Source organism: Mchenga conophoros, linkage group LG18 (genome assembly GCF_057382185.1).
Source record: "Mchenga conophoros isolate Kocher_MC1m ecotype Shallow Benthic linkage group LG18, M_conophoros_male_GT1.1, whole genome shotgun sequence".
NCBI classification, from domain to species: domain Eukaryota; kingdom Metazoa; phylum Chordata; class Actinopteri; order Cichliformes; family Cichlidae; genus Mchenga; species Mchenga conophoros.
Window position 1 is genome coordinate 35,183,736 of NC_140543.1, and position 576,716 is coordinate 35,760,451.

The window sequence follows — 576,716 nt, forward strand, 5'->3', positions numbered from 1 at the left end:
CCCTGAAGGTAAGCGCGTCATGGACTAAAGTAAAACAGTATGTTGGATGTGCCACGCAATGCTTAATTACATGGGTGGGAACTAGTGTGTTAGCGCAGTTAGCTCGTTAACGTGTTGGCCGTCTAGCCCCATGCACGGGGCGATCGGCGGTAGCTCGTTAACGGAGATTTGCCGTGTTGTGGCGTTAAGGTCATTTCAACGAGATTAACCTGAAAGCACTAGTGGGAACACAACGAATATGACTGCACATTTACGCCGACATCATCCTAGTGCAAAGACAAAAACAACAAGCATGCTACTAACTTTAGCCGAGTCATTTAGACAGCTGTTAGCACATGATTCTCCTTATGCTGCTGAGAATATAGCCCAGAAGAAGCGGATAGTATAGCTTGTATTTTGGAAAGAGACATTTCTCTGTAATAAACTCTCTTTTCCAAAGATGAGTGATTCCTCAATCAGATACAGGGCTCGCAATATCGCTAGCCCGACGTCCCGGAGCTAGCGATTTTTTCAGTCGGGCTACCAAAATCTATCTCTTCCCTGCCCGTCGGGCTATTGTAGGAAAAATATATGTCAATGCTTTTGCATTCTTTCAGAAATGTAGCTGGGTAATTATGTCATTGGCATCGGTGAGCCACTGTCAATATGTGACATATTGAAATCGCGTTTGAATTTGCGCTTGTTTTTTTGCTTTCACTTTGCAATCGTGCGAACTGTGTATAGAGAGCGACAGCACTGATCTGTGAGTGATGATAATTTGTGCACCAATTCCTCTGACATCGTCTTATTAATCGTTAGCTTATTATGGAAACATGACAAGTGAAATCTCCCGCAGCTTAAACATGTGAGAGGCTGATCGCGCAGAGAATCGCTGAGCTTATGTGTGTGTGTGTAAAAGCAGCAGGATTTATATTTTAGTTCTGCTGAGCCAAATAAGACAGGTCAGGGTGAAGAAGTGACAGCCAAAGAAAAGCTTACCACAAAACGGAGAAGTTATGACAAATCAGACTATAAGGCAAAAAGAAAGTGCAGCTTTATGGTTTCATGGACAAAAGAATTTCTGTGGCTGCAATATGACGAGCTAAATAACCAGGGCTGCACATAAGTGGTCCGCAGGTGCGCATTCGCTGTCAAAATAAAAAACACGCACAAGGGTTAGGGTTAAATTTAAAAACTGTACTTTTGAGTTGAAATATATATTTATAATTTTAATAAATGACAAATTAAAAAGGCATGAACATTTTTTTTGTATCGAAAAAATATCGAACCGTGACACCAAAGTATCGAACCGAACCGAACCGTGAATTTTGTGTATCGTTGCACCCCTACTTTTTATAGATATAAAAATATGGATATGTAGTGATGCATGATCAGAATCCAATCGTGGAATCGATTCTAGAAATCAGTGACGATACCGAGCCCTAACAGTTACACAATCATATCAAAACTCTGTCCTGATAGTTTCCACTTTCTCTTTTGTATCAGACACACTGAGAAAATATTCGGGATAAATAACCATGAAAAGAATGTATATATTCAGTTTAGAGGTTTACACATCACATCATTATAATCACAGAGCCTGTTTCACTAGAATCGTCCACTTGATGGCGCAGTAGAGCAAATGAATCATCACAATGCTTCAAACCATAAATCGACCAGTTGGATAGAAGCTTCAGTTCATCACGAGGCTTCATCTCACCAACACTACTCACCAAGTCTCGTTCAGTTATGTTCTTATTATAGTTATCATAAGAGTCTGAACACATATTTTACCCATTTTACCTGAATTAACACGAAAACACAGTGAAGCAGCAAGTTTTTTAACCTTTAACATGTCTGGGCCTCTTTGCTTAGGCTGCTGCCCCCGCGACCCGGCCTCGGATAAAGCGGATGAAGATGGTTGGATGGATGTTTTTAAACACAAATGAAACACTATACCATGAATTGCATCATTGTTGTTGTTTTTTAATTAGTTTTTTAACCATTATGATCTATTTATTGATTATTTATCACCTGTAATATATTTCTTATGACTGTTTTTACTAGCAGGCTTTATTTATTGACAGCTATGTTTACCAGGGTTACATAGAGCTGCTCAAAGCTCATTCCTGTCTGCAGAGCTCATAGTGCAGGAGGCCACTAGAGGGCGCTGTTACACAGGCACACACTCACATTTAAACATTCAAACATTTAACAGTAAAGTGTGAGCGACAGAGACTTTAAACGAGAACCTGAACATGAAAACAGAAACACTGTGACCACAAACACTGATGACACACTGTGGATGTGACGTCACAGTGGGCAGTTACACACTCTTTAACACACACCTCTCTGATTTCACCTGAACTCACACTTTAATAAATTCACCTGCTGATCTTTATTCACACACAAGATACACGGCTTGTAATTCCTTCCGCAATGAGAAATGAAGTGCTGGAAAAACTACACGATGGAAATCAAGGTGTTGTAAAATGTAAAGCTCGTGTACGCCAAACAGTGTGGTGGCCCGGGCTGAGTCAACAAAACTCTGAGATGGTGATGCAGAACATGCATTCAAGAAAGACACAATCACAGTGAGCCACTCATGCCAACAGGATACCCTGCCCGCCCATGGCAGAGTGGGGGAAAACGTACCTTCTGGCTGTTGACTAGCACTCTAGATTTGTTGAGATTGCTTTGTTAAACAAAATCAAACGATGTCATTACTCACCTGAAATCTTTCTTCGCCCGTCATGGCATCCCAGAGGTCCTCATGTCTGGTAATAGGCGACAGTATTCAGGTCAAACCTTTGCAGACTTCACAGCAGCGTACGGCTTTAAGCACATCACAAGCAGTCCTAAGTTTCCGCAAAGTAATGGAGAAGCAGAAGGTGCTGTACAGACTGAAAAAAAGCAGCTGATCCATATCGAGCTCTTCTTGCCTATAAAGCTACACCACTGCACCACGTCTGCGAACCACATTGCCGATACTTCCATCGCAGCTGGAGCCGACACTGCCGGACGGCGCACTGCTTGCTCCAAAGGAAAGGGAGAAAAGAAATATTATGTTTTTGTTTAAAAGGGGAGATGTAGTGTATTCATAATTGTCCCTGGTTGTGGCATCGCAAGAAATTAGTTGTTTTTATAAATATATGGGTATGCATAATAGTTATTATTCATAGATACCTACATCCCAAGTTCCTGTTATTCATCTGAAAGAAGCAGATAGAATGAGTGTTGTTACCATGGTAATGCCAGGAGAAGCAGTATTGGTTCTGTGTTACATTAATGTTGTAAGAAAGAGGAAGAAGAGAGGGTCCTGTAGGACGCAGTAAAATGGACACTGATGTTCTGAACATGCACTGAAAAGAAGGTTCAGTAAACAAGTCGCAACGATACTAAGGCTCAGTTATCTATTTTTGTTTTTGAAGATGCAACACTTGTTGTATGGGCTGTATGTGTTTATTGTTCGATTGTGTAATTACGTGTTGCACACTGGCAATGCATGCAGGTGGAAATAAAGTGAGTAAAGAGTTGGTCTTAGTGCACACAGTTGTCCCCCGTACTTATTCCGATTCAGAGTAAGAATCACACACAAACTATAACATGACAACACTGACTGGGTAGTTATCAGTGAAAGCAAAAACATTAACAACATTAAATGGAGTTAACAAGGAGCATATTACTGTTTTTAATGGTACAGTCACAGTAAGTGGGCAAAGAACTGCACATCAAAAATGACAGGAAGGTACCAATGGAAGCAACAGCTGAAGTCAATATGACATTAAAAGAGATTAAAACACCGATCCTGTGGTAAATATCAGAGAGCAACACTGACCTCTGTATATTCTTTTTACTGTTTAAATTTGAAATGTTTTTGCTTTAGTTCTTCAACCACGTGGCGCGTCCGTGTGGTCATTCTTTACTTCTGCTTGAGCCGAGTGATTCTTCTCACTGGATTCCTATAATGGTCTAATGATCATACTTGAAAGTGCAATAAAAGCCATCATAAAACATTAAGTGCATTCATTTTGACAAGAGTCACTACAAACAAATGGAAATGAGCACAGTATGCACCAGCTACAGTACAGTGCAAGCAAAAAAACCTACTCAGGGCATCAGTTTTTAACAGTTTAGTTTTAATACCTGAAACATTTGCACAGCACTTCATGTTAACAGTAGCTACATAAAAGCTCTATACTGACAGTTTTACACGTTAAATTCTTAAACAGCTTACAGTCTGTATGGGATTGTCTTTTGGATAAACTCTGATAGTCACAACCTCAATATTCAGCAGTATTGAACCCCCAAAACAGAAAGCTCTCTGCTGTAACATAAACAAACACCAGGAAAAGCTTTCTGGAAAAATGGTTTTGAAAAATACTAAACCATGGCTCCATTATGATGACTACAGCAACTACAGTGTGTTATTCGATTCAATTTCTCTTCTGAAGAACTGACCAATGGGTGTAAATGTTGTGGGCATGTTGTGAAGTTAACTCATAGACGAAGATAATATGACAGGCAGAAAAAAAAACAACACGGCGCCCAACCAATGGGCAATCCAGTCCAATGGATTTCAGCTGATTTATCAACGAATGGTAACTCAATGGAGCAGACTAAACCATAGCAACGTCTGTCTTTCACTGAAAGTCTCGTGAACTCTTTATGGACATCTTTGCAGTTCTTCCAGTAGGAAGAAGTGCTAGGATTTTTTTTAAACTAAGCATTTCAAATTTGCAGCAAAGAGGAAAAATATCTTAAAAATGTTTTCTACAGTAACAATCAAAATATTCACTGACAAACACCAGGGCTGAAAGAAGTATTTGGTTTAATAAATGCCCCTGCAGTATACAAACACTCCACTAGAAGTAAACCTTGCTAGGTTGTGAGCATCATTAATAAAGGTAATTACTCTGTTAAAAATATTCCCTGTGTTCCTGTTATATATTATGCTAATGAACTAAACTAGCCCTAGCATTTATATTCAGTTCATGAAATTACTTAAGCAATTTAGTGCAGTGGACGAGTGAAGCCGAGCTGATTTGAAGTCATTTACAATCTGCTGGGAAATATTTTCACTTGATTATCTGCAGTCGTTGAGCTCATGAGAACATCTGCATGGAGATCGTGTAAAAGAAATATCTATGGATTAAAGTTAATATACGGAGACAATTTTATTCAACATTACTGGTTACATTTTTGACATACAGGTTGAAGACTGGTGAAGAATGTTAAATTTAACACACTGTTCTAACATCTGGACCTCTCTGTGAAGGACTGAAGAGCTAAAGAAATGCCGTCTTCACTGGACCTTAATTTCTTGTCATCTCACATTTTGATAACGGTGATTAGGGGACAAACACACGTTGAGAATAATTTGCTTGTTTATGTGCATGGATAAAATCATACATGTAGCACTTGGAAAGAAAGCAACTGGGCATCTTTATGACACTTTTTATTTATCTTTGCATTTGGGATTTTTTAGACACATTTTTTTTCTCGGTTACTTTTTTGGCCTGTGTGGTCTTGTGTGGCATTTTCTCTCATAGTAATATTGTTCAGGGATTTTGTGTTTCCAGATGCCATTAAATGCCATCATACATGCATTATACACAGTGATATGTCTGTATGCTTTGAAGCCATGACAGTGCCCGTCATGCACACGTACAGCTTGGCTCCCTGTGCGTTTCTTGCTACATCCTGCAGACCTGGGGTTGGTACACTCTTTGCCCCTTGAGTCACTGTGATGGGGGGAGAAGAAAATGGGGAAGAAGTCGAGACAGAGGAGGAGGGTGAGGAGTAATATTAGCTGAGGTGGAGGTGAAGACGAGGCGATGCCGACACTTGCCATTGCTGCGAAGCCCACGGTGGGCTGGACTCATGTTAAGGTGGTGTGCTGACAAGGCGTGTCTAGAAGAAGGGAGGAGACGACTCAGATTCAGAGATGGGATAAAAGTTTTGTGAGGACAAGGAAATGGAAGGAAATGAAGAGGATGGAGAGGGGGATCAAGGTGAAGAGCCTGATGGACAAACTGAAGGAGTTTTTCAGCAAAGAGTTCAGGAACGACAGGTAGGCACATCTGAAGGAGGCAGAGAAGGCTGAAGGTGAAGAAGCAGTGGAGGAGCAGGAAGAGGACAGGTTTGGAGGTCATCAGTGGCATCTGGGCAGTGAGAAGTGGACAGATGGGTGTTTCCTCGAGCTAGGCTTTAATCAGAGAAGCACGCAAAGCAACAACACAATGCTTTACTGCTTCTGCTGACAGCCTGCAAACACACACCGCGGGTTACAACAAATCAGTGGCAGTGACATGCACACGACAGAACATCACTTGATATATTTAAAAGTAGAATGGGAGGCAGAGCCTTCAGTTTTCAGGTCCATCTTTTATGGAACCAGCTTCCAGTTTGGATTCAGGAGACAGACACTATCTCTACTTTTAAGACAAGGCTCCTTTTTGACAAAGCTGGATCAGTTATGCTGCAGTAGACCGGTTGCTGGGGGCTTCTAATGATTCACTGAGCGTTTCTCCCTTTCTCACCCCTTTTCACTCACCATGTGTTTATAAATCACTCTGTTTTGGAGTTTGTAAGTGCTTTGTCTCTTTGTCTCTAGGGGCCACCGTAGATTTATGCAGTTAAACTAATTTCTAGAATAGAAACCAATGAGCAGTTTATTTGAAAGACCTGTGTTTTTTCTCTTTTGAATATTTATTATTTCTCATTAAGTACATACAAAAGTATTTCCTATCGGATTAATCAATGGAATGATCAATAGATTATTTGATTACTAAAATAATAAATAGCTGCAGCCCTTTTTCAATGCATCACTAAACAAGAACGGTAAAACATCCATGCAGTGCTTAAAGGATGGGAAACCTCTTCGTGCCATAAACATGAAGTGAATCAGTGGCAGATGTTTCCACAGAATTATTCATTTCTGTAAATGATGAATCCTGATGTGTTTGCGTCTAAAGAAATGGAGTTCTGAACTCAGAAAAACTCACTGCCAGATGAAGGATAGTTGTACAGGTTACATGCAGGTCAAGATTCACTCACTGATGTAGAAACTTCAGTGTCAAATTTGTCTAGTTTCAAGACATTACATGTTTAATTTCGATATAGGAGATGTCACTAAATCTCTAATGTATACAGGGAGTGTATCTTGACAGTACAGGGTACATCTAGAAACTTTAGGACGACGCACATCTGAAAAAAGAAGAACAGGACAAAAATCCACTGCAGAACACACACAAGTGCAATCAAAACATCAAACTCAATTTAAGGTCATTTCCTTGTCCATTATTACACAGCACCCAGCTATCCTGCTCTATTTGGACCACTTTGTGGACTCTCTCTCTACACACACAGTAGGTAGGTAGATGTGGTTGAAACAGCACCAGAGTCATGCAGTGCTTACATTTCTATCATGTAGAGCATGGTTTCTGCTTTTCTAATAGCACAGTTATATTGACTCTTGTCCCATATAGTTACAAGTATAGGTTTATTGACTTGAGTTGGAGACAACTGAATTGAATTGAAGCTTCAGTATATTTATTATAAAACTATCATTTATGTTTTTGCACTGTGAGGTGCAACTGTAGAAGAATATAATGATGGTTGACACAAAAAACCAACAACAAAAACACCAAACAAGAATACAAATCCTTGAAACATTAGATGAACTCCTCTTTAGTCTACGATGACTCAGAGCTGTTAACCTCAGGTGTCCTCAAACTTCATTTACCTGGCTGGCCTGTTTCTGGGTGAACTGCTGCTGGCCCTTAGGAGTCTTTTCTGGTGATCCAGAGCCACGGTGAGATTTGGCATGAGATCGCAGAGCAGAAGAGCTGGAGGTGCTGCTGGAGGTCTGCCATTTACAAAAGTAAACAAAAGGTTAGTATGAGACAATGGTGGATAAACTACATTTATATAGCCCTTTTACTAGTCAAAGCTAAAAACTATACTGTGTGTTGCTGAAAAACATGTAGGAGATACAGAATGTTTTTACAAGATTCAATTAGAAGCAGTCAAGAGCTTTAGATTAAAGCATAAATCAAGATTACAGATGACATCGGACATTTAATGACACTGTAGAAAAAATAAAAATGCATGAAAATCAATGCTGCTGCCAATCACTGACCCATCTCAGGGGAGCTGCCATTTTTTCTTTCTTTTTGGTTTTTACGATAAAAAAAACAAGCAATTAAGCTGTGTATTCATACTGGCCTTTAAAGTAAAAAGAATTATAAATAATTTTTGGTATCTACTGAAGTAGTTTTAAAAGACTGAGTCATTTAAAGTGGAAAAAATCTTGACTTCTTCTTCTTCTAAAGCAGTAGAATTTTTAAGGATCACCCTCTCACATAGTACTGTTTTCCTTTTCAAACATCAGCAACAGCAGCAAAGAATTTCCCTGAAAGGCATACACGAAGAAGAAAAAGGCAAACAGCAATGCAGAACCCACACTTGTGTTCAGAAAACCTAGGTTATGGTAGGAAAACAACTTTCCATCGGAGATGTGATTAAATGCATCAGTTTTCTTGTTAATTTTGGGTAGTTTGAAGATTTGTTTGTGAGAGGAATTCAAAGCTGGTGAAAGACAAATTCAAAGAACACAGAGGTAGATGGTAACGCTGCCCACCACCATCCCAGCAAACTGCAGTGAAACAGCTGGGCAGAGGAATATCAGACCTGTTTCTTGATGCCGTTTCTTTCGCTGGCGCGTGCAGTCTGGGGTTTGGCTCTCTTACTCTCAGGTGGATTTGGACCCTTAGTGATCTGAGTCGCTGACCTTTTGGACGGACTTCTCTCTCGTTCTTGTTTGACTTTTCTTTTAAGCTGAGCTTTGTCAGCTGAGTCACATAAAGAAGCAGGGGCAGTTATACTCTCCACACTGATTTCCAACTGTTTAATCGACTTCTCGAGACTGTCTATAGAGTCGAACGCATTTTTGCAGAGCTCCTCTACCCGGTTATGTGACTCTGAATGTCTGGTATTAATATAAGAGGAGATATTGTCTCTGTCGCAGGCGCTGCTTTCGTCCAACTTCATTTGTTCCATTTTATTAATTTTAAACATCTGCGATTTATTTGTCTGGCTCTTGGTCTCCTTGACTGTTGTGCCACATGCTGCTACTTCCTCCTCATCAACAACAACTTCTTGTTTGCCCCTGTTTCCTGTTTTGATAGCCTGGCTAAATGCTGTCAGTCTTTTTTTAGGGAACTTGAATTTGAATTTCCTTTTTGTCTCAGTTTTTTTAAGTGAAGGTGATTCAGTCTGGCCCTGGTTTTCAAGAGCGGAGCTTTTATCTGTTGAAGGTCCTTCATGCTGTATTTGTGGAGGATTCTGACCATCTCCTGTCGTGAGCGATCCCATATTAATATTCGCGATACTACTTTTTCTAATACCCTGTTCCTCTTCCTCCTGGTTTGTCTTTTCCTCATCTGAAATGCTCTCTGGAGAAAAAATCCCACCAGTATCTTCCTCACTTTCAAAGATTGTAGACAGCCGCTTGTAGGCCGACTGAAAGTCCACGGGCTGGTTCAAGAAAACAATAATAGGTTTTCTGTCAAACTGATCATTACCGTCCTCAAAACCATGGTTCTCATGTCCTACATAGGTGGGCTCACCAGCGGTGTCCCCAGATACTGTTTGTATTTGAGAGCCATTCATTTTGGCTGAGGTTTCCTCTTTGGACTGTGGTCTGACTCTGGTCTTGGAGATTATACGGCTATATTTACAAATCTGAGGCGGTGGAGGGGGCGGTCCCTCACCAGCCTCATCACAGCTCAGGCTACCTCCGTCTTCTGTGTATTGCAGCTGGTTACCTGTTACTGTTTGTTCCCGGTTCCCCTGCTTGCTACTACAATCTAAGATGGGTGACAATGGGGAAGGTTTTGTAACGGAGGTTGAAGTTACACACTCCTGGTCAGGCCTCAGTGATGCATTCTGCTGGACTGGTGGACCTGATGTCCTCTCGTTTTCACTGGATTCTAAAGTTAGAACCACCATCACATTGGACTTCTTCTCTGACGCTTCTTTGGCGGTTTCATTCATGTCTTTGGGACTTTTGGCACATCCTTGAATGTTTTCTTTCTGTAGAGTAACAACTGTTGTAACCTTGACCTTCTTTTCTTTTGTGGCTGGCGACGATACCTGTCCAACAAACTCTTTCACTTGATTAGGAGTTCTGACATTTTCTTTCTGTGAAACTCTTCCTACTCTAAGTTCATCTAGTTTTATATCTTTGTCCTGACTTGATGTTGGCTCCTCCTCATCAGTCTGGAAACGTTTAACATCTTTTAAAGTTCCCAGTGGAAATATCTCCACATCCTTTACTGTTGGACAAGAAGGCACTTGTTCAATTACCGTCTCCACTTTGTTCTCAGTGAGACTGTTTTCCCCACCTTCTCTGTTTGCTTTTAGTCCAGCTGCTGCTATGAGAGGGTAGTCATTTGTAAAGCACAGCTGAGGGTCTGACTGTTGGTCACATGTTGCTAACTCATTAGCTACTTGTGAGTTTAGAGACGTCCTCTCCTTTTTTGCATTTTGTTTATTTCCAACTGATGAGTGATTCTTATTTGTCAGTTCTGTCACCTATGAACAGAAAAGGTAAAATGAAACAACAACAGAAACAGTACATATTTCGCCTTTTCTGCACAATAATTACTTTAAATTTACATCCATGTTTTCTCAGTACAATCATTCATTATTTTACTTTAAATGTAATACAGCAATGATCAGAGCCGATATATGACAATGATGATTTTTTGAATAGCTCTTGAGACAGAATAAATGACTTTTTTTCCTTAGAGAAGGCTTTGGCACACTAATCCTCTATTGCGATGCATGGTGCTGCCACCACCATATTTAACCCATAAACTGATATGAAAAAACCCACAACTCTGTGTTTAGCAATAAATGGTTTAAGGGTGAAAGAAAGTTTGATCCCAGTTTAAAAGGAAATTAATTATTTGAAGAGTCAAAGAACGCGAACAGCTACAGTTTATTTTTCCAAAAAGGTAGGTACAGAGCACGAACAGCACGGGCAGCATGTTTATGAAGAAAGGAACCTTCTCATATGGGCTAAGAAAAACTAAAACTTCATTTTACTCCTAATTCCTCACTGTAATCTTTTTTTTCTTCTTGTTTTTGTAATAGGAAATTAAAAAATCAAAGTGACAGGAATATAATGCAAACAGTTCATTTCAGCCACGATTTAAACAGAATTACATGAGAATGTAACAAACTTCCAGATGAGTTAAACCAGAGCTAACAAAAAACACATAAAGGCCAACCTCTATATTGTAACAATATTTCACACTGCACATAATGACAAATGGTAAAGTAAATGGACTGGTTCTTATAAAGAGCTTTTACTCTACCTGAGCACTGAAAACACAACATGCCTCATTGACCCATTCATACAAGCACGTTTTTAGGCTTAAGTGCTTTCAAGCTAACATTCACACTTGGAGGGATGCATCAGAGGAGTCAGGGACTGAACCACTGAATAGTAAATGATCTGCTCTACCTCCTGAGCTACAGCCACCCCATATGTTTACACAGTGTCCATCTCTAACTACAAAAATCAGTATCTTACAGCAAATACAGCAGAACACTGTCCAGTGATGCTCACTGGAAATTTATTTTTCTGAAACAGGTTTAATGTTTGTTTGTCATGACAAATTCATCATTAACAGGAAAACAATTAAAGTTCAGCTTTTGTCAGTTAAAAGCAGAGAAAATCCTGAAATTATTAGTCAAAGCAGAAGCATGTTTAGTCCACTTAGGGCAGGCTAAACTAAAACACAAACCTGGATTTTTAACTGTTAGATTTAGCTTTCCATAGGCTCATCTCAGTATTAGCAACCTGGTGTTTTCTTCAGATTAAAAATTTTATCTTAAAAATAACTATTTATTTAGTATACCTGCTGTTCTTTCAAGACTTTCTCCTCTTCCTCTTCCTCCTCCCCCTCTTGTCTTTGTGCTGACACTGCAGCAGGGGCAGAGGTGGATATAGCCAGATGTGCAGCAGTGCACATCTGGGATTTGTGTTTGACCTCTGGTGGCTGTCGTGGAGGTTTGAGCTGAGGAACTAGAGGTAGCTCTTTTCCTTTATCATCTTCATCCTGTGCAGACTGCTTGTGAAACACAGAACAGAATGAATTTAGGTGTCTTCTGTCACTGAGAAAGCTCATTGTCTAAAACCATTGGAGTCACTTCATCTTTTTTAAACAAGAATGCGCTGTTGGCTGTTGTGAAAGGATGTGTAACATTAATTAAACTACAATTTGAAGTCATAGGTTTAACATTTTGTCACCCTGACCAGTTCGCCAAAGGGCTAACACAGACACTAGTAATAAACTACTACTAATAAAAAACATACAACTGTCGCTCTAACTTCAGGGTTTGTTGTACTAAAATTAATCTGTGGTTTGATTTATTTACTCAGTTACTCTTTTGAACATAGTGCAGTGTTTCAATGTTAAGTGTGAAGAACTAAAAAGAAAGTGCTTATTTGTTGCTTAGATTGTCTGTTTGGGAGACAGACTGTTGGAGTCAAATTGTTAAATGTTGTCAGTGTGTTACTTAAATTTGTAAGTCTTGGTTCAAACTGTATGATCAAAGACATTCCTTTGTTTCTGACTCCCTCCCCAGCCAGTCTGTTGGTGGGGGAGGCTGCAGTGTTTTATTATAGGACATCCTATGTGAAGATTTTTTCTTGTTTAGTAAACTTCCTGCTTTTATGACCCTTTTGTGGGCAGGAGGTCACACAAACGCACCTCCAAACACAAACACACACTCACGTGCACCTACACATACACACACATTCTCGCGCATACACACACACACACACACACACACACACACACACACACACACACACACACACACACACACACACACACACACACGTGCTTACACGTGCACACACATACACACATAGTATCTTATCCTTTAGAACCATAGGGGGGGTTTACAATGGGTGGTGCTTGTGTGTACTGTAACTGTTTTCAGTTAAAGGCAGCAAGGAAGGCTGCTTTATTTGATGCTGGCTAGGAGGCGGGTGAGGAGCGTTCAGCTCCAAGAGCCTGGTTCCGACCAGCCTCCCTTGCTAGCAAGTAAAACCGGTTAAAGCTGTTCGTCTTGCTTCCTTGCTTTGTTAACGGAAATAAGTTTCTAAACCAGCGGGGCCTGTGGAAGCGCAGACCCAAGACAGACACCCTCTCTGCTTTTAAGACTAGGCTTAAGGCTTTCCTTTTTCACAAAGCTTATAGTTCAGGCTGGATCAGGTGACCCTGAATCCTCCCTTAGTTATGCTACAATAGACTTAGGCTGCTGTGGGCTTTCCATGATGCACTGAGCATTTCTCCTTCTCTCACTCACACTGCATTTAATTATGAGTTATTATTAATCTCTGGCTCTCTTCCAGGGCACGTTTTATGACTTGTCTCCTTTCTCTCACCCCAACCAGTCGCGGCAGCTAGTTGCTCTTCCCTGAGCCTGGTTTCTTCCTGTTAAACTGGAGTTTTTCCTTCCTTGTTGGGGTTACATGCGTTTTCTTTGTGTTACCTTAGTCTTTACCTTACATTATAAACCACCCTGAGGCAACTGAATTGAATCGAACTCTTTTTTATGGGGAATTTTGACTATTCTTTCAGAATTGCAGGTCAGACACTGACGTTGGATGAGAAGTCTCCGCTCTAATTCATCCCAAAGGTGTTCTATCGGGTTGAGGTCAGGATTCTGTGAGGCCACACATCAAACTTCTGCAGCCATGGCTTAATGGATGTTGCTTTGTGCACTGGTGTGCAGTCATGTTTGAACGGGAAGATGTTCCCACAAGTTTGGAGGATGAAAATGTCTTGGTATGCTGAAGCATTAAGACTTCCTGTCACGCGAACTAAGGGATTTAGCCCAGCACCTGAAAAACAACCCTTCACTAAACTTTACACTGTTCTCCTGGAAATCACCAAACCCAGGCTCCTCCATCAGATTGCCAGATGGAGAAGCATGATTTGTCACTCCAGAGAACACGTCTGCTCAAGAGTACAGTGGTGGCGGGGGTTGACGTAGGAGCAGCGACATGTAAAGACGCGTGGCTGAGTTGCTCTGTGGGGATACGCTATTTTTTCATATAAATACTGTGACATTGGGCACTAACGCGTTATCGGTCATCAGCTGAGTTACCACTGCAAATGTGCGCATCGCCCAAGGGAACTTTACAACAATGTCAGGGTCCAAAAACACCAGAAAGACTGATGGAGCCAAGGCAATTGATAGCAATGCTACATCCCCGGACACGGCCGCGCTAATGGCTGCCATGGCTAACTCGGAGAAGAATGTAGTCGCCAAAATTTCTACGCTGGAAGCAAAAGTCGAGACCAAGTGCCAAGCTCTCAATGAGCTGATCGATTCGCTTTGCAGCAATGTTTCTGACCAAATAGATGAAGTGCGGACTGAACTTTGTGCTAAGATTGATGCTCTAGCAACTACCTGCACTGACCACCATAGCTGGCTAACTAGCCTGGAAGAAGATGCAAACACGTATTCGGACCGGGCTGTGGACTTGGAGAAGCAAGTTCACGATCTGAAAGAAATTGTGTCAGCTCTTTCGGACAACACCAAAGACCTTGAGGGGAGACAGCGCAGATGCAACATTCGAATATTTGGCGTGAGAGAGCACTTTGAGACTGGGACGCACCCTGTCAACTCTGTGGCCCAGCTACTAAAGGAGGTTTTGGCCCTGGATACCGCTCCGACACTGGATCGGGCACATCGCAGCCTCCAGCCCATCCCTGCGAGAGACCAGAGACCCAGGCCACTTATTGTCAAATTTCATTACGTTCAAGAAAAGGAGGAGGTAAACAGTCCCCTGACGCATGATGGAGTCAAAATCCTAATTTTCCCGGACCTGCCATCTGCAGTCGCGAAGAGACGGGGGGCCTTTAAAGAAGTTAAAGATCTACTGCGCGGATGTCGGGGTGTGAGATTCCGGATGCTATACCCAGCGAAGCTGAGGATTTCTTCTCCTCTTGGTGAGGAAATATTCACCAATCCAACGGCTGCTAAAGACTACGTCAGGAATCGCATCTTGGCTGTGTGTGGGAATCAAGACACGGGCTGAGTGGACTGTGCGACCTCAGTTGCTTTTTGACTCTCTATTGTTCACTGACTCAGACTGCACTTTAGAGAGGTTTGAACTTTTGCTTCTTTCATAATTTAATAGGTCTGCAAATAATTGTTTATCACTGAGTGAAGTAATCGACCAAGAGAAGTCACGTGTGCCTTTCCAATCTGCCAGATGTCTAACAACTGGGTCATAGTTGGCGTTCCCTGCTAGGGGCAACTTTTGTATTTGGGGAGTGAAGAGACATGTTGGATATAAGCTCTTTTTGTTTTTGTTTTTGTCTGTCCCGTTTGGATCTTTTGCCATCAGAATTATTGTCTAAAGGCAAAGAAAGATGCCCAACTGCTTTACTGTACCAAATGGACCATCCCAGCCTTCCGTATTGGTCTATTTGATTCACCTTTGCTTTTATTGTTTATTTCATTTTCATTTGCTGAGCACGGGACAGACTTGACTGGGGAGAAGAAAAGGGAGAAAGAAGGAGGGAAAGAAAAAGAGCGGGGGATATAAGCTCTTTTGGGGGGCAGGGCGTAGTTTGCTCCCGATTTGTGGGAGTTGCGTTTATAGTTACTCTGGGTTTTTACTTTTGCTCTTTTGTTTTTTTAAATTTTTTAAATTTCTTTTTTTCTTGTTGGCTGCAGTTTTGTGCGTATACTTACCCCAAATTATTGTTCAGCTTGCCTGTCATGATTGTCTTGAAAGTGTGAATATAGCCAACTTAAATATCTTATGCTACCTGTCCAACCGCTGATTTATATAAGCAGAAGGTACTGCTGCAGTCTGAATTTGACACCCTCTCAATTAAAGAAACTGAGAAGCTCCTACTTAGATCAAGACATCATAAATACGAGCATGGTGAAAAAGCAGGTAGATATCTTTCGCATCAGCTTCGTCAATCCGCCGCAGCTCAGTCTATACCCGACATACAGTTAGACTCCGGTCAGGTGGTAACACACCCTGACGGAATTAATGCTGCTTTCAAGTTATTTTATCAGGATCTCTATACTTCCCGCACTGATTATTCAGAGGCTGACTTGGATTCCTTTTTGAGGAACATAGATACTCCCACTATTAACCCAGACCAACGTGAGCTACTAGAAAGACCTATTACCTCTGCGGAAATATTGCAGGCAGTTAATTCCTTGTAAAATGGCAAGGCACCGGGCCCAGACGGCTTCTCGTGTGATTTCTATAAATGCTTTGCTGGCAAGTTAGTTTCTTTACTGTCTGAGGTTTTTTCAGAAATTCAGGCAACAAGCACGTTGCCTCAAACTCTGTCCCAAGCCACTGTCTCTTTAATACTCAAAAAAGACAAGGACCCTCAAAAATGTGGATCCTATCGCCCCATTAGTCTACTGAATGTGGATTATAAGATCCTCACAAAAGCTCTTGCACTTCGTATTGAGAAGGTAGTACCTTCTATTATACATGAGGACCAAACAGGCTTTATAGTGAACCACCAGTCATATTTCAATATCAGATGGCTGTTAAATATCCTATATTCTGACCATTCAGTTGATCACCCCGAGATAATAGTCTCACTGGATGCCGAGAAGGCTTTTGACTGTGTGGATTGGCAATATCCGTTCTCCGTTTTGAAAAAAATTTGGCTTCGGTTCTAATTTTATTTCATGGATCAGGACTCTGTACTCAGCGCCCCTGTCTTCAGTCTGCACCAATAAGACCATTTCAGAATACTTTTCCGTACATAGAGGTACCCGACAGGGATGCCCCTTAAGCCCCCTGCTATTCAATCTGGCAATAGAGCCGCTGGCAGCAGCATTGAGAACGGACCCCAGAATAAGGGGGATCACTATTCATAAGTGCTCCTTGTATGCAGACGATCTCCTTCTGTATATTACAGATCCGGAGGCATCAATTCCTTCAGTTCTGGACCTCATTGGATCCTTTGGCCGCCTGTCTGGTTACAGTTTGAACCTGGCTAAAAGCACAATGTTCCCTATTAACAGTCTGGCAAAGGAGGCTGACTACTCAGCCTTTCAGTTTAGACTGGAACACTCCTCATTCACCTATTTGGGTATTCAAATCACAGACACTTATCAGGATTTTTTTAAATAAAATTTTACCCCTTTATTAGAGAAAACAAAATTGGTTTTGGCACGCTGGTCAGCATTACCCATCTCTCTTGCTGGGCGGGTCAACACAATTAAAATGGTAGTCTTGCCTCGATTCATGTACCTCTTCCAGATGATACCCCTTTTTCTTCCTAAAACCTTTTTCACCCAGTTAGACGGACTCATATCATCTTTTATTTGGGACAAAAAAGTTCCAAGAAAATCCCTGTTACAGTGTTCTAAGTCGGAAGGCAGCCTGGCCCTACCAAACTTTATGTATTATTGTTGGGCTGCCAATATTGTGAAACTATCCACCTGGATGCGGGCTTTTAGGGAGGGCAGAGGGCCGCCTTGGTCCACTATGGAGCTAGACGGTAATCTCACCATATCCCCTGTTGCAATACTGTGTTCAGGTCTACCAGTCAGTCGCAATGTTAATTTTAAAAATCCTGTGGTTAAGAACTCTCTCAATGTCTGGTTTCAGGGTCGACGACATTTCGGGCTGAGGCGGTCACTTGTCTGCTCCCCTATTGCATCAAATCATCTTTTTTTACCAGCTCAGAGCGATGCAGGGTTCAAGGTTTGGTACAGCAGAGGAATTATCTGCTTCTCTGATCTGTTTGTTAAAGGGTCATTTTTATCCTTTGAAACATTATCTAAAGATTTTGGAGTGCTTTACCTTGTAAAGCACTTTGTGACATATGTCTGTGAAAGGTGCTATATAAATAAACTTTACTTACTTACTTACTAATTCCAAAGACTCACTTCTTTAGATACTTACAAGCGCGTAGCTTTGTAGTTAAACACTTCACTTCTTATCCAAGTCTACCTAATGACTGTCCACTTGAGGATTGTCTGCAATTTCAATCTATTGCTAGAGGCCACATCTCTAAAATATATAGCACACTGCAGCATATAAAGGCAGACTGTGTCCACAGCCAGAAACACCTGGGAGCTGGACTTAAACCTCCAGATCCCAGACGACCTATGGGACCTTAGTGTGAGCAGGATGCATGAATCCTCAATCTGTATACGGCATTGTATAATACAGTTTAAAATTCTTCACCGGGCGTACCTAACCAAAGCTAAACTAGCCAAAATATACAATACCTCTGATGATAGATGTCCGAGGTGCAAGCAATCACCCGCCACTATGAGCCATATGTTCTGGACCTGCTCTGATTTGAACCGGTTCTGGGAATTCGTTTGTAAGGTTATTTTATATGTGTGTGGGAAAACAATTGATCCCAATCCGATGACAGCAGTCTTTGGTGTACTCCCAAACCACCACGGGATAACTTCTTATCAAATGAATGCAGTGGCTTTCTCATCTGTCCTGGCACGCAGGCTAATTCTTCTTAAATTGAAGGATTCAGGTCCGCCAGTGTTTGTTCAGTGGGTGAGAGAGGTGATGAGGTGCTTGCAGATAGAGCATCTGAGATACAGTTTGAGAGGGTCTCAAAGTAAATACTACAAAACCTGGTCATCCTTTGTTGAATATGTGGAGAAGTCGTCATTTACTGAAGTATGATGTATTACTGCTTTTATGTGTGTTTGGGGTTTTTTCTCTTTCTTTCTTTAAACCCACCTACTATCTGTAGCAAGCCAAAAAGAACTGCGCACAATGCAGCCCCCCTTTTATTTATGTATTTATTCTATTCTATTTTTGTTTGTTTTGTTCTTTGGTGGGTTTTGTGGGGGGGGGGGGGGGGGGGGGGGTGTTGTTGTTGTTGTTGTTTTTTTGCCTTGTTCACATGGTAGTTTTTATTTGTTTGTGCCCATAGATTATACGTTTTCCTGCATCCAACTGGTTTGCACTGTGTGGCGCAACCGGTTTCACAATGGCTGTGTTTGTAATCACAATTTGAGTTGTATTTTTCTGTACTTTTGTCATATTGGAAGATCATAAATAAAGTTGTCAAAAAAAAAAAAAAAAAGAGTACTGCATCCAACACTTTACATTGTACTTGTGATATAAAGCTTCAGAAATGTTTGTAGTGCTTTTGCACAAGTCTGCTTGGTGCTTGATTCTAAATACCTGTGGCCACGGAAGTGATTGGAACACCTGAATTTAATGTGGATGAGTGAATCCCTCCAACAAAATAGTGTTCAGGTTGTTTTCATTCTTTTCTCCTAGCTTGTTCTTTATTGTGACTCTTCTTTATATAATGTAAAACATTTCAAAAACAAAAGATAGTATTTTAAGAAAGTATTTTTGTGGGAAAATGTATAATGTACTTCCACTTGGCAATAGTTAGCGTGTAAAGTTATTCATGTCAGGAGGGTGACGGGCCAGACTGGAAGTGTCCATGGTACACCTGTCTTAGCTGAAGGCACAACAAACCTGGGCTCCAACAGGCTCTTTCCTAGTTACAAAGACCACCTCTCCTGACCTTCCTGTTGTGAGACCTGAAGTGACAGCATGGATTCTGAGAAGACAATAAAACAAATACAAATATTAGGTGAATTGTGATTTTAACCAGTAGAAAGTCCTTCCTGATGCTCAGTGATCAACTGACCTCCGTGGAGGAGGAGGAGGAGGGCTCTTGCCTGCCCTGTCTGGACTGTGCTTCATCTCCTTGTCTAAGCTGGAGCGGCGTGGTTTTTCCACCTGTGGCCGGCTGCTGCACTTGGCACCAGGAGAAGCTGATGAGGTAGCTGAAAGACCAACCGATGACTGAAGGTCCACAGCGGCTGCAGGAAGCTGTGACACTGCTGCTGGAGCTAAACACATCACAATGCTGTCATTTAATAAACTGTCTTTCATATAAATGACAAAGAAAGTAGATTAATGTCTGCCTATTTTGAAATGTTTAATCAGCCTGGTTTCATCATGATGCCATTCAAGATGATCTTGAAACTGCTTTGAGAAGCTACTCTGCTCACTTAAAGGAACAATGAATGAAATTAACAACATGTGCACTAGAGGGACAACTGTGAGACAACTCCCAAAACAGGAAAGGTTTTATAAGATAAGATAAGATAAGATAACCTTTATTAGTCCCACACGTGGGAAATTTGTTTTGTCACAGCAGGAAGTGGACAGTGCAAAAGTTATGAGGCAAAAATTAGAATACAATAAGAATAAATACAGTACACAACTGTACAGAATAGAATAAAATAAAATACTATATACAGTAGAATAAAATAAAATAAATATACAATAAGATAAAAATAGAATACAAATACAAATACTATATACAACTGAGTAAAAATACAACGATGACAGAAAGGATTATTGCACTTAGTATTATAAGTGGAAGCCACTGACATTTTTCCTCTCCTCATCTTTTCTGACTGTTGTTTCAGTAGTTTTGCATTTGGCTAGAGTCAGTGTGCCTACTGGTGCCACAAGGTGATACTTGGACCCTACAGAAGTCACAAAGGTAGTCCAACTCCTCCAGGAGTGTCTTTCAGCAGAGTCTCAAGAGCATGGAGGGGATTCCATGAGACAGGCAGTTACCCTATGAGAGAAGGAGGGGTCCGTCGAAAATCCTTAACCCATCAGCAAGGTCAGCAAGGAATAGCGTGAGTGCTGACAAAGTTACAAAATGACCTCCATCAGGCCACTGGTGTGAATGTCTCTGATCAAACAATCAGAAACAGCGCCTCTTCTTTCTCAGGAGACTGAAAAGATTCGGCATGAGCCCCCGCATCCTCAGGACCTTCTATCACTGTGCCATTGAGAGCATCCTCACTGGATGCATCACCACCTGGTATGGCAACAGCACCGCCTACAACTGCAAAGCTCTCCAGCGAGTAGTGCGGTGCTCTGAACGGATAATTGGAGGTGAGCTTCCCTCCCTCCAAGACATCTACAGGAAGCGCTGCCTGAGGAAAGCGGGGAGGATCATCAAGGACTCCAGTCACCCCAGCCATAAACTGTTCAGACTGCTTCCATCAGGAAGGAGGTTCTGCAGCATCCGGTCCCGTACCAGCAGACTGAGAGACAGCTTCTTCCATCAGGCCATCAGACTGCTGAACACGTCATAGACACCTCAGCTTCACTACTGGAACTTCAACATTATGCACTCCACACTGTATATAAATGCCACTTGTTTTGCGCATATTCAACTCTGTATATTTTATATATTTTATTATTATTATTATTATTTTATTTTATTTTTTTACTATTTAATTTGTAAAAATGTGTATACATACACACACACACACACACACACACACACACACACACACACACACACACACGTAGGAAAATATTTAGTATACACATCCAGAAATGCATACACTATTATATATTGTACATATATTTATTAGTTTCAGGTTGGCCATTCTTGTATTTTGCTCGTTTGTGTTGTTGTGTTTGCACATCTCTGTTGCTTGTGGGGCTCGCACACAAGAATTTCACTCGCATGTGCTGTGCCAGTGTGCCTGCACATGTGATGTGACAATAAAAAGTGATTTGATTTGATTTGATTTGATTTGATTTGAAGGTGGCCTGAGGACCCGACATTCGCTACTGTGCTTATTGCCCAGCGCTGTGGAGCCCGACTGACATTTTAAAAAGAATAATAACTGGCAGCTGCACCACAGCTGCTTTTCACAGACGAGCAGGTTCACCCTGAGCACATGTGACAGATGCAAAAGGGTCACAGGTCAAGGTCAAGGTTCTTTAGCAAAGAAGAATGTTATGCTGCCTGTAACATCGCTCAACATGACCAGTTTTTTGGTGGGTCAGTGGCAGTCTGGGGAGACCATGTGCTGGTGCTGGGGTTTCTGGGTTCCTCATGGTGCCCAACAATGCCCAGCTTCATGTAAGAGTATGGTGGCAGTTCCTGAGTTTGAAGGAATTGATTGACCTGCCTCTGTGCCTGCCTGTGTTAAATCCTGTACAACATCTGTCTTCTCATTTGGAGCACCAATGTTGTCAATCATGTATATAAGCATGTGGGGACCATAATAACTATTGAGTACCATCTTGAGTTGCTGTAACTACTGTGCCAAATCATTTTTTGACTGTGATTTTCGAGGTGTCTTTGAATTCAGTCCTCTTTATAATGATTATTTTAATTTCCATCAAACACTGCAGCATCCTTTTGTTTCTAACACATTATATATCCATATCAGTATCTTTTTGAGCAGTGTAAATGACCTTGATAAGAATGAAAAGAGCTGTATTAACGTACTACAAGGAGGTGATATCTAAGGTGATATCTTTCTTCAAACTGGAGTCATACCTGTGTTTGGGGGTTTTAAATCAGTGGAGTCCCCTTGATCACTTTGTTTGGAAGGTGTGTCTTGCTGGGTGGCAAACACGAGTGCCTGATCCTCCCCTGAGATTTTAGCACAAACACAAAGTATCAGTATTAGCTGGTCACAACCACACTACCACTTTACCATTACTTTAGTGGTAATACTGTGAAAGTTATTATAGTTCACCATTAGAGACTGATTATTGAAGCCATAATGTTTCATATTGTTTTGGGCAGCCAGACACGAGTCCCATGGTCAAATACAAAAATATTTGAAGTGAAAAGTTAAGAACTGTTGAATTTAAACACAACAACAAAGGGTTTCATGCATGCCTTAACATAATTATGACACTATACAGTGCTGATTGGCAAAAAACCCCAAAACAGTTTTCTTCAAATTTGAAGGGTTATAATAATAGGCCAGCGGGGGAGCTGGCTCTAGCCCCTCCCTCACAGACACACACTATCTTGGTTGGCTGCTGCCTCTAAACATATTGTGCGTTGTCAGTCTTGTGTGCCGGTCAGTAACATTCAATATTTATTATTTACTGTGTTGTTCTCTTTTTGCTTGTTGTTTGTTTTTCAGCAGGCGATCAAACAGATTTTTAGTGTCGTTTCTCTCTGGCTCTCGTCTCCTGTCTTTTTCTTTCCCTCTCTTTCTGTTGAGTCTCTTTCCAACTTTTCTTCTCTTTGTCTTTCTCTTTCCCGTCTCCCAGTAATGTCCATTCTGATTGTAATAACTTAAAAGTAAAAAAATAAATACATCAATAATATAGAGTGAATAAACTATGATAATCAAGTGGACCAGTATAGGAAAAGCTGTATTGATCCACTTGGGGAAAATAAATCTGTTGGGCATTTTTTGTGCCTATAGACAATAATTCTTATTGTTAGAGTGCTGGACAGGACCGCAACCCCCCCCCCAAAAAAAGAAAAACAAAACAAAGAACAAACTGCATGAGAAGCATTGAGGGACTCTACCTTGCAGTGTCAGGTTCAGAGGTGTGTTCTGTTCTGATTTCGATGCAAGTCGAGCTGTATGTTGTGAGGCAGAATTGTTCACTCTGAATTCTGACACATCCAAACTAGGGATAGACTCCATTACGCTGGCCTGGACCTCTTGTAGGACCTGGTTAAAGCCGATACTGGTGCTGGGAGGTTGAGTGTGGCTAGAATTGAAGGTGGCCGGTTGTTTCACTCGGCTGGGACTGGACTGACCCATACAGCTGGCTTTTCCACTGAGGCCGCCCCCTTGAGTTTGTTTCTCTGTTGTCTGTGGAGAATAGTGAAAGTTTGTTTCAAACTAGGCACAAAACTGAATGAGAGCTTTTTTAAAATACCACAAGAATGCAGTTTAGACAGACAATCGTGGTCTGAACCAGACTGACAACAATTACTCTAAAACAGATTGGAAACGATTTCTAAATACGACCTAAATATCCCCCAACCCCAGAAAAAAAGCCAGTGCTTGTGATATCATGACAGTAGGGATAACACAGCCCGGGATGAGGCGAGGCGGGTCAGGTGGGTTGGAACTCTACATTATCCCTGACATGTGTAGAAACCTCTAAAACTTTGAACATGCTGATGGCAACAGATATATGCAATTTTTTCCAGGATATATTTATTGAGCAATTGTCTGTATGACAATGGAATTTACAGCATGAGATAGTTGCTCTGTTTTTGTACATTAACACCACATAGCATAACAAAATATAACAAAACGTAACATAACATGGTACAATACCCTCCCACACGCCCACAACCCCAGTCCCAGCTGTCCAGCTAGCTTGTCATAATGAGAAGCCAAAAATCAGATTGCTGATTGTGCAAAGGCCTGTTTCCAAAGTCTAAATGTATTGTCTAGAATAGACGGTTTAAAAGATGGATTCCCTACAATAGGTGTAATAGGTGATAGAGACTTCAAATCAAAGTGTAGTTTAATCTGCTTAAGAATACGTCATATATAGACTTATCAATGGGCAGGGGAGACAGCAGTATAGCTTCTATACAGTAAGGCTGACAAGCTTCCAGCTCCAGTTGCAACCATGTGAGGGGGTTGCCGTTGTCAACTAACCAGTACGTCATGAATTTTATATGCGAAGCCCAGTAATAAAACAGGAGATTCGGAAGCGCTAACCCTCCCTGCTTTTTAGACTTGCAAAGATGTTTCCCAGCAATTCTGTGTGTTTTATTGCCCCATTAAAAAGGTAAGATGAGTGAATTTAGGTTTTTAAAAAATGTTTTAGGAAGGAACACAGGGAGATTGGGAAATAAGTGCAACCACTTGGGCAAAACTATCATCTTTATAGCATTAACTCTGCCAATGAGTGATATAGGAAGCGTATTCCAGAACTGTATACTTGACTGAAGCTCAGATATTAAGGGAGAGAAGTTAGATTTTAATAGAGAGGGATTGCTTTTTGTAACCTGAATACCCAGATAAGTGAGCTTTGCATAAGCTATACTGAATGGGAGGTTTTGCAGCCATGAGGGGTTGCTCACATGTATCGGCATTAGTTCACTTTTATTCAGATTTATCCTGTATCCAAAGACCCAAAGAACTTAATTTTGTCTAATATGGCAGGAATAGTCTTTCCTGGTTGGGTGATATATAAAAATATATAATAACACATCATCTGCATAGAGTGAGATTTTATTAGTAGTTGTATCAGTATTACAACCAAAAATAGTTGGATCTTTGCGTATGCTTTCAGCAAAGGGCTCTATTGCCAAGGCAAATATCAGTGGGGAGAGGGCATCCCTGCTTTGTCCCTCTGCATAAGCCAAAGGATGGTGATAGAATCTGGCTGGTAAGAACGCGAGCATGAGGACTGACATAAAGCAACTCCACCATCGACATACATTTCTTACTCAATTTAAATCTTTCTAATATTTTGAACAAATAGGGCCATTCGATCTGGTCTAATGCCTTCTCAGCGTCGACTGCCAAAACTGCCAACTCTTCTTTAGGTCTGGCAGTGGAGTAAGTAATGTTAAATATTAGCCTGAGATTAAAAGATGAATTTCTCTGGGGTATAAATCCAGTTTGATCTGGGTGTACTAAAGGGGGCTTAATCTATTGGCAAGTACTTTAGAGAATACTTTCCCATCCAGGTTTAGCAAGTAGATGGGACGATAAGAACCAGCATTCCTACCTATTTTACAAATAACAGTTATAATTGCCTCTGTAACGGTGGGAGGGAAGACTTTATCTACTAGAGTTTGAGCAAATGTTTTATGCAGGTATGGGCACAAAATCTCACTAAATTCAAAGCTCAAAGTATATCTGCTTGGTGTACAAAAAGATTTTACTGATTTTTGCTGAGAGTAGATTATTATATTCATATTTTAAAGACAGTATTCTCTTATGTAGCAGGATGGATGGCGTTTAGGCTTTCTCTTTATCCAAATCTTTAATTTGTTTGTCCAAGTCCAGGAGCTTAGCCCGGTTTCTCTTCCTTCTGGCTGATTCAAAAGAGATAATAGCATCGCTTAAATAGGCTCCCAAAGTGTAGCAGGCTTAGTTTCTGAGTTGCCATTTCCATCAATACGGAGAGATCTGTGTTTCTAAATATTCATGAAAATCCTTCTCGCGTAACAATAGAGGGTTAAGCCTCAATATTTGCTGCGGTCTAGTTGCATTTTAGATGTTTTAGGTTAATGTGACAGGGGAGTGATCTGAGATGACATGATACAGTGGCTTGCAAAAATATTCGGCCCCCTTGAACTTTCCCACATTTTGTCACATTACAGCCACAAACATGAATCTATTTTATTGGAATTCCACAAAGACCAACACAAAGTGGTGCACACGTGAGAAGTGGAACGAAAATCATACATGATTCCAAACATTTTCCCAAATAAATAACTGCAAAGTGGGGTGTGCGTAATTATTCAGCCCCCTGAGTCAATACTATGTAGAACCAGCTTTTGCTGCAGTTCCAGCTGCCAGTCTTTTAGGGTCTGTCTCTACCAGCTTTGCACATCTACAGACTGAAATCTTTGCCCATTCTTCTTTGAAACAGCTCCAGCTCAGTCAGATTAGATGGACAGCGTTTGTGATAGAGATGGACCGATCCGATATTAAGTATCGGTATCGGTCTGATACTGACGTAAATTACTGAATCGGATATCGGAGAGAAATAAAAAATGTAATCCGATCCATTAAATATCAAAAAAGCACCACAGAAAACTTGCGACATGGCCTAACTCGGCTCATAACCGTAGCACGTCGGAGCAGTATGCGTCACGTGATAGAACAGCTGTGGCGTGCGAGACCTGTCGGCGGTCTGGTTGAGCATTTGTAGCCTCACTACCATTTCATCTCCGACAAAGTGATCCCAGAGAGAAGTAAAACAAGTGTGTAAGTTCATCTCTGAATGTTTGTAAAGCATTCCCACGTTACGTTTAACAACCGATATATGGAGCGACTGCCTCTCTCTCTCCCTCTCCTGCTGCTACTTCAATCATGAAACTGATAAATGATCAGCTGATCGGCTTTTCTCTCTTCTTTGTTTTTGTCTCACTTTGCACCAGAAAGAGGAAACCAGCGGCTGAACAACAGCAGCACGTTTAAGCTTGATAAGCTGTTGTTAGAATTTATTTAATATTTCTTTCTACACCAGGATCTTTTTCTACGCAGCTGACGGCTGTAACTGTTGTTTTGATTTGGTGCTGTATAAATAAAATTGAATTGAATTGAGTATTGCTAACTTTATCTCATAATTAAAGAGTCTGTCCTCTTTTGTCTGTTTAATTGTATTCTTGAGCTCGGTTGTCTGTTTTCTTATGTTTTGTTCAGTTCTGTTGTTTTTATTTGTTGTTTTTATTTTTAATGGTGATGTTACTGTAAAAGATAAAGTTTAAAACTCAATAAAAGACATGGAAGAAAAAAAAAGAAGGCAAATCCAATTAAATTCAATTCAACATTATTTATAAAGCACTTTGAAATAGCCAGCATAGGACCAAAGTGCTGTACAGTACGTAGTTAGGAATAATAGATAAAACACGTGTTGGACAGCTTGGGTTGTGTCATTCAGCCAGGGATCAGATTGAGTTTTAGGCTGCCTGGTTTTTAATGAAGCCACAGTGTCCAAAGCAGTCTGGCAGGTGGAATAAAACCATGAGCTCAGTTCCTCAGTCCGGCTGCATAAAAACTCCAGGATTTTACAGTTTGGATTAAAAACTGCTGAAAGCTGCTCAACAGTGGAGGAGTTAAAAACGCAACAGCAGCAGCGCTGCTACAGGCAAGAGGAACTTCAAAAATAACAATACTATGGTCAGAAAACACAGCATCACAAATCTCTACGTTGAAAACAGAAAAAACGAGATAAAACAAGATCAAGTGTGTTTCCACGTTCATGTGTGTGACAGTTCACACATTCCACAAGATTAAAACAAAATCGCTGAGGTTTAAAAAGCCCTTTGCCATGGGCATATCAGGGCAACACGTGAATATTAAAATCCCCAACAAGAAGAACACAATCATATTTTGGCATGCTAAGAAGTCATTCACAAAGTCTTTATTGTATTCTGGAGGACAATTGTTAGAGCCAATGCATAGAAAAATATTTTTGGTACCATTTCAGTTATTATGTTACATGTTTGGTTTATATAAGACGTTATCAGAGAATATATGCCGCGTGTTTAATTTTTGTCTGGAAAGATAAAAATGATGGCGCATGTGTGGTAGCAGGTTAGAATGAGCCAGTACGGCAATGGAAATGTGCGCTGTAGCAGCAAAGAGCTTTTTGACTGTGACATCGTTTGTTTGTATGTACGAGTCAGAAGTAGAAGAATTATTTTTTCATCGCTTGGGACAGAAATTCGCCACTACAATGATAAACCACCGCGCACAACACTGTGTGAGAGCAGCCCTGCTCAAACAGCCAGTTCAAAGCTGCTGAATGGTGTGGATAACTGCTTACATTTAAAATGACCTTTAAAAATCATTGCAGCCCAACATCTGCGGTGAATTAAAATAGCAGCAATCGCAGGTTGTTCAGAGAAGATGCTACATTTAACAGTGCTCAGCCACGTCTCACACACGCACAGAAAATCCAGTCCTCGGGATATGAAGAGAGCCTTCAGAATAAAAGTTTTGTTTGCTAGGGACCTAGCATTTACCAGACCAGTCTTGACAGTAAGCGGTGGATCTGCGTTGTTAGCCATCCTAGAAGCCCGACACAGAGGCCACAGGTTCTGCAAATTCACTCCAAGCCAGCTGGGACAAGCAGAGCAGGGTTTTCGGGGCTGGAACGTCCCATCCAGACTGGCGACAGGTACCAGCCAGTCATCGACAGGTTCCAGTGAATGCAGAGAGATAGAGAAGCGAGGCACCGCTCCGTGTTTTTTGGATAAGGGCGTACAAGAGCACCTTAAAGAAACTTCCAGCTTCACCAGGCAGCCATTACAGCGCCCCCGGTGACGGGGCACTTACGCCGGAGAGGTAGAGCTGGGATATGGCACAGCTGAGTTGGGATCTCAAATTTTTATGTCCAGCTTGGTTCAACTTTGCCAGATCTTTGGCAGAAAGTCAAAAAGCATTCATGTGAGTGAAAACTGATGAAACCCACCTTTATATATTTTTAATTTCTTGATTTTATTAAATTTACAGAACTCAAGTAGCCTTGGGATCTGCCAACAATGATTCCTGCAACATTTTCAATCAATAACATGATAAATGATGCCAAAGTGACACAGATTGTTGACATTTACATTTCTGTAGCCTATTGTCCAGAGGTTTATCTATAAGTGAATGAGAGTTTAGTGTTGACCTCTAACCTGTGTGTCTTTGTGTCTTACCATGGTCCGCTCACTGTGGGTGTGTTCTGCTGGTGTTGGTGCCAGTTGGTCCAGTTCGTCAGACTCCTGAAGACCTGTTCTCCTCTGCAGGGCAGGACTGCCCTCTCTGCTGCGAGGATGCACCTTCACAACATGACAACATGTCTTACACACCACAGACAAAATAAGGTGCTCACATTTTGCTGCTTTACAGTTGTTACTGCCATACCGCTAGTTAATGTATTTTGTTTTGCACTTGTTACACCCCGGCCTAGGCAACCGGAGTGTAACACGAAAAAAGTAAAAATAAAGGAAAAAAAAAAAAAAAAACACACACACACACACACACAAAAACCCCCCACTAAAGCTCACCACCAAAATCCCGAAACGAAAGTATCAACAAATCTATTTACAACAAACTATTTATTTACAACAAAACACCAAACTATTTACAACACGGGGGAGATCGCGACCATGACACACTGAAACACAGGGTTTAAATACCTAGAGGGAGCAATCAGGAAAATGGACAACAAGAGGGAAACACAGCTGGGGCAACTCAGAACTGACGAGACAGGGAAACGTAAACTGAAAAGACTAAGATAACACAGACTTTCAAAGTAAAACAGGAAACACATAACAGTCACGCCAAAAACAACACACTGACAACACCGAAACGTAACAGTTCCCCCCACCCAAAAATCAAACATTTAACACCAAGTGAAAAGTTTGATCCAGACAGACGAAGCCGATGAAGGCTGGAGCGGTCCCACTGACCCTCCAGCAGACGACGAAGGCTGGAGCGGTCCCTCGGACCCTCCAGCGAAGGCGGATGAAGGCTGGAGCAGTCCCACGGACCCTCCAGCGAAGGCGGATGAAGGCTGGAGCGGTCCCACGGACCCTCCAGCGACAACAAAGGCTGGGGCGGTCCCACGGACCCTCCAGCAGACGACGAAGGCTGGAGCGGTCCCTCGGACCCTCCAGCGAAGGCGGATGAAGGCTGGAGCGGTCCCTCGGACCCTCCAGCGAAGGCAATCCCGGACGAGCCCCCATATGTTACACCCCGGCCTAGGCAACCGGAGTGTAACACGAAAAAAGTAAAAATAAAGGAAAAAAAAAAACACACACACACACACAAAAACCCCCCACTAAAGCTCACCACCAAAATCCCGAAACGAAAGTATCAACAAATCTATTTACAACAAACTATTTATTTACAACAAAACACCAAACTATTTACAACACGGGGGAGATCGCGACCATGACACACTGAAACACAGGGTTTAAATACCTAGAGGGAGCAATCAGGAAAATGGACAACAAGAGGGAAACACAGCTGGGGCAACTCAGAACTAACGAGACAGGGAAACGTAAACTGAAAAGACTAAGATAACACAGACTTTCAAAGTAAAACAGGAAACACATAACAGTCACGCCAAAAACAACACACTGACAACACCGAAACGTAACAGCACTATGCATATTTTATATGTCATCAGCAGAGATGGGCAGTAACGCATTACTTGTAACGCGTTACTGTAATCTGATTACTTTTTTCAGGTAACGAGTAAAGTAAGGGGTTACTATTGCAAAAACAGTAATTAGATTACCGTTACTTTCCCGTAGGAACGCTGCGTTACTGCGTCACTAAAACCATGATTTTTTGCGAGAATGTCTCATGACAGTGACGTAAGCGAGTGCGACGTTCGTGACAACAGCTGTGTGCAGATCAACAATGGATCATATATCGAGTGCAGAGAGAGTATGAGCGTGCAGCGTTTAAAGCGTGGAAGTACTGACCTTACTTTGAGTTTGATTCCATAAAAAGTGACAAAAACATTAGTGTCCGTTGTGCGTGGGAAGAAAACTTCTTTTTACAGCAAAAAAACCCCTAAACTTCCGAGCAAGCACCGAGTAGCTACGACGTAATGGGAAACTCACAGAGAAACTCGCGGATTCTTCCACTGACCGCGGCACACCTGCACCAGGGTAAACCTCCGCCCACCCCACTCCTGCTTTACAGGTGAAAATAGAGCAACAGGACCGCTGAGTCTTTGACTTTATTTATTTTCTGCTGTGTTTTACTTGCATCTATTTGAAAGACTGAGTGTAAACACAAAAAAAAAATTATTTTCTGTGCTGGAATGTGCAGAAAATAGGTTTAAATGTTAAACAAATTTCTTCCAGTCAGAGAATGTTGCATATAATTTAATTTTTGCTTGATGCATAAAGTTAAAAGATTAAAACTAATAAAACAAGTTTTAAAAAGAGACTTTTCCACTTGATTACATTTTGTATGATGGATTATGCAGAAAAAGTAGAATTGGGCTGTAGAATTGGGCACGATTTACAACCTCTTCAGGTTGTAAATCGTGTTTTTAAAAAGTAACTAAGTAACTAAGTAATTAATTACTTTTGAAAATAAGTAATCAGTAAAGTAACAGGATTACTTTTTTGGGGAAGTAATCGGTAATTAGTTACTGATTACTTTTTTCAAGTAACTTGACCAACACTGGTCATCAGGTCATTTATTTTGGAAATTCTCATGTAGGAACTATTGTACTGCATGTTGTTTCCGCTGGAGCACCTGAGTGACATGCACGCCCATGTTGAAGTATGAACATGGTAAGTTGAAGCAGGAGAGGGCAACTTAAGTCAGCGGAAGTTAAAGTGTTCTTAAAAGTATCTGTAAAGTGCTCATTTCTGCCTCTAAGCATGGGTCAGCCTGCGAGGTATGTTGTATATGTTATATAGATCATTTTATGTCTGTGTTTTACTCGTCTTACTATCTCATTGAATTTTATGTTGGTTTTTTTTCAACGGTGGCCTAGTTTGTGATCAAGGTGCTATAACAATATCAATCCCAAGATTATACAATTCATATGAAAGCCACCTTCATGCCATCAGTAAAAAGAACTCTTAAAGAGTTCTTTAATGACTTTAAGAAGAGATGAAAGTGATCAGTTATGCAGCCCAAGAACTATTATCCATATGGTACCTTAGCCACAGTGGGTGAGTGCCGTCCGGGGATGGGTTTCAGAGGGAGACCGGGGGAATGTTGGGAGGTCTGGACCACAGAAGGTGGTGTGCTCTTCGTTCCGTGGGCCACAATTAGAGACGGCAAGCCCACCAACCTGGTCTCAGCCTGGCTCCCAGAGAGAGAAGGAGTGAGCTGAGGCAGCCTGACTGAGGACCGAGGTTGGGGTTTTGGGGAGTTCTGAAGACTCTGGGTCTTTGCTGGTCCGTTGCCCAGTTCAACAGCTTCTACCGGCTCTAACTGGGCTGATCTGGGTGATGGGACCAACTCTGACACACACCTGGTGAAAACAGGAGCATTTTCAAGAGCGTTTTCTTGAGCAGTTTTAACTCTGAGTGAAAATACTGAGTACCTGCGGAGAGAGCTGAGGGTGTCAGTCAGGGCTTTGACCCTCTTTAACATGGAGTCCATCTTAAGAGGCGCCTCCTTCAGGAAACGCATTGCCTCTACCTCCTGCCTCAACACCAAGCGCATCTTCATCTGCAGCTCTGGAAACTCACCTGGAAGATACCAAACAAGGAAGGGAACTTTACTCTGAGTACACTACCAAAATCTACATGACATTAGGGCTGCCACAAACGATTATTTTGATAGTCGACTAGTCACCGATTATTTTTGCGATTAGTCGATTAATCAGATCATCATCCATTGGACGTAAAACGTACAGCTTATTGCACCAGCAGCATCTGCTCTTATATAACTATCATTAGCTTACAGCTTTAAGTGTTTAACCCTTTAGAGCCGATCGGAGCGGGCACGCTCTGTTTTGCGTAACTATTTTTAAATCCTGGTAGCACTGCAACCATGTAAGCTAGCGCAAAAATTTTTTTTGCATATGAAACCGGAGGAGTTGTACTTACATCTTATGCCATCAGCTTGTCCTAGGTCACGGTTTCCTTCCACATAAAGCTTTGCAAAAACTGCATAAAAAGCACTTGCAGCAACAAAAACATAATATTCCAGAAACACGCTTTGCCGATCCGATCAGCTGTTCATAACACTTCCTACGTTGGAATAGACGTCAGCGCGAACTTTTGCATTTCCGCCATTACCTGCCCGAAACCAGAAGTGACGTCATTTTCGCGGAAATGTAGTCTTTTTTACCATCAGGGCCTCAGGGCCTATGCTGGTCTTTTTAAAAGTTATGTTTGACTTTATGACTTTCTGTGTCGTTTCTGGGATGCTTACGACTCATATTGCACTGCTGGAAATAGTTTATTTTGATGCATATGCTGCTTTTTTGCAAATTTGCAGTATAATATTTATTTTCGTTTTTCCTGCAGTGAATAAAAATTGGTGTATTTCAAAAATAAAACTATGAAGACACTCAAAATAAATTTCCTGTGGTGGGAAACTATTTTGTGCAACTTTTTTGTATTTACAGTTTTGAGGGATAAGCCTCTTAAATTTCTCTAACTAGAAATATATGTTAAAAAAGCAAAAACGATTTTCAATTTTTTTGTAGTTTATTGCACTTTTTTGCAATTTATGTAATTACTATGCACTTAATGAATACATATTATTAAAATCTGGGCTATAATGGTTGTATTGATGTATAGCAACTTGAAATGCTCCCAAAAATGGCTCCACAGCATGTAAAAATATAATATAAGCTCTGGCGGACTTGGTTCTATGGTAGGTCTTAAAAGGTTAAGGTATGTGCTAACTAAAAATAAAGACAAGATGATAGTTTGTTTCAGTGAAGTTTAATAAACTCCTTGCTATCTAAAATATAACAGGACACCGGAGTAGATTCTCCAGCATCTCACACTTCTGATAATCAGCTGTCTGCTTGACGTTTATTCAGCTGTGTAAAAACTATAACTTTAATCTCAGCCAAACAGATTTACTCAGGAACAAATAAAATACTAAAAAAAAAAAAAAAAAAAAAAAGCCAAACAATAACATTTTTAAGTTATCTAAGTGACTCATATGTTTAACCTGAGTAGCGAAAGACGGCGGTGGGTTTGAAAACGATTTGCCGGGAGTCCGGTGTTCTCACGGCTCTAGTGAGCCTAGCCCCCGGCTCGCTATCGAGCTAGTGGGTAACAGACGTCTCTGAAAATGTCGGAGCGCTTTTGAAAATATGTGGTGTCTTGATAAACTGAGCAGATATTTGAGGTTTACACAGCTACATTCCCGCCTGAAAATATGTTAAACGTTTATTTTGTGACCCAGAAAGAATAATAAGAGTAAAGTTAAAACTAACTAGCTGCCGCCATTGTTGGAAACTGAGCTGGGCCGCGCTATGAATTCTGGGACACAGCTTCTTCTTCTTCGGGGTTTAACGGCAGCTGGCATCCTTGTACATGCAGTGCTGCCATCTTCTGTTTCAATCCGTTATTACACTCTTAAATCCTGCTATTATTCCTGCGTCTTTTGGGATCTTACAAAGCTTCAAACGACGCGTCGACTATTAAATCAGTCGTCGACGATTTTGATAGTCGACGTAATCGTGACTAGTCGACTAATCGTGGCAGCCCTACATGACATATCAGGTTAATTATTTATTTCATTATTTCAATAACTCCCAGAGGTGACTGATTGAATTTTTTGAGCTTTTAATTAATTAATTATTAAAATCACTATAATATTTATTAGAACATTACATGACCAAACCATTCATATATCAAAATACAGATCTAATGCACCTATTACATGTTGGCCAATAAAATGATTGGTTCAACCTTTCACTGAGTCACCCTAAACCAGGTGTCGGCAACCTTTAACACCCAAACACCCGGGTCGGTTTCCATGGAAAAGAAAATACTGGGAGCCGCAAATACTTTTTGACATCTTAAATGAAGATAACACTGCATATTGTTTTTTCATCTTTGCACTTTGTATAAAAGTGTGTTGCTTTTGAAATCCACGAGGTGCTACAGAGAAAGTTAAATTTTACTTACGTAATGAACACATTTTGAAGATAAATCAATAATAACAAAAACGAAACTTGTCGACTTGAAGGTGTTTTTCAAATGAGTTAAAAAGCTGAACTTAAATCATCCATGTAGCAAACAAAAAATTTCATGTCACAAAAAATGTCACAAAAATGTCATTTTTATATCGCCTTTGACCAGAAATTAGCAGAATTTATAAAATATAATAGAAAAAAAGGTCTATGTCACTAAACAATTAAAAATTAATGTCTGCAAAATATCAGCATAAATATTTATTTCACCTGGTTAATGTTCCTGAACATTTGCTCACAGCGTCTGCAAAGCAGGGCTGTGCGAGGTCACTTTCATCTTTATGCAGGACTGTAAGCTGTCGTCTGTGAGGTGTGAGCGGTGTTTGTGGAGAACATGTATACGTGGATCCAAAGATCGACCGGACTCCAAATGCATATTTCTTCGTGTTTATGTGTCGGGGATGGCATTCCATGTTTGTCCGGTCTTCAAAGGGTGTCAACATCACTCCATTTGTGATCCTGAACAAGAGTGGCCTTCTGATGGGCAACATCTCGACCCTCTGTCAAGCGTTTGAATTCGTACACCCACATATCTTTGTCAGCTATGTCAGCCAGCTCCAGATCAGGTTGACTTACACCTGCAAATGCAGGGAGGGAGGGATCGATGGTCAGGGGAGTGATAATGTGTTTTTTCCTCTCCGAACTCTTGGAATTGTTTCCCAAAACGATGCTTGCATCGTGGTGATTGCAGACTGCAAATATTCTGCATTTATTACCTTGTGACCTTGTTTAAACTCTCTTAAAGAGGGGAAGTGAGACAGTGTGCCTCTCTGTAAATCTCTGACTAAAACTGTCGGCTTGCGCTCAAGCCCTAACACCTCCTCCAGCATGTGCCTGCCCTGAAGAGTTGTATTCAGCTTGTTCAGGTTTGCTATCATGTCCACCGTCAAGTGCAGCCTTTCCAGCCACTCTGGCTGTTCAGAAAAGGCGAGCAGTTTGCTGCTCATGAAAGTTTTCACCTCTTCCAGACGTGCACCAAAGCGTTTCAGCACCTCTCCTCTGGACAGCCACCGGACTCTGTTATACATGAGGAGATCAGAGTACGTGCTCTGCATCTCATCCAATAACAAATGGAACTGACGGTGATTTAAACATTTTGCTATTATTTTATTGCTAATCTGAATGACAACATTCATGACCTCTGTGCATTCTGGAGGAAAGGTTTGCGTGCACAATGTCTCTTGGTGCAGGATGCAGTGAAATGTCAGCAGCTTTCTATCCAGTGACTTCTGCAGCAATGCCAAGAAGCCCCCGTGCACACCAATCAGACTTGGCGCCCCATCAGTAGCCACTGACACTAGGTGGGTTGTTTCCATTTCTTTAGCTCTTAAACAATCAAGCACAGCTTCACAGACGTCCTTCTCCAGTGTCTGGCATTTTAGTGGTATCATCTCAATCATTTCTTCCTGTGGTGGTGCGGCTTCCCATGCCTGACTATTTCCTGAGTGGTCACAAAATCTGCATGTATAGTTGAATTTGCCAATTTCATCCTTCCGCATCAGTTCCGAAACAGCTTTTTTCCTCTCTTCTCCCTCTGGATATTTATCAGCAAAGGTCGTGTGTTTAGTTTGGACATGTCTTGCGACATGTAAGCTTTTATTGTTAGCCAGTCTCTCTCCACAGATTAGGCATACTGGTAGGCCAGAATGAATCTGCCCAGGTATCATTAATTATTCTGTTTCTTCAGATATTTTTCTTTTCTTACTTTTCTCCGGCTTCCGCAAGCGTGACGCTTGTTTAAAATAAAATATAATTTAATTTTAATATTTCACGATCACAATAATCTTCCAATTTGAACTACAATTTAAAAAAGAACTAACAAAAATAAAGTACACCTCAATTAAATACTTATAACTTATTTTCCCACGCCACGCAGAGCCGCAGTATAAAGATGAAAGAGCCGCATGCACTGCAGGTCGCTGACCCCTGCCCTAAACCCACTAACCTTTGAGAATGGCCAGAGTTTCCCCGACCCCCCGTAGGCTCATCGCTCCTTCCTCTACATCTCTCAGAGTTACACTCAGCTGGCTTGAACCGGTAATGGAGCTTCTTTGCAAATGGTCCACATAGTCCTCCAGTTCACTGCAAAGTAAAGAACACAGAAGACAGAAACATGGCATTAACAGTCACAGGCAGCAGAGTCAACTGTGTGACGGCCTGCTGTAGAAACAAGATGGCAGCAGAGAGCAGGTTTAAGGAGTCACAGTCACTGGTCCTGTGTGTGGCCGTAATAATCAGTGATTATTCCGTTAATTCTTTTTGTGAATAACTTGAAAACTGCTGCACCTAAAAGTCTGCTACATGAAATGTTCAAGTGACTGGAATGTTCTGACATGGTATCTTGTAGCTTGCCAGCACTTTACTAGATAGACCAGCCTGACAACATAAACACACATAAGCCATCATCAGAAGTGATGTATGTATAAAAGCTTGGGTGCTGCAAGGTTAGACTAGATTGAACTTCAATTTCATTGCACAGCTTACAAGTAATATAAAAGTACATATGCAGTTAGCCTCTAACCTCAAGGGTAGGAGCAATAAATGCATAGACACTATGCACATAAATATACATAATATAATAACCAGAGCTAAGTGAGCAACATCAAGCAGGTCTACAGAGTGACACAACACCCCCACCTGACATAATCTGACCACCTCTCACTGGTCCTCATCCCTGCCTACATCCCCTGCAGCAAACAGACCCATCCAGGCACCTGGGTCATTAAAACATGGCTAGATGGTGCTCTCCTCCAACTACAGGACTGTTTTGATATAACAGCCTGGTCCATCTTTGAACAACGGGACCTGGAGACCTTCAGTCAGTCTGTCCCTTTCTACATCAAGTGTTGTGTAGATGTGACAGTGACAGAAACCAAACGTGTTTATCTTAACCCAAAGCTTTATGGCTGTGGTTAAAGGCTGCGCAGATCCTCACAGGTGGAATGACTGTCTCACTGCGTCCCACATCAGCAGCGATGACGCGCTGTGAGAAACCCTGCTTATGCAGTTCAACAACGCGACCACGTTCACGTTGCCTTTGTCATCAGAACGTCATGACAGCGTGACTACCTGACAGAAAATGACAATGAATCCACATCTTTGCCACAGATTTGGCCTTTTAAAGGCGTGTGATCCTAACCTTTTGATCAGCTGTAAAACAGCCTGTTTCAGTTTAAGTGCTGTTTTCAATAAACTGCATGTTCAAAAATGTTTTGCTCCCATTTCTTCTTGTTGCATGTTGAAGCTCTACTTGGAAACTTGTTAAGATCCAACCATGCAAAATATGATTTTTGGCCATTTTTCAAGTGGTCTTAAACTTTTGATCGGGACTGTTTACTGAGTTTATTGTCTACTGAAGCATATTTTCAATATGGTTATATGCAATAAAATTCCAAAATAAATTAGGCAAGGAAAAAAGTATTCCTTTTGTTCTATGTTCCAGCCTCAGCTACTTTGACATAGTAACATCTCCTCTAATATTTCCACCTCTGATGAATCTCCCAAGTGTTAGCTTTATTATAGATACCAAGAGCACGAACCTCAGAAAGAACCTTGGGGCTTAAGAGAGTAGGCTGGCTTGATATGTTGGTATCTGGTTAAACGTGTGTTTGAATTCGCATAGAGAAACATAACTGTGTCCCAGTTATTCTGAAACTCCTACTCATGAACCTTCATAAATGCCAAACCATGTTAGCAGAGTACGTTGAAAAAAGAAGTTAATGTGTAGCATGTTATTATGTGAACGAATTATGATGTGTTTGGACGACCATGCCATACCAAATCAAATCACTTCCCACCCCACTCCTCTATTTTTAACAATTGCTTTTTAACATTAGGCCTACAAGTTGATATGTCACGCCATGCATGCCACCAATGATTTGACTTCAGCTGCATTTTACACTATAAAGGGTCATGATGTCAGACCACGTCTGTGAATGTTGGAAGGACTAAATCATGGTCAGTCAGTGCTTTAACTTTAAATGAAAGAGGACAGCTGAAATCTTGACATCAGCATCTATTTAGGTCAGCAACTCTTAAAGTCTGATGTAAAGACACTACACATAACTACTCGTTTATATAACAGCTGGAAGGGAACAGATCTAAACAAGGTTGGACAAGGGCTACCATGGGCTCAAGCAAAGGTAGGACTTTTGGAGTTGCAGTAAAAGCTTTCACTGGGAGTGGGGTGGCTCTGTCGGCCAACGGTGACGTTGAGTCACATCAGGGGATGATTCCTTTGGTTGCAAAAAGAAATCTATGGGAAATCGAACCTTCAGCAGCAGTTATGACCTCAACAAATATTTTGCTGATAAGTTTATGGTTTCAGTTGCTAGTTTCAAGTTTCATTGTAAAACTGCATTAGATAAATTTCAATTGAACATAATGTTAATTTTGTAAATGATTATCCCAGTTATAGTCCAGCATGATGATAAAGCAAGTCATGTATCTCAGTTTCTGCATTAGATCCACTCCTCACTTGTTTGGATTAAAACCACCAAGATATTGATGCTTAGGATTGAAAATGGCATCTGAACAAACCACAAGACTGCCAGAGCAATTTGCTTTAGAGATATGACACCAAAGTGATGTTTATCCATAATGCACAGCATAACGTTTGGAAAAAAAACCCTAATACAGCATAGCAGCACAAACACCTAACACCAACCGTCAGAACGGTGGTGGAAGGATGAAAATTCGGGCATCTTGCCGTTACCAAGTCCACTATGAACTCATCTGTTCACCTGTTCAGTATTCTAGAGTCAAATGTGAGGCCATCTATCTTACAGCTAAAGCTTGGATCAAACTTGGTCATCAACAAGACAATATGGAAATCTACAAGAGCTTATCATCTATAATAATGGCTGAAAAAGAAAAGAATCAAGGTGCTGCAGTGGTCCAAAGTGCAGACCTCAACCGGACTGAAATGCTGTGGCGGGCCATTCAAACAGCTGAGCACAGACCAAACTTAAACAATGCTGTAAAGAGAAGGGAAAATTTCTACAAGTTAATGCTGTGAAATGTGGTTCTACAAGCTACTGATTCATGGGGTGTCCTTAGTTATTAATAGCGTTACATCCCTGGGTGGATCCTATCCACTGGATACTGTGGCTCACAAATAGCTCACATAACTCACAGATGCAGGCCTTGCAGCAGTTAACTCAGAAGGTGAAGAGGAAATGATGTCTCACTATGTTAACGGGTCTTCATATAGGCTGCAAAAACTGCTTGTTTCTTTATTTTTAAAAGGCCTTCGTAAAACTAGAACATTACTATTTGCCAATGATCGAGGAAAAACTAGATCATTTTAAAAGCCCTTAGTTAAACCCAGCTGTCTTAGTTAATTTTAAGTCAGTTTCAAGCCTTCTCTTTATCTCAGAAATTCTTGAAAGAGAAAGTTGTGAAACAGCTAAGTGATCATCTGCAGAGGAACAATTTATTTGAAAAGTTAACTCAGGTTTCAGAGCTCATCACAGCACAGAAACAGCATTAGTGAAGGTTACGAATGATCTTCTTGTGGCCTCTGACAGCAGGTCTGTCATAACAGACCAGCACAGTGTGGTTCATGGCTACTCCTTCAAAAGATTAGTATTTTTAAAAAATTCTTGAATTCTTAAATTCATTTTCTTACCTAAGCTGTGTGAGTATTTTCTCCTCTTCAGCGAGGTAGAGGCTCCTCTCCTCTTCCAATTCAGCTCTCTGTCTGAATGCTGCCTCCTCAAATCGAGCCAGCCGATCACACATCAACACCACTAGCTCGTGGCCTGCCATCTGCAGTGTAGAACTCACAGTCTCTTGGTTTGATAGCTGAAAAACATCCAGCAAGTCAGAAATCAGGAAAACGTTTTGGGGTTTTCAGAGCAAATATTGGTAATATGGCCATTTCAACACAACACTTAATCTATAATAGCTTGTTTAAGGCAAATGATGAACTGAGGTGTTGCAGCAAGGCCCAGCATAAGATCATCTTCTCCTTCTGACTGCTCTCTGTAGGGATCACAACAAGTGATAATTTACCTCGATCTCACTATCCAGCCATCACAAGCATCCTCCACTGTGACACCTACCCTCTGCATGTCCTTCTTCACTATATCCATGAGGTCTTCTCCTTGTCCTCCTGCCGTTCAGCTGCATACTCAGAATTCTTTGCACAATATGTTGTTTACCCCTCCTTTGCGCATCTCTAACTTTTACTCCAACCTAAGGCGGCAGTAAATTATTGCCACCATAAAAAACACAAGTCGCAGCAGGTCTCACTACCATCCTATAAACCTTCCCTTTCAGTCTTGCTGCTTTCCTTCTGTCACAAATCACCACTGACACTCACACCACTGTGAGCGTCAGTGACACTGCACTCTTCTTCAGCTCTCTTGTGTCTGTTGCTTTGGATGATTGCCTCCAGATATTTAAACCTTGACTACCTCTACTCCTTGCATCTTCATTGTTACACCTGTCTTCCTCGTATTCACACATACATTATATTCTATCTTGCTTCTTACATTCCTGTTCTCTTCAGAGCCTACCTCCACCTCTCCAGGCTCTCTTCCACTGCTCTCTGATCTCACTACAGATCACAGTGTCGTCTGTAAACATCATAGTCCACATAGCTCCCTGGTGTAATCCCACCCACTTAAAAGTTTGATACTGTTGACCATAATATTTTATTATAGCAATTAGAGGATTCTGTAGGTATTAATGTTCCACAGGGCTCCGTGCTAGGACCAATTCGGTTTACATTATACATGCTTCCCTTAGGCAGTATCATCAATCATAGCATACAGTTTCATTAATTTGCTATGCAGATGAAACCGAACTCTATCTGTCCATGAAGCCAGATAACAGACATCAATGAGTTAAACTGCAGGAATGTCTTAAAGACATAAAGACCTGGATGTCCTCCAATTTCCTGCTTGTAAATTCAGATAAAACTGAGCTTATTATACACAGCCCCAAAAATCTTACACAATGGTATCTAACCAGATGCTCATTACCTTGGCCTCCGGTAACACTGTGAGGAATCTTTGATTCCTTTTTGACCGGGACATGTCCTTCGATGTCAAATTAAACAAATATGTAGAACTGCATTTGTGCAGTATCTCATCCTGTCTCAGGCTGATGCTGAAAACGTAGTTCATGCATTTATTACTTCTAGGCTGGACTAGTGTAATTCATTATTATCAGGATTTCCTAAAAACTCCCTGAAAAGCCTTCAGCTAATCCAAAATGCTGCAGCAAGAGTCCTGACAGGGACTAGAAAGAGAGAGCATAGCTCTTCCATACTGGCCTCTCTTCTTTGGCTCACAGTTAAATCCAGAATCAATCATCTTTAGGCATGAAAAGATGAAAAAAATCCTGATTGAGGTTGTCATAATTCATGCATGACAGCGTTAAATAACAATAATTACAATGACAGTACAAGAAAACAGCCTTTGAACAGGACCAAAGCAGAATGGCTTCCAGGTCCTTCTTCGGTGAAATCGGCTTCCTGTTTGACAGACACCCTCTCTACTTTTAAGGTTAGGCTTAAAATGTTTTGAGAAAGCATATCGCTGGGGTTGGATCAGGTGACCCTGAATTCTCCCTTAGAGACACTCCGATATTTCTAGGCTGCTAGGGGCTTTCCATGATGCTTTGCATCCTCTTCAGTCAGATGTGTTTTTTTTCCATCACTATGTGTTTATACTCCACTTTGCATTTAATCATTAGTTATTATTAATCTCTGGGTCTATTCCACAGCATGACTTTGTCCCATCTTCTTCCTCTAACCCCCAGGGGGTCGCAGCAGATGGCCTCCCCTCCCTGAGCGTGGTTCTGCTGAAGGTTTCTTGCTGTTAAAAGGGGTTTTTTCTTTCCTATTGTCACCAAAGCACATGCTCGTGGGGGGTCTGATTGTTGAGGTTTTCTCTGATTTCTCTGTATGTAAAGCACCTTAAGGCAACTATCGCTGTGATTTGGCGCTACATAAATAAAACTAAATTGAAGCAAATTGATTTGGCTTGGAGCACTTTGAGTTGTCAGTGAGACAACATAAGTAGTTAAAAAGTACACGTCAGTATTTACTACTATTATTAATAACTTTATTACTTGTGCTGCATTAACTGTAAATAGTGAGCAGAGTTGAGTACCTGTAACTGTCTGAGCTGGTTCAACTGGAGTCGCAGCTCACACACATTCCTCTTGGCTGACACTAAACGCTGTTGCACTCTGCTGTCAGAAGCAGGGGCCCGAGCAGCTGGATGGATGGAGGTAAAGCTGTCAGTCAGAGCAGCAGGATTCTGGGGCTCAGATGATACTCCTGAAGGGCAAAGAAATTGTTTTCTTTTCAGAATTTTCACACCATGAGACACACTCATAGTGGCAATATGTACATTTAAGAAACCTCTCACCAAGTCTGTTGTTTATAAGGTTGCATTCTGGACTCTCACTGAAAAACACAGACAGACAAAAGACCTAAAATGACTGTTTAACCCAGGTTTATATCGTATGCAGAAATAATCTTACTTTATGAGGCAAAGATCTGTTAGTCAAACTAATATTATATTTGATTAAATGAATTCTTGTTTTATACACATTGTTATTTTAAATACTACCAACAACAAACATAATAAATGTAAGAATAATTAATATAGTAATTGTTAATATCAGTAGATGTTACAGACCTGACAGCATCCTTGTCTCCGGGTCCTATGGACAAAGCGTGGTGCACTAGCCCTGCTAGACTGGCTATCTGCTCCTCCATGGCTTTGATTCTCTCACTGATAAATAGGAATACATACATTATATCCATCACATAACACTTATATGAACCATGAGAACAGCTTGCCACCATGTAACTGTCATAATTTCGTTTAAGCACCATTTCCCAACCATTGGTCTCATGATTCTTTATATTGGAAAGGAAATACACTCCGATATTAGTGGATAAGCAATTTTGAGAGCATCCTGGTAGTTCACCCTGAGTCTACATCATCAGGAGGAAGAAAGGTTCACATGATCAGCCCTAACCATACACTTTATCAAAAGGAACAGTTGAAGCTTAATCTTAAAAACAACTCCCCTCTCCACTTCCTCACTGGTCACTTCCCCATTGACACTTAGTTTAGCTATGAATCTGAGCTCCCTGTACTGATCATACTTGAAAAAGCCTTAAAGGACAAAATAAGGTTAATCATTTTATGCATTTTGTGACTTAAGTGGGGTCAGTTTTGGAAGAGTCCAGCTGAACCAAGCACAACATTTGTTAATGGAGTTTTACTTTTATAACACATTTCTACTCTGAGCATTCAAAGCAAATCTCAAGAGGCCTGTTTTTTTACTTTGCAGATATCATCACTGTGTGATATTTTGCAGTTACTGAGTGTCAGATTTTGAAACTTCTACCACGCAATTTCGACCTAGTAACAGAAATATCTCATAGGACAAATGCGAGATAAGTCATTAGTTGTGTATTTAATTCAAAAAGGGCAACATGTCATGTTTTGTTCTTGGAGCAGAGTATATCTGGGCTGATTATCAGCTACTGGTATAATCTATCACTATAAGCATTCACTGAGTGTAATATAAGGACTATTTTTGTGATGCAACTGGCTAAACATGGAAAATAACCGAACCCACTGCTTAGTTATCTTTCTCATACATTATGAAAGACACAAGAAAAGTTGTTCTTTTTTGTCGTTTAAAAGAACATCTGTGATTTATGTTTCCTGTGGTTTCGTCATAGGCTGCAATGCAACAAGGCAATTACTCTGGCTATCAGCTCACCTTTGGGCATTGCTGGCATTCATATGGCCCTGAAACAGTCTCTCAGTTTGTCCCAGAGGACTGTCAGCAAAAACAGATGAGGTGGAGGATGAGGATCCACTTCCTCTGCTTCTGCTTATAATCTCTAGTGTAGCACTGTTATTGTCCTGCCCCAGGGACTGGCGAATCAGTGACTTCTTCTCAGGAGACACTAGGCCCACACCTCCGATGATTTGTCCACCATCAAACATCCTGACTTCACTGAGTCTGTGAGGGGAACTAGGCGGGATTTTGGTTCCCATTGGGGGAAGCTGACCGTCAGTATACTTCCTATTCTTCCGCCTAGAGAAAGAAAAAGCAGATGGAATAGAAAGTGAATGTATGTACAGCAGTGTAAAACCCACATACAATATGGTCCTTTGACAAATAGATGAAACATCAAGTAATCAGTTTATCAAAGTCTCTAATTTCTATCGTAGTTTTCAGTATAATAGAGATGGATATAATAGCAATCAGTTAGTTATTACAAGTCATCGATTGATTTTCATGTCATTGATTGAAATAAATGTTCCCAATCTTGTAGTTGGTCACCAGGTTTGCACACATCTCAGGAGGAATTGTTGCCTACGTCTCTAACTAACTCTAAATCCTTTAGGTTTCTTGACTACTGCCAAGCAAGTTGAAGCTTCAGCTACCTTCACAGGCTTTCTACAGGATGGTCTGGAGGAAAGAGCTTACATAGAGCTCCAGACCACTGATGTTTTTTACATGACAAAAGTGATTTAGACAAAGAAACAAAAAAAAAATTACAAACAACAATATAGTATACACAACTGCACCAAATTGTGGATTATTAAACATTATGTCTCTCCCTTCTGAGTCCCTGTCAGTACATACATTAGTAATTGATGAACAAATTGATTTAGTTTGCTTTAAAGAAACCTGGTTAGAGCAGAATAATTATGTTAGTCTAAATGAATCAATAGCCTTGAATCCTTGAACCACAAGCTACAGAGGGTGTGGCAGCAATCTTCCACTCCATCTTACAAATCATCCAAAGACCCACACAGAGTTTTAATTAATTTGAAAGCTTGATGCTTACCCTACCCTCACTGGAAAACTTAAAAAAACAAAACAAAAAAACAACCCAAATCCTCTTTTGTCTGATCATTTCCTTATAATACTTAAATCTCCAATAGTGGGTTACAAAGCAGTGGAAAAGTACATTTCATCTCTTTCTCAAAGGACTGTAACTAAGTTTAAGGATATAATTTCCCCATGTGCCAACACAGTGCCGAGCAGGTACTTAAACTCTACTCCCTAATATTTTTTTTACAACTTCAATGCATATTTAATTTTCTGTAATATATTTATAATTAGAGCTATTTGCATTTATTAGAGATATTTTGTTAAATTTTGTAACTTTGTAATATATTCTTTTATTTAGTTCAGTTTAGTTCATTACTGTTCTTTTCATTTTGGAGCAATTGTCACCACATCGTTTCCTCTTCGATTATTAAGGTATTCTGATTTTGATTTTGATTCAAATGATTCCTGGAAGAAATATAATCCAGTTCAGTTCAATTTTATTTATATAGTGCCAAATCGCAACAAGGTGCTTTAAACTGATAAAGACTCCACAACAATACAGAGAAAACAAATAAAATCCCAACAATCAGATGGTCCCCTATGAACAAGCACTTTGGTGACAGTGTAGAGGAACAAAAGCTCCCTTTAACAGTAAGAAACGTCCGGTTACTTACGTTCAGGGAGGGGCGGCTATATGTCACGACCGGCTGGGGATGAGGGAAGGAAGACAGGACAAAGACATGCCAGGGAAGAGACCCATGGATTAATAATAACTTAAGATTAAAAGCAGAGGAAAAAAAGCAGAAAAAAAAGAGTGAAGAAGAAACGCTCGGTGATAATGGAAAGCCTACTGCAGTGTAACTAAGGGAGTATTCACAGTAACCTGATCCAGCCCTAACTATATTTTTTTATCAAAAAGGAAAGTTTTAAGATGAATCTTAAAAGTAAATCCAAATCCAAACTGGGAGCACATGGCTCTGCCTCCCATTCTACTTTTGAATACCCGAAGAACCAGAAGTAAACCAGAAGCCTGAGAGCAAAATGCTCTAAATGGTAAATGGCCTGTATTTATATAGCGCTTTACTAGTCCCTAAGGACCCCAAAGCGCTTTACATACCCAGTCATCCACCCATTCACACACACATTCACACACTGGTGATGGCAGCTACATTGGAGTGAGAAGATATTAAGCGGCCTTTAAGATATGATGGGGCATGATTATTCAAGACCTTGTATGCAATGAGAAGGATTTTAAATTCAGTTCTGGATTTAGATATATATCTGAGCAATAAAGCTTATGAGTAGGAAACACTGTTGTATCCGGCCTGCTTTATGCACAAAAATAGTCACGTGAGTAAATTACTAAATTAATACAATCCATGTAGAGATTTATTTTCCTGTGCCAAGACTTGTTGATTATATGATTTTTGGCCAGGCCTGCCCTCAACAGCACACACAGGCTGTACATTCACTTTAAAATATTTGCTATATAAAAGACTTACAGGATGGCTGTCTGATCTTGAGTGATATAACATCACCAGTGTTGGGTAGGTTAATTTTTCCAAAATGTATTTTTTAACATATTCCGTTACGTTACATTACTCAATAAGAGTAACATATTCTGAATACTTTGGATTACTTAATACATTATCATGCTTTTTACAACTACATGAATGTCTTATTGCTGTGTGATTTATTACTGTTACTGAAGGTTACTCTCCACACCAACACCAACTAGATGTTTAAATCTTAATATAAATGAGTAACAGTAGGTGCACATTAGGTAAGGCTGCACTTTTTGCAGTGATCTTGTATAGAAACTATTCAGCGCGTATATAAAACAGGTCTGCGGCTCCGAACCGTAGTAAAGGGACCTCTGGCTAATACGTCAGGTTCATGTCGGGCTCGTAGCTGAAAACTAGCTTTACTTTGTTGTCTGGGTCAACTTTGCTAGCAGAGACAGAGAGAGGCGTTGAAAGGCTGCTCCAACGGGACTTATTGTTTCAGAGGAAACACGAACACAGCGTACAGTCGAGTCTTAACAGCTTACTTACAGCTGGGCTCGTCAGGCTCTCTTTTTGGCTGCAGTGGTTATTATTATATTTACATGCTTCATACATGCTATGCCTTTATCACACTGCCTATCGTCTTCATATTAAATAATTTGTTGAATAATACTATTTAAAAATATTTCTTCACGTCATTATGCGGGCCACAATAAGGGGTGACATGTGCCGCGAGGTTAAGTCACACGCGTTAGAGCCTCTTAATGTGCGTTTTGTTTAGGTTTCCATCAGCGTGGAATTACCAGAAATAGAGAGGGCATAGCCTTATGAAACAGGAAAATACCGCCGTGTAATCCATTTATTTCAACAAAGTAACTATTCTGAATACCACCTTTTTAAATGGTAACTGTAACGGAATACAGTTACTCATATTTTGTCTTTTACATACGTAACGGTGGTACATGTATTCCGTTACTCCCCAACACTTAACATCACACTCACATAGGCCTTGCCCAGTCAGCTCCTACTTGAATTCAATTCAGTTTTGTGCCAAATCACAACAATTGCCTCAAGGCACTTTAAACGTTCTACTATTGGATTGCAAAATGACATGCTGTAACTGTCAGGCCACATACCCAAAGTGACTTTTCTATTTCTTTGGTTTAGCTAACCAAAGAAACGGTGTGGCTGTAGCTCAGGTGGTAGTGCAGGTCATCTGCTAATGGGAAGGTTGGTGGTTTGATTCCTGGCTGCTCCAGTCTACATGTCAAATATCCCTGCAAGATACTAATGTCACGGCGGGGTGCGCCGGTGTGTTTTTTGAAACAGGACCCAAAAGCAGATGTGGACGAGGTATTGCAAGTTTAAACAGAAAGCGATCCTTTATTTGGATGATTACAGGGGTTAACCAAGGAACCCTAAGCAAACTAAAAAACACTAAGAAACAAATACTACGAAGTTCTATGACTATGGTGGGGATAACAGACGACCCGACAATGACATTCAGAGAACAGAGGACTTAAATACACACATGAGGTGATCAGGGGAAGTGGAGACACATGAGGAAACAGCTGACTAGGATAAACATAATGATGCACAGGCAAGAGTAAAACTAACCGCATGAGCACAGAACACAAGACCCTTTTCAAAATAAAACAGGAAACATGCAGACTTAGACACGACAACACAACTTAACAGGCCTAACAAGCATGACAGACTAGACAAGGAACCAAACATAACCACACAGACATGACACATGAACCAGGGAAACTTAGTACAGGGGAGATGACATAACTAAGAAACAGGACTACACAGTAATCTAGAAATTAACTAGGTGCACTAAGCTAAGGCACAAAATAAATACAAAAGATACATAAACTCAAACACTGGGTCGCTTGACCCAGGACCATGACAACTAACCCCAAGTTGCTTTCGCATGCAGCTATCAAGAGTGTGAATGTTAGATAGAAATCACTATAATACAATCAGCTCATTTACCTACATTTGAATTACCGAAAAATGTCGAACTAAAGATTACACTGACAAAAAAGTTTGTTTTTTGTGTGTTTAGATGTTTCTTTTATATGCTGCCCAATGACTGTAGAAAACTGTCGGGTAGTCCAGTTTACTGAAGAACACCTCAGGCTGTCAGGTTAAAACACTCGGTCGTGTTTTCGTAGCGTAAAGGCAGGCCGTCCTCTCAGAGCCTACGCTCTATCTGCTATTCCCTAACAGAGATACGCAAGTTTCTCCGTGACTGCAGCTGCCAGTCAAAGCTGTTATGATGACGTTTCACCCCAATTTAACATCACTGTGGTAGGAATTAGGAATTAGAATCAAACTTATGGGAAAGGAGACCTCTTGGACATCAATCAGCGTGATGAGAACTATTGAAAACAAAAGAAAGAATCTTTGGAAAAAATTTATCCTAGGAGAATTAATTTATTTTAGTCTGACCCCAGTCCCATCCGCTAACATGGAGGAGGTTTATGACCTATACTGCAGCCAGACACCAGGGGGCGATAGAGACGTTTTGGCTTCATTTTTGTGGAGCTGTCGCGTCGTCCATGTTTTCTACAGTCATTGATGCTGCCCAACTAAAAATGATCATTTTTAACCCATTATAAGAACTACATCTAACACATGTACCTAAACTGGTACAGACTGTTGCCTCCTGGCAGCTGCATACACCCAAATGGTGCAGAAATGAAGCATTAAACTTCAGACATTTCCTATTGCATATGTGTGTAAATAGGCAAGTATACCTGTGGAGGGAATGGGTCCCGTCCTCTAGATTATATTGGCTCTCTCCATAGCCCATCAGGGGTTTAATGGAGGCTCGGTACTGCTGCAGCCCTACTGGGAGTCCTAGTACTCCAACATTCACCACATCTGTTGCGAGAGATGGAGGGGCACTGCACTGGGAGGAGATGCTGTGGCGAGCTATTCCATCCTGCAGAGAAGCGCAGTAGGAGTCTGGATGTGGTCCTCCTTCACCACGCACCACCAAGGCCATGACCTTACTGCTGTCAACGTTCTCATCTGACACATACATGCATTTACACATAAACACACTGTCACTTTAGAATGTGGAGCAAACACACATAAAGAGTAAAAACACAGCCAGTGGTTATGTTTCCAAGAGTGTAGTGCAAGTAAAATCAGTTCAGCATTGTGCACCGGGTTGCCATGTGGAACAAAAAACAAAAAAAATGCAAAAAGCTCAAATACACACACACACACACACACACACACACACACACACACACACACACACACACACACACACACAAACCCCAGACATTCAGACATTCTGCTTAAATGTGAAACTAAAGCTAGTTTACACAGCAGTAACGAGGTTTCTGGTTATCTGTGTGTATAGCAGCGGCAGACATTGACATACGGCATGTATGTATGTCAATGTCTGCCGCTGCTATACACACAGATAATGGGAGATGGCATACATCATTACAACTAATCACAGCCCATAACTTCTTCCCTTATGTCACAGCAAAGGGGGAAAAAAACACTTGCAGTAGTGACTCATTGTTCAGTAGGAATCAGCTAAAAAGCACATTCCTGCTGGAGGAATCTCACCAGGCTTGACATCTCTCCTCTCCAGGATGGCACTGCTGGTGCATATGGTACTGGATCGTCCTGCTCCCGAAAGGCGAAGTGTCTGTGCTAATGTAGTGCTGGGGTCCCGCACTCCCCCACTGCCCCCTCCACCATATGCCACCCTGGAAGGGGAGGAGGGCATAGACCGGGCCATGGGTGGAGACATGGAACCTTGCAGGCTTTGAAGGGTGCCACGACTGGATGATGACAAGGTGTGGACTGGACTGTGACTGCCATACAACAATTCTCTGGGGATCTGAAGAAAGTGAAAAAAAGTGCTCTGAAACTGCACCATCACCACAACTTAGAACCACAGACGGGGGGATAGAGCACTTTCCATAACACTTCATTGACGGCTGGAGTCACATCAGCCTGTTTTAAATCAGCAGTGGTGGTACAATCGTGAAAAAGCCTGGACTCAGTTGACTCAGTTGCAAACTATAGACGCATGTCACATCTATCTTTGTTGTCCAAGATCTTTGAAAAAGTTGTTTCTATGCAGCTCACCGACCATCTGTCAACAATCAGTTTGAGCCATTTCAGTCTGCTTTCAGACCAAACCGCTCCACACAACCAGCTTTAATCAAAGTGGTAAATGAGACAATGATCGCACTTCAGTTTTATTACTGCTAGATCTAAGCGCTGGTTTGACACTGTGGATCACTGTATTTTACTGGATAAGATTGAACGTTTTATCAGCATTTTTATCGGCATGTATCCTGGCTGAGATCCTACCTGTCTGGGAAATCTCAGAATGTTAGTTTTAAAAATGATCTCTCTGAGACCTGTGCTGTGAGGCATGGGGTCCCCTCAAGGGTCTGTACCTGGCCTATTACTGTTTCCTCTCTATCTGCTGCTTCTTGGTCTTCTTCTATGTTATTTTCATGTAACCTTTCACTGTTATGCTGATGCCTGCAACTATATGATCCTTTAATCATTGGAAACTGTGCTGACTTGTCCAAACTGGAAGCTTGTCTATCTGCAATTAGGGGCTGGTTATCTGATAATTTTCAGCTTTGATGGTCATTGGACCACAAAACTTTCACTTGTCTTCGCGTATTGATTATTGTAATGGTCTCCTCTCTGGGTTGACGAAGAAAAGTTTTAGAGGTTTACAGACTGTACAAAATGTGGCTGCCTGCATTTTAACCAAAATAGGGAAATATGAACATATTACTCTAGTACTGAAATCTCTTCACTAGTTGCCTTGTAGGGTTCGAGCAGATTTTAAGATCCTGTTGCTCACCTACAAGACTTTAAATGGTCTGGCGCCTTCATATCTCTCTGACCTTTTGCACCTTTATGTTCCATTCAGTGCTCTCCAATCTCAGGGCAGAGACATAGTCCCAGCAGAGTTTACTGGTTTCAGGTGCTGGATGCCAAGCACTGTTGTTCACACTGGTGCACACTAGTACTGCTGGGTAACCCTCACAATTGCGACATGATACTTCTTTCTGCTCATTTAGTTTAATTTCATGTTTTTGTTCAATCACCTTTTATGAACAGCCCCGTTCTGAGTGAGTTGGGGATTCCTTCCTTTTATGCTGTGGAGTCCTTTTTGGCCAGTTGTTGTTTAACAGGTCTGAATATGCATTTAATTCAAAAGTGTTTAGCTGATCCCAACAAGTCAGTTTCATCTTTCAGGCTTTGATCATAAAGCACATGTAATGTATTAATGAAACTCAGTCAACCTTCCAATGAAAATCAAGCGGAAATTTCATCATTTCACCAAACCCCAAGAAGTGTATAGCTGAATTTTAAAAGTACTTCCATTTGATAAATGGAATTTTTATGTTTTTGTGAATTCTGGATACACCCTTACATAAAATATATATCACTCACTCAGACAAACAAAAACATTCCTGACTCTGGGTCTTAAGAAAAAGAAATAATGTATAAGAAAGAATAAGTAATCTCAGCTAATTAAAAATAATAATAATACAAACGATACAAAAATGTACCAAATACCAAACCACCACCCCAAAATGTCACATACAAACATTTACTGAAAATGTTGAAAGTATAATTGTGCCTCTTTGTCCTCAAGAGAGGTCAGAAGTGTAAATATAATATAAATGGCACTCAGAAACATAAGTACAAGTTGCAAAGCCATAGCAGATATGAGCCTATCTGATGAATCTGTGTGTGTCTATCATGGAAGTCTTTAGCAAATTTAGCTGAATATGCATGGGTCACAATGCCAACATGATCAGCATTACAACTAATGTCGTTCCACTGCAAGCTCTAGTCACAAGTTTGGTTTCTGCCAGCAGCTACATATCAGATGAAGGTTTTCCTAGATATAAAAACATTATGGTGTTAGTCATCCTGTCAATTTCATTGCTATTGTCAATTACTGAATGGAGAATATGTCAGTGAACAAGTCATTTCTGAAACCAAATTATAAGCCAAATAATTGTGCAATGGGACAAATGAGTACAGATTCCTCCACCTCCATTTTTCTTTAATCCTACATATTAAATTTCTTTACAAATACTCAAATATGAATCTTCTCATGGTAAAGACTGGTTTGTTTTCTCCATTCTCCATTATTGTCTCAATTCTCCACACTACCAAGTGAAACAATAAATAATGTGTGCATATTTTGACTTAGCTCTGCATGACTACAGTTAATATTCCTATTGTTGTGCAAATAAGAGATGCATATTAGTCTATGTGACTGAGTAAACCTACAAAGAGCTGGCATGCCGAAAGAGATGAACTGCCAGAAGTTTAAAAATCCAACAGGTTGCTTTCCTTTTGTCCAGACCAGTTACACAAGGAGAGCAACCTGTCAAACAGATGATTGTTCGAGTACAAACTGAGTTGACACAAATTCCCAGCAACAACAAAATATTCTTCCAGCTATGACTCTGCCCTGACTGTCTTTCACTTCACCATTCAGACATCCAGTACTACTTACTTGACTTCCATTATTTCCCTCTACACTTTCTCCAACACAAACCCAAACCTAACGTTAGCTCACCCTACAACATAGGGACCTCAAACACATTTCTCTCTCATGAGTAATGCAAGTACAGACAGAAACAAATACTGTTGCAATAGTTCTCTTCTATCAATGTTAAGTTACTGAATTTTCTCAAATTATGAGCTGGTTAGTAACATATATGTAGAGGGCAGGGTAGCAGAATCCCCATTCTATTAAGCAAATGTGGTTCAATATCCAGTCTCAAACTATATGATGAAATTAGCTCTCAAAAGTAGTGGCCCAGGAAAGGAAAACAAAGAGAAGAACCCTTCAGAGTCAACAGGCATCTCAGTGTGGTAGAGGTTGATGTTTACCAGTCAGGAGGTTAGTGGCATGTTACCAAGCCTGAGCATTTGTGAATGTAAGACAAACAAATCTTGGAATGGAAAAAAGTGTTTGTATGAATGTGTGTGTGCCTGGATGAATACGGCTTGTAGTAGGAAATGCTCAGTTAGAGTAGAAAAGCATCATATGAGTACTCGTCCACTTGGGGATTCAATCCTTGGCTTGGCCAAGATACTAACCCCAAGTTGTTCACTGATGCATCCGTGGGAGTATGAACATGTGTAAATGTTTATAGAAAAAGTGCTTGTGTGATGAGCCATGTGGTATAAAGTGCTCCAGAAGAGTAGAAAAGCACTAGTAGCAGAACTCATGACCAAGTTCATCTGTGAGTTTTATCAGTGTACAAGATTCAATTATCCAATCAGTTGGAAAATTACATTAAATAGTTTTGTTTGTTTCAAATACATTCTGAATTGTACTGTTTCATTTTCCACTCTAGTTGAGCACTCAAAGTCCTTTATTCAACATGCCTCATTCACACATGCACGTGTTTTCTACCTAGCATTATTTTTCTTTCTCAGCAAAATCTTACTGTTTATTTCTAACCCAGCATCTACAGCTACAAAGACAAACATTAAGAAAAGCACAAAGGAAATCATTATTTAACCTGCAAAAGAAACTCCCATCGGGTTTCTCCTCAGGCTTCACCAAAATAATGTTGAGTTAAAACAACCAAATGACAAGTATCACTTTCTCATTATCACTTTTTCCTCACATTCTAGTAGGACCAAGTTGTCACTGTAAGTTGTTTGAAATATATGCTCATATCTGGGTAAGAAAGGCCATTGTAAGTTTAAGTTACCACGAGATAGCTTGGAATAAATGCAAAAATAAATACAAATAAGTTGTTATGAGTCAGTGTCATGGAGTCATGTTTTGTACTGTGTGGTTGTTGTCTGTCACACACCAGAGGGTGGCGTAGTTTGTGTTCTATGTTATTGATGTTTTGTGAGTTCCAGGTGGAGGCTGACCATTGGTGGAGCACTGGGAGAGGCCGGCTGTAAATGAGGACCCTTCTGCCCCTGGCTGCTTCCTGCTCCCAATGAGCTGTGGCTGTGTGTGAGACTCTGTTCTCTGGAATGAGAAGCTTTTGCTGTGTTGTGAATAGTTTTGTTGTAAATAGTTGTAAGTATTTTTACTCGGTAGCTGTAGGGCTGAGAAGCTATTTTCTCCTGTTTTTGGTTAGGGAGGCAGATAAGAGACCTGCATTTTCTTTTGGGTTTTCTCCGTGTAGGTGAGTCAGTTTCACTTCATTTATAGAGAGTTTTGTTTGTTGTTTTGGCCATGCTCACCCTGACGCCCGCTACCTTTTGGAATTTAATAAACTGACTGGTTATGTAACTCTGTGGCAGTTTTTGGTTTGTTTTCCTTGAGAGCAGGAGTGTGAGGACATTCTCTCTTTTCTTTTTATTTTCCTTGTGTTGTGCACCGGTTTCCCCTGGGCTGGGGTGTAACAAAGTTCACAGGTTTTAAACAGTTAGAGCTCTGTAAATGGGCCCCGTACTTGGATACATTTTGCTAATCCTTTATTCTGATGGACAGATTAACAACCTAACTAGAAGTTTCTGATCTTTATGTTTAGTTGGCCTGATCCACACCAGACACTGGTTCAGTGTCCAGGCTCTCATATAACTACTGTTAATATTTTTGCATTTTATATTCACTTTCAGTGCTGTGTCCTGAAATCAAAGAGATGGATGTTAATAGCTTTGCTCAAAATTCTAGTACTGCTGAAATGTAATGGGAAAATGTTGTTTGTAGTGTGTTTAACTATCCCTTTGATTAAAGATCTTGTATATACTGTAAATATTAACGACCTTTTGCATGTACCATTTTCTGTGGAGAAAATAAACCACAATGCATTAAATTGAAAAAAACAAACAAAACAAAAAAAGCTGACTGACTCACCTTTCCTCCTACAGTGGCAGACTTGGCATGATGTTTGAACACATGTTCAGGGTCTTTATGATACGCCTTCAAGAAGGAGTTGGGGGTGATGTTTCTAGAAGCAAAAGATTTGCATGATGTGACAAATCAATGTGTGCAACAACTTCTACAAAAGGTATACTGAATCAGTTTTGACACATGTGAAACGCATTATTAAATATTTAGCTTAAGTTGTGGTATGCTGAAATCGCTGAGTAGTAATTAAATGGATCAGACATGTTGTTTGGTCAAAACAGGTCTCATGGCTGTGCAGCGTATATTTTAAAATAAAGGGGTGGTCTAAATTTTGTTTGTGAGAACAGTTTTATTTAGTTTATCGTTGTGATGTTCAGCATGCAATTGTTAACATTTTGCTGTCTATTTCAATCCAGTTACTGTTGATATATGAGGCAAATTGATTTCCTTTTGCTGCCTAAACCTAAAACGCTGAGAAGTCGTTTTGTAGAAGGTGGGAGGCTCTGTAACTGAAAGGAGATGATATTGAGAGTGCCATTATCTCTAGGTACAGCAGGGGATGGAGGATACAAACCATTTAGAGCACGACATGAAGTGTATGCTTTTTTTGAATGATGAAGCCTTTTAACCTCAGGGTTCTTAATCCTTTTGAATTTGACAAGAAGCAAAAAGTGTAGCTGCCAGACTGAGTATGTAAGGTTTAGTGCTAAAAACAAGATTAAGGAAAACTATGTATCAATTAAAGATGGCAAAAGTGAAAAAGATGTTTCCTCAATTTACAATTGACACAAATCTTTTCATATAACAAAACACAGTGACAGATAATCTGAATTTGTTAATGAGTAAAAAGGACAGAGGGGATTGTGATTTGTTTATAAACAGTTGTGCTGGTAAGTTTACATACCGTGGCAGAATTTGTAATATTTGGGCCATTTTCCAGAGAATATGATTGATAATACAAAACTTTTATTTCAATCATGATTAGTGGTTGGGAGAAACCATTTATTATCAAACATACCCTTTTTAAATCATAATGACAACAGAAACTACCAAAATGACCATGATCAATGTTTATATACCATGAAAGTTTTAATAATAACGGTGACCAGTCCGTGATCTGTTTCCTTGTAATTAGTTTGTGTGTATAAAACGTCAGTGAGTTTCTGGGCTCCTGACAAACCCCCAGTGCTGCACTGATGTTGGATTCTGAGCTACAGGGAAAGCAAAAGAATGATCAAAGGATCTGTGGGAGACGATAGTTGAACTTTATGAAACAGGAAAAATGATATCCAGGCAATTGACAGCATCAATCAGCAGTGTTCAAACAAAGAAGTGGAAAAATTCTTTTGTAATGGAAACAAACATTTCAGCCAAAACTGCCACAAAACTTGTTCGGGATGCAAGAAAAACCCCCACAAATAACTTCAGTTGACATACGGGACTCTCCGGGGAAAAAAAGTGGATTTCAAGATACATAATAGGAAGCACTTAAAGAAAAATGGACTGTGTGACATGAATGATGGACCACATAGTTGCAGTTTCGACACTTCATTATTTGGTTGCTCTTTTCTCTAACACTCGGCCGCAGCTTTTCAGCTGCTAGCCACACACAAAACAACAACGCATGTCCTAGTACATTCTTTAATAGGGGAGACGTAATTGGCTGATGGAGCTCCAGTGTGTCTCAGCCTCCCTGCAAGCCACACCCCGCCACATACTCCCATCGCCCAACCTAGCCCGGGGAGCCGTCTGGCCTAGCCTATTCCATCCCTCTGCGGACGGTAAGTGGGGACTGGCCATGATCATCTGTGTCCCGGCCCATAGACCAGCAGCAAGGATGAGTCGGATCAGGGGGCCGACCGTGTACCCAGATCCTCCTTTTACAGAAATAACAGCCTCTAAATGCTTCCTATGGCTTCCAATGAGAGTCTGGATTCTGGTTGAAGGTATTTTGGACCATTCTTCTTTACAAAACATCTCCAGTTCAGTCAGGTTTGATGGTTTCCAAGCATGGACAGCCGCTTTAAGTCACACCATAAATTTTCAATAATATTCAGGTGTTGGGACTGAGATGGCCATTTCAGAATGTTGTACTTGTTCCTCTGCATGAATGCCTTAGTAGAGTTTGAGCAGTGTTGAGGTTCATTATCTTGTTGAAAAATCCGGGCCTGGCGCAACTTCAACTTCACTGATTGTGTGAATGTGGTGAGGCATTGTGTTCCTGTTTCTCTTTAAACTTTATTCTTCTACCTTATTCTAGTTGCTCCGTTTCTTTGCCGCTTAACTACTCCCTCAGTTTTCAGCCGATTGCCACCATTCAAATATTTAAACTGTTCTGCTATTTCTGCTAATGCCAGCTATGTCCTTTGGTGCTCACAACTTTTCTACTTTTTGAGATATTAAGCTTTTTATGCCACTTTTTGGCCCATTTGATGAAAGAGACCACATTTTCAGTGTGATCACCAGTTTAGCTTGCTGGGCTGAGCCATGTTTTAGCTCAGTGAGATAAGCAGCCGTTTTCAGAGCGGGAGGCCAGGGTTAGAATCCCGCTTATGGCAACATTTTTTTCATTAAACAGTTCAAGTTTTTTAACTCTTTTCAACACAAATTCTACCTTCTTCACCCCTTTTCAGCTGTTTTCAGTTCCTTCGCCTCTTTTTAGCACAATTTTCAGTTTCTTCATCTCTTTTTTCAGCACAATTCAGCTTCTTCTGCGCAGTGCACATTTTTTCTCTCATCATATCTTTGTTTTGGGACTGGAACTGGTTTGGCTCAGTGGGATGAGCAGCTGCCGAGAGACCCAGTGATGAAGGTTCGAATCCTACCTGTGGCGGTTGCCGCACATCTTCCCTGCTTGCATGCACACTGCTTTCTTGACACTCTGCAGCGTACCCTTTCAAATATAGCCATCTTCGGCAAGCAGTTCAGCTTCTACACATCTGTTCAGCAGATAATTCTGCTTCTTCAGCTTTTTTCAGCAGATTCCACTACACGGCATTCACACTGCATTTTTGCAGGAAATGCAACTTTTTCTAATTCTTGATTCTGTCACTGATCTTCTGCATCACTTTCCCATACAGCATTTCCTTGTGCAAAGTGCACTGAATAGTTGAACGATGCACAGTGACACTATCTGCAGCAAGATGATGTTGTAGGTCTTTGGAGCTGGTTGGTGGCTTGACTATGACCATTCTCACCATCCCTCGCCTCTGCTTATCTAAGATTTTTCTTGACTTGCCACTTCGGGTCTTAACTTGAACTGTGCCTGTGGTCTTCAACATCCTCACTATGTTCCTCACAGTGGAAACTGACAGCTGAAATCTCTGAGATAGCTTTTTGTATCCTTCCCCTGAACCATGATGTTGAACAATCTTTGTTTTCAGGTCATTTGAGAGTTGTTTTGAAGCTCCCATGTTGCCACTCTTCAGAGAAGATTGCAAAGAGGAGAAAAACGTGTAATTCAGTACAAAAGAAATTTCAGCTCTCACAAACTATTCCAAATTGCAAAACGCTTACCTATGTCTCTAACAAAACCACTCTAACTTTGTAAAAATAGGAAAGATTTCTGTTTTTCACTATCTACTATAGAATTGATTTGTTTTTTAAACAACCTAACTCCAAAGAGTCTAACAGACACATTTCTCACTTTATCATATAAAAAAAACCCCAGTTAAATATGTAATGTTTTTTACACTGACAGAAAGGGGAGTGTCACTGGTGCTGCCTGCTTAAGATCAAAGTGGGCTGCATGTGTACATGATGTAAAATTAGTTTAACACCCCTGATTGTTTGTGTTGTGATTATAAATTTTTATATAGATGGTTTCACCCAACCCCTAACCACGAGCGAGTAAAAAGTTTTTCCATTAGCATTCATATTCTCTAAAACAAAAAAATGGCCCAAAAAAGTCACAAATTCTGACAGGGTATGTAAACTTATGAGCACAACTATGTAATTGTGTATATCATTCTCTTTACCACCCTCACCTAATATCCTCCAGGTCATAGTAAACATTGCGGGTGGTATCTTTGATGTAGATGGCCATGTTTGGAGACTGCAGCATCTTCATGGTGAGCTGTTGAGGGAAAGCGGTAACAAACAAAGCCCGAAGAGCATCCTGATTGCTGATTTCTGTGGGCACCCAGACTTGCTTTGTTTCCTCCCCATACTGCAGGAACAGCACACCTGACACAACACAAACAGGCAGGAAGAGGGGCCATCAGTCTGTGTCAGAACCGTACAAAGAAACATCTTCAAATCTTAATACGCAAACTGATGAGTGGCAGCTAAAATAAATATTTTTGATGTTTATTTTAATATATTTAGCCATATACAACATAAGAATGCTAATCCACAACAAAATCTTTAAATTAAATAGGGTACAGGTGCTTGCTTCTCAATGGCTTATGAAGCAGACAGCTTATAAACTAAACCTTCAAGCTCCAACACAAGAGCTTGCAGGTGAAGTGTGAAGTATGAATAGATTCATGTTGAGAGATTATTTAAATCCCAGTGATTCACGAGCTATCCTATGCACTCAATTTGTCTCATATGCATACTGTCATGGTCCACATGACCCAGCGTTTTGTGTTTCATTTTGGTATCATCTTATGTTTTGTATTAATTCTTAGGGTTTGGTTCTTGTGTTTAGTGTTTTAGTGTGCTCCCTCCTGTGCTCTGTTCGTGTCCCTGAGTTAGTGTTGTAGAACAGTTTGTGAATTTCCTGTTTTACTTTGAAGGTCTGTGTCTCGTTGTGTCTATTAGGTTCAGCTGTGTTCCCCTCTGGTGTGTCATTCCCTAATTACCTTGTGTGTTTTTACAGTGTGTGCCTGCCTGTGATCCTTGTCGGTTCGTCTGTGTTATTCAGTGTTTCTCCGCGTCTCTCTGCCCTGCTTCCTCCGTGTCATCTCCGTGTATCATCCTGTGTCCTTATGTTTTCAGGGTTGTTTATTAGTTTTTCCCAGTCTAGGCTTTAGTAGCTCCCTGTTCCTTATTTCCTCTTTTTGTACTTCGTCGTCACTGTAAATAAACACTCACTCGCACCCCTGCCAGTTCGTGCATTTTGGGTCCTTTTCTCGTAACACCATACGACTGCTGCCCCAGCCGTGACACATACTTAGTTACGGACCTACAGGCCTTTTAGCTGTGAGATGACTGAGCTAACCACTGCAACACTGTCTATCTAACAGAAATGCTACTAGGAGAAACCTCAGCAGTCAAATTAGCTGCCAGGATTAATGTTAATTCAGTTGGTAACTTGATAAAATGAAACTTGTTTTAAAGGGATTTCTGCAGCTACAACTCTAATGCCTCCAACTGAGTAATGCTTGACACGCTTGATTAGCAAGCAAAAGGTTGCTGGTTTGATTCCAGTGGGGGACACAAATGCCTTTATTTGTGTTAAGAAGAAAATCGGATGTAAAGTTCTTCACCCTTGTTCAGAACTGTAGTATCAAACTTGTTCTTGAAAAGCAGTACACTCTTTCCCCCACTCTACAACACTGTGTTAAACAGTCTGGTTAAAGAATTAATACATATCCTGACTTCTACAGGTATATCATCTGAAACATCTGCCTTTCCATTTTTCATCCTCTTCATAGCTGCCCTCACTTCCCACTTACTAATCCTCTCCACTTCCTGATTTATTCATTTCTCCCTAGTGCAATAGCAGCATGAAACCCTGTGTGAGAGGGAAGGGGCGGAGCATGGACAGCGAGGTTAGGAGTCTCACGGTTTTCTGACCGTGTGCACAGGTAGTTCTGGATAACTGCTTATTTTTTGGAACTTCCATGCTTATTTAGGAAGGAGTTCATTGTTACATCTTCAGTTTGTAATACATAAACAGTCTTCAAATCATAATGCAACTGGAAGCATTTCTTTTGGAAACCAGGAACACAAGACTCCTTTTTTAAACTTTGTTTATTGGAAATTACCCTACATAGAGTTTCAAAAGTTCTGTTAAGTGACGTGGCGCTAAACAATTGAGACTCTTAAAAACAAGTTATAACATTTTAAAGTGGATACTGAAACGGACTTGAAGCCAGTGTTAGGATGCCAGTATAGGTGTAATGTGATCACACCTTTTCTTTCCTGTCAAAAGGCAAACATCTGCATTTTGAACACTGAAGTAAGAACTGATCAGAGCCAACATATAAAGAGTTACAGTAATTAAGATGACAGGTAATAAAAGCGAGGCAGGCCTTCACCTTACTGAGGAGCCTTAGTTAAAAGAAACTTGTCTTAACAGCTGAGCTGATCTGTTTATCAAATTTTAAAGCACTGTTGAAAGTCACACCAAGGTGCCTTGCAACCAGATGACAGTAAGACACTAAAGGACCAATAGCGCTGTCATACCCATGTAACAGATTGGGTTGCCCAAAAGTTTATTTCCTCACGACTGTACATCTCTGGGACAGTTCACTAGTGCCTGGTTAGAAATATGGCTGTTGGTTTGTATACGCAAATACAAATGTATTTGAACACAGTGTCCAAATACATTTGAACACTAACTGTGTTCAAATGTATTTGGACATTGACACAAGTTTTGTTTTTTTTCTGTTTACTGAAACATATTCCAATTAGAGCTGGGCGATAGAACGATAACGATATGTATCGCGATATAACTTTTACTCGATAGAGAAATTAAGCTATCGCGATAGACCTCACCGCTCTTGTCCTCAAAGAAAAAAAAAAAAAAAAAAAAAGGTCAGCCAATCCAAATCAAGTAGCGCAGAGCCGAACCAATCACAGCCGCAGCGTCACGTCGCGTGACTTGTTACGTACAGCACAAGTGCCAAGCCGCACATGTGTTTGTTTGGGAAGCAGCCAGCGGGTAATGGAGGAAATGAGTGTGCCGACTAGAAAAATCAACCGAGCGTGACCGAAGAGAAAACAGATGATGGTTCCAATGCCGGAGAGATTGTCGAACGGAAGAGCCATAGAAGTTCCGTAGTGTGAAGGTATTTCGGCTATTTCAAGTCTGACAAAAAACAGAGTAGCGTGCACTGTAAATTGTGCCGAAAGCAAGTCTGGAAATACAATAAACTGGTGCATGCGTCACACTGTGCGCCACGTTATTGTTTCGGTGAAATGAATTTCTACAATACTGTTACTGTTAATTCTACTCTCTGCAGTGTTTAAATGCTTACATATACACACAGTTACTGTCCGTCCACACACACGACTCTGTTCTGCTTCTATGCCCCAGCTTTGTTTACTTTTTCCACCGAGGCTTCTAGACTTCTGATTGGCCAACATTTCGGCACGGTTAGGAATCTAGCGCTACCTGCTGCTTTGGCATGTTCATAGCAGCGTTTTCCTTCATTTCTGCCTTTATGTGTGGACGGGATTATTTTTTAAAACGAAAACGGAAAATCTCCGTTTTCAAAAATACCCGTGTACGTGTGGACGTAGCCTCAGTCTCTGACTGGAAGCGCTAATTCGTCATTCGGCTTTTGTCAGACTAAAGTAACTGTTAAAACTGTTTGAAAAGCTCAGCTATACAACAAGGAGAGATTGAGAATTTCCTTTTAGTTCTCAGTTTATTTGATATTGACAAAAGTTAGTCAGTTTTGTCTGTTCTTCTGTAAAACAAACTAAGATTTATTTTTAGAATTAATATTTTGTTTCTAAGTGGAATTGACAATTTAGTCTGTTTCGTTTGTTCTATTTTGAAACTTAAACGCGTTAGCGGCTGCCTTTTGTGTAGTTTGCAATATTTGCCTTTATTTATCTGAAAAAGTCTCATGTTCCTTAAGTACATCTACCCTGTTGAACTTATTATGGGAAATAAATATTTAAATAAAAACAAGCTGCTGATTATTTCACATTTTACTTGTGAGCAACAGCACATTTAAATCTTACAAATATAGTTATTTGGCTTATATCATGATAGATATCGTTATCGCCTGAAATGAAAAAAACATATCGTGATATGAAAAAATCTCATATCGCCCAGCTCTAATTCCAATTATAGTTATATAATGGGCATGGATATGTTTACACTCTCAGCTTTCATTTAAGTCTACACTCAAATTGGATGAAGAGTTTAGGAGTTTCAGCTCATTAACATGTTCCACCCTCTTTTTACAGGGACCAAAGTACAGTGGCCCCTCATTTATTGCGGGAGTTACATTCTAAAAGTAACCTGCGATAGGTGAAATCTGCGAACTAGTCAGCTTTATTTTTAACAATTATTATAGATGTTTTAAGGGTTTAAAACCTCTCACTACACACTTCTCAGACAAGCATGAACATTTTCTCTCTAGTTTAAACAGCCTCAAAGTTCAAACCTTCGTAGAAAAATAAGTCCAGTATTATAGAACGAAACCAAACATCAAACCCTGTTTTCAGGTCCAAAACATGGGAATAGAGCAACCATTGATTGACAATGGTCTATAGCCAATCAGGACGCAGAACACAATGCGCTGTAAAAAAAAAAAAAAAAAAAAAAAAAGAAAACAAGAAAGAAAAAAGAAAAAAGAAAAAAGGAATGCAAAATTTTAGGAAACTAATTTTGCAAGGCCGCAAAAGGTGAACTGCGTTACAGTGAGGGACCAATTGGAAAATTTACTTAAAGGCTATTTCATGGGCAGGTGTTGGCAATCCCTTCATTATGACATCATCAAATTATCAACTGAAAGCTGCTGCAGTAGAGGCCTGGGAGAGTCAGGAGGAAACTGACTCAGTTTCAGGAGGACATCTAGTGATGTCCATGAGTTCAAGACTTAAGGCTGTCATTGTCAGCAAAGGATTTTCAACCAAGTATTAGAAATGAACATTTTATTTTCAGTTATTTAATTGTCCAATTACATTTGAGCCCTTGAAATGAAGGGACTGTGTTAAAAATACTTTAGTTCCTCACATTTTTATGACATCTTTTTCAACCCACAGAATAAAAGCTAAAGTCTGCACATCAACTCCGTCTGAGTTGTTTCATTTAAAGTTTATTGTGGTAATGTACAGAGCCATGCACACCACTGCATCCTTATGCTGTGGTGTTCCTCAAGGCTCTGTGCTTGGCCCAATGTTATTCTCATTATACATGCCCCTCTAGACTTAATCTTTGAAAAATATAACATTTGCTCCATCGTTGCACTGCTTTCTCAAGTGCATGAGAGAAGTCAGAGAATTGCTTTTGGGCAATTCCCTTATCCTGAATGAAAAGAAAACGGCAATTGTAGTGTTTGGCAACCATACCCCATGGGACATATTAGCTGATACCTTTGGTTCCTTTGTCACTTCTCTCTCTGACTCGGTTAGTGACCTAGGTGTCCTGCTGGATAGCTCTTTCAAATTTAACAAACAAGTGTCCTCAGTAATCAAATCTAGCTTTTACCAACTGCGCCTTATTGCTAAGGCTAAGCACTATGTCCCTCATAAAGATCTTAAAAAACTCATTCATGCTTTTGTGACATCTAGATTGGATTATTGTAATTCTCTCTAATTTGGTCTTCACTCTGCTCTCCTTCACAGACTTCAGCTTGTCCAGAATGCTGCAGCTCGCCTCCTGACTGGTACTAGAAAGCATACCTCTATCACCCCTGTTCTTGCGGATTTGTATTGGTTATCCATAAAATATCATATTGAATTTAAAATATTGTTGCTCACCTTTAAAATTATAAATAATTTAGCCCCTAGCTATCTGGTCGATCTCCATAGTCCACATGTCCCTGGGCGAGCCCTCAGGTCTTCAGCCCAATTACTCCTGGCTCAGCCTAGATCTAGACTTAAATCTAGGGGAGACCGTGCTTTTGCCCTGGTTGCACCTAACCTGTGGAACGACCTTCCCATTGCTATCCGTGCGTCAGACTCCATTTTATCTTTTAAATCCAGTTTAAAAACTCACTTATTTAACCTAGCTTTTCCATCTAGTTGGTGTCCCTATTTTATATTTGGCTCAATTTTTTTATCTATGTACTTTATCTTTTAGCAATATCTGCTCTTGGTAACTTTATTCCTGTATAATTAGTGCACTCAACCTGCTGACATTTGTGGTACTTTGTTAATCGTCTTTTATTTAACCATGTCTTTATTTTCCTGTTTCGATTGTAAAGCACTTTGGTGTACCGCTGGTTTTTTAAATGTGCTATATAAATAAAGTTGTACTGTATTGTATAAAATCAGAAAAAAATTGTCTCTGTTCAAATATATTTGGTCCTAACTGTATATCTGGAGGTCATCTGCAAAGCAATGAAAGGACATTATGCTTTTTATAAATGGACCCCACGGGGAAGCAAATATAAAGAGAAAAGAATGGGCCCCAGTAGAAAACCCTGAGGTACTCCACAGTAGAGCAGGGCGATATGGCCAAAAATATTTATGCGATAACGATATAACTGATGATATAATTGATGTGAGACAAAATACAAAATACAACTCCACAACTTTACTAGCGCAAAAAACCCATCCATTTATTTTCTATGCTGTTTTTTTTAATGTGTGTGTGTGTGTGTGTGTGTTTATTGTATCATTATGTCTTCTAAAAGTAAATGTTTTAAAGAGAGATGGAAGTGATCTGGGAATATGGTATTTTATCATAAATTGGATCCTGACAGCATTTTCATGACCATATTTTCCATACAGCTTCTGCAGGATATTCATATGTGTTGTCCAAATCAGTTAAGAAGCAAACTATTTCATACAGTGTTATTGAACAGATTTATTTAGATGTGTCTACATACCTAACGGCCAACCTCTTGTCTGACCACTTGAGCGGCCTACAGGTAGACTTGCTCTAGCCTTAGAGCCCCTTGTAAAGGCAGCAGATAGGGGTATCATCTCTCCACCAGACATGCTACTTGAAACCAGCCTGTTCTGCTCTTTCACCAAGTGTGGGACACCAGCACCTTGGGGACTGTCAACAAACCAGGGACTCCTTACCTGGATTGAAAGAAAAAGCAAAAGGATTATGATTATGGGAGAGAGGAGAAAATGGTAAAAAAAAATTATTAAAAGTGCTTCCACTACTAATCAAATCTTATGTTAAGGGACATCCATCCATCCATTCGCTTCCGCTTATCCTTTTCAGGGTCGCGGGGGGCGCTGGAGCCTATCCCAGCTGTCATAGGGCGAGAGGCGGGGTACACCCTGGACAGGTCGCCAGTCTGGGGCGACACATAGGGACAGACAACCATTCGCACTCACATTCACTCGCACATTCACACCTAGTGGCAATTTGGATTATCCAATTAACCTATCCCCACAAGCTGCATGTCTTTGGATGGTGGGAGGAAGCCGGAGTACCCGGAGAGAACCCACGCAAACACGGGGAGAACATGCAAACTCCACACAGAAAGACCCCGGCCTGATGGTGGAATTGAACTCAGGACCTTCTTGCTGTGCGGCAACAGTGCTAACCACCGTGCCACCGTGCTGCCTCATGTTAAGGGACATATATATCCATATATATTAGGGCTGTCAAAATTAACACGTTAATGCAGCTTAATCCATCATCATGACTAATCTGATTACATTTTTTATCTTGGCACATGCGCAAATGGGCAGTTGATCTGGTAGTAACGGCCAGAAGAACCAGTCAACTCAATATGGAAGATGATAAACAGCACATTGGCTCGTTTGATAGAAAATTTTAATTACAACAACAAGACAGAACAGTTGACCGACATAAAGTACTATGCACATTGTGCAGGAAGTTATTTTCTTTTTACCGAAGCACTTCCAGGGTAAAAATATCACACAAAGCATATGCTACTCGGGGATGCTGCTAGCACTTTGGCTAACGTGTCGCCCAGCTTGTGGCAAACCACTCTCACGGAGCATTGGGGCCTCAGTAAGTCTACCTCAGACAAATTGACAGACACAACTGGCAAGTAGATTGCACCAAACTGCAAAACTATTAATATCGTCGAGGACACAGCCCTTACAAAGGTTTTGCAAGTTGCCTTTCGAGATGCATTGTACAAGGCTCCAACAACAAGCACAATAATGTCAAAAATTAATGGGCTCTAAGACACTGGAAAGGAAAAAACAAGAGAATTTAGCTGCAGCCAAACATGTCACCCTGTCAGGTGTCAGGTGGGAAATTCACAACTGTAGGGATTGATTGTCCACGAAACTCAACAGCTGCAGCTAAACCTTTGCCATTTGAGCATATGCCTTGTTGCATCACTGTGAGTGTTGGTGACAGTGGATTTGTCCAGGTTTCAGAAAATTGTTGGTCAATTCAAACATATTCCAACCAACGTCCCAGAGCTGGAAACACGACAAACAACCCTGGGGGAGCAGAAGGAGCCATTGATCCAGCAGAGCCACAAACTTGTGATGCTGATGCCACAAGAAAGAAATAAAAAAATTTTTTTAATTAATTGATTAAAGAAAATCCATTTCTTGTTTTAATAACCATTTTGTTCTTCTTCCATCTCTTCCTCTGTCTGTGTGTTTTCACTACAGGTATGTAACTGAGATTCTGGGTGGGGAATCCTATATTTCCTGCTCAGTGGTACTGCCTGCCCTCTCCCACTTGCATCATGTGATGGAAACCTCTAATGATGACTCTGCATATGTAACTAGGTTTAAAACAGCATTCCAAGAACACCTAACCTCCCACCAAGAAAACTTTATCAACAATGATTGTCTCAAGATTGCCACAGCTTTGGATGCTCGATGGAAGTGCCTCCCCAAGAGTGACAGAGAGAGGGTGTGGCCCACACTTGGAAGACTGCTGCATGATCAATCCCCACCTCAGACTTGTGAAGATAAGCCACCCAAGAAAATGAGTCTATTACAGATGAATCAGATGAGGAGTTTCTGCCTGACAGAATCATGCACTTGATTCTGTAGCTCATTCAGGAGCTGGTGACAAGCTGGCACTGCTGGCTTGCAAATATCTGGCCACTCCTGCAACCACTGTTCTGTGTGAGAGACTGTTCTCAGTTGCAGGCAACACTGTAAATCAGAAGCGGTCAGCTCTCCTCTCGGACAATGTAAACAAGTTAGTTTGTCTCAGTAACAGGGCCACATTAATGTGGATAAATGTTTGCAGAAAGTTTTTTGTAAACATGAATGTTAAGATGTTCAATAAACATGTTCTGTAGGGCTGTTCGATATAACGATCTACAGGGTGGGCCTTTATATAGATACACCGTAACAACATGGGAATGGTTGGTGATATTAAAGTCCTGTTTGTGGCACATTAGTATATGTGAGGGGGCAAACTCCTCAAGATGGGTGGTGACCATGGTGGCCATTTAGAAGTCGGCCATCTTGGATACAACTTTTGTTTTTTCAATAGGAAGAGGGCCATGTGACACATCAGACTTATTGGTTCACAAGAAAAACAATGGTGTGCTTGGTTTCAACGTAACTTTATTCTTTACCGTCGTTGTTGCGAACCACAACGCATAAAAACAGGCGCTTGTCCGTCCGTAGTGTGGTTATATTAAATATAAGAGAAAGAGAGAAGTTTAAGAAATGAATATAGCCACTACAGTGACATCAAAACCATGAAAAAATATTGCCGTAAAGAGTTTATTTTGCGACACCACGAAACAAACGACAGCGTAAAATGAAACGATAGACGTTTTTATATCGTCATCCGATATATATCGTTATATCGAACAGCCCTACTCCAGAGTTCACTTTTTAATTTACTCGATTACTTCTCCACACTCTGGACTCTTTGCTCAGTTCAGCTATGGTTCCCCTGTTGCTCTGTATGGACAGCAACCCATGCATTTCTCCATGTAATCTGCTCTGTCATGGCTCAATATTCCACCTGAGATCTGCTCAGCTTGCAGTACTGATTCATCTTTTATCTAGCTACAGTCCATTAGCTGCTACATTCACAATAATGGTGTGATGTTGTCTGGGCGGGCCTTCCCCACACCGGACCTACATGAAGACCGAAAACAAAGAAACAATGTATGTATGCACAATTAAGTTAATTCATAACTTAATGAATTAACAACATAATAAAACATAAAGTAACATGTGACTGAATATTTGCTTTAATTTGCTGAATGTTTGATTTTGCTGGCAACATAGTGTTTACACAAAGAAACCTGGGATAGTCAGTGCAGCAATGTTATTCTGACAATAACAAATCATAGTAAATAAATATATGGAGAGAATAATGTGCTTAATGTGCAAAAAGTCAATACTTCTGGGACAAGTTGAAAGTTTTACGACTGCTCATCCACTTTGTCACACAGGGCACCAGAACCATTGTCTCCTGTGGGCTGCAAGCTGGGGGCCTCTATGGATTGTGTGTTAGTTTATCCAGTAATTGCCAGATGACATTGGAATCTGGGAGTTTAGAGGCTGGGTCAGCTCAATGCCTCTCCTTTGTGTGCCCCTAGCTGTTTCTGGGCAGGGTTTTTGGTGCACTGTGTCAAAGCAATCTGGGAAGCCATAGTTTACTCTACTGACTTATCTTAGGAGACAATAGCGATTATGTGGCAGTATGCAATGTATTTTCAGTTGAAAACATTGGAAGCCAACACTATCATGCTGCAGGTACTGGGAGTCTCCCTACAGCCTAGAAGCTAGTCTCTGGTACCTTCTCAGTTTCACCTGGACACAGGTCCCGGTTCCCCTCCAAAGCAGCACAAACAAAGTCATAACACAAAAGAGAAAAAAATATCAAAATTGACAAAGGCAGACCACATAAAACTACATTGTTGGCTGCATACAGTTGTTATCTTATGTTAACCCACAATCGTCGAACTTCTTTCATCTACGTGAAATTCTCAGAGAGTGAGAAGAGGCTGCAGGTCAGACTCAAACCCTGAATGCATCTCTTAAAAATATGATGGGGGGGGGGGCAATGTTATTTTTGTATGACTGTGTTATGAATGACTATTCTATTTTAATAATCGGATGACTGCTCAAGATAGGAGATTAAAATTTTAGGGTCCACGAGAGAGAAAAGCACACCAGGACATCAGAGGAGACAGAATAAGAAATACATAAAACATCATTAAAAAGTCTTGTAAGACAAGATTCCCTTTTGTAATGTGATTTAATGCTATTTTAGCATGTTTAAATAATTTGGGACTGAACCTTTCCACAGAAAAGTGTTTATAATTATTAAAATTCAATAGAATAAAACTTATAATAAAATTCAATGCAAACAAAAGAGTAGTCTAGAAGGAAGGACATAATGAAGGTTTAACCATCAGTCTGTCTCTCTGACATTACAGGAAACAACCTGCATTCCAGCTGCATCATCAGCAGGGCACACAGCCAAAGACATAAATCACACAAAAACACACAAAGATAATAATTCAATATGACCAATAAGAGCTTGTGGCTTTGTGTTTTAAAATTTGAAGTAAAAAATGGCGGATATAATTGCTATGAGACTGTTAATATTCCAAAGGTGTGATATTTCGATAGCGAATAATTACACAATTGTTTGTTTGTGAATGGTATGTTAGTTTGTGCAGAGTCTCTAATGCCCATAGGTGTAAATTTGAAGAGAGACACATTTAAAACACACCGCAGCTTCAAAAAGTCTGAAAATAAAGTAGGTTGAGAGGACAGTAATGTCTTACTGCCCCTGTGCCCCCCACTTACTGGAACAGAAAATAAAAATCTCCCCATACAGCTAACAGCACACTGCAATAATCATAATCCCGGCTCACTGCTTCAGCAGGCTGTTATGGCTATTATGACTCATCTGAGCGCAAACAGACATCCCTGTTGTCATTACAGATCAAACTTGTGAGGAATGCTCACCATTCCTGCGCAAATGTGTCATTTTTCTTAATGCCTGCGTGTGGAAAATAGATATTAGGAAACAGCGTCTTCAGTTCTTTTAGTTCTTTCACCTGGTGGACTCTTCGCCTACAACAGCAGTGCTGGGTCAGAACGGATTCCACCCATTGAATCCCTTAAATGATGGTACCTTTCTGTTTGTGTTGGCTCTCGTCACATGCTGACGTAACAAACAGTGACAGACATCTGGCGCAGACGCTGAATAGCCCGCATAATGACGCGCTGATGGAGCAGCTTGTTGAGCCGGCTCCAAACACTCAGGAGCTTGTGTATCGCAAGTTGAAGGCTAATGTAAAGTTCATATCCTGCTAATCGCTTTGGCTACTTTTACACTAAGTTGTCTTTTAAGTAGTAGAAAAAGAGCGGCTCAGAGGAGCTGTTGGTCTTTACAGATAAATTAGAGGAACTTACCTGGAGGAGATGCTTGGTGTCAGCAGTGCGGTTTTAGAGTTTTAGCACTTCCCAGGTAACTTAGCTCTAAGGGTCAAAATCAAGTCCTGCGGTTTCACGGCAGGTTTAAGGTTCTTTTCTCGGACTTTTGAGACGTCGTAGTTTCTACATGCCGCATGTTTCTCTGCTTGGATCAGGTGCACTGACAAACTCCACCCCTTTCCACCCGTTGCTGTTTCAACACAACTCCACCTTAGCAAATAATGCTGGCTGTACCGGTCTAACTGGGAGATCAGTAGTACTACTCGTGAAATTTATGACAAGCCACAAGACACCTCATGCCCCTTCAGCATTACCACTATAACAACACACATACATCGTTTTAGAAAAGAAAATGCAAAACAGTAACTGATAAATGTCTGTCAGCAACTCATTGAAATCACAATGTGAAAAACATGTTGATAAAGCTTAGAAGATCATTAAAATGAAAACAGGTTGTTGCTGGCCTTAAAATGAATAAAAAAAAGTCATAAATTCACTCCACATTTCATTTTTCAAACACTGCTAATGATGAACAAATCTTACCTGCTCGTTTGTGCAGTCCTGATGTCCTATGATAATGGTTTTATGTTGAGGATATTTTTGCCTCACATGGTCCAGGACCTCTTTCTTCCTCTCCACATGTGTGTGCTGCATTATGAGGCTGTCCATCTGGCTGTGTCTGCTGCTGCTGTTATTGGTGGGGTAGCTTCGAGGTAAGGTATTGGGAGAGCATCGATATGGACTGTAGGAGAAGTCAGGGTTAGACAACAGGCTTCTGGAGGTGTGTTCTTTCTTCTGTAGCAGACAGTCTATGCTGTTGTCCCCCACAGCAGAGGCAGAAGAGGCTCTCGAAGGGGAGATACTTGGATCTAAGTTGGAAGGATGAGAGGAAAAAGGAGTGATGGTAGAAGGAAGTGCAGAGAGAACGAAGATTTACAGGAGAAAAAAACTTATATGACAGGATGACTTTTTTCAGTTCTCAACTTTGAATTTTCAGTGTATCAGAGTTGATCGCTACCATTCTCAATCTAACGCTCTTCTGTAGATTCTTGCGTGGTGGTGTCTCTGTGGTCTTTTTATGTCTTTCCTCAAATCTCTGTTGTGGGAATGGCTGTAGCTCAGGCAGTTGAACAGGGCATCTATTAATCAAATCCCTGGCTATTCCAGTCTGAAAGCGAAGTATTTTGGACCATTTTTCAGGTTCAGTGCCCTAAATTAAACACAGAGAACCAGCTGCGCCTTGTAATTTTTTAAATGTTTGAAACACTATTATTTCTCACATTTTGTTCATTCAACTAATAGTCCTAATAGAATGTAATATTTAAATTATAGTTATCCATTATACCCAGCTGCTTCCTTATGTTCCATCCTTTCAAAATCTTTCCAGAAATAAGCAAACAGTCTCACTGAACTAATATACGATGGAGCTAAAGGCGCCATATGAGCGCATAAATTGTTGACTTCAGTCAGGTTTCTTAGTCTTAAATTGTGATTAGCTTCACTGATGACCTATGATGCCTCTATGAAATTTGTTTACCAATATGACAAGAGGTCAAGACTAGAGTAGATTCAGCAGAGACCTTAATTCAAGTTCAAATTTTATTTGTCATATACACAATCATACATAATACAATATAAAGTGAAATGCTTGTTGCTGTGCAAAGCCTGACCTTAAAAAAACTACACATAGACATAAAAGTAAACAAAACGAAACTAGAAATGAAACTAAACTAACTAGAAATTTGCATAATATACAAATTTAAAATTCCAAAATTAACAGTAAAAAATTACAGTAAAATTGAAGGTAAAAAACAATATTTAAAAAAATAGAACGTGCAAAAAAAGTAAATTTAAGAAAATATAAAAGTGTGCAAGTTGAGAGTGTGCAAATAAACAGTGTGCAGTGTAACAGTTTGAGGTGGAATAAACTGTTGCTGATGTATAGTAATGAGAGAGAGAGTCCAGTCCTACACCTGATTCAGGGACCGAATAGCCTGAGGGAAGAAGCTCCTCCTCATTCTCTCTGTTTGGCCTCCTCACTGTTGAGGTCTGGGAGGACTTCAGGCGAGCAGGTGGAACAGACAGAAGGGAAGCTGAAAACGAGTGGCGTGTATGAGGGGGTGAGCACGCATGGAGAAGATCAGATAAATATGGAGGAGCAAGGTTATGAAGTGTTTTGAAAGTAAGAAGCAGGATCTTGAAATTGATATGGAGGTGAACTGGAGCAGATGGTGATCTGTGAGTAAGTAGTTAAGCAAACCAGAGAGATAAGAGGTTAACCAGGTGAGTGGTATGTTACTGATGCCAAAAGATGTTAATCTATGAGGAAGGATGCAGTGACAGACAGTATCAAAAGCTGCTGTAAGGTCAAGGAGAAAGAGGATAGTGATGAGTCCAGAGTCAGCTGCAAGCAAAACAATCATTTGTGGTTTTTACTAGAGCTATTTCTGTACTATGAAATGAATGATCACCAAATAGAAACTGTTCATACAATTTATTTCTAGTGAGGTGTCTATGAACCTGTGCAGCTACTATATTTTTGTGAATTTTGGCAAATTTGAGGAAAGGCAAATTTAAAATTGCTCTACAATTATTCAAATGGGCAGTGGATTGAGTTTACGCTATGATAACTTTTACTTACTAATAATAGAAGATATTTGAATTATTATAGGAAGTTCAAAACTGGATAGAGAAGATAACAGTTGAGTAGGAGAAAACATGCAAATAGAACAATTGACCACAAGAAGAGGGCAACTGTGAAGATTAACAATTTTGGTATTTAAAAAAGTCCATAAATTTGTTACAGACTGCAGCAGAGTGGGTATGTCTGGCAAAGGTATCTGGAGGTTTAACAATATTATGTAATATAGAAAACAAAGTACGAGTATTTTCATCAGTGCACTTAATAATAGAAGTGTTGTAAGATGATTTAGCATGATAAATAGCTTCTTCATAATGTTGTATATGACTGAGATAGATATCCTTAAGTCTTAAGAATAGTACGTCCATTTTTGCTGAAGACACATTCCAGGTGGCGGCCAACAGCTTTGAGTTGGTGAAGTTCAGATGAATATTAGGAGGCAGAACGGGAAAAGGAAGTTCTTCGACTTGAAAAATATAGTAGCTGTGCAGGTTCATAGACACCTCGCTAGAAATAACTTCAGAATGGAGGAATGCAAGAGGTTTAGTCATCTGTGGAAGCTGAGGCATTTAAGGTTGGTAAATGACTAATGCAAACGCCTTACCTAGCAGACAATTTAAATACAGGTATAGGTTCAGAGAATAAAAAAACTTCTCTAACTATATTAAGCAATAAGTATAGAGAGAGAGCAGCAGCAGCCAAAATGCGCCAGCGTCCACTCAATGCTCTCGTGTCTCCACAGAAGATCCAAGCGGTCAAGGAATGACCATTTCCCACCTCCTGAAAACAGCTTCAACGCTTCCTCAGCTTTGCTAATTTTTATCGCTGTTTCATACGAAACTACAGCCAGGTAGCTGCACCACTCACCACTTTCACCTCCACCAAAAAACTCTTCCACTGGAGACCTGAAGCTGAATCAGCTTTCAAAAAGCTCAAACATCTGTTCCCCTCAGCTCCTGTTCAGATTCATCCTGTCACCACTAAATCATTTGTTGTTGATGTGTCTGATGTTGGAGTCGGAGCGATGCTTTTGCATCACTCTGGACCCCGAGCTACAACCCTGTGCATTGTTTTCATGCTGTCTCTCCCCCGCGGAGCAAAATTGTAATGTAGGAGACAGAACTGTTAACTATAAAACTGGCCTTAGAAGAGTGGCATCATCTGCTAGAGCGGGCTGAACTTCCATTCACTGACAATAAGAACCTCACTTACCTCAAGACAGTTAAACGCCTGGATGCCCACCAGGCCTTGTGGTCCTTATTCTTTGACTGTTTCAAGTTTGCTATGTCCTTCCATCCAGAGTCCAAGAACACCAAGGCAGATGCCTTGTTCCACTAGTACGCCCCTGACGCAGATCCCTCAGAGCTGTCAACTGTGCTACCTGCCTTCTGCCGCGTGGGCCTCATCTCTTGGGGGATTGAGGAAATGATTCGGCAGGCTCTGCCTGATCCAGGAACTGGGCCCCTGGGCTGGCGACATGTCCCCTCAGAAGCATTAGCTTTGGTACTAAGCTGGGCCTACAGGTTTTCATGTCATCATGAGGTAGGTCGGACCATCCCTCTGCTGAAGCGTCACTTCTGGTGGGGAATGACAGAGAAGGATGTGCAGGACTAGTGCTGGTCTGTGCTGGCAGCAAGACCAAAACTCAGAAGCCATTGGGCCTGCTTCAGCCTCTATCCATACCTTCTTGGCTATTGTGGCAGGACGTAGGCGGTGGTGCCGCGGCTGGGAAGGCGGACGCACCTGCGCGGCATCGCAATCATGCCTCACCAGCTTAAGAGTGGTGTAGGGTCCTGTCATGTTGTTGTTGTTGTTGGTGTGTGGCTGGCAGTTGGAATGCTGCAGCCTAGTCGTGTGAACAAGCTACCGTGTTAATACAGAGATGCTTAAAAGCATAAACATGCCGTGGTTTATCACACCCCTGTTCCCATATTTCTCTCGTTTTTGTCACTGACTTACCTGTCTCCACAGGAAAATCAGTAATCCCTTCTGTACTTGACAGATTCTCTAAGGCAGCACACTTCATTGGCCTGGACAAACGCCCCACAGCCACAGAAACAGTGAAGCTTGTGGTATATCACATCTTCAAACCTCATGGAATCACCTCGGAGATCACCTCGGACAGAGGCCCCCAGTTCACCTCATAGGTTTAGAAATCTTTCTGTTCTAGGGGCCCAAGTCAACCTCAGCTCCAGTTACCACCCAAAGACCAACAGCCAGACAGAACGGCTGAATCAGGAGTTGGAATCCACTCTCCACTGTGTCATCACTCACAACCTGTCCACCTGTACCTCAAATCTCCCGTCGGTAGAGTAGGCGCACAATGCACACACCTCATCATCCGCCGGTCTCTATTTGAAGCGTCACTCAGCTTGCTTCCAAAGGAGGAGGCTGACATCACAAATCCTTCACTCCAGCACCACCTCCGGGACTGGCGCAACGTTTCGGTCAGAACTCTGGAAGCCTTGCATAAAGCTGTCAACCACCAGCACCACTACTCGGATCAGCTTTGGACACCAGCACCCCAGTACACCCCTGGAAAGAAGGTATGGCTATTCCTCTCAAGTCAAACTCCCGTAAACTGAACCATGGTGCAAGATGGTTCATTGGGCCCTATGATATCGACACCATCATCTCTGCCACAGTTCTGGGTCACTTTGACCTAGCATTTTCAGTTTCTTGTATTTTGGTATTTTTCTGTATTATGGTTTATTTTCAGATTCTTTAGTTGTCCTGTTTTGAATATGATACTCCTACGTTTCAGTGTTATTCTGAGTTTGTTCTTAGGTTTAGTTCAGTGCCTGTCATGTTTCCTGTTTTACTTTGAAGGTCTGTGTCTCATATTAGTGTGTCCGGTGTTACTCTCCGATGTGTTGTCATTATGTTTTATTCGAGTCAGCTGTGTCCTCATGTGTCGCCACTTCTCCTGATCACCTCATGTGTATTTCTGTGTTTGCTCAATTATCTTAGTTTTTCCCAGTGTAGGTTTTCAGTTAGCTCTTACCCATGTTTGCTTCCATTTGAGTAGTATTCATGTCAGCCACAATAAAGGCTCGTTTTTGGTTTGTAACTGAAGTTCAGTCTCCTCGCCTCTGTCTGCTCCTGGGTCCACTCACTCACTTCACTCGGTCTGCCCCACGCCTCGACCGTAAAAATCTCACCATCCGCTGTCAAACTCAAACTCCCTACATCTCTAAAGATTCATCCCGTGTATCACAGGTTATGCCAGTACTCAGCCCATTACTTTCTTTTCTTTGTGCTACAGCTCTCTGGTCATGAAACTGCTCCACTCCTCAGTTAAGCTTAGACATCAGATCATACTTCCAGCATTTGCCACCCAGCTTCACGCGCCGTCTCCCGGAATGGGGTTTCAATATCGCACCTACCTGCCCTCTTGTTACTACTCCTCACAGGATCCCTTGGAACTCAGGTCAGCCCTCATCGCGGACCGTCACCCCCCCACCCCCCCAAAGCATCACAGACTCTTCCTTCAAACTAAGCCATTCACACTTCACTCCTGGATAAGTAGTTAACAGTTCCCCGCTACCCACCTCTCCTCTGTTCACAGTTCACTGCATTAGACCATTACACCCTTGCCATGTCTAGTCACCAAGCCACGAGTCCCTTGTTGAATTTACTCTTGCATTCACGTTCTGTAAATAAAGCTTGTGTGTCTGCTGTGTCTGCATCGGGCTCTGCCTTTGAGTCCACCATCACATACAGGCGCCTTTTGACAGATGCTAAAAATACTCCATGTATATTTTAAAGACTTCACAAAGCCTGCAGCTATTAACCGCTGCTCCTCTGCTCCTCTTTGTAGTTTTCACAGTTTGCTGAGATGAAACAATATCTTTTACTTGTACATGTAACTTCCCCCCAGTATCTTCACTGTAACTTGATTGCATGACTTTAATAAGCTTTGGCATTACACAGGCCAAGGATTGTTAGTGGAGTTTAAATGTCACTGATTCAGCCCTAACTCCAACCTACTCCCATAGCTGCTGAGAATGATGCCATCAGTATAGATGTGTGGCATTTCCATCCACTCCTCACATCTACAGGCTCCGACATACACACATATTGTGTCGGATCGGTAGTCCATTGTGGCCGACCTGCCCGTTGTGCTCGTGTGTGCTGTTTTTTGTTAGTGTCTCCTTGTGTTTTTGTTTTTCTCTCGCTCCTGAATGTTTTGGTCGCCGATGCAACTTCTCAATCTGGAAGTGTCCAGTGCTGGAGGTAGCCGGACCTGCCGCTCGTCACCCCTCATCAGCTGTGCTGACTGAGTCAGAAGAGCAACCTATTTAGCAGTGCAGCCAGGCTCCAGTTAACGCTGGATCATTGAGTTAATCCTCATCAGTACGGCTGTGATTAATCATGTCTGAACCTCGCTTATTGTTTATCTGTCAACGTGTGTGTGTTTTTGTTGTCAGGAATTGGGAGCAAAGAGTGTCTTTCACGAGAGCAGATTCACGGGAGAAGTACGAGAGAGGAGCCACGGGTCGGAGCACGGTAAAGGATTGTAAAACAAAACAGAACCAACAACGACAGCACAGCTGATTTACAACACAGGTGAAACATAAGAAACACTCTGATTCTGACTGTACTCACTGTTACTTATAAATACTTCGTACAGGTATACCTATTTATCTTCATGTTTCGATGGAAAATATTACAATTATATAATTATAATTTATATAATATATAATTTCAAAATGAACTGTTTTCTGTTTACCAATTTTCTTCATTATGATTTCATTTATCCCATGACAACTGTAAGTAATCTTGATCAGACTTTCAGGTAGCACAGAAGGAGACTGGCAGGTTAAAACAATGTCAGCTGACAACCATAACAGTTCAGTGCACTAGCATGAGGATATATGTTTATTCAGGAGTGTTTATACACTCCTCAAAAATTATAGGAACAGTTTTTATTAGAGTATATCATCAAGTCATTTACACTTGTGGGATGTTAATGTGGTCAGTTAAGTAGCTGGGGGGATTGTTAATCACTAATCAGCTGCTTTGGTGTTAATGAAATTAACAACAGGTGCACTAGAGGGGGGAAATAAGACAGCCCCCTCCACTCCCCCAAACAGGAAAGGCTTTACATATGGAGGACACTGATATTTTTCCCTTCTGGTCTTTTCTGACTGTACTTTTGCATTTGGCTCAGTGTCACTATTGGTAGCTTGGCCTGGACACTCCAGAAGTTGCACAGTGGTCCAACTCCTCCAAGGTGGCACATCAACATGTGCCATTGCCAGAAGGTTTGCTGTGTCTTCCAGAACAGTCTCAACACCATAGAGGAGAGATAGGAGATAGGAGGTTCCTCAAGAAGAGCTGGACAGGATCATAGAAGGTCCTTAACCTATCTGCAGGACTGGTCTCGGCTCCTTTGTGAAGGAGGAACAGGATGAGCACTGACAGATCCCTACAAAATGACCTTCTGCATGCCACTGGTGTGAATGTCTGACCAAAAATGTGTTTTCAAAGTGCTCCTTTAGTATTTTTGAGCAGTGTACATTGCTGCTTCATAGTTCAAATATGAAATTGTCATATTTCAAACAGCTCTATAGTCTGTCCTGTATTAGGAGAAATATGCAAATTAACCAGCGCACATTAACGCATCACATCTACACATCGTAGGTTACATTAAAACACGTATTAGTGTGTGTATTGTGTCATCAAGTATGTTTTATAAGTTTTTAGAAGTGGTAGAAATGGAAACTTATGTTTAAAATATTTCAATGTTTATTTTGTCTTTTACCTTGTCATGAGTTACCACAGTAAACCAACTCGTAAATCTCCAGTTAAATAGTAAAAATCACAGTTTATCACAGTTATTGCAGTCCTTTCAAGGATTTCAAGCTTCCATGTAGAAATATACAACTAAATATCTTGTTTAATAACTTTGATCCCTGGCTGCTCTAGTTTGCATGTCAAATATCCTTGGGCAAGATTCTATTTTTTGTTGCTTGTATGGCCAAAAATCGTTGAATAATAATGGACACCAGTACTTAACGAGCATAAGTTTTAAATTCACCCATTTCTTGTAGTGTACAGATACAGAGTATATTTACGTCATCTTCTTGACATTTAAACCTGTCCTGGAGCATTGTCTGAAATAAGGACATTTTTTCTGGTTAGATGGAAAATCATTTTCTAACATAGCTGGAAGGATTTGTTTTTTTTATTGTGAGTGGACAAAAACATTTTCTTTAAATGTAAACACTATGATACCTGAACTTTCTTTGTGTAAAAACTAAAAATGAAACTAACACATTCATATGTGATCAAGTTTGGATTTGTCACCTTGCTCAGTTTTCTTAATATAATAGCACTACAAAATAAAAACACACGCACAACATCGTATATCAGCTTCACACATGCAGTTTAAACAAAAGTAAAAATTCTGTTAATCAGCAGTATTGATCTACAGTGCTATGAAAAAGCATTCGTCTCTGTCCTGATTCCTTGTTTTTTCACATTTTTATCATGCTTGAATGTTTCAGTATACCAAACAAATTTTATTATTAGACAAAAATAATCAGAGTAAATACAAAATGCAGATTTGATTGAAATGGTTATTTCATTAATTAAGCTATCTCAAAGTACCTGGCACCTACCGCTGACATATCTATAAGTCTGGAATGTTCTAATGAATCTAATGCTTTGGGACTACAGCAAACCATAGTGACAGCCATTATCCCACAAATAGAAGAAAATTTTAAATAGTGATGAACCTAGGAGTGTCCAGCCTACCAAAATTGCTCCAAGACAACACCAATGTCTCATCCAGGAGATCTCCAAAGAAGCCATAACCAAGAAGAATTGCAGGTTTCACTTTCCTCAGTTAGGTTCAGAGTTCATGATTCAACAGCATGAAAAAGAATGGGCAACAATGGCATCCATGGGAAACCACGAAGGCAAAAAACCACTCCTGACCAAAAAGAACATAAGGGCTTTTCCTATATTTGCCAACATCATCTTGGTGATCTCCAAGAAAATATTTTGTGTACCGAGGAGACAACCTTTTGGAAGGTTTGCATTACATCTGGTGTAAAACAACACAGCATTTCATATAAAGGTTATAATACTAACAATCAAACATGGTGGTGGTTGTATGACAGTCTGATGCTGTTTTGCTGCTTCAGGACCTTAATGAATTGCCATAAATAACAGAACTGGGAATTCAGCTCTCTACCAGAAGATCCTGTAGAAGAATGTCTGCACATTACGTCCTGACACCCAAGCATGCGTAGGTTATTCAGCAGCACAATGATCTAAAACCAGCAAATAGACTAAATGGTTCAAAAATGCACAGGCATGACCTTAAATAGCTCATTCATGCTTGAAACCCTACCAAAATGGCTCAATTAAAACAATTCAGCCATGAATACTGGGCAAAAAATTCCTCCGCAGTGATGTGAAAGATTTACCAGTTATCACAAATGGTTTGTTGCCACCCTTGCTGCCAAAGGTGGCACAACTAGGTCTTAGGTTTAGGTTTATTTTCTCACACAGGGTTAAGCAGGTTTGGATAGCTTATATCCCATAATAAATTAAGTCATCATTTAAAAACTACATTTTGTGGTAACTAATGTTGTCTTTGTCCAATATTAAATTAGTGTGATGATCCAAAACATATAAAATATGCCAAAATATGCAAATATGTACATACATTGGGGTTTCTCATAGTGGACGAGAGCGTTTATTCCCTGTGCCTTCGGGTCAGGGAACCAGCCTTCTTGGAGTACCTGGGTGGGGTGCTTGAGGGTGCTCTGCCTGGGGACACTGTTGTCCTACTGGGAGACTTCAGTGCTCATGTGGGCAACGACAGTGAGACCTTGAGGGGCATGATTGGGAGGAACGGCCTCCCGGATCTGTTCTGGTCACTGACATATGTTCTGGTCACTCAGGAAAAGAGAGAGACTGAGCTGTTAACTGATCACCACCTGGTGGTGAGTTGGATCAGGTGGCAGGGGAGGATGCTGGACAGACCTGGTGTACCTAACCGTATAGTGAGGGTGCACTGGGAATGCCTGGCAGAGGCCACAACAGCATTCTGAGGGAGACTGGGGACTGGTCCAAACCATGTTCAGCACCTCCGTTGCCCTGAGCGGCTGCAAGGTGGTTGGTGTCTGTCATGGTGGTAACCCCTGAACCAAACGGTGGACACCAGAGGTGAAGGGAGCCACCAGGCTGAAGAAGGAATCCTATCGGGCTTGATTAGCCTGTGAGACTTTGGAGGGAGCTAATAGGTATTGACAGGACAAGCGGAACACAGCTTGGGCAGATGCTGAGTCAAAAACTGGAGTGTGGGAGGAGTTCAGAGACGCCATGGAAAAAGACTTTCAGACTGCCTCGAAGAGATTCTAGCAAATCATCAGGCAACTCAGGACTGTGTATAGTGCAGGTGGAACGCTGACTTCAACTGAGAAAATTGTCAGGTGGTGGAAGGAATACTACAAGGACGTCCTTAATCCCACCAAAATGTCTTCCAAGGAGGGATCAGAGTCTAGGGTCAAGGGGGATGACTGGCCAATCTCTGGAGGCAGTTAAACAATTCCTTGGTGGCATAACCTCTGGGGTACATAATAATAATGTTAATGTATACTGCTGATAGATGAGAGGCATCTGGAATGCTGTATGCCAGGAGGGAACGAGACTTCGATTCACTGAACCACACCAGGATCTACAGCAAAGACTTTGGAATGCCAGTCAGAGTGGAAAAGTGTAGTCGGATGGTAACAAAGAGAAGGATGGTAGTCAGAACAGAGGGAATTACATACCAGAAGGCAACAATTGCATACAATGTGGATAGCTATGAAGAGGCCGCTAGGAAAGCTGCACCAATTACCTACAGACAGTCCTAGTCCTGAGGGGTCAGCTGAATGGGAAGAACAAGATCTGAATGCTACATCCTTCCTGATATCAGATAAAGGAGGAAATAGAAGCCACTGAGATCAAAACCAGAAAACTCCTTAACATGCAGGGAGGGTTTCAAACAAAGTCCAGCACGCTGAAATTCTACACTAATTGTAGAAGGAGGCTGAGGACTGGTAAGTATCAGATCCACAATCCAGGGTGAAATGATAAAGATCCATGAGTACATCAGGAATATAGCCAGAAAGCACAGAGGCACTAATCATGGCAGAAGAAGCTCTAAGCCCAAGATCGATAGAAGCTAGGGTCTACCACACCAGGCACGACCCCATGTGCAGGCTGTGCAAAGATGACCCTGGGTCAATCCAGCACATAACAGGAGTGTGCAAGATGCTAATAGGCAGGGCATGCATGAAATGCTTACAGGAATATCATCAGGAAGAAGGAACACAAGAAGCTCAAGAAATACCAATGACTGAAAGAGAAACTCGAGAAGATGTGGAGGATGAAGGCAACAGTGGTCTCCCATAATCAGAACACTGACCATGCAGTGACCCCCAAACTACTTGAGTGGCTCCAAGATGACATTATTTACACGGTGGAGATTCTCCTCAACCTGTGGCTGGATCACCCTCTGAAGGAGCTTCGCTGCGCAGTTGAAAGCCGGCTACAGCGGCTCTTTTCCAGCCTTCCATGGCTACTGGGATTGCTTCCTCCGATCGCACAGGACTTCATCTTTAACACACCAAACCTTCATCCAGCCACTACTGCTTCGCTGCCCGGCCTGCCGGAGGATGTTCTGTCCGGCCCGTTGGTCCAGCCTTCGAAAAGGAAGTGGCACTCACGCCGTCGATGCCCCTCGCTGTCAGTGCCCCTCGCTGTCGATGCCCCTCGCCACAGTCAGACCCCGGGATTTCAGATCGGCTGGCTGTGGTGAGTAAAAAGGACAATTTTTCTGTTTCGGACTTAAATCCCACACGGCTTGCCCCGTAAATCGTGACAGTTTTGCATTTTTTTAAATGTTTGAATGAAAAATGTTATATACACTGATGTTGGTCCACTCTTCGAGTACTTTCATCTAACACAATGAGAAAAACACAGTGAAGTGGAAAGGGAGTTTTTTCAATTTTACTCAAACAAGTCTGACTTTTAGACCATCAGGATGAAGGATTTTAAAATGACGGCTTATATATCCTTTCAAAACAAGGCCAACATTCAGTAATATCTTATCAATAATAACAACTTATGATACAAGCTGCTCTACTGGGAAAGTGCGTGCATGTGTTTGGTTGGACATGCAGTTACTTAGCTCAATGACTGGCGAAAACTGTGACAACCCATGATCTTTAAGAACCATAGACTCAGATTACACCATCAGCATGAAGAGACATTTACGTTGTACTTTATACAGGACAAACAGCTTGTGCTGTTGGGAAGCAGTGATCTTTTATGTAGAAAACCCCACCTCATTCCCACCCCAGCTCTGATTTTCCTTGCATTTGATCAATGCCATCTGACTCTCAGTGAATTAAAAGCATTTTGTATACAAGCCTTATATTCAGAGCTTCAAATATAATTGAACAAATCAGAACTCAGAAATAAACTGGTCAAAATTACCGTGTTAATGCAAATGAATCTGCCATCACAGTCAATGCGATTAAAAATTTTAATGCAATTAATGCATCTGAAGTGCAGAATAACTCAAAATCCCTGAATTTTTTCTGTCAACGCATTTCGGGCAGTTTGTTCAAGTAGAGTTACCATTGCACATGTGCAAATGGGCAATTGATCTGGTAGTGATGGGCAGCTGCACCAATCATTTCAATATGGAAGATGATAAACGCACATTGGCCCTTGATGGGAAATTTGAGTATTGAAAAAATAACAAGATGGAACAGTTGACCGACATAAAGTATTATGCACATTGTGCAAGAAGGAATTTTCTTTTCACTGAAGCACTTCCAGCTTAAAATATCACATTGACGTATGCTGCTAGCACTTTGGCCAATGCGTCACCCAGCTTGTGACAAACCACTCACGGAGCATCGGGGACTCAGTAAGGCTACGTCGGAAATATTGACAGACACAATTGAGAAGTGCATTACAACAAACTGCAGACCTATTAATATCGTTGCGCCTACATAGCTTTGGTTCCTCGTTTAAAGTGCCTCCCCAAGAGTGGCAGAGAGAGTGGATAAATGTATCCAGAGTTTTTTGTTAACATGGACGCGCAAGATGTTCAATAAACATGTTAAGTGCGTATATTTTCCCTTTTTTCTCAAGTATGTTTGGTCATGCAAAATGAAATGCAATTAATATAGAATAAAAAATTTATGATATTTAATCATGATTAATCAAAATTAATCCACTGTAACCGATTAAATATTTTAATTTTTTGACAGCACTAATATATATTATATAGTATAGAATGTATGTATGTATACTGTTCTAGTATACAGGGTTTTTTTTTTTTAAAGTTGTATTTCACAGGAGAGAACCTGTGCTAAAAGATTGAAAACTATTCAAAGTCTCTTTGAATTTAAGCATACATTCTTTGTGTTTATTCTGCATTTATTTCATTATATTGCATAAATGTCTGTTACAAGGTTAAATATAACATTGAAAAATGTAATTGCAACCAGGCTATTGATCAAGTAATTGCAATTAATCGCGATTAATTACAGAAAATTGTGAGATTCATTAGTCAATTTTTTAATCTATTGACAGCACTAAAATAAACAAATTATTTTTCAGATCCAAATCTCTGGAACCCTTAGATTTCAACTTTTCCTTTTTAGGTTTTTAACAGCAACCGTCTTCAGGTGTTTGCTCATTAGTCTTTACCTTACAACATAAAGCACCTCGAGGCTGTTGTGAATTGGTTCTATGTAACTAAAACTTATTTGAATTGAATTGTTCTGTCTTTAGACAAAGCCATCCCACTGGGATGGGTGTAGCTCAGGAGGTAGAGCAGGTCATTTGCTAATTAGAAGGTTGGATGCCTGACTGCTCCAGTTTACATGCCAAATATCCTTGGCCAAGATACTAACTATCCCCACAAGCTGCATGTCTTTGGACGGTGGGAGGAAGCCGGAGTACCCGGAGTGAACCCACGCAAACACGGGGAGAACATGCAAATCCACACAGAAAGACCCCGGCCTGATGTTGGAATTGAACTCAGGACCTTCTTGCTGTGCGGCAACAGTGCTAACCACCGTGCCACCGTGCTGCCCACCGTCCAAAGACATGCAGCTTGTGGGGATAGGTTAATTGGAAAATCCAAATTGCCATTAGGAGTGAATGTGAGCACGAATGGTTGTCTGTCCCTGTGTGTTGGCCCTGCGACAGACTGGCGACCTGTCCAGGGTGTACCCCGCCTCTCGCCCTATGACAGCTGGGATAGGCTCCAGCGCCCCCCGCGACCCTGAAAAGGATAAGCGGAAGCGAATGGATGGATGGATGGATGGAAGATACTAACTAGTGATGTGTCGGTCACGAACAAAAGCGAACGACAGGAGCCGGCTGTGTTTTTTCTCTCTCAGCCCCTCTCTCACACAACACGTGAGTCTTGGTGCTTGTGCTGAGCAGAGGGGGGAAGGGTGGTAGTTACACTTGCAGTAGTACACAAACAGAGCAGGAGTAAGAGAGAGAATGAGAGCCAGGGGCAACAACAAGAGACAACACATTAGAAAGGTATAGTAAAGAAAATCAGTGACATCAAGAAAAGAAGCTAAATCTGGAACCATTTCAATTTTACTGACAATACATAGGCAGAGTGTAGAGTCTGCAAGAAAACAGGCACCTGAGAACTGTCCACCCATCAGTGCAATGGGAAGATAAAACAGCTAGTTGAGTGTGATATTAATGAAGGTGCCAGCCAGTGTGTCCTGCAACTGTTGCTGCTGCTGCATCTACAGCATCTTGCAGTATATCACCACAACCACCTGGGACAAACAATGTAGCATGCTGCATCAGGCCAGTGATGTTCCTGGGCCTAGAGCACCGTTCGTCTGACATTCAATGCCAGATAAACAGTGGCCGAAAATGCACCACCAGTTCAGTCAATTTCAGCAGGAAGTCCAGTCGGAACGCTGGGAGCATCAGCCACTGTTGGGAGGTGCAGCAGGTGATGCTGGAATGCTCGTGAGCCCCACAAACAAACTGTTCAAAGTAGTGCACAGCTGCAGCCTGATGCCCAAAAAAAAGGGTACATGACAGGAAAACCCAGTTCAGTCTCTGTGATGGTGGGTAAGTCAGGGGGTGGGAATGGAAATAGAACTAAAGGCCCTAAGCAAAGTTTTCCAATCACTAGCAGTAACAATGTTAGACCATTTAAACTGAGACCATTTAAATGCCCTTTAGTATGTCATTCTTGTGGGCAGGCAGAGCTGTTAAAGCCTGCTAAATTGATAATTATCTGATACAGATGTTTACAAGGGTGGGTATTCCAAAAGAAATCCCGACAGACCAAGGATCAAACTTCACTTCCAACCTGTTGAAGGAAATCTATAAATCTTGGGAACTTACTGGAGCCAAAACAAGTCTCTACCATACGCTAACTGATGCACTTCATGAGAGGTTTAACAAAACCCTGAAATCAATGTTGAGGAAGTTTGTAAAAAAAAGCTCAGGAAAAGACAATGTCAGAGGTCCACTGGACATACACGAGGAGGTTTGGGAGGGGGCCAGATCTGAAGTGCTCTTCCCTCTCTTATGGGTTGAAAATAAGGGTTTGAACAGTTTCAGGAACTTGATGCATTCTCAATCAACCAGGTAAGTAAATCGTAACGTTTTGAAAAACGCTACGTCCAGATGAACAGAATCAACTTTTGGAGTTTCAGTAACTGGCTCATAGGCTCATAGGATGTGATGGCTGCCTTTTTATCCATTTGTGGATGCACCTTCCTGCCTCTGTAATGAAGGTGTTTATATTTCCACAGTGTTTTTTCTAAAGGAAGGAAACCTTCCTCCAAACGAAAAGAGCAGTGGAGCCGCCAAGGGAAAGCACACGATTAAAAAACTGTATAATTAAAATATAATTTATTATATTTAAATAGTTAAAAAATGTAAAATGAATTAAAACAACCCTGGCCAAGGGGTAACACAATACAAATCAATAAAACACAACATTAAAAGTCCAGTGGCATCCGGCACGGTATAAAAGTCACAAAGAACTAAAGAAATCCAGCGAAGTGGTGTAAAAAGGAAACCCAGCGGAGTCCTCGCCTTCCTCCCTGCATTCCGCGTCCCGGTACGCTGGAGAAAGGGAGGGAGCGGCAGTCACTATTCTTTTCAGGCAGTTTTCATTCGTAAAAAGGGGATAAGTCGAAGACTTACCCCGGGTGGGCAGAGCTCTCAACTCCGCCCGCCGCTTCTTTAAAACTGCAAATCAGCACCAGCTCTCCCGCAGTGCACAGGCTGGGCTCTTGTTGCTACTGCCGTCCGACTGTTCGCTCCGCGTCCCTAGTCGCTGGTGCTGTATCGTCCTTTCCTGGAACGCCAAGCTCCAACCGTCTTATGTGTCACTCTTTTCGTGCCGCTCTCAAACCTCATGTCAGGCCTCATGTGTCACGCCATGTGTCACGCCTCTGTGACTTCACCCTGAAGCCTCACGTCAGGCCTCTCAGGCCTCATCTCTTAAGCCTCCGTGTCACTCCAGGCTCTCGTGGGTTCCCGTGACACTCATGGGTGCCTTCATGCTTCGGTCCTCTCTTGCCTCTCGGTCGACTCCTTCCTGTGGTCTGGCAGGCCCTCTTATTGGCCTCTCTGGGATCTCTCGCAGGTGTGATCAGTTTATTATCAGGTAGGGGTGGAGTCTTTCCAGGACAAGTCACCAAATAAATACCATTAAAACATGCAGTAAAACTCATAAAAATAACCCAATGTACAATATTAAAACATTAAAAAGATAAAACACAACAAAAACATGCACAGTAAAAAAACTTAGATAACTTGTCCCTTTCCACCCCGTGACACCTCTTTGTGGTACCACAAATATTGCGCCTCCCTCCATCAAACCGCATATTTCTTATCTCTGAAAATAGCTTGTGTCAGGGTCCTGGGTCTCCTGATCCAGTGTTTTCAGTTCTTTGTGATTTTTGTATTATGTAAAGTTCATTTATGATTTATTCTATGGTTCCTAGGTTTTGATCCCTTGCCCCTCATGTTTCTCTGTGCCCTCTGTTCTGTGTTTAGTCTTCTACCCTGCTGGAGGGTCTGATGGGCCGCTTCAGCCGCCGCCTGTCTTCGCTGGAGGGTCTGAGGGATTCATCCGGCCTGCAATATCACTATCTGCAGCTGCCACGCTGCCGTCTGGTCCTGCGGTTGCCACGTCACTTCCTCGTCCACGTCTAGCATGGCTGGCTTTTCCACAGTCATCTCCTCAGCATCACTGGCCACTTTCCAGGCCGCTGGCTGGATGCCCTGGCCATCGTGGAAGGCCTCCAGAACGGTTTCCACGTTGCCGCCGTTGCTTCCCGCACGGTCGGCCTCCAGAACTGCCCTGTCGCCCCTGTTGCCGTCCGCACGGTCGGACTCCTGTGTTTCCGTCCTCCAGGTCGGCCCCCTGAATTATTTATGAACGGCTCCCTGCAGGCACTGTTTTTTGTGGACATTTTGTTTTTGGACTTCTCTCCCTCTCTCTCTCCAGGCTGTCTCTTTGTACTTCCTGTGTTACGTTTAAGGTTCACGTCTTGGTGTCAGCGTTTTCAGTTTTGTGTCCTCCCCGTCCTGTCAACTGTAATTGTCCTCAGCTGTGTTCCCTGTGTGCTTTCACTTCCCTCATTACCTTCTGTGTATTTATGTCAGTTCCCCTCAGTTCCATGTTGCGTCGTCCCTCATGCTGTGTGTTTCCCAGTGTCTTCTCGTGTGCATTAGTTCTATCAGTTTCCCAGTTTAGTTTAGTTTAGTATCCTTTTCCCCTGCCCGCCAATACAGCTGTGGTTTTTTGAGTTTATTCCTTGTGTCAGTGAGTTTGCGTTTGGGTCCAATCCCTGCACATAGCCGTAACATGACAGCTTGAGCCTAGCCCCCTTCTTTGGACAGGAGCTGCTGCTGTTCCTGGGCCTAGAGCAAATCCTCCCATAATAACTTTCTCAATTTCTGTAGCTTTGCTCTCAGGTCCAGAACATAATACATTTTATTTTTCCCTGGGCTTGAGCGTTATAAGTAGTTTTCTTTAATAATGTCCAGTATGCTCTGCGGCTTGCTACTGATCAATAACTCAAAGGGAGAAGACCCCGTGGAGGCCTGTGGCACTTCACCAGCCTGTCAGTCTGAGGTTGGCAGATGCTGGTCCAAAGACATTTAATGCCCAGTAATTCATACAGGTCCTTTAGTGTGCAAGACATGAAGGCTGTGCCCTCATGCACTGAAAACAAAAGCAGCAATCTCTATTGCGTTCATTCTCATGAATGAACATACGAATCATGGTCTTATTCAGCTTCCAAACATATTTAATGCCCAGTAATTTCTACAGTTTAAGTGTGGGAGACATGAACAATGTGCTCTGGTCAATCAGTAACACTTACGGGATGCTTACTGAAAGATGAGATGACCTGAAACAGCACCACACTTTTCGCAGAAATGGTGCACACCAACACTACTTTGGGATATCGTGTTGCATGCTCCACCAGAACTAATACAAAGAAATGCGCTCCTGTGAAATGGCACAATGAGCTCCATTCCAATGCACTCAAAGACGACCTCTGGGGCTAGGGGGATCATCGGCGATGATGGGCGGTTCCTGCAGCCGGTTGAGTTGTTGCTGCTCCACTGACGCCTGCTCCCAATACATAAACAATTTTGCCAGTTCCAGTACTGACTGTGTCGATCATGGGTCCATTGTCCCACAACTGGGTTTTGGCATGACTGTGACATCGCCGTTGAATTCCTGATGAAGGTTCTCAGGGCCTTGTTGATTGTATACAGTTCTATAGCTCTAGTTCTTCCAGTAGGTGTTTTGCCCCTGTGGTATTCCTGCCAATTCATTTCTGTGCCTCTCCCATGTGCCCTACCATGTGACTGTTTATGCCAGTAGATAAGCAGCAGCATGCTGGATCATTTGAAACATAACAGTAAATGTAACATAAACTGCATTACAATATTTAAGACGAGTGATCACAAATATATGTAAATCTCTCTCTGTTGTGAAAAGAGATCGAAGGTTTGACTTTAGATAGCTGCCTAAGCTGAACAAAAGATATTTCCCTTCGCCATACTTATTTGCTTTGTCCTTTTTAGGCACTGGTTCAATTTTCACCCCAAAGTTGTTCCATCTGCTTTGACACAGGATGTGAGAGGCTCCAAGTCCAGGCCCCAAATACAATGACCTCTGTTTTGCTATCACTAAAGACTAATGAAATCAGAGCCAGAAATGTTCTGATACCCTTAAATCCTTCTAACATAGGCCTGAGGGGGTTAGGGTGAGTGTGTTTCAGTGGTAAGTACGGTAATGCACTGTTGGAGGAAGCCGGAGTACCTAGAGAGAACTCACACAAGCATAGGGAGAAACATGCTAACGCCACACAGAAAGGCCCCGGTCACATAGTGAAATCAGGACGTTTGCTATGCGGCAACACTGCTAACCACAAAGCTACCTTGCTGCCCATCAATGTAATTGTGGGTCTTTAAAAAAATGCTTGTACTTACTGAATAATAAAGTAGATTATATCTTTTCTTTCTGTGCTTTTTTTTTTTTTTCAATTTTATTTGATCGGTTGCATCTGTAGCATAGTGTTGAGCCAACACAATTTTCCCTTACAGCAAAGACAAAAATGAGCCAGGACAGGGTCAGTGACTGTTTCAAAGCAGTAGCACAATATGAAGCGAAAGCCCTCTAGCCTTTTGGCAAAGCAGAGTCTCTGGTCTAGGTAATTATTTTCTATTAGTGTCAGTGTCATGTTTTTCTAATAACATTTATAGAGTGATAACATTATCAGAAGAAGAACATCTTTATTGTGTTACTATACTATTGTGCCAAAAATAAATACATAAATACAATAAATAACAAAATTTATCCTACGGCTTTCATTTGTTTTTTGTTTTTTTCACATTTGATTCTATTTCAAGCAATGCCAAAGCAATGTTTTGGAGTTATTCTTGGGCCGCACTATGAATTCTTTAATAGGTTGGGCCACGAAAGATACACCGACCCATCCTTGAAATCCGGGGTGATGAAGGATGCATTTGAATTGGGACAGCCTTCGCTGCCTGGCTGTGATGTAATCAGCCTTCAAATGCAGCCTCGGAATTGGGACAAACACAAAGACTCACAAAAAAGACATGATAACTATGTGGCGGGGTGTGGTTTGTAGCTCAGCTGCAGGGGAGGAGTGGAGTAGGGCTGCCACGATTAGTCGACTAGTCACGATTACGTCGACTATTAAAATCGTTGACGACTGATTTAATAGTCGACGCGTCGTTTGAAGCTTTGTAAGATCCCAAAAGACGCAGGAATAAGTAGCAGGATTTAAGAGTGTAATAACGGACTGAAACAGGAGATGGCAGCACTGCATGTACAAGGATGCCAGCTGGCGTTAAACAACGAAGAAGAAGAAGCTGTGTCCGGTATGGTAGCTGTGTCCAAATTCAGGAACCGTGCGGCCCAGCTCAGTTTCCAACAATGGCGGCAGCTAGTTAGTTTTAATATTACTCTTATTATTCTTTCTGGGTCACAAAATAAACTTTTAACATATTTTCAGGCGAGAATGTAGCTGTGTAAACCTCAAATATCTGTTTGGTTTATCAAGACACAAATTTTCAAAAGTGCTCCGACGTTTTCGGAGACGTCTGTTACCCGCTAGCTCGATAGCGAGCCGGGGGCTAGGCTCACTAGAGCCGTGAGAACACCGGACTCCCGGCAAATCGTTTTCAAACCCACCGCCGTCTTTCGCTACTCAGGTTAAACATGATATATGAGTCACTTAGATAACTTAAAAATTTTATTGTTTGGCTTTTTTCAGTGTTTTATTTGTTCCTGAGTAAATCGGTTTGGCTGAGATTAAAGTTATAGTTTTTACACAGCTGAATAAACGTCAAGCAGACAGCTGATTATCAGAAGTGTGAGATGCTCGAGAATTTACTCCGGTGTCCTGTTATATTTTAGATAGCAAGGAGTTTATTAAACTTCACCGAAACAATCTGCAAACTTCATTAAAACTGAATAAACTATCATCTTGTCTTTATTGTTAGTTAGCACATACCTTAAACACTTCAAGCTGTAAGCTAATGATAGTTATATAAGAGCAGATGCTGCTGGTGCAATAAGCTGTAGTTTTACGTCCAATGGATGATGATCTGATTAGTCGACTAATCGCAAAAATAATCGGTGACTAGTCGACTATCAAAATAATCATTTGTGGCAGCCCGAGAATGGAGCAACGGGTTTAAGGGTGTGGTGTCAGGGAAGCCTGGCCCACACAGCTGTTTTCCATCACCCTGTCATGCCTCCCTACTTCAGTAGGATGTCGGGACCTGACAAGAAAGGTGTGGCACGGAACAAGGCACCTGCACAGGTGCGAACATAAACATTGCAAATAAAGCTTCCATGTACCATCAGTGCTTTGTGCCTTGGGTCCTTTATTCTCACAAACAAATTATGGCATTTTCCTGCAGACTTCTTCCACCCATGACAGATCCTCAAGGACAGTATCCTAAACCCAACTATTCTCTAGTTTGGGAACTTTAATGTCTCAGACCAAATGAACTTACAAGAGACAAAACAATTGTCTGTTCAGAAGTGGATATTAATGAATGGGCATCCACTACTAGCTACTCTGTTCTATGCACTTGAGCTTAAGTTGTTTATTTACTTTGTATCCCTATATATCACTAATTTAGAACCAGCAAACTTCTGCATGGTAAGGACATTACAGTGTCTTAGCTATCACACCATTAGACTTTCTCCCTAAGAACCCCCTAACATGAAGTGCTTTGGTGGCAGTGGGAAGGAAGAAACTCCCATTTACGAGGAAGAAACCTCCAGCAGAACCAGGCTCAGGGAGGGGTGGCCATCTGTCATGACTGGTTAGGAGTGAGTGGAAGAAGACAGGACAAAGACATGCTGTGGAAGACAGCCAGAGATTAATAATAACCAATAATTAAATGCAGAGAGATGTATAAACACATAGTGAGTAAAAAGGGTGAGGAAGAGGAAACACTCATTGCATCATCCCCCAGCGAGCTACACCTATTGCCTTAACTATATGCTTTGTCAAAAAGGAATGTTTCAAGCCTAATCTTAAAAGTAGAGAGGGTGTCTGTCTGGAAGCTGGTACTCTAGAAACCACAAACAAACCCACAGTCTGAGAGCAACGTGCTCTATCCGGGTGATACGGTAATATAAGGTCATTAAAATAAGATGGAACCTGATTATTCAAGACTTTCTTTGTGAGGAATAGGATTTTATCTTTGATTATGAATTAACATAAATTTTGATGGACAGGATTTCTAGGTGCAGCCAAGTGGCGGAGGGCTTTCACTTCGGTGGCCGCAGAATCTCATCTCTGTTTGTCGTGGATGATGTGGTTCTGTTGGCTTCATCGGGTAATGGCGTCCAGCTCGCACTGGAACGGTTCACAGCCGAGTGTGAAGCAGCGGGAATGAGGATCAGCACCTCCAAATCCAAGGCCATGGTTCTCAGCCGGAAAAGGGTGGAGTTCCCACTCCAGGTCGGGGATGAGTTCCTGCCCCAAGTGGAGGAGTTCAAGTATCTCGGGGTCTTGTTCGCGAGTGATGGGAGAAGGGAGCCGGAGATCGACAGACGGATTGGTGCTGCGGCCGCAGTGATGTGGCTCAGAGTAGAGCCGCTGCTCCTCCACATCGAAAGGAGCCAGTTGAGGTGGCATCCTGGGCGCCTCCTGGGTGAGGTGTTCCAGGCATGTTCCACTGGGAGGAGGCCCCGGGGCAGACCTAGGACACGCTGGAGAGATTATATCTGTCGGCTGGCCTGGGAACGCCTTAGTGTTTCCCCGGATAAGCTAGAGGAGGTGGCTGGGGAGAGGGAGGTCTGGGCTTCTCTACTTAGGCTGCTGCCCTGGCAACCCGGCCCCGGATAAAGCGGAAGAAGATGGATGGATGGAATTAACATAGAGCCTATGAAGGGAAGCCAATACAGGAGAAATATGATCTTTCTCTCTAGTCCCTGTCAGGACTCTTGCTGCAGCATTTTGGATCAACTGAAGGCTTTTCAGGCAGTTTTTAGGACACCCTTAATATCCTTAATCCTTAATCCTTAATTCATAGTAATGAATTATAGTAGTCCTGCCTAGAAGTAAAAAATTGGACGAACTACTTTTTAACCTGTTTTTTTCACTCTCAGATAGTAAAGTAAGATTCTCTAGCTTCATGTAGAGCTTCTTTATAGAGTATTTTTCTAGGCTAAATGATGATCTTCTAAATTAGTGAGACACCATTTCCTCTCCAGCTTATGAGTTATCTGTTTTAAGGTGTGTGTTTGAGAGTTGTGTTAGGGAGTCAAGTACAAGAATTAAAAACAACAAGAACAAGATAACAAGATAATCAACCTTGGTGCGAGTAGTGTTCAGGTAGCTGCTCTGTACTGTGCTGGCACACGGCATTGAAGAAGATGACAGTGGATGAATTACATGTATATCCTTAAACTTACTTACTTACTTAGCACTTTCAGAAAGACATCTACTGTGATGAAATCTATTCTCTACTACTGTGTAATCAATTATTGTAAATGTAAATGTTATCAGGAAATGATCGGACAAAAGAGGTTTTCAGGAAAACTGCTCAGTTTCTATGCCACATGTCAGCACAAGATCCAGAGTGTTACTGAAGTGGGTTGGTTCTTTTTGCATTTTGAAAGAAACCAATTGAGTCTAATACTGATTAAATCTGTTTCGAGGCTGTCTTTTTTAGTATTTACATGGATGTTAAAATCACCTACAATAATTATTTTATCTGAGCTGAGCACTAAATCAGATAAAAAGTCAGTGTAGTGGTAGATTGCAACCACTGTTTGGATTTAAGGAAATAGGATTATTTTTTTTGAATAGCACTGAGGTAAAGTCTAACGTGGAGCAGCTTAAGTATATCAGGGTCTTGTTCACAAGACGAGTTCAGCCATCCAGGAGTCCCTCAGACTACAGCCAATACTCCTCCAGACGAAAGGAACGAGTTGAAATGGTTCGGGCATCTGAGACAGATCCCTCCTGGGCACCTCCTGAGTGAGGTGTTCCAGGCATGAGCTAATAGTAAATAGATAACTATAGTTATATCATCATTTTACAATGCAATTGCCAGAAAGGAGTGCAAAGAAATGAAGAGTGTAGTAAGAGGCTTGGAGTGATATGAAATATTTCACAAAATATATTTGATTTTTCATTCAGTATGACCTGTAATTAAGGCAATGAACACTGCAGCATGTTTACAGAGGTCAAGGGAAAAAAAGTGTTTTTTCAGTTACAGCTATTTACACATGAGTGAAATTATTAGAAACACGAAAATACATGTGTATGAGGGAGGCATGGGGAGAGATGAACATGCAAGGAGTAGATATATTGAAGGCAGATACGTGCGATTAGCCATCCAAAGCAACAGATACTGCACAAGAGAGTTGAAGAAGAGAGTGCAGACAGGATAGACCAGTGTCAGCGGGGATTTTGTGACAGATGGAGAGCAGCAAGAGTGAAAGGGAAGGTTCACGAGATGGTAAAGAGACCTGCTATGATGTATGGAGATGGTGGTACTGACAAAAAGACAGGAGGCTGAACTGGAGGTGGTGGTGGTGTAGGTGGAGTTGACGACGTTGAGATTTTTATTGAGAGTCACCGGAGTTGATAAAATTAGAAGTGAAATCAGAAAAGCTAGAGAGGGAAGGTTGAAATGATTTGGCCATACAACAGAGGGATGGTTGATATATTGGATGTTGAAAATAGAGTGCCAGGAAGACCTCAGAGGAGATTCATGGATGTAGCGAAAGAGGACATGTAGATGGTTGGTAAAATACATTATGGATAAAGTCACTGCGTTTTTCAATAACCAGTTTTGTGACAGCAGCTGTGCTGGAAGATTGTTTTTCTGTTTTCTACTTCTGAAATATATCTGGAGAATAACTTTTGTTACATTTTGTTATTAAAGCATTCAGTTAGATTAACAGAGGGAAGACTTCCTACCCTTGCTGGAGGTTATTCTTGTACACTTACTGAGCTTGTCCTCATGGGCTGAAGTTTGTGTCCTGCCATTTGACCTTTGCCCTAATCCAGATGAGGAAGTCTGGTTTTGACTTTGCACTGGAGTGGGTCTCTGGACCAGGTTGCTCTCACTGCCTGCCCTCATCAGCCTCTCTCCAATCCGCAGCATGCACGAGCGATTGAACTGCTGTTCTTTTCTTAAGCTGGGACTTCTAGAACCTGCTGATCCCGGTTGACCAAGATGGGTGGAGGACTTTGGCATCTTTGCTGCTGAGCAGAATATTAGTTCTATACTCCAGGGTTTGTCCTTTTCTTCTTCCAGAGTTTTGGCTTCTTCAAGTTTTGTCTTCAAAAAGTCATTTATGCTGTTTGAAAAAAAAACTGAAGAAAGCTGCCACAGTCTCCTTCCTGTGTGTCCGTTTTTTTTGTTTTTTTTTTAGGGATTGAAAATGTTTTGGTTTTGTCAGGTTGTCTCTTTAGTTCATGTTATCCTCCACCTCTGTGGGCTTCTGTTTGTCCAGCTCCACTCCGCTGTTCTTCAATCTTGGATCAGTTTGAGTTTTCTTAATCCCTTTTCAGCTCTTGTTATCTGTGTACTGCAGATCTGTCCCTGTGTTAACAGTAGCAATCATTGTGAAAAGCTGTGGCTGCTCACAGAGTGTGAAGCCCTTTTTCTCTATAGTTTCCCCTCTGCTGCTGTCTCTCTGCCAGCACTGTGCTCTGTGTGTGAGCCTCAAGTCCTCGGGCATAGCACACTAGCTCTCTCGCTTTTCCTTTCTCTGTTTTACTCTCTCTCTCTGCCACTTTCTTCTCTGACCTATTCCCACTATGAATTCTGTTGTTTCCCTATTAAAATTTTTCAGCTTTCACTTCCTTCCACTGTCAGGACTCAGCCGTGTTTGCTGAATACTATGCTCTTCTCAAGACACTTTGCTCTTTTCACTCTCTAACAGACTGATGTATGTTGATATCTCAATTCCCACATTAACCAGACATTATTCCTTTTTGTTCATTTCAACACTTTTTCCACTTGCTTCTAACATTGATGAATACAATATCCAACTTCTTATATCCATGTTTCATTACGTCACCTTTTGGAACATTTCTGTAACAAACAGTAATGACACTTAAGTTTATTCAATTCAATTTTATATAGTGCCAAATTAAAATAACAGTTGCCTCATGGCACTTTATATTGTATGGTAAAGACACTACAAAAATACAAAGAAAACAGAGAAAACCCAAACAGTCATATCACCCCCCTGAGCAATAGTGGGAAGGAAAAACTCCCTTATAACAGGAATAAGCATCCTACAGAACCAGTCTCAGGGAGGGGCGCACATCTGTGCGACTGGTTTGGGGTGAGGAGAGAAAGACAGAACAAAGAGATGCTGTAAAAGAGAAACCGAGATTAATAATGACTAATGATTAGAGGCAGAGTGGTATTGGCATGATTATGATAGGACTTAATTGAGCAGTCATGTAGGAATATCTAAAAGGCACGTGGATGGTTTGGAAGAAGTTAACTCAGAAAGATCAATTACCTTCACCTTCAATACCCTCTATTTCCTCTACATAACAGAGACCTGGGTGAATGTCAGGGAGTCCAGCATCTTTTCTTACCGCCTATCTGTGCTTATTTTAATTCTTCCCGGACTTTAGGCTGAGGCGGAAGAATAGCGACTGTTTTTCTGAATATATACATATAACATCCATATGACATTTCAAATGCTAGAGGACTGTGGGGACTGTGGGTACCGTGAAAGATGCCAAAATAAAGTATCTGTTAAATATCATTTTGTTAAACTGTTAAACCTTGTGTTTTATTTAATACGGTTGATGTTGTTCTAAATGTTCCTCAGTCTGACGGTATGGAACGTTCCTCTGAAGCATGTGGGAAAAATTTCTTTGTGGAAAAGGTGAATGATGCCAGGGCTCAGATGACACCACCTGCTCTTGACCCTTCAGTCCCTGTTCCTTGCTCTGCTACTTTCTACCAGTTTGAGTCTGTATTTTTCTCTTTATTGTACAAGTGTAATAGTGGATTAACAGATGTTATTCTAAGGAGGGAAACCCTCCAAAAAATGGACGGAGCAGTGGAGCAGCCAAGGGAATAGAACAGTATAAAAACTGTATCACTAAAATATAATTTATTACACAAAAACCGTTTAAAAGATTAAAAGCAATTAAAACAACCCTGGCCAGGGAGAACACACAATAAAAACCAATAAAACATAAACACACTAAAAGTCCAGTGGTGTCAGCCACGGAATTAAAATCCAGTCAATCGGAGCGGGGCAAGGAAAACCCGGCGGCGTCCTCGGCCGTCCTGTCAATCTCTCCGCTCCGAGGTGCTGTAAAGAGAGGGGCAGCGACGGTCACCGCAGCGTCCTCTGGCTGCAAGCTATTCCAGAGCAGCACAGTTCTCACTGCCTCTCCACGTACTGGCCGTTGTATGTCCTCACCATGCACCAACAACGACGCCGCTGCCTGCCACCATCTACTCCGCCATCTCTGCTACTCCCCTTCTCCTTATATTGGGCCTCTGTGACCTCCCACGTGTGCCAAGTTAGAAATCAGGGAGGAGTGGAGTCTCTCCTGGACAAGTCTACAATAAATACAATAAAAGCATGCAGCATGCAATAAAACAAGAATAAAACACTATACTGTGGCAGACCACCAGGTGGCTCCACTCACACCCAAGTTGAAGGGAAGTGCTGGGGTGGAGATTTTGGCGCTTACTATATGTGAAGTTCTGAGAGTCAGTTAATAAAGTTGGAGTGAGACACAGAGACCTCTCCTGTCGTTATTACATACCTCCACATTGGTGACCCCTGTAGCGAACATGCTAAGGCTCGACGACGCCTGGAAGCATCGGCTGCCGCCGGACTTTCACCTCCGCCGATGGCTGCGTTTGCTGTGGCGCTTAAATTGCCGGATTTTTGGCTTCACGATCCTCCTTCATGGTTCGTGCACGTAGAAGCTCAGTTTGCTCTTCGTGGAGTTTCAGCCGACGATACTAAATACCACCATGTGGTAGCCTCACTTGACCCCGCTGTCAACCCGCCGCGTGATGACTCTCCTCCGGGACCCCCCAGCCCGAGGCAAGTACGCTGCCCTCAAGGCGCTGCTGCTGCTGCGGCGTTACTCTCTCTCTGATGCTGAGCAGGCCGAGAAACTCCATTCCCTCGCGGGCCTGGGCGACGGCACCACTCTCGAGCTCATGGAGAGCATGCTATCCTTGCTGGGCGCGGATGACAGAGGATTTCTCTTCACCCACCTCTTTCTCCGACAGCTGCCGGCTCCAGTGCGCGCTGGCCTTGCCAACTCCCCGCTATTGGCCACGAAGGATGACCGCTCCCTTGCAGAAGAGGCGGATCGCGTCCAGGCGATTGTTCAGGACTCACCAGCGTTTTCCCCCGCCCCCTCACCGATGCTCCAGGGGCCCTCCGACTCGTCCACGGTGGCTGGAATCGCTGCACGGCGGCACCGCGGAAAAGGGCTTTGCTTTTATCACCAGCGTTTTGGAGCGAAGGCACGGCGCTGTCTCCCACCTTGCAGTTTCCAGACCCAGGGAAACGGGCATGTCAGCGCTCTGTAGCAGCCGCAACCGCTGGCAACAAGGAAAGGCTGCTTTTCTTAGAAGACTCACGCTCGGGGAGGTGTTTCCTGGTGGACTCCGGCTCACAGAAGAGCCTTCTTCCCCCGGTTGGCTCGGACAGGCTAGCTGAGGGCTGCGGGCCATTGCTAACAGCGGCTAATGGCTCTCCCATCAAAACCTTCGGTGAAAGGTTGGTGACTGTTTGCTTTCATGACCGTGACTTTCAGTGGAACTTTGTTGTTGCTGCTAGCTCTGTGCCTATAATAGGCGCTGATTTTCTTTGTGCTCACGGACTGCTGGTTGATGTTGCTAACAGACGTTTAATTGATGCTGTGTCATTTTCCTCATTACCCTGTTTGACTCGGGATGCTCAGCCCGTGGTGCATGCTAACTCAGTAGATTCGGGTGACGTTTTTAAGTGTTTGCTTTCTGAGTTTCCCTCACTCACTGTCCCCACTTTCTCGAGCACGGTGATGAAGCATGGGGTGGAGCATTACATAACTACAGTAGGGCCCCCGGTGTTCGCGCGCGCGCGCCGCCTCGACCCTGCCAAACTGGCTGTCGCTCGGGAAGGATTTGCCACCATGGAGTGTCTGGGCATCGTGCAGCGTTCGAATAGTGCCTGGGCTTCACACATGGTGCCTAAATCTGATGGTCGGTGGCGACCTTGTGGGGATTTCCGCCGTCTTAATAATGTCACAGAGAACGATCGTTATCCCATTCCCGACATCTAAGATTTTTCTGCCCATCTTGCGGGGACCTCGGTTTTTTCGAAGATCGATTTGGTACGGGGATATCACCAGGTTCCCGTGCGCGCGGAGGATATCCCCAAAACCGCCGTAATTACACCTTTCGGCGTTTTTCACGTTTCTGCGCATGCCGTTTGGCCTGAAAGGTGCCGCCCAAACCTTCCAGCAGTTGATGGACTCGGTCTTGCGCGGGCTGCCCTTTGTTTTTGTATATCTTGATGATATACTGGTGGCCAGCAGCTCGAAGGAGCAGCACATGTTCCATCTGCATCAGGTTTTTCAGCATTTGGCGGAGCATGGACTGATTATTAATCCGTCTAAATGCCAGTTTGGGTTGCCCGTTCTCGATTTTCTTGGGCACCGTATTACCGCCGAGGGCGCGGTTCCGTTGCCTGTCAAAGTCTGAGCTGTTTCGGAATTTCCGCGTCCCACGAATGTTAAGGCACTGCAGGAATTTTTGGGGATGGTGAATTTTTACAACCGTTTTCTCCCCAGAGCGGCACATCTGCTGAAGCCCCTTTATGGGGAGTTAAAAGGTAAGAACATTAATGACTCCGTTGACTGGTTTCCGGAAAGCATCCAAGCATTTTCTGATGCTAAGTCAGCGTTAGCTAATGCTGCCCTTCTGGCCCACCCATCCCCCTCAGCGCCGATTGCATTGACCACCGATGCGTCGGACATAGCGGTGGGTGCGGTGCTGTAACAGCGAATCTCGGGTGTCTGGCAACCGCTCGCCTTTTTCAGCCGTACGCTGCGTGACAGCGAACGCAATTACAGCGTTTTTGACAGGGAGCTACTGGCACTCCACCTGACGACTCGTCATTTCCGTTTTTTTCTCGAGGGTCGTCACTTTATCGCATACGTGGACCACAAACCCTTGACGTTTGCCATGTCCAAGGTTTCTGATCCATGGAGTGCACGCCAGCAGCGCCAGTTGGCAGCCATTTCTGAGTTTACCACGGACATTCGGCACGTGGCTGGTAAATCCAATCATGTGGCTGACTGTTTGTCCCGTGCGCTGGTTTCTCCCATCTTTCTCGGCATAGACTACTCCGCCATGGCTGCCGATCAGAGCGGTGACCCGGACATCCACGCGCTTAAATCTACCCGTGCATTCCCTGCCAGCGTGCGAAGGTTCATAAACACACCAAGGCGCCCCTGGAGCCATTCTTCATACCCGGCAAACGTTTCGATCATGTGCATGTCGATCTGGTGGGTCCTCTGCCGCAGTCACAAGGTTTTACGCACCTTTTGACTGTTGTTGACCGGACCACCAGGTGGCCGGAGGCGGTCCCCCTGGCGTCCACTACCGCAGCAGTGGTGGCCAAGGCGTTTTTGTCAACCTGGGTCTCGCGTTTCGGCCCACCCACGGACATTACGTCAGACAGAGGCCCCCAGTTCATTTCCGAGCTTTGGTCGGCCATGGCTGATGGACTGGGGGCTAAAGTCCACCGCACAACCGCATACAACCCGCAAGCTAATGGGATGTGTGAACGGTTCCACCGGTCACTTAAGGCTGCTTTTCACACCTCCTTAAAGGATGGCGATTGGGTTGACCGCCTCCCGTGGGTTTTGCTTGGGTTGCGCTCTGCGGTTAAGGAGGATCTCGGCGCTTCTCCAGCTGAGCTAGTGTTTGGTCAGCCCCTCCGCATGCCTGGAGAATTCTTGCCTGAAAATCCTCCTCCCTGCTTCGATCCATCGGTGCTATCTCTCAACCCGCTTTTGCACTCACTTCAGGTTCCTGGTCCGGTGCACCATTGCGTGCCTGACACTTTTGTTCCAAAGACTTTAGAGACTGCTAGTTTGTTTTTGTCAGGCACGATGCCCACAGGACACCGCTGCGGCCGCTGTATGACGGCCCATTCAGGGTTATCGAACCGGGCAAGAAACATTTTGTTTTGGATTTGGGGGGTCGAAGGGAGACTGTGTGTGTTGACAGACTTAAACCTGCACATGTTCTTCCGGACAGTAATGTAGTGCCGGCCCAGGCTCCTCGCCGTGGCCGCCCTCCTTCGATGGGGTTGACAGACTCTGGTTTTCCCCCCAGAACTACCCCCGGACCACCGGCGTTTGAGCCTCCTCCTGCCTTTGCTGCTCGCCTTCACCAGCCTCGTTCACAGGATGGACCTTCCTCTGCCTGTTCTCTCCCTCCCAGGTTCAGTCGTTTGGGTCGTTTGCTTAGGCCCAGGGTCCTGGACTGAATAGAGACCTGTGTGTTCGGGGGGGGGGATGTGTGGCGGACCAGCAGGTGGCTCCACTCACACCCAAGTTGAAGGGAAGTGCTCGGGTGGAGATTTTGGCGCTTACTATATGTGAAGTTCTGAGAGTCAGTTAATAAAGTTGGAGTGAGACACTGAGACCTCTCCTGTCGTTATTACATACCTCCACAATACAATATTAAAATATTAACAATAATAAAACACAGCAACTCATGCGAGATAAAAACTTAGTTAACTTGTCCATTTCCACCCGGTGACACAAGGTTGTTTGTGATCTGAAGTACTCAGGATCCCCTAATGATGATGTTTTCACGGCTGCCGACGTGAGCCGTGTGGTGTTGGAGGGAGAAAGGACCCAAAATGCAGGCAGTAGACTGATGATACTAGTGACGTTTATTTACAAGGAGTGGAGTGACAGAACAGGCAGTGAGGTGTGATGAATGACTGAAAAAACCTAGACTGGGAAAACTAAATGACAAACCTGAGATCATAAGAAACGGGATGCGGGGCAGAGAGACGCTGACAGAGGAACATTATTTAGTTATATACTGTATTTAAGTGCAGCTTGGCTGTATCTTTACATTTATGATGCAATTTAGTTTCTAATAGGTTTGTTTTATTATCTTTTGTCTTCACACATGTACATGTAAGCACATTTTTCAGCTTTAAATATAAAGAATGACAACTTTATTTGTGAACTGTTTTCTGCTCTGACCCGACACTCTGGCGAGATTGCAGGCAGGTCAGATTTCATGAAACCTTGGAATCATTTGGAGCCGAATCTGAGCAACTGCTTTAGCCTTATATGTTCAGGATGGAAGAGAAAGACCCATACAAACAGTGTAACTGTCCACACTGATGTAGCTGCTGTCATACCTCCAGAACTGGTTGACTACCTTGCTAAGAACCACCTCCAACATGATGATCAGGTCAAACATTGCACTCATCCAAGATTATATAGGTATAAATATAAATATACATATAAATATAAAAGGACAAGTATGTGTGCAAATATAATGTGGTGTACAAAATTGACAGGGTCCATTTAGGTGTGATTAATTATGTTCCACATGTGTGGATCTGACCCAAGTGGATGAATTAAAAAGTAAAGCCAAAAAAGTACTGCCCATTCTGTGATATTGTGCAGCCTTACCTGAAACAGTGCAGTAACTTCAAACTCTTGTTGAATGAGAAGAACACAGAGTGGATCAAAGCCAATAAGAGGTGCTGGAGATGTACAGTACCTGTGATCATTAAGCCGCTAAGTGTAACCTTAAAGCCAAGTGTAAAACATGGACTACAATGCCTTGAAGTTCTTCGTGACGTTAATACCAGCCAAGATGCTACAGCTTCTGATTCCACGAGTGTGCTGCGGGAAAGCACCTGCTTAGTGAGCTCCATTCCTGAGACTCGCTATGTGGGCCAACCAATAGCAGTCAGGTGTTACTCAAGCTAAGTTATGTCATTATTAAGAGCACGACCAACATGATTGAGACCTATGCTATATCTGATGTGAAGCAGGTGATTGCTTGGAGCTTCATGGGACAGCCAAGGACCTTGCACTCCACACTGTCTGTCAAGACATCGGTACCATACATAGTACTGCTGTGCCATTCTCCATTTCTCCTGCCTCACAGCGTGACACGTCCTTCAAGATCCACTGAGCCTTCACTGCAAAGGAACTTGGCCTAGCATGCCATAGTTACCCAAGTGGAGTGTTGCAGGCGAGGTACCATCACCTTAATTAAGGACCTGCTGTCACGGACTGCCGGGGCAGACCATGTGGAGTGAGTTGAGGACCCAAGAGCAGACAAAAACTGGACTTAACAAAAAGCGAGCCTTTATTTAGGGCCGAAAACGCATGGAAGAAACAACAACAAAGTAACTGAGGGAAAACCTGAACATAGACTAGGAAACTATGACTCTTACTGAGAATTTAAGACTATGACTAAACAATATCCTGACTATGGCTGGGAAACTGTGACAAGGGGTAGGGGAGATAACACAGACGACGCGACACTGAACACAGCAAGGCTGAGGACTAAGTACACACGAGGTGATCAGGGGAAGTGGAGACACATGGGGACACAGCTGACTAGAATGAAACATAATGACAACACAGGGGAGAGTAAACTAAATGCAGTGAACAAAGAACAGACTCTTTCAAAATAAAACAGGAAACATGGAGACATAGGCATGAAACGAACTAGACAACAAGAGCCACACAGACATGACACATAACGGGGTAGGTGCACGAACCAGGGAGACCGAGTACAGGGGAAGATGACAGAAGCGACAACATGAACTTGACAACATAAGACACACAAACATAAACACATGAAGGGTAAGGGAGACTTAACACAAGGGTAATGTAATAACAAATGAGCTAGAATAACTTAATGAACCTAAACAAACAAACAATAAACATCAAAATAGACTAAAACTCAAAACACTGGGTCGCACGACCCAGGTCCATGACACCTGCCACTGCCACATGTAAGGAAGTATGCCCACTCAGCTAACTGGGTTAGATAACAGGAGAGGGAGGGAGAGAGAATGAGAGAAGAAGATGCAGCTTCACAATGTAAAGACACATCCGGCCTCCTTGCCTGTAATTGGTCCAGCCCAGAGTTGAACATGACCAATTGGCCAGTCCACCACTTTTTATTGTTTATACTGCCCCCCCCCCCAAAAAAAACAAACCAAAAAAAAAAACATTGGCCCGTAAAAACAAAAAATCACCATCGACCCACCGGGCCTGATGGCCATTCAGGAACATTTTAATTATATCACTTAAAAAGATGATACAGGAAATTAGCCAAAATTAAGCAAAATAATCAGTAATGGAGAAGTATCATTATAAACTGTGGGATGCTCTAGATGCTCTAGATTCCACAACCAATCATGCTAATCCCATCACTGGTCCAGCCTGAATGTGGACAAATGTATGGATACCTGACTAATGAAAGCAAATCAGAAGCCCTGATTTTAGCGCGTGAACGTCTGACTGAATTGAAGGAAAAAAAATATTTCAGTAGGACTGGTAAATGATTCACATACCTGGGTATAATGGATACACCTATTATATCACATCTTTAGGACGCTAACTATAGAAAGCTAATAAGACACATAAAATCAGTGAAGACCTTCCCATATATTTTTTTATCAGGAAGAATAGAAACAGTGAGGATGAATGTACTGTTTATTTACAGTCATTGCCCATCCAATTCATTGTTGGGCATTGGATGAAAAAAATTACTGAAGTTCTTGTGGCAAAGCAAAATAACCCAGATTAATTTCAAAAAACTTCTATCCCCAAAATAAGAGGGAAGATTTGTTTTGCTCAATTTGGGAAACTATTACGGTAACACTTTATAATGCAACATGCGAATAAGGCGTAAATACCCTGTTATTATGGCAATAACGCAGGTTTTTGCAAGAAACAATGAAATAATTACACTATAAGGCACAAGTAGCCTGTATGTGCAAGTACCCTGTGTTACATATCATTATTAAAAATATTATTATAAAGATTTGTAATCCATCCATCCATCTTCATCCGCTTGGTCCGGGGCCGGGTCGCGGGGGCAGCAGCCTAAGCAAAGAGGCCCAGACCTCCCTCTCCCCAGCCACCTCCTCCAGCTTATCCGGGGGAATACCAAGGCGTTCCCAGGCCAGCTGAGAGATATAATCTCTCCAGCGTGTCCTGGGTCTGCCCCGGGGCCTCCTCCCGGTGGGACATGCCTGGAACACCTCACCCAGGAGGCGCCCAGGGGGCATCCTTGTCAGATGCCCGAACCACCTCAGCTGGCTCCTTTCGATGTGGAGCAGCAGCTGCTCTACTCTGAGCCCCTCCCGGATGGCTGAACTTCTCACCCTATCTCTAAGGGAGAGGCCAGCCACCCTTGGGAGGAAGCTCATTTCTGCCGCTTGTATCCGCGATCTCGTTCTTTCGGTCACTACCCACAGCTCGTGGCCATAGGTGAGGGTAGGGACGTAGATCGACCGGTAAATTGAGAGCTTCGCTTTTACACTCAGCTCCCTCTTCACCATGATGGACCGGTGCAGCGTCCGCATTACTGCAGCTGCAGCCCAAATCCGTCTGTCGATCTCCGGCTCCCTTCTCCCATCACTCGCGAACAAGACCCCGAGATACTTGAACTCCTCCACTTGGGGCAGGAACTCATCCCCGACCCGGAGTGGGCACTCCACCCTTTTCCGGCTGAGAACCATGGCCTCAGATTTGGAGGTGCTGATCCTCATTCCCGCTGCTTCACACTCGGCTGCGAACCGTTCCAGTGCGAGCTGGAGGCCCTCACCCGATGAAGCCAACAGAACCACATCATCTGCAAAAATCAGAGATGAGATTCTGAGGCCACCAAAGTGAAAGCCCTCCGCCACTTGGCTGTGCCTAGAAATCCTGTCCATAAAAATTATGAACAGAACCGGAGACAAAGGGCAGCCCTGGCGGAGCCCATCACCCACCAGGAACGAGTCCGACTTATTGCCGGCAATGCGAACCAAGCTCTTGCAACGGTTGTATAGGGATCGAATGGCCCGTAGCAATGGGCCAGACACCCCATATTCCCGCAACACCTCCCACAGGACACCCCGAGGGACACGGTCGAATGCCTTCTCCAAGTCCACAAAACACATGTAGACTGGTTGGGCAAACTCCCATGCACCCTCAAGTATCCTGGAGAGGATAAAGAGCTGGTCCAGTGTTCCGCGACCAGGACGAAAACCGCATTGTTCCTCCTGTATCCGAGGTTCGACTAACGGACGAACTCTCCTTTCCAGCACCCTGGCATAGACTTTCCCAGGGAGGCTGAGGAGTGTGATCCCCCTGTAGTTGGAACACACCCTCCGGTCCCCTTTCTTAAAGATGGGGACCACCACCCCGGTCTGCCAGTCCACAGGTACTGCCCCTGATCTCCACGCAACATTGCAGAGGCGTGTCAACCAGGACAGCCCTACAACGTCCAGAGCCTTCAGGAACTCGGGGCGGACCTCATCAACACCAGGGGCTCTGCCACCAAGGAGTTGTTTAACTGCCTCAGTGACCTCGCCCCCGGAAATTGGCGGGTCATTCCCCTCATCCCCAGACTCTGCTTCCTCCTCGGAAGACGTGTCAGTGGGATTAAGGAGGTCCTCGAAGTATTCCTTCCACTGCCTGACAATTTTCTCAGTCGACGTCAGCAGCGCTCCGCCAGCACTATACACAGTGCAGGTAGAGCACCGCTTTCCCCTCCTGAGACGTCTGACGGTTTGCCAGAATCTCTTCGAGGCAGTCCGAAAGTCTTTTTCCATGGCCTCTCCGAACTCCTCCCACACCCGAGTTTTTGCTTCAGCCACTGCCCGAGCCGCATTCCGCTTGGCCTGTCGATACCTGTCGGCTGCCTCCGGAGTCCCACAGGCTAACCAAGCCCGATAGGACTCCTTCTTCAGCCTGGTGGCTCCCTTCACCTCTGGTGTCCACCATTTGGTTCGGGGATTACCACCACGGCAGGCACCAACCACCTTGCGGCCGCAGCTCAATGCAGCAGCTTCGGCAATGGAGACGCTGAACATGGTCCATTCGGACTCAATGTCCCCAGTCTCCCTCGGAATGCTGTTGAAGCTCTGCCGGAGGTGTGCGTTGAAGATCTCGCGGACTGGGGCCTCTGCTAGACGTTCCCAGCACACCCTCACTACGCGTTTAGGTGCACCAGGTCTGTCCAGCGTCTTCCCCCGCCACCTGATCCAACTCACCACCAGGTGGTGATCAGTTGACAGCTCAGCCCCTCTCTTTACCCGAGTGTCCAGAACATATGGTCGCAGATCTGCTGATACGATTACAAAATCGATCATCAACCTACGGCCTAGAGCGTCCTGGTGCCACGTGCACTTATGGACACTCTTATGTTCGAACAGGGTGTTCGTTATGGCCAAACTGTGATTAGCACAGAAGTCCAATAACAGAGCACCGCTCGGGTTCAGATCAGGGAGGCCGTTCCTCCCAATCACGCCCCTCCAGGTCTCGCTGTCGTTACCCACGTGAGCATTGAAGTCTCCCAGCAGGACAACAGAGTCTCCAGGTGGAGCACCCTCCAGCACCTCCCCCCCCAGGGACTCTAAGAAGGCTGGGTACTCCGAACTGCCACTCGGCGCATAAGCGCAGATGACAGTCAGGACCCGTTCCCCGACCCTAAGGCGCAGGGAACAAACCCTTTCGTCCACCGGGAAAAACCCCAACGTACCGGCAGCAAGCCAAGGGGATATTAGGATACCCAGCCCGCCGCCTCTCACCAGGGGCAACTCCAGACTGAGACAGAGTCCAGCCCCTCTCCAGGAGACTGGTTCCAGAGCCCAAGCCATGTGTAGAGGTGAGCCCGACTATATCTAGCCGGTACCTCTCAACCTCACGCACTAACTCAGGCTCCTTCCCCACCAGAGAGGTGACATTCCATGTCCCTATTGCCAGTCTTGGCAGCCGGGGGTCAGTCCTCCAGGGCCTCCGCTCCTGGCCGCCACCCGGCACACAATGCACCCGACCCCTATAGCGCCTCCTGCGGGTGGTGGGCCTGCGGGAGGATGGGCCCATGTCTCCTCTTCGGGCTGTGCCCGGCCGGGCCCCATGGACTAAGGCCCGGCCACCAGACGCTCGCCCTCGGGCACCCTCCCCGGGCCTGGCTCCAGGGCGGGGCCCCGGTAACCCTATCCCGGGCAGGGTAAACTGTTCCCTCGGTGTCCTTTTCATAAGGGTCTTATGAATTGTAATGTTTTTATTAATAATAATAAACTGTAAATTTGGATTAACAATTTTAAAAAAGTGAACTAAAAATACTCCTTTAGCCTTAATGACCTGAAGCTCTATCTGTTATAGACAGTGTTGTTGTTAATGTATGTTTGGGGGCGTTGCGGAACCTTCAGAGGATTTTCAGGGTTCCCCCTGCCGGAATATTATGTGTGGGACAGTTTCCTGTATGTGTGCGACTAGCTGTGGTTGTTTCAAAAAGTGGTCAGTAAACGTCCTAAAACTGGCACTTGAGTTTCCGAGCATTTTTATCCTGAGGTTATAACACTAACGTTTAATTAAACCAAACACTTTGTATTGTGTTGTGATGTAGGGGTCAATGGAGTGGCTGTAGCTCAGGTAGAACAGGTCATGTACTAATCCGAATGTTGGTAGTTTGACCCCTGGCTGCTCCAGAATGGATGCCAAATATCCTCAATAACCCCAATTCAGTCTTTAATGCATCCACTGAAGTGTGAATGTTAAGCACAAATATGTTAAGCACAGTGGACATAGATGCTTCTTTCACTCCTCTTTCAAACCATCTGTCTTCTTTGTCCAAAATGTGAAGCTCCTTAGACTATGATGACCTGTATGACTGAGGACACTCAGAATAGAGGCACAAAAATAACAACATAAAATTGGCCATTTCTGACTATTTTTGATTTTACCTTCATATATCACCTTAAAAAACTGTTTGCCTGCCTGTGTTTGGTATCATTCTTACATGTCTTACTTTACAGGTATTTTTTCATTGATATACCGTATTACCACAATTGATCTAAAATCACACAAAAAACATAGACCCAAAATGAAGGCACTGGCATGGATGCAAGTGAGCTTTATTTACAGTGGGTGATAACAAAGAAAAGTGAGGGTGGCACGGACAGAACAGAGAAATAACTGGTAAACAAACCTGAAACCATAAAATTCAGGGAAAAAAACATGATGAGCGGAGGAACACAGACGGCCCGACAATGAACACAGGAGAACACACAATAAATATACACAGAGGGAAACAAGAAAACAGCACACAGGAGGGAGTCACGGCTGAACCTAATTAACGTGATGAGACAGGGATACACTGACGTCAGACAAGGACCTTCAAAGTAAAACAGGAAATACACTGACTGAACTCAGAGACACCATACTGACAGAGTACAGAGGGCACACGTGGGCAGGGATGACTAGACGCTAAACTAAACCTACACTAACATGATAATAATAATGATGATGATAATAACAATAATTAGAAAGCACAACTAAGAATCAGAACCAAAACCATAATATAACCATAACAGAAGATGCTGGGTCAAAAAGACCTAGGACCATGACATACGGTTTAATGTTATTGATCAATAGCAGTAGGTATAGAAGAGTCCCTGTGTCTCTTGCTGTTCTGAAGTTATGAGAGAAAGATATAAGAAAAATTTCTGCATAATTTCTCAGTGCACATTTTGAGCACCTGCCACATATATTATCAGACCCTAGACTTGTATTAGTCTTAGTCAATTTAAAGAGATTTTCCACTCTTATTTCATCAAAGGACAAAGCTGGGGGAGTCCTGGTACCATCTTTTACCAAACTCAATTATCATCACACTGCACAGACGCTGTGTTCATGCTGTCATGAGTCTTTAAGGGGAACATACAGAAATGGCTGTAATAGGTAATAGTGTGTGTGTGTGTGTGTGTGTGTGTGTGTGTGTGTTTGAATCATTATTTCAACTTATTTTTGGTGACACAAACTCCATTGAGGCACATAACGCAGATGACATAGACAGGCACAGGCTCATGAAAACATTGCTGTGACCAATAAAAAAGTGAAATCAGTATCCTCAGGACACAAAAAGGAATGGGACAGAGGGTCAGAGGGAGTTAAAGCAGAATTCGGATGTCAATTTAAGGTGAATTAGAAATGGCACAGTGACGTGGTAGAGCAGAGGAGTATGAAAAAATCAGACTTGTCAGAGACTATCTAACAGATTGAACTGAGCCACATTACTAATACAAGGAAATAGGTCACATTCCCTAAGAATGAATCATTCACCCGAATATGTTCTCTATGATCTTACATCATCTATTTAGGTAATCCCTTAGCATATCAGTCATATGTGCAGTCATGCACACAGTTCTCAACTCTGACAAACTAACGTAACTAGGTGTGACAGTGACAAAATAACTGACCAACAATGCTACAGAGAATTATAGAACGTAGGAATGTCTGAGGTTCAATCTCATCTTCTCATCTTCCCTCAATCAATCAAGGCAGCTGACATGTGTGTGTGTGTGTGTGTGTGTGTGTGTGTGTGTGTTTGGATTGTGTACTTAGTGTGTAGTCAAAGGAGCTTGCAAAGAAAAGCGTCTGGACTTCTTGAAGTTACTTGAAGACGTTTCACCTCTCATCTGAGAAGCTTCTTCAGTTCTAAGGTCTAAGAACACCCTTCAACTGGTGCGGGAGTATGAAAGGGAATCAAGGAAAGGATCATCAGGGGGTCCTTTTGTCCCTCTGTGGGGGGACACTCCCACTAGGTTTATATCTGGGACTCTCCACCATTTGACCTTAGAACTGAAGAAGCTTCTTGGATGAGAGGTGAAACGTCTTAAAGTAACTTAAAGAAGTCCAGACGCTTTTCTTTGCAAGCTCCTTTGACTACGATGACCTGGATGACTGAGAACCTTCACAGACATACTTAGTGTGTAGTGTAGTCCTTTATTTTGTATATTGTCTGAAAACAATGACGACACAGTTGCTAGCCAAAAAGCCGCCATGTAGTTTTAAAAATTTACAATTTATATTTCCATTTCATGTTATGATCCTATATGATATGATTCGCTAAACGTATTTAGCGAATCAAACTATTTCCTACTGTGATTTTCTGATTTTAATACTATATTGTGTTAAAACAGTATGTCAAAGACCATTCTCATTCCAATCACGTAACATACTGATGATTTGTTACATGCCGAGGCGTCCCTCAGCAATGCGAAAGATAACCCGAGAGCCACACTGGGTTGTGGATGGAATCCAATAGCTTGACGCCCCCGGTGGTAACACACGTTCCAGCCGTGCATTCCAGCCCTAAACCTAACCCTAATTATAACCCTAACTATATTGTATTGGCGCTTACATACAGCCAATTTTGACTTTTGCAAATTAACCTTTTTGTGATATGTTCTCAACATGAGGAGAAAACAATCACCTCTTTCCTGGGGTGAAGAATTTGGCCACTGTGGTACAGGAATAAATCAATTTACACATATTCATATGAGTACGGTTTTATTAGCCCTCATAATGTACAGAAACTGTTATCTCCAGACGGTATTTCTCTTGTGTTCAGCTGTGAAAACTTCTGGATTTAGGGATTAACATAGTTGCCATGGTTTTCTCTCTTCTCTTATTTTTGTGTGTGACCAGGACAATTCTGGAGAAGAAAGTCACCCCCTTGCAGGCAAGAAAGAACTAGGATAACTTAAAGAAAAAATACAAAGTATGTATGTGTTATTAAAACGATAATTCTTAAGAACACAACTGAATAAATATACAATAACTAAGAGTTGTTGTGTTGTTTTTATTTGTCTACTGAGATTTCTGATTTCCTCTGCCTTTAGGATTGCATTTATCCAGAGTCAGTAGAGGGAGTCAGTGGGAAGCCCACTGCTGCTACTTGGCCCTGGTTTGCTCTCATGGATGAGGTGATAGGACAGAGGCCTTCCATTAGGCTTCCTGTCCTAATTTCCTCTCTCCCTGAGGACACTCCAGGGCAGTTTGTCTTTTCTGGTCGGCGAGTGGAGAATCACACGGAGTGGTCTAAAGAGAGCTTTTGGATGCTTCCTCCCACTGTCCACTGCATCGTCCATCCACAGGGTTTGCAGGGCTGGCTCAATCGATGGCTGTCACACCACTAAGATGTTTTCAGAAATATGCAAGCAGGAGATGGTGGATGCGATATTACTACTAGTATAATACTTGCAACTCTGTAGCAGACAACAGTTTGATAAAGTGCTGTGTAAAAGAAGAAACCAAAAGATTAGATTCTATGAGTTTCAAAGACATTTAGTTTATATATTTTATATAATACAGTAAATGTGTACAAATGACCGGCAATTATTCAGTCACTGAAATTATCCATGAAACTAGCTAAGTAATTCCTAAATTTATGTAGGTTAAAGGGAATTATTTTACCTAGATATGATTGTCTCTGATGAGCCTAAGGTACCAAACATGCCGGCGACGTTGATACAGGTTTTGTAGCTCCTCAAAATTAAAAGAGTACACAACACACGGAGCAACATTTCTTGGTCCATTTTTCAGTTTTTGCACTGTGGCGTTAGCGAGCGGAAAAACACGGAAGTAAGGGCAGACTTGAACGAAGGCTAGAAGGCTGTCCAATTTCACAGCCTAACATAGGTCATCTAAATTACACGAAGGCGTGTGTCTCTAGCTGAGGACCTGTGCTTCCGGCTGAGGCCAACCACACCACACCAGGGCCTGAGTTGCAAAAAGAAGCCACCTCCACCTCACCAGGTCCTGTGCTGCTAGCTGAGGCCATCTACCACATACCACGGCCTGTGCTTCTGGCTGAGGCTGACTGATACACACCAGGACCTGTGCTGGCGGCTGAGGCCATCTACACCACACCAGGGCCTGTGGCTCTGGCTGAGGTCATATACACACCACACCAGGGCTTGCGCTGCTGGATGAGGCCAACTACACCACACTAGGGCCTGTGCTTCTGAATGAGGCCATCTACATCACACGCGGGCTTGAGCTGCTGGTGGAGGCCATCTACACCACACCAGGGCCTGTGCTGCTGGTTAAATGCTAAATTGAGTCCTTGGGTTAGGGTATTAGGCAAGCATGCAGTTACCATTAACACTGTAATTTAATTGGAGGGATGTGTTTGTAACTTCAACTACTGCCCAACTCACCACTTGATTCCATAAATTGACTCTTTGTGGTAGGGCCTACACCTTAGGGGCATACCACCCTGAGCTCGCCTGATCTCATTTAATCTTGGAAGCTAAGCAGGGTTGGGGTTGGTTAGTACTTGGATGGGAGACTGCCTGGGAAAACCAGTTGATGTAAGCTTTTTATGTCATTGAACTGCTTTTGATCCAGAGAAGGAGGGTGTTGAAAGACTCAAAGCAGCTGCCCATTAATGAGGGCACATAATCGACATTCTTTTTGGCTGTTTTCAGCAATGTCTTGTGCTGCCGGGTGAGGCCATCCGCACCTCACTGGGGCCTGTGCTGCTAACATAGGTCATCTAAATTACACCAGGGCGTGTGCATCTGGCTGAGGCCAACTACAATTCACCTGGGCCTGAGTTGTAGGATGAAGCCACCTCCACCTCACCAGGTCCTGTGCTGCAAGCTGAGACCATCTACAACACACCAGGTCTGTGCTCCTGGCTTTTGCCACCTACAGAACACCAGGTCATGTGCTGCTGGCTGAGGCTGAAAGCAACACACCAGGGCCTGTGCTTCTGGCTGAGGCCACCTACACCTCACCAGGGCCTGTGGCTCTGGCTGAGGCCATCTACACCACATCAGGTCCTTTACTTCTGGCTTTGGCTACCTACACCACACCAGGGCCTGTGGCTCTGGCTGAGGCCATCTACCCCACACCAGGGCCTGTGCTGCTGGATGAGGCCATCTACATCACACGCGGGCTTGCGCTGCTGGGTGAGGCCAACTACCCCACACCAGGGCCTGTGCTTCTTGCTGAGGCCACCTACACCACACCAGGTCCTGTGCTGCTGGTTAAATGCTAAATTGAGTCCTTGAGTTAGGGTATTAGGCAAGCATGCAGTTACCGTTAAGACTGTAGTTAAATTGGAGGGTTGTGTTCGCAACTTCAAGTACTGCCCAACTCACCACTTGATTCCATAAATTGACACTTTGTGCTCAGGTCTGCAGGTTACGGCCATGCCACGCTGTGCACGCCTGATCTCGTCTGATCTCGGAAGCTAAGCAGGGTTGGACTTGGTTAGTAAATGGATGGGAGACTGCCTGGGGATACCAGGTGCTGTTAGCTTTTCATGTCATTGAACTGCTTTTGATCCAGAGAAGGAGGGTGTTGAAAGACCCAAAGCAGCTACCCATTAATGAGGGCAAGCTTAAAACATTTGTAGAATATAAACAGAGCACTCTGCTTCTCTTTACAGCTCCTCACTCCACCAGGGCTGTTTGGCACTTTCTGATAGTGAGCAAATGTGATGTATGTACTGCAGCAGTCATACAGACAACTGGATGGTCCAAAAGTTGGCCGACCTATTACTGGCTGAGGTTTTAGTAGAGTTGTGGCTGAACCACATAAAAATATATCATTAATTTTAATCTCCCCAATCCATTATAATGTTATGTTGGAATGTTGTTAAAGAGGGTCAAAATGTTTCAACCCAGTTTGTTTTGCAGATTCTGTATAGCAGCTTTAATATAGAGAGAACACAACTTCCAGATTGTATGAATAAAATCAGTTTTTTTCTTTTTGTCAGTTTAACAGTTTCTGTTGTGCCTGCCACTGCTCCCTGTCTGTTTTCTTACCTGTTTCTTCCTCACCTTGTACTTTCTCCTTACGTTCTCCTCTTTCCTCTCTCCCTCTTTGGACTGACAATCATACACAAATAGAATTTATTCAATTAGATGAAAAATTACATTAATATGAAAAAAATACTATTAAGATCACTAACAAAAAGTCCTCTCTCAGTGTACTTTCAACCAAAAGGCAAATAACTAAACCACACGAACATCTAATAAAGGATATAAATATTGAAACACTGATCCAACATTATTCTTGATTTACAGATCATTTGATTTTACATTTTTACCTGAATGTGGCTCCTTTTTAAAAAAAAAAACAACTTCCTTATATCCGTTATGAACCTGGCTGTCTCTCTGTACACAAACACACACACAACAGGAGTAATGGGCATCCAGTCAGTTAGCTAGTAAGTATCCATTTCAAACAGGACAGTGGTAACAACAGCAGGCTACGAACAATTGTAAGTTTTAGCTTTTAAATAGGCTGTATACATTTCAATGGGAGCAACAGGACGGTCAAATGGCGCTGATTTTACTACAGAGTAGGACAGATTGTAGGGCAGCAAACATAATCGGAAAACACGTTTTCAACAATGCAGGTCACCTGGTGTAATGTTTTTCAGCTAAAAAGAAACATGCTCTGACTCCTACCTAACTATATAAAGAGTAACATGCAGCTGATATGTCCTGTCTTAAGCCAGGCACTCACACCTCCGCTCTGCTGCGTCTCAGCCACCATCGCTCTGGCACAAAGGGCACCAGAGCCAGAGCAGGGGAGAGGCGAGCTGGAACAAACCATTTTGGGAGAGGGGATATCTATACTTTTGTTGTTAAAATATTACATCTCAACCAAGTACAGTACTGTATGCTTTTCATATTTTTAGTAGTGTGTCACACAAACAGCAAATATTGTCAAAAAAGTAATAAATCTTTGGGGGTGCTTTGCACAGCACGCCGAAGTTGTGTTTTTAAATCGTGCTCTATTTGGATTGGATTACACATTAAAAAAATGTGCAACCAAAAACTGTTTTTGTTCAGCTTTAGTACAATAAAAATAAAATATAACACAAACACAAAATGAAGGAGAGATGACAAAAACAACGGGAGAAAGAAAGGACAGGAAGGAGGAGAAAAAAGATTTCGGCACACTGGGCTAAACTATTCGTTTTAGGGAAACATTGCAATGAAAAATGTGAGTATTGATGAGACAATAGAGAATGTTATATTACACTGTATGAGGAAGAAGCAAGAAAACTGATTGAAAGCCTAAATGGATTTAATCTTAAACTAGATTTCATTGATTGACTTAGAAATAAATCAGGAAGCAAAAGTTATCAGGCCATATTTAATTATCTTGGACAAACGCATTTGTGTGACATGTGGATCCACACTCCATACCAGTTGGTGGCGGTATTTCACCAATTCGTTGTTTGTCAACAGCCAAGAAGAAGGAGCAGCAGGCGTCTCCTGCGCTGCTGGGAGCAGGAAGTTGAACAACGACAACAAAGGCTGTGTTAGTTGAAATAATAATATATTTAATACTGGTAGATATGGTTTTTGTCTCCCCTCTGGTTTTGCCTTAAGTGAGGTAAGTGTCCGGTTCTGAAGAACTAGCTTGTTGTATTGTCGCTGACACTGGGACGTTTTCGCCTGTTGTTAGCTTAGCATCCATTTACTACGTTGGATCATCTGTTTTCATTTCACCGTTAGTTGAATTGTGTACTTGATCCAGTCACGACTGTGTTCTGATGCGGTGTTATAGCTGTCAGTGCAAAAGCAACACTAGCTTTTGTTGTGTTGCATTAACGTTAGGCGGCGGCATTAGGACCACAGAAGCCATTTAACAGTGTCTGCCAATGAAGTACTGTCATTTGGAAATGGCTTTCTATCCCTGCGGCAGAGCAGAGTTTAGTCCGCTTCTTGCTCTGTGACAGCTCCAGCGCCCCTTCGTCCGGATGGGATAACCGGAAGAAAATAATGGACGTGACATTCACGTGCATGTGATGTGTCAGGATTAGACTTTACCTTCAATAATTGCACAGCATTGTTGGTTTTATAAACAGGACCTGGAAATCTGTATGTGTCTTCACAAGTGGAATACCATCTTAGACCCGCAGCATACAGTCCCCAAAACCAGTGGCTAACTACCTTCCTTTTATCGCAAATTCTTGAAAAAGTAGTTGCTAAACAGCCAACTGATCATCTGCAGAGGAATCGCTTATTTGAAGCGTTTCAGTCAAGTTTCGGAGCTCATCACAGAAACAGAGTTAGAGAAGGATACAGATGATCTTGTTATGGCCTACAGCGTTCAAAATGTTATTACAGTGATAAGAGCATCTGTAGATCAGATTGAATTAGGTTGAATTACTGGCACACGATGGTGCTAAACATGTTCAAAAAACTTACTTCTTAAATCCAGACAGTGTGAAAATTCCTGCCAGGTTTTAGATGCTTTATGGTGTAAATTAGCCTTTATACACGTAGTGTTTAATGTCCACAATAATCAAGGTATCTAAACCAGTCATGAGTGTTAAAGTTTGTAAAGCAAAGCATTGCTACATAAAGATCAGCCCTTTCGATATTTCTCTCTTTAAGCAGGTCCTCGTGTGGAAACCTTTGGACACACCTGACACCTTATTTGCTGAGCAGGACTATGGAGGAAACAAGCAGGGAGGCAGTTGCCACTGCAGTGCAGCGTGTGGCAGGGATGCTGCAGAGGTCAGATCAGCTGGATAAAGTGGAGCAATACAGAAGAAGAGAAGCCCGTAAAAAGGCGTCAGTGGAAGCGCGGCTCAAGGTGATGTTTCCTCTGTGTGTACTGTTGTTGTTATCTTAGCAATGTCTACTATTTAATTCAATAACAGCTAAGATAAAGGTATGCTTTTTTATAGAGAATGTATTCATTAGTAATCTACACAGTAGATGGATACACGTTAAACAAGAGAGCAAAGCATTTGTATATAGCACAAGGTTATTAAGTCCCAGTAATTCAACAATGATGCTGAACATGAATGTTTCCTGGTGGTCCTTGATGTTCTTCAGGCAGCCATTCAGTCCCAGTTGGATGGTGTTCGGACTGGACTGACCCAGCTGCACAGTGCGCTGCTAGATGTCAAAGATATCCAGAGTTCATTGGCTGATGTCAGTAAAGACTGGAGGCAGAGCATTAACACCATTGAAAACCTAAAAGATGTCAAGGATGCTGTAGTTCAGCACAGCCAGCTGGCTGCTGCTGTGGAAAACCTAAAAAATATCTTCTCTGGTAAGTTTAGCTGAACCTAAAAACTTCAATCTAAAAGATGCCAACAATATTCTGTTACTATAGAAACCTTATCTGCTCTTGGTTTTTACTGGCATGGGTGTCTTTTTCCTTTGCTTTGTGTCTAGTGCCAGAGATAGTGGGAGAGACACAGCAGCTGATAGAGCAGGCAGAGCTGCTGCAGGCCCACAGGAAGCTGATGGAGCTGGAGTGTTCACGTGATGACCTCATGTATGAGCAGTACCGTATGGACAGCAGGAACACCAGTGACATGCATCTCATTTCCATCTACTTTGAAGATGTAAGCGAACATAGCAAAGTCGATGCAGAGAGTTGGACCAGTGGCAGCCTTGCCCCTAAAAATATAGCTTGGAACAAAATCCATCACAAAATACAACAAACGTTACAAATAAGTTTGCTCAGACTACCTGTGTGGTTGCGCGCACGTGCCTGCTAGAATACATTTGGTGGTCAAACTCCATTACAGTGTGCTTAAAGTTCATGCAAATAATATGCATGTGGAATACATGCAAAGCCGAGTTCCAGTTGTCACTTGGAATTGTCCTCTTGGGTACAAGTTCGTGCATCCCGGTCAACTGGCAGTACCTGCCTTGTTTAAGAATTTGATTGGACAAGTCAGTGTCATTCACACACAGTGCAGGTGCTTTTGTCATTTGAAAACTCTGAATGTTGAAAGCATTGAAAAGGCATAAAAGAGCTACGTCTGAAAAAAGTGAATAAAAATCTCCGATAGTAAAAGTGTTTAAAAAAATACAGTTTATGAGTAAAAAATCGTTTGACTGGCTTCATGAAGGGACACCAATGCCTTAAACTTGTGTTCATTCTTTTTTTTTTTTAACCTTTATTTAACCAGACAAAAAAATCCTGTGATTAAAAATATGGCCTGGTTCAACACAGGTAGTTGTAGAGAAGCCGCTCAAAAAGCTTTCGCTCTCTCTGTTCTCTTCCAGGTTCAGGGACTGTCAGACGAGCTGGCTAAACAATTATGGATGGTACTGCAGCGGTCCATGGTAACAGTTCGTCGTGACCCCACCATGCTGGTGTCAGTAGTTCGTATCATTGAGCGGGAGGAGAAGATTGATCGGCGTATGGTTGACCGAAAAAAGCAGACTGGGTTCATCCCGCCTGGGCGGCCCAAAAAGTGGAAGGACAAGATGTTTGAGGTCAGAACAGGATAATACTTTGTAAATACTGAGAGAAAAAACAATTTCAAAGGGTCTGAAAACTCTCCACATCTTTTTAAGTACCTGCCAACTCTTCTTAAATCGTATCAGTCATTGTGTTTGTGAGTACTTATCCAAAACTTGTTTACATTTAATTTGCCTTTGCTTTTATTTTCATTTTCTTCATAAAATATTTCAGTCTTTGTATTTCTGACCATGTGGTTAGTATTCTGTCAGCTGTAGGACTGGTGTATGTCTACAGTGATCTCCATCCACTTATGGAGACCCCTTTGACTCATTTAAACCTGTGTTTGCACTCATGGTTGACGCAGCCACAAAGCCAGTGAGCATTTATGAAGCCTTTGGTGGATTCTGTTGCAGGTGTTGGAGGGTACAGTCAGCACCCGCATTGAGGGCACACAAGCAGTCACAAGAGAGGCTGATAAAATGTGGCTGGTTCGTCTTCTAGAAATAACCAGGAAATATGTTCTGGATGATCTGATTGTTGTCAAAAATCTCATGGTGCAGTGTTTCCCTCCACACTACAACACATTCAACAGGTCAGACATCATTTCTTGTAAGAGTGTGAAGTCGCAGTTATGTTAAATGTCTATAAATGTCTTTCAGTCCCAACAATCCTCAGCTTATTTGTACATCACTAAAAAACTGAAGATCTGCAGATCTATCAAACTGTTTCCATAGTGAGGTAAAGGGCTTTGTACATTTAGTAGCCCCCCGCCAGGACTACATGTGAAAATGAGTCTGGCTAAATCTGGTATATTTAAGTGCTCGTGTTCATTCGTATGCATTGTCCTTTTTAAATAAACACGAGTCAACGATATATTCTACATATATGCTTTTGTGTGTCGTATTCACAGACGTGCTCACCCACATGTGCACCCTGTATGCGTGTTTCAGGTTTTTCCGTCTTTACCATAATGCTGTGTCCATGCGTGTCAAAGAACTGGCCTCTGAGGACTTGGAGGCTAATGAGATTGTGTCTCTTCTGACGTGGGTCCTCAACACATATAAGAGGTACACACACAAAGCACACTTTGTGAGTCTTTGCTTGGAAGCATGTATGTAAACTGACCTAACCCTGGGGCATCTTACTACTGCTGAGCAAAACTCATGAGGAATCTGCAGGTGTGACAGATGTACTGTTATACAACGAGTGTGTGTGTTTGTCCCAGCGTGGAGATGATGGGCCATCCAGAGCTCTGTTCAGAGTGTGACATCCACCAGCTGGAGCCTTTGCTGCCGCGAGGGGTGGTGGACGACCTGCTCAGCAAATATGTGAAGACCTTTACAGTAAGTTGCTACCAGGAACTCTCTGGATTGTCTCATTCAAGTTATTGTGCCTGTAATTATTTATACAGTATATTGTGCAGTTTAAGTTCTCATGCAATTAAAAACTGTGAGTGCTGCACTACAGTAGGCCGGCTCCTTGAACATCCAACTGCAAAAGAAACCAACTCCTCATGTCCTCATATCTGTAACTTGTAATGTCAGCATCTCATTAAAAATGACAAACAACAGAAATCAAGTCAATTCCTGTTTCTGTTTGACGTTCATGTCTTTAGTCTAATATAACAGGCTGGCTGCGCAAGGCCCTGGAAACGGATAAGAAAGACTGGCAAAAGGACACAGAGCCTGAGGCTGATCAAGACGGATACTATCAGACCACACTGCCGGCCATCGTCTTTCAGGTAACACGCAGCTCCCCTGTGAGGAGTGAGCCCGTACAGAGCTGTAAGATTTTCAGCCGTGTTGATAACACGCCTCGTGTGAATGTTCTCAGCCAGATGATGTCCGCACTGTTTTTTTTAACTTGGCGTCAACACTCATATTACAGACCACGCCTGTTTTTTCAATAGCATTACTAGCTACCTCTTTAAAATGTAACAAGCCAAGTAACTATTTTAATTAGTTTAACCCTTGGATAGCCGTCAAAATTTACACCCTTTCACGGTCGCCGGGACCCAAAAGGGTCCCTATTTTGACGATGACCATCAGAGGGTTAACTGCACTTGATTATTTGTAAAAATGTTTCAACAGTAGCAGAGGATCCTTTACAGGTTCCACACGTTCTGTTAGGTTGGTGTCTTTTAATATTGTACCATTTTTATTCCTGTAAACATTTGTCTCTGCTTATTCACTGGCATGCTCACCTGCCTCAGCCTGGGTCACTGCTGCAGTAATGCACTTTGGTTGGCAGAGAAGAGGCAGAGCACAGAAAGGAGGAGATAGTTTTATACGACTGTAATTAAACTTGGTTATGTTTAACTAGTTACTCTCCAACACTGCTCATTGTTAAAAGCAGTTTATTTTCACTGCGCTTGATGAAGAAAAAATGAGATCTAAAGCGTGGTGGGGGAAGTATCGGGGTCACACTGATCAGGTCATGGAGACTTTTCAGGCACAGTGTTAGACTGAAGCTGTCCCTCACTGACTGCAGTTTGAAGGATTTGCTGTGACATTCAGTGTACTGTGTGATGTCTGCTACGTTGTACTTGCTTCTTGAAAGTGCTCCTCTGATTCTGTCTCGACTCCTCAGATGTTTGAGCAGAACCTACAAGTTGCTGCACAGATTGATGGAGATTTCAAAGAAAAGGTTCTGAAGCTTTGCCTGAAACAAATGAACACTTTCCTCCTCAGGTATTTCTGTCATACGCTTTTTTAACTTTTCTTGTAACAGTTCAAGAAAAATGTCAGTGATTTTGAATTTTATGAAGGTGTCATTTAAACCACAGCTTTATGATAAGCTCCTCCTGGAGTAGTGAGTTGCAGGCCTTGATTTTCATGCTCAGACATATGCAAACCCTAGCGCTGTGCAAACAAACTTGTATTTTCCTGCAGCTATTTCCTTGTGTGCACCACTTTTTTCACGAGGACTTAATAGTTCCACTGAGGTGTACACTAAGGGACAACTCACTGCATGTAGTTACACTGACAAATACCTTTATTTCCATTCTGGTGCTGCAGGTAAAATCATTCACCAGCAACTTTAATGAACTGACGCTGCACAGCACTATATACTAATGGCCCTTTAGCACTTTGATTCCATCTGCTGTCTTTTTGCGCACCCTCACATCACAGTTTCACACAACATAACCATTGTTTAAAATGTGTGCGAGAATTATTAGTCTGCATTTCCTAGTGTTGACTTATTGTGAGACTGACAGATTGAAACAATTCACACAGTTCTCTGAAAAACTGTGGAGCAGTTAAAACCAGCGTGAATAGAAGCTGTTAAACATTTGAGAGAATCCGGATCATTGTGATGAATAAACCTGTTGTGATGTGAATCCGGTTCTAATTGTTTCTGTTCTCACTTCATTGGGAAGTGTGCTACAAGTGCATCTTGCAACATTGGGCCCAAAATGAACACCCTCAACGTGGTTCATAAAAGTCCCCGGTTCTCCAAATTAAAAGTAGCTAATAATCAATAGTAATTGCATCCATTTAGAGAGCAAGTAAGAGAACAAACTACGGGAACATCTTTACCAGTAACTATGTGTGTTTTGTTTGCAGGTACAGGGAGGAGGCGGTGAGCTACAAAGAAGAGCACCTGAGAGACAGGCAGCTGCCTCAGTGCTATGTGCAGTATATGATAGCCATCATTAACAACTGCCAGACATTTAAGTGAGTTGTAATTTCATTCATGAACTAGTGTTAACATATTATCCAAATAAGAGGTGGATTACTCTAATTCACCCCATCAGCCATAACAGACTGATGGGGTATTGTCATCAGCTCGCTGGGCGGGCAGGCGCTTGGCATGAACACCTAAGATTGTGACACCACAGGTGCATCTACGAATGATCTCAGACAAGTTCAAATCACACTGGCTGGCAGTGTGCTGGCAAAGATTGTTGAAGATTTCTGTTTTTACCTGTGCTTGATACAGTAAGAGCTCAGCGACACTGAGCTCAAGCTGTGCAAAGCTGTGATGTGCTGAGATCTTAATGAAGGCAAATCACTTTCATCAGCTGCTCCTGTTTGTTACACACATCCTGGTGCACAAGAGACAGCAGCGGCTAACAGAAGGGACAAAGTGTGTCAAGTTTTCAAAATAAAAGCCCTCAGTTTCCTAATAGAAGGAAAATGTGCTTCAGACACTTTTGGATTTTCAAAATATAAGCCCTTAGTGTTATACAGGAAGTTATTTTATTGACCACAGGTATGTGTTGATTTTCAAAATAAAAGCAATGGGACAGTCATTATAAGAATTTCACAGGATTGTCCCTTTTTCATAACAAAGGCCTCTGCTTATTGGTTGATGCTGTGAAATGTTCAGTATAAGCCACTGTCAGCAATGTGTGCTACTCAGTCCTTCGTAGAGTCCTCCGTCACTCTTTATGAACTGCAGTCAGCTGGAAGATGTTGCATCATGTTTTTTATTGTTGCACAGGTTTTACCCAAATTCATGCTTTACTGCTATTACATTTAGCAATGACTGTACTGTTTAAACAGTTATAAGGTTATATGTCCTTGTATTATTTATTATGTTTTAATTCGTTTTCAAAACTTTGCATGCTGTTTTTTTTCGCATCACAAATTCAGAAGTGGTGTTCTGGAAGTTATGGTGAGAAAACATGCAAAAATATGCCAATATTAATATAAGCCACTAGGGTGTGATGTGTTCTGTAAACACAGGCTGGTGAAAGCGGCTCACCGCTGATGCTGTCTGTCAGTGAAACTGATTTATGGCTCAGTCATGTTATGAAGATTCATTTGTAAACAGTCCCATCTGTCACTCAGGGAGTCCATCAACAGTCTGAAGAGGAAGTACTCTCAGTCATCAGAGCCCACTGACAGTGATGCTGCCATAGAGAGGACGCTCAATGAGGTGGCAAAGGAGGGTTGTCAGTTCCTGTTAGATGAAGTTTTCCTTGATCTTGAGGTAAAAAAACAAAGTATATTTTTAATAATACTATAGTTACTACATGTTTATATCTTGTTTGTTGTATTTCTAGTTTCATTTTCTATTAAAAAAAACAAAACTCCGGTCTGATATTGTAATCAGATTTTTATTAAATATATTATAAAAGGATGCCAGTCGTGTTCATTGCACGGAGCCTGAAAGTAGTGTTTGACTGTTTGGGTGGTCCAGAAAACACGCCTGTCACGTTCAGTCCACAGCTTTCAGAGGAAGTACTTTCTCTAGTCTTGCAGCAAAGCATTTAGCTACTATTTTGGTGTCCACTTCAAAGGAATATAGGTTTATAATCACATTTAAATCCATTATATATTTCCTGTTGATCAATAAGAGACAAATGAATCTGCTGTATATCAGGTGTTGTTGCTTCGAGGGTCTTTGAGCGAGTAAATGAGCAGCCTGCTCTCCTTGCTCACACATTGTAACAATAACAACACAAAAACTTTACAGATTTATCAGCTGAAAGTGAGTCGAGGGTGCAGTTGAGTTCCTGTGAAACAGCTGGTGCAGCTGTTTCACAGGAACTTGTGAAACCTCTTAAACTGAGGATTTATTTTAGCATTACGAATGAATGATAAGAATTTCCTCTGATGTTTAAATACTGATTACAAATTATTCTCTCATTGCATTTTCCAGAGTCACTTGAACGAACTGCTGACCAGGAAGTGGCTGACAGGCTCTCATGCTGTGGATACCATCTGTGTGACGGTGGAGGACTATTTCAATGACTTCAACAAGATTAAGAAACCTTTCAATCAGGTAGAAGTTTTGCAAACAGCCGTAGAGTCCAGTGAAATTGAATAACGATGTTTTCAGCATGTAGGTCTGAGCTGTTTGCGTAGCTTCCACAGCTGTAGTGTAACTCTACTCTGAGGACTAACCTGCTCTATGTGCTGTGTGCAGGAGATGACGAGTGAGGCCCTGCGCAGGGTGGTAGTCGAGTACATTAAAGCAGTGATGCAAAAGAGGATCACTTTTAAAAACCCTGACGAGAGAAAGGAGGGAGCTGAAAGGATGATGAAGGAAGCTGATCAGTTCAAGTTCCTCTTTAGAAAATTGGCTGCGGTAAGTTCACATGTGTGCAGTGCTCTTTGGTATGGAAATATGTGGACAGTGTGTGCTTCTTCTCTCATTTTGATAATTACGGCTTGTAGCTCATGAAAATCAAAAATCCAGGATCTCGAGTGACTACAATGTTTCAGATTAATCAAAACAATGAACTACAATAATGTCTGACTTCCTAAAATATATTTCAAATGTATATTAATTTAACATAATACCTCATTCATTTTTATATTGACCTAAATGAGCTCAGACTTGACTCTTTCAAGTTTTGTTTTCGTGTGGATTTTCTACCCTAACTCTAATTGATGTACTGTGAAGAGTTTAACAGCCAAGCAGATGATACACACGATCCTCACACAGCAGCACATGAAAATATTCTTGGTTCTCTTTTGTTTTTTAACCATGTAGGGTGAGGACACGGACTGGCTTTGTGGTGCCATCACTGCTATTGCAGAAGTGTTCAAGCTGACTGACCCCACATTGCTGTTCCTGGAGGTCTCCACGCTGGTGTCTAAATATCCTGATATCAGGTACACAGACACATGCTAACGCTGGCTAGCATTCCAGCTGTTGCCAGCATCATTCCCATATTTTCAGCATGGTACTTTAGACATACAGTGGGGCAAAAAAGTATTTAGTCAGCCACCGATTGTGCAAGTTCCCCCACCTAAAATGATGACAGAGGTCAGTAATTTGCACCAGAGGTACACTTCAACTGTGAGAGACAGAATGTGGAAAAAAAAAAATCCATGAATCCACATGGTAGGATTTGTAAAGAATTTATTCGTAAATCAGGGTGGAAAATAAGTATTTGGTCACCTCAAACAAGGAAAATCTCTGGCTCTCACAGACCTGTAACGTCTTCTGTAAGAAGCTTTTCTGTCCCCCACTCGTTACCTGTATGAATGGCACCTGTTTGAACTCATCATCTGTATAAAAGACACCTGTCCACAGCCTCAAACAGTCAGACTCCAAACTCCGCCATGGCCAAGACCAAAGAGCTTTCGAAGGACACCAGGAAAAGTATTGTAGACCTGCACCAGACTGGGAAGAGTGAATCTACAATAGGCAAGCAGCTTGGTGTGAAAAAATCAACTGTGGGAGCAATCATCAGAAAATGGAAGACATACAAGACCACTGATAATCTCCCTCGATCTGGGGCTCCACGCAAGATCTCATCCCGTGGGGTCAAAATGATCATGAGAACAGTGAGCAAAGATCCCAGAACCACACGGGGGGACCTGGTGAATGACCTGCAGAGAGCTGGGACCAAAGTAACAAAGGTCACCATCAGTAACACACTACAACGGCAGGGGATCAAATCCCACAGTGCCAGACGTGTTCCGCTGCTGAAGCCAGTGCATGTCCAGGCCCGTCTGAAGTTTGCCAGAGAGCACATGGATGATACAGCAGAGGATTGGGAGAATGTCATGTGGTCAGATGAAACCAAAGTAGAACCTTTTGGTATAAACTCAACTCGTCGTGTTTGGAGGAAGAAGAATACTGAGTTGCATCCCAAGAACACCATACCTACTGTGAAGCATGGGGGTGGAAACATCATGCTATGGGACTGTTTTTCTGCCAAGGGGACAGGACGACTGATCCGTGTTAAGGACAGAATGAATGGGGCCATGTATCGTGAGATTTTGAGCCAAAACCTCCTTCCATCAGTGAGAACTTTGAAGATGAAACGAGGCTGGGTCTTCCAACATGACAATGATCCAAAACACACCGCCCGGGCAACAAAGGAGTGGCTCCGTAAGAAGCATTTGAAAGTCCTGGAGTGGCCTAGCCAGTCTCCAGACCTCAACCCCATAGAAAATCTGTGGCGGGAGTTGAAAGTCCGTGTTGCTCGGCGACAGCCCCAAAACATCACTGCTCTCGAGAAGATCTGCATGGAGGAATGGGCCAAAATACCAGCTACTGTGTGTGCAAACCTGGTAAAGACCTATAGTAAACGTTTGACCTCTGTTATTGCCAACAAAGGTTATGTTACAAAGTATTGAGTTGTATTTTTGTTATTGACCAAATACTTATTTTCCACCCTGATTTACGAATAAATTCTTTACAAATCCTACCATGTGGATTCATGGATTTTTTTTTTCACATTCTGTCTCTCACAGTTGAAGTGTACCTCTGGTGCAAATTACTGACCTCTGTCATCATTTTAGGTGGGGGAACTTGCACAATCGGTGGCTGACTAAATACTTTTTTCCCCCACTGTATACAAGAACTGAAATGATGGGATCGTTTTTTATATGGCACATTTACACTAAACATTTTTTTCTCTCACATTGCTGCTTTCATGGTCATTTGAGGAAATAGCATAAGCTTTAATTGCAGTAGTTACCCTGAAAAAACCTACACAAATAGTGTCACCAGTCAGATCTGAGTTTGAATAAAAGACATTAGGTTGCTTTTCCTTAAAATAAGGTTTTTACCCACCACAATACATTTCTACTGTAGCTGCACAGTGTCACATGACATTCGTGGCCAAGGAGTGGCTGACAATAATTAACAGTTAAAAAAAAAAAAGCTGTGAAGTCTGCTAGTAAAATGAAACGGGACAGTTTGCACAGAGAGTACTTCCTGCTCTCAGAGACTGATATAGATGTAACGCTGGATTTATCTGGAAGTATTGAACGTGTCATCAAAGTACTTATTGTTAGGTGTGTGTTTAGTGTAGGAGTAATGCAACATACTCACATTCATATAGTATTTATTCGTTTTTAAGCTTAACCAACACTTTATTCTATATATCTACCTCACATCCATGCATGCCTTTAGACTGAGGGAGGATGTAGTCAGAGGAAACCACACGCTCACAGGGAGAACATAGAAAGGCCCCAGCCAGGGTTCAAGACACTTTTGCTGCGACAGTGCAGCCATTAGACCACCACGAGTGATGACCCAAACACGGGCTGCAGGAAACAGACTTAAAAGAAAGACTCCGTGGCAGTTATAGGGAACCACAATGGAGATCCAGAACTGGTGCTGGGAACCAGGGCAAAGAAATCAAGCAGCTTCTAACAAACTTATAGTGGATTAAATATTCAAGTGTTTGCCTCTCGTGTGCAGGTATAGTTTTTTCATTTGATACATTTTAGTTATCAGTTTTATTGTTCCCAATGCTGTGTGTTTACTGATTTGGAGCTTTAAGTGCACATTAAGCACTAAGTGTATAAAGCTCATTTACTGAGCCCTGCTCTCCAAACCTGACAGAGCTGTAACAGTGTAGCTGGATTTAAGAAGTGCTTACATTTCTGAGTGTTTGGCGCCATCTTCTGTCAGTACACAAGGTTACATCACCAGGTTATAAACTTTTATTTATAAAAGTTTATAACCTTTATAAAATTTTATAAAGGTTATAAACTTTGTTTCTTAAACCCAGCTTCACAGACAGAATCACATCTTTGAGAGCAGAGCTCCATGGTGTAAGTTCGCCTTTGTACATGTAGTGCTTCATGTCCACTTTGAAAGGCTTCTGGTTAAAGTGCTCTTTGGAAGGAAGACATACAAAGTTAAAACATGAACTGATTAATATTCCACTCTGACTCCAGGTGGGAACTTGCTCCTGACGTCGCAGCGTTAGAAACGAGAGTTTTTCATGCAATCTGTTTACACATCTTGATGAGGGCGTGCACGCTGAATCGTGTTGGTGTTCTTTCTGTTAAGCATGACCGTGCCATGAGAAAAAAGCTTTTCAGACTTAGTTTAAAAAGAGAGTGCCTCAACTAATGTTGAAGTGTGCCTGATCACCGAGTGAGCCGTGACAGTGCTACCAAGGCCATCAACACCACGCGGAATACAGCATGTGTCTATAATGAGTTTGCCTATACGTGGCTGAGGTTGTTTGTCCCTCCGGCTCTCTGTAGGGAGGAGCACATCCAGGCGCTGCTTGCTGTGCGTGGTGATGCCAGCAGGGAGATGCGGCAGATGATCATCGGAACGCTCAGCGAGAATAAAGTGTCACATTCTGGTGTCACACAGTCCATTTTTAAAGACGTCGCTGTGCCCACCATTGCCATGACGACCATGACTACAATGACCTCCATGGCAACCTCAAAGCTGCTAAAATAAAGCCTATTTCCATGTCCAGCTCCTTCGGTCACACTAGCATAACAAAGGATACTTTATTTTTCACTGGTTCTTGCAGCCTGTTTTCTGTATTCACTCATTTTGTTCCTTCTTTCCTGATCACATGCCTGCTTAAACAAATACAATTTGTATTGTATAAATGGACTGCATCACAAGACTTTGTCCTCTCCTTTTACTGAACTTCCCTGTGTTACTCTGTTTCTTGTCAGTCATGTTTCTTTACCTTAGCTGTCCCCTGACTTGTGTACAGCATTCAGTTAACTTCGTTTCATTTTTAATAGCCGATACTTCACATTACCTGTATGGACTGAGCATGAAAAGAAATGGAACAAAAGCAGGATACCTTAAGAGAAAAATAACTCAAGAGGCCGTGGTATTCAAGTGTTTGTTTTTTAATATATTTCATAGAAAGTTCACATGAAAAACACCTGGATCAAAAAGTTCTGGTAATCACCTAGGGTTGCCAACCGTCCCTTAAAATACGGAATCGTCCCGTATTTAGAAACAAACGTACACGTCCCGTATTGAGCTAATAAGGGACGCACTTTGTCCCGTAATACAGTGAGAATCAAAAGTAGTCTATAAATGTTAATGGGATTAACGCTTTGTTTGAAAACATAATTCCCAGCCCCTCTCCTGCTTTGTGACCAATGAGCTGACAGCACACTTATGACAATTCGAGTATGACAATTCAGATTACCGCTCATCTCATTGGTCGAGGAAAGGTCGCTTGCGGAGAAAATACCGGAAGACAACAGATGACCACAACAAGAAGCATGGCCAACAGGGAAACAAACGCCGTCACTGCGGTGCAAGTCTCGGACGACAGTCACCTAAAGCTGGGCAGACACTGTGCGATTTTTTCAGTCACGTTATTCAGCTCCTGCTCAAACTGCACGATTGACTCGCAGGGGTTAGACGTTGGTAGGTCACGATGCAGGTCTCACACTATACGGCCCGATGCTCTGATGCGACCTGAGTGCTCACACTGTGCCTCCATAAAATGAAGGTTATAACAGAAAATCTGTCGCTCTCTCTCTCTGTCTTTCACTCACACAGACACACCACCACCATCAACTTTGCTAAATTGCTAATGAAAAACATGATCAGCTGTGATTGAGCAGCATGTAAATCCAACTGTTTTCACGGTTGTTGTGGTCGTGATAATTTTGTGAGGCCACATCGAAAAGGCTCGGATGAGCTTTCCAAAGTTCTACAAGTTGTGCCTCCATCACTTGTGTCCAGATCACACGCTGCACAGCCATGCTGCTCCGTCTTTTTCACCGACGTTTGCGCGTGCGCAGTGTGAGCGGCTGTGGTGACACCCTCACGAGCGATTGATGATCAGGAGCTGCTCGAGGTGTTAATCACTTCTCGTTACCCCACGTATACTACACGACGCACGATGAAGGCCAAAATCGGTCCGATCACTCAAAAATCGGCTCAAAATGGGCCTAAAACCGCACAGTGTGAGCCCAGCATTAGAGCAGCAATGTTTGTTCCCCTCAGAGAAAGGGAAGAATGGGAAAAGGAAAACACCTGGCTGGAAAACGTTAATATGGGCATGTGCAGTGAATATCAGCGCTATGTGGCCAGAAGTGTGATAATATAACTTATTTTGTGTAATAAACAACTGCAAGGATAGATGATTACAACAAATAGATGACTAATACATAAAAGTAATACATAGATGAATAATGATGATGAGTTATGATGCGTAATCATGGGAACAAGCGGGTTTACAAACAGGAGCAGCTGATTAGCATTAGAAAAGCTGAAATAATATTTCAACTGAAGCCAATTGTACTAAATGCACTAAATGTGCACTGGTACAAGAATGTTTTTCTTTCTATTGTTTTCTATTATTTTAAGTTAAGCAGGACAGAGTTCTTTTAAAGAAAGATTTACTTATATTCTCAAAAGTTAAGCATGACAGGCTTCTGTTTAAGAAAGAGACCTGTTTTATTGTGTTAATGTTGTCATTTTGAGCTAAAAATAAATGGCTAAATGATCATTTGTTTCACATGTGTTCATATCACAAAGAATAGAATATGCATCTACTTAAATCAAATTCAAGTCAAAGGGTTAAAAAAAATAATTTCACACACAAAAAAAGAGCTAGAAAATTCACCACACTGGGAAGGGTGAAGACAACTGGGTCGCCCGGCCCTGGCCACGAGGTGTCCCTTATTTATTTTTCAGGGAGTTGGCAACCCTATAATCACCAGAAGCTAGAACCAACCAGACAAAGGTTCCAGAGAATCAGCTGATGCTCTCCTAGTGTAATTCATTCACTGTCATATTTCGGCCGGACCCCATCCTAGATGTTGTGGGACAAGAGGTGGGGTTCACCATGGACAGGTCACCAATCTGTTGCTGAGAGACAACTGTGCACACCTACAGCCAATGAACCTAGCATGCATGTCTTTGTGGCATGCGTGTTCAAGAAGTTTCTGTATCCAGGTTCTGTACAGTGCTGGTGTTAGACACGGAGCATGCTGTGAATACTGACAGTGGGTAAAAGTATACGACAGACGAATTCCCATACGTCTGTTTGGAAATGTTTAATGATTGTCCAAATCCTGGACACTTCAGCGAGTGGTCAGCAGCTATGCAGCCTGTGTCCGGTGGGCGGCGGTATAGAGACGCTAAGCTTGTTGTTAAGCGTCGTAGCTAAAGAAGACGCGAGGCGGGGAAGAAGAAAGAAACAGGACGTTGTGTTAAATCTGAGAATGTGCAGATTGCTGAAGATGAATAAACCTCTTTAGTTTCTGTCACGTCCCAATTATCAGACCGTGTGTCTGCTCGACAAACCGACTGAGAGTGCAGGCTGCCGATCCTCCGCTGGGTAAGACTGATAGCCTTCACGATATGGCGACTTTTGTTTACTGCCGGCCAGAGCTAGCTTACTGTAGGTTCGCCAAGCAGCTACTGGTACGAGTAGTGTTTCAGTGAGGTCGCTTTCTGTTGAATATACTTATGTTTAGTCTTCTCGCTGTTACCATTAGCGGCTCTTTCAGCCCTTGTTAGCCGGGTAGCAGCAGCTACTCTGGGTTCCGCTCAGAGAAGTGAAGCCCAGTGAGTTTTCGTCCGGTTCAGATGGTAACTGAAAGGCATTCTTCCATTTTACGTTTAAATCTTCTCAGTCTGCCTGTTTTCAGACTATTTATGTAGCTGGCAGATAAAAGTCGAGACACAGCTGTTGGTCTTCATGTTCAGGCCACACGTCTGTGCACAGGAGGGGCTCACAGGGCTGAACTACATCTTTATGTTCAGAATACTGAAAGGTGGAGCTCGGAAGAGTCAAAGTCTTTCAGTTATTTTTAATTTGAAGAGTGGCGCTGCTTTCAAAAAGTTCTGTTTTTTGTTGTAATACCTGCACCGATTTTTCTGAATCACGGCATATGCCCTCCATACTTTAATAACGCTCATATAAAAAGACTAATACTAAGGTTGAAATTAAAGTAACTGAAACGAAACGTTTACAACCAATAAAACTGAAGCGAGCAAGCCCGCTCTCCAAATTAAACTGGATTAAAAAGTCCAAATGAAAACTAACTATAAAGTACAACATTATGACTGATCCACAGAATTATAACTCAAAATGATCAGAAGACCTCATAACCTGCCTACACTGAACCAGGGGGAGCCCTTTTCCACCTTATGACACAGCATCTGATTCAGTGTCCCACAGCCATCAACAGCATTCGCTCATGTTTGCTTTGTGATCCTCGCTGCCTCTCTAAAGGAAGAGTTCCACTTACTGGGCCAGTTTTAACCTGTTATTTTAACTAAATTCTCACCAGGTGGGACCTTAAAAATTACCACAAAGGTTCTTGTTGATAATGTCATTTTTATTTTTAATCCTTTTGTACCAGAGCAGGGATCGGGCTAAGGGCGGCAGTATAGCCTCTGTACTGCTCTATCGCTGCCCGTGGTTAAGGCGCAGGACGCCTCAGATAATACCACCACATGAGAGCTGATATTGGAAGAGAAGAAGTCGCAACTGGAAGCAAGGACTTTTCAAACTTTTTAAACTGTTCCCCTTTAACTCCTGAGCTGGAATATCATTAAAATGGTAATAAAAACCAACACGATCGTATCTTCAACCCGGCTGCAGTGGCCATGGCGCAACGTGCCAGGTTACAAAAGTCAAGAGGTCGAAGCACCAGCTGATGTCATGTCACGCTCTGTGTACAGTGAGCATAAAAACACCATATCACACAGTCCCACCCATTACCCCTGGAAACGCCCTGTGCCAGAGAAATGCATAAATGTTCATTTTAAAAAAGTTTTCAATTTCAGTTCAATTCTGTTTTATTTCTAAAACACCAAATCACAACAACAGCTTCGTGTTGTGGGTAAAGACCCAACAGTCACACAAAGGACGTAGTTGCCATCCTGGAAACCACGAGTGAGCCTGCAGCCTGAGAGCAAAGGGCTCTATCAGGCTCAGACGGTACTGTCAGGTTTTCAAGTTGAGATCCGCTCTGATCATTCAAGACCTTGTATGTGAGGATCAGGATTTTAAATTCAGCACTGAATTTAACAGGAAGCCAGTATGAGAAGGGTGCGCTCCCTTTCTAGTCCCGGTCAGTACTCTTAGTACAGCTTTTTGGATCAGCTGAAGACTTTTCAGATAATAACGAATTACAGTACTCCACCCTGGAAGTAATTAAATCCTATGAGGCAGCATGGTGGTGCACTGTTGCCTCACAGAAGGAACATCCTGGGAACCAGCACCACCCTTTCTGTGTGGAGTTTCACAGAATTCCTTTCAGCACCCAGCTGTTTATACTTCTGAAACCTGATTCATCTTGACTTTTATTAAAGCATTCGGTTTCTCTAGAAACTAATGCAACACGCGCTTCACGTTGGAAGTGCCTCTTTGCTGAATAAGGTAATGAAGGAGCCAGTGTAGTTTCGTATCTGTTGTTAAGAGAATCTGATCTAATCTTATTACAGCTGCCACTCAAACACATCTCAGGCACTCGGCTCGGTCTGGAACATTTCTTAACAAATTGATTGTTTGACTGCGATCCCACAAAAAGACTTCCTCAAATCCAAAGTCTTCCAGAGAGGCATGAATTCAACATTTCTGCAGACTTTCTCACTGCTAAGTCGATCAAGCTAATAAGCAGTGGCTGTCTTCACTGTTTCAGGTTCACCAGGCTCTCTGAAGTTTCTCCAGTCATCCACTCATCATGGTGGAGTACTACCAGGTTTTAGGAGTACGGAAGGATGCGTCTGCAGATGACATAAAGAAAGCGTGAGTTGAAGTTTTAAATGTGGTCCTAGCTGAGAACCTGCACAGAGATGCCATCGCCTGCAGTTTTCTCAGGCTGTGTCTGGTTCTTTATTAATAAACTGCTGAAGGAGTTCAAGCTAACAGGTAAATGCTGCAGAGCTGCGTCACATCTGCACCACCTGGGAGCTGAATGAACTATCCTTTGTGAGAAGAGTAATAGTTTCCCCTCTGACATGTACATGAATAACGTGACGCGTAACATAGCGCTGTGCTGCGTGCTTCGAGGCTTCAGCTGGCACATGGCGGCACATTTCACTTTGAAATCTGGTCAGAAAATTCAGATCAGAAGTGCTCATGTTTTGCTCTTTTACGTCTGTACTTTTTCATTGATGGTAAAAGCCATGCTTTCATTGTTTTCACTGCAACAGCACCTTTTACTTCTGGTGTGCAGGTACAGAAAGCTGGCCCTGAGGTGGCACCCAGATAAAAACCCAGAGAACAAAGAGGAGGCTGAGAAGAAGTTCAAGGAGTTGTCGGAGGCTTATGAAGTCCTGTCTGATGGTTTGTATCACATCTGTGTGTGACGGTGTGTTTTCATTGAGGTCGACTCAGTGAAAACACACGACTGTCTCTTCGGTGATCCTTGTATTTCTGTATTGTATTTATTACTGTTCTCCCACAGTTTGTTTTCAGCTTTTGAAACTTGTCACTTTCCTGTTTTAGCAAACAAGAGGAGTATATATGATCGTTATGGCAAAGAGGGGCTGACAGGGAGCAACGGTGGAAGAGGTAAGCGTCTCTTTTTAAATGCACCTGTAACTTTGTTTGCTTGGTTTGAACACTGGCACGAGATCACATTTACAGCATTTTTACAATGTGATCGCGTTCACTTTAACATTTTCCATGGAGATTGTCAAATCGTGCACAGAGGGATGGAACTTCCAGTTCCCGTTATCAATTCCCTTCCACAGAATAATTCCATGCTGTGTTTCAAATGTTTGTGCATGTTGGAGGTGCTTCCCCTCTTTGTTGTGATCAGTGCTGGGCCCATCACTCAGTCATTACTGCACATATTACACACACTTTTCTTAAAAGTAATGCAGTACACTACTCATGCACTCTCATCCTTTTGTATAATAAAAATGAATGTCCACGCTGGAGACTGCGTCACTATTTCCCTCCAGCGACACACGAAATCAGCTGATCATAGCGAGAGTGCGAGACCTGATAAGCGGCATCGTTAGGCGGGCAGATTTAACGATTCCAAGGAATTGGAATTATTTTCCGGCTCCGGCCGGATGTACACTTTTAACATCACTTTTGACTGACTTGATGTTTCAGGGGCGCACTTCCACAATGGAGAGCATTTCCATGAACCTTTCACGTTCCGTAACCCAGAAGATGTTTTCAGGGAATTCTTTGGTGCCAGAGACCCGTTTGCAGACTTTTTTGGTAAGACCTCCGTTCAGCTGAACAAAGCTGCGTCCAGCTTTGAGCTGCATGTTTGAAGACTTTGGGCCTCCTGCTGTGGTTCTCAGTTATTCTTGCGCTCTGACTCTTTCTCCTCTCAGGTGCAGATCCATTTAGTGATGACTCGTTTTTTGGTAGTGGCCGGCGGCACCAAAGCCGGGCAAGTCGTAGCCGGACAGGTGGCCCTTTTTTGGGGGGCTTTGGTTTCCCAGCCTTCGGTGCCGGCTTCTCCCCTTTTGACCCAGGTAAGCTGTTAGCCAGCGTAAAGCTCCCGCTGCTGCAGAGTGGCTCCAAAACTGTTGGCAACGTTGATCTTTTGCTTAAATGAATTAAACAGATCAACTTTTTACTTTTAGCCTTTGGTTCTTTTGGCTCCATGAGCGCCGTGGGTCATATCGGTCACATGGGTCACATGACAACAATGGGCAGTATGGGAGGAGGCGGCTTCACCTCTTTCTCATCAACCTCTTTTGGAGGAGGAGGTGGAGGAAGCATGGGCAACTTTCGATCTGTGTCTACCTCCACCAAGACCGTCAACGGCAGGAAGATCACTACTAAAAGGTACTGACCTGCCAGATAGCATGTGACAAAATCTTCACATAGCAGTGATGTGCATCGTACGGTTAACGTGTTCTTAGTTATCGTGCACAAATCTTTATTCCATCCTGTGGTGTCATCAGTGAGCTCAGCTTCCGTGTCGCCCAATTCTAAACCAAACAGTCGTGCGAACTTTAATGAGAGATGAACACAAATCACCGCGTCCTGGTGTAGCAACACAGTGAGGCCTTTCAATGCATCACTTGTCAGGGAAGCAGCTGTTTGAGCAGCTTTTCACAGGTTAAAAATGAAGCGAGAGCAGCTGGCCGACACCGATTCTCAGAGGAACGTCCTCAGCTGGATGTACTGTATGAAAACTGAATGCTTTTTAATCACAGCTGAGATCAGTCAGATTAGGCTGAAGGTTTCCTGGTATCAGCTTTGCAGACGTTGGTTGAGGTTTAGTACAGCGGCGATCTTGTAGTAATAGTCTCATCACATGGCAGCCATCTTTGTAATGTCCATGTGTTCCTGGTCTGTGAGCGGGAAGAAGCCCACAATCTTTATACTTACAGTCACTTTGATGTAAACAAACCGTTCGCGTTCTGTAACCCAGAAGATTTCCAGTGTTTCCAGTGCATGTAACCTGTTGTGTGGATGTCCAACAACATAACTGGCTCTATGTTTTCTGAGTTCTGTTCTGGACCCCTTGAGTGGCACGTTTGTCACTGATAGTTGTGAACTGCTGTGGAAATCGTATCAATCAGAAAAAGGTCTAAGCTTTCTGCCACAGGTTTTTCCTGACTGCTGTCAGCACCGTGTACGGATGTTTGCATCGCAAAAGCCAGATGATCGGAGATGATATGAATAAATGCTTCATGCTTTCTGCCAGTTTAAGGTCGCCTTATTACTTACCATTATTTAACATTTTTTGTTTCTTACCTTTCCACAGAGTCACAGTTTCATCAGACGTGGCTTATTGCATTTTGAATCCCTGATGTTTATAAAATGATCTAAACGTGGTCTGATAGATGATGGATAATGAATGTTTTTGGACAGTCTTACTGTGAATTTAAAATCGAGACTTGGACCAGTCCTGTACATTTGTGCCTTTAACTCTTCACGGTGTTCCTGTGTGCAGGTTACACTTTCCATACAGGTGCTCACATTCACACAGTTTCTTTTTTTATTGGTTTAAATCAATTCCAACTTCTGCCTGCAAACGACACATCAAATCAGTGCATAGGACAAATGGATGGTTTCATTTCAAACTGAACCAACATGAACATGGGGTGGCTGTAGCAGGCGGTAGAGCCGGTCATCCACTGATCGGAAGCTTGGTGGTTCGATTCCTGGCAGTCTACATGCCAAATATCCTTGGGCAAGATACTAACCCCAAATGAATGTGTGTGAATGTTAGTTGTGTAAAGCGCTTTGAGTGCTCAGAGGAGCAGAAAAGCGCTATATAAGAACCATTTACCATGAAACATTTGTCAAATTGCGACCTCGGAGTGGAAAAGATCCGTTGCTTGAATCGGTGTATAGAAGCAGCCAGAGGTGTTTCCGGTGTAATTTTCAGCACTTTGTTCAGTACAACAGCATCAAGAAGAAAGAGCCAAACACACTTTTGCCATTTAATTTGGAGGGAAGTTTCCAAAAAACCCAGTGTGCAAAAAAAACAGCTCTTTTTTTGAAGTGTAGGCAGGAGTTAAGGAGAGTAGGAAGGAAGTAGGAGGTGAGGCTTAGTTAGACTCATGTTTACACCGGCCTAATCATCATCTCAGCAACATCTCAGCAGACTAAACACTGCACCAGCAGACGAGCGGTACGAATGCTGCTCCCATTTACGTGTAAACGGATTTTCACGATTAAGATGGTGTAAATGCTCTCTGTTTCTGCAGAATTGTAGAGAACGGTCAGGAGAGAGTTGAGGTGGAAGAGGACGGCCGGCTACGCTCATTAACCATTAATGGCAAAGAGCAGCTGCTGCGACTGGAACACAAGTGAAGACACGCAAACATCCTCCACTGGAGACGTGTTACCTCAGTACCGAGATCCCAATAAAACTTGAGCTCACAGTGGAATAAACAAAGCAACAAAACAATGTAATAATAGCTGTGTTTCATTAGTTGGTTACTTACGTTGTGCTGTTCCATTCATGTCCTTCCCCTGCTGACTCTCATTTGTTAACCAACACTTTGACTCCAAGGGTTTTCTATGCATTTAGTTGTTGTCTATGAATCGAAGCCGTCCTTTATTTTTGCTCAGGGTGGTGTTATTTTAACGTTTGGGACCACAGTATTGTTTTGATGTTCTTCCCCATTTCAGTACTTTGAGCTTCGCGTCATCCACAACGAGGCGTGACTTTGCTCTTTCATCTGAATCGGAAAAAAAAAGATTCTCATTTCGAAACGTGGGTCAGAAGTTTCTATCCCAGCACCCCACGTTTATTGCGTGTCTAACCGATTCTTAATTTATTTATTTTTATTAAAAACACAATGCTGGTAGGATGTGTTTTGCAATTTTATATGTTCTAATACCTGTGTTTCTGTTTATTTAATGATGCATGTATACCTGTTGATGTCAAGTCTTAATGTCAAAGCTTTTGATGGAAGGCGTTCCATAAATGACAAATGAATATGGAAGGAATTTTGTGTACTTTGTAAACCAATAAATCTTGAGTTTCATCCTGTTTTCAGGATGTTGAAATATTCGCTGGCTCTGGCTTTAAGTTTTCAGGGATTTAGATGAACAGCTTCTGTTTCAGTGTCCATCGTGGTTAAAAACTCGTTGGTCTCTTTATTTATTCAGTCTGTGTTGAAATGAATAGTTTCTCAGGTGTATCGGTCAGCAGTATTATAACGATTGTACCACCATGAAATAGTTTACAGTAGTTTAATTCCTTGCTTGCAGATTTAGTGATTTACTCGTCGTTACACAGGCCTGGATTACATCACATCTTCGGCCTGAGAACCGAGGAAAAATGAAGCTTCCCATTGAACTTTGTGGTTTCCTTCCTCTTTGGAGCTAAAACAGGCCACACATTTAGTCTTAAACCTTAAAGGGGTATTAGTGACCGCAGTGAAAACGTACATCAAGTATTTTAGTATATTCCTACCACATTCTCTCTCTGAGCTGCCTCAGAGTTGACTATTTATTTTATGTTAGAACAAAAATCAAAAACATGTTGGTTGTGCCAAATGACTCTAGTCCCCTAACGAAAGAAGCATACCTGTCTGCTGACGTGATCTGTTTGCACCAGCACCTTCAGGGGGATATCCTTTTCCTTTAACTGGCACAGCAGCAGCTGTCCAGAACTGTCTTCTTCATCGTGAACATCCTGTGTGACACTGAAAAACATTCAATGCGTTTGTCATTATGCATGCTCAATCCTCCAGGTAAGTAAATCCCAAGAGGTCGATTTTGTCCACCTGGACGTCTTCAGTGGGAGAAACATTTCGTCACTCATCCAGGTGGCTTCTTCGGTCTCAGCTGACTGCAGGTTTCCAACCTTATAACAGTACATTTGCACAACTGGTCCAGCCCACTGAATGAACAATGGGCTGTGAGGTCAGCTCCTGGATCATTAATATGCAAATTGTCATGACCACTGATCAAAGACGGTGAGTAGCATTCACACAGAGTTGGGGAATGGCTGCAATCACAGCATTGTAAGATGGTGACAGATGGACCCTCAGGTACATCTTCCTCGTTTCAGAGATGGTCTTTTCCTTTTCACGTAAATGGCCTCCTTGGTTCCTCACTCAAACCAGCGTTCCTCCCTGTCCAGGATTTGCATATTAATGATCAAGGAACTGACCTCACAGCCTCTTGTTCATTCAACATGCCACATTCACCCAAGCACTTTCTTCTATGGTTTTAAGTGTTTACTAACATTCGCAGACATTGATACTCTGTTGGATGTATCGCAGAGCAACTTACGGTCAGTATCTTCCCCAAGGATATTTGGCATGCAGACCAAGAGAGCCAGGGATGGAAACACCAACCCTCGGATCAGTAGATGAGCTGCTCTACCTCCTGAGCTACAGTTGTCACTGATGTCAGACAAGAAATTATTCTCTGGATCTGTGTCTTTTTCAAAGCCCAGTACGTTATGGTCTGTTTATCTAAATGATCCCATTTATCATATACAGAATTCCACTGAATGATATTGTTATTGTTGCCAGAGGTGGATGACGTTCTTTCAGACGGTGCCCTATGATTGTTGTGGTCACGTCAGTTCATCATTCCAGTATATGATGGACAACATTGTCCAGTTCCTCCATGCGGCTGATGGATCCATTGAGTTTAATGAATACTTTACAGTTTGTGGTTCAAGTGTGTTTAATTTTTCCCCGTGCTTCCCTGTTTCCTGTCCCCAAATTTTATTTTTATGTATTTGTAGCAAAAATGTACATAACTTTGTGTTTGTGGGTCTTTGTGTTCAGAGATCTGATTAGTATCGAGGAGTTTGTCAATATCAGCTGCATCACGTTGGCCGTGCTCTGCATTATTTACTGTTAGGACTAACTGGCTTAAGGGTAGATTGCAGAGAAGAGGGCAGCAGTGTGTCAGAGCTCAACCACAGATTGTTTGCTTTCCAGCTGCTCTCAGGTGAAAGAGAAACTCGCTACGCTTGCATCACACAACCAGTTCAACCACCAGTGCAGTGAGCTAACTACAGCGGGGAAAATAAGTATTTGACACATCAGCATTTTTATCAGTAAGGGGATTTCCAAGTGGACTATTGACACAACATTTCCACCAGATGTTGCCATCAAGCCAAATATTGAAGTCATACAATCAAATCAGAACATATAAGTATACAAGTTAAACCATAATAAATAAAGTGAAATGACACAGGGAATAAGTATTGAACACACTTTATTCAATACTTTGTAGAAAAGCCTTTGTTGGTGATTACAGCTTCTAGACGCCTCTTGTATGGATAGACCAGTCGTCTGCATTGCTCAGGAGTGATTCTGGCCCATTCTTCCACACAAACGGTCTTTAAATCTTGAAGGTTCCTTGGGCCTCTTTTATGAACTTTAATCTTCAGTTCTCTCCATAGATTTTCTATGGGATTTAGGTCAGGTGATTGACTGGGCCATTCAAGCAACTTGATTTTCTTTCTTTGAAACCACTTCATTGTTTCCTTGGCCTTGTGTTTGGGATCATTGTCTTGCTGAAATGTCCACCCTCTTTTCATTTTTAGCTTCCTGGTAGATGGCAGCAGATTTTTATCCAGAATGTCCCGGTACATCTCTCCATTCATCCTGCCTTCAATAATATGAAGTCTGCCAGTACCCCTTGCTGAAAAGCAGCCCCAAACCATGATGCTTCCACCCCCAAACTTGACTGTTGGTATGGTGTTCTTGGGGTGGTGAGCAGTGCCATTTCTTCTCCAAACATGGTGTGTAGAATGACTGCCAAAAAGTTCAATTTTGCTTTCATCTGACCATACTATAGTCGTCCAATAATCCACAGGCTTCTCCAAATGCTGTTGCGCAAATTTTAACCGAGCCTTGACATGCTTTTTGTTCAGCAATGGAGTCTTGCGTGGTGAGCGTGCATGGATGCCATGGCGGTTCAGTGCATTGCTTACAGTTTTCTTTGAAACAACAGTACCTGCTGATGCAAGGTCTTCCTGAAGTTCTGTCCGAGTGGTTCTTGGCTCTTGGAGAACCCTCCTGATTATTCTTTGGACTCCTCGGACAGGGATCTTGCGTGGAGCACCTGATCGTGGCAGGTTTATGGTGAACTGATGCACTTTCCATTTCCGGATAATGGCCCCCACAGTGCTCACAGGAACATTCAGCATTCTGGAAATGCACCTATAACCATTCCCATCAAAATGCTTTTCAACGATAAGATTACGAAGATCTTGAGAGAGTTCTTTGCTTTTACCCATCATGAAGTCTTTCCTGTGTGCCTTCTGGGTAATGAGGAGCCTTTATAGGCCATCAATTAGGACTAAAGCAGCTGATATCAATTAGTACTGATAGGGGACAGGATTTCTCTATCAATACTGACAGATTTCAGGTGATCTCCTGGCTTTCTATGTCATTTTGCCCCTTGTTATCTCCATGTATTCAATACTTATTCCCTGTGTCATTTCACTTTATTTATTGTGGTTTAACTTGTATACTTATATGTTCTGATTTGTTTGTATGACGTCAATATTTGGCTTGATGGCAACATCTGGTGGAAATGTTGTGTCAATGGTCCACTTGGAAATCCCCTTACTGATAAAAATGCTGATGTGTCAAATACTTATTTTCCCCGCTGTAGGTAGCTCCTTGTGATCCTCCAGCTTCAGGAAATCACATCAACATCTTTTGAGGAAGAAGTTCATCTCTGTCTGCTGAGCTTCATCCTTTCTGTTACAAATGTGATGTTCAGTATGTTCAGTGCGTTCTGTGTGAGTATTGCAACATCATCCTACTGGTGGTGATCACATGTCACAGTCTTTTGCCATGAATGACCTGTTAATCCGAGTTACTGAAGGAAAGGCCACCACTGTGTAAGGGCACACACGCACACACACACACACACAGTGCAGTCATAGAGAAGTTTTAGTTCTAGTTAATCTTTTGGAAATAAACAATAAAAGCGGAGTTTTTTTAGTCCAAAGAAACTACAGGCCAGACTAAGATGCGACAGTGCTGACATTGCATAATTCATGACAGCTTAGACATGATTAGTTGTTGAATTAATGTTCTCGTGTTATGAGATATAGACGCACATGATTAACATTCATTCATTTACCATGACGTGTTTCTGTGATTTGTGTGTGTGTTGTGACTTGTGACGTATTTCGTGGACACGTTCCCTTCAGTTTGAGGTTCCTGTAGAAAAACTTGCACAGCCTTGTAAATGGTGCCGAATGAACGGACTGAACCAGGAGCTTCTCCGTAGCGTCTCCACGGGTCTGTCAAACACTGAGAGAAGAGCTCAGTGACGCTCCGAGCAGTTCAGCTGCAAGCCGTTGATCTGGAGCTGTCCTTGGTGCTAAACACCTCAATCCAATTACCCCACCCCCAACCCCACCCCCCTCTGTTCCTCTATTTCTCCTCCTTCAGTCCGGCGACGCTCCCAGACCCCGCCGCTTCGCGCTCGTATTTGATATTCCGTGAGCGCTCGGGTGTTCCCCTCCTGCTCTGACGGTGTGTTTTGGGGTAAAATGTGGCCACGGGCCGGTCTGCGTGTTCTCGACGGGATTCACGAATTAATGGCCGGCGGGGATATGAAGCAGCAGCTGGGGTAACTCACAGGGTACTATGGTGGGACCTCCTGGGAAGCCAAAAGTTGGACTTCTCCGCCATGTCAGCTTGCTCCACAGAGGTAAGCTCCACGAGCGTTTTTATGTGTCATCACTGACACGAGGAGAGCGCAGCAGTTGTGTCTTTCTTTCTGTACTTTGTAAACTTGGAGTGCATTCGCGCATAATCACGAGTTAAGCCTGAGTCTCTTGAATCGCTTGACAGAAAGGACCGTTCTCACTTTGGACTGCGGCTGGTGTCCGCAAGAAAAGGAAGAGAAGAAACACGCGGAAGCAGTTCAAAGTAGTTTACGTGATCATTAGTGAGCGCACAATCTCATAATTCTAATGAAGTCAGTGCTTGTTTGCAGACATCAGCTCTCCCGGACTCTGGGGGAAAAACGCGAAAGATGCTCTTCTAGTCGTGACGTGGCAGCTCTGTGTCCTATGAGTGTCCCAGGAGAAGATAGACGGTCTATAATTAACTAAGGTAGACTTGAGCCAGGGGAGACGAGGCCTTATGCCGCTACTGGGATTTGTGGAACTCCATTACACAATCAGATAAGAGTCAAAGGACTTCTAATGGCAGCATAAGCTCTAAGACTAACTGCATAATGGCTCCCTTTTCTAAAAAGCACTGTTTAGATTCCAGATATTCCCTGGAGGTGGATTCAAATTGCTCTTCCCTGTTTAGTGATTTCATCAGAGAACTCTTTGTAATTAAAATAGTAAAACTTCCTGGACTAGCAAATATTAGATTATGTGATGTGCTTTTCAAAATAACTATTCTGATATGACTTTAATTTGCTGTAAAACTCTGCGATCTATCTGCTTTAAAACAAAGCAAAATCATTTACTGGGAGCACATAAGCTGCAGTAAATTCTACAATCCCACATTACATATGTAACGCACATACGTGTGTTTTTAGCAATTTTAGATTCCAGCTGACCAGACATGAGATAAAAACAACAGCACGGGGAGCACAGGGAAGTGACAGCTCGGCAAAGTGTCCGAGAAACACCTTCAAACTTGCTGCTCCAATCGTTGAGTTCCTGAATGTATATGCACATAAAAAGCGTGTATTCAGTTTTATTTATACTGTGCCACTTCAGAATAATTCTGTATTTATTAATTTATTTAATCTATTCTCCTCAGTAGGAGATCTTCTATAGAATAACCTGGTCGTACTGGTGTAATGGCTCATGTCTCTTTTTCCAGCCATGGATCTTACCAGGACTTCTGCTGGCCTGAACACAGAGAGGTGGGCCTGGTGGGCCTGGGCAATCTTCCCCTGACCAGCCACCGCCATCATCTTATCGAGCTCCATACGCACATACGCACACACTGCAAAAGCCTGTGTTTGAGGTGACCCACCCCCACAGTAAGACAGCAGTCAAAGCAAACATGACAGACAAGGTGAGTTTTAGCACGCCCAAAGTCAACCCCCGACCCGCTGCAGCTCCTTTGCTCCCCCCTGAGCCAGTGGACATCATCCGCACTAAGGCCCGCTCACGGCGGGTCAGACTCAACGTCGGTGGGCTTACACATGAAGTGTTATGGAGAACACTTGACCGGTTGCCCCGAACTCGTCTGGGACAGCTAAGGGACTGCAACACCCACGAGTCACTGCTGGAGATCTGTGATGACTACACCCTCACTGAGAACGAATACTTCTTCGACCGGCACCCGGTGGCCTTCTCCTCCATCCTCAACTTCTACAGAACAGGAAAGCTTCACATGATGGAGGAGATGTGCGCTCTGTCTTTTGGACAGGAGCTGGACTATTGGGGCATTGATGAGATCTACTTGGAGTCCTGCTGCCAGGCACGCTACCATCAGAAGAAGGAGCAGATGAACGAGGAACTGAGGAGGGAGGCAGAGACACTGAGGGACAAGGAGGGAGAGGAGGAGGAGCAGGGCTGCTGTCCTGACAAGAGGCAGAAGCTGTGGGATCTGCTGGAGAAGCCCAGCTCCTCTATAGCTGCAAAGGTAACAAGAAACACAGCCGGCACACATGATTGATGCTAGAACGTGAATGAAACCTGTGATAATGTCTCAGGTCACATTCAGGTTTCCTAAAAGTGCACAAGATGATATGTGGGCAGATTAGGTCTGTTACAAAGAAGAGTTATTTGGATAATAGAGAGAAGACATAAGACAGAGGAAGCTGCACGCTACCCTTCAGTATCTACTGAATCTGTGATGACGCTAATGAGAAGCAAGCAGAAGCACAGTTATGAAAGAAATGCACATTTTCTTGATTTTGTTATGATTCTCAATACTTTCAACTGTCAGAGCTAATATCAAAGAGTTTTATTATAACCAGTAACCTCTGGATCTTATCTCTCCTTTACCACAGCTCTTTATTTCATTGGTGCATGAAAAGGTTGTGCGATATAATAAACCGTACTCCAGCTCGAGTTTTTTGTCATTTAGCTTCAAAGTTGCTGCACCATAGGTGTGCTTCATGTTTTGAGGGAAAGATTTATGTATAACCAGTGAGAGCAAAGTTTCTGCTTGTAATCGAGCAGATGTTTTTATTAATCTGATGAAAAGAGTCAATAATTTGTTTTCAGGAAGAAAGAAAGTGGATTTCCAGTGAGTGAGGTTCACAACTGTGTCTGCGCAGTTTCTGTTCAGTAATGTTCTTCACTGAGTTCGTGCCGGACACACTGCAGGTTTACCACAGCAGCCTTGCTGTGCCTATTTTATTGTCTGCAGCAGAGGAGACAGACAGCTCCTCCAAGCAGAGCATCAGTTCATTACTAACGATGTGACAGCAGTGTCTTCTGCTGAAAACTAGTCTCTTCTTCAGTTTAAGAAATACAACAAGAGTCCAACAGTTAGGTCCTTGTATATTAGGACACTGACACACGTTTCGTTTTTTAACCTGTTTACTGAAACATTTTCCAGTTATAGTTCTATAACAGACATGGACATGATGTGTAGACTCCCAGCTTTCATTTCGAGGGAATCCACGTTCAAATTGGGTGAAGAGTTTAGACATTTCAGCTCCTTAACATGTGGTACCCTCTTTTTAAAAGGACCAAAAGCAATTGGACAGTTGGCTCAAAGGCTGTTTCAGGTAGGTGTGGGCAGTTCCTTCCTTATGTCCTTATCAAGTAAAAGACCTGGAGCTGATTTGAGGTGCGGTGCTTGTATTTGGAGATTTTGCTGTGAACAGACAACATGTGGTCAAAGGAGCTGTCCATGCAGGGGAAACAAGCCATCCTGAAGCTGCGAAAGCAGAAACAAACATCCATCGGAGAAATTGCTACAATAGTGGAGTAGGAAAATTTACAATTTGGTACATCCTGAGGAAGAAGGACAGCTCCAAAACACAAAAGGACCTGGATGTCTGTGGAAGACAACAGTGCTGGAAGTAGAATAGAAGTAGAATATTCTTGAATGACCAAGTCAGTCACCTGATCTTAACCCAACTGAGCATTTCACATGTAGAAGACAGACAGGCCACAAACAAACAGCAACTGAAAGCTGCTGCAGTAAAGGCCTGGGAGAGTCAGGAGGAAACTCAGCATCTGCTGATGTTCAAGACTTCAGGCTGTCATTGTCAGCAAAGGGTTTTCATCCCAGTATTAGAAATGAACATTTTCTTTTCAGTTATTTAATTTGTCCAATTACTTTTGAGCCCCTGAAATGATGGGATTGTGTTAAATGAATGCTTTAGTTACTTATGTTTTCATACAGTCTTTTTGTTCAACCCGCTGAATGAAAGCTGAAAGTCTAAAGTTCGACTGCATCTGAGTTGTTTCATTTAAAATGTACTGTGGTAATGTGCAGAACCAAAATCAGGAAAAACATTGTCTCTGTCCTGATATCTATGGACCTAACTGTGTGTGAACCTGCGAGAAGAAGAGGCAAGAACACAACAGAAGAATTAAAAGAGATATTGTAATATAGCTCACAGTCACTGTAAGCTTAGGAAAACCCACTTAGTCCAAAATAAAGATATAAAGATAGTGACAGTGGTTCTGCAGCACAAATGAGCTGCTGTGGTAGGTAAGGTCCTTGGAGCAGGATCTCAGCTTGAACCCTTCTGGAAAGAGACTTCAGATGTTGTTCTGGAGCCACTCTTACAGCTCGGCCTCTATCAGTGAGTCCACGTCTCTCTGACTTCTGGTACACTTTAAAGTCATCCACACGGGAGGTGGCTGGTAGTTTGTCAAGACCTGTCTGAGGGTGTTAGGGTAGTGGGGAAAGGATGTTACCTTCACATATGGTGACATACCTCCAACTCTATATTATATATATATGATCTAACTGTAGGAAAATGTGAAGAACAAACAGCTATAAGTGAAGAGGAGCTCATACACAGAAGTCAGTGGGCAAGGGAGCCAAGAAATCGGGGGGTGGATTTTATTAGTGACTCCCAGTTTCTGTCTGACTGACCGAAGAGCTTTGCATGCCAAGAGTAAGCAAGCAGGACAAAGATAGACTTTTCGTAGATGCAGCTTCAACAAACTGGGCTTTATTTGCTTCCGTCAACATGAGCAAACCCAACGTGTAAGTGACAAATACAAGTATAGAGACAAGGCAGTGCTGGTTGGCATAGCTGATCAGAGTTCCCTGTGTTTAGATCGTGTCGAGCAGATGGAGGGAGATGGCTACTTCATAGTTAGACTCAGTGAGAACCTCTTTATCCTCCACAGCAGGAGGAGGTCATGATGGAGGCAGTGAGAAAGAAACAGCATCGTTATAATAGCTGTGAGCCGAGTCGCTGTGACACGTGCATTTTACCTGGGAAGACTTTTTTGTTTTGTTGTCATGTTTTTGTGCTCATTTTATAAACAGTCTTGTTACTTTTTAAACTGATTTCCATCAATCAGATAAAAGTAACACACTGTGGAAACCAGTTCGAGACATAGCGAGTTATAGCTGACATCACTGATGTGCTGATGCAGGACTGAGTAAAATTCGTTTCATTACATGGCGATCAAACAAACCAAGCTTTATGTCGCACATGTGTGTGTGCGGGTGCTAATGGCTGACTGTGCACAAAGCAGCAGCGTTAGTAGCAATCACACAGAGTATTTTCATCTGTGCTCCTCAGTGCTCTGGAAGCTCAAAGCACCGTCCTCTGTTATGTGGAACAAAAGTGCCTCTATATGACTGGGACTTGGAGCTGTAGCCTCCGTACTGCATGAACAAAGTTCAGCCTCAACAATTTGATGCTTAACCTTTAGGACTGGACCGAACTCTTGTTCTTTTTATTGCCTTCGGTGCAGATATTATATTCAGATCTCACTGCAACATCACAAACGTTTAGCTGATTCGTTTCTGAAGTATCAGACTTAGGAAGTATAAGGTTAGGAAACATTTATAGTGACCAAGATAATCTATGAACTGAATTCCAACAGTGACTGATTATTTCTATTCAATTAAAAGAACAGAAACATTCAATTTAATATACTCGTATCATTTTCTACACAATATTTAAGGTGTCTTATATATGTCTATATAATCATTTCCTAATCACCTAACCAAGTTAGTGACAGCTAGTTCTTCCTTCTAAAAATATAACAGCACTGGCCTTTAGCAGAGCCATGTGACCCGGCTGGAACCGTAGTGTCAGCAGGAGGGAAGCCGCTTAGGCCACTCTGCAGTGACACCAGCCATGTGGCAGTGATGCAGCAGCACTTAACCAATAGGAGGGCCTCTTTCCGGTGATGTGAGCGGCTCAGTGCTGCTGCTTATTAGAAAAGAAGCATCACCTGGCTATTTGTAAACCACTGCGCACAGTTTGTCATGTCCAGATGGTCAGCTGTACATCCACCAGCAATAGTTGTACTTTTATTGGATAATATGAGTATTAAATCTTTAAATAATAGAGATTAGTTTCATAAACTTTACATAATCTGTATAATCTTCTTATTTTTGGCAGAGATGTTTTAGCATGTCCTCGTTGCATCCTTTGTTTGACGCACACTCAGGCTGTAGTGTTGGGCTGTTCGGGTTCACTTCTCATCTCTTCCACATGTATTTAAAGCTTTTTGTGCTCCATTGTTATATGATCACCTGTGCATGCACTTATCCTGCACACAGTTTTGTGATGTATTATTATCAGTCCTTTATTTATGCAGGTAAAATCTCATTGAGATTAAAAGACAGTTATGACAGCACACCTGTAATGCAACTATGAGTCTGACTTAGGAGTACGGCTTAATCTCCTTTGGAGCTTTTACCAGGACTGCTGCTGCTGCAAATAGACTAACTGTTGGCAGGTTGGATAGTCTGTCCTGTCCACTGTCTGACCTGCAGTGGGGAAGGTGGTGGGGTGGAGCTGGATAAAGTCACAGACTCAATCTGGCTGTGCAGTTTCAGCATTCGTCCATTTTCTTCTGCTTGTCCGTTCAGCATCACTGATGACGCTGAGCGGTACACGTTCGTTCAGACACGGGGAAGGCCTCAGCTAGCCCGTGGATTCAAATCCAAACCTCATCTGGTCTCCAGCCTGACTCAGAACTGGTTGGATGAAATTCAGTCTAGAAAAACTGATTGATAAGAAGAACGAGATCTTTTTTGGAGTGGAGAAAATGGTTTGCTCACTTTGTAGTCAGGACATTAGAGACACCGCATGCTGTTTAGGGTAGTATGTTAATGCTTTACATACTGGCTTCACCTGTTCACACAATACCTGTCTCTGATAAACCACGGGTCCACATCTCAGCACTTTTAAAATGTTACTGTACTTTATGACCTTTTGCATGCTTGCTGGACCACACAAGGGGAAAGTCTGTGATCTTAACAGTTTATGTTCAACAATGACTTCTCACAGTCAGAGGCCTACTGCAGGGAGCTTCAGTGGTCTCAGCTGTCCACTTTGACTTAAATGTGTTCTTTATTTAGCAAAAATGGGAATTTGTATTTCATGTAAAGCTAATAGGTTGCATGTTATATTTCAGCTTGAAGAGTTGCAGCGTTTCTGCTCAGGACTGATGTGCCTCACTAGCATATCAGCTGTGTATACGTTGTATTGTGTGCAGAGGAGGAAAACCCGTCGATGATATGACACAGAGGCTTTTTAAGCCGACGGGATCAGTCAGAGACAGAATTAAAAGACTGTCCATTAGATTTTTGACAGCTGCTTCCTGCCTCATCTTTGACGTTGTACTTGCATTTTTCTATTTAAACCTTTAAACTGCGTTTGCTTACATTTAGGTCTCCATTAAGTAGATTATATAATAATACAAAATGATGGGATTAGTGTCTGATCCGCATGTCTCAAAGTGAGACGAAGGCTGTAAATCTGGTTCGCTAAAAAAGGATGCGTTCTGCTTTATGGGTTTGTTTGTGTCTTTTTGTGCACACAGTTTGTTAATGATGTGTGGACTCATGTAAAACACTGTGGAAGTGCAGGAATAATCCACAACAACCTGTGAGCTTAAAGAGAAACGAGTCATAACACACCCACAGCCACTTTACATGGAATACCTGTGTTCATGTAGCAGTTAGTAATCATTTCAACACTTGAATGAAATGTAATATTCACAGTGAAATCCTGAGTGAAATGCAGGACAACACTGAGTCACTGCGTGTGTGTGTAAAGTGTCTGGTTCAGCTAAATAAGCTTGCCTGACAGCTATAAGCAGCTACTCAGAGGTCTATAGTTTACTGGCCTTGTGCCTTCACATAGGAGCGGTAGAGTGATTCACTAATGTACTGTAGCTTTCAGTTTGAAATGCTTCCATTCGGATGGGAATTTATGGCTGTGGCAGCACGAAGCCCAAAAGCCAAAGTGGTTTTTCTTCAGCCAAGTTCAGCCTGTCAGCTGTAAATCTTTGGTTGGCGCACATCTCCACCGTGAGTGTGCAGAGCTAACGTGCTAGCAGCCTCTTTCTGCAACTGTAGTTTCATCAGTATACAAAAGCCACGAGGCATTACTAATCTTTCCTGCATCTCCTGTAGTAGTCAGATCTTTTATTTAGAAATATTTGGTACTGCTTACAAAATGTTACTGCAGTACAGAAAAAAGAAATCAAATTCACTCCTAAAAGTCAAAGTACTTCCAGAAGCTTGTTCTTCCACTTTATTCCACATAATTTATGGACTTTTTTAGATTCAGATTTCTTTGTATGTGTAGATTACTTGGGCCCATTAGACATCTTTATGTACAGTTTACTGAGAAAATGTTGATGTATTCAGTCCTTATGTTTCCTGCTGTAGAGTCGAGCAGTGAGTTCAGCCACAGCAGCCTGTTCTGAAACGTGGTTATTACCGTCTCTCATGATGGATATGATACGCTCCACCAGCTCAAAGTAAGATTTACAAATGTGTGCACCAAGGAGTACTTTACAAACCTCGAAACATACGCAGCTTATTAAGTTCACCTTCACACATCTGACCATTTTCTCTTTCAAAACACTTTCTGTGTGTCTAACACGACACATCCCTCTCAGTGCGTGACGCCAGAACTGGGCTAGGACTTTTTCAAAAAAATCATTATTTTATGTTAGCGTAGAACTTTTCATAATTCTGACCAAAATAGTGAAAATCAATAAATGAATCCTCTTACAGAAACATGTAGTTTCAAAATGTGGAAAAATGGGAGTTATTCCTCTTTCTTGTTACAAAGACAAAGCCGAGACATTTATTCAGCCTGAGCTTCATATCTGTGGTCTGGACTGGGCTACATTCACATCAGCATCACGGCCAGCCAATAAGTAATTATTCCAAAACAACTGAACTGACTTGAGTTCAGTTATGTTAAATGCATCGTGGGCAACAGTTGCTTTAAATGTAACTGGTTTGTGGCCCCAGATATTAGCCCACTGCACAGAGTTTCCCTAAGACGAAATGAAGCGTCACTTGTTTTACCGTTTGTTCACAAAATCACACGTGCAAATAGTTTTTATTTGTTTTTATGTCAGACTGAGAAGAATCAAACGAGGGCTGTGGAACATCTCGAGTAATGAATGTGGAAATAAGTGAAGCTCAGAATCAACTTCAGTGTAACAAGAGATAAAAACATGTGACCCATGAAAGCAGCGTCTTCAAATAGAAACCATGTTGACCTCTGCAGAAACAGCCACTGTCCAACAGATCCTGCGCCTGTTGTTCCACAAATAACTCCACGTATTGATCACAGCTTGGATTTCTCTGCTCAATCGCTTTATCCAGTCTTTCATTGCAGCTTGTCTTCTTGTTCTATAAACTATCAGATTTCCATTTTGGTCACAATCTGAGAGACGTTTTTCCTCTCTTTGTCTCGCTCGTTTGTTGTCGACCCCGGCCGTGAACATTTTTCCCTCACACTCGGACAAGAATGAAGTAAAAAGCGATGCAGTATTATTGAACGTGTGTCAATGCTGCACCAGAATTTAGTGATGTCTTCTCATGAAACTGGTCTGGTAATTCTGTTAAAAAGACAATCAAACGGCAGTCAACACGGGCTCTCGCCTCGGTGACGAAAGGATAAATAAACGAGCAGTACGTCTGCTGTTAGAGGGGGAAACGTTAACCGACGGTTGAACATGCAGCTGAGTATCTGTGTCTCCATTCAGTGCACAGAGTCCATTCACAGTCACTGAGCTCAACTCTGAACTGGACTCAGAATCTTTTGTCCAGTGTCATTGTGTCCTTTCAAATTATGAATCCTGTTTTGTTTCCTTACTTGGAATCTTTCTTAATGAACAGACTTCTTATCTTTATGTTTTGTTTGCTTCATGAACCAAATAGAGATGACATGCAGTACCCATAACACCGACTTTTAACACGTTCACTTAAAGAGATTCGTTGTGACGAGTGGAGTCCATTTCTTTGTCAGCGACTCAAACTTTTATGTAAAAAAGTGTTGCTGAGCACCTGAATGTCAAACGTGGAGACTCACTATATGGCTTCTAAAGCAGCTTGTCTGTTCTTGGTACTGCTTAGAATCTTCCCTGAGTGTCAAGGTCACAGCATTTGGCAGCCACTAAGCCATTAAGACGCTGCAGGGTGGACACCGTTTGATATATCTGCCTTATACTCCCCTGTGCTTTGTCCCTCTTTGACTTTCTATTTATCTCCTCTTTCTTCTTTCTCAATGTTTCGTAGTTTATTCCCAGTTTTTACTTTTGTCTAAACTCTGTAATGATGTAATGCTCGGTGTCTTTTATCGTTACCGTGATTGGCCAGAAGCTCCCCCACTGAAAATAGCTCAGATAATCCATCACATGGTTTCACAGACACCAGGACAGTTGTGGTGGTGGAATAAGAACAAAACTACAGATACAGAGATTAATGATGTTCCTTTTTTAACTGATCATTTCCTGCTCATCAGTCACGCAGTGTTAGCTATCAGTAGAGCGCTCAGTCCATGTTCCAGTGTTTAAATAAATAACTCAGCACGTCTTTAATGTGGCCTACACACTTTTATAAAGTTTAAAACAACTGCACAAGCATAAAAACTGTTATATTTATTGGGGTTGGAGTGCTGCTGACCTCTTGTCATGCTTTGGGATTGTCAGGCCTTCCATAGAGGCTTCTCCAAGGTAGTTACAAAATGTGCCCTCGTCCAGGCCCCTGGCTGAATGAGGCTCGTCCTGACTCTGATAAAACTCTACATGTTGTAGCCTATTCTGGTTAACACACATCACACTGAAGTCGCAAACAGTGCAGGAGGATTAGGCTCTTCAGCCGTCCTGGGAATTCAAGCATCGTTGATAATCAGCATCATTTACACACACCGTCCAGCTGCAAGGCAAACAGTGCAAGAAGTTTTAAATGTTCCCAAGACAAAGTTTGGTCTTTGCAGAAGCTTGTCCACAAGGGCTGATCCTTTCAGCACTGTTGCAAGTGATGTTAAACACAAGCATGGATGACAAGCTTCTATTTAATGAATGTTGCTAATCTTGTTACCGAGCTCAGTCCACAGATTCAGTAACATTAGCAAGTGGTGGAGGCCAGCAGGTGCAGGTGGATGACGGAAAGGCAGGAGGAGCAGAGACCCGAGGCGGTGAACTGAAGAGGGGGTCAGATATAAACCAAGTTTAGGTGGAGTTTGTTTTCGTTGTGCTGACTTTTTACAGTCAGTTACAATAACTCGTACTGCTGCTAGCTAGCATGACGGAGTTTCTATACTGCTGGGCGGGTGCTTTTATCTTATTTTATTTGGAAGGTTAGTTAGTAGAGATGCCAACCGTCCCTTAAAATACGGAATCGTCCCGTATTTAGAAACAAAAGTTCACGTCCCGTATTGAGCTAATAAGGGACGCACTTTGTCCCGTAATACAGTGAGAATCAAAAGTAGTCTATAAATGTTAATGGAATTAACACTTTGTTTGAAAACATAATTCCCAGCCCCTCTCCTGCTTTGTGACCAATGAGCTGACAGCACACTTACGACAATTCGAGTATGACAATTCAGATTACCGCTCATCTCATTGGTCGAGGAAAGGTCGCTTACGGAGAAAATACCGGAAGACAACAGATGACCACAACAAGAAGCATGGCCAACAGGGGAACAAACGCCGACACTGCGGTGCAAGTCTCGGACGACAGTACACCTAAAGCTGGGCAGACACTGTGCGATTTTTTCAGTCACGTTATTCAGCTCCTGCTCAAACTGCACGATTGACTCGCAGGGGTTAGAAGTTGGTAGGTCACGATGCAGGTCTCACACTATACGGCCCGATGCTCTGATGCGACCTGAGTGCTCACACTGTGCCTCCATAACATGAAGGTTATAACAGAAAATCTGTCGCGCTCTCCCTCTGTCTTTCACTCACACAGACACACCACCACCATCAACTTTGCTAAATTGCTAATGAAAAACATGATCAGGCAGCTGTGATTGAGCAGCATGTAAATCCAACTATTTTCACGGTTGTTGTGGTCGTGATCATTTCTGAGGCCACATCGAAAAGGCTCGGATGAGCTTTCCAAAGTTCTACAAGTTGTGCCTCCATCACTTGTGTCCAGATCACACGCTGCACAGCCGTGCTGCTCCGTCTTTTTCACCGACGTTTGCGCGTGCGCAGTGTGAGCGCCTGTGACACCCTCACGAGCGATTGATGATCGGGAGCTGCTCGAGGTGTTAATCGCTTCTCATTACCCCACGTATACTACACGACGCACGATGAAGGCCAAAATCGGTCCGATCACCAAATCGGTCGCACGACTCAAAAATCGGCTCAAAATGGGCCAAAAATGGCACAGTGTAAGCCCAGCATTAGAGCAGCAATGTTTGTTCGCTCAGAGAAAGAAAAAAAGGAGGAATGGGAAAAGGGAAACACCTGGCTGGAAAAGTGCACGATAACACCTATAAAGCGCACTGCACTGTGTGCCGGCGCACTTTTTCCATAGGCATGCTTCTAGTGGTGGCACAAGAAGAACATGAGGGGCGTGAAAGCTCGGGGAACCCTTTACCAATTTCTTGTCCACCAGGTCACGGCAGAAGCAGATATGGTATGTAAACACTGGTTTGTTGTTTAAACCCTCTGGTTAAGGTTAATATGGGCATGTGCAGTGAATATCAGCGCTATGTGGCCAGAAGTGTGATAATATAACTTATTTTGTGTAATAAACAACTGCAAGGATAGATGATTACAACAAATACATGACTAATACATAAAAGTAATACATAGATGAATAATGAGTTATGATGCGTAATCATGGGAACAAGTGGGTTTACAAACAGGAGCAGCTGATTAGCTTTAGAAAAGCTGAAATAATACCTCAACTGAAGCCAATTGTACTAAATGCACTAAATGTGCACTGTTACAAGAATGATTTTGTTCTATTGTTTTCTATTAATTTATATAATTTTAAGTTAAGCAGGACAGAGTTCTTTTAAAGAAAGATTTACTTATATTCTCAAAAGTTAAGCATGACAGGCTTCTGTTTAAGAAGGAGACCTGTTTTATGTGTTAATGTTGTCATTGTGAGCTAAAAATAAATGGCTAAATGATCATTTGTTTCACATGTGTTCATATCACAAAGAATAGAATATGCATCTGCTTAAATCAACTTCAAGTCAAATGGTTAAAAAATAATTTCACACACAAAAAAAAAGAGCTACCACACTGGGAAGGGTGAAGACAACTGGGTTGCCCGGCCCTGGCCACGAGGTGTCCCTTATTTATTTTTCAGGGAGTTGGCAACCCTATGTTGAGCTGAAAAAGAACAGTTTGTCCCGGACTTCAGCTACAATGAAAAAGACACCAAGCTGGAGTTATTCTTTGTTTATGCTGCACAGCTGCCTCTTCTTCTCTCATTCTCCCCCTCCCTCTCCTGTTGCTACTTCAATCATGAAACTGATCAATGATCAGCTGATCGGCTCTCTTGTTTGTTTATCGCCCACTTTGCTCCAGAAAGAGGAAACCAGCGGATGTCGCGCTAAACAACAGCAGCACGTTCAAGCTTGATCAGCTGTTAGAATGTATTTAATATTAATTTCTAGTATCAGCTGATGTTTGCTGGAGCCACAGCTGTAAAGCTGCTGGTCATGATGGTTTGTATATGTGGTGAGAGGGAAACATGAAGATGAAACCAGGAGATGTCCTTACTGAATCATCAGAGCTGTGATGGAGAAACAGGTTTACCTTTTAGCTGACATGGATGAGTTGAAGTTATGAACTGTTTCTGAGAGACAAATAACACCTGGATCCTTTTCTAAGTAGCTGACAGCTGGTAACTGTGCAGGGGCGGGTCTAGCAAAGTTTTGCCAGGGGGCCATGTAGGGCATTAACAGGGAGAGGGGGGCACAAAGAAATACTTTCTTATTCTCATTTAAAATGTCTTGCGTTTAAAAAATAATTATGTGAATCTTACAACAAATGTTTTCATCTGATGTAAAATGTATAGAAATCATTATTGTACATAGTAATTTTTTTAGGGTCCCATCATAATTTCTTCAGAAGTAACTAAGTACTGTATATGGTGCCAGTATTTCCCACTTTTTCTAGATACTGCACCAGTACTGTGTGTAAAAACTTTGTGTAAAACTTTTTAAAGGTTGCCATGTTAGAAAAAATATTTTGCCCTGCCGTGCTGTTTATTGATGTGGCAAATGAATAGTTTATGAAAATATATCTAAATCTGTCATCAGTAATGATCATGTCTCACCTCTAGCCTTCTCTGTTTTAATTTCAGGTTTTCACCATGTGTTGTAGATAGTTCAGGAGGTTAACTGACCAAGCAGTCTACTTTCGGGTACTGTTTAGAATACCAGAACAGGGAGGATGGTGTAGGTTTAAGTTTATTAGACTGATTTCCCGGGCGGCCACCTGAACTCACAACTCCTTGTCGCTTGGCCAGGGCCCGGGGGCGCCGACGGTCCGGGCTGATCCCCTCTCCTGCTCGCGGTGGGGGGAGTAGGTTCGGCCGGATGGCTCCCCAGCCTCAGTCGGGCGATGGGGGTATGTGGCGGGGCGTGGCCTGCGGTGCCGTGCAGGGAAGACGGACGCACCTGCACGGCATCTGCAATCACGCCCCGCCGAATATTGTAACGGGTGCTGTGTTTGAGGTTGTTGCGATAACGTTGAGCGGGCAGCGGGAGAGCTGCAGCTCTGTGAGCACTGTGAACAGCAACCGTGTGAGTCAATGAAGTATGCTGCAAAGCATGAACTCGCCCCCGGGTCTGCCGTGGTCATTTACAGTGGTCAACTCCACTTTTCTGTCACTGTTCTAACAGTTACCGTGTTTTATGCTGCATTTCTATTGTGTTCTGAGTTTGTATGGCTGCTATACTGGCAACACTGGTCTCCCTGTGAAAGAGATTTGGTCCCAGTAGAACTCCCTGGTTAAATAAAGGTCAGATAAATGCAGGGGGGGTGTGGGAGTTTGTCCAGTCGCTCTGTCTGATTTCATGGAGCAGTGCTTCAGGAGGATGGCTTCTTGGGCTTGTTATTACAGGCTGTTGGGTCCCAGTAAAGCCACAGTGAGGGCTGATTCTGATCTGGTTTTTTGGAAGACACAGTTTCCAGGTACAGTCGGAGGTATTGGGTTTGGTGGCTTTAGAATCACTTCCCAACTCTTCAAACACACTAACCCTGTCAGTAAATGGACTGGTTCTCATATAGCGCTTTTCTACTGGATCACTCAAAGTGCTTCATACAACATGGTTCATTCACTCGTTCATACAAGCACTTTTTTCTACACCTCAGTGCTTTCTGACAGTCACACACATTCGCACTCCAGTGGAGTATGAATTGGAGCACTCTTGGGTTTAGTGTCTTGCCTGTACTCAAACATGCTAGCTGCAGCAGCCATGGCTCTGCTGCTGACAAGCGTGGAATGAAATCTTTGTTTTGTTGTGTTTCATTTGGATAAGGATTCAAAGCTGATTTCACTTTTAGTCTTTTTAAGCAATTATGAAATGACAAAACATTCAGTTTGTAATCAGTTGCATCATAATGATCATTATAATTTTTCACCTGAAGAATGAACAATGATTTGCAATAATAACATGCAAATACTTTAGAAGTAATCAGTTTTTTCGTGTGACATTTGTACCTTTATCTACTCCACTGACACACAATACGTATTATGTGTTGAAGCCACTGAAATGTAAGCTAACAGGAAATTGAGTTGTCCCCAGAGAACAGTGCAGTGGTCTTTTGTCAGATATCACGTCAGATGTATTTAAAGACAAAAAAATAATCTTGCATCGTCTATTTCCGCCTGTTGCTTGATTCTTCCTGTTGGGGGAGGAAAGAATGAGTAACCAATTCTAACCTTCCTCTCTATCCTTTCTATGTATAGCAGCGCAATCCTATTACAATAAACCTGAAATGTCCTACCAAGGGCTACACTGAGAGGACTCAGAACACACATCCTTCAGCTTCGTTACTCTGCTTTCCCAGTTAGAGTTTTTAAATTGGCTATAAGTAATAGTTGAATCCCCTGGGCCCCTTTTTCCATTCAGTCATTCTCTGAGAAGAAGGTTTTATCTTTATTGAATTGAAAAGGCGACAAAAAGGACAAAATTGTTTCAAACCCTAGGAAACCAAGTGTGAAGCTAAACACGCAGGAGCAAAAACGAACTTTTGTTTCCATTTTCCTCCCCAAAAAAGAAAGAGACGAGTGTTTTTAGGTGTTACTCACTTTGTTTTGCACCGTGTATTGTAGTGCTTTGTCAGATTTTGGAATCATTTCCAGTTGCAGTTAATGTCAGAAGGTTTGTAGTCTTGTGTGTTTTTGTGTTCTCATTAAAATACAAATCTGACATCATGTGAGCACATCGCCGTGATTTTCTGAAGAGACACAGGAAACACTGTAAAATGTTTTTTTGCAGGTTGAATAAAAGCTGTTGTCTTATCACCGCTGCAGGTCTCCTCCTACATGACAAGTTCCACGTGAAAGTGTCCGTGCCAGAATTTTTCACAAAGCTGCTTAAAACATTAAAGTCAGCGTCTGTTTGCTGTAACCTGCCTTACAAAGACAAAAGCAGAAAATGCCCATATGTGGTGATGTGTGGATCGTAAGAGCTTTTCATTTCTGCTTGGACATAATGAACAGATGAAAGTTAAGGGCTGACTGTCACTGTGGATGCACAACTTCCAAAGCTAAATCTTCTTAAGGGCCTTAATCAAAAAGGCCTGACCTTTAGTAGCTTTTCAAATAGCACCACCTTCAGGACAAAGTTGGTACCACCATGAAGGGTAACAAAAAAGTCTCAAAAATGTCTCATGTAGTCTAAGAAACTTCTACTCTAGAATGTACACGTCAGTGATTAGTAGCAACAAACAGGGTTTGTCTTATTAAAGAACGTGTTACTGTTTACAGGCACAGAAACAGATGTAATAGAAGACATGTATGAAGCTAACACTATGCCCAGCTAATGTAATAACCTGCTTTTGTCTTGCAGATCCTGGCCATGATCTCCATCCTGTTCATCGTCATTTCCACAATTTCACTGTCCCTCAACACTCTGCCAGAGCTGCAGGTTGTAGATGAATTTGGCCAGTTCAGTGACAACCCCAGTTTAGCCCACGTCGAAGCCGTCTGTATTGCCTGGTTCACCATGGAATACATGTTACGGCTGCTCTCAGCACCCAATAAGTGGGTCTTCATGAAAGCACCACTGAACATTATTGATTTGCTGGCAATACTGCCTTACTATGTGACCCTCTGTCTAACTGAATCTAACAAGAGCGTGCTGCAGTTCCAGAATGTGCGGCGTGTGGTTCAAATCTTCCGTATTATGAGGATCTTGAGGATTCTGAAACTGGCCAGGCACTCGACGGGGCTCCAGTCTTTGGGCTTCACTTTACGAAGGAGCTACAACGAGTTGGGACTGCTGATCCTGTTTTTAGCCATGGGCATCATGATTTTCTCTAGCTTGGTATTCTTTGCTGAAAAGGATGAAGATGCTACAAAATTCACCAGCATCCCTGCTTCGTTTTGGTGGGCAACCATTACTATGACGACTGTCGGGTATGGTGACATTTACCCACAAACCCTGCTTGGTAAGATTGTAGGAGGGCTTTGCTGCATAGCAGGCGTGCTTGTCATTGCTCTTCCTATTCCAATCATTGTGAACAACTTCTCAGAGTTCTACCGAGAGCAGAAGAGGCAAGAGAAGGCCATCAAGAGGAGGGAAGCTCTAGAACGAGCAAAACGGAGTGGAAGCATTGTTTCTATTAACCTAAAGGATGCTTTTGCCCGCAGTATGGAATTAACAGATGTGTTGGTAGAAAAAAGAGAGGACAGTAAATGTCCCGTTGAAAATCACCTGTCACCCAGTCGCTGGAGCTACCACAAGCACTACCACAATGCAGAGGCAGGTAGCCCTGGCAGGTCTCAACAATACCAAGAAGTGGCCCGGCAGGGCTCCCCAGAGCGATTCAAGCCCACGTCGAATAAAACTACTCCTCAACACCTCAGTGCAAAGCGGCTAGAAGATACTTACAACAAGACAGCAGCCATTCAAGAGCAGCAGGAAAAAATTCGAGAAGAACAGATTGAGATGAAAGAGTTCTCATCCACTCTGGCCCAGCAAGCATCACCTAAAGTCAGTTGTTCCAGGGAATCTTCAACTGCAGCGGATAATTTTGCACTGGAAAGAGGGGAGCGAAGCTCACTGCTCCCCAGTGTTGAAGGAGGTCAAGCTGGTACTCGACATCAGTGTATTCCACCTCCCTTGGACCTAAGTCAGGTCAGCAATATGGCGGTAAAGCAGGGCCCTGACAGCATTCAGCCAATGACATTCATCAAAGAGGGTTTGTATGAGTTCACATCTAACCCCAAAGGAAGGTTGACTGGGGATCTGAATTTGTTCTCACAGAGTGCAGAAAGCTCTGGGATGACCTATGATAGCACCGGCACAGCTTTGGAAGATCACGGCAGCCCTCAAAACACAAGAGCCCTGAAGCTTGACTTCATTGCATCGAAAGATGATGTCCTCGTGGCAGTGATGACACCTGTGGCGACACCCATCCCCACTGGCTCTGCAAAGTGTGCTCAACTACTTACTGACGAATTGGTTTCCAGGTTTTCTCCATCTCCCAGTTATACAACACAGGAAACTAAGTCTCCGCTGGCTATCCTGCAATCTCCATCCCTGGCTCAGCAATATATCAGTCCCAGCACCCCCAAGGGGGGAGGTGAAAGCTCAGCAGGCAGGAGCTTAGAAGGTGAAGGGCAGCTCACTGGCTTAAGCCACCTGGGCAGGAATAACATGGAGAGATCTACTGCTGCCTCGGGTGGTGGTGCTAGTCCATTGTCAAAAGCATGCTCACTCAACAGCACCCAAGACCTAGTAAGTAAGGAAGGAGTGGCCGATGGAGGATTAGAGGAAGCAGAACAGAGAGTAGAAAAACGAGAAAATCACATTGTTCTGGATGGAAGCCGAACGCCGCCCTGTGAAACGAACATGTGAGCTTTAAAGAAAAATGCAGACAGGGCCAAGGCAAAGCAAAGGCTGATGGGATGCTTGACAGGAAGTACCAGGAATAACCTGTGACAGATGCTGTGTGTGTGAGCACTGGACTTTTTGACAAAGACATTAAACAAATCTATCATAAAAGCTGCAACTCTTCCGATCTCACGACACATTCGAACGGTCGTTCCTTTTTTGACCTTGGTTCTGCTGTCATGACTTTATTACTGGAGGACATTCATAAGCACACGCATGCCTGACTGGGCACTGTTTGAACTTGAGTCTAAGTGACACCGTGTGGTGTCAGTGTTACTGACTGATTTTGTTTAAATGAGACATGAACAGTGGCAACCTGACCTGTGTTTTAGGCCTTGTCTGAATGATAATGTTCGGGACTATCCTGAAGAGTCAGATATTCAGTTTCCTAACACTTGCTCCCCAAGGCCGGATTTGAATGGACAGTTATACCAAGGAAAGACAGACCGTGAAAGGAAATTATATTTTTTATATTTACAAATTTTAAAAATCTATCTTTTGCAAGACTTGCAAGAAAAATCAATGATCAGTCATTATTCTGTTGTAGATCTTCCTTACTCATTATTACATTCTTGTAACGGGACAACCACAAGCACATGATACAAGACAAAAGTCCCACATAGTACTGCATTGTCCAAAAGAACATATGTATCTGCTGTTGAGCACTGTGATCTATGCTCTAACTTTAAGTATTTCTATATATTTCAGTTTTATGTTGTTGTTTTTGTTCTTGGTTACTTTTTGTTGTATTTTTCTTTTCATTTTTCTTGTTCCTAAATATGTGAAATGCAGATACAATCTCTACTATATTCACTGTTTGCACAAATTTCCATCCATCCATGTTCTACTGCTTGTCCCTTGTCGCGGGTGAGAGGTCGGGTATACCCTGGACAGGCCACCAGTCTGTCCCAGGGCTTCCACCAATGTCCAGCATGAAATATCCTAACAACGAACATTAGTCAAAAACAATACAAACCCATACTGAGACACACGATTTGAGACAGAAAGACAGAAAGGAAACCTCACACAGTTTCCATGATTACTCACTTGTGGTTCATCATACACTGCTTTAATTCCCAGTTCCCACACATACTGTGTGCGTGATAAAGGTTTGACGAACCTCAGATCTGACTTTGTTTTTGGATTCTTTATCAACACAGTGGCCAGGCGCATAGTGTATTCAGGAAAATGAGTTGTGGAAGTAGAGTTCATGAAAAGCAACCATTGTCTTCTTTCTTTATTTTTGTCTCTGTGAGACTAGTGTCTTATCATAACATCAGCCCTATCTAATCGTTTTAATCTTGCTAGTGTACTCACCAAGCTAAGAATGAGATCTGGTAACATGGAGACTTTCATAAAAAAATAAAAAGGCCAACCAGTCAGCCATCAGGAGTCATATTCAATTGCCCTTGTTTACTTAGCTAGTCTTAGCATGTTTCAAAGAATGTGTCTGATTTGAGTGCCGTACAGCAACAGGCTGTTTTTGGCCACGCTGTTAAAAATGTTCACTGAGACAGTAACAGCAAGCCGGAGTAAAAACGGCCAAAATGTGACTTAAAGTAAGAATTTAGAAAACTGGAAGCTGTTGGTTTACAGTGAGACGACTCAAATGGCTTGTCTGATAGAAAATACTGTGGCTATTAACCATTTGTCTTCCATGCTTTAAGCGTATAATAAATATGACACAAAAAAGTATGTTCCAATACATGGAACAGCATGTCAGAGATAACTAGATATCTTTCTGCAACAGGTCACATTTTGCAGCATGCAAGCTAGCATGCTATTTTGACCACACTTCTGAAAATCTCTTGCATCGATGTCAGCATGCTAGCAGAATTCAGCAGCTGTACTCGTCGTATCACGAGTTATACAACAGCTGCCAGAGTAAGACCATGTGGAAAGAGACAAACGAGGTCTTCTTAGTGAGCGGAGGTCCAGGCTCAAGCATCTGGACTTCAGTTATTGCAAAGACACATCGCTTTAAACCAAGAATAATTGTAATATGATGAGTGCAGAGAGATAAATAGAGGGAGTGTGTCTGTGTGACCTTTAGGTGCTGACTGTATTATAAAGGTAGAACAATAGTTCCCTTTGCAGGGAGTCACTTGAGTAAAAAGACCTGACGTCACTTTAAGCATTATCTTTGGGAACCTTTGACATTTTTCTTTTGTTTGTGTTTTTAAAGATCAGATTTGCATTCATGTGAATGAACCTGACAGATTCAAATGCACATTTAACTGTGTGAATAGAGCAGAGTGAGCAGGTGGTGATTAGGTCACATGCTAACAGGGGAATGGTACTGTCTTATCTGTGTTCCCTGATGAGCTTATCAGTTGTTTCACATTTTTGTTGTTGGTTAAAACTTTGAGCTGTGTGTTGTTCTTAACATCTCAGTACATGAAGTTTTTAAAAATATGTGCCTTTTCATAAATAGATCATTTATGAGAAGGTGAAAAAAACTGTTAGATGTGGCCCGACTTTTTCTTTGTCTTCTTTTCTCGTGCTCTCTCTTTGTCCTTGTGCAGTAGATGTAGTTAAATGAAAATCCTCACATTTTCTGGATTTGCGTACCTTTACAACTTTGTATTATTATCTCATCAACGTTATCGCACCCCATAGCTCATCGTTCCAACCTCACAGTGCCACACTGTCATTTGATTTCATCAGCTGAAAGCAGCACGTTCGGTGTGTGACTCGAGTGCAGCAGCAGATTACTGACAGCCAAACGGACATAACGTCTAAAAACACGGCTTTTTATGTCGTGCAACTGGACTCAGCTAGATTTATGTTATGATAAATTGCACAACATTAACTAAATGTTAATTCTTCCCAAGTATATATCCAGCCTAACGTAGATCAAGACAAACTCAGAGAAGTTTAAAAAGAGCACCGGTTCTAACAAACGTTGGTTTGTCGCTGCTGCAGGTCGGGAAGCATGAGAACAGCGTTATGGCTTTCACAACCTCATCTCCACTCATTTGTCGGAGAATTGTTATTTATATTTGTTCATTCAGATTGTGTACAGTAAACATACAACTGTAAAGCTTCTCGATCTGTCCTGCCAGCTCCACTTCTTTAATGCCCCACTCGTCCATCCTCATATACTTTATTGAATTGTAGCCTGTGCAATGATTAGTATGAGTTATTATATATAGCTCAGTGTAATGATAGTAAATGATAAAGAGTTTTGATTCAGTTATCAAAATGCAAGACAAATAAATGTGTTCATGTGACCTCATCTTGTTGTGTGTATTTTTGTGTCTGTATTTGTGCCACATCAGGTAGTTTTGCTAATATAACCACTACAAATTCTGCAAATCAAAACACTTCAACTTTATTTGCTCAAACATAGTACTTTACTTTTAGATTAATTAAATGTTTCTGCAGCATCACAGTAATTCTAACTCCTACAGTTTTCATGTGTTGGCTGAGTCTTTCTGAAACGATGAAATAATGTCCTCAAGTTTCTAATCTTTGAGTTTTTATTGTTTGGCAGAAACAGGCCAGCCTTCCTCTCCCACTAATGTGATTGTTTTCATTACATAACAACAAGTAATTCAATATTCAAAAACAACAAACAAACAAAGGTCAGCGTTCATATATCCTGTACTTTCATTACATGTAAAATTGATGGTATTTATAATTTATTAAATACTACTAAACTAAAATGAATGTTTCAATAATTATATGAGATAATGATCATAATTAAGACAAAAAAGCGTGGAATAATATCAAATCAAAATTTATTTATATAGCACATATTAAAACAACAGTGTTGACCATAGTGCTTCACAGTCAATAAAAACATGAGACAGTTAAACAAACAATAAAAGAGGACAACAAACAATAGGTAACAACGCAACAAGCTAAAACAGCCAACTAGACAGAATCAAAAGCCAAAGTAAAAAAGACTGGATAGACTCGGCAGTGCGAATATGAACGGGGAGGTTATTCCAGAGTCTGGGTGCCACGGATGCAAAGGCCCGGTCGCCTCTCGACTTCATTCGAGTCCTAGGTTGTGCTAGGAGCCTATGGTTGGACGATCTAAGTGCTCTGTTGGGATTGTATGAGTGGAGTAAATCAGAAAGATAACTGGGCGCTAAATTATTCAAAATATTAAAAGTGAACAAAAGAATTTTAAAATCTATACGATATTTAACAGGGAGCCAATGTAATTTGGCTAAAATTGGAGTTATGTGTTCATGAATTCTCGTACCTGTTAAAAGACGCGCAGCTGCATTTTGAATTAACTGGAGCCGGCAAAGAGAGGAGTGTTGGAGGCCCGAGTAGAGGCCGTTACAGTAGTCCAATCTGGATGTAATAAATGCGTGGATAAGCTTTTCAAGGTCCTTTAAAGGAAGGAACGGCTTTGCTTTGGAAATCTGACGCAACTGGTAAAAGCTGTTTTTTACCACAGTGGAGACCTGTTTCTCGAGTTTAAAAGAGCCATCCAGGAACACTCCGAGGTTTCTTACAGTGGACGAAAGATGGCTAGCGAGAGGGCCTAGGGCATCAGCTAACTGGTCTAGCGGAGTGTGACTACCAAAGACTATGATTTCAGTCTTATTCTCGTTCAATGTAAGAAAATTATGTGATAACCAAATTTTAACTTCATGCAAACAGTTGAACAGAGGTTGCAAAGAAGCAGTCACATCGGATTTCAAAGGTGAATAAATCTGGATATCATCGGCATAACAGTGAAAGGAGATGTTGTATTTACTAAAAATTAATCCCAAGGGCAACATGTACAAAGAGAAGAGAGCAGGACCGAGCACGGACCCTTGAGGCACACCACAATACATAGGGGCAGAAGCCGAGGAGTGTTGCCCCATAGCAACAGAGAACGACCTCTCTGAGAGGTAGGATTTAAACCAAGATAAAACCTTTGAGACCAACAACATGTTCCACTCTTGATAGAAGAATGTTGTGGTTAACCGTGTCAAAAGCAGCAGTCAAGTCAAGTAAAACTACGACCACAGAATATCCAGAATCTACAGTTAAAAGAAGATCATTAAAAACTCTAAGTAAGGCTGTCTCTGTGCTGGGGCGAGGTTTCAAACCAGACTGAAACTTGTCATTAATACCATTTGCATCTAAAAAGGCCTGAAGTTGTTTTAGAACTACCTTTTCCAATATTTTGGAAATAAAAGGGAGTTTGGAGATCGACCTGTAGTTAGTGAGACCAATTAGGTCAAGATTTTTCTTTTTCATAATAGGTTGCACAACAGCATGCTTAAAGACAGACGGTACACAACCTGATGACAATGATGCATTCAGCAGAGATAAGATACAAGGACCAATAATATGTAAAGCTTCCTTAAAGAAACGAGAAGGAAGAATATCATGCGGGGAACCAGAGATTTTGAGATGATCAATTATATGTTTTAAAGCAGAATAAGACACTGGCTCAAACTGTTGAAGGACAGTCAAGCATTCAGAAGCTGGAACTGGGTCTAAAACTGATGATGGATGAGATGGATGAGAAGCCCTTAGAGCTGAGATTTGTTCAGAGTAATACTTTAAGAATTTATCACAAAGAGCAGGGGAGGCATCCCTATAAGTGGTAGTGCAAGGGTTTACCACAGAGTTAAAAGTATTAAAAAGTGCTCGGGGGTTGTGGCTATTAGTCATAATAATGCCAGACAAAAAGGCAGATTTGGCAGCTTTAACAGACTTTTGATACTTAGATAGTGAATATGTGGGACACTTTACCAAGAGGCCTGAAAAATGCATCATGACTCTTTTTCCATGTTGGACAAAAAACAAGAAGGAGCCTGAAGCTCTCTGTTTGAGGCCCATGCAGCATCAGAGCAAACAGAAGGAGCTGTTGGAGACAGGGCACTGGAATGATGGTGCTGTCATTTGGGAAAAACGGAAAGTTTAAAATAGATCCACTGCATTTTCCTGTTGAAAAGAGCCAGCTGAGGTGTTGGAGCACCTAAATGCCACCTGATACCTCCCTGAGGAAGTACTCCACGTGCATCCAACTGGGAGGAGTTGAAGTAGGGTTGCCAACTCCCTGAAAAATAAATAAGGGACACCTCGTGGCCAGGGCCGGGCAACCCAGTTGTCTTCACCCTTCCCAGTGTGGTAGCTCTTTTTTTTTGTGTGTGAAATTATTTTTTAACCATTTGACTTGAATTTGATTTAAGCAGATGCATATTCTTTGTGATATGACCGTATGGGAAACAAATGATCATTTAGCCATTTATTTTTAGCTCACAATGACAACATTAACACAATAAAACAGGTCTCTTTCTTAAACAGAAGCCTGTCATGCTTAACTTTTGAGAATATAAGTAAATCTTTCTTTAAAAGAACTCTGTCCTGCTTAACTTAAACTTATATAAATTAATAGAAAACAATAGAACAAAATCATTCTTGTAACAGTGCACATTTAGTGCATTTAGTACAATTGGCTTCAGTTGAGGTATTATTTCAGCTTTTCTAAAGCTAATCAGCTGCTCCTGTTTGTAAACCCGCTTGTTCCCATGATTACGCATCATAACTCATCATCATTATTCATCTATGTATTACTTTTATGTATTATTCATCTATTTGTTGTAATCATCTATCCTTGCAGTTGTTTATTACACAAAATAAATTATATTATCACACTTCTGGCCACATAGCGCTGATATTCATTGCACATGCCCATATTAACCTTAACCAGAGGGTTTAAACAACAAACCAGTGTTTACATACCATATCTGCTTCTGCCGTGGCCTGGCGGACAAGAAATTGGTTAAGGGTTCCCCGAGCTTTCACGCCCCTCATGTTCTTCTTGTGCCACCACTAGAAGCATGCCTATGGAAAAAGTGCGCCGGCACACAGTGCAGTGCACTTTAAAGGTGTTATCGTGCACTTTTCCAGCCAGGTGTTTCCCTTTTCCCATTCCTCCTTTTTTTCTTTCTCTGAGCAACAAACATTGCTGCTCTAATGCTGGGCTTATGCTGGGCTTACACTGTGCCATTTTTGGCCCATTTTGAGCCGATTTTTGAGTCGTGCGACCGATTTGGTGATCGGCCAGATTTTAACCTTCATCGTGCATCGTGTAGTATACGTGGGGTAACGAGAAGCGATTAACACCTCGAGCAGCTCCCGATCATCAATCGCTCGTGAGGGTGTCACAGGCGCTCACACTGCGCACGCGCAAACGTCGGTGAAAAAGACGGCGCAGCACGGCTGTGCAGCGTGTGATCTGGACACAAGTGATGGAGGCACAACTTGTAGAACTTTGGAAAGCTCATCCGAGCCTTTTCGATGTGGCATCACAAAATGATCACGACCACAACAACCGTGAAAATAGTTGGATTTACATGCTGCTCAATCACAGCTGCCTGATCATGTTTTTCATTAGCAATTTAGCAAAGTTGATGGTGGTGGTGTGTCTGTGTGAGTGAGAGACAGAGAGAGAGAGAGTGACAGATTATCTGTTATAACCTTCATGTTATGGAGGCACAGTGTGAGCACTCAGGTCGCATCAGAGCATCGGGCCGTATAGTGTGAGACCTGCATCGTGACCTACCAACTTCTAACCCCTGCGAGTCAATCGTGCAGTTTGAGCAGGAGCTGAATAACGTGACTGAAAAAATCGCACAGTGTTTGCCCAGCTTTAGGTGTACTGTCGTCCGAGACTTGCACCGCAGTGTCGGCGTTTGTTTCCCTGTTGGCCATGCTTCTTGTTGTGGTCAACTGTTGTCTTCCGGTATTTTCTCTGTAAGCGACCTTTCCTCGACCAATGAGATGAGCGGTAATCTGAATTGTCATACTCGAATTGTCATAAGTGTGCTGTCAGCTCATTGGTCACAAAGCAGGAGAGGGGCTGGGAATTATGTTTTCAAACAAAGCGTTAATTCCATAAACATTTATAGACTACTTTTGATTCTCACTGTATTACGGGACAAAGTGCGTCCCTTATTAGCTCAATACGGGACGTGTACTTTTGTTTCTAAATACGGGACGATTCCGTATTTTAAGGGACGGTTGGCATCTCTAGATGCACCTTCCTTCTGCTCTTTAGGAAGTGGCCAGTGTGAAAGAGAAAGACCAACTACTCAGAGAAAAAAGTAAATAAACGGAACACTGACCATCCATCGTCTCCGATTCCCATCAACAGGACTGAATATTTAATGCTACATTTTTGGCCTTCATGAAAACACTGTGCATGTTTACAGCCTGCTGCAACAAACACATTTGACTGTGCCTGACAGGATGGTCACTTAACATTTCCTTGTGCAATAATGCAATAACCTGGAGACATCAGGTGCAGCATCCTTAACGTGAATGTGAAAGCAGCTGGCGCTGCTGCGTTTGCGCCGCAGAGGGTCCACTGGTGACGTAATCTGCGCCGCTTCCACGTTTTGCCCGATGAGGGAGGGGGAGAGAGGGAGGCCCTGCCGCTGTGTCTCCAGTACAGCAGTTGCACACCGCGCTGTTGCGGGAGTGTTTTGCCGTTTCTGCGGGGCTTCCTTCGGCGGTACAAACAGACATTTGTGCCGTAACAGTGATTCCACCGCAGTGCAGCCGGACAGCAGCACAGGTAGGAGGCGGGCTCACCGTGCCGATCCTCGCTAATAACAGCTTTGCTGCTTTAATCATTAATAATGAATCGTTTACAGGACATTGTGCCGCTATGAGCTGATCATAGGCGCACCTGCTGCTTTGCACTGACTACTGGAAATAGCGCATCGTCCTTCTGCGTCTTTGTTTTGTAACCAGGAGGTCTGCAATCAGAGAACAAGCTCTTCGAGCAAAGTGCACTCAATTGTACTGCACGTGAAAACAGATTTAGCAGCTTTGCATGTTCAGCGACTTGTTCCAGCTCATCTCACGGATGGAGCCGGAGCTCAGGGATGCAGTGAACACCTGCAGACAGTCACCGGTCTGTGTTGTGGTCAAATACGTGTTAGCACCTGGAGTCTGATAACATCATGTGAAATATACTTTTATCATCAGGACTGTGTAAAACTCCCAATTTCTTTATATTTAATTGGGAAAATGTGGATACAGTGATTTACTGAAACATGTGCCAACACATAATGCAGCATATAAAGCAAAAAGTGAGTTTGTACAGTTTGAACCATATTAGCGGCTCATAGAAGTTTCTAGGCTTCTTAAACCATATTAACAGATGTGTCTGCCTTTTGTTCTGTTCTCTGTCGAGATGATCCCACATCGTTTCCACTGTGTGGGGTTTTTCAGTCCATGCATGCTATGAAAGCTGTTCCCAGTAAGAACCTTTCAAGAGGGCAGATTAAAAGTGGACAGTACGTTTCCTGCATTCATCATTCCATCACACATTTAGACCAGATCTCCAGCACAACTGGCTAAAATGCAGCACCAAACCATGATGAAGCCTCCACCGTGTTTTACACTTGGCTCTTAGGCACTCACTGGTGTATTTGTATACTCGAGATGTGAACCAAACATTTGACATTTGGATTCATCATTCCAGTTTTTGTGTAAAAATTAATTCTCTTTCTCAAGAATGGTGTCTTGACAGCCACTCTTCCAGTTCAGAGGCTTTAAATAATACAAAAGTGAAAATGGTCAGGTACAAGGTTGGACTGCCATGACTGAAAAAGGCCAATGTCAAAGTCAAACTCTGAAAAAGGCCTGAAGAACTGTTGCTGAGCAAGTCTGTCTCTTTAGAAGTCAAATATAAAGAAGTCAGAGATGGTAGGAACAGCAACAGCACAGCAGAATGTTTGAATTGACATTTCAATGACAAATGTAACTTACTTGGAATAAAGAGTTTTTACTGCATTATCTAAACGACTAAATCGAAAAAGGACTTTTTAGGAACACTCGAGAAAATTACGTAATCTGATGTGGGCATGGCAGCACAACAGCATTTCAGTTACAGTCATTTGTGCCAACTTCCAGAGAAGAGCACTCCAAAAAAAGTTCACTTTAAACGAAACAAAAGTGCCAATTTGTGCAGTAATATGAGACCAAAGGAATTCATATTTCATGTTGAATACACTGATCTGAGATACTGTGCATGCATGTCGTCAGATTTATTTGTTGTTGTTTTAACTAAACGGCATGCATCAACCGTGTGTGTGTGCAGAATGGCGTCCCTCTCTGAGCAGCTGCAGGATGTGCGGAGTCAGGCTGAAGTGTGTCTGTATTCTGGGGGCAGAGTGGTGGATCTGCGGGCTGGGGTAGTGGCCATGGCTAATCTGCCCTTACCACCCTGCTCTAAATACCACCACATTGCTGCAGAAACGATGGTCATAGAGAACAGCTTTGGCAGAAACAGGAAGGAGGTGAGAAAGATCAACTGCATGTTTATTAGTCCCATCTGGAAATATGTCTAACCTCAATCCAGACTGAGACCAAGATTTTCAGGATTTGGCTACATCTCACACTCTGTTGTTTGGATCGTGACTTGATTCAAAGAATAGCAGGTAGACAACACAATGAATGAAAAAGAATGTAATCAAGATGGCCCAGGCCTCAGCCTGATTGATATGCTGTGGTGGGAGCTTAATAAAAGTTTTGAAAACCTCAGCGAAGGTTGAGGGGGCCAGAGTTCCCCCGACATGCTGTGAGAGCCTGATAAAGGCATGCACTTCAAATGATTGCTTTCAAAGAGGTTTATACTAAATCATCAGGTTTACTTCTTCACAAGGCCAGAGTCCCAAAAATGAACGTGTCAAAGGTGTCCTGAGATTGTCTATGATTGTGTGATCCTGTTGGTTTAATGATGCTCCAGCTCAGGAGCTGAGAGACATACAGACAGCTGAGTTTATGACCTGAACACTCTGAACACTCGACAAAGGCTTCTGGTTTTGACTTCTACTACTCCTATAGCACTTATGTAGCAAAACTGTCCGAGTGACGACGCTCAGTAGTGGTGACGCTGAGTACTGCAACGGCTTCCTACGTGAGTATAAATGTGACTGCGGCGGGTACACCGCCCCCCACACACAGGCAGTTACAAATGTGATGTAAGGGTCGACAGGAAGATAGATGTTTGAATGTGTTCAGTGTTGTAGTATGTCACACCACTACAACCGAAACAGTGTGGGTTCAGCTTAACTGTATTCTTCTATGACTGGATGTGTAAAGCACTTTGGGGACGAGTAAAGCGCTGTACAAATACAGGCCACGTTTCAGATTAAAATTGATGCTAAAATGTGTCTGCTTCCTTTGCAGACTCTTGGATCTCTTCAGCGCTTATCTACAGCGCTTAACATCCTCGAAAAGTATGGCTGTAATCTGACAAATCCCAACAGGCCAAAGTACTGGAGGACTGTAAAACACAACAACCCAGTGTTCAGGGCCACAGTTGATGCTATCCAGGTAATGATAAAGTATTATCACTCACTGTCCCTCTTCCCCTCTGTTTTTCTGTTCCTTCATCTTTCTTTCTCCCTTTCCTATCCCGTCTGTAATAACTGAAAATAAAATAAATAATAAAAACAAAGGCTGGTCGAATGGACCCAAACGGCAAGGCTGTGCTGATCCACTTTGCAAAGTAAATCCGTTGGGTATCTTTGTTGGCTTTCAGACATTAATTCTGACGGCTAAGAAAGCAAACGGGACAGGGAAAAAAAAAAAGGAAAGGAATGAAGGGAAAGAATACAAAGAGCTCATTGGCTGTCAGGCTGCTGTGTGAGACAGATACAGACATTTTTACCCCTCACATGTAAAAGGCTGACGGGGTGGCGAACGGTGTGGTTTCCCGAGTTTGTGAATTAGTTTCAAATCAATACCATCAACAACAAGGTTGAATTACAATGGCCTCAGTTGCCAGGTTGAAAGGTCAGAGGTCAAGTTTTACTGAAAAGAGGAGTGAAAATTGGCTGTGGTGAAAAGCTGACAGATCGGTGGAGCAGTCCAGGGAGCATGTGAGAATTAGATGCAAACAATGAAGTGGGAAAGTGGCAAAGAGGCAAAACAACATAAAATGTTGATTATTATGTGACCGACAAAGCTTTAGCTTCACTCGATGACAGGAAACTTGAATGGATGCAACAAGAAACTTGACAAAGTAGAGCACACACTCTCGGAGGGTCAAATAAGCGAGTATGAGACATATGAGTTACTCCAAAAGGAGAACGAAGAGTTAAGAGAAAATCTCCACAGATCAGCAAATAAACACAAACACAAGGAAGCAATTTCAACAATGACCAAGGAGATGAGAGTAATGAGCTTCTGAGGGCTGCAGGTGCACATTTTTCCTGCTAAGACATCAAAAGCCAGCCTTTACCTCTCCTAGTTTCTTGTTGGTGTGTGTGGAGGAGGTGGGTGGACCCACCCACACTGAAAGTCCACCACCACCAAAGATGATGGCAAAACAAGCATTTTTTTAAGGTACAAAACCTCGTCAGCAGGCGCAGTTCCTTCCCCAATCACAGATTAATGGCAGCATCTCTTTCCTTCACCCTCCATCTGTCCTTACTCTTCTTCAATGTAGTGACAGTTCCCGTGCCAACAGACTGCTATGCTAGCTGTAATCACTCAGCACGCTGTTCAGCTGTGTGTGTCTTAGTGTTCAAAATAATTTATGTTTCTATTATAATTGTGTGATGTTTGCCCGGTTGAGACTAATTAGTTGTGGACTCCTCTTTCTCTTGTTTTAATGTTTATGATTGATGTGATCATAGCTCTGTGTGAAAATGCCCGGTCCTACTGATGCAGACTAGTAGGAAGTGACAGAAATGTTCCAGTTACCGCTGCTGGTACTAACCACTAACATTTCATTACCTTCTACCCTGTCTGTTATATTCCCAGGGAGGACGCGCTGTACTCTGTCTCTATGGTTACTCTAATCAGCAGCCAGATGGACTCAGTTTCCCTGATGATGTTACAGATCCTGATGTGGGCAGAGTTGCTGCGGTAACTCTGGAAGTGATGAGCCTGAGAATGGAACTAGAAATGCTTATCAAGGTTTGTGTAAACTTTCTGTATGCGTATTACTAGTTGTCCCTGTGCCGACGTGAGTTTGCTGCAGAACCAAAGAGAGTTTTAAAAGGTTGGCTTTGACCAGATCTGTCAGTTCAATGTAGATCAGGTCATCCAGTAATTGGAAGGTTAGCGTTTCGATTACTGGCTGCTCCAGTGCCAGCAGACATGTTAGCCCAAGCATCGACAATCCATTCGCAAATTGTGGCGTAACTCGCCCGGCGCTGCCTTCCACTCTTAGTGAAACGGTGGTCTCCATCGGTCATCCATCACTCCCACGCCGCTGGCAGCCTTACTTTGAACGGCCGGTTCACACCGATGTCCAGCGGTTGGAGTTCCTTGGTCAGGCCTCCTGAATAACAGCAAGCTCACAGTTCATTTGCTTCACTTGTTTTTTCACATCGGCTGTGAGATGCATAGAGTCATTGATCAACAGCGATGGTGATGTGTGGAAAAGACCACCTGGTCTCCTTACATACACCTCCCTCAGCCGCTCTTTCATCATTTCCTCATCCATCCAGCCCTTTTCATTTGCCTTAATGATGATTCCTGCTGGAAACTTCTCTTTAGGCAAAGTCTTTCTCTTAAAAATCACCATAGGCGGCAGTTTCTGTCCATTAGCATGGCAGCCAAGCACAACAGTAAAAGAAGACCATTGTGCGTATCGCTACCGTGCTGGTCCCCTGCTTCTCCACAGTGTGACTCACCGTCGAAAGTGAGCGGCACCTCGTCCATGTTTGTGATGTGGCTGGGCTGGATGTGTTTGGCGGCGATGTGTTTGCTGCAGTAGGAGCGGAAGATGGCCAGCTTTTCCTTATAATCCGCTGGAAGTTGCTGCGCTACCGTAGTCCTGGTCCGGATGGAAAAATGGCACCGTTTCATAAAACGAAAGCACCAAGACGGACCTCCTTGGAAATGTTCAATGTTCATCTCTTCAGCTAGTGAAACTGCTTTTAGCCGAATGGTGACCGTCGAAACGCTTCTCCCGCTCGCTCTTTGCTCGATGATCCACCGCTCGAGTCTTTCCTCCAACTCGGGCCACCTCGCCTTATGTCCGCGGAAACCAGAGGTGTGGACTCGAGTCACATGACTTGGACTCGAGTCAGACTCGAGTCATTAATTTTATGACTTTAGACTTGACTTGAAAAAATGTTCTAAGACTTGTGACTTGACTTGGACTTTTACACCAATGACTTGGGACTTGAATTGGACTTGAACCGGTTTACTTGAAAAGACTTGATATTTTACCCATCCATCCATCCATCCATCTTCATCCGCTTATCCGAGGTCGGGTCGCGGGGGTAGCAGCCTAAGCAAAGAGGTCCAGACCTCCCTCTCCCCAGCCACCTCCTCCAGCTTGTCCGGGGGAATACCAAGGCGTTCCCAGGCCAGCCGAGAGATATAATCTCTCCAGCGTGTCCTGGGTCTGCCCCGGGGCCTCCTCCCGGTGGGACATGCCTGGAACACCTCGCCCAGGAGGCGCCCAGGGGGCATCCTTGCCAGATGCCCGAACCACCTCAGCTGGCTCCTTTCGATGTGGAGCAGCAGCTGCTCTACTCTAAGCCCCTCCCGGATGGCCGAACTTCTCACCCTATCTCTAAGGGAGAGGCCAGCCACCCTTCGGAGGAAGCTCATTTCCGCCGCTTGTATCCGCGATCTCGTTCTTTCGGTCACTACCCACAGCTCGTGGCCATAGGTGAGGGTAGGGACGTAGATCGACCGGTAAATTGAGAGCTTCGCTTTTACACTCAGCTCCCTCTTCACCACGACTGACCGGTGCAGCGTCCGCATTACTGCAGCCGCAGCCCCAATCCGTCTGTCGATCTCCAGCTCCCTTCTCCCATCACTCGCGAACAAGACCCCGAGATACTTGAACTCCTCCACTTGGGGCAGGAACTCATCCCCGACCCGGAGTGGGCACTCCACCCTTTTCCGGCTGAGAATCCTCCTTGAATCGCTACCTTATCGTGGTGGAGGGGTTTGTGTGTCCCAGGGATCCCAGGGGCTATGTTGTCTGGGGGCTTTTGCCCCCTGGTAGGGTCTCCCATGGCAAACTGGTCCTGGGTGAGGGACCAGACAAAGAGCGATTCAGAAGACCCCCATGAAAAGAATATCGAGGGAACAGTTTACCCTGCCCGGGATAGGGTTACCGGGGCCCCGCCCTGGAGCCAGGCCCGGGGAGGGTGCCCGAGGGCGAGCGTCTGGTGGCCGGGCCTTAGTCCATGGGGCCCGGCCGGGCACAGCCCGAAGAGGAGACATGGGCCCATCCTCCCGCAGGCCCACCACCCGCAGGAGGCGCCATAGGGGTCGGGTGCATTGTGAGCCGGGTGGCGGCCAGGAGCGGAGGCCCTGGCGGACCGACCCCCGGCTGCCAAGACTGGCAATAGGGACATGGAATGTCACCTCTCTGGTGGGGAAGGAGCCTGAGTTGGTGCGTGAGGTTGAGAGGTACCGGCTAGATATAGTTGGGCTCACCTCTACGCATTGTCTGGGCTCTGGAACCAGTCCCCTGGAGAGGGGCTGGACTCTGTCTCAGTCTGGAGTTGCCCCTGGTGAGAGGCGGCGGGCTGGGGTGGGTATTCTTATATCCCCTCGGCTTGCTGCCGGTACGTTGGGGTTTTTCCCGGTGGACGAGAGGGTTTGTTCCCTGCGCCTTAGGGTCGGGGAACGGGTCCTGACTGTCATCTGCGCTTATGCGCCGAGTGGCAGTTCGGAGTACCCAGCCTTCTTAGAGTCCCTGGGGGGGGTGCTGGAAGGTGCTCCACCTGGAGACTCTGTTGTCCTGCTGGGAGACTTCAATGCTCACGTGGGTAACGACAGCGAGACCTGATATTTTACCCCAAATATAAAATTTAACATGCATATTATATGGAGATTGAAAATGTGACGTCATTCACGGGTAGAACCGCAAAGGATTCTGGGAACTCGTGGCAAGCGGTACTAGCGCACGCAGGCTTTCAATTAAAATCAGTTATACAGCGATAAAAAGAAACACAAAAATGTCAACAAGCCGTTGTATTATTAACTGCAATAGCCGGTCGCATGACAGCCACGGGAAGCCGACGGGTAAAGAGATCGGTTGTTATCGGATTACGTCGTTGAAGAGAAATTGTTCGAGCCATGTTTCCGAAGTAACAAAGACGCGACGGATGGCCTAGATTGCAGCCATTCAAAGATCAAATATAACGTCCCAGAACACTCCAGCTCACAGGTTACTCTGCTCCAAGCATTTACACAAAGGTCAGTCTGCTGTTGTAGTTAATACGTCATTTTCATAACATAATTAGTGATATAGGTTACAAGCAAGTCTGGCGCTGAACAGAAATTGTCGCGCTATGCTCCTTTATTTATTGTGCATAAATAGTGAATTGTCCTGACACAATATTGCGTTTCGCTTCTGTTATTATGGTACATTGACAAAAACATATACTTTTATTCACAGGATAAAACAGGGTTTTTGTATCACTAATTGCCCAGTACGATTACAGCATACAATATTATTGTCACTGCTACATTTCTGTGATGCTACCAGAAATTATTTCCACTACTAATTAATTACCGTTGAGGTCAAAGGTCCTATTAATAAACGGTTAACGAATGTGTATTTATGACGACGATTTGTGAGACTGGTAAACTTATGATACGTACGATGGTCTTTCGTTCTACACGGTGCATTTCAAGGTCCTGCACCCATCCGTCGGTAAACTGTACCTGGGCTTGTTGCAGTGACCTGAAGTTACTAAACTTCATGAGTGTATGCACTCACTCCAAGAACCGTGTAATTATAAATATGCATATAAATATGCTAAGATGAGATAGCTGACTTCATCTAACTAGCAAATGTTGTCCAGGCTACGTTGGTGATGCAGTTTTTTTTAATGTGTATGATATTTTTGTCATGCGATTTTAAAGCCGGTCCTACAACCGCATCCAAGAATAACATGCAGCTTATCTCAGAATTCAATTCAATTCAATTCAATTTTATTTATATAGCGCCAAATCACAACAAAAGTCGCCTCAAGGCGCTTCATAGATACAGAGAAAAACCCAACAATCATATGACCCCCTATGAGCAAGCACTTTGGCGACAGTGGGAAGGAAAAACTCCCTTTTAACAGGAAGAAACCTCCGGCAGAACCAGGCTCAGGGAGGGGCGGCCATCTGCTGCGACCGGTTGGGGTGAGAGAAGGAAGACAGGATAAAGACATGCTGTGGAAGAGAGACAGAGGTTAATAACAGATATGATTCAATGCAGAGAGGTCTATTAATACATAGTGAGTGAGAAAGGTGACTGGAAAGGAAAAACTCAATGCATCATGGGAATCCCCCGGCAGCCTACATCTATTGCAGCATAACAAAGGGAGGATTCAGGGTCACCTGGTCCAGCCCTAACTATATGCTTTAGAAAAAAGGAAAGTTTTAAGCCTAATCTTGAAAGTAGAGATAGTGTCTGTCTCCCGAATCCAAACTGGAAGCTGGTTCCACAGAAGAGGGGCCTGAAAACTGAAGGCTCTGCCTCCCATTCTACTTTTAAATACTCTAGGAACAACAAGTAGGCCTGCAGAGCGAGAGCGAAGTGCTCTAATAGGGTGATATGGTACTACAAGGTCATTAAGATAAGATGGGGCCTGATTATTTGAACTGTCGGTGAAAATTATTCTAGGAGCTAGGTTTAATTGAGCTGCATTTTAAAGAGGTGCAATTTCACAATTTGTGTATATTTTCTACGTTCACTATTTTGTCATGTGTTGAGAAAAACACAGATTTTAAAATTACATGGTCTAATATTTACATTTAGCATAACTGCAACATTATTTTTTCATTTTTTTTTTTAAAGACTCGAAAGGACTTGAAATTCAAAGTTTCAGACTTGTGACTTGACTCGGACTTTTACACCAGTGACTTGAGACTCGACTCTGACTTGCCTGACATTACTTGAGACTTGACTTGAGACTTGAGGATAAAGACTTGAGACTTACTTGAGACTTGCAAAACAATGACTTGGTCCCACCTCTGGCGGAAACTCAGCTGCGTTTTCTTGACCTGTCGGAGCTTGTTTTCTAGCTTCCTCCACTTGTGAACCATCGATTCATTAATCTTAAATTCTCTCGCGGCTGCTCGATTTCCATGTTCCTCCGCGTAGCTGATGGCCTTCAGTTTAAACAGTGCTTCATAAGCGTGTCTATTTTCCATTTTCAGGGTTGTTAAAACAACGAGGTTCTGCATAACGCACATACCTGTTCTTTTATATACAATCAATGCCCACACTTCCCCCTTTAGCGTTCTCATGGTGTTCTCTACTACGTCCTCCTTACAACAACAACACACAGGGTGCACTGCACTATAGGGCGCACCGCACTTTTTGAAGAAAATCTAAGACTTTTATGTGCGCCTTATAGTCATGAAAATACGGTATATATCATGTTTAACCTGAGTAGCGAAAGACGGCAGTGGGTTTGAAAACGATTTGCCGGGAGTCCGTGTTCTCACGGCTCTAGTGAGCCTAGCCCCCGGCTAGCTATCGAGCTAGTGGGTAACAGACGTCTCCGAAAACGTCGGAGCGCTTTTGAAAATATGCGGTGTCCTGATAAACTGAGCAGATATTTGAGGTTTACACAGCTACATTCTCGCCTGAAAATATGTTAAATGTTTATTTTGTGACCCAGAAAGAATAATAAGAGTAATATTAAAACTAACTACCTGCCGCCATTGTTGGAAACTGAGCTGGGCTGCGCTATGAATTCTGGGACACAGCTTCTTCTTCTTCGGGGTTTAACGGCAGCTGGCATCCTTGTACATGCAGTGCTGCCATCTTCTGTTTCAGTCCGTTATTACACTCTTAACTCCTGCTACTTATTCCTGCGTCTTTCAGGATCTTACAAAAGCTTCAAACGATGCGTCGACTATTAAATCAGTCGTCGACAATCATCGTGACTATTCGACTAATCGTGGCAGCCCTAGTTTATATGTAACAAAGTCTCTTGTTGCATTTTCTTGTTTTTGGTCAGTGTGAACTCTTTGCTTTTTCCCTGAGGAAACAGTGAGTGTTCCTAAATATCGGGAAAAGTTGAATGTTGTATATGAATCTGTACTGGGTTTATAATAGGAAAACCTTTATAAATTCTACATTTATAAAACATTTATAAATTCTACATTTATAAAACATTTATAAATTCTGCATTTATAAAACATTTATAAATTCTACATTTATAAAACATTTATAAATTCTACATTTATAAAACATTTATAAATTCTGCATTAATTGCATGTAAAGTGAAGTATTTTAAGCCCTTTTTCCCAATTTTTTTCAAACCTCATACTCCACATGTGTAATAAGGGGGCCAATAATGGATCATAGAATCATGCTTACGTATCAAGTTTCTATGTGGATAAATAGTTTGTGGTGGTCAACAAATTCTAATGCAGTCAAATATTGTCATTGTGATAGAAAGTGGAAAAACTATGTTCATTATTTGAGGTAACAACAACAAAAACAAATTCCAGTTTTCATGTCCTGCAAGAATAATAATGTCACAAGACACTGAATAGAACTCAAACCAATGCCACTGCCAGCACTCTCCAAAATCACTCCATCATCAAAACCCTAAATCCTGGAAAGCAAGTCTTGTTCTGATGTTAAGTGATGCGTGACATATTCAAAGAGCTTTTTGATCTCGTACTGAGCTACTCCCACAAAAATATCATGCATTATATCAAATAAGTCGGAATTACAAACATTGAAATACTTAAGTGTGAATGTTTTTTCAAACCATATAAAAACTTGGGTTTTCCTGGAGAGACTGGCAATGCATTTCAAACACATCTTTTCCACGAAGGATCATCCTCACTGTATACGGTTTAAGAATCACTCTTCTCAGTTAAACAAAGGCAACAGAAATGACGGCTCCTGAATGACTCGTTTAAGCCAAGACGTTTGTGTATCCCTAGATTATCTCCAGTGATTTGTGAGATTGTACCATAGAACTGCTCCCCAGATAATGGAAGACTTAGCCCTTAGCTGTCCAGTGTTTATATCATTGATCAATGGTTCCAGTATAACATAAAAACCGTACTTGTGGAGATCTCACCTCTGAAAAAGTGATCCCAAATGAATGTTATTCAAAACCAAATTAAATTTTGGAGGCAAGTGTCTTACAGCAGAATAAACTCGGCCAATTTTGTGAATTCCACGTCTGGAGCCGAGGGGATTGGCTCTTTCAAATGTTCAACTCTTAAATGTGAAGTTGACTTCTGACTGTTGGGATACAGACACATGAAACAGGTCACATACTTTTCACTCACTGCAGGGCTCGCAAAATTTCAAAATCCCTGGTAGCCTTTCGGGCAGGCACTCTTCAGCTTTTGGTAGCCAAAATAAATTTAAGTAGCCCGAATTTTAAAAAAAGAGCAATTTTTTGATTGGTGTTTTGTTTCCTTTACAATGTTATACATTAAAGCAGCGGTCCCCAACCCCCGGGCCTCGGACCGGTACCGGTCCGTGAGTCGTTTGGTACCGGGCCGCGAGAGTTGAGGCTCAGGTGTGAAATGTATAGTTTTCAGGGTTTTATCGGTTTTCAGCGTTATTTTGTTATCGTTTTTATCGTTAACTCGGTTTTCCTGGGTATTTTCACGTCTGTTATGAATAAATCTTCTTTTTTCGGTACTGGTACTAGTTTTATTTTGTTGTATTTATCCGCGACACCTTAAAGGCCGGTCCATGAAAATATTGTCGGGCATAAACCGGTCCGTGGCGCAAAAAAGGTTGGAGACCGCTGCATTAAAGTATAATATTGTAAAGGAAACAAAACATCAATCAAAAAAAAGTTAAAACACAAATTACAACAACTGTATAAAAATTACAATCATCAACTCAAATACTTGGTTCTAATTGAACAGAAATTTCTATGAACTTGTAAGAACTGTAGAACATGAATCAGTCTGTGTTTATTGTTTATTGTTAGTATGTTTTTTGCAATTGTTTTTTGTTCTGGGAAAGATACTGCAGACTGAGCAATAATGCATTTCTTGCATTTCTCATGGGCTCTGATGGGGTCTTTCTTAAAATGACTGGTCCCAGTAACAAAGGCGCTTGTCGACTCAGAAATGGAGGGAAACTCATGACACACCTGGCAGAACATCATGTTATTTAGCTCATCATATTCCAACCACAGAAATTCTTTTGTCCATGAAACAAAAAAAGCTGCGCTTTCTTTTTGCCTCATTGTCTGATTTGTCATAAGTTTTCTGTTTTGTGATCAGCTTTTCTTTGCTGTCCCGTCTTCACCCTGACCTGTCTCATTTGGCTCTGCAGAACTAAAATACCTTCATAAATTCATCTGCTTTTACACACGTACTTACATAACAGTCAGCGATTCTCTGCGAAATGAACCTCTATGACATGTTTAAGCTTGCTGCAGGAGATTTCACTTGTCACGTTTGAATAGTAATCTAACGATTGGTAAGACGATGCCAGAGGAATTGGTGCCCAATTGATCTGTCACTCACCAATCAGTGCTGCCGCTCTCTATATGTAGCCGCTAAACTGGTGGACCTAAATCTTCACCACCACGTCTGTATACATACAAGCAGAAAGGGGAGTGAGTGGGTCAGCGCTCAGAGCACAGAAACTTAGCTGGCTTCAAACACACCATTTATTTTCAGGATAAAACACAGTCAGAGCCCCGAATACAAGCTAAAATCCCCGTATACAATAAAAATAGTGTTTGCAACCTGCTAAAAACCCTGCCGGCAGGAATGATTAAACACTAAAAACACAAAGCTAAATGAATGTTTTTCCCTATGCTAAAAACTCCCCCCAGGGTCCTAATTCTCACAGTCCAGCAACACGCGGGCAAATTCTCCTGAGCTGAAAGAGACAGGAGAGGAACTCCTCTTCCGGGATGGGGAATCTCGCCAGCAGAAGACCAGGGAGGAGGCTCCTATCTCCACCTGACTGTGCGCAATCGTGCAGTCCAGCCACTCTCCACCTCCGCGCACGGCCTCCCTCGTAGCTCCGCCCTGAAACAACAGACACGGGCCAGCAACGTTGTCGGCGCAGCCGCTGTTACCCTTCCCCGGCAAAGCTACGCCTAGCGCCCAACAGTGGGAAAGCGATACTCACAGATGCAGGCAGAGGCGTACCCCTGCCCTACTGTGGATTTCACGCGTCGCCTCCCACGGTCGCTATTCTGTCCGTCGGGACTGGATCGCCGGGTTATGCTGGCCGATCGCCGAATGTCTCGTGGCGCCCCACAGTCAGGCCGGAGGTCCTTCTGTTCATATGCTGGCTTGCACACGTTTTGTTTCCAGCTCTTCACTTTTCGTGTGTCTCTCTTTCAGTCTTTGCGCTCACTATCTCCCTTAAGTCAGTTTGGCGGCTGATAGGCCACCTCAGGGAACGCCCCAACCTCACAGGTGCCTACAATTGTCCGCTTAATCCACAGTGGAATAAAAAAAGCATATTGTTCAATCAACACTAAACACACACTATAAATATGGGGATAAAATCATGCAATAGGAATATCAATAAACAAACATGCAATATCACTATTACAATAAAATCATGCAAATAAAATCGACACTATGTACCAACACAGTCTGATCCAAAACAAACTATAAAAACACAATTTTCCACTGTGTGACATATACACAGTTTGCGTGATCGCAAAGTGAAAGTGAAAGCAAAAAACTAGCGTAAATTCAAACGCGATTTCAATATGTTGACAGTGGCTCATCAATGCCAATGACATAATTACCCAGCTACATTTGCGAAAGAATGCAAAAGCATTGACATATATTTTTCCTTCCTACGATAGCCTGACGGGCAGGGCTGAGATGGATTTTGGTAGCCCGACTGGAAAAATTGCTAGCCCCGGGACGTTGGGTTTGCGATTTTGCGAGCCCTGCACTGAGTATGAGTGCTGCTGGCTGCTTCACCCTCAAACTCTGGTTGAAGTTCCTCCAAACTTCAACACAACTAGGGTTGTGATAAGGAAACTCTACGTCAGACATCAGAATAACCTGCAGCCAGAGTAAAGTATTTCATGTTATTATTTATATTTCAATTCAATTTTATTTATACAGCACCAAATCACAACACAGTAGTCGCCTCAAGGCCTTATATTGTAAGTTAGACCCTACAATATACACTGACTGGCCCCCAAAGAAGCTGCCACCTAGATTTAACTAAGCAAATAGGTATGAGCCTCTTACTTGAAAATTACTGCGTGGGTGATTATCTTTCAGTTGGCAACAAGTTATTTAACCCTAACTGATGCAATGAGTTGCTTCTCATTTCATAAACAACTATGTGGAAAGACACATCTTGTGGTCGTGGAAGAGATGATTGTGTGTTTAAAAAGGGTCAATCATTGGCATGCATCAAGCATAGAAAGCATCTAAGGAGATTGCAGAAACTACTAAAATTGGGTTAAGAACTGTCCAACGCATTATAAAAAAGTGGAAGGATAGTGGGGACCCATCGTCTTAGAAGAAGAAATGTGGCCGGAAAAAAATCCTGAATGATCATGATCACTTACACGTTGAAGTCAAATCAAAGAAAAAAACAACACTAGAACTCAGGGCTATGATTAATAGTGAAAGTAAGAACATTTCCACGCGCACAATGCAAAGGGAACTCAAGGGATTGGGACTGAACAGCTGTGTAGCTGTAGGAAAAGTACTAATCAGTGAGGCAAACCGGAAAAAAAGGCTTCCCTTTGCTAGGGGGCATAAAGGTTGGACTCTGGAGCAATGGAAGAAGGTCATATGGTCTGATGAGTCCAGATTTACCTTGTTTCAGAGTGATGGACACATCAGGGTAAGAAGAGAGGCAGATGAAGTGATGCACCCATCATGCCTGGTGCCTACTGTACAAGCCTGTGGGGGCAGTGCTATGATCGGGGTCTGGTTGGTCAGGTCGAGGTTCACCAACAGTATGTGGTAAATGGCCTGTATTTATATAGCGCTTTACTAGTCCCTAAGGACCCCAAAGCACTACGTTCAGTCATCCACCCATTCACCCACCCATCCACACACTGGTGATGGCAGCTACATTGTAGCCACAGCCACCCTGGGGCGCACTGACAGAGGCGAGGCTGCCGGACACTAGCGCCACCGGGCCCTCTGACCACCACCAGTAGGCAACGGGTGAAGTGTCTTGCCCAAGGACACAACGACCGAGACTGTCCAAGCTGGGGCTCGAACCGGCAACCTTCCGATTACAATACGAACTCCCAACTCTTGAGCCACGATGTGCTCCAAAACAGGTCAGCTGACTACCTGAATATACTGACTATACTATACTCTTTCCTGATGGCACGGGCATATTCCAAGATGACAATGCCAGGATTCATCGGGCTCAAATTGTGAAAGATGGTTCTGGGAGCATGAGACATTATTTTCACACATGGATTGGCCACCACAGAATCCAGACCTTTACCCCATTGAGAATCTTTGGGATGTGCTGGAGAAGGCTTTCAGACTCTATCATCCTCAAAGCAAAGCAGTTCTTGGTGAAAAATTATAGATGGAAATAAATCTTGTAACAGTGCAGAAGCTTATGGAGACAATGCCATAGCGAATGCGTGCCGTAATCACAGCTAAAGACGATCCAACAAAATATTAGAGTTTGTGACCTTTTTTTGGTGGTGACAGTGTATATAGCTATGAAGATGATGTAACAAATTATTATAACCACCTTAATATTTGAATTACCTTATAAAAGAGCAGAAGTATATCCATCAATCTTGGCATCACATTTCCCAGCAACAGCAAGGAGGCTATTCTGTGGTCACTGGCTCATGACTAAGAGTGACGTGATTAACTGGAAACTCTTGTTATAGTTGTGCCAAAAGTCAGTTCAATCTTTCAGAGATGCACAAATCAAATTAAATTAAATTGAGGGGAAAAAACAGTGTTCTCATTTCCTATTAATCATATAGTAAAAATCATGAATGAAGCAACCCAGAATTATGGCAAACGCTTCAAAACAAGAAAAAGAAACATAACTTAGTTGTTGACTCATCACCATCACTTCCTGGAGGACTTTATACTGACTGCATCAAGTGAAGCAACTCTGTGGATGAAATGAACCGCTCAACTCCTTTTATGATGTTTGGTTTGAGGAACACGAGTCAATTATGATGCAGCATGGAGAGTGGCTCGTCATCAGATAGGAGAATGACTGTTCCATCTTTGGGAGAGATATATTAACAGGACATACTTTCAAATGTCAAGCTATTGCAAACATATATATATATATGTATATATATATGTGTGTGTGTGTGTGTGTGTGTGTGTGTGTGTGTGTGTGTGTGTGTGTGTGTGTGTGTACACACACACACACACACTACTGTACATGCACTGTAGTTTTTTCATTAATTATGACTTGTTTGGTTTGATCTCAGGAGGCTCATCCCCATCCTGAATTCTATGAGAGAATCATTCCTACACTCAGACACAAGGTGAGTCTCTTCTCTTACATTTAAGTGGTTAAACTGGTGGCTCTCAAACTGCAGGAAATAAAACCGGTGTCATCAAAAAGAGCTCGCTACTGTGCTGACCACAGTTACGCTGAAATGAAGCTTAATAATTCGGATTCAAGCAAGCAGTGATCAAAAATTATATATGCCAAGAAAGCACGAGGCATGTCATTTGGAGCAGGTCATGACTGGGATCATACCATTATGTGAAAGAAGGAAGGTGTCAGGCTAGTGCTGTGTGTGGGCAGGATGTGGACTCACTCTTTGTTAGAAGTAAACTTTACAAAAAACAAATGAAGAACCTCAAACACAAACTAAAACTAACTAGACTCAGGAAACTAGAACTAGGAAGCATAGACTAGGAGAGCAGAACTGGGAACTAGAACTTCACCAGAACATGGAGGACGTTGACGATGTGGCACAGACAGAGAGAACCACATGGTTTAAATACAGACGGACAACAAGAGGATGGGGAACAGGTGATAACACAGCAGGTACAAATCAAAGCTAACGAGACACAGGAATCAACGCAGACTCAACTCAAGACACGTAAGACTAACGCAAAGACATCAGACATGGCAACAGGGAGGGAACACAGACGTGGGACCAGGGCAGGCACAGAGACACAGAACCAAAGGCGCTCAAAATACAAAACAGAAACCAAACCCTAAGAACAAGAAAGCCTTAAGAATTAACCTGAAACATAAGATAATAATAATCAAAACCACTGAGTCAACAGACTCAGGACTAAGATAGAAGGAAGGCAAAAGCCGTGATGATCCACTTGGGAAAAAACATTTTTCGGGCATTTTTCTTGGCCTTCACACAATATTTCTGATTGCTATAGATCATACATATATACAGCACAGGCACTCTCACAACTCTTAAAGCTGATGCACGGTCATTAGCTAAGAAGCTGTTTTCTAGCTTTTCACTGTAACTCCTTTAGTTACCCTGATCTCCTTGCTCAGCTTGTTTCTGGACCTCTGGTTTCTGGTCGTCGTCCCCCTGGTTGCAGCTTCAGAAACACTCCAGGCTGTGTAGGCGTAGCAGGCTTGTAATTCCTCCTCGGTCCAGTCCTTACTACTTTAACCTCCGGTTTAGAAGTTTTTCCATTTGTCTGTATGTAGGTATGAGGTGTTTTAAAGAGGAATAAACTGGAGGAGAGGCTGCTCGTGACCTTTTAGTTAAGATTGTGCTGACTTACGCCACACTGTGCACTCCCTATAGAATAGATGACCCTCTATAAACATGATGACTTTCCATACTGGGAGCGCTTCATGCTGTGATAAGGAACCAGCTACTTCTTTTTAATCTCTTGAACTCCTCACATTTGCTAATACATCACTATATAACTTCCATAAACCACTTTCTCACATTAAAATAATAATAATCACAGTAGAGTAGTCACCAACAACAATAAGCACACCTCAGAGACCCTCTGCTCCCACACACATTAAACCCACCCTGTCTCCATCCACTAATGTTGAAATTACTTCCTGCAATTTCAACTTGCACTTCTTAATGTCATGCTTTTTATATACATTCTATCTATCCTTTGGTCTTTTGGGGGTCCTTTCCGAGAGGCCTGGGAGCTTGAGGGTCCTGAGCAGTATCTTTGCTGTTAATGGACTGTGCTCTTGTGGACAGAGATCTCAGATGTTGTTCCTGGGATCTGCTGGAGCCACTCGCCTAGCTTCAGGTGCATCTCTTTACTTTATCCCATCCCCACTAAACTGTTTAAATCTGTATTTCATCGTTTAATAAATCACTTATTTACTTAACCCCTGTGTTGTCCTTTTGTCCCTGAGGACCACAAGTGTATGGAAATCAGGAGGACATTGTGAGGGTTAAGGAAATGGGACCAAATGAAGCAGCAAACCGAGATTAAACAGTTATCTCCATAAAACAAACAGTCCAAAGACCACTGGATGACATCACAGTGGCTTCATCCATCTTTTACATACTAAACAAATTCACGTGTGGTGAATGTAACCCTCATAATGTCCTCCCGATTTCCTTACACCTCAGGGACAAAAATGTCCCAAGGACAACACAAGGGTTAAATTCAATTCTTGATGTAACAGGGAGCCATCGAAGAGAAGCCAGTATGGGTGAAATATGCTCCCTCTTTGTCTGTGAAGGTTCTCAGTCATCCAGGTCATTGTAGTCAAAGGAGCTTGCAAAGAAAAGCGTCTGGACTTCTTTAAGTTGCTTGAAGACGTTTCACCTCTCATCCGAGAAGCTTCTTCAGTTCTAAGGTCAAATGGTGGAGAGTCCCAGATATAAACCTAGTGGGAGTTTCCCCCCACAGAGGGACAAAAGGACCCCCTGATGATCCTCTAATCGCCTGAGCCAAGGTGGGAAACTGGGCGTGGGTCCCAATCAGCCAGAGTTTCGGGTGTGCTCATTGTGAAACCTGGCCCCACCTTATCATGCGAATTCCTGAGGTCAGATGGCCCAGGATGTGAGTGGGCGTTAAGGCGTCTGGGAAGGGATCTCAAAACTGGATTATAGATGGCAGAGAGTTGGTGTCGTAAACCACCGCCTCTGTTCAAAGATGGTCGCTCACAGTGGACATAGATGGCTTCTTTCACTCCTCTTTCAAACCATCTGTCCTCTCTGTCCAAAATGGATTGAGGGCCACCACTCTACCTACTGAGCTATCCCTGCCCTGTGCTGATTAAAGAAAGCAGTCCTACATATTTGTTTAATGTTCACATTGAAGGACATATCCTGGTCAAAACTACTCCAGGATTCCTCACAGTGTTACTAGAATCCAAGTTAATGCCATCCTGATTAGACACCATATTTGTCAGATTTTTAAGGCGTGGCTGTAACTCAGGAGGTAGATCAGGTCATCTACTAAACCTAAGGTTGGTACCTTACTAATCAAAACTAAAATTTCTGTAGTAGAAAATAGAAACAGGAAGGTTTCTGTTATTTTACTGTTTATTGCTTAATTACTTTGTGTAGTATGCATGGCTATAAGGGAAGTTTGTATCAGTAGGAAAAGCTGTAAGACTTGTGAAAAGTCCAAAATGTATGCCTGCGCTTGCTTGTGGTGAGCAGCAGCTCAAACAAGAATTGTAAATGGCTTCATGAACACATTGAAGTCGGAGTACTTAGATACTAGGACACTGAGCCATGGCTCTGTGGTACATGCACACATTTCTGCATCTCTGCCAATCAAAGACACTTTGTATGTAGTTTATGTAATATTGAATACTGAACTGTAAATTTAGATTTTTTTCACGGAAGCAATTTTTATTCAGTGTTTTCATAAAAGCCTTGTTTTGATGCATTTCATACTAGTAGGGAGAACACACAGGAGGTTTAAGGCCCGGCAACTTTGAAACCTTTTTGTCCTCCACGGTGGAAATAAAAACATGTATTACTTAAGCCAGCTCCTAATTTTATAAATTCTGCACTCAGCTTTGTAGTCTCCAGTATCATTGAAATGCGGCCAGATGCTGCTCATTTTTCCCTGAGATGCTTGCATTCAAATCCCTCTCCCATGTCTCTCGGCGTACCCAGCCTGTACCGTTACACTTGCTGTCTCCAGGACGTCTGCCCACCTTCCTTCTTTCACATCGTGGTATGATCCCACTCAGTCTTTTTAATGTGATTGGCCGCATTGTGTGCTCATGAAAATGAAGTCTGACCCCGGCTACATAGATTCTCAGCAGGGCTGAAGATTCGGATGCCATATACCAACAGGCCATTAATAATTGACATTTGAAATTATTGAAATGATATAATATAATTATTCGGGCTGGGTGTAATTGTACTGTGGGTCGATGTGGCTATACGTTTGTCTAACAGGACAAGCACAGAGATGAGTCCTCTGTCAGATTAGTCATTAGTTTCACTCTTGCCTTTAAATGCTGACTTACACTCTTCAAATAAACCTTCAAATAAACTTTACCAATATTTTGACTGACTTGGGTATGTTGAACCTTAATACCTGCTCCTGTAACCAGGTTTTGATCAATTGTTAATTTTTTACAAATGGAAACAGAGTGACCTAATGTTTATAGTCCACAATTAATAATTATTTTGCTCTTTTGTGGTTTTGAAACAGTTGGCTTTTTTGGCTTTCTCAAGTGGAGATTTTCAGCTTCGATAGTGTTCGATATGAGAATTAGCATTAGAATTAGCCAGGGCAGGGACTTGCTGCCCCAAATGAGAGAGTTTAGGCATCTTGGGGTCTTGTCTGTGAAGGTTCTCAGTCATCCAGGTCATCGTGGTATGTTGGAAAGAAAAGCGTCTGGACTTCTTTAAGTTTCTTGAAGATGTTTCACCTCTCATCGAGAAGCTTCTTCAGTTCTAAGAGCATTTGGTGGAAAGTCCCAGATTTTTAAGACCTATTGGGAGTATCCCTAAGAGGGTCGAGGACCACCTCTGCCTAATCACACGAGCCAAGGTGTGAAAATGGGTGTCTGTTAACTCCTGCATTTTAACTAAGGTTTCAGGTGAACCCATTGTGAGACCCTGCCCCACCCTATTGTGGTACTGAGATGAAATGGCCCAAGATGTGAGTGGGCTATAATCCAAAATGACAGACAGTTGGTGTCGTAAGCCTCTGTTCAAAGATGAACGACCATCATTAGGCAGAGGAACAATACGGGATCCACGGCCCTCTTACAGACACTCCCAGTAGGGCTAAAAATCTGTGACTCTCCGCCAACTCCTCTTAGAACTGAAGAAGCTTCTCGGATGAGAGCTGACACATCTTCAAGAAACTTCCAGACGCTTTTCTTCCCAAGCTCCCTAGACAAACTTGGGGTCTTGTTCACAAGTGAGGGGTGGAATTCTGTCCATACATCCACAGTTTAAATAGAGACTTTCAGATTTCCAGCTTTATTGGCATCCTCTTATTATCTACATACGTTGTCTTTATGATTGCATTTTTAATGAAGCCATGTTGATATTAATATACTATCAGACCATCAGTGAACCATCTCTAGTTTTAAAGCCAGCGTTCAGCCACTTTTCTCTTTTCTTAGGATGTGGGACTCAACACTGATGCTGTGATCTCGTCACGCCATGCAGACAGCCAGACCAAGTCTCTAGCTTTTTCCCTATACCGTCGATCCTCCAGGGAGAGCAACCGCAGCCACTCGCTCTCTGCCAACAACCAAAGCCTCAGGTCCATTCAGGTCTTTTCCACCTTCTCAAGCAAACATCCAGGTTAGCTGACAAATTGATGTCTGACTTCCTCAGTCTTGATGCTAAAGACACTCAACTTCCATCAATGTGTCATCATAATGTGGATGTGAGTGTGTGACATATGATTTGGAAATATAGCTTCAGTCTGTAGGCCTAGAAAAGCAGTCCATTTACCCTGAAGGCCAGATGTGCGAATTGAGCCTCAACTTCTGGAAGGAAAGATTCCAGTTATTATGAATTTTTACGTTGTATTTTTACACTTTCTAAGTCTAGATTTAACAGCGTATCATGTGCTACATTGCAAAACAATGGTGAATCTTTGCTGTGAGTGGGTACAAATTATAGCAGAAAGCAGTGTTGTGTCATTGTTGTTTTGTTTCACAGAGAACTGCGCTATTTGCGGAATATTTCGCATCTCAGCCCACTGCCTCACCTGCCTCCAGGGGCTGTGCTCAGACTGTGACAGACTGTATCACTCCTACCCTGAGAGAGCCAACCACCATCGAACAGCTGTCACGTCATCAACTTCATCCAAAAACAGGAGCAATGAAGGGTCAGGATAAGCAGTTCTTGGCAAAATGTACTTTGTCTTACAAGGGTGCAGTAATCCTCAGAATTTACAACTATATATGTGTGTGTATATATATATATATATATATATATATATATATATATATATATATATATACACTGTATGTATGTATGTACATATATATATATATATATATATATATATATATATATTGTCGCGGTTCGAATTTTGAGGAAGAGACATACGACTGAAAGTCCATAGTGGGTCAACACAAATTATTTTATTAAAACACATATATGTGGTGAAGATAGGCTCTGCAAAACATCAAGCTCCATCTCCCCTTACAATAGGTGGGTGTAATATTTATACTTGTGTCTGTGAAGGTTCTCAGTCATCCAGGTCATCGTAGTCAAAGGAGCTTGCAAAGAAAAGCGTCTGGACTTCTTTAAGTTGCTTGAAGACGTTTCACCTCTCATCCGAGAAGCTTCTTCAGTTCTAAGGTCAAATGGTGGAGAGTCCCAGATTTAAACCTAGTGGGAGTTTCCCCCCACAGAGGGACAAAAGGACCCCCTGATGATCCTCTAATCGCCTGAGCCAAGGTGGGAAACTGGGCGTGGGTCCCAATCAGCCAGAGTTTCGGGTGTGTTCATTGTGAAACCTGGCCCCACCTTATCATGCGAATTCCTGAGGTCAGATGGCCCAGGATGTGAGTGGGCGTTAAGGCGTCTGGGAAGGGATCTCAAAACTGGATTATAGATGGCAGAGAGTTGGTGTCGTAAACCCCCGCCTCTGTTCAAAGATGGTCGCTCACAGTGGACATAGATGGCTTCTTTCACTCCTCTTTCAAACCATCTGTCCTCTCTGTCCAAAATGTGAACATTGGCATCCTCGAAAGAGTGTCCTTTATCCTTAAGATGCAGATGGACTGCTGAGTCTTGTCCTGTGGAGGTGATTTATACTTATGATGACCAGTACCTCGCGTCACTAAAACAGAACAGTTCCTCTTTCAGTTCCTCCAGATGCATCCTGTTATTCTACTTGTCCAGACTTATTCTACTTGTCCAGACTTAAACAACACTTGCAGTCAGTTTACCCAGACAGGCTATGTGTCTGTGTCGTTAATCTAAGTGCACGACCCCCCTCTACGTCATCTGTGACCAGGCAAACTCCAGTGCAGCCTGCTGAATGCACACAGGCAATATGTAGTAAATTATACTGTAAACATGTAGGCAACCTTTCAATAGCTGAACTTTGCTCCACTGATCGGCCAGACATTGCGCTGCCCGTAGCTTCAAACCATTAATTAACTTGACCGAGCTTCAACCCTTTAATTATGCAATATATGTATAACATGATTACAGTTGCCCCTGCAATGAAAGATTATTATGTGCTTATGCTAACACCTGAAATACAGACTTTACTATAACCTCACCAGTTTCAATAAATGTGTCCACGAAATGACAATAATGATAAATCATAAATGATGCAACAGCAATAATAAGGATTATGGATGTAAAATAATATTTCATCTCGGCTATATATATATATATATATATATATATATATATATATATATATATATATATATATATATATATATACATATATATATATATATATATATATATATATACACATACATATATACGACTATTGCTGGTTTAACTTTTTTCATCTTAAACTAGATCTTTTTACTTTTCAAGTTCTTCCACCTGGCGTTGCCTTCACTGCACTAAAGTCAACTCTATCCAGGATGTGCTCTGTGACGAGTGTGAGCAGCCTCGCTTGGAACCCCTCGGCTCTAAAGAAGAGGAATGTCAGCCTGCTACTATCATCGGTCTGTTATCCTTTGGTGTATCTCAGGCTCTAGCAATAGCATGTTGTTATCTTTTATTTTTCTGGGTTTTTTCCTCAACATAGAAACTGATGGCTGGCACAGTGCTGCACTGTTTCCAAATGACATGGAGCTTCTTGGTTTGAACCATAGCCCGGCCAATAGTCAATATATTAGTAACTGCATAGAGGAAACCTCCTTCAACCATGTTACCAGTGTTATTATAACATAGTTTTTGTCCACCAGGGTGCGCTCTGCAGCCTCCCTGCTGGCAGTTCTGATCCGAGTTGTCGGGCAGAACATAAACAAGTAATCTACGACTTGTTGAAGCAGGAAAACGCCATTATTATTATTATACTATGTTGTCATTATCTTAGTTAGTATTCATAAAGAACATAAAATATTCATAAAAACTACACATAAGATCTAAATGTAGATCTGTTTATGTTTAGTGTGTATTAAAAACCTCCATTATTTGTCGTGATCATTTTTTTCCTTTGTAACAGAGTAATTCTCACAAAGGCTTCTGTAAGAATTTTGTTGTAAAGCTCAGTTTGAGTAATAACGTTTGTCGCTGTTTTTTTAGAGTGGCAGTGTAAGAGCTGCACTATGGTGAATGCAGCCAGTAGTATTCTGTGTGAGGTTTGTGAACGACCTCGTTTGGCGACGCGACCTCCAGTGACCCCGTCGCACCCACCCATAACCCCACCCAGACCTCCAGCACCAGTATTGGGGATGCCCGGTGACCCTGACAGTCAGGTTAGGTGTGTGAGTGTGGTCACATTTCTGCGCTCATCCTGCTAGCTATCTGTTGCTAATAACATTTCATTACAGCGATTAGAGCATGCTGTAATTATTAAAGGTACTGCGCTGCAGTGGTTTAAGTCACATCTGTTTAAGGATTCATTTTTTTATAGTGCCAAATCACAACAGCAGTTGCCTAGAGGCTCTTTATGTTGGCCAAGACCCTACAATAATAGAAAGAAAGCCAGAAAATCACATGACATGATGAGGACTCCAATTTATTCATCAAATATCAAACCACCAACCTTGCGATCAGTAGATGACCTGCTGTACCTCCTGAGCTACAGCCACCCCAGTATGCCAGTATGAAGTGCCACATGCTCATACTGTAGACAGGAGCTTCCCTACAGGGGCCCCACCCAGGCCCCATAGTGGGGCTTCCAGGCAGGCCCCACATTTCATGCCTGTACCGAGACCTACACTACAGTACAATAATTTACATGTACAGAGGTGAGTGATCACTGTCAGGTTTACGGTTGTAATTTTGAGGCTTTAATAGTGTGAGTTAGATATGATTATCGTTCCTGATCATAACTCTTCATCAGCCGTTTAATGCTGTGGCTGTTCACCGCATACATGCCAACCCTCCCGATTTTTCTGGGAGAATCCTGAATATCAGTGCCCCTCCCAAAAATTTCCCCAAGCCACCATTCCTCCCGATTTTCCACCGGGACAACAAAATTAAAAAACCATATCCCAGATTTCATAGTGCGGTCCAGCCAATTCCAATTCCGATTTCCAACAATGGCGGCAGCGACTTAGTTTCAATATTACTCTTGTTACTCTTTCTGGGTCGTAAAATAAACTTTTAACATATTTTCAGGCGAGAATGTAGCTGAGTAAACTTCAAATATCTGAGCCGGAGAGAACAGCGAACTCCCAGCACATCGTTTTCAGACCCCCCGCGGTCTACTCAGGTTAAACATGATATATAAGTCACTTAAGATAACTTAAAATTATTTTTAACTTATTTAAGTTATTTTCTCCGTTAAATAAACACTGTAAAATTCATGTTTTTTATATATATATATACGCCCCCCTCCCCAATGTCTCCCTAATTCTGAGGTCTCAAGGTTGGCAAGTATGGTTCACCGTGGTTAGTGACTCTCTTCCTGTAACTCTGCTCCAGTGGGTGTGTCAGTTCTGCACATATCTGAACTACTCTCCGGCTATGGTGTGTGAGATGTGTGACCTGGCTCGCCCAGAGCCTGCACCGCTGCCAGTGAAGCTCCGCCCTCCCTCTCCTGTTAGACGTGTCCCTGCTCTGCCGATCAAACCGAAGGAACCTGCTCCTGAAGATCTGGACTCCTGGAGGCAGAATTTGATAAAGGAGGAGGGGCTAAAGCTGATTCAACTAATCAGAGCAAGTCACCATACTGTCATTATATCTGCATACAGAATTCTTTTCATGTCTTAACTAGAGATGGCACGATACCACTTTTTTATGTCCGATACCGATATCATAAATTTGAATATCTGCCGATATCGATATGAATCCGATATAGTGTATTTTTTAATCAATAAAACTGTTTTTTTAATATCTTGCTGCTTTTTGTATAAGTTCATACTCAAGTTAAAAAAAAAAACACACTAAAGCTATTCTGTTAAACCTGTATGTAAAAAATACACTGCACCCAAAATATTTCATAGTTCAGCAAAACTGATCAATCTAATAAACTTAAACCTGCTCCATCCTCCCTATTCTGGTATTTTGAAGAGTACTTAGCAGAAATATTAAGCAACCTAACTAATAGGGTTGCAAACTCCCAGCAAAAAAAAAAAAAAAAAATAGGGAACCATCCCCCACCTCATAATGCTTAATTGGCGTAAACAACTATAATTTGATGCAGTTTAAAAAAAAATACACAGAAATCAATTATTTTTCAAGAATAATTAAATAGATTCAACATCTTTCTTTAACAGAACTGCAGACTGCACAGATGGTATCTTTCCAAAGGAAAAAGTACTATAGCTTACTAGGGTATATTAGACTTAATAGTTACTATATACAGTAATAGACTTCTATACATTTTACATCAGATTAAAACTTTGGGTGTCAGATAATTATTTATTAAAAGCTAGACATTTTAAATGAGAATAAGAAAGAAAAGTATGTCTTTGTGCCCCCTTTTCCCTGTTCATGCCCTATCGGCCCCCCTGGCTAAACTTTGCTAGATCCGCCCCTGCACAGTTACCAGCCGTCAGCTGTAGAAAAAGATCCTGGTGTAGAAAGTAATATTAAATACATTCTAACAACAGCTGATCAAGCTTAAACGTGCTGCTGCTGTTCAGCCGCTGGTTTCCTCTTTCTGGCGCAAAGTGAACAATAAACAAACAAGAGAGACGGACTCGCGACAGAAAAGCCGATCAGCTGATCATTGATTAGTTTCGATTGAAGTAGCAGCAGGAGAGAGAAGAGGCAGTCGCTCCATATATTGGTTGTTAAACTTAACGCTGGAATGCTTTACAAACACTCAGAGATGAACTTACACACTTGCTTTACTTCTCTCTGGGATCACTTCCTCGGAGATGAAATGCCGGATTGCTAGCAAGGCTGCAAATACACACAGCCGCTCTATCACGTGACCCGTTCTGCTGCGATGTGCTACGGTTATGAGCCGAGTTACGCCATGTCGCAAGTTTTGTGAGGTGCTTTTTTGATATTTAATGGATCGGATTACACTTTTTTATTTTTCTCCGATATCCGATCCAGTAATTGACGTCAGTATCGGCCCGATACCGATACGTAATATCGGATCGGTCCATCTCTAGTCTTAACACAAGTTCGTTTGATCTTCATGTCTGTGTCAGCATGGGGAGAAGAAAGGAGTGAGTCCAGAGGAAGTATACACAAGCATGAGGGTAGCTGGGGACAGCAACATCCTGCCCTGCAAGTGGTTAAAGACTGAACTTCCCCTGCTTTTAGACCAGATCAGGATGTTGGTGGCGACATCGTCCTTTCAGTCATTTTCAGATAAGACCTCAACTGAAGACAAAGTCAGTAACCTCCTGTTAAACCTGACAAATCACTCTGACTATAGTTCTGTGTTTTCTGAAAGTGAAACTGTCCTGCTACACAGAATAACATAACACAGGATCTCACCAAGGAGGCTGGCAAAGTGGTAGATCTTGCAGAAACAGAAAGTGTGATCCAGCTTTCCAGAGCAGAAGCTAAACAAGCCTGGCTTACAGCAGGGGGTGACACAGAGAGAGCTGCCAGACAAGCTCTGAGAGACCGACTCGCCAAGGTGATGTTTGGTCAAACGTTTAGCATTGTTCCCTGATATTTCATGACTCCACCCTCTGTGTAGACATTCAATTATATTTCTTCATTCTATCCTATCAGTTAAAGGAGCTGTGTGCACTCGGCTTTAGTGATGAAAGTCACTGTCATGAGGTTTTACGGCAGAGTGGTGGTGAGGTAAGAGGAGCCTTGGCGTTGCTACAACGACCACTTCTGGAGCCCTTCCACAAACGCATCTGGAGTGAGAAACCTGAGCCTCCTGTCGATATCCACCATCCTGACAAGCAGGTAAAACCACAGCCGTGTGATGTCACTCACTGGTTTACGCTGGGGCCAGTTTAAAGCCCAGATCTTTAGTTTATGGCCACACCGGGGATTTTTATTTTGGAATTTGTAGGTTTTTTTCAAATGGGTCATCCTCATTTCTTTATATTTTGCTTCCAAGGAGTCGGGATTTCTTGGCATTTTTTAAAGTGGTCATTGTCTTTCTGAAGGCCATTTAAAGGTTAAAGGTTTTCTTTGGACATTGCTGTTATTTCGCTCATTTTCAGTCCTGTCCTTGTTCTTGACCATTTTCAGTGTTAAGGTCCAGTTCAGTTCACTTTCATTTATATAGCTCCAAATCACAACAACATTTGCCTCAAGGTGCTTTATATTGTTAGCCAAAGACCCTACAGTAATACAGAGAAAACCCTCTATGAGTAGTGCTTGGTGACAGTGGGAAGGAAAAATTGTGAGTGCATGTATAAAAAAAATGCAAGTGCAAATGTTGTATTTTGAGGAGAAAATGATTTTCAGTGCAGAAAAGTCAATTCGAGTGAACAAAATTAATTTCTGTGTTTGCTATTATCCACACACACACAATAACAGCCCCTCTCGCTCAGATCTCTGCTCTGTGTGCTCACAGACATCTGCAGACCGGCTCTCGGTGTGTCACTCTCACTCTCAAATAGTGACGTGCGAATCATGAACGAATCGTTCAATACTTGAGAATCACTTTACTGACTCGTGAATCATGATTCACAAGCTCCTCCCGGTGGGACATGCCTGGAACACCTCACCCAGATGCCCGAACCACCTCAGCTGGCTCCTTTCAATGTGGAGCAGCAGCTGCTCTACTCTGAGCCCCTCCCGGATGGCCGAACTTCTCACCCTATCTCTAAGGGAGAGGCCAGCCACCCTTCGGAGGAAGCTCATTTCTGCCGCTTGTATCCACGATCTCGTTCTTTCGGTCACTACCCACAGCTCGTGGCCATAGGTGAGGGTAGGGACATAGATCGACCGGTAAATTGAGAGCTTCGCTTTTACACTCAGCTCCCTCTTCACCACGACGGACCGGTGCAGCGTCCGCATTACTGCAGCTGCAGCCCCAATCCGTCTGTCGATCTCCGGCTCCCTTCTCCCATCACTCGCGAACAAGACCCCGAGATACTTGAACTCCCCTACTTGGGGCAGAAACTCATCCCCGACCCGGAGTGGGCACTCCACCCTTTTCCGGCTGAGAACCATGGCCTCAGATTTGGAGGCGCTGATCCTCATTCCCGCTGCTTCACACTCGGCTGCGAACCGTTCCAGTGCGAGCTGGAGGCCCTCACCCGATGAAGCCAACAGAACCACATCATCCGCAAAAATCAGAGATGAGATTCTGAGGCCACCAAAGCGAAAGCCCTCCGCCACTTGGCTGCGCCTAGAAATCCTGTCCATAAAAATTATGAACAGAACCGGAGACAAAGGGCAGCCCTGGCGGAGCCCATCACCCACCGGGAACGAGTCCGACTTATTGCCGGCAATGCAAACCAAGCTCTTGTAACGGTTGTATAGGGATCGAATGGCCCGTAGCAATGGGCCAGACACCCCATACTCCCGCAGCACCTCCCACAGGACACCCCGAGGGACACAGTCGAATGCCTTCTCCAAGTCCACAAAACACATGTAGACTGGTTGGGCAAACTCCCATGCACCCTCAAGTATCCTCGAGAGGATAAAGAGCTGGTCCAGTGTTCCGCGACCAGGACGAAAACCGCATTGTTCCTCCTGTATCCGAGGTTCGACTAGCGGACGAACTCTCCTTTCCAGCACCCTGGCATAGACTTTCCCAGGGAGGCTGAGGAGTGTGATCCCCCTGTAGTTGGAACACACCCTCCGGTCCCCCTTCTTAAAGATGGGGACCACCACCCCGGTCTGCCAGTCCACAGGTACTACCCCTGATCTCCACGCAACATTGCAGAGGCGTGTCAACCAGGACAGCCCTACAACGTCCAGAGCCTTCAGGAACTCGGGGCGGACCTCATCAACACCAGGGGCTCTGCCACCAAGGAGTTGTTTAACTGCCTCAGTGACCTCGCCCCCGGAAATTGGCGGGTCATTCCCCTCATCCCCAGACTCTGCTTCCTCTTCAGAAGACGTGTCAGTGGGATTAAGGAGGTCCTCGAAGTATTCCTTCCACCGCCTGACAATTTTCTCAGTCGAGGTCAGCAGCGCTCCGCCAGCACTATACACAGTGCAGGTAGAGCACCGCTTTCCCCTCCTGAGACGCCTGACGGTTTGCCAGAATCTCCGAGGCAGTCCGAAAGTCTTTTTCCATGGCCTCTCCGAACTCCTCCCACACCCGAGTTTTTGCTTCAGCCACTGCCCGAGCCGCATTCCGCTTGGCCTGTCGATACCTGTCGGCTGCCTCCGGAGTCCCACAGGCTAACCAAGCCCGATAGGACTCCTTCAGCCTGGTGGCTCCCTTCACCTCTGGTGTCCACCATTTGGTTCGGGGATTACCACCACGGCAGGCACCAACCACCTTGCGGCCGCAGCTCAATGCAGCAGCTTCGGCAATGGAGACGCTGAACATGGTCCATTCGGACTCAATGTCCACAGTCTCCCTCGGAATGCTGTTGAAGCTCTGCCGGAGGTGTGCGTTGAAGATCTCGCGGACTGGGGCCTCTGCTAGACGTTCCCAGCACACCCTCACTACGCGTTTAGGTGCACCAGGTCTGTCCAGCGTCCTCCCCCGCCACCTGATCCAACTCACCACCAGGTGGTGATCAGTTGACAGCTCAGCCCCTCTCTTTACCCGAGTGTCCAGAACATATGGTCGCAGGTCTGGTGATACGATTGCAAAATCGATCATCGACCTACAGCCTAGAGCGTCCTGGTGCCATGTGCACTTATGGACACTCTTATGTTCGAACAGGGTGTTCGTTATGGCCAAACTGTGATTAGCACAGAAGTCCAATAACAAAGCACCGCTCGGGTTCAGATCAGGGAGGCCGTTCCTCCCAATCACGCCCCTCCAGGTCTCGCTGCCGTTACCCACGTGAGCATTGAAGTCTCCCAGCAGGACAACAGTCTCCAGGTGGAGCACCCTCCAGCACCCCCCCCCCCCCCCCCAGGGACTCTAAGAAGGCTGGGTACTCCGAACTCGGAGCATAAGCGCAGATGACAGTCAGGACCCGTTCCCCGACCCTAAGGTGCAGGGAACAAACCCTCTCGTCCACCGGGAAAAACCCCAACGTACCGGCAGCAAGCCGAGGAGATATTAGAATACCCACCCCAGCCCGCCGCCTCTCACCAGGGGCAACTCCAGACTGAGACAGAGTCCAGCCCCTCTCTAGGAGACTGGTTCCAGAGCCCAAGCCATGTGTAGAGGTGAGCCCGACTATATCTAGCCGGTACCTCTCAACCTCACGCACTAACTCAGGCTCCTTCCCCACCAGAGAGGTGACATTCCATGTCCCTATTGCCAGTCTTGGCAGCCGGGGGTCAGTCCGCCAGGGCCTCCGCTCCTGGCCGCCACCCGGCACACAATGCACCCGACCCCTATGGCGCGCCTCCTGCGGGTGGTGGGCCTGCGGGAGGATGGGCCCATGTCTCCTCCTCGGGCTGTGCCCGGCCGGGCCCCATGGACTAAGGCCCGGCCACCAGACGCTCGCCCTCGGGCACCCTCCCCGGGCCTGGCTCCAGGGCGGGGCCCCGGTAACCCTATCCCGGGCAGGTTAAACTGTTCCCTCGATATTCTTTTCATAAGGGTCTTCTGAATCGCTCTTTGTCTGGTCCCTCACCCAGGACCAATTTGCCATGGGAGACCCTACCAGGGGGCAAAAGCCCCCAGACAACATAGCCCCTGGGATCCCTGGGACACACAAACCCCTCCACCACGATAAGGTAGCGATTCAAGGAGGAGATCATTTTATTTTAAAATATAGAATTTTTTAAGACCATTGTTGGCTTTAATCTAGTTTAAACCAAACCACTCCACTGGATTTAGCTGGATCAGTCAGCTGAGACTGAAGAAGTCATTTGGATGAGTAACAAATTATTTCTCCCACTGAAAACGCTACGTCCAGATGAACAAAATCCACTTTTGGGGATTAGTTATTTAAGACTCCAGATTTAACAGGAAGCCAGTGAAGAGAAGCCTTCAGGCTTCTCTTCACAGAAATGAGGAGTGACTTGCAACTGTTACACAGTACTTTACAAAGACACCATGTTTGGCATTACTGGTAGAAAATGTGAAGTCTATTTTAACATGATTTTATTGTTTTTTTAGCGTGTATGTCGGTGGCTTCTAGCAGTCTACGATCTACCCAGCTGGGGTCGCTGTGAGCTGGCACTGTCGCTTCTTCTGGAGCACAGCGCCCCCTATTCCCTAGAAGATGTGGTGCAGGCAGTGCAAGAGTCCCACGACAGGGAATTTATCAAGCGAGTGCTCGCCAAAGAATGTCCCATCTGCCTCTCGGTTTTCCCTCACAGCAAAGTTAGGGTTACTTGACAGATGCTTTTGAGTCACTAAATAATTTTCTGAATGATTTCCATTTCTTGATTTTCTACTTCCTCCCACCTCCCCTTCTCAGATGCAGTCTCTCACGTCGTGTCAGTGCTCTGTGTGCTGTGGTTGTTTTCAGCAGCACTTTACCATCGCTGTAAGGGACAAACACATCAGAGACATGGTGTGTCCAGTCTGTTGGGAGCCTGACATCAATGACCCCGAACACCTCAACAGCTACTTCTCCACCCTGGACATCCAGGTAGGAAGCAAATAAACCGGGAAAGGAATGAGAATGTCTCTCCTCTCGCTGACTGCTACATTGTCATCTTGTCAACCACAACTATAAAGCCTGCCATCACTTACAGTTCAGTAAAACAATGAACTGCATTTTTTTGTTTTTTCTTTGCTCAGTTGTTGTTTCTCTGCAGAGCTTTTCTAAAATGGATTAAATGTCTTGATGTTATATTAATGAGCAGAACATTGGCTTCACTCTGTTAGCTGTTAGCTGTTAGCTGAGCAGGGTACGATTTAGTGTCTCTACTTCTTTGAGTTTATTTCCAATCCAATATTTTGGACAATGTACAAAATATACAAGAGGTTAATGTACCAACATTCTTGTACACAAACGTTTGGTTGCCAGAAAATTCAGTTGACAAACAACATCTAACTTTGCTGTTTGGGTTGAAAATGAATTACAGGCTGCTGAGCAGCAGTTTCAAAATGCTGTTTCCTGCAAGTTTTGGAGGGACTGATTATGTTTTTTCTCCTGTTTAACAGTAAAACATATTTTCATTCCTTTCTCAGATTATTACTTATGTCATCGATTATAGTTCTGCCCATAAAATATCAAAAACCTGAACATGTACACGACATGTATCTTTAGTTATTGCAATATTGTTTTTCTAGGCTTACTAATTATACAGAACTTTAATTTTTATTCCGATTTTTTTACATTCATGAGAGTAATATTGTAAGAGAGGGGTAGTAATCACTTTCATTTTGGTCATATCATTATGTCCTAATGCAGTGCATGTCCAGGTCAGTCTGTGGAACACCTGTGTTAGAGTTAGTGCGTTACAATCAGTGTTGAGGTCTGGAATCTTTATATTTCTATTACTGGAGACAAAGGGTGAAATGAAGTATTAATATTATATTAATACCTGTGATTGTGACTGTCAGCACCAGTTTTTATTCACAGTGGTGTGAGAAGGTGTTTGCCTCATTCCTGAGGTCCTATTTTTTGTATGTTTGTCACACTGAAATATTTCAGATCATCATACAAATTTAAATATTAGACAAAGATGACACAAGTAAACACAAAATGAGGGTGTTAGTATTATTGTTATGATAATAATAATAATTATTATTATTATTATTATTGTGGCCCTGTGTGGAAAAAGTGATTAAAAATTAAAAGCACTTTAAGAAATCTCTTAAATAAGACTTAAACAGGACCAGACATCCTGCTGTGATCCAAGGAAATTCAGGAACAAATGAGAACATAAGTAATTGATATCTCTTGTATAAAAAATAAGTATAAAAACATAGAAATGGTGAAAACATGGAACAGTGGTGAACCTTTCCAGGAGTGGCCGGCTGACCAAAGTTACACCAGGACTGACTCAATAGGAACATAAAGGCTCGTCTCAGTTTTGCCAGAAAACATCTTGATGATTGATGAATATTCTCCGGACTGACAAGACAAAACTTTAACTTTTTGGAAAGTGTGATGTGCCATTTCATCTGGAGTGAAAGTAGCACAGCATTTCAGAAAAGGAACATTACACCAACAGTAAAATATGGTGGTGGTAGTGTGATGGTCTGGGGCTGCCTCAGGACCTGAAGACTTGTTGTGGTAAATGGAACCATGAACTCTGCTGTCTACCAAAACATCCTGGAGGAAAATGTCCAGCCATCTGTTCATGACCTCAAGCTGAAGTGCACTTCTGTTCTGCAGCAGGACAATGATCCGAAACACACCAGCAAGTCCACCTCAGAGTCGCTGAAGAAAAACAAAATGAAGACTTTGGAGTCACTGTTCTGATCTGAACATGATTGCGATGCCATGGCACGACCTTAAAAAGGTTCAATCTCAAAAACCTTCCAGTTTGGCTGAATTACAACAATTTTGCAAAGACAAGTGGGCCGAAATTCCTCCACAGCGCTGTTAACGACTCATGCCAGTTATGTTATGTGTGGCTGTGTTCAGACAGGAATAGGACCCAAGGTGCAGACTCCGGAGACAGTCGTGAACTCAAAACAGCTTTAATGTAAAACTCAAAATATAACATAACTGGAAAAAATCAAACTAAACTTAAACCAGAGGACTGACAGAACACACAGCAAAATAAACGGTAAATCGCGACACAGACACCGAGAAACACAGGGCTTAAATACACAGAGGGAGCAATCTGGGAATGAATAACAGGAGGGAAACACAGCTGGGGCAAATCAGGCCTAACGAGACAAGGGGAAGCAAAACCAGATACATTAACCTCAGACAAGGACCTTCAAAATAAAACAGGAAACATGACACAAACTGAACTAAAGACACAGACTCGCACGCACTGCAACAGAGGGAACAGAGACGTGGGACCAGGGCAGACACAGACACTGACTGGACACGGGGATATAGCAACTAAGGATACACAGAGACGCCAACTAGACAAGGGGATACAGCTGACAGGGGAGACAGAGCAACTAGAGAAGACAGACATAAACCATAAGACAGAACTCAAAGAAAGCAAGACTAGAAATAATAAATAATATAATAAACTCAAAAACCCTGGGACAACGACCCAGGCATCCTAACAACTTATTTGAAACTCCTGATTGCAGTTTTTGCCTCAACCAGTTATTAGGGGGCAAGAGTTTTTTCACCCACCACCGTATGTCTGGATTTTTTTCCTCTTAATAAGAAACACGTCACTTAGAAACGGCATTTTGTCTTTACTTGTGTTATTTTATTAAAGGTGTTCATATTTAAGAGTGACAAACATACAACGCATTGTTTGCAGTATGAGTAAAACCTGGGAAAGAGTGACCGACACCATACTTGGTGAAGATCTTCCAGAGATCTTCTACTCTGTACAAATGTTTTTACAGGAAGAACAGGACTAGTCGTGACAGGTAAATCAGTCTTTACATGTACATTCTGTGAAGTTAACGTTCTAAAACTTGGTCTTCACAGCTGCGAGAGTGTCTAGAGCCAGAAGTCTACGAGCTTTTTCACAAGAAGCTGACAGAGCAGGCTTTAATCAAGGACCCCAAATTTCTCTGGTGCTGTCACGTGAGTACAGGATCAATATTTGCAACAAAATCTCAATGAACAAATTACTTAATGTAATTACTTAATTTCTATTTAAAAGTGATGCAAGTTTGAGTACACGTTTTTGGATTATTGATGCTTCACATGTGTTAAAGATTCAATTTTCTTTATATGAAACAATAGTGCAGTAAGTAGTTTTGCAAACTTTGAAATTGAATTGGTGACCAGTGAAGAGCTCACTTTTCCCAGATGGAAGCTATAGTCTTTAAGTCTGACGTCACTAGCCGTGCCTGGGCCCAAACTCTGCTGCAGGTTCATAGGTCAAACGATCACTGCGGCATCACTGAGAGTTGAAAAATTGTCTAAATTCTTCCATCTGTAATAAAATGATCAGCGTTCTGCTCTACCAGGTGTAACAATTGAGTTTAACATCCAGGCATCCATGAAAACGGAATTTATGACATTTGACAGAGTTAGAAGTTAGCAGGAAGTTAGCTCGCTAGCTTCCATCTAAATACAATATAGCATGTCCTGACTGAGGGAGTTCAGAAACAAATTCAAACGTACAGCTCTGTTATCACTTCCAACATAAATGAAGACATTAAACTAAACAGCAGTGACGTTTGTAGGGTTACTGAAGTTGGGCTAGCTGGTACATGATGATGTGCTACGTGATCACTAGCGACACAGCTATTTTAGCATGACATAAACACAGTGAAGCTGGAGGATGAACACTAACTTCAGAGTCCGTGACACAGATGCAAAACAGACCCCAACACTCCCATCACAATGGCTCACAGGGAGAAGGTTCTATATGTAACTCCAGTGCTGGGAAAAATATTTACCTCTTCCCCAATTTCACTGCTGTACTAGACATGACAGGGTTAAAAATGAGAAGGAAAGCAGGTGAGAAACAAAGTCACTGATGTCTGTCAGTCTGGAACAGGGTACAGAACCATTTCAGAGGCACTGGGACTCCAGTAAACCATAATGAGAGCCAATGGACTATGTGCACGTTAGCATATGCTACTTCCGGTGCGGAAACTCCTGTGGGGAGCTTTGTTTCCGGTGTCCTATTCGCGCCTGGTTTACGGTCCAAAACAAGTTTAGCAAATGAATGAATCAAGCGGCGATTTACATTTCTATAGATGTCTCGGGCATTTACCCAATATATCTGTAAATGATGTTCATCGACTTGTTGATATTTTTTCCTGCGCCTCAGAGCAAAAGAGAAAAGGGATTCAAATGTTATATTTCTCAGCTGTCCCTCGTTTATCGCGGGTGTTATGTTCTAAAAATAACCAGGATAGGTGAAATCAAGTAGCCGATTTTATTTTTTGACGGTGCAAAACGTTTGGTGGACATCGTGGACATACAGCACTGCACTTCAGAGTCACATTGCTAGCGATGGATGCAGCGATTCTGTACTGTACAGGAGAGACGTCACGGAGGAGATCGTCTGCAGCGATCAGGACGCAGGACACAATGTGACGTAAAAAAAAAACGTGCAAACTTGCACTAAAAAATCTGCGAAACAGCGAGGTGAAATGTGAACCGCGTTATAGCGAGGGACCACTGTAATTTTGAAGGCAAGTCACAACATATCCTTCGTAAATACTAATGTATAGAAACCGTTACCAGCAATCATTCATTTTTTGTGTGGCTTTTTTCACGGTTTGTTAACATGCTGTGTAGGTGTGTACTTGACTAGCTGATCTCGACATAACGGGAAACATCTGGTTTGACTATTCTTCACCTGTAGTTTGAATGCTGAACATTTGCCTGTTTAAATCATGAGACCAGTCACTATACAGAGATGTGCTTCTGAATGTGGACGATGTGTCTTCTGCTGCAGTGATGTAGTTCTGCTTGTGTTGAGTGATGTAAACAACTGATCGATCTAAACGCTTTAAACGTCAAAATTGATCATTAGATTTTTTATGACACAACAGTGGTGAGTGTTCCCACCTTCTGCTCTTTGTAACTTAACGCAATCTTTCCGTTTTCGAGTTTTGGACATGGTTTTGGAGGATATCTTCGCAGTAGCGATTGACCGCAAAGTAAAGCTACCGGAAATATACAACCCTACATCCGGTCTCAAACCAGGAAGTTAGCATTTTCTCGTGCACAGGGTCAGTATCTACAAATGAAGAAAAATGTTCCTATTTGGCATAACCTTTAAAAATGCTCACACACCCCAATGTGGCTGAATTAAAACAATTCTGCAAAGAGTGGGACAAAATTCTTCCTCAACAATATGACTGACTCATTGCCAGTTATTAGTTCAGCAATTTATTTTGAAAAGGCTGTAATGAATGAATTAATCTTACCCTGTGTTCTTGCTTGCAGAGTGCTTGGTAACTACATGAGAGTCTGTGCACTCTGTGTCATGGAGCTTTCAAGATCCATTGAAATGATTTAATTAAAAACACCTTTTTACTTAAACAACTCAACCGAATACAAGAAGTCATTTTCATGGACTATGATTGCGTTATAGTGTTATTGTACAATGAAATTTCTATCTTGTCCTCTCCTTTCCCTTCTCGTGTTTGTTCTCCTCAGTGCTCATATGGATTCATCTATGATGGAGACCAGTTGAAGGTCACCTGTTTTCAATGTCGAAACAGTTTCTGTGCTCACTGTAAAAAGCCTGTAAGTTTCTCTTTGTGTATTCTTGTTTTCTTACCACTTTATGTTTGGTTTCACTTTTTCTGCAGAGCTGCAGTCTTATCCATTTGTTAAGCCATAAAAATATGACATTCCAAGCACATCTGCTCTTCACAACTCTTTTAAGAACCTTAACATTAAAGTTATGTCCTAAATAGTCCAAAAATACGAAACTGAAGGAATCATTACATTTCCCCCTCACAGTGGGGAAAACATAATAACAGTGTGCGATGGGGGGGGGGGGGGGGGGCTGGTATGAATAAAGAAAGAAAAAAGAATGCTTGGGCCTTGCTAGCATAATGGACGGGTTTTGACGGGGATGAAGCATCATCAAATTTGCTTCCAAGCCAAAGACTATAAAATATGATAAAGCATATCTCGCCTTTGGCTTCACCTGCACAGCGGTGGGTGATGAGGAGAGGCAGCAGTGTGTCGTCTGTCTTAAAGTGCAAGCTTGTGACAGTTTAAAGCCTAACAAGCTAAGATGCCACTTGGAGACAAAACATCCAGAGCACAAAGACAAGTCAGCTGACCTTTTCAGACAAAAACTGCTCAACAGTGTCTCTTTACTAAAGCTGCATCTGTGCTGGCAATGCTCAGCTCAGCTCCTATAAAGTTGCCTACCGAGCACTGTGTGAAAAACCGCACACAGTTACGGAGGAATTAATACTGTTTGCTGATAACGTATGTCAGATTCATTGATGAAGATGCTGAGGGAGGAATTGCTTTTCTGCAAACAAGTTCCTGCCAGAGCCAGCGCAGAGAAACTGTTCAAAAACATCGAGGACTGTGTGGGGATCTGCACAGACGGCTGTGGCTGGGAAGCCAGGAGGGCTGCAAGTGTTAATCGAACACGTCTCCCCCAATGTGCAGCGGACGCACTGTAAGATACACCGCGAAGCACTAGTGTGTAAACAGCTGAGTCCTGAGCTGAATGACATAATGAGTGATGTCGTCGCCACAGTCAACTGCATCAAAACACGACCTGTGAAAGCCTGGATTTTCTCCTCACTGTGTGAAGAAACGGGCTCCGGCCACAGCTCTGCATCACAGTGAGTTCCACCTGCTGTTACGTGGGACGGTGCCGTCCACGCTCTTTGAACTTCGAGAGGAGGTCTGCATGTTTTTGAATGAAGAGGGCAGTGATCTTACCAACAGATTTAACTGTAACAACGTTTTCATGAAACGGGCATACCTCAGTGACATGTTCCTGAAACTCAATGAACTGAATGTGCAGATGCAGGGCACAAACGCTCAGCTCCCACATCTGGCAGATAAACTCACATCACTTGTCAGAAAACTTGAGATGTGGCAGCAGCGAGTGAAAGATGGAAATGTGGACTCATCTGAGAATTTGAAATCATTTACTGAGACAACAAGCTGCAGAGTGATCTCATGCACGACGTCTGATTCAAAGACCCTGGCTGTACCACTATACTTACTCCCCCCCTTCCTTCTTTCACCTAATGGTATGATCCCAGTCTGTCTAGGAATGTAATGGGCAGCACGGTGTGCCCATCAAAATAAAGTCTCACCCCTGCCTCCAGGCTGTTAATAAGTGACACGTGGTGGGATGTATATATAATTATATTATGGGCTAGATGGGGCTCATAAGTTTGACACCCCTGGGCTAATATTTTATTTTGTGAAGTAGTCCTCGTAGACTTGTGCTTGTGTGCAATCCAAGCCTTTATAAATATTATAAATGTTTCTAATTTAAAAGAAAATGAAATATTATGTGATTATAAATATCTTTCTATGTAACTGTTACAATAGTAATTCATTTTTATATGCTCTGTTCTGTACTCATTGGTAAACATTGTTTGTGTGCAGTGGGAGTCTCAGCATGCTGGTCTGTCCTGTGAACAGTTCCAGTCCTGGAAAAGAGAGAATGATCCAGAATATCAGAGACAGGGCCTGGCTGGATACCTCAGAGACAACGGCATCAGTAAGTACACACATATGAACACACACAAACTCTGATTAGTTGTGTAAACGTAACCCATGGAGTCCTCTTCACTAAAGTCCTGTGATGCATGGGCAGCCAAGTTTGTGAATGTGATAACTTGAAAATGAGGCAAGACAATCCTGGTTACCTCAACCTTAAGGTTAAGGGCAGAGGTCAAGTTTTCTAAAAATTTGCTGCTGGTTCACCTGACACGACACAACACAGGGGCGGTCAGCTTGTTGCGTTTGTGTTTCCAGTTATTTCAGCTGTCACTTCCAGTCCTCTGACTGGACTGTCCTTAACCTCTTAAGCATACATGCCTAACCCTAAATGCGATCTCCTCGCTTTTGCCCCCGTATCTGGGGGTGTTGGTACTTAAGAGGTCAAGATTAGGGGTGCAACGATACTCGTATCGATATTGAACCGTTCGATGCAGTGCTTTCGGTTCGGTACGCATATGTATCGAACAATACAACATGTTTAATTTATTTTATCAACTTTTCTTCTGACGATGCTGTCTGTGTTGAGAGCTCAGTGGATCTGCGTTCGACTTATCCGCCTAGGCTGCACTGTCGAGCGCAGATCCACTGAGCACAGCGCAAGCTAGCAAGACAGAAGCTAAGCTCGTAGCAACATAGCAAACTGAACCTCCCCCACCCTCATTCAGATCTGGCGTTTGGAACTAATTTGGTCTTCATGTGAAGCATGACCCTGAAGGTCAAAAGTAAAACAGAATGTTGGATGTGCCACGCAATGCTCAATTACATGGGTGGGAACTAGTGTGTTAGCGCAGTTAGCTTGTTAGCTTGTTGGCCGTCCAGCCCCACGCACGGGGCGATCCGCGGTAGCTCGTTAACGGAGATTTGCCGTGTTGTGGCGTTAACGTCATTTCAGATTAACGCTGACAGCACTAGTGGGAACACAACGAATATGACTGCACATTTACTCCGACATCATCCTAGTGCAAAGACAAGTGGAAGCAGACAAAAACAACAAGCACGCATGCTACAAACTTTACCCGAGTCATTTAGACAGCCGTTAGCACAGGATTCTCCTTATGGGGACCTGATATGTTTAATATGCTGCTGAGAATATAGCCCAGAAGAAGCGTATAGTAGAGCTTTTATTTTGGAAAGAGCCATTTCTCTGTAATAAACTCTCTTTTCCAAAGATGAGTGATTTCTCGATCTTAGATTTATTTTTTTTATTACTTTGTTGTTTCAGCAACATTAAATTTAAAAACTGTACTTTTGAGTTAAAATATATATTTATAATTTTAATAAATTACAAATTAAAAAGGCATGAACATTTTTTTTTTGTATTGAAAAAAATATCGAACCATGACACCAAAGTATCGAACCGAACCGAACCGTGAATTTTGTGTATCGTTGCACCCCTAGTTAAGATATGTAGTATGCTGGGACCACTGCATACTACATATCTTAAGGAAAGGGGAGGCATAATTAACCAACTGGCCAGAGCTGAGGCAGTCGAGGTGGTAGTGCCATCTGACAAGGATGACTCCTCGTGGCATGTCTCAGTGGGGCCCCAGGGCAAACTCAGGACACAATGGAGAGATTATATCTCTCGGGTGGCCTGGGAACACTTTGGTGTGTAAAATGGATGGATGGATGGGAGCTACATTACCCAGCCTCCCACCCCTGAACCCACTGAACTAAGCCAGAAATCATAGCCCCCACCTCCCAAGATTCAGGCATGAGCTAACAGCAGGTTTGACTCCATGCTTTTTGCCCTTGTACCTAATTTCAACGGGCACTATGGCTGCACACACGGGATCTAAACCCACTCTTTCTCCAACAACGCCCAGAGTCAAACCAGAGTTTGGTAGACCAAGGTCTGCATGCAGCCTGAGTCCACCATAGCCTGGTGTACAGCCCTTTGGTGCCTTACTGGAACGTTGTACGTCACTCCCAGGCCAGGGGAAGGTGCTGGGAGGCCAGTGACACGGAAAACCTGTCCCACCTCCATCAGTGGGCACTCCGTGTGGATGCCCGCACCAGCACTCCTGCCCTGTCGTCTGTGTGACTTCCTGTGAGATGGGTCCAGTGCCTGTAGCTCCCAGGACCTGCAGAGGGGAAGCAGAGGAGAACAGGTCAGTAGGGAGTTTCTGTGGGGCGCAACAGTCGGTGGTGCTGGAGGAGAGCCGAGGATTCTTCTCCTCGGGGCCGGCACAGGCAGATTCCCCACCGACGACTATATCCACCCAGGGTCCTCCATCCACCGTAGTACTTGGTTGTCCACCAAAGTCACTGCTGCATCAAGGCTCCCTGGCCGATGGCCGAGGACCCATTCTGCTGTCTTCTCAATGAGTTGGTACTTGACGACAAACTCCAGCAGCCACCTTTTCCTCCTTCCCAGGGTTTGACTGCAGCTACCTGGCTGCCATGACACGGAGCCTCCAAGCGTAGGCAAACGTGTGATCCTTTGCCTCCATCTGACAGCCCTTGAACCGGCGGCGGTGATCTTGTGGAGCAGATGTTCCCAAACTCTCCCCACGAGGGCAACAGCAGGCTCAGCATTGCTGTCTGGGCCTCCCCAGAGGGCAGGGGAGAGACCCGCAGCCCTGACTCTGCCCTCAGTCACTGCCATGGCTCTACGTAGCTTTGACACACCTCACAGCGATGCCTGGACTGGCTGCACATGCTGTGGGTCCAACATCTCTCATCATGTAGTTGATAGCGCCACTATGGCAAGCTTTGTGCTGCTGGTTAACACAACACAACACAGGGGTGGTCACAAACACTTCTTTTGCTGTATCTTTTGTGTTTCCGGGCTGGCTGCAGTGCAGCCACAAACGAAACCCTGCTACCACACTCAGCTCAAGTCTTTCAAATTGATGCCATGTGTGAACTTCAGTGTTTAGTCCTGGCTTCTGCCAGTAATTTTTCTGATAAAAGTGGAAAACAAGAGCAAACTTTAACGTTTTATCATTAAAGCATCATAACTACTATATGATGACATGAGCCTGTCACGGTGGCGCATCATTGTGATGTCATAGGATGTTGTATTGAAAAAATAAAATGCAGTTTCATATGATATTCATTTGTTTTCACTCATCGTGAAGTTTGTTTCATCCATGGCCAAAAAAACCCACCATGAGAAGCTTTCTGTGGGACGTACAAATCTGAAACCAAACACTTACAGAGCTGAGCATATCTCTGTCTTAGCATTATGATTATGAACAGCCCATAATGCACTCTGTGTTGTGTTGCTGCTCTGCAAACTATGTCTCATGATGTCTATGTATGTTTCAGACAGGTCTGTGGTGTAAGTACACAAACATGCACATTTATGCATGCGTTGTTATCCTCCTGTCCATGCTGTGTAACCGAGTAAGGTTACAGTATATGAACAAAGGTATTGGGCCGCACCTCTGTTTGAATTCAGGTGTGCTCAGTCTGTTGCCACAGGTATATGACACCTAGACATGCAGTTTGCCTTTGTGTTATTCTAAAGAGCTCCCTGAATTTGAGTGTGATGCTGTAACATGATGCCACTGCTGAAACAAGTCAGCTGGTGAAAGTCTTCCCTCCTGAATATTCCACAATCAGCTTTAAGTGCTATTATTACAAAATGAAAGCGTTTAGGAGCCAAAGCAGCTCAGCCATATAAACTTACAGAGCAAGGTCATCGAGTGCTGAGATCCATGACATTAACTGTGTAACAAGTATATATAAGTAAAGTTAACTCATTTATGTCAGGAAAGGTGTTGAAAGTACGTCAGACTAAAATGGTTTTCTTGAATGTAATGCTACCTGTGTGTCCTCTCCTTCCTCCCTCCTTCTAGCTTGTCCTAACTGTCGCTTTCAGTATGCGCTGTCTAAAGGAGGCTGCATGCATTTCTGCTGCTCACAGTGTCGTTACCAGTTCTGCAGTGGCTGCAACAACCCTTTCCACACTGTAAGTCTGTCACATACAGTCCTCTTCATGGTGTCATTTTCCAAGGAGTCATTTGAGCCATGTGATACTCTACCTAGGATACATGTGTGACAGAGAGGTGTGGAGTAGTCATCTACTAATGCTCAGGCTGGTGGTTTAGTCCCTGGCTGCAACAGTCTGCATGCAAGTGCCCTTCTGCAAGGTACTAACCCCGCTGCTCTCCGATGTACACATTAGAGTGTAAGTGGGTGAATTAGGCCAGTTCTATAGAGCACTTTGAGTCCTCAGGTGAAGTAGAAAAAGAACCAGTCCACATCTGATTATTTCACACAGACTGTGGGTAGTGAAAACACGTGTACAACTTTGGCAATTTTCTCTTAGATTTATTTTTTATCCCTAAAAAAGGAGCGCAGCATGTGATCATTAAAACACTGTTTTTGATTTGTTTTGTGTGAAATCTTGAGTGACTGAAACAAAAGTAAGCACTTCATAACGCTGCAGACGAGGCACTGATCCTCATGTTTGATCTGGGCCACAGCATTTCTTGTTTTGAAGGTGCAACCTTTGACCTCAGCAGCTTTGGAAAAGGCTCTCCGACATAAATTCACTGATGACACGAATGCAGCACACAGATTTCTTTTCTTGTTTTTGGCTGTTTCACATGAGACATTCAAAACAGCTGTTGGCAGCTGCGGTGTTTGTTCAATTCATTGGTGTTTGGTGCAAAAGTTCATCAACATCTTTCCAGTAAACAGAAACCAGCATTGATGCATTCATTACAATTTAGTTTTGCGTGTATTTCATCTGGGAAAGTGGACGAAATGATGACACGTGTGAAGTTCAGTTGCACATTTTTATGTCCTGTCTTTTAAAAACACTATTAGTGTTTAGTGAAGGGTCACAGTTTCCTTTTGTTTTTTTATTTTTATTAATTTCAGTGTTACGTGAGCAGACTGAGGGGAAAAATAACAATGGCTGTCGTTTTCTCTTTTGTTTCCCATCAGACCTGTGCAGTGGACCAGTGCACGGTGTCTGGACTGCATGCCCATCATCCTAGAGACTGTCTCTTCTATCTGAGAGACTGGGAACCATCCAGGCTGCAGGCTTTGCTCCAGGTAAACACACATACATGTAACTGTGGAATGACACACAAGGATGGGAAGAGAAGAGGGAAACAAGAGACAAGGACACACAAACACACATAAACACAGACACAGAGAGGACACAGAGGACAAAGACACAAGGGGAGCCTAAATGTGCAAAAAGCTAACATAGAATAAACTCAGGACTACAAAATGAACCTTAACCCTTTAAAGCCGGTCAGAGCGGGCACGCTCCGTTTTGCGTAATTACTTTTAAATCCTTGTAGCTCTGCAACCACGTAAGCTAGCGCAATAATTTGTTTTGCATATGAAACCGGAGGAGTTGTACTTACATCTGATGCCATCAGCTTGTCCTCGGTCACAGTTTCCTTCCACATAAAGCTTTGCAAAAACTGCATAAAAAGCTCTTGCAGGAACAAAAACATAATATTCCAGAAACACGCTTTGCCGATCCGATCAGCTGTTCATAACACTTCCTACATTGGAATAGACGTCAGTGTGAACTATCACATGTCCGCCATGACCTGCCCGAAACCGGAAGTGATGTCATTTTGCAGAAATGTAGTTTTTTACCATCAGGGCCTCATGAGCCTATACTGGTGTTTTTAAAAGTTATCTTTGACTTTATGACTTTCTGTGTCGTTTCTGGGATGCTGAGGACTCATATTGCACTGCTGGAAATAGTTTATTTTGATGCATATGCTGCTTTTTTGCAAATTTGCATCATAATATTTATTTTCGTTTTTCCTGCAGTATATAAAAATTGGTGTATTTCAAAAATAAAACTATGAAGACACTCAAAATAAATTTCCTGTGGAAACTATTTTGTGCAACTTTTTTGTATTTACAGTTTTGAGGGATAAACCTCTTAAATTTCTCTAACTAGAAATATATGTTAAAAAAAACAAAAACGATTTTAAATTTTTTGTAGTTTATTGCACTTTTTTGCAATAAATGTAATTACTATGCACTTAATGCAGACATATTATTAGAATTTTGGCTCTAATGGTTGTATTGATGTATAGCAACTTGAAATGCTCCCAAAAATGGCTCCACAGTATGTAAAAATATAATATAAGCTCTGGCAGACTTGGTTCTATGGTAGGTCTTAAAGGGTTAAACCATAACACAAAATGACATAAAAACACAAGAAACTCAAAACACAGGGTCATGTGACAGAGATGTTAGCGTGTTTAGAGCCGTTACTCGTTTCGTTTTGTCTCTTCTGTGTTTTTGCTGTCATCCTAAAGACCCTTCGTTCTTTTTCATGTGTTTATCTGGTCAGTGCCTGTTTTACGTCTCATCATATCTTATCTTCGTGACAGAATAACGGAGTTGCCTTCAACACTGAACCTCCTCCTGGAACTCAGACAGGTAGGCTGTTTCTTCCATCAAAGTTTTTGTTTCAATACTTTTGATGATGCTGTGGAGTTGTGCTCTTTCTAATATTTTCTCCATGGCATTCATATTAGTGAGGACACACTCAACGGCCCCACAAGTAAGTGGAAAACAGCACAGGGAAAGACACACTATAGGAGAGAGCCCAAGTTTAGTCATTACTGATGATTAAATACAGCAGAGGTGAAAGAGGTGCAGGCACAGGAGAATCAGAGAGTTGAGTCCACTGTCAGAGGCCACTGAAAGATCATTGTAACCTTCACGAGTGCTTTTCCTCTGCTCGAATGAATTCTGACTGAAACTCGTAAAATAAACCATGTGACTGCTGACAGAAGTAGCTGGATTAACTCTGTGTTTTAAACTACTCAGCTGTAAAAGGCTGATGCTGAGCAGGCGGCATGGACGCCCAACTAAGATTTCAAAATTCCTACCATGCGTCTACTAAACCGTCTGAATCCCAGTGTTTTCTGAAAACCTTGTAAGTGCTATAACTCAAGTAGAGAAGTGCATAACGTTTAATCTAAATAACTCTGCTTTTCATCTGGGAATTAAACAGAGTGCCTGAAACCTTGTATCTTTTCTAGGGTGTTCAACCAATGACAAACGTCCACCTTTGATTAGAATATTTGAACCAGGGATGCTTGATAATACTTAAACCAGTATCTCAAAATGCACATCATCCATCCATCCATTTTCAATCACTTATTTGGGTTTGAGTCATGGGGACAGCAGACTGTGATAATGTAATCTTTCCAGCGAGTTCTCCAGAGGGGAACAGAGTCCAACCCCTCTCCAGGAAGCTTGTTCGAGGGCTCAAGCTATGCTTTGAGGTGAGCCCGACTATATCTAGTAAGTAGTTCCTAACCTCACCCACTAGCTAAGGCTCCGTCCCCACCAGCAAGGTGACATTCCAGTACCAGTGTCAGAAGCCTGGATCGGAGCGCCAGGACCAGTGCCTGTGACTGACACACAATCCACTCCCAGTAACTCTATCCCAGGCAGGGTGCGCTGGACCCTTGGGTCGTTATAGTAACTAAGGGTGAAATGCAAATAAGATGTTTTTGAAAAAGTCAAATCCAAGTAATCAGTGTTTTAAATACAGGCCATTTACCATTTGTATTTTAGGGAATTTGGTGGGCTCTGTAAATCCTTTCTTATTGCAAAGAAACTGGATTTGTTCCACTTCTGGCAAACTTACTCCACATTTGTCTGTTCCTCTTTGTACAGAAAGAGAAATGTGGTTCATCAAATGTCTTTTTCTTCTACCAGTTTAAAAAAGTTTGCAGCTGGGACGCTTTGGCCTATAGGTGACAGCTAAGACTTTAAATTTAATGAAATCACATGATTAGTTCGTTACCAGGCCTCTGGAGAACTTCAGGACATGTTGAGGAGCTAATTTAGCCATTTGAATCAGCTGTGTTGGATCATGGACACATCTAAAACCTGCAGGGACACCGGCCCTCGTGGACTGGGATTGCCCACCCCTGTTCTAGGCGCTGGGACATGCTTTCTGTAGGGTAATCTTTTTATATTTGCGTTCTTGAAAATGTAACCTGTTTCATTATACTGCGGTTATTAGGCACCTGGAGCCCTGGGACTGTACGGGGGTGGGTGGCCCGTAGCAGGGCTGGTTGCCGGTCACTTCTGGCCCTCTGGGACTGACAGCCTTTGGGCTCTCGCTCTTTCTCTCGTTCACACTCACGAACATTTGTATTTATGCTCCATCCTTTTATCAAACCCCCCCCCCCTTTTTTTCTGCCTGTCCTGCCTTAGATATCATACAGTATACCACTTATAATGTCACAACTGTAACTCTATTATGTCTTGATGAATAGAAATGAAGAAATAAACAGATAAACCCACAACAGTGCATTCAGATCAAAAAGCTGGCAGACAGGACAGGATTTAGCAAGTAAATAAATCTCTACTCTGTCCTGGCTAGCTTAGTCATTCTTTTAAAGAATGTAACACGTTGTTGTTGATTTGACACCATGACTGGCTATCTTAGGAAATGTTCATACAAATTAATACTAATACATCTGAATTCAGTTTTATTTATACAGCCCCAAATCAAATCAACGGTTATTGTTTCAAGGCACTTTATATTGTAAGGTAAAGACCCTACAATAATACAAAGAAAACAAAACCCCAACAATCATATGATTCCAAATGAGCGAGCACTTGGTGACAGTGGGAAGGAAAAACTCCCTTTTAACAGGAAGAAACCTGGCTGAATTAATGGAGTTCTGAATATTATAATGAATTTTTCAATTAAGGAATTTTTTGTATTGATTTTCACAGATGTTTTTCTATATTTTTAAATGGGTACCTCTCTTCCTTTTAGATCTGTGTGGAGTAATAGAGCAAAAAGATGAGGGCGGGCAGCAGTCAGATGCAGCCTGTGGAGCTCAGACCCAACCTGGACATGCTGGACTCTGCGAGTATGGAGCTTTTAATGAATAGTATTTGCTTTGCTTGTAATATGTTCCTTAGATCCCAGAGTCTCTGGCAGTCCATAAGGAGCACTTGTCTTTAATCTTGTGTGACCCTTGTTGGTTGCTTCAAATGGCTTCAAAACACTATAGTTTAAAAAAAAGTGTGCTAAAAACTTTTTGAACACAAACAGAAATAAGGGAATTGATAATTAAAGTAATTCACAGTTCTTTGTCCTCTGTCTGCGTCCCAGAATACTTGAACTGCTCTTGTTAAACCATGCATAAAAATGATTCAGTTAAGTTCCATTTTATTTTTATAGTGCTAAATCGTTTGCCTCAATGCGGTTTACATTGTAAGTTAAAGACCTTACAGTTAAAAAGAAATCCCAAAAATCACATAACCCCCAATGAGCAAGCACTTGATGACATCAAAACACCAGCTCCTGGTAGATAGAGCAGTCACCCAAGACTATAAGACTCGACTGACCAACCTCTGCACTGCCTGGAATGACCACAAGAAAGCCTGTTACTCAATGCATCACACATCGATCCTGAATCCCTGAATCAGGAATTTGTTGGGGATGTGTTAAACAACACTAGAGGCCAACTTCGAGCCGATTGCGCAGGTCACCATCAATTGTGGGATCTACCAAGGAGATGCCCTGTCCTCACTGCTATTCTGCATAGCCCTGAACCCCCTTGGTGAATTCCTCTACATAACATGCTAGGGAGACTGACTACGAAATGAGGCAATCGTCAGCAACCTCCTCTACATGGATGGCAACAAGCTGTATGCTAATAGTGAATGAAAAATAAAAAAGAATAAAAAAGAATAGATAGATGGAAGCCACTGACATCAAGACAATGATTTTACTACCAGAAGGCAACACTGCAGATACTGTGAACAGCTGCAAGTACCTAGAAATCTCACAGGCAGATTGGAACCATGAAGAGGCCACCAGGTAAGCTGCAACCACTGAATACCTGCAGAGAGTAGGGTGAGTCCTGAGGAGTCAGCGTAATGGGAAGAACAAGATCTGGGCAGTCAACACCTACGCCCTGCCTGTCATCACATACCCTGCTGGGATAATGCTGGTCAAAGGAGGAGATAGAAGCCACTGACATCAAAACAAGGAAGCCCTTATCATGCATGGAGGGTTTCACCCCAAGTCCCGCACCCTGAGACTGTATGCTAATCACAAGGAAGGAGCCCAAGGACTAGTGAGTGTCAGAATCCCTGTCCAGGATGAAACAACCAATAAGTACATCAGAGGAGCAACAAGAGTAACCATCATGGAAGTACAGGCCCTTGTATGGTATGTCCAGATAGAAGAAATGGCTGATATCCATAAATCCTACCAGTGGCTGGACAAAGCTGGACTGAAAGACAGCACAGAGGCACTAATCATGGCAGCACAAGAAAAGCTCTGAGCACAAGATCCATAGAGGCTGGGGTCTATCACACCAGGCAAGACCCCAGGTGCAGGCTGTGTAAAGATGCCCCAGAGACAATCCAGCACATAACAGCAGGGTGCAAGATGCTAGCAGGCAAGGCATACATGGAACGCCATAACCAAGTGGCCGGCATAGTGTACAGGAACATCTGTGCCGAGTATAACCTGGAAGTCCCGAGGTCAAAGTAGGAGATGCCCCCAAGGGTGGTGGAGAATGACCGAGCTAAGATCCTGTGGGACTTCCAGATACAGACGGACAAAATGGTGGTGGCTAACCAACCGGACATAGTGGTGGTAGACAAACAGAAGAAGACGGCCGTAGTGATCGATGTAGCGGTTCCGAATGACAGCAATATCAGGAAGAAGGAACACGAGAAGCTGGAGAAATACCAAGGGCTCAGAGAAGAGCTCGAGAGGATGTGGAGGGTGAAGGTAACGGTGGTCCCCGTGGTAATCGGAGCACTCGGTGCGGTGACTCCCAAGCTAGGCGAGTGGCTCCAGCAGATCCCGGGAATAACATCGGAGATCTCTGTCCAGAAGAGCGCAGTCCTGGGAACAGCTAAGATACTGCGCAGGACCCTCAAGCTCCCAGGCCTCTGGTAGAGGACCCGAGCTTGAAGGATAAACCGCCCGCAGGGGCGAGAGGGGAATTTTTATATATGTATTCACACAAAATGAGCAACTCTGGTTGGCTTTGGCATATTTTTTTTAATCCCTATTTAAGACTCATTGATCATTGATATCACTTGATATATAAATAATTTTTTGGTGGTGTGCTGGTTTCTAGGAAGCATTACCGGGAGTACTTGGTGAGCCTGATCAATAGCCACTCCATTGACCCAGCACCGCTCTACAGCTCAAACGAGCTGCTGCTGGCCTGCAGGAGGTACAAGGTAGAGGACACCCACAGGGACGGGGAGGACACCTTCACCTACTACACCAGGCTTCTTGAGGTGAGGATCATTACCTATATACATTTCACTGCTGAACATAAGTTCATCATTTCATTTCATTGCTATGCTGGCCATCTTTAGTTCAGATGTGGATCGTTATTCTGCTATTGTTTAGGTCCATTGGTTTCTGGGAATGGTCACTGTAAATAACTTATCACCTTTACAATATAAAACATTTTTATCCTGACCGCAGCGGCCACGTTAACCATAAAGATGTAGAATTGGTTTCACAAAAAGCAAGTCTGCAAAGTTCATCCTAACCTAACTGAGCAACTTGGGACATGTAAGACTGCCCTGTTAGACTTCTACCACCAGCATGCAAACACCAACTGGTAGAATATTTTCATTAACCACCTCAGAGTTCAGGCAGAAATGGGGACCCTTCACAGTTAATGGTAAAATTTAATACCCAAAATTAAATGAAAAAATGAATGACATCGAGTTAATGAGGAAGTGGTTGTATAAGTAGCACAGTGAGCTTTCCCCTCTCCCTGTTCCCTGTTAACTGAGTGGTGGGTTCCAAAAGATGACACACCAGTTAGAAGTAGGCTGGGTGTTATTTGAAAGGTTTTGGTCTAAATATTCTGTTTTAGTTTTCATAAGCAGGCGTGAGCGTGGTTGGTTTTGTTGTGTTTTGTTTATATAGCCGTAACACTTGCATCCACACTCATCATATTATTGATGCTGCTGTACTTATGTCATCCGTGTGTATTGTATTGGTTTTTATACAGTATGTTTTTTTGTGTCTGGTACAGACGCTGGCCAGAGAATGAATCTTTAATTGGCTTATTGAGCTTTGTCTCACAGCAGCTGTAGCCCCAGAAATATGATTTTGTATTTTTATTACCTACATTGAATACTGGGGATGGGTATCGTTTAGGTTTTATCCGATACCGGTGCCAAACCGGCACTTTTGAAACGGTGCCGGTGCTCAAACGGTGCTCAAACCGGTGCTTAAAGAATAGAGAACACAAAATTGGTCCAAAACCTCTCATGTTCAGCTGTTTCCCTCTTTTTCTTTGGTCATTTTAGCCTTTTTAGCCAGGGTGAAGGGAGTATCTGCCATCAAACAAGAAGACAGCTGCATGTAGCTATGATGATGTTTGCTAGTTCACCTTACATGCATTAATGTAATAACGTGGTTAGCCTACTCAACGTAAATTACACACGAACAACATTAAGCTACTCACGCAGAGAAGAACGGCTGCTGCTGCATCATCATCCTCATCATTTCTGCTACACTGGCAGGGCTAGGGGCCAGGACTCTGCTCTTCGTGTTTTTGGGGGATGTTGCTCCGGGTCCGATAACAGGCACCACACCCGCAGTAGATGTGCTCGGTGTGAGGTCTCGCAGCAAGCTATCAAATATCAAGACCAGACTTTGACCGCTTCGCCTTGGACATTTTTAATCTGTAGCTCTGCTCTAAAAGAACGTATGTACCTGGGCCCGCCTACTATCCTCGGAAACGTAAAATGATTGGCTAGAAGTGTATCACAGCTCAGGAAAAAAAGCACCAAAAAAAAGTACCGAAATGTGCGCTGCTTTTCGGTCTGGTTACTACCGTTTATGTCAGAACCGGTGCGATCGTGGCACCGGATACCGGTACCCATCCCTATTGAATACTGACTCTAAAGACATTTTGTGTGTTTCATAGAGCATCTTTGCTTCACCAGAATGTATTTTGTGTTTTGGCCATCTGCATGACTATAAGGTATGTTAAAATCACCGTTGTGGTGTCTTTTCAGAAACTGATGGATGAAGTACCGCTCGGTGATAAGGTGCCACGAAAGAAGTAGAGGATGCTCAGTTCCTGTTTTATATCATTTGTAACTACATTAACCGTTCAACTTAAAACTCAGCAACAAGACAAGATGATCCAGAAGATCCCTGTTTTTCAGGTGGACAATGTATTAGTGTTCACTTATACCTCTGTGATAGTGTAAATAAATAGTTTGACTTTGTCAGAAAACCACATTTCAAAATCAACGTATGTGAGCTGGAACATGAGACAAGCTCTGACTAAATCATTTAAATCAGCTGAATGTTCTTTTGTGTAAAACTGTTGAGCAACAACATTTCTTTACATTTTTCTTCCGCAGAGAGACTTTCTTGAGCAATAGTTCTTCAGGTTTTCTCAAGTTTTTTCGAAGTTTGGATGTTGCCTGCTTTTCACTTACAGTTATGTAACACTGACCTATAACTCATTCAAGCATAAAAAATGCTCCTAACTCAAGAGATGAACCAGTGATGTGTCCTCACATATCAAACTACGTCACAAAGAAATCAATTTTAAATCATATTTGTAGGCACACTTGCAGCCTTCCAAAAACACAGTGTGTTTCCCCTTCTTTAGGTATGTCTGTGAAAAATGCCAAAGATATCACATTTTGACAGGCATAGAATAATATTTCTGTACCAACAAGGTGATGGCTAAAGAACAGCATCATGGCCGAGGGAATTACAAAAAACTGTCTACAGCAGATAAACAACATCTACAAATCACGTCCTAAAAAAGGAAGAAAAATCTGTCAAAGCTCCGACACAGGAACTGAGTGATTTACGTGATTTGTTTCTCTTAAGGAAGGGAAACAGAGAAAAAGCCGAACTACACAAGAACCGGACTGAAATGAGTGGCAACAGATCTTAAATCATCATCAATATGGACGAATGATATCAGGGAGGTACAGTAGTGAATATCAACAGAGTTTAGTTCCAAAAGCCGCGTTTCAGCTTTTGGACTTTAGAATTGTACAGACGTTGTTTTTGGCTTCCATGTGTGTTTCAATACGTTTCAAAAATCACTGCACTTGCTCCCATTTTCCTCGCAAAATTCAAAGAAGTGAGAGTTGCTTTGAGACGTTTACACAGTACTGTACACTGAGGCTTTGCTTCTTTTTTCCTCAAATGAACAGCCAGTATTTCGGCTGGATCTTTTTATTGTGCCAACCAAATAAAACAAAACTTTCCTCTTTTCTCAAACTCGCTGTTTCACTCCCCAGCTGTGAGACGTAGCCTTACTTATATAATACACAGATGTGAATACAAGGGCAAATACTTTTATTTTCAATTGGCTTCAGCAGCAAATGAATCACTAAGGTAGCGATATATTTTTTTTGTTTTACTACGTTACCAAAGTTTATTGAAAGATGTATTGAAATCAGCTTGACTGTAACATTGGATTTGATTGGAGCAAATTAACATCTTATTGAAATTATAAGTGCTTGCATCACTACGTAAGCTCACATAAGAGCTTACTTAGTGATTAAGTAAGTTAACCTAATTAATCTTAAGTAAGTTAAGAGCCAAGAGAATAAAAGTTGTCCACTCTGCAGGGATGAAAACAAATGAAGGATTGTAAACTCAGAATCCACAGGTGACTGCATGTTTTGCAAAGGCTGTTACTGCAGAAAGTAAACAAGTTCTATTGATACATAAAAATTCATCTTTTATTTCCTTTCTTATAAAATGCTACATTTCCACAACTTTGTTTTTACTGGCCATTTGAGAGTGGTAGGTTGCATGTAAAAATCAGAATGCTTACACTTGACAGACAGATAATGGTTTGACCAAATGAATAACATACTGAGAGTTTAAAAGCTGCCGTTTGTAATAAGCAAGAACATAAGTCCCTGTGAAAGTGTATTCTGTGTCATGTACTGTGTCTAATAAAGCATTCATAACATGACTGATACCCTTTTTATACAGTTTGGTAATGTTTATGCTGATCATCTGGTTAATCTACACACGAAGCAGATGAACCATACAACATATACAATATGATGTGGTGCGTAGCAACAGTCACAGACATGACTCTAAGCAGGACATTCGAGGAACCGTATTAAATATTGCCGTGAATGGAAATAAAATTTGACAATCTGCAAATTATGCAGAGCCTGTATTTATGTGATTTTACAACAAATCCAGTTCGGAAACAGTGATCAGAAGAATCGTTATCATTTTCATTCATGCTAAAAACATGTTCTGTAACATGTGTGTGTCGTATGTCATCAATACAATCCCATACCATTGAGAATATAGGGTACGAGCTCTGTGCTAGACCCAAGATGTAGCGTCCAGGACCGTTGAGTGGTTCTTTGTCCAAAGAAGGCTCCAGCATTTCTAGGTCTTGCATATATGATGTTAGGCTGGAGTACTAGCATTTGGCAGTCGTTCACTGAAACTCTCACTATGACATAGGACGCAGGGTTAAGAAAACTTTTCACAACATTTTGATGTGGAGGAGTGGAAGCTCTACTCTGAGCCCCTCCTTTATAACCGAGTTCCTCACCCCATCATTAAGGGAGAGCCTACTACCTCACCCGTCGAAAGAAGCTCATTTGCACCTCTTGTATTTCAGTCTCATTCTTTCAGTTACTACCCAGAGCTCCTAACCAACTTAATAACAGCCACGATTATTTCAGTTATGTTCCTACTCCACAGTTGAGGGTAGGAACATAGATCAACCAGTAAATTGACAGTTTCACTTTCATGCTCACAACAGCCTAGAACAGCATCCATCTCACTCCATCTGTCAATCTCATGCTCTGCTCTCACATCCCCAAGATACTTAAACTCTTCTGTTAGGTCTATACTTGTAGACCTCGCTGACTCAGAGACTTATTCCCGTGAACAAAGCAAGACAGAGCGCGATCCATTTTAACTTGCAAGGGGAGCCGATCGGACCAGGGTCTTGGAGCTGCGAGTTCCTCACCTGATCCCAGACAACTCCAAACTCCGGCCCCCTCTCGCAGCTCTTTTATTAACTCGGTGGTCACACAATCATCTCATTAATCATGCAACAGATAAAACACTCACATGTGAACATCTGTTGTGTGTGTGTCTATGAGCATGTGATGTGATATGTGTATGTGTGTCTGTGTAGGAAACAGGTGAGCATTCATGCTAAAGACCTAATCACCTTGCACGATGACAATCATATTGATCCACAATTCTCTAACATCTTCCACTCGGGGAAACAACTCATCAACAACCTGGAATGGGCAGCTGATAACAGTGGTTGGACCTCCTGATTCCCATCCTGGGTGCTTCACACGTGCCTGCAAACCAGTCTAGTGCAAGCTGGAGGTCACTGCCTGATAAGGCCACAACCAGAACAGAAACCACATCGCTCCTGCTGAATCTGAGGTGCAACTAACAAATGGAACCCTCTGCTGCACCCTGGCATAGCCCCTCCAAGAAGGCTGAAAAGTGAGAGCCCTCGGAAATCAGAGCACATGCTCCAGTCCCCTTTCTTGAGAAGGGGTACCACCACACTTATCTGCCAGTCCGGTCACAGGCATTGTGACCAACTTCCATGTGATACTGAAGAGACATCTGGCTTCATGGACACATAGAGCTGGGTGTCACCTGCATAGCAATGAAAATGTATGCTATGCCTTTTAATGATATTGCCTAAGGGAAGCATGTATAATGTAAATAGAGCAGGAAAACAATTTCTGTGATGATAAACAATCATAAACATAGAAAACATTTAATTTAATCTTTCAAAGCAGAAAAACAAATACTGCCGTTTTTAGCTCTTTCTACACCTTAAATTTCCAGTCCTGGCTTGATAAACAGTCATGATTGTTTGAATGCTTCTACTCTCATATTAGTTAACAGTAACAATGTTTCATCAAACTAAAAGGATTATCTTCAACTTTTGATTTTGAAGTTAGCTCGTGGGTAACTTCCTGAAACTTGACGAGTCACTCAGAGGACTGAAGGCGGTGCTCTCTAGCACTGACCTGGAGCCAGTGGCAGTGATATCTAGTTTTATTGTAACTGAGGAGATTGTATATGTATTTTATTGTATTGTAAGCATACAATACTTTTTAAAACTACCACTGTGAATTGCATTTCTTATGACTATCCATCCATTTTCTTTCGCTTATCCGGGGGCGATTAGAGGAACGGCAGCCTAAGCACAGAAGCCCAGACCTCATGTCTGGGGGAACATCAAGCCGTTCTCTGACCCGAGGCCTCCTCCCATTGGGAACACCTCACCAAGGGGTCATCCTTATCAGATGCCCGGACCATCTCAGCTGCCACCTTTCAATTTGGAGGAGTAGCAGCTCTACTCTGAGCCCCTTTCAGATGGTTGAACTCCTCGCCCTAAGGGAGAGGCCAGCCACCCTTTGGAGAAAGCTCATTTACGCTGTTTGTGTCTGCAATTTCGTTCTTTCGGTCACTACCATAGGTGAGGGTAGGAACATAGCTCGACTGGTAAATCAAGAGCTATGCTTGTACGTTCAGCTCCCTCTTCATTACGATGGGCTGGTACAGGGTCTGCATCACTGCAGCTAAGCACCGATAAATCTGTCGATCTCCTGCTCCCCTCTCTCCTCACTCGTGAATAAGACCTCAAGATATTTAAACTCCTCCACTTGGAGCAGCAACTCATCCTTGACCTGGTGTGAGCACTCCACTCTGGATGAGGACCGTGGCCTCAAACTTGGAGGTGCTGATTCTCATTCCTGCCACTTCACATTTAGCTGTGAACCACTCCAGTGTGAGCTGGAGGCCACCACCTAATGAAGCCAACAGAAACACACGATCTGTGAAAAGCAGAGATGAGAATCTGAGATGATCCAAGTAGAAGCCTTTTCCCACTTGGCTAAAAGTACAAATTCTGTTCTCTTCAATAAAAATGAACTGCAATAGTGACAAAGGGCAGCCCTGATGGAGCGAAACTTATTGCTGACAATGTGAACCAAGCTATTGCAACAGTTGAATAAAAATGCAATGGCTTGTAGCAACAGGCCGAACACCCCATACTGCTGAAGTACTTCCAGTAGAATTCTCTGACATGTAGACTGGTTGGGCAAACTCCCAAATATCTTAGAGTGGATAAAGAGCTGGTCCTGTGTTTCACAACCAGGACAAATACCACATTGTTTCTCCTGAATCCTAGGTTTGACCAACAGACAGACTCACCCTCCTGTACCCTGCTATAGACTTTCCTGGAGAGGCTGAGGAATGTGATTCCCCTATAGTTGGAGCACACCCTTCAGTCCTCCTTCTTGAAGATGAGAACCACATCCCCAGTCTGCAAATCCAGAGGTACCACCCTAGATATCCATGCTACATTGTAGAGGAATGTCAACCAGCAACAGCCTGGTTTAACTGCCTCAGTGACAACACCCCCAGTGACGAATGAGCCGCCCCCTTATCCCCTCGTCCTGCTTCAGAAGATGTGTCAGTGGGATTAAGCAGGTCCTCAAAGTATTCCTTCCACCGCCCGACAACATCCTCAGCTGAGGTCAGCAGCACTACACCTGCACTATACACAGTGTAGCTATGACTGTCTACAAGGGCTAAGTGCATACTCTGTTCAATGTAAGCATGGTTAGCTTTAAAAAAAAGAAAGAAGAAGATTTGAGTAAGATAAACATGATGTTTGATGTTTCATTGTAAAATATCACTCAGCAGTGACTCCATGACCCACAAGCACCTCCACTCAGTGACCATGGGATATTTCTTTTTAGATTGAGCACTGACACATATTTATTGTATTTTTAATTATGGTGTTTCATAGGAATTACCACACCAGACTTTGAATGTTGTATATGAAAATCAAGTGCCTTTTATGTGACACTGGCTCATTAGTCAAAGTGTACTTTAAGTCTTCCTTATATGCATTTTTTTTTAGGCTACCTTTTTAACAACTGGTAAGGAGCAAGAGATTAAAAGATGAAATGTTGCCCTTACAGTGCTTTCTCCTTAGTAGGTCAGTGAGAACTCTCCATGTAAACGAAAACATTTGCTTTGCCCTGTCCATATTTCTCAGAGTAGTTAATGTCCTTGTGTTCTTCCCACTTTGTTGCCACAGTATGTGGAAGGTTTGAGTGGGAGGCAAACCTCCCGTAAGAGCATGGACCGCAACGTCCTGCAGATGCTGCTGAGTTAACAACTGGATCTGTCCATGGTGCTGAAACCGTGTTCAGGCCTCCGGATGTTTCTATCCTGGTTCACATATCAGCTGCATGCTTTTAGTTACACTGAGAGGGACATGTTTGCTCTTCATGGCTGATTTAGGAGAGTCTTTGTATTGTAACAGCGCTCAAATGATAAGGAAACTGCCGAGAGACGGAAAACAGCAAAGAGAGGGAGAGTCGAGGGGGTTGGGGGAGATGATGTCATAGTTTTTAGTCTGTGCCAAGCAGATGGCTGCAGCCGTCCTCCTGTCGCTTAGCTCCTGCTTCCATCTCCATCCCAAACATCAGCCTCAGCTCCGGTGACTTACAAGCGCTGGAAACGGAAGCCGTTTAGAAGGACACAAAGCGGAAACGTCCTCGTGTGCGCTGTATGTGAGCGAATGATCCTCGAAGCATAGTCCAAATCTGATATGGACGAAAATACCGGACCAAGCACGGGGCTTCGATCGCTCTTCACTTTTGTCTTCATTCTGTATTATGACCAGACGACAGTGTGGACGAGCTAGTCCTGCCCAGAAAGGAGGAGGAGGAGTAGGAGACACACGCACAAGGGTGTCGACGGAGAGAGGCAGGAGCAGAGGAGCTAAGGCGGGGAGCAACCGGGGGAAATAGACTAGCTAATACATCAAGATACTGATAATGGCTGCTAAATCGGACGGGGTCCTGAAGATGAAGAAGAGCGACGTGGCCTTCACCCCTCTGCAAAACTCGGAGCACTCTGGCTCGGTGCAGGGACTCCACCCGGGCGGCCAGCTGGACTCTGCGGGCACCGGGGACGGGGATTTTGCCAACGGGGAGTCGCGGTGCTGCGGTGGGGGAGGCTCAAACTCGACGTGCCTTCGTCTGGGAAAAGGGCAGCAGAAATATACGGTGTGGGACTGCTTGTGGATCGTAGCCGCCGTGGCCGTTTATTTGGCCGACGTGGGCACCGACGTGTGGCTGTCGGTCGACTACTACCTCCGCCACGACTATTGGTGGTTCGGCCCGACGCTCTTTTTCGTTGTGTTGGGTTCCTTCTCGGTCCAGCTCTTTAGCTTCAGATGGTTCGTCCACGACTTCAGCACCGAGGACGGTGCCGATTCTGTCACCGATTGCTCCCTCATGGATGGGAATAAATTGCTTAGCGGCTCGGCCTCACACGGTGATGTTACTGCTCAACACCACCCGGCCACGCCGCAGAGGCAGGCGTCGACCGCCAGCAAGAACACCACCACTAACAGCACGGCGAGCACAGCGCTGGGAAACAGGAATAGGAAACGCTCGGCCTACTACTCCTTCTGTGTGTGGTTCGGCCAGTCCGTCATTCACATCATGCAGCTGGGCCAGATATGGAGGTAGGATGGAGGCCTTGGGCTGGCGTGCAAATGTATGTGTTTAAAATATTTAAATGACAGAGCAGAGGGCTGCTTTTAGGACCGGCTGCCATCTTTAGCCCCCCCACACACACACATGTTCCTGTGTTTACCTCTCCACCCTGTGTTAAAAACACGGGAAACTAGCCCAGGCCTCCCAGTCACAAAGGTAGTGGTGCCTTTGTGGTACAAATGTTGTGGCTCCTTTCTGTTGTCCTTTAAAACAAATGTAGATATATTGAGTCCAAGCTTAAGTCCTTTGCTGTGTGTCTTTCTCCCATTTCATCGTCCACTCTCCACTACTACACTATCTACTAAAGGCAAAAGGCTGAAAGAAAAGTTTCATTCATTAGTAGTAGACCATTGTAATATACGTTCACAGTTTGAACTAAACTGAATCTGTTGTACACGTTCTAAGGTTTGCACCTATAGACCTGAAGGAAGAAGGTGTTGTGGCACTTTAATCACCTCTGACAAACTTTATTTCCGTTAACATTAACATTTTTCCTCCTTTATTCCTCGAACAGCAGAGAGATTCAAACGATGCAGATTTACAAAATCTGCAACTTGTGAATTGGTTTATGCATTTTCAGCTCAGAGTGAAGTATGTGTATAAGTATATAGTTTGCAGCATAACTATGCTGCAATAGGCATAGGCTGCTGGGGGATTCCCATGATGCATTGAGTTTTTCCTTTCCAGTCACCTTTCTCACTCACTATGTGTTAACAGACCTCTCTGCATTGAATCAGTATTATTGTAGGGTCTACCTTACAATATAAAGCGCCTTGAGGCGACTGCTGTTGTGATTTGCTGCTGTATAAATAAAATTGAATTGAATATTTGTCGGTTTGTGAGGCTCTGCCTTCTTCCTGAAACCAGTCAGAGTAACACCTTAAAATCTGGACAAATCATTTGTCGAGGTTGTTTGGTGTTTGTTTATTCACAGTGGATTCTAAGTAACCTAAATAACAAATATCTCCAACGACAAAGGAAGAAAGATTTCTTTCTTTAAAATCGTGAAGTATTATACTGGCCTTGTCAGAAAAGGCCCTGTTCCATGGTGAGATTGCTTTCTCTGTGTTTGTGCAGAGCAGGGCGGAGCCCTTATTTACAGACCTTTGATGCACAGGTAGGCTAATGCATCTGTTTTGTATTGGAAAAGTAACCACAAAGGAAAGGTTGTATTTTGGACACATTTTTGGATATCAGTTCTCATTGTTTTGTTTTTTTTCCACAATGTGTTTTGCAAGCCTTTACCCAAACTTTCTGGTTAAAATGAACATAAAGTTCCTTTTGAAAATGTCTGACTCTTTTATTTGAAAAAAATCATGCAGTCCGGTTTCTGAAGGCGATTACCATTACAACATATAATGTGGAAGGACAGACACAGGGCTGTAAAGCCAAATCTCAGACGGGGTTTGGACTTTGTGTTGTTTGATATACAAACAGTTTGTGGGACTTTATCATTTTCAACATCTGTTGGAAAAGAACAAATTCCAAGAGAATTACTGTGACTTATATGAATCCTTATGTAGAGAGTATATTAGCCTGTCATTATAAACACAATGGTAACTTTAGATGGGAGGACCTAAGGTGTTATTCACCATCCAATAACTTTATAAATAGTGCACACTGAGGTCCTTAAGGTAAGATAGAGCCTGATTCTTCAAGACCTTTAAATGCAGAGATAATTCTGGATTTAACAGGGAGCCAATATAAGAGATATATGCTCTGTCTTTATAATCCCTGTTGGTTCTTACTGCAGCATTTTGAATCGGTCGAAGGCTTTCGGGGAGTTTTTATTTAATAATGAATTTCAATAGTCTAGCCTAGAAGTAATAAATGCGTAAATGAATTTTTCAGCTTCACTGTGAGAGGACACGTTTCTAATTTTAGTGAGCTTGAACAAATGCCAGAAAGCAGTCCTGCATATTTGTTTAACGTGTGCATTGAATGACAGAGTATCTAGTTAGACACCGAGTACAATAACCTGAGTTTTATCTGAATTTAGAAGCAGGAAATCAGAGGTCATCCAGGTCTTTATGTCTTAAGTTTAACTAATTGTGTTGTCCTGTGAAACACCCAGGACCATGACATATCTGACTTCACGGATCGATAAGATCGATATTATTTGCAAAGGAATTAAATGCTATGCTATGCCTTTTAATTAACACTGCCAAAGGGAAGCATATATAGAATAGAATAGAATAGAATAGAATACTTTTATTTGTCAATTTCTTCAAATGTACTTGCCATACAAAGGAATTGAAATTACGTTTCACACTGTCCCATGCGTAGACATTGACAACAATAAGGTGCAGATGCACAACAAAAACAGCCCTAACAATAAAGTAATAAATAGTAATATAATAATATAAATAGTGCTAAAAGAAATACTAAAAATATATATATAGTTGCAGGTGTGTGCAATTGCAATGCAAGTCAGGAATGTTTTCAGTTCTTGGTTCAGAGAGTGTTTCTTTGTTGGAGAGTGTGCGTGGGTGAGGGGGAGTAGAGTCCAATCTGTCTTCCTATACTTCTGCCAATCTGGTGATTCTGCTGGCTGGGAGTCGGGAGGGAAGAGAGTTCAGCAGTCTCACAGCCTGGTGGATGAAGCTGTTGGTGAGCCTGGTAGTGCGGGAGTGGAGACTTCTGTATCTCTTTCCAGAGGGCAGGAGGCTGAACAGACAGTGCGCGGGGTGGGTTGCATCGTTGACAATTGTGATGGCTTTGCGGGTGAGGCGAGTGGTGTAAATGTCTTGCAGGGAGGGGAGTGGTACACCAACTATCCTCTCAGCTGTTCTCACAATGCGTTGTAGAGCTTTTCTGTTATAGTCAGTGCAGCTACCGCCCCACACAGTGATGCAGCTGGAGAGGATACTTTCAATAGTGCCTCTGTAGAATGTAGTCAGGATGGGTGGTGGAGCACTTGCCCGCTTGAGTTTGCGCAGGAAGTAGAGGCGCTGTTGTGCTTTCTTGGCCAGTGATGCTGTGCTGGTGGTCCAAGAGAGGTCCTCACTGATGTGCACCCCCAGGAACTTGGTGCTGCTCACCCTCTCCACCGCAGCGCCGTCGATGGTCAATGGGGGGTGACAGGTGTGGCCTCTCTGGAAGTTGACAATAATCTCCTTGGTCTTACTGACATTTAGCAGGAGGTTGTTGTCTCTGCACCACGTGGTCAGGAGCTCAACCTCTTTCCTGTAGTGGGTCTCATCGCCCTTGATGATGAGCCCCACCAGCGTTGTGTCGTCCGCAAACTTCACAAGGTGGTTGGAGCTGTAGGTTGGTGTGCAGTCATGTGTCAACAGGGTGAAGAGCAGAGGACTGAGCACACAGCCTTGTGGAGCCCCCGTGCTCAGGGTGATGCTGTTTGAGACCTTGTTGCCCACACGCACCGCTTGAGGCCTCTGGCTGAGGAAATCCAGCAGCCAGTTGCAGAGGGAGGTGCTGAGGCCCAGTCTGTCCAGTTTACAGATGAGTTGTTGTGGTATTATGGTGTTGAATGCTGAGCTAAAGTCTATGAACAGCATTCTCACATATGAGTCTTTCTTGTCCAGATGAGTTAGGGCTGGGTGGAGGGCAGAGCAGATTGCATCCTCTGTGGATCGTTTCGCTCTGTATGCGAACTGGTGTGGGTCCAGGGTGGGAGGTAGGGTGGATTTGATGTGTGACATGACTAGTCGTTCAAAGCACTTCATAATAATGGGTGTCAGTGCCACGGGGCGATAGTCATTGAAACAGGCTGGGGATGGTTTCTTTGGCACAGGTATGATGGTGGCAGTCTTGAAGCATGATGGGACAGTGGCTTGCCTCAGGGAGGTGTTAAAGATGTCTGTGAAGACATTCTTCAGCTCCTCTGCGCAGTCTTTCAGCACACTACCAGGGATGTTATCTGGACCCGCTGCTTTCCGGGCGTTGATGGTGATGAGTGTCCTCTTCATATATATTGTAGATAAAACTGGTATTAGCATAGAACTCTGTGGAATGCCATAATAAAGCTGTATGTGTGAAGAAGACTCGCTGTTTACGTGAAAACATTTGAATGTATTATGTGGAGTTTAAAGCTCTACCACCTGAGCTACAACCAGCTGCAGCTCAGGTGGTAGAGCAGGTCACCTACTAATTGGAAGGTTGGTGATTCCCCATCTCATCCAGTCTGCATAACAAATATGCCTGAAAGAACTTACAGGGCAAAAAAACTGAAGGGCTGGTTGTGTAAAGCGCTTCGAGTGCTCAGATGAAGTAGAAGAATCAGTCCATTTAGATGAAATTCAGACCATTGCAGCACATTTAAAATCTTTGGCATGCTTTTATCTGCAGTTTTGAATGCTGCACTGAGGTCCAGCAGGACAGAGCTGAGTCTACTCGAGGAACCGTCACTAAAGCAGTTTCAATTCCACGATGAAACTTAACTGAAATTCTTTAAATAGACCATTCCTCTGCAGACGATCGGTTAAATCAGTAAAAGCTGGGTGAAGTGGTCACTTTTTAAGTAATTGTTTAATTACTGCCACCTTAAAGGCTTGTAATACGTATCCCATTCATAGAGACAGGTTCATCGTATTTAAAATTGAAGCATATGAAAAGTTACCACAATTAAAATGAAAATAAAATACCGTCTCTCACTGATCCCGTACAAACCCTCCACTGCCTGGTTTAAGTTACTAGACTCAAAGATCCGAAAATATTTATGGAAAAATAAACCATCACAAATAAGTTTGAAAAGTCTAAACACAGTGGTGGTCGAGAGCTACCAAGTTTTTATGTTTCAGAAAGATTAACTCAAGCTGCTTATGCATCCCATGGCTGGGCCTAGAATAGAACAGAACAGTATCAAGCATCATAATTGATTTATGGCTTAACATAAACCCTCTGTTCTGTCTTCAGTTATCTCCTGTAAACCCATTTGGAACAATCCAAATATTTATGAGTAAAATGAATCAAAAAACATTCTGTCATGGCATCAGGAGTGGATAAAAGAAATCTAGAACATGTTATTCAACTTTATCAGGAACACATTTTAAAATATGGAATCGGCAACAACAGGTTTCTTGAATATCGACATTTTAAATCTTTTATGCAGGAAAGATTTAATCCCGATCAGCTGAACTTAGAAATATCTACAGATCAAAGCTTGTGGTCACAAATATGCTTTAATACCTTCAAAATGACTAAAAGTGTCATGGGCGTCTCACGCTGTTTCTTTTTGTTTGTTTGTTTGCTTTTTAATCCTGTCCTATATGACAGCTTTTGCAATCAGAATTATAGATCTGAATGCTTTTTATTGTCACTACACACGTACAATGAAATTCAGAGCAACTGTGGAAAAAACGGGGGTAAGGTGCACAGTTCTGTGGCACCATAAACATCTGAACAGCTTCAATATCAAATGTATACATATAAAACAATATTGTTATATATTTACAGTGTAGGTGATTGCACGTAAATTCACTCTTACAGAGTAGTGATGGTTGTTTGTGTAGTCTGTGTAGAGAGGAAGTCCTTTGATTGGGGGTGGAATGATCTGGATCCACTGTTGTGCCAAACACATTTTGTTTTGCCAAGAACAGCTCCTTAGATTCTCTACAGGCTCCTCTTGTTCAGGGCTTATCTGATTATTTTGTCATTTCTATCTGTGTTATTTCAGTCATTATACGTAGTACACAGTATGACCATGTCTAAGGCAGGACAGGCAGTAAAAGGATAGAGTAGAAGTAGAAATGCACAATGTCTCTTCAACTACGGCACCTGTAAGGAAAACAAACATGCAGCACCTGAAACACAGACATTTGAAAATGCACAGGTACATAAGTCAACAATCTTTTTGTTGTGTGTGTGTGTGTGTGTGTGTGTGGCTCACTAGGCCTTGGTCCCTGTGGGACACTCTTCTTGAGTGTGGGGAGGTTTCCATCTCCACTGGTTGTTGGATGTGGGTACTTGCTGGCCCTCAGGCCTGTGGTCTGAAGTGGTTTGACCTCTTTGTTGCATGCTGGGGTTCCCGCCAGGTGTCAGGCAGTTCTTGGGCACCTAGGGTCCTGTGGCCCTGTTCTCAGCTCGTGCTGGGAGGCCGACTTCGGCTGGAGTCTGCTGCCTCCTGCTCCTGGTTCTCTGGTGCTCCTGCCTTTTGGCTGTGGGCACTCCATCTGGGGCCTCCCTCTGCTCCTCTGGGGTAGATCCTCTTGGCAAAACTGTCAGACAGGTCAGGTTTCTTAAAACGGATATTGAAAGAATGAGTCTTTGACTAAAGGTAGGCCTTCTCTGACCTGCTCTAATAGACAGGAGGAAGAGATTACTGAAGTTAACCCAGAAATATCAACAGGAGAGAAAGAATATAACTCAATAACAAGAAATAATTAATAAATAATAGCGGGATGCAATGTTTCATCTGTGGGATGATTATGGATCATTTTCTCTAGTGTTTGAAATTTTACTTCTGAAGAATTTTATGAAGTCATTACTAGTTTGGGTTAAAGGGATGGTTGGCTCAACAGAGCTCTGAGTGTCAGCCTGGCTACACCCTGGGGTTGTTCTTATTGTCTTCAATCAGTGATGAATAGTAAGATGTTCTGGCTTTACAGAGGGCCTTTTTAAAATGCAACAGTTTTTCTAGGCTAAAAGATTTTCTACATTAGTGAGATGAGATGAGCCACAGTATCCAGACCTACATGCAGTGAGGATCTAAGACTATTAACAAGATAATCATCGTCAGTGGGAGGAGAGTTTAGGTCTGCACTGTGCTGGCACATGGCATCAAGATAACAGTGGAGGAATTGACTTTTAGAAAGACACCAGCCACAGTGATGTGTTCCCCACTGCTGTGTAATCTGTTATTGTAAATTTAAATACGCAGCAGTGAACACAATTTCTTTGTTTAATTCAAGAGCACTTTGAAAAACAAACTGACCTGATACCAGCGTATCTAAATTAAGGCAGCATGTACAAACAATGAAAGATACAAACTAAATTCTAAACTCTAAACATCCCAAAGACGCCTTCCTGCATAAACCGTTTCAATGACGGACGCTTCATATTTGCTTTACCATTGTTTGACTTCTTGGCTAATCTTAATGATGTTATTTTTGTTAAAATACTGTATCGATGTTTTCAACCTACAAAACTGTCCACGGTTCATCATACCATGAACCGTCATTGACTTGGCTTAAAGCTTAATCAGGTTAAGTTTAGGTTAGCTTCTGTGAAACCGTGTGTCTGTTGTGGGTTTCACATTCAAAGGCTTATTTATCGACTGCTTACATTATTCATGCTCCTCCTCCTGCAGGAGGGGGACTGCTCGTGTGGTTACAGAGTCGACTGTTTGTAACAGCAAAGCTACAGTCTGCACATGGACAGTGAGCCAGGCTGTAAAATAAACTGCTGGCCCCAGTTCTATGCTTTCATGAAAATAAGATCGCAGTTATATGAAATCTTTGACAGCAGTTTATCCATAAACTACCTAAAGTACATAACACCAGATATATATATATATTTGTTATACTGCAGGATGACACTTCTCTATTACAACTATATGACTCCAGGGGTTGAAATAGCTGTTAGGGTTATTCTTGTGTTATTTGCTGATTTGTTTACTTTCTGAGGGCATAAATAAATAGATGTTTATTCATGCAGTCATTGCCGACACTGGATATAGCAACCTTTTAAAAATCATTTGAAACTGTAAAGCTTTGCACATTGACATACATTTTCAAATGGATACTATTGCAAATACAGAATGATTCAAATCAATTTAATGTTACACCTTCTTCACCCTGTTATGCAACAATTTAGATAAAGAAATATGTTTTTAGTGATGGTGCCCCCTGTGGACAGAAACATGCATAACTGCAGAGAACATCTGCTTTTTCTCCTACAATACAAATACAAAATAGTGGACACATTCACTGCATCGTGGCTGGTGGTTCGAAACGTTGCACCTTTGTAAGGGCCAATAGGCAGAGAGTAAGGTGGTGCTAAAAAGTGATGACGTCCTGTGATGGGCTGCGAGTTACCCATCTAACAATGTGACATCGAGTGTTTCAATGTTTGATTTAGTCGTTTTTTGGACCATGACACAATCTTTGGATTTTGCCTCTGTACTCTAACATAGTGTGTTTTTAATCAAGTAATGAAAATATGATTAAAATTCAGGTTTTAATTCGAGTTTTTAGCCAAAGTGTTGAATTAGCTGTGAAAAAGTGGTGACTGAAAAATGTCTTTCTCTTCAGAAACTCTTGGGTTGCTTTGTAGCGTACTTTGTGTCATTGTGGATTTGCACTGTCTTTACATCTTAGTTATAGACTCATACACCTGCCTGTTTAAGAGTATTCTTAACTGGCTCAGTGTTAGCAAGGCATTTCTCTTAACAAGTGAGAAATTCCTGCACTGTTCCTACCTTTTGTTGTTGAGTTTACCAGTGCATTCCTGCTTTTTAGGAGTATGATCACTGATTGATTGTTTGGCTTCGAATAAAGTTTATTCTGTCTTTCTGATTGATTTAGTTGGGTTTCTCATTCATTTGCGTCAACATTTTCCATAGTTGGTATATTTGGAATTTGGTACCTTTTCACTATGATGAAAGTGATGGACACCTTGGTTGTGTTCAGCATTTGGAATCAGCTCCAGATCTCTTATCAGCTTGATTTGTCAGTGAACAACAACATCAGTGTTGCAGCCAGGTGAAGTTGGATTACGCTTGAAAAGGAAAAAACGATAAAATTGGCTGTCATAACTCCCATTTTGACCTCGGGACTTCCAGGTTATACTCGGCACAGATGTTCCTGTACACTCCTCCCCCCTCCCTTTCCAAACGCCTTCGACGCTTATTCCCTTCCGATGCTGACGGGGATCAAGGAACCAGCGCACGCAGGCCCGGATGTGCTGTCTATACTGGCTGTCTCTCACCCTTTACCCCCCCTGTTGCTTGTCATGTGTTTCTTTGGTGTATTAAGAGTTTTTCATGTGCAGAGGTGTTTTTTTCTGTTCTCAAACTGATCTCCCTGTTGGAGCTCAGTCTGGGGGGAGTTATTTTTTTCTCCTTATCTTTCCTCATGTGGTGCATTTTCCATTGTTATCCCTCTCTGACCTGTCTTCCCCATGTGATGTTTTGTGTAATGTATGTATGGTCGGAGGGTAAGATGGTGCCGCCATTGCGTGCAATAGGTCGGCAGCCTTATGAAATTTCCCCTTGTGGGACTAATAAAGGTAAATCAAATCAAATCAAATATCAAATCAAATCAAAATGAATCAGAGGTTTTGACTGGAGCAGAGAGAAAGTTTTGCTAGCTGAGGTTACTGAGCAGGTTATGAACTGCAGTGTCATTTTGTTAGCTTACTTTCCCAGCAGTATTTGGTGGCATCTCTGTGGAAACCTGCTAAAGCTCAGTGGAATGGTTTGGAGAGGATCTGCAGGATCTGGGCTGGAAATATTTATAATTGATAGACTGAGAGAAGGAGGTCCATGATAAGATGATTAAAGAAAAGCAGATAGACTATAAGACTTTAAAAAGTCTGGTTGGAAATGTACTGTGAGTGCCACATAATGTGGCAATGTATAAAACACAGATATGAGAACACAACAGACACAGACAGAGAGAATATGTTTGGGGTGTGGTCCCAATCCTGAACTTTAGATAAAGGTTCATCATTTAGGACCAAAGAAGTGAAAAGGTCACTAGTACACAACCGTTCAGTCTCCTCTGGAGCCACAGCTTCACCATGTGTCTGGTCCATCTGACCATGAATAGACTGCAGCTTAAATGCTATCAGCTCAGATTCAATTCTAAAATTCTTTACTGCAACTTAATTTCACAGTCCATTAGCATGCTGCTAAATGACTGTGTGTTTTGGTGGTAGTGGTAATGGGAAAGAGACAATGGAAATGAATGCTTCACAGACAGAGAGAGAATAAAATGTAGGCTGGAGGCAAGCTGAAAAGTAGTAATGATGCATTTCTTCAAAAGAGTGTTTGCTTCAGGTAAAGACAGGAAAGGTTGAGCTGCAGTGTGCGTGCTTCTGTCCATGCTGCAACCCAACACAATAGATTTTCACTCTCTTTTTTTGTAAAGTTAAATTGGATGTGTTATAATGCTTTATATCAAGAATTTATCAAATTCTAATTCAGAATTTCATATCTGCGGCTACAGCCACATTTACTGTTTGACATGTTTGGTGTCCTGCGACCATACTTTTCTTTCCCTGGTGAACACGTGGGTAGATCCAGGTTGTGGTTTGTTCTGTCAGAGGTTTCTTGTGCTGTAGAAAAACTTTCCTCCCTCCTGTGGTGAGTATCAGGTATCATCAACATATATACACTAATAACCTATAAAAGATGACACATCTCATTTACCCTGGTCAGCCTGTTTCTAGTCTGTTGTTGGGACCCAACCAGCACTGATCAGCATGAGACTCAGGCTGTGTCCGGTCAGTAAAAAACAACTTAAATATAAATACAATCAGTGTTTATATTTAAGTCAGGGCAGCTATGGCTACAGTGTAGCTGCCATCACCAGTGTGTGAACGTGTGAATGACTGAATGTAGTGTAAAGTGCTTTGGGGTCCTTAGGGACTGAGTAAAGCGCTATACAAATACAGGCCATTTACAAAGAAAGAACAATACAGTATCCACATCTGCACCAAATCTTCAGCAGTCTTCCAACCAGCTTATTAATCAACCAAAGACCCAGACAGACTTTTAATTCATTTGAAAGTCTGATGCTTAGCCTCATCCACCCCAGCTGTGAAACTCAGAAACCAGTCTTACTTGTTATCATCTATCGTCCACCTGGGCCTTACACAGAGTTTCTGTCTGATTTCTCAGACTTTATATCTAATTTAGTGCTCAGCTCAGATAAAATAATTATTGTGGGTGATTTTAACATCCATGTAGATGCTAAAAATGACAGCCTCAACATGGCATTTAATCTGTTATTAGACTCAATTGGTTTCTCTCAAAATGTAAAAGAACCCACCCACCACTTTAATCACACTCTAGATCTTGTTTTAACATATGGCATAGAAACTGAACATTTAACAGTGTTTCCTGAAAACCCTCTGCTGTCTGATCATTTCCTGATAACATTTACATTTACAATAATTGATTACACAGCGGTGAAGAGTAGACTTTATCACAGTAGATGTCTTTCTGAAAGCGCTGTAACTAAGTTTAAGAATATAATCCACCCACTGTTATCATCTTCAATGCCCTGTACCAACACAGAGCAGAGCAGCTATCTGAACGCTACCCCAACAGAGGTCGATTATCTTGTTAATAATTTCACCTCCTCACTACGTACGACTCTGGATACTGTAGCTCCTGTGAAAACTAAGGCCTCAAATCAAGAAACCAAGTATTTGACTCCGTGGTATACAGTGGTCCCTTGTTTATGGCAGGAGTTACATCCTGCCATAAACATCGCGATAGCTGAAATCTGCAAAGTAGCCAACTTTATTTTTTACAGTTATTTCTGATGTTTTAAGGCTGTAAAAGCCCTCACTACAAACTTTATACACTTTTCTCAGACAGGCATGAACGCTTTCACACTTTTCTATCTTGTTTAAACACTCTCAAAGACCTTTGTAGAAAAGTAAGTCCAGTATTATAGAATGAAACCAAAGGCACCAGCAGGTGACGACATTTCGCCGACGTTGTTGTGTTTGTTGTGGAGAAAACTTACAAACATAAAGCACTTCAGAGTCACACTGCTAACGATCGAAGATTTATGTGAATTTGACAAGCTGAATGCATTCTGTACTGTACAGGAGACACGGCACGAGAATAATTGGCAATGGTCTACCTACAGCCAATCAGGATGCAGAGCACAATGCGCTGTAAAAAAGAAAAAAGAAAAAAACATGCACAATTGCACAACCAAAATAATCTGCGAAACAGCGAGGCCGCGAAAGGTGAACCACATTATAGCGAGGAACCACTGTACTTCTCAAACACGTAGCCTAAAGCAGATAATCTGTAAGCTGGAGAGGAAATGGCGTGTCACAAATTTAGAAGATCATCATTTAGCCTGGAGAAATAGTTTGTTGCTTTACTTAAAAAAAAGAAAAGGAAAAAAAAGCAATGCTGAACTACTGTAATTCATTATTATCAGGATGTCCTAAAAACTCCCTGAAAAGCCATCAGCTAATCCAAAATGCTGCAGCAAGAGTCCTGACAGGGACTAGAAAGAGAGCAGATTTCTCCTGTTTTGGCTTCCTGTTAAGTCCAGAATTCAAAATCCTGCTCCTCACATACAAGGTCTTAAATAATCAGGCCCCATCTTATCTTAATGACCTTGTAGTACCATATCACCCTATTAGAGCACTTTGCTCTCGCTCTGCAGGCCTACTTGTTGTTCCTAGAGTATTTAAAAGTAGAATGGGAGGGAGAGCAGCATGTCTTTATCCTGTCTACCTCCCCCAATCACAGCAGATGGCCCCGCCCCTCCCTGAGCCTGGTTCTCCCGGAGGTTTCTTCCTGTTAAAAGGGAGTTTTTCCTTCCCACTGTCGCCAAAGTGCTTGTTGGGGTTTTCTATGCATGTCAATACAATTACAATATAAAGCGCCCTGAGGTGACTGTTGTTGTGATTTGGCGCTGTATAAATATATTGAATTAAATAGCGTGGGTTGTCTATTGATTCAGTGCCTGGCTGTGTGAGTCTGTGTGTTGAGATATTCTTGTGTAAGATACCGAATCCCAAGCTGCTTCATTGAGGGCAATTTGTATGAAAACATGGTGCTAAAGGATAAAAACAGAAGGTGCTTGGGTGTTTGAACAATAGTAGTAAAATTATTTTTAGTGCTCAGTTAGAGAAGAAAAGCACAATACAGTATATACACTGTGTGTGTGTGTGTGTGTGTGTGTGTGTGTGTGTGTGTGTGTGTGTGGTGAGAGAGATGTGCTTAAAAAGCTGTTAAGGGTCATGAAGGAACAGGTGATGCACATCAGAGCAAGCATCCAGGAAACATTAAAGGCCAAGTGAAAAGTCTAAACTGGGAGATTCTGTTAGTACAACAAAATAAAGCAAAAACACTGTGAAAAGTGTTTTGTGCGCTCTGCTGAGAAGGTGATTGTCTGCAGACTCCCATCTCTGCAGGACCTGTATACCTCCAGGACACTGGGGTGTGCAGCTGGGATGACAGCTGACCCTTCTCACCCTGGACAGTCTGTTTGACCTGCTCCCCTCAGGCAGGAGGTTCCTATCCGGTCGTTAAGTGATGACGTGACGAATCCTACTTCCGGGTCTAAAGTAGTCTGCGTTTAATATGGCTTTTGTGTTGTTAACATGTTTAATGTTATGTATTTTCTTCTATTTAATCTCAAAAAGCTCCTAAAAACAGTCAGTGATCACTGTTGACCTCCCTCGGCTTTTATTACCACTAATCATTTATTTAAGCTCAGTTTTTAAAAACTTAGGATGTAACTACAGCCCAGCCCATGCAGCAGTATATGAATGACTAACCTCGTATTGTGGATGGATTATCTCATTTGTTCTCCTGGCTGAAGTTTGGTCCTTTTACAGCATCCTGCTATGCGATTACATTTGTTCCTGACCACCGAGAACACTCACGGTAACTTTTATCGAGTGGAAAAAAAGTTAGCTTGTTTATATTATGCTAACATAGCTGTGTCGCTAGCGGTCACGTAGCACATCATTATATACCAGCTAGCCCAACTTCAGTAACCCTACAAACGTCACTGCTGTTTAGTTTTCTGTCTTCATTTATGCTGGAAGTGATAGCAGAGCTGTACGTTTGAATTTGTTTCCAAAACCTCGCAGTCAGGACATGCTATATTGTATTTAGATAGAAGCTAGCGAGCTAACTTCCTGCTAAATGTCATAACTTCCGTTTTCATGGATGCCTGGATGTTAAACTCAATTGTTACACCTGGTAGAGCAGAACGCTGATCATTTTATTAAAGATGAAAGACTTTAGACAGTTTTTCAACTCTCAGTAATGCCATAGTGATCGTTTGATATATGGACCTGCAGCGGAGTTTAGACCCAGACACGGCTAGTGACGTCAGACTGAACAACCGGATAGGAACAGTTTCTTTCCCTCTGCTGTTGGACACATGAACAATACACCACAAACACATGACCCGATACTGTGTTCTGTGCATCTGTTCCATTTTTGCACTGATCATCACCTGCGCACATGTATATATTAATCTGCTTAGCACTTTTAATTTTTCTGTTTATTTAAGTGTAAACCTGCTCAACATTTGGCATTAAAACCCTTTCTGATTCGGATTCCCACAAAATCATTGAATGATCTGGATGAGACGTCTCAGTAATATTTTTGCCATGAAGTTTTATGCTATGGGACCAGAATAGATTATCAAAAGTAACCTTTAACTGTCTTCATATGTCAGTTAGCAGCAGCCTTGTGTTACAGATTATCAATGTTTCTACTGTTAGAAATTAATAACATTATTATATACATTTGTCCAAATTTCCTTCCATTTGGTACTTCCAAGAGAAGTTGAGTTATAAAGTTTGGATTTCAGAAGAGTTGATGTACTGTGCTTGAATGTTTGAGCATGCATGGTGGATGTTCAAGCACTGTATTTTTCCCCTCAGGTATTTCCACACCATCTACCTGGGTGTTCGGAGTCGCCAGGGTGCTGAGACGGAGCGCTGGCGTTACTACTGGAGGATGGTCTATGAGTTTGCAGATGTGAGCATGCTGCATCTACTGGCAACCTTTCTGGAGAGCGCTCCACAACTGGTGCTTCAGCTGTGCATTATCATCCAGACACACAAGCTCCAGGCTGTGCAAGGTAGTAGCCCCACACACATTCAAACAATGCTGCACAATTGTGTGACCATACTGATGCCAAACATTTTTATATATGGCTTGTATTTATATAGCGCTTTACTTAGTCCATAAGGACCCCAAAGTGCTTTACACTACATTCAGTCATCCACACATTCACACACTGGTGATGGCAGCTACATTGTAGCCACAGCCACCCTGGGGCGCACTGACAGAGGCGAGGCTGCCGGACACTGGCGCCACCGGGCCCTCTGACCACCACCAGTAAGCAACGGGTGAAGTGTCTTGCCCAAGGACACAACGACCGAGACTGTCAGAGCTGGGGCTCGAACCGGCAACCTTCCAGTTACAAGACTAACTCCCAACCCTTGAGCCACGATCGCCATGATTGTAGCTGAAGCTGGCAGAGCTATTTGTTTGTGTGTACATGCTATCTTATGGATAGAAATGATTCTTCAAAGTCACATGTGAATTGGAATTCTGTCTGTAATTCTGTGTATAGACAGAATTTCTAGGTGCAGCCAGCGAGCAGAGGGTTTGTGGTTCAGGTGACTTAAGATCACAACTGTGGTTTTTGCAGATTATTTGATTTTGTTGGCTTTATTTAGCCATTTATTTAGCCCTCATTTATGGTCTTGGTAGAAATGAGCTTCTCCAAATCAAAGAAAGCTAGCTGAGGTGGTTCAGACATCAGGCAAGGATGCCTCACAGGCACATCCAAGGTGTTATGGCCAAGTCTGACTGGGAACCTGCTTGTGAGTTTTACCAGTATTTCTGATTTGTTGCACTCTGAACTTTAATTCTCAATAATATAAATGAATAATTCTCTGATTCCGTTAGCTTTCAAACCTTTTCAGTCAAATGGCTGTAGTTAAACATCCAGTTCTCTCACCCGGTGCTTAGTTCATCATCCTGGATGTGCAAGACTTGCTGCAGTGTCATGGTCATGTAATGTCCATTTCCTAATTATGCAATAACCTGTGAAGCAGATGAAAGATCAGGAGGTTTTTTTTTAGTAGCTTTGCACTGAATCTGGAAATATGAGGCCCAAAGAAAAGTGTGTGCTAAAAAATAGCTAAAAAGAACAATCAAAGAACTTTTACTTGGTCAAGAAAAAAACATTTACGGCATCTACCCCATGACTAGAAAACTCTGGAGGAGAAAGTCTACAAATCAGGGTTTTTACAACAAGATGCACATGATGAAACGCTTACTGCAAAAACAACCAATGAGTTTCTCTAGACAAAGACGTTGGATATCTTGTTATGTTGTTGAACATGACAAGATGTGTTACAGTTCAATTTTATTTATATATATTTTATTTATATTGCACCAAATCATGAGAACAAAGGTTCTAACTATGCAAATGATTCAAGGTGGAATAAGAATGCCCTGGAGCAGTATCTGTACCTGCTGCATTCATCTTTCCAAGTGTGGTGTCAGGTTTATATTGTTGATTGTCATTTATGCTTAGAAAAATTTACTCATATATGCTTAGAGTTTTATAATGGAATGCGTAATGATAGAGGTCTGATCCGTAGCAGCCTGCAAAGACTGTGTGCCTCTATGACAAAGTGGAGGAGCAGTTGCAATGCTCTCCATTTGTCCCATATGTGTTTATCTTTTTTTGCACATTGTACACATTATTCTGTTTCTATGTATTTGCTATGATTTGCTATTTGTCAAGTAACATTGCTTCACTCACTATCCCAGGTTTGTTTGTGGAAGCGTTTTGTTGCCGGAAAATCAAACATGCTGCAAATTAAGGCAAATACTCAGTTACATGTTTCTTTATACTTTATTATGTTACAGATTAAGTCATTTGTTCATACTTACTTTGTTTGTCTTTTCAGTCTTCATGAGGGTCAGGTGTGGGGAAACGCCCGCCTGGCATTTCCTCATTTTAAAGTCCTGATGATGTCACACATGACATCAGCAGGTCAAACCAAGTGGAGGGGTTTGTTTTTCCATAGAGATGCTTCCTTTTGTTTGTGTTAAGGTTTAAAGGGATTTGTTGAATGTTTTCCCTTTCGTTAACACTGCCATTTAGTTGTGTAAATGTGCATGTTAGAAGTGTGTAGAGGTTTTGTGTTTTTAGATCATCTGTGTAGAGCTTTAGATCCCTCAGTTTGAGTGAGTGGTACTGGCTGGGCAATTGGAGGGAAATTGATGGCCCTATTTAAAGCCAGTCTCTACCAGCTGCAGCAGAGAGGAGAGGAGAGGAGAGGAGAGGAGAGGAGAGGAGAGGAGAGGAGAGGAGAGGAGAGGAGAGGAGAGGAGAGGAGAGGAGAGGAGAGGAGAGGAGAGGAGAGGAGAGGAGAGGAGAGGAGAGGAGAGGAGAGGAGAGGAGAGGAGAATGGAGTTGATTTTGGGGGGGGGGGTTGTTAAGTTACACATTAAATTAAGTTCACTGTAAATAAATTGCTCACCTCTGGAAATCTGAAATGTCTGCGTAGTCGGCTTCCCACCACCTTCCTTGACGTTCGAGTCTGACTACTTCACAGCCTCCCAGAGTGCTCTGGCATACACATACATCTTGAGGTCGTACCTTCTCTTACTGATTTATGGTATAGGAGGACACCTGCTATGTATCTGCTTAAGTATAAGTGCCTTTTGTTTAGGTGGACCGCTGGACTCCTGGGACCAGCTTTGGGGAGTCATTCACAGGATCACATCTTGACACGCACACACACACATACCTACACGACACACAGACAAGGTACTCTTTGTTCTCATGTATGCCTATGTAAGACGTCATATGTTAATGAACCTATGCATATTCATATAACCACAATAGAGATCGACAGACCACAGATGACTTTCGTGCATTGCATTGTGGGTACGAGTGGCAGCAAAGTCAAAACACTGCATCAAGCGCTAGTATTTCCAGCACCGCTAATCATTAATTCTGTGGTTTTAATCCCTACTTGCATTTTATTTGCCCCCAAAAACAGCTCTGTACAAAACGACAGAAACACGGCAGCTCTGTACGAAGACAGAAAGGTAGGAGGAAAAACTGAAAGGAGTGGAAGGGTCAGACCCACACGAGCACAGAGTGGAGTAAGCACGTTAGCGTGCTGCACAACTTTCATCACGCACACATTTATTATTATGTGGTCCTAAGTGTGAGCGCACACACTCAACATGTTTAGTAACTTCAGATCCTGCAACAAGCCCAGGGCCAGTTTACTTTGGTGATTTGGACGATTCCATCTCACAGCTGCTGTTACAGACCAACACCATGTATTTGTCCTTTCAGGTTGTAGTGTTACACAACATTTTCAGATCTAGTAGAAATAAAACGAGTGTTTCGTAATTCATTCAATTTGTTGTCTTTATTTATAACTGGCATTATTGTTTCGTTCTGTTACAGAGTCTTACAGGAAAGAGGCAACGTTGTAAAAATCCATCAGCTTTATTAGCTGCTTCGGTGAAAAACAAATCAACAATGCAAAACAACATACTGAAACAGTTATTCATCACTTGATTGCTTCAATACAACACTTGGGCACATGTATGCAGACGTTTCGTGGCTGTTTTGATCTCGCGCTCTCTCTTCACCGATCAAATCTCGCTGTGTTAGCAGCTTTAAACTCGGTCTGACCCAGGCTGATGGAGGGGCCCAGTCTGGATCACATCCCAGCATTTTGTAGGCTGGTTTTCCTACAAAACACAACAAACATTAGTCCACAAAACCACAGTGAACAAAGCAGCAAAGCAACGAATTCAATTCAAATCAATATAAGATTTATTTGTAACCTACATCAACAAAAAATGTGTAAATGCTTGGAGCAGACTAACCTGTGAGCTGCAGTGTTCTGGGACGTTATATTTGGTCTTCGAATGGCTGCAATCCAGGCCATCCGTCGCCTCTTTGGTACTTCGGAAACATGACTTGAACAATTTCTCTTCCACGATGGAATCCGATAAAAACGATCTCTTTACCCGTCGGCTTCCCCTGGCTGTCATGTGACTATTGCAGTTAATAATACAACAGCTTCTTGCCATTCTTTGTTTCTTTTTATCGCTGTGTGACTGTTTTCATATGAAAGCCTGCGTGCACTAGTACCACTTGCCACTCGTACCTACAATCCTTTGCGGTTTTACCCCAGAAATGACGTCACATCTCTATAAAGAGCAGTGCTACGAGGGAGCTGACGAGAGCGACTGGGGTTCGAGCGGAAGGAACGGCGCCCGTCACAGTTCTCTCCCTCGTGCACGAGTAACACAAAGAGCTCTGGTGACTTGTGCGTTGCTTTAGCCATTGTAGTAGAATTGTCTCGTTCCAGCGGGGGCCTGTGCCAGACAGATCCATCATGTGGTGCTTCTGTAATCCATCCGTTATGTGGTTGTGAAAACGGTTGTTTTCTCTCTGTCTCTTTAGGAATGACAGCTGCAGCCTCCCTCGTCTCTATGGCCTGGGCCCTGGCCTCCTATCAGAAGGCCCTGCGAGAGTCTCGGGATGACAAGAAGCCCATCAGCTATCTGGCAGTGATTATCCAGTTCTGTTGGCACTTCTTCACCATAGCAGCCCGAGTTATCACCTTTGCTCTGTTTGCGTCTGTATTTCAACTCTACTTTGGCATCTTCATCGTCCTGCACTGGTGCATCATGACCTTTTGGATTGTCCACTGTGAGACAGACTTCTGCATCAGCAAGTGGGAAGAGATTGTGTTTGACATGGTGGTGGGCATAATCTACATCTTTTCCTGGTTCAACGTCAAGGAAGGACGGACAAGGTGAAGACGTTCTCCATCAGTGTGATGTGGTTCAATTTTTAAACAATGCTTTAACTCTTCTGTCATTTTTAAATTTATAAGCGCTTGGTTGCAGTAAGTGCAATAGTTGAAACTACCATGCAAAAGAAATTCAGCCATTCCTGTTTCTTGAGCTAGTTTCAACTTTAGCATTTAGTACTGACAACTCTGACTTACATGAAACAATCTGTGAGACCTTCAGCTTATTTTAGTGATAGTTGCTTGCAAATACTTGCATTTATTTGTTGTTATTATGTCTCATGTCTCTGTGCAGGTGTCGGCTTTTTATCTATTACCTGGTAATCTTGATGGAGAACACTGCTCTCAGTGCGTTGTGGTATCTCTACCGATTTCCTCAAAATACTGACGCCTTTGCAGTGCCAGCACTCTGCGTCATTTTCAGCAGTTTCCTCACCGGCATTGTTTTCATGCTCATGTACTATGCCTTTTTTCACCCGAACGGGCCACGCTTTGGACACTCACCAAGTGGCCAAGGCCTTGACCTGGACCCTACTGCTCAGTTCTCCACTCTGCCATCAGAAGGTGCCACCAATTCACTGCGTTCGAACCGAGGTGCTACCACAACTCTGGAACGACACGACAAGTATTCTGAGCGAGATGGCTGCATGCCAGTGTTTCAGGTCCGATCCACAGTGCCATCAACGCCATCTTCTCGTGCTCCACGCCTAGAGGAGAACGTCATCAAGATCGACCTTTGTAGGAACCGCTATCCAGCCTGGGAGCGTCATGTTCTGGACCGCAGCATTCGCAAAGCAATTTTGGCCATAGATTGCTCATTGACTCCTCCACGGCTGCAGTACAAAGATGATGCTCTGGTACAGGAGCGGTTGGAATATGAGACCACTCTATAGTCCGCTCGGCTTTCGGAAACCCTGCAGGGGCACAGCAACAGAGTGGTATCCTGTGATCACATAAACAGCAACAGGAACTGTGGCAATAAGAATTTGTTACTGGCATCAGTTTCAATATCTTCATCTCCCATTGCTGTCGTTCTTTTTCTATTTCCGGGTATCAGAAGTGTCGAGAAGCAGTCGGGACTGTTGGTAATGGCTGGATGACCAACTCAGTACAAGTTCAGTTAGTGTCACTGGTGGGATTGCTGCTGGTCAGATTGTTGCTATTATTTTTACTAACACTTATCTGGTAAATGCTGTCTTCTATGGACTAAATACTAAATGACACTCTGCTTAGAACAACAAGAAGCGAGTGTGTTAAGGGGTGTTAAGTTAAAGCTGTAAAATAATAAAAAGTGGAATTGTCCATTGTCCATACAGACAGCTTTTAAGTCACCAGATACTCCCATAAAACAAAGGAGACCTGAATTACAAACTCAAACTTGTCCAAATGTGTTGGTGTCCTACCATATCAGCCACAAGCAGGTGGGTACTCTCAGTCATTACTCTCTTTCTCTTAGTGCCAAAAAGGGTCATTGCGAACATCCTCTAGATTCCTGTACAAACAACTTAGGGGTGCCTGCATAATCCAGAAGGTTCTTCTTTGAGCTAGACCTTTCAGTGTTATTGGACATCTGTGATCAACACTGGAAGATGGCCAGAAAGTGACCTATGAGAAGACAGTGGTCAAAGTAGCATCTATGAGCAGTGATGGTGTTTTGTTTGGGCAAAACATACTAAATGATAAGGCTGAATGTTATAATAGGAAGCAAGAAAAGGGGGCAAAGGTCAAATACTAGCTAATGGTCTCGTTCTGAAAAGGAAGCATTCAAACTTACTCAATGCCAAGAAAAAAAATCTTCCTGGCAGCTCAACATAACTATTTGTAGTCCGGCCTCAGAAACACAGCTGCAGAATTATTCTGATCTTTGCTTGTATGTGGAGGGTGAAAGCATGTGCCAGACACCAATGAACCGAAGAGAGGAGAGAGGATGATACCGGAAATGGAAATGAGTTGAGGATCGAAACACAGACAAGCAGCCAACTCAGCCATTCCAACCAGGATGTACAGTACTCATGCAACATGCAGCATTTTTCTTTTAGAGATGAAGTAGAGGCTACTGAAGTCATGTGTGTGTGTGTGTGTGTGTGTGTGTGTAGTTTACACAAAACAAGCAAAGGAACGTGTGGTTAGTCTGTCTGAATAGAATCTTTGCTGTAGATATGCAGGTGACACACGTCACCTTTCGAGGAAAAATTGCCCTTTTTAAAAACACTTTTTACATTTTGACTCAACACATTTACCAACCAAACCACACAACACAGGTTAGCATAGTGCTGGAAGTGTCCACTGGCAAATGAGAAACCTAGACGGGAAAAAGCTTGATCCTGATCATACTGCATACCATGCTCTGGAAAATAAGCGATGGAATACAAACATTTTCCATACGTAACTTTTAATGTGGGTAACAAAGACAGTAAGTGTAAATAACAGAATGTAGGATTTACTCAATCAGAAATGCAATGCTGTGACAGGCGGTTATCCAAAAATGACTGTTGGTGGTGTTAAATGATGAAATTGTAAACATGTACAAGCTCCAACAGATGGCATTTGGGGCCAAAACATTTTTCAAAGTCCAATCTAAGTATTAAACATACACACATAGTGTTGTTATGTGGAAATTACATTTATGAAAATACCTCAAACATTTATTGTTTGAGGTATTGTTATTGTACAAAATGTTTATGCTGTACTTCCAGTAGCTTGTCATGGATGACCTGGATCAAGATGGTGCCTGTTTTTCCCAAAAGTTTGTTCCAACCTGGTAGCAAGTTTCAGGGGAGTCAGGGGGTCTTACAAAATTCAAAGGTTGATATAGTGCATTACGATGTTGTGCAGTGCACTATAAAAAAATATGAACAATACTGTGTAAGTCTGTGTTTGATGTTACCAGTTAAATTGTCCTGGCCCGGTTGGCGTAGTGTGTATTCCAAACCTTGGAACATCCCTGAAAGAGAGAACCAGAGACTGAAGACATAAGGAGGTGCTGTGCCATCCCATTTGCACCATTCTGCTTACCCTCAAAACCCAAATAACTTTACTTCAAGAAACGCTGGGCAGCAACAGACAATATCACCTCACAGACTAGTTGTCTGTTAGTCAAGAATTTTAGCTCTCTCCCTGCTTTTCCTGTGCTAAGATAGTGTCCAGATAAAAGGAATTCTAGGTGGTCTTTTGTCCAAAGTCTTTGTTTTAAAGCATGGAAAGAGAAAAACACAAAGCGAGTCAATGATAATCAGGATATTCTGACCGGTCATTGCAGTTATTTGAAACCACAGCACAGTGGCCGTCATAATCTTGTTTAAACAAAGATATAAGTGAAAAAAGACTCTGTATTGTGCCCATTACATACAGACCACTTAGAGAATGTACGGTTACGTTGTAACCTTGGTTCTCTGAGTGAAAGACTATCTCTCCACTCCGTACATATGGAACATGTAACGGAGTTGAGAGATAGTCTCGATATGATAGAGAACCAGGATGATGTGTATGCAGAATATACTATGCTGGTAAGTGCTGGCATATTCCCACCATTTTTTGTGGTTTCTATTAGATAGAAGTTTCAATTACATACTGTATGTTAGGGTTTTTTAATAATTGTGTTTTCTTCGTGGTGACAAGTCAAAAATGTTTTCTGTAAAAAAAATAAAAATTCAAAGAAGCAATCTTGAATGATACAGAGATATTTTTGTGCTTACACCAAAGCCTCTGTGTTTTACCAGAGACATACTTTTAAAGGACTATAGCAGTGGTTTTGCACGTTTTAGAAAATCTTTTTGCAAAACCTTTCACTATAGTGAGTTTCACTATAGTCTTTGAACTTTTGTTGTTAGTTGTTATTATTATAATTATAAAGTAATGCATTGGAGACTTCCTAAGTATCCGGTTGTTCAGTCTGACGTCACTAGCCGTGTCTGGACCTAAACTCCGCTGCAGGTCCATATATCAAACGATCACTCAGCATTACTGAGAGTTGAAAAACTGTCTAAAGTCTTTCATCTTTAATAAAATGATCAGCGTTCTGCTCTACCAGGTGTAACAATTGAGTTTAACATCCAGGCATCCATGAAAACGGAATTTATGACATTTAACGGAGTTAGAAGTTAGCAGGGAGTTAGCTCGCTAGCTTCTATCTAAATACAATATAGCATGTCCTGACTGCGGGGTTTTGGAAACAAATTAAAACGTACAGCTCTGTTATCACTTCCAGCATAAATGAAGACAGAAAACTAAACAGCAGTGACGTTTGTAGGGTTACTGAAGTTGGGCTAGCTGGTATATAATGATGTGCTACGTGACCGCTAGCGACACAGCTATGTTAGCATAATATAAACAAGCTAACTTTTTTTCCACTGGATAAAAGTTAACGTGAGTGTTCTCGGTGGTCAGGAACAAATGTAATCGCATGGCAGGATGCTGTAAAAGGACCAAACTTCAGCCAGGAGAACAACTGAGATAATCCATCCACAATACGAGGTTAGTCATTCATATACTGCTGCATGGGCTGGGCTGTAGTTACATCCTAAGGTTTTAAAAACTGAGCTTAAATAAATGATTAGTGGTAATAAAAGCCGAGGGAGGTCAACAGTGATCACTGACTGTTTTAGGAGCTTTTTGAGATTAAATAGAAGAAAATACAAAACATTAAACATGTTAACAACACAAAAGCCATATTAAACACAGACTACTTTAGGCCCAGAAGTAGGATTCGTCACGTCATCACTTAACGACCGGATATCTTCATTTAAACAGTCATACACTGCACAATTTTAAACTGTACTGTAATGAACAAAAATCCACAAAGTAGATATAAATCCACAAATCTGGCATAAAAATCTGGCTGCAAAAATCTATTCAGACTGAGCAGTTGGACCGAAAAACATGCAAACAGTGTTACGGCTGAAGTTTGACAACAGATACTTTTATGTGTGTGTGTGTGTGTGTGCGCAGAGTTTCCATCAGATATTTTCAGGAGACCAATCTCTATCGTGGCATTAATGTCTCTTCATTATTTTTCGGTTACTTTGAGATTTCCATGGACTTGTGTTTGGTGGAGGAATACACTTGTGCTTTAGTGAAAATGTTGTATACATAAAGCTTTTGTGGGTTCAGCAGAAGCTGCATAACATAAGACAGATGTCCTGAAGTAATACTACAGTAGCTGAATCAACATTAGTGACAACTAAAAAGACTAAACGCTTTAAAATATACTAAACCTGATGATTTTCCATTTAAAGAAGGGACTTTTCCAGACCTATTATCTGGGAACAAACTCGGTGATGTGATGTAGATGTAAAGTGTTTTTCTTTTGTCATTTTGTTTTTTTTCTTGGGATAAAGACACAAGTTTCATGATGGCACAATACTGTTGGAGAAAGGCATATACTGTACAAGGCTGTACATACTGCCTGTTCAGGAAACCAAGAGCAGGCTGTGGAAAGAACTTTCATGATCCCTTCAAATAAAAAAAAGTGAAATTACTGCTCGTCTTTTTTAATGAAAAAAGTGAATAAAATAAATCAGTAACTGGGCTGTCAGCGGATAAAGACAAAGTCTAAACATGTATATTTAATTAAAAATAGCACAGCATGTGTCAAACTAACAAAATGTGAGGTGGGAAATGTAGAAATGGTTCTCAACCACTGCACCATCCTGGTGCGCAGTTCAAAAGCCAGCAGATGTGGTGGTATGCGTTAATACGCATGCCATGCATAACTTGCACATCTCTGAAGACAGTTCGTCCACAGGTATTTGGATAGTGACGTAATTTTAGTAAATGTTGCTCCAGAACAGCTTTCAGCTACATTCATTGTTGTAGACATGGTTCCCTATTTGCAGACTTTTCATTGATGCTTTCTTCTGTACTGAGTTAAGCACCGAGGTTTCTCTGTTGTTTTGGAAACAGGGTTGCAAATGCAGCCTTGTATTTCTTAGACATCCAAGCAATTTATTTTAGTTTTCAGTTCAAAAATCAGCTGTAGCCTTAGTTTGCTCATCACCATCAACACACACAGTACATTGATATAAATATGTGTGGAACATGAAGCTACCTCAGTTTGTCTCATGCACAAACCCTTACAGATTGTCTGTCAGTTCATTTTCTTCTGTAGCACAGTTGACACTTCTGTTTAAATGAAAATATGTTTACCAAAATTAAAATGAATTCCAAATAACAATAAATATTAAACCCTATGAAAACCCTTCAAAGTATAACATTGGTAGCATGACAGTTATATGGCACTGCAAATGGGCTGATTGTTGGTTTTATGATATAAAGGTGACTGTTGTTGTGATTTGACTATATAAACATTTGACCTGAACAGAACTGAGGATTAGGGTTCAACTAAAAAAATATTACTTTAGACCTTGTTTGATTAGAACTAGAAAGAGAGAGCAGATTTCTCCTGTTTTGGCTTCCTGTTAAGTCCAGAATTCAAAATCCTGCTCCTCACATACAAGGTCTTAAATAATCAGGCCCCATCTTATCTTAATGACCTTGTAGTACCATATCACCCTATTAGAGCACTTGGCTCTCGCTCTGCAGGCCTACTTGTTGTTCCTAGAGTATTTAAAAGCAGAATGGGAGGCAGAGCCTTCAGTTTTCAGGCCCCTCTTCTGTGGAACCAGCTTCCAGTTTGGATTCAGGAGACAGACACTATCTCTACTTTCAAGATCAGGCTTCAAACTTTCCTTTTTGCTAAAGCATATAGTTAGGGCTGGATCCGGTGACCCTGAATCCTCCCTTAGTTATGCTGCAATAGACGTAGGCTGCCGGGGGATTCCCATGATGCACTGGGTGTTTCTTCTTCACTCATCATGTGTTTATACACCTCTCTACATTTAATTATTAGTTATAACAATTAACCTCTGTCTCTCTTCCACAGCATGTCTTTAATCTTTCTTCCTTCTCTCACCCCAGCCAATCACAGCAGATGGCCCCGCCCCTCCCTGAGCCTGGTTCTGCTGGAGGTTTCTTCCTGTTAAAAGGGAGTTTTTCCTTCCCACTGTTGCCAAAGTGCTGCTCATGGGGGTCATATGATTGTTGGGTTTTTCTCTGTATGTGTTATTGTAGGGTCGACCTTACAATATAAAGCGCTTTGAAGCGACTGTCGCTGTGATTTGGAATTTTATAAATCCCAGATGTGCTCCAGTGTTCATGACTTTGTTTTAGCTGCTTTCTGTGTTTAATTTGCTTTAAAATAAAATCTATTTTGATTTTTCCTTCATTTCGACATCATCACACAGGAGACAATGAGGCTGTACTTAGGGCACAGCTTAGTTTTCTAGTTAAACTGGAAAGCATGCGTGTGAGTCTGTGTGTGAACGAGAGAGAGAGATGTTTTTACACTCGATAGCAGAATATGTGGCAGTTACTGTGCTTATACTAGTCTAGCAAAGAAGTTGTTCCTCAGTACTGCATCATCTAAACCCCTCAGACTGTGTTTATTTGTAACATCAGTTGCACAATACTGCTATAAAGGAATGAAGAAGCAATAGAAAATATAGAAAGCTTGCAGTTATATTGCAGTTTGTTTCTTGGTTTACTCTTCCTCCTTGTTTTCTTGCACTTTTATTGACTCTAAGAAAAACAATGTTCCATGTGTGAGTAAGATGTTCTCAGTAACGGTTATTTATTAATAGCACAAGATTTTTTTGACCAGTCTGTTCCATAGACAAAGTCTACAAACATCAGGGACACATGACACGTGTTAAATATGTAATATAACAATCATAGAGCCATTGCAAAAACTCAATTTAGTTTGACGATCCAACAGGTTTTTGACACGAGACTTAACAGGATATTTGACCGGGAGCCAGATTTGGGGAGGTTGCTATTGGTGTGTAATGGGAAACAAGGCTACAAAGTCTCCATCCACTAAAGTAAAATGTTTGTAGTTGGCTAAATGTAACCAAAGCACAGACACAAGACTCTCATATCTGCATTTAGTCTTAAAGACTTGTTGGAGTGGTTCCACATGACGAGCACATATTCTACTATCACTATAAGATGAGATAAATAGATTGTGTTTTTCTGTTAGTATTGTGGTCCAGCGACTGTCTCTATTCATCATCTATAACAGATCAAAGCTTTGCTGCTGTGGTCCGGACATACCTGCCAAGCACAATACAGAATTTAGCTATTGAACCAGGCAAAAACGACACTATGAAGTTTGAATGGTCAGCATCATTTGTGCAGCAGCAGCAGCTCCAGGCGGGATCGTCCAGTCTTAGTACAAGCACAGTGACCAGCAGGTTAAAAACATCATTCTGTACAGATGTCTGTTTAGAGTTGGTTAAACATGGAATACCACAGATAGTGAACTGAACAACTTAAATGCTTATCTGTAAATAAATGTATGCAATGTGTACATGTTAAAAAAGAACATTCCTCTCTTTTTGAGTTCTGACTGTGAAGCGTGTCTCTAGAGGTGCGATGCCACCATGATGGCTATAAATATGACAGTAAAACACAGAGGAAAAAAAGATAAATGTGGTGTATGTGGTGTATTTAACAAAAGAAAAAACATGTTTAAGACAAAGTAATATTGGTCTTATCAGTACGTTGCATTGTGTGATGAAAGCATTCAATGGGGGAAAAGTACATTTTATTGTAAAAATAATAATTCAAGAATAATAAAAAAAAATAATCAAAATGAGTTTTTTGTACATATGAGATTTTTGTAAATTTTTATTTGAATCTAATGCAACACAAACTACCAAAATTCAGTTAATAAAGTACACTGTGGTCATTTATCTGGCCTCACGTTTGTTCATTTCATTTTCGAGTCAAAACCTCATTGGTGGTAGATTCTCCAGGAGGAGCCACAAATCAAATCACCATCACAGGCTATCGATGTTACACAACTAACCTCCTAACCCAAGGGGCTGGACAGCACAGGACGGGCTGCTGTGTGCAGAGTTGCTCGGATTCATTGCAACTAAGATATGGCAAAAGACATAATCAAAAATCTCCAACACTTCCACGTGTCTAAATGTATGTCTGGCTCATCTTTTGAGCCAACCTACCTTGAGAAGTGCTCGCACTGCAGCAGATGGATGCACAAAGTTATCAAAGTATTTCCAAGTGTGAAGAATCATCAAGAGATTCAAAGAGAGCCACACAGTACAGAACAAGCCCGGCAGAGGCAGGGAACCAAAGAGTCACTCGAAGCCTGCACAGAAAAGGTTGCACACAATGAAAATCAGCCAACCAGAGATGGATTATGCAGACAGGAAGCACGTCCTCTCAGATGAAACTAGCTCTCTTTGGCCATGTTTGCAGAAAGAACATCAGGGGGGCTGATGATATTGATCCTGGTAGTTTTTGTTGAAATTATTTTTTTGTTTGTAAAGTTAAAATAATGTAAGCATCAAAAACTCTGTTTACATTCCTGTATGTTTTCTTCTTTACAAGCACGGGTGCAGTAATTAGGCCTCGATGTTGTGTTATGAACTTGGATGTGGGGGTGGGGGATTCCTGGTGTGAGCAGTGACTGATGTGGGTTTCAAAGCCCTCTGTTGGAGCCACAGGAAAATGTTTTGCTTGTGATGCTAAAAGTTGTGTTTACCCTTTAGGAGAAAGCTTTGTGTCATTGCCGAGGGAAACCCGTGTGGACTGGATGCTCCCATCTGGAACTGCTGCTGCTCCTGCACAGATTATGCTGTGGACCTTTTTGTAGGACTCTAACCTAACAGGTAACTAAAAGCTGGGAGTAAAGTAGGAGGGATACTCCTGCTGAGGTGAGCAGCTCATTATGCTCATGCCTTGTTTTAAGTCACAGATCGCCGTGCTGATGCATGCACTGCTTTTCCCGCCACTCACTGTAGAGCAACAACTAGTTTCATAGTAATTTGCCTCTTTATTGATCTTGTAATAAAAAACATAAATCCATCGTCTGACTCTCTGTGCTATGAACTACTCATTCCTCAAATAACAAACAAAGCAACATCTCAGTAAAGACATTTATTAACAGGCTGGAGTAGCTCTCAGTATTTAAAAGTTTAACACATACTTTACACTGTCAAACATTAAAAATACATGTTAGACCTCAACACTAGTGACATGGAAAAAGGCAACCAGTGTGCAGACATTAATGCTCCAGTGAGACATGTCTCTGAGCTGGCAGTGACACCAGTGTGACAAAAGATCTGCTGAATCACAATATTCACATGTTTAGATATTGAAAAATACAGCAACCACAAACACACAAACTGTAACTGCATCTCCAAACCACAACCAAATTTGAATTTACGTTACAAATGATTAGTTAATAACAAAGCAGCTAAGGGCCCGGGGTAAAACTGATATCACCAAACTGACATGCAGTGTGCACACTGATATGACCAACAGAGGCTGTTTTTAGCAATGTTGCATTTGTTACAGCAACAATCAAACACCGTCATGTTCAACATCATCGTCTTTAAACACTTTGTTTTCTCATGATCAGTCATTGCTTTGGAACTTCAGCGCAGTTCTTCCAGTCCAACGCCTTTCTTACTCCATCTTTGGGAAGCCGTCAGTTTCACCTTCTGAGTCAGGGAGTCAGAATTCAAATGTCTACTTTTGTGCAATCAGAAGTCCCAGATAACATATTTGTTGTCTCAATACTAAACAGTGAAAATCAGCTGGTCACCATTGATCTCCAGTTTCAGAAAAACCTTTTTGCTCTTGTGTGTGAAGACAAAAATGAGCAACATAAAAATCCACACTGTGGCGTTTACATGTCATTTGTTAGGCCCCATAAATCCAGGCCTGGACATCGGGCGCTCGCCCTCCACACGGATCCCCGATTTGTCATTTCCTGTGAGGTCATCCAGCACCAAGACCTATTTTCCCATTAACGTTTTTGGGGAATTAAATCATTAGGGCTTTGTTTTTTTAAACTATTCTATTTAAAATTGAATAATAATAATAATACAAAGAAAATACTGTACCAGCCTTAGTAAGAAACTAAGAACTCTTTCCTTGCGTCCTTTCTTTGTATATCCAGACTCGCCTGTAGCTAGTAGTGTTCAGCTGTACTGAAACATAAAAAACAACACAGCTTTCCTCAAAGAGCTGCATGTTACTGTGGATCCTTTCCATCTCTATACGTTACAGCAGCGGTCCCCAACCCCCGGGCCTCGGACCGGTGCCGGTCCGTGAGTCGTTTGGTACCGGGCGGCGAGAGTTGAGGCTCAGGTGTGAAATGTCTGGTTTTCAGGGTCTTTATCGGTTTTCAGCGTTATTTTGTTATCATTAACTCGGTTTTCCTGGGTCTTTTCACCTGTGTTATGAATAAATCTTCTTTTTTTCGGTACCGGTACCAGTTTTATTTTGTTGTATTTATCCGCGACACCTTAAAGGCCGGTCCGTGAAAATAGTGTTGGGCATAAACCGGTCCGTGGTGCAAAAAAGGTTGGAGACCGCTGCGTGACAGGACATCCTGCAGTACCTGAGTGTTTGAGAACGATACAGTACTTCAGTGGTTGGTGGACGTAGTGAAACATTAATGTTCAGCTTTTCTTGTCATCATAAAGCACCCACCCATACCTTTTCTATAAGAAATATTGATTGATTGGTCTAAACTAATCACTGATCAACTCAAAAGGCATCGACAACAAAACACATTTATTAAAAATCATTATGAATCACTTGTTGATGTAAATGCACTTTTAAATAAACACATTTGCCTTTTCTTCCACACAAACACAAAAACATTACGGTCACAATAATGTGTCTGAATTCAAATAAATATTTGCTTTTCTTTCCGTCCTTTGAGAGATATTATTATGAAACCTGACTGCATCTTATAAAGTCTTAATTTCAACAGATTCGTCTCGAATACGAATATATATAAAAGGGAGTCTATGTAAACAAAAATACATATGAGAGCTGTGCAATAAAAACATCGAGGACTTCAGATGCACATCAGCACCAAACCTGTGCAGACTGCAGCCACCTGATGCGTGGGTTTGGTCACATACTGGACAGTTTGTCTCTGTTGTAGTGTCACTGATGTTAGTGGGCTTTGTATTTGGTGTGGAATCTCTCCAACAAGGCTCTCAGGATGCTCCCTGGGATTTGCTGATGTGTGTCTATCAGAGACTGGACTGCTTGCTGCACCTTCAGAGTAAAAACGCAAACAGAGATAGCGGCAGTCAAAAGGTTGACAGGAAACATCTGAGATAATGTTCTTTTCAAACTGTGTTAAAAGTCATTGTGGTTTTGATTTGAGGTATGCATATATTGTATCTGATGACACATGAGGGGGCGTTAACCCAGATGGTATAAAATATCTGCTTATGCTTTGATTAGTCGGAGATCAGCGCTGTCTGCGTACGGCGCTGGTCCCCCCACAGTTCTTTACACTCAAGGACACTGTTAAGTATCCTACCGGGGGGGGGGGGGGGGGGGGGGGGGGGGGGGACGACACTGGACTGAGTGCCATTAAGCAGGCCTACAGAGCGACACCCCTGCCTGCTGCTCCTCAGAGTATTTATTCTTCTGACTACTTTTACTTCCTATATTTTTAAAAAGACATCTGTACTTTTTTCTTCTTGCAGTTTCAAAACCAGCTCATTACTTTTGGTTTGACAGATTTGAGGGGAGTTTTTTTTACATCACTCCGAGCCTCCAAACATCAAAGCGATTTGAGCCTGAACAGTAACACAACAGCAGTGCTGATCGTTTATGAGCGACATAATGTCGCATAAAAAGAGACGTGTGTGTTGTCAGGGGCTGAAGTGGGCCAGTGTTGTTCTTTATTTCATTTCTTTCTTTTTTTGGAACAACACTGGAACGGCCACAGCTGTCCAGAAGTTGTGGCTGCGGTGTTTCGACATCTATCCAGTCAAGGTTCAGATGCTGGATTTCACAGGGAGAGAAAAGAACGAGACAACTTCACTCAGAGGTGGAGGAAGATGAGAAAGACGGGGCAGGAGAGGAAGAGGAGAGGCTAGATTTAAAGGTAAGGACTGCTCACTGAGGGTAAAGCTTACATGTACGTCCTCGTGTATTTCAAGCAGACATCATGTTTGTTCATATTGTGAAACCTGCTGCTGACGTAGACTAACTGTGTTATTTAAAGACCAACGAGCCAAGACAGCGGAGCGAAAGATTAACAAGATTAGTGGGCAGTAGATCAAGTTTACACGATGATGACTTTAACTTACTAACAACTGAAGACATTTGAATTATTATAGCAAGTTCAAAACCGAGACGATGACAGTTGAATATGAGAAAATCTGCTGGTGCAGTCTTCCCACGCCTGTCTCCATTTCTCCGCTTGGCTCGACCCAGAGTTAGTTAGCAGCTACAGGCCAAGCTGGGAACACTAAGCCTTATCCAGAGGTCTCTGTACGGAGCCGCGGACCTGCTGCTTTGGTGTTGAACAGGTGGACTCTGTCTCTACCTTCAGCTTTCTGAGCAGCCACATCTGCGCCCAGCAGCAGCTGCACTTCCTCCGTGTCCTGAGGAGGAAGAACCTGGACCAGGAGGTGGTCACATCCATACCTACATCCAAGTTTGAATGACCAACCGAGTACCCAGAGTAGATCACACAGGGAGAAATGGAAAGTCCACAGAGTAAGGCTCTGAGAAGGTCCAGGACCTTGCAGTGCAAACCAAAGCACTGCCATGCTGTTAGAGTGAAAGGAAGCAAACGCTTACTCACTTTCTGTGCTAGTTCAGCAGCATTTATGTTGGGGTCATATGGGATGGGATCCCCAAGGAAGGTTCGAAACTTCACAGGAAATCCACCATAAACAGGAGCTATAGGGAGACGAAATCTGTCATAGACCCAGCGGAAAAATCCTGGATAGACACATCAGAGAAAGAGCGTGTTCGATACGAGCTCAGACAGCAGTGCTTTGTTACAGAAACAAAATGTATGAAAATACATTATTACACAGGACAGTATCATTATTGTGATCAAGCCCCGCTGAGCTCCACAGTGTTGTTCTAGGTTAACGAAGGCTTTAACTCAGACGCACTTACTTTGATTCCCTGAACCTGAACTCTACAACAGAACACAGACTTTCAGTCTTTTTCAATGATAGGTTGCAAATATGTGCTGTGCTCCCTTGAACATGTGTCCCCAACCCCGGGAACAGACTGGCTCACATCCTGAAACTGAAACACTCCTGGGGTGATGCGAGACACCAGCAGTTTTCCTGGAGTAATACTGTAAATGTCAAAACTTACTGAGCGTTCCCAGAGATCTGAAGCCTTCCCGCACATTCTGAGTAAACATTGGAATTACTGGCTGAAAAACAGAGAGTGCAACACAAAGATGATCAGAGAGACGGTACTACCACAGCATCATTATCATTAAATGTTAGAAATGTAAAATATTTTATTAGAATTGATATATATATAGTTATAATGAGATGGCTGTTCATAAACACATTAATAACAGAAATCGATTTTTCTTTCTAAGCTACATGTTTATTGTACAAGAGCAAAGCAATCTGTCACTGTTAGCTGTACGATGAACAGTTCACAGATATGCATGTATTTGCAAACAAGAGTGTACAGAATTTAAAATCCCTCTCCTCACAATAATCAGCCCCCACCCCATCTTAATGACCTCATAGTACCGTATCACCCCGTTAGAGCACTTCACTCTCAGGCTGTTGGTTTACTTGTAGTTCCTAAAGTATTTAAAAGCAGCGTGGGAGGCAGAGCCTTCAGCTTCCAGTTTGTTAGTTTTGTTTGTCAGTGATAAAGTATTAAAATAATGTGACAGTCACATTTTGTAAGTTTAGTTTCACTTGTATCAAATAGGGCAGGAATGTACTGCTGTTGATGGTTCAAAAACATTACTGTGCTGAAATGTGACTAAATTAGACTGAAACAACGCACCGCTCGAGAATCAATGGCGACCTGGGCAAAGCCTTTCCGTTCGCCCCAGAGGAGAGGGTAGGTCTCATCACTAAACAGAGCTTCCCGCACTCCTCCCGGAGAAATCGCCAACAGGTGACCGTTCTTCAGAGCTCGAACACACTCCTCCTGAGGACCATGGATCACACTGAACACCTCCAAGAGCAATTTGAAACCTACAGTAATGAGACAAGACGACAGAGTAAGGAACAGACGGTCGCAGGTAATCACCAATACTTTACCATACTGTGCCCATGTTTCCCCAGTGCATCCAATGAGTGGGAATGTTAGATAAAAATACAAATGTCACAGTATTTTTGTAGCTAGCGTGACCCAGAGTACTGAAAGTCTGAGGTATAAAAGGCCAACAGTCTGTGGCGCTCCTGTGTTGCACATCAGCCAATCACAAAGGACCACCTAGTCCAGCGATGCAAACATCACATTTCCACCTGTGGTTCTGTGTGAGCCAACACACCTTCAATGCATGTCATGTAAGACTGACTAATAATCATTTGCTCGTGTTGACGTCTTTAGTGCAGGTTGTTATTTACGTAACACCGGAATCTTCTCCAGCTTCAGACCTCGGTTGGAAAAACACATATTTTATCTCCATCATTTCTTCCTCTTCTCGATCTGCAAAGATTCTGGTGATAGCTAACATAGTTTCTTTCTTTGTATGTTGAATGAAATTTTTCTATTAAGAAAATGATGTGATTTGGGTTGTTTGTTTGTTTTCAGCGAAAAAATAAAACCAAAACTGAGTGAATATCCTACAAGTGGTTTCGTGGTTTAAGAGCATCTGGAGAAGAATGATGACACAGTCGTTCTGGGAAAGTGTTTAGTGTGTGCTCCGTGTTAACGTTTGCACATGGGTCGGTGTGTACAGTACCTGGGATCTTAAAGAGGAAGTGGTCGGCTACGGAGTGGCAGGTCCGTCCCTTCTGAATGATAACGTGAGCGAGGAAGTAGTAGTAGTCGACTGGAATGGCTCCGTGATAGTACACGATCAGAGCTGGTCCTTCATCGGGAATCTTTTCCATACCATGAACCTCATACCCTAGTACACAGATAGCATTAGGGATCAATCAATTATGCATAGATGGTGCTGCATTAGACACTTAGAACTTTATTGTCATCTTCAGAGTTTTTGATTGGTGGAGAGGTTTCACCACTGCAAGGCGATTCTTCAGTCCTAAAACACCTGATGGAGTCTCTCAGGTGAGGGTTGGTGACCCACTATTAATCACACGAGTCATTGCGTGAGCCGAGGTATCGACCAGGGTGTGGTCTATTATGCCCCACCCTGCTATCATGTGAGTTATTGAGGTCATATGAGCCAAGGACAGGACTCATCCAGAAAGGGATCATCTGCAAAGCCACCGCGTGGCCTCAACATCGGCTGTTCACAGCGTCTCACAGCGATGGTGAGTCAACTGCTGTGTCTATATTCCAAAATTCAAACACTGGTAACCTGAACAGACTGTATGTGTACAGCTGTGCTTGTCCTGTTAAGATGGCTGAACATTTGCAGAGTGGTTGTTTGCTCTCGCTTCTACACACAGAGCATACACTACATCAGGGGTGGGCAACTCCAGGCCTCGAGGGCCGGTGTCCTGCAGGTTTTAGATCCCACCCTGGGTTAACACACCTGAATCACATGATTAGTTCATTAGCAGGCCTCTGGAGAACTTCAGAAATGCTGAGGAGTCATTTAGCCCTTTAAATCAGCTGTGATGGATCACGGACACATCTAAAACCTGCAGGACACCGGCACTCCAGGCCTGGAGTTGCCTAACCCTGCACTACATGGTTTAGCCTGTGTTTGGGTGTTTTGTTCTCGGGATTCACGAGGACAGAAAGCGAAACCTGCAGTTTGATGTCAAGTCCACGAGAGGCTACACGAAGCTCTCCATCAGCTGTTAGCACTGACTGTTGGATGAGGGGTGACAAACCAAACAAACCAAACAAACTTTTCAAGCACGACTGAGAACTCATACACATGTACAGTGCTGGCTTTAACCAAATGGAGGCTGTTACTGATAGCAGTGGATGTAGAGCACTGTGTCATCGTAAATGAAGGACCTTGGTGTCCTACCATGCCAGATGGCTCCGTGTCCGTCCCACAGAGTAGCTAAGGTCTTCCTGGCTCCGTCCCACAGGTTGTTACAGTAAGCTTCTTTCAGCTGATTCTTCCTCTGGTAGAAGAAATAAGCAGAACTTTATCACCTGCTCACGCTTTCAGGAGATCATCAATATTCACTTTTTATAACGTGAGTTATAGGACTCTACCACCATGGCCTGTATGTATGCTCACCACACCCCACTGATAAAGACAAAGCATGCTGAAGTACATTTAAAATTTGCTGAACAACAGTCAGACAAGCCTGGGAAATGGTGGGAAAATGCTAATAGTTTCTCCATACAGGACGTGGTCTGAAGCTGTCATTATCAACTTTTATACAAAGTATTAAATAAATTTCCCTGTGGCATTTTCCATTATTACACATTACTTAATTATAGACATCAATGGTTGGATTTATTTGCATGTGTGGATTGGATGGGTAGTTACTGACAACCCAGTCAAGACTTCCTGTTGGGAAGAATTTGATGCCAATTTGATGTAAATAGTTTTGGGTTTTTTAAGACCAGACCAGCAGTATTTATACTGTAAAAAGCTAGAAACCCATCCGGTAATTACAGGCAACCTATTACTTAACAAATTTTACCAAATGTTTTTCATGAAGTTCTTTTCTTTTCCCTATTTTGTCACCACTGACGCGTCTGGTGCAAATATCTCATAAATAGGAGGCATGCAGGTTCACTGAGTAAAACATCATGCCTCTGTCACATGACACAGGATCCACAGTGCCTATACGTAATAAAGGAAAGTGTCTTTGTGGTTCAGATGTTGCTCAGAAGAAGATGATTTAAAAGTGTATTAGTCCACAGGCATGAAAGGAACTGTTACGAATTAGCCCATAAAAAGTAACAAAGGTTTTTAGTTAACAGTCTTTTCGAATAAACAATTTTTTTTGAGTAAAAATAAAAAATAATGGCATGCCAGCTTTGTTTTTATAGGACAAACCTTACGGGATCAACTCCTAAAAGCTTAACAGTGAACAAAACACTTCCAAACTTTGAGAAAACCAGTGTGGTTGTTACAATAAACACAGTATTTTTTTCTCAGGATGCTTTACTTTATAAATTCATTTCTGCTGAGCAGCTGAAACAGCTTCATGAGTGTTAAAGAACTTTTCTGAAGCACATTGCTCTTCACCATCACAGCTTGCTGTCTTTAAGAGTGTCAGTATTTTTCTTTTGATGTTTGTGGGGCAATTTCTCCACAACTTGTGTTGATCACAATTATTGACAGGCTGGTATAATAAGTGGGTCTGAAACTGTGCAGGGCTTCTCTGCATCAGCTCACTGCATAGCACTATCGACATGTGGGGATACCCAAGTTGGCCAGCAGGTGTCACTGTGGAGAGAGGTTTCAGATTGTTTCAAAACTTCGATACAATTTTGGCACAAATGCTTTGAATGTTTCACAAAGCCTTGCTTTCCCAACATTCCCCGTCCCCAGTCGGACTGGGAGTGACGTGTTTGGCCACATGGTCTCCTGATTGGCTGTCTGAGTGTCATTCAAAGACGATGTGCGTTTTACAGATCATTGGGAAAAAAACAGTAAGTAGAGTTTCAGTCTAACACGTCTCTCTGCAACAAAGACAAACGAAGAGACAGCAACATCACAAGTGTAACAACCTGCCTGACTGTCAGAAATGTGATGTCGGGTGAGCAGGCCAGCATATGCTGTGTGGCCCCAGAGCAGCGGCCCTTTGCTGCGTGTCTTCCCCTTATTACTTATCTAAAGTAGTGTTGATTCTAATTTGTGCATCCAATTTTTATTTTCTAAAGTAATGAAAGATGTATGCTGTACAATCTTTCCAAACCTGGAAAAAGAACAGTTCAAAGAAATCCTTACTTTTAAGCAAAGTGTGTAATATGTGCAATAATGACGTTTCTGGAGTAATGACCCCACCACTGATCACAACAAACACCTCCAGGGTGCACAAACATTTGACCATGCATGGATTTAATGTCTGTGACATACTGCTTAGAGATGATCTCAATGACAATTGATTATGGAACTGGATTTGCTAAATTCTTATCAATTCCCATCCCTACTTAGGCCTCATATATAAAACTATAAAATACAAACTCAATACTTTGAATCAACTTCAATCAATGCCTGGTTTATTTTTTATAAAATAACAAGTGAGCAGGCCTCACCTGTCCATGGAACTACTTGCCAGTCAACTGTCCTATTGATGTTGAACCTCTAAAACCAGGGAACTATGTAAAAAAATAGCTGTGAACTCCTTTATTTAAATCTGAAAGTTTCAATCAGACAGTCCTACAAACACTGCGCAGATGTCAGAAGCTACTAAAATGGTGTTTTTGTCCCAAACATTATGGAGGGAGCTGCAGATGATAACTAAACAGTGAAGGTCCTTTTATTTGTGTGACTGCGAGTGTAAGCATCATCATCATCATCATCATCATTTATTTATATAGCACTTTAAAAACACACCTGTTAGACCAAAGTGCTGTACAATACTAATATGCACATAGTAATAGACATAGCAATAAAGTTAAAAAACAATAAAAAAAAAATAATGAAAATAAAATAAAATAAAATAAAAATGTCAGTTACCCACAGAGTTAAAAGCCAGGGAATAAAAATAGGTTTTTAATAAAGACTTAAAAACTGGCACTGATGCAGCCTGTCTAATATGGAGAGGAAGGTTATTCCAAAGCATCGGCGCGGCAACAGAGAACGCTCGGTCTCCTCCAAGTTTCAGCCGTGACTTTGGGACCGAAAGCAGCAACTGCTCAGCTGACCGAAGGGAACGAGTGGGGACGTGGGGCTTCAACAAATCAGACAAATAAACAGGTGCCAGACCATTTAGAGATTTAAAAGCCAATAAAGCACTGTTTACTTACCTTGTAGACATGAAGGAAGAGTATAGAGAGGTAAAGGAAGATAACGATGAGGAAAGGCACGATGAAGACGATGGCTAGGGGTGTGAAGACCCACAACAGGTATTCCAAGACACTCAGATAGTCCTCTTGATCAAGACCCGCCCATTCCTCCCATGCATGAAACAAACACACCTGTCGACCAGGACCAGAATGTCAATACTAACATCCCTCACTTTGGTCCAGGTGAAAACATCTCAGTAATTACTGGATGGGTAACTTTAAAATACGTAACACATTCTTTGTATCAGCAGTGGTTAACTGTGTTATGTAACATCACAGTTGGACATAAAATACCACTGTGGGAGAATCTAGAGTTTCTAAGCGACGGACACCATAGAAGCTCCTTTCAATGCTTAACATGTGACGCAGTGATAGTATAACACTCTTACTAATACCAGGTCAGATCGTAATAACAACTACGGTCCAGGACAAATGATCTACATTTAAATTTAGAACGGCGTGGGGCCCACGATCTGAACGCCTCCTCTGTGGAGGAGTGGGCCTCAAAGAGGGCTGGAGAGACATCCCATCATGCACACTGTGGGACTTATTATCCACTTGTTGCCAACATATTGTGAAAAATCCATCCATGCATCTTTTTCCGCTTCTCCTTGAGGCGGGCTGGAGCCTATCCCAGCTGTGTAAGGGCAAGAGGCAGGGTACACCTGGACAGGTCGCTAGTCTGTCGCAGGGCCAACACTATGGGCGATTTAGCCTCACCAATCTCTTTGGACTGTGGGAGGAAGGTCCCGGAGAGAACATGCAAACAGAAAGATCTGATGGTGCAGCAGTGTTAACCCTCCGTTATGGACAGTGTTATTGTATTATGTGCATCTTCAAATAAAGTCATGCATGAACACCAAAGCTGATGTTATATAAATAATACATTTCTTTCTAGGTGAGCTCGATTTCATTATCAAGTCCTTGGACAGGATGCATACCAAGACAGAGAGCGTGTCCTCCGCGCCCGTCAGACATGACTGGTTGCCTGACATAGTGCTCTGCTCTCAGCCACGAGAACTCCAGCTCAGCCGACTGACGCTCCGATCAGGTCTCAGGCAGACTGCATAGAGAACACCTGCTGCTACATAGAAAGGAGGTAAAGGAGGACGCAGTGGATTACGCAGACTCCAATTTCTAGTAAACACCAGCAGCTTTTTAAAACCAACTAAACTGACAGCAACTTTACATAGCATTAGTATCTAGAACAGCACCACAGTGTTACTGGAATAGGAAGAGGCTACATTTGATCAGCAAAATGACAACAGCGAGCTGGGGCTACGGTATAATAACTGACTGTGAGCTAAGTCTCATTGAAGGAGCTGGAAAATCTGACATTTCTCAAGAAACCTCTAATTCTAAGAGCCAACTCCCCGGTTACAGACATAAAAACGGTACCTACCGACTGCTTACTCGGTAAAGCGTGCCATTAAACTGTAGCACGACATTCAATATTACACTAGCAAAACCTATGCTTCTTAGAGCTACCAACTATCCTGTCCATCAACCCGGAACGTCGTCGGGCGAACACAGAGTCGCAGATTTCTATCCTAAAACTGCCGATGAAAGAGTTCTACTCGCGAACAAGGAAGAGTTTCCGGGTCGACTCGTTCGCTTCAAAATAAAAACAAAACTAATTGCACCTGCTTTCAAACAGTAACTATATACAGTCATAGTTTTGAGAATATAACCCTCAAAAGTAAAAGTGGAAAATGTCAAAATGGTAAATGGCCTGCATTTGTATAGCGCTTTTCTAGTCCCTAAGGACCCCAAAGCGCTTCACACTACATTCAGTCATTCACCCATTCACACACACATTCACACACTGGTGATGGCAGCTACAAAAGATGCCATTAAATTTAAAAAGCGCAATAAAATCAGTAAAAATAGATGCATTAATGTAGCTATAAAGCAATTAAAATGAAACAGTTGGTGTTCTAATGACCATGAGATTTAGTGATTTTAAAGGAAAAATTTTGTTAGAATTTTTTTCTATAAAAAACAAAACAAAACAAAAAAATTGCAACTTTTATTTTGAAAAACAGCGGAAATCCGCTGTTAGCTTATAGTGCGGAAATAATCAATAATAAAGGAAAGAGTCCCATGCTGCTTAAAGACGCAAGCAGCTCGTCGGTAAATGAAAGTGTGTTTGTTGTTGCAGCGAGCTAACCGCCATGATGCTGGAAATGAGAAGAGTAGCCCTGGTGGCGGAAATCATCTTCACCAAGAAGGAGTCACTGCAGGAGGAAGAAACGATTCATTGTCGTTGCTCCAGAGCCTTCGTACAGTGAGCCTCCACCACCTTTCCTCTGTCCGCTACAACTCATACACGTAATTCATTAGCAGCACGTCGAACAACAGTCTGATCTAAACCGGTGTTTGTCTCAGCCCGGCTGACATGGCAACCAGCCAGTGTGGGTCATTAAAAGACGACGCAAGAAACGAACTCCAGTCAAATCTTTGAAATTCCGTGTAATAAATGTCGTTTTAATGAATAACTGACTTGAGTGAAGGCAACCACAAAGCAGCGTTTTAAAAAGCTATCATATCAATCACAGTTGAATGAATCGCAGTCATTACAAGGCTACTACTGTTGCTAGCACAATGCTGAACCCCAAAAGAAAAGGTTAGCAGCTGTGTGCTGGTGGCAGCGTGGTATGAGCGGTGGAATCAGACACTATAGTGCCAAACGTATTCACTCGTCTGCCTTCACACACACATGAACTTGAGTGACATCCCATGATACTGTCCCAGCCTTTGCAGCTATAACAGCTTCAACTCCTCTGGGGAGGCTTCCCACACGGGCTATATATTACTTTATTTTTTCACAGTCGTTTAGATGTTGTTGTTCTCAGTACCCAAACACCTTGAGTTTTAGCGGATACACTGATGTATACAGATGCATCTATGGATTTCCTACATCTGTCCTTTATGTCCATCGCCTCTTTACAGGGATCGAGAGTTGTATCGTTCTGATAACAGACTTCTGCCTGACCTGGAAAACACTGTACAAGGTACATCCTGTCATGATATTTAATAGTACCAGGGATTAAAATAATCACCTATGAAATGTATCAGGCATTGGGGTAGAAGAATGTGGCTCTCTTAACCTCGCTGTACTGTCTAGTTTTAGTTGCCATGATTTAAAAAATACATTTCTCAACTCATAGATGTAGATGATGGTGAAGAGGAGGAAGAGGAGACTGAGGTGGAGGAGCTGGATGAAGAAACTCAGATGATGGCCAGCATGGGCCTGCCTTTAGCCTTTGTGTGCTCCTCCGAGCAGAGGAGAGCAGTAAGTCACACAGTTTTGCAGTGCTGTGTTATTAAAGTCGCCGTTTTTTGAAATGAAAGCTAAAAAGCAGCTTTGGTTGTTATTTTCCGTCATGTCACAGGGGTGGAGGTCTAACAGGAGTTCCTCAAAATACTGTGAAGAAACAAGTGAAGAAGAGGAAAGTGAAGAAGATCCACAGGCTGATGAAAAAGGTGATGCGATTATCTTATTGCTTTTATTGTTTTTATTACGAGTAATATTACGAAGGTTTGTATGTGGTAGAGTATCCACCTTCTCCACGGTCTAACTCATCTCCTCCCATACCTGAGTTTTTGTGTCAGCTACTGCCACAGCTGCACTCGGCTTGTAGATGGTGGAGCTGACAGGTACCATCTGGTACTGGGATTACTGTGACAACATGCACTAGTGAGCTTTCAATGGCAGCATATTAATGATCAAGAAACTGATCAATATACTGACCTCACAGCCCATTGTTCCCTCAGCGCTGTTAGTTTCAGTCATTGTGCAGATGTCCTGTTTATAAGGTTAAACACCTGCAGCCAGCTGAGACTGAAGAAGTCAGCTGGAAGAGTGACGAAACGTTTCTCCCACTGAAAACGTCCAGATGAACAGAATCAACTTTTGGGAACACCATCCCACTGTTTGTAAATGTTGGGAACATTTAACATTCAACATGCTAATTAAGGCCTGTTAAATGTTAACGCCGTCTGCGACATAGCTCTTGCACAATCAGACCTTTGGGTCCACACAGCTGAATTTTCCAGACCAGCAAATTGCCAGAAGTTCTCCTTTTAGGCGGTCAGCTTACAGGCTTTTATCAGCAGCACATGTCTCCTTACCTTCTTAATTACAATGGAAGCAGTAACAGCGTATTCATTGTTTCAGAGTATTGCATGTGGTCCTTCTTTTTTTCATGCGACTGTGATGTCATGCATAGGGATGGGTATCGTTTAGGTTTTATCTGGTACCGGTGCCAAACCGGTACTTTTGAAACGGTGCCGGTGCTCAAACGGTGCTTAAAGAATAGAGAACACAAACTTTGTCCAAAAACCTCTCATGTTCAGCTGTTTTTTGTAAAAAGATAACAATGTGTGCCTTTTCTGCAGCTATGGGGCATATATGGTATCACTCTTGACTGGAAGCAGTGCTTAAACAATGGAAAAAACACAAACTTTGTCCAAAAACCTCTCATGTTTAGCTGTTTTCCACTTTTTCTTTGGTCATTTTAGCCTTTTTGGCCAGGGTGAAGGGAGCATCTGCCATCAAACAAGAAGACAGCTGCATGTAGCTATGATGATGTTTGCTAGTTCACCTTACATGCATTAATGTAATAACGTGGTTAGCCTACTCAACGTAAATTACACACGAACAACATTAAGCTACTCACGCAGAGAAGAACGGCTGCTGCTGCATCATCATCCTCATCATTTCTGCTACACTGGCAGGGCTAGGGGCCAGGACTCTCCTCTTCGGGTTTTTGGGGGATGTTGCTAACTCCGGGTCTGATAACAGGCACCACACCCGCAGTAGATGTGCTCGGTGTGAGGTCTCACAGCAAGCTACCAAATACGGTTCATTTCTTGGCTTTTAACAAAACTCTATGCGTCGCCAGGTGTTTCATCGGATTTGAGGTGTTACCTCCTTTGACAGTATCACAGTATCAGCTTAAAGCACTTGTTGCTGCTGAGTTTGCATCTTTTGCTGTGAAGTACAGCCAGACTTTGACCGCTTCACCTTGAGCATTTTTAATCTGTAGCTCTGCTCTAACAGAACGTACGTACCTGGGCCCTGCCTACTATCCTCGGAAACGTAAAATGATTGGCTAGAAGTGTATCACAGCTCAGGAAAAAAAGCACCGAAATGTGCGCTGCTTTTCGGTCTGGTTACTACCGTTTATGTCAGAACCGGTACCCATCCCTAGTCATGCATGATGTTTTTATGTCATAGTTGATGAGGAGGCGTTTGATCCACGAGTGGGAGTATCAGGAGGGATCCAAGATGCTGGCTGGGAAGCCTACTGGGGTAAGAATGGTCACATGACGTTTATAGTGAAATGTATGAAGACTGTTTTTTCTAACACTGCACTGTGACACCGGGTTTGGTAGGAAGACATAGAGATATCATGTTGGGTCAGTGGATACTCGGGGTGGCTGTGGCTCAGGAGGCAGTGGGTCAACTACCAGTGGCCTCCTCCAGTCTGCTGGGCAAGACGTTCGTCTACTTCTTCATTCAGGAGTAGAAGTTGGCAGGTCATCCAGGTCTTTAGGTCTTGCAGACATGTCTCCTGATGTCGAATTCATTTGTGTCATCTGACTTCATAAAAATTATAACTGTTTATCGTGCTCCTCAGAACCTGCACAATTCATCCAAAATTCTGGCTTCACGCGTCTGTTTAGACCAACACAGACAGGAAAGCAGTATGGACTGATTACATTGTGCTTCTACTCTCCCGGAGTGCTCGAAGCGCCGTATACGACATGCCTCATTCACCCACTCATGCAAGTGCAAACTTAATCTACATTCACACACATTCACACTCTGATGAACACATCGGAGGGCAACTTGGGGTTAGTATCTTGCCCAAGGACACTTGGCATGCAGACTGGAGAAGCCTGGGATCGAACCACCAACCTTCCGATCAGGAGCTGAGCTGCTCTACCACCTGAGCCACAGCCGCCCCGAGTATCCACTGACCATTTAAAAAAAAGAAGTTCCACCATATCTTCTTCATGTTCTTTTAATGCAACAATCCTACACATGAAATATTAACTAATGTTTTGACTCTTCTGCAGCACAACAGGGAGAAGCTCTGATGTGGAGCAGCTGGCTGGAGAAACATGAGCTGCCGTCTTCAGAAGATCCAGGACGGACTCCTTGGGACAACCCGGATACTAAAGCTCTCTGGGACAAACACGCTACAGAGACCTACTATTCTTATTGGGAACAGTACTCGTACTGGGCGGGACAGGGCTGGACCTTTGAGCAGTCTGCCTGTAATGGGAACGCTGGAGGGGAAGAAGAAACAGGAATCACGGACAGAGGTTTACAGAGCCAATCAGAGAAACAGAGCGACGGCCCTACTGAAGCTGAGAGTAAACACGAAGAAGATGATGCTGAAGTTTTGCATGTTCTGTTTGGACAGAGCTTCACAGTGGAGGCAGGTGGACAGTGTGTGGCTGGTTCAGTCATGGTCCAGTCAGAGGGAGTGTCCTGCAGCTCTGATGATGCTTCTGATGATGGGAATAACCGCAAGAGACCAGCTGACTCTGTACAGCATCACAGCGCTACTACAGGTAACAATTGTGTGTATGAGGTGTGGCCAAGGCTGCATGATCAGCAGACTATCTGTCTGCTGAGTCTCAGTCATAACATTTCTCATTGTTTTCTTTTTCAAGCATTTTGAGTGGAACCTGTTTCAAAGGACACCCGTAACATAAACTAAGGTTCTTCCACTTGGTGCTGGCAGTGAGAGACAAACGCTCAGCTCACTGGGACAACGAGACACTGACCTCAGTGTCGAATGTCTGTCCACCAACATGTTCTGTCCAGCAACGTGTCCAGGGGGACAAGAACAAAGTACGGGCGCCCACAGGAAACTAAATATTGAATCAAATAAAGTCAGTGTAGAAAACCCCCACAGCCTATACACAAGAGAAATCAGTTATGTTGAGAAACATTAGCTGTTCGATAGGCCGGGGTCGGCAACCTTTAACACACAGAGAGCCACGTGGACCCAGTTTCCACGGAAAAGGAAACACTGGCAGCTGCGAACACTTTGTGACTCTAAAATGACGATAAGACTGCATCCTGTTTTTTTACCTTCACGCTTCGTATAAACAACAATAATGTGTTGCTCATGAAATCTACAGAGAAAAAGACATTTGTGTAATAAACACATTTTGAACTCTTAGAAAAATATTAACAAAAACAAACACGATTAAAAAGCTGAACTTAAATGATCCACAGACCAAACAAAGCTGAGCGTGTAGCGGAGCCTGAATTTCAAAATAAATGTCACTAAACCATGATGAATACATTTTTGCAAAGTACCTGCATAGATATTTCTTTCACCTGCTTAATGGGACTTCTGCTCCTGAACGTCTGCGCACGGCGTCTGCAGATCGGGGCCGTGCGGCGTGAGCGGTGTGGAGAATAGCTGCTCACATACGTGTGTGGATCAGAAGCTCGACAAGACTCCAGATGCATATGTCTTCATGTTTATGTGTCGGGATGGCGCTCCATGTTTCAAACACGAGTTGGATTTGGTTGGTCTCGACATCACTCCATCTGTGATCCTGAACAAGAGCGGCCTCGATGTCGAGTGTGGCGCTTACTTTGAGCGTCAAAAAAATAATGAAATATAATTTGATTTTAATGTTTCAAGATCACAGTCATCTTCCAATTTAGAACTAAAACAAATAGAATACACTTCAATTAAATACTTTAATTTACTTTCCCAAACCACGCGGGAGTATAAGGATGAAATGGCGCCTGTGGCTCTGGAGCCGCGGGTTGCCGACCGCTGGCGTAGGTCTTCACAACCACTGAAAACAAATGTCTTCAGAAAAGTGGAAGGAGCTCACATCCCGACAGCGTCAGTCAACCTTGGATCGCACAGGAACTTGTTACTTTGGTGACAATGACTTCAGTAACTCAGTGTCACAGAAAATGTGTTTGTGTTTACTGAGCTGTGTATGAAAATGAGTCAAAGACTGAATCTTAACTTGTTCAGTTCTGTTTGGTTAATCATGTTCTTGTCCTGTGGTTTTCACCACAGTTTTTTCTCCTTTGTTCAGTAAATGGATGTGTGGTTGCTTTAATAAACACGTAGCGTTTTGCACGTCCTGACACAGGCTTCCAACTGGCTGCTGCCGGGAATAACGGACGGCACGGATCGAGGAATGAAACACCCGATGGAAAGGATGATAATGACGATGACGACAAACCACCAGGAAAAGGATGCGCTAAAGTCAAACGGAGGTAAGTTTGATGTTCTATCATGGAGACCGTCATCTCTCCAACAAGCCCGGGAATAATGTTTCTGCTGTTTGTCCTTGTTGTCAGTCATGAGCTGGATGTGGACGAGTGCCCACGTCTGACACCCGAGGAAGCCTGGAGTCAGCTTGGCCTCAAACACAACCCAGAGCCTCAGTAAGTCTTCCTCTGCTCCTTTGGGAATCTCGTCTGCCGACTCCAACTCAGATACCTTGTGATTGGTCGTTTATGTTTATGATAGAAATATAAAACATGCAAAACAAAAACACTCAGATGAAAACATTTCAACTTGATTATTAGAAATGGGCCTAAAGCTGAAGTTGTTATTCAGCACATGTCCTGCTTTGTTTGTGGTAGGTCACAAGTCCTCAGTGACTGCATCCACTTTACCTGCTAAAATACATAATGGTCTTCTAGGCAGAGACACGAAAATAAGAAATGAGATTAAAAATATAATATATTAGTTCCAAAAAGATAAGATTGGTGAAACAAAACACAGTCGGGGTAAAAAAGTATTAAAGGACAAAAAATATTCATCATTGAATTTTGCAGCCTTATGCTTTACATCACTGATTGGAACCCATCTCCTCATAAAACAGAAAGTTAACTGAAACAAACATATGAGCCAGTATGGATCCAACTTCACTGAACTATCACCAAATCAGATTAACTGTCGCCTCAAGGTTTACATTGTAAGACCCTGCAATGATACAAAGAAGACCCCAACAGTCAGGCAGACAGCGACGAGCAGCTCTGGGCAACAGTGGGAAGGAAAAACCATTTTAACAGGAAGAAACTCCCAGTATCTTCTGCGACTGGTTCAGGTTGAGGGGAGGAAGATGGGACCAAATGCACACTGTGGAAGTGTGGAACGACTTTTCCCAGCGGACCTTTCACAGCAGGGAAAGCACAGGGCGAGTGATTGTGACTGTAGTGCACAGGAGATGTAATGTGGCATCGTGTGCTAACAGCACTGATTCTTCATTAACAGACAAACATGTGACATGAAAGCCGTTAACTTCAGCAAACCAGCATCTAGAACACAAAAGGCCTGCAAGGCAGCGAATGCTGCAAATTGACAGTTTTTATGCTTGAAGTGTTGCAGGTGTCGGCTCTGGTGAAATGATTGAACCCAGCCTGCTTCTGAGCCGTTTCTCTGTGTTTTAGAAACACAAAGGTTTATGTGAGCGCGGCTGTTTGAGTGTAAACATGTTTTTAAATGTCTAAATTGTAACAATGTGTTCGTGTCTCAGGTTCAACAGTGTGTTCAGCTTCAAAGGAAGCTCAGCTTCAAAGTGTCAGAAGCAGCGATGGACCAAGAGGAAAATCAGCAGCACCAGGTTCTCAAAGACGGGCAGAGACAGCACACGTCCACAGATCAGCACCTCCCTTTGTAAGGTACGACCTGCAACGGGCTGAAGAGCGGACGTGTTCTGAAGCCTGTCCCTGATCAGCCAGGACAGATTAGATGTTTTCAGTTTTGTGAGCATGAAAGATGACCCCAGAATCTCAATAAGTCCTCAGACGTTAGGCTGGAGTAACAGCTGAAAGGAAGCATCACAGTGGAAATCACTGAAAGTCATGTCCTTTACCTGTTCTCCTGGCATGTCCGTGGACGTGGATTAAAAGCACGGAGGACTGGAACAGCTTAGATAGGAGGAAGTCGAGCAGAGCTTTGTTTGTTTGAACGTTACACAGAACGAAAAAAGTCTTTTTGTTTCACAGGTTCAAAGTTTCCTTGAACAGGTCCAGCGAGAGTGTGACCGGAGTGAGGTGGACAGAGAGAGACACCCTGAGGACAAGCCTCCATTTTTAAGAGAAGCTGAAGAAGAAAAAGACGGGAGGAAAAAGGAGGTGAAGAATTCTGCATCCAGTTTAGATGCAGAGGGCAGCAGTTACCCCAGCATCACCTCCAACTCTGTCACAGAGCCGGAGGAGAGTGACGTGGAGGAGAGTGAGGAGCAGCCGGGCACACACTTACCCTGTCCTCAGATTCCTGACTTTCTCCTGCCTGACGAGCCTGAAGTTCACAGTAAATCTGCTGGTGAATCAGGTTGTTCATAGTAAGGCTGTGCTGTTTAAAAGAAATGAACAAAAAAGTAACTGCCTAATATTTATGTCTGTGTAGAATTAAGTGTGAAACACACAAAAACACCAAAGAAGAAGAAGAAGAAGAAGCAGGTCCCAGCAGAGATGGCAGCTGAACCACAGCTGGCTAAATACTGGGCTCAGCGCTACAGACTCTTCTCTCGCTTTGATGAAGGGATCAGACTGGACCGAGGTTAGTCTGCACACTGCAGTTATGTCACATTACTCCAGTGGAATCAACAACATGTGAGTCATAGTTAACCTCTAAATGACTGAGAGCCGGCTCTGCATCACAGTTCAGGTCATTTCAGTGTTCTCACCTGGATGGCTGAGCATCCAGGTGAGTAAAAGCTCCAAAGATCATTTTTATAAACCACGTTTAAAGAAGTGTTTGAATATTACTTTGTTAGGCCCTGAGGAGTGTCAGTGACTGGCAGCAACACTGATTGTCCTGCATTTTTATTTTTTAATGTCAGATTTAAACAAAACAAAAACCTGACACTCGTGACGTCGCCTCCCAACAGCTGCTGTATAACTATTAGATATAATATTTCTTTTACACTTGACGATTCAGTGTTACTCATCGTTTACTGTCACTGGATTAGCTAATAACTAACTTATAACTAACTTATAACTAACTTATAACTAACTTATAACTTACTTATAACTTACTTATAACTTACTTATAACTTACTTATAACTTACTTATAACTTACTTATAACTAACTTATAACTAACTTATAACTTACTTATAACTAACTTATAACTAACTTATAACTAACTTATAACTTACTTATAACTTACTTATAACTTACTTATAACTAACTTATAACTAACTTATAACTAACTTATAACTAACTTATAACTTACTTATAACTCAGAGTGCACAGTACAGTAATAAGTTTATCTGCAGCAGTCTGAGCAGGAGACCAGACCTGCCGCTCCCCGCCCACCTCCTCCAGCGTGTCTGGAGAAATACCAACGACCAGTTTTACTGATGAGTGACGATAGCGACTGTTAGTCATCTAGTCGCACACATTACTACTACGAAGCTCGTTCAACCTTTGGTTCAGAACTAAAGAAGCTTCGTGGAAGAGACGTGAAACAAAGTCGCTTTCTAGCCAAGCTCCTCAGACATGAACAGTAACTGAGGAATGTACAGAGAAAGAAATCAAGACACATGGCTTAGTAAGGAAGGAGAAAACTGAGGTTTTTAGAAAAACTCTCAAAATATAAAGACTTTGAAATTGAGAAGAGCATCAGCGTAACACAGATCCTCCTTCTGGGCTCTGCTCACGTACTGAGGAGAACCACCCTCATGGCAGCCTTATAATTTCCTTTGGGATTAATAAAGTTTTCTGATTCTGATGTTCAACAAGTACCTTGAACAGTAGTCGTGATTTGGCGCTATATAACTAACATTGTATTGAATTAAACTGAGAAGGAATGGGTGATGAATACAGCAGGAAGTTTGCTGGCGTCTCTTTGCAGGGTTTAGCTGCTCAGGTCGTCTCACACATGCTCATCATGTGTTTCAGAGGGCTGGTTCTCTGTGACACCGGAGAGAATCGCTGAGCACATTGCCCTCAGGGTGGAGCACAGTTTCTCTGCGTCTCAGCTGGTCATAGACGCCTTCTGTGGTGTAGGAGGAAATGCCATCCAGTTTGCCCTCACTGGAAAGAGAGGTAAGTGTTTATAAGTTCATAAGGTGTTTTTAGAAATGCTGAACACGCTGAGCTCACAGTCTGTCCTCTGCGTCGTGTTTCTCTCTCAGTCTTAGCCGTTGACATCGATCCAGTGCGGCTGGACATGGCTCGGCACAATGCTGCGGTTTACAGTGTGGCCGACCGAATCGACTTCATACAAGGGGACTTCCTTCAGCTGGCCCCCCACCTCCACGCTGATGTGGTCTTCCTGTCGCCACCGTGGGGAGGACCTGACTACCTAACTGCTGAGGTGTTCGACATCAGGACCATGATGGAGCCTGATGGATATCCTTTGATGAGGAAGTGGAGGGATGTTAGTGACTGACAGGATTCGTTTGCAGGAGGGACCGAAAACTGAGAGGAGAAAATTACAGCTTAGCTTTGAAAAATGTTTTTGCGTTTTCAATTTTACAGAAGACGTCAGGAGTCATCTGTTCATCTGTTAGAATAATAACGTGCAAACGCCAGCCCTCACTTTTTATATTTTGTTTCCAATCAGTCAGACTTTCTTGTCATCTTTGAACAGTTTTCTAGCTTTCAGTTTCTGGATTGGCTGCTTCCACATCCAGTTGCAGTTCAGTCCTTATCTCAGCTGCAAACATCACACTGACAGGCACGTGGCACAGACACCCAAGTTTTTAACACAGTGGGGCAAAAAAGTATTTAGTCAGCCACCGATTGTGCAAGTTCCCCCACCTAAAATGATGACAGAGGTCAGTAATTTGCACCAGAGGTACACTTCAACTGTGAGAGACAGAATGTGAAAAATAAATCCATGAATTCACATGGTAGGATTTGTAAAGAATTTATTGGTAAATCAGGGTGGAAAATAAGTATTTGGTCAATAACAAAAATACAACTCAATACTTTGTAACATAACCTTTGTTGGCAATAACAGAGGTCAAACGTTTACTATAGGTCTTTACCAGGTTTGCACACACAGTAGCTGGTATTTTGGCCCATTCCTCCATGCAGATCTTCTCGAGAGCAGTGATGTTTTGGGGCTGTCGCCGAGCAACACGGACTTTCAACTCCCGCCACAGATTTTCTATGGGGTTGAGGTCTGGAGACTGGCTAGGCCACTCCAGGACTTTCAAATGCTTCTTACGGAGCCACTCCTTTGTTGCCCGGGCGGTGTGTTTTGGATCATTGTCATGTTGGAAGACCCAGCCTCGTTTCATCTTCAAAGTTCTCACTGATGGAAGGAGGTTTTGGCTCAAAATCTCACGATACATGGCCCCATTCATTCTGTCCTTAACACGGATCAGTCGTCCTGTCCCCTTGGCAGAAAAACAGCCCCATAGCATGATGTTTCCACCCCCATGCTTCACAGTAGGTATGGTGTTCTTGGGATGCAACTCAGTATTCTTCTTCCTCCAAACACGACGAGTTGAGTTTATACCAAAAAGTTCTACTTTGGTTTCATCTGACCACATGACATTCTCCCAATCCTCTGCTGTATCATCCATGTGCTCTCTGGCAAACTTCAGACGGGCCTGGACATGCACTGGCTTCAGCAGCGGAACACGTCTGGCACTGCGGGATTTGATTCCCTGCCGTTGTAGTGTGTTACTGATGGTGACCTTTGTTACTTTGGTCCCAGCTCTCTGCAGGTCATTCACCAGGTTCCCCCCGTGTGGTTCTGGGATCTTTGCTCACCGTTCTCATGATCATTTTGACCCCACGGGATGAGATCTTGCGTGGAGCCCCAGATCGAGGGAGATTATCAGTGGTCTTGTATGTCTTCCATTTTCTGATGATTGCTCCCACAGTTGATTTTTTCACACCAAGCTGCTTGCCTATTGTAGATTCACTCTTCCCAGTCTGGTGCAGGTCTACAATACTTTTCCTGGTGTCCTTCGAAAGCTCTTTGGTCTTGGCCATGGCGGAGTTTGGAGTCTGACTGTTTGAGGCTGTGGACAGGTGTCTTTTATACAGATGATGAGTTCAAACAGGTGCCATTCATACAGGTAACGAGTGGGGGACAGAAAAGCTTCTTACAGAAGACGTTACAGGTCTGTGAGAGCCAGAGATTTTCCATGTTTGAGGTGACCAAATACTTATTTTCCACCCTAATTTACGAATAAATTCTTTACAAATCCTACCATGTGGATTCATGGATTTTTTTTTTTCACATTCTGTCTCTCACAGTTGAAGTGTACCTCTGGTGCAAATTACTGACCTCTGTCATCATTTTAAGTGGGGGAACTTGCACAATCGGTGGCTGACTAAATACTTTTTTGCCCCACTGTATTGTAAGACAGTCCCTACAGTTAAGCCCTGAAAGGTGAACTTTATTTCAGGCACTCTGCAGGTAACACAGTCAGTCTGTTCAATCTGAAAGTTTCTTTTTTTGAACATGCAGTTTTCATCCTTGACACTCGGCACATTTGAGATCTTCCGCCTGGCCAAACTGATATCAGACAACATTGTGTACTTTCTTCCGCGTAATGTTGACATGGATCAGGTCAGTGTGTTCAGGATTTCTCAAACATGTAATGTAATCTGTACTTTGACATATTTCGTGTGACCGTGGATGTCTGGATGTTCATGCTCCACTGGACTGGCAACGCCGCGGTGGCATCGTTCTTTATGTACCCAGACTCTTATACTTGTAATGAGTATTGTGTTGTAGTTGTGTTTGCTTTGCTCAGCTTGTGTTGGGACTGTCTTACTGAAATCTTGTCTCTACAGGTGGCGTCTTTAGCCGGCCCAGGAGGGAAGGTGGAGGTCGAGCAGAACTTCCTCAACAACAAGCTGAAGACAGTGACTGCTTACTTTGGCAGCTTGATAAGCCCGGGCTAAGCCAAGCACCAGTACGAGCGACGATGAAGGAGAACGGACCGAACATCATTTCTGCTGTTTGTCATCATTTCTGTTCCAGGTTACTGAACCACATCCACACAGGATTCACTCTGCAGATCAGCCTGGCCCAGCTTACCCACCTGCCATTTTCTGTATCTTTATAATATCTGTTTTTATTTTGTCCTTTTATTCTACATTTGAGCCTAATAAAATGTTTTTCTCATTGTTTTTATGCAATGTTTTGGTACATTTTAGTTTAAGACTGGCAGATGACAAAGACATTAACTACATCAGCAACAGAGTTATTGACATCTGCACAGCAGAACCGTCTTTTAAAAAGCTGTTTATGTGTTTGCTAAAGAGGTGCAGTGTGGGGGGCAAAGCTTTGATAGCTGCCACTAGGATGGTAACCGGACTGGTTCTGATATAGCACCTTTCTACTCCACCTCTCCACATTCTGATGATGGGGTCACCGGCCCAGGCAGGCGGGCAGGTCTTGCAGATCGAGGTTTGTGAATGCGATATCTTGAAAACGAGGCAGTGTAGGGGCTTCAGTCTGATGCCACAGGTGCATCTGTTACTAATCTCCGATCAAACGTCAGGTTTATTTGAAAATCTTGTGAATGCGATAACTCGTGAACAAGGTGGCGTAGAATTTTGAAATTGATACCATGAGTGTGTCTACTGCAAATCTCAGACGACTTCAAATCCTGGAGATAAAGTTTTTGACATCTCGCTGTGATGTAGGATTTAGTTTGATACAGTAGGTGTGTCTGCTAGGAGGCAGGGGGGGTAGCACTAGCAGCTGCTGGCATTCACGCTCCAACCTTCCAGTTAGTAGATGACCTTCTCTACATCCTGAGCTACGGCTTTGGAGTGAGGGACACACGATCCATACTACAATATGTTTATCTTACAGTGACCTGATGCAATTAAAATTGCAATTATGTATCCATGTAACTATTTTCACAAGTATTCAATTTCATTCAGTTTTTTATAGTGCTAAAGCACAAGAGTCATTTCCAGGGCCTTTATAGAGTCATCGTCATCGTGATGAAAGTGCGTTTCCTAAAAACTGAAATATCACTGAGGTATGAGTCATACTTGTATTTCACAGGCTGCTCCAGGAGCCGTTAGTTTCAAGCACAAAGAATGAGAAATCAGCTATAAATGATAATCATTTATACACAGAACAATGAAGAAAAAGCCATGTGATGCTACAGTGGTTCATCAACAGAAACGTGTCATCAGTGACAAATGGCATGCCAATACATCTCAATGCAGTCAAACGAATACAAATGCAGTACAATCAAATGTCAAGTGTAAGCCGTTAGCGTGTGACGGACAAACATTCCTTTGTAGAAACATATTTCCAGATACAAGAAACAAAAACACTCTTATCACCAGCTTGAATCCGGTCAGCGTAGCTGCTCTACAGGAAGGAGCAGCTCTCAGCATGATCGGACCCGTTATTCTAGTTTCAGGGACACCGAGGAGAAAACAACACCTCTGAAAGACTGTGCTAAATGAAAACAAGGATTTCTCTGAGTGTGGAAAATGTCCTGCTGCCAAAATATGACCAGCTGCTTGTTTGATGATGAGTATCTGCGTCATGTCACATTCATCTACAGAGATGGTGTTTAAATGTGTTTCACCTTGGAGTCGAATGAAACCGACTCTGCAGCCTAGTTCAGTCACAGCAAGTCTCCACGAGGCGTTTGTTCTCAGCTGCTGTTCACCTGAACTTGTGTGAGCGTGAGGAAACCGTTCTGCTGTCAGCCCACTCTGTCTTATATTACAGGGAGGGCTCGTTGATATAATAACACTGTGCAAAATTGAATATTATCCAAGATAAGAGTTCTTTCCTGATCCATAAGCCCAGTGCAGTGTTATGAGGCTGCTGCTTTTTCCTACTTTTGTCTTTATTTGACCTCAGATTCAATGTGGACACGTTGCAGATCTGCCACCAGCTTTGTGTCAAACATATTACCTTCAGCATGTGAAGGTAGTGACGGGGGTGCTGTTAGAGGCACAGTTTAGTCTGGATTGTGGAGTTTGCGGCACTCAGCAGCTGACAGTGAAAACATCTGCCAGCTCTGGGAGCTGTTGGAAGGAATTTGGTTCACTTTAGGGAAGTTAGAGTATTTGTTTGCTACAGTGCTGTGCTTTACTCGTCCCTCACCAGCCTTGGTAGTGGAATCACTAACTTAATGCTGCCTCACTGTGGATTTGAAGGTAAAGTTTAATAAAGTTATTTGTTCTGTTTTTGTAGTCTGGCCCTGGACAAACGGCAGCTTAAGACAAGCTGAGTGTGTTTCCTGAACTCACGGAAAAAAGTATCAAGAAGTCTTTGAAAGACACATTCAGATGCAGAAATCAAAAGAAGCTCTGAGTTCAGATGATGCAAACAATGTCATGGCTACATCTCCTTTACAGACAAGCAAGCCAGCTATGCATGCACGTGCGTGTGTCGCGCACACACACACACAACATAGTTTTTAGTCTGAGAACCAAAATTAAACTACCAACATACAGAATAAATCATTTTATAAAAATAAGGCAAATTATAACGTATCACACTTAATATACAAAAACACTCTAGAATTGTTTACTGTCGCTATATGCACAAAGGCTTATTGGGACTAATTCATAATTATTTTAATTCATGCCAAAGTTCTTAAAGTCAAAGTACCAGAAGTAAAGCACAAACACATGAAATAAAAACACAAAGAAAATTAAGAATAAATAATATCAACATTTGAAAAAATATAATATCAATAAATAAATACATTACATACTGAAATCAAAGTCAGAGCGATATATATAAAAATATAAGATAAAAGCAAATGAACATACTGACTGATCCAAGACCTGAAACTTTATGGCACCGTACACTGAAGGCCGTCCTTCCATCATATGAATCACTCCACACTGTCGCTGCCAGGCACTTCTGCGCCCTGTGCTTTAATACCCAAGCTAAAATACCAATGGTTTCCTCTGTCTCTAAAGTCCTCAGCTCCTCCAGGGTTAGTAGGTCGTCACCTCCAGCTACTCCCTAAGCTTGCAAAACTACATCCTAACGTGTGTCCGTATCGACGAGGGTTCAGATGAACCACTCTTTCTTGCTCTCATCAATGGTTTCGGTGAAGGCCGGATCGTTGACAATGATCGCTGCGTCGGCACAGTCTGCTGACTCGGCTCCCTTTGCCTCGTTAGTGTGGTAGGAGCCTTTGTGACGAAACATGTGACGGATCACGAACACCATGATGCACAGGACGCTGAAGATCACCATGGAGATGATTCCTGGAAGAAAGCATGAGCAACGCAGTGAGCACTTTCTCTAACACAGTGAACTTCAAGTATATTTGATGCAGCATTTGAAGAACGGACTGAAGACAGCATTGTTGAGCATGTTGAGCTAGTCATTTTTAATGGCATGCTAACATTGCCAGAAATGACTAAACTGGTAAGCAATGATCATTTTGGAAAATGGCTCACTGAGGACCAGTCGCGGTTCCAGGAACCAGAGATGGAATTAAGGTTAAGAGATCCATTGACTTCCACTTATCCTTCTCAGGGTTGTGGAGGGGGGTTGCCCTATGGTTCATACCATAGGGCAAGATGCGGGGGACACCCTGGACAGGTCGCCAATCTGTCTCCGGGCTAACACGCAGAGACATACAACCATTCACGCTCACATTTACCTACAGGCGATTTAGAATCGCCATAACTGGTGAATATTTTGCAGCTCTGTTTCCTGCTTATTACAGAAAACTACCACAGCTGTTTCCTGATGATAATCACTTTTTAAATTAGCTTCAATAGCTTAATAATGTGTTATTAAATGGAAACAGGCAGCTCTCTTTCCTGCTTATTACACAGATGCTACCACGGGTAACAGTGGTAATAACTTAGAAGTTACCACATTATTACAATCCTCTTCCTTCCTCGTTACCCTACTATTACCACTTTATTACTGAGCTGTATTTCCATATTATTACCCCAGTTTTTGGGCTCTTATTAGCCTATAACATATATTTCAGAGTAATATTTCTCAGCTTTAACCACTGTTACTACCGTTATATTACTTGGCTATTTAGTGGCTATTACTTTGGTAATTGCATAGTAATAACTTAGACACATTATACTCGTTTCCCCCTTGTTACCCTACTATTACCACTTTATTACAGAGAAAGTGTAGAAAGTGCTACCCTTTATTCTTAATTCTTAATCAAAGACATATAAAAATAAAATGAAACTGAATTGAATAGATAAAATCAAAGATAAGTCTAATTAATACGTTGAAATACAGAATATTGAAGTATATATATGAGAAATACAGTTTGAGTAATGGAGATTTTTCTAATGTCTAAATTATGTGTAGACACGATGAAGTGTTTGTGTGGCTGCAGGAAAGTGGAAAGATAAGAAATGTGACTCTGGATAAGAGAAAAGTATGTTGTAAACAGAATCATAGCTGATATGATAGTTAATCAAGCTTAATACTGATGGGAATCAGGTATAAGTTCAACCACTACAATGAGTATGAAAACATTATAATGATTCAGGCGTCTCACTGAGTGTAGAGGCGGCCTGTGAGGCTGTGTGATCACATGTATGTAAGCAGGATGGGGAGTGAGGGCGATACTAAGGAACCACTAATCGAAAGTAATGTCTGACTTTGATATTATGGAGTCATCTTCATGTTCTGAAAAGAAGATTTCACATCTCACCAAAACTGTCCATGTTTGGTTCAACCACAGAACTTTCTGACTTCCCCATAGAAATGAGACATCCTGGCCCTTACACAGCTAAAGGGATTCTGCTAAGACACTGCTGGGAAAGCCGCCGGCCTCGCTATGACGAATGGTTAATGGTTAAAATAGCATCGTACAAAAAAGTGACTTGTGGCCTATTAGACAAACTGTATTTGGTCTCCTTTTAGTAGCTGGCTCTCTGCCACCTGAGGTGCAGAGGTGTGTAATGGGGGGAGTGGGAGGTGAGTGTAAAACAGAGTATGATAAAACTTATTTCTCTTGTTTTGTTTATGTCTAAAGTTTAATAAAAAAAGTTGAAAACAAGAATGTCTGACTTTGAAATGCATGACTTCATAAAAGGAATCGTATGTTGTCGTTGACCAACACAGACTGATAAAAAAAGTATCCCTGTGTTTTTGAATTAAAAAGAGATTATGTAGAAATGCACAGTCACGTTTGAATGAGCTAATGATCCATCTAATTAACGTAAAAGTGCACAGATGCCAGATGTCATCTCAGAAGATGTAACATCAAGCAAGAAAGGCGGGAGAAAGGTCACCGAGGTGTAAACGTTGTGTTCTGAAGAGTTTCCCTTTGATTAGCAGTTCACACGATTTGAACTGAGAGTTACACCAGAGACCAGAGGGATCAACCGCAGCTCAAACTGTGAACTTACAAACTGGGTTGATGTCTTTTGGCTTTTGCTCTGCTCATTTTTGCCATGTTAGATTATAAAGAGGATTTGAATTCTCACTGTTTCCTACAGAGAATATGTGGATCACCTCATGCAGTGAAAACAATGACTTGGATGTTTCTAACCTCTTTCCTCTCAAACATCAGAACAACGCCAACATTAGCTCAGAGCAAGATATAATTTTATTATTATACACGACCAGTCAGAGGTTTGGACAAACCTTCTCATTTAGTGGTTTTCCTTTATTTTTACTACATGTATCTACAGTATTATGTAGAAAGAAAAAGAAAAAAAGGAAAAATAGCTCTAAATATGTTTTATATTTTAGACTCCTCAAAGTAGCCACCCTTTGGTGCAAACACTCGGCCTTCTCTCAGTGAGCTCCATGATGTAGTCTCACCTCACAGGTGAGCCTGTCAATTCAGTTTTATTCATATAGCGCCAAATCACAACAACAGTCGCCTCAAGGCACTTTATATTGTACAGTAGATCGTACAATAATAGATACAGAGAAAAACCCAACAATCATATGACCCCCTATGAACAAGCACTTTGGCGACAGTGGGAAGGAAAAACTCCCTTTTAACAGGAAGAAACCTGTAAAAAAACTTGGCAGAACCAAGCTCAGCGTCAGTCTGTCAGGGTTCGTTTGTGGAATTTCGTGCTTTCTTAGTGGGGTTGGGACCATCAGTTGTGTGCAACCCACTGGACGCCACGGCTGCGCTTTAAAGATATCTTTAAAAGAGACATGAAACTGTGCAGCATAAACTCCACCACATGGGAAATCAGCGCAACTCTACTCAGTCACTCACATCAATGCCTGAAAGATGTTTCCACAGCGGTGTGGACGCTACACCATTGCGCATAAGTGCAAACTACATTCAGGACCCGTTCAGGGATACAAGAAAATCCATCCCTGGCCACCACCTCTCACCGAGGGCAATAGCAGCCTGGAACAGAGTCTAGCCTCTCTCTAGGAGATTGGTTCCAGAGCCCAAATGTTGCATTGAGGTGAGCCCCACCATATAAAAGACTCCTTTCCCTACCAGAGAGGTGACCTTCCGTGTCCTGATAGCCAGCCTTGGTAGCCGGGGATTGGACCCCTGTCTGCTTCCCAACACACATTGCACCCGGACCTAATGGTGCCTCCTGTGGGTGGTGGGCCTACAGCAGGGCAGGCCCATGTCGCTGCTTCAAGCTGTGCCCGGCCAGGTCCCATGGGCTAAGGCCCAGCTCCCAGACACGCTCCCTCCAGCTCCATCCTCAGGCCTGGCTCCAGGGTGGGGTCCCAGCAATCCTATTCCAGACAGGGTACACTCGTCCGTTGGTCTTCTTTTATCCATAGCAGTCGACTGAATTGCTCTTCGTCTGGCCTCTCACACAGGGCCAATTTGCCTTGGGAGACCCTACCAGGGAGCAACAAAGCCCCCAACAACACAGGCCCTGGGATCACTGGGACACACAAACCCCTCCACCACGGTAAGGCAGCGTTTCATGGAAGGACTTTTACTTCTCTCATTCCAAATTAATATTCCTGGTATCAAATATCACACACATATCGGGTGCAAAATAAGACACTTTTTCATGAAATTTAGTGTAATGCACAGTAAACTCAGGTGTGTGTTTCACATTGTGCTGGAACAGACAAGTTGCACTTATCAGTGCTGACTGAATCTAATGTGTTGCAACGGTTAACAATCTGTATTAATAAATTAGATGGTGATTATTTGCAGATGGCAGTCGCTTTGAGTCACAATGAGACAGGTTAGGTTCCACCAGGTGACCTCTGGGCAACTTTCAACTTGTCCCAGACAGCATAAAAATTCAATGTGACCGAAAAACTGAAAAATACCAGCGGCTCCGGGCGTTCCCCCTCAGCCTCCTGAGGCAGTTTTCAGAAAAGTTGACCTGTGACCTCGACCTTGAAGACAACATCACTGAGATTCAAACTGCTCAGAGATTTTTAATAGATACACCTATGGTATCAGTTTTAAAATCATACATCACCTCGTTTTATGTACATCAATCTGTGCATTTTCCAATTATATCGACAAAAACAGCAGCTCAGAATCCTGGTATACTTAAAACTAAACATACCTCCTATGACAGCCGAGTTGCGATCCACACCATCACCACTGAACTTGTCCTCATTGAGGTTGAAAACAGCTCCAGCTGTGAACAAAGCAAACATCTGTTATCTATCTGAATCCTGAGAAACTTTAGAATTTTACAGTGGCATGCCCCTATGTATGCTGAAACCCTATGTCAGGGGTGTCCAACGCCAGGCATCAGGGCCGGTGTCCTGCAGGTTTTAGATCTCACCCTGGGTCAACACACCTGAATCACATGATTAGTTCATTACCAGGCCTCTGGAGAACTTCAAGACATGTTGAGGAGGTCGTTTAGCCATTTAAATCAGCTGTGATGGATCAAGGACACATCTAAAACCTGCAGGACACCGGCCCCCGAGTTGGACACCCCTTTCCTATGTTCTATGTGTTTCTACCACCTTCTATGTGCCAGGGGTCTCTGGCTGAAGCCATGGGGGAGATGGTCAGGGGGGAGGCTCCACAGTTTGAAGGAACCAGTATCCCATGGGTGCTGACAGGTGCTGCTATGCTGGAGCGCAGGGCAGCTTTCAGCGGTGCTACACTGTTAAACTGAACTCTTGACAGGCAGCCCATGAAACCCGGTGTGTTGTAGCGCTCGATCAGGATGGGGTCAATCTGGCCTGTTTCTAAAAGAAAGAGAAAGCAGCTTTAATAGTTTTTTTCTGGAAGCAATGCAAGTAAGCAAAATTTATTTATATAGCACTTTTTAAGACAAGAAGCTATAACAAAGTGCTTCACATGGGAATATAAAAGCATATCAAACAAAACAACATATTACACACAAACATCACCCAAACGTGTTTTAAGCTGTTTTTTAAAAGAAGCCACAGAGTCGATGGAGCGTAGCGGGGGAGGTAAACAGTTCCACAGTACTGGAGGTAGGGTTTGAAAAGCGCAATCCCGCTTTGTTTTTAAATGTCTCCGTGGAATAGTCAGGAGACCACTATCATTGGAGTTGGAGAGTAGGGTTGAAGAAGCTCAGTGATACAGGCGGGGGCCTCGCCCAATGCAACTACGACTGAAACTCTTTTTTGGGCCTAAAAGCATGTTAGTCTTTAAAATATTCACTGTGAATAAATATTTAAATATTTTAAATAACAAAAATAATATAATAGCAATATTTTAAATGTGTTTATTGTTCACAATCCAATAAACTTAGCTTTTAAGGTTCGGTTTTTAAAGTTAAACCCTCTGACTTCTAGGCCACCCTTACATCATCAGAGCCCTGTACTACTAAGTGAGATTGTCCTTTTTTTGATATACAGGGTGGACCATTTATATGGATACACCGTAATAACATGGGAATGGTTGGTGATATTAAAGTCCTGTTTGTGGCACATTAGTATATATGAGGGGCAAACTCCTCAAGATGATCGGTGACCATGGTGGCCATTTAGAAGTCGGCCATCTTGGATACAACTTTTGTTTTTTTCAATAGGAAGAGGGCCATGTGACACATCAAACTTATTGGTAATGTCACAAGAAAAAAATGGTGTGCTTGGTTTCAACGTAACTTTATTCTTTCATGAGTTATTTACAAGTTTCTCTTTGTTCACAGCCATTGACATGTCGAAGAGGTTAACACGTGAGGAGCGGATGGAAATCGTGTTGATATCCGGTGAACGCAGTAACCGGGTCATTGCAGCAGATTTCAATGCAAGACACCCTACGAGACCACCCATCTCCCATGCTACAGTCAGCAAACTGCTTGCTAAGTTTCGTGAAACTGGTTCAGTGTTGGATTTGCCAAAATGTGGATGCAAGAAAACTGTCAGTAATGAAGAAACATCAGTGGCTGTCCTAGCTTCATTCAGCAAGAGCCCACAGCGTAGCACTCGCCGCATGTCACTGGCATTAGTCGAACATCCCTTCGGCGGATATTAGCTACTCACAAATGGCACCCTTACAAACTCCAGCTACTGCAGCATCTCAACGAGGATGACCCAGATCGGCCACAGAATTTGCAGAATGGGCAAAACAAAAACTGGAACAGGACCCTCAGTTCACGCAGAAGATTTTGTTCAGTGAGGCAAACTTTTATGTGAATGGTGAAGTTAACAAACAAAACCACCGCTATTGGTCTGACACTAACCCACATTGGATGGATCCCTCCAAGACTGTTGGACCAACAAAAGTGATGGTTTGGTGTGGTATATGGGGTACAACGACAGTGGGTCCATTCTTCATCAATGGAAACCTCAAGGCCACTGGATATTTGAAATTGCTACATGATGATGTGTTTCCCTCTTTGTGCACTGAAGCTGGCACGTTCCCTGAGTTTTTCCAGCAAGATGGTGCACCACCACATTATGGGTGCAGGTCCGAGCATTCCTAGATGAACAGTTTCCTGGAAAGTGGATTGGTTGTCATGGGCCAGTTGAATGGTCCCCAAGGTCTCCCGATCTGCCCCCCTTAGACTTTTATCTTTGGGGTCATCTGAAGGCAATTGTCTATGGTGTGAAGATACGAGATGTGCAGCACCTAAAACTACGGATATTGGATGCCTGTGCTGGCATTTCTCCTGCGGTGTTGCTATCAGTGTGTGAAGAGTGGGAGAAGAGGGTTGCATTGACAATCCAACACAATGGGCAGCACATTGAACATGTTTTACAAGTGGTCAGAAACTTGTAAATAACTCATGAAAGAATAAAGTTACGTTGAAACCAAGCACACCATTTTTTTCTTGTGACATTACCAATAAGTTTGATGTGTCACATGGTCCTCTTCCTATTGAAAAAACAAAAGTTGTATCCAAGATGGCCGACTTCTAAATGGCCACCATGGTCACCGATCATCTTGAGGAGTTTGCCCCCTCACATATACTAATGTGCCACAAACAGGACTTTAATATCACCAACCATTCCCATGTTATTACGGTGTATCCACATAAATGGCCCACCCTGTAGTGTTGCTCTAATGATATTAGAAACAGTAAAAGCTAAATGCCATTTCTACTTTTTACTTCATTTTTATTTTATTTTTTTCAACACAAAACATATTTGGATTCTAAGAAGTAGAAGCTCATCATTTCAGGTAGGAAAAAAGGCACACAAAAAAGTTAATAAGTGACTGGTACAAGAATAAATAGGACAATATTCAGATCATAGAACATCACTCAGCATCCCTTCATGGAGTCAGTCATGCAAAAACAGGAGCCATATAAACACACACACACACACACACACACACACACACACACACACACACACACACACACACGCACACACACACAAATCTCTAGACTCACCAAAGACTTTGCCAAGAAAGATACTTTTGACCAAAGTGAACTGGGTGTCAGAGGCCTCAGGCAGCGTATATGTGGACACTGGATAATGGTCCAGCTGGATAATGTGGACAGAGAAAAGCAACAGTCAAGTTTAACTGATAAACTGAATCTTCTTTAAACTTTGGCAAGTTTTAAGACTCCTGTCCTTGATTTGGTGAAAAGAAGTTTGTTTAAGCTAAAAACTAGTTTTTTAATATAATTTGATGTACTTGATGTACTTTTTATAAAGAACGCCCTAAATGGGCGTTCTTAAAGTCAGCAAAGAGGCACAGAAAAGAAGATCAGACACCAGCGAGGGAGGATAAGAAGGACAGACGCAACAACATTGTCATCCCCTATGTAGCCGGTGTATCAGAGAAACTCAGGAGAGTTTTCTCCAAGCATGACATCCCAGTGTATTTCAGACCCAGCAACACGCTCAGACAGAAACTGGTTCACCCGAAAGACAAAACGCCAAAACACAAACTTAACAATGTGGTGTATGCTGTACAGTGCAGCGAGGAATGCTCAGACCTCTACATTGGAGAGACCAAACAGCCACTTCACAAGCGCATGGCACAACACAGAAGAGCCACCTCCACAGGACAAGACTCAGCAGTCCATCTGCATCTTAAGGATAAAGGGCACTCTTTCGAGGATGTTCACATTTTGGACAGAGAGGACAGATGGTTTGAAAGAGGAGTGAAAGAAGCATCTATGTCCACTGTGAGCGACCATCTTTGAACAGAGGCGGGGATTACGACACCAACTCTCTGCCATCTATAATCCAGTTTTGAGATCCCTTCCCAGACGCCTTAACGCCCACTCACATCCTGGGCCATCTGACCTCAGGAATTCGCATGATAAGGTGGAGCCAGGTTTCACAATGAACACACCCGAAACTCTGGCTGATTGGGACCCACACCCAGTTACACACCTTGGCTCAGGCGATTAGAGGATCATCAGGGGGTCCTTTTGTCCCTCTGTGGGGGTTACTCCCACTAGGTTTATATCTGGGACTCTCCACCATTTGACCTTAGAACTGAAGAAGCTTCTCGGATGAGAGGTGAAACGTCTTCAAGCAACTTAAAGAAGTCCAGACGCTTTTCTTTGCAAGCTCCTTTGACTACGATGACCTGGATGACTGAGAACCTTCACAGACATACTTTTTATAATAGAATTATTCTTTCAGCAGATGTAATTTACAATTGCAACTAATTACAATTTGCAATTCAGGTGAACTCAGGGTTTAAATACATTTTTCTACTCTGACTATCAATATATCAAACTAGCACCTTTAGCAGCTTATCTCAAAGTAGTGACTTTAAGAAATATATACACTACCAGTCAAGGGTTTGGACACACATTCCTATTTAATGGTTTTCCTTTATTTTTACTACTTTCTTTTTTATTATCATGATAATAATAATAATAATTATGATAAGATATAAGAGTTGGAAGAAAATAATACAAGTGTGATTGTGAGTAGTGAGAGTGAAGTGAGCGTGACGTGTTAATGTATTCAGTCCAGGATTAATGTAATTTAGGAGACAATTATAACAATAATGATAATAATAGTTAAAGCAACATTAACTCAGTATTATCACCATCAATCATAATAATGACGATAATAATAGCCATAAGTATGACCAATGACCAGCTATGAACAATAACAGTCATGACCATGACAACAGTAACATCGTTATAAGAAGAATATAATAGCTCACAGCGGTATTCTGCTAAAATAAGCTGGAGGGATGATTCAGAGGCTTTGCCTGCAGGGTAGGAAAGGTCTTTTTCTCTTTCCTTTCATACGCCCCCCTCCTTTTTGGTAAATGGACTAGTTCGTATATAGCTCTTTTCTAAACACTCAAAGTGCTTTACTTAACTTGGTTCATTCACCCACTCACACCAGTGTTGAAGTCTTGAATGACTGGTAATAATACGACTGGTATGGAGCAGAATTCGAACCACCAGCCCTCTGTTTATTGGACAATCTGCTCTACATCCCAAGCCACTGGCACCCACTGCTCTCTTCCTTTTTGGAGTTAGGACCATAGAGCTCTGGGCTGCCCCCAGACCTGATTGGAGGGAACCCTGTGTATGGCCCCCTTTAGATTAGCCCCCAGAGCCAAAGGAGAAAGCCTGTTTATAAGTGGATCGGTGATCAGGTTAAACGGTTTTGCGTTTTTGTTTTTTGTTTGTGTACAAGGGGGAATCAAAGGTGGTTAGAGGTGATTAGGATGTGAAATGGGAGACGAGGAGAGAGGGAAAAAAATAATTAAGATATATCAGGCAGTAGCATACATTATTTTAGTGATGATAATGGACCAGTTTTTATTGAACTCAGCTGATTTCTGTTTGAGAGCAGGTGACTTTTTTTCTTAGGATATATAATCTAATAAAAGGTTCTTTCCCTGTGAAATGGACGGATGGACGGACGGATGGATGGACGGACAGATGGATGGACGGATGGATGGACGGACAGATGGATGGACGGATGGATGGATGGATGGACAGATGGATGGACGGATGGATGGACGGACAGATGGATGGATGATTCTTTTGAACCAATTTAAGCAAGGGGGTGAAATTCATGCTGAACAGGATTTGGTCAGCTTGGAGGAAACATTAATATTTAATATTTAAGATCTGCCCGGTCCTCCTCATCCATACAGAGTGGCAAAATAGTGGATTTCGACCAGGTTATAGAGAAGCTGAGACTTCTGAAAGCAAATCTATAACCCAAATGTTTGCTGCAAAGAGTGGGGATCCTGAAGGAGCAATAAAACATCTACATAAAGAAGAATTTTGTTGTATATTAGACATTGAAATACCTTTAATATTGCCATTTTGTCTTATAGTAGCAGCTAGACATATTTGCCTGGCACCAGTGTGAAGAGTAACGCTTTGTGTAATTAACCCATTGGTGGTGACTGTGGCCACTGGCGATGTGTAAAACGCTCTTATCCAACTGATAAATGATTCTCCAAATCCAAATTTCTTAAATATTGCAAACAGAAATTTCCAGCTTACTTTGTCAAATGCTGCATTGAGTGATACGATTAGTGCCAGTGTTACTTTTTTGATACTGTGAAAGCTGCGTTAACTTGAACATAAGCCATACTAAATATGTCTTATATTTTAGATTCCTGTAAGTAGCCACCCAGCTGCAAACCCTCGGCCTTCTCTCAGCTTCATGATGTCGTCACCTGAGATGGTTTCACCTCACAGGTGAGCCTGTCAGGGTTCATTGGTGGAGTTTCTTGCCTTCTTAATGGGGTTGGGACCATCAGTTGTGTTGTGCAGCAGTCAGGTTGGTGCACAGCTGACAGCCATGTTTGACAGCTGTTAGAGTTCATATTATGGCAACAACCAATGAGCTAAGTAAAGAGAAACAACAGCCCATCATTACTGTAAGAACTGAAGGTCAGTCAGTCCAGAAAACTGCTAAAACTTTGAATGTGTCCCCAAGTGCAGTCAGAAAAACCATCAAGACTACGATGAAACTGTCTGACATGAGGACGCCCCAGGAAAGGAAGACCAGGAGTCCCTCTGCTGCTGAGGATACAATCATCCGAGTCACCAGCCTCAGAAATCACAAGTTAACAGCAGCTCAGATTAGAGCCCAGATAGATGCCACACAGAGCTCCAGTAGCAGACACATCTCTACATGTTCAGAGCAGACTGTGGGAATCAGGCCTTTATGGTCAAATAGCTGCTGAGAAACCACGACTAAGGAAAAGCAACAAGCAGAGATTTGTTTGGGCCAAGAAACACAAGATGAGTCCAAATTGGAGAACTTTGATTCCACCCGCCGTGTCTTTGTGAACGATGGTCTCTACATGCATGGTTCCCACCATGAAGCATGGAGTTGATGGTTTGCTGGTGTGGGGGGCTTTACTGGTGACACTGTTGGGGATTTATTTAAAACTGAAGGCACACTGACCCAGCATGGCTACCACAGCATCCTGCAGCAACATGCCATCCCATCATGTATTGTTCAACAGGACAATGACCCCAAACACACCTGCAGGCTGTGTGAGGGCTGTTTGACCAAGAAGGAGAGTGATGGAGTGCTGCACCAGATGGTCTGGCCTCCACAGTCACCTGACATAAACCCAGTGGAGATGGTTTGGGATGAGATGGAGCGCAGAGTGAAGGCAAAGGACCAACAAGTGCTCAGCACCTCTGAACTCCTTCAAGACTGTTGGAAACTATTTGAGGTGACATGAAGCTCATGGAGAGAACGCCAAGAGTGAGCAAAGCAGGAATCAAAGCAAAGGGCGGCTGTTAGGAAGGATCTAACATATAAAACATGTTTTGAGTTGTTTCACACTTTTGTTTACTACATAATTTCATGTGTTCATTCATAGTTTTGATGCCTTCACTGAGAATCTAAAATGTAAAAAGTCATGAAAATAAAGAAAAACCGTTAAATGAGAAGCTGTGTCCAAACGTTTGATAGTGGTTAGTGTATATTTTCTAATACTAAGTTTTGAAGCAGCGTGTATCGCCAGCTAAAGAAAAATTCCTAGCTTCTGTTATTTCTATTTACACATGGAAAAAAATTTGTGAAAGCGACAAAGAACTTACACATACATATCTCAGTAACACAGGGGTAACAGCATGTAAATAATTATTCTATATAATAAGTCTTTGTTATAAATTGTGTCTTTGATGACATTCCAGCAAAAAGTGCTGCATTAAATCACTCCTAATACAAACTTAATACTCACTATTAAATATTTGCTACAGCTTCAAACTAAAAGAATTTTCAGCTGAAGACTTTTATTATTAACTTGACTGCATTTTGCAATTCATCGCGTATTGTAGTGGCAGGATTCACTAACCTGTAGCCGTATCTCCCTTAAGTTCCTAGTTATGTTGACAGAATGTGGCTGACCGTTGGCCATGTTACGATGGTCAACATCTATGGTATACGGTTCTGTGAGTCTTCCAAGGCTGTAGCGGATCTGGAGAGTGCCTGAAAACACAAAGAAATACGTACATTTCTTACAGTTCATAAATGGTAAAGGGACTGGTTCTTACATAGTGCTTTTCTACTCTGAGCATTCAAAGTGTTTTCTACAACTTGCCTCATTCATCCATTCACACAAGCACTTTTTTTCAATTGTTCTTCTACAAAGGTGCTTGCTATCTAACATTTACACCGACACTCCGATGCATCAGAGTGCCACTTGGGCTGAGTATCTCTCCCAAGTATATTTGGCATGGAGACCACCCTAGATAAAGTTTACAAAGATGAGAACACATTAAATGTATCAGATACGACACTAATAAGCCTACCATTGTGTCTGAGAACCACAGCCAAGTAGTCCTGAGTTCTGGAACTGATGTAGACAAGAATGCTGGGAGCACTGTAGGTGCTGAAGCTGAACACAAGCTCCTCCTGAGTCAGGTTGGCCTCACTTGAAACACCAACACCTGACAGACTCTTCACGTCCCTCAATGCAAAAGGTCCCCCCTCTGGCAGCAAGTCGTAACGCACCAATGTCCCCGTCTCAAAGTAGCCGCCTACATCTAAGGTATAATTAAAGAATAAAGAACATTAAAACATAGTGGAAATTCTTATTGATTATTAAATCTGAACCCATCTAATCTCAAACAGGGTGTTGGTCATACCATCAGTGCAGAAGGGTCCATCGTAAGCAGTAAGGGAACAGTCACAGGAGTAACCATTGTAATGCTCTACACACTTTCCTCCATTTCTGCAGTGCATCCTGTAGCTGTTGCAGTGGCCCTGGCAGCCTGGATTCACACCTGGAGTCCCTTTTGCCCATTCCTCCAGGTCAAAGATCACACCATTAATCTTCAGAGCTCGCATGCAGCCCAGAAAACCCCTTTGACCACTTGAAGCACCTGGTATAGATGTAAGGCAGAATAATCCAGAACAGCATTAAGAACACCTTCAAATAACGAGTAATTCAATGTGATATGCAGATTAGCACATTACTGTTGAATGAGTTTCTTGTTTTTCGTGTGCTCCAGTCTGCAGTGGCTTCCAGCTAACGGTACAGAAATCAGAAAATAATGACATCTCATGCCCCACTTAGACTGGAGGTGCCAGGGATCGAACCTAGACAACCTACTCTACCTCCTGAGCTACAGCCACCCCAATTGAAGTCAGCAGCGAAGTCAGCACACTATACACAGTGCAGGTAGAGCACCACTTTTCCTTTCTGAGTCGCCTGACAGTTTGCCAGAATCTCTTCAAGGCAGTTTGGAAGTTTTTTTCCATTGTCTTTCCTCCCACACCCGAGTTTTTGCTTCAGCCACTGCCGTCACCACATTCCACTTGGCCTGTTAGTACCTATTGGCTGCCTCCAAAGTCCCACAGGCTAACCAAGCCCGATAGGACTCCATCTAAAGCCTGGTGGTTCCCTTCACCCCTAGTGTCCACCTCTGGTGTTCAGGGTATACCATCACAACAGGTACCAACAACCTTGTAGCTGCAGCTCAGTGCAGCAGTTTCAGCAATGCAGGTCCATTTAGACTCAGTGTCTCGTGTCTCAGAATGCTGTAGATCAGGGGTGTCCAACTCCAGGCCTCGAGGGCCGGTGTCCTGCTGGAGGGCCTGGGTCAGCACACCTGAATCAAATGATTACTTCATTACCAGGCCTCTGGAGAACTTCAAGACATGTTGCGGAGATAATTTAGCCATTTAAATCAGCTGTGTTGGTTCAAGGACATATCTAAAACCTGCAGGACACCGGCCCTCGAGACCTGGAGCTGGACACCTGTGTTGTAGATGCTCTGCTGGAGGTGGGAGCTGAAGATCTTGTGGCGTCTGCCAGGCATTCCCAGCGCACCCTCGCTATACATTTAGGTCTAGCATCCTCTCCCATCACCTGATCCAACTCACCACCCTAATATTAGCATTAGAGTAGGGTAATTAGTATAAGTACATAAGCATAATTCTGGTGATTTGATTATTATTTTGTCCATCCATCCATCCATCCATCCATCCATCTTCATCCGCTTTATCCGAGGCTGGGTCACGGGGGCAGCAGCCTAAGCAGAGAGGCCCAGACCTCCCTCGCCCCAGCCACCTCCTGCAGCTTATCCGGGGGAACACCAAGGTGTTGGGACATGCCCAGAACACCTCACCCAGGAGGCGCCCAGGAGGCATCTTTGTCAGATGCCCGACCACCTCAGCTGGCTGATTTCAATGTGGAGCAGCAGCGGCTCTACTCTGAGCCCCTCCCGGATGGCCAAACTTCTCACCCTATCTCTAAGGGAGAGGCCAGCCACCCTTCGGAGGAAGCTCATTTCTGCCGCTTGTATCCGCGATCTCGTTCTTTCGGTCACTACCCACAGCTCGTGGCCATAAGTGAGGGTAGGGACATAGATCGACCGGTAAATTGAGAGCTTCGCTTTTACACTCAGCTCCCTCTTCACCACGACGGACCGGTGCAGCGTCCGCATTACTGCAGCCGCAGCCCCAATCCGTCTGTCGATCTCCGGCTCCCTTCTCCCATCACTCGCGAACAAGACCCCGAGATACTTGAACTCCTCCGCTTGGGGCAGGAACTCATCCCCGACCCGGAGTGGGCACGCCACCCTTTTCCGGCTGAGAACCATGGCCTCAGATTTGGAGGTGCTGATCCTCATTCCCGCTGCTTCACACTCGGCTGCGAACTGTTCCAGTGCGAGCTGGAGGCCCTCACCCGATGAAGCCAACAGAACCACATCATCTGCAAAAAGCAGAGATGAGATTCTGAGGCCACCAAAGTGAAATCCCTCCGCCATTTGGCTGCGCCTAGAAATTCTGTCCATAAAAATTATGAACAGAACCGGTGACAAAGGGCAGCCCTGGCAGAGCCCATCACCCACCGGGAACGAGTCCGACTTATTGCCGGCAATGCAAACCAAGCTCTTGCAACGGTTGTATAGGGATCGAATGGCCCGTAGCAATGGGCCAGACACCCCATACTCCCGCAACACCTCCCACAGGACACCCCGAGGGACACGGTCGAATGCCTTCTCCAAGTCCACAAAACACATGTAGACTGGTTGGACAAACTCCCATGCACCCTCAAGTATCCTTGAGAGGATAAAGAGCTGGTCCAGTGTTCCGCGACCAGGACGAAAACCGCATTGTTCCTCCTGTATCCGAGGTTCGACTAGCGGACGAACTCTCCTTTCCAGCACCCTGGCATAGACTTTCCCAAGGAAGGCAGAGGAGTGTGATTCTTCAGCCTGGTGGCTCCCTTCACCTCTGGTGTCCACCATTTGGTTCGGGGATTACCACCACGGCAGGCACCAACCACCTTGCAGCCGCAGCTCAATGCAGCAGCTTCGGCAATGGAGACGCTGAACACGGTCCATTTGGACTCAATGTCCCCAGTCTCCCTCGGAATGCTGTTGAAGCTCTGCCGGAGGTGTGCGTTGAAGATCTCGCGGACTGGGGCCTCTGCTAGACGTTCCCAGCACACCCTCACTACGCGTTTAGGTGCACCGGGTCTGTCCAGCGTCCTCCCCCGCCACCTGATCCAACTCACCACCAGGTGGTGATCAATTGACAGCTCAGCCCCTCTCTTTACCCGAGTGTCCAGAACATATGGTCGCAGGTCTGGTGATACAATTACAAAATCGATCATCGACCTGCGGCCTAGCGCGTCCTGGTGCCACGTGCACTTATGGACACTCTTATGTTCGAACAAGGTGTTCGTTATGGCCAAACTGTGATTTGCACAGAAGTCCAATAACAAAACACCGCTCGGGTTCAGATCAGGGAGGCAGTTCCTCCCAATCACGCCCCTCCAGGTCTCGCTGCCGTTACCCACGTGAGCATTGAAGTCTCCCAGCAGGACAACAGAGCACCTTCCAGCACCCCCCCCCCCCCCCCCCCCCAGGGACTCTAAGAAGGCTGGGTACTCTGAACTGCCACTCGGCGCATAAGCGCAGATGACAGTCAGAGCCTGTTCCCCGACCCTAAGGCACAGGGAACAAACCCTCTCATCCACCGGGAAAAACCCCAACATACCGGCAGCAAGCCGAGGGGATATTAGAATACCCACCCCAGCCCACCGCCTCTCACCAGGGGCAACTCCAGACTGAGACAGAGTCCAACCCCTCTCCAGGAGGCTGGTTTCAGAGCCCAAGCCATGCGTAGAGGTGAGCCCGACTATATCTAGCAGGTACCTCTCAACCTCACGCACTAACTCAGGCTCGTTCCCCACCAGAGCGGTGATAATAATAATAATAATGGATTGGATTTATATAGCGCTTTTCAAAGCACCCAAAGCGCTTTACAATGCCACTATTCATTCACTCTCACATTCACTCACTGGTGGAGGCAGCTACGGTTGTAGCCACAGCTGCCCCTGGGGCAGACTGACAGAAGCGAGGCTGCCATATCGCGCCATCGGCCCCTCTGGCCAACACCAGTAGGCGGTAGGGTAAAGTGTCTTGCCCAAGGACACAACGACCAGGACAGAGAGCCCGGGGATCGAACCGGCGACCTTCCGGTTACAGATACGCTTCCCAACCCCCTGAGCCACGGTGCTATCGGGCACGGTCGCCCCATGCCCGATAGCACCTTCTCACCCTTTGGGAAATTTGTCGTCAAAGTCAGGACCATTAACATTTTTTTTATATTTGGATGATCTGCAGCCATTAATAAATTCAGACAAAAACTTAAAAGATTTTTTATAGTTCAGACTCTGATGATCACAACATAACATTTTAAAACATAAAAAAAAAAAGACCAAATATACTGAATGAAGCACACATGCTTGTTCATTGCGGTTTGAAGACATATATGAAGAAGAGTAACATACTCCTCATGAGTCCAAATGGGACCATAAACATATGTGGCACACAAGTCTTACCAACATAGAGATCACTGTAGAGCTCTGGTTTTGCATGGCCCTGTAAGGTGGTGGGCCTGACCATTCTGTGCTGTCCATTAAGTTGCAGCACTGCCTCCTTGATGTTTTTTTCAGCCTCCACACGATGCCACTGGTCATTATTTAACGGCACTGGTGAGCGGACACTGAGCTCCATTTTCTCAGTGCCAATGCCAAAAGAGAATAAAACCACTGAGTCGGCTGTGGAGTCAAACATGTCAAACATTGGAAATAGTTAAAATTTTCATCTCCTAGAGACAGATAGTAATAAACACTGATGATTAAGTTATCTCCGTTTACAGGCTACATACCACAGGCTTTTAAATCCTTATTCAAAAAGCTCTTACTTGATCCAAATGTTTTAGCTAAATATAGACCCACTTTCCTTTCATTTCAAAATGTTTTGAAAGAGACGTCACCAAACACTGACCATTTGCATTTGCAAAGGAACGGTTTATTTAATGGTTTACTTAAAGTGCATCGTAGCACAGGAGCAGCACTAGTGAAGGTTATGAATTATCTACTTATGGGTTCTAATAGCAGACTCCTCTCCATGGTTGTCCTGACAGACCTCAGTGCACAATGTTTTACTACAGAGATTAGAACTCACCACTGTGCTGGTTTGAATCATATCTATCTGATAGACTCCAATTTATCCATATAAACGGGAGTCTTCTTCACACACTTCTCCCTTAAGGCCAAAACAGAGAGAATGAGGAGGAGCTTCTTCCCCCAGGCTATTCGGGCCCTGAACCAGGTGTAGGACTGGACTCTCACACACGTCACCACACGCACCACCACACATTTCCTATAATCCTATAATTCCTATAATTTATAATCCTTATCTTTATAATCTCTTCTGCTATTTGCACATTCTTTACTGTAAATTCCTAAGTTAATTTGTAAATTTTTGTAGTAAATTGTAAATATTGTAAAACTTTTCTTCAAGCATTTCACCCCCATGTCATACTGTGTGTGTGACAAATAAAATTTGAATTTGAATTTGAATTTGAATTTAAAAGTTATGAATGGAGTTCCACAGGGCTCCATGCTGGGACCAATATTTTTTACATTATACATGTTTCACTTAAGGAATATTATTATAAAACAACAGATATTTTAAAACGACGTTTTCAGTGGGAGAAACGTGTCGTCACTCATCAGCTGACTTCTTCAGTCTCAGCTGATCAATGAACTGACCTCACAGCCCATTGTTCATTCAGTCAGCTGGTTTCAGTCATTATGCAAATGCAGTGTTTATCAGCTGAGACTGAAGAAGTCAGCTGATGAGTCACGACACGTTTCTCCCACTGAAAACATCCAGATGAACAGAATCAACCTTTGGGGATTATATCTTTAAAAAGGACCTAATATCTCAACTGCACATGTGCAAAGGTCTCAACAGTATTACAGTAGTACACACACACTGACCCACCTCTGAGCTCAATGTGAAGGAAGCTGGTGCTTCCCAGGATTTCTAGAAAGACTCCATGAGTAGAGGACGTCTTAAAGTAGAAAGAGATGTCAGTGCTGGTTTCATCTCTCAAAGAAGGATAGTGGAGGTAAGAGGCGGGGCTTGTAAAGGAGGCCGCATTCCGGAAGTTTGCTATAGAAAATAACCACAAGATATAAAATATATTTGTCTATGAAACAACATGAAATACGTGTGTGTGTGTGTGTGTGTGTGTGTGTGTGTGTGTGTGAGAGAGACTCACAGTCCCCTCGGCATCTGAGTGGCCCTATGGTTAGTTTGGCCTCAGATCCAGCTCTGCTTGTATCACCAACCACAACCTGACTGACTGGCAAGTGGTCTTTGTAGACCAACAGGCCTGAGTCCTCCTTCCTACATACACGGACACACACAGAAAGAAGACATGACAGTCAGCTCAGGATTATGTCAGCTAAAAATATTTCCTTTACTTTAGATTTGATTTTTTAAATCAATTTTGTCTAATTTGTGTTATTACATCATTCACATATACATTTAAGAAAGTACTGAAGGGCTGATCAGGGTTTGGCACAAGCTTTCATTCAAACACTGAGTGAGGATTATGAGGATTATAATCTATAGCAGGGGTCAGCAACCCTGTGGCACGCGAAGGGTTAACTGATGGCACGACCATAGCTGGGCTGGCCATGTGATTTTTCGTTTTTATGGGCCGATGGTTTTCTGTTGTTTTTTTGCTTGTTGTTTTGGGGGTTTTGTAACGTTATAAACAAGGAAAGGTGGTGAATTGGCCAGATGCTGGAAGATGTGTAAAAATAACTCAGTTATTTAGAGCTTCCACAGAGGCAGCAGGTGGATGAGGGAAAGGGGAGGCAGGAGGAGGAGAGACCCGAGGTGGCCGCCGGTCCGAGTGTCAGGTGAACTGAACTTCAGGTAAGAAGTTATGACCTGCAGTCTATCTGGGTCAGATATAAACCAAGTTTAGGTGGAGTTTATTTTCGTTGTGCTGACTTTTTACAGTCAGTTACAATAACTCGTACTGCGTACTAGCTAGCATGACGGAGTTTCTATACAGCTGGGTGGGTGCGATAATGTTACTGATGGTGAACTTTATTTAATTCATAAGGTTAGTTAGTAGAGTTGCCAAATGTTCTGTAAAAAGACGTTATCGTCTCGTATTCAGAGAAAATATTACGCGTTTCATGTTGAGCTGAAAAAGAACAGTTTGTCCCGGACTTCAGCTACAATGAAAAAGACACAAAGCTGGAGTTACTCTGTGTTTACGCTGCACAGCTGCCTCTTCTTCTCCCCCTCCCTCTCCTGTTTCTACTTCAATCATGAAACTGATCAATGATCAGCTGATCGGCTTTTCTCTCTTCTTTGTTTATCGTCCACTTTGTGCCAGAAAGAGGAAACCAGCGGATGTCGCGCTAAACAACAGCAGCACGTTTAAGCTTGATCAGCTGTTGTTAAAATTTATTTAATATTAATTTCTAGTATCAGCTGATGTTTGCTGGAGCCACAGCTGTAAAGCTGCTGGTCATGATGTCGGTTTGGATATGTGGTGAGAGGGAAACATGAAGATGAAACCAGGAGATGTCCTTACTGAATCATCAGAGCTGAACAGGTGATGGAGAAACAGGTTTACCTTTTAGGTGACATGGATGAGTTGAAGTTATGAACTGTTTCTGAGAGACAAATAACCCCAGGATCCTTTTTTTATGTAGCTGACAGCTGGTAACTGTGCAAAGTTTTGCCAGGGGGGCAGGTAGGGCATTAACAGGGAGAGGGGGGCACAAAGAAATACTTTCTTATTCTTGTTTAAATAATTATCTGAATTTTACAACCAAAGTTTTTGTCTGATGTAAAATGTATAGAAATCATACATATACCAACAAGACTGTGCATCACTGTCACAACAGCGTCTGTTAACATTGTTGTGAGGATAAACAGCATTTGCATTTTCTGTTGTTCAGTTCATTTGCTGTTATGGATAAAAAGTCTTTTTTTTGTTTCCAAACAGCTGATAACTATTCGCTGATAGCTGCCAACATCTGTGAACAAATATAATTCTGTAAAGTTTTTCTATATAGTGTGTAACTGTTAATATAGAGCGTTATTAAATGTATTGCTAATGCAGTCATATGGCACACTGACTTCTGAGGAAACTTTAGATGCACTCATCATCAGAAAGGTTGCCGACCCCTGACCTACAGGATGAAACTATAAACTCTAGTTTGTAACACGATACAGCTCAGCTGAGCGGCTGAGTGAGGGTACACTCACCAGGCACGCAGGTCTGCATCACAGTTGCAGTAGTGTTTGGAATCAGTACAGTTGTGTTCAATACCACAGGCACACTTCTGGATCCCTGGTCCTGAACCCCCCCAATAAGAATGCTTTTCATTGGCTCTTCCGAACCACCAAGTGAAAGGGACGCCATCTGGAGGTCGAACCAAACAGCTACAGTGTACTGCTACTTAAACACTTCTGAACACACGCACCATTCAAAAATATCACTTTAATGTTTACAGTATGTGTTATGATAATAATGATGGGCAGTCTGATGAACAGAGTAAACACATTCTTTATAGTGAGTGAAAAGGTCGATAATAGGCATCATCACCTGGACCGCTGAGCAGGCGGGACATTCGGCAAGCGTAGGCGACGTACTGCTCACAGTACTCTGCACTGCTGGTTACTGACAACATCTGGACACACGAGACAGACACGAGTATGCTGATTTGTCATTTGTCTGCTAAGAACATTTCTTAGTCTGTGATATTTACGGTCTGTGACGTGTGTTGGAATGAAAACCAACCGAACAGCTGGGTTCTTCTTTATTGTTTAGAGCACTGTGGACTGATTAAAGCCATCTAGTCCTGAACAGGTTCAACTGTTTAACATGACTATAAAAACCTGTGACTCAAGCAGCCAGCCCCGTACGACCAACACGATTCTGCTTATGAACCCATCGAATCGTTGGACTTCTCCCCAAAATATCTGTAACGCTGAACAGTCGATTAACAATGCTTAGAAGATGAACTTTGTTTCTACTTCAGTTTTGTGTCTGCATGTTTATTGTTAGCAAACTGTTTTGTTAAAAAAGAAAAAGTGCAGTGCATGTAGGAAACGGAGTGTGTAACATTAAGTGTGTACCTGTTCCTCAGTCATATTGTAAGAAATCTGCAGCACTGCGTTGCCCTTGTCTGCACTGGATACTGACGTCTGAGGAGACAGGTCGTTCCTCAGCGTGGTCCAAACCACATCCTCTAAGAAAAACAACCGACATGTAAATATTCTCTGCTCCTTCTACATCACAGATTTACCTAAATACAATCAGTCACATGATAAACCTGAAGTAATTTGTGCTGGAATATATTCTTCATGCTGGTTTAAATAAAGATTGAATATCTTACCTGTCATGTCACAGTGGACTCTGAAGGGGGTTATAGAGCCGCTGCCATCTGGGTCTATCCAGTAGCTCCCCGAACTCTTGCCTTGGTGCTTATACTCCTCACATGATTGCTGATACAGTGCTATCAGGGGAAGCAAGGTATAGTCTGTCTGTGTGCATCCATTTTCACCATAGAGTCAGACGCAAAAGCCAAAAAGTTGGCACCAATATGACACAAGTCAGCAGCCCGTCCCAGAGCTGGAAACGTCTAGAAAAGTAACCCTGGGCACTCAGTTCAGTCACAGGAATTTACTCTACTGGCACCCTCAACGACTGCTGCTGGTACCTTTCAGTATTGTGACTTGTGTCTGCAGCCATGTAAGGTTGCATGGAAAATATTGGTAGTAATAATAATGGTACAGTATTTGAATAAAGGGAGGAACAGTGTATTTGATGGATAAATGCAGAATGAAAGCCTTAGAACTAGATGCTAACAGGATCTGGGCGGTTGCCCTGACTGTACCACTGAGTGGGCAGAGATTAAAAAACAAAAACACTGATGTTCACAGCTACCTTCAGCCTAAAAGAATGAACTTGATAAAGAATCCGAGCATCTTTAAAAAATCTAACATTTTTCAGGGAACCTGAGCAAATAGATCATGAAATAACCAACTAACTAAAAACCAGTCTTATGATTAACATAACATTAGGATTACCATTAATTAAACAAATGCCAGAGTATAACTGCACTTACAGGTATGACAAGTAGCTCCAGTGTAGCCAGTGCCACTGCAGTTGCAGGTGAATGCGTCCCACGTCTGAGAGCAGCGGCCGCTGTGCTCACAGTAGTTTGGAACACACCTGACATGTGTCGAGATGAAATATTATTTTACATCCATAATCCTTATTATTACTGTTGCATCATTTATGATTTATCATTATTGTCATTTCATTGACACATTTATTGAAACTGGTGAGGTTACAGTAAAGTCTGTATTTCAGGTGTAAGCACATAATCTTTCATTGCAGGGGCAACTGTAATCATGTTACACACATATTGCATAATTAAAGGGTTGAAGCTACGGGCAGCGCGATGTCTGGCCGATCAATGGAGCAAAGTTCAAGCTGGAAGGATTGCTTATATATATACAATTTAACATATATTTTCTATGATTGTTTAAGAAAGGAAATAAAGGCCGTGTGCCCTGTGCTGTGGATGTTTGCCTGGTAACAGATGACTTAGAGGGGGGTCATGCACTTAGATTAACGACACAGACACATAGCCTGTCTGGGTAAACTGATTGCAAATGTTGTGTAAGTCTAGAAAAGTGTAATAACAGGAAGCATCTGGAGGAACAGAGGAAGTAGCGGTTCCTTTTTAGAATATGTCCTCGCTGGAGTTACTGGTCATCATAAGTATAAATATCACACCCACCTATTGTCAGGGGGAGATGGAGCCTGATGTTTCGCAGAGCCCATTTTCACCACATATATGTGTTTTAATAAAATCATTTGTGTTGACCCACTATGGACTTTCAGTCGTATGTCTCTTCCTCAAAATTCGAACCGCGACACATGAAACAGCAGGAAACTCAGTGAGAACACGACTTCAACCCCTCTCCACCCTCCAGCCTGATGGAGGTCCCAACAACAATCCACTGTGCTTTTAATTCTTTATTACAATCTTAGCTTTGGACTTCTGGGATAAATACCTGTCTATAATGGCACACATATCTAGGCTGACATTTTCAAAAGTTCCAATGAGGCCCTGCTCCACCGCCTTGAGGTCCACCAGGTGATCATCTATGTGGATCATCTGCATGCAGCCCTGGAAGGAGCGCTGATGTGATCTGGTGTTAGTTTGCAGAAAATAACCTAGACAAAGACGGAGAGCAGCAAAGGCATTATTATCACCAGCAGAAGTATACTGGAATGAAGCTGGTGAGGACGGCACGGTTTAATCTCATTTAAGCAGGATTCAAAACATGCAATTATTTCAGGCACCAAAAATCGGGTCTTGAAGGTCGATGCGAGCTTCTGTGAAAATAAAGTCATTGTGCTTCAGGACAAAACAAACATCTACTTTCATTTTGTTTGATAATCAAGAAACTTGGACTAATTTTACCCACGCGGATGTAGCACGCAGTCATAGCCTGTTATTGCACGTTTTAAATTCACACTTGCATCAGTGCTGCTTTCTCACACTGTGTTTTTAGGAGAGAAGAGAAAACTTGGACACACTTGATAAAACATCAAATTACTCTGGATCATGTTTACTCCCATTTTTCAGTAATCACCTTGTTGAGTCTGTGTTTCCACAGGCGCCGCTAGTTTAGAGACGTATTCCTCATGAAGAACACAAGACAAGACAGAACATCTTCAGCCGCTAACGAGGGAAGCTTTGGTCAGAACCAGGCGGTGGAGCTTAGTGCTCATCAGCTGTCTGTAGCCCAAATCCTTCAAAGAGCAGCTTCCTCACAGCTGTTTATTCCCACGACAGTTACAGTTTACACAACACAAGCACCTCCCCATGTAAAAGCCCCCAATGGTTCTAAGACAAGGCACTGTGTGTGTGTGTGTGTGTGTGTGTGTGTGTGTGTGTGTGTGTGTGTGTGTGTGTGTGTGTGTGTGACCTCCTCCTGACCAAAAGGGTCATAGAAGCAGGAAGCAACAACACAAGAAGCAGATCTGTCAGAGAGGATGTGTCTACAATAAAACCTCCCCCAGCACAGAGAGGCTGCAGAGGTGCTCAGGATCACAGAGATCTCTTTGCTACTGCTTGAACTAAGACTTTACAAATTTAAGAAACACAATGACAACATTCAACAATTAGACTTAACACACCTCCAAAGTAATATGTTCCTCCAGTCTGGATCTGGATGGGGATAGCTGTTCTAACTGTGGAGGCCTCATCTCCATCAACTGTCAGCATTGCATAGTTTTCCAGTGCATTCAGGTGGACACTATGCCACTGTCCATCATTCAGACCTGAACCTATGAGGAAAAACACATGAAGAAAAGTTTAACAGGAAAACACAACAGCGATTGAAGTGAAGACAAAGAGACCAAAAAGGACCTCGAGATAATAATTAAACAACCGAAAACCAACGAGCTGAGCTCACTTGATGAAATGTCTATACGTGTGTTCTTCTTCTGTGTCACATTCATATAGACGGTGATTTTTGCCTCCGTCAGGCCCAGCTCCACCCAGCCATCCGCCAGGGCGGTGAACATCAGAAGGCCGTTGGGATTCCACGTCCTGAAAGACAGACTGACTGACAGGGTGTCGCTGTCAGTCTGACCCGGCAGCCGCAGGAAGGATGTGGAGTTGAAGAAAACTGGGGAGGTGTTGGATTCGGAGCAGGAAAATGTCAGGTTACGCTACAGTGGAAGAAAGAAACCGATAAAGAGATTTATGGAGACAGTACCTAACAGACTTTTATTTTGAAACTTCATTTTATTTGGTGATTCTAAATTGAAAACGGTTGTCAGGCAGTTTAGGTGCTCAGAGTGTGTGGAATAAAGACTTGATGCTATAATTTCCACTTCTGCGAGTCCTCTAGGGCCAGCGTAGGTCTGAGTAACATGAACGTCATCAAATGTTGGGCGCGTGGATCCACGTACATGTCTGTTTTTTACATTTCAGACATTTTCACAGTGAATACGTTACTAAAAGCCAGTCTAGTCACAGACTAGGAAGTCCACTCAGTTTGAACATCTGAGCTAAAAACACAGTGGTTACTATGGAGTGGAAAAAAGAACCGGCAATCAAAATTAGCTCTAACGAGTTAGACAAGTTTCAGACAAGAAATGTGCCACCTGAGGAAGGAGAGATTCAAAATCCATCCTTAGTGTGGGAGGCTACGGTATTCTGGTTTTAGTTTCAGATAGCAACACCCATGGGTGCTGCCAACGAATCACAGATTCACTGTGGTTAACTGGCAGCCTGTGATTACACTGCACTGTTCAATGCACCATCACTGGGGTGGTTTATTTAGAACTGTAAAGTAAAGAGATTTATTGCAAGACGAAGGTTATGTAGGCTTGTTCATGACATTTGAAAGAGCAGACCATCAGAGACGTTCTTCAGTTTATTGTTGAGCGAGCAGCTTGGTGGGGTGGCTTCTGGGAAAAGCCTGAGAACTCTGTGAAAACAAATCTAAGGAGTGTCCTGGGACGGCTTCGCTGAACTTTGAGGAGCTCACTAGTATACTGACAGAAGTAGAGGCGATATTGAGGCCTCTGTCCTCTTTGCACAGTTCCAGAGCTGTGAGCACTTGGAGGTAGCTGTAGCTCAGGTGGCAGAGCAGGTCGGCCACTAACCAGAAGGTCGGTGGCTTTTACCAGTAAAAACACCCAGTGTGATGAACGTGGGCGATGTTGTCCTGGTTGGAGAGAATAACTCGCCCAGACAAACGCATTTCCTCGGACACAGCTGTTCCTGCATTGTTCACAGTTTAAAGCTTGCTGCACAGACCTGCTCAGTTACTGCATCCACTCGAGATGAGTAAACCACTGAAGCAGCTGGACACGGATGAACAGCTGTTAATCAGCTGGGAGGATGTTGTGATTTATTGATCTTTTACGTGTTACTACTTGGACATGCAGGAAACACTAAAACATGCTCTGCTTCTCATTACTGCAGTGAATGTGTAGAAAATGTGTTCAAACAGTTAATGGTAATTATTTATTTTATTGTAAAAGCTTGTTACAGGAAGTGTTTTACTTTGAAGAGCACTTGATACTGTTGACCATAATATTGTATAACAGTGACTGTTGTTGTGATGAACAGAGATGGGCAGTACGCGTTACTGTAATCTGATTACTTTTTTCAAGTAACAAGTAAAGTAAGGGATTACTATTGCAAAAACAGTAATTAGATTACCGTTACTTTCCCGTAGGAACGCTGCGTTACTGCGTTACTAAAACCGTGATTTTTTGCGAGAATGTCTCAGGACAGTGACGTAAGCAAGAGCGCCATTGGTGACAACAGCTGTGTGCAGATCAACAATGGATCATATATCAAGTGTGGGAGAGAGTATGAGCGTGCAGCGTCTAAAGCGTGGAAGTAACAAAAAAAGTGACAAAAACATTAGTGTCCGCTGTGCGTGGGAAGAAAACTTCTTTTTACAGCGAAAAAAACCCCTAAACTTCCAACAAGCACCGAGTAGCTACGACGTAATGGGAAACTCACAGAGAAACTGCCGTATCCTTCCACTGACCGCGGCACACCTGCACCAGGGTAAACCTCCGCCTACCCCACTCCTGCTTTACAGGTGAAAATAGAGCAACAGGACCGCTGAGTCTTTGACTTTATTTATTTTCTGCTGTGTTTTACTTGCATCTATTTGAAAGACTGAGTGTAAACACAAAAAATATTTTATTTTATGTGCTGGAATGTGCAGAAAATAGGTTTAAATGTTAAACTAATTTCTTCCAGTCAGAGAATGTTGCAGATAATTAAATTTTTGCTTGATGCATAAAGTTAAAAGATTAAAACTAATAAAACAAGTTTTAAAAAGAGACTTTTCCATTTGATTACATTTTGTATGATGGATTATGCAGAAAAAGTAGAATTGGGCTGAAAGATCTATCACTTTATCACCTATTCAGGTTGTAAATTGTGTTTTTAAAAAGTAACTAAGTAACTAAGTAATTAATTACTTTTGAAAATCAGTAATCAGTAAAGTAATGGGATTAGTTTCTTGGGGGAGTAATCGGTAATTAGTTACTGATTACTTTTTTCAAGTAATTTGACCAACACTGCTCAGGAGTTTGAGCAACAGTGAAGAAACTACCCGAGCTCCTTTTAATGTTCTGACAGGTCGAAAGTGTTCAGGTTAGAGACTGTTTGGGACAAATCCACAGGAGCAACAAACAATTAAATCCACTCAATTAACTTTGTTATTTAAGAAGATCCCAATAAAGAAGAAAAATATTTTACATTGTCTGGCAGAGGTTAACACAAACAACAGTAATATATGGTTTAAAAAGTACGTTTAGAGCTGTTTGGGTCACGACGAATCGAGGCATGTTACTGAAGCTGAAGAAGAGTTTTCCTCCACAGACGAGTGGCCATGACATATTTAGTTTAGGAAAAGATGCAAACTGCCAAATAACAGAAAAACTGCAAAAGGGTTTTTAAGATCATTGCAGCATTCGAGTCTACATTTACACAAGGCTGGGCACATGAACTCAAAGAGAAGACACTTCTTACAAAGCTGGTGGTGTCAACCTTCTTCCTGCGCACCAGACTAGTGATGTTTTCCCCGTTGTAGGTAATTCCCTCCATGCAGCCAACAAAGTTCTCTTTGCCTCCTGAGGTTGGCTTCACAGACACAGGAAGTCCTCCAAAGCTGATCTGAGGAACACAACACAAAGCAACACTGGGGGATTCTGCATCTCTGCAACCACACAGAGTCAAACGATTCGCTTTTTAAGGTCTGCTAATAACAGCAGACAACAACCACTTCACTCAACTGTGAAGAGTAAATGAACATTTCAGGCGTTACACAGATGAACCGCAGTAATGTTGTAAACTGTAGGAACACCAGCAGGAATAAACGGACTATCAAATATACACAGTGAGATAAGCTCCGTACAGTGTTGTTACAAACTGTTTGCCTCCTTCCTGACTTCAGATTTTTTTGCACGTTAAACAAACAACAAAGACTTGACTGCAGTTGTTGCTGACAAGCGTGGCCCAACCAGTCATTGGGTTTAGGGTCAATCATGCAGGTTTGGATTTCTTTTACCGTTAATAAGAAACACCTTCATTTAGAAACTGCATTTTGTGTTCACTTGCACTCTTGCTGCAATCCTTCTGTTACAAAGACACCCGTCTCGACCCTCGCTGCCTCTCTGCACACTCTTCTTCATGCTTTGTGTGCACCGTCTGATGCCTTGGATGGTCGACCAGGTATTTAAGCTCACTTACCTCTGTTGCTTCCAGCCTCAACTTTGTACCTGTCTCACTCTCACACTAGAGTATCAGAAGTACCAAAGAAACAAACAAAAAAAACACTGGATAATAATGTAAATATAAACAGTAAACAAAGTAAACACGGGGAAAAAACGCTTAATTTTAACAAGTATTCTGATTTAAAAACATGAACACAAATGTTGGCTGACAGTAGCTCTTAGATGTGATCCTGAGGTCACGCTACGATGTCCACCACAAAGTATTCTATTTTTAAATGCGCCCTGAGCTCCCAAACAGCCATTCAGTAATGTTTTTGAAACGATGAAGTGATGTGAATTTATGTAGCCTAAATGATTAAATGGTCAAATTCTTTTGAAAGACAATATCTTAAATATTGAGCTGATCTTTCACAAAATAATTGAGCCCCAGGCATTTGAACTAAGTGACCTAATTATTTGTGAAAGCTTTATCATGACAGTGTTGTGTTGTTGCTGTGCCAAAGCAGGAACTGTGTGTGAAACATGACGAGTGGGTTCATTTCTGCCAGAATCTTTACTTTTCCTGTCAAAGGTAAGTTTCTTCCTCCAGCTTCACCAACAATCTGTTCAAGCAGTGACTGCAGAGTTACTCTTAATGGTGTACTGTGCACAGTGCCCTGAATATAACTGAACGATGGAACCTGTGCTCCGGCTGACAGGGCTGATGGATAACTAGGACATACATTAGCAGCAGATATGCGTACCTGTGCACACGTGTCCTCTAAACACTGAAGCCTCAGTTAAAGTCATTAAAAGGAAGTAGCAGATTTCACTGCATGCCTAATATAACCATAAACATCAGCAGAACCTAAATCATGCTGGAGACGAGGAGCTGAAAGTCAGACTACCTCCATATAATACGGTTTATATGTGAACAAACATTGTGTGTCTTCCTTTCGAGGTGACATCCAAACTAAGAAGATATTTTCCTCTTCAATTAAGACTTTGGAGAGGATTCTTAGAACCTAGCAAGTACTTCATTAAATAAGTACATCATAGGATCCAAACCCCCACAACCCTGACAAGGATAAGCAGAAGAGAGCGGATGGCTGGAAGCACGTTTTATTTCTATAGCACATTTAAAACCAAAGTGATTACACATGAATAAACAGGTTCCTGCTAAATGAGAACACACACATTCACAGTTTAAGTCAAATGTATGATTCACTGAGCCGTGTGGAGGGTGTACCTCGTAGTCCAGGTCCAGGTGATCAAATTCTCCATTGGTTCTGAACTGCTGAGTGTGGCGGTCTAAAGTAAAATTGACATTCCTGCGGTAACGCTCGATGACAACAGAGTGCCAGTGGTCATCATCCAGCAAGCTTCCACTGGTCACAGCCGTGTGACCCTGAATAGAACCGTTCTGGTTGCTGCCTGGACAGACACATCACATCAGTCATGAAATCAGTGGTTAATAAAGTTTAACAGAACTCGCTCTGATACAAACACCAAGGAGATTAGAAAGCTACCTAAGTTGATGCTGAGCAGCAGTCTCGCTCTGTGAAGCTCGAGGGAAATGTAGTCCCCCTGCTGCCCCTCTCCGTGAAGCAGCACCCCGTTTCCTGCTGTGGTGCGAAACTTCAGAGAGATGACGTCCTTCACAATTTTTAACTTTTTACTCCTGAAGCGGTAGGAGATGACCCCGTGCCCATCGAAACCAATCACATCGGCCCCTGAAAGATGCAAAAGCAAAAGTATGAACTCATTGAAACGTATTAAATGAAAGTTAAACACTAACATATAATTCAAAATATAGTGTATTTGTGACTTTCATCAATACATAGACATCAGCGATAGGAATACAAAGGTGTTGTATTCTGCTGGCCCTCAGACTTTGTAACACAACAACATACATTTGCTAGCAGACAGATTTGTAACTACAGGAACATATTAGCAGACGTCCGGCTGCATTCTCAGCCATCAGCAGCTTTCAGGAAAGATCTTTTCCTGCGACTTTCAGTCGCTCTAAATCTCGCCCTTAACAAATGTACTGGGGACACTTTCCACCAAGTGCAACTTCTTCTGCACAGAGATGGTTTTCTGCTTGCAGTGTGAGCTTGTTGTGTGTCACAGAACCTGTTACTGCACAGACTTTGCAGCTGAGCGTAATGTGCCAGTAGCATGCAATCATCATTTGTGGCCTGAGAAGCTGATCTGATGAGCAAAGCCTCTTACATCAACTTACTCTCAGCTACACTTGCATGACTGAGAGATCCAAAAAAATCCTAAACTTAACTATCTACAATCTGCAGTTAGAACAACAGTTTGCAGCTGAAAGTCCAACTGCTGCATCTCACATGGAAAGAAAAGAAAGAGAGCGAACTTCACTCAGAGATGGAGAAAGATGAGAAAGACAGGAGAGGAAGAAGAGAGCGTAGATTTAAAGGGAAGGACTGCTGTTAAACCGGAAGATTAAAGCTAACATGTAAGTCCTCGTGTTTTTAGATCACACATCTGTACACGTGACATTGTTTTGTATAGAAATATCCTTGTTTTAAACATGAACAAGGCTGAGACCATGATCACAGCTCCTCCTCAACCACATTCTGCTTTTCTGTCCTCCTGCTGAGCCAAACATTCGAAATAATACTGGATTCTTCTCTGGGCCTTAACCCACATGTAAAATCTGTTCACCAGCTTGGACAAATCCTCTCTTTTTTTTTCTGCCTGTCCCGTTTGGTTCTTTTGCATCAGAATTATTGTCTAAAGGTGAAGAAAGATGCCCAACGGATTTACTTTACCAAATGGACCATCCCAGCCCTATTGTTTATTTTATTTTATTATCACTTGCTAAATACGGGACAGACTTGACTGGGGAAGAGAAAGGGGAGAAAGTGTGTGAGCACCGGTGTGTACACCTGTGAGCATGGACGCGCTTGTATTTAAAGGTTCCTTCATGTAATGATCTGCAAATCGTCTCTTTCTGCCTCCAAGCCAAACAAAATGCCGCAGCCAGACTACTGACACGTTCCAGCAAACATGCTCACATTACTCCTGTTTTATATTCTTTACATTGGCTTCTAATAGATTTTAGAATTAGTTAAAAATTCTCGTTTTAACATACAGAGCACTAAATGGCCCCAGATTATTTATCCCAGCGTCTTACACGCTGCTGCTGGTTGTCTGCGCTCACAGAGTTTGTTGGTTGTTCCCTGAACACGGCTGCAGAGTAACGAGGACCGTCTACCACCACGTCTGGTGATTCTTTTAAAAAGCAGTAAAAACCTTTCTGTTTAAACAAGCTTTCTGCTGCTACCTGTTAATCTGACTGCGTTTCACTGACTTGTCTATATCGTCTATTTTGGTACCAAACGTTCAGTTTATTTTAGCCTTTGTGTGCGGTGCAAAAGATCTAAATAGTTCAGACAGATGCAAAAACTTGGCAAACTGTGTGGTGCACCGGTCAGCAGCACCAGAACATCTTTGGTCCACAGCGATGTCCATGCAGTCTGACTCCTGCAAAGGATTTTCATCCAGGTATTAAAATCCTCATTGGGTTTTAAATCCACTGTCGTGCTGTACAGAGGCACAACTGCAAGAAGTGTATATTTGTCCAACAAAGGATGAACTTGTACTTTCCAGTTTTCAAGAACTGCCTATCCTGTAGTGGCCAGACGCAGGTGCCCACAGGTCATGTACTGTAAATCTACATCCACATCACATGCATGGTGTTTCAATCAGGTATCTTCAGCTTGCACTTACAGTATGAGCAGCCATACAGCTCCAGGCGCACCCCGATGCGACCCGCCCTGCTCCACTCCACTGGGATGAAACGTATGTAGCGAGCCAGGATGGCATACTGCAGCTCGTGGCGAACTACACCCTCGCTGTTCACATTCCCTTCAAATGTCTGAAACAACATTTGTTTTAAAGAGAAAATCAGATCTAAATGTAGTTTTTATTCATTAGAAAATGAATCAAATAACATTAAACCACATGTTTTTTTTTCATTGGTTAATTAGAAAAGTGAAAAACACCTTCAGGCAGCTGTTGATGTGGTGTTACATTTAAAAAAAACAGAAGTCAAATCGGAGGTTTTGTCCTGATAATAACATGGTTAGTACCCATTAATCCATAAATACTGGAGACTCTAAACGGAGCAAATACACACCACAGGTCCACACCTGTGAAACTGACTCACACTGCAACATTAAACACAGGCTTACGTTACAGTGTGAGAACGAGGAGCAAAAGAAGAAGACTAGAAGGAAGAGGAGTAATAGTTTCAGTAATAGCACCGTGCCACAGATCTAAATTTAAAATATTCCACCTGCCAGGGTTTAGTCTTCCTAAACCCTGACAGGTGGAATATTTTAACATCAGCGTCGACTTGAAATGATATTTGTGTCGATAAGTCGGTCCGACTGATTTCCTTACCCAAATGTTTCCATCCTGTAGATAAGGTCTCCAGTTTTTCTGTGTGTCACTGTAAAGTAGCCGATACTTTGTGGTCCAATCAGAGCTACTATAGCAACCCTGTGTTGCTATGGCAACCACCTGCTTCTTAGAACCAAGGTCTACTTGTAGCCACGGGTAACGGTCTGTATCCAATGGCGACCACCCTCCAGAACCTAGATTTTGGGATGTTGTAAGTTTGGGAAGGGTTAAAGATGTCAGAGAAAAAAGTGAGTAGATGAAGAAAAAACGACATTTAGAGCCTAATCGTCTTCAGTGTCTGCACTACTTTATCTGGAGAATTATTCTGAGGCTTTGCCCACACGAACTTTAAGCCAAAAACACTGCACACATGAGCTCACATGCCAAATGTGATTTTTAAAAACAGTGAAAAAATGCCCACAGATGATGTATCTAAAGAATAAATATATCAATTCTCATTTATGTCTAATCTAATCATCTCTTAAATTAAATGGTCATTATTATTTTATACTGTTAACATTTACATATGCTCTCCAGATGTTTATAGTCAGGTGAGGTAAAACTTCACATGGGAACCAGTAAACCCACGAATCATGGTTATGTTTACAGTCACATAAAAAAGAAAAACGTTGATACCTGAGACGTTACTGAGCATTAGAACAGCTTGTTCAGTGTTCAGTGTTCGTTTATGACAAGATCAACACTTTATGTTGATGTTGAGTCCAAGTCAAAGTTCAATAAACATGTTCAGCTGAGGGGCTGAGCTGCATCTCAGCAGGAGTCTGCAAACCGCTTTCTTCTTCGACATAATTATTTAGTCACAATTATACAACTAATACATGTCGGCACTGTGAGCTAGAGCCTTAACAGAAGCTGACATTTAACACCAAAGCTGTGGAAATGCAGCCATGAATGGACCCAGAAACCGGTTTAATATTAACCCCTCCACAACCCAGAAATACAAACAACCTCATCCTCAAGATTCCCGAGGCATACCTTGTTTCCGGCTGAGTTTGGCATAACCGGCTCCGTTTCCTCGGCTGTATAGAGACGACCCGGTGAAGGAGCTGTAAGGAAGAGGAGTGGCCAAGCTGTCCTCACACTTCCCTGAACCTGAAACAGAAGCCCACAGATGTTTCCTTCAATGCTACCAACAGGCCAACGTTTTACCGTGTGCTGCACTTCTACATCGCATCCTCATCCAAGACACGAAAACAGCAGCACGAACTCACAGCAGTCGTTTGCAGCTGCTCACCTGCGTTTTCAGGTAAATATTCATAACTCCACGTAATCCGCTCTTCATGTTGATAACAAAGTTGGCTTTGAGGACATTATTTTACACTCTAATGAGAACTGATTGATGTGTCTTAATACCCAGCAGACAAACACCAAAATCCATCATTTGGACATTTTGTTCCACTTGTACAAAGAACCAATGTTCTCGTCTGTTTATCAAACAATTGAAAGCTGACTGAACCCACTCGTTTGTTCGAGCCAAGGTTAACACGACATCACCGACATTAACTCATCTGTATAACTGACACTGGGAGGTTAGGAGGAGTGTGAGGCTGATGCTGCTGATCTCAGCTCTGTGAACATTTGGATGGAAACTGATGAAACTGGGTGTGATGACACGGTAACAACAAAAAGATGTTTAATGACTGCGTCTGAGATTCTCTGATTAGAGTTTAGAGAGTTTAGAGTTCCAAGCTCCAACGTGTCCAGAACTCTGCTGCCCGTATTATTACTAGGACTTCTTCTACCCACCACATCTCCCCAATCAAGAAGCAACTTCACTGGCTCCCGGTCAAATTTCGCATCCATTTTAAAATAATTCTGTCTACATTCAAGGCTATTCACTCTCTCTCTCCACCGTACCTCTCTGACTTATTACAGATGAAGCTCCCATCCCGCTGCCTCAGATCTTCATCTTCTCTTTCTCTCTCTGTTCCCTCTGCTCGTCTGATCACAATGGGAGGGAGGGCCTTTAGTTGCTCTGCCCCTCGACTTTGGAATTCCCTACCCCCGGACCTCAGAAATATTAGCTCATTCTCTCTTTTTAAGTCCACCCTTAAAACTCATTTGTTTAAAATTGCCTATTCTTAAATTTCTGTATGTTTTAACTTTTATCTTCTATTCTTATCATTGTGTATATTTCCAGTTTTTATCTGTTGTACAGTGTCCTTGGGTGCTTTGAAAGGCGCTATTTAAATAAAATGTATTATTATTATTATTATCTGCTGAAACTACACACTATCTGCTATCAGAGGAAGAGAGCAGAAACACTCAGCACAGCAACATAACCGATGTATAACACGTGTGTGTGAGAGAGAAAGAGGGAGACAGGTGCTGAGCATAGTGATGAGCTTGCTCATATGCATTACAAAACAAGCCTCGCATGCATTCAGCAGCATAAAGAAAGGAGACAAACACGACGTCGTCAGCAGACGACCTGAAATCAGCGTCTCCACCTGATCTTTCTGACAGCAGTACGTCTGAGCTCCTGCTGCAAAACCACAATGATGATATTCCTACAAATCCAGTCTAACTGCTTTTTTAATCACATCGAAAAATAAACTGAGTGGTGCAGAGTTGATCTAGGCTCTAATTTAGTTTCCCGTGTGATGACAGCGCTGCTGCTTCTGGAAGCTGACCCGCCTGCAGTTTAGGGCTGCTCAATTAATCGAATTTTAATCACGATTACAATCTGGGCTTTCAACGATCATTAAAAATGACTGAGCCGATTATTAGCCCCTCCCTCGTGCTTTACTCTCGCGCTGCTCCGTTTGGCAAATCGAGCGCACCTCTCTGCATTTCGAACACGTGTCACAACAATTAAGAGCAGCGGTCCCCAACCTTTGTTGCCCCACGGACCGGTTTATGCCCGACAACATTTTCACGGACCGGCCTTTAAGGTGTCGCGGATAAATACAACAAAATAAAACTAGTACCGGTACCGAAAAAAGAAAATTTATTCATAACAGACGTGGAAAGACCCAGGAAAACAGAGTAAACGATAAAAACGATAACAAAATAACGCTGAAAACCGATAAAAACCCTGAAAACCAGACATTTCACACCTGAGCCTCAACGAACCAAACGACTCACGGACCGGTACCGGTCCGAGGCCCGGGGGTTGGGGACCGCTGATTAAGAGGACCCGAGGGAAGCTCGGAAAGCTAAGCAGAAGTTATTTGGAGAGGAGAGTGACTGCTGTTGGTTGAAAAGAGGTAAAAAACCTTCAGTGGTGTGGAAACATTATGGGTTCAGTCAGACGTGGATCAAGTGGACACAGTGTGTAAACTTTGCTACGGTGTCGTAGCTGCACCACAGAGCAACACTGCAAAGTTCACTAAACATAGATGTTTACATTTTTCATTTATTTTTTATATTGCAAACATTTGCACTGTTATCAGTATTTGCACTATTTTATATTATTTTTTGACAATCTTTAAAGTCATTATTCAATACATTGTTATTGTTAAATAAATATCGCCAAAGAATCGAGATCTCAATTTCAGTGAAAATAATCGTGATTATCATTTTTGCCATAATCGAGCAGCCCTACTGCTGTTCACCCGACCACTGAACAACCTCCATCCATGCTTTTGTTCTTCATCATCATTTTTAATATGCAAATGCAAGAAAACTGTGAATGATTTCTGATGTTTTTTCTGTTTCTGCACTGAACTGAAGTCTAAACCAAAACTGCTGCTTTGTTGTAGTTTTACATGAGGGATAAAGAATGAAACCAGACGACTGTACTGGGCCATTTCCCCTTGAATCAGCACAATTTGTCAACCGACGTCATCAAGGCAGACATTTGGTTCACTTTAGATCAAACATTCTTCACCAACTTTTGACCATATCCTTTTTAACCAGCTGTTGTGAAGTGATGAACATCGATGCTCCAATCACGGCTGACAAGGTCAAAGATGTTGACTCAGCTGACTTTTTTCAAATGGAAACAAAACTAAATGCATGAACTTCAACAGTTATTTGAGCACAGGCAGGAAAACCCAGCAACCTCAGCAATGACCTAAAACACAGTTTTAAAAATAACATGTAGGGGAAATTAGCCAAAAAAAGCAACAGAAATATTTGCTGAAAGGCCGTCAGCCAATTTATTTTGACATGATTATAAAGGCTGAAACAGTCGGAGTGTTTCACTGGCGCCAGAAATGACAAACGGATACAAACATATATTTAGGAATGCATGTACGTACAAAGAAACATATTAGAGGTCAGAATCAGCAAACACCCCACGGTACTGTGTTATCACCACACAGTATTATTGTATTCTTTACATTTTCAATACGCTGAGTTTCAGATTACGTCCTCTAAGTTAAACTGTTAGTTTTCTTGCTGCAAAATCAGACTATCGATCACAGAAACACTGTGACTGAAAGCCAACATAAATGTTGCCATAATACAGAGTCAAGCTGCTACTTCTGCTCCAAGTTTGTGATTAACTGGGGTAAAGTTGGCAATTACAGGCAATCAGTTTCTGATAAAACACCAATAAACTGTGATAAGTCATCAAAAATCACGTGTTACTGTCTGCTTAGACATAAATTCACATTTAACTATTACATCTGCACTCAGCGAATGTCCTGATTTATACAAATACCAAATAAAGTAACATGTTACCAACCAAAATACAACCAGCTGGTAGCAAGCTGAGCGCACTCTTGTAGAGAACCAGACTCGTTAGTCTGGTGGTATCGATTCTACTTACCAGTTCCAGCTGCACTTGCACTACAATCAGATGATTTTAGTTCACGGTGGTGGGAAACAGTCTACAGCATGGATGTGGCCGTTACTTTTATTTTTGTTGGGCAAAAATGCAAAAGTGCGAGTACAGGGGAAAATGCATCCAGAACAGAAACAGCTGTATTATGGTGATAACACGACTTCAGTTCTTTGCAAAGCAGACACGATGGAGCTAATGAAGACAACCTGGCCAACGCACAGAGCAGGAGAGCTAATGTTACGATTGTTAATATCCCAGAGAAGTCTGAGGGTGATGATGTATTTGGCTACATCATCCCAGGCTTTATGGGGAGGAACACTTCCAAGCAACGGTCATCATAGAGAGAGCACACTGCTTGGGAAGAGCGGCGGATGGGGTCCAGCTTATCCTTATTAAGTTTCTCAACTACAGGGATGAGGACAAAGTGCTCCGTTCGGCCAGAGACAAAGGGACTGTACCTGGATACTAGCCGAGCCTCCTTTTACCTGCACTACACCATCGAGATGATCACTTTCAACAAGGTGAAGAAAAAACTTTGAGAGAAGAACCTTGAGTACAGCAGCACCTATCCCACCAAACTGTGGCTCTGACATGAAGTTTTTCCTCCATCTGAGGTGGAACCTTTCCTGTCCAGTGTGGAAGAGGCCTACAGTAAACCACTGTTACACATGATGATGTAAACGTTGAAATGAGAAACTATCAGCTGCACCTTAAATGTCTAAACACTGTTTTGTTATATGCAACAACTGGTTATCATGCGTGCTACTTTGTACTATTTTCTGTGAACTGGTTTGGTTGTTCCTTTATGAAGCTATGACAGTACTTCTGAACGCTCCGCTAAGGCGCTCAAGGTTAGAGATGGAGTCCTACCTGCCCGCGTTTTTGTCATGGGGAGATTACAGGATGGCTTTTTCTTTTTTTTCCTCTCCACTCTCTCTGTACCACGTTTGACTCTGTAAGTGTTGGAAATCGTAAACATCTGGCAACAAGTCGCAGGCTTAGTCAGACTCTGAGCTGCTCTCCTAACCAGGGAAAGATTCATTTGCAGTGTGTAAACTGAACAGGACGGTTAGACTGTGTTTGATGTAGAGGGAGTAACTCCCCCATCAAAAAGAAGAAAGCATTAACATATCTTAAAAAACTCACCTCACTAATAGAGAACATTTAAAATCGTGCAGAGACTGGGTCGGCCATGTTTTTTATTCGTTATCCAAAGCTAAAGGTGTGGCTTATTAATAAAAACCATAGATGTTAAATTCAACAGAGAAAGACAAACATGGCAGGTTCATTTTGATAGACTGTGTAATGGACATGAACAGAATAGTACTGGTATCCTTGTATGGCCCACATTTAGATGACCCACAATTTTTTAATAGTTTAATACAGCAGGCAAAGTCCAAAGTGTTTGGGCGGTGATTGAACCCGTCAATGGATCGCTCCATGGAAAACTAGTTTCTATATCTCCGACCCGGGGCCTGACAGAATTGGGCCTAAGTGATGTTGAGCAGAGAATATTCATTTTATTCAACTGTTCCTAATACTCACTGAAGAACTGACATGTCTTTGGCCTCACAGACACTCCTCTACCATTTCAGATCACAGTCCTATAAAAATGGAATTGAAGCTTCACCAACCTGAGCCTCTTTCTCCTCCTTCTGGGTGGAGATTTACAGGATATTTGCTAGAAGACCTCAAAATTATTACTTGTATGAATACTAAACCAGACGTGTATCCAGAGGTAAACCTAAACACCTCCTCACATTCAAACATATGAGAAGCACTTAAAGCTTATATGAGAGGTCACATTATTTCACATGTCTCATATAAAAACAAACATAAATGCTTTGGAGTTCCAGGCTTACTGGAACGCTGTGATCACAATGACCCTAACCATAACCCTAGCTGTGTGGATTTCAGTTCTGGATACTTGGAGATGTTGCGTCTCTAACACTGCACCCTAGTCGGAGACACTTTGTGTTGCTTACATCGACTGCAGCAAAAAAGTGTGCACTTAAAAACTGGAAATCAACAGAGCCTCAGAAACACTGGATAAACGAGCTGTCATCATACTGCACTCCCCAAAAAATCCTCCATTCAGTCCAGAGGAAATTAACAGAGTTTGAGTGGACGTGGATCCCTCTCTGAATTTTCTAACACGACTGGACTTGAGGGACCGATCAGTGCTACTCTTCACTGGTTTGTCTACAGCACAGGTGTCGAACTCCAGGCCTCGAGGGCCGCTGTCCTGCTCGTTTTCCAACTAACCTGCCCTTGAAGCTTCATATTGGCAAAGCACACCTGATCCAGGTAATCAGCAGCCAGTAGGGCAGGGATATCTCAACAACAAGCAGGATGCTGGCGCTCGAGGAGCTTGACACCCCGGGTCTATGCTTTTACTTATTTATTTTATTCTATTTTGTCTCTGTGTCTTATTTATTATCTTTTAAAACAAAAAACAGAATGTCCTGCTGTAAAGCATACTCGATGCAAACCTTTGTTAATTATTGTATGTACTTAATTAAAAAACACGCCTAGAAAGCAGGGACGTCACAATACCAGAAGATTAGTAGTGGGAACAGTCCCAGTACAATTATGTGATTCCCATTTTGATAGCAAATTAAAATGACTGTCCCAGCTACGTAACCACAATCGTCTTTAAAATCAGTGACACGGTGGTGATAGACCACGAGAGGACACGACACAGCCTGATGTTAGCGTGGCTGCTGTAGCCTGTTAATGCTACTGTGAGCTAAAACAGCAGTTATGTTAGCTTAAGCATTTCTACAATGGCCTCAGAGAACACTTGTGTGTCTTTCACAGTAACAGAAGGGCAACACTGGAGGCTGCTTGATGTTGAATTGAAACCTGTAATTCTTTGAACAGATGCCAGACGTTCAGGTGCTCTGGTAAACTGGAAGCATTTTCTCTCCCAGTATAAAAAGCATGATAGCACTGGTTGCATATTATCCGTTGTTAACCTTTGGTCACTGACTTTGAATGCAACAAACTTTCATACCCGACTCTGCCCTTCTTATCACTGAGCTGGAGCAGCGCTGCCTAGCTGTAGTTTTCAGTGTGTATGCTGGGTCCTTATTCTTCTTCGTCACCACCAGCTGCATGCATGTGCTGCCCCCTTCAGTTCCAGCAGAACTGGAGCCTCGGTAAATATGCTGCTCACAGTACCTTATACTAAATTATCCATCCGTTCATTTCTTCCATGTGTCCACTTCAGAGTAACTATCGTCATGTTATCAGAATTTCTGTGTCAAAATCAATACGGGCTCTGGTCACAGCCCAATAAAAGATCACAGTTCTGTCATATTCAGTTACTCTTATTGGCTCCTTATTAAATCCAGAGTCAAATTTTAAAAAGCTCTGATGCCTATGGTTTTTGGGTTGGGTCTGCTACTGGTCTCAAGTGTAGATAAATGGGAAGGTTGTATGAGGAAGAGTGTTTGGCTGAAAAACCTGTGCCAAACCAAACATTTGACTGATTACGTCACATGAATACGTTAAACAGATTAATAAGATTATCCAAGTTACCAGAACCAGTCAAAAACAAGACAAAAGTCAAAAAGCCCGTGGATCATGTTGGCATTTAGAGTTTTCTCAACTTTTTCTTTATTGTCCTGTGTGCATTCATGATGCCTTTCTTCCCTCCTCCATATGTGCTTATATGTCCCTAATACATGTGATTAGTTCTACCTGCTTTATACTGTGTGGTCTTAGGGGGTCTCCCGATGCTCCTCTTTTCCCTTTCCCATCACTGCCCAGCCAGTCACCGGCCGCAGCAGATGGCTGCCCTTCCCTCAGCCTCATTCTGTCGGAGCTCTCTTCCTGTTGAAGGGCTCTATGTGACTGCTGGGGCTCTTACCTTTTGCATCAGCAGCTCCATGAACAGAACAGCTGCTGTGATCTAAATAAATACAAGCTACACTGAGACTCCTGCTATTTATAGCTCCATCTGTGGAGCATGCATGGATATATTACACAGTCACAGATGGTGTGTATTGGTCATGCTATTATTCTGATGTGTTGTTGAGATTCTGTCTAGAAGTCCACGGTGGACCGAGACACGAGTGTGTCTCCACGCAGAGCTGCTATTTCTACTGAAGCCCAATCCTTTTACACGTTAGACAGAAATATTGGTACGAGCGTAATTTTCATATGAATGAATGTTTCCAAATTAACCTCGGTTGCTACGGTAGTGTGTGTGTGTGTGTGTGTGTGTGTGTGTGTGTGCGTGTGTGTGCGTGCGCGCGCGCGCGCGACAGCCTACTTACGGGATGCTGAGGATGCAGCGCTGGAGTTGCTGATGATGTTACAAAAGACGGGCAGCAGTAACAAAGCGCTCCGATGAAACATGTTATCCGCACGGTGAACGAGACGAGCACAGACAACAAAGCAGGTGCAGGCGGGATCCCGTGCCGCGTTCCCTCCGCTGGGCTGTCTGTTGTTCCAGCGACACACAGCCGAGACGCGGTTTTCCTTTATTAGCAGCCAGGAGCAATGGTTGTCCGCCCACTGCGTCGTGTACGTCTTTGCTTTCTCTCCTGTCCCATCAATCTGCCCAGCGGCTCCCCAGCTGACTTCAAACGACACCCTCCGGTACCAGCCTGTGAGCGGGACGCGACTGTGCTGCGGGCCGGGCCTCGAGCTCCAGGTGCGTGGTCAGACAGTGCGATGGAGGAGCAATCAATACACCGCAGGAGCAATCGATACACCCCCACTCTCCACAATACTTGGTACGGTCTGATATGTACAACAATACAGGGTTCTTTGAAAGGAGGGGGGACAGAGGGGTAACAGAAGGGTCCGCACGCGTCCCGGAGGGAAAACACAAGAGAGGTGGCACAAAGCACAGAAAGGCCTGGAACAAAATATCATCTTCAGTTTATTTTTAACATAAAAACATGGAAATCAGCCTCCACGACAGACTCACACCACAAATTCAGACTAAAAGATACATTAAACACACAAAAACAAAAGGCCTGAATTAATATATAGAAATGGTTCGGAGTAAAAACAGGCCAGTTTACACCATAGCATACTAAAGACAGTGCGCTCACACCACAGATGTGTCCCTGCTCCTGTAAAGAGCAAAGAAATAAACATAATGAAATATTCTTTAGAAATGATCACAAAGCAGCTCTTAATGAGGCTTCAAGGATAAATGAATGATGACAACTTCTTTGTCTTATAGTCAAATTTCAGGACTTCATGAAATCCTTTTTACAATGTAAGCGCATTTTTGGGTGACTTCACTTCATGATCAAAATCAATAAACAAACAAAAAACAGTGTAAAAAGTATTTACACTCAGGTTACTCTCACAAAAACAAGATTTAGACGGAGCTTAATGATGGTACACTTTAAGACACTGTAATCCTTGGCAATGTAACTAAATGACACATTTTCAGGTGTAATGTAGTTATTTTTATGTAACATTATTAACATTGTAACTATTTATATATAATTAAATAAATAATAATTAAACATAAATAGTTACTAAACCCACTTCTGTTAGTGTTCGTTTCTTTAAGGAAGAACAGGAGAGTGATTATCTTTTAAAAGATTTCATTTGTTTCAGCAGTTGAAGTTTCAGCGCTGGATCAACGGTCTGCTCTACACAAAGGATGACCCTGCAATACACTTTTATACCACAACAAGAACAAGTCTGATTATGACTGTGTTCTTCTACGATGTGGCCGGTCGTGCCATCCTGCGAGTGGATCTTCTCCTGCACTTCATCCTCGTCTGACCTCGTCTGCATCTGCTCCTTTTTTGGAAAAAAATAGACAAAGAAAAAACACCTCCCTAACCTAACCTCGCTATATTAATATTATCTAGCGATTCTCAGCCTGTTGTTCTCTGCTTATTATCCAAGTCCGGGACATTCTGTTCGGACTCTCTTGGCACAGAGAAATATCGCCCTGACTTTAACTAGTTATGAAGTTTAAGCATGTTTGCAATTCCCTCTGCAGCTCAACATGTCAGTCTCAATATTCAACTCAATCATTGTGCTGAATTGATGCTGAATTGATGACACAGAGTTAATAAGCAAAGTTCCAATGTGTATATAAAAATCACAAAAAAAACTTTGCTAAATCATTTCATTCCTAACACACCGTCAGTCAGTTTCTATTCAGTGTGAAATCCAAACATAAGCCATCTTGAAGTATTTTACATAGTAAGGTTATATATTAATCTAAGGTTGCTATAGAGAGAAACCTAATGATTACATTCAAACAAGCGCTTAGCAACAGTGGGAAGGAAAAGCCCCTTCTCTGTTCCTCATGTTCCTTTTTATTCCCCTTTTTCGGTGGATTTCACAGTTTTTGTGTCTCTAACACTTCACAAAATGCTTGTTACCACTTTAATTTCACTTCCCATTGTCTCCCCAGCTGTGACCTGCTGAAAAGAAAACATGGCACCTGAAGACGGCACACTGAAGGAAACGTGGTGAACCAGTCACAGGGCCATGGGCAGTAAAGGCTCATTGATGCATGCGAGGAGCGAGGGCTGGCCTGTGTGGTTTGAGCCAACAAACGAGCTACTATAGCTCAAATTGCCAAAAAGTTAAAGCTGGTTCTTATAGAAAGGTGTCCCAGCACACCGTGCACTGCAGAGCTGCTCCAGACCAACCAGGTTGACTATGTTGACCTCTGTCCACCACCAAAAGCACCAACAATGTAAAAGTGAGCATCAGAACTGGACCTCAGAGCAATGAAAGAAGTCGGTCTGGTCGGATTGCTTTTTACACTGCATCGATGGCCAGGTGTGTGTATGTCGCTTACCTGGGAACAACTGGCACCAGGATTCACTATGGGAAGAAGGCACGCTGGCAGAGGCAGTGTGATGCTTTTGGCAAACCTTGGGCCCGTCCCTGGGGTAAATGGTAAATGGACCGGCTCTTATATGCACTACTCTACCTGAGCACTCAAAGCACTTTATGCCTCATTCACTCATTCATACAAGCTCCTTTTTCCATAGTTTTTTCCTAGGTATTCTCACATTCATACTGCATTGGAGATTAACTTGAAGTTAGTATCTTGCCCAAAGATATTTGGCACGCACGCTGGGATCGACTCACCATCCTCTGGTTAGTAGATGACCTGCTTTACCTCCTGAGCTACAGCCATCCCCCTGGTGGCTGGGTCTAACTGAGTCCATGCATCAACGGGTCAGGGCTGTTTTTTGGGGGGAGACCAACACAATATAAGGCAGGTGATGATAATGTTATGCCTGATTGGTGTATATTTACTGTATAGTTAGCAGAAAGGTCAGGTGATGCATTAAATAATGATATCATCATCATCTGTGAACTGACATAATGATCACTTCCTTTGCTAGCTACTCTTGACCAACTATAAGCGACTGAGCAGCCCAAAACATAACTAAATCCACCTGCTGAAACCAACCAATAAACAAACCTCAACAAGGGACCCCAGACCAAAACATGAGCAAAACGAGTCAAAAAAGCCTAACTTTGAAGGTCCAACGTAACAAAACAGTTCTAGAGGTCAACCTGGAGGTTGGCAGCACAAAAGCCGGTAATCTAACTGTTCGGGAGATCAACCTGAAGGTCGGCCACACAGCCATTAAATATTCCTTATTTCAGGAGGTCGACCCCTGAGGAGTCCATGGCAGAACAGTTCAGGGCGCCAACCTCTGAGCCAGCGGCGACAATGGAGCAGTTGAGGATGTGGAAGATGGCGGTGACAGAGTTCAAGAGGCCATCCATGACACTGAAGATGCCCAGCCGCTGGCCTGGAAAGTGGCCGGTGACGGTGAGGTACTAGATGTGGATGTGCGGGCTGAGCAGGACCAGACGAGGCAGGATCAGACGGTGGTGTGGCAACCACAGGCGAGGTAGCTGGACCAGATGGCAGCGTGGCAGTTGCAAGCGATGGAGCAGGTGGTGGTACTGCAGGTGACACTGATGGCTGGATGGACTCCTCGGAACCTACAACAGAGACAGACGGCTGAAGCGACCCCTCAGGACCTCCAGCGGAGACAGAAGATGGTTGGACGGGCACCTCGGATCCTCTAGCTGGAACGGATGGCTGGAGTGTTTCTCCAGAACCTCCAGTGGAAACATGAGGAGGCTGGATGAGCTCAGCTGATTTCATAACTGACGCAAGTAGTTGCTGGCTGGCTCCTCGTCTGTTCTTTCTATCTAAAATATAACAGCACACTGGAGTAAACTCTCTATCATCTCACACTTCTGTTTTATCAGTTTTCTGTTTGACGTTTATTCAGCTGTGTAAAAACTATAACTTTAATCTCAGCCAAACCGATTTACTGACGAACAAATAAAACACTGAAAAAAGCCAAACGATAACATTTTTAAGTTATCTAAGTGACTTATATATCATGTTTAACCTGAGTAGCGAAAGATCACGGGGGTTTGAAAATGATGTGTCGGGAGTTTGCTGTTCTCGCCGGCTCTAGTGAGCCTTGAACTACCGGTCAGCTATCGAGCTGGTGGGTAACAGACGTCTCCGAAAACATCGGAGCGCTTTTGCAAATATGTGATGTCTTGATAAACCGAGCAGATATTTGAAGTTTACACAGCTACTTTCTATAGTTGCAAACAGAGTTGCAGAATGGTACTGAGAAAGTCACTGTCCATCGGGGGTAGCCCCTCCCACAACCAGGGAAAGACTGACACACATCTGGTGTACTAACCCTTCCCATTCCTCCTTTCCGGAGCTATGCAGTCGATAGTGATTCCACAGCTTGAATAATTTCTCTTTCCTGTGTCACTGGGTCCGGCATGGTCAGGTCCTACTGGCACGATCTGTACTGGCAGACTGTGTGGAGGGAGGAAGGGGACCCAAAAGCAAACACTGAGGAAGACTGTGCTAAGGTTGCAAAACAAAAGCGAGCCTTATTTGGGCTGATTCATGAACTACAAAACCAAAAAGTGAGAACTAAGACCAAACTATGACTTTATAACTTTGACTGTGATTCTAACTGTGACTTAAACTGAGAAGTAAACTATGATTTTAACTGTGACTATGACACTAACTATGACTGTGACTGCATGGGGGGAGCGTAAGTAGGCAACCTGACAACTAACAGTAAGAGACACAAGACTTAAATACCCAGGAGGGTGATGGAGGGAAGTGAACACACATGGGGAATCAGCTGACACAATTGACCATAATGACACCACAGGGCAAGTGTAAACAAAGCACATAGAACATGGAAACAAGACTTTTGAAACAAACAGGAAACATGTCGAGACGCAGACATGCCATGAACTTGACAACAAGAACCACACAGGCATCAAACATGAACCAGGGAGACTTAGTACAGGGGGAGATGATATATAAGGATCTAAAAACCAAAGGACTAAAACGCCAACCTGGACATCGTAGAGATTTACTAGATAAGCTAAACTGAAACTAGAACACAAATGAATAACAAAATACAGTGAAACTCAAAAACGCTGCGGTCCCAGTACTGTGACACTCTGCTGGTTTGAGATCAGCTGACTGACCTGCCTTGAGAAACTCTTTCAGTTTTGCTTTGTGATTTGGGTTATTATTCATTTGCACTGTAACATGCTGTCTGATCAGATTTGCAGCATTTGGTGTGCACCTCAGAATTCAGTAGGCTGGTTTCACTGGCAGCTATACATGCCCGTGCCATAACACTGCCTCTAAACTCGTTGACAGATGATGAGATATGCTTTGGCCATTTCCAGTCATCGGGATACAACTTCATTTTGGTTTCATCTGTGCAGTTTGCAGATGTTTCCTAAGTCTAATCTGGCCTTCCTGTTCTTGAGTGTAACCGGTGGGTCACACCATGCTGTAAACCTTTTCTATTTCCATCTGGTGCCTCTTCATTGTAGGCTCTTACATGATACACAAACCTCTTGTTCTTGACTTGGTTAGATGTTGTGCAGAGGTTTTATTTAATGAATGGAAAATTCTGGAGTCATCCATTGTAGCTGTCCTCCATGGTCATTCAGGGTTTCTGAAGTCGCCGGGTTAGCCAGTGCATAGCTTCCCTGCATCCATGACTTGGTAAACAAGTCATAGTTTAGTATCTTATATGTGAGGTTGGAACTCACTGCAGACCAAGTCTACCTACATACCTGCTCAAAAGCATAGCTCAGGGGATTGTGGCAGTTTACAGTTTTTATTTACAAAGAATCTGTTTAGTACATCAAACTGTTCTTCTTATAACCATTATGAACTACAGTCATAATGGTTATAATTGACAATAGAACATATTAAACATATCCAATATTTCAGAAAAACCATTTTTGAATTTGATGGCAGGAACACAACTCGAATGTTATACCCTTCATCTAACATCCATGGCCAATTTGGAATTACTAATGAATTGCTGCTGCACAGGGAGAACGTTCAAATGTGGCGGGGCGTGGTCCGTGGCGTGGCTGTGGGGGAGGTTGGCGCACCTGAGCGGAATCAGCACGTCACTCCTCCCCTGCACATAAATGAACTAGGGCCTGTTGTTGTGTTGTTGCTGATGTGGATGTCGAGCTGTGAGCGGAGAGCTGCAGCTGTGGTTTGTACAGCAACCGTGTGTAAAGATGTCCTGAATGGTGAATTGTGGTTGTGTCCTGCCCCCTACCTGTCACACCATCCCAGTATCATTGGGCCCCAGCTGGGTTTTTAGCTACGAACCTTCTTGCTGTAAGTGCTGGAGCATACCAGACCCAACCCAGCTCAGTAGATACGGCGTGCTCAGGGTGATGGCCATCCAGATCCTCAGGCCAGTGTTTATGAAAATGACGAACAATATTTGTAACAACACTGACTCACACTGTACAGATAACCAAGCCTATTTCATCATTTCAGCATGTTGCTGCAATACATAGTTATTTTGTCCTGTTGCATGAGGTGATTCACTAGAAAATGCGTAAGTGACAGGAAGCAACAACCAGATGTTCTGTCAGAAAAGGGAACTAATCTGGTCGTTTGCTAAGACTCCCAAAGTGGTAATAAATGTTTCCATAAAAGGACAGATGGCAGTGAGGAAAAGTTTAAATCATCCATACAGTTTATTTAAAAGATACAGATGCATTGCAAACATATACATTATGTTACAATACAAGAACAGTCAATATAAAAACCATCAAATCATAAAGCAGAATACAGAAATATGCAGTAGGTGCAGAAGTAGCCAAAACGTCATCATTCAGTAGCTTTAAACTGTTGAAATGAAACCCCAGTTCCAAAAAGCCTGTGTCAAATCAAATAGTTCATTTTGAATTTGATGTCTCAGTTTAAATGTGCAATGTTTTCTGTATTGTGAATAACATATGGGTTTATAACATAACTACATATCAGCCTGGTAATAATACATGTTTCCAGAAGCATCCTGGGTTGATCTTTTCATTCAGCTTTTTGGCTACATCCACATAACACCTACAAACGATTAATACCAACATCACTTTATCCAGCAAACATAGAGCTGTTAGCTCGCACTTTCTCAAATATATGATCCCACTCTGCTCTGCTGCCTGAAAATCACAAACCAGAGACTGACCAGACAATCAGTTGTTTCATTTCGGCAACACATAATCATAATTCTACAGCATGACTATAGTAGATATAACTGTAACGTAACACATGAAGTATGCATACCAAAAGTAATTTCATAGCTGTTCTTGAGTATGAGTCTAATACATGTTAACACAAATAGAACATTATTGGATGATTTCAGTTAGGCACTCTTGATTTAAACACGTGACAAACATGAAGCAGGTTTAAAACTTAATCTGACAGAGCGGCGCAGCAGGAGACGAGTGAAGTCAACTAAAGATTGCTTATTATCAGGGTGGAGTGAAGAGTATTAGATTAAAACGTTAGATTGTCCAGTTAAAAAACTTTTCCTTAAACAAAGATTCAGAATATCAAACTTTCACATGCATTATTATAATTATATAATTCAAGGCAACGTGTTTTTAAGTAGCCTAATAATTGTATCAGTGTCTGTAGGTATCAAATAAAAGTACACTTCAATAGTATTTCTACATTGTTTATGTTTAATAAGAGAAGGATTCGTTGCATATTAGGCTACCTATATGATTTCTTTCTAGTATTTACATATGAACACAAAAATGACAACAAAGCAAAGATGGAACCAGCCTTCAAAGCGGTCGCCACAGCACACTGGAAGTTTGACTGCTAATCACGTTTTGGTACCTGTTGCAGTTCAAGTTCTGTCTGCTGAGCTTGGGTTGGCAAAGACTCAGCTTTAAAATCTCTCTGGGTTCTCAGCTAGCGTTGCATTAGCATGCTGTCTGAGCCGATGATTGAGCCAAAGTTGTGTTAGCAGTATAAAGAGTTTTTTTCTGCCCTGGATGCAGTTTGCACTGTGCTACCACGCTGTTATACAAGAAAAATAAATGTTCACATCTCCCAAAGCGCCAGCATTTTCCTCCACTTGCACATGAACTGAAATCAGTTGTTCAAGTAGTAGGAAGAAAAAAAACCATATAAACATGAAACAGATTTTGTTTTTGTATCTGCTTGGTGCACAGATGCCTCTCTGACATCTGTCTGTGAAATGTGCTGTAAAAACCAACTTGTACTTAGACAACTGAAGAACCTTTGTAAGTAACAACATAATTGTAACTAATGTAATTACTGAATTTGCTACAGTAAAATGTTACATTACTGCATCACTGAAAAATGTAATGTAATTACTTTGTAACGCAACACAACGAACACGGGGCCAGACTGGTTTGGTGCTGCAGGGATATAACAAAATGATTGTGGCCATCATCTCTGACCTTTGCCAGTTACATTGGTGACAGATGGCCTAAAGAATGCATCAGTGAGAGACGTTACAACAGTAGACCAACACACATGTGGGTGTTTAGTACTCGTATAAAGAGTGTGGTGTCCGCTGTGACGTTGTCCTGGTGCTCTGGCTATTGAAGCTAATGTGTCTCTTCAAACAAGGAATCTTCTTACCCACCAGCCTCTTGAAGTGGCTCTGAAACTTCTTTCCTAGAAAGGTGTAAAACACAGGACTAATGCAACAATACAAATAGGCAACGTTTCGGGTCACATAAAGTGCATAGTCCAAGCTTTCTGCGCTAGAACACGATTCTTCAATGGAACTGGAGATCTGTATTGCTCGAAGAAGTATGACGATATTATATGGAGTCCAGCAGGCGAAGAATGTGAAGATGATGACAAATATGAGCTTTATGGCACGGCACTTTTCTTTCATGCGGGTGGACATGATGCGTATGGTGATGCTGATGTAGCAGTACATCACCATGAACAGGGGGAGAAGAAAGAAGAGCAGAAATTGCTGGTAGTAACTGAAAAGACGCCAGCGCTTCATGGTGTCCTCTGTGAATCCGGACTCCTCGCACATCAGTCCAGTAACAGCATGCTTCCAGACATTTCGAAGAACCAGCTCTTTCACACTCGCTGCAATACTGATGCACCAAACGATCACAGATGCAATGATAGCATATAGCTTTTTCCTGCTCTTGGCAGCTGCCACTGCATGCACCACTGCTAGGTATCTGTCAAATGTCATAAGTGTAAGGAAGAGGATGGAACTGTAGAAACCAATAAAGTAGGCACTGCTGACCATCTTACATAGGGCATTTCCAAACATCCACTCAGATAGATGGTACGTGGCCCAGAAGGGGAGGCTGGCGGCAAAGAGGATATTGGACAGGACCAAATTCAGGAGGAAGATGTTTGTCACTGTGCTGAGCTTCTCATACTTGTAGATGATGAAGAGGACAAGCCCGTTGCCAAGGTAACTCAAGAGGAAATTGACATAGTAGAAAACTGGGATGAATTTTGCACCAAATTCATTGACACCTTTCTTGTCACAGAGCCGGACAGTTTCACTGACCACGTAGCTTTGGTCAGTCGTCTCTGTGTCGTTAAACAGAGTCATGAAGATACTAAATTGGTCATCTCCATCGTCCATGGCTGCGGTTTACCCTGTGGCACAAGAAACATTAAAGACTCGTTTTAGTCAGGAAAAAAATGCTCATAAAACACAAGAAGGAACATCTGATGAGTTTAGGCACCTTGTCCCTTAGTGTGAGACTGCCAGACAGGGTTCTGCTAAAACATCTCAAAGGATCTCAGGGACAGCATGATATGCCATTATTCCCATAGCTATATAACTAGCTATGACACTATATTTGTGCACTAATGTAAATCAGCGCACAAGTAATCATTCCAATGTAAAATTCACAACAATAATTGGTTTCTCAGGAGCAATGGGCTCCAAAGAAGTTTATTCCAACTTCTCACAGGTTGATGAGATTAGCAAATTACTGCATTCTGCTTTTATTCCTATTTCACAGAGCATCCCAACTTCATGCTATATATTATCAGACACAGTTTGATGGGTACAAAAATGGCCAGGACTATTGAAGATCAATATAAGGCACTCCTTTCAAAGATATAAGGACAGAGTAGCATTATGAAATAACTAACCCAATCTGTCACGGTTCTGGGTCCGTTGGACCCAGCAATTGAGTTTATGTTTTGGTTTACTTTTGCATCATGGATTATTCTTTGTTTCTCTGGTACTTTGTGTTTCAGTTATCTTGGTGTTTTGGATTGTTTTCTCATTCTCTTGTTGTAGTGATGTTTATTATTAGTGTTTCATGTTTTATTGTGAAAGTCTGTGTCTTAGGTTAGTGTGTGCAGCTTTGTTCCCCCTGTCTCGTTAGCCCTGATCTCCCCCAGCTGTGTCTCCCTTCTGTTGCCCATTCCCTCATTACTACCCTGTGTATTTAAGCCCTGTGTTTTCCCATGCTCGGTGTCGCTTTGTACCCTCAGATTATGCCTGTGTGTTTCTTTGGTTTCTGTAGTCACGTCACTTCACGTTTGGTTTTCATGCCAGCAATAAAGCTGAGGTTCTGATTTACAATTCTGTGTTCGAATCCTGCACTTGGATCCTCCTCTCCGCCTACCCGCACACAGAGCCCTGACACAATCATTGCATACTCCATCCTGTTGGGTTCATTTGTTTCAAAACGGAGAAGAGAAACTGCTGACTTAAACAAGCCCTGATCCTCTCCACTGGTGTGTAATAGAAATGACTCATTTTCAGCAAAACAGGCTCATTTACATTTGAACTTTAGAGTAGGCTGTTGTATTTGCAATGTAACAATCTGGAATAATGTTACATTAACCAGGCTCATCCCAACACAACGTGATTATTAAAAGTGCTCTTTTGCAAAAACAATAAAATATTTATAAATACCTCACATGTTTAACTTGCCACTGCAGTCCCATCAGATTGCAAACTGAAACTACATTTCTTCCTCTGAATTTTTCTGAATTGGCCATTTGTAACTACTTTTGATTTTCCCTCCACATTTAAAAACTGTTTATTTGCCTTGTTTGGAATCATCAGCACAACCTCACCTGTCTGAATCTACAGTTCAGACACAAATCAGACAAAAAACATAAAATCCGAGTAGAAAAAGTGATATTTTTACTGTAACAACCACAAACATGTTTATTGAATCATATTTCATAACTTTAAATGCAAATATAAATGGTCAATTTTAAAATCCTACGCACAAGTTTTGCAAACAAAGTTATTTGCAGCCATTTACCTTTTTTTAATGACCATTTCAAACTATTTACAGAACAATCAGCTGTTCTTCAATAAGATGCCACAAATTATTTGTGCCACTACAAAACAATAATTTCTGTCCACTATAAAGGAAACATCACAGCCTGATACCTGCAGGTCTGACAGCAGCAGGTGTGTCACTGCTGTTTCTACCTGGAGACAGCAGCCGCCTCAACACAAAACTATCCACAACACCACACATTAACTACACAAGACAACACATTAACTACACAAGACAACACATTAACTACACAAGACAACACATTAACTACACGCTCCAAACACGCTAAACGTCACAAATCTCTCACATCTCAAAACTCGCTCTCTCTCTCTCTCTCTTTTTCTGCTCTCTCTCTCTCTCTCTCTCTCTCTCGCCGTCACTCCTCTCCCTAAACAACCAAATGTCATGTCGCCATATCATATTTGATTGGTCGACACGGTGCATTTTTCCACCAACACGAAAGGGCTGGGCTTTTTGCTCATAAGCTGTCGCGGCTCGTAGGATGAGCTGTGTGGAATTGTTAAAGGACCCAAAACGCAGGCACTTCAGATGTGAGGAAGCTTTATAAAGAAGGTGGAAAATACACAAGGCGAGGATGGCGAAAAACAGAACTGGGTAAACCTAAACTGGGAAAACTAAAGAGCAAACCTGAAATGATAACCAAACGGGGAGAATGACACAGAGACACAGACAGACGCAGGGAAACCACTCAGGATGACGGAGGAGATTGACGCAGACCAGAGAACAAAACACCATATAAGGCAGATGAACCAGCAACAGGCAGGAGAACACAGGGCTTAAATACACACAGCAGTAATCAGGGGAGACAGGAGGGGAACACACCTGGGAGAAATCACAGCTGACGAGGCAGGGGAAACGTAAGCTGAACACACTCACATGAGACAAGGACCTTCAGAATAAAACAGGAAACTAACAGACACAGAGGACTCTGTGTCTGTTAGAGGACCAGGCTCATTGTTAGACACTGACCTTAACAGAGACTCACGAGCAGACACAGTGACACCATGGACAGACAGAGGGAACATAGGCAGGCATAAAACAAAACTCTAACATACAGCAAACCTTTAAGCAGTGGAGCGCTGGGCACTGCTTAAAGCTGTAGCGCCCAGATTACTTCCATAGACAGCTCCTTCAGCTGATGTAAGATGCGGTCTGTTTGATGAAAAATAGTAACGCGACTGCATTTTCTTGTTAGTAACGGTAACGCCGTTGTAACGATAGGAATAGTAATTAGTTAGATTACTCGTTACTGAAAACGTTACTTGTAACGCCGTTATTCCCATCAGTGATGGGAAGAAGTCTTCGGGAAGAAGAACAACCACATTCACATTCATTCACCAGTGTATGAATGTATCTACATTACATTCAGGTCACATTCACATCACATAACATTAACTGTTAATACCTTATGTTACTGTTGCATTTAAGTCCATGGGAATTATGTGTTTTCCAAAATTCCAATCTGGACTACACACAAAAATATGCAAGATAAGGTGGTGAAAAGATGGTGGAACATTGTAATCCATTCTAAGTGCGATTAACAAATCAAGTTTGTGCAGGTTTACTGACATGGACTTCAACAGTCAGTCGAGGAGCAAATTTTGTTGTTTTATTTAAAAACTGGTTAATAAAACGCAGCATGATAACTAGTAAAGGTCATCGCTATCCAGATCTTTACGTTTCTCAATAGCAGAAATCTGCAGGTCTTGCACAATTAAGTATTCCATGTAATGTTTCCTCTTCATTGAAATGAATAGATTTCAGTATTTTGTCACTTAACCGCAGCAGGCATCAACAGAAACCATGTAGCAGCTTTGATCGTCAGACTGCGATAACATACCAAAAGAAAAGCGACGTGGAGTAATATCACATCTCGTTTCACTGCTGGTGCAGCCCTCAGTTCAACCTGCTGAGTTCAACACTGCATTCAATTCTTATTGCAGGAGAGTTTACTTTAAAACATCGGTACGGTTTACTGTTATTATTAAGAATAGTTAAGGGTTGATTTAAAGTTAAAAGTGTATTAAAAGGGTTATATGCCATGAGTTACAGTCCTGTGCAAAAGTCTTGATCCAGCCCTAATTTTTTTAAATGTTGCTTTCAAAGAGTCATGGTTTGAAATTGTTTTTAAAAAGTGTTCATCAGCAGTGATGTCCAAGCTTTCTGAAGATCCTTCAGAGTTTAGTCGCTGGACATCGGATGTCTTTTCACTCACTTTCACAAAATTTTCTAGATACTCTTTAAACAGAAGTCTAATACTGCTATCTCACTTTCAGTCGAGGCTTTGTGCGTCGCTATTTTCAGAGGAAAGTTTACACTGAGTGATGAATCATTCACACATAAAAAGACACAAGATATGAACCGGCGCTCCGTCTACACATAACAGACCATAAAAAAACAATTTTAAATTGTATCTTTAAGCAGTTTGTTACTAGGAACCTGTTGCAAAAACACTTACTTGTGCCCATTACTTTACTTAAATAAAAACACTAAACAGAAACATTTTGCTGTGTATGAGAAAGTGTGTTTGACCAAACCTGCACATATAAATAATCTATTACAAGGTTAACTCATAAATCAGTTAATACCTGCACAAGCATGCTTACTGTAAACTTGAATGCTATGATTGTTAAAGGCTCATTATCAGTATCAGTGTATATTATTTTGATCAGATGTTTAGTTATGGAAACAGATGTTTCCATAACACAAGTTCCCATGGAAACATCTGTTTCCACTACGGTTGCCTATTTATTCATAAATAGTTATAAACAATAAGCAATAGAATAAGAAAATATCAACACAACAAGTGTGTGTGTTGAAATACACGTCATCATAAAATGTTAATGATACTTTAAACTATATTTAATAACTGGACCTATTACATAAGCAGTTCAGTTTGTAAGTTTCAATCAGGTTACCGTGACTGTTAATATCAAAACTAAAACTGGTTTTCAGTTCTAAGTAAAGCCCTCGGCTTCGTTTGACATGATGAAAAACCTTCATCTCCCCCCTGCATTTATTCTGCATCTCCAGCTTTGAATATTTAGAGTTAATAAAGAAGTTTTAGTTACATATAAATATTACACCTATTTTTGAAAAAAAATAAAGTCCTTGATTTTAATGTCTTAAAGGCAATCAAACTCACCCGTGGAGAGAGTGCAAAATGGACAACAAGGAACCCAAGAATGCTGAGCCACTGGAAGATTCACGGCAACTGAACGTGTCAGTGATCAGCGAGTGTTTAAAGGGGACGTCTCAGAGCAGACCTGCAGAGGGTAGAGTGTGAGGAGACAAAGGGTGGACTCCAGCAGTCTCCAAACCATCTGATTCACTTTTAAAGAGACAAAAAGAAGACTGATGCAAACAAGGATTTTTGTTCTTTAGACTTCAGTTGTAACTGTATTTATGTTGGCTTTAAACACTTCTGCCAATAACACACACAAAATCATTTATATGTGTGGAAATTTTTTTAATTATCTATACATCTGAAAGCATTAAAAAACTGCCCTAAAGCACAATAGCTAATAAGAACAATGTCAGGTTGCAAAGGTGTAAAACTTCTGTGTAATAATGATAGTTGATCATATCTGATACCACTTCCTTTCTTCTTCCTCTTTGCACACATATTTCAGTTTTGGTTCTCTTTCCAACAATAGGAAAGAGAAGTTAAAGGTAACGTCAGTCATAAGATTGCTGCCACTTTGGAAAGAATAATATCCAAACTAAACGAGAGATCTGAAACGAATGCAATTTGTTGTTTTCTTAGGACGTTGTGTGGGGATAAAAGAACCCACGTGATGGGGACAGTCGTGTGTCTATAAAGATGGATAAGCTGAGCAGCTGGAGAATTCACATCTACAATTATATAGTTATAATACCACAGAACTATAAACAGCAGTTTGACAGCCACATCAGACAAAACTGATGGGCCAAGAGGAAGCTTAAGAAAGCTGCTGGTGAAATGATTCAGATTTACACCCCCCCCTCGCTCACTCACTCACACACACACACACACACACACACACACACACACACACACACACACACACGCACTTAACAAGAACATATGTGCCTCTTTCCTGGAACTATAAGAAAAAGAAGAGGTGTGAAACAGCTGCTGATTTCCTTGAACAATCATTTCTTTTCATACCTGATATCTTGAACTTGAACTTGAACCTGATATCTGTCCCTGCAGGGACACCACCCATTAGACTGTGTGCAGAAAAACAGACGAATCAAAGTGTTGTTACGGTTGTAGATACAACTGATGTTGAAAAAGATATTGCTTATATTTATAAAATGATTCTGACGACACTGACTGCTGAGACACGTTTCTTTAATTTCAAATGTTTCAATATTATACGTGAAACAATTGAACTACTGGGTAATGTTTAGTACACAGTCCCAACGGTTGATTCTGCTCATCTGGACGTTTTCAGTGTTTAGTCATCATCCAGGTGACTTTTTCAGTCTGAGCTGACTGCAGGTTTCCAACCTTATAAACAGGACATTTGCACAGTGACTGAATGAACAATGGGCTGTGAGGTCAGTTCCTTTAATTAATTCAATTGATAAACATAATAATAATAATAATAATAATAATAAAAGCCCACTGATCAATGTCCATGAGTCCCATTCACAGAGAGTTGGGGAATGGCTGCAATCACAGCATTGTAAGATGGTGACAGATGGACCCTTAGGCCCCCTCCTCGATTCAGAGATGGTCTTTCCCTTTTCACGTAAATGGACTCCTTGACTCCGCCCACAAACCAGCGTTCCTCCCTGTCCAGGATGTTACATCCTCATCATTGAAAGAGTGTCCACTGGCCTGTAGGTGTGCATAGACTGCAGAGTCCTGGCCTGACGAGGTGGCTCTTCTGTGTTGTAGCCAGAGGTTCTTTGGTTTCCCCGATGTATAAATCCTGCCAGTCCTCCTGCACTTACCAGCGTACACTATGATACTCTGTGTCGGGGACCCGATCCTTGGGGTGGACCCGTTTTTTGACACAGCTTGTTTTGTGGTTTAAAAGCTACCTGGATAATTGAGCATGCATCATGAGTACAGAGTCTACCAAAGAAGAGCCCTTCACAGATGAACTCCTCAGCCCATCTCTGAGAGCACAGTCACCATTCAGAGAAAGCTCATTTCCTCCACTCGTATCTGTGATCTCATTCTTTTGGTCACTGCCCACAGCTCATGACCACAGGTTGCTTTTATGCTTGGCTTGCTTTTCACCGTGATGGACCGGCACAGTGGCTGCATCACCCATCCATCTATACATCTCCTGCTCCCCTCACTTGTGAAGAAGACCCCAAGATACTTAAACTCCTCCACCTGGGGCAGCCACTCCACCTGTTTCCGGCCTCAGACTTGGAAGTGCTGATTCTCATTCCTGCCGCCTCACACAAACTGTCCCAGTGCAAGCTGGACATAAAAGTAGAGTTTTCATGTTGTCATATACATCTGCTATAGAATGCTAATATATAATGAGATGTGTGTAATAAGCTGAAGGGGTTACATGAAGAGGATGTGGGATGTATGGAATCTTTGAAGCATCTACACTAAAGTCGAAACAACTCGTCGTTCAACTCCGAACAGAGATGAGGTACAACACACACTCAACAGCAAGAGGAAGCCAGGATGTCAGATCATCGTGTCATTTAATTTTAAATATAGAAACAGACCAACTTGTCATTAAACTGAACCCAAATGTGTTTTCCAGACCTGAAATTTTAATATGAAGTTATGAACTTTGTTCTTTTTAATATATTGTTTTCAAACTGTCTTGTCAGTAAGCTTTTGCAGCCAGAGCTCGATAAATGCTCTACAGGCTCCTCTTGTTCCCAGGTTCCTTTTGTCTCTTTATGTATTCATTTCTATTAGAGTTATTTCAGCTGTTATAGTTTAAGTGCAGTATGACAATGTCTAAGCTGACAGGCAGGAAAAAAGGAGGAACTGCTGCACCTGCACGAAGCAACACAGGAAGAACAGAAAAGCGTATTTGGTGATGTTCATGGACTCTAGACTGCATCCAAGTATTAAACAACAGTTTCTTTACTTAAAACGAATCGGTTCTTTTGTCTGTACTTGAATCACATGCTGGTTGAAGTAAAATCCACTGCGGTGCTGTGCAGAGACAAAATTACAAAAACTGCGTCACTGTCCTAAAATGTAATGATCTGAGTGCACAAGTCCAACCATCTCCATAAAACATTGTCTGAAAATCTTTGTGACAGTAGGAAAAGTGTTATGACCAAATGATAGTGCATCCACACGCACACATAGCTTCAAGTGTTGCTATTTTGGAAATTTGTTATTTTGGAAATGTTGACTGAGACCGAGAGCAAAAATAACAGGATAAAAAGCTGAAGAGAAACCACAGAAAGCCGAGCATGGCAAACATGCCTTCTTTATATCGGTGGTTGTGCGTTCGCTCTACATCTGCACAGGAAGCAGAAGGTTACGGTAAAAGTGAAACCACAGCTTTACGTCCTGTTTTATGAATATCAGACCGTTTCCCCTGAACACATACAGACACACACATCTGCAAGTCTGTGTGAAAGTCAGTTATGTTAGAAACTAATACATTTGTAACATTTATTGATTGGTGCATATTTGTACATTTCTCATGATTTGTGACAGAGGCAGCAGTGAGTGCACAAGTCCACTCAGCTCTGACAGTCTGCAGCAGTCTGCGGCACTGACAGAGCTTTTCTTCTTGATGGTTCCCTTAAAAGAAGACCATACAATGAATGTGGAGTAAATATAGCTCAAAACATCTTCAGCGCCTGCTTCTTCTTTGTTCATAAAGCTGGTCAGTGCCAGCGGCCCACGTCTACCCCGTCTGCGTGCCCTGCTGCGTGGCTTTGTGCTGTAGTTGATGGAGGATTCAGCAGGTCAATGGCATTTCCTTCCCTGAGCTTTAGAACTGCTTGCTTCAGATTCCACCTGCAAGGAGTAACGAACGCGTGTGAGGAATAGCGACCATCAAGCTTTCACATCAGTCCCTATGGTTAGCGTTCACATCCTGCTTCATTTGTTTTTGACGGCGGTTAAAACAATTATGGACAGTTTCACAGCAGTCATCATACAGTGTGCTGAAGAGTGTTCGGCTGCAAATACGATTCAAGGCCTAGAAACCCGTAGATGTTGTTTCAGCTTTGTTGTTATTTGTGTGGATGTGTGTTTGTGTGGTTTTTAGTGTTAAAGTTGAAGCCACGCCTGAGACTACTAACACGGTAAAGGGTTGTTAGTCAGTTACAAAGTGAATATAAACTATTCACTGAATGTACCCAAAACACATTACATAAGATTTCTATCAGGACGCACAGCCCTGAAACACACACGGTCTTTACAATATAAAGTGTCCTAAAATGACTAAAAAATGACTACTGTCAATGTGTCAGCTCAACACAACACTCTACAATAAAGCATGTGAAGTGTTACATTATTCTGTGATATTTTCAAAAATAATGATTTTTGCTTTTCTCCATTAGTTATTCATTAATCGAAAATGTAAATACAACTCAAATATCAACGGCACTATATGCATGATATACCACACACACACACACACACACACACACACACACACACACACACACACGCGTCCTGGTTATGCACTAACACACACACACTAAAATGTAATATGCTGATGACGAATGGCAGCGTCTGCATGTCAGTCATGTTGATGTCAGCCTAACTCTGCTCACCTACTGAGCTAAACTGGCGCCCGTCAGTCACATCACTATGTCAAAATAAACTGAATACAAATTCAGCAGCAGCAGCAGTTCAGTTGTGGCACAACTGTCTCACCTGTTTGTGTTGGGATCCCTCAGTGAAGACGCACACAGATAGCCTCCGGATTTAATCCCTGTCACAGGAATCTTTATCTGCAAAGCAATTTACACTCAGTACTCAATACATTCAGAGTTCTTTGCAATAGGATTGAGTTTGTGATTTACATTTGCTCACTATGTGGATTTTACACCAATTTTCTATACATCTAAATACTTTTAAAAAGCTACTTGTAAGCAAATACTTTAATTATACGCAGAAGGAAAACCAGTTTAGCTGCACATGCAAAACTAGAAAAGAAAGAAGTCAGGGATGACAGCATCGGTTGTCTGTGTTATTGGCACACTTGCCCTCCTAAAGGACAGTACCTGTGCAGTGTGCTTATCTACACGGTTGTATCTGTCAGTCAGATGGATGTTGTGGACCTTTAAAGGTGGCGCCCCCAGGCTTTCCATGGCAACTGGACATGCCTCCAACTCCTGCAAAGCCAGCCTGTGGTAGTCTGACGCAGCAAAGTTCTCTAAGTAGACAGCAGACAGAATGATATATGTGAGTGAACAAAAACAGGAAAGCTAGAAAATAATACAAGATTTTAAAGTATGAATGGAAACAGTTACTCTTTTCACTCAAAACTTAAAGTTAAAATAAGCTTTCACAGAACACAAACCAAGAGTTTAGTTTTTAAAAAGGTTCATATGGAGTGAATTTGGCAGGGATGTGATAGGACGAGGAGACAGTTATTCCCTTTTATTCAGAACATAAGCGTCACACTTCTATACTTGTATAGACGTTAGCTGGTTAGAGAATTACGAGGATGTCTGTTCCAGTTTTAGTGAAAGCAATGCTAAACTGGTGGCCAGCGTTAATGACCTGGAAAGCCGACAGAACATGCAGGTCTGGTGGAATCCATCGAAGGTGAGTGCAGAGCCCATCGCTCACCTGTTGCTAAGCCAAACTTAGCTCAGAGACCATGGCCTGTAATCATTCGCCTTTATCGCTATCAGATAAAGGACCTTCTGATCCGCGAGGCTCGGCGGGGAGGGAAGTTGCAATAACATTACCAGCAGAGAGAAGGGATGGCTTTGCTCAGCCGCTGACGCGAGGGATTATGTGGACAACCTATCCACTGTATTTGTATCATCCTGAGCATCCATGTTATGTTATTAACTACCGCAGTCACGTTATCCTTTGCTGCAGTATGCAGGAGGCTAGATGATACCTGGCTGCTATGGTTACGGGAAGACTGTTCAGCAATGGTTTTAAGTATTTGCTCATGTCAGCACTCTGCATACTTGTATACCGTAATTGTCGGGCTATAAGCCGCTACTTTTTGCACAAGCTTTGAACCCTGCGGCTTTTAGTCAGGTGCGGCTTTTCTATGGATTGTCCATGATTGTTGTCATATCGTAAGAGGATTTGTTTTGTTTGTTCTGCTGTTGTACGGCACTACGTTGCCTGGCGGAAGGATCGAGGTTCAAGAGTGGTATGTTAGTCACATGTCCGTCCGCCAGGCAACGTAGTGCCGTACGAAGTAGCGCGAAAAACAAACTTCAAAGTAGCGCTACGCGTTCAGCGGGAGGTGTGGATGATGAGCGGCGATAAACTTGCGAAAAGCAAGTTATGCCCAACTCCACCGGTGGATTCTGACAGCGTGGAAAAGTGCGAAAACATCCACGATCACTAACGGATTTCTAAGGGCTGGACTGCTGCATGATGGAGAGGAGGACACCGCCACGGCCCTTCAGAGGGTGTTCGACTCTGACAACGAGGATTTCTTTGGTTTTGAAAGTGACAACGAAGGAGAGAAGCTGAGAGTGGATGACGAAGCCACCCTGAGCCTGTTTGTATCCGACACTGGAGGAGAGGACTTTGGTGGTTTCAGTGGGCAGGAAGAAGAGAAAGATGGTGAATGACTGACTTTTCTTCTTGTTAAAGCTGTGTCGCTGCACCTGAGCCTAAAAGGTAGTCCGAATCTATTGTTCTGGTGTGCTGTAGGTTACTGTTATGTACTACATGTGCAAATATGTACCCATAACTTGTTTTTCAAAATATTAATAAAAGGGGTGTGTCTCCAAACAGCCATCTCTTTCCTGACAATTCCCTTTGTGCATATTCTCTTACATATGATAAGTCAACATTGAAACACCTGCGGCTTTTAGTCAGGTGCGGCTAATGTATGTACAAAACAGGATTTTCCCCTGATTTTAGCTTGTGCGGCTAATATTCAGGTGCGCTTTGTAGTCCGGGAAATACAGTACATACATGCACGTATTGGTGCCGCTTTTATTTTACTTTTTTCTTTCTCACTTTTCAACATTCTGTGTATCTGGTAAGATGTTCTGTTCTGATGTGGTTGAAGGCACAGCCATATCTGACCAGAAGCTTAAAGGTTTAATTACGAATCTATTCTACAGAATTTTTGTTTTCTCTTTTTGAATAAGGTAGGAAGTGTTTTGGTGAGCTCGCTGCTTTTCCTTTTGGCAGCCGTCATCAGCTGGGGAAAAAGTAGTGGGGGTGGTTATGGAGTAGTGAGTATGGAGGGGTGGGAATGATCTGATTCTAATAGTAACGTTTTAGGAGGCACAGTGGCCTCGGTTGTGTTGGTTTCATTTGTGTTTGCAGGACAACCTTACCCTATTGTACATGCATGGCTCTATCTGTGCACGAATCTCTGTCGAGGTTGGGTAGTGCTGTAGACTCGTTAGGTGGAATATTGAGGTGTAAACCACCCTGCTAAAAGGATGTTCTCACACATCAAACAGTGCAGGGCAGCGGTGGTTTGTTTTATATTGTTTTGTGTTGTTTAAACAGGAAACACACATTTGCAGGTCGGATAGCACCCATCTCACTGGGGGAGGGGCAGCAGAGGTGTTTCAGTCGTTACAGATCCAGATGTGTGCTTTGAAAAACATGAGGTCATTTCTGATACGTTAAACTCTCGTGCCAATCATGAATCTTCCCGATGCCCCAAAATACGGAAAACATTAGTGATTTAATTAAACTCTTCTTGCAGACAAGAATTTTCTAAAATTCATGAAAAAACAAATCTGCTTTCCCCCAAACGAATACAACAAATGAGATATTTAGCCTGACGATTTAGGATACACTGAAAGACTTTCTGAGGGGGCAATTCATTTCTTATTCAGCAAACATGAGGAAAAAGGGAGTGACTTGAATTAGCTAACCAAATCAAAGAAATACTTCAGCTATATCCAAGGATTAAAAAAAAACACAATTATATAATAGACGGTAATGCTGCAGACTATGTTTGACATCCTTTCAACACTCAGTTTAATGTCAGCTTCTAAAGTGTAAGAGTTTGTTCTATATGCACAGACAGAGCTGACAGGATGCTATCCAACAGCTGAAGGGCATCCAGGCAAAACTGCATATTCCCAAAAACAGAACGACCAATGGTACCATCACCTCAGATCATGTTAGAGTAACAACACATCCAGGCCTCTCAATTCTCAACTTTATACCTCTGAGCTTCCACAGGAGAAAACTCTGATGGAGAACTTTTTAATTCTTTGAATATCCCACGCTCTCTCCGAAATGTAACCTATAAAAAGGAACCTATAAAACAGGCGGAAGTTAAGATTTCATCAGTCTGGAAAGTCTCCGGGCCAAGATGGATTTCCTGATTTTTTTTTAAAGCATTCTCAGTATTGTTTTCACCTCAACTGTGTGTAGCATTGCCATATTTAAAGGAGTCAGCCAAAGTCCCTTCATCGTTCTATGAAGCATGTATGACTGTTGTTCTAAAGAAAGGTAAAGATCCACTCGAATGCTCATCTTACAGGTCAGTCTCCTTACTCACTGACCAAAGTTTTAGTGCATAGGCTGGAAATCGTTTTACCATCAATCGCATCTGAAGATCAAACCAGCTTTATTAAAAACCAGTATCTGTCATCCGTTTGATATATTATATTCTCCTCGCACGGAGACTCCAGACTGTATCTGCTCCCTGGATACAAAGAAGGCGTTTGATTGTGTGGAGTGCGAGTATCTATTCTCAAGCTTGGGAAAATTCAAGTTTGGACCCAAATTTAATTTTTGGATAAAATTGCCCTAAACCCTCAATCCTTTCAAACTCCCAGCAGTCACAGCTGTTTAACCTCCAAACCCAGCAAGGGTGTCCCCTCAAGCCCGTTACTCTTTGATGTGGATATAGAGCCACTGGCCATGCTACGAGGCTGAGCAGATGTCTCTGGGAAGTGGAGGAGAGGAGTCATGCATAAAGTATCCCTGTATGTAGAGGATCACCTGGTCTTCTTGTCATGTGAATCTATACATCCTATTTTCTACATTTTTACTCCGTATGTTTGCAGGATGCAAAGTGAACTGAATACACCGTAAACACTGCAACACTTCCACGCCTTTTTCATTTTATTTTTTTACACATGGAGGGGCAAACACCCTTGAGTGAAAAACTCTGGTCTCCACAAGTCTAAGCATAATTTCCAGTATTACTATTGGGCATCTAATATATGCTGGACCAGGTTTTGGTTTAATTTCCAATTCCTGTTAAAGACACATCTGTCTTGGCAATACTTGGATCTCCACTTTCCTTGGCCTCCATCAAGTCATTTGATAATCCAGTGGTGAGGCACACACTCAGATGAAAAAACACCAGTGAGACTGACTGTTCTCCTTTGAGTCCAGTCTCACCACATTATGTTTTTCAACCATCCTTAAGCGATTCTGTGTTTCAGGATTGGTGCAGTAGGTGCTTCGTATCTTTCATGAAACTCTCTGAAACATTCAATCTCCTGCACACAAATCTTCTCAGAGAGCTTCAGATCAGACACTTTGTTCAATCTCAGATGTCCTACTTCCAGAGGCTTGAAGACGGCTGATATGTTCCTATATTTGTATCCATCTCAGAAAGGGTTAATATCTGTTATTTATGACACGCTGGGTGTTCCCCTCTTTATTTTTAATTTAAATTTTTTTTTACTATGCAAATGTCTGTCAATGTTCTGCTACTGGAAACTGGATTTTCCAGAGGAACCTACCCGAGGGATTAATAAAGTTTTATCTAAGTTTTATCTTCTCTACTAAAAGATGTGAACAAAGCATTACAGACAATCCCTACTGCAACCATCTCCAAAACGAATCAGCTGATCTAGACCACAGCAGCAGCGACCGCTGAGGTGCTTGGCTACAAAACGAACAACCACAAGGAGCAGTGCCCCCGTATGTTAGCAGGGAGGGACGTTCTGGGGAAGCACTGAAAGTTGGCTAAGTGTGATCTCTAAGAATCTGCCAAGCAAAGACTCACAGCCTTGGTCACCACTTGATAAGGTTTATCAGACAGAAGGCAAGAGAATAAACTGTACTCTTAGTGGCAGGGGAACAATATGAGAAAAGCCCCACCAAGGCTAGAGATGGAGAAGGGGAGAAGACACAACCTATAACAGCATTGTTCAGTGGCTAGTGGATGTGAGAGCAGACGGAGCAACAGGCTCCAGTAACCATCACAGTGCAGACATCCAGTAGGTCTCCAGTATGAAGAGTTGGACTGAAGCTGGGTAAATTAAGCTCTCTTCCCTTAAACAGCAGGTTAATTGTGCTGAGACCTTCTGTGATCCAACTTCTGTACCCACTTTCTCAAACAGATGGAAGCGGCAAATTTTTCCTGTCCTGTTTCTATTCATGTTTCTATTCATGTTTCTATTCATGTTTGTTCCAGGAATGGTCGATTAAATGCTGTCTGAGCATCCAAGCTCCATTGCAGGTGTTCTGTGTCTTGCTGCTATTGCACACGGCTACAATGGAGGACATCGAGGCAACGGTATAGCTGGCCCTATTCCAGGAAGTAGGCTCAGCTAAAACTCTGAATTTGTTAAGTCTGTGATAAGGGCTAAGTCAGTTACCAGGGCAACAGAGTCTGAAGTAAACATGCTGGCTGGCAGGTTTTCTTCATCAAGCAACTTCTCCCCACCTGCTGACACTCAGATTCATTCTCTCATTCATAGATTTGCTATCAAATCACGTAGCAGAGCAAGAGAAGTTTTTCCAATCAATGAAATCCCAGTTAATCGTTACTTTGCTATTTTTTGTACTTAACATGAACTCTTATTATAATTACATCACAGATCTATTAACTTTAATAAGCAGTCACACTGATGGAAAAACCTTTGGCCCAACTGGAACTGGGAAACGAGGTCTTGTCTGGGTTAATCTCACCGTCATTAAACTGTGGCTGAATTTCACTTTCTGGTCCTTTAAGGTCGCAGCTGAATAATCCAATTTTAAATCAAATGTTCTACTTACTGTGATCAAAGTCCAAGCAGGCTGAATGATGAGTGTGTAAATTATAATAAAATGATATATCGTGGTCACCACTGACATGGAATAAAAATGGAGGCTCTGCTCTTTATTTAATCGTTACCATGGTGAACGGCGGTATTGAGGTTCTACTGACGATTGCTTTCCTTCTCTACTCACGCGTGCACTTAACTCCGGGTGAAAATACTCAGAGTTAATTAACTCTGATCAGCTGCAGCACTGGAACAGGAAACAGGATGTTTCGTCACTCATCAAGACACTGCCATAACAGTTTGTGCCTCAGTGAGTGGCTCTTTGGTTTACACGGTGAGTAAGTTTTATTTATATCACCTTTCAAAATGCAAATCACAAGGAGCTTCAAATCAAATAAAAACCATCTAAGAGGGAAATAAAATAAAATGCTGCCCAAATGACAGTTTAACAAAGCTAGTCCCATAAAAGTAGACCTATCAGACTGACCATGGCTCTCCAAGGTAATGAGGTAGTGCAGATACGAGTGGGCAGAGGTGACTACCTTCAGAGGGCTGCAGATACAACAGGGAAGATGCAAGTGCAAGGAAAAGGGCGAGGGGCAACACTGCACAGTAATAACAGGCCAGACAAGTGGGACTCAAAGCCAAGGTTTCAAACCACAGCGCAAGACAGAAGGCAGGAAGTGGAGGCAGGCGAACCAACGGTGCAAAGTAGTCCCTCTGAAGGCAGCAGCACGTTGTGCACCAACAAACGCTAAAGTGAGCAGAAAATAGAGAAAGGAAAGAACCAGAGTGGACACAGGCAATCAAGTCACCGAGAGAAAGGGAAGTGACTGCAACTGCAAGATCTGGAGAACGACCTCAGCATCATTCTGAAGCATTCAGTGCATGGCCAGGTCGAAGCTAAGCTTAACTTCATGGACGACATGTGCGGAGAAGAAGGGTCGTCCAGGGCTGGAAGGAAAGAGGGAGACAGATCAAGCAAATGATGGTGAGGCTGGCAAGAAAAGCGATGAAGGGGCAGAGATCCAGCTCTGAAATTGCTACGATTCTCTTTGTTGATGTGGGAGGAGGGTTTGAGGTTGGCAATGAGAGGAAGCAATCCAAGTACTCGACCTGGCAGCTGAGTCTCGGGAGGCTGACTGAAATGCTGTAATATGCTCACTGGAAGTCAGGTATCAGGGCTTTGTTGGCTCCTCAACTTCACTCCTCCTCTGCAGTCTACGCTGCACGGGAGCAGCGCTGATGCCAGCCACCAGAAAACTGGCAGCAGAAGCATAAAGCCAGCATGTGGTTGTGATTACAGAGATCGCACAAGGTCTGGGGGCTAAACAACAGGGGATAAACATCCTTGGCTGGTGGTCCTCAGCTGATGCCACCCATAGATGTTTACTGTGGCTCCCCCAGGCAAAGGCCTTCAAGGGGCACCTGAGCTAAAGGGCATCATTAAAGGTTATCCTGCATCCTGCGTAGTGATGTGAGCTTTTAGCTGCTTTTTGAATGACAATGTGCTCAGATTGTGGAGTTTCTAGAAGAGGACACCACAACTGCAAAGTCGTGTTGTCAGCTGTCGAGGTAGAAGAGGGTCAGATATTAGAGCAAGAAGGGTTAGGCTTTATCATTCACTCACTGCACACATAACGTGCAAAATGTTTACAATTAGTAAAAGTACATTATCATGCACCTCTCTTTTATCATTTCTTTTAACCTCCTAGGACCTGCGTCCACATATGTGGACGTCACATTTTGGGTTATTTAGACCAAAATACTCAATTTTGCTCTATAAGGGCCTGATATCCACTTACGAGGACATTATCCTGCTACTGTTCTTTCAAAATTTTAAACAAATATCCTCATATGTGGCTCTTATTTTTCTTAAAAACAAAAAGATAAAAAAATAATCTGGTAATAGTTTGTTTTTACATTCATCAGGTCCCAATCAGCCCAAATATCAAAGAGATTAAAAATGCTGCTGTGGAAGAGTTCAGGTCTTAGGAGGTTAAACCCAACTTAAATTATGTTAAACCACCAAAACAGGTGATGACATTCAAACAGTAATTAGATCACCATGTTTTTGAACATGTGCAACAAACCACAGAGTGGTGCTAAATCCTGAAGCCAGCCCAGGTCAGCTGGAGCTGAAAACCTGAAGAATTCACTCTCAGGAGTGCAGCTGAAGTTAACGTCAAGTTGAATTTTTCTACACTCTCAAATGACACATTTCTGAGCGCGACAGTACATGATCGAAGCTGCTGAAATGAAAAGTTTCACTAACTGTAAGCTTTTGTACTCACTCTGTAGCAGGTAGTACATTGTGCCGATCCCTGCACCCGTCAGCACGGTGGTGAAGATGGTGAGCTGCTGCAGGTGACTGTTGGAAATCCTCATGCTTGCTTTCTTTCCTGAAAATAATGACGAGGATCTGGTCAGTATACAGAGAGCGTCTGTGTTTTAATAAGGAAGTATTCATGGTTTGCCATGAATTCTGTGGTAACTACAGGACACAACCTAAAAGCTTCTGAGAGGCTTCAGTCTTACACATTTCCAATTTTCTGAAAGAGAAAAAACACGTTTTGTCATTTTTAATAGCAAAACATATGGTGACCCCCTGACCCCCTCTCCTACACACATACAGTTGAACAAGTACTATTAATATCACCGCCTACATCCATGAGACAGCTCAGCTAATGATGGTAAAGGTTGCCAACACAGGCAAAGACACATACATGCACATTCTGTGAATGCATCCAAGTCTGGTTTCCCTTATTTTCAGTCATATGTATCCTGTGTTTATGGTGGCTGCTAAGATTGAACATGTCCAAACCTAGCACAGGTAATCCATATGAGCACAGCGATGTGTGCTTAGCCCCTCCTATATTCCCTGTTCATACACAACTGTGTGGCTAAACATGAGTCCAACACCATCATTAAGTTTGCGGATGACACAACCATCAAAGGCCTCATCACAGACAACGATGACTCTACTTCCTGAGGAGGCTGAGGACGTTTGGCATGAACGCCAACATCCCCTCAAACCTCTACAGGTGTGCGATCGAGAGCTTGCTGACGAGCTGCATCACAGTCTGGTACAAAGCTGCTGTGCCAGCAGCCGGAAATCACTCCGGAGGGTGAAAGCAGCAGAGCACATCACTGGCATGAGGCTTCCTGCCATTCGGGACATTTATCTCCAGCGATGCCTCCGTAAAGCACACAGCATCACCAAGGACCACAGCCACCCAGCACATCAGCTCTTCTCTTTGTTACCATCTGGCAGACGTTACAGGTTCTGTCTGCTCGGACTACAAGACTCAAAAACAGATTTTACCACCAAGTCGACACCTCAACCACAACACTTCACAGGATGCACACAGCTGTCCTGCAGTTTCTCAGGTACACAATACACTCTGCACTGGTCACCCCATTCTTATTTTTTTGTTAGTATTTAAATAAAAATAAAAACCCTTCCTCTTACTGACCCTTAACCCTTACTGTCCTGCTGAGTGACTGTCTTCTGCTCGTCAAATACATTTTGACCCTGTGCTAACGTGCACATGACAAATATAACTGAAGCTAATGAGCCAAAATGTTAGGCTCAGCCTGGCAGTTTTATATCAGCGCAAGTGGCTCCTCAGACTGAGGAAGAAATCAATGGCTGCACCTCTATAATAGGGAAGTTTAACTGCAGCTGAGAGTCTCTGTTTAGCTGACATGCAGAGGCCTTAGAGCAGGGGTGTCAAACTCAAACACACAGTGGGCCAAAATTCAAAACTGGAACAAAGTCGCGGGCTAACGTTAATATTTATTGAAATATATTTTTTCCTCCAGATATGAGAATGAATCTTTTCTTATGGACTCAAACACGTTGTGCTGAAAAACTGAATATGGAACAAGCAAAGCTTAATACTAAACAATATATATATTAGCTGTATGATACCAGAAGGCCAGCTCTGATAATAACTTGGTATGGCTTCGCAGGCCAAATGTAATTAGGCTGCGGGCCAGAGTTTGACACCTATGCCTTAGAAGGTTCAACTCATCACGAGTTTTTCACAAGACAAACTATCTACATAAGAAACAAGTAAACAAGTATAGTTAAGTACACGGGGTTTTGAAAAGTAACACTTTTCTTTCTTAAATATCATTTTGCTTCTTGAGGAAGGGAAACCAGGAGAGGGCTGAGGTGTGCCGAATGAAAGAAAACTGGACTGACTGAGTGGTTCGTTTAAAAGTGACATTTTTGGTTCTGATTGTTGTCAGTATGTCAGCAGAGCAGGGAGATCTGCTGACATACTGATGATTTTTGTTAGAGAGACTTCTGGATGTTATTCAGGATGTCGCCATAGACAAAATTGAACATGCTCCTCTAAGATCCATGAAATGACATGTGGTGTGCCTCAAGGGTCGGTTCTAGGCCCTGTACTTTTTAATTTGTATATGTTGCCTCTCGGCAGTGTCATCAGGAGGCATGGAGTGAACGTCCACAGTTACGCTGATGACACGCAGCTGTACATCTCCGTGTCTCCTGATGACACCAGACCAATGGATGCCCTTTTTAACTGTATCTTGGATATAAGATCTTGGATGGCAGAAAACTTTTTACAGCTTAACCAGGACAAAACTGAAGTTTTAATTGTCGGTCCTGAGGCTCAGAGAGAGAAACTCTTGTCTAAATTAGAGGCATTTTCACTATGTCCTTCACTACAAGTGAAAAACCTGGGTGTTATTTTTGACTCTGAGCTTGGTTTTATCCCACATGTTAAACATGTAACTAAAATTAGATTTTATCATCTAAAAAATATAGCCAGAGTCCGCCCTATTCTCTCTCGGGCCAACACGGAGATGCTGATGCATGCTTTTATTACCAGTCGCATTGATTACTGCCCTGCTCTCTGGTCTTCCTAAGAAGAATATTTCACCTTTACAACTCTTGCAAAACTCGGCAGCTCGTGTGCTGACGAAGACCAGAGGGCGGGCCCACATTACACCGGTTTTAGAATCGCTGCACTGGCTCCCCGTGTGTTTCAGGATCGATTTTAAAGTTCTTTTATTGGTTTTTAAATGTCTTAATGGTCTTGGGCCTTCTTATCTCTCAGATCTGCTTTTACCATACGAACCCTCGCGGACCCTGAGGTCCTCTGGTACTGGCCTTTTGATTGTCCCTAAAGTCAGGACACATACTCACGGAGAGGCAGCGTTTCAGTGGTATGGTCCTCGTCTGTGGAACAGCCTGCCGGAGGAGCTCAGGGCCGCAGAGAACGTACATGTTTTTAAGAACAGGCTCAAGACCCACCTTTTTAATTTAGCTTTTACTTAGCGTTTATTTATTTTTTATGCTTATTTATTCTATCCTGTTATTCTATTATTAATTTAGGATTTACCTAATATTTATTGATTTTATTCTTATTCATTTTTTAATCTTCTTACTCCATTTATATTTATATTTATATTGTATCCTGTTCTTATTTATTTTATCATTTTACCCTGTATATATCGTATTGCGTCATATCTCCAGTGTTTCCTCAGAGGGCGCTCTCTGCACCGGGGCTGTTATTGACCGTGGCTGCTGGGTCTCTGGGGTCCTCTCAGCCTGGTTGGGGGGCTCCTTTGCCTCCCTCCTGCTGTGTGCCCAGCCCGGAGGCTGCGGTCTGTGACCGGCTCCCGGTGCAGACGGCTCTCTGTTATAGTGTTTCCTCACTTGGCTCATGCGAGCCCAGCCCAATTTTTACTCTTTAAGTGTGCGCGTGTGTGTATGTGTGTGTGGGTGGGGGTATATATGTGTATTGAGAGTGTGGGGAGTGAGTTGGAGGGTGGGGTGGGCTGCTTTTAACTATGTAAAGCACTTTGTACTACATTTTTTCTGTATGAAAAGTGCTTTATAAATAAAGATTGATTGATTGATTGATTGATCTAAACAGTTTCAATCTTATCAACATTGATGTTATTCCCCAGAGGGTCTGCAGATGGAAATTAGCCCAAGGCTATAATCTGGCATATTTACATTTGTTAACATGTTCATTAATATGTATTGCCCCTCTTTCTAAAAATAAATAAATAAATTCTGAATGCAGAAGAGAGCTGTGGGATTTTAATATGACCGGTAACAGCTTCACTGTTGGTCTGGTGTTTTTGGAGAGACGCGCACGCCTTTGGCCTGCAAACATGTGTTGGACGTTACATGTTTGAGCAGACTGTATTAGTACATGTTGAGAGAGCTCATTGGTTTTACCTATTACAGGATGTGTCCTGTATTAAACCTTGTTAATGACACCGTCTTCACAGGCCACCGGTTGGGACTGAACCAGCTGATGCTAATTTGGAAGATTGCTTTGTAATTCCTGACAGGTTTGAGACGGTGTGGTGACTTTTCGCGCCTCCCTTTCTTCGCATGTTCAATACTTTTTCCCTGCGTCGTTTCTCGTTATTGCACAGAATCATCTGCGGTTTGATTTCGTTACATGTGTGGACTGAATGGGTTGCACCAGCATCTGGTCTATCACTGCCTACAGATAGCGTTAGCATTGCACTAACTCAGTGCATGAGTGAAACACGCAGCGCTGCAACAGGTCCTCCAATAATCCGTCAGAATGCAAAGAAAGTGGAAAGGAAAAGATCTAACAGCAGCACCGTCGTGGCTGCGCAGACTGTTGACCGTTGTTGAGAGCAGATAAGCACCGGTGTGAAGTGCACAAGGCAGGCAGACGTGTTCTGTGCATACTGGGTCCCAGCAAGAGTAATGCTGAAACACATGCAGCCGCAAACACCGCGCATTCGCTGCGTGTCAAGGTTGCTCACAATGATATTTAAACAGCTAAGGTGCATCCTTGGAGACAACTATAACACCACACGTCGACACAAACACTCACCTCGCGTTACGGTGGACCACTGTATTCTCTCCACATCCGGTAACGTCACAAAACCCGTAGCCAATCGGTTGTGGGTGCGCTTTATCAAACAGCCGGATGGGCCGGTTGTCGCTTGTTCACGCAGGGGGTGTTTATCGAAATATGATATTAGACCCTGTCGGGCGTGGTTCAGAAAGAAGCTGAAGCTGGAAGTCTTCCTCTACTGCAGTACTACACGGGACCTGTTTATGGTGGTCCATCAGCAGCACGTCTCACCACCATCATACATGCCCTGCATCACCCTCACATGTCACTCCCGACTTCTTCATAGTGATGTGATCGATACTGAAACATCGATTCCTCCCATACCAGTCATTTATGTTCTAGAAGCGATTCTCATATTAAAATATCGATATTTTAGTAATTTAGGGTAAATTACTATATCATTCTGATTCTCTACATTGGAAGGAACTACTTCCTCTCACGTCTTTCATAGTCATGTGTGAAACACGGCTGTATAAATGTGTGGCAGCCCCTGGTGTGCGCACTCACAACAATAGCTGAGCGTAAACGGAGTCATATGTGGACGTATTTTACCTTCACAAACAGCAAAGACGTGGTTTGCGATACATGTGGCAAGACAGTGAGGTGTTGTGGCAACACCACTAACCTCATCAAGCACCTCAGAGTAAATCATATCACAGAATATGACGAGCGTATGTTGAGGTGAACTGAAGAGGAGGACAGGTGCTGCTAGGGCGAGACAGACGTCTCTCAGGGAGTCCTTTAGTGCTGCAGGCAGGCAAGGTGTTCAAATAGCACAACTTCAGGTTCTTATTTCTATATGTTAATTGTTTATTATTAAGTGATAAGAACAAGTAATCTGATGTCCTATAAGCATTATGAAGCTATAATTTGAGACACAATAAATAAAATAAGTTTTTGTACAAAGTATCGGTATCGGATCAGTATCGTCGATACCACCCTGATTTTTACTTGTATCGGATCGGACAGGAAATCGGTGGCACATCACTGCTTCTTCATGTAGTGCCGCAGCTCCGCTCTCTGTGCTCTATCATCTGATTTCTTATGGGGTTAAAAAGAAGCCAGTTTAAAATGAAACAAAAAAAAATACTGACATTGAAAAAGAATATTGTAAGTGAAATAAATAAACAGAAAAATTTTGTATTGAAAGTGAAAAAAAATACTCATTGAAACTCTAAATATAGACATTAAAACAAATAATTCCCAACCAAGTCACCCTTTTCTCCACTGCTTGTGTCGCCATCGTGTTCTTTCGATCACTACAGAAAGCTCGTGACCACAGGTGAGGGTAAGGATGCAGACTGGTCTGTAAATTGAGAGCTTAGCTTTCACATCAGCTCTCTCATCACAATGGAACGGTACAGCGTGTAGACCAGTATAATGGATTAGAGTGAAAATGTGCTAGAGACAAATGTGAAGCAGAATTACAGAAACTGAATGAAACTGTCACGAGGGCTGAACCACTGCACCTTAGAAACTTAGCACTGATGTCGGCCCCACCAACCTCCTAAACTAATCCAGCATAGTTCAAAAGTTCACAATGACATTCATATTTACATAAGTTGAAGCTCTAAACAAGTACCCAGTTTTGCTTCTCGGTAAACTATCTGCATTTTGATAACGGATAATGAACATTTCCTGGGGAAATAATTATTCATGTTCCAGATGACTTTGTCTTAATAAATGCTCACCAGTGTTGGTCAAGTTACTAGAAAAAAGTAATCAGTAACTAATTACTACTATGCCATATGTTAAAACAAGATCTAGAGTGTGATTAAAGTGGTGGGTGGGTTCTTTTACAGTTTGAGAGCCAATTGAGTCTAATAACAGATTAAATGCCATGTTGAGGCTGTCATTTTTAGCATCTACATGGATGTTAAAATCACCCACAATAATTATTTTATCTGAGCTCAGAACTAAATTAGATATAAAGTCTGAGAAATCAGACAGAAACTCTGTGTAAGGCCCAGGTGGACGATAGATGATAACCAATAAGACTGGTTTCTGAGTTTCACAGCTGGGGTGGACGAGGTCAGGCTTTCAAATGAATGAAACCTCTGTCTGGGTCTTTGGTTGATTGACAAGCTGAAGCTGAAGATTGCTGCAACCCTACTAGGAGGAGGACACACTAGTTTTAACATGTGAAAAACATGACAAACATCTTAATCCTTCTATTAAGAGGATGTCTCAAGCAGGCGTCCACATGTGGACATCGCATTTTGGGTTATTTAGGCCAAAATACACAATTTTGCTCTACAAGGGCCTGATATCCACTTATACATTATACTGCTACTGTTCTATCAAAATTTTAAGCGAATATCCTTATATGTGGCTCTTATTTTTCTTAAAAACAAAAATAAGGTTAAAAAAAATCTGGTAATTCTTTGTTTTTACATTCATTGGGCCCCAATATGCCCAAATATCAAAGAGAAATTCAAAATGCATGCCGTGGAAGAGTTCGGGTTTTAGGAGGTTAAAGTTTCTTTGATTCAATGCATGAAGGAATATTTTTTGCAGATAACCAGACTTTCTGATCCGTATGATGGCGCAGAAATCCAGCTGTGATTGTCAACCGTAAAGGTGATGCTGTACAAAAGGGACACATAGCTCCCCTTCAGTAACAGAGAACAGAGGAGGTCGATAGCTGAGTGACTATTCAAGAAGGAACAGTTCATTAGTTGACGATGTCATCAAATTATGGGCATGTTCCACCCAGGCCAGTAGAGAGATTTCATGAGGTGTTGCAGCAAAGACTCCAAATCTTGATTCGCTTCTTCAGTCTGACCGTTTGTTTGAGGAGAGAACCAGAAGAGAAACTGACCTGGGCTCTGATAGTGAAACAGAACTCATTCGATACACTGGATTTGAACGCGGGCCATGCAAACAGAACACATGATCAGGGAGCAACTGGGCCATCTTAATAGCTAAAGGTAACTGACCGTACAATAAAAATGGGCAGCCATGGAGAAGCGGTCAGTAATGGTGAGTATTGTAGTATTACCTGCCAATGGAGGTAGGCATGTAACAAAATCCAGAGCAATGTCTGACCATCCTGGTGTAGGCAGTAGTGTGAATAACCTGGGAGGAGGAGAGCTGAAGGTAAGAAAATCCCAGAAGAGTTTGGGCTTTGTTGAGAAGGTGAGCGATGTTGTTATTGTTTATATTGTGTGCACTTGGTATTTGTTGTCCTTCTGGGTTTGCCGTAGTGGTAGCAGGCTCACGAGATTAAGGAAGTGAGAGCTGTACGTTGGACATGTGTATGGAGTGAGGGGCAATGAAAGAAAACAGTGGCTCGTGAAGCAGTTCGGGAAGATTTTTTTTATTATTAGAGATAAAACGATTACAATTATAGAGGAATCAGAATCATAAGATAAGATAAGATAACCTTTATTAGTCCCATGCGTGGGAAATTTGTTTTGTTACAGCAGTGGACAGTGCAAAGTTACATAGAAAAATTAGAAACAAACAAACAAACAAAACACTGGACTAATATACCAATAAGATAGTGCACACAACTGTACAAAATAGAATAGAATAAAATAAAATACTATATACAATCAGTCCTGAAAAGAAGTTGGGGAACCTGGGAACCATAATCTGCAGCTATGGGGCTGAGCAATTTGGGGTAAAGAACAAGACTCAGAGACAGCAGAAAGGCCCTTTAAACCAGTCAAAGTCGAGGAGACAGCGGAAATTTGACAGATTAATTAAAGAGAGAAGACAGCTGAGGAAGCAGTGGAGGAGGGCATATGAGACAGAAAGGGAGGGACTCACTGCCCTGCAGGAGGAAATAAAGCAACAACTTACCAAGCTGCGAAGAGCAGAACAACTCAGACGACAACGTAAGAGGAAAGAACGGACAAGGACCCTTTTCTACAGCAACCCATACAACTTTGTTAAGGGCCTTTTTGTTGAAGAGAAGAGTGGGTGCCTCCAAATGCCCATAAAAGACCTGGAAAATCACCTGAGGAAAACTTACTCTGAGCATCGGAGGCATGAGCCAGTTATTATTCTGACTGATATGCCACCTATCCAGGCACCTGAACATGAAATGGACATAAGACCACCTACATGGAGTAAAGTGGAGAAGGCAGCGAAGCAGGAAAGAGAAGCATTGGCTCCAGGACCTAATGGCATCTCATATAGGCTCTATGGAAACACCCCATGAGTTCTCAAATACCTGTGGAAGCTGATGAAGGTAGCGTGGCAGAAAGGAGTGATTCCAAAGGCTTGGCGAAGAGCAGGAGGTATTCTGATCCCTAAGGAGAAGAACTCATCCATCAGCCAGTTTTGCCAGATCAGCCTGCTGAACGTAGAGGGAACGATCTTCTTCAGTGTCTTGGCCCAAAGACTATCTACTTTCTTGCAAAGAAACAACTATATTGACACATCAGTGCAGAAGGCCGGCATCCGGGGCTTCTCAGGATGTCTGGAGCATGCCAGCGTCGTCTGGCACCAGATTCAAAGTGCCAAGAAAGAACAAAGGAATCTTCACGTGGTCTTTTTAGACCTTGCCAACGCCTTTGGGTCAGTTCCACACGAAAGAGTGGCCTTCATCTTCCTCCCATTAGGGCCTACATGGATGACATGACCATTATTACAACAACAAAACCATGTACTAGGTGACTGCTACAGAAGCTCTAGAAAAACATGAATGGGCAAGAATGAAGTTTAAGCCAAGTAAATCTGGCAGCATCTCCATCATAAAAGGAAAACTGACAGCCGAGCAATTTCTATATCAGTGGAGAACCAATTCCAACAGTCTTAGAGAAGTCCAGAAAGAGCCTGGGACGGTGGTATAACGCAGACCTCAATGGAGTCTAATAGACTAAGTTTCATCATCCGAGCGACGTACCATGTTCTACCTTCCCCAATAAATCTGCAGCTGTGGTTTGGAAAGGACCCAGCCTGCCCCCTGTGTACAGTCCCAGCAACACTCAAGCACATCTAGCATCTCATCTGTCTAGCCGAGAAAGTTGAGCGCAAAAGAAAATCCATCAACGCTCAACCTTTCACGAGCCAAGAGGAGCATCAGTTTTCAGCAGCATTTGTCCGGGAGGGAGACAAGTCGAGGACGAGCCCTTCAACACCAGATCTTGGCCAGCTGAAGGTTGCCAGGGATTGGCAGATGCAAGCGGACTTGGATCAGAGGCTAATTTTTCCCACAGAGATCGTAACAACTACTCTGCGACCAGACCTCGTCCTTTGGTCTAACTCCCCAAAACTTGTGTATGTCATTGAGCTGACGGTACCATGGGAGGAAGCAATTGAGTGTAAGAAGCTGTGGTATGCCAACTTGGCAGCTGAAGCAGAGGCTGGAAGATCAAGGTGCGCCCGATGGAAGTGGGGTGCAGGGGCTTTGTTGCCAGTACAACAGCAAAACTGCTTAGAGAGATTGGGATCAGAGGACAGGTGCAACGGCAGGCTATAAGAGAACTAGCTAACACTGCTGAGAGGACCAGTCACTGGCTATGGCTAAAAAGGGCTGACCTCACTTGGGCAGCTAAGGCAGTCAGCTAACCGCAAGAGAAAAGAAAATATTATGCTCTTCTCCCCTCTGCTCTTCTTCCCTTTTCTGGGAGGCAGTGGGGAGGTAGAGCGTACAGCCCGATCCGGCGTGGAGGTGTGGGAAGCCAGATCGAGCGCCCCCCTTCCGGCTCTCCTCTCTCCTATCGTGTCCCCTTTGTCTTACTTCTCTCGATCACCTTTTCTATCCCTTTGAAGAAGTGAGGCTCCATAAATGCTAAAGAGGTAAGTATTATTTCTCAGTTGCAGTGAATAGATAGAAAATAAACTGTAAACAGAAGAAAGGAGAGAAATAACAATTTAACATAAACCAGACACACTCCAGGGCCTCCTTGGATGAGGGTGTCTAGTGATAATGGCCGAAACACCCGATTAATCCAAGGTCCACAACTGATGATGTGTCCCAAATCTTAATATGATAATCTATATCAGATGTCTAATTCCCCCCCCCCCCCCCCCCAAAAAAAATAAAATAAAATAAAATAAATTGCAGATTAGCCTGGGTAAAAGACCGAAAGTTGAGGCACACAACGATGTGTGCTGCCTTTAAAGTTTCTGGGCTGCCTTTTCTTATAACAGCCATCCCTCAAGATTCTTGCCATTTAAAGCAATGCAATTATCAGGGACGTATGTCTGTGAAGGTTCTCAGTCATCCAGTCATCCAATTTCTTTGCAAGCTCTTTTGACAATTATCAGGGACAACATCTAGTCCTTTTACTGAATGTACACAACTGTACACAATAGAATAGAATAAAATACAATATACAATCAAATAAAATAGAATACAAATGCTATATACAATTGAGTATATATGAGAGTTATAAGAAAAATTACCAGTGCAATGGTTTCTGCTGTTTCATTTGGCGTTTCTAACCTAATTAATTTTGTTTGCACGCCACCATTCTTCCAGTCAAAGTATGACTGGGAATATTTTCCCTGTTCCATGGTTACTTAAGTCTGAGAAGTGCCACAGTACTGGATTTCATAAAGAGCTTCAAGAGTGACTTCCACTGAATGTAGCACTATCACTGACAATAGCTTCAGTCTTGGTGCACTACTGAACTTTTTAGCTGTGTTTCTTTAGCAACACACTAGTGCAATCCATGGATCATAGCATGAAATGCCAGTGCGCCTTCTACTGCAGATACAACAGCATCCTTGTTTTTCCCGGGTGTAACAAAGAACTCAGTCAACTTACTAGATGAATTTTCGCCTCGCACAGCCTTTTTGTTTTTCTGTGTCCATGTAAGCAACAAGATCTCCGGCACCTTTGTTAGACACACAAACGTATGTGCCAGCTCTGCACACAGTGCACTACGCCTCCCATTTATTCCGACCACAAATTTCTTTTGCAGATTGTCTGAAAAGATGCACTTGCGCGTTGGCATCTTTTCAGCGCACAGCTTGCGCTCTGTCCTGTCTGTGAGCGCGGAACAACCACTTACAACACAGCAGTTCAGGGATGACGTTGCACATATGGGCCCTCTGTAGGCCTGTAGGAAAACCCGGACATTTTCATCCATCTCGAAAATCCTCCCGGACGCCCCGGACAGAATGTGAAAAGTGGACATCTTGGGGGAAAAGAGGACGGTTGTCACCCTACTTTTATCCTACCCTGTAACACCACCAAGACATCGGTTCAGGTATGTGGATGACACCTGGGTGAAAATCAAATCTCCGAACATTACACTGATCACATCAAGTTCACCAGGGAGGGTATGAAAAGATGACAGGCTAGCTTAGACTGAGATTTCCATCAATGCTGGGGGACATTTAAATGTTAATGTTTACTGTAAATCAAACAGAACACATGCACACACTAACAAGAAGCCCAATATCGAAGAAAGGGCTGTGGAGCAGAATAAACACAGTACAGTGTGGTCTTAGATTATAGGAGAGAGCAGAGCTTCACTTGATGGTTGTTGTAGGAGCCATTTGTGTTTGTTACCTCATGTCTGCTGCTAGGGGACGCTTTTTGTTTGTCTGCTGCACTGTTGTGATGTATGTTAAATGATGTTGAATACTAAGAGGAATTGCTGAACAACAAAAGCAGCTACTGATGAGCAATAAATGTGTTAAACCGACAAGTTAAGTATGGCTGGAGTTATTGGACTTTCTCAAGCATCATTTGTAACAGTGGCAACCCCACCATCCAACACCTCAGTGGCTTAGCCGCTATGTTTAAACCCCCCCCAAAACATTTCTACATTTCTCAAGAGCTTCTGGTTTAGTGAGACCGTGCGGGTGGTTCTACAGGTCTGGATGGTGAATGTTACAGTGTAGGGGAAATGGCAGATTTCAAACAGTTGTATTGACAAGTGAGACTCCAACTGGAAATGCAATTCTTATTCCAATCATTGTTTGGGTTATGAACATTAAACCAAGTGTGATCAAGAACCAGAGGGGAGCTCAGGGCCTCAAATAGGATCAGACTGATTTACTCAGACTGTTTGCCAGACAGAGAGAGAGACAGGTTACGCTTTGTGATTTAATGTCAAAGAACCGTTCCCAGAGACTGGGAACCGGGCATCTTCTCCAGACAGAAGCAGAGAGATGGGCTCGGCCCGGCTGCGTTGGTTATGTTGCACACTTGGACAAAAAGACAATTCCAGGTGTGCATGAGTTTATAATAGTCTCCTTTAATTCTTTCATTCTGCAAACACAGAAGCACAAGCACTTCAGCTCGCAGGCCGTTCGTGCACTGAATGAAACAGGGCTGCTGTGACTAACTCTGAGGTCACCCTAGCTGCCCCCCCAGTACCTGCGTGAGGACCACTCATGGCAATCATACTTAAACTTCTAAAACGTGACAGTAGGATCCCAGTGACCCTCCCAGCAGGGAATCTTTGCATAGTCAGAGGATTCTGTTTTGCTTTGTTGCCAGAAAACCAAAAACTGAGTGAGAAATCCCCCACTTTTCTCTAACTCACCAGTAAAAACTTCAGGTGTGGACGGTAACTTCTCTGGAGTCATCGTCATGCCTGTGCTGAGCTCTGAGGAGGAGGACGAGGAGAGTTAACATAAGGTTCTGAATCAGGTTTTATCATAGCTTTTAGCTGAATGACTGCTGTCCAGAGATAAGTCTGAGCATTTGTTCATGCCTGCTAAGGTGGACTTCATGAACACCAAAATGCAGTTTCAGTGCATTTTATTATTGCAGTGTTGTGATAGTACAGCACCTAGCCTGGACTATTCTTTCAGGTCTTCAATGGCCAACTGGTAGGGGTTTTGGTTCAGTTAATGGGGTAGCCCCCCTGCTGAAATCTTGGAAGAACCTGTGGTGAAAGTTAACATCATCAAGAAAAGCCACTGAGCGTTCACAAAACTGGCAGGTCCCTGAAAATGGGGCAGGATAGTTCTGCACTGGGTTAGAATCCAGTCTGGGGCTTCTCTGTGGGGAATGTACATGTTCTCTCTGGGTGCTTCCTCCCACGGTTCAAAGACATATATGGGGTTAGGTTAACTGGTGATTATAAATTGTAAAGTGTAGGTGTGAATGGTTGTCTCTGTTCTTAGCCCTGTGAAGGATTGGTAACCTTTTCTTATCAATAACTAATACACATTTGAAAACAGAGTTTAAAAATGCATACACATATTCATTTTAAATGCACACAAGCACACAGAGTATGAATGGAAAAACAGTGCTCCTGTGGGTTATCTTTCTCTTCAGGCCAGTGTGCTATCAGCTCAACCTGAGGGCAGTAACTGAGAGATCAGGGTGGCTTTTCTGATAACTGGCTGGCTATATATTTCTCTCACGTCATCTTGGTGGCTGTTTATGTTCCCCCCTCTGCTAACCCCACAGCTGCATGTGACACTATCCACTCTGCCATAGCTCGGCTACAGACTCAGCACCCGAGTGCCTTTATTGTGATCTCGGGTGACTTCAACCATGTATCACTGGACAATACACTACCAACATTCAAACAATATGTGGACTGTCCCACCAGGGGAGAGAAAACTTTAGACTTACTGTATGCTAACGTCAAGGATGCATACAGCTCCTCCTCCCTCCCCCCACTTGGTAGGTCAGATCATAACCTGATTCACCTCACCCCCCGCTATGTGCCAATTGTGAGGAGGGAACCTGTGACCACCAGGACTGTTAGGAGGTGGTCAGAGGAGGCCTTAGCAGAACTACAGGGCTGTTTCGAGGTGACCGACTGGGAAACACTCTGTGAGCCTCACGCCGAGGACATCAATGGGCTTACTGAGTGTATCACAGACTACATAACTTTCTGCACCGACTCCATTGTTCCAGCTCAGACTGTTCATTGTTACCCAAATAACAAGCCGTGGGTGACTAAGGACATCAAAGCCCTCCTCAACAACAAGAAGAGGGCTTTCAGAGGGGGCAACAAAGAGGAGGTGAGGAAGGTCCAGGTGTTACTAAAGGACAAGATCAGAGAGGCTAAGGACAATTACAGGAGGAAGCTGGAGTGGAAACTCCAGCAGAACAGCATGAGAGAGGTGTGGAGGGGCATGAAGACCATCACTGGATTCAGGCCAACCAACAGCAGGGGAGCTGAGGGAGGTGAGAATAGAGCCGACGAGTTGAATCTGTTTTTCAATAGATTCGACACCACAGTGTCTGCTCCCACCCCCACAACCTCACCTGCAGTCAGCCTGGAATCCAGAGCCACACCACTGTGCCAGCCTCTCTCTTCACATGTTGCCTCCTGTGAGATTCCTGACACCCCTCCCCCACCCATCACCTTCACTCAATACCAGGTTGAGATGCAAATGAGGAGACTTCACTCAGGCAAGTCTGCTGGACCAGACGGAGTGAGTCCCCTTGTCCTCAAGACCTGTGCCCCCCAGCTGTGTGGAGTCTTTCATAAACTGTTTATGCTGAGTCTGAGTCTGCAGAGGGTCCCGGTGATGTGGAAGACATCATGCCTCGTCCCTGTACCAAAGACGCCACGTCCCAGTGGCCCCCAGGATTACAGGCCCGTGGCACTGACCTCTCACATCATGAAGACCCTGGAAAGGCTCATCCTGGACCAGCTGCGACCCATAGTAAGACCACATCTGGATCCCCTTCAGTTCGCTTATCAGCCTCGTCTCGGAACAGAGGACGCCATCATCTACCTGCTCAATCGTGTCTACACCCATCTGGACCAGCCGGCGAGCACTGTGAGGGTCATGTTTTTTGACTTTTCCAGTGCTTTCAACACCATCAGGCCGACCCTCCTGGGTGATAAGTTAGCAGCGATGCAGGTGGATGCTTCTCTGGTGTCCTGGATTGTTGATTACCTGACAGGAAGACCACAATATGTACGTCTCCCACAGTGTGTGTCTGACAAGGTGATCAGCAACACAGGGGCACCACAGGGGACTGTCCTCTCCCCCTTCCTCTTCACCCTCTACACCACAGACTTCAGCCACTGCACAGAGACCTGCCATCTTCAGAAGTTTTCTGATGACTCTGCGGTGGTTGGATGCATCAGCAGGGATGATGAGACAGAGTACCGGGCTGTGGTCGACTCCTTTGTCACGTGGTGTGAGCAGAATCATCTGCAGCTCAACGTGGCAAAGACCAAGGAACTGATCGTGGACTTCAGGAAGACCAGGAAACACTTGACCCCTGTTTCAATCCAGGGGGTCAGTGTTGACATTGTGGAGGACTATAAATACCTTGGAGTACACATTGACAATAAACTGGACTGGGCTAAAAACACCACAGCACTTTACAGGAAGGGCCAGAGTCGTCTCTATTTTTTGAGGCGACTGAGGTCCTTCAACATCTGCCGGAAAATGCTGAGGATTTTCTATGAGTCTGTGGTGGCCAGTGCGATCCTCTATGCTGTTGCATGCTGGGGGAGCAGGCTGAGGGTCGCAGATGCCAACAGACTTAATAAACTGATCCGTAAGGCCAGCAATGTTGTGGGGATGGAGCTGGACTCCCTCAAGGTGGTGTCGGAGAGGCGGATGCTGTCCAAGATAAAGACAATGTTGGATAACACCTCCCACCCACTCCATGACATGTTGGTCAGTCACAGGAGCTCGTTCAGTGAGAGACTGAGATTACCCATGATGCACCACTGAACGACACAGGAAATCATTCCTGCCTGTGGCCATCTCCCTGTACAACGCATCCACTTAACACACTGTTTACTGCTACAACTACACATGTTTCTTGTTCAGCTATTTATTTATGAGTGACTTATGTATGTATGTATGTATATATATGTATATATTGTACTATTCTTAGTTAGTGTATTGTCTGTCTTGTCTTAATGTTGGTTTATAATGGAGCACTGTAACAAAAAATAATTTCCCCCAGGGATCAATAAAGTATTCTGATTCTGATTCTGATTTAAGATAGGAGAGGTCTGGGATGAAGTCATTTGTTTGTTGGCTTGAATAGTCATGCAGGAAAACTCAGTTTTGTGTTAAATTGGTTAACTGTTAAATATCAATTACATTAACAACGTCACAAGAATAACTCGGACAAGAAAGTCACCTACACCTCTACACCTAGTCTCACGATAAAACAAGGTCATTTCTTATTTTTGGGTTACAAACAAGTCCAGTTTTAGTTACTGACAGCAGACTAAATGATAAAGATAAAAACAATGTCAACCATGTGGCAATGACAGTTTTTTTAAAAGACATAAATATTTCAGCCAATACAAGATAGTAAAAATTCTTTCTTCTTTGAAAAACAAATGTGGTGTTCCAACGTTTGTAGTTGTATTTCACACTGATTGTTTTATCATTTGGACAATAAAGTTGAAATTTCCAGATTAAAGTAAAACATTTATTTTGAGAAGAAAGTCGAAATGTGGAGCTTACTTTTGTTCTTTCAAGATAAAAAGCCACGTTTGCAAAATGCCTCGTGCAGATAAGCTAGTGAAACAAGTCGATGGGCCGTCGTGTGACACAGCACACATCTTCTTTCTTGTACGAGGGTAAACTATTGATAAGCTTGCATCTGTCCACTGTCATTGTATTTTGTACAAATGCACTCTTCCAAGTTTGTGTTTTCACATGTGACCAAAAGCTTTTCAACATCGTTGCACTCATGACTGTGTTTATGTTCTAAGACAAATCATTTCTTTCCCTGTTACTAAAACCGACTCACAGGGAACAGCAGCCGTGCCTCTCCACATTTCTCAAAACAGAATTATGACTTCAATCTCAAAATGTGGTCGATAATATTTTGTTTTCTTAATGAGACCCTAATACTCTTCCGTAGATTTTTCACAAAGTACAATTTTGTGCTGACCAACAATAGTCTAAAAAAATGCAGCCATTCAACATATAATGTGTAGCTCTGTGTAGCGTCCTATTGCACGTGTACCAAATATAACTCCGCTTGAACAAAACAAGCGCACCTAAAGCAGGGCGGGGCTTTCAGCAGCTACGTCACAGTCGGTGCTGCTTGCTTACTCGCTGCGAAGTGTTGTTATGTCAGGTCGGTATATGTAACTTGTACGTAAGCAGCACTTCGGTAATAGCTGCAGTTTTTGTGGGAATCACAGAGGACATAAAGAAATTCAGGTAAGAGACAAACATGATGTAGTTTGTTTTGTAGCAATGACGCTGAATGATTGTCGGACCATCACCGGCGGCGCTGACAGAATATTTCGCGCTCTGCCGGTGATGGTCCGACAAAAAGTGATCTCCGGTGTTTCAGTGCGGTGTGTGTAATATCTTTCCTTATTAAGTGTGCCTATGTAATGGCACACTTATTACTATTCGACAGATTTATTATTCTTATTATTATTTTTCTTCCGCCTGAAATTATGAGACGACCCCACGACTCTTGGTAGGGATTCGTCGCACAGTTTTCCCCAAATTCCCAAAAAAAGACCCATTTCCCCCCATCCATTTCGATGGGGATGGGCCCGAAAAAAGGCGCCAACACAGACCACTTTGAAGGCCTACCGCTCGGCCATACTTTGTCGTACTTTAAACGGGTCACAAGATTTTGGACTTTTATTGTCCAAATCCTCGTTGCGATATCTTTTACGGTTGTTTCACAAGAGCAGTTTAAGTTTTAGGAAGATTTAGATTTTCACGGAATGTTCGCCCCACTGTCAACTGCCAAAAAACCAGAGTGTGGAGAATAATTTAAAAAATTTGTCTTTCTCGTCCTGTCCCACCCAAACTGTTTGCCCTACATCAATAATTTATACATCAAAACTAGTATTAATAAATAATCTACATTGAAAGGGGTTATTTGATAAAAATAAAGAAATGACCTGCTTTGAAAGTATCTTCATCGCTCCGCGTAATTGTAGTGCTCTGTGTTTTATAACCCATATACATCACGTTACTGCCCTCTGCTGCCCTCTGCTGATCTCTCCTGTAAAAGACATTTTTAATGTTAATGAGCATTTTACATTCACAAATAAAGGATAAAAAGGGAACTGGAGCTATTACCTCATAACAGAAATGATCTTTCTGGCTTGACGTCATTCAAGAGAGATATGTTTGACATATGTTTTACAGATTATAGACCAACACGTCACAACTGCTAAATGCTGACAATCTGTTTGCGGCACAACTTTTTTGAATTTTCTGGTGAAGTTGAGCACAGGTTAAACCGATAGTAACCGTGCTCGTTTTTTAAATGCTGATGCCTCAAGTTATTGTCACCAGTTACCTAACAGGGTTACATCACAGGCATGTAGTCTAACCATTGCTTGGTCATTTATGCGCCTTCTTAAAGAAGCATGCTGAACTGAGCTCGCTTGAGATTCACTTCAGAGGCAAACACATTCAAAATCGTTTAGAGGCCTGTACCACGAAGATGAGTTTTGGCATATTCAGGTAACTTCAGGGTTAACACTGAGTTTTCTCTGCTGCAAAGGTGGTTCACTCTTCCCAGAGTACATCCCCATGGCCACTATGCTTACCAATTCTGACGTCATCATGACACCATCTTTGTGTCATGCGACAGCTGCACCGAAGTGTCTGTGACACCAGATATCTATGTTCCAGTCGATTCTCTTATTTAAAATATCAATATTTTAGTAATTTGGGGTAAATTCATTTAGTTTGTCATTAACAGGAACACGGTGGAGAGTACATGTATTTTTGGGATCGTCTAAAGGGGCCAATATTACCTGCTTTGCTCACCGTTTGTTGTTCATCATTTACACCTGCTGTTAAGGGGCAAGAAGCTGCTGCAGTATTCTCCTAAATGACCGGTCTCGCCACTTGGACAATATTGCGTCATATGCAAACTGTTTCAACACTTGGACACACTCTCTGAGCTTGCAGGATTCTCATGAAAATGGTGGTTATTAAAATCCTGCTCCTCTTAAATAATCAGGCCCCATCTTAACTTAATGATCCTGTAGTACCATATCACCCTATTAGAGCACTTTGCTCTCACACTGCAGGCTCACTGCTGGGGGCTTCCCATGATGCATTCAGTATTTCCTTTTCAGTCACATTCTTCACTCACTATGTGTTAACAGACCTCTCTGCATTGAATCGTACCTGTTATTAATCTCTGTCTCTCCTCCACTGCATGTCTTTATCCTGTCTTCCTCCCCTCGCACCGCAGATGGCCCCGCCCCTCCCTGAGCCTGTTTCTTCCTGTTAAAAGGGAGTTTTTCCTTCCCACTGTCACCAAAGTGCTTGCTCATAGGGGTCAGTTGGGTTTTCTCTATATGCATTATTGTAGGGTAAATGGCCTGTATTTGTATAGCGTTTTACTAGTCCCTAAGGACCCCAAAGCACTTTACACATTCAGTCATGCACCCATTCACACACTAAGGTCTACCTTATAATATAAAGCGCCTTGAGGCGACTGTTGTTGGGATTTGGTGCTGTGTAAATAAAATTGAATTGAAAATTGAAAATCCAGGCTGGTATCGATGATACTGATCTGATACTGATACTTTGTACAAAAAAGTAATGTGTGGAAACTCAAAAGCAAAAGTAATGTATTTCAAATTATTCTTTCATAAAGAATACAAGACATCTTACTTACTTACTTAGTTACTTACTTAGTTCCTCCTACGCCGAGCGGCGCATCGGGCAGCTAGTGATCTCCATCGATGTCGGTCAGCAGCGACTGCTTCAGCTTCGTCCCAGGCAATGTCGACAGTTCTCAGGTCGTCCATAAATACAAGACATCAGACTTCTTGTTCTAATTCTTTAATTAGGAAGAATTATCAAACAAAAAATTAAAAACACCTGAAAAGTCAATGCCTACATAGAAAAATATTCAGTTAGTGATCATGTGACTGAAAATAATAATATAGCTGAGAAACATTTTATAGACACATGTTATTATCTATCTTATTAAATATTTTTTGAGTTGAATTTCCATTATCTTGTATTTATTATAAAGGTTTTGCAATGTGGGCAACATGGTGGCATGGTGGTTATTAGGGCTGGGCCATATCATACCGTTCACCGCTATAATGTTGGGCAACGATAACAAATTGAAATATGGCGATAAAATATGGGTAAAACGCACATGCGCAGTGCCTTTGTTTTCATATGCACATGGCGGAAAAAGTATGGCGGCCACGGAGAATGAGAAGAGTGAAAGTGGATCGTTGAATGAAACGAATGAACCTGAACTGGTTTGTAAAAATGCTGCAGCTTCACTGGTGTGGAACTGGTTTAGCTTTCGTCCCTCAGATACACAACAAAGCACTATTTTTGGTAGCGCATGCTAGCGGGCCGTCGTTATTACCGTGTTGTTTGGAAAATACGGCGCACTTAAAATCAATCCTTTGATTTGTCTGAAAGTCGACAGAGCCCCTTATAATCCCGTGTGCCTTATGTATGAACTCTGGTTGTGTTTACTGACCTCGAGACGATTTTATGTGCACGGCGCTCGAAAATCTGTCAAATGTTTCAGTACGACTTTGCTAAGCTACAAAGCCGGTTGTCGTTAGCAACCACGACGGTTAAACAATGGCGTGGCTCCACCGTCCGCTTATTAATATATTGACCTTTCACAATAAAGCTCAAGATCCTGTTGAGACTTTTAAAAATAAACGAAATCCCGTGAAAGAGTATTCAGAGTGTTTACAGATGAGAAGCATAAAAGAGGCATCAGGTGCTAAAAAATAAACCTTAGACTCAAACTTTAGAGCAGGCTTTTCCCCGCAGCACGCCGTGTAATAAATACTCACAAAGAAAACGGCGCCGTTACAACTTATGTCTAAAAATGTATCGTTTCATGCATCGGTTAAAAGTCTCAACTCCAGGTACACAGCGCCCAGCTGAAAACACTTCACGCAAGTCGAGCTGCCCGAGATTCACAGAATTTACAGAAAATGTAAAATTTTTGTGATTTATATCGTTATCGGGACGATAGATGTCTTATATCAGGATATGAGATTTTGGTCATATCGCACAGCCCTTTGTTGATTCATGGTTTTCTTCAGTTTTTGTTCTACTGCAGAATATTTTTAAGGTTATCTGCTATAAAAAGCCAGGCCAGAAAAATCTCCTTCATGTTTTTTTCTGTTTTATCCTCAGTTACTTTGACACTGTCTGAGTCAGACCTGAATTGAATCAATAATAGAAATCAGTGTTGATACCCAGCCCTAGTCAGCAGCCTAGGCCTGACAGAAGTGGATGCAGCTGTGGGTAATGAGAAAAGATGAAAAGAACGATTGATAACTTTTTCGTTAAGGCCTGAACCATCTGAAATTCATAGCCAGCTCTGACATGGAGCCATCAACCTCTCAGGTTATGTCTAACACCGGTCCGGAGACGGCATCCCATAATGAGCCACACACGATTGACTCTGAGCCAGAGCCCACTGAAAGTAAAAGGGGGACGTGTATACATTTCAAAGAGAGTGGTTTGACCAGTTTCCCTGGCTAAGATACAGTAAAGCTGACCACCTGATGCACTGCGTTTACTGTGATGAGTGTGGAAAGACCACAAGCGGCAATACTGCATTTGTGACTGCTGCTTAGGGCTGGGCGATATAGCCTAAAATTCATATCGCGATATAATTTGAAGCACGTGCGGTAACTGTCATGGTCCTGGGTCGGTGACCCAGCGCTTTTAGTTTATTATCATTTTCTAGTTTATGATGATGATGATTATTGTTTGAGTTCTATGTGTTATATTCGGTCTGCCTTTGAGTCTGCGTCTGTGTCTCTGTCTGTCTATGGTGTCAACCCGTCTGTTTGTGAAGCTGTCTGTTTAGTTCTGTGTCTTGTTTGGTTCCCCGTGTTTGAGTTTCCTGCTTTATTGTGAAGGTCTCTGTCTGATGTGAGTGTGTTCAGTTTACATTTCCCCTGTCCCGTCAGCTCCGATTCCTCCCAGCTGTGTTGCCCTCCTGTCTCTCATCCCCTGATTACTGGTGTGTGTATTTAAGCCCTGTGTGTTCTCCTGCCTGTTGCTGGTTCGTCTGTGTTCCTCGGTGTCAGTCTGTGTTCCTCGGTGGCCTGCTCGTCGTCTGCCTCTCATCCTCTTGTCGTATGCTCCCAGGTCTGTTATTTTAGTTCTCCCAGTTTAGATGTTTTCAGTTATATGTCATGCCCCCACTGCTTGTTTGCCACTACACCTTGTAAATAAACTTCACTAGCGTTTTCATCCACTGCTTGCATCTTGGGTCCTCCTTCCTCCACACCACACGGCTCGCCTTCCCAGCCGCGACAGTAACGATATATATCACGATATTCTTCTGTATAACGTATTTCCCACACTATAAGGCACACTTAAAATCCTTTAATTTTCTCAAAAATCGAGAGTGTGATTTATGTATGAATTCTGGTTGTGCTTACTGACCTCGAACCGATTTTGGCTGCAGAAATCTGTTAAAAAATGTTTTAGTACAACTTTGGTAAGCTGCACTGCTTGATGGATTGTCAGAGCATTACGGCTGCCGTAGTAAGGAGCTCCGCGGAGTAATCTGGGTCCAAAACTCCGTCCGTTTCAGGTCCCAAAGTCAAACGAATACTAAGAGTTAAAAACGGTCTAAATTCTTTCATCATCAGCGTTGCTGCTTTACCAGGTGTAACAATTAAGTTTAACATCCAGGCATCCATGAAGACAGAATTTATTAAATTTCACGGAGTTAGAAGTTAACAGGAAGTTAGCTCGCTAGTTTACACCTAAACATGACATACCATGTTCTGACTGAGAGATTTTTGAAGCTAATTCAAACGTACAGCTCTGCTATCACTTCCTCTTTTTTTTTTTCTTTTTTTTTTTTGCCTGTCCCGTTTGGCTCTTTTGCATCAGAATCATTGTCTAAAGGCAAAGAAAGATGCCCAACGGATTTACTTTACCAAATTGACCATCCCAGTCTTGCCGTAATGGTCCATTTGATTCACCTTTTATTGTTTATTTTATTTTCACTTGCTGAATACGGGACAGACTTGACTGGAGGAAAGAAGGGGAGAAAGAAAGAGGGAAAGAGAAAGAGCTGAGAAGAGGGACGGGGGAGAAGGGCAAAAAACAAAAACCAACAGAATGGGCAGAAAGAAAAAGAAAAAAAATGCATATATCAGTCACCTGGGGCCCGTTCTTCGTACCTCGCTAAGTAAGTTAGCTGGATTTGATTGTTGACGATTTTGCGTGATCCTGGATCGTTCGGTTCCCCGAAGCTCATCCGGGACTTGCTGTCGTAGCAACAGAGCTGTAAGCGTAAACCTGCTCGGGAGCAGGTTTACTTTATGTAAACAGGATTAGATCGCGGCCACGCAGGTATGTCCGCTTCATTTATACGAAAGCAACAGCGATATTCCACCACTGTTTCACCATAAATAAATATTATCGATGTAACTAAAGATAATGCAGCACTGGATCCTTTTATTGATGTCACACAGATACATACAGGTCATTTCCTAAAAAAAGGAAATGTACTATTAACATTGTCTGTGAAGGTTCTCAGTCATCCAGGTCATTGTAGTCAAAGGAGCTTGCAAAGAAAAGCGTCTGGACTTCTTTAAGTTGCTTGAAGACGTTTCACCTCTCATCCGAGAAGCTTCTTCAGTTCTAAGGTCAAATGGTGGAGAGTCCCAGATATAAACCTAGTGGGAGTGGCCCCCCACAGAGGGACAAAAGGACCCCCTGATGATCCTCTAATTGCCTGAGCCAAGGTGTGAAACTGGGTGTGGGTCCCAATCAGCCAGAGTTTCGGGTGTGTTCATTGTGAAACCTGGCCCCACCTTATCATGCGAATTCCTGAGGTCAGATGGCCCAGGATGTGAGTGGATGTTAAGGCGTCTGGGAAGGGATCTCAAAACTGGATTATAGATGGCAGAGAGTTGGTGTCGTAAACCCCCGCCTCTGTTCAAAGATGGTCGCTCACAGTGGACATAGATGCTTCTTTCACTCCTCTTTCAAACCATCTGTCCTCTCTGTCCAAAATGTGAACATTGGCATCCTCGAAAGAGTGTCCTTTATCCTTAAGATGCAGATGGACTGCTGAGTCTTGTCCTGTGGAGGTGGCTCTTCTGTGTTGTGCCATGCGCTTGTGAAGTGGCTGTTTGGTCTCTCCAATGTAGAGGTCTGAGCATTCCTCGCTGCACTGTACAGCAAACACCACATTGTTAAGTTTGGAAATAAACACTTATGGATATATGTGATGTCTTGATAGAGCTGGGCGATATGAGATTTTTTCATATCACGATATGTTTTTTTCATTTCAGGCGATAACGATATCTATCACGATATAAGCCAAATAACTATATTTGTAAGATTTAAATGTGCCGTTGCTCACAAGTAAAATGTGAAATAATCAGCAGCTTGTTTTTAAATATTTATTTCCCATAATAAGTTCAACAGGGTAGATGTACTTAAGGAACATGAGACTTTTTCAGATAAATAAAGGCAAATATTGCAAACTACACAAAAGGCAGCCGCTAAAGCGTTTAAGTTTCAAAATAGAACAAATGAAACAGACTAAATTGTCAATTCCACTTAGAAACAAAATATTAATTCTAAAAATAAATCTTAGTTTGTTTTACAGAAGAACAGACAAAACTGACTAACTTTTGTCAATATCAAATAAACTGAGAACTAAAAGGAAATTCTCAATCTCTCCTTGTTGTATAGCTTAGCTTTTCAAACAGTTTTAACAGTTACTTTAGTCTGACAAAAGCCGAATGACGAATTAGCGCTTCCAGTCAGAGACTGAGGCTACGTCCACGCGTACACGGGTATTTTTGAAAACTGAGATTTTCCGTTTTCGTTTTAAAAAATAATCCCGTCCACACATAAAGGCAGAAATGAAGGAAAACGCTGCTATGAACATGCCAAAGCAGCAGGTGGCGCTAGATTCCTAACCGTGTAGAAATGTTGGCCAATCAGAAGTCTAGAAGCCTCGGTGGGAAAAAGTAAACAAAGCTGGGGCATAGAAGCAGAACAGAGTCGTATGTGTGGAGGGACAGTAACTGTGTGTATATGTAAGCATTTAAACACTGCAGAGAGTAGAATTAACAGTAACAGTATTGTAGAAATTCATTTCACCGAAACAATAACGTGGCGCACAGTGTGACGCATGCACCAGTTCATTGTATTTCCAGACTTGCTTTCGGCACAATTTACAGTGCACGCTACTCTGTTTTTTGTCAGACTTGAAATAGCCGAAATACCTTCACACTACGGAACTTCTATGGCTCTTCCGTTCGACAATCTCTCCGGCATTGGAACCATCATCTGTTTTCTCTTCGGTCACGCTCGGTTGATTTTTCTAGTCGGCACACTCATTTCCTCCATTATGCGCTGGCTCCATTACCCGCTGGCTGCTTCCCAAACAAACACACGTGCGGCTTGGCACTTGTGCTGTACGTAACAAGTCACACGACGTGACGCTGCGGCTGTGATTGGTTCGGCTCTGCGCTACTGAATTTGGCTGACCTTTTTTTTTTTTTTTTTTTTTTTTTTTTTTTTTAAGATGACAAGAGGGCGAGGTCTATCGCGATAGCTTAATTTCTCTATCGAGTAAAAGTTATATCGCGATACATATCGTTATCGTTCTATCGCCCAGCTCTATGTCTTGATGAATCGAGCAGGTATTTGAAGTTTACGCAGCACCATTCTCACATGAATCATCTTCAAAGGTTTATTGTGTGACCCAGAAAGAGTAATATTTCAAACTCCGCCACTCTGCGTTCCTCTGCCACTGCCTCGTTTGAGTTTTGGACAAAATGGATTCTGGGATATTTCATTTCGTCATTTTGAGCTGATTGGAGACAAAAACAGCCAATCAGATTTTTTTTGCATCCAAGTCTGTGATTGGCTGGTTTTGTCTCACAAATATAACGGTGTACAGAAAGAGTTGAGCGCGCACGGGCAGAAATGTTGAGAGCGCGAGCGACACATTGTGAGCGAGCGCAAGTGCAAAAACTGAGCGAGAGGGGCTGCTGTGTGTGTGTGTGTGTGTGTGTGTGGATAATAGCAAACACTGAAATACAGTTTTTGCACGCAGGAATGAATTTTGTTCACTCAAATTCAGCTTTTCTTCGCTCAAAATAATTTTCTCCTCAAAATGCAACACTTGCACCTGCAAATTTTTTTTTTACGTGCGCTCAGAATAGTGGCACAAAAATAACGCCATACAACAGTGCAACCGTGACAACAAGTTAGTCTAGAGCTCTGACAGGTGTACTGCAGTCTTTATGCTTAGAGCCTAACCTACTCTCAAACAGGTTAAGTTCCAGATTAGAGATCAAGAAGTATGACATCATCACCCATTCACCAATCAGTTTTCCAGAAAATGGCATCACCATTCCTGGAAGATCCCATCAGACCTCCACAGAGTCCAAGGTTTAAAAATTAGGGGCTGGCTAAGAAACAAGCACTGATACAAAGCAAGTCTGTTTAAAAAGGAGGAGATTTGGAGATTGTGTGTTTTGGATGAGAATGAAACATGAAACTGTTCATTATAGTTGTTCATATATTGTTTACATTATATTTGTTACATCCTGCACACAACCTAACCTTTTCTCACGCAGCATGCTTGGAGCAGTGGTGATTGGCATTGGCACAGCTGGTTGTGTTAGGATCAGAGACATGCTGGTGCCACTATGTGGCAGTCCTGCAGAGAAACTCGCTGTCAAAGGATTTATATCCAGGTAACACACACATGCTGATGCAGCTCATTAATGATATGAGATATAGTGTATGTGGTCTTTGTCAAGCAAAATTATTGTCATAAATCGTTAGCTCATGATGAGTCCAGAGGTGAATGAAAATAAAGCTAACTGATGGATGTCACAACATTGCAAGGGCAGCAGTGTAAGCAGAGACAAGTTGTCCTTATTCCTACCCAGGTCCTCCAGCTCTTCCAGGGGTGCACTGAGTAGTTCCCAAGGGCAGCTGAGATATCTAATCTCTCTAATTAATCTGTCCTGGGTTCTTCCATGAAGACCTCTTCAAAACAGGAGGCATCCTAGTCATCATGCAGAGGAATAGTAAAACTACAGTGAGCCCTTAACCAAAGCACGTGGATAGAATGTAGGTCGATTGGTAAACCAGCAGATTTGTTTTCAGACTCAGCTCTGCACCAATCGATGTCAGTCTTCTCACTTGTGAGACCCTGAGAAATTCCTTCCCTTGGAGTAGCTACTCCCCTCCAATCAACGGGCACTCTGCCACTTTTTTTTTTTTTACAGAGGACCATCGCCTCAGACTTGGAGGTGCTGGTTTTCATTTGAGTTGCTTCCAGCTGGGCTGTTAACCACTCTAGCTGAATGTTATCATCTGATCAAGCCAAAAGAAACAAATCATCTGCAGAAAGCAGAGGCCACCCTGAGGCCATCAAACCAGAGATTCTCCATCGGAGCAGTCACAGATACAGTAGAACACTTCTTCCACCTCTTCAGTTGCCGAACTGTTTCCCAGGATTGGAACAGGTTCCAGCCCCATTCCAGGGTCTGGTTTCAGAACCCCCAAGCTGTGACGAGGTGAAGTCAGCTGTTTCCAGCTGGTATCTCTCAACCTCACACACTAATTCATGCTCCTTCCAAACTGGAGGCCATGACTTGCCATGTACCCATAAAAAGTCACAGTACACTACAGTGTTCACTGTCCCGTCCAACTCCATGAATTCAGGTGTGTAAAGTCAAGCACCCAGGGTTGCAGACTGTGTTTACGAACAGTTTGTAAGACTGTTAGTGAATTAAAGTTCATAGCGTTGTAATGTAAAGCTGTTATGTTGACAATCTGTGTATATTTTCATTTTTGTTGTTTGTGAATCTTCAGTCTCATCGGATGTTGTCTTAACTGTGACTACTGTATTCTTCCTTTTGCTTCTTTTGCTTTGGTTTACCAAAGGAGAAGCCTGGAGCCTCAGCAGGGAGTGAGTCAGATCTCACTGGAGGAGGCTTTGGGTAGAGACGACGTTCATGTGGCGTTCATCTGTACTGAGAACATGTCACACGAGGACAATGTCAGGTAAATGTCTGTGCAACTACAAAATGTTGTAGAAAAAATGTACAGGGGGTTGGGAATACTTAGATTACAAACGTGAAAGAGGTTAAACATCAGATTTAAGGAAATATGCTGAGTCATTTTTCCTGGAGTGGAAACCGCGCAATTTTTTTTCACTGAATCAGTAGCCAGACTGCATCTAGACTTAGTAACACATTGTTTTTCCCTTCATCGGGAGCAGCGCTGGGCTCTCCAAATCACAGCCAAACAGGATCCCACATTCGTGATTTTTAGTTCACAAACACTTGTTGTAATGACTAACTACTCCTGACATTTTGGAGATGTTTGCTCTTTATACAGTAAAGTTACAGCGGGATACAAATAACATCAGGCTGATCCTGCCATGATTTGTTCCCCCGGTTCAAATCACAGACAGACAGGATCCTACAGCTGTTTATGTTTTTGAACCTATTTCGCAGAGGAATTGAAAAATGTATTGATTGCAATGTTGAATATTATTACACAGGAAAAAACAACTACAGTAAAATAATCCCACCGTGACGCCTCTGCCTTTGTAAATGGAGGGACAGTAACTGCGTGTAAAACCTGCAGACAGTCAGATTAACAGTATTTTGTCTCTATCTGCCATGCTGCAATTCATCTCATGTAAACAATAATGTGGCCACAGCGTGACGTGATAAAAGGCGCATACCTTTGATGTTGTGTTACAAACTCCACACGTAAAGGCAAAAAATAAGTTTTAAAAAATCTCAGTTTTCTGTGATTTGAAACACGTTTACGTGGACGAAAGGTCCAAACACACAGAAACAGCTGCGTTTTTAAAAAAACCTGTGTGGGTGTTAACGCAGTGTAAAAGAGTTAGTAGTTTATTTTCTTAGTACCTGTAATTTATTGCAGATTACTTCTATTTGCTTAATTGTTTACTAAATGTTTGAGGTGTGAAATAAACCGCAGTGGAGCAAAATATGGGCGTGTGTGGTTGGAGGATGTGTTTGTGCGGGGGGGTCTAAACAAACGTTCAAATATGCCTAAGCGCTCATGTAAAATGTAATTACATATCTAATTTTGTCCCCAATAGTGCTCTATTATCTGACAGGAGTCTTTTTCTCCCATCGTAGAAAACATTTGTAACAAAATTCTGAATGTTTACGTGACCTACTACTTATTCTTGTTGCCTTCCTTTTGACCAAGAACTCGTGTCTCATTAGGATGTTTCTGCAGGCACAGAAGCATGTCTGTGTTGAGTATCCTATGACCATGAGCTACAAGGCTGCGGTGGAGCTTTGGGACTTAGCTGAAGAAAAAGGTGATCATTTATGATTGTGTGCTACCATGCACTTTCCCTTTGCACGTCAAACGCTGAGTTCGGAGAAATGCTGTCAAACAGATAATTAAAAAGTGAAGCAATTCAGCTGTAACATCTCAGAGTAATGGAAGTTCCTTTTATTAAGTACAGTGTTGTCATCACTACTGCTGTGAGAACAGCATGAACATTTACCCCTGATGGTTCTGCAAGTGATCACTAATTCATAATAGCATTTGGATCGGTTGTTTTGCAGAAACACAGTTTGATGATACTGTGGGAAATGACTTTTTGTTTTATTTAAGAAAAATAGTAGCTCATTTTGGATTTGATTGCAGCAACGCTTCACTTGTGTCAAGATGGGGAAACAAAGGCTAAAAAATATTTCTTATACTAAAAGAAACAGCTGAAGGAACATTTTGCGACAAATTAGGTTCATTGGCAACAGGTCAGTAATATGATTGGCTGTAGAAAGAGCATGTTAGAGAGCCAGAGTAATATTATGGGCAGAGAGTCACTAATCTGCAAAAAACCGAGTCTACAAAAGTTGTGGAACAATGTTAGAATAATGTTCTTCTGTTATGGACCACACAGACTAGATGTCTCCAACTACAGCAAATGATATTAATGATATATTAGATTCCAAGAATCTGGAGGAATGTCTGTGTGCATGGGCACAGAAAGGCTGAATGCCCCTCAGGGGGAGCTGCATTAAAAACAGACATGATTCTGTCATGGAAATGACAGCATGGATTTAGGAACGCATCCAGAAATAATTGTCTTTTAACACAGTTAGCAGGTTAAAGCTGCAAAGAAGAAGCCATCAGAAATCTGCTGTGGGCCAAACCTCTGAAGCTGAATCAAAATTTGAAATTCCTTCCCCAAAATATAAAGACGAGAGGGATCATCATGGAGGTGCATCAGACAGGAACAGACTTCAGAGGCTTTAGGGCAACATGTTTCTTCCAGGTTATACTCAGGGAGGGTCTTTGCATACCTGAGTAAGACAACAACATTTGGCACACGAGGAAATGAGATGCTACGCAGTGGCTGGCATCTTTTTGAGACACGTTGTCTTCAAATCCAAGTTGAGCTAATATTTTCACAACATTTTTCATAAATGGTAAATTTCCTCTGTTTAAACATTTGATGTTTTCTGTATTCTGCTGAGAATAAAATACGGGCACACATGATTGCATCGCCTGTTTGCATTTTGTGTAGCATGCCTTCTTTTTTTGTTTGTAAAAGTTTGAATCCTCTGATTCTCAGCAACTGTGTCTGTTTGTCAGGAGTGATTCTGCATGAAGAACACATTGAGCTGCTGACAGAGGAATACAAACAGCTGAAGAGAGAGGTAGAGGGGAAAACCTTGCAAGAAGGTACTCTTCATTTTACTGGTAAGAGACAGAAGCTAAAGAGTGTCTTTTTAAATAACCCTTGGGTTAGAGCTGGGCGATATATCGAGTTTTTAAAAAATATCGATATATTTTTATACTAGATATAAGATCTGACAATATCCTTTATATCGATATAGTCTATGTTACGTTATAATTAAACTTGCGGAGCCGCAAGTTTGCCTCTCTTTCGTCCACTTTCGTCTTTACGCAACGTTACTCGGCCTCGTCTCTCCTTCACTGAACACAACTCCCCCTCCTCCCCCATCGCTTCACCTGCAGGAAGCAACAAGATGGACACGGCAAATCTCCTTTAACGAGTTACTGCGCATCGCCCCGTGCGTGGGGCTGGACGGCGTCAATGTGTTAGCTAGCTAACCACGCTAACGAGCTAACCACGCTAACGCCATGCAGCCCAGAGGTGCTGCACGGACTAAAATCCTTTCATTTTCTCAAAAGTTGACAGTGCGCCTTATGTATGAATTCTGGTTGTGCTTGATGGCCGCGAACCGATTTTATGTGGAACACGGCGCTCAGCAATCTGTCACAAATGTTTGAGTACGACTTTGGTAAGCTACGGAGCTGCACCGCTTGATGGATTGTCGGAGGATTACGGCTGAGCCTCGCGGAGTGATACGTACTGTGCTTCAACGTAATAGTACCTTACTGTGTATAAGGACCATAAATGGCACCTGTTGAGAGACGTGGTTGCGAAGCGGATTTCAAACTCCAGGCTGTCAGTCACAGAGTAGAAGTTGGGAACAGAGCAGCTGTGAAATCTGTCTTTGTTATTGTGCTCGGCGTCTTTTAGTTTACATTTTGACTGCACAATTGTGAGCTTTTTGTTATGCACAAAAACAACCTTGTTTTCTTTTATTTATGGAGCATTATTATTTAATAAATGCTCATAATTTATTTTTGAGTAAATTTTATGTACATCTGCTCTATGTTAATAAAAGTGCCTGTGTGACATCTGGGACACAGCTTTGACTAAGAACTCTCTTCTTGTTCTTACTTTATGGCTTTAAAAAAATATATCGAGATATATATCTTATATCGCCATCCAGCTAAAAAATATCGAGATATGAATTTTGGGTCATATCGCCCAGCCCTACCTTGGGTTTAAAATCTGATCACGTTTCCACCAGCAGAACGTTACCCAGGGAAGGGAATATTGTGAGGATCTGCAAAGGATGAACTAGGCCCTCGTTTACAGTCCCTGCACGCGAGGCAGAAGCACAATGACCAGTGAAAACCAGATGAATATGAAAACTCTAAATATGCTTGTATGTGTATCTATGTATAATATTCTGTGCAGCACCTGTAGTGTTTAAAGAAAATTGTTGGTGTAGTTACCGCCTGTGATTTAAATAGTGAATTGTGTATCCTGTTTGTGTATAGCAGCCTGCAGACGTTTGTTTGCGACAGCACACGTCTCCTGAGCAATCCCAGCACATTCTTCTTCGGCGAGTTAAAGCATAGGAGTGGTGTGTGCTGTTACTCAGTAAGACTAAGTTCAGAAGTAGTAACGTTGAGCTTGGTATTTTTCAGAAACAATTGTTATTCTATACAAACAGAAATATAGAAATTTATGCTTTCTAAAGAAAACTCGTATCTTTAGAAATGCTATCCTTTGCAATCTTAGAAACAGTATTAGGGGAATTTTTGACAAAAATTTGATGTGAGGTCTAATAATTCAGTCATCTGTACGATGCTTTAAACACACAACAGTTCTCATCAACTCTAATTCAAACTTCAGGAAACTCTTAGTAATGTACGTGCTGTAATTTCTTCAAGGTGGAGCTTTAAAGCCTGGATTTGGTTTCCCATCATTCAGCGGCATCGCCCGCCTTACTTGGTTGGTTGAGTTGTTTGGTGAGCTCTCAGTATCTGCAGCAACACTGGAGGAGGACCCTGCTAACAGCTACAGCAAGATGACTGCAAAGCTGCTAACATCTGACAACAGGTACGGAGGATAGATCCATCTGAATGAAGAACAAGAGGAGGACTATACCCTAAGTGAAAATAGGACATCTTATCCCACATGTCAGCACACAAGACTGGGGGCTAGGGCCAACATCAGAGCAGGGTTGGACCAAACAGACTAACTAAACCCCAAACAACAGGAATGTACATGTGGATAATATTTCAAAAATCATAGCCAAAAGTCTGTTTGAAACATCACTCTTTTCTGTTGTCAGTTGTGCAGTACATGCGTCATAACTTCATTTCACCTAACTGGAATAAATAAAAGTATTTTTAAAGTCAGAAAGCCATTGGAGTAGCCACTGAGTGAGAATATGTCCCAGTCGTTTGGTTGTCATGACGAAAGGACAGATGAGAGGCGTAAATGACGTGTAATCATTTCATCTTATGTCCATCCAGATCTCTGACATGGATTGAGGAACGGCAACCAGGCCTCCCCCGAGCAAAAAACATCAACTTTCAGTTTGATTCAGGGCCTCTGACTCAGATTCCTCCGGCACCAAGAGGGACCGTGGGCCTTTTTATGCAAGACCTGATCCATTTCTCTGCTAAGCTGGCAGGCCAAGTGAGTCCTGAAGAGCTCCAGAGAGAGAGAGTCAGGGTCCTACACTGCCTGGAACTGGCAGGCAAAATACAAGAGCTTTGCCAAGGTTAAAGGGAAACTCCTTGATCTCATTGGATGATAGTTACATTTATACCCCTGTTTCAAAAAACATTTGGGATGCTGTGTGGAATGTAAATAAAATGCAGTGATTTGAAAGTCACATATATTTATACACTGTAAACCTGAATAAGTTACCAGAACTCAAAAAAATTGAGGCAATCGATTGCCTCAATTTTTTTGAGTTGATCAACTCAAAAGTCAAATTTTTCCAGAACATAAAAGTTTGGATTACATGGTACTTGTATCTTTTGAGAACGGTCAACTCAAATATTTGCAGTTAATATGACTTAAAGTTTCAAGTTTACAAATTCAAAGAAATAAGTTCACAGAACTTATAAAAAATAAGTACACAACCACAACATTTTTATGTTAACAAAACTCAAATGTTTATTAGTTTGTGTTGTCATTATTTTAAGTACACGTTAGTCAAATATGTTGACTACTTGATACTTAAAAACATGTGACCCAAAACTTAAAATTTTTGAGGCAATTGATTGCCTCAATTACACTGAGTATCGGTAACTTAATATGCAAAAGTCATAAACATCTGCCATTGAACAGTATCTTGCCTGCTCCCTTTTAGCACTATGTTGAAATTAAATACATTAAAAAAAAAAAAATTAAATTAATTAAAAATAATTAACAAAAACATTTATAAATTAAAATAAGTAGACCAAAAATTGTTTAGTCAGGAAAACTGTCAGAGTAATGAAAAATAATGCCAAATAATAATTAATAATATCAAAATGTGCTTTTGGCTCTCTGGCTAATATCTGAATAAGACAACAAGGCAGCAATTTGAGTGAATTACAATGCTATTTGTTTTACATTAACCAGTATCAAACAGTGAAATTTAGGTCATCTTGCGCAGCCCACAATGTTTTGGAAATAGTATTACGAAAAACATTAAAACATACAAAACATTAGTGTTGCTTTGCATTATGTTAATGAGAACAAAGGCACGTTGTATAGTTTGGACCTATTGGCTGAACACCTGTAGAGTAATGCAATAATGTTTTGAGGCATTATTTAGATGAAAGGAGAGAACTTTGAACTAGCCTTTTATAATGCTTCACCCTGCATCCTTCTTTCAGATGAGTTCCTACATAACCAAGTCATTCTTGAGGGTCTGTAACCTGGGTGACAGTTTACCACTTTCTAGACCAAATAAAATCTTTTGAGTAAATTCTAAAGTGTTGGTCAGGCCTTTGGGGTAGCTGAGGTGAAGTGCATAGATCAGTCCAAACATTACCAGGAAGGCTTCACCAAATCTGGGGAGACTGAACACGGCATCACTTACAATGACGACAGAGATTTTCACAGGTTGGTAGTGAACTGGACTTGTTGTGTCATGGTCACTGATGACAGTGAAGAGGGCCACTTCAACACCATCAAGCTCCAACTCATCAGATTCGTCCTGAATTAATGAAAAAGAGATACTAATCACAATCTAACCCAAGAAATACAACAGACGACATATAATTTCTCATTTTACCAACTCCCACTGAGATCCAATACCTCTTTTACAAGGGAGACCTGAGTCTCACTGTAAGAGGTGAAAAACAGAAGATCCATGTTCTGCACACATAAATCAGCTAATTCACCAGAGAATCAAGTGGTGTGAGATAGACTGAAACTAAGCTAAAGGAAATACACAGGAAAATGTTTTACTAAACATCTTATCACTTTCAACAAAACACCAATTCAGTTCATTCGTAGTGAGGAGACAGAAAAGACCATACATGGAAACCTTATGGGTAGACTAAACAAAGATAAGTCCAAACAGTGCATCAAAATACATGTTTGTACTTTGATGCACTGTTTATATACACAGTAGTATCTGTTAGATACTTAAGGACACTCACAGTGCAGGTTCTGAAAAATCCAGAGACATCCTCACGCAGATAGACAGGAAGGGCGTGGAGAACGGTAGTGCGCTTGGTGTGGATATCATGGATTTCCTATTTCCAGATAAAAACAGAATTGTATATACTGGTGAGTTTACTGAACAACAACAAAAACAACAGTCAAATCAGAACATATGTCCACAAATAACCTGTTCACATCTTTAATACAGTCAGACAAATAGCAAACACAAAGTGGAGTAATAGCAAAATTCAAAAAGCTCATTTAAATCATTGAACCTGTCCAATGTTCCACTGGTTCAACCTATGAAATGTGTAACAATCTATTATTACCTGTTCATTGTGAATTCTTAGACTTTCAGCCAGGGCATCTGCTGTCTTCCCAGTTTTTGATGCCCTGGCTGAATAAGGTCATCAGTCGAGGAAGATGGCGGTCAAGTTCAGCGTAGAATGTATTGGGCAGGTTCTGATTTGTAATCCGCTGAAACTCTGCATACAACTACAGCAGAAGAACAATACAGTTCAATTTGAAGAATCTCGCACATCTTTATAAAGCAGCAAAAAGCTGCCACATGAGTAAGAATTACAATTTTCATTTTTAAGAGAGCTGATCCATATTACCTCAGACTCCATTTTTAGAGCAGGCCAGAGGTCCAAGAGCTCCTTCACAACCCTAACCCTGAACATATAGTTTAAAATATAGCGTTTCTAACAAGAAAACTGCTTGAAAGCACTCTCACTGCAGACAGGCATCTCCGTTGTGTAACTGCAGGGACAACGGGCTTGTTTGGACCCAACTATTCTGAGTCATGAGAGGGGGTTTAAAAATTTAGAGAGATTAAAATACTTTGTTTTATACTAGGCGACCAGGCGCCACCTCTAGAACAAGTAGTATCTAACTTTTTAAACAGCCTGCGACCCTCATTACAACAACTTAATGCTAGCTCTGCAAGCGCAAAGTTTCCTTCGGGGAGAGCAGCAAAGCACATAAAAAACACGGACCGACATTTCTGCTATTCTTTTCGACACGCACCCAAAATACAACTAAATATTCGTATTTTAACAATAAACTAATATCAACATTGAAAACTTACTGTAAGTCCAGTGATGCTAGTTGCTGCCGTTAGGTCCAACTTTCTCCAGTCGTCCGTGTTGCCTCTTTGGTGCTGTTCCCGCCCATATACCTTCACTTCTTCTGTGTTTCGTATTAATGCTCATTAGCGCCGCCTTCCGCTTCGGAGGGTGAATCAGAGATTAACTCGGAATAAAAATTGATTCCTGCAGCTGCTCAACACTTACGGAAAAAATTAAAAATATATATGTAGGACACATTGATAAAACAATGAATATTAAAATAAATACATTTTGTCTTCCACTAATGCATTTAAGACAATTTGATTTTACTTATTTGGTGAAACACTTTGAGATTTTATTGTATTTTAGCATGTGCTACATAAATTAAGTTTATTATTAAATCCTACTTGAAACAACAAAAATAACAGGACTTTACCATTCTTATATGTCCTAACTTAACTGTGTTACGTTGTGCTTAAGTTATGATTTTAAGTGATGCTTACTTAATATAGAAATAGTTCAATTCAATCAAATATTATTAGTTTCATTTACTCAAAAAGAACATGTTATACGAACTTGACATATTTAAGTTAACAGAACTTTTTAAAAACTTTGAGTATACACTACTTAATCTGTTTAATTACTTTGAACATTCGGGTTTACAGTGTAGGCTACGTCCACACGTACACGGGTATTTTTGAAAACGGAGATTTTCTGTTTTCGTTTTAAAAAATAATCCCGTCCACACATAAACGCAGAAATGAAGGAAAACGCTGCTATGAACATGCCAAAGCAACAGGTGGCGATATATTCCTAACCTGTAGAAATGTTGGCCAATCAGAAGTCTAGAAGCCTCGGTGGGAAATAGTAAACAAGGCTGGGGCATAGAAGCAGAACCGAGTCGTATGTGTGGAGGGACAGTAACTGTTTGTGTGTATGTAAGCATTTAAACACTGCAGAGAGTACAAGTAACAGTAACAGTATTGTAGAAATTCATTTCACCGAAACAATTACGTGGCGCACAGTGTGACGTCAAAAATGGTGCACACCTTTGACGCTGCGTTTTCTGCGTTTTCTCTGTTTTTTTCGTCCACACGTAAATGCAAAAACGGAGTTTTCAAAACTATCCACCCTGGCCGGAGTTTTTAAAAATCTCCGTTTTCAGTGACCGAAAACGCCGTTTACGTGTGGACGAAAGGTGCAAACGCATAGAAAAATCTGCGTTTTCAAAAATACCCGGGTACGTGTGGACGTAGCCTCAGTTTATTCACAATAAAACAACAACCTTCATAAATATCTGGGAAGTGAGGAATGCTGCGTTTGTAGCAGAGGAATGTCGTCCCATTGTTGTGTGATAGAGAATTCAAAGAACTCTTCTTTTGAACTGAGCGCTGACAACAACCTGGATGTCCACGTGCCATCCATGTTTCCCAAAAACAGTTGCTTTAATCGTTTGGCTTTTTCTTTGCATGACATAATTTTAAACTGCATTTATGGATGACATTATTGACTTGCAAGCTTATTCCAGTTGGACTTTCTAAGTGGGGACATCCCAGTTGTTTTGGGAAGTCATCAGGATGGTGATGTACACTAATAAAGTAAATATTAAACCACCTTAAAGTCTGACTTCATTATAGATCAATATTGGTAGGAGAGGATGGCTCGCAATGACAGACTTCCTCCAGACTTTGACGAATGAAAGCTGAAAGAATGAAGGTGCTTTCTGGATACGAGTCACAGCTCAACAAAGATAAGCAAGCAACTGGTGTTTTCATGGTTTCCAATTGGATGAGAGAAACAGTGGGGGAAACACTGGTTGATGACTTGAACAAGGACCCTGGTACGAACACATTACTCACGAATCTTGACAGTTTGTTTCTTGAAGAAAAAGACCAGACCTATGATGTTTCTTGCCTTGAGAAGATAACGACAGACCCCAGTGTAACTGTGACAAGCTCTACCATGGACTTTGAACAATGATACAGTCACATGTGGACGTACACGATGGAGCTTCCCAATGCAGTCTTGGCTTTTAAATCATTAGATGCTGCATGTTTGGATGCTAAAGTCTTTACAGCATGTTCAGTTCTGACTTTTACATTTATGAAGTCGACTCTAAAAAGGATATTTGGAAGAAAATCAGAGGCTGTCTCAAGTAGGTGAATTAACCAAGAAATGGTAAATATCCCATAGCAAAAGTGACAGAAAGGCTAGCCACTGGCACAAAGGGATCAGGAAGAAACTCACTGTTTGGCTGCAGTACTAAATGTGCAGTTTATCCGTCTGTTTTTCACTGGGTTAAAGACTGTCCACAAAGGTGAGCAAGTCAAGATAACTGACACAGATAAAGGTGAAGAGTGTAATCCACCATCTGTAACCAAAGAGTGCTTTGGGATGCAGTTACTGACATTGCCTGCACGCAAATTATGTGTGGGAAAAACAGTGGGTACAAAACTACATCACTGAGCAAAGCCAGAAAGAACTGAATGCACTGAAGAAAACAATACAGTATGAAGTACAGTATATTATTCGTATTGTATTCTAATTTTTGCTATACAACTTTTGCACTGTCCACTTCCTGCTGCGACAAAACCAATTTCCCACATGCGGGACTAATAAAGGTGATCTTATCTTAGAAACACCCAACTGAAAACTGGTGTATTCAACAATAAAGGTGAAAATTACAGCAGAAATTGGTCTTAAGACCTTCTTTTCCAGAGCCTGAAACACAGCAGACACATTTGTTAATCCAAGTGACAAAGTGTCTAAACGGAGTATTAAAGGCCGTCTGAGACTCGCTGCCCTCCTGGATGCAGAGATGAGGCTTTTATTTTTCTTTTCTATGTTAGGAAGTTCCAATAATTATGAACATTCAGTCACATATGAATACAATTCTCTTCATGTTTAATTCAGTTTATGCAGTTTTATCATTAGCCCATTCTCACATGAACACCCACTGGGTCCTCTACCAGAGGCCTGGGGTCTTGGGGGTCCTTCAAGGTATCTTTGGTTCTCCAAGGACTACGCTTGTTCTGACTTTATAATTTACACTGGCTTATACAGTTTTATAAACTGCCCTAGAGCTCCCTCTGGTGGCTGCTTTGTAATATTCTTTTGATTACTTTGGAAAAAGAAAAATAGAGAAAGCGGAAAATCCAAGATGGCTGAACGTAATGCCAAAGTATTACTGTTTTAAGCTGACATGGACCTTAAAATGTTGCTTTGGACGAGATTTGTCCAAAAGTATGAGTGATGATAAAATAATAATTGTCTCTTTGTTTTATTTACAAATTGTATAATAATTTGTACGTGTGAGTTATGAAAGTTTTTTCTTGTCAGCTCGCAGTAAGTGTGTAACAAGCTAGTTTGCGATAGTAGTTTGCTAATGCAATATTTTGTATGTTTTCAGTTTTACAATAGTCAAAGAGAAGGCGATGATCAGAGGCCATTCTTCAATAAATCAGCACAAAAAAGGAAAATAAGTCTGCTTACTGGAGCATTATCTTACTGTCCAGCCGGTGAAAACAAAGGGCGAGGACAGCACAACTGGAGGGAGGGAAGCTCACCCCCAATTATCCTTTCGTCCCACCGCACTACCCTCTGGAGAGCTTTGCGGTCGTAAGTGGTGCTGTTGCCATACCAGGTGGTGATGCATCCAGTGAGGATGCTCTCAATGGCACAGTGATAGAAGGTCCTGAGGATGCGGGGGCTCATGCCGAATCTTTTCAGTCTCCTGAGGAAGAAGAGGCGCTGCTGCGCCTTCTTCACTGTTTTGTTTGTGTGTACTCACCATGTGAGATCCTCAGCCAGATTTACACCTAGGAAATGAAAGCTGCTGACTCTCTCCACAGCAGCTCCATTGATGGTGATGGGCATGTGTGCTGCACCTCCGGAAGTCCACTATCAACTTCTTTGTCTTTGTGACATTGAGGGTGAGATGGCTGTCTCAGCACCAGTGCATCAGGGCGCTGGAGTCTTCTGAATCTTCTGGAGCCACTCGCCCAGTTTGGAGGGTCATTGCCCCGAGTGCTCCCATTACTACAGGGACTACTGCTGCCTTCACCCTCTACATCTTCCTGTGTTCCTTTTCCTGTTGTTGCTATCATTCGGTATAGCTACGTCTATCACTGCAGCTGTCTTCCTCTGCTTGTCCACTGTTGAAATCTCCCAATTTTGGGCTGAAGGAAGGACAGTACTCGGTGTATTTATGCTCAATCAACAATACTTTATTTCCATACAATTCAACACTTAAGAGCATAAGGACCATCATGATGGGGAGACATGCCTGAAGAGGGTCACCGCAAGTCTCAAAATGGTGACGTGTTACTCAGCTTCTTATAGCCGCTAGTGGCCCCCACCTAGTCGTAAAAGCCCAAACATTCACATTCTTTCTCCCTAAGTTATGACCTCGGATCATTGCTCCTCTGCTCTAGACACAAAGTCTCCTTCTGTTTATGATTCAGCAATAAAACATGTCAAGAACACAGTATGAGACATTCACAGCAGATCAAGGATACAGAGTGATGCACACTTATCTAATAAACTAATAAGTGAATATGTTCTTTTAACTCAAAAGTATAATGAGAACTAAACTACATACTGATCACACACTCTATATTAAAGGGTATAATATGATCTACAGCAGTATTCTAATCCAACTACTTTGATTACATATATAAGGTAACATATAATAACGGAATAATCTCACACCACCACGACTATATCCTTTTGGTTAGCCATCACCAGCTTGTCTGTCTGTATTTGGAAGTTCCACAGGATTTTAATTCGGTCAGTCACCTCGGAGTCTCTAGGTCATCTCGACACAGATATTCCTGCATACTATGACAGCAACTTGGTAATGGCATTCCATGTATGGCCTGCCTGCTAGCACCTTGCTCTTAGGTGTTGGTTGTCTCAGGGGCATCTTTGCACAGCCTGTGTCTGGGGTCTTGTCCAGTGTGATAGACCCCAGCCTCTATTGATCGTGTGCTTAAGGGCTTGTTCTTGTGCTGCCATGAGTAGTGCTTCTGTGCTGTCTTTCACCAGCCACCGGTAGGATTTCTGGATGTCAGTCACTTTTTCTGCCTTCAGTACAAATCCTGCGGGCGCCTGTTCTTCCAGGGTGGTTTTTCCACTTGCTCGTCTTCTTTCTTTGGTTTCTTCTGCCTGAGGTATTCAATAAGCACTGGTGCTTAGTGTTCCTGATGCATTCATGGACATTCATGTTGTTTCATCCTGGATAGGGGACACAGTAGTCTTGGGCCTCCTTTCTTCTGCTTGACATATAATCTCAGGGTGCTGGATTTGGGGTGAAACCCTCCATACATGGTCAGGAGCTTTGTTGTCTTGATATCAGCTGTTTCTATCACTTCCTTTGGGCAGCTTATTATCCCAGTAGGGTATCTATCTATCGGCAGAGTGTAGGTGTGTATGTGCAAAACCTTCAGGATCTACAGTGGTTTTATATTGCTTGTATATTTTTATTGATCAAAATTCTTTGTCTTGAATTATAATTTGAATAAAATACTTGATTATTTTTGGTTGTTTTAAGATCAATATGATCGCTCAGAGAGATGTGTTTGCTGTATCAGCATGCAGGTCAGATAGATGTTTAAATGTTTTCATTCTTTTTTATGAGAGCCAAAACCCTTAATATTCCAGCTAATGACATTTAGCGATTGTATTGTTTTACTGTCATGATCCTGGGTCATGTGACCCAGCGTTTTGAGTGTTATATTTTTATCATTCATTGTAAGTTCAGCTCCTTCTATTTTCCCTAGGTTACCTCGTCTGTCTCATCTCCAATCCCCTTTTTCCTGTGTGTGTATTTACAGTGTGTGTTCCTCGTCAGTTTGTCATATTAAGTCCATCATGTGTTTCATGTCTGCATTTTCTGTGTAATCAGGTTTGTGTGGTCATGTCTGCGTCCTGTAATGTTTCCTATTTTAATTTTGAAGAGGTCATTTGTTCCATGTTCAGTGTGTTTAGTTTCACTTCCCATCATGTTTATTTGAATCAGCTGATTCCCCACGTGTTTCCACTTCCCTGATCACCTCCTGTGGGTATTTAATCTCTGAGCTCCTGTCATTCTTTGTCCATTCATCTGTTTTGCCTGCTTACCTGCAATGTCACGCCACGTTTCCAGGTTTATGAAGTCTTCATGTTTCAGGTTTCTATGTTTATGTTTCAGGGTTTTTCATGTTTAGACTTCTTCCAGTATAGGTTATTGTTTCGTGTCGCCTTTGTTTTTGTACTGTTTTATCAGCCTCCAATAAACGGCTCACCCTTTGTTAAAATCAAGTTTCGTTTTGCGTGTCTGGACTTGGGTCCACCTCCTCACTCCACACAGTCTGCTTCCACAGATTGTGACATTTACATAGTAAAGTAAACAATGTCAAAGAAAATGAAAGAAAAGCATGTGACAGGCGACAATGACAAGTGAGGAAACAAACAAATAAAGGCAAAAATAACAGTGACAGTTCTTTGGTAAAGACAGCCAGGGTGTGACATCTTTGTCCCAGTACAATCTACTGTCTATGTACAGTTTGTCTGCTATTATCACGGCTTTCTTTCCTTCTGTCATCTTCATCTTTCTGACTGGGATAAGTTTCTTGCTCCTTTCATATATTTCCTGTGGAAAATGTTCATTTAGTCGGTAATTTGTTCCTCTCAGTTCTTTCCCTGGTTGCTGTACCATTTGTTTATGCTTAAATCTTTCAAATTTTGTGATTATGGGTAGAGGGCCATTGTTTGATGATTTCTTCTGACTGAGTCTTTGTACATATTGCTGAAAATTTCTCTGGAAATGTTAAGTTTCAATGTTATAAGTCCTTGATCAGCTGTTCAGGATCTTTGTTTATTTGTTCTTTGATGCTGGAGAAAATCAGATTGTCCCTCATGCTGCACATTTGTAAGTCGATACAATTCGAAGCTTTCACGCAGAGCTTGAAGTTCTTTGTATAATAGCTCGATCAATGAAAGTCTATTGTTGAATTCAGTTTTTGTTCAATGGACAATAAAATGTCACTCACCTCTCAAGGACTTGGATCAGCAGGGAATGTAGGTGAGTTATCCAAACTACTTGGAGTTGGACGAGATCTTTTAGAAGTCTGAGCTTTATGTGTTTGATATGTTTTTGCTTGTTTTTATTCATTGTGCAGAAATGGTCAAAACAACAGTCCATATATTCAATTAAATTTCAATTCATTTTTGTTTACACAGCGCCAAATCACAACAACAGTCGCCTCAAGGTGCTTTATATTGTAAGGTAGACCCTACAATAATACATACAGAGAAAAACCCAACAATCACATGACCCCCTATGAGCAAGCACTTTGGTGACAGTGTGAAGGAAAAACTAACAGGATCTACAGGGTGGGCCATTTATATGGATACACCGTAATAACATGGGAATGGTTGGTGATATTAAAGTCCTGTTTGTGACACATTAGTATATGTGAGGGGGCAAACTCCTCAAGATGGGTGGTGACCATGGTGGCCAGTTAGAAGTCGGTCATTTTGGATACAACTTTTGTTTTTTCAATAGGAAGAGGGCCATGTGACACATCAAACTTATTGGTAATGTCACAAGAAAAACAATGACGTCCATTAAATTGTGGATGTAGCACAACGGCAATTCCACACACTTCACTCTTTGTTGTTGCTGCTCGTCGCTAGGCCAACTGGTCAGACAAACCAGAAGTGATGACAGTTAACATCACTATTGTGATCAACCTGCACCTGCAGGCTGTGTAAAGATGCCCCAGAGACAATCCAGCTCATAACAGCAGGGTGCAAGATGCTAGCAGGCAGGGCATACATGGAGCGCCATAACCAAGTGGCCGGCATAGTGTACAGGAACATCTGTGCCGAGTATAACCTGGAAGTCCCGAGGTCAAAATGGGAGACGCCCCCAAGGGTGGTGGAGAATGACCGAGCTAAGATCTTGTGGGACTTCCAGATACAGACGGACAAAATGGTGGTGGCTAAACAAATGGATATAGTGGTGTTGGGCAAGCAAAGAAAGACGGCTGTAGTGATCGATGTAACGATACCAAATGACAGCAACATCAGGAAGAAGGAACACGAGTTACCAAGAGTTAAAAGAAAAACTTGAGAAGATGTGGAGGGTGAAGGTAACAGTGGTCCCAGTGGTAATCGGAGCGCTCAGGGCAGTGACTCCAGCAGATCCCAGGAACAGCATCCAAGATCTCTGTCCAGAAGAGCGCAGTCCTAGGAACAGCTAAGATGCTGCGCTGGACCCTCAAAACTCCCTAATGAAATGTTATCTTTGTTTCTGCAATGTATGCTTTCCTTTTGGCCAGATCTTTCATGAGAAAAACATTTTTAATCTCAGTAAACATTGATACCTGGTTAAATGAAGGATAGAAAAAAAAGGCACTTTGCCAAAACTGATTGCAGCTTCTACTGTCATGGTCCCTGTGCCTCCCCGGCCAGCCCAGTGTGGCCACAAGTGTTTGTTGTTTTTCTCTCGCTCTCTCTCTCCTACCTGTCTGCCTGGGCGGAGCTCTGATTGGGCTCCTGCCCTTGGCCCACGCACCTGCAGCTGATCTCGAGCGAATTGCAGTTCTCTGGCTCTTAAGGCTGGGGCTCTGAGCTATTCGTCGCTGGAATATTGAGTAACTCTCGTTAGTATTGCCTGGCTTCCTTGCGATTCTACTGTTCCCGTGTTTGCCTTCGACTTACCCTCGTCTGTGTAAACAGGTTTACCTGGATCAGCCCTTTTGTGACCCCTGGACCCCGTGAGTAGGAGAGTGAGCTGATTGTGTGGAGACTGTTTGGACGAGGAGCAGAGCGAGTGCGAAGAAGTGTGTCTCCCCAGCCTATTGATCCCCGGGACCCTGGTGTCCCCCCCCCCTTCACGTGTATATAGTGCACCAGTGTGATTAATAAAGTGTCGTTGAACTGTGCTACCTCGGTCTGCGCCTGAGTCCGTTCCACTCCCGTGACATCTACCTTGTGACAGAAATGTTCTTCCATCTCAAAATGACTCGATACCATTCATGACAGACATGTTTGGCAGACTATAGGACAACAAGCCATTTACAATGGTTTAAATACTTTTTTGCATCACCCATTCAGGTCTACAGTCGTCTTATCTTTTTTTAACTGCAGTTTATTATGCATTTGTTTTTCACATTTAGCTTATGTTACAGAGCCTTTATGTGTCTGTAAACAATAAGTGTTGCTAGTCAACCCAGCATGCCACAGTAGTTGTTTTGATTCCTGATGACCACTTGGTGGTTTTAGTGTTAAACATTTTGTTAGTAAATTTACATTTCAAAATGTTGTAACATTTTCATTAGTGGGCTCTGAATCTTAGACTGAAGACACAGCTGTTTAAAACACTATTTACTGCTTTTGTAGTGGAGCTGCAATCAATGAGTTGTGTGAATCATTTCTGCTATATCAGAATCATAATTCTATAGAATCTGCAGAAATAATTCTACAGAATCATAATAACCAAATTAAATAATACAACATATAACAAAGTTACAAAATAAAAGAAATAGATCTAACATATACAAATAGTTCAATCATAAATATCCAGAATATCACAGAGATAAAAAAAAATGCTCTGAACTGTAAAACGTTATTTTCACTGTAGAGCTCATGCAAAATGGTTCAGCCATTGCACTGTTTACTGTGGATTAGATGGAGGAGTCGTACACGGACAGAGCGACAGGCAGGAATAATTTCCTGTGTTGTTCAGTGGTGCATTTTGGGTCATCTCAGTCTGTCACTTAACATGCTCCTTAGACTTAATCATTATCTTGGACAACATCTGCCTCTCTGTTTATTGCAGCTGATCACTAGATGTCACTGACAGGATTGTCTGTGAATCGTTTTTTGTACAATCAGGAAGAAACCTCACAAAAGCGCCACAAAGCTTCATCCGCTCATATCTCTGGAAATGTACTTGGACTCTAAGCTTGTCATAATATGTGTGGAATTTGGACCTAAAATGCTTCACGACAGATTCTAATAAACAGAAACAAACCTTTATCTAATGAGGCAGCAGGTACAGATGGCTAAAGATGGACCGTTTGAAGCTGAAGCTCTGACACGTGTCAAAGAAACACCAAAACAGAAGCATTGTGTCGAGGTTTGGTCCGTCTGGCCAGGGTCACGTGATCAGTGACGTCCGAAGCTTTATTCAGTGTATCACAGCTTCAGCACCTGATTCAATTATTTATAAGGAAGTGAATAATTAGCAAATTTTTTTCACAGTGATTTTGTGCAAAAAACCCCAAACCAGCAAGAGGATGCGCTGTCATTCCTAAATAAAAACCAAATAGAATAACCATAATAACAATAAATGTGCTGTTTCTATTTTAGTAGTTCACAAGCAATTCTACCCCCAAAACATAAATAAAATATACACTATATGTATAAGTTTTTATATATTATATATAAATGTACCAGTCCAACCTCACAGCACACCCCCAACTTATTATACGATTGTGTTGTATATTATTATTTATATTGTCATTTTTATTGAATATGTTTACAAACATTAAGATGTCACAGGCAAAGGGAGACCGTGGCACATGCTTAAACAAAACAATTATTTATTAAAATAGATACACTGACCCAAACAAACAAACAAACAAACAACACAAAAAATGAAAAACAAAGCACAACAACAGGGTAGCCCAATCACACAGAACTGTCAGTTGATACTATCATGGCTCAAGAGTTGGGTGTTCGTCTTGTAATCGGAAGGTTGCCAGTTCGAGCCCCGGCTCGGACATTGTGTCCTTGGGCAAGACACTTCACCCGTTGCCTTCTGGCTACACAAATACAGGTCATTTACTAAACAACTGAGCTCGGTATCAAAGCAGTGATCTACGTCACTCAGGGACCTGATTCTGTGGTTTATAAGAAAGTGAATCACTGGTGGGATTTGTGTTGTGATAAATAGCAGACCGGTGTGCGACACAATGACAGAGATTGAACTCCTCTCTTCCTCACTGGTTCAAACAGAATAACATAATGTGTTATGTTTTTATTTCACCAGTTCATAAGCAATTTTACCCACAGGTCCAAAACATAAATAAGAAATAGACTATACATGTAAATGTACCTGTCACTGGTCCATTACAAAGCCATGTGGAGGCAGGGACCTTACAGCACAAGCATACATTTATTAATCAACAGGACATAACATCATTTTTTCACCCCCCCAAAATGCAAGTTCAAAGCACCAAAATAGGAGCTCAGTATCACACAGAACAGTTGTGCCACTATTCTGAGCGCACGTAAAAAATTTGCAGGTGCAAGTGTTGCATTTTGAGGAGAAATTTATTTTGAGCGACGAAAAGCTAAATTTGAGTGAACAAAATTCATTCCTGCGTGCAAAAACTGTGTTCCAGTGTTGGCTATTATCCACACACACACACACACCAGCAGCCCCTCTCGCTCAGTTTTTGCATTTGCGCTCGCTCGCAATGTCTTGCTCGCGCTCTCAACATTTCTGCCCGTGCGCGTTTAACTCAACTCTCAAAAATAACGCCATACTAAACAGAAGCTATCAGCTGGCTCTGCAGACTGGGCAATCATAATGATTCAAGCTGCTCTTCATATTTTTGGCCACCAGATGTCACCAAACACATGAGAAAACATAAAGAAACCAAACCGGAAATGTGTCACAACTCAAGACTGCAAAAACGACAAAAAGAACTAATTTTAGTTCTTCTTAGAAGCATGACACAAAAACATTAAATGAGAGAAACAGAGAGTCCAAAACACCGGGTCACAGACCAAGAATCATGAAAAGCTACGTTGTGCACAAGTTACTTAAACTGCCTAAAGTAAATGTACTCATTACGTAGAATGGCATTTTTCAGAATCTACATTATATTATTGAATCATTGCAGATCATTATGTCTATGGTGCTGGATAGCTTTATATATAATAATGTTTCCATAGACGAAACAGAGGTTTTTAACATAACTAGAATGATATACAAAGTACAATATTTTCATCCAAAATATGCCAGAATAGAAGCAACATAACACGTAACATAGAAATACTTAAAGTAGATTAAGCTTGTCCTTTAGTAAAAGTTATCTTAAATTGCGACACGGGCGGTTGCCCGGGCGGCATCGTGGTGGGGGGCGGCATCACGGGCATGGCAAAAGAAATAAAAATAAAAAAAGCTTTCTATTAGAGCGGACAAAAAGCACCACTTAGATTCTACAACTAATTAAAATGATCTTACACAAATGTAACAAAATGGGACTGTCTACATGCGGAATGATGAATGGAATCAAATGAATGACATACCTAAGAACACGTCTGTGTAATATCTATCACTCAACTTTGTGCAGCACTAAAAATAAAATAAAAACAGAACAAGAACCTAAAGATTAGTTTACAAGTTTATTTTTAGCAGTGACAATGACACTATTTTCTTTCACAGTTGCAATAAAAATAATCTTTGATGTTGTGTTGCACTTTCCAGCAGCCATGACCATTTTGGTAATAGAAAAGCCACGCCCACTTATGAGTTGGAGGATTTCTCATAGGACAGAGTAGAAGGAAAATACAGCGTTATGCTCCCTGCCATTCCCTAACGGCCCTGACTGTTGAATGCCACGGCATCAAAGTTTGGTATGCATGTGATCTAATTATCTATATTCCATTTTACCAAAGTGATTACAGTAACAATAATTTCCTTGGCACAGACTGAAAACAAAGACACTGGACCAGATTACACAAACACATCATGTAACATGAAATCCAGTTTTAAATGCATCTCCTTAGAAACAACTGAGGGGAAAAAAACAACAGAAAATAAACATTTATTGCACAATAACACGTGACAACATGACAAACGTATCACTTGTAACAGTCAAGATGATAATTACCTTTAGAAGTCAAGCCATAGTGGTCACTACAGTGGACAGCTATTCAAAGGCTGCTGTCTTGTATTTGTGTCAGTGTTGATGGTATACTTGCACATAAATCACTACACTGATGTGTCACTCCATACTTGCCACCCACTGGGCAGCCAGTGGCCTGACTACGTGGACATTTTACATCTAAAAAACCCTTAAAATAAAGACTCTTAAAATGCCTCAAAAACACACAGCATAGAGTCAAGTACAAACCCTAGAAAAGAGGAGACTGTCATGTTGGTGTAAAATCAATACTAAAATAGACTTCACAGGAGAGATATTAATGCTTAATCCAATCACATACTTTTATTTGTCACAAAGGCTGAAATCTAACTCAGACAAAATATCATTTACACATTACAGACATTTATTTTCCATAAAGAAACTCTCCCAGTCTGTCGTCACAAACAGCATATTATCAAACTGTCAGTCCTGGGCTGTCTCCATCTCTTTGCTACTCATACAACTTCTTTCTATATCAACAGTTTTTCTTGGACTCTAAAAAAGAAAAGAAAAAATCAGACCTGAGTAAAATATTATGTTTCATAACGCACTGCCTGCCATAAACCTCGACCATGGAAAGACACAGACTTTATTCCTAATAAGCAAGTGTTCAGGCTTAAAATAGCACAGCACTAAAAAAGCAGGAGGGCCTGTTATGTGTGGGCCTGTTGCTATATTGAGAAGATGACATACTATACATTAATCAGCCTGTCAGATGCTCCAACACTGCATGGTACTCCTGAGACGGGAGCTGACATCTAAGAAAGTTAACGGGATCATTTTATAGTCTGTAGCGAGAAGCATGAAGGAAATAGTAGAACAGACGATTTCATCAGGTTAAGTTTTGAATCAGAATCCGGTCGTCTACAACCTGATTTCCAAAAAGGATTCAATGCAACTTCCAAATGTAAAGATGTGGAAGGATTCAGCACTCTGTAAAAAACTGGAAGAGCAAATAGTTTCAGAATTACAGCATCGTGCAAAAGTCTTGAGTCATCCCTGTTTTTTTACATATTTTTCTTCCAAGGAGCAAGACGCTGGAATTTCCAAGGTCTGAATCTACCAAACGTTTCCAAAGGCGACAGAGTATTGACTAGAATCAAATTATAATTTTATCTAAAATCTACATCAGACAAACAGTATCTGACACACAGAGCCAAACTTTGTGTCATTCACATAAGCCTTTCTGATGATGTTACTATTTTTGTCATATGTGCTCAACAATTCAAAGTTCATTGAAAATATTTTCTTCATTTTGTTAAATAAGAATTTCGTGTTAAAAAAAATATTGGACATATTTTATTCTGGATTAATGTGAAATATAACTATATTACCATTCAGACATTATCATTAATCTTTTGCAAAGTTAAGTTGTTTACAGGTCAGCAAGATTTTTTTCTCCATATTTTAATTAACCGCCTAAAGTAAATTAATTAACACAAATTACAGCTCCTGATTAATTCTGATGGTAAGAAACAGCAGTAAAGAGTTTTTGAGATATGTTCAAATATTGCCTCAAATTTCAATGTGCAGAAACCAAAAGGACTGAAAATTGCAGGATGGACCTTTGTTTGACCTTTGACAAAAAAGATCAGGTATTTGATATATGAAGATTAAATTTCATGTCAATCTTTATATATTTTGTGCAAATCGGAGACTGTTAGAGCAGAAGGCCTATGTTCATTTCAGGTGGAATTACTCAGTGGCTCAATTTTAGCTCAGCAATTCAGAGTGTATGGCTGGGTCTCTCCACAGCGTTATTTATTGAAGCAGTGTGTGGTCACCTGGACAGAGAACAGAAAAAAGTCAGCCAACATCCAAAGAGTTTTAAATATCCTTCGACAAACCCAAAGAACTATTTCTGATGGCTACTTTTAAAAATATTACCAAACAGCTTCTTGAAGATAGTTCAAGCTGTGTTGGTCCTACCAAATACTGACTTTAAACCTTGTTATAATTGTGCAAACTCTACTTTTGCCTTATGGACTGTATTTTCATGTATATTGCACAGCTCAATAACACCGCACCTATTTTAGACTAGAAAAGTTTCACACAGTACTGTATATTCAAAGTGAAAAATGTACAGAAACAGGAATAAAATGTACTACACGCTGTTGCAGTACTAGTAAGGTTTTATTTGCATCCCCCCCTCCAAAGATCACTTTGAGCAGCTTTGCAGCCGACTTGTTCCTGGCACAGCTCTCCCCAAAGCAGTCCCAGCCCACTGCCTCTCCATTCTTCTGCAGCACAGCCGCAGACCACTCCTACCATATACCTCCGCCGCCCTGAGGCCGGGGAGCCATCTGGCCGAGCCTACCGAGCCAAACAGATAGGTGGCAGCACATGCAGCATGCGGACGCAGCACTTGGTCCATGAGAAGCTAGAAATTGACTGGGGCTCCAAACAAGCCGAACAGAAGTGTGACAAATTGGTACAAACCGTACTGAGTGGAGAACGACGTATTTTTCCTTAAACTCTGGACAAAAAGAATCTGCCACTATCCCTTGGTTCAATGAGCAGTGCCTAACCGGTCCAGATGCTTGTCGACCCAGGCCCTGGGATAAGTGACACCTCATTCACCTTACGATAGTCAGCACAGAACCACATAGACCCATCTTTGTTTTCCACACGAACTATGGGGCTACACAAGGCGCTGTAAGACTCTTCTAGTGGAGATATCATCTGAATTTCAGGAGCGGGACTACTCCTCCTTCACACCCCCTCTGGCCTCAGGCCATAAAAGCCCCCCTTCTCCAATACCCGCTGTTCTCATTTTCATGCCCCCCCCTTTTTTCTTTCCTCTCTTCTCCTGTCCTCTCCTCTCTTCCTTTCCTCCCTTTATTTCTCGTTAGTACAGGGGGTTCTGCACGGCCTGAGAGCCATCGCCAGTCCCCTTCAAGGCCTTCCCCAAACCGCAGCACTAATCACACTCCCTCATCCCTCATTGCTCATCGTTACCAAGGGAGTGGACCCTGCTAGTGAAATACTCCCACATCGTTAGCGCCTCAGCCAATTCTTTCTGAACAATTTGTCCTTCAGGTAACCTGTAGGGCTGTGAGTGCACTGTCACACCAGGACACATTTCAAACTGGAGCTCTATCAGAGAGGTACGGCTGGGCATGGGGAGAACATCTGCAAAATGCTGTTGCAACGCAGCAACATTCACTCGCTCAGCCTGAGTGTGATCATAATGGAGGGAAGGAGGAACTGGGCACCTCTGGCCAAACTCATCTCTCTCCCTCATCAGAGAAGTGGGTTTGGCCTCTCTCCATGTTTTGAGAAGGTTAACCCTCTCGAGGCAGGCGTTGCCGATTTGCAACAGTTAAAAACTAACAACCTGATTACCCCACATACATATTTTATGAGTTTTTTTTACTCAGAAGTACCACTGCAGGACTTGGTTGTGCATTAGCAACAAAAAGTTTAATTTGAGCCTGAGAGGGTTAAGGTGATATACCTGTGTGGCTCCTCTCCTGTCTGACCGCACCACTGCATAGTCAACACCTGTTACCCATTTACTGTGAATGGTAAATGGTAAATGGCCTGTATTTATATAGCGCTTTACTAGTCCCTAAGGACCCCAAAGCGCTTTACATATCCAGTCATCCACCCATTCACCCACACATCCACACACTGGTGATGGCAGCTACATTGTAGCCACAGCCACCCTGGGGCGCACTGACAGAGGCGAGGCTGCCGGACACTGGCGCCACCGGGCCCTCTGACTACCACCAGTAGGCAACGGGTGAAGTGTCTTGCCCAAGGACACAACGATGAGACTGTCCAAGCCGGGGCTCGAACCGGCAACCTTCCGATTACAAGGCGAACTCCCAACTCTTGAGCCACGATCGCCCCTGTGTGACCATGAAGGCTCCTTGCAACCTGCTGAGCAACTTTGAGATGAAAGAAGGGAGTAATGCAAGCACTTTGTCTCCCTCTAGCCGCTCTGCCATACAGGCACTCCTGAAGTTCCTGAGCCTGGAGACAATTTTCTCGTGATAACTTTCCCAGTGCGTGTCTTTGCTCTCAGGTCCAGAACATACTGAATGTCCTTCTTAGCTGGGCTTGGACCTTCCTCCCAGTTTTCCTTAATCAAGCTTCTTGCCGAACAGCAGCTCAAAGAAAGAAAATCCCATGGAGGCCTGGGGCACCTCCCGCACTGCAAGCAACAAAGGTTCTAACCCGTGATCCTGATTGCTTTCATCCCCGTGAATAAACCTATGAATCATGGGCTTCAAAGTCTTATTCCGTCGCTCCACCAGCCAGTCCAGGATTCTGGGAGAAAATCCAGAATTTTAATAAGACTTTAAATTTTCCAAGATGGTTATGTTTGTTTGTCATGTTTGCATGTGTATGTATGTGTGTACCGTTCTGTCTGAAAATACAATAGCTAAAAAAGTGTTGAGCACATTTTGATAAAACGTTGTAGGGTCTAGAGTGGGGTCATGTTAAAGTTTGGGCTACATCCATCCAGGTCTTCAAGGTCAACTTAATGATTTATTGGTTGAAAATTGACAAAAAACCTCAGAACTTAGAAAGCACAATGTGAAAGAGTGCATTGTCAGAAACTACCATATTTCGAATATAAGGTAATATTATTAAGGTAATATTATTAAGGTAATATTATGTCATATTTGACCTGTGACCTCTCCTTCAAGGTCAACAGAGTAATAGCCATCAAGTGAACCACACATTTAAACTCATTATACAATAAAATGAATGGTGCATGTTTCATATCCACATAAATACAAAATAATTATACTCAAAGTTCTGTCATTTATATTAACATAGATTTTAACAAGGCAAACAAAAGCCTGCACTTTGCACTTCTTTTTACTGCACTATAAACTAAGGTTTAAAAAGAACAAAGAAAACAAATGGATACATACAAAATAAAATAATATTCCTTTAAAAGTAAATATCGTCCAAAGAGTGAGCTGCTTCGGTGGAGATTCGAGTGCATTTTCAGCCCACTGGAAGACAGATTCATTTGTCAACTAAAATATTAACATTCAACATATACAGACTGGTATTCAGCCATCATAATGATCAAAACTATAAGTGCAATAAACCAGTTTGAAATGAAATAATGTGGACTGTGAATGAAAATATCGTCTATGGTTAAGTTTTAATAAAGTAAAAAAGCAGGCACTGAGACAGAATCAGATAAAAATGGATGTGAACAGATCACTAAACAGACCAATAGAAATAGAGCTGCTCTCCTAGGAGCTGGCACAGGGAAGCAGCTTGGTGCTTCACATTCCTGTCCAGCCATTCTTACCCACTACCATGTCACTCTGTAAAACGGTAAGGCAGCTGTTGGCTTCCATCAACTCAAAGTGCATCTCTGAACTTATCCAGCCCAACACCTGCCCATCCTCTCACACACAAACTGCTGAAGCACACACATATGTGATCAAATCTGTGCACAAGCTAGATCACAACAGTCTTATGAGAACTTACATGTGAGAGAAAAGGTGAGTTGTTCTTGCTGAACTGAAGCATCAGTGCAAAGTTATCTTCTAGACAATGTATGCTTGGTGCAAAGTAAATGACGGCTAACTAACTGAACAGAAGAGCAACATAACGACTGAATGTCCGTGTTATTGTTCACTGATCATATACAAAACAAATTCTTTACATCTCAGCTGGATAAGGCACAAACTTTTTATTGCAGCATTTCAAAACGTGAAAATTTACTCAGCAGTCAGACTGACTGCTAAACAGGCACATACTCCAGGTTTTTATGGGCAGTCTAGATGCTAGGCCTGACACTCAAATCCACTCTGCTCCCATTGGCTCATCTCGCTGAGGGTAAAGGCCTGGTTTCCAACTAGCTACTCCCAGCTTCAGCTTTCACTGCACTCTGAAGTCACACGTCATCAACAGTCCAATCAGGCTGGACTTGGGCACCAAAGACTTTCACACAGTCCAGGGGTGGTGATGGTTTCATCTTTCTCCCTTGCCACCCCCCTCATTCCTCCATGTGTTTTTATCCTCTCCTCCACCCGGCTATTTTCAGGCCTCCGTTTTGTCTGTGTCTGCTGTTCTGTCTGCTGTCGTTTTTTAAAAAGGCCCCTCTGACTAGTCTGGATGGATCCACTGCAAGGTCACAAAAGTAGCTGTTAGAGTAAAGTCATTCAGGAGTCCGGTCACTGCTGCAGAGAACAAGTTATCAAGTTTTATATGCAATGGATGTGAACAGATCAACAAACACACTCACTCTCCAAGGACCATAAAGAGTGTAAAGTCACTCCTTTTTAAAAATTACATTTACCTTAAAAACACACACACACACACACACACACACACACACACACACACACACACACACATATGTAAATACAGTATATTAGGTTAAAAACAGAAAAAAATTCTAACAAGCTTAAAGTGACTTTTACTCAATACAGACTGAACTCTCTGAAGCACCTTTTGTTCCAGTCTCTGTCAGTGGGATTCACAGTTTTATAATGTTGAGGTCCAGACTGTGGGGAGGCTGGATGATGTCACAGTACTTCTCTTTGCTCATAATTCCATTAATACTGACGAGATCAATGACATCAGTGACTTCAGCCCCAAACTGTGGCAGAGCATCCACGGTGTTTTACAGATGGCTGTCAACACCCACCCCGGGGCCTTTATCTTACCCCCTCCTACAGATTGATGATACTTTGAACCAACAATTTAAAATGTTTCATTCTGAATCGAATTTTTAGTTTTATAAATGTGAAACTGTTTTATATTTGGCATTTTACCAAATTTTTTCATAAATTCAACTAAAAAATTAGAAGCAAATCATGTTTTTTCCCCTCCAACATGCTGCTGGTAGCAAAGATACATTTTAAAACTGGTTCTTTGCTAAACTGTCTTATGTGTAGACACAGCACTGGTTTATACATATGTGCCTTCCTGGGTATCTCTGGACCACTTCCAGTACAACTGCTATTTTAGATGGCTCAGAGTTCCACTGAGACCACTTTTATGTGATCTCAAATTTGTGGAAGAAGCAAATCTTCTAATAAACTGAGCATTATCACAGGAGATTCATTCACTGCAAACAAGCTCTTGCATGCTGTTGTGTGCACATCCATGGGACCAACACAGCCTTTGCTGCCCCATCGTACTCCATTCATGTTCATCCCCATCCCCAAACAAAGTTCAAGTTAAAGTGTTGTCATCATTGTGACACACTGAATAATATACTGTTCACATCACAGTTTCATAAGCAGACAGAAAGTGGAGTGCTCTTAAAATAGCAGCAGAACTTGATGGTTAAGGTAAAGCCATCATACAATAGACTCAAATGTACTTATTTTGCTTCCTGGAGCATCGACCTGCTACCAGCAAAGCTTTGTGATGTTTGTAGTTTTTATGTCTGTCCGGCTGGCGAGACAGAAGACTTCCTTCAACTGAATGCTATAATGTGTACTTGAATTAAGGTTTCCAATTTAAGCCACAAAAGAAAAGAAACCTGTGTATAAATCAGAGGGATCCCATGTCTGCTTTACAGAATGATTCTCACAACTTTCATGTGAACAATTAATTATTTCTACCAACACCTATTAGTTTATTAAAAGCACATAACAAAGCAACACCTGGTAAAGTCTCCTTTCTTTATGAACCATTTGAAAACTACAGTTTGTTTACAAACAGTTCATGAAATTAATAATATCCAAAGCTGCCCTCACAATTCTGAATACTCTAGCTGATACTAATATAGTTTGCTCTTGTGTGTCAGAAATACAGGACTGTCAGGACGTTTTACCTCACATCTTAAATTTCTCCTTAGCTTAAACCCCAAAAGGTTGATTCTGTTCATCTGGATGTAGCGGAATCACATAATTACGCTACATCCAGATGGATTTACTTACCTGGACGACTGATCGAGACCTTCTTGGCCTAAAGTTTATAGGTCATGATTGTGGGCCAAGAAGCAAGCAAAGCAGCGTAAACAGGACTGTGTCTGAACATGACAACAGCTTTGGTCATCTGTAACTGTTAGACCAACTCTAGAACTCATTGTTTTAAAGGAACGCCACCCAGTGGGACAGTGTTCTGTTTTATGTTCTGTAAAAACGGGAGAAAAGGGCTACATCACCGTTAGTAGCTGTTTATCGTCCTTTTGTAGGACAATAGTAGTAGTAACAATTTTTTAAAAAAGACCAGTGTTGCCCTTTAAACAACCAAAGCTTCACTTTCCCTCAGTCTACTTAGGCACTCAGTTCCAGTTATTCACTTGGCTTTCCACAGCATCACAGTAACACTTGATGTGCAATACACTGAAACCTGAAAAAATACAATGATTGGAAAAAATTACTGAATTATTAATTTCTCTCTTCCTCGTAGTCCTTTCACCAGAGGATGAGGCAAGGATGGAGTCTCCATGGATACTCCATCGTGTCCTGTGCATCCGTCAGTGTCAAACATATATTCAAACCAGGCCCAGGGGTCAGTTTTGCTAATTGGAGCACAAACGTTCCAGGCTAACTGAAAACAGAAGAATTACCACAGCAGAACTGTAGAACCGTACCATTGTGAAGGTGCAATGCAGGGATAGAACAAAAATGTGTTAACAGTCATGTCAGTGGAGTGAATACAGTTTTGAATGTAATCAGCAGCCATGTTTGACTCGGACTGATGAGCCTTTAATCCAAAAATGTGTAAAATGCAATGCAATAATTTGCAAATGTTATAAAGCCATATTTTATTCACAACAGAAAATATCATGTTTACACCAACAAATTAAAAATGTGCAAGAACGTCAGACGTCATATAGCTGGAACCACATATTAAACACTTTTAGCATTGATGATGGCGTTGCCAATTCCATAAGCACTAATGCATCCCATAGCATCAGATATGCAGACTTTTGAACTGAGCACAGGTAACAAAGCAAGATGGTCCTTCTTTAGATCGTTCGTGGAAAACATGTCTGGACTAAAGAGGGACTCGTGTTCCAAAAACAAGGACCACAGTAACTCAAAGCCCCCCCACCACACTCGGATCTAATTCTGGGAACAGTTTAAAGATGTGCACCTGATGACCTGAGAGGTCTGACACTGTAGTGGAGAGGGGACAAAGCAGGGAAAAGCATTGGGACCTGTATAAAGCAATAGAAGGATTTTAAAGATAACTCCTTTTTGATTACTTGTAAAATGATAATAATTAGTATGTATTAGTAAAATGTTCCTCTTTTTAGTACCACTTACAGTTTCCAGTCTTTTATTGCCACCGTCTTAACTTCTTTATAAAGTAATATTTTCTTAAAGGGGTACATTGTCTTATTGTAAACATTTGCTACTCTTTCTGTTTTCTGTTGTGAATAAATTATAGCTTTGCAGATCACTGCACTTCTGTTTTTATATACAGTTTGTATTGAGGTTGTATTCTAAATGACCGATCTTTCCTGAGTGCACGATAAACACAACAGCAAACCAGTTTCAGTTGTGAAATACTCATACAGCTGCAAATTCTTACCCGAGCCCATATTTGGTCAGGTGAGGAAATGGACAAAAATGATTGCTAGACCTACATTCAACAGCATCACAAGAACCACCAAGATAGAGTTAGGGCCCTGTGGAGACACACAAGAAAGCTCTTTAAGTTATTTCATTTATTTTGCAACATTATGATTACTGACGCTATCAAAATCAACAAGACAAGCAGTGGGCCCCACTGACAGCATGCAGTATGTAGTGGAAACTAGTAAAGATATCCTCTTGAATTCAGTTCAGTCAGATCAGAATACTTTATTAATCCCTCAGGAAATTGTGTGGATTACAGTTGCCCAAAGACAGTAACAGTAACAGACTAAACTATTTAAATAATACAATATGTTGCAGAGTTTACCAATTTAAGAGCTGGCACAAATCGCTCAACTATAAGTATGAAGAGTATCACAGAGGTGAAATATATATGATTGACATTTAATTCTAACCTGTGAACTTTTTACTGTAGAGCGTGTGCAACAGTGTGGAACTATTGCAGTGTTTACAGCGTATTAGATGGAGGAGTTGTACAGGGCGATGGCCACAGAAAATAGTAGTTGTCCAAGACAGCTGTCTAGTTCAGAGTTCCCACTTTCTTCTTCTGCAGAAGGTCTTTGGTAACATTTGTTTGTCATCTTCTTATAATCCTTTTGTTGCTTCACCTTTTGCTCTTGTAGAGACTCATATCACCCTGTGTGTGTGTGTGTGTGTGTGTGTGTGTGTGTGTGTGTGTCGTTCTTTTCTTTTTTGCTCGTTTGCATGCAACCTTTATTATACCATTTATGAATTTTGTTAATAAATCTGAACTGCAAATTTTTATTTAAATTTTGCAAGACAAATACTTGTCAAACAGGCCACCACCTACTGAAGCCTACAGAACCACATCATCTGCAAAAAGCAGAGGTGAGATTCTGAAGCTACCAAACTGGAAGCCTTCAGGCACGAGGCTATGCCTAAAATTTCATAAAAATAATGAGCAGGATTGGTGACTGAGTCCAACACCTACTGTGAATAAGTCCAACACTGACTGCTGGCAGTGTACAACTGTAGCTCTTGCAACAGTCCTCAATCTGAGATTTGATTAATGGATAAAGTTTCCTTTCCAGTACCCTGGTACAGTCTATCTTCCCAGCGAAGCTGAGTAGTGTGATCCCCCTATAACCTTCCAGAAACTCTTCTTAAAGATGGGAATCACCACTCCAGTCTACCAATCCAGAAGCACCTTGCCACAACCGTGTTTACGGAAGCGGTTGTGGGATTCATCGGGAAACTAGCAGATGATACCGTGGAGACAAAGACTATCACAACGTTTCCCAACCAGAAGCCGTGGGTGGATAAAACCATCCGCGACGCACTGAGATCCCGCACCGCTGCCTACAACACGGGACTCACGACGGGGGACATGGACCCGTACAAAGCCACGTCATATAACGTGCGGAGGGCGGTGAAAGAGGCGAAGCAGCGCTACGGGAGGAAACTAGAGTCACAACTCCAACAGAGTGACTCTAGGAGCCTGTGGTGGGGACTAAGGACAATAACGGACTATAAAGCACCAACAACCGGTATGACGAACGTGGCCGTGACTCTGGCAGACGAGCTGAACACTTTCTATGCTCGCTTCGAGGCTGCAGCTAAGGACTCCAACGATGCTAGTGTTAGCGGCGCTAACGGCTGCAGACAGGAAGATACTGCCAGCACCGGAAACGTGCTCGTCATCTCCGAGCATGAAGTAAGGAGAGCCTTCAAGAGAGTGAACACCAGGAAAGCAGCAGGACCAGACGGCATCCCAGGTCGTATCCTCAGAGACTGCGCATACCAGCTAGCTCCTGTGTTCACTGAGATATTCAACATCTCTTTATCTCAGTCGGTGATCCCCACATTCTTCAAAGAGTCCATCATTGTTCCTGTCCCGAAGAAACCCCCCCCTGCTTCTCTCAATGACTATCGCCCTGTAGCCCTCACCTCAGTAGTGATGAAGTGCTTTGAACGCCTGGTCAGAGACTTCATCATTTCTTCACTACCAGACACACTGGACCCACTACAGTTCGCTTACCGTCCAAATCGTTCCACAGACGATGCCATCTCTCATCTCCTCCACACATCACTCACTCACTTGGACACTAGAAGGGGGAATTATGTTAAAATGCTCTTCATAGACTACAGCTCTGCATTTAACACCATAATTCCCTCCACACTCACCACCAAGCTGGAGCATCTGGGACTCAGCTCATCTATGTGTCTGTGGATCTCCAACTTCCTAACTGGCAGACCACAGGCAGTAAGGATGGGCGGACATGTCTCAGCCTCCACCACTCTCAGCACTGGAGCCCCCCAGGGGTGTGTTCTGAGCCCCCTGCTGTACTCTTTGTACACATATGACTGTGTGGCCACTACCAGCTCCACCACCATCATCAAGTTTGCTGACGACACCGTCGTGGTGGGCCTGATCTCTGATAACAACGAGACGGCCTACCTGAAGGAGATTAGGAATCTGGAGAACTGGTGCCAGAGGAACAACCTCCTTCTAAACGTCAGTAAGACAAAGGAGCTGATAGTGGACTTCAGCACTAAGCAGGAGAGGAACTACCAGACCCCCGTCATCAACGAGTGCCCAGTGGAGAGAGTGGACAGCTTCAAATACCTCGGAGTTCACATCACGCAGGACCTGTCATGGTCCTGTCACATCAACACCGTGGTGAAAAAGGCCCGACAGCGTCTCTACCACCTCAGACGCTTGAGAGACTTCCAACTGCCCTCCAAGGTGCTCAGGAACGTTTACTCGTGCACCATAGAGAGCATCCTGACGGGAAACATCTTAACCTGGTTCGGGAACAGCACCATGCAGGACAGACGAGCTCTACAGAGGGTTGTGCGGTCAGCTGAGCGCACCATCCGCTCCGAGCTCCCTGACCTGCACTCAATCTACAGCAGGCGGTGCTGGACCAAGGCCAGGAAGATCGTGAAGGACCTCAGCCATCCCAACAACAGACTGTTCTCTCTGCTGAGGTCAGGAAAGCGATTCCGCTCCCTGAAGACCAACACAGAGAGACTGAGGAGGAGCTTCTTCCCGCAGGCGATACGGTCTCTCAATCACACCACCACATAGTACTGACCCACACATACAGTTCTTACACACACACTGGACATTCTGGACATTGTTTCACTTCATTACTTAAATCACGCTGCTGTTATTGTGTATATGCTGCTGTTATTGTGCATATATTTATTTATATTTCTTCATACATTCTTATATAGTTCTATATTGTGTATTTTGTTGTACAGTTATTTTATTTTCAACTTTAATTTATATATTTTATCTTATTCTTCCCAGTTAAATTTACCCTTCATTCTAATTTGTGTTGTACAGTTATTTCATTTTTAACCTTAATTTATATTTTATTCCTTCCTAGTTAAATTTACCCTTTTTAATTTTTCATATTTATTTCCTATCTTATTCATAGCCTTTTCCTTTTTTGTTTTCTTTAGGTCACGAGCAGTTGTCCAAGCATTTCACTACATATCGTACTGTGTATGACTGTGTACGTGACAAATAAAATTTGAATTTGAATTTGCCAGATCTTCAAGACAGACTTAGAACAACAAGAGCCTTAAGGAAGTCAGAGCAACTCATCCACCCCAGAGGCCCTGCTGCTACCAAGTAGTTGTTTAACTACTTTGTTGATCTTGCCCCTGGTGACAGGCAAATCGTGCCCCTCATCCACACACTCTGCGTCCTCTACAGAAGCAGGTCCTCAAAGTATTCTTCCTGCTGTCCGACTATATCCACAGTTGAAGTCAGCAGCACCCCACCCCCACTAAACCCTGTGTGAGAGAGCACTGCTCCTAAACGGTCTGAAGGCCACATCCGGCCCGCGATATAATTTCATATGTCAATATTGTCGCAGATGCCAACAGACTTAATAAACTGATCCGTAAGGCCAGCAATGTTGTGGGGATGGAGCTGGACTCCCTCAAGGTGGTGTCGGAGAGGCGGATGCTGTCCAAGATAAAGACAATGTTGGATAACACCTCCCACCCACTCCATGACATGCTGGTCAGTCACAGGAACACGTTCAGTGAGAGACTGAGATTACCCATGATGCACCACTGAACGACACAGGAAATCATTCCTGCCTGTGGCTCCCTGTACAACGCATCCACTTAACACACTGTTTGCTGCTACAGCTACACATGTTTCTTTTCCAAATATTTATTTATAAGTGACTTATGTATGTATGTATGTATGTATGTATGTATGTATGTATGTATGTATATATATGTATATATTGTACTATTCTTAGTTAGCGTATTGTCTGTCTTGTCTTAATGTTGGTTTAAAATGGAGCACTGTAACAAAAAATAATTTCCCCCAGGGATCAATAAAGTATTCTGATTCTGATTCTGATTAATGGCCTGTCGGTATGTGGCAGCTGAATCTTCAACCCTGCTGAGAATCCATGTAGGAAGGACTTTATTTTGATGGGCACACCATGCAGCAAATCACAAGACTGACTGTAATCATACTGTTATGTGAAAGAAGGGAGGGAGTTAGACGCTTTCAAGACAGCTAGTGTAGTGATACAGGCTAGCTACAGAAAGAGACGAGCGGGAATTAAATGCAATCGCGTAGCGAAAAAGTGAAAAAACAAGCAAAGCTGGGTGCCGAATCCATAAAATTAGGAGCTGCCTAAAGTGGTACCCATATTTATTTGCAACCATTTTCCAGGTTTCATCATCGTCCAGGCCTTAAACCTCATGTGTGTTCTCCCCAGTAGGAGTAAATTCATTAAAAAATGAAAACACTGAATAAAAAAAATGCTTCCTTGAAAAAGTCCAAATTTACAGTTTATTACACATATTACACAAAATATACAAAAAGTATGCAGAAGTGTACCAGAGAACCACGGTCAGTGTCCGAGTGTCTAAATGAGTCTCACAGGCCTGGATGTGTGTTTGAAACCATTTATAATTGTTAACTTGTTTGATCTGCTGCTCACCGCAAACAAGTACAACCAGTAACTTTGGACTTTTAACTGGATTTTCACAAGTTTTACAGCATTTCCTTGCAACTTCATGCATGTCTTCCTCCTGTAAAAACAGCTGAATTTCTTCTCTGAGCTCAAAGATTCATTATTATCAGGAAGTCCTAAAAACTCACTGAAAAGCCTTCAGTTAATCCAAAATGCTGCAGCAAGAGTCCTGACAGGGACTAGAAAGAGAGAGCAGATTTCTCCTGTTTTGGCTTCCTGTTAAATCCAGACTCTAATTTAAATCCACCTCATCGCACACAACATCTGGAATAATCAGATCCCACTGAAGGCTGACATGTGGGCCTCACTGCTAAACATGTCTGTCTGTCTGTGTGTGTGTGCTAGGGAATGTAAATGTATAGCATTGTTATATCATTAATATCAAAATATGGCACTTTTATAGGAGGTAAAAATGTATTGTGGTATTACCGTGGGCACCATGATATGGCAACAGCCCTAATTCTGGACATATATCCATATTCAGATTATAGTTATTGTAACATTGGTGGGAAATTCTAGAAAGTATAAGTCATGTCAGTACAATCTGAACACGCACACTCACTGTGCGTTCGATTCTCCCTGATTGTTAGAATACTATATTATAAAAATATGTGTGGCAACTCAACTCACCGATTTGTCCTCTACAATTTCAGGATCCATTTCCATACTGGCTTTCTTGGTTTCTGCAAGGCTCCTTGATTTGCTTGATTCCTTTTTTTGCGGTTCCTTGGGAGGCTCTTGTGCTTTGGTGCCATCTTTTGCTGGAACTTGTGAAGGGATAGGGGCTGGCAGGGGTTTTGGTGCTGGTGGTTGAATTTGTTTGACAGGTGATGGCAGCAAGTGTACAAGGTCAGATGGGTGAAGATCATCCACTACACCAATTGGTTCTTCAGGGGGTTGAATCTTAAGAGTTGCTTTAACATGGTAACCATGGAACTGGGAGTGAATCTGTCCATTGCTTGAGTAACTGCTGACTGTAGTGGTAGCAGACTGTTTGACTGCTGGAGAAGCCTCTTGTTGCCTTACTTGCTGTCTCAGAGAAAGTTTTGACACTGCTTTTGTTATGCCTGTACAATGAAAAAAAGACAGGAGTAATGGAGACCACAGTTAACCAAATGACTAATGCGTATACAATATACTGGTTCAGGAGGTAGAATTTCAAGTTTTCAGTCAAGCTTCACATCTCAGTTCAGCTTCACAGTATCTGCGGGATGCTGTTAATTTTCAGCAAGACAATAAGCAAAAAGACCCTCCAGCTTCCTAATTGGCAAACCATGGGTCTCTATAACCTAATCCAACCTAAACCCACCAAACACAGATGGTTCAGGATGAGATGAACTACAGAGTCAAAGAAAAAATAACAGCTTTCAGGAGAACTTCCTCCAGACTGTTGGGAAACCTCCTGTTGCAGTAAATATGTAGAAATTAGCTGTATTACTATTACAGCTAATATCTGATAGACAAACATGCAATAAAGTTGCTTACCTGCTGTCAAAGCCTCCGCTGCTGCATCAGAGGCAAGAGTTTTACTGCTGTAAAAAGCCTTTTTAGCAGCAGTAGGTGAAGGACTAGGGCTGGGACCTGGGCTTGCAGATGGAGACTGGGTTGGTGTTGTGCCTTTCCTGTAGAAATGTGGGCTCCCCGAAAGAGATTTCTCTTTTGTCTCCTCTCTGGGCTTCTCAGTTACATCTTGCGAGTCACTGTACTTCTGCAGTGTGTAGTCGGGTCCTAGAAACAAACACAAACACAAACACACACACACACACACACACACACACACACACACACAAAGACTTTTTGTTCTCTACACTTAGTTTGAAAGACAGATCAAAGTCAGATCGGACACAGCTGCCTTAAAAAACCCCCCAAAAAAACAAAAAATAATTACAGTTGGAACAGTTACAAATTTGGACACCATGTATCAACACCACTGTGGTGGAGGTGTGGTCTGTAGCTCCGCTGCAGAAGAGGGGTGGCACAGTGGGCTCAGAGCACAGTGCCAGAGAGGCTGGCAGTGCAGCTGGGGCCAGTCTGCTAATCAGGCTCTTCCTTTTTACTGACGCAGGGACCTGGCAGAGGGTTGTTGTTGCCAAGCTGAGACATGTCAGCTGCAAAGCTGCCACAACAAAACTCAAAGAAGTCTTTAAATAAATGGTCACTTACCTGAAAACGCTGTTTACTGGGTCTGTCTATCACAGTTGTCCCGAAAACGCAGGACGCATGTCAGATCCATAGCCTGTACAGCTGGCCCAGCTGCTGGGTCAGATGGCGGCAGAGCTCACAGCCGTGCACAAACAGTACATGGTGGTGCGTAAGGGGAAACTGAAGACACTCCTGGCCACAGCAGAGGGGTGTCAGTGGCCTATGGACGAGTGGTTGCTGCTGCTATGGAGGGAGGCTTAGATGGTGGCCCTGAGCTTGCTGCCGGCATCGCGGTGCTTTCCCAACATCTGCCGGGCCATGCTGGACCGCTGGCAATTCTGGAAAAGTGCAATGTCGGCAGAGTATTAGCCCTTCACTCAGCAGTTCATGGGCCCAGCGGTTCTCTGATGTGGTGGCTGCAGCCACCACATCAGAGAACATCAGAGGGGGAAGCGTGGCAGTTTGAGCTGGTGGACCTTGAACAATTCGTGGAGGGGTTCCCTGGGAAGACAGCGCAATGGGTCCACTGCCCTCGACCAGCGAGCCTGGAGGTGGTAGTCATGCTGGCAGAGATCCACAAGCAGCATGGCTAGAGGAGACTGAGAGACGCGGCTGCCTAACGAGTGGGATGAGGCCAGTCTCAGCTCCGAGATGCTGGTTTCCCTTCTGTGCTGCAATCACATCTCCCTGTTCTGCCTTCCCAGGCACTGCACCAGGACCCACACGAGCTTGGGGCAGGAGTGTTGGAGGTGCACGTGATAAGGACACATCTGCTGGGAATGTCTATGGATGGAGGTCAGACAGGTATTCCATGTTGCAGGCCCTCCAACACCCTCTATCCATCTGAGAGGGACGTACAGCACACCGGTAAGTTACCAAGGGGGTATACACAAGGCTATATGGTGGACTTGGGCTGCATCCAGAACCTGGTCCCCCAAACTCTGATCTAACCCAGGGTTGGAGTCAGAGTGGGTGAGTATCTCTTGAAAGCGATACTGACTGACTGACTAGTGCACATCGCTCATGTCTTTCACACTGAAAGAAATGTGCAAATTATTAGAGATTCAATTTATCTGGACCAGCATCTACCACTTTCAGACAGCCAGGTTGGTGGAGCATGTGGGCTTCATAGATAATTGGCAAACCTTCTGGAGGAAACCTGGTCTTGTTAGGAGAGACGGCATCCATCCCACTTTGGATGGAGCAGCTCTCATTTCTAGAAATATGGACAAATTTATTAAACCCCCCAAAATATGACTATCCAGAGTTGGGACCAGGAAGCAGAGTTGCAGTCTTACACGCCTCTCTGCAGCTTCTCTCCTCCTGCTACTTCCCCAAAAACCCATCTCCATAGAGACTGTGTCAGCTTCCAAACAGACAAAAAACAAACTAAAAACCAGCAACAAACAACTTAAACATAAACAATTACAAAGAAAGAACAATACAGCATCCACATCTGAACCAAAGAGTAAAACAGTGAAATGTGGATTATTAAATATTAGGTCTCTCTCCTCCAAGTCTCTGTTAGTACATGACTTAATAATTGATCAACAAATCGATTTACTCTGCCTCACAGAAACCTGGTTGCAGCAGGATGATTATGTTAGTTTAAATGAATCAACACCCCCGAGTCATTCTAACTACCAGAAACCTCGAAGCACATGCCGAGGGGGCGGTGTGGCAGCAATTTTTCAATTAAATTCAGTTTTATTTATATAGCGCCAAATCACAACAAAAGTCGCCTCAAGGCGCTTCATAGATACAGAGAAAAACCCAACAATCATATGACCCCCTATGAGCAAGCACTTTGGCGACAGTGGGAAGGAAAAACTCCCTTTTAACAGGAAGAAACCTCCAGCAGAACCAGGCTCAGGGAGGGGCGGGGCCATCTGCTGCGACCGGTTGGGGTGAGAGAAGGAAGACAGGATAAAGACATGCTGTGGAAGAGAGACAGAGGTTAATAACAGATATGATTCAATGCAGAGAGGTCTGTTAATACATAGTGAGGTAGAAAGGTGACTGGAAAGGAAAAACTCAATGCATCATGGGAATCCCCGGCAGCCTATGTCTATTGCAGCATAACTAAGGGAGGATTCAGGGTCACCTGGTCCAGCCCTAACTATATGCTTTAGCAAAAAGGAAAGTTTGAAGTCTGATCTTGAAAGTAGAGATAGTGTCTGTCTCCTGAATCCAAACTGGAAGCTGGTTCCACAGAAGAGGGGCCTGAAAACTGAAGGCTCTGCCTCCCATTCTACTTTTAAATACTCTAGGAACAACAAGTAGGCCTGCAGAGCGAGAGCCAAGTGCTCTAATAGGGTGATATGGTACTACAAGGTCATTAAGATAAGATGGGGCCTGATTATTTAAGACCTTGTATGTGAGGAGCAGGATTTTGAATCCTGGATTTAACAGGAAGCCAAAACAGGAGAAATCTGCTCTCTCTTTCTAGTCCCTGTCAGGACTCTTGCTGCAGCATTTTGGATTAGCTGAAGGCTTTTCAGGGAGTTTTTAGGACTTCCTGATAATAATGAATTACAGTCGTCCAGCCTGGAAGTAATAAATGCATGAACTAGTTTTTCAGCTTCACTCTGAGACAGGATATTTCTAACTTTAGAGATGTTGCGCAAATGGAAGAACGCAGTCTTACATATTTGTTTAATATGTGCGTTGAAGGACATGTCCTGGTCAAAAATGACTCCAAGGTTCCTCACCGCGTTACTGGAGGCCAAGGTAATGCCATCCAGGGTAAGAATCTGCTTAGATACCATATTTCTAGGCTTTTCAGGGCCAAGTACAATAACCTCAGTTTGATCTGAATGAAGAAGCAGAAAGTTAGCGGCCATCCAGGTCTTTATGTCTTTAAGACATTCCTGCAGTTTAACTAATTGGTGTGTGTTATCTGGCTTCATGGACAGATAGAGCTGGGTGTCATCTGCATAGCAGTGTAAATGTATGCTATGTCTTCTAATGATGCTGCCTAATGGAAGCATGTATAATGTAAACAGAATTGGTCCTAGCACTGAACCCTGTGGAACTCCATAATTAACCTCAGTGTGTGAAGAGGACTCTCCATTTACATGCACAAACTGGAGTCTATTAGATAGATATGATACAAACCACTGCAGTGCAGTACCTGTAATACCTACAGCATGTTCTAATCGCTCTAATAGGATATTATGGTCGACAGTATCGAACGCTGCACAACGCTTTCACACCAGCCTATTAATCAACCAAAGACCCAGACAGACTTTTAATTCATTTGAAAGCCTGATGCTTAGCCTCGTCCACCCCAGATTTAAAACTCAGAAACCAGTCTTACTTGTTATCATCTATCGTCCACCTGGGCCTTACACAGAGTTTGTCTGATTTCTCAGACTTTTTATCTGATTTAGTTCTGAGCTCAGATAAAATAATTATATTGTACGACTCTGGATACTGTAGCTCCTGTGAAAACTAAGGTCTCTAATCAGAAGTATTTGACTCCGTGGAATAATTCTCAAACACGTACCCTAAAGCAGATGACTCGTAAGCTGGAGAGGAAATGGCGTGTCACAAATTTAGAGGATCATCATTTAGCCTGGAGAAATAGTTTGCTGCTTTATAAGAAAGCCCTCCGCAAAGCCAGAACATCTTACTATTCATCACTGATTGAAGAAAATAAGAACAACCCCAGGTTTCTCTTCAGCTCTGTAGCCAGGCTGACAAAAAGTCAGAGCTCTGTTGAGCCAACCATCCCTTTAACGTTAACCAGTAATGACTTCATGAACTTCTTCACAAATAACATTTTTATCATTAGAGAAAAAATTACCAATAATCATCCCACAGATGTATTATTATCTACAGCTACTCTTAGTACCATTGATGTTAAGTTAGACTCTTTTTCTCCAATTGATCTTTCTGAGTTAGCTTCAATAATTACTTCCTCCAAACCATCAACGTGTCTTTTAGACCCCATTCCTACAAAACTGCTCAAAGAAGTCCTGCCATTAATTAATTCTTCGATCTTAACCTCCTAGGACCTGGCGTCCACATATGTGGACATCACATTTTGGGTTATTTAGACCAAAATACTCAATTTTGCTCTACAAGGGCCTTATATCCACTCCACCGAGGACATTATACTGCTACTGTTCTATCGAAATTTTAAATGAATATCCTCATATGTGGCTCTCATTTCATTTTTCTCAGAAACAAAAATTAGGTAAAAAAAAAATCTGGCAAATCTTTGTTTTTACATTCATCAGGACCCAATCAGTCCAAATACCAAATAGAAATTAAAAATGCATGCCGTGGAAGAGTTCGGGTCTTAGGAGGTTAAATATGATCAACCTATCTCTAATGATCGGCTATGTACCACAGGCCTTCAAGCTGGCTGTAGTTAAACCTTTACTCAAAAGCATCTCTAGACCCAGCAGTCTTAGCTAATTATAGGCCAATCTCCAACCTTCCTTTATATCAAACATCCTTGAAAGAGTAGTTGTCAAACAGCTAACAGATCATCTGCAGAGGAATGGCTTATTTGAAGAGTTTCAGTCAGGTTTCAGAGCTCATCACAGCACAGAAACAGCTTTAGTGAAGGTTACAAATGATCTTCTTATGGCCTCTGACAGTGGACAACTTAGTGCATGCCATGTATACAGTACGTAGCATATAACTGTTTGAATATTCAGATGAGAAACTTCCATCAGGACACCGAGTTATGGAGAAAAAAAGTGGCCCTGTTGTTGCATTTCAGCACACATCCCCGGTAAAGTCAAAACAATCCAGACTACGATGGTGAGAGTGGACGAAGCTGTGAAAGGCTGGCCATTCCTGAGGCTCATGTGAGCAAACACGAGGCCAAAGCTAATACAACTTTGAATCTGTCACAGTCATACATAACAGAGAAGGAAGCTGGAGGAACTATATGAAGCTGAGCAGAAATGTCTAAAACAGGAAAATGAAGCATTTGATAGATTTTGAAAGCGCAGCAGAGGCAGAGAAAAGGAGATTCCAGTCTATGCAAGGCCAGCAACAAGATAATTGGTACTATCACCACCACTTGGTGTCCTGGTCAACAACAGCACCCACAGTCACCACACTGGATCTATCTAGTTCCTGTGGGGTCACCCACAGGTAGTGCCTGGCCTATCCACTACTCTCCTGTACCACAGCAGTCCATGTCACCCGTTGCCCAAAAGACTGATGTCTGTCCCTCTATCAAAGTCTCGACAATTCTTGACAATGCACTGAACATGAAGAGACTTCAAAACCAACAAATGTCTCAGGTGCAACCCACCTGTGTAATTAAAACATTAACCAGCAGGTGATGATAGTTTCTCCAATGAGCGTTTTTCCTTTTTTAGTGCAGTCAGCTAGAGAGCTGAGTGACGTGGGTGCTGAACCGAAAGCACTCTGTACACTTCCATTTAAGTCTCTTCAAGGCACTTTATTTTGTAAGGTACCCTACAATAATACAGAGAAAAGATCAACAATCAGATGAACCCTTACAGCGGGGGTGTCAAACTCAAATACACAGTGGGCCAAAATTCAAAACTGGAACAAAGTCGCGGGCTAACGTTAATATTTACTGAAAAAAAAATCTTCCTCTAGATATAAGAATGAATCTTTTCTTATGGACTCAAGCACGTTTTGCTGAAAAACTGAATATAGAACAAGCAAAGCTTAATACTAAACAATATATATATTAGCTGTATAATACCAGTAGGCCAGCTCTAATAGTCATTTGGTATGGCTTCGCGGGCCAAATGTAATTAGGCTGCGGGCCAAATTTGGCCCGCGGGCCAGAGTTTGACACCTATGCCTTACAGGGAGTGCAGAATTATTTATAGTTTTCACACATTAAGTTTTTTACTTCTCACTAAACTGTATCTTTGTATCTATCTACATTTTCTGTCATAATCTGATTTTACTTTCTATGCAAATATCAAAAAAGCTGTGTTTTTGTCTTTATTCAGTTCAATATAAATATCTGATATTACAGGGAGTGCAGAATTATTAGGCAAATGAGTATTTTGTCCACATCATCCTCTTCATGCATGTTGTCTTACTCCAAGCTGTATAGACTCGAAAGCCTACTACCAATTAAGCATATTAGGTGATGTGCATCTCTGTAATGAGAAGGGGTGTGGTCTAATGACATCAACAACCTATATCAGGTGTGCATAATTATTAGGCAACGTCCTTTCCTTTGGCAAAATGGGTCAAAAGAAGGACTTGACAGGCTCAGAAAAGTCAAAAATAGTGAGATATCTTGCAGAGGGATGCAGCAGTCTCAAAATTGCAAAGCTTCTGAAGCGTGATCATCGAACAATCAAGCGTTTCATTCAAAATAGTCAACAGGGTCGCAAGAAGCGTGTGGAAAAACCAAGGCGCAAAATAACTGCCCATGAACTGAGAAAAGTCAAGCGTGCAGCTGCCAAGATGCCACTTGCCACCAGTTTGGCCATATTTCAGAGCTGCAACATCACTGGAGTGCCCAAAAGCACAAGGTGTGCAATACTCAGAGACATGGCCAAGGTAAGAAAGGCTGAAAGACGACCACCACTGAACAAGACACACAAGCTGAAACGTCAAGACTGGGCCAAGAAATATCTCAAGACTGGTTTTTCTAAGGTTTTATGGACTGATGAAATGAGAGTGAGTCTTGATGGGCCAGATGGATGGGCCCGTGGCTGGATTGGTAAAGGGCAGAGAGCTCCAGTCCGACTCAGACGCCAGCAAGGTGGAGGTGGGGTACTGGTTTGGGCTGGTATCATCAAAGATGAGCTTGTGGGGCCTTTTTGGGTTGAGGATGGAGTCAAGCTCAACTCCCAGTCCTACTGCCAGTTTCTGGAAGACACCTTCTTCAAGCAGTGGTACAGGAAGAAGTCTGCATCCTTCAAGAAAACATGATGTTCATGCAGGACAATGCTCCATCACACGCGTCCAAGTACTCCACAGTGTGGCTGGCAAGAAAGGGTATAAAAGAAGAAAAACTAATGACATGGCCTCCTTGTTCACCTGATCTGAACCCCATTGAGAACCTGTGGTCCATCATCAAATGTGAGATTTACAAGGAGGGAAAACAGTACACCTCTCTGAACAGTGTCTGGGAGGCTGTGGTTGCTGCTGCACGCAATGTTGATGGTGAACAGATCAAAACACTGACATAATCCATGGATGGCAGGCTTTTGAGTGTCCTTGCAAAGAAAGGTGGCTATATTGGTCGCTGATTTGTTTTTGTTTTGTTTTTGAATGTCAGAAATGTGTATTTGTGAATGTGGAGATGTTATATTGGTGTCACTGGTAAAAATAAATAATTGAAATGGGTATATATTTGTTTTTTGTTAAGTTGCCTAATAATTATGCACAGTAATAGTCACCTGCACACACAGATATCCCCCTAAAATAGCTAAAACTAATAACAAACTAAAAACTACTTCCAAAAACATTCAGCTTTGATATTAATGAGTTTTTTGGGTTCATTGAGAACATGGTTGTTGTTCAATAATAACATTATTCCTCAAAAATACAACTTGCCTAATAATTCTGCACTCCCTAAGTAAGCACTTGGCGACAGTAGGAAGAAAAAAAAAAAAACCTTTTAAGAGGAAGAAACCTCCTGCAGCACTAAGGTCAGGGAGGGGTGGTAATCTGGCACGAGGGGTTGGGTGAGTGGAGGAAGACGGAAAGAGATTAACAATAACTAACGATTAATTAAAACCAATGATTGAATCATTGTTGTATAAACACACTGTATAAAAAAAAGAGGTGAGTGAAGAAGAAGTGCATCATGCAAACCCCCAGCAGCCTAGACCTATTGTAGCATAACTAAGGCTGTGTTCAGGGTCACCAGGTCCAGCCCTAAAGATCATTTAAAAATGGTAAATGGACTGATTCTTATATAGCAGTTCCTACTCTCCCAGAGTACTCAAAGCGCTCTACACAACATGCCACATTCAGCCAAGCACTATCTTCTATACTTTGAAGTGCTTACTAACTACCTACTAACTACTATGTACCAGAGAGCAACTTGGAGTTAATATCTTGCCCAAGGATATTTGGCATGCAGACTAGGGAGAGCCAGGGATTGAACCACCAACCTTTCAGTCAGTAGATGATCTGCTCTACTTCCTGCCACCCCGGTTCTTAATTTTTTAAAGAACACACCATGCCAAGATATGCCAAGGTTTCAACTAAAAGCTCTTTGGAAATCACTTTTCGATGTAAAAATACTCTTATGCCTGTCAAACTGTGTTATATTTGGCATTTATCATACAATCAAAATAGTTTTTTTTGTGCCTGAAGATACAATTTAAAATGTGTGCAGATACAACACTGTTTCACGCCTTTTTTTGTCTGAAGTTCACAGGTTAATGTTAACAAAAAACATTCCACTGAAAATGATCAGGTACAAAGACCGGACTGAAAATTTGTGGAAAAAGCAGCCGATATCCAAACCTTTGTAAGAACCTTCAGAAGGCATGGAGAACTATTGCTAAAGACCATTTTAAAAAAAACATTGCAATATGATCTGGCTCCTTGGTAGCAAAATTTGAAGAAAATAGGGGAGGACCAAGACAACCTCAAAGGGTTTCAAACCCAACCTTCAAACAGTTGTTCTAAAACCTTTCATAACCTTTTAGGCATTTCAATCATACAGAAGGTCACAAATTAAACCTAACAACAGAAGTTCAACATCGCATGTTTACAAGCAGCAGCTCTACAACATGTGCAGGTGTTACAGTACCTGGCTGATGGAAAGATGGGGAGAGCTCCCTGGCCACAGCTCGGGCAATATCAGAATCCTGGCAGGCTGATTGTGAAGCCTGATCTGCACACTCTGCTTTGACCTGGGCATGGGACGTCCTGCAAGAATCCATATACTCATTAGTAACTAACATACTCAGCATAGTGTGCTCTGTCTGGTTTATTTGGAAGTGTTTCAATAGTTTCCATGGGGCTGCCATCTGGGGCTTCTAAAAAGCATTGATATGCAAGGCAGCTGTGAAGAAATGTGATGCACACAGCTTTTAGGTTTTTTTTCTCTCCTTTGATGTTGGCTGGACATTTCTCTTAATTGTAGACTTTGACAACGATAAGCCTTCGTCTTTGTGTGTTTTTGACTTGGCTAGTAACTGAAGAGTTTTTCTCTTAATCAAGGAAAGGATTTTGTAAATATCTACTTTCGTTGCCTTGAGGGGTCTTTCAGGGCTTTTAGTGTTGCTGAATTTATTTGATTTGATTTGATATTTTTCTAAAGGAATAAACTTCACTTCTTTTATCTCCTTAATGATGAAATAATGAGGAAACTAACACATATGTTTGTTTACCCCCCCCGCCCCCAAGAGCTTCCCAGATGTCTTAGGGATGGGGTATAAACCCCTAAGAGCTTTCTTGGTGCTGTACTGAGGAATGTGGTTTCTCTGTCAATCTAACAAAGTATTTCTGCCAAACTGGCTAAAGAGGTAAAAACCAAAGGGTGATTAAAATGGAACAGTATAGAAAAAGAAACATTAAAATTATGTAGAGGGTTACATGGGTATCACATTTGATTAGAAATATGCATCAATTTTTATGAACGCTATTCAGCTCATCCAGACTTAAAATGGTGAATGGACTGATTCTTATATAGCGCACTTCTACTCTCCTGGAGCACTCACAGCACTTTAGATCACATTCACCCATTCACAGCCATGCACACAAGCACTTTCTTCTACACTTTAAGTGCATTCTATCTAAGCATTCACACACATGCATACGCTGATGGATGTATCGGAGAGCAACTTGGGGTTAGTATCTGAAGGTCAAAGCGATGCAACATTTGAATCCAACATTACATAAAATCCCTGCTGTGATCATTACTAAAACCAACCAGCTGATCTATACCACAGCAACAGTGATCCTTGAGATGCTTGGCTATAAGTTGACCAGCCACAAGTAGCAATACCTGCCATGCAGAAAGAGGCTGAGATCAAGGGAAAACTGCAGGAAGTTAGCAAAATATTTAAACTGCAGAAAGGTATGAGGAAGAATGGAGTGTAGAAGAAGTACAACAAGCTGCTAATTCTGAGGCCTTTGAAACAACCAAACAAAGATACACAGTCTTGGCTAACCGCCTTAAGAGGTATACCAGAAGTAGAAACCATGAGAATAAACCAGATGTTCTCTACTAAACCATCAAAGATGCATTAATATAAGGCAGGAAAACAATATGAGAGCAGTCCCACCAAGACTGGAGATGAAGCAACACTGGAATAGCATATGGGAGATGGATGCAACACAACAACAATACTCAGTGTTTAGTGGATCTAAGAGCACCCCATAGCAACCACTCTAAACTGCATGTCATGTGATGTGACCATCACATCCAAAAAAGAGTCTCAAGCATGAGTTCGCCAGCACCAGGCCCGCACATCATTCACACCTACTGCCTAAGAGCCTAACTGTATTCAGTGAGCACCTGGCAGAACAAATGAACCAGCTGCTAATGGATGCAACTGGAACAGCTAACTGAAGGCTGGACAGTCTTGATTACCAAGGACCCTTCGAAGGGACTGGTCCCATCTAACTAACATCCAATAAACTGCCTAACACCACATGGAAGCCTCTGCCAATGTAATTGTAACCTCTCTGTAACCTACAGAGAAATAACATCGTGGAAGAGGCAAAAAGTGAGTAAAAAATGTCCTAAATGCAGTTAGAATTTATTTAGAACTATAAATTAAATTTCTTTTAGCAATTATTGTTTTTTAATGTCACAATTCCAACCCTGCTCCTTTATCCGGGCTTGGACCGGTGTTCTGAGAAACCATCCTACTCTGACAAATCGTCCTACCCGTATTATAATTTGACGGTGACTTGTGACTAAACCTAACCATAACCCTAACCATAACCCTAACCATAATGGATTGGATTTATATAGCTTTTTTCAAGGCACCCAAAGCGCTTAAAAGCGCGCCATAACCATAACCTTAAGAAGTATTCCAGATGGGTGAGAGAAAAAGAAGTTAATTCGGCTTTGGTGTTGTGCACATGCGCCGCGTCTGCGCAGAAACATTGGGTAGGATGTTTTTTTGAGGTAGGATGGATTCCCAGAACACCTGCAAAAGTGACCCGAAATTGGCACTCTGGTGGAGTTGCTGTGTGTGTGTGTGTGTGTGTGTGTGTGTGTGTGTGTGTGTGTGTGTGTGTGTGTGTTTATGAGTGGTTTTAAACCTTGTGATCCACAAAACAGCATAACAGTAAAAGAAGAACTGACTGCGTTACAGTCAGTGCGAGAGCAGCGGCTTCGCTCATGCGCGATTCATTTGCAGTTTGGACGCATAGGGGTCAACATCTCTGTGCCCTGATAGCAGATGGGGGAGGACTATCATCCGCCTGTGAGTGCTTTGGCACGGGTGAGGTGCCCACGGCAGCACCGCTGCTTGTTGAGAGTAAGAGCAATATGCATTTTCACGTCAAAAAGTCGTCATAAATAAGTCTCCAATAATACCAGAAAAAGTCACCAGATTTGTCGCTAGTCGCTTTTTAGAAAAAAAGTCTCTAAGGGGGTCTGAAAACTCGCTAAATATAGTGACAAAGTCGCCAAGTTGGCAACACTGGAAATAATTTAGACAGTTTGTAACTCTTAGTGATGCCGCAGTGTTCGTTTGACTTTGGGACCTGAAGAAGACGGAGTTTTGGACCCAGATCACTCCGCGGGGCTCCTGAATACGGCAGCCGTAATGCTCCGGCAATCCATCAAGCGGTGTGGCTTCATAGCTTACCAAAGTTGTACTGAAACATTTTTGACAGATTTCTGCGCGCCATGTACCACATAAAATTGGTTGGAGGTCAGTAAGTACAACCAGAATTCACACATAAGGCGCACTAACGATTTTTGAGAAAATTACAGAAGAAAAGAATATATCGCGATATATATCGTTACCGCGCTTGCTTCAAATTATACCGTGATATGGATTTTAGGCCATATCGCCCAGCCCTACCTTGTCCCCACTGCTGTTCTACGTAAGCCTGAACAACAAAAAGATGGAAAGTAGTCAGAACTGAGCAGACTGCACTATCAGAATGCAATATTCCAGATATTGAGGATAGCTAGAATTACATGGGAATACAAGAGGTGAACTGAACAATGAGGAGGCCACTAGAGAAGCTGCCTTCGCCAAAGAGCAAGGCAAATCCTGAGGAGTCTGCTGAATGGGAAGAACAAGCTCTAGGTAATCAACACCTATGCCCTGCCAGATACCCTGCTGGAATAATAAGCTAGCCAAGGGAGGAGATAGAAACCACTGACATTAAAAAAAGAAAAGCCTTTACCACGTATCGAAGGTTTCATACCAAATCCAGGCCAACGAATAGTGAGTGTAGAATTACTATCCAGGATGTAAGAACAACAACAACAATCCATCAGTACATCAGAAAGATGGCCAGGAATGATCATGTGCTTGGTGATACCTCAGGCAGCAGAAACCCAAGAGAGAAAAGGAACAAGAACAGCAAAGATCATAAATACTAGTTGGCAGATCATACATGGAAAGCTATAATGAAGTGGATGGCATAGCATGCAGGAACACCGTTGCAGAGTAAGGCCTGGAAGTGCTAAGGCTAACCAGCCAGTAGTTGGGTCCAAGCAGAGGAGGAAGGCTGTAGTGATAAGATGTAGCAATAGCAACATCAGGAAATAGGAACAAGATACCTGAGAAATAACAAGGGCTGAGAGAGGAGATAGAAAATACGTGGAAGCTGAAGGCAACTGTTGTCCCTGTAGTAATCAGAATACTCGGGTCACTGTGCCCAAAATTGAGTGAGTGGCTCCAGTAGATTCTAGGTATGGCATCTAAAATGGGTTTCTGGGGCTGAGATGCATGCCGGCAGAGGAGATTGAGGTGGAAGTGATGCTGGTGTTGGCTTGACTGGTGGGGACTTCGGGGTTGGTTAGGAGTACAGGTGAATATGCAGGTGTCACAGGAGGTCAGATCAGTGAGGCAGTGGGAGGAGGGCATCTAGGGGTGCTGATGATATTTGAGATGGGGGATGTGCAGTTAAAACAGTTGAAAAACAGGCTTGAAATGGTGTGTTAGTTTTACACCAGATGTAACCAGACTCAACCCTTTAAAAAAGTTTAGACAGAATATTTTTCCAAAGGTTTTGGGGATTTAACGGTTACTTTTTCACATAGAGCAGGTAGGGTTGGATAGCTTTTTTTTCTTTTAATAAACTAAATGAGCATTTACATACTGGGTTATCTTTGTCCAGTTTTAAAATATATTTGATCATCTGAAACATGTGACACATATGAAAGACAATCCCAAACTAACAAGCAGCAAATATTTTTTCATTCCACAGAATACTAAGTACCATATGCTTACTATGAAGTTTCAATTACATTTGTAAGCCAGTGTGTCAAAATGAGCAATAAAATGTCTTTGTGTCAAGCCAAAATATGCAGAGTAGTATTAAGAGTATTACTAATAGTATTTAATAATGAGCAGTATATGCTCTGACAATAGTATAGATAAAATATGGATAAAACTTTGGATAGTATATACTACCCAATATACTTCCAATATAGTAAAGAAAAAGGTGGTAAAAGTAGTTGTAACTTCCTTATGGTTCTCAGGATATTTTACCTGGAGATGGCAATCTCAACCTTGGTTCTGGCGATGGCTGCTGCTCTCACTGCTCCTTCAATGGCACGATCCACTTTTTGTTTGGTCTTGGCATTTTTTAGTGGGAACAGCTGCTTCCTGATACCCCGGATCAGCATATTGTTCTTGTACTTCCCTTCTTCCTTCGTCCCATTAGGAAAGATGGTGCAGCCATAGCCATGGCGTTTATTATTCAACCACTCGCCTTCATATTTCATGCCATTAGACCGCTCAGAGATACCAAAGCCACTGCGTTTGTCATTTTTCCACTCGCCCACATACGACTCGGTGGTGGTAGCATCCACACTGTCCTCAAGAGGCAGGTAGTCATCGCCAGGGTCTCCATCTCCAAAGCTAATGGTAGAGTTGGCGTCACTTGAACTGATGCGGCTCATAGTAGTGTCACTGTGTGCTGAACTGCGCTTACTAGAAATTGATGAGCGTGAATCAGATTTGCGTAGTCGCTGAAGGCTACCAAAAAAGGAGCCACGGCGAAAAAGACCCTTTCTCTTCTCTGAACCCTCTCCATCTGATTGGAAGTTGAGCACAAAACCACCACGTGTGCCAGCAGGGCTATCGGATAGGCTGTCACGCAGTACTGTACCATTACTCTGCTCACTGCGGAGTGAAGACAGCGAAGTTCGTAGAGGTGAGCGGATGACAGAAGCCATGCCATAAGGAACACTTTGACGTACTCCATAGCCATGACGCATGCCACCACTCCACTGACCCTGATACGTGCCTACAGCAGTAGCAGAGAGACACACAGAGAGAAGACAGACTGTGAGTAAAGCATAAAAAATAAGCAGAGACAGAATAAAAAGCATATACAGAATAATGTAGAATACAAAGTGAGTGATAGAGGCTACCAAAGTAAATAAAAAAGATCAAGAATGCAAAGAAGGATGCAACTAGAGCTCCAACAATGAATCAATGAACCAACTACTTTCTATAGTCGAATGAAAGTCATTTTAATCAACCTTTTGGCCATGCATCATTATAGCAAGACAAATATCGTACCACACCACATTACTTTATGACAGCGTAGGATACTAAGCTAAAAAAAACAAACAAAAACAAAGTCACTGCAGAGGTAGAGTAAAAATATAATTTTATTTTATTAACAACTTAGGTGACATTCCTAGCCAACAGAAATGTTAGCAATGTGTCAGGAGACTGTACAAACTTCAACTGCCATAAACAGGCTGCCCATCTACAAAGTTGTTATCATATAATTGTGTAAGTGTATCAGTGATTATAACTATATCCAAAAGTGTTCAACAGATGTGCTTAAGCATGACATATCCAGGACACGTGTGAAGTGTAAAACACTGTGAGGCAGACTCCATGTTTAAGTAAAGGGTGGGCCATTTCTATGGATACAGCGTAATAACATGGGAATGGTTGGTGATATTAAAGTCCTGTTTGTGGCACATTAGTATATGTGAAGGGGCAAACTCCTCAAGATGGGCGGTGACCATGGTGGCCATTTACAAGTCGGCCATCTTGGATACAACTTTTGTTTTTTTCAATAGGAAGAGGGCCATGTGACACATCACACTTATTGGTAATGTCACAAGAAAAACAATGGTGTGCTTGGTTTCAACGTAACTTTATTCTTTCATGAGTTATTTACAAGTTTCTCTTTGTTCACAGCCATTGACATGACATTGACAACCAGTATTTAAGCCAGGCGATGACTGCTGTTCTTCGCTGGATCGTTGTGTTTGACTCGTGTTAGTGTCGTCAAGTTGCCAGCTAAGTTTCCCCTTTGTGTTTCTGAGCATTGAACTAACAAACATTTCCCTGTGTACAGACTCCCTTGACCTTTTCCCTGTTTCCTGTGTGGTGATAGTTGGAGAAAGAGAGCCTGATCATGTGTGTGGATTAATGGAAGAGGAGCGAGAGTCTGTTTCCCTGGATTTCCCTGGAGCCCCGTCCCCCCACTTTTGTACGTAGCACTATTTCTGCACATTTGTATATACATTCAGTGAACTGTGTAAATAAATTGCTTGTGAAGCTTCCTATCGCTGAGTTTTGCATGTGAGTTCTCACGACAAACCGTAACAGTAATGATCCAGCCAACCATGGACTCAGCAGACTCAACCCCCACCCTGCAGCCTGTCCTCACCCCGGAAGCAATTCTGGAACGCCACAAACAAATGCTACAGCACACTAACTAGCAACTGGCTACGCTCACCCAAGCCCTCGCTCAACACCCATCCACGCCTCCTCTGCATGTCTCTCCACAGTTACCGGCTTCCGAAACTCTGGCGCCCGTACTATCTACCTCTTCCGCACCGGCTCACCCAGAACCCCCGGAGCAATCTTTACCTGCTATGGAATCTTACTCGGGTGAGTTTCATAAGTGTGCAGGATTTTTGACCCAGATCACAGACCTATGAGACTGATGGGGCCAAAATTGCCTATATTGTTCAGTTGTTACAGGCAGGTATTGAACTGGGCACAAGCCATGCTAAGAACTGACCCTGAGATCACTTAGCAGGACTTTCTCGTTAAATTTAAAAGTGGTTTTGAAAGAGGCACCGGGGCTGAGGTGGCTGCTCTTTGATTGTTGAACTTAAAGCAGGGGAGACGGAGTATAGCGGAATACTCAGTCGAGTTTTGGACTTTGGCTGAAGAGACCGGGTGGGGGCAGTCGGCATTGATAAGTACCTCACTGAATAATGTTTGTGATGAATTGAAAAATGAACTGGTAATGAGGGACTTACCTTTGACTCTCTCTGATGTGATTACACTGTGTATGAAGGTAGACGAGCATTTAAGAGTGAGCCGGGGAACCGGAAACTATATTACCCAGAGGCATCTGGGACACACGGAAATGGCGCTGGGCGGAGGCGCGACCAGTGGCGGAGGCAATCAGGTGTCGGACAGTATGGAAGAGGGTGAACAACCCATGCAATTGGGGCGCTCCAGACTAATGCCTGAGGAGCGACATTGACGGTGGAGGGCCGGTGAGTGTTTTTACTGCAGTTGCAAAGGCCATATCGCCAACGCTTGGCCAAAAGACCGCCCGCCAGTAGAGAGGAGAGTATGGGTGGATGAGGTCTCCTGTTCACGGTCTCCTCCACGTCTCATGATTGCAGCAAAATGAACTGTGCAACTCAAGACTCATTCTCTTAGGGCTCCGATTGACTCTGGGGCAAACAGAACTTTATTGACGCTTCGCTGGCGCATAAGCTAAAACTAAGCACTGAAACACTACCACACTCTCTTCAAGTTACAGCCCTTAGTGGTCAGCGTCTCCCAGACATCACCCACATTACAGAGCCCATTTCTTTAACCCTTTCTGGAAATCATTCTGAAACCTTGCAGTTTTCAAAGCCCCCCTCACACCGCTAGTCTTAGGCTACCCCTGGCTGCGTCAACATAACCCAGTCCTTGATTGGAGAAAGGAGAGTAACCTGGGGTGGGGGGAGGAGTGACCTCAAACTGGGTTTTTTTTGCAAAGATAGAGCGTGCTCGCTGCCTCCTTGCCAGCCGTACGATTGCGGGATTGACCTTCTCCCGGGCGCACCGCTCCCTACCAGCTGTTTATACAGCCTTTCACAGCCTGAATGTGAAAGCATGGAAAAGTACATTAACGAGTCACTTGCTGCAGGTTTAATTCGCCCCTCATCTTCCCCAGTAGCCACTGGCTTCTTTTTTGTGACCAGGAAAGACAAGAGTTTATGGCCCTGCATTGGTTATCGAGGCCTCAACAACATTACGGTTAAAAACAAATATCCTCTCCCGCTGTTGAATTCCGCTTTCGAGCTTCTCCAGGGGGCCACAATCTTCACTAAGACCTGCAAAATGCAAATATCCTGGTCAGGAAAAGTGAGGGGGATGAGTGGAAAACGGCCTTTAACACCCATCTTGGCCATTTTAATATCTTGTCATGCCGTTTGGTCTCACCAATGCTCCAGCTGTTTTTCAGGCTCTGGTAAACGACGTGCTCCGGGACTTCATCAACCACTTTGTCTTTTTTACCTGGATGATATCCTCATCTTCTCACGCTCCGTCACCGAACACGAACGCCATGTCAGACAGGTCTTACAACATCTCCTTGTGGACCATCTCTTTGTTAAGGAAGAGAAGTGTGAGTTCCACGTAACTACAGTTTCCTTTCTGGGCTACATCATTGAGCAAGGTAACCTCAGAGCCGACCCAGCTAAGGTTAAAGCCGCCATTAACTGGCCAACCCCTTCTAACCGCAAGCAACTCCAAAGCTTTCTGGGTTTTGCTAACTTTTACCTTCGTTTCATTCGTGACTACAGTAAGCTTGCTTTGCCAATAACTCGTCTCAACTCACCCAAGGTTCCTGTCAGCTGGGATGAGCCTTCTCTCATCTGAAGCTACGTTTCGCCTCGGCGGCCATCCTTTTCCAACCAGATCTCAGTCTACAGTTTGTCGTGGAGGTGGACGCTTCGGACGCCGGAGTGGGGGCCGTGCTCTCCCAGCAACAAAGTGGTAAGCTTCACTCTTGTGCTTACTTCTCTCGCCGTCTCTCCCCCGCAGAAGGAAATTATGACGTGGGAGACCGCGAACTGCTAGCCATCAAGCTCGCCCTGGAGGAGTGGCGTCACTGGCTGGAGAACGCTGCCCAGCCATTCGTGGTGTGGATGGACCACAAGAATTTGGAGTATATTCGGTCAGCTAAATGGCCAAATGCCAGGCCAGCCAGGTGGGCCCTGTTTTTCACCAGATTCCAGCTCTCGATCACCTACAGACCTGGCTCTCATAACGTCAAACCCGGCACTCTCTCACGCCGATTCACTGCCTCGGAAGATACAGCTCAGGACTCCCCCATTCTCCCTCCCACGTGTGTTATTGGGACCCTGACCTGGGAGATCAAATTTGCCATTAGGGAGGGTCATTGAACAGAACCAGGCCCCTGAACGGGCCCTCCAGGTTTACTCTTTGTAGAACTCGTGACCTCTGTTAGGTCACGAGTGCTACATTGGGCTCACCTGTCACCCGGGGGTCCACCGCACCATTACCTTCCTTCAGCGCTTCGCCTGGTGGCCCTCTCTTGCAGAAGATGATTGTGAATGCATTGCCACTTGTCCAATTTGTGCCCAAAACAACAACGTCCATCAGCCATCTTCCGGCCTACTCCAACCACTGCCTACGCCAAGCCGCCCCTGGTCGCACATTGCTATCCACTTCATCACCGTTCAGCCACCTTCATCAGGTAACTCAGTCATTCTCACAATCATCGATCGCTTTTCTAAAGCTGCTCATTTTGTTGCCCTCCCCAAGCTCCCCTCTGCTCTAGAGACCACCCAGCTCCTGACTGACCACGTTTTACACCTCCATGGAATCCCCACGGACATAGTTTCAGACAGGGGTCCACAGTTTACGTTGCGCGTCTGGAAGGAATTCTGTAACGTCGTCAGAGCTCAGGTCAGTCTCTCCTCCAGTTTCCATCCGCAGACAAATGGCCAAACGGAGTGGGCCAATCAGGAGCTCGAAGCGGCACTCCAATGCTTGACATCCACCAACCAGACGAATAACTCCCATGGATCGAGTACGCTCACAACAGCCTCACCTCCCCTGCCACCGGAGTGTCCCCCTTCGAGGCGTCCCTAGGTTACCAACCACCTCCGTTTCCTGCCGTTGAAGGTGAGCACTTTGTGCCCTCTTTCCAGCAGCATCGCCAGAGGAGTCGGCGCGCCAGGAGAGCCACTCAAGCCGCCCTTCTCTGCACGGCCGAGCGCTTGGCGTACTGTCACTGGACCCCGGCACCACCTTACGCGCCCGGACAGAAGGTTTGGCTGTCTGCCAGGTTCATCCTACTCAGGTCTGAATCCAAAAAACTATCTCCCACCTTCATCTGCCCTTTTGAAATTGACACCCTGATTAACCCTGTTTCTGTCCATCTAAGACTGCCCCGGAATACGCGGATTCACAATGTCTTCCATGTGTCACAAATGTAACCTGGTCTCTCTAGCCTGATCGTGTTTGTGGATTATTGGAAGAGGAGCGAGAGTCTGTTTCCCTGGATTTCCCTGGAGCCCTGTCCCCCCACTTTTATATATAGCAGTATTTCTGCACATTTGTATATACATTTGGTGAACTGTGTAAATAAATTGCTTGTGAAGCTTCCTATCACGGAGTCCTGCGTGTGAGTCCTCATGACAAACCGTAACAAAAAGTTAATAACAATGCCTCAGTTAGCACAGCAGAGGCTTGGACCTGAAAATTCAGATTCAGATTCAGAAGACTTTATTTATTCCCAAGGGGCAATTACGAGACTGACCTTGCCGACCGTACATACAATACACAAACATCACATTGGAGAGACCGGTCAGGCTAGGTAGCTGGCCGGTCAGCCGCACGAGCAGACTGAGCTCAGACTTATCTGAGTTGATAAGTCATCACTTAACAACAAGACTGCCTATTTATAACCACAAATATTGTCATCTTTAGTAATCAAGTAATCTATTGATTATTCCATGACTTAATCAAGTAAAATACCATGGATAATAAATACTTTTGTCTTATTAATGAATAGTAATGAATATTCAAAAGAGAAAAAACAGGTTTTTCAAAATGAACTGCTCACTAGTGTCCATTTTAGAAATTACAACGTTTTAAAGTTTAACTGCAAAAAACATCTCTTAACAAAACAAAAACCTGTGATAGTATTTATGTGCCATGCTAAAATGTTATGTTTTCTTAAATGCAAAAAATATAAATAATTTTAGTCAAAGTGAAATAACTAAGGCATGAAAAAAAAAAGTACCTTTACTCTTTTTCTTGGAAGATTTTTCGCGGTGTAAAACAAACGGTGGTGGATTGTAGCTGCTCAAAGTCTTCATGTCCGAGTTTGTTGATGGTTGCTATGATGAAAGACGCCCAACAGCTTTTTCACAGTAAAGGTTTTAATGGTGATTACAGAAACAGTGCTGCTGTCTTGGACGCTAGAAACATGTTGTGTTTTTTTACTGAACTTGAGCTCGCCATGTCACTAATGGCTCCACATTAAACTGTGCCAGCGTCATCATCAGTGCAGCTGTTGTGTTAGCGATGTTTAAAACTGGGTGCTGGGCTTAATGTTGTTGAGTTTTTATTCAAACACATGGTTGTATTGTAGGTCTCTTTTTACTCCGAAATGAAAATATTTTTTCCACTCACAAGACAATAAAAATATCCCAATTTTTGGGAAATAAAAATATTTGAAATGGATGGTTTTATTAATGCAACAGTCAATTAGAAATTTGTGTATCTCTATGTTAAGCTTTATTTCATGTTCAGAATCACTGGGGCAAATGCTGATAGAGATTTCTGGGGTGTGGGTGTGAGTATTAACAGTATATAAACTGGGGATGTTCCTGGAAACGAATTTCTTAGTTGACTGAATGAGGGGAAAAATGAGACTAGCTGAGTAGTCTAAAACTAAGAAACACTCAGACATTAAGTTAAATTTGACAACTGTTTAGTGGACAATGTCAAAGACTGTAAGGCATTTGAAACCATTAATCACATTTTTCAGTCGCTTAACTGTGCAGCATCACGCATCATCAATATTACAGGTTATACTCCAGACAAAGAAGAAGAAAAACACTTAAACTGAATATGATGTGATAAACATGTAAATGAAAACATGTTGCTACAAAAGACGTTCACATATTACTAAAATATGACAAATCAACATCCAAAAAACTGAACAGCAAGTAAAAAGTGTAGCACATTGAGCCATGCTTTATGAATGATGTACGAAACTTCATTAAAACCACTTCAGTGAAAGTTAAAATCTGAAATAACAGATCAATAAATCATTCAGGGCTTTCCTCCAGTTATCTGATGCTTCAAGATGGCGCCGAGTATGGCAGCCTCGTCGCGAGCTCCCCCAAGCAACGGCTTTCTTCTGTGTTTAATTTTACTTTTCCTTTATTTTTTCACGAGCAGCACTTGTCTCCTTGTGTACGACCGACAAACCTTACTGGACATAAAAGACGGTCTTTCTTATAACTTTCCGGAGTTCAAGTTTTGCAACACGGACGCTCCGTTTGCAGACCCCCCATTCATCTCACCTGAGACGCCTTTGTTCTCTGGCCCTGGAGGCCGCAAACGCCGACGCAGAGGGAGAAGATCTGGCGTTCTGGTTCGACTGAGACGGCGCACTTACAGACCACCGTTACCCAGTTTATTACTGGCTAATATGCAGTCTCTGGAGAACAAGCTGTGCGAGCTTCGGGCACGGATCTCATTCCAGCGAGAGATGCGGGACTGCTGCGTGATCTGCCTCACAGAAACCTGGCTATCGGACAAAGTACCGGACTCCGCAATACAACTGCCGGGGTTCTCTGTGCACCGCGCGGACAGGTCACAGGATCTTACTGGGAAAAGCAGAGGCGGTGGTGTGTGTTTCATGATCAACAACAGCTGGTGTGATTATGCGAACGTGCACCCGGTCAAATCCTTCTGCTCACCGGACCTGGAGTACCTGATGATTAAGTGCCGGCCATTCTGGCTACCGAGGGAATTTACAGCAGTGATTATTACGGCTGTTTACATTCCCCCACAAGCCGACACTGACCGAGCACTCAGGGAACTGTACAGCGCGATCAGCAGCGAGGAAACCGCACACCCAGAGGCAGCGTTTATCACAGCCGGAGACTTTAATAAGGGAAACCTGAAGAAAGTCTCACCAAAACTCCATCAACACATCCTTTTCAACACACGTGGAAACCGGCAACTCGACCACTGTTACACCTCTTTCCGGGATGCGTACAAAGCCCTCCCCCGCGCCTCATTCAGCCAATCAGATCACTGCTCCATCCTGCTCCTGCCCGCCTACAGGCAGAAGCTGAAACAGGAAGCTCCAACCCAGAGGGCGGTGCACTGTTGGACGGACCAATCGGAGTCTGCGCTGCGGGACTGTTTTGATCACGCGGACTGGGAAATGTTTCACGTGGCCGCCAGAGACATTGATGAATACACAGACTCAGTCTGTGGATTTATCAGGAAATGCGTGGAAGATGTCGTCCCATCCAGAACAGTCAAATCCTTCCCAAATCAAAAACCCTGGATTAACAGAGATGTTCGCGCGGCACTGGCGGCACGGAACACCGCCTTTGCCTCCGCGAACACATCGGACTACAAACACGCACATTACCAACTCCGGAAGACGATCAAAGCAGCCAAACGTGAGCACAGGGACAGGGTGGAACAACAGTTTGACAACCCTCGGAGTATGTGGCAGGGACTAAACACGATCACAGACTTTAGAGGGAAAACCAGCACACCGCAGACCACGGCCTCTCTGTGTGAGGATCTAAACGTATTCTACGCTAGATTCGACGCAGCGAACCCCATGAGACCGGACAGTGTGCGCACCGCGGATGACGTCAGTGCGCACACTGTGTCTGAGGAGGATGTGCGGAGGTGCTTCAGGAAGGTGAACGCACGCAAAGCTACTGGTCCGGACGGGATTCCCGGCCGCGTCCTCAAGTCATGCGCGGCTCAGCTGGCTGGAGTGTTCACGCACATCTTCAACCTTTCCCTCTCTCTGTCTGTAGTCCCAGCCTGCTTCAAAATGGCCACCATCGTCCCTGTACCCAAATCCTCCACCATCTCCTCATTGAACGACTGGCGACCTGTAGCCCTGACCCCCATCGTAAGCAAATGCTTCGAGAAGCTGGTCAGGGACTTCATCTGCTCTGCACTACCCGACTCACTGGACCCTCTACAGTTTGCATACCGCCACAACAGGTCCACTGATGATGCCATAGCCCTGACACTACACACTGCCCTGTCACACCTGGAGAAGAGAGACACGTATGTGAGGATGCTGTTTGTAGATTACAGCTCAGCATTCAATACCATCGTTCCCTCGAAGCTGGACAGGAAACTGCAGGATCTAGGACTGAGCAGCTCCCTCTGCAGCTGGATCCTTAGCTTCCTGTCTGACAGACGCCAGGTGGTCAGACTGGGCAGCATCACCTCATCCCCCATTACACTGAACACTGGTGCTCCACAGGGGTGTGTACTGAGCCCTCTCCTGTACTCACTCTACACCTACGACTGCACAGCCACTAACAGCTCCAACATCATTGTGAAGTTTGCGGACGACACTACAGTGGTGGGTCTTATCACCAACGGTGATGAGACGGCTTACAGGGAGGAGGTCAGCGCCCTGACCCACTGGTGTCAAGACAACCATCTCACCCTCAACGTCGCAAAGACAAAGGAGTTGATAGTGGACTTCCGGAGGTGCAGAGAAGTACACACCCCCATCACCATCAACGGCGCTGCTGTGGAGAGAGTGAGCAGCTTCCGGTTCCTTGGAGTACATCTGGCTGAGGATCTTACGTGGTCAGTACACACAAACAAAACAGTGAAGAAGGCGCAGCAGCGCCTCTTCTTTCTCAGGAGACTGAAAAGATTCGGCATGAGCCCCCGCATCCTCAGGACCTTCTATCGCTGTGCCATTGAGAGCATCCTCACTGGATGCATCACCACCTGGTATGGCAACAGCACCGCCTACAACTGCAAAGCTCTCCAGCGAGTAGTGCGGTGCTCTGAACGGATAATTGGAGGTGAGCTTCCCTCCCTCCAAGACATCTACAGGAAGCGCTGCCTGAGGAAAGCGGGGAGGATCATCAAGGACTCCAGTCACCCCAGCCATAAACTGTTCAGACTGCTTCCATCAGGAAGGAGGTTCTGCAGCATCCGGTCCCGTACCAGCAGACTGAGAGACAGCTTCTTCCATCAGGCCATCAGACTGCTGAACACGTCATAGACACCTCAGCTTCACTACTGGAACTTCAACATTATGCACTCCACACTGTATATAAATGCCACTTGTTTTGCACATATTCAACTCTGTATATTTTATATATTTTATTATTATTATTTTATTTTATTTTTTTACTATTTAATTTGTAAAAATGTGTATACACACACACACACACACACACACACACACACACACACACACACACGTAGGAAAATATTTAGTATACACATCCAGAAATGCATATACTATTATATATTGTACATATATTTATTAGTTTCAGGTTGGCCATTCTTGTATTTTGCTCGTTTGTGTTGTTGTGTTTGCACATCTCTGTTGCTTGTGGGGCTCGCACACAAGAATTTCACTCGCATGTGCTGTGCCAGTGTGCCTGCACATGTGATGTGACAATAAAAAAGTGATTTGATTTGATTTGATGTCAGGCTGCTGGGAAGCAGCCGAAGGAGGAAAGTTCAGGCCTCCCTCTCACCCACCTCCTTCAGCTTATCCGAGGAAATCCTGAGCCTTTCCCAGGTCAGTTGATTGATGCAATCTCTTCAGTGTGTTCTGGGTCCAACTGGCATGCCCGGCTGAAACACTGTGCCCACGAGGCAACAGCCTTAGCTGGCTCGTTTGGGTGTGGAGGAGTACGGGCTCCACTCTGAACCTCTCCCGAATGACTGAACTCCTCACTGTGCCGCTGAGGGACAGCCCACCCACCCTTCGGAGAAAGCTAAATTGCTCTTTCATTCTAATAGTGTTCATGTCTAAATTAGCAGATTTATGTTTGTAAACAACAATGCTCCATCTGAAGGCAAATGGCCCCATAACATTTAGGATGCAACAATTTATCAGTATTGGACATCAATTTAAATTCCCTAATCTACACTAGACTTGTAGTCAAGACCGCCTAATCCGAGACCAAGACAAGACCAAGACCAGAGGGTATCGAGACCAAGACAAGACCAAGACCAAGTTGAGACGAGACCGAGACCGAGACGAGACCAAGACCAAGACCGAGACAAAAAAAGTCTTTAAACTGCAGCCAGATGCTATTATATATACATGTGCAGGACACCTTAAACTAGTTTTTTAATTAAGCAGCAAGGCAGAACAAAGTCAGGGCTGTATCAAGACACGAGGACTAAACCCCAATTCAACCAGACCCAGAACTGATCCGGAACTAAAACAGGACTACAACAGTTCAAAATCAGGACTACTGAGGACTTAACCAAGACAGAACCAGAATCAGAACTAGATGAAAGCAGCACTAAAAATCATCATAGACCTGCACTACACTTATTTTTTAATTCTACCAAAGTCCACTATTTAGATTGAGAAACGTTTATATAATTATTTAGCCTTGTTGTGCAAACAAGCCTGCATAACTTAATAAATATAGAATTTGAAAAGTAACAAACCTAAAAAGAAACACTAGGTACGAGATACATGTTCTGATGAGTTTTGGCAAACAACCATTTGACTAACATGTGTGTCTCACCTGCTCTTATTCATCTCTGTTCTGTCCTCATTCTCTCTCTCCCTCTCTCTCTGTTCCTCTTTGTGCTGACAATCAAGCCAAACACCAACATCATCAAATACACAGTTGAAACCAGATATTTAAACACTCTTCAGATAAAAACACGTTTTTAATTGTAACATCAAATCAGACTAAATGTTTATTTTTTTAGATTGATAAATATAAAAAACACATGTTAACTTTAAGAGTAAAGAGAGAAACTGTCTGTATTTCTTAATTGTAAACGGCACCAAATTGTATTCAAACTGAGCCACACTTATGGAGCTCCACAGTTCTCTTCCTGGTGTTTTGGTTGACATCTCTTGATTTTCCCATGTCACAGAAACAGGCTCTGTGTTTTGCCTTATATGCATCCACAGCTGTGCCACCAATTTACTCACATGGACTTTACTAACCTATCAGAAGCTTCTTCAGCTCAGAATGGAATCGTCTGGAGTTTTCTTATTAATTAACAATAAACTTAGTGTACATGTACTCCTACATTTGATGAAAGTGACTAAAATAGAAGCTCTGTCTCTCTTTATTCTGACATTTAACTAATTCAAAAGATATTTCAATATTTATTTATCTAAAACAAGTTTACTCTAAATTGATGTTTAACAGTAAAAAAAAGTTTTTATGTTTTCTCCATAAAGTGTATGTAAATATCTGGTTTCAGCTGTGAATATACTGCTGTGTATTGAAATTCCTCTTGTTTTGCATAGATATACTAAACAACATCCAAAGCATAATATATAAAATAACATCTACCTGAGTTTTTTCTTTGAAAGAAGCTCCTTATGTCCATTGTTGTGTTCATCAGTACATGACTGAAACCGATTTAGAGTTTGTTTAGCCGTGGAGGGTAACAACTGAAAATATGAAATGTAAGCTAAGACTCTCTAAAAAATCAGCGTTGCTGTTCGGCTTTTTATTTATCCATTTGTTGATTCACTTGAAGAGCAAGTAACGCAACCAAGTGATCAGTTTGATATCAATCTTTTGTGATGCACCGTCATATTTACATTATTAGTTCAGTACGAATGATTTGCTTTGATACCTGGTCAAACTTAAGCTCTCCTCTGTCTGCAGCAAACTCGCAGGCAGCAGCTTCTCCCCCCTCGCTCACATGGGTGCTGTGCTCAGTCGCCTAGTGCCTGAGCTCGGATCATACCAAAATTAGGGGGAATTTACGACGGTGCGCTCTGTGCTTCGTGTGTTATTTTTGTTTTATACAGTTGTCAGTCAGGCATCTAGCTAACAAATTACACTCCAAAAGACCCCATGCTTCTGAAAAAATGACCCGGGCTTAAGCCCAGCAAGCCACCCCCCCGCTCCGCTGATGGTTGACTCCAAATCTCCCGAACACTATGTCGATTTGAGAACGCAAGACCGAGACCAAGACAAAAGTCCGTCGAGACCAAGACAAGACCAAGACCACGTAAAAGTGGTCTCGAGACCACGACTGGTCTCGACACATCCAACTCTAATCTACACTATATTCTGCAGAAGAATTTCCTTGTTGGCCTTCACACATATGAACCTGAGCGACAACCCATTCTTAATCCAGATGATTTAATAGGATGTCGGCCCACCCTTTGCAGGTAGAACAGCTTTCATGTGGCCTAACACTTTATGGCTGAGTTGCTGTTGTTGCCAGTCGCTTCCACTTTATTTGTTAATTGCACCTTTGCTTTGAATGACGGTGGCAAAACAGAAAAACACTGAACCAAAAAAGAAAACACACACACCAATCTGTATTCTTGAAAAAGTCTTCTCCAGAAAAAAAAAAGGTGAAGCACAAAGAAAATGTTCAAGTCAATTAAAAATCGAATAAAACAAAACTACACAGTTTGCAAACAATAACTAAACTGACTGTTTGTGTAGGTTCACAGTCACCCAGGTCGTGGTGGTCCGAGAAGCTTGGAAAGAAAATGGTGGTAAAAACTGACACGATTGTAGTCGTGTCTTCGGCTTACTGCGGTGGATGCAGCACAAAGACCCGGGTTACAGAAAGCGAGCGGAGCGTGATCCGCCGATGCACCACAAGGATTGTGGGCGACACATGTGAGGTCAAAATCATCACGACACACCCATGACACAGTGAGCATAATGCCCCCATTAGACTGCTCAAGAAGTAAATCTCTTGCAGCATCTCTTGGTGTCTTTCTACCAGAACTCCACTGAGGTGTCTGCACTTATGCCATTCTGTTATAGTAAGGGAGCAGCTCTGCAGCACACAAAAAGACAAACAAACCAGCTGCCTGTCCTGGAAGACATCTTCATCTCCCGCTGTTAGAAAAAAGATTTGTTGTCAACTTCAGGACAACATCGATTAGAACATGCACCAGACGATTCACCAACAGTCTTTACCTTAAAGTCACTACCATCATGAACAGTGAACTGAAAGCACACCTCATATACTAAACATGCAGTAATTACAGGAATAAATCAAAATATGCATTTTGGTGGTCTTGTGTTGTTTTCCATGTTTAATGTGCGTGAATGAAAGAAATATATTTATATTATAACATATTTTTATATTCATTGTTAAGTGCAACCTAATTCCATTTTAGATTTCTTTACAATCATAATAAAGAAAAAAGTTAACCACTGTGCTGCCCTGCATTTACCGAGTATAGTGTGCTATTGTGCTGCATGTATTAACTGTCTATGAGTTCCAATACATGCTGATTTTCAATCCTCTGCTCCGTTTCCAAATCCTACACCCCGTGCAATGTTTGGAGCTTGTCTTGAAGTCAAAAAATGAACAATAAGCACAACTGGAGACAAATAACTGTATGTTTCTCTTAACATGTTTGAGTCTAAGAAAAGATTTTGACAGTTGGGAGTTTTTGCGATTCTAAAACTACGACCAGTGTCTGACATTAAGTGAAAAAACTGTTCGCTTTGTAGCCTGATTAGGAGAGCTGTGGCACTGGTACTTTCAGCTGTAGAATGTCAGGATGTTCTATTTTAAAAGACTGAAGTAACTTGAGACACTGAGAAGTCTGTTGGATGGCCAAACATAACTCCAAGCAGCTACTTTGCAATGAGGCATAAGCCTCCAGAGTCCGACTGAAAACACCAGACTAGACTGGTTTCTGTAAGATCTATGAATAACTGTATACATAACTATAAAACTGTTATGATTTCTGTCATTTAGGTCTATTGAGCCAGTCTTTCATTATATTCCTTTCATAATACCACCTACATCCGCTTTACAGAAAAAACTATCATAATCTAGAAGCAGAAGGCCTTCTGAAATATCAAAGTGCCATATAAGAATTACAAATTGAGCTGACAAATTATACTGATTTGATTTCAGTTGCATATGTAGGCGATTTATCACCAATGCCCATTCAAGCAATAAAATTAAGCAACAACATTAATGGATTTCCAACTCTCGTTTTGTGGCATGATGGTTATTTTTATTTATTTAATTATTTAAGTGACCGGAAACAATTTGTGAAGCTAGGTGTCCATTCCTCATCATGCTTGGACATTGCTTGTGGTGTTCCACAAGGCTCTGTACTGGGTCCAAAATTATTTATTATTTATATAAATGATATTTGTGAGGCATCTGATATATTAAAATTAGTATTATTTGCAGATGACACAAATATTTTTTGTTCTGGGGGGAATCTAAAGGAGCTGCTGGATACAATTACTTCAGAAATGTGCAAAATTAAAAAATGGTTTAACAGGAACAAACTATCGCTAAATCTAAGTGAAACTAAAATTATCTTATTTGGGAATTCCCTTAGAAATGCACAAGTGCAGATTCAAGTAGATGGTGTGGAAATTGAAAGAGTACTTGAACATAAGTTTCTTGGTGTGATTATAGATGATAAATTAAACTGGAAGTCTCATATAAATCATATACATAACAAAATTTCAAGAAGTGTCTCAATCTTGAGTAAAGTAAAACACATTCTGGACCACAAACACTCCACATTCTCTATTGTTCCCTGATTGCACCGTATTTGAATTACTGTGCAGAGGTTTGGGGCAATACTTACAAATGTTCGCTATCATCAATCTTTATATTACAAAAAAGGGCCATAAGGATAATCCATAAAACTGGTTACAGAGATCATACAAATCCACTATTCTTAAAATCAAAAATTCTAAAATTCACAGATCTGGTTCATTTTCTCACTGCACAAATTATATATAAAGCAAGAAATAACCTGCTTCCTGACAATATTCTAAAAATGTTTTCTAAAAGGGAACGGGGATACAATTTGAGGGGGGAATTAAATTTAAAACATCCTCGTATCCGTACAACATTAAAAAGTTTTTGCATCTCTGTGTGTGGAGTGAAGCTGTGGAACAGACTAAGTAAAGATATGAAGCAATGTCCAAGAATGGCGCAGTTTAAAAAGCGGTTTAAGGATATGGTTTTTACAGGGTACAGGGAAAAGGTAGAGATTTGATAGGGTGTTCTTGTCTAATATTTTCATGTGTGTGCGCATGCACGGGTTTGTTGGTATGGGGGTATATATATATATGTATATATATATATAATTGCAGGTTGTGTATCCTTGAGGTGTTAATGGGGTTATTGAAAATGTGTATATGTGCGTATGTGTGTATATACGTATGTATGGATAGATAGAAACATATATGTGTATATATTAAAAAAAAATTACACATAACATATAATGTAATTGCAAGGAGGTATTTCTGTAGTCTATTGATACTAGATAGTGGAAAAGGGGTGGGATTAAATAAGCTTATGCTTCTTCCTGCTCCTTTTTGAACATGAACGTTATTTGGAGTTGTGGTTGCTCGTTTTCCTTTTGTTTGCTTTGTTCATTTGTCTCTTTTAATTCTATTTTTTTTTTAATACTTTTTCAACATGTTCAAAATAAAGATTCAATCAATCAATGGTGTCAGAAGTGGACACAAAAATCAAGCTTTTTAATTTTATCAGTTTTAACACACAGCTTTAGCATTAAACAGCAACACCAAGATTGCAGCAAGCACTTAATCAATTTAATCTTTCTGTGCAGCTGTGATGATTACACACACATGCATTATATATGCACAATATATGTACATATGTAGATATATACTAATTACATCAAATATATCAAGCAACATATATGGAATTATGTAGCAAAAAAAGAAAAGATAAATAACTCGAAATATGTTTTAGAATTTAGATTCAAGAAAGAAGCCACCCAGCTGCAAACCCTCGGCCTTCTCTCAGCTTCATGATGTCGTCACCTGAAATGGTTTCGCCTCACAGGTGAGCCTGTCAGGGTTCATTGGTGGTATTGGGACCATCATCTATGTTGTGCAGAAGTCAGGTTGGTGCACAGCTGACAGCCCTATTTGACAGCTGTTAGAGTTCATATTATGGCAAGAACCAATCAGCTAAGTAAAGGCCATATCGTGCCATCGGCCCCTCTGGCCGATGGCACGATATGGCAGCCTCGCTTCTGTCTGTCTGCCCCAGGGCAGCTGTGGCTACAACCATAGCTTGCCTCCACCAGTGTGTGAATGTGAGAGTGAATGAATAGTGGTATTGAAAAGGGCTATATAAATCCAATCCATTATTATTATTATTATTATTATTAAAGAGAAACAACAGCCCATCATTACTGTAAGAACTGAAGGTCAGTCAGTCCAGAAAACTGCTAAAACTTTGAATGTGTCCCCAAGTGCAGTCAGAAAAACCATCAACACTACGATGAAACTGTCTGACATGAGGACGCCCCAGGAAAGGAAGACCAGGAGTCCCTCTGCTGCTGAGGATACAATCATCCGAGTCACCAGCCTCAGAAATCACAAGTTAACAGCAGCTCAGATTAGAGCCCAGATAGATGCCACACAGAGCTCCAGTAGCAGACACATCTCTACATGTTCAGAGCAGACTGTGGGAATCAGGCCTTTATGGTCAAATAGCTGCTGAGAAACCACGACTAAGGAAAAGCAACAAGCAGAGATTTGTTTGGGCCAAGAAACACAAGATGAGTCCAAATTGGAGAACTTTGATTCCACCCGCCGTGTCTTTGTGAACGATGGTCTCTACATGCACGGTTCCCACCATGAAGCATGGAGTTGATGGTTTGCTGGTGTGGGGGGCTTTACTGGTGACACTGTTGGGGATTTATTTAAAACTGAAGGCACACTGACCCAGCATGGCTACCACAGCATCCTGCAGCAACATGCCATCCCATCATGTATTGTTCAACAGGACAATGACCCCAAACACACCTGCAGGCTGTGTGAGGGCTGTTTGACCAAGAAGGAGAGTGATGGAGTGCTGCACCAGATGGTCTGGCCTCCACAGTCACCTGACATAAACCCAGTGGAGATGGTTTGGGATGAGATGGAGCGCAGAGTGAAGGCAAAGGACCAACAAGTGCTCAGCACCTCTGAACTCCTTCAAGACTGTTGGAAACCATTTCAGGTGACATGAAGCTCATGGAGAGAACGCCAAGAGTGAGCAAAGCAGGAATCAAAGCAAAGGGCGGCTGTTAGGAAGGATCTAACATATAAAACATGTTTTGAGTTGTTTCACACTTTTGTTTACTACATAATTTAAGTGAGAATCTACAATGTAAATAGTCATGAAACAGAAGCCAAGCCATGTATTTAGGCTGGTAGACTAAATAATGCAAGGGTGACTAGAAACTAGAAACTAGGGCTGGGTATCGTCACTGATTTCTTGAATCGATTCGATTCAATTCGGGGAAATTTTGCCTCAGACAGTCAGAAATAGTATAATTCAGATCACGTATCAGTACATTTCCATATTTTTATATCTATAAAAAGAAAACTGACACTTGCGAGACTTTACCAAAGGTGTGAGCATCACAGCAGAGGCCTTTGTGTCAAAGTAACTGAGAATAAAACATAGAAAAACATGAAGGTGATTTTCCTGTTCTGGGATTTTATAAAAATATTCAGCAGTACATCAAAAACGAAAGAAAACCATTAATCAACATATGAATGTTACCTGATGCTGCTGAAGTGAAGCAAAGTTACAGAGGTTTTATTAGAGACACAGCTGAGAGTTTTTCAATTTTAAAAAGTTTAAATTTGTTCAGTGTTGAACAGCAGAAATGAGGCTTCTTTGTAAGTAAGTAAGTAAAAGGAAAAAAACCAGCGGCCGACAGCCTGTAAACTACGGTAGACTGGTGCGTAGTAAGCAAGCGAATAATGCAGAAAACAGATTTTTAGAGAGCTGTGCATGAAGTAAAATAAATTTATATTAAAAAAATCAATTCAGGATTTTAATGAATCGTTATCCAAGCTAGAAGTGATTTTAATTGATAAATCGATAATCAAAACCCACCCCTACTATATGTGTTCATTCACAGTTTTGAAGCCTTCCGTGAGAATCTACAATGTAAATAGACATGAAAGTAAAAAAAAAACATTAAATGAGAAGGTGTGGTATAGGGATAATTTTCTTCAGATAAGCAGAAGAAAATGGCAGGATGATTTATTGCGTTGTCATGGATTTTCAAACATCGTCCATCATTCATAATGCATGGCACACTTTTCCGTCACAATTTATGAGTTTTTCAGTGGTTAATTTGTCATATTTTAGTAATACGTGAACATCTTCTGTAGTAACATGTTTTCATATTTAACATCTGTTTGTTTTAAGTGTTTTTCTTCTTCATCGTCAGGAGTATAACATGTAACCTAAGGAGCTTGGAAAGAAAAGCGTCTGGACTTCTCTAAGTTGCTTGAAGACGTTTCACTTCTCATCCGAGAAGCTTCTTCAGATCTAGGGTCAAATGGTGGAGAGTCCCAGATTTAAGCCCTGTGGGAGGGACAATGGACCCCCTAATGTCTTCAAGCAATTTAAAGAAGTCCAGAAGTCCAGAAGTCTCTCCAAGCTCCTTAGACTACGATGACCTGGATGACTGAGAACCTTCACAGAAATATAACATGTAACGTTGATAAGGCACAGCATGATTCATTATTGAAGAACGTGATCAGTGATTTAAAACGGCTTTGTTATCAGTTTTTGACATATTCTATTAAACAGCTTTCACATTTAACTCACTGAGTGTTCCTTAGTTTTACACTGGTAGGTTAGTCAACAAAGAAATTAGTGGCTAGGAACATCACTAGTAAGCACAAGCATTTTAGTTGATGGTGACAAAAACATTATGTGTGACCTGATGTCCCCTCGCAATCCTTTAATCACCCTTTGATTTGGGTTAGAATGAAACGACTGCCACCATTTAAAATCCCCATTTTCAGAGCAGCCGCAAAACATCCATGATGGGCTCAGGGACACATGGGCCACTTCTGTTTTACATGCATGTGAGTAGTTCTATCACAGAGGACACATTATGGCCACATTAACAATTAAATATTAGCATTTTAGTTGTTTTTTATGTTCAACGTGAGGGCTGGTTGGTGTATCTTTGATCAGGCCAGGTGGGGGTTTCCAGAGTGTGCTGTCACACACACACACACACACACACACACACACACACACACACACACAAATTCGTTATCATAGTGTGTAAGATAACCTACTGTACAGAAGAAAAGGGTGCTTTGGTTATTGTGGGAGTTTGGTTGAAGAACAGTCAACACCTGTGCACCGTTTTATCTTACCTCCATCACCATACGTCTCCACGCCATACCCGTCCTGCAGGCCGTTACTCCAGGTACCCTCGTACCTGGCCGGCGTGTTTACGCTTTGCCTGACTCCGTAACGGCCCTTTAACCCATGAGTCCACTCTCCTCGGTAAATCCACCTCCCTTTGGTTTCAATCCCGAGCCCGTGTCTCTTCCCCTGCGCCCAGTAACCCTGATACGTGTTCCCACTGGGCCAGGTGTAGACGCCAACTACCTCGAAACCGTTCGACCAGGAGCCAGAGTACTCTCCCTGGCCCTTGGGTCCGGTGCACACACCGTGGCCGTGGGCTTTGCCATCCTCCCACCCTCCGCAGTAGGTCCCCCCATCATCAAAGTCGAATCGACCGCCCGTCATTCAGAACTTGAGGGTAAGTGTTACTCTGTAGCTTCCAGTGACGTTCCGATTTTGCGAATTGCTGTTAAAAGTGATGTAAGACTGACAGTGTAGTCCAGGTCAGAACAGGAGTTCTAGGCGGAGATATGAAGGAGCGGCGTGTACCGGCAGCGGTGTGCCGGGATTTGAAAGAGGGACGTGGAAGGATGGGAAGCAGTCGCCACTGCTGCCACAGCCGCTTCCATACCGCGTACTGGAAACTCCCCCACTCGTCTCTCACAAGTCATTTAGCTCAAAGCTGTCAGTGATCAAATAGTACTTTGCTTCCTGTTTGACTTTTCAAAATAATACCACAACCTGTTGCGTGGGTCGAATCTGATTACACGAGGTAAAATTAATTGGGACGCTTCAATATTCATAAACATTCAGGAATGCCTTCATAGTTTTCAAGTTGTACATCGTTACATTATTAATGTCTAGTTATATATAATTTTAGTAACATAACTTACGCTATAAACAATGTGAAACAAAAGGCAGCATATTCCCTAAATATCGTATTTTGTTTCTTCCCAAGTCAAAAACAGTATTCGTTTTCATTCCTCAGTTTTATTTTTGTGTCACTTAGTTCAGATAGCTTGTGATCTAGTAAAGGTCTAACACGAAAGGATGAAATCCTGGTAACAAAGGCTGCAGTAAAATTACAAATGAACACTGATCATACAGAACCTTAAGCATACACTTAATATAGATGATAATCTTGAGCTGATGCAGTGCTCTGCATTCTTCTGCTCAGAGGGAGCTGAGAAGCTACTCAAATGGATGGATAGATGCATGTGTTTGTGGACCTGGAGTTTCTCACGTGACTAAATAGAGTACTGTGACAAACTATTACATTCCATAACTCAGTGACTTCTAGAACCAGCAATAACTTGAAGTAATTGTTTGCTGTCTGACTTCATCTTTCACACTGTTGTTGAGGAACATAAGTATTTTTCAGTACATTGTAGTCTGGGGGGGCATTCGTTTATGCACAGCTTTTCAAGGTCCTGCAACAACACTTCAGTTAGGTTGAGGTATGGACTTTGACTGGGCCATTGTGACACCATGATTATTTTTCAGCTAATCTGGTTGAGATAAGCTGGTTTTCTTGGGATCATCGTCCCGTTGGCCCAGTCTTCAGCTGTCAGACAGGCCTCACATTCATGGATCCTTTTGTCCAAATAGAATTCATACTCAACTAAATAAGATGGTGCCCAAGCCCTGTGACAGTAAATCAAACCAAATGATCACCCCTCCACCACCATGCTTGAGAGGTGCTATGACGTGTTTAAGTTAATGTACTCCAAGTGTGGTGCTGTGCATTATGACCAAACTATGACCAGAAGTGGTTGCTGTTTCTCCACATGCAACTTTAGAGAAATGTAAGCTGTGCTGTCATGTTCTTTTTCAAAAGATGAGGCTTTCTTCTCACAACACTTCCAAGCAAGCCATACTTATTCAGTGTTTTTCTGATTGCACTGTCATAACTCTGCACATTTATCATGGTAACTAAAACCCGTAGAGTCTGAGATTTTGCTGCCCCCCCCTTTTTAATGTATTTTTTCTAAGCATTGCTTGATCTGAACTTGGGGTAAACTTTCTAGGATGTCCACTCCTGGAGAAAATCTGGCATTGCATTCACAACACATACCTGAATGCAGCAGACCAGCAAGAAAGTCTGCTTTTATAAAGGTGGTCACACTTGCAGAGGATACATGATTCAAGTCTATTTAATTATCATTCGGCACCTGGCTGCTACTTTTCCTTTTAATTCCTAAAGCACTGACTTTGGAATACATTTTTCACAGAACTTTGGTCCTAAACTACTTGAATGCTAACTTCATGTTCCTCCTTCTTCATTGAAAATGATTGATGTGTGTGACTGTATTACTAGTACAGTCACACACATCAATGTGACTGTGATGTCTTGATTTTTCAAGGCCAATTAACTCTTTGCTATCTCGTTTAAAACAAAACTGTTGCAAAAATAGAGTGTTGTCCCAGGTTATTTCAGAATAAAAGTCGGTAAACAATTTGCATTTATAAACTCAAACATGTGCGATAAAGCAGCAACACTATGCTTCATTTTACCTGTTGTGTATCCGAAGTCATCTCAATGAACTCCCATATTCATGCTCTGTCAAACAGCGCCATCTTCTGGAAATCATAGTTGTTACAGTTCAGCGACCACGAACAGAAAACACACACCCAGAAGCAAAGCAGCTCTTTCAGACTTTCTCTCTTTCATATATACATACAAAAATTAAGCATATCTGATTCAACTCAATTTTATTTTATTTATACAGCACCAAATCACAACAGCAGTCGCCTCAAGGTGCTTTATATTGTACAGATGACCCTGCAATAATACATACAGAAAAAAACCCAAGAATCATATGACCCCCTATGAGCAGCACTTTGGCGACAGTGGGAAGGATAAACTCCCTTTTAACAGGAAGAAACCTCCGGCAGAACCAGGCTCAGGGAGGGGCGGGGCCATCTGCTGTGATTGGTTGGGGTGAGAGAAGGAAGACAGGATAAAGACATGCTGTGGAAGAGAGACAGAGGTTAATAACAGATATGATTCAATACAGTGTGATGTTTAAACACAACACGTCTTGGGTATCCCGCAGCAGGCTACACCAGCGGTCCCAAACCTTTTTTGTGCCATGGACCAGTGTCGCAGATAAATACAACAAAATAAAACTAGTACCGGTACCCAAAAAAAGTATTTATTCATAACACATGGGAAAAGACTCAGGGAAACAGAGTTAACGATAAAAAAGACAAAAACAATAATGATAAAAAAATGATTGAAAACCCTGAAAACCATAAATTTCACCCCTGAGCCTCAACACTTGCGGCCTCCTACCAAACGACTCACAGACTGGTACCAGTCTGTGGCCCGGGGATTGGGGACTGCTGTTCTACATCTATTGCAGCATAACTAGGGGAGGATCCAGGGTCACCTGGTCCAGCCCTAACTATATGCTTTAGCAAAAAGGAAAGTTTGAAGCCTAATCTTGAAAGTAGAGATAGTGTCTGTCTCCTGAATCCAAACTGGAAGCTGGTTCCACAGAAGAGGGGCCTGAAAACTGAAGGCTCTGCCTCCCATTCTACTTTTAAATACTCTAGGAACAACAAGTAGGCCTGCAGAGCGAGAGCGAAGTGCTCTAATAGGGTGATATGGTACTACAAGGTCATTAAGATAAGATGGGGCCTGATTATTTAAGACTCTCTCTCACCTCCTGGCAATACAAAACGCAGCAGCCAGACTTCTAACTCGTTCTACCAAGCGTGTTCACATTACTCCCATCTTATATTCTTTACATTGGCTCTCAATAGAGTTTAGAATTCGCTTTAAAATTCATGTTTTAACATACAGAGCACCAAATGGCCCCAGATTATTTATCCCAGCTTCTTCTAAAATACTCTGCTGCTCGCCGTCTCCGCTCACAGACTCCGAGTCTGTTGGTTGTTCCCCATACACGACTGAAGACAAAAGGGGCGGAGCCTTTCAGTCTGTTGCACCAAGGCTGTGGAATAGTTTACCACTACAATTACGTTTGCTTGACTCTGTGGATTCTTTCAAAAAGCAGTTAAAAACTTTTCTGTTCAAACAAGCCTTTTGTTGATCTATGTATTTTATATTCTTTGCATTATTTGCATTTGATCCTTTACATTGTGTATAATGTCTATTGATTGTATTGTTTATTTTAATATTTGTGTACAGTGCTTTGTGACTGCCTGTCTGTGAAAAGCGCTTAATAAATAAACTTTACTTACTTACTTACCTTGTATGTGAGGAGCAGGATTTTGAATTCTGGATTTAACAGGAAGCCAAAACAGGAGAAATCTGCTCTCTCTTTCTAGTCCCTGTCAGGACTCTTGCTGCAGCATTTTGGATTAGCTGAAGGCTTTTCAGTGAGTTTTTAGGACTTCCTGATAATAATGAAAGAAGTAATAATGAACTAGTTTCACTCTGAGACAGGATGTTTCTAATTTTAGAGATGTTGCACAAATGGAAGAAAGCAGTCTTACATATTTGTTTAATATGTGCGTTGAAGGACATGTCCTGGTCAAAAATGACTCCAAGGTTCCTCACAGTGTTACTGGAGGCCAAGGTAATGCCATCCAGAGTAAGAATCTGCTTAGATACCATATTTCTAAGTCAGAAAGACATCTACTGTGATGAACTCTACCCCCCACTGCTGTGTAATCCATCCATCCGCTTCCGCTGATCCTTTTCAGGGCGGGGTACACCCTGGACAGGTCGCCTGTTGCAGGGCTAACACACAGGGACAGACAACTATTCGCACTCACATTCACTCCTGCATACAATTTAGATTTTTCAATTAACCCTATCCGCGAGTGCACGTCTTTGGGAGGAAGCTGGAGTACCCGGGTAGAACCCGGGCAAACATGGCAGAACATGCAAACTCAACACAGAAAGACCCCAGCCTGATGGTGGAATTGAATTCAGGACCTTCTTGCCGTGAGGCAACTGTGCTAACCACCGTGTCACCGTGCTGCCCGTTCCCTGCCCAGTGTAATCAATTACCCACTACAGTTCGCTTACCGTCCAAATCGTTCCACAGACGATGCCATCTCTCATCTCCTCCACACATCACTCACTCACTTGGACACTAGAAGGGGGAATTATGTTAAAATGCTCTTCATAGACTACAGCTCTGCATTTAACACCATAATTCCCTCCACACTCACCACCAAGCTGGAGCATCTGGGACTCAGCTCATCTATGTGTCAGTGGATCTCCAACTTCCTAACTGGCAGACCACAGGCAGTAAGGATGGGCGGACATGTCTCAGCCTCCACCACTCTCAGCACTGGAGCCCCCCAGGGGTGTGTTCTGAGCCCCCTGCTGTACTCTCTGTACACATATGACTGTGTGGCCACTACCAGCTCCACCACCATCATCAAGTTTGCTGACGACACCGTCGTGGTGGGCCTGATCTCTGATAACAACGAGACGGCCTACCTGAAGGAGATTAGGAATCTGGAGAACTGGTGCCAGAGGAACAACCTCCTTCTAAACGTCAGTAAGACAAAGGAGCTGATAGTGGACTTCAGCACTAAGCAGGAGAGGAACTACCAGACCCCCGTCATCAACGAGTGCCCAGTGGAGAGAGTGGACAGCTTCAAATACCTCGGAGTTCACATCACGCAGGACCTGTCATGGTCCTGTCACATCAACACCGTGGTGAAAAAGGCCCGACAGCGTCTCTACCACCTCAGACGCTTGAGAGACTTCCAACTGCCCTCCAAGGTGCTCAGGAACTTTTACTCGTGCACCATAGAGAGCATCCTGGCGGGAAACATCTTAACCTGGTTCGGGAACAGCACCATGCAGGACAGACGAGCTCTACAGAGGGTTGTGCGGTCAGCTGAGCGCACCATCCGCTCCGAGCTCCCTGACCTGCACTCAATCTACAGCAGGCGGTGCTGGACCAAGGCCAGGAAGATAGTGAAGGACCTCAGCCATCCCAACAACAGACTGTTCTCTCTGCTGAGGTCAGGAAAGCGATTCCGCTCCCTGAAGACCAACACAGAGAGACTGAGGAGGAGCTTCTTCCCGCAGGCGATACGGTCTCTCAATCACACCACCACACAGTACTGACCCACACATACAGTTCTTACACACACACTGGACTTTCTGGACATTGTTTTCACTTCATCACTTAAATCACTCTAAGCATATTTGCACTGCACAAGACATAATGTGGATTGCATAACACTGGTCACTATATTCTTCATTTCCGGTTAATACTTGTACAGTTGCTGTTATTGTGTATATATTTATTTATATTTAGATTTCTTCATACATTCTTATATAGTTCTATATTGTGTATTTTGTTGTACAGTTATTTTATTTTCAACTTTAATTTATATATTTATCTTATTCTCCCAGTTAAATTTACCCTTCATTCTAATTTGTGTTGTACAGTTATTTCATTTTTAACCTTAATTTATATTTTATTCCTTCCTAGTTAAATTTACCCTTTTTAATTTTTCATATTTATTTCCTATCTTATTCATAGCCTTTTCCCTTTTTGTTTTCTTTAGGTCACGAGCAGTTGTCCAAGCATTTCACTACATATCGTACTGTGTATGACTGTGTACGTGACAAATAAAAATTGAATTTGAATTTGAATTTATATTGTAAATGTAATCAGGAAATGAGATTACCTTTGATTACTGTTACGCCCCACTTAAAAATGAAGTGTTGACTGGGGTGAGGGGTAACACAAAGTGAAAGAGAACACATGAACTACCGGAGAATAGATGTCATTAAACATGATTTATTGCCCAAAACTACTACAGTAAAAATAAACACAGGGAAGCTCTTTTCTTCAGGGTCTCCAAGGCCAAAACAACAAACAAAACACCCCCTTTAGCTAGAAATCAAACCAAGTACTCACTAACCAAAACAAAAAGCAAACCAAAGTTTCACAGAGTTCACCTTCTCTCTCTCTCTCACTCACTCACACACACACACACACACACACACACACACACACACACACACACACACACACACACACACACACACACACACACACACACACACACACACACACACACACACACCTGCTGCTCAAAACACTACAGCTCACAGCTCTGGCAAAAATGGGGGACGTGGCAGACTATATGCCGTGGCTGACGAGCTGGAACACACCTCAGCTGTGGCTCATGAGGCAGGACTGCAACACAAGAAAAGGAGAAAAAAAACTCCTACACAGAGCCACTAGAGGTCAGCGACCGTAACAATTAATGGGCGTCATATGATTGTTGGGTTTTTCTCTGTATCTATGAAGCGCCTTGAGGCGACTTTTGTTGTGATTTGGCGCTATATAAATAAAATTGAATTGAATTGAATTGAACTTTGAGATTACCTCAAATTAGAGGGTTTTCAGGAAACACTGTTAAATGTTCAGTTTCTATGCCATATGTTAAAACAAGATCTAGAGTGTGATTAAAGTGGTGGGTGGGTTCTTTCACATTTTGACAGAAGCCAATTGAGTCTAATAACAGATTAAATGCCATGTTGAGGCTGTCATTTTTAGCATCTACATGGATGTTAAAATCACCCACAATAATTATTTTATCTGAGCTGAGCACTAAATCAGACAGAAACTCTGTTTGAGGCTATATAAGAGGCTGACATTGGACACTTGTTAATTTTAGGGGCTTGTTAATCGTCTGTCCTGTTTTGTTTCACCAGCTAAGTTTTCCTGAACAAAAAATGCAACAATAAGCAAACCTGTTCATGCTCTTGGTCACTGGACTTGAATGAACCCAGACAGCGGTTTCTCTAAGGTCTGTGCTATATTTATTTTCATTGATCTAATGCTGTCGGGATTCCAACAGGAAAATCAGAATATTAAAAATAGTTTGGATTCAACCACATTCAGAGATATATGAGAAACAATATCAGATTTATAATCACTTTGAGATGACCTAATCTTCTGTGGGACTGCAGAATCCAAACCAAATAACTTTCCACTGTATCTACTGTTTTTTTTAATTTGACATTTTTATGTACGTGTAACCTTTTGTATTGTTTATATTGTTGATTTTGTTACTTAACATTCTGGTTATGTTACCCTTTCTGTGCAGACTGCCTGTCTATGAAAAGCACTTATTAAATAGACTTTACTTACTGTCTGAGCTCAATAACAACGAACTAGTGAAAAAAAACTAACAAAAAACAAAAGAAATGAACTGGGAGGATCAATTTTCACTGGAAATGCTGGAAAGACACAAACGCCTGCTCCCCATAACAAGCTCCTATTTTTTTTCCTTTTTCCTGCTACGTTTTCTATTTACTGTTATCCATCGTACTGACATCGTACGGCACAAACATGCATATCAGACTTTCATCAAATGTTCCTGTCTGTTACATTTTTGAGCCAGAATATCTGCAGGGTTGGAAAGTTGGCAAAAACCCCCCAAAACAAAACATTCAAGTGAATGTAATTCTGTAACAACAAACACATCTGAATGACTCATGTGAATACAGAGACTCTGTGTTCAGACTAAGTCTACTGCGCTACTTTCAAGCACTTTGCAACCTGTCCTCTAATGTGTGCCTTACTGTATTGTGCCTTCCTCTTCCCATCAGTGGGCTTACTGAGTGTATCAGTGACTACATAGCCTTCTGCACCGACTCCATTGTCCCAACTCAGACTGTCCATTGTTACTCAAAAAACAAGCTGTGGGTGAGTGACATCGAAGCTCCTCTGAATGACAAGAAGAAGGCCTTCAGAGTGGGCAATAAAGAGGAGGTGAGAATGATTTAGGTGTTATTGAAGGGCAAGATCAGAGAGGCTAAGGACAATTACAGGAGAATAACCTCTCTCTTCCCTTGGAGTGGAAACTCCAGCAAAAGCGAGAGTGGTGTGGAGTGGCATGAAGACAATCAGTGGATTCAGGTCATCCATCAGCAGAGGAGCTGGGGGGTGTTGAGGACAGAGTTAATAAGTTGAATGTGTTTTTTAACAGCTTCGACACTGCAGTGAATGCTCACCCCCGTGCAGACTGACCTGTAGTCAGCCTGCAGTCTGCAGCCACACCACTCCTAACCCCCACCTGTCACTTTCACTCATGACCAGGTTCAAAGACAAATGAGGAGACTCCACTCAGGTAAGTCTGCTGGACCAGACGGAGTGAGTCCCCGCGTCCTCAAGGCCTGTGCCCCCCAGCTTTGTGGAGTCTTTCATAAACTGTTCATGCTGAGTCTGAGTCTGCAGAGGGTCCCAGTGCTGTGGAACACATCATGCCTCGTCCCTGTACCAAAGACCCCATGTCCCAGTGGCCCCCAGGATTACAGTTCTGTGGCACTGACATCCCACATCATGAAGACCCTGGAAAGACATCCTGGACCAGCTCGGACCCATAGTAAGACCACATCAGGATCCCCTTCAATTTGCTTACCAACCACATCTTGGAGCTGAGGATGCCATCATCTATCTGCTCAATCATGCCTACATCCATCTGGACCAGATTACTGAGGGTCATGTTTTTGAAGTTTCCAGTGCATTCAGCACCATCAGGCCGACCCTCCTGGGTGATAAGCTAACAGCGATGCAGGTGGATGCTTCTCTGGTGTCCTGGATTGTTGATTACCTGACAAGAAGACCACAGTATGTGCGTCTTCAACATTGTGCGTCTGAAAAGGTGATCAGCAACCAGTGATGTGAATACAGGCGTTACAAATAACGGCGTTACTAACGGTGTTATTTTTTTCAGTAACAAGTAATCGAACTAATTACTATTCCTATCGTTACAACGCCGTTACCGTTACTAACAGGAAAATGCGGTGTGGTCACATTACTATTTTTCAACAAACAAATGGTTGAAGCTGTGTTCAGCTTACCGCACCTTACATCAGTTGCACGGAAGTAGCTGTAAGTAATCTGGGCGCTACAGCTTAAGCACCTCCACACGCTCCCACGGGCGGTAAACACTTTCTGGTAGACGATCACTTTTCGGCACAACACCTGGAGCTCAGGGGGCAAAACAATCACATGAGTGCTGCTGTTTGACTGAGGAAGAATAAAGTAGTCAGGGTAACCCAATCACATGACCACTTCTAACTCCGTTGAACTTAATAAATTCTGTTTTCATGGATGCCTGGATGTTAAACTTAATTGTTACACCTGGTGAACCACCAACGCTGATCATTTTATTAAAAATGAAAGAATTTAGAAAGTTTGTAACTCTCAGTGATGTTACAGTGTTTGTTTGACTTTGGGACCTGAAGAAGACGGAGTTTAGGACCCAGATTACTCCGTGAAGCTCCTGATTACGGTAGCCGTAATGCTCCGACAATCCATCAAGCAGTGTGGCTTCATAGCTTACCAAAGTCGTACTGAAACATTTTGACAGATTTCTGCGCGCCGCATACCACATAAAATCGATTCGAGGAGAGTAAGCACAACCAGAATTCATACATAAGGCACAGTGTCGATTTTTGAGAAAATTAAAGGATTTTAAGTGCGCCTTATAGTGTGGGAAATACATGATACAGAAGAAAAGAATATATTGCAATATATATCGTTACCACAAATGCTTCAAATTATACCCATGATATGGATTTTAGGCCATATCGCCCAGCCCTATCTGGGATGCACCCTGGACCCAGTGCAGGTGGTGGAGACAGAAGGACTTTGGCCAAAATAACATCTCTGATGGACAGAGTCTCCCACCCTATGCATGTAAATGTTACTGAACTGCAGAGCTCCTTCAGTGACAGACTGCTGCATCCTCGATGCATGAAGGAGCGTTTCTGCAGGTCCTTGCTCCCTGCAGCTGTCAGACTGTACAATCAGACCTGCTCCCAACAAACATAGATGTTCACATCAGCGCTGTAACTTGCACTACTCAACCGAAAAACTTCTGTCATAACTTGCACATTACTTTTCTCAATGTATATACACTGACTTATTGGACGTTGTCTACTTTGGAGTCTTCTCTCACCCCCATTCTCTGCGGCCTGCTGGAGCGGGGGGGCTAGGAGGAGGAGTTGACTGTCTGACTGCGGTCTGGAGTGTGGGGCCTCCCTGCTGCTGCGGAGTCGGGGTGGTCTGCCTCCCCCCACCGCAGGGAAAAGGGTAACACCACCTGGGTCTGGGTGCAGTTCCCCCCTCCAGGGGCAAGGGTACCTAGACCCGGTTCGTAGAGTACGCTTGGGGAGTGTGATCGTGTGTACAGCGTCTCTTTATGTCTGTCTCCACGTTGGTTGAGTGTGGAGTGAGTGCATATGAGAGCATGAGGGTGGGAATGGATGTTTGTATCTGTGTGTGCCTGTATGTCTGTGTCTATATGTCAGGTTGGGTATCAGACGCCACCTCTCTGGGGACATCTCAGGCCCTCCAAGGTTTGGAGGCCTATCTCCACCCACCACCACTTCCCCTGCCAGTGGCGGACTCCCTCAGGTGTCGGTGCGTTGGTGGTTCTTTGTGTCCGGGGATGGGCGTCCGGGTACACACCGGCTCACTCCTTGGCGGGCCTGGAGCCTGGGGCTCGCTCGGGCCCCTTCGGAGGTGGGGTGCCCCCGGCCTCTCGGCCTGGGGCTCGGTCACTCAGGCACGGCTGGCTGCCGGCGGAGCTCACGGGCGCGTCACTGCAACTCCCCCTGGCTTCTGCTCCGCGGCTGCTGAGTGAGCCCTCATCTGGGACTCTCCTCAGCTCTTTCTGGGACAGTGGCGCGGCTGCCCCTCTGTTGGTCTTCCTTGGTCTCTTGTGTTCTGGGGGCCTCTGGATGTCTGGAGTTTTGATCTCCTCCATACCTGCTTCATGCCCTGGAGGACGGGGCTGTGGCCCCCCCACACCCTCTAGCAGATCATTACATGAAGGAACCTTTTAAAAACAAGCGCGTCCATGCTCACAGGTGTACACACGGGTGATCACACCCACAAACTACACCCTTTTTGGCTCCTACCTCAAAGCACACTGTGTTCTGTTGATCTTATGTGCTGCACAATAATGTTTAACATTTAGTATTTACTGTCATATTCCCATATATCATTGTGATGTTGTTTATTCTATTACTCTTGTTCTCTTCTGCTTGTTTTCTTTTTTCTTTCTCAGCAGGTGATCCAGGTGATTGATATATGCATTTTTTATTTCTTTTTTTTTTCTGCCCGTTCTGTTGGTTTTTGTCTTTTGCCCTTCTCCCCCGTCCCTCTTCTCAGCTGTTTCTCTTTCCCTCTTTCTTTCTCCCCTTCTTTCCCCCAGTCAAGTCTGTCCCGTATTCAGTAAGTGAAAATAAAAGAAACAATAAAAGGTGAATCAAATGGACCATTACGGCAAGGCTGGGATGGTCAATTTGGTAAAGTAAATCCGTTGGGCATCTTTCTTTGCCTTTAGACAACAACTCTGATGCAAAAGAGCCAAACGGGACAGGCAAAAAAAGAAAAAAAAGGAAGTTGTCTACTTTTTAATGCACAGGTACAATACAGTCTGTACACAGCAAATCCAGCATGTCCAAATTAACACTGTCGGATTTGATTTCAACACTATTAAAGTGTCTATATGGGTCCACACCAGAGAGTGTTAATTTAACTCTTTTTGGAGAGTTGGTACGTTAACTCTGATTTAGTGTTAAACACCAAATCTGTCTGGAGTTGATAATTTAACACTTGGTGTTAAGAGTTTATATATTAACTCTCAAAGAGTATTTTAGTTTAACTACGTAAGAGTTATCTTCTAATTCATTCTAAAAAGCGGGAATTTTACTGTTCTGAACTTCTAGAAATTTCTTTTGGAAATAAACATTTACTAAAAAGATGCAATGGTTTTTGAAAAACATTTATTCTGAACTGTGCACCTCAATTTCAAAACATTTTCTGAAAGATGTAACAGTGTAGGGGAGACCGGGGATAGTTGTAACATTTTTCACATTTCTGTCTGTAAATTGGAGCTCTTTTAAGGTAGTGGATTCAAAATGTAATGCAAAGTATTTACATGTCTCTGCTATTAAATAATGCAGCTATTTTCTCTGCAGCACAATTACCCATTGCATGGTATGGCCTCAAACACAAAGAGTGAAATGTTACAATTAACCCCATATTCTGGGTTAGTTGTAACATATCCTGGGGTAAAATGTAACACAATGAAATAAGGGTACTAACAAAATATTAACATGTAATCTTTGTTTATTCAACACATGAATGCACTTAGAGCCATTTATGTAGCTGTGTGTGTGTGTGTGACAGAATGCAGAAATCTAGCTTTTGAACATATTCCAACCCCCCAAAAAAGACAAATTATGGAATTTTCTGCAACTGAATATTTCATTAATTTTGGTTGGTCTTCCTTGAGTTTGGCCTCATTGGCTCAGTGGGCATTATAACCTACAACTCTTGCACCAATTTTGAACATAACAATGAAGCTGAAAAAATGTAGTTGTTCACCAGCATCGCAATTCCATTACTTTTTATCATGGCTTACCTTGGTGTGGTTTGCAAAGTGCTTCAGAAAGATGAGGGAATCTGTTTCTTGCACCCATCCTGATTTATTTCCACTACCAGTACTTCCTACTGGTCCATCTCTGACACAGAGGTCTGCATAATGTGGGAACACAAACAGTGGAGGAATTGTGTTGCCAATGGCATTAACCGCATATACAAAAGTGACCAGTGAACCTCTCTCTGCTGATGTCGTTCACAAACTTGTTTAATATAAGTTAAAGTAATAGTGTGGTAAGTTGTAACATCTGCATTATTGTTACAACTAACCCAGACTGTTGCTGTTACAACTGACCCAGACTCCTATAGCCATGAACTAGCTAACATTACAGCCAACGGCTAAAACATTAGCACTAAAGACCTACACAGAATATATCCCCATAGACATACAAATAACATAATTTAAGTTTGATGAGTTTAACTGCAAAGCAGATAATGCTATCACAAATTGAAATAAAGTAGAAAAATTTACTTTTTGGCATACAAATTACTTTTTTCCATGTTAAATTGTCTGTGTTTGACAAAATGTGCTGATTTTTCACGTGTGATAGCAGAACTGAATTGGGCATGCACAGGATGAGTCACATCATTTGAAACTTAGCCCTGATTGGAGAAATTGGAAGTGTTACAACTGACCCACGTTACAACTATCCCCGGTCTCCCCTACATGTTCTCACTTTCATTAGAATTTTGTTTATCAAAAGGTCTGACATGGTAAATGCAAATAACAGCATTCTCATCACTTATTTCTTCAATACAATATGCATGTCCTTCATTCATCCCTTTGTGGAACTTCAACGCACTTCTGCTCTCCTCCATATTCCATCTTCACAAGCATATCCTGTGCGGAGATTGAATAAAAATTAGTTGACACTAATTAATGGCACAAATAATCCAGTAAACAATTGCAGCACAGTAAAAAAAAGGAATCCTCTTTGAGCCATTACTTGTGTAAAGTATTTTCCCAAAAGACAAGGACACAGGCAACAGGTAATACTGAACTAAATGTAAAACCTCAACCTTTTTAATTTTTACCTAAACCGTGTGCACAAAACTCTGGAGGGATCTATGCTAACGTAGAATCCAGTCAGGACGTCTGCTACTGCTGTTTGCTCGTTTTTTTTTTAAGGGAGATCGTTTTCAGGCTTCAAGTAGCACCATTATACCAACATTTCACATTCTAGACATTGTTTTAGGTGTATTTGACCAAAAGTTTGACTGAAAATTCACATGCAAGCTTTTTTCAAGGCTGTGGTATTTGCCCGCAAACAATACCTTTCAGCTAGCTAAAACAGAATATTATGCTATCAGCGAGCAACATGGCTAATGCCTTTCACACAGCTTTGTCTCAACTCCAAAGAGCCACAGAAGTAAAAGCTCATAATAACAATTGAAACAATCTTTGAAAAAATGACTTACCAAGCATGGCAAACAACTCAAATATGTAGAGCAAAATGTTCTGAAACGGCTTCACTTCAGCTTCGATTGGAGCCGTGCTGGGGGCGGAGTCTGTGAATTTACTCTATTGGTGTCATAGCCCCTGTAGGAGTTCAGAGTTAAGAGGTCAAGGGTTAATGTTTCCATTGTAACACCTCCAGATTTGACCTAGAAACACTCATTTTTAACACTCGATTTTAACTACTATCATTTTACACCTCAGAGTTACATTAAAAGAATGTGACTCTGCTTAGAGTAAAATTAACTCTACTTTTGCAAGAAGACTATTAACACCAAAAAATTTAACACTTTTGAATTTGCTGTGTACTTTTCTAATTATTCTAAGTATTCTTAACTATTTAAACATCTTTCAGTATCATACTCTACACACAGGCATACTCACACACTACAACCTGGGTTTGCCACTTATCTATACTTTAATTTTAATAACTGTACAGTACTGTTTTGGTAACGATTGTCCATGATGTAAATATGTAAAAAATTTGTGTGTTTCTGTTCTATGTCCTGTGTCCTGTTCAGTTTGTATATGTATTTTTTTGCTGCTGTTGCAACCAAATTCCCCCTGTGGAACAATTAAAGGACAATTCTCTTCCCAGCTTTGACAAAAGTCCAGCTGGGATAACCACATTTACTCGGGGCCTTCTTGATGTTCTTCTGCCTCCCTGGCTGCTGTGTCAGTGGGGATGGTGTTTGCTCTGTGTTGTAGCGTCCTGATGACACCCAGTTTGTGCTCCAGTGGATGATGAGAGTCAAACCTTAGATACTGATCCGTATGTGTAGGTTTACGGTACACGTCAGCTTTTAGATGTCCTCCATTACTGATGGAAATCTCATAGTCTAAGAAGGCTAACCTGCCACTGTTCATATCCTCCCTGGTGAATTTGATGTGTCGGTCCACCGAGTTAATGTGATCCGTGAGTTGTGGTACGTCCTGAGATTTGATTTTCACCCAGGTGTCATCCACATACCTGAACCAATGACTAAGTGGTGTTCCAGGGTAGGATAGCAAAGCCCTTTTTTCCACTTCTTCCATGTGCAAATTGGCCACGATGGGTGAAACTGGGGAAACCATGGTGCACCCATGTTTCTGCCTGTAGAACTGACCCTTGTATGTGAAATAGCATTGTCTTGTTCTAACTGCTTCAATGCTAACTGCTTTTTATATATTTTATTTATTGTTGACTCTATTTAATTTGTAAAATATGTGTACACACACACACACACACACACACACACACACACACACACACACACACATAGAAAAATATTTAGTATACACATCCAGGAATGCATATACTATTATATATTGTACATGTATTTATTAGTTTCAGATTTAGCCATTCTTGTATTTTGCTTGTTTACATTATTGTATTTTGCACAACTCTGTTGCTTGTGAAGCTCGCACACAAGAATTTCACTCACATGTGCTGTACCAATGTACCTGCACATGTGATGTGACAATAAAAGTGATTTGATTTGATTTGATTCAATGTCTGTCACCCTCTTCCTGTAACCACTGCTTTTAGAATTAACCAGTGTATATTACATTTGTGGTAGAATGCATAAAATGAGGAAAGGGACTGATCAATATAAATGTAGTTTAATTGCTGGAAACATTTTATTGGTGTCAATAAACTCATATTTACAGTAGCAAAGTATCTTCAGGATGCATAATGATTGTTATGGCATTGCTGTTAAAAAATGTTTAATATGGACATTTCAGGTAAACACTGCTTCAACCATTTGAATCAACACAAATTACACTGTGTAATGTTAATGAACCAAGGTCTTCATCATGTACTTAAGTCATGAAATATGCATGTAGAAAATGTAGTGCTTGTATGTATTTATACATTTATACTGAAGAGAACGTCACGGTTCTTAAGGTATACCACTAGATGGCTGTAATAAACCATCTTGTTTCAAACAAAAATAACTGCATATACAGAAGAGGGACAGCTGTGTGAAATGAATTGGGCAGCTTGAGAAATGTTAAAGATAGAAACATTAGGAAAACAAAAAATGAGATGTTATGGCACAGTTTTTTTAACCAAAGACAGTGGTGGTTCAAGATCGTGTTCTGAATAGTTTGGGGGCATTTTAATGAAGCTAAAGTTGAATGAATGTCTAAATGTGACATTTACACCTGCAGCAGGTGTTTACTGGCGTTTTCTTTTACATCTTCTAGAGAGACTAGCCAAGATGTGAACACATCTGAGGTGGTTGGACAGCCACAGGGCAAGTAAGACAAACAAAGGTGAATAGTTTCATGACTATAACGTGAATATTCTAAATTGAACTTTCCAAAGAGAGACCAATGTTTGTTTGTTTTTTTACATCTCCTTGAAGCATCAATACATGTTCAACAGCTTCACAGGGAGTGAGGTAGAGGCTCTAATATTGTTTAGAAGTCTGAGGAGAGAACAAATGTGACCTTTGTATTTACAGCATGTCACTAAACTGACTGCATTGTACAACTTCAGAATTCCTCTTGATCACAGGTGTTTGCACTGTTTTATGATCACCCAGAAGGTGAAGTGGAGGAGGCTTCTGGTTCTTATTGCTTTTGTTAAAATTTTTTAAATTCTATTGTTATAACTCATTCATGTTAAACCACAAGAAAACCTAAGCTGGCTAACTGAACTTTGCATATTACTTGAGAGATATTCTGCAGGCCACTGTTGTGCTGCAACGTCACAGAGTTTGGATTCAGCTAAATATTGACTGGACAGTATTATACAGTCAGACAGACACTAATCCTATAGTCCTGTAAACTACATTAGTTGAAGACTCAAGCATTACTTTCCCCCGATGCTGCTTCTTGACTGCTGAGATGGTGCTGAACAGCAAACTTGGTTAGCTTTTGATAACCCCAAAGAAATTTGGGAAAGATCTCCTGATTAGTTAACAAGTGGCAACAGACTTTATCCACAGTGATAATTATCAGTGATTAAGTGTATGAATAAACTTTATAGTGTGCATTATGACTAAGCAGGAAATAGAAAATAATAAGGTTTTGATAATAAAATTTCAAAATTACAAAAATAACTCACAGCAAAATAACATGATCTCTCTCCATTTGTCTCCATCTTATTTTTTTCCAACTATTAGTATGGATAGTATTATCTATAATCTATTAACACTGTGAGGAACCTTGGAGTCCTTTCTGACCAGGACAGGTCCTTCAACGCACATATTAAACAAATATGTAAGACTGCGTTCTTCCATTTGTGCAACATCTCTAAAGTTAGAAATATCCTGTCTCAGAGTGACGCTGAAAAACTAGTTCATGCATTTATTACTTCCAGGCTGGACGACTGTAATTCATTATTATCAGGAAGTCCTAAAAACTCCTAAAAAAAGCCTTCAGCTGATCCAAAATGCTGCAGCAAGAGTCCTGACAGGGACTAGAAAGAGAGAGCAGGTTTCTCCTGTTTTGGCTTCCCTTCATTAAGTCAATACAGGAGGCTCCCTGTTAAATTCCTGCTCTTGCTCTTGACGAAGGCGGTCGCACTTTTCTCCTCTCCCTTATCTTCCCTGCTTAGCCTCTTGTGTCCTTGTCTAGTCTTGTGTGTTTTGTATTACTTTTCCCTGGAACACTCTCTCACAGTCTGTTCTCTAAAACCTAAAAGAGGAATTATGGATTTGATCAACTGGTCCCTAAATGCAATTGACACCCCTTTCTCAACGAGAAGTCTGGGCTCGGGTGAGCCTGAGTGCTGAAGATATCTAACTATTCAGAACCATGGTAACAGGGTTCTGGTTGATCGGAGCTGGCTTGGCCCTGACTTATCGAAGAATTAAGGAAGCGGAACCGGCTGTTCAAACCCCCACAAGGCTGCCCGCTGGGATTGGAACAATCTGAAGAGGCGTGAGTTTCTCAAAATGGGCTGATTGAACGCAGCACGGAGAAGATCTTGGAGAAGCTTACGGCTGCTGTGAATACTCAGAATAAGATCTCTGACTGCAGACTGGATACATCTAAGAAGGGCTCGCTCGGAATAACATCTCTGGGCGCAAATTGGATGACATCTTGGGGAGGCACACTGCTGTGAGTTCTCAGAAATGGCTCCTTGAGCACAAGAAATGACAACATCACAGAGCGCAAGTATGGCAAAGCTCACGGCTCTCCAACGGGAGATTGAGAGACCAGTGTTGGACTGTAGAACAGCTTTGAAATTCATATGAGCTGTTTGCACTAAAGTAAAAACCACCATCACTTCATGCGGATACCCCTTTGGCACCAGCTGCGGCCTCAAGGCTGGAGCTGAACAACAACACCCTGATAACGACTGTGTTTAGTATGTTCTTCCCATTCCATGCAAGGCCACCTGGGTTGGCTGGAAGACTGTTTACTTAGGCTAGCTTGCCTTGCCTTTCTTTGCAAGGACACTCAAAAGCCTGCCATCCATGGATTCTGTCAGTGTTTTGATCTGTTCACCATCAACATTGCGTGCAGCAGCAACCACAGCCTCCCAGACACTGTTCAGAGAGGTGTACTGTTTTCCCTCCTTGTAAATCTCACATTTGATGATGGACCACAGGTTCTCAATGGGGTTCAGATCAGGTGAACAAGGAGGCCATGTCATTAGTTTTTCTTCTTTTATACCCTTTCTTGCCAGCCACGCTGTGGAGTACTTGGACGCGTGTGATAGAGCATTGTCCTGCATGAAAATCATGTTTTTCTTGAAGGATGCAGACTTCTTCCTGTACCACTGCTTGAAGAAGGTGTCTTCCAGAAACTGGCAGTAGGACTGGGAGTTGAGCTTGACTCCATCCTCAACCCGAAAAGGCCCCACAAGCTCATCTTTGATGATACCAGCCCAAACCAGTACTCCACCTCCACCTTGCTGGCGTCTGAGTCGGACTGGAGCTCTCTGCCCTTTACCAATCCAGCCACGGGCCCATCAAGACTCACTCTCATTTCATCAGTCCATAAAACCTTAGAAAAACCAGTCTTGAGATATTTCTTGGCCCAGTCTTGACGTTTCAGCTTGTGTGTCTTGTTCAGTGGTGGTCGTCTTTCAGCCTTTCTGTCATGAATCGCTGTGTGGCAGGCAAGCAGGAGTGGTGGACCCAAAATGCAGAACTCAGACACGGAAGTGAAACTTAAACCTCGTACAAACTAAACTCACCAAAAGAAAACCAAAAGTCAGAACAGAGGAACCAAGGACTCAAACACTGGAAAGAAACACTAAACTGGAGCAGAAGCCCAAACACTAGGAACATAGAAGCAGAACACACAGCTAGTTAAGGGTACGACACGACACTAACACAGAGAAACACAGGGCTTAAATACACAGATGGCAGTAATCAAGGGATGAGAGACAGGAGGGGAACACACCTGGGAGAAATCACAGCTGACGAGGCAGGGGAAACGTAAACTGAGCACACTCACTTTTGACACAGACCTTCACAATAAAACAGGAAACTCAGACACATGGAACCAGACAAGACATTGAACTAAACAGACAGATTCACAAACAGATGGGGTGACACCATAGACAGACAGAGACACAGACTCAAAGGCAGACCAAAAATAACACATAGAACTCAAAAAATAATAATCATCATCATAAACTAGAAAATGATAACCAAAAGCGCTGGGTCACCGACCCAGGACCATGACACTTTCTTACCTTGGCCATGTCTCTGAGTATTGCACACCTTGTGCTTTTGGGCACTCCAGTGATGCTGCAGCTCTGAAATATGGCCAAACTGGTGGCAAGTGGCATCTTGGCAGCTGCACGCTTGACTTTTCTCAGTCAGGCCCGGATGTGCTGTCTAATTCGGCTGTCTCTCACCCTTTACCCCCCCCCCCCCCCCCCCCCCCCCCCGTTGCTTGTCATGTGTTTCTTTGGTGTATTAAGAGTTTTTTCATGTGCAGAGGTGTTTTTTTCTGTCCTCAAACTGATCTCCCTGTTGGAGCTCAGTCTGGGGGGAGTTATATTTTTCTCCTTATCTTTCCTCATGTGGTGCATTTTCCATTGTTATACCTCTCTGACCTGTCTTCCCCATGTGATGTTTTGTGTAATGTATGTATGGTCGGAGGGTAAGATGGCGCCGCCATTGCGTGCAATAGGTCGGCAGCCTTATGAAATTTCCCCTTGTGGGACTAATAAAGGTATATCAAATCAAATCAAATATCAAATCAAAATCAAATCTAGAATTCAAATCCTGCTCCTCACATACAAGGTCTTAAATAATCAGGCCCCATCTTATCTTAATGACCTTGTAGTACCATATCACCCTATTAGAGCACTTCGCTCTCACTCTGCAGGCCTACTTGTTGTTCCTAGAGTATTTAAAAGTAGAATGGGAGGCAGAGCCTTCAGTTTTCAGGCCCCTCTTCTGTGGAACCAGCTTCCAGTTTGGATTCAGGAGACAGACACTATCTCTACTTTCAAGATCAGGCTTCAAACTTTCCTTTTTGCTAAAGCATATAGTTAGGGCTGGACCAGGTGACCCTGAATCCTCCCTTAGTTATCCTGCATTAGACGTAGGCTGCTGGGGATTCCCATGATGCACTGGGTGTTTCTTCTTCACTCACTATGTGTTAACAGACCTCTCTGCATTGAATCATATCTGTTATTAACCTCTGTCTCTCTTCCACAGCATGTCTTTATCCTGTCTTCCTTCTCTCACCCCAACCAATCACAGCAGATGGCCCCGCCCCTCCCTGAGCCTGGTTGTGTCGGAGGTTTCTTCCTGTTAAAAGGGAGTTTATCCTTCCCACTGTCGCCAAAGTGCTTGCTCATAGGGGATCATCTGATTGTTGGGTTTTTCTCTGTATGTGTTATTGCAGGGTCATCTGTACAATATAAAGCACCTTTTTTTTTTTTTTTTTTTTTTTTTTTTGTGTCCCGTTTGGATCTTTAGCATCAGAATTGTTGTCTTAAGGCCAAGAAAGATGCCAAGCGGATTTATTTTACCAAGTGGATCATCATGGCCTTGCCATATTGGTCCATTTGATTGACCTTTATTATAATTATGAATTTATTTTATTTTCAGTTGCTACAAACGGGACAAACATGACTGGGGGATAGGACAGGGAGAAAGAATGAAAGAAAGAGAGGGAGAGAAAGAAAACCAAAGGGGAGAAGAGACGGTGAGAAGGGGGAGAAGAAAGAAAAAAAAAACCAAACAACAAAAAAAACAAAACACCTGGGTCACCTGTATGGAGAACAAAAACAGAAGAGAAAGCAAACAACAAAGAGCAACATAATAAAAAAAACGGCACCATCACAATGAACTAGCTAGCAGTAGATATCAGTAGATACTAAATAATAAACGATATTGTGCAGCACGCAAGATAGACAGCGCACAATGTGCTTTGAGGCAGCAGCCAAGAAAGCTATAGTCCGCGTCTGTGAACACCCGTGTGTACACCTGTGTGCATACCTGTGTGGATCAGCATGCGTGCATTCCAAAGGTTTCTCCATGTAACGATCTGCTAGGGAGTGTGGGGGGGCCACAGCCCCGTCCTCCAGGGTATGAAGCAGGTATGGAGGAGATCAAAACTCCAGACATCCAGAGGTCCCCAGAACACAATATAACAATATAAAGCACCTTGAGGCGACTGCTGTTGTGATTTGGTGCTGTGTAAATAAAAATGAATTAAGTTATTTCATTACTAGGGAACTTGTGCTGGTTTGCCTTTGCTGTTTTTTGAAACCAGTAATTCAACTCAGGGTTTCAGGGGCTAGAACCTATCTACCTGTTATATGGGAAGAGGCAGGTTACACCTTGACTCCTTGTACAGGTTACAGTCTATCATAGAGCACTAATTTTATTGCAGGATCTAGTTTTAGATTCCCTGATGATTCACTGTTGTCCATTTTAAAAATGTAAAATTTTATTTCATAGATAAATACATTTGTACTTGTTAGTGACAATATTGAGTGCTGTTTTTCTTAAAAATGCCAAAGCAATAAAACACCATGAAAACACCTCACTACACATGAACCAGTATTACTTTCAAATTCTACTTTTTTTTTTTTTTAGTTAATTTTATTCTAAGTTATTGTAATCAGGCCAGACTGGACTTGGGGATGGGAAAGAAAAACAAGAAGAAAAGTTCAGAAGGAGAAAAGAAAAAGGAGAAAAGAGACAGAGAGAAAAGACAATGAAAATCTGCTTCATCACCTTTGTCTTTTTTTTCTGAATCACCTGCTGAGAAAGAAAAAAGAAAACAAGCAGAAGAAAACGAGAGCAATAGAATAAACAACATCACAATGATATATGGGAATATGACAGTAAATACTAAATATTAAACATTATTGTGCAGCACATAAGATCAACAGAACACAGTGTGCTTTGAGGTAGGAGCCAAAAAGGGTGTAGTTTGTGGGTGTGATCACCCGTGTGTACACCTGTGAGCATGGACGCGCTTGTTTTTAAAAGGTTCCTTCATGTAATAATCTGCTAGAGGGTGTGGGGGGGCCACAGCCCCGTCCTCCAGGGCATGAAGCAGGTATGGAGGAGATCAAAACTCCAGACATCCAGAGGCCCCCAGAACACAAGCGACCAAGGAAGACCAACAGAGGGGCAGCCGCGCCACTGTCCCAGAAAGAGCTGAGGAGAGTCCCAGATGAGGGCTCACTCAGCAGCCGCGGAGCAGAAGCCAGGGGGGGGGGTTGCAGTGACGCGCCCGTGAGCTCCGCCAGCAGCCAGCCGTGCCTGAGTGACCGAGCCCCAGGCCGAGAGGCCGGGGGCACCCCACCTCCGAAATGACTCGAGCGAGCCCCAGGCTCCAGGCCCCGATAAGCAGCCGCCAAGGAGTGAGCCGGTGTGTACCTGGACGCCCATCCCCGGACACAAAGAACCGCCAACGCACCGATGTCTGAGGGAGTCCGCCACTGGCAGGGGACGTGGTGGTGGGTGGAGATAGGCCTCCAAACCTTGGAGGGCCTGAGATGTCCCCAGAGAGGTGACGTCTGATACCCAACCTGACATATAGACACAGACATACAGGCACACACAGACACAAACATCCATTCCCACCCTCATGCTCTCATATGCACTTACTCCACACTCAACCAACGTGGAGACAGACATAAAGAGACGTTGTACACACGATCACACTCCCCAAGCGTACTCTACGAACCGGGTCTAGGTACCCTTGCCCCTGGAGGGGGGGAACTGCACCCAGACCCAGGTGGTGTTACCCTTTTCCCTGCGGTGGGGAGAGGCAGACCGCCCCGACTCCGCAGCAGCAGGGAGGCCCCACACTCCAGACCGCAGTCAGACAGCCAACTCCTCCTCCTAGCCCCCCCGCCCCATCAGGCCGCAGAGAATGGGGGTGTGAGAAGACTCCAAACCTACTTCTAAGTATTAAATGTCCCCCATCTTTGATATATGGATCAGATTAACTACTGCAGATGTAATTAAATGCAGGTTAAAAACACAGACTTAAGGCTGTGGTTAGCTTCTGCCTAGCCACCCCTTTATTATCAGGCAAGTTTGGCCCAACTTCAGGAGATTAATAGGAGAAGTGTGCAGGGGTGCACTCACGACTGGTAGCGACTTGTGATGTCTGTGCTGTGCTCATTGGGCCATTTCAACGGACTCTATGTAGATATCACTTTGTATTAGTTCATATCTTACACGCAAAAAAACAAACAACTGTAAGAATTATTTGCCATTAAATCTGTTTGATTCAGTGTCTGATGTGTTAGCGGAATAAGACTTGAAAGTCCATAATTCATGAGTTCATTCATGAGGATGAACGCAATTGGGATCACTAGCTTGAGCCTCTGTTATTTGCTGTGTGAGAGGCCTGTCCCTGTGTAACAGAGGGACTAGGCTTTACATCAGGAGGTAAACTGGGGTACGCTGATAATGAGCTGCTGTGGTCAAACAGTGGTTGAGCCACACAGATCTTACCTCAACCTCCTTGAAGCATAAAGAGAGGCTAAACCCATTTCTCTGGTGAGCCTGGTTAAGGATCAAGATGAGTTGGGGCCTGAGGTGCTATTTCATCCTCACTCCTTTGTGATGACCATCTCACAAAGGCCCAGAAAGCTGATGTTCCTGCGTCACAGCAACATTTTGCAGATGTGGTCTCCACTTGCTGCCCGGTCGCACCAATCTCATAAAGCACCATTTTGAATGGAGTCCCTGAGACAGGCCGGGCTTAGAGCCAACCCAACAGGTTGGTTGTGAGCAGGATAGGTCCCCAGCCTAAGTCAGATGATTGGGGTATGTGGCTCAGCTGCAGGGGAGGGGTGGAGCACTGGGTTCAGGGTGGAGTGTCAAAGGATGCTGGCAAACACATCACATCATCATCTAATCATGCCTCCACTTTTTCAGTAGGTCCCCAAGAGCTGACTGTGTGAAGTACAAGTGGAAAAGACGAGCTGGGCGGAGCTGAAGTGCCAGCAGTTGAAAAAGAGAGTGCTCTAAATCGTCAGACACTATGGAGAAAAAACTAGAGATGGTTTTCTGTCTCTGCAGACCAATGCGTGCTGGAGAAATATGCTGAAAAACACTATAATTTAAAATATTTCTAATAATAAAAATAACAGGATGTGAGTCAGGCATCCTGACTCAGCACCCTGAGTGGCCATGTAGTTACTTAAGTTTAGACAGTCAGAAGTAGTAAAAATATTTAATTTAAGGGCGTCTTAGAGTATAAAAGGCCTCATGTGGCTCACACTTTTAAAATATTCTGTGTACTGCTCATTGGTTTCTTGCCTTAAGCAATTATAGGTGAGAAGATCATCTTGCGCCCATTGTCTCTTATGTAATCTTCCCGAGAGCAAGTCATGGTGACTGCTTTGTTTTACTTGATTAATTTGATTTAATCACAGCCAGTCAGCCCCACCGCATTCCGCCCACATAAAGATTCTTCTGACGCCATCCTAATTCTGCACAGCACCAGACTCATTATGTTCATTTGGAACTCGTCTCATGGACACTTTGTAACTTCCCAACACAGAGATCAATATATCACTTTGAGAAGCTGTGTTTTCAGAGGTAAAGACTAATCAATTAATCAGTTAATATATTTGATTAAAATGGGTTCAAATGCAATGAAAACTTATAAATCTCTGGGTTGTTATTTAACATGTACAGTTTTCGTCAACAATATTCCACATACTTTGAGACAATCAAATATTTATATAGCCCTTTTTTTCCAATTTGCATGTCAAAATATCCTTATAGGCAAGATACTGAATCCTAAGGTTTCCCCAATGCATCCATCAGAGTGTTTTTGTGCAAATGTTAGATAAGGCCCTAGCTGCTGGGTGGGGACCTCAACCTGAATACAAACCACCCCGTGGGGACTTGGTTCATGGTGGGGACCTCAAATCAGGTCCCCACGTGGTCAAAACCTGAAATCAGTGTGAGTGTAAAATCCCTGCGCCTCTAGTGGACATACATTGGTACTGCAGTCCCGTTTTCTAGTGGGGTGTGTGACACTTTGCCCACTCAGCATCGGACCCTAGTGGTAAAGAGTTGTATTACAGTTTGGAATTTTATTTTAAACTTGGTGTCCTTTATATTATAAAAAATTATATTAGAAATAAAAAATATATATAATTACAACACCATATTTTAAATTGCATTAATTTAAAAAAAATTCAGAGTAGCTTTCAAAGAAAAGCGTCTGAACTTCTTTAAGTTGCTTGAAGACGTTTCACCTCTCATCCAAGAAGCTTCTTCAGTTCTAAGGTCAAATGGCGGAGGGTCCCAGATTTAAACCTAGTGGGAGTATTCCCCCACAGAGGGACAAAAGGACCCCCTGATGGTCCTCTAATCACATGAGCCAAGGTGTGAAAATGGGTGTGGGCCCCAATCAGCCAGTGTTTCGGGAGAACTCATTGTGAAACCTGACCCCACCTTATCATGCAATTTCCTGAGGTCAGATGGCCCAGGATGTGAGTGGGCGTTAAGGCATCTGGGGAGGGATCTCAAAACTGGATTATAGATGACAGAGAGTTGGTGTCGTAAACCCCCGCCTCTGTTCAAAGATGGTCGCTCACAGTGGACATAGATGCTTCTTTCACTCCTCTTTCAAATAATCTGTCCTCTCTGTCCAAAATGTGAACATTGGCATCCTCGAAAGAGTGTCCTTTATCCTTTACATGCAGATGGACTGCTGAGTCTTGTCCTGTGGAGCTTCTATGTTGTGCCATGCGCTTGTGAAGTGGCTGTTTGGTCTCTCCAATGTAGAGGTCTGGGCATTCCTCGCTGCACTGTACAGCATACACCACATTGTTAAGTTTGTGTTTTGGCGTTTTGTCTTTCGGGTGAACCAGTTTTTGTCTGAGTGTGTTGCTGGGTCTGAAATGCACCGGGATGTCATGCTTGGAGAAAACTCTCCTGAGTTTCTCTGATACACCGGTTACATAGGGGATGACAATGTTGTTGCGTCTGTCTTTCTTATCCTCCCTCGCTGGTGTCTGATCTTCTTTTCTGTGCCTCTTTGCTGACTTTATAAACGCCCACTTAGGATAGCCGCACGTTTTGAGTGCTTCCTTTACGTGTGTGTGTTCCTTCTTTTTTCCTTCAGGCTTAGGAGGAACATGTTGTGCCTCCTAAGGCCCTAAGGTGTAGGGTCCTAATCACTCCAGGTTTGTGTTCCAGAGGGTGATGGGAGTGAAAGAGGAGGTACTGGTCCGTGTGTATGGGCTTCCACTAAACTTCGATGTTGAGGTTGCCATTCTCTTCAATGTGCACAGTTAATCCATATGGCGGTTTCTGTGGCTGTGATGAGGTCTACTATGGGCAACTGTTGCGGGGAAATGGCAAAATTGAGTCCTTTGGCTAATACTCTCTTTTCAGGTTCAGTGAGATTCCGGTCTGAAAAGTTCTTAACCCATTTCTCCTGACTGTCTTCAGGTGTGTTTTCTTCTCTGAGTTGTGTAGGTTCAGAATGAGGAGTGTGTGCTTTTGAAAGCAAGGTGTGAAATTTCCTGCGTTGTCTTTCTTTTCCCTTAGAGTGTTGGGCCCGCTGGGCCTTGTCCACAAACTTGTAAACCTCTTCCAGGATTGGAGAGGGTAGAAGGGTTTCCAGTTCCTGCAGAGTCTGGCTGATCTTGATCTGGAGGGCATCTATGGTGAAATGGACCTGTCTTATCCTTTCACTTAAAAGCTGACTTCGTGCTCTCTGTAGAATCAAGTCTGCTCTGTATCCCCTGACAGTGGATCCAAGGCGCGAGCTCTTAGGAACAACTCTGCTTTGTCTGCATCTTAGGTTGAAACGAGACAGCGGTGATGCAAATCTGAAGGCTAGACATTTCACAGCCTTTCTGGCCTTCTTGGTCTTCGAAAGAACCCGGAAGTGAATGAGGAGTTATCGATCTACAAGCCCGTAGCATGCGAGACAACCTTGTGTTTTCTGGTATTACAGAATCTGCCGGAGGACACCGTAAAGAACATCGCCTTTGAAAGAGTGTATCGCTTGGGGGCCGTGAGGTCGCCAACTGGGAGACCACGTCCAATTGTGGCCAAATTCGGCCAATTCAAACAGAAAGAACAGGCAGGAACAGACTTCAGCGTGAACGACCAGTTCCCCAAAGAGATCCTGGAACGACGCAAGGTCCTGTTCCCAGTTCGACGTAGCTTCATCCAGAGAGGCTCCCGCACTGTCATTGCCGTGGACCGGCTCTACGTGGACGGACAACAGGCTGGAGAGCACGGGTTTGACCTGGGAGACATAGAAAACATTATGGATACGCATGTTGCGAGGCAGCTTCAGACGGACAGACACCGGATTGACCAGGGCCTCGATCTCGAACGGACCGATGAAAGCCGGGGAAAGTTTCTTCGACTTAGCACGAATGGGAACGAAGCGTGAGGAGAGCCATACCTGTTGCCCAACCATATAGGCAGGTGCAGGGATCCGGCGGCGGTCGGCGAGCGCCTTATTGCGCTCCGCTGTCCGCAGCAGAGCGGCTTGGGTGGACCGCCAGGCCCGGCGGCACCTGCGGAAATGATGTTGCACTGATGGGACGGTATGCTCACCTTCCACGGCCGGGAACAGGGGTGGTTGGTAGCCCAGTGAGGCTTCGAACGGCAACAGTCCAGTGGCTGATGAGGTCAGGCAGTTGTGGGCGTACTCAATCCAGGGGAGTTGCTCGCTCCAAGTGGTCTGGTTGTGAGAGACGACACAGCGGAGTGCTGCTTCGAGCTCTTGGTTGGTACGCTCGGTCTGTCCATTGCTCTGAGGGTGGAAGCCCGAAGAGAGACTGACCTTGGCGCCGATCTGCGTGCAGAACTCCTTCCAAGCCCAAGAGGTAAATTGGGGTCCCTGGTCGGAGATGATGTCCATCGGAATGCCATGAAGCCGGAAGACGTGGGTGGTGAGCAGCTGGGCGGTCTCCAGGGCCGTAGGGAGCTTCGGGAGGGCGATGAAATGAGCTGCCTTAGAAAAACGATCAACGATAGTGAGGATGGAGGCGTTACCTGATGACGGTGGAAGCCCCGTAATGAAGTCCAGCGCTATATGGGACCAGGGCCGTCCTGGCGTGGGGAGCGGTTGAAGAAGCCCGGCGGGTGGTTGGTTGGGACATTTGTTCCGGGCACATGTGGTGCATGCCATAACGTACTCCCTGGCGTCCTTGTCCAAGGAGGGCCACCAGAAAAACCGCTGGAGGAAGGTGATGGTGCGCGGGCTCCTGGATGACAGGTGAACCGGGCAGTGTGGCCTCAGTGGAGCACCTGGGGTCGGACAGCAGCAGGGACAAACAACCGACCAGGGGGGCCCGTGCCCGGTCGGGGTCAGTATCCTGGGCCTCGCGCACGAGAGCTTCGATCTTCCATGTGACAGCTCCAATAACACAAGTAGCTGGAAGAATCGGTTCAGGATCGGAGTCCCCCTCCGTACTGGAAAACTGACGGGAGAGTGCATCGGGCTTCACGTTGCGCGACCCTGGTCTGTAAGTGATGGAGAAATTGAATCTTGTGAAGAAGAGGGCCCACCTGGCTTGCCGTGAATTTAGGCGTTTGGCGGACCAGGATGTACTCAAGGTTCTTATGGTCGGTCCACACGATGAACGGGTGTTCTGTGCCCTCAAGCCAGTGCCTCCACTCCTCCAGGGCCAGTTTGACCGCTAGCAACTCCCGATCACCGATGCCATAGTTCTGTTCTGCGGGTGAGAGACGACGAGAAAAGAACGCACAGGGATGGAGCGTACCTTTGAATCGCTGTGACAGAACTGCTCCCACTCCAGAGTCCGAAGCATCCACCTCCACCATGAACGGTTGCCTGAGGTTGGGCTGACGGAGGATGGGGGCGGTAGTGAACTTCTCCTTTAGTAGGGAAAAGGCCTCCTGAGCAGAGAGGTCCCACTGAAAAGGAACTTTGGGGGAGGTAAGTGCGGTGAGAGGTGAGGCAATCTTACTGTAGTCCTTTATGAAGCGTCGGTGGAAGTTGGCGAATCCTAGGAACTGTCGGAGTTGCTGGCGGTTCGGCGGTTGAGGCCAGTCCAACACAGCCCGGACCTTCTCAGGGTCAGGTTTGAGATCCCCCCGAGAGATGATATAGCCAAGGAAGGCCACCGTGTCAACGTGAAATTCACATTTCTCCGCTTTTACGAACAGCCGGTTCTCCAGGAGGCGCTGCAGGACCTGCCTCACGTGACTCTCGTGCTCCGCCTGGGACTTAGAGAAAATGAGAATGTCATCAAGGTACACAAAAGCACATCGATTAATAAAATCCCTCAGAACATCGTTAACTCGGGCCTGGAAGACCGCGGGTGCATTGGTTAAGCCAAAGGGCATGACGAGATACTCGAAGTGTCCAATATGTGTGTTAAAACCGGTCTTCCACTCCTTCCTGGATTCTCACCAGGTGGTAAGCGTTTCGCAGGTCTAGTTTGCTGAACACCGTGGGCCCCTGGAGTAGCTCGAAAGCTGAATTCAGGAGGGGAAGAGGGTACTTGTTCTTTACAGTGATCCTGTTGAGGCCGCGGTAATCAATACACGGCCGGACCGTCTTGTCTTTCTTGTCAACAAAGAAGAAACCTGCCCCCACCGGGGAAGATGACAGGCGAATTATCCTGGCAGCCAGAGAGTCATTGATGTATCTCTCCATGGTTTCCCTTTCGGGCTGTGTGAGGCTGTAGAGGCGGCCAGAGGGCAGAGGCGCCCCAGGGAGAAGATCGATGGCACAGTCATAGGGCCGGTGTGGTGGAAGCGAGCTCGCCTCATCCTTACTAAAAACTGCTGCGAGGTCATGATAGACGGAAGGAACTGAAGATAGCTCTGGCGCTTTAGAAGGCTTCCCGGAGAGGGAAGAAGGGACAGAAGGCGTGGCGGCCCGAAGGCAGGTCATGTGGCAGCCCATACTCCACCCCATAACTTGCTCTTTCTTCCAGTCGATGTGTGGGTTGTGTTGTGAAAGCCATGGATAACCTAGTACGAGCGGGGTCACTGGTGCCTTAAACACACAGAAACAAATGTTCTCAACGTGGTTACCAGAGAGAGTGAGTGTGACAGGTAGGGTGATGTGCGTTATGTCAGGCACCGGTGACCGGACAGGGCGGACACGCGGAGAGGATGAGGCAGTGGCCGTGTGCCAATGTTGAACTTGGAGACTAACGATGCATCAATGAAATTCTGTTCTGCACCAGAGTCAATTAACACAAAGAGGGAATGGGACAACGACCGGAGGGTGAGTTTTGCAGACAGCAAGAGACGGGGAAGAGGCTTGTTGCTGGACAGGTCGCCCACCAGTACCCTCTCAATTACTGGCGGGTGCTTCCTTTTGCCAGCGCCGGGCAGGCAGAGATGAAATGCCCCTTGCGACCGCAATACAAACACTCACCTGCGGAAAACCGGCGTTGTCGCTCCGCAGGAGTGAGTCGAGAACGTCCCAGCTACATGGGTACCTCCTCCTCAGTTCCAAAAGCTCTAGCCTCCCGTGCGTCGGGCTGGGGGTCCCGGGAAGCCAGGGGCTCGCAAAACTGCTGTCTTCTTGAGCTCTGGCACGCCCATAGGCGATCATCCACCTGAATACACAGGGACATTAAAGCATTTAGAGAAGCAGGAAGCTCCCGCATCATTATCTCATCCTTGAGCTCTTCGTGGATATTATTTAGCAGAGTGGTCTTCAGGGCCTCAGGTCCCCACTTGGTCTGTGCAGCTAGGGTCCAGAAATCAACAGAAAAGTCAGCCATGCTTCGCCTACCTTGCTTCAGATTAATCAAACGCTAGCCGGCAGCCTCCGTACTAGAGCCTTTATCAAACACCGACTTGAAGCGAGACAGGAAGTCATCGTAAGACATTCCGGGGCACGCCTGCAGCTGGGCCTGGGCCCAGGCCAGGGCTCAATCACGTAGTAGCTGGGTGACGTAAGCGATCTTAACCCCGTCAGTAACAAACACATGAGCTAGTAATTGAAACTGCATGGAACACTGCAACAAAAATCCTGCACATTTTCCCATCTCCCCAGAAAAAGCCTCAGGTGAAGGTAAAAGCTTATTCAGCGAACCCGGGGAGGCTACTGAAGCTACCGCGCTAGCGGCCGGAGTAGCTGTGGCTGCTGTAGTGACGGAAGGAGCGTGTGTTACCTGGGGAGGAGCCGCAGGAAGCGGGTAGTCGGGCAGTGGAATCCGTTGGGCGAAAGCCTGAGTTAGAGATGCCACTTCTCCGCTGAGCCTTACTAGCATTTGTTCGTGTCGGTGCAGAAGCTCCTCCAGAGACATGGGGGCTGTCGCTGCCGAGGCTGGGTCTGCTGAGTCCATAGCAATGGCTGGATTATTCTGTCAGGCTCAGGAGAGACTCGGAGGCAGACCGTCACTTAAGTTCACAATTTTTTTACACACAGACACCAGGTGCGGATATATACAGGTGAGGGGGCACAGGAAGAGGGTCTCCGGGGAACACAGGCACGGGAAGGGGACGGGCTATGTACACAATCCTTCGCTGAAGCTCAGGTAGCTCGGACTCCGGCTTTTAGCTCACCAGACGGCGGTCCTCAGGCTGGCGAGAAATCTGGCACAGGAAGGAAGAACAGGTAAGTTGCGGCACGAAAGAAACTCGGGAAAAAGCTCAGATTTGCAATGACACTGACGAGTGTTACACAATAATCCAGCGAAGAAGCACTCTCAGCAGCCACCTTAAGAAGTGAATGAGATGAGACGATTGTTTGCAGGTGTCCGAGCCAGGGGCTGGAGCCGTCATGATTCCGCCCCGGTAGAGCGCAGTGCGCGGGAGGGGAGAGAGAGAGACGCAGCACAACAAAAACACTTGTAGCCATACAGAGTCAGCCGAGATGGCACAGGGTCATGACACATAGTGAGACTTATGGAGCCTCTCACCACACATTTTTCTTTCTCTTCCTATTTACAAACAAGTGATGTTTCCACATTCTCTTCACCCGTCTAAACGAAACACCCAGCGTACATCATTAGACATACACACACAATTATGGGCACACTAAGGTTTGTCACATGGAATGTAAATGGAGCTGGCACCAGAGAAAAAAGGTTAAAGATATTTAACCAGCTTAAAAAACTACAGGCAGATGTTGTTTTATTACAAGAAACTCACAGGCCTGTAACAGGTTTAAACGAACTTAAAACACCTGAGTTTCCTAATATGTTTGCAGCCTGTTATAATTCTAGACAAAGGGGAGTAGCAATTTTAATACATAAAAATGTTAATTTTACAGTACGCGATACAGTTATGGATCCAGAGGGTAGATTCCTTATTATTAAATTATCAATATTTAACAAATAGCTATGTATTGTAAGTATATATGGTCCAAATGTTGATGAACCCTCATTCTTCCACGGATTTTTTAGTGCACTCTCTAATTGCACACTTATTCTTGGAGGCGACCTCAACCTTGGACTAAATGAAGAAATGGATAGGCTCAACACAACAGGAACTCAGCGCAATTGGCAGTCCACAAATATAATCAAACAGTATATGAGCGACTATGGCCTTTGTGATGCATGGCGCTCCCTTCACCCCAACAGTAAGGAATATTCTTTCTTCTCACATGTCCATCACTCCTACTCTCTTCAGGATTATTTCCTAGTCAGCAGCTCACGAGCAGTTGTGTAAGCATGGGATGTTCGTCTCCTCCTGAAGGCCCGTAACACTGCCTTTAGGTCAGGAGATGCACACGCCTACAGTACAGCCGGGGCTAATCTAAAGAAGGGCATCAAAAAAGCCAAACACCATTACAAAAAGAAGGTGCTAATCACAGTTTGGCCATAACGAACACCCTGTTCGAACATAAGAGTGTCCATAAGTGCACGTGGCACCAGGACGCTCTAGGCCGTAGGTCGATGATCGATTTTGCAATCGTATCACCAGACCTGCGACCATATGTTCTGGACACTCGGGTAAAGAGAGGGGCTGAGCTGTCAACTGATCACCACCTGGTGGTGAGTTGGATCAGGTGGCGGGGGTGGACGCTGGACAGACCTGGTGCACCTAAACGCGTAGTGAGGGTGTGCTGGGAACGTCTAGCAGAGGCCCCAGTCCGCGACATCTTCAACGCACACCTCCGGCAGAGCTTCAACAACATTCCGAGGGAGACTGGGGACATTGAGTCCGAATGGACCATGTTCAGCGTCTCCATTGCCGAAGCTGCTGCATTGAGCTGCGGCCGCAAGGTGGTTGGTGCCTGCCGTGGTGGTGATCCCCGAACCAAATGGTGGACACCAGAGGTGAAGGGAGCCACCAGGCTGAAGAAGGAGTCCTATCGGGCTTGGTTAGCCTGTGGGACTCTGGAGGCAGCCGACAGGTATCGACAGGCCAAGCGGAATGCGGCTCGGGCAGTGGCTGAAGCAAAAACTCGGGTGTGGGAGGAGTTCGGAGAGGCCATGGAAAAAGACTTTCGGACTGCCTCGAAGAGATTCTGGCAAACCGTCAGGCATCTCAGGAGGGGAAAGCGGTGCTCTACCTGCACTGTGTATAGTGCTGGCGGAGCGCTGCTGACGTCGACTGAGAAAATTGTCAGGCGGTGGAAGGAATACTTCGAGGACCTCCTTAATCCCACTGACACGTCTTCTGAGGAGGAAGCAGAGTCTGGGGATGAGGGGAATGACCTGCCAATTTCCGGGGGCGAGGTCACTGAGGCAGTTAAACAACTCCTTGGTGGCAGAGCCCCTGGTGTTGATGAGGTCCGCCCTGAGTTCCTGAAGGCTCTGGACGTTGTATGGCTGTCCTGGTTGACACGTCTCTGCAATGTTGCGTGGAGATCAGGGGCAGTACCTGTGGACTGGCAGACCGGGGTGGTGGTCCCCATCTTTAAGAAGGGGGACCGGAGGGTGTGTTCCAACTACAGGGGGATCACACTCCTCAGCCTCCCTGGGAAAGTCTATGCCAGGGTGCTGGAAAGGAGAGTTCGTCCGCTAGTCGAACCTCGGATACAGGAGGAACAATGCAGTTTTCGTCCTGGTCGCGGAACACTGGACCAGCTCTTTATCCTCTCGAGGATACTTGAGGGTGCATGGGAGTTTTCCCAACCAGTCTACATGTGTTTTGTGGACTTTTGTGGACCCGTGTCCCTCGGGGTGTCCTGTGGGAGGTGTTGCGGGAGTATGGGGTGTCTGGCCCATTGCTACGGGCCATTAGATCCCTATACAACCGTTGCAAGAGCTTGGTTCGTATTGCCGGCAATAAGTCGGACTCGTTCCCGGTGGGTGATGGGCTCCGCCAGGGCTGCCCTTTGTCTCCGGTTCTGTTCATAATTTTTATGGACAGGATTTCTAGGTGCAGCCAAGTGGTGGAGGGCTTTCGCTTTGGTGGCCTCAGAATCTCATCTCTGATTTTTGCGGATGATTTTGTTCTGTTGGCTTCATCGGGTGAGGGCCTCCAGCTCGCGCTGGAACGGTTTGCAGCCAAGTGTGAAGAAGCGGGAATGAGGATCAGCACCTCCAAATCTGAGGCCATGGTTCTCAGCCGGAAAAGGGTGGAGTGCCCACTCCAGGTCGGGGATGAGTTCCTGCCCCAAGTGGAGGAGTTCAAGTATCTCGGGGTCTTGTTTGCGAGTGATGGGAGAAGGGAGCCGGAGATCGACAGACGGATTGGGGCTGCAGCTGCAGTAATGCAGACTCTGCACCGGTCTGTCGTGGTGAAGAGGGAGCTGAGTGTAAAAGCGAAGCTCTCAATTTACCAGTCGATTTACGTCCCACCCTCACCTATGGCCACGAGCTGTGGGTAGTGACCGAAAGAACGAGATCGCGGATACAAGCGGCAGAAATGAGCTTCCTCCGAAGGGTGGCTGGCCTCTCCCTTAGAGATAGGGTGAGAAGTTCAGCCATCCGGGAGGGGTTCAGAGTAGAGCTGCTGCTGCTCCACATCGAAAGGAGCCAGTTGAGGTGGTTCGGGCATCTGACAAGGATGCCCCCTGGGCGCCTCCTGGGTGAGGTGTTCCAGGCATGTCCCACCGGGAGGAGGCCCCGGGGAAGACCCAGGACACGCTGGAGAGATTATATCTCTCGGCTGGCCTGGGAACGCCTTGGTATTCCCCCGGATAAACTGGAGGAGGTGGCTGGGGAGAGAGAGGTCTGGGCCTCTTTGCTTAGGCTGCTGCCCCCGCGACCCGGCCTCGGAAAAAGCAGATGAAGATGGATGGATGGATGGATGGATGGATGGATGGTAGAAGAACGCTTCTCCAACTCCAACCCCCGACGCATGTGGCAAGGACTCCAGACCATTACAGACTACAGGACCATCAAACCCTCCCCCGCATCCTCTGATGTCTCCTTCCTCAACGAGCTCAACAACTTTTATGCTCGTTTTGAGCGAGGGAACCCCACAACCACACCCAAAGCAGACGTGACGCCAGACCACCAACCTCTGACTCTCTCCCCACCGATGTAGGAGCGGTGCTGAGCAGGATCAATGTCCACAAGGCTGCAGGTCCCGATGGCATCCCCGGGCGTGTTCTCAGAGCATGTTCTGGGGAGCTTGCAGGAGTGCTCACAGAGACATATTCAACCTGTCCTTGTCCTACGCTGTGGTACCAGCCTGCTTCAAATCCACCTCCATCGTCCCGAAACCCAAAAACTCCAACCCATTTTGCCTCAATGACTACCGCCCAGTAGCCCTCACCCCCATCATCACTAAGTGCTTAGAGCAGCTGGTCCTAGCACACTTCAAATCCTGTCTTCCCCCCACCCTGGACCCCCACCAATTCGCATACCGCCAGAACAGGAGCGCAGAGGATGCAGTCTCCATCGCACTACACTTTGTCCTCTCACACCTGGACAACAACACCACCTACGCCCGAATGCTGTTTATAGACTTCAGTTCAGCATTCAATACAATCCACCCCTCACAACTCATCAGGAAACTGACAGACCTGGGCATCAGTTCCCTCATCTGCAAATGGTTACTGGACTTCCTGACCAACCGCCCCCAACATGTCCAGCTGGATAACCACTGTTCATCTACGATCACAATGAACACCGGTGTACCACAAGGCTGTGTGATGAGCCCTTTCCTCTACTCCCTCTTCACCCACGACTGCAGACCGGCTGATGGTTCCAACACCATCATTAAGTTTGCAGATGACACCACGGTGATTGGCCTATGGAGGAGGTGGATCGTCTGGCTGAGTGTTGCAACAGAAACAACCTGCTGCTTAACACCAAGAAGACCAAGGAGCTCATCGTGGACTACAGGAGGAATGCTGACCCACATCCACCCATCCACATTAAGGGGACGGCTGTTGAGCGTGTGAACAGCTTCAAGTTTCTGGGAGTCCACATCTCCGAGGATCTCACCTGGACAACCAACTGCTCCAAGCTGGTCAAGAAGGCTCACCAGCGCCTCTTCTTCTTGAGGACTCTGAGGAAGAACCACCTGTCCTCAGACATCCTGGTGAACTTCTATCGCTGCACCATCGAGAGCATCCTGACCAACTGTATAACAGTCTGGTACGGGAACTGCTCTGCCTCGGACTGGAAGGCGTTGCAGAGGGTCGTGAAAACTGCCCAGTGCATCGCCGGAGCACCACTTCCTGCCATAAAAGAAGTAGCGGTGTCTGAAAAGGGCTGGGAAAATCATCAAAGACCCCAGTCACCCATCACATGGACTCTTCACCCTCCTGCCCTCTGGGAGGCGCTACAGGAGCCTCCGGACTAAGACCACCAGGTACCGGAACAGCTTCTTCCCCACAGCTGTCAGACTCCTGAACTCTGCTTCCTGACATCTGACCCACGTTAACACATGGACTGAACATACACACACCCACAATGGACAACTGTACCCTCAAACACACAATAATAACATGGACTGAACCACCACTCACAACCACTAGCACTTTATATAGCCTCTGTAGAAACTATCTACACCCTCACTTATCTTAACTGCTGTCATGGTCTGCGGTGGGTGGCTGGAATTTCCATAAGGCTCCTGAACTGACCTGGGATCCGCCCCTGGGCAGGGCCAACTCCAGCTCCCGCACACCTGGAGCCTATTGCAGGCAATCAAGCCAGAGGGATTTAAACCACACGTTGATGTTCATTCACTGCCAGTTCGTCATCAACACATGTTGGTAACAGGCCGTATACGTTAAGTTCTTGCTGTGATTCATCCTGTTAACACGACTCTCTTGTGCTACAGTTGCTGTATCCACCTTGGCTCACACTCCACCTCTGGACTCAGGATACCTAGTAATCATTCTGGAAATCTCTCTGTGCCTCACCTGCCTGCCCTCCTGCCATCACACTCCATCTGAAGCCCCGGATCTCAGGCCAGCTTTTCCACGCCACTCAGCCTCCCCTGGATCTTCATCACCCCCCTCTCAACACTCCAGGTCCCTAACTGCAAGTAAGAATTGCTGCTCTTACAACTGGCCACTGCAGAGCTGCCTTCACTACCTACCTAACTCCTATATCCTCTTCCTTCAGTGTGACTGTTCCCCACTCAGCTCCGTTCCGCATCTCAGGCCTTATTCCCTCGCCATAGCCACGTTCCCCAGGCCACACTGCACCAAGACTCCACGTCTCGTTGTTTTTTTGTCTTTGCCACGTTTTTCTCTTGCACTTAAACCTAATAAATTGTTGCATCATCTGCTGTCTCCGCTCTGGGTTTCTGCACCTGAGTCCTGTTCAGTACCGGCCACCCGGCCACGTGACAACTGCACTACTGTATATGTCATGGTCCTGCGGCCATGACTCAGTGACTTTGTGTTTGTGTTCCTTATTGTTATTATTCTCTTTATTATTCTTGGGCTGTTTTGGGATGGTTTGTGTTTTGGGATTTTAGATACTGGGTTTTGGGTTTGTGCTCCCTCTATTGGTCCCTGGTGTTAGTGTTCCCCTGTCTCGTCAGGTTAATCAGGTCCAGCTGTGTCTCCCACCTGTGTGTGATTTCCCAGTGTCTCTCTGTGTACTTATAGTGTGTGTTTTCCTCTGCTCCTCGTCGCGTTGTCTGTGTTCATCCTCTGTGTTACCCTGCGTACTCTGCATTTCTCCGTGAATCCCCTGCGTGCTCTCCCTGCTGTTCTCCCTTCATGTTCTGGTTTGCCACTCCCTTTGTGTAGTTTCTCCCAGTTTAGTTCATCCTTAGTTCTGTTTTGCCATCTCCACTTTATGTTCAGTATTGTCAATAAATCACCTTCACATCTGAGTAAGTGCTGCATCTGAGTCCTCCTTTCCACTCTTCACACGGCCGCTGCCCCGGACCGTGACAGTATAGCTCTGTGTAAATAATCATTCTGTACATACGATAATAATTTTTAACCCTACAACTGTTTACAACTTGCATAGTTCCCATTTCTGTATAGCTGTATATCTCAGATTCTGTAAAGTTATTTATTTCATATTCTGTATAGTTTTTCATATTTATATCCTGTTCATAGCTTGTACTCACTACAGCCTGTACATACTTATAGTTATAGAATATTCACAACATACTTCATACCGTGTACATTATAACATACCATAATAGACCCATTTCTGTAATATACTTACATATCTATATTATTGCTAATATATATTGTAATGTAATTCTCAATGTTCCATTTGCCAGAACTGAACTGGGAAAGAGGGCTTTTACTTATGCTGCCCCTTTTACATGGAACATGATGCAAAAACACTGGAAGATAGCAGATCTTATTTCATTAAATGCTTTTAAGTCCAAATTGAGAGAGCCAGAGAAAAATCTTTTTTAAAATTTAATTGTTACTTATAACATGTATGTAACTTTGTAATTTTAACATGTTGTCGCCTCTTGGCCAGGACTCCCTTGAAAAAGAGGTTTTTAATCTCAATGGGACTTTTCCTGGTAAAATAAAGGTTAATAAATAAATAATATATCTTTATCACTAAAGCACTTCTGGATGGATGCAAACTGCATTTCGTTGCCCTGTACCTGTGCATGTGCAATGACAATAAAGTTGAATTCTATTCTATTCTATTCTAAAAGCAGCCCACCCCACCCCGCCCTCCAACTCCCCCACACTCTCATTAACATAAACAATCATGGATACATACCCCCCCCCCCCCCCCCCCACACACACACACACACACACACACACACTTAAAGAGTAAAATTGGGCTGGGCACACATGAGCCAGGTGAGGAAACACTATCACGGGGAGCCGTGTGCACAGGGAGCCAGTCACCGCTGAGAGGACCCACACAGCCCCAGCAGCCATGGTCGATCACAGCCCCAGTGCAGAGAGCCCCTTCCGAGGAAACACTGGAGATATGACCTAATAAGAGTGTATACAGAATAAAAAAATAAAATAAATAAGAATGGGATACAATGTAAATATAAATAGAGTAAGAAGATAAAAAATGAATAAGAATAAAATCAATAAATATTAGGTAAAACCTAAATTAATAAATAGAATAACAGGATTGGGGAAATACATATAAAAGTAATATTCAGACTATAATCATAATGCAGAAAAGGGCCATTAGACTAATAAATCAGGAGGGGTATAGGGCTCACACAAATGCACTCTTTATTAGGACGCAAGCTATAAAATTCCAGGATCTGGTGAAGTTTAAAACAGTGCAAATAATATATAAGGTAAGGAAAGGGATGCTCCCACTCGAAATAAGTAAATGGTTCTTAGAAAGAGAAGGGAGGTATAATTTTAGAGGGAAGTGGAATTTAAAATTACAAAGAGTAAGAACAACATTGAAAAGGATGTCTATTTCAATAGCGGGAGTTAAATTCTGGAATGAGTTAAAAGTAGAAATAAAGGTCAGTAGTGCTATAAACCAGTTTAAAATAAAACTCAAAAAATAAATATTAAATAAGTATAAGAATGAAGAAAATGCAATTAACCCAAGACAGCAGTCAAACTCATGTTTATTTTCTTCTGCAAATTAGCAAATCTAAATATAGTTTTAGTTGAACATGTGAAAATATTTTTTTGTGATGTTATGTTCTAAGTTGAAGGGCTGTGATCGACCATGGCTGCTGGGGCTGTGTGGGTCCTCTCAGCGGTGACCGGCATTACGTTTTTGTTGTTCAAATTTAGATGATGAGGATGTAAACCTGAGGGGGTAGGGCTAAATAAGTATATACTTCTGCCTACTCCTTTTCAAACAACTGTATGGAATGATTTTATGAAACATTGGTGAATGTATATGTTTGAAATAAAAAAGAACTGAACTGAACTGATAGAGTAAATAAGCATAAAATAAATAAATGTTAGGTAAAATCTAAATTAAAAAGGTGGGTCTTGAGCCTGTTCTTAAAAACATGTACGTTCTCTGCGGCCCTGAGCTCCTCCGGCAGGCTGTTCCACAGACGAGGACCATACCACTGAAAAGCTGCCTCTCCGTGAGTATGTGTCCTGACTTTAGGGACAATCAAAAGGCCAGTACCAGAGGACCTCAGGGTCCGCGAGGGTTCGTATGGTAAAAGCAGATCTGAGAGATAAGAAGGCCCAAGACCATTAAGACATTTAAAAACCAGTAAAAGAACTTTAAAATCGATCCTGAAACACACGGGGAGCCAGTGCAGCGATTCTAAAACCGGTGTAATGTGGGCCCGCCCTCTGGTCTTCGTCAGCACACGAGCTGCCGAGTTTTGTAAAAGTTGTAAAGGTGAAATATTCTTCTTAGGAAGACCAGAGAGCAGGGCAGTAATCAATGCGACTGGTAATAAAAGCATGCATCAGCATCTCCGTGTTGGCCCGAGAGAGAATAGGGCGGACTCTGGCTATATCTTTTAGATGATAAAATCCAATTTTGGTTACATGTTTAACATGTGGGATAAAACCAAGCTCAGAGTCAAAAATAACACCCAGGTTTTTCACTTGTAGCGAAGGACATAGTGAAAATGCCTGTAATTTAGACAAGAGTTTCTCTCTCTGAGCCTCAGGACCGACAATTAAAACTTCAGTCTTGTCCTGGTTAAGCTGTAAAAAGTTTTCTGACATCCAAGATCTTATATCTAAAATACAGTTAAAAAGGGCATCCATTGGTCTGGTGTCATCAGGAGACACGGAGATGTCTGGAGGATATTAGTTCACAGAGGCTGTTAGAATTATATGTCTAACGTTAAAATGTTGGTGACACAGTCATTTCATCCTAGTGGCACTGACATATTCATAGGGTTAATTTTTGAGACAAAATATCATGAGGTAGTTATGATTTTGCAAATATTCCACCTTGTAGTGCAGTTTGCACAAATTGTTTTAAAAATGCACTCACACTACAAACATTACTGACGAGTCAAGATCTGCACAAACTGACAGAAACACTGAAGCAGCTGCACATTTTATTCTTATTGTCATGTTTGTCCTATTTGTCAGGTGACAGAAGAACCAACACAAAGCTCAGAGAGTAATGGTGACACAAGATCACAGGTGAAACTGGATGATGACTTGGTGGTGCACATGTGTGACTGCATGTATTTTGTAATTTAACATTATATAATTCATATATAAAGAGATGAATTGTAATTTGAAATGGTTTAACAGCATATACAATAGCATATGTAGGCAAGTATATTTCTCCTTTTTTATTTATTTTTTCATCAAGAAGCAAAGTCAAAAAGGGAAAAACAAAAAGAAACAGGGCAGGGTTTGGTGGTTGAATCATCCGTCCCCACCAATGCCAAAACCAAATCTACGCCCTTGTGTTACCACATATTCACATTCTATTGTACTGTTGCTTTAGCTAGCAGACAGGTTGTGTGGCAAACTGTGCAGAGCATGTTTGTTCTTGGTGTTATAATTTTAGCAGGTATGTTTGTTTTTGTTAATTGTCTGACACAGTAACTCTGTTTATGCTCGCTCCACTTCAGCTACAAGCTCAAGTACCATGACTGCAACATTACAGACATCTGCGTGCATAAATGTGACAGGGATGAAAAAGTGCATGTGCAGGTGGGACAATGTGACAGCTGCGAACAGAGTTCAATTTTCTCATGAAAAATAAAGTTGCTTGACAGTATTTGGTATTAAATTTTCTCTAAGAAGGCACACACATACAAAGATGCTCCATGATAATGTCAAATCTGAGCCTACCCGTATAAAGAATCCTCTATATGTCACGCACACATACACAAACAGTTTCTCTAGCCTCTGGCATGGAAAAGTAAATTCTAACCAGTGGCTTTCTCTTTATGACATCGACAGTGGAGCAAACATGTTCTCGGCAGGAAGTTAATTACTTGTTACAGTCAGGGTGTAATAAAAAGACAGACTGATATGGTGTGACACCTGAAGCCATTATCTCCCACCTCCACACACACATTAATAGCCCCCCCCCCTCCCTCCCCACACACACACATACACGCACACAGTAAATGAACACACAAGTACAAGGTGCATGAGTGGATAAATGAAAACACTGTGTGTTTAGTCACTGTCCAGGAGGTCTCTGTCACCTTTGTAATAACATTACCCTAGGGGTGTCAGTTAAATTAATTAAAAAAGTACACACACACGCACATATGTAGACTTTCACACACATTTAATGCTAGGAAATTTAATTAGGTTCGCTTACATCAATACTAAACACATTTGGGGCTGGTGGAATTAATTTTCATAACAGCGCTTGGATATTAGCTCTTCAAAGTTGTGTTAGTGTAAAACAGATGACACAGGAACTCTGTGTGTGTGTGTGTGTGTGTGTGTGTGTGTGTGTGTGTGTGTGTGTGTACACTTTCAACAAGTTTGAGATGTAAGCCACTGGACTTGGAACACTTTAAAAGAAAGGAAGATTTCGACTTAAATCAGTTCAGTTTTATTTATATAATGACAAATGACAACAACAGTTACCTCCAGGTAAACACAACTACGGTAACACAGAGAAAACCCCAACAATCAGATGAGCACTTGGCAATAGTGAGAAGGAAAAACTCCCTTTTAGCAGGAAGAAACCTCTGACAGAGCCATCCTCAGGGGGAGTCACCTGCCATGACTGGTTTGGGATCAGGGAGGAAGACGGGATAAAAGACATGCCGTGAAAGAGAGCCAGAGATGAATAATAACTAATGACTAAATGCAGAGAGGTGTATAAACACATAGTGAGTGAAAAAAGGTGAGTGAAGAACAAAAAAACAGCACATCATAGGAAGACCCAGACGCCTATGCCTATTGTGACGAATGTAATGAAGGGTTTCAGGCCACCTGATACAGTCCCATCAACACGTTTTATCAAAAAGGAAAGTCTGAAGTCTAATATTCAAAGTAGAGAGGGTATCTGTCTTCTGGTAGAAGAGGCGCCTGAAAGCTGATGGCTTAGCCTCCCATTCTACTTTTAAATTTAATCACAGACATCCTTATCACCAAACTGGGCCACCCTCAGATCCCCCCAGCCCCCCTTTGCTGGATCAAAGACTTCCTGAACTGGCACCTGTCAGACTCCACCCCCACCCACCCCGCCCCAGCACTGGATCTCGTAGGGCTATGTTCTCACAGACGGGTCCAATCTTCTCTCATTATAAATGGAGAATGGGTGGAATCTGTCTCCACCTTCAGGCTTCTGGGCACCCACATCTCCATCAGCCTCACCTGTACTCATAACACCAACGTGCTGGTAAAGAATGCCCAGCAGTGGCTGCGCTTCCTCTGTGTTCTGAGGAAGAACAGCCTGAAAAACAAGCTGCTGCTGGTCTTCTACTGCTCCTCAGTGGGGAGCATACTCTCCTACTGCCCGGGTGTTTGGTACACAGGGACCACTACTAAGAACAGGAAGGCTGCACAAAGGGTAATTAATACTGCCTAAAATGATCACTGGCTGCCCTCTGCCATCCCTGGAGGCCATTGCCAGCTCCTCGTGTCTCAGGAAAATCAGCGCCATCACATGACCCGTTGCATTCCACCTATCACCTGTTTGACCCACTGCCTTCTGATGGGAGCCTCGCGTCAGTCAGGTCACACACCTCCAGACTCACAACCAGCTTCTTCCCCTGGGCCATTCGGACTGGAAACAAACATTTATATTATGTTTATATTATATTATATTATGTAAATAAATATGTACAGCTGCTGTTATTGTGTATATATTTATTTATATTTAGATTTCTTCATACATTCTTATATAGTTCTATATTGTGTATTGTGTATTTTGTTGTACAGTTATTTTATTTTCAACTTTAATTTATATATTTATCTTTATCTTATTCTTCCCAGTTAAATTTACCCTTCATTCTAATTTGTGTTGTACAGTTATTTCATTTTTAACCTTAATTTATATTTTATTCCTTCCTAGTTAAATTTACCCTTTTTAATTTTTCATATTTATTTCCTATCTTATTCATAGCCTTTTCCTTTTTTGTTTTCTTTAGGTCACGAGCAGTTGTCCAAGCATTTCACTACATATCGTACTGTGTATGACTGTGTACGTGACAAATAAAATTTGAATTTGAATTTGAATTTGAATTTGTTTACATATACTATATACTCCTTTTGTCTGTTATTTATTCTTGATGTCCTATATATTTTTACTTTATGCACAGTTGGTGCAGAGCAATAAAATTGTATTCTATTCTATTCTAGGAACCATGCATAAGCCTGCAGTGTTGCAGCTAAGTGCTCTATTGGGGTAATATGGTTCTATCAGGTCTTTAACCCTTTAAGACCTACCATAGAACCAAGTCCGCCAGAGCTTATATTATATTTTTACATGGTGTGGAGCCATTTTTGGGAGCATTTCAAGTTGCTATACATCAATACAACAATTATAGCCCAGATTTTAATAATATGTATTCATTAAGTGCATAGTAATTACATAAATTGCAAAAAAGTGCAATAAACTACAAAAAAATTGAAAATCGTTTTGCTTTTTTAACATATATTTCTAGTTAGAGAAATTTAAGAGGTTTATCCCTCAAAACTGTAAATACAAAAAAGTTGCACAAAATAGTTTCCCACCACAGGAAACTTAATTTAAGTGTCTTCATAGTTTTATTTTTGAAATACACCAATTTTTATACACTGCAGGAAAAACGAAAATAAATATTATACTGCAAATTTGCAAAAAAGCAGCATATGCATCAAAATAAACTATTTCCAGCAGTGCAATATGAGTCCTCAGCATCCCAGAAACGACACAGAAAGTCATAAAGTCAAACATAACTTTTAAAAACACCAGTATAGGCTCATGAGGCCCTGATGGTAAAAAAGACTACATTTCCGCAAAAATGACGTCACTTCCGGTTTCGGGCAGGTAATGGCGGACATGCAAAAGTTTGCGCTGACGTCTATTCCAACGTAGGAAGTGTTATGAACAGCTGATCGGATCGGCAAAGCGTGTTTCTGGAATATTATGTTTTTGTTCCTGCAAGCGCTTTTTATGCAGTTTTTGCAAAGCTTTATGTGGAAGGAAACTGTGACCTAGGACAAGCTGATGGCATCAGATGTAAGTACAACTCCTCCGGTTTCATATGCAAAGAAAATTATTGCGCTAGCTTACGTGGTTGCAGTGCTACCAGGATTTAAAAATAGTTACGTAAAACAGAGCGTGCCCGCTCTGACCGGCTCTAAAGGGTTAAGATAACATGGAATTTTAATGAGGAGAAGGAATATAATATAATATAATATAATATAATATAATTGATTTTGACTTTCACAGGGAGGCAATGAAGAGAAGCTAACATGAAAGTTATTTTTACTTCCCTATTTCTTATTCTTATTCTTCTTTTCCTTCTTATTTCACATTTTCCTCACTTTAAAGAAATATTTAAATTAGGATTAGGGCAATGGTCAGAGTTTAGCATGTAACTGTGTTGGTTAGGATTTAATTATATGCATCACATGACTTAATGTCTTCAAACACGGACATCCATACAAACATACGTAAACAGTGCCAAAGACAGAAGATCAACATCAGAAATATACAAAATCTTTACAGTATGTTTATGCTGTCTGAAGGTTCAAATCTTGGGAATGGGTCAATAACTAGCATTAATAAAGCCTATAATGAAGTATTATTACCATGAAATAAAAATATACGTATTTCAAATATTAGAGCAAATCCTATATCCATACATTACAACATTCGGCCCATCTGGTGCCATTTTTTTCTCCGTATCTGTGGGGGTGTATGCATACTTTTGATTGTGTGTGGATACGATCAAATCCAAACTCAACTTGTGACCAAATTATTTTTTTTCAAAGTCATGAGAGATGTCCTGATTTCCACCTGTGTTCCCCACCTGTTTCATTTTCTTCTTATTATCCTGTGTATATATTGTCTTAGTCCTCACTAGTCCTTAGTGTGTATCTAAATTGTGTGTATCTTTGCTCTTTCTACCCTGGGATATTTCCATAAATGCTCTTGGATTTCTTGGACTTGTTTATTTCATCGAACATACAGTAATAAAAGTTTTTTCTTTTAATTTAGTTTCTGTTTCCTGAGTCCTGCATTCGATACGACAAAGCTTTATGACGTTCAGTATTTTATTAAGTGAGACGTAACAATTTTCATCTATACCTAGGCAACTGTCCACTTCATACATGTTGTTGTTTGTATGTACTGAATTCGTTTTTTTAGTTAGATAATCGGTAATTTTCTTTATACCTGCATTATTTGTTTAGCAATCCTAAATACTGTGAACATACAGTGGTTTGTAACAGCTTTTTTTCTAATTAGTGATGTCACCATGTGATTACATTAGTTGTGATTTACGGGAAAAGTTTGATATTTCAAATGTAATTTTATTTCCAAATCTTAGTGTAAGGGCTTGTCAATTGGATAATGAGTTAATAAATTTACGTATTACACATAACTGTATTGTTAGCTGTGCAATAACGCTGTTTTGTGTGTGCTGCAGGCCTGCAGGCCTGTGCTCTTATAATTAGTCTTGCCATCTGTGTGTCAGAGGGTGGCAGCCATACACCCCTGTTTTATCCCGGCCTCCAGCTATTAAATTATAAAGCACTGTGCTGCTCCATTGTGGAGAACTGACTCAGTGTCAAATCACTAAGTTACAAAATCAGATATCAGATATACAGATCTTTATTCAAGCAGCCCAGTAATAATGATTAAAACACGTATTACTGAATATTTGCTGTACCAGACAGCATTTTGATATTTTCAGAAATATCGTTTCAAAATCTGGTAAGTAATATCATGTGCTGTATGTCTCGTTCACAGCAGAATATTGGTTAATAAAACAATGTTGAATTCTCACAGGTCTAGAATACAAAAATTTGTGTCCTTTACCACAGATAAAGACAAATTAACTAGTCTTTGATAGAGAAGACATTCTATTCATTCTATTTAAGAATTCTATTTATTTTCTATACACTTAATTTACAAAAGCAAAGACAAAATAAAAACAAAGCCTTTAGATGCTGAAACCAGAGCTGAGATGCCACTGCTGTCAGTGTGCTTTCACCAGGGTGCAGCGAGAATCAGGGTTTTAAACAGCAGGGTGTTGAGGAGTCAGGCAGCAGCAGACAATCAAACTCCGCAAGGCAAACACATAAATCCAGGCCTTGAGAAGAAAGTCTGTGGGAGGACAATTGAAGCTCCTCAGAAGCAAAGAGGTCATGCTCTCTTACAAAAGAAGTTGCACAACATGGAAACAGAATGAGCTTTTGTTATTTTTCAAATTATAGTTCGAATATGACCAGGGATGTCATAAACCAGTTTGCAATGCCATTGCAACAACTGTGTTTTACAGTCTATAATCTGAAACATGACAGAGTAATGTACAACAGGTTAGTGACATCTTAGTTTATGTGTGCTTACATTGAAGTAAAGTTTGAACCTTTTTGCTAAAGCATAGTTAGCTGGACCAGGTGACCCTGAATCCTTGTTAGTTATTCTGCAATAGGCGTAGGCTGCTGGGGGATTCCCATGATGCACTGGGTGTTTCTTCTTCACTCACTGTGTGTTAACAGACCTCTCTGCATTGAATTATTTCTTATTATTAATCTCTGTCTCTCTTCCACAGCATGTCTTTATCCTGTCTTCCTTCTCTCACCCAGCAGATGGCCCCGCCCCTCCCTGAGCCTGGTTCTGCTGGAGGTTTCTTCCTGTTAAAAGGAAGTTTTTCCTTCCCACTGTCACCAAAGTGCTTGCTCATAGGGGGTCATATGATTGTTGGGTTTTTCTCTGTATCTATTATTGTAGGGTCTACCTTACAAAATAAAGCGCCTTGAACTGTGATTTCGCATTGTATCAATACAAAAGAATTGAATTGAACCCTTGGATATAAAATGTCAATCCTTTCATTTTTTTCCTATCAGATACTTGAAATGGTGAGTGTTGAATGCGAGTGTGAATGGTTGAAAGGAAAGCAGCAGGAAAGCAGCAGGAAAGCAGCAGGACCAGACGGCATCTCAGGTCGTATCCTCAGAGACTGCGCATACCAGCTAGCTTCTGTGTTCACTGAGATATTCAACATGTCTTTATCTCAGTCGGTGATCCCCACATGCTTCAAAGAGTCCATCATTGTTCCTGTCCCGAAGAAACCCCACCCTGCTTCTCTCAATGACTATCGCCCTGTAGCCCTCACCTCAGTAGTGATGAAGTGCTTTGAACGCCTGGTCAGAGACTTCATCATTTCTTCACTACCAGACACACTGGACCCACTACAGTTCGCTTACCGTCCAAATCGTTCCACAGACGATGCCATCTCTCATCTCCTCCACACATCACTCACTCACTTGGACACTAGAAGGGGGAATTATGTTAAAATGCTCTTCATAGACTACAGCTCTGCATTTAACACCATAATTCCCTCCACACTCACCACCAAGCTGGAGCATCTGGGACTCAGCTCATCTATGTGTCAGTGGATCTCCAACTTCCTAACTGGCAGACCACAGGCAGTAAGGATGGGCGGACATGTCTCAGCCTCCACCACTCTCAGCACTGGAGCCCCCCAGGGGTGTGTTCTGAGCCCCCTGCTGTACTCTTTGTACACATATGACTGTGTGGCCACTACCAGCTCCACCACCATCATCAAGTTTGCTGACGACACCGTCGTGGTGGGCCTGATCTCTGATAACAACGAGACGGCCTACCTGAAGGAGATTAGGAATCTGGAGAACTGGTGCCAGAGGAACAACCTCCTTCTAAACGTCAGTAAGACAAAGGAGCTGATAGTGGACTTCAGCACTAAGCAGGAGAGGAACTACCAGACCCCCGTCATCAACGAGTGCCCAGTGGAGAGAGTGGACAGCTTCAAATACCTCGGAGTTCACATCACGCAGGACCTGTCATGGTCCTGTCACATCAACACCGTGGTGAAAAAGGCCCGACAGCGTCTCTACCACCTCAGACGCTTGAGAGACTTCCAACTGCCCTCCAAGGTGCTCAGGAACTTTTACTCGTGCACCATAGAGAGCATCCTGACGGGAAACATCTTAACCTGGTTCGGGAACAGCACCATGCAGGACAGACGAGCTCTACAGAGGGTTGTGCGGTCAGCTGAGCGCACCATCCGCTCCGAGCTCCCTGACCTGCACTCAATCTACAGCAGGCGGTGCTGGACCAAGGCCAGGAAGATCGTGAAGGACCTCAGCCATCCCAACAACAGACTGTTCTCTCTGTTGAGGTCAGGAAAGCGATTCCGCTCCCTGAAGACCAACACAGAGAGACTGAGGAGGAGCTTCTTCCCGCAGGCGATACAGTCTCTCAATCACACCACCACACAGTACTGACCCACACATACAGTTCTTACACACACACTGGACTTTCTGGACATTGTTTACACTAGTGGCTGCTGCACAACTACACTGTGTGGTCATCTAATCAAATCACTCAGTCACAAGTAACTTAAATATGTGGATTGCACAACCCTGGACATTACATTTCTTCATTACCATTTATTACTCGTACAGCTGCTGTTATTGTTCTATATTTCTTCATATATTCTTATATATTTTCTATATTGTGTATTTTGTTGTACAGTTATTTTATTTTTAACTTTAACTTTTATATTTAATTTTATTCTTTCCTAGTTAATTTTACCTTTCATTTTAATTTTCATATTTATTTCCTATCCTATTCATAGTCTTTTATTTTAGGTCACGAGCAGTTGTCTAAGCATTTCACTGCATATTGTACAATGTATGACTGTGTATGTGACAAATAAAATTTGAATTTGAATTTTGAATTTGAATTTGTTAGCCCTGCGACAAACTGGCAACCAGTTCCGGGTGTTCCTTGCCTCTAACCCTGTGGCAGCTGGGAAAGGCTCCAGCACCTCATTACGCTAAAGAAAATTGATCGAAGTATGGATTGATGGATTTGGGATGTTGTCAGGACAGTCTTGAATACGTGAGTCATGGCTAAAAACATAGTTTTTTTTAGGTCCCAATGAACTTGGCCTTTGCCAAATTCTAATCTCTTCAGTGTTTGGTAAAAGTGAGCTTTTGTGGCAAATCCAAGATGTTCTCTTAACCCAGAAATATAACTCTGATCAAAGTCATTAAAGTCTTGTTGATATGGAGAACAGTTCTACTGGAATTGCAATTAACCCTAGTGCACGGGATTACTTAAAGAGGATGTAGGACCAATGGAATCTTTGACACTCAGCATCCAGGTTGATGGTGAAACAAGTAGTAGCTCGGTGTTCCAACAAGAAGGAACTGCTATCACAACTTAAGATCGATGAGGTTCAACACAAATGCTTTGGCAAGGGGGAGCAAGAATGTCAGGTCAGGGGAGGATGTCATCACCCACACCACTGCTCAGCAAAGACTCACAGCCTTGGCCACCAGAGAGATAGAAGTCAGGAAAATTAACCAGCTGCACTGGAACAATCCAAGGTGTACTCTCAGTGGCAGGGGAACAATATTAGATTAGCCCCACCAAAACTGGAGATGGAGCAGTACTGGAAGAGCATGGAAGCGTCTCCAATATGAAGAGTTGACAACTCCAGGCCCCAACATGATTCATGCTTACTGACTGAAGAAGCTAACTGCACTTCATGAGTTTCTGGCAGCACAAACGCACCAGCGTTTAATGTACTAGACATACCTAATGAGACGCACCGAAGGCTGGACAGTCCTGATCTCCAAGGATCCCTAGAAAGGATCGGTACCATTCAAATAATGGGGAAAAAAACCTTCTTCAGTACCACATGGAACCTCCTGTCAGGCATCATGGTGGCTAAGATGAACAAGCACATGGCTTAATACATGAGCGGGGCACAGAAAGGAATTAGCAGGAACACCAGAGGAGGAATACCAGCTACTGGTAGACAGAATAGTTGCCAGACACTAGACTGACCAACCTGTGGACTGCCTTGATTGATTACAAGAAGGCTAACTTCAAGCCCATAGCACAAGTCACCATCAAGTGTGGGATGTGCCAAAGATGCGCTGTCCTCACTGCTGTTCTGCATAGGTCTAAACCCCCTCAGTAAGATCATTGACAAGACTGGCTACCGATACTGACTATGGAAAGGAGCATGTTAGGTTTTGTATTGTTGATTGTCATTTATGCTTAGAAATATTTAACCATGTATGCTTAGAGTTTTATGATTAGTTTTAGATTGGTAGAGGTTTGATCCTTAATAGTCTGCAAACTTTGTGAGCATTAGAGAGCACTCTGGGAGCATGGGAGAGGTCGTACCTTGTCTTATTGTAATACATCTATATCACCAAAGCACTTCTGGATGGATGCAAACTGCATTTCGTTGCCCTGTACCTGTGCATGTGCAATGACAATAAAGTTGAATTCTATTCTAATTCTATTATTGTTTTACGGTAGGATTAACGTAGCTATGTCTGTTCTAGTCTAAGTGCTTTTTGTTTAGATGAACTGTTGGATCTTCCAGACCAGCAGGTTAAGGGAAATCGTTTATGGGGTCACACTCTGACCACACACACACACACACACACACACACACACACACACACACACACACACACACACACACACACACACACACACACACACACATAGAGGCAAGGTACTCTTTGTGTGTATGTAGACGTTGTGTGTTAATGAACCAATGCATATTCGTGTAACCACAATAAAAGGAGTGCTATGGGGAACCTGGCTGAGAGTCTGATGGAGGTCAAGTGGTGGGACGACACTTGGCTCCAGGCAGGTCTCCCTCATGCATGAGTAACATGAAGAACTTTGCCTACTTGGTGTTCAATGCTTTTGCTGTGTAATTATATTGTCTTCAACGTTCCAGCGAATAGGTTCAAGCTACAAACCTATCAGAGCAGTTGTCGTCCACCTCCTGTACATGGATGACAACAAGCTGCATGCCAGGAGGGAACGGGGCAACGATTCACTGATCCACACCACCACAGCAATGACATCGGAATGTGACAGAATTGATAACTCAGAGGAAAATAAGGACACTAAATCTAAAAATCAATCTAAGGGGATCACTTTTGGGCGGCCCTTGGCTGCAACAATGAGTTTTATGTTAAGAAACCAAGGATATACTGTCCATTTTCGCTGTCTGTCTTTTTAGCAGTAAGTGGCTCCCTTGATCCCCTTAAACAGATTTTTTAGTTTTAGAGTCCTTATTTTCCTCTGATTTATCGATTCTGTCAGTAGTTAGTCACAGAAACTGATGTAAGTGTATTTGCTTCAGCCGACCAACCACATGATGTAATGTTCAGTACTGACAAAAGATGGGGCTACACGTGTTTCTCAGACTTAAACTTTAAACACTTATTTCTTAAATCTAGCTTCACAGACAGAATTACGTGTATGTCAGTTTTTGAGAGCAGGGCTCAATAACTTAAATTAGCTTTTTTTATGTGCAGTGTTTCATGTCGTCTTTAAATCAAAATAAGACAGCACAGCTGCATCAATCAGAGAAGTTAAACATTACCATGCCATAAGAAAAAATACATTTTAAACTTTATTTGAAATGAATGTGTCTCTCACGGTCCAGGTGACTGCCTGTGTTTTCCACAGAGCTGGCAGTTCCACCTCTGGGAGGAGCCTCCATGTACCTGCTAGCTGTTCTCACCTGCAGGTAATCAGGTTGTCAGTACATAAGGCCAGCATTCTCAACTACTCGCCAGATCATTGTGGTGATGTGTGGGTGTTCATGTGGTGATAGGGTTTGCCAGCAGGGGGCGCTGTATTGGAGAGGGCTCATGAATGCCCCCAGGGGCATTGCCTCCACAAAAGAAGACTGGTCTGTGAATGGTGAATAAAAATGTTTGGAGCGGTAGCTCACAAAAGACAAGTGGATGCTGTGTTATTTTTCAAAGCTCTACGAAGACAACACATGGTACCAGGAGTAAAAGTGGGAGAGTGGAAGCGATAGCAGCTCAAAGTTCTGTTTGAGATGGAAAGTTTGAAGCCACCGGAAGGACTGAAACTGGTGGGGAATGTGGACAGCAACTGGCAGTGTTTTAAGCAGCAGTTTGAGCTGTACATGGCTGCCATGGGACTGGACTCTAAACCCGATGCCAGGAAAATTGCATTGCTGCTCACGGTAGCTGGTCCTCAAGCCATTGAAGTCTTCAACACGTTTGAGTTTGAGGAAGTTGGTGACAGGAATAAGTACGACAAAGTGGTTGAAAAGTTTGATGCACACTGTTCACCACAGAAGAACACAGTATATGAAAGGTATGTTTTCCGATCTCGGATGCAGCAACCAGAAGAGACTTTTGATTGCTTTGTGACTGATTTGAAGCTAAAGGCACAGTCATGTGATTTTGGAGAGCTGAAAAGATTCTATGGTTTGTGATCAAATTGTGTATGGGATCCATGATAAACGGACTAGAGAACGGCTGCTCAGAGATTCCAAGCTAACTCTGGATGAAGCAGAAAGACTGTGTCATGCAAGTGAGTTAGCCCTGCAGCATGCAAAGACATTTAATGAGACGAGCGTCGCTGCAGTACATGATAGTGCAAGAATAGCTGTGGTTAAAAAGAAAATGAGGAAGAATATGTCGCAGAAGCCCAGCAAAGATGATACAGTGTACTCCTGTAAGCGATGTGGTAGCAGACATGAACCTAGACAGTGTCCAGCTTATGGCAAAAGATGTTTGAAATGCGATGGAAAAAATCATTTTGCCAAACAATGTCTGTCGAAAGCCAAACCCAAATCAGTGCATGTAGTTGAAGAGACTGACTTAAGCGAGACTTTCTTTGTGGGCATAGTGTCACTTGAGGATGTAAAAAGTGAGCATAGCGAAGCAGAAGACAGTGAGCGATGCTCAGATTATGAAGACACGTGGATTGTTTCACTCCCAATACAAGGAACTTTGGTGGCACTAAGGATTGATACAGGCGCGCAGGCGAACCTAATCAGCATGACAGAGATCCATGCTATGAAACCAAAGCCCAAAATAATAAAGAAAAGAGTACCTCTGAAAGACTACAATGGAAAGCATATTGAGAGCAGTGGTCAATGCAGGCTTAAAGTGACAATAAAACATAAAGATTATGATGTATTGTTTAATGTTGTTCCAGAAGGTCGTGAATCACTGCTGGGTGGCGTGACATCCAAAAGATTGAACCTAGTAGAAAGAGTGTATCACATCAGCTGTCCAGAAACAGAAAGTGGACAGCGAGGAGCAGTTGACTCCATTGTACAGCATTATGAGGACGTCTTCAAAGGTTTGGCATGTCTACCATGCAATTACAGTATCCAGCTGAAAGAGGATGCAAAGCCAGTGATCCATGCACCACGTAGAGTCCCAGCTCCACTGAAGGACTGTTTAAAGAAAGAACTTAACAGGATGTTACAGTTGCAGGTCGTTACAAAAGTGGAAGAACCGACTGCGTGGGTAAACTCAACGGTGTGTGTGGATAAAAGGAATAAAAACAATGATTTTAGAATATGCATGGACCCTGGCTATTTAAATCAAGCCATAAAACGTGAGCACTACCAGATACCAAAGCGTGAAGAGATTGCAAGTGAAATGGCAGGTGCCAAATACTTCTCAAAGCTGGATGCAGCACAGGGTTTTTGGCAAATAAAGCTGGATGAGAAAAGTTCAAAATACTGTACTTTCAATACACCTTTTGGCAGGTACAGATTCCTCAGAATGCCATTTGGCATAATCTTAGCATCTGAGATTTTTCATCGTGCCATGGACAACATGTTAGAGGGTTTACAAGGTGTTCGCTGTTATGTTGATGATGTGGTTATATGGGGCTCCACCCTACAAGAACATAATGAAAGACTGGTGAAGGTGCGGCCCTGCGACAGACTGGCGACCTGTCCAGGGTGGACCCCGCCTCTCGCCCTACGACAGCTGGGATAGGCTCCAGCGCCCCCCGTGACCCTGAAAAGGAGAAGCGGAAGCGAATGGATGGATGGATGGTGAAGGTGCTGCAGCAGATGAAGGAGAATGGATTAAAGCTAAATCGTGTCAAGTGTCATTTTGGTGTAAAGGAAATAACATTTCTGGGAGACAAATTCTCTGCTGGAGATATTCAGCCAGATGAAAGAAAAATAAAAGCCATCGCAACAATGCCACGCCCAACAGATAAGAGAGGTGTGCTCAGAGTGATGGGAATGATAAACTTTGTAGGAAAATTCATACCTAACTTGTCAGTGAGAACATCAGCACTAAGGGAGTTACTTCGTGATTCCATAGAATTTAAATGGTCAGCGAGGCATGAGCAAGAATGGAATGATTTAAAAACCACACTGACAACGCGCCCAGTGCTTGCATATTATGCATATTCTGCAATCTGGTAGAAGGTTCCGCATCTTCCGGGCAAGGACAGAGAGACTCAAGAGGAGCTTCTATCCCCAAGCCATCCGTGCCCTAAACACACACACCCGCCCTCTCACATCATCTATAATTGACTGAGTCAGGACTCTTCCAGACACTAAACCAAGGCACAATGTACATTTCAATTCCTTTAATTTTAAATATGTTTATATTGTCTATCCTGTAAAATAGTCAGATGTCTATTCATATTAATGTACAGAATTCACCTGCTTGCTGCTACTACTGCACATTCACCCAGTGTATATACTGTATGTGTATATATATATATATATATATATATATATATATATATATAATGTTCTTCCTCTACACCCCCCCCCCCCCCCCCCCCCAATTTTTGCACATGTCGAGGAGCGTGTCAGGCTACATTTCACTGTATGTTATACTTGTATAACTATGCATGTGACAAATAATAAAGAACCTTGAGAACCTTGAACCTTATGATCCAACTAAGAGTCTGAAAATCTCAACAGATGCCTCAAAGGATGGGCTTGGAGCTGTTTTACTTCAAGCTGAAGAGGGGAGCTGGAAACCAGTTGCTTATGCTTCTAGATCCATGACTAAGTCTGAAACCAGATATGCTCAGATTGAGAAAGAATGTCTTGGGCTGGCATATGGACTTGATATTTTTCACTGTTATGTTTATGGTCTTCCTACCTTTACAGTTGAGACAGATCATCGTCCTCTGGTGTCAATCATTAAGAAACATCTGAACGAGATGTCGCCGAGGATTCAACGTCTCATGATGAAACTGCAGAGGTACAGCTTTGACTTGATATACACACCAGGAAAGCATTTAGCTTTAGCGGATGCACTGTCGCGAGCATCAGAGGTGTGTCACGCAAGCTCCACTGAGAAAGAAGTAGACGATCATGTTAATATGATAGTGGAGTCTCTGCCAGTGTCTGACGCAAAGATAAAACAAGTATGTGAGGAGACAGCTGCAGACAGGGAGCTGCAAACGGTGATGGAAAATATCCAAGGAGACTGGCCCAAAGGGTCTTGTTCAAAGTATTATCATGTTAGATCGGAGCTCAATGTGTTTAATGGACTGCTGTTGAGAGGCAATAGGATTGTGATACCACAGAGTCTGAGACATCTGATACTTCAAAGAATACATGAGGGACATTCTGGAATAGAAAAGTGTAAAAGGAGAGCTAGAGACACTGTGTACTGGCCTGGCATTAATAAAGACATTGAAACCATGGTCGGAAAGTGTGAAACATGTAACAAGTTTCAGAGCAGACAGGCAAGAGAACCCATGATGATTCCTGAACTTCCTACAGCGCCTTGGAGGAAAGTCGGAACAGATTTATTTCATTTTAATGGGAAAGACTATCTGTTGGTGATAGATTATTACTCTAACTTTCCTGAGATTGCTCTGCTTACAAGTACAACTGCTAATAATGTGATCACACAGGTGAAGTCTATCTTTTCCAGGCATGGAATACCTGAAACTGTCATTAGTGACAATGGTCCTTACTATAATTGCAAAGAATGGCAGAATTTTGCAAGAGAATACGGCTTTAAACATGTCACATCAAGTCCTCAACATCCACAGGCAAATGGCAAGGCTGAAAAAGGAGTGCATATCATCAAGCAGCTTCTGAAGAAGGCTACAGACAGTCGATCAGATCCTTATTTAGCTCTGCTGAGCTACAGGACTGCTCCTCTTGACTGTGGTTTATCCCCTGCAGAATTGCTGATGAATCGTAAGCTACACACAACTTTGCCCTGCTATGCAGAAAGCAAGCAGAGTGAAGGAATTATAAAAAAAACAAGAGCATCTGAAATGGAAACAAAAACTGCAATACGACAAAGGAACAAGAGCACTTGGATTGCTTGCAAAGGATGATGTAGTGAGAATCCAAGATCAGAATGCATGGAGCAGGAAAGCCGTTGTTCTTCAGGAAGCAGGTCCGAGATCATATGACATAAGAACTGAAGAAGGTCATGTGTTCAGAAGGAACCGTCGCAACTTGCTGAAGACTAAAGAGACATTTCAGGAGGAACAATATGGTGAGGAAGATGAAAATGTTGATGTGTCACATGCAGAGACAGTGTCTGATTTGAAACCACTGGATGGACATGAGCATGTGGAGAAAAGTGCAGTTGTTTCAGAACCTGTATTGAGGAGATCAGAGCGTAAGGTCAAAAGACCAGTTAGGCTTAATCTGTAAAGATAGGACTGGATTTGTTTTTATCTTATATTCTGATGGTGTTGAAAAAAAAAAAGAACAATTGAAAAAAAATATATTGATGTAAAACAATTATGTGTATATGTTGATTCGTGGGACCTATGTTGTCAGAGAAAAGGGGATGTGGTGATGTGTGGGTGTTCATGTGGTGATAGGGTTTACCAGCAGGGGGAGTTGTATTGGAGAGGGCTCATGAATGCCCCCAGGGGCATTGCCTCCATAAAAGAAGACTGGTCTGTGAATGGTGAATAAAAATGTTTGGAGCGGTAGCTCACAAAAGACAAGTGGATGCTGTGTTATTTTTCAAAGCTCTACGAAGACAACACAATCATCAGCTAGCCACTGTTAGTGTAGACCACCATACTGTCTCTGTGTATTGTAGTAAATTACCTCACCTGTCCTTATGTTTTTGTTCATAGCTACTCACCAGGCAGCCAGGTTCAAACCGTATTCATAGTTCATGTTAAGTCTCTTAGCTCACTGCTCACAGTTTGATTGTTGCCTTGTATGTTCACTAGTCCTGTAAATAAACTTTGTTAATCACGCTCACCAGTGCCTCCGTCTGCATCCTGCATTTTGAGTCCTTTTCCTTGGGACGGTCTTCGGCAGTGACACTGTCTAGGAGCACTTTGATGATTTTGTCCCTTTGACTTTGTCTTTTCCACCAAAATTTAATTTAGATATGTGACTGTATATATAAAATGTTCGTAAAAACAATTAATAAACCTGAAAAGTCTGTATTTCAGTGACATCTTGTTTGATTAAAAATTCAATGAGGTGATGTGGCTAAATGTATTAGCAAAAACAAGGGCTATATTTCACAAAACGAACATTTTTTACTCTCACAGTTACAGATCGGTCTATCTTCTGAGAGGAAATCCATCCATCTCCTGCTTATCCACATCAGGTGGACTGGTCAGTAATTTGTGAGTTATCTATTCACTGATAATCAACAGGAATAAAAATTTCACTCTACGCATATTATTACTTATGTAGAGCAGCTGCGATATTTACTGGCTCTGCTGTGTGCATCTCCTCCCACACTTTCCTCCTCCAGCTGCTGTCATAATGACTGACCTGTTTAGTTGGGTAAAAAAGCAGCTGTTACAACTCTCTCTCATAAGTACTTATACTAAATACTTTCCCAGGGGTCAAGTATAGCAGAGCTTCTGTTTTCATACAACAGCCTGCTGGTCTGTTACGGTCTCTCCCGCTCTGTATTTTGCAGTTAGTTTGAGGTTACCATCATAGTGCAGAAAATATTAGTTTTGAAAAAACAGCACCTATGATTCAGTAGTTTGGTTTTGCATATTACAATTTTAAAATGCCAGTGTCTGGATTACAAAACAGTTGTATTGATATCTCCATATTAAATGTTAACTAACACAGAACTTACATAGAAGAGCCACCTCCACGGGACAAGACTCAGCGGTCCATCTGCATCTAAAGGTCAAAGGTCACTCTTTCGAGGATGCCAATGTTCACATTTTGGACAGAGAGGACAGATGGTTTGAAAGAGGAGTGAAAGAAGCCATCTATGTCCACTGTGAGCGACCATCTTTGAACAGAGGCGGGGTTTACGACACCAACTCTCTGCCATCTATAATCCAGTTTTGAGATCCTTCCCAGACGCCTTAACGCCCACTCACATCCTGGGCCATCTGACCTCAGGAATTCGCATGATAGGGTGGGGGCCAGGTTTCACAATGATTGTGACCCACACCTTCACACCTTGGCTCATGTGATTAGGTAGAGGATCATCCCTTTTTGGGGGGAAACTCCCACTGGGTTTAAATCTGGGACTCTCCACCATTTGACCTTAGAACTGAAGAAACTTCTGGGATGCGAGGTGAAACGTCTTCAAGCAACTTGTCAAAGTTTGCATAAGCACTGCTATGCGACCTGGCACGCTGGAGTTGTCACTGGCAAGTCCTGCTAGTACTGCATACATCTCAAAAAGAGCAGCTACCAGTGGACCGATAAACTGTTGCATACCAGATAGTTGACAGTAGGTACAGTTCAGGTTCCTTGTAGGGACATTACACGAGGAGAGCTAGACAGGTTTAGCAGCAGGACTGGTTTTTGCTTGTGGAAAGACGACCAGGACAAATACTGGCAGAGCCCTACAAATGACCTGAAACAGCCACTCAAATTAGTTAAATTAAATTCAGGTTTATTTATATTAGTGCAAACTCACAATAGTGCTTTGAGGCAAATTCTGGAGAAAACCCCAATAATCAAAACAACCCTGTCTGAGCAGCGGGAGAAAGGACAAAACAGAGAGTGAGAAGTTCAATGACATTTTCAGTAGTAACTTAACACAAATATATTGGGAGTGAGAAGAGGTGAGTGGACAACAATAACTCACAGTGTTTCACATTAGCTCATATAGCATCATTGCTAAGGCAGCTGTATGAAGAGGACATGGGATTTTCTCTGACACAAATAAATAAAACCTGATGAAGGTCAAAGGTTTCCCCCAGGGTGGATGTAGCTGTATATAATAATTTGCATTATTATTATTGACACTTCCAGGAAACCCGCTGCTGCTGTGTTTAGTTACCAGGCTGTCGAGTGCTCTGTGAGTGTAATGGAGCTGAAACCATTTAAATCTTTATTTAAAGTTTTATTTCATCTCAGTCTGATGTTAAAATCTCGAAGGGCAACACTGCATTTCTGATATTAACAGTAACTGTGAGCCTCTGTGGAGTGTACAGTCTCTGTCTGAAAATGGATGACAAAAACTAATTAGTGCTCATTCAAACATAGAGACTAATTATTTTGAGGCTCAGGTGGTAGAGCAGATCAGCTACTGACTGGAAGGTTGGTGGTTCGATCCCTGGCTCCTCCGGTCTGCATGCCAAGTATCCTTGGGCCAGATACTAACCTCAAGTTGCTCTCCGATGCATTCATCGGAATGTGAATGTGTGTGAATGCTTAAGTATAGAAGGAAGTGCTTGTATGAGTGAGTGTGAGTGGCTGAATGTGGCATGTTGTATAGAGCGCTTTGAGCACTCTGGGAGAGTAGAAAAGCGCCATATAAGAATCAGTCCATTTACCATAATAGAGTAACAAATATGTAGCATCGCTAACTGGCTAGCTACAGGCCTCTAACACCATGCTAACGGTTAATGTAGCGAATAAACTAACAACAGAGGGATTTTAGATGTTGTACAACTATAAGATGATAAGCTGTGTGTCTTTTTCATAACAGTGACGTGTTTGTATTTATCTTAGTTTAACCAGTCCTCAGTCGCCGTAAACCCATCAGCAGATAAACTGGAGCAGCCAGGCTACGTAAAAAGTGTAGGGGGGCGTGGTCACATCCAGCAGGTGTGTGGGCAGGAGTGTGATGCAGACACTCCACCTCAAGTCACTACTGCAGAAACTCTAGCTGTGTCTCAATATGTGTACTTGTGTGTACTTGTGTTCTCGTGGACCGATGATATGTCATCGGTCGGAGACCAAGTACTGTTACAGTTGATCACTACTGAGTTCAACAAGATGTATCATGAGATGTTTCACGAGTTCTATAATAAGATGGTGCCTGTGATGGCCGCCTCTGTGTTTTGGTGCGCTCTTTTTTATTTATTTGTTTATAAACTCAGTGGCCATTCGTTTTCACATAGTTAAATGACATAGGAGAGGAAAGCGAACCGGTACATTTGTGTGTCTCCACTGGCTCAGTCCCCGTACTTCGTTACCATCAATATTCCTCTCCAATAGTAAACAGTAGTTAACTATTTGCTCAGCAGGCGAATGTTGGGCATCCCGTACGTTGCGGTGGAACATACCTGCCAAACAGGGTGATATTGATGGAAAAACAGAGACCTCTGTTCATTGGCTGTATTGAAAACTTGGCTCTGTGGATTGATACCGGACTCTGCGCTCCAGCTCGCGGGATTCCGGCTCTTCATAGCGGATCGCCACACGGAGGTCTCCGGCAAGACAAAAGGTGGAGTTATGTTTAATAAATAATGATGTGAGTGATATTCAACAACTCTGCTCTTGTCATGTGGAATTTTTATTTATTCCCTCCCCATGTGAGTTTACTTCATTCACTCTGTTTGGCGGGTATGTTCCACAGCAAAGTAAAGGAGGCCCAGCACTTGCTTGCTGAACAAATACCCAGACTCCGTACTCGTTATTCTTGGTGATGTGAACCAAGAACACCTCAGACGGGACCTCCCCACAGAGGAAACATTTCAGAGTAGGCAAAGAAACTGTAAAAGCAGTTTTCAGATCTGCTTCTGTCTGGAAAGGAATCAGACTGCCTAAAGCCCCCCACTCCACCAACAATTTACACTTAGCCAGCAACCTGAACAGCTTTTATCATTGCTTTGACAGTTATAGCCCTTTTCGCATTAGTACCTATGTGTGTCAGCTGAAAACAATTTTTAGGGTTTTGCATTAGGCGCCTAGCTGACTGGGATTCCAAGTGATCCAAACATGTGACAGCAACAGACTGCGTGCCACTGACTGGCTAGTCAGTGCTGTCCCTCAGTGAGTCGTGAGAGCATCTTCTTCATGAAAATCAAAACCACCACGAGGAAATGATGGAAATGGCAACACAGAAACAACCCCGTGGTCCCAGAGCCTGATGAAAAGCCAGAGACAGAGCATCAGGTTTAACTTTGCCTCGACGTGCACCTTTGCTGTAACATTCGTGTCACATACAAATGTTGTCATGGGATGTTTGACCGTGTTGCTATAAAGATCTCACACAACAGAGTGATTTTAGATGTTGTACAACTATAAGATGATAAGCTGTGTGTCTTTTTCATAACAGTGACGTGTTTGTATTTATCTTAGTTTAACCAGTCCTCAGTCGCCGTAAACCCATCAAGGGTAATGGAAAATGAGTCGAGCCGAGTCGTACCACCTCGAGTCACCTTCAGCTGATCCAAGTAGGTACTAATGGACAAAGAGCTTAAATGTCCATTCCTTTTAGCTGCCCACCTTCTACCCTTTCACCTTCTGCGGCTCCCCAATCCCATCACCTCCACCGCTTACAATACAGTAAAGAACCCCCGCTATGCTCCCCTTCAGACGTTTCTCCATCTCCCACGAAACCTCTCTCCATATTTGAAAGTGATGTAAAAATCTCTGTAAACAAAAGAGACAGAACACTCACAAAGCAGCGGGACCAGACTCGGCGTCTTTATCTATCCAGAGGTACTGTGCAGATCAGCTGTCTGCAGTGTTCACTGATATCTTCAACTCGTCATGTGAGACTGGCCAGGCATGGCTCAGAATTGGCCCTTCTCCATGTACACTAAGAGCTGCACCTCCAGACACCAGTCCATAAAGCTCCTGAAGTCTGCAGATGACACCACCCTCATCAGGCTTATCTCTGGTGGAGATTAGTTTCCCTATAGGCTTGAGATTGACAGCCTGGTGACCTTGTGCAGTGACAGCTACCTGGACCTCAATGCTGCCACAGTAGTGGAGATGATAGTGGGCTCTAAGGAAGATTGCTGCTGACCCATCAAACCTTGGTCAAAAACTGTTTGTGACACTTCCGTCTGGTAGGAGGCCGCTGTTCATCAGAACCAACATCTCACGGCACAAGAATACTTTCTTTTCCCAAGATGTCGAACTACCTAAAAACGCCCCCTTACCAAGATCATTGCTTAGTTAACGTGTTACAAAAACACATTCATTTAGTCAGGCTATAAAAAGCATTTTGCTGCAGGTAGTATATATTCATTTTGTGCTTGTTTTCCTATATATAACAGTCGGAGTCTAGTTTCATCTGACATTACATTTTCTTTTCTTTTGAGCTTCTTAATGTTTATCTTCATTATTCTTTCAAATTTAAAATAGAATAAATTAAAACACACACACTAACATCTTAAAAGCCAGCATACATTTGGTTCAAATTAAGTCTCAAACACTTTCCTCTAAATACTGCTTTTAAAATTTTATTATACATCTGTACACAGCTGAGTTATTTAAAAAGAAGAAGCTATGAGCCAAACAAAATGAATAAAACATGACAGAGTACCTTTTTATAATAACCTCTGAATAATAGTGATGTTGAATAAGTAAGGCTGTGTCTGCTTGTGTCTACTGCGATAAGTTTTGTACATCCCACCATCATCCAGAGGTTAAACAACATGTGACTGACAGACAATTTAAAGTGTGTATCTAGATCACACACACACACACACACACACACACACACACACACACACACACACACACACACTTTTTTCATAGTGAGGACATCTAGTTGACATAATGCTTTCTGTAGCTGCTTACCCTAACCCTTACCATCAAAAACGAATGCCTAACCCTAACCATGACCTAATCGTAACCCTGAAACTAAAACCACATTTTCAGTCTCAAAAATGCCGTCAGACTTGTGGGGACAGGCTGAAGGACTGTTGGTCTCCAATAGTAGCATTCCAATTTTTGGTCCTCACAAAGATATCTAAACATGGTACACACACACAAAACCATAAACCCCTGCTTAGCTAAAGCATGTGTGTGTCGGTGTGTGTGCCCGCGCGGCCAGTTGCACGTTGCCATTGGGTTGTCTAACACCTGCATGAAAGAAAAATGGATAAAGGAGAAAAGCGAGCATTGCCACCGGCTAACCCATCCAGTTGCTGTCAGGAATAAAGCAAGGGTGGTCTTTGTCCTCTCTAAGCCTCAGGCAGTCTGTCCGAACCTTTTACATTCCTATTGACACTCAGGCTAAAGTATCCCTGCTTTGAAGGATAGTTGTATTATACTAAATCCCTGCAACTTTATGTGTGTGTATATATATATGCACATAAAATTTAATAGAAATCCTGAACTATAATCTTTGGCCTTCTGAATTTATTTTGGAGGGAACTGATTTAGAATAATGAAGTTTAATCATTTAGAGGATTTTGAAAGTATGGTGAAATGCACCCAAAGTGAATAAACCTGGTTCTTCTCCTTTGTCAAAATTCTAACCATTTTTTCCAGCACTAAATTACTTTGAGATACAGTCCATAACTGGAGTGTGACCTCAGAATGGACTCTCTTAAGAAAGGGTGTCTTCTGAAAGTGGCTGAAATGACAATCTTAAAATTGAATCATTATGTTCCACACAATTTGACTTCCATTCCTCTTTGCTCTTCTTGGTTTGGCATTGGTACTTGGCCTCTTATCTCCCATTTATCTAGTCCTCCCCCACCCTCTTCTTTGATCTGAATGTATCTTGACAGAACTTCGGGCCAAGGTTCCTGTCAGCTTCCTCCAACTGGTGTGGACAGCTCCTCTCCAACATAATCTGTAGGGTTATTTACTGTTTGAAAAGTGTTTGGATTTCAGATGTGGTCCTTGAAACTGTTTGAAACTGTAACTGCTTTTAATTTACAACAAATAAGTATCTCATTGAATCGTTATTGGATGGAGAAATAAAATAAGTCGCAATGTCTAAAAGGACGTTCTGCTTGTTATCTGTCAGTCTGTTTCAATATGTGACACCACCCCTCCCCCGAACAGTCAGCAATGAGTGCACTAACACGCCTGCCATTTTAGCAAGTGCTGGCTGGAAAAGGACAATTACAAATTATGGCTAGGAAGAGGTCCAAATCCACGCGTAGCCTCCTGCTAAATTTGGAAAAAGGATTTGCAGCTTTTCACAGTGGGGAAATCTGTCATTTGGCGTCACATGAAAGTTAAGTCCTAGTAACAAATTTTCAATGCTAATTTGTTTATGTCAGCTAGCAAATTTGCGGGAGAAATTATTAAACTGGACTGAGTGTGATGCAATATGGCAGCGCTGGTATAGCATCTAGTTATGGGATGGTAATTTATGGAATATGCTGTGAGCTTAGCTTACATTGCTTAGCAGTAACAGTAACTTGAGTTACTTCCCTCAACTGAAGCTTTAAACATTAGCCCAATACATAACTAGCCAGTTTAACGTATCTGAATAAAGGCTATAAAGCAGCGAAGTTGTCACAAGCTGATTAGAAGAATAATGTTTACATTTTTATGTGTTTTGCAATGTGCAGTTTTTTCAAGTATTATCTTGGTGCCTTTGGAAGCACTTTGGTTGTTGAATGCATTTTTTTATGGACTACATATGTACCGTAATTGTCGGGCTATAAGCCGCTACTTTTTGCACAAGCTTTGAACCCTGCGGCTTTTAGTCAGGTGCGGCTTTTCTATGGATTGTCCATGATTTTTGTCATATCGTAAGAGGATTTGTTTTGTTTGTTCTGCTGTTGTACGGCACTACGTTGCCTGGCGGAAGGATCGGGGTTCAAGAGTGGTATGTTAGTCACATGTCCATCCGCCAGGCAACGTAGTGCCGTACAAGTAGCGCGAAAAACAAACTTCAAAGTAGCGCTACGCGTTCAGCTGGAGGCGTGGATGATGAGCGGCGATAAACTTGCGAAAAGCAAGTTATGCCCAACTCCACCGGTGGATTCTGACAGCGTGGAAAAGTGTGAAAACATCCACGATCACTAACGGATTTCTAAGGGCTGGACTGCTGCATGATGGAGAGGAGGACACCGCCACGGCCCTTCAGAGGGTGTTCGACTCTGACACTGACAACGAGGATTTCTTTGGTTTTGAAAGTGACAACGAAGGAGAGAAGTGGAGAGTGGATGACGAAGCCATCCTGAGCCTGTTTGTATCCGACACTGGAGGAGAGGACTTTGGTGGTTTCAGTGCGCAGGAAGAAGAGAAAGATGGTGGTGAAGGACTGACTTTTCTTCTTGTTAAAGCCGTGTCGCTGCACCTGAGCCTAAAAGGTAGTCCGGATCTATTTTTCTGGTGTGCTGCAGGTTATTGTTATGTACTAAATGTGCAAATATGTACCCATAACTTGTTTTTCAAAATATTAATAAAAGGGGTGTGTCTCCAAACAGCCATCTCTTTCCTGACAATTCCCTTTGTGCATATTCTCTTACATATGATAAGTCAACATTGAAACACCTGCGGCTTTTAGTCAGGTGCGGCTAATGTATGTACAAAACAGGATTTTCCCCTGATTTTAGCTTGTGCGGCTAATATTCAGGTGCGCTTTGTAGTCCGGGAAATACGGTAGATATGCATATAATGCAGTTTTCCCCCTACCAGGGTTCCCCTCTATTTTTGCACTCTTTTGAGTTATTTCATTAACTCTTTTTTTTTTTTGATTTGCACATTACTTCAATTCAATGCTTACCTGAAAGACAAATTCTATTATATTTCTCATTTTTATTGTGAAGTTATTTGTCAAGTGACATATGGCATAAACCTTTTGTGCGATTAAAAAAGTGAAATCATTCTGAGCATGTATGTATTTGAATAAATATGTAATTTATGACAGTGGTAATGTGCTGGAAAAGCCTGAAATGAACCTTAAAAGTGCTTAAAAACCGGTTGTATTTGACCCTGGAAAAGGTGTATGAACCCCGAATATACAAAACTACAAAGTTTGTGCCACCTCTTCAACCTCAAAAGGTGAACTTTTCTTGTCATGGACTTTGGTCTGTGACCCAGAGTTTTGAGTTTTTTTGTGGACTCATGAGTCTTTAAAAAAAAAAAAACAGAAAAGAAACGATGCAGTTCAGGGCGGTGACCCGGAGGCCGACGGCATAACAGTCCAAAACGGGGTATAACGGGGTATAACGGGGTATAACGGGCAGTCCGTGTGGAAAGTGAGGTGACAGAGCTGCTCCGGAGGCCAACCGCATGGCCACTATGGTGAAGCTGGTGCTGAAGATGCTGCTCTGGGCGGATGTGCATGGTGGAGACGAGGAAGTCCTGGGTAAGAGGATGTAGTGAGCTGAATAACCAAGGGAGCCTGGAAATCATCCTTTGTAACTGGAGAACTAAATTCTCCTGGTATTCCTTAACGGGGAGCGCTACCCACTCTTGGCACAGAAACTCCACTGTGTAGATAAGGTCTGTCCGGAGCTCAGTGGAGGGATTGACTTGGCTGTGTATGGCAGGCCGGAAAGGACCCAAAGGCAGACTCGAAGGTGAAACTTAAACTCAAAAAAACAGGCTTACTTTCTGAACGAATAAACAATGCAAACTAAACTGGGAAACCTAATGAACTTAATTTATATAGCGCTAAATCACAGCCTCAAGGCGACACAGAAGGACAACGAGGGAAGTGAGAACACACGGGAAACACAGCTGACATAAATTAACAAGACACCACAGGGGAAGTACACCAAACATGAAAACACGAGACTTTCACAGTAAAACAGGAAACGGTGGAACATTACACAGAAGTGGAGGAAAAGGCAGATGAGAGAGAGTGAGGGAACATGAGGGAGCATGAGAGGGAGGACGGGAGAGCGACATGAGACGAAGGGAGACAAAACATCATAATATGACAGGGGGAGTGGGAGGACAGAACACTCAGGAAAATGAGAAGGTCTAGGGAGATAAACAGATGGAGAAACCTGGACACACAAGGAAGGGAACACGGGCACAGAAAAGGGAACAAAGGCACAAGGACACCTAAACCCATACACACAGAATAGCACACAGAGGACAAAGACACAAGGGGAGCCTAAATATATAAAGTTAACATAGAATAAACTCAGGATTACCAATATTAACCTTAAATAATAAACCGTAGAAAAAAGGTCGTTAAAAAAAAAAGGAAACACAAAATGCCGGGTCAAAAGGACCCAGAAATATGACACCGAGTTCAGAAACGAAAACCCATGCACAATGGTGAACGGATGGTCTCTACATGCACTGTGAAGCATGGAGGAGGAGGTGTGGTGATGTGGGGGGCTTTACTGGTGGCACTGTTGGAGTTTTATTCAAAATTGAAGGCACACTGAACCAGCATGGCTACCACTGCATCCTGCAGCCACATGCTATCTCATCCGGGTTATTTAGTTGGACCATCATTTATTTTCAAACAGCACAATGACCCCAAACACACCTCCAGGCTGTGTAAGGGCTGTTTGGCCAAGAAGGAGAGTCTCCACAAGGGTCTCCAGAGTCACCTGACCTGAACCCAAATAAGCTGATTTGGGATGAGATGGAGCGCAGACTGAAGGCAAAAGCGTCATTGTCTCTGTGTCTCCTTGGTTGACCTAGCTCCACATCTTGTTTTTGCTTTTGTCTCTCTCTCCTGTCTCTCCTCTGTCTGCCCATGCAGAGCTCAGCTGGGCTCCTGTCCTAGGCCCACGCACCTGTTGTAATCACCCACCTGCAGTGAATCTGGTGGTTCAGAATGCTTCTTCACTGGATCAGTAACTCTCGTCAGTACAGCCCTGTTAAACTCTGTTTTCCGTGTGAAGTTCTAGTCTGTTCTAACTGCGTTCCTTTGGATATAGATTCCTGGCCCCATCCCCGTTTCCGGACCTGTTCCCCTGAGTCCGTCAGTGAGGTGTGGAGAGAACATGAGTGTGAAAGTGGAGCATGAGAAGTGGCCATGTGAAGTGTGTTTTCCCTCCATCCCCGGATCCCTGGAAATCCCTGTCCCGCACACTGTATATTGTTTCACCTGGTGTGTTTGTAAATAAACTGCACTGAATTCTACCTGCATGACAAAACGGGCCAACAAGTGCTCAGCATCTCTGGGAACTCTTTCAACACTGTTGGAAAACCATTTCAGGAGACGACCTCATGAAGCTCATCGCCAAGAACGCCAAGAATGAGCAAAGCAGGAATCAAAGCAGTACTACATATTCCATATGTGTTCATTCATAGTTTCTATACCTTCAGTGAGAATCTACCATGCAAATAGAATGAAAACAAAGAAAAACCATAAAATGGTTGTGTCCAAACGTTTGCCTAAAAAATAAAAAATATTCCCCGCTCGTCCCTTGCAGTCTATCCTTCAAGCTCGGGTCCTCTACCAGAGGCCTCGGCACTGTAGCGTCCTGCTCAGTAGCTTTGCTGTTCCTAGGACTGCACTCTTCTCGAGAGAGATCTTGAATGTTGTTCCCGGGATCTGCTGGAGACACTTGGCTAGCTCAGGGATCACTCCACCCAGTGCTCTGATTACCACTGGGACCACTGAATTAAATTTCCCCAGAATCCTGTTGTAGTTTAAACTTTTGATAATTTAATGGAATGCCTAATAATAATAATAATAATAATAATAATAATAATAATAATAATAATACATCTGGCTAATAAACCCTCTGTTTTCCAAGTTACTGTATAATTTGTAAAGGCTATGCAATTAACCTTTCTCTTAAACACAGCTCTGTAAACAAAGGTGATGAATATTAAAGGAGAGGACTAGAAGTAATCTGGGACTCATAATAATAATTAACCTTTCAAATATTAATTTACCCAGAGCTAATTCCATTTTACCTTGCACACATCTTGATCCCATCCATGTTGTTTTTTCGTTTGTTTGTTTTTTGTTTGTTTGTTTGGGGGGGGGGGGGGGTTGCATTTATAATAAATAATAAAGTAGTTCAAATTACTTTGCTGTTATTCTTTTAACTTCCTCTTTACACCAGCATACGGATCTGCATCAACTGATCACTTTGAGTCTGCATATTAATAAGAAAAGCAGTACATATAAATGTGAATGTCAGTTTCTCACAGATTTACATCCACTGACTAAAATTAACTGTTCCATTTATGCGGCTGCACAACTATTCAATGTCCTAGTTTCTTTGTTTCTGTGATGTCAATCAGAACCCAAAAAAAGGAACATTTTTAAAAAACAAGAAGAAATCTGACAACAAATACACACTATAAGCTTTAGATAACTATATCTACTGAAGCAAAAAGAATATTATCTGGCAACAAGTACAATAGGCCATAATAGATAGCAGCTCGGTTATCACATTATAACCTGCCTTAACCCGTTAAAAGACTGCAATGAAATTAAATGTCAGAACTGGACTGAGCAGACTCACGCGCAGGCTCTGGGTCGGGAACATTAAAGAGTCTTAATTTACAGAAACACCAGGTGAGCTATTTACAAAGTGGGGGAAAAGACGGGATCCGGGAATCCACACAAACAGGGAAAGACGCTTTCACTCAACACACGCATTCCTAGGTCCACACTCCGTCCACGCTCCACGCCACATGCTCCTCTTCACTCTCCACCAGTGTTGGGACTAACGCGTTATTAAGTAACGCGTTACAGTAACTACGTTATTATTGTGGTAACAAGCACGGTAACTAGTTATTATGCCAAAACCGGGAACGTGTTAGTCGTTACTGGGATTTAGATAGGCTTGTTATTCGTTACTTCGTGTGGTGGCTATCGCGGAGCTTCCACAGATTCAGTAACATTAGCAAGTGGTGGAGGCAAGCAGGTGGATGAAGGAAAAGGGAGGCAAGAGGAGAGACCCGAGGCGGCCGCTGGTCCGAGTGTCAGGTGAACTGAACTTCAGGTAAGAAGTTATGACCTGCAGTCTATCTGGGTCAGATATAAACCAAGTTTAGGTGGAGTTTATTTTCGTTATGCTGACGTTTTCGTACTGTGTGCTAGCTAGCATGACGGGGTTTCTCAGCTGGGTGGTGCTATGTTACTGATGTTGAACTTTATTTTGTTCATAAGGTTAATTATTAGAGTTTCCAACCGTCCAGTAAAAAACGGAATCGTCTCATATTCAGATAAATTATTATGCATTTCGTGTTGAGCTGAAAAAGAACAGTTTGTCCCGGACTTCAGCTACAATGAAAAAGACACAAAGCCGGATTTATTCTGTGTTTACGCTGCACAGCTGCCTCTTCTTCTCTCATTCTCTCTCCCTCTCCTGTTTCTACTTCAATCATGAAAGTGATCAATGATCAGCTGATCGGCTCTCTTGTTTGTTTATCGCCCACTTTGCGCCAGAAAGAAGAAACCAGCAGATGTCACGTTAAACAACAGCAGCACGTTTAAGCTTGATCAGCTGTTGTTAGAATTTATTTAATATTACTTTCTAGTATCAGCTGATGTTGGCTGGAGCCACAGCTGTAAAGCTGCTGGTCATGATGTCGGTTTGGATATGTGGTGAGAGGGAAACATGAAGATGAAACCAGGAGATGTCCTTACTGAATCATCAGAGCTGTGATGGAGAAACAGGTTTACCTTTTAGGTGACATGGATGAGTTGAAGTTATGAACTGTTTCTGAGAGACAAATAACACCAGGATCCTTTTCTAAGCAGCTGACAGCTGGTAACTGTGCAGGGGCGGGTCTAGCAAAGTGTTGCCAGGGGGCCAGGTAGGGCATTAACAGGGAGAGGGGGGCACAAGGAAATACTTTCTTATTCTCATTTAAAATGTCTCACTTTTAAAAAAATAATTATCTGAATCTTACAACAAACGATTGATAGATTGATGCATATATACCATCAGAACAGTGAACATCACTGTCACAGCAGTGTTTGTTTTCATTCAAAGGCTTTATGATTTTTCCTATAATGGCGGCCGGTCTCTAGTCAAAATGCCCGGGACGATTTTTTTGTCCCAGTCCAGCCCTGTATGCAGCTCATCTGCAGTCTGGTGTTACCTACATCTTCCTATTCAGAAGGCAGAATTTCCGAGTTCTGAGTACAATCGAAAGCACCACGACTGCAGTTTTTGTGTTGGATGTAAAAAGCAGGTTAGGATAGAATCAGGCGTGGGATTTCTCTCGTGGAAATGTGCACATTATTTTTTCCTTTCTATTGGTAGGTGGCACAGTGCACTGTGGCAAGTAAGCAAGCTAGAAGACTGGCAGTCTGGCTGGGTATCCAGTTACAGAAGGAACACATTAACAAGAGAATTCTGAGTAAAACCAAAGTTACTTTCCCTAGTAACTAGTTACTCTGAAAGTAACGAGTAACTTGAAGTAACTGAGTTACTTTTGATAGAAGTAACTAGTAATGTAACTAAGTTACTAATTTAAAGTAAGTTACCCAACACTGCTCTCCACCAATCCACAAGAAACACAAAGCTCGCTTCAATTCTCACACACTCGGTCGCACAGGTAACACAGGGACAGGTCCGGGGAAATCTATTCACAAAGATACAAGAAGACTAGTACAGGAAGATCTCTAGAGAGACACGAGAGTAAACAAGGCTGGGGTTAACACTGACAGGACTCGGCAACGGTCCAGCGTCGAGAAACACAGAGCTGCCATCTTATATAGTGACTGGAACACTTTCGGGTGATGAGCCACAGGTGTGTGGACTGGTGAGCTCCACCCAGACAGTGAGAGGAAGGAGGGACAGAGGGAGGGAGAGAGAGAGAGCAGGAGCAAAAAACCAAAACAAAAACACATGTAGCCACACTGAGCCGACCGGGTAGACACAGGGACCCTGACATTAAGTGGATTATTTAACTGTACATGTTTTAAACAGGACCTTCTTGCTAACCACCGTGCCACCATGCCGCCCTATGACAGCTGGGATAGGCTCCAGCGCCCCCTGCGACCCTGAAAAGGATAAGCAGAAGCAAATGGATGGATGGATGTTTCAAACAATATCAGATATCATTTGTTTGACAGCATAGCTGGTTACATTGCATCCAGAAAGTATTCACAGTGCTTCACTTGTTGCACATTTTATCATGTTACAGCCTTATTAAAAATGGTTGAATTAAATTCCTCAAAATTCTACACAAACACCCCGTATTGACGAAGTGAACAAAGAATTGTCCCTGTCATGGACTGGGTGAGTGGCTGTGTGTTTTCCCATGTTCCACCTTTGGGCAGACTCATCAACTCACCTGTCGGTGATCTGGATTATCATCCAGTTGTTTTTCAGGCCAGTGTTTTCAGCCATTCTTCGCCAATTCGTCTTCTTCAGATTCGTCATACTCACCATTTGCAGTGCCTTTTGCTTACCTGGACACTGACCTCACTGGAGATTCGGTTCGCTGGCTGTGCTTTTGGCTCACACCACTCACCTGCCTGCCCTCCTGCCGCCACAATCCCAGATTGCTGTACATCTCAGGTTGGACCACCGGCTCACCTGCAGTCATTCAGTACGCTCACCTAGCCTAACACTGCTAACCCCCTAAAACACTCTCCATCTGCCTGCAAAGTAAGCTGCATGACATTTGTTTGCTATATTTTCTCTCTTATTCAGTCCCTGATAATCGTTCTCTCCCTCTGTTTTGGAGACCAACGCTCGAGTTCCCATGTACATTTTCCCTTGTGAACTATTTTCTCTTGTGCAAATAAAGTCTGGTTAAACATATTCAAGTTTCGGGTTTGACAGTCCCAAAACTACTCATTTGTTGTCTTGGCTGTATGCCTACATGAATTATTGTGTTGGAAGTTAAACTTTTGCCCAAGTCCAAGGTCCCGAGTGTTCTGGAGCAAATCATCATCAAGGATATCTCTGTACATTTGTTTGGTGCATTTGTCTTTCCCTTGACCATGGCTAGTCTCCCAGTTCCTGCTGCTGAAACTCACATCATGATGCTGCCACCACCATGCATCACTGTAAGGATGACATTGGTCAGGTAATGAATAGTGCCTGGTTTTCTTTGGGCATGATGCTTGGCAATAAGGCCAAAGAGTTCAGTCTTGCTTTCTTCATCCCCTTTACCATACAGGCCAGGTTTGTTTAATTTAAAAAAAAAAAGATGTAAAGTAAACAATAAATATAGAGTTTTGCTAATGAGACCAAGTGGTTGGTGGGATATAAAAAAATTAATAGAAGGACAACACCACCTAGGGGAATTTCACCCCCAGGAAATATAAAATTGTTTGGGAATAAAATGTAATAAAAAAACAACAACGTTTGCACAGGTTCAGGGATGCACACTGAGGCTGCCTCAAATATTAATACAATTGTATTTATTAGTATAAAATAAGATAAAACATCAACAATAACAGAGCACTGAATATAGCGTCATCTAAAACTGTGTCCCAAATTACAATAAGACTGGACCATAGAACTGGGACTTACCAGCAGCGGTGGACCCAAAAAGAAAACCACAAAAAAACAAAACAAAACAAAACACTACAGTCTATTCACAAAGGAAATGTGGAAAACGACCCGCCACCAGAGGTCCCACGGCCGCTGGTGGGTCCTCAGTTCACTGAAATAAGAGCACAAGACAGACATTAAAAGAATAAAACATGGGACACCAAATAACAGGCTCTCTCTATAAAATAAAAAGAATAAAAGAAAAACTTAAATCTTTAATAAAACACATGCACCCTTCTGGTCCAGAAGGGGCTCAAAATAAAACCCAAAGCCTCAACGAGGCGAGGCAAAACAACAGGAGTAAAACAAGACAGCCAACAAAACAGAACACAAGACAAAACAAGACAGCAGCTCCACTGAGGAGGAGTCCTGAAACAGCAACTAGGCAGGTGGTTTTCTTTTTGGGTCCACCGCTGCTGGTAAGTCCCAGTTCTATGGTTCAGTCTTATTGTAGTTTGGGACACAGTTTTAGATGACGCTATATTCAGTGCTCTGTTATTGTTGATGTTTTATCTTATTTTATACTAATAAATACAATTGTATTAATATTTAAGCTGGCCTCAGTGTGCATCCCTGAACCTGTGCAAACGTTGTTGTTTTTTTATTACATTTTATTCCCAAACGATTTTATATTTCCTGGGGGTGAAATTCCCCTAGGTGGCGTTGTCATTCTATTCCTTTTTTATAACCCCGCCGACCACTTGGTCACACTAAACTGAAGTGACTCTGAAAAACTGAAAAAGTACTCATTCCACCTACGTTCTGTCAGCTTATTCCCATTGGAGACATAGATGAACCTTCCCAGACTTCCCGCTTTAACGCCCACTTACATCTTGGGTCATGTCAAATGTAATCAATATATTATAGTTCTTACAAGCTTCAACTTTTAAGTTCAGAAAGTTGGTGCTTGTTGGTGGTTTGATCTCCGCCTGTCCCAAATTGCATGGCAAATATCCTTGGGAAAGATACCAACCCCAAGTTGGTGATAAGGCAGGGAGGAGACAGCAACACAAGACATCTATCCATCCCTCCATCCATCCATCCATCCATCCATCCATCCATCCATCCATCCATCCATCCATCCATCCACCCTTCGGAGGAAACTCATTTCTGCCGCTTGTATCCGCGATCTCGTTCTTTCGGTCACTACCAACAGCTCGTGACCATAGGTGAGGGTAGGGACGTAGATCGACCATTAACTTGAGAGCCTCACTTTTACATTCAGCTCTCTCTCTTCACAACAACAGACCGGTACAGCGTCCGCAGCACCAATCCATCTGTCGATCTCCTTTTCCCCGTCACTCATGAACAAGACTCCAAGTTACTTAAAGTCCTCCACTTGCAAACCGTTCCAGTGCGAGCTGGAGGCCATCACGCAATGAAGCCAACAGGCTTTTAGAGGTGGCAACCCCTAACCCTACTCAAGTACATTCAAATAAATGTAATTAAATGTAAGTGTTTAGAAAAATGTACTTCTGTTGCATCATGTTCATTCACTCATGAGCTGATGTGACATGATTCAAATGGCTGACCTGCCACCTCTGCATACAGTCAAGTTCTATGGAGCCTTGTTAATGATCTACTGATTTTATTCAGGTGTGTTGCAGCAGGGACACATGGAAAAGTTTCAGGACACTGGCCCTTGAGGACTGGAATTTGATACCTGTGCTCTAGGATGAAAGGCTTGAAACAGGGATCAAGGTGGTGATGGTTGGTCTGTAACTTCCTCACATTCTCTACAGCCTTAATCAGTCCCACCACTTTTGGATGCTGTTTATGCTTTCATGCCAGACAATCTGCAATAAGATGACCCTTTTATGGCATAGAAGCATCCACACTCACCATGTGGAGGTGAGGGTAGTCTCACTGGCCTAGCAGAGGGGTGACTAGACTCAAGCAGTACAGGGCACAATGCTGTGGGTTTGTCTGGATGAGAAAGTGGCATCAACCGCATAACCTAGTTGCTCTGTTGCATGTACATGGGGTACTCCAAACTTACCTGTCCAGCCTCCCACCACAATCACTCTGTTCACATATAGAAACTTATAAACCCAAAGGTCAGAGAGATTCAGAAGCAGGCGCAGCTGGCCAGAGAGCTGCCCTTTTGTAACCATCCCTGGCAGGTGATGCCAAATAACTTTGAAAGGTGGCGGCTGGAGGAAGGTGGAGGCTTGGCACCTGAAAGACAAGAGCAACAGAAAAATAACAGTGCCACTTAGCGTGGCATGCAGCAATGACACAAATCAGTTACCAGTATTTGAACACTGGGTGAATCTTGTCCCTCCAAGGCTTATTGTACCTTCTGAACGTCAAGTTACCATCTGACAGTAAAGATTTGTCAAAATGATGTCACGAAAAGCAAATGTCAGAAAAAGTTTCAGCATTTTTCTGAAAGTAGTTTATGAACATGTTGTAAATGATCTGACCTGATTTACGAAAACATTTAAACCTTAAAAGCAACTGCTGCCTTCAGTATTCAGCAAATGTTGGTAGAGAATAGAACACATCCCTGTACTTTATGTATTTAAATTTCCTTTTAAACTCAGCAAGGTGACTTTAGGCCACCAAACATAATTAAATATTTTCTCTCACTCAGATTTGTTTTTACTGAGTTATTTATCTCTAGCTGCCATTTATGAAAAAGAAAACACAATTAGGTAAATAACTGTGGCAAAATGAAATGAGACTATATATGATGAATGGTTAATGTGTTAGATATTTTTGCAAACTTATTATTGTGCTTTCATCTCCTATTAGACTGGCTTCTTCATTGTAGTTTGCATAACTGTTTGCATAATTGCTAACCAGTCATCTCCTTTCTGACATTTTAAGGGGAAGGAGATGAAAAGAGGAACACAGAGAGACCATGAGCAATCAACAGAAAATAACACAAACAGCAGGAGGTCAGAAAATTGCATCTACCTCATATCCTACCCATACCCGGCCTCTTGAGTACCAAGTAAGATAAGATAAGATAAGATAACTCTTTATTGTCATTGCACAGTCATACATAGTACAGTAGTACAATGAAATTGGAAAAACTGTCCTACGTCGGCACTACATATAACACAACACGACACGATATGACACATCACAACGTAACAAACAACACAACACAGTATATTAACTTAGTATAAAAAAGAAGAATAAGTGTATGTGTATTGCACACTGTTATTATTGCACATTAATTATTATTGCACCTTGTTATAAATATAAATATTATTATTGTTATTGTTTTAAACATTGTTACCTCCCCCTAAAAAGTCCAGGGAGGTATCCAGTCAGGTCAGCTGTTAGCATTGATCAGGGCTATTGCCCTGTTGTAACAGCTGTCCTTGAGTCTATTTGTTCGGGACCTCAGCAGCCTGAACCTCCTGCCAGACGGCAGCAGCTTAAACACCCGGTGTCCTGGGTGTGTGCAGTCCCGTAGGATGCTGTGTGCCCTCTTGAGACAGCGAGTGCTGTACAGGTCCTTCAGGGAGGGAAGAGGATGTCCAATGATTTTTTGGGCCATGTTGATGACCCTCTGGAGTGCCTTTCTGTGTGCTGTGGTGCAGCTAGAGAACCACACACCGATGCAATATGTCAGCACACTTTCAATGGAGCAGCGGTAGAAGACGGTCAGCAGCTCCTTCTTCAGGTCCATTTTTCTGAGGATTCTCAGAAAGTGGAGACGCTGTTGGGCTTTCTTTAAGACCGCAGAGGTGTTAGAGCTCCATTGGAGGTCTGTGTCTATGTGCACACCCAGAAACTTGAAACTGGAGACCCTTTCCACACACTCCCCGTTGATGCTGACAGGCTGCAGCTCGGACTTCCTCCTTCTGAAGTCAACTACCAGTTCTTTTGTTTTGGTGGTATTGAGGTCCAGGTTGTTGTCTGCACACCAATCTGACAGCCTCTGAACTTCAGCTCTGTATGCAGTCTCATCTCCCCCTGAGATGAGCCCCACCACAGTGGTATCATCTGCAAACTTGATGACTGTGTTGTCTGGGTGGGAAGTAACACAGTCATGTGTGTACAGAGTGTACAGTAGGGGACTCAGTACACAGCCTTGTGGAGAGCCAGTGTTGAGGCTGAGGGCTGAGGAAAGATGAGGCCCCACTCTAACTCTCTATACACGGTCTGAGAGGAAGTCTCTGATCCAGCGGCAGGTGGTGGAAGGAAGTCCAATTTCCAGCAGTTTATCTATTAGTCTGTCCGGGAGTATCGTATTGAAAGCAGAGCTAAAGTCAACAAAGAGCAGCCTGGCGTAACGGCCCTGCACTTCCAGGTGAGAGATGGTGGTGTGGAGCGTTGTAGCAATGGCATCTTCAGTTGATCTGTTAGCTCTGTATGCAAACTGGAGCGGGTCGAGTGTGGGTGGCAGGCAGGACATGATGTGACGTCGGACCAGTTTCTCGAAGCACTTCATTATAACAGGTGTTAGAGCAACTGGTCGGTAGTTGTTGAGGCTGCTAATGTTAGTACGCTTTGGCAGTGGGACAATTGTGGCTGACTTTAGGCACGGCGGGATGCAGGACTGGGACAGTGAAGTGTTGAAGATCTTGGTGAAGACCCCAGCCAGCTGGTCTGCACACTCTTTTAGGACCTTTGCGGTTACCCCATCTGGTCCGGTGGCCTTCCTGGGGTTCACTGCCCTCAGTGTGCGCCTCACCTCATATTCCTGCACTATGAGGCTTGGGCTGCTGCTGTCCGATGTTTTTGCTGCTGCTGCCTCTGGTCCCTTCACCTCAAAGCGTGCGAAGAAGTGGTTCAGCTCCTCTGCAAGCTCCGCGTTACCCTCAGTCAACGTGGTATTGCCAGGCTTGTAGTTGGTTAAGTGCTGAACTCCCTGCCATACCTGTCGTGAGTTGTTGGTGGTGAAGTGGTCTTCGATCCTTCTCTTGTACGCTGCCTTGGCCTCTCTGATGCCTCTTTTCAACTCAGATCTGGCTGTACTGTACTGCATACCATCACCGGATCTAAAAGCGGCGTCACGTTGCTTCAGCAGGACCTGGACCTCTTTAGTCATCCAGGGTTTCTGGTTGGAATACACCCGGAGACGTTTGTCCACAGTGACACTGTTGACACAGAAGTTAATATATGAGAGCACTGATGTTGTGTGCTCTTCAAGGTCCTGATGTTCGAACACGCTCCAGTCCGTGTTTTCAAAACAGTCCTGCAGCTGATGTGATGCACCTTCTGGCCAGGTTTTCACAGTTTTTGTGACTGGGGGGGGGGGCTCTTCTCCTAATGGGAGTGTATGCAGGGATCAACAGCATGGACATGTGGTCTGACAAACCTAGATGTGGTAGAGGGGTTGCTCTGTAGCCTTTTTGGATGTTGCTGTAGGCTTTATCCAATGTGTTTTTCCCTCTCGTTGCACATTTAATATGCTGTTCAAATCTGGGGAATACTGACCTTAAATCAGCATGGTTGAAGTCCCCAGCTATAATGTGCACTGCGTTTGGATGGGAGTTCTGCTGGTTGCTTATTGTCTTGTGCAGCTCCTCCATGGCAGAGTTAGCATTAGCATCGGGTGGTACATACACGGCCGTTACCATGACAACAGTAAACTCGCGAGGTATGTAGACGGGTCTGCACTTCACAGTCAAGTATTCCAAATCCGGGGAACAGTGGCTGTCTACAGTCTTTGTGTTTTTGCACCAGCTGTCATTGGTGTAGATGCATAAACCCCCTCCTTTGATCTTACCGGAGTGGCCGTTCCTGTCGTGACGGTGAACCGTGCGGCCTGCTAGCTCAATAGCCGAGTCCAGAATTGATGGCTGCAGCCAAGTCTCTGTGAGTAATATTATGCTGCTGTCCCGTACACACTTATTGACTGCAATTTGTAATCTCAGTTCGTCGATTTTGTTGGTTATGGACCTGACGTTGGAGAGGAAAATACTCGGAAGCGGTGGCTTAAATGGCTGTTTCTTTAGCCGAGCTAGTGGACCCGCCCTGCAGCCACGCTTTTGCCTCCTTTGTTTACGTTTCCTCTTTGTCTTGCCGCTGGGAAGAACCAACCACGGAGACCCTGGAGCTCTTATTATGTCCTCCGGAATGCTGTGAAAGTGGTGGTAGTCCGATGTAATGCTCCTTGCACAGCGTAATCCCAAACTCAAAAGGTCCTGACGACTGTAGGTGGACTCTACTCGATGTATAATGATAAAAAGCACACACATCCACACAGATACACGTAGAGAAAGTAAAAAACAAAACACCGAACGTGAGGAGCAGTGAGCCGCTGCGTCTGTGCGCGCCGCCACATAGAGCGCAAAGGCCGGGTCCTCAGGAGGATGCAGCCTATGAATCTGGATACCCCTCCTATGTGGAGATGCCCAGAAGGCTGCAGAACAAGAAGAAGCATGAAGCAAAGTGCTGGATTTCAGCCAAATATGGAGAACCGTGGCTTTCCTCCAACTTTTGATCACCTTAGTATCTTGTTTATGACACATAATAAAAAGCATTACTGTCTGGGTGTGGTACACTTTGTTTGTTTAGATCTCTGAAGTGAAGCAGAAAGACACAGCAGCCTTTAAAAAAAACCAAAACAACTTGAACCTTCAACTGCTTAATAAATTTAAGAAAATGCACTCTGAGCATTTTCGTCTCCTCTTAAGAAAATCAATCCTGATACCCTTTCTTTTGCTTTCTCTAGTAGTTTGCATTAATCTCAAGAGGACTTGGTTTCCTATTATAACTCTAGTCTCAATAGTATTCTAAACTCTGTTGCGCCACTCAAAACCAAATCTGTCACGGTTCATTTTGACCCAGTATTTTGAGTTTCTTATATTTTGGTATTCTTCTGTATAAGGATTTATGTTCTGATTCTTTTGTTATCCTGTTTTGAAAATGATATCCTATGTTTCAGTTTTTCTGGTTTAGGGTTTCGTTCTCAGGTTTAGTGTCTTGTGCCCTTGTATTTAATGTTGATTTAGTTCAGTGTCAAGTCTGCGTCCTTGTGAATTGTTTCGTGTTTCCTGTTTTATTGTGAAGGTCCGTGTCTCATGTGAGTGTGTTCAGTGTTGCTTCCCCTGTCTCGTCTTGTCAGTTACTTCCACCTGTGTAATCTCCCTGTGTTCTTCTGTGTGTATTTAAGTCGCAACTACTCGTGTGCTGTTTGCTGGTCTGTCTGTGAATCCACTGTGTGTCCACCCTGCTGTCAACTAGCATATGCCTCTGCTCACCCTCCTTCACGTTTGCTGTTTAGTAGTTTAGATTATGTTTAGTTCTGTTCTGCCATTTTTTACCTTGTGCTTTATTTTACATTAAACCACCTTCACATCTCAGCAAGTGCCTGCGCTTGGATCCTCATTTATTTCCTCCACACAGTTTACTCCGTCAGCCGTGACAAAATCTGTATCATTCTCTCCATCAGCACCCTGGTTTACAGCTGAACTCCGGCTCCTGAAAGCAAAAGGCCAACGGCTTGAACGCCTTTATAAGAAAACTGGTCTTACTACCCACCAGGAAATGTTTAATAATCATATTCTGTATTATAAGGAGTGTATTAATCAAACAAAATCTGATTACTACTCCACCATTATCTGTTCAAAAGATGACTCAACCAAGATACTGTTTTTACTGTTTAGTTCTTCTTTCAGGTCACCAGATTCTTTACCTGCTCACCTTCACTCGTCCTCCTTCTGTGATTCTCTAATGTTATTTTTCATTGAGAAAATTCACAAAATACACCAAGACCTGCTTTCCAATTTTCCATCTAGCTTTTCCTTTGTAATTCGTCTTCCATCACACTGTTTTTCTGCCTTCCAGCTTCCCTCTGTCACTGATATTTCAAATCTCATTTGTAAGTCAAAACCTTCTACTTGTCAGCGAGACCCCATTTCTACAGTTTTAGTTAAGTCATGTGTACCTTCTTTGCTTCCCCTCATATCTGCTATCGTCTACTCTTCTCTTACCACTGGAACTGTGCCTGCTTCCCTCAAAATTGCTGCCATCACCCCAATATTGAAAAAAAAAAACTGGTCTAGATCCCAATAATTTAGAGAATTTTCCAATCTACCATTCCTTTCAAAAATTCATGAGAAAATAGTTGCCACACAACTCCACTCACATTTAACTAATAATAATCTGTATGAACAGTTCCAGTCCCATAGAACTGAACCAGCACTTATAAAAATAACCAATGATCTTCTTATGGCAGCTGACTCCGGTTTACTTTCTTATTCTCCTCGATCTGAGCGCTGCTCTCGACACTATTTCTCACTCTGTTCTCCTCAGTAGGTTAGCCTCCATCGGTCTCTCCCATACACCACTAGCCTGGTTTAAATCGTACCTGTCTGATCGCACTCAGTTCATTCAGCTCAAATCCTTCACTTCTCAGCCCTTCCCTCTGACCACTGGCGTGCCCCAGAGATCTGTCCTGGGCCCCTTCTTTTCATTATCTACCTTCTTCCGCTCGGACACATTTTCCGTAAATACAATATCCAGTTTCACTGTTATGCTGATGACACCCAGCTGTATCTGTCCACTAAACCTGATTCTGCTCTCCCCCCTCCTCCCTCACCCTCTGCTTAGCTGAACTAAATTCATGGTTCTCTTCTAATTTTCTCAAACTCAACAGTAACAAATCCGAGCTCCTCTTGGTCGACACTAAATCAACATTATCCAGAACCAACAGTTTCTCTGTTATTATCAATAACTCGCCGGTCTTCGTTTCTTCCTCTGTGAAAAGTTTGGGTGTCATCCTCGACAGTACTCTGTCTTTCGATTCACACATTAATAATTTTACTCGGTCTGCATATGTCCAATTGCCCAACATTAATCGTCTCTGTCCTTTTCTCTCCGTCCTTGTTACTTCCAATTACTGTAAATCACTTCTTTATGGTCTTACTCAAAAATCCATGCACAAGCTCCAACACGTCCAGAACTCTGCTGCTCGTATCATCACCAGGACCCCTTCTGTCCATCACATCACTCCTGTCCTGCAGCAGCTTCATTGGTCAAATATCGTATCAATTTCAAAATACTCTTGTACACATTTAAGGCTATTCATCATCTCTCCCCTCCATATCTCTCTGATCTGGTTAAGATCACCGCCCCATCTCGTTGTCTCAGATCTTCTTCTTCCCTTTCATTCTCCATCCCCTCCCCCCGTCTTGCCCCCGTGGGGAGCAGGGCTTTCAGCTGCTCTGCTCCTCAACTCTGGAATTCCCGACCTCCTCATTTAGGAAATATCTCTTCCTTGTCTCACTTGTTCAAAATAGCTCATCCCACATAACCTCTCCACTCTGCTATTTTAAATTTGTTTTATGTCTTATGCTTCTATTATTCTATTGTGTACAGTGTCCTTGAGTGTTCTGAAAGGCGTTTTCAACTAAAATGTATTATTATTATCCATGGTCTCCCCATCATTCCCTTCTCATTCCGTGTCCCTCGCTCTCTCGCTCTGTCTCACTCCCTCCTTTTGTGTCCCTCGCTCCCTCTTTGTCCATTACTCCCTTGTTCCCTGGGTTCTAGTCATGTCTTTGTGTTTCCATGTTCTCATACCTGTTTCTTCCCTGGTCCCAGTGTCAAGCTAGTGTGTCTTAGTTTGCGTGTTTCCTGTTTTATTATCACAGTCTCTTATCAGTGTGTTCAGTTTTGCTTCCTCTTGTGTCATTATGTTTATTTGCCTCAGCTTGGTTTCCTGAGCATTTCCACTTCTCTCGCCACAGTATTGTGTATTTATGGTGTGAGTTTTTATTCGTCTGCACACATCCTCTTGTTATGGAACAGCTGTGTACAGGCAGGAAAAGGACCCAAAGTGCAGACTCCGGAGACAAACGTGAACTTTAACAGCTGTAATGCTGAACTCAAAAGGGTAACAAAACTGAGACTACAAAATACACCTACGCAGACAGAACACACAGCAAGATAAGGGTAGATCGCAACACGGACACAGAGAAACACAGGGCTTAAATACACAAAGGGAGCAATCAGGGAGGGAGGGAAACACAGCTGGGGCAAATCAGGCCTAACGAGACAAAGGAAGCAAAACCAGACGCATTTACATGAGACACAGTCTTTCAAAGTAAAACAGGAAACATAACACAGACTGAACTTACACAGACTCACAGGCAGGCACTGCAACTGTCAGGGTTCTGGGTCTGAGCGACCCAGGATCCCTGGGCAGTCATGGACCGGTTATATTATATGTATTTTTGGTGTTTTGCTGCCCCCTCTTCTCCGTCCTTGTAGATATGAATGTGTGTGTGTGGGTGCAGGTGTATCTGAACCCTTGTTTACAGGTGCCTTCAGGCCTGGTGGGTGTGGCCCCGCTAGGGGACTGGCCACACCCGAAGCCACGCACCTGTTGCTGATGAGGCCTCGTCGGGGGAGCTACTTAAGAGACTCTTGGAGCTCCCACCGATGCGGGATCATTTTGTGAGACTTCCTGTCAGTTCTCCAGCTGGTCTGTTTGTGAGTGTGAGCTTACCAAGTGAACTGAGGGTGCTAACTACTGCCTCTATTTTCCCAGGAAGGATTGCTGGACGAGAGGGCAGCAGACACAGAGTGCACTGGCACGAGGGAGCAGACACATGAGCACAAACACTGGGAGAAGACACGGAGTGGAAGTCGGGAGCACACGGGGATGTATTATTGTTGTGTATCAGTTCCATCACTGTAAATAAACGCACTGCTTGTACATAGAGCACCGCGCCTGGGTCCTCCTTCCCCACACCCCCCACGGTTTGCCATGCCAAACCGTGACATAATTACAAATAGCTCATTGCAGAGTAGTTATGTGATTAATGGATTTGCCTGTTTACACCTATTGGCAACTTTGATAAACTGATCTCTACTTTACTCCTCCTTGAATCGCTACCTTATCGTGGTGGAGGGGTTTGTGTGTCCCAGGGATCCCAGGGACTATGTTGTCTGGGGGCTTTTGCCCCCTGGTAGGGTCTCCCATGGCAAATTGGTCCTGGGTGAGGGACCAGACAAAGAGCGATTCAGAAGACCCTTATGAAAAAAATATCGAGGGAACAGTTTACCCTGCCCGGGATAGGGTTACCGGGGCCCCGCCCTGGAGCCAGGCCCGGGGAGGGTGCCCGAGGGCGAGCGTCTGGTGGCCGGGAATGTCTGTTTTTAAAAACTACTTCTGGATCAGTGAAACAAAAAGAATGAGGGCAACTAATTCCATTCCCCGAAATTCAATTCAAGGTTATTTTTACAGCGCCAAATCACAACAGCAGTCACCTACACCTGTTGCAGCATAACTAAGGGAGGATTCAGGGTCACCTGGTCCAGCCCTAACTATATGCTTTAGCAAAAAGGAAAGTTTGAAGCCTGATCTTGAAAGTAGAGATAGTGTCTGTCTCCTGAATCCAAACTGGAAGCTGGTTCCACAGAAGAGGGGCCTGAAAACTGAAGGCTCTGCCTCCCATTCTACTTTTAAATACTCTAGGAACAACAAGTAGGCCTGCAGTGTGAGAGCGAAGTGCTCTAATAGGGTGATATGGTACTACAAGGTCATCAAGATAAGATGGGGCCTCTCCTTTAAAGCAAGTACAAGCCACCAACAGTAATCTCTGCTCTGAAGATCCAAGGGAACAGTTTCAAGTGGAGATCAATCGGCCCACCTTTTGCCGCTACAACAGCTTCAACTCTAGGTAAGTCTTCCACAAGATTTAGGAGAGTGTGAATTTTTGACCATTCTTTCCGATTCGATTTGTGAGGTCAGACACTAATGCTGGAAAAGAAAGCCTGGCTCGCATTCTCCGCTATGATTCATCCCAAAGGTGTTCTGTTGGGTTGAGGTCAGGAATTTATTCAGGCCGGTCAAGTTGTTTCACACCAAACTCCGGGTCTTCATCCTCGCCTGCAGCATCAGCTTCAGTTTTGCCTGGCCTGGTCTCTGCTTCAACTTCAGCCTCATCCTTCTCCTCATCCTTGCCTGGTTCTGCTGCTGGCACACCGCCATCCGATCCGCGTCTGGTGCCCCATCATCACTGGCCGTTTTCTAGGCCACTAGCTGGTCGTTATCGCCATTGTGGACACCCTTCATTTCCCTGAATTTTAAGGATGTGGCAGTGTATAGACTTCGTGGCCCAACATATCCCACAATTCATAGCGCGGCGGTGGGTGTGGATAATTTTGCCGCAGATGGCAGAAGCGGAGCGGCCAAAGAGTAAACTGTGAAAAGTAAGTACTGAATATGATGTCACTTATTTATGTGCAAATGTTTAATAATGAGGAACATTAAAACATTACTGTTGGCCACATGTCGGCAAAGTTATTTGCAATTAGCGATGTTTGTACGTTCAGCTTTTACTTGCTTTTAAAGCCTTTAAAATATAATAATACAATAGTCGACCTTAATCTTACAGAGAATCTGAGGATTTTATGGATAATTAAAGTCAGTCATATATCCACAAACACAACAGGCTGAAAGTCAGTGATGCTGCTCGGTTTGCAGTCCTGAACATCACGGCACAAGCAGGATTCACTGCACTGTTAATGTGAGCTATGTTATATTGCTGCCTCTGTTCGGTGGTGTCGAGCCAAACGGACTTTAACGTGTGTTTGAACGAGCTGACGGTTCACTCGTTAAGCTGAAAGAAAGATGCTTTAATCACAGCAGTCACACATGTGTCCACTGCACCATCTGGAACTCTTCTTGTTTAGCACTCGTAATGACACAAACACTAAATCCTGCTTCTCTGGTGCTGTTGTGTAGCAGTGTGTACACCTGAGACTGTCACCTGTCTGTCTGTCCTGCACTCTCTCTCTGTTTCTTTCTCTCTGATTGTGGAATAAAAGTATGAACATGTGTTTATAAGTTACACTTGTGTTTGAATCCTGCAGCTTATCACACATTTGATTTCTATGTGTGACGACTGCAAGTGTCCAGAGTGAGGACAGACTGAGGGACCCACTGCTGCACATCATCTGTGAGGCTTTGCACCCCTGATGATCCACCAGGACAAACTCGGCAGTGTGTGAGGAAGAGGAGGAGGAAGAGCCAGCAGCAGCTGACAGATGGAGAGAATAGACAGACTGTTCCCTGTTTGTGAAGGACTGCTAGGAAAGTTTACCATAACTGTCTGTGCTGAATCAGTCTTATTAGGTAATGTTCAAATAATGTGATCATCCCAGTGTTTCCAGTGTGGGAGAAAGTACTCAGAGTACTCAGGGCCTTCAAGTTACACACTATGAAAGGCAGCAACAAGGTTAATGTTCACATAATGTGATCATCCCAGTGTTTCCAGTGTGGGAGAAAGTACTCAGGGCCTTCAAGCTACACACTATGAAAGGCAGCAACAAGTTTAATGTTCAGAAACCTAAAGTCTGTATCAGCAGCAGAATGGAGCTAAAATAAATGTTGGTTTCAGTTCTATGAAGCTTTGAGTATTTTGGATCAGTAGCTGCTGTGTTTGTTGCATCATATTGCTGTAACTGTTTATATGCTTTATATATTCTGAGCTAAGTTGATCTATAGTGTTACATCATATTCTATAAGGATGTTATGTGTTTGTAGACTTTCTGCCCAGTTTGACCCATTTAGCAGACGTCAGCCTGTTTAAAGCTCTGATATCTATTCTGTGTGACTTACAGCAGTTATGACATGGTCTGATTTTCTCACCCAATAAAGGAATATTTCATATATCAGTCTACTCTTCATTCTATCAGACCAACTATCATGAACAATATTAACTATTTGTTATTTACTAGCTAATCTTATATGACTGTTCAGTACAGATATGAAGCTTCATTTCTGTCAACCACACGTTTCCAGCTATCATGGTTGCTAGGCAACCTGGGCATCGCGACGGAGACTAGACCGTCCCATTTCACAAGCCTCGCACTTCCGGCCTTAGCGGTCTTTGAGTACCGTTGAGGCTGCGTACTTTAAGGCTGCAGACCCTGAATTGGGATACAGCCATAGTGTGTGTTTGCCTCTGTTCCTCGTCGCGTCGTCTGTGTTCATCCTCTGTGTCACCCTGCGTGCTCTCCCTGCTGTCCTCCTTTGTTCAGGTTTGCTACTCTTTGGTTTAGTTTCTCTCAGTTTAGTTCATCCATAGTTCTGTTTTGCCATCCCCACTTTATGTTCGGTATTCTTAATAAATCACCCTCACATCTGAATAAGTGCTGCATTCGAGTCCTCCTTCCACACATCACACGGCTGCTGCCCCAGTTGTGACACCAAGATCACACAAACTAGATTTAGCGAAGGTGCTTAAATATCTAAGGCACTGTTTGATACTCAGGGTGACACTAGCAATGATGAGTTTCATTTTGTCAGAGTTTAAGTGCAGACAACTAGCATTTAACCCAGATGGCCTTGATGGCAGTCAAATAGATATGTAGATCTAGTTAGGTCTGAAAGCCATGTGCATACCAATACAATAAGGCAGCACCATAACTTTCTGAAAGGAGTTTCATTTCCTGTCAGATTTTCAAAAATGTACATCAATCGTAGATTAATACAGCAGAGACATCTGCACACAGAAAGGTTCAGAATGTAAGTAAAAACAAAACAAAAACACAATTTAATGACAGAGCAGAAACAGCAGCAAAGCCAAGGCCAAACACACGCACCAGCTTACCTGGATGTCAGTCAGGATAGTTCATAGTAAAAGTTGCTGACTACACATTTTAATCAGAAACTGTTGATGTTTGAAATTTTTAATTGTATATTTACAATATCAAACCTCTTTACCAAAAATACTTTGAAATGACAAACTATTTGTGTTGGTTTGTGTGTATATGTCTCCAGTGGAGTGGGAGCTAATGCACTCTGTGAATTGTCTTCTTTGAAGCTCCTCCATGACAACCTTAAATTGCTTCACCCTCTTCGCAGCTTCAGTCTTGTTCTCTCACATCTGCTCTGTTAAAATCCATTATTCTCTCTTTTATTCTTGAACCCCTTCCTTTCTGTCTCATTTCTCCGTTTTCCGCTCACCTCACTATTTGTCATTTCCAGATGCTGAATTTCAGGAACAGTGCATACCATTTGTTTAGGGATTACAGCCATTTTTACAGAAAGTGCTTTATTTCCAGATGCTCAAAGTAACTGGACAAACTATCATAATTTTACATTAATTAGAGTATGATGAAAAGGTTTACACAGGGTTTGGGGGTGGCTGGAGCTCAGGAGGTAGAGCAGATCATCTGCTAATCGGAAGCTTGATGGCTCGATCCCTGGCTGCTCCAGTCTACATGCCAAATATCCTTGGGCAAGATACTAATCCCTAGTGGCTCTCCAATACATCCATTAGAGTGACTGGTAGATAGAAAAAGCATTAAAAAAAGTTCTTGCTTGAATGGGTGAATGAGGTCATGTAAAGAGTAGAAAAGCCAGTATATACAAACCAGACCATATTATATTATACATTCTTTACAAATAAAGTGTAATAATTTCCACCCTGTTTTAGTCTAATTTAATTTGAATGACTCTGAATTGTACAGTAGACCCGTGGTTCTCAAACTTTTCACAATGAGTAAAACCTCATAAAATATATGGCTCTTGAAGTAGCACCCTTATGACCCACATTAAAGTACAGTAGTATAGGCCTATTTAACACCACATACAGTTTACACAAGAAAATTTTATTTCTATTATGAATGTTATTTATTTTAACTGTCATTAGCAGGATGTGACGAGTGATAATAATAACCACTGTACTGTATTAAAACATTCATGGGAAGTGGAATATCCGGTCTTTAAGTGATGACCTGATGAATCCTGCTTCCAGGTTCAAACTACCCTGGATTTATTAATGCTGTTGTGTTTTTAACATGTTTTAATGTTTTGTATCTTGTTCTATTTAATCTGAACCAGCCCCTAAAAACAGTCAGTGATCACTTTTGGCCTCTCTCGGTTTTTAACATCACTGTTCATTTTAAAGCTCAGTTTTTAAAACCTTCCGATGTAACTACAGCCCAGCCCGTGCAGCAGTATAATAGTGACTAACCTCGTGTTGTGGATGGATTATCTCAGTTGTTCTCCTGACTGAAGTTTGGTCCGTTTACAGCATCCTGCCATGCGATTGCATTTGTCTCTAACCATTGGGAATGCTCACGTTAACTTTTATCCAGTGGGAAAAAGTTAGCGTTCATCCTCCAGCTTCACTGTTTTTATGTTATGCTAACATAACTGTGTCGCTACCCACCACGTAGCACAGCGGTCTCCAACCTTGTTTGCACCACCGGTTTAATGTAAGACAATATTTTCACGGACCGGCGTTTAAGGTGTTACTGGTAAAATACAACAAAATAAAATGATGCGACCAAGACAAAAAACTGTGGTATTTTGTAAATATAAGAATAAACGCGAATTCACTGTGTAATTGTGTAACTTTATTAGCAGCGTCCTCCTGAAATGCGCCAACAACATTGAGAGTAACATCCTTCTCTCTGCCCCTTAATGCTCTCTGGTTGGTATGGTAACATGTAAATATTTCTTTCAAAATAAGACACACAACTACAACATGGGAAAAGACCGTCAGCGTCTCTACCACCTCAGACGCTTGAGAGACTTCCAACTGCCCTCCAAGGTGCTCAGGAACTTTTACTCGTGCACCATAGAGAGCATCCTGGCGGGAAACATCTTAACCTGGTTCGGGAACAGCACCATGCAGGACAGACGAGCTCTACAGAGGGTTGTGTGTGTACTTGTACAGCTGCTGTTATTGTGTATATATTTATTTATATTTCTTCATACATTCTTATATAGTTCTATATTGTGTATTTTGTTGTACAGTTATTTTATTTTCAACTTTAATTTATATATTTTATCTTATTCTTTCCCAGTTAAATTTACCCTTCATTCTAATTTGGGTTGTACAGTTATTTCATTCTTAACCTTAATTTATATTTTATTCCTTCCTAGTTAAATTTACCCTTTTTAATTTTTCATATTTATTTCCTATCTTATTCATAGCCTTTTCCCTTTTTGTTTTCTTTAGGTCACGAGCAGTTGTCCAAGCATTTCACTGCATATCGTACTGTGTATGACTGTGTACGTGACAAATAAAATTTGAATTTGAATTTGAATTTGAAGACCCAGGGAAACCGAGTTAACCATAAACCACTTGCCTATGATAGTAAACAGTAGACAGACAGTAGACACTGATGTGGTTCGTTGACTCTTTTAGACTGTGTTCAGCACAATATTAATTAGCCATTAATTGGATGAGCTTTTTTGTTGATTTGTCTCCTATTCCCAATGTATGACAAATTATAATGACTGTTTGTTAGCAGCTTGCATACTATGTTATGCTAAAATCAGACGATAGCATTCTGTTGTATTCTAGTTGATTTGGGAAAAAAGAAAATTCCTTACACTATTAGGCTACATTATTTAGGAAAGTTACTTACTGTACTGTATCTTACTCTAATTACAGAGTAATGTATGACTTCCAAACACTGATGGTGTGGTAGCCTATTCAATAAAATGCTTGTTATACATATGTTACGCCCCAGTCTAGGGGTACAGGAACGTAGCATAAGAGCTAAAAAAGGAAGTGACCCCGCCCTGGTCCCCAAAACCATACACAGAGAAACCAATTTCTTAGTGAACGCTGGTTTATTTGTCTACACTGAAAATGAAGCTCCGGGGTGAACAAAGGTCAAAATAACAAACAAAACAAGCTAAGTCAGGAGAAGAGGTGCTATCTAAAACCCTATGTGAAACAGAAACCAAACAAAAGACAAACGTCACACCTAACTCTACTGAAATAAACAGGAGAAAACAGTACAAAGAAAAATAATAAGTTAGCTCACCCCTTCTGTTTCAGTGTCTAGTTACAATGTGCTATTTACAAGTGAAAACTAATGCACACACTATATACAAATCTCGGTAAGTCACGAGAATCACAAACACGAATGTCACAGGTTTTGGAAGCCAGGGTCAGGTCTGCTGCTGCTATCAGTGGCTGCCACAGCACAGCTGCTGGTGAGGGATTTTGAAAAGGGCCACATGATCAGGGACCAATCAGCCACTGCCAACTCTCCAATCGGGAAGGACCTGTGGAGTTTTAAAGACAGAGCACAACAAAAGTACACAGCCGGCCCAGGGCCGTAACAACATATAATTCTAAACATTTGATAAATTGGGCAAATTATATTCTTGTTGTAATTATGAAAATGATGCAGGCATGTATCAGAGTTTTATATTGGTTTTCTCTTCAGGGGCACTTCTGAAATATTTTGGAGCACCCTCTGCAACTGCCACTGCCCAAGATGAGCAGCCATCCACCTTCTCAGCCACATATGTTGATCCTGAGGATGAAGACCCAATTGCGTCCACTTCAGGTGTGATTATGTGTAGCCTGAGTATCTGTGTGTGTTGCATAATAATTTGCAAAGACTGTTCCGCCACTATGATTGCTGTTTATTCTGAATAACTAACTAATGGAAATGTATGCTCATAGAAATGCTTCGAGCTAAACCCCCTGAGGACAAGCCCCTGCCTATGGACCCTGCAAACTGGCCTTCAGCTATCACTGACAGCATTCGAATACAGCTGGTTTGCAATGGACCAAGGAAGGTAGCACCTGACTTTGTTTTCCCCAGAAACGAGGGTGACGGAAGAAGTTGCCACCACCTATATTTTAAGAAAACACTAGTCAGCGGAGAAAAGATGCCTAGAAGTTGGCTAGTATATTCTGAGAAAAACAAGTCTTTTCTGCTTCTGCTGCAAGCTGTTTTCTAAAAGAAACATGAATTTAACAAGTTCTGGACTGACAAATTGGAAGCATGCCAGCTCTTATCTCACCTCACATGACAATAGTCCTGAACACCATAACTCCATGAAAACATGGAAAGAACTGATAGTGAGGATTAAAAAAGGTGAAACAATTGACAAACAAGAGATGGCACTTCAGCAGAAAATAAGATGGAGAGCAGTGCTGGCTCGTCTTATTGCTATCATTCACTCTCTCGCAATTAGAAATTTAGCACTAAAGGAACACAGAAACACTGTTTTCTCCATCAAATGGCAATTTTCTAAAAGAAGTTGAAATCGGGGGCGCTAGTGAGCACCGAATGGAGTAGACGTGTTTCTGTGGAGCTCCTCATACTCTCTTCACATTTTGGACTTTATTGTCCTATCCCTCACAATTCCTGGTTTCACTGAAGAATACTTGTTCCCTAACTCAAACAGGATGCCCAAATCAAAAGCTGAAAAAGCTAAAAAGCAGGAGAAGCCTCCGAACGGGATTGACACCCCTCCCCTTGAACCAGTCGACGAAGCTGAGCTAACCTCGGAGCCTGCTAAAGACGCGGAGAATGGTGATAAAAGTTTTTCCAAGGTTCTTTCTGAAATTCAGAAAATAAATATCACGATGACTGAAAGGTTTGACGGTCTTGAAGCGTCTCTGGCTACAGCACAGGCATCTTTGATGAGTATCTGCGGTCGGCTACAGGAGGTTGAAAACGCTAGCTCTGATCACGACGATTGTCTTTCTCTGGTTGAGAAAACATGTTTAAAATTGCAAGCGGATAACGAGGTGCTTCGTCTAAAAGTATTAGATCTGGAGGGTCGGTCCAGACGGCAGAATTTTAAAATTGTTGGTCTGCCCGAAAAAATTGAAAATGGACGTATGGTGGAATTTTTGTTTCTCCCAAAACTTTTGGGCGCGGACAATTTTGACAAGCCTTTGGACATTGACCGAGCACACCGGTTGGGCGGTCGTACCCCCGGGGAAAGAGATCATCCCCGGGTAACTATAGCGTGGATTCATAGCGTCCAAGTGAGAGAGAAGATACTACAGCTTGCTCGGGAGCAGTTTCCCTTGAACTATAATGGCAAGGCGATTCACATCTTCCCTGATATCCCGACGGAGGTGGTGAAACAGCGGCAGGTCTTCCAGGGCGTGCGTAAACGCCTAATGGATGCTGGAGCTCGGTGTAGTTTCTACTATCCAGCGCGTTTACGAGTAACGCATGGCTCCATGGTCAAAGTGTTCTCCACGCCACGTGAGGCTGAGGAATTTTTGGGAACTATACAAGAAGGCAGTGACTAATTTACAATCTTTGACATCTCATTTGAAACTCATTGCATCGGGATGTATGTGACTATTTCATTTTTCTCTCAACTATGTTGGCATTGAGGGTAAATATAGTCAGAGGAGCTTGCAAAGAAAAGCGTCTGGACTTCTTTAAGTTGCTTGAAGACATTTCACCTCTCATCCGAGAAGCTTCTTCAGTTCTAAGGTCAAATGGTGGAGAGTCCCAGATATAAACCTAGTGGGAGTTTCCCCCCACAGAGGGACAAAAGGACCCCCTGATGATCCTCTAATTGCCTGAGCCAAGGTGTGAAATTGGGTGTGGGTCCCAATCAGCCAGAGTTTCGGGTGTGTTTATTGTGAAACCTGGCCCCACCTTATCATGCGAATTCCTGAAGTCAGATGACCCAGGATGTGAGTGGGCGTTAAGGCATCTGGGAAGGGATCTCAAAACTGGATTGTGATAATTCTGGAGTGCAGAATTATTAGGCAAATGAGTATTTTGTCCACATCATCCTCTTCATGCATGTTGTCTTACTCCAAGCTGTGTAGGCTCTAAAGCCTACTACCAATTAAGCATATTAGGTGATGTGCATCTCTGTAATGAGAAGGGGTGTGGTCTAATGACGTCAACACCCTATATCAGGTGTGCATAATTATTAGGCAACGTCCTTTCCTTTGGCAAAATGGGTCAAAAGAAGGACTTGACAGGCTCAGAAAAGTCAAAAACAGTGAGATATCTTGCAGAGGGATGCAGCAGTCTCAAAATTGCAAAGCTTCTGAAGCGTGATCATCGAACAATCAAGCGTTCCATCCAAAATAGTCAACAGGGTCGCAAGAAGCGTGTGGAAAAACCAAGGCGCCAAATAACTGCCCATGAACTGAGAAAAGTCAAGCGTGCAGCTGCCAAGATGCCACTTGCCACCAGTTTGGCCATATTTCAGAGCTGCAACATCACTGGAGTGCCCAAAAGCACAAGGTGTGCAATACTCAGAGACATGGCCAAGGTAAGAAAGGCTGAAAGACGACCACCACTGAACAAGACACACAAGCTGAAACGTCAAGACTGGGCCAAGAAATATCTCAAGACTGGTTTTTCTAAGGTTTTATGGACTGATGAAATGAGAGTGAGTCTTGATGGACCAGATGGATGGGCCCGTGGCTGGATTGGTAAAGGGCAGAGAGCTCCAGTCCCACTCAGACGCCAGCAAGGTGGAGGTGGAGTACTGGTTTGGGCTGGTATCATCAAAGATGAGCTTGTGGGGCCTTTTCGGGTTGAGGATGGAGTCAAGCTCAACTCCCAGTCCTACTGCCAGTTTCTGGAAGACACCTTCTTCAAGCAGTGGTACAGGAAGAAGTCTGCATCCTTCAAGAAAAACATGATTTTCATGCAGGACAATGCTCCATCACACGCGTCCAAGTACTCCACAGCGTGGCTGGCAAGAAAGGGTATAAAAGAAGAAAAACTAATGACATGGCCACCTTGTTCACCTGATCTGAACCCCATTGAGAACCTGTGGTCCATCATCAAATGTGAGATTTACAAGGAGGGAAAACAGTACACCTCTCTGAACAGTGTCTGGGAGGCTGTGGTTGCTGCTGCACGCAATGTTGATGGTGAACAGATCAAAACACTGACAGAATCCATGGATGGCAGGCTTTTGAGTGTCCTTGCAAAGAAAGGTGGCTATATTGGTCGCTGATTTGTTTTTGTTTTGTTTTTGAATGTCAGAAATGTTTATTTGTGAATGTGGAGATGTTATATTGGTTTCACTGGTAAAAATAAATAATTGAAATGGGTATATATTTGTTTTTTGTTAAGTTGCCTAATAATTATGCACAGTAATAGTCACCTGCACACACAGATATCCCCCTAAAATAGCTAAAACTAAAAACAAACTAAAAACTACTTCCAAAAACATTCAGCTTTGATATTAATGAGTTTTTTGGGTTCATTGAAAACATGGTTGTTGTTCAATAATAACATTATTCCTCAAAAATACAACTTGCCTAATAATTCTGCACTCCCTGTATTGTTTGACTTTTTGTTATTATTTCAGCCATAACACATCCCATCCCATTTCATATTTCAAATTACGTATAGTCCACAATTTGACACTGATAACACGACAGTATACACAAAACCACACCAATATTGTGACCCATCTCTTAGTCTTGTTTGTCAGTCTGCCCCAGGGCAGCTGTGGCTACAACTGTAGCTGCCTCCACCAGTGTGTGAATGTGTGTGTGAATGGGTGGATGACTGGGTGTGTAAAGCGCTTAGGGGTCCCTAGAGGGGACTAGTAAAAGCGCTATACAAATACAGGCCATTTACCATTTGTTTATCGTGTAAAGGCCACAACCTCTCATTAACCATGCTGTTTTGTTTATCATTTAACCAGGTTTCAGAAATGTCAACAATAAAAACGTTTATGTTGTATCATAACAAACAGTCTTGGATTTGAGTAAAACTTCTGCTATCAAAATGGATTATCGAGGATGTCTGGTCAGGAGTTATTTGTTTAGTTGATCCTATGTTAACTATCCAAACAAATGATTTATATTGTGATAAGGTATTTTCAGGATCAATGTTACATTCAGCATGCTGTCTGTACACAGAGTATTCAAATACTTTTAAACAGTTCCTGATGTGAAGGTTTTGAATGCAGTCAATATTTTTCATCTCAGTATACTTTAATATGATGGACGTGTGAAAATAAAAAGTCAAAACAAGTTATACAGCTTCTGGTTTAATCACGGTTATAGAGTAAAACATGTAAGTTATACAGATTTATAGTGTCTGGTTACCTCCATCAATCTTATCACTTAATCAACAATCTAAATCAACTAATTATTTAGCCATGATGACTTTGGCCGTTTCTAGTATCCCCTTTAATTTAATCTGTACTTTACAGTTTCTCATTGAACTTCCTTGTATTTGTTTCTTGAAATTTGAATTCCTCTTGAAGTATTTGTTGACAAATATTCAGTTGCTTGGTTTGCCTGAGCAAGTCAGTCGTGGCTTTTCTGTTCACAAAATGAATGATAAAAACTGGTGTTGCTTTGGTGTCTTTCCTCAAATGTGCATGGCAGTCTGAAATGACATTGCTGTCAATGGCAATATCTCTAGACTCAAAGAAGTAGAGTAGCTGTTGCTCCAGGGAGAGCATTTCACTCGGTGTGTCATCTTCAGCACGTCAGCTACCTGCTCCAGCTGTAGCCCTTCACACAGCTGTAGCTCATCTATTTTTGTATACTGTTCAAGTTTATTAACATGGCTTTCAAAGAAACTGATTTTCTTTTTCCAAGATTTTTTTGATTCGCACACTTCCCCCATTATTAATTCAGGCAGTTTAGTTTGATGTTTTGACACTTTCTTGATTTTTTCTGACATGAAGTTGAATGAACACTTATTCTCTTTTATTTCCTTGTATTTGTTGGCTTCTGTTTGTTTTCTCTGGTGGAATTTTAGACGAGAGTAGAACAGATTTACGTGGTAGGAAGTCTCCCTACATTGCCTTCTTTTCAATCTGCCAGTCTAGTACACAGCCAGGTTCAGCTGGACAAACCCGATTACCTTACCTAAAAGAGTGGCTTGGTTGACTTCAGTCTTCAGTATATTGATAACATTTTTAGAATTATCTTGACACACCTGCAGACACAAACAGGATGTTTGGAAGATATTCTAGCAAATATTTTCTCATAAGGCTGTTTTACTAATATGACTGTCTTGAGACGGAAAAGATATCAGAGCAGTAAAGAGGCTGATTTGTTTGAAACATTCGTTTACCAGGACATAGATGTTAATAACACATGACATCCTTATTGAACATAATGTGGATTAACTTACCTTAAAATAGATAAAGGATACACAGCAGGGTGTCAAATATCCAAGTTGGGCCAGAATTGGCCACAATCCTGCACACAAGGCTGCAGTCCCAGCAGCAAGAGCTTCAAGAGGAGAAGGTATCGGCTAGAGAAGATCCTGCATGGGAGACCGTCCCTATGTCATTTTCATCAGCAGAGCGGGAGGACAGGACTTTCCTAGCAGCACCTTGGAACCCACAACACATGGCACAGATGCTGACCTGCTTGCAATAAAGAGGGACTTCCAGGTAGGACAGCAAAAGAGGGAGAAGGTTCTTTTGGCAGAACTCAGAGGACTGAGGAACTGATCAGCTGCACTCAAGGTCCCAGGTTAATGGAAGCCCTGCCCAAATACCACCTGAGGGGAACATGGCAGGTAAAACAGCAGGCCAAAGGAAAGCAACAGCTAGCAGCCCCGAACTTATACTGCCAACACCAGCATGCCAGTGAGTATACCAGGATCACTCAGTGGATATCCCCTCTTATTAGTCTCAAGAGGTGAGCAAGTGGCCCGATCAGCTGGTGTTAAAGTGGAGGCCAAAAGTGGGCCAAAAACACCACCCTACCAGATGGGGGAAGTTGCATTGTGAATACGTTACCAAAGCCTGGAGATGACTGGGATGGATGGGGAAAGAGCCCATTGCTATGAAACTCTAAAAGTTGCACTGCAAACAAAATTTGACATTTTACCTGATATGAAGTTTCAGTCCAGTACCTGGTGGTGACCCAACTGAGACTTACTTTCATCTCAAGAGCCTTTACAAGTGCTAGATGCAGCCAAAGCAGCACACCAAGGAAGAGATTGGAGAGGCTATCATCTTGCAGGTGACCATTGTTGTGATCTGGCATTATATAAAAAAATTCAACTGAATTGATTTGAATTTGGCTACAGATAAGTTCCCAAGGTTTCAACTGGGTTCTTGCCTTTCTTTTCTTTTTTTCTTTTTCTTTTTTTTAAAGAATAGTTTATTTCAAACAAGAGAAAAAAAAGGTTAGTTTCTCCTTAGTTAAGCTACTTCATACAGCTTTACTCTAAGGTACACCATATTGAACTAATCCAATGGAGGCCAGAAGATTGGAAGCCATTATTTATTAGTTTTCCCTGAGCCACAGTGATTTTGCAAAGACTGCAACTGGTCATTATTAATAACATGTTTGTTTCTATGTCACCCATGCACCATGCCTCGCTAATTTATTTACATGGTTTTTTATTTCACTCCCAGCACAGTATAACATACTCATGTTTACTTGGAGTGTTTACATAATTGCATTAAGCCTTAAAAACAAAACGATAAAGCACTAAATATAACGTAATATTAGAATAAATGCATGTTTTCTTTATTGTTTGAAACACTGTCTGATCAATTCTTTCTTTTGCAAATGACATTATCATTTGTATTGGCTATAATGTAAAGGACATGAAAAATAAAATGCTCATTAAAATTTCGATTCTGAAGTTTTGATGTTCTGTCATTTCCTGTTTAATCTGGGAACTACTTACCTTATTTTATTCCTGTCAGCTTTACTTCCACACTTTGTTCTATTTCTGAAGGTTTTCTGCCACAAGTCTAATCAGACAATCCTCGCTTCAGTATATATTCAACCCTTTGACCTTCTTCCAGCTGCCAGGTTGCCTTGTTACTCTTTACAAGTAACCTGTCCATCCAGTTTTGCATTTTTTTGTCTTTGTAGTTTGATTTTGTTTTCCCTTCAGATGTAGTTTTTATTTGTGTATTTTTTATTTGTTTCTCATGTTTCACTTGTACGACCATTGTATGATTTGTGGCCTGACAATAAAGATCTGAATTTTGGATTTTAATTGGCCTCTAATATCCTGTGTTTAAGTACTCCACTCATGCTGAAATCATTTTTAATAGAAGTTCTCGCCTTTCAAGTTACTTGGTGGCTAGGATGTAGAGGGCCTCTAACCCCAGCTAGCAAGAAACTGCGAAGAGGCTGAGGTCAACCTGTGTGAGGCTCAGAAAAGCCAGCAGACCTGGTATGACCGGCAGCAAAGCTCACCGTGAATTCCAGCCTGGTCAAAAGGTTATTTTACGCCTCTCTTCTGCTAACAGTAAACTCCCAGCAAAATGCCAAGGACCATATACAGATCTTCGCAGGGTAGGGCCAATGACATATAAAAACCGAAAAGAGGAAACTGAAACAGACTTACCATTTGAATCTTCTGAAAGAGTGGAAATTATGTCCAATTCAGACTTCAGGAAAAGCGCTACTGGTAAGACCTCTCTGCATTGAATCATATCTGTTATTAACCTCTGTCTCGCTTCCACAGCATTTCTTTATCCTGTCTTCCTTCTCTCATTTCAACCGGTCGCAAGCAGAGGGCCCCGCCCCTCCCTGAGCCTGGTTCTGCCGGAGGTTTCTTCCTGTTAAAAGGGAGTTTTTCCTTCCCACTGTCGCCAAAGTGCTTGCTCATAAGGGGTCATGTGATTGTTGGGTTTTTCTCTGTATGTATTATTGTAGGGTCTACCTTACAATATAAAGCGCCTTGAGGTGACTGTTGTTGTGATTTTGTCACTGTATAAATAAAATTGAATTGAATTGAATTAAACTGAATTGAAGTAAACCTGAAGTGAGAGGTGAGGCCAGAGCAGGTGTTACGTCCCCTGGCTAGTCTAGGGGGTTGAAGGGACGAACATAAAGGTGGATAGAGAAGGAAGAGCCAAGATGGTAATTTTAGAAGGTTTATTTAATACTGGTGATGGGATTTGGGTTCAGACTGAGGTATAACGTCAGGGAGAGCCAAAGCCAACATAACAAACAAAACATCCCTCATGTAGAAATAAAAGAAACTTACCTAACTCCAAAGAAACAAAATATACAACCTATACCATAACCTACCGAACAACACATGAACAGGAGAAAACAGGGTGTCAAAACAAAAGGCAGCTCTCCCCTACAAGCAGTCCGAACATGAAAACAACAATGTACATACAAGATACAAAGGCATGCAAGCCTGCACAGGTATGGCAACCAAAATGGCCCGAGGGCACAGAAGCACAGCTCCACAGGCCTTAAATAGTGTTCTGCTGATTACCAATTAGCCGGACTCTGCGCAGCATCCAATCAGACAGAGGAGGTGGAGCCTGGACAAAACAAAGGGTTAGTAGGGAGAAGAGAAATCCTCCTGGGGGATGTAACAGCAGGTAACCCTTCAGATGTCTCTGGTGCTGATGCATCTTGCTCCACAGTAGATGGCCCAGCTACTCCAGATCTTCCAGGAGTTTCCACCTCTATTTTCTGTTAACCCTGTAAGAAACAGCTTTGTCAAACACCTGAAGGATGGACAACCCATCTGCCAACGTTCTTACTGGGTTCCACAACAACTCTTGGGAAAACTGCAACAAGGGGTGGAGAAAATGTTGGCACTTGGAGTTATTAGGTCCTTCTGCTCAAAGTGGTGCAGTCCAGTGGCCATCATCTTCCAGAAGGATAGATCACTGGGAAAAAGCATTGATTTCAGGAAACTGAGAACTGAGAGACTGTTGGAGAAGATCTGAGCCACCAGGTACTTGATTTATGTAAGGGATACTGGCAAGTGTCACTGGAAGAGTCTTCTTAACCGTACACAGCTTTCCAAACACCAGTTGTACTGTTTTAGTTCACTGTGATGCCGTTTGGACTGCATGGAGCACCTTACAGATGCTGATGGACCAAGTGTGTGACCACTGCAGTGCAACCTTTCTTGATGAAATTCTGATCTTCAAGAAAACATTGGAAGAGCATCTGCAACACTTGTCAATGGCCCTCGACAGGATCCAAAGGTCAGAGATTAGACTCAGTCCCTCTAGATGTGAGTGGGAATGGCAGGAGACACGCAACCTCAGCTACAGTGGGGCAAAAAAGTATTTAGTCAGCCACCGATTGTGCAAGTTCCCTCACCTAAAATGATGACAGAGGTCAGTAATTTGCACCAGAGGTACACTTCAACTGTGAGAGACAGAATGTGAAAAAAAAAATCCATGAATCCACATGGTAGGATTTGTAAAGAATTTATTCGTAAATCAGGGTGGAAAATAAGTATTTGGTCAATAACAAAAATACAACTCAATACTTTGTAACATAACCTTTGTTGGCAATAACAGAGGTCAAACGTTTACTATAGGTCTTTACCAGGTTTGCACACACAGTAGCTGGTATTTTGGCCCATTCCTCCATGCAGATCTTCTCGAGAGCAGTGATGTTTTGGGGCTGTCGCCGAGCAACACGGACTTTCAACTCCCGCCACAGATTTTCTATGGGGTTGAGGTCTGGAGACTGGCTAGGCCACTCCAGGACTTTCAAATGCTTCTTACGGAGCCACTCCTTTGTTGCCCGGGCGGTGTGTTTTGGATCATTGTCATGTTGGAAGACCCAGCCTCGTTTCATCTTCAAAGTTCTCACTGATGGAAGGAGGTTTTGGCTCAAAATCTCACGATACATGGCCCCATTCATTCTGTCCTTAACACGGATCAGTCATCCTGTCCCCTTGGCAGAAAAACAGCCCCATAGCATGATGTTTCCACCCCCATGCTTCACAGTAGGTATGGTGTTCTTGGGATGCAACTCAGTATTCTTCTTCCTCCAAACACGACGAGTTGAGTTTATACCAAAAAGTTCTACTTTGGTTTCATCTGACCACATGACATTCTCCCAATCCTCTGCTGTATCATCCATGTGCTCTCTGGCAAACTTCAGACGGGCCTGGACATGCACTGGCTTCAGCAGCGGAACACGTCTGGCACTGCGGGATTTGATTCCCTGCCGTTGTAGTGTGTTACTGATGGTGACCTTTGTTATTGTGGTCCCAGCTCTCTGCAGGTCATTCACCAGGTCCCCCCGTGTGGTTCTGGGATCTTTGCTCACCGTTCTCATGATCATTTTGACCCCACGGGATGAGATCTTGCGTGGAGCCCCAGATCGAGGGAGATTATCAGTGGTCTTGTATGTCTTCCATTTTCTGATGATTGCTCCCACAGTTGATTTTTTCACACCAAGCTGCTTGCCTATTGTAGATTCACTCTTCCCAGTCTGGTGCAGGTCTACAATACTTTTCCTGGTGTCCTTCGAAAGCTCTTTGGTCTTGGCCATGGCAGAGTTTGGAGTCTGACTGTTTGAAGCTGTGGACAGGTGTCTTTTATACAGATGATGAGTTCAAACAGGTGTCATTCATACAGGTAACGAGTGGGGGACAGAAAAGCTTCTTACAGAAGACGTTACAGGTCTGTGAGAGCCAGAGATTTTCCTTGTTTGAGGTGACCAAATACTTATTTTCCACCCTGATTTACGAATAAATTCTTTATAAATCCTACCATGTGGATTCATGGATTTTTTTTTCACATTCTGTCTCTCACAGTTGAAGTGTACCTCTGGTGCAAATTACTGACCTCTGTCATCATTTTAAGTGGGGGAACTTGCACAATCGGTGGCTGACTAAATACTTTTTTGCCCCACTGTATACAGTGTGAGGCAGAGAGTGTCACAGGTAGATAGGGTGGAAGCCATCAAGAAATGCCTTCAGCCTCCCTCCAAAAAGAAGGTACGGTCCTTTCTAGAACTGGTCAGCTGGTACAGAACATTTGTGCCCTATGATTGCAGCCCTTCTAAGATGGACAAGGGAATATCAAACCCTTCAAAACCCTGAAAGCCTAACTGTACCTCTCTAGTCCTTAGGAGCCCTGACTTCAGCAGATGATTTCTGGTGCAAGTATATGCCTCTGCAGTCAACCACGGCCCAAGGAGACCCTGGAAAAGCACATCCAGTCCTATATCTGAGCTGGAATCTACTGCCATGTGAAACAAGGTATTCCATTGTGGAGATGGAAGCCTTTGCCATTAAATGAGAACTGGAGAAATGTCAGTATTATTTGCTTAGATGGAAGTTTGATCTGGAAACTGACCACGGAGCGCTCACTTGAATCTCTTCCATGAAGGATCACAGCAGCTGCTCACTGCAGCATTTTAGGTTCGACATCCTTGTAACCAGCTGGTTCAGTTATATGTAAATGGTTATACAAACATGTTTCTGCTGCCTGAGGTATTCACTTAGCACATTGTCCTGATGTACTCAGGGATCCTGGGTAGTCGTTCTGACCCTCACCACTCCTCGGCCTCCTTCCTTTCACTTAGTGTAGAGTCTCAGGGTGCTGGACCTGGGGTAATGCCCTTCATGCATGGTAATGAGCTTTCTTGTTTTTGGTGTATCTCCTCTCTGTCTCCTCCTTCGGCCAGCTTATTATCCCAGTAGGGTAAGCCCACCTGTCCCTGCCATTTCTCTGTTTCTCGCTTTGCTTTTGTTTTCTCTCTCTCTCTGTGAGTTTGTGGTTTTGTGTCTGCTGCCAAGGACACCTTACCTTGCAGGGACAAGATCCTTACTGGATCTCAGCCCTCTTCTCCTGCAGACCTGAAGCAATCAGGCTCACCTGTTTGCCATCTGCTGATGTGCTGGCCAGTACTGCAAGCAAACCTTCAGTCTGGGCATTGAATTAATTGTGGTAGTGAAACCATCTCTGATCAGTGAGTCTGTTTGCCTGTTTTTGCTTCAACGATTAGTTACCTGTCCTCTCTTCTGTGCAGATGTCCTGGCGTTCATCTCTGTGTGAGTTTTTAAGACAGGGATGAGGCTTGATTTCCTTGTATGTGATGAGAAGTGGTCTATTATGGTGATAGCGTCATGGTCTGCTTGTACCGAGAGCAAACCTTCAGACTTTGCCTGAGCGTTGGACGAATTGCTGTAGGAAAACCTCTTCTCATCTGTAAGTCTGCTTCCCTATTGTTTCTCTGAGGATTGCTCACCTGTCTTCTCTATTGCACAGAAGCCCTGGTGTGTATCTCTGGGACAGAGAAATTGTGTGTGAGAGATCTATGGAGAAGAGTTTGCTCCAGTGTGTGATCAGAGGCATTGGATTTTCACTATCAGACAGCTCGAACACTTCGTAAATACTTACCGTATTTTCACGACCATAAGGCGCACTTAAAAGTCTTAGATTTTCTTCAAAAAGTACGGTGCGCCCTAAAGCGCAGTGCGCCCTGTGTGTTGTAAGGAGGACGTAGTAGAGAACACCATGAGAACGCTAAAGGGTGAAGTGTGGGCGTTGATCGTATATACCGGACAATCGCACATACCTGTCTTTTTTTTTTTTTTTGCCCTTCCCGTTTGGTTCTTATGCCATCAGAATTGTTGTCTAAAGGCAAAGAAAGATGCCCAACGGATTTACTTTACCAAATTGACCATCCCAGCCTTGCCGTAATGGTCCATTTGATTCACCTTTTATTGTTTATTTTATTTTCACTTACTGAATACGGGACAGACTTGACTGGGGGAAAGAAGGGGAGAAAGAAAGAGGGAAAGAGAAACAGCTGAGAAGAGGGACGGGGGAGAAGGGCAAAAAACAAAAACCAACAGAACAGGCAGAGAAAAGAAAATGCATATATCAATCACCTGGATCACCTGCTGAGAAAGAAAAAAGAAAACAAGCAGAAGAGAACAAGAGTAATAGAATAAACAGCATCACAATGATATATGGGAATATGACAGTAAATACTAAACATTAAACATTATTGTGCAGCACATAAGATCAACAGAACACAGTGTGCTTTGAGGTAGGAGCCAAAAAGGGTGTAGTTTGTGGGTGTGATCACCCGTGTGTACACCTGTGAGCATGGACGCGCTTGTTTTTTTAAAAGGTTCCTTCATGTAATAATCTGCTAGAGGGTGTGGGGGGGCCACAGCCCCGTCCTCCAGGGCATGAAGCAGGTATGGAGGAGATCAAAACTCCAGACATCCAGAGGCCCCCAGAACACAAGAGACCAAGGAAGACCAACAGAGGGGCAGCCGCGCCACTGTCCCAGAAAGAGCTGAGGAGAGTCCCAGATGAGGGCTCACTCAGCAGCCGCGGAGCAGAAGCCAGGGGAAGTTGCAGTGACGCGCCCGTGAGCTCCGCCGGCCGCCAGCTGCGCCTGAGTGACCGAGCCCCAGGCCGAGAGGCCGGGGGCACCCCACCCCCGAAGGGGCCCGAGCGAGCCCCAGGCTCCAGGCCCCGATAAGCGGCCACCAAGGAGTGAGCCGGTGTGTACCTGGACGCCCAACCCCGGACACAAAGAACCACCAACGCACCGATGTCTGAGGGGGTCAAGTGACCCCTCCCTGGAGCCAGCTCCCCCGCTGACCCCAGTAGGCACCCCCATACTCCGCGACCCGCCAGGGAAAGGGGGCCCAGGCCCATCCAGACCGGGGCCCAGTGCAGCAGCGCCTCCCGGCCCCACAGAGCCCGGGACAGTCCACCCAACCCCACCACAGAGAAAACTGCACCCACCCCACCATCCACTCATCTTCCAGACTACATAAGACAATAAACACCCAGGCTGAGATCTTCCTCCACCTCTCCTGTATCTCCCCCTCCTGCAGAGGGAGCTCCTGAGGAGAGGAAAGCTCCTGCAAGATGTGACAATCTCCCCCACCGGTTGAAGAGCCCCCCAGGTGGCTCGACGCACCGGCGGCACCTTGCGCCAGGGCTGGGCCCCCATGCACCCACCCGCCCACAACCCCGGCAACACACCAACCAGGACCCAAGCCCCCGAGGCCCGGTCCGGGTCCCAGCCCAGAGACGGAGCGCACCCACAACCTCACGCCCATCCCGGACCCACCCAGGGGCAGCCAGGCTACCAGGTCAGTAACCCACGTCCGTCAGCACAGACCCTCCCCTAGTCCCGCTGCACGCAGCCACGAGGAAACAGTCACCTGAGAGCCAACAGAGCCCCTAACCGGACATGACCGCTACCCCGGGTTGAGCCCCCCAAGGAAGATGCCTCCGGGGAACCCCCCGACGCCCTAAGCCTGTCCCTACCCCCACACCAATCACAACAGTGAAGGCGGGACCAAACTATGACCCCCCACCCCCACTAGGTGATGGAGCTGATCAAAGGAGCCCAGAGCAATTGATCTGATGTGGTGGCAGAGGCTGTATCAAGACTAATGTAATCTAATAGATAATTTCTATATTGGTTAGAATTAAGATTATTTTTATTTTTCCAGTTCATGAGGACTGTTTTCTTGGCTATGCATAGGGCAGTGAAAACCATATGGGCGATATTCTTTTCTGAAGTGACATTATCTAAGCTGCCCAACAAACACACTAAGGGGGAAGTTGGAATGTTACATTTCAGACACTTCGATAAGTCTTCACATATCTCGCGCCAAAACTTCTGAACTGGTGGACAGAACCAAAGAGCGTGGATATAATTGTCCGGTGAATTGGTTTGGCAGTGTGAGCAGTTGTTGGTAGACGTAAAGCCCATCTTGAGCATCCGATGACCTGTATAGTGCACTCTATGTAGTATTTTGTATTGAATTAATTGAAGACTGGGATTTCTAATTAGATGAAAGGTTTTTAAGCAAATCTGAGACCAGAAGTTTAGGTCTAAGTTAGCTGATAAATCCGCTTCCCATTTTGCAATAGGAAGTGATATTGATTCATCTGTTTTAGAAAGCATTCTGTATATTTTGGATAGTAATTTGGGGGTTTTAAGAGTAAGAAATTGAACCACACTTGGTGGTGTTTGTAGTTCAACTTGACCTGGTTTAAATTTCTTTTTTACTATGGATTTAATTTGTTGATATTCTAAAAATCTTTTCTTGTTGATCCCATATTGTGTAACTAGTCCGTCAAATGAAATAAATTCTGTTCCTTCTAGTATATGTTCTAAATATTTGATTCCTTTACCACTCCAATCTGAAAAGTTTATCATATTATTGTTTTGTAATATGTCAGGGTTGTTCCAGATAGGTGTACGTTTGCATGGGATTAATGAAGACGCCGTCAATTTTAGAAACTCCCACCATGCTGTCAGAGAAGTGCTGATGTTGATGCTTTTAAAGCATTCATGTCGTTGGATGTTTGAGCTGATAAATGGTAGGTCTCAGATCTCTAGATTATTGCAGAGTGCTTGTTCTACATCTAGCCAAGGTTCATCTAAGAGGGTATGTTTTAGCCATCCTGAGATAAACTGAAGCCTGTTGGCTAAGAAGTAGTGCTGAAAGTTAGGCAGTTCTAGTCCTCCTTTATCCTTGGTCTTTTGTAGTGTTTTTAAGCTTATACGTGGGGGTTTATTTTTCCAAAGGAATTTGGACATACATGAATCTAGAGATCTGAACCAATCTTGTGGCGGTTTAGTTGGGATCATTGAGAATAAATAATTTATTTTTGGTAAGACCATCATTTTTATAGCGGCAACCCTTCCCATGAGTGATATGGGTAGACATTTCCATCTAGCCAGATCATCTTCTACCTTCTTTAAAAGTGGGATATGGTTTAATTTAGTTAGATCTGCAAGCTTGGGAGAAACATTAATACCTAAATATTTTATATTTCCCGATTGCAGTGGTGTAGAAGAGGAATTATGGAAGGAGCAATTAATCGGTAGGACTGTAGATTTTGACCAGTTAATTGAGTAATCTGATATTCTTGCAAAAGAGTTTATCAATTCAATCACCCCGGAGATATTGGTTTGTGAATTTTGGAGAAAGAGTAACACATCATCCGCATAAAGGCTGATTTTATGTTCCACGTTCTTGCATTTTATGCCCTTAATTACTGAATTCTGTCTAATTGCTGCTGCTAGTGGTTCAATAAAAATTGCAAACAGTGAAGGGGAGAGTGGGCATCCCTGCCTGGTGCCCCTCAAGAGACAGAAGCTGGAGGATGTCTGGTCATTTGTTCTAACACAAGCTGTTGGGGAATTATATAATATTTTTAACCAGTTTATGAAAGAGGATCCAAAACCAAATTTGTGTAAAGTTGCAAATAGAAATTTCCAGTTAACTCTGTCAAATGCTTTTTCTGCGTCTAAAGAGAATATTGTAGTTTCTAGGTTTTTACTGTATGAGTAGTCTATCAAATTAAGTAATCTACGTGTATTTGTTGATGAGTGCCTGCCTTTTATGAAACCAGTTTGGTCAGGATGAATTAAGAGGGGGGTTATTTTCTCCAGTCTCTTTGAGAGAGCTTTGCAGATTATTTTAAGGTCTACATTTATAAGGGATATTGGACGATAGCTTGAGGGATATACAGGGTCTTTGCCTGGTTTTAGCAGGAGATGAATGTTTGCAGAATTCATATTTGATGGTAGTCTGCCCTTTTCTTTAATTTCCAACAACGTTCTGTAGAAAACTGGTGCTAGAATCGACCAGAATTCTTTGTAGAATTCTGCAGGAAAGCCATCTGGACCTGGAGCCTTATTATTGTGCATACTTATCAGAGCTTCCTGGAGTTCACCTGGTGTCAGTGGTGAATCCAGTGCCATTGCTTGAGTGTCCAATAATTTTTGAAGAGTTATGTTGTCCAAAAACTGATCAATTTCCTTTTTAGATGGGTTTATTTGTGGTGAATACAACGTTTTATAGAAATCCCTGAAAATGTTGTTTATTTGTATCGGATCATATATTGTGTTCCCAGATGAATCTTGAACAGCACATATAGTTGTTTTTTCTTTCTTTATTTTTAGCTGGTTTGCTAGAAATTGACCGGATTTATTACCATGTTCATAATTTTGTAGGCGTAGTCTTTGTACTAAGAATTTTGTTTTTTTATCAATTATCTCATTTAATTCTAGTTTTGTTTTGCGTATTTTGTTCAATGTTTCCTGATCTTGGTGGGACGCGTAGGCTTCTTCTAGTGATTTGATGTTTTTTTCTAATTCCTGAATATTTTTGTTTTCTTTTTTCTTTTTATGTGATGAGAAAGAAATTATTTTACCTCTCATCACAGCTTTCCCTGCTTCCCATAGAACAGAAGCTGATGTTTCGGGAGTGTCATTATAGTTCAAATATGAAGTCCACTCTTTTTTAAAATATTTAATAAAGTCTTCATCTTTAAGTAGTGATGTATTAAATCTCCAGTTTTTTCTTGGTGTAGTATTATTCTTGTGCATTAGTGTTAAAGATACAGGACCATGATCGCTGACAGCTATAGGATGAATCTCAGTGTCTGAAATGTCGTTCAGCAGTGAGCTGCTGACCAGAAAATAATCCAGACGAGAGTAGGAGTGATGGACAT

General features: G+C 42.8%; 13 protein-coding genes, 2 long non-coding RNA genes and 1 pseudogene across 35 annotated transcripts; 9 read left to right on the forward strand and 7 right to left on the reverse strand.

The window, feature by feature from the left end:
• Positions 1-3,724: 3,724 nt before the first annotated feature.
• LOC146554267 (uncharacterized) lies at positions 3,725-98,947 on the reverse strand. Of its 3 annotated transcripts, none has more exons than XM_085253661.1 (24): positions 98,252-98,947; positions 73,097-73,422; positions 67,066-67,264; positions 60,370-60,568; positions 56,390-56,483; positions 51,127-51,403; positions 50,295-50,571; positions 44,957-45,277; positions 43,855-43,950; positions 43,582-43,619; positions 43,321-43,490; positions 40,827-41,002; positions 37,143-37,279; positions 32,579-32,726; positions 32,188-32,506; positions 29,211-29,333; positions 23,385-23,676; positions 22,389-22,484; positions 19,710-19,914; positions 19,535-19,619; positions 11,913-12,122; positions 8,674-10,578; positions 7,727-7,849; positions 3,725-5,892 (listed from the first exon to the last, which is right to left on the reverse strand). In XM_085253661.1, exons 1-24 carry the CDS (start codon positions 98,499-98,501, stop codon positions 5,866-5,868), a joined length of 6,093 nt encoding a protein of 2,030 aa, XP_085109787.1. In that variant the 5' UTR covers positions 98,502-98,947; the 3' UTR covers positions 3,725-5,865. The 3 variants fall into 3 exon arrangements, with proteins under 3 accessions (XP_085109787.1, XP_085109786.1, XP_085109788.1); XM_085253660.1 differs by having other exon boundaries at positions 11,913-12,125; XM_085253662.1 differs by lacking the exons at positions 73,097-73,422; positions 98,252-98,947 and adding an exon at positions 72,533-72,702 and having other exon boundaries at positions 11,913-12,125.
• On the forward strand, positions 55,415-66,834 carry LOC146554268 (uncharacterized). Its single transcript, XR_014889418.1, has 4 exons — positions 55,415-55,715; positions 56,404-56,543; positions 62,044-62,136; positions 65,858-66,834. It is a non-coding gene; the product is annotated as an uncharacterized LOC146554268 (long non-coding RNA).
• An 18,556-nt stretch (positions 98,948-117,503) lies between the features above and the next one.
• On the forward strand, positions 117,504-117,622 carry LOC146554269 (5S ribosomal RNA; annotated as a pseudogene).
• A 1,929-nt stretch (positions 117,623-119,551) lies between these two features.
• exoc3 (exocyst complex component 3) lies at positions 119,552-132,851 on the forward strand. 2 transcript variants are annotated; one of them, XM_085255073.1, is made up of 16 exons: positions 119,552-119,716; positions 120,724-120,925; positions 121,171-121,390; positions 121,516-121,688; positions 122,359-122,571; positions 122,953-123,131; positions 123,490-123,606; positions 123,765-123,882; positions 124,155-124,280; positions 125,129-125,229; positions 126,106-126,216; positions 127,336-127,477; positions 128,150-128,272; positions 128,417-128,578; positions 128,987-129,108; positions 132,454-132,851. In XM_085255073.1, the coding sequence occupies exons 2-16, from the start codon at positions 120,782-120,784 to the stop codon at positions 132,656-132,658; spliced, it is 2,256 nt and encodes a 751-aa protein (XP_085111199.1). In that variant the 5' UTR covers positions 119,552-119,716; positions 120,724-120,781; the 3' UTR covers positions 132,659-132,851. The 2 variants fall into 2 exon arrangements, with proteins under 2 accessions (XP_085111199.1, XP_085111198.1); XM_085255072.1 differs by having other exon boundaries at positions 119,553-119,716; positions 120,727-120,925.
• A 2,374-nt stretch (positions 132,852-135,225) lies between these two features.
• Positions 135,226-142,642, forward strand: dnajb6a (DnaJ heat shock protein family (Hsp40) member B6a). The gene is made up of 8 exons (XM_085255008.1): positions 135,226-135,524; positions 137,839-137,945; positions 138,376-138,485; positions 138,648-138,713; positions 139,266-139,376; positions 139,496-139,639; positions 139,751-139,955; positions 141,833-142,642. Exons 2-8 carry the CDS (start codon positions 137,881-137,883, stop codon positions 141,936-141,938), a joined length of 807 nt encoding a protein of 268 aa, XP_085111134.1. The 5' UTR covers positions 135,226-135,524; positions 137,839-137,880; the 3' UTR covers positions 141,939-142,642.
• A 4,382-nt stretch (positions 142,643-147,024) lies between these two features.
• LOC146554272 (potassium voltage-gated channel subfamily B member 2-like) lies at positions 147,025-169,287 on the forward strand. Its single transcript, XM_085253899.1, has 3 exons — positions 147,025-147,275; positions 148,412-149,182; positions 164,001-169,287. The coding sequence occupies exons 2-3, from the start codon at positions 148,598-148,600 to the stop codon at positions 166,011-166,013; spliced, it is 2,598 nt and encodes an 865-aa protein (XP_085110025.1). The 5' UTR covers positions 147,025-147,275; positions 148,412-148,597; the 3' UTR covers positions 166,014-169,287.
• Positions 169,288-174,406: 5,119 nt separating this feature from the next.
• Positions 174,407-230,619, forward strand: rnf31 (ring finger protein 31). 5 transcript variants are annotated; one of them, XR_014889421.1, is made up of 24 exons: positions 174,408-174,591; positions 176,125-176,323; positions 177,216-177,362; positions 178,797-178,952; positions 191,375-191,431; positions 196,459-196,642; positions 197,006-197,174; positions 198,857-198,990; positions 199,574-199,746; positions 200,921-201,154; positions 202,603-202,788; positions 202,872-203,039; positions 203,138-203,323; positions 207,576-207,782; positions 207,880-208,053; positions 210,985-211,083; positions 213,625-213,714; positions 215,563-215,677; positions 219,486-219,598; positions 220,582-220,692; positions 222,006-222,054; positions 222,153-222,178; positions 224,423-224,519; positions 226,755-226,894. XR_014889421.1 is itself a non-coding variant. In XM_085253713.1 (24 exons), the coding sequence occupies exons 2-24, from the start codon at positions 176,126-176,128 to the stop codon at positions 228,715-228,717; spliced, it is 3,264 nt and encodes a 1,087-aa protein (XP_085109839.1). In that variant the 5' UTR covers positions 174,410-174,591; position 176,125; the 3' UTR covers positions 228,718-230,619. The 5 variants fall into 5 exon arrangements, 1 of the variants encoding a protein (XP_085109839.1); XM_085253713.1 differs by lacking the exon at positions 222,153-222,178 and adding an exon at positions 228,667-230,619 and having other exon boundaries at positions 174,410-174,591; positions 226,755-226,920; XR_014889420.1 differs by having other exon boundaries at positions 174,407-174,591; positions 222,153-224,519; positions 226,755-226,802.
• A 4,466-nt stretch (positions 230,620-235,085) lies between these two features.
• On the forward strand, positions 235,086-264,464 carry xkr4 (XK related 4). Its single transcript, XM_085253719.1, has 4 exons — positions 235,086-236,192; positions 250,783-250,982; positions 255,363-255,717; positions 256,010-264,464. The coding sequence occupies exons 1-4, from the start codon at positions 235,498-235,500 to the stop codon at positions 256,605-256,607; spliced, it is 1,848 nt and encodes a 615-aa protein (XP_085109845.1). The 5' UTR covers positions 235,086-235,497; the 3' UTR covers positions 256,608-264,464.
• Positions 241,312-251,892, reverse strand: LOC146554275 (uncharacterized). The gene is made up of 3 exons (XR_014889427.1): positions 251,871-251,892; positions 242,072-242,399; positions 241,312-241,959 (listed from the first exon to the last, which is right to left on the reverse strand). It is a non-coding gene; the product is annotated as an uncharacterized LOC146554275 (long non-coding RNA).
• Positions 264,465-265,528: 1,064 nt separating the features above from the next.
• On the reverse strand, positions 265,529-277,924 carry tmem68 (transmembrane protein 68). 7 transcript variants are annotated; one of them, XR_014889426.1, is made up of 11 exons: positions 277,019-277,206; positions 276,558-276,700; positions 275,578-275,748; positions 272,669-272,768; positions 271,463-271,630; positions 270,556-270,749; positions 269,896-269,956; positions 269,366-269,505; positions 267,634-267,816; positions 266,646-266,732; positions 265,529-266,537 (listed from the first exon to the last, which is right to left on the reverse strand). XR_014889426.1 is itself a non-coding variant. In XM_085253722.1 (9 exons), the coding sequence occupies exons 2-9, from the start codon at positions 276,609-276,611 to the stop codon at positions 267,712-267,714; spliced, it is 993 nt and encodes a 330-aa protein (XP_085109848.1). In that variant the 5' UTR covers positions 276,612-276,700; positions 277,787-277,924; the 3' UTR covers positions 265,530-267,711. The 7 variants fall into 7 exon arrangements, 4 of the variants coding, with proteins under 4 accessions (XP_085109848.1, XP_085109849.1, XP_085109847.1 ...); XR_014889424.1 differs by having other exon boundaries at positions 265,530-266,537; positions 266,646-267,816; XR_014889425.1 differs by having other exon boundaries at positions 265,531-266,732.
• Positions 277,675-290,733, forward strand: tgs1 (trimethylguanosine synthase 1). Of its 4 annotated transcripts, none has more exons than XM_085253714.1 (15): positions 277,675-277,947; positions 278,569-278,630; positions 278,787-278,911; positions 279,012-279,102; positions 280,859-280,933; positions 281,704-282,204; positions 283,765-283,891; positions 283,976-284,062; positions 285,160-285,304; positions 285,632-285,959; positions 286,035-286,187; positions 287,533-287,679; positions 287,769-287,985; positions 290,089-290,167; positions 290,395-290,733. In XM_085253714.1, exons 1-15 carry the CDS (start codon positions 277,754-277,756, stop codon positions 290,503-290,505), a joined length of 2,442 nt encoding a protein of 813 aa, XP_085109840.1. In that variant the 5' UTR covers positions 277,675-277,753; the 3' UTR covers positions 290,506-290,733. The 4 variants fall into 4 exon arrangements, with proteins under 4 accessions (XP_085109840.1, XP_085109841.1, XP_085109842.1 ...); XM_085253715.1 differs by having other exon boundaries at positions 285,632-285,950; XM_085253716.1 differs by having other exon boundaries at positions 277,770-277,903.
• Positions 290,734-291,670: 937 nt separating this feature from the next.
• cntnap2b (contactin associated protein 2b) lies at positions 291,671-336,815 on the reverse strand. Its single transcript, XM_085253250.1, has 25 exons — positions 336,425-336,815; positions 328,385-328,501; positions 327,389-327,582; positions 326,714-326,861; positions 324,481-324,684; positions 324,201-324,385; positions 322,269-322,412; positions 319,174-319,432; positions 318,896-319,045; positions 317,764-317,926; positions 316,806-316,912; positions 316,074-316,193; positions 315,814-315,926; positions 315,281-315,365; positions 314,941-315,097; positions 312,923-313,050; positions 312,643-312,813; positions 311,190-311,408; positions 306,979-307,215; positions 306,643-306,876; positions 306,186-306,319; positions 301,315-301,408; positions 298,466-298,693; positions 298,054-298,128; positions 291,671-293,808 (listed from the first exon to the last, which is right to left on the reverse strand). The coding sequence occupies exons 1-25, from the start codon at positions 336,504-336,506 to the stop codon at positions 293,609-293,611; spliced, it is 3,948 nt and encodes a 1,315-aa protein (XP_085109376.1). The 5' UTR covers positions 336,507-336,815; the 3' UTR covers positions 291,671-293,608.
• Positions 336,816-343,160: 6,345 nt separating this feature from the next.
• On the reverse strand, positions 343,161-351,191 carry ccr12a (chemokine (C-C motif) receptor 12a). The gene is made up of 2 exons (XM_085255057.1): positions 350,929-351,191; positions 343,161-346,104 (listed from the first exon to the last, which is right to left on the reverse strand). The coding sequence occupies exon 2, from the start codon at positions 346,088-346,090 to the stop codon at positions 345,008-345,010; it is 1,083 nt and encodes a 360-aa protein (XP_085111183.1). The 5' UTR covers positions 346,091-346,104; positions 350,929-351,191; the 3' UTR covers positions 343,161-345,007.
• A 3,176-nt stretch (positions 351,192-354,367) lies between these two features.
• On the reverse strand, positions 354,368-368,819 carry coa1 (cytochrome C oxidase assembly factor 1). Its single transcript, XM_085255174.1, has 5 exons — positions 368,711-368,819; positions 364,142-364,249; positions 355,950-356,101; positions 355,600-355,676; positions 354,368-354,732 (listed from the first exon to the last, which is right to left on the reverse strand). Exons 2-5 carry the CDS (start codon positions 364,233-364,235, stop codon positions 354,600-354,602), a joined length of 456 nt encoding a protein of 151 aa, XP_085111300.1. The 5' UTR covers positions 364,236-364,249; positions 368,711-368,819; the 3' UTR covers positions 354,368-354,599.
• Positions 368,820-381,636: 12,817 nt separating this feature from the next.
• On the forward strand, positions 381,637-402,499 carry blvra (biliverdin reductase A). 2 transcript variants are annotated; one of them, XM_085254599.1, is made up of 7 exons: positions 381,637-381,766; positions 391,162-391,281; positions 392,483-392,602; positions 393,808-393,905; positions 395,192-395,281; positions 397,094-397,262; positions 397,682-402,499. In XM_085254599.1, the coding sequence occupies exons 2-7, from the start codon at positions 391,163-391,165 to the stop codon at positions 397,935-397,937; spliced, it is 852 nt and encodes a 283-aa protein (XP_085110725.1). In that variant the 5' UTR covers positions 381,637-381,766; position 391,162; the 3' UTR covers positions 397,938-402,499. The 2 variants fall into 2 exon arrangements, with proteins under 2 accessions (XP_085110725.1, XP_085110726.1); XM_085254600.1 differs by having other exon boundaries at positions 381,655-381,766; positions 395,192-395,299.
• Positions 402,500-416,577: 14,078 nt separating this feature from the next.
• LOC146554282 (junctophilin-1-like) lies at positions 416,578-465,583 on the reverse strand. 4 transcript variants are annotated; one of them, XR_014889399.1, is made up of 7 exons: positions 464,967-465,583; positions 444,085-444,844; positions 439,203-439,321; positions 429,815-430,057; positions 428,960-429,396; positions 422,129-423,385; positions 416,578-419,913 (listed from the first exon to the last, which is right to left on the reverse strand). XR_014889399.1 is itself a non-coding variant. In XM_085253505.1 (7 exons), exons 1-6 carry the CDS (start codon positions 465,343-465,345, stop codon positions 423,305-423,307), a joined length of 2,019 nt encoding a protein of 672 aa, XP_085109631.1. In that variant the 5' UTR covers positions 465,346-465,583; the 3' UTR covers positions 416,578-419,913; positions 423,289-423,304. The 4 variants fall into 4 exon arrangements, 3 of the variants coding, with proteins under 3 accessions (XP_085109631.1, XP_085109632.1, XP_085109630.1); XM_085253505.1 differs by having other exon boundaries at positions 423,289-423,385; XM_085253506.1 differs by lacking the exon at positions 422,129-423,385.
• Between the last annotated feature and the right edge of the window lie 111,133 nt (positions 465,584-576,716).

Bases quoted from the DNA above. Each gene is read 5' to 3' on its own strand.
- xkr4 (XM_085253719.1), top strand. From the start codon at position 235,498: ATGGCTGCTAAATCGGACGGGGTCCTGAAGATGAAGAAGAGCGACGTG. The intron at 236,193-250,782 runs GTAGGATGGAGG...TTTTCCCCTCAG, and splicing joins CAGCTGGGCCAGATATGGAG to GTATTTCCACACCATCTACC. The intron at 255,718-256,009 runs GTGAAGACGTTC...GTCTCTGTGCAG, and splicing joins GTCAAGGAAGGACGGACAAG to GTGTCGGCTTTTTATCTATT.
- tgs1 (XM_085253714.1), top strand. From the start codon at position 277,754: ATGAAAGTGTGTTTGTTGTTGCAGCGAGCTAACCGCCATGATGCTGGA. The intron at 282,205-283,764 runs GTAACAATTGTG...GTCCTGACACAG, and splicing joins GCATCACAGCGCTACTACAG to GCTTCCAACTGGCTGCTGCC. The intron at 290,168-290,394 runs GTCAGTGTGTTC...TTGTCTCTACAG, and splicing joins GTAATGTTGACATGGATCAG to GTGGCGTCTTTAGCCGGCCC.
- exoc3 (XM_085255073.1), top strand. From the start codon at position 120,782: ATGGAGGAAACAAGCAGGGAGGCAGTTGCCACTGCAGTGCAGCGTGTG. The intron at 123,132-123,489 runs GTCAGACATCAT...TGCGTGTTTCAG, and splicing joins CACTACAACACATTCAACAG to GTTTTTCCGTCTTTACCATA. The intron at 123,883-124,154 runs GTAAGTTGCTAC...TCATGTCTTTAG, and splicing joins AATATGTGAAGACCTTTACA to TCTAATATAACAGGCTGGCT.
- coa1 (XM_085255174.1), bottom strand. From the start codon at position 364,235: ATGAGGATTTCCAACAGTCACCTGCAGCAGCTCACCATCTTCACCACC. The intron at 356,102-364,141 runs GTGAGTACAAAA...CTGTCTACTTAG, and splicing joins AATGTACTACCTGCTACAGA to AGAACTTTGCTGCGTCAGAC. The intron at 354,733-355,599 runs GTGAGACAGTTG...TACTCCTTGCAG, and splicing joins AGGGATCCCAACACAAACAG to GTGGAATCTGAAGCAAGCAG.
- LOC146554267 (XM_085253660.1), bottom strand. From the start codon at position 98,501: ATGCCAAAGTCCTCCACCCATCTTGGTCAACCGGGATCAGCAGGTTCT. The intron at 32,727-37,142 runs GTTAGTGGGTTT...GGTATCTTCCAG, and splicing joins AACTCTGGCCATTCTCAAAG to GTGAGTTTCCAGAGCTGCAG. The intron at 19,620-19,709 runs GTCAGTTGATCA...TTGTCTTCTCAG, and splicing joins CCTCCTCCTCCTCCACGGAG to AATCCATGCTGTCACTTCAG.
- cntnap2b (XM_085253250.1), bottom strand. From the start codon at position 336,506: ATGTTTCATCGGAGCGCTTTGTTACTGCTGCCCGTCTTTTGTAACATC. The intron at 322,413-324,200 runs GTACACCCTCCA...TGTGTTCCTCAG, and splicing joins ACCTGGACCTGGACTACGAG to ATCAGCTTTGGAGGACTTCC. The intron at 293,809-298,053 runs GTATGTTTAGTT...GCTTTCTTCCAG, and splicing joins CAACTCGGCTGTCATAGGAG to GAATCATCTCCATGGTGATC.
- LOC146554272 (XM_085253899.1), top strand. From the start codon at position 148,598: ATGACAGACAAGGTGAGTTTTAGCACGCCCAAAGTCAACCCCCGACCC. The intron at 149,183-164,000 runs GTAACAAGAAAC...TTTGTCTTGCAG, and splicing joins GCTCCTCTATAGCTGCAAAG to ATCCTGGCCATGATCTCCAT.
- blvra (XM_085254600.1), top strand. From the start codon at position 391,163: ATGCTTGGAGCAGTGGTGATTGGCATTGGCACAGCTGGTTGTGTTAGG. The intron at 391,282-392,482 runs GTAACACACACA...GGTTTACCAAAG, and splicing joins GTCAAAGGATTTATATCCAG to GAGAAGCCTGGAGCCTCAGC. The intron at 395,300-397,093 runs GTAAGAGACAGA...AATTTCTTCAAG, and splicing joins AGGTACTCTTCATTTTACTG to GTGGAGCTTTAAAGCCTGGA.
- LOC146554282 (XM_085253505.1), bottom strand. From the start codon at position 465,345: ATGACGGGCGGTCGATTCGACTTTGATGATGGGGGGACCTACTGCGGA. The intron at 444,845-464,966 runs GTAAGATAAAAC...CTACTGCTGTAG, and splicing joins GGAGACGTATGGTGATGGAG to GCACGTATCAGGGTCAGTGG. The intron at 423,386-428,959 runs GTGAGTTGAGTT...GTGTCTCCACAG, and splicing joins AAATTGTAGAGGACAAATCG to GGCCCTAACTCTATCTTGGT.
- tmem68 (XM_085253722.1), bottom strand. From the start codon at position 276,611: ATGTCAGGCAACCAGTCATGTCTGACGGGCGCGGAGGACACGCTCTCT. The intron at 272,769-275,577 runs GTAAGTAAACAG...TTCTTCTACCAG, and splicing joins TCTTCCTTCATGTCTACAAG to AGGAAGAATCAGCTGAAAGA. The intron at 269,957-270,555 runs GTGCGTTGTTTC...TCTGTTTTTCAG, and splicing joins TCGCCATTGATTCTCGAGCG to CCAGTAATTCCAATGTTTAC.
- ccr12a (XM_085255057.1), bottom strand. From the start codon at position 346,090: ATGGACGATGGAGATGACCAATTTAGTATCTTCATGACTCTGTTTAAC.
- dnajb6a (XM_085255008.1), top strand. From the start codon at position 137,881: ATGGTGGAGTACTACCAGGTTTTAGGAGTACGGAAGGATGCGTCTGCA. The intron at 138,486-138,647 runs GTTTGTATCACA...TTCCTGTTTTAG, and splicing joins TTATGAAGTCCTGTCTGATG to CAAACAAGAGGAGTATATAT. The intron at 139,956-141,832 runs GTACTGACCTGC...CTGTTTCTGCAG, and splicing joins AGGAAGATCACTACTAAAAG to AATTGTAGAGAACGGTCAGG.
- rnf31 (XM_085253713.1), top strand. From the start codon at position 176,126: ATGGCGTCCCTCTCTGAGCAGCTGCAGGATGTGCGGAGTCAGGCTGAA. The intron at 178,953-191,374 runs GTTTGTGTAAAC...GTTTGATCTCAG, and splicing joins AACTAGAAATGCTTATCAAG to GAGGCTCATCCCCATCCTGA. The intron at 198,991-199,573 runs GTCTGTTATCCT...CTGTTTTTTTAG, and splicing joins TCAGCCTGCTACTATCATCG to AGTGGCAGTGTAAGAGCTGC.